The 576,716-nt window shown below is 44.5% G+C and overlaps 25 protein-coding genes across 32 annotated transcripts; 11 read left to right on the top strand and 14 right to left on the bottom strand.

Annotated features, from left to right (window-relative positions):
- The first annotated feature begins 11,529 nt into the window (after positions 1 to 11,529).
- Positions 11,530 to 12,355, top strand: LOC131267613 (deoxyuridine 5'-triphosphate nucleotidohydrolase). The gene is made up of 2 exons (XM_058270531.1): positions 11,530 to 11,715; positions 11,784 to 12,355. Exons 1-2 carry the CDS (start codon positions 11,615 to 11,617, stop codon positions 12,121 to 12,123), a joined length of 441 nt encoding a protein of 146 aa, XP_058126514.1. The 5' UTR covers positions 11,530 to 11,614; the 3' UTR covers positions 12,124 to 12,355.
- Positions 12,356 to 12,764: 409 nt separating this feature from the next.
- LOC131267612 (unconventional myosin ID) lies at positions 12,765 to 29,015 on the bottom strand. The gene is made up of 9 exons (XM_058270530.1): positions 28,937 to 29,015; positions 27,764 to 27,982; positions 20,406 to 20,708; positions 18,012 to 18,231; positions 17,702 to 17,927; positions 17,059 to 17,522; positions 13,964 to 15,358; positions 13,724 to 13,881; positions 12,765 to 13,567 (listed from the first exon to the last, which is right to left on the bottom strand). Exons 2-9 carry the CDS (start codon positions 27,856 to 27,858, stop codon positions 13,345 to 13,347), a joined length of 3,084 nt encoding a protein of 1,027 aa, XP_058126513.1. The 5' UTR covers positions 27,859 to 27,982; positions 28,937 to 29,015; the 3' UTR covers positions 12,765 to 13,344.
- A 13,846-nt stretch (positions 29,016 to 42,861) lies between these two features.
- LOC131264361 (platelet-derived growth factor receptor alpha-like) lies at positions 42,862 to 54,186 on the top strand. The gene is made up of 18 exons (XM_058266664.1): positions 42,862 to 42,927; positions 42,998 to 43,022; positions 43,098 to 43,285; positions 44,542 to 44,855; positions 44,935 to 45,128; positions 46,724 to 46,892; positions 46,975 to 47,150; positions 47,219 to 47,247; positions 47,561 to 47,694; positions 47,778 to 47,844; positions 47,918 to 48,083; positions 50,628 to 50,782; positions 50,855 to 50,991; positions 51,069 to 51,136; positions 51,925 to 52,087; positions 52,176 to 52,281; positions 52,457 to 52,562; positions 53,909 to 54,186. The coding sequence occupies exons 1-18, from the start codon at positions 42,862 to 42,864 to the stop codon at positions 54,184 to 54,186; spliced, it is 2,541 nt and encodes an 846-aa protein (XP_058122647.1).
- Positions 54,187 to 63,223: 9,037 nt separating this feature from the next.
- LOC131263098 (large ribosomal subunit protein eL38) lies at positions 63,224 to 63,864 on the bottom strand. The gene is made up of 2 exons (XM_058265249.1): positions 63,723 to 63,864; positions 63,224 to 63,644 (listed from the first exon to the last, which is right to left on the bottom strand). The coding sequence occupies exon 2, from the start codon at positions 63,641 to 63,643 to the stop codon at positions 63,431 to 63,433; it is 213 nt and encodes a 70-aa protein (XP_058121232.1). The 5' UTR covers position 63,644; positions 63,723 to 63,864; the 3' UTR covers positions 63,224 to 63,430.
- A 2,494-nt stretch (positions 63,865 to 66,358) lies between these two features.
- LOC131266816 (carnitine O-palmitoyltransferase 1, liver isoform) lies at positions 66,359 to 80,096 on the top strand. Of its 2 annotated transcripts, XM_058269463.1 has the most exons (13): positions 66,359 to 66,614; positions 73,830 to 74,140; positions 74,225 to 74,361; positions 74,434 to 74,590; positions 74,670 to 75,113; positions 75,203 to 75,718; positions 75,805 to 75,830; positions 76,392 to 76,454; positions 77,060 to 77,125; positions 78,170 to 78,308; positions 78,391 to 78,639; positions 78,724 to 79,083; positions 79,187 to 80,096. In XM_058269463.1, the coding sequence occupies exons 2-13, from the start codon at positions 74,000 to 74,002 to the stop codon at positions 79,304 to 79,306; spliced, it is 2,418 nt and encodes an 805-aa protein (XP_058125446.1). In that variant the 5' UTR covers positions 66,359 to 66,614; positions 73,830 to 73,999; the 3' UTR covers positions 79,307 to 80,096. The 2 variants fall into 2 exon arrangements, with proteins under 2 accessions (XP_058125446.1, XP_058125447.1); XM_058269464.1 differs by lacking the exon at positions 76,392 to 76,454.
- A 533-nt stretch (positions 80,097 to 80,629) lies between these two features.
- LOC131265877 (cytoplasmic dynein 2 light intermediate chain 1) lies at positions 80,630 to 81,729 on the top strand. The gene is made up of 2 exons (XM_058268217.1): positions 80,630 to 80,779; positions 80,845 to 81,729. The coding sequence occupies exons 1-2, from the start codon at positions 80,630 to 80,632 to the stop codon at positions 81,727 to 81,729; spliced, it is 1,035 nt and encodes a 344-aa protein (XP_058124200.1).
- Positions 81,730 to 87,272: 5,543 nt separating this feature from the next.
- On the top strand, positions 87,273 to 109,205 carry LOC131263154 (protein numb). 3 transcript variants are annotated; one of them, XM_058265311.1, is made up of 5 exons: positions 87,273 to 87,373; positions 87,658 to 87,901; positions 105,052 to 105,648; positions 105,787 to 106,035; positions 106,115 to 109,205. In XM_058265311.1, exons 3-5 carry the CDS (start codon positions 105,571 to 105,573, stop codon positions 107,495 to 107,497), a joined length of 1,710 nt encoding a protein of 569 aa, XP_058121294.1. In that variant the 5' UTR covers positions 87,273 to 87,373; positions 87,658 to 87,901; positions 105,052 to 105,570; the 3' UTR covers positions 107,498 to 109,205. The 3 variants fall into 3 exon arrangements, with proteins under 3 accessions (XP_058121294.1, XP_058121293.1, XP_058121295.1); XM_058265310.1 differs by having other exon boundaries at positions 87,340 to 87,901; XM_058265312.1 differs by lacking the exons at positions 87,273 to 87,373; positions 87,658 to 87,901 and adding an exon at positions 104,788 to 104,827.
- A 2,728-nt stretch (positions 109,206 to 111,933) lies between these two features.
- LOC131262300 (uncharacterized) lies at positions 111,934 to 147,906 on the bottom strand. The gene is made up of 7 exons (XM_058264271.1): positions 147,817 to 147,906; positions 122,399 to 122,416; positions 113,730 to 116,636; positions 112,681 to 112,818; positions 112,394 to 112,601; positions 112,104 to 112,319; positions 111,934 to 112,022 (listed from the first exon to the last, which is right to left on the bottom strand). Exons 1-7 carry the CDS (start codon positions 147,904 to 147,906, stop codon positions 111,934 to 111,936), a joined length of 3,666 nt encoding a protein of 1,221 aa, XP_058120254.1.
- A 4,197-nt stretch (positions 147,907 to 152,103) lies between these two features.
- On the bottom strand, positions 152,104 to 153,835 carry LOC131264359 (acetylcholine receptor subunit delta-like). The gene is made up of 7 exons (XM_058266663.1): positions 153,820 to 153,835; positions 153,318 to 153,460; positions 153,207 to 153,251; positions 153,012 to 153,121; positions 152,925 to 152,953; positions 152,402 to 152,503; positions 152,104 to 152,291 (listed from the first exon to the last, which is right to left on the bottom strand). Exons 1-7 carry the CDS (start codon positions 153,833 to 153,835, stop codon positions 152,104 to 152,106), a joined length of 633 nt encoding a protein of 210 aa, XP_058122646.1.
- A 426-nt stretch (positions 153,836 to 154,261) lies between these two features.
- Positions 154,262 to 156,507, bottom strand: LOC131265711 (2-phosphoxylose phosphatase 1). The gene is made up of 2 exons (XM_058268013.1): positions 156,414 to 156,507; positions 154,262 to 156,332 (listed from the first exon to the last, which is right to left on the bottom strand). Exons 1-2 carry the CDS (start codon positions 156,505 to 156,507, stop codon positions 154,636 to 154,638), a joined length of 1,791 nt encoding a protein of 596 aa, XP_058123996.1. The 3' UTR covers positions 154,262 to 154,635.
- Positions 156,508 to 157,803: 1,296 nt separating this feature from the next.
- LOC131262055 (tudor and KH domain-containing protein homolog) lies at positions 157,804 to 160,983 on the top strand. Its single transcript, XM_058263968.1, has 3 exons — positions 157,804 to 157,951; positions 158,756 to 160,047; positions 160,115 to 160,983. Exons 2-3 carry the CDS (start codon positions 158,802 to 158,804, stop codon positions 160,540 to 160,542), a joined length of 1,674 nt encoding a protein of 557 aa, XP_058119951.1. The 5' UTR covers positions 157,804 to 157,951; positions 158,756 to 158,801; the 3' UTR covers positions 160,543 to 160,983.
- A 3,385-nt stretch (positions 160,984 to 164,368) lies between these two features.
- LOC131266684 (serine/threonine-protein phosphatase PP2A) lies at positions 164,369 to 169,787 on the bottom strand. Its single transcript, XM_058269289.1, has 5 exons — positions 169,174 to 169,787; positions 165,358 to 165,567; positions 164,892 to 165,245; positions 164,617 to 164,807; positions 164,369 to 164,515 (listed from the first exon to the last, which is right to left on the bottom strand). Exons 1-5 carry the CDS (start codon positions 169,273 to 169,275, stop codon positions 164,443 to 164,445), a joined length of 930 nt encoding a protein of 309 aa, XP_058125272.1. The 5' UTR covers positions 169,276 to 169,787; the 3' UTR covers positions 164,369 to 164,442.
- A 667-nt stretch (positions 169,788 to 170,454) lies between these two features.
- LOC131266413 (small ribosomal subunit protein RACK1) lies at positions 170,455 to 172,726 on the top strand. Its single transcript, XM_058268925.1, has 3 exons — positions 170,455 to 170,656; positions 170,897 to 171,105; positions 171,975 to 172,726. The coding sequence occupies exons 1-3, from the start codon at positions 170,548 to 170,550 to the stop codon at positions 172,593 to 172,595; spliced, it is 939 nt and encodes a 312-aa protein (XP_058124908.1). The 5' UTR covers positions 170,455 to 170,547; the 3' UTR covers positions 172,596 to 172,726.
- A 3,350-nt stretch (positions 172,727 to 176,076) lies between these two features.
- On the top strand, positions 176,077 to 177,940 carry LOC131262672 (dolichyl-diphosphooligosaccharide--protein glycosyltransferase subunit 1). Its single transcript, XM_058264726.1, has 2 exons — positions 176,077 to 176,726; positions 176,801 to 177,940. Exons 1-2 carry the CDS (start codon positions 176,150 to 176,152, stop codon positions 177,601 to 177,603), a joined length of 1,380 nt encoding a protein of 459 aa, XP_058120709.1. The 5' UTR covers positions 176,077 to 176,149; the 3' UTR covers positions 177,604 to 177,940.
- A 633-nt stretch (positions 177,941 to 178,573) lies between these two features.
- Positions 178,574 to 189,743, bottom strand: LOC131267257 (adenylyl cyclase-associated protein 1). 3 transcript variants are annotated; one of them, XM_058270086.1, is made up of 10 exons: positions 188,793 to 189,743; positions 188,729 to 188,738; positions 186,770 to 187,871; positions 185,868 to 186,049; positions 182,044 to 182,710; positions 181,765 to 181,960; positions 181,302 to 181,662; positions 180,003 to 180,385; positions 179,766 to 179,909; positions 178,574 to 179,663 (listed from the first exon to the last, which is right to left on the bottom strand). In XM_058270086.1, the coding sequence occupies exons 1-10, from the start codon at positions 189,741 to 189,743 to the stop codon at positions 179,580 to 179,582; spliced, it is 4,080 nt and encodes a 1,359-aa protein (XP_058126069.1). In that variant the 3' UTR covers positions 178,574 to 179,579. The 3 variants fall into 3 exon arrangements, with proteins under 3 accessions (XP_058126069.1, XP_058126068.1, XP_058126070.1); XM_058270085.1 differs by having other exon boundaries at positions 186,770 to 187,841; positions 188,705 to 189,743; XM_058270087.1 differs by lacking the exons at positions 185,868 to 186,049; positions 186,770 to 187,871; positions 188,729 to 188,738; positions 188,793 to 189,743 and having other exon boundaries at positions 182,044 to 182,230; positions 182,289 to 182,420.
- Positions 189,744 to 197,718: 7,975 nt separating this feature from the next.
- On the top strand, positions 197,719 to 201,969 carry LOC131264358 (germ cell nuclear acidic protein-like). Its single transcript, XM_058266662.1, has 6 exons — positions 197,719 to 198,093; positions 198,154 to 198,305; positions 199,422 to 199,698; positions 199,969 to 200,120; positions 201,237 to 201,513; positions 201,784 to 201,969. Exons 1-6 carry the CDS (start codon positions 197,719 to 197,721, stop codon positions 201,967 to 201,969), a joined length of 1,419 nt encoding a protein of 472 aa, XP_058122645.1.
- Positions 201,970 to 204,296: 2,327 nt separating this feature from the next.
- On the bottom strand, positions 204,297 to 205,505 carry LOC131263547 (replication termination factor 2). 2 transcript variants are annotated; one of them, XM_058265760.1, is made up of 4 exons: positions 205,364 to 205,505; positions 204,920 to 205,291; positions 204,650 to 204,854; positions 204,297 to 204,586 (listed from the first exon to the last, which is right to left on the bottom strand). In XM_058265760.1, the coding sequence occupies exons 1-4, from the start codon at positions 205,430 to 205,432 to the stop codon at positions 204,366 to 204,368; spliced, it is 867 nt and encodes a 288-aa protein (XP_058121743.1). In that variant the 5' UTR covers positions 205,433 to 205,505; the 3' UTR covers positions 204,297 to 204,365. The 2 variants fall into 2 exon arrangements, with proteins under 2 accessions (XP_058121743.1, XP_058121742.1); XM_058265759.1 differs by having other exon boundaries at positions 204,297 to 204,854.
- Positions 205,506 to 205,820: 315 nt separating this feature from the next.
- Positions 205,821 to 206,383, top strand: LOC131266052 (uncharacterized). Its single transcript, XM_058268401.1, has 2 exons — positions 205,821 to 206,147; positions 206,218 to 206,383. The coding sequence occupies exons 1-2, from the start codon at positions 205,905 to 205,907 to the stop codon at positions 206,335 to 206,337; spliced, it is 363 nt and encodes a 120-aa protein (XP_058124384.1). The 5' UTR covers positions 205,821 to 205,904; the 3' UTR covers positions 206,338 to 206,383.
- On the bottom strand, positions 206,370 to 208,065 carry LOC131266050 (uncharacterized). 2 transcript variants are annotated; one of them, XM_058268398.1, is made up of 4 exons: positions 207,926 to 208,065; positions 207,687 to 207,830; positions 207,470 to 207,608; positions 206,370 to 207,403 (listed from the first exon to the last, which is right to left on the bottom strand). In XM_058268398.1, exons 1-4 carry the CDS (start codon positions 208,017 to 208,019, stop codon positions 206,494 to 206,496), a joined length of 1,287 nt encoding a protein of 428 aa, XP_058124381.1. In that variant the 5' UTR covers positions 208,020 to 208,065; the 3' UTR covers positions 206,370 to 206,493. The 2 variants fall into 2 exon arrangements, with proteins under 2 accessions (XP_058124381.1, XP_058124382.1); XM_058268399.1 differs by having other exon boundaries at positions 207,687 to 207,787; positions 207,926 to 208,040.
- Positions 208,066 to 208,420: 355 nt separating this feature from the next.
- LOC131266048 (nonsense-mediated mRNA decay factor SMG8) lies at positions 208,421 to 212,073 on the bottom strand. Its single transcript, XM_058268396.1, has 5 exons — positions 211,847 to 212,073; positions 211,631 to 211,769; positions 210,680 to 211,558; positions 210,458 to 210,559; positions 208,421 to 210,396 (listed from the first exon to the last, which is right to left on the bottom strand). Exons 1-5 carry the CDS (start codon positions 211,894 to 211,896, stop codon positions 208,609 to 208,611), a joined length of 2,958 nt encoding a protein of 985 aa, XP_058124379.1. The 5' UTR covers positions 211,897 to 212,073; the 3' UTR covers positions 208,421 to 208,608.
- A 296-nt stretch (positions 212,074 to 212,369) lies between these two features.
- LOC131266049 (uncharacterized) lies at positions 212,370 to 216,832 on the top strand. The gene is made up of 7 exons (XM_058268397.1): positions 212,370 to 212,587; positions 212,735 to 212,895; positions 212,992 to 213,252; positions 213,314 to 213,510; positions 213,566 to 214,290; positions 214,369 to 214,575; positions 214,656 to 216,832. The coding sequence occupies exons 1-7, from the start codon at positions 212,584 to 212,586 to the stop codon at positions 215,999 to 216,001; spliced, it is 2,901 nt and encodes a 966-aa protein (XP_058124380.1). The 5' UTR covers positions 212,370 to 212,583; the 3' UTR covers positions 216,002 to 216,832.
- Positions 216,833 to 217,031: 199 nt separating this feature from the next.
- On the bottom strand, positions 217,032 to 218,228 carry LOC131266051 (probable RNA-binding protein EIF1AD). Its single transcript, XM_058268400.1, has one exon. It carries the CDS (start codon positions 218,151 to 218,153, stop codon positions 217,593 to 217,595), a length of 561 nt encoding a protein of 186 aa, XP_058124383.1. The 5' UTR covers positions 218,154 to 218,228; the 3' UTR covers positions 217,032 to 217,592.
- A 1,677-nt stretch (positions 218,229 to 219,905) lies between these two features.
- On the bottom strand, positions 219,906 to 229,315 carry LOC131264357 (formin-2-like). The gene is made up of 8 exons (XM_058266661.1): positions 228,895 to 229,315; positions 226,638 to 227,354; positions 225,136 to 225,867; positions 224,417 to 224,583; positions 222,346 to 223,660; positions 220,555 to 221,613; positions 220,189 to 220,486; positions 219,906 to 220,120 (listed from the first exon to the last, which is right to left on the bottom strand). Exons 1-8 carry the CDS (start codon positions 229,313 to 229,315, stop codon positions 220,009 to 220,011), a joined length of 4,821 nt encoding a protein of 1,606 aa, XP_058122644.1. The 3' UTR covers positions 219,906 to 220,008.
- Positions 229,316 to 237,951: 8,636 nt separating this feature from the next.
- LOC131264356 (neuronal cell adhesion molecule-like) lies at positions 237,952 to 443,053 on the bottom strand. Its single transcript, XM_058266660.1, has 8 exons — positions 442,834 to 443,053; positions 345,511 to 345,730; positions 339,247 to 339,504; positions 338,957 to 339,153; positions 241,806 to 243,965; positions 241,353 to 241,739; positions 238,307 to 238,849; positions 237,952 to 238,229 (listed from the first exon to the last, which is right to left on the bottom strand). The coding sequence occupies exons 1-8, from the start codon at positions 443,051 to 443,053 to the stop codon at positions 237,952 to 237,954; spliced, it is 4,263 nt and encodes a 1,420-aa protein (XP_058122643.1).
- A 56,873-nt stretch (positions 443,054 to 499,926) lies between these two features.
- LOC131266384 (hemicentin-2-like) lies at positions 499,927 to 575,805 on the bottom strand. The gene is made up of 9 exons (XM_058268881.1): positions 574,128 to 575,805; positions 523,597 to 523,792; positions 522,642 to 522,902; positions 522,382 to 522,578; positions 503,670 to 505,814; positions 503,238 to 503,603; positions 502,777 to 503,148; positions 502,097 to 502,712; positions 499,927 to 501,936 (listed from the first exon to the last, which is right to left on the bottom strand). Exons 1-8 carry the CDS (start codon positions 574,177 to 574,179, stop codon positions 502,522 to 502,524), a joined length of 3,780 nt encoding a protein of 1,259 aa, XP_058124864.1. The 5' UTR covers positions 574,180 to 575,805; the 3' UTR covers positions 499,927 to 501,936; positions 502,097 to 502,521.
- Between the last annotated feature and the right edge of the window lie 911 nt (positions 575,806 to 576,716).

Below are 576,716 nucleotides of genomic sequence, written 5' to 3'. Positions count from 1 at the left end.
GGTGTTTGTGTAGGTCGAAAGGTTGAAGATCGCCCGGGTCTCCTGCACGCGAGAACGCGAGCTCCACAATCTATGGCCCGCGCTAAAGCTAACATGCCTTCGGCGAAACCGAAGACGACGACTACGTTGACGATCTCGGAGTTGATGACGACGATGCTGATGATGATGGTGCGGCATGACAGCCGATCCCTAAAGTTGTCGTTTTCTTTTTTTTGCAACCAGCAACACTCCAACACCAAATTGCGGTTCGAACATCAAAGTTTTCCCTTTTACAGATGGTACGCCAACACTGAACATTTGAATGCTTCAGTAGCTGCTCAGATTAAACATAAGCCGATGTTAATATGCTTGAATTTTTATAAACAAGGGTTCAAAAAAAGGTATTATGCTTTAGAAATTTTCAGTAATCATCAATGTCAAAAAGAAAGAAAAAGAAAGAAACCCCTGAGAAAAGTGAAACAAAACATTCTCAAGTTTGCTGAAAAGTACAGAAAAGTTAAAGAAACTACATTGGTTATATTTAGTTTATAACTTTAGTTTTAGTTATATAGGTTGATATTTAGTTTTCCTCGCCTGCTTATATTTACAGATTTGAACACGAAATGTTGATTTACCTGGTAAAGCTTTCAAGTGACAAAAATGTATTGAAAAGGCACATAATTTTCTTATCTGTTTTAGTCAATTTGGTAAAGATAGTCGGTTATATCTGGACTTGAAGAGACAGGGAAAGAAATTGATAAATGAATCCATTGTTGGATTTAAAAAACTGTTCCAACGAAATAAGGCGAGATCTAACAGACGTTATAGAATAGTCATTTAAATATATACTGTGAAGAATAGAATAGAAAATTGAAAAATATACTGTGACAAATATGTTATGCTTTAGTAACAAAATTCGTTTGAATTCGTTGAATGAAATGCTGTAAAAACTGATAGTCTTGAACATAACGATCTAGCCTTTCGGGATGTAATTGGATCGGTAGATTTCCAAATAAAGCCAACAAAGTCTAAGCAATTCGAGTCCATACCTTCCAATTTGTACTTGATTTGCCAAAAACCTCTGATATGATGATGATATGAAAATGATAAGCAAAGAAAATCCTAGTTCATTCTTACAAATTCCTATCTCAAAATCAGCATTACTAACTTCTTTTTGCTATGATCTGGAAATTTTGTGTCAAATTGGTGATTTGTTAGCTAGTTGCTTTACACGCTCTATAGAATTTGTCAGTAAATATCTGTTAAAAGATGTTCGCAAAAGTTGACTCGTATAAAAGTCTACGTCTAACTAATTGTTTCAAGCACTTACCCCTACTAAATGATTTGATTAGCATTCTAAATTAATTAAACTTTATTGTTTGTTGACAAGACGATTTATTGTTTGTAGTGCATCCTCCCAAAATCACTTCGTTTATTCTCGAGAGATGAATTCACTTCATTCTCGTCCTTTTTGTGTCGACTTTTGCTTCCTATACACCCGCTGGTATGCACCACCACCACTCATCAATGCAGAAATGGCAACCAGTGGGTCGACTTTCGTCACCGTAGGAAATCCTCAACCCCACCGCCCACGTCTTCTCTGGTCCACCACGCCAATCAGTCCGAACAGAACGCCGCGAGTGCTAAAGGTGAGCTCACTTGAGACGATCTGCTCGGTCAGTCAAGTTGAAGTCAAGAACGCGAGGTACGGGGGAACCGTGGGGCCTAGGGACGGTAGGCGAGGGTGGTTGCGAAGGGGCAGCAAGTGCCGACCAGCTGGGCGTGAGGTGGACAATCTAATTAAAAGGTCAATTTTTTCCGCTTAAAAGTTCGATTTCCGGGTCTCGTTGTCTTTGCCAGCCGGGGTTTTTTTGAAACGAGCTACCGAGACGGCCGCGGTGAAACCGACCAGCAGCGGGGTAGGGAAGGGAGGAACTGTCAGTCGGAAGGAGGCGCCTCGAAAAAGAACACAACGTCAACGCTGGCAGATCGAAGCGGTGAGCCCGAAACGAGAGCAGCACGAAATGAATGGCGTGAAGGCAGGAATAAAAAATAAAACACTCAACCGCGCCAGCATTCGATCATGTGCCCTGCGTTGGGAGAGAACCGGCCAGAACGGGCGGTAGGGGGAGGGCCTTTCGATTTGGTAATGGGGGTGGACATCGAGTGGGAGGGAGGGGGAGCTGTCTGCACCCGGGGAAGAAACGAAAAAACGACATTAAAAACAGAAGCAGTACTACCTACCGACGGAGTCAATATAATATCTACAAGTCACGGTCATACTTGGGGTATCGTACTCTTCGCATCGGAGGTGACTATGAAGGTGAAGGTATTCGCGAGCCGTCTCTGCCATCGCGCCACCGCAGGTCAGCCCCGCTCTGCCGGCAGCGGAACCAGATCCGATGCTGGAAGATCGACCGGGATCGACACGGGCAGCGGGATCTCTTTGACACTTTACCGGGGAGCGCATACGGGCCTCCAATTACCGCAGCAAATGTCAGCAGGATCAGCATTGCGAGGGGCGACGAAAGGAACAAAAACAGTAGAACCGGTCGGTTTTGCATCGCGAAACCTGCGGTCAACAATATTTAGCGGGGTAAATAGAAGGTATAAATTTGACAGAGCAAATAAGTTACATTGTATGTTGTATTTTACCTTTTAATTGATACTTGTACAGCAACGAAACATTTCAGCAGAGCTTTAACGCCAAAATACATTGCATTGGAATCTTGCCAGAATGCTTTCGAGAGGTCATTTCGACGTTTTTTTAAAACAGTACAACTTCTCTATTTTTGAAGATTTTTCTAATCCGCAAACGGCTACTTTTTAGCTTATTTATTTGCTATCTTTTAACTTATTTATTATTTTATTCATTTCTTCATAGTTCCACTAGCTTGGTATGAAGCTAACAAAATCTTCAAAAATAGAAAAAGTTATAGGGTCATAAAAAGAGCGATCAAAATGACCGCTCAAAAGCAAAATAGTGGTGGTCAACTTAGTTCTCAGAGCTGGTGGAACAGAAAAATCAGTAATTTTTGTTTTAGATGTAGCTTTGGATTTCAAGAAAAGTCGTGTTTTTTAGTAAAAAACGTTCAGCCCTTTTTTGAGATATTAAACTCGAAAATTGCGTTTCGATCAAAATGACCGCTGTTTGGATCTTAGTGCTAAGCAATATTGTTCATGGTAAATGATTGCTGAAATTCACAGAATGTAGATTATACTCTGAAATTTGTTTCACGTTATTAACTTGTTAGATATTTCATATTATTAACATATACTTAGAGGTGGATTAAGCGTTCTAAGGGCTAAAAGCTGTTGTAATTTGAAGCCCCTAAAACATGCTACATTCATCATACTTTTATTTAATTTATGTAATTTCAATCAACAACAACAACAAATCATAAAAGGATTTAAATTGTGTTTCGACTACAATTTAGCTCAATGTCATTTTATTCAAATGTTTTTACTTCGCTTATTACATTAATAACTCTCACAGGGAAACCATAACATTATTTTCTAGGACACAAATTGGACAAATAATTAGTTTTTTAGTCATTTTAAGTCATTTCAAAACTGTAAAAGTCTTTTTGGTGAAATATTTGACAAAAATTAATATAATTTTGAGCATTATTTCTCTATTTTCGAATGTATAGGGCTTCATACTTTTGCTGATCCTTATAGGAATATTAAATTCAAGCTATTCTGAGAATATTCCTCTTTTCTAATTAAATCTTTAAAGTGATCCCTCAAATATACGTTAGAGCATAAATATTTTCATTTTCAAACACGAGAAGGCGACGTTTGATGCCCTTTTTTCAACAAAACCCAATATTCATCAGAGAATATTCCATCATTCTCCCATTTTCATACTATTTTTTTTACGAATAAATTTCTAAGGTTTATGGTCAACCCATGGATGGGATTTTGGTATAGTTGTTCTTCAAAAAGAGATAATCTTCATGTTTTATCTGGGATTCTACCTACACCAACTGTATTTCATTCAAACATGCACGATAGTGATAATATATTCGTTTCTTCGCTAATTTTAAGTCGGGTCAAATTTATGTTATCCATATGCGGCAGTAGGTTTACTGAAATTAAAAGTTTATCATTGGGTTACTGAATAGTTGCGCATCATTTGTGTATTCGCTAAATAATCTCAATAATTTTCTTGCGTTGATTGTTTTAGTATTAACTAAGTATGTTCTTTTTCGCATATGTAATACCACCTTTTATACGAGTTTTGCTTTGAAAACTAAAAGTTGTTTTACTGTTTGTGTGTACCATTTTTCCATTCTTATTATTTATAACAACCCTGTCAAATAATAAGTTTTGATCGAAAAAAATAATATTCAACTTTTGTTGAGGTCTTGCGAGGCATAAAACGGAAGCATTTACATACACGTGACGTGAAATGGAAATAAAAGATAGTGAAATCATACTGCAAGGTTGCTACTGCAGTGGTTAATCAGTGGCATTGATCTAAGTTCATCTTTCTCTGATAATTTTTTGAAAATCCTTTGGCAAAATCGGATACACCAACTGCCCAACATATCTAACAGCAGTCTAATCTAACCGAGGTTCACAGCAGCTAATGACAGTTCATCACCTCATAGTCGTTTAATGTGCAGCGAAACAAGCGAGAGAAAAACGAAGAACGATCTCGGAACGACGAATCAGTGGGGACGGTTAAGATGTTGCGGTCAAGTACCGCAAATTGTAAAACAAAACTAAAACCAAAGCGAGCGGACAGAGAAAGCTCAACGGCGTCAGATCGAAGGGATAAGACGGCGGGAAATGATGGAAAACCAGCCCAGAAAGGTAGAAGTGCACAAGAAACAAACACAGAGCAGACGATGACGAACCCAAGCGAGATTGTTACCTCCGGAATGCAATTATGTGGTCAAGCAGCTAGCGGCGGCGCAGTAGAGCGAAGCATACAAACGGCGACAAACGGCAGCATATCGTCATGGGTCAGCTTATGCTCCCACCGGTTTGGCGTGACATCTTCACCCTTCCGTCCGCCAACACCAATCATCAATCTCGGCTGGTGGCGAGCCGTGGTTCATCTAGGAATGCGAAGAAGACAAGCGTTCCCTAGGGCCCTCAAGGGCTGGAGAGTACCATGGTTTGTGCCGACGGGCCGGGAGTTTTCCGGTGTGCCCTATGGGAACCCGAGAAGGGAGCATTTAGCCGCGCACCAATGCGTATTTCCGGTCCGAGTCGGAGCGGACTCTCAATGACCGGGTCCCACGAATGTCAGCGGTTCAAGATCATGCAGCGTCCCATTCCGCCCTGACAACTGGCCCAACGCTAGGAGGCCACATAGCGCACCGACGAGCGAGTGATCGCATGCATTCGGTCTATGATTTATCCCCGGGAGTATTTCTCTGCTAATAACCACTGCAGTGCCACTGCATTGTCGGCCCACGATAGCATAAGTGCATGTGCTCATTCACCCCGAACACAGGCGAAGGCCTGCGAGCGAAGCCGTGAATCGAACCAAAGAGCCGTTATCATTTAAACGTTTGCGCTGTGGCCATTATGCACGCATGTGCAGAGTGCATTCGATGGGATAATTAATGCACCAGGTGCTCTCTACTGCAATGCACCTCAAAATATGAACAGGAATTAAAGGAAAATGAAAGAAAGCTTTATTGAAAAATATTATTATATTCCATTGATGAAGAGTTTTAGGTTTAAGACATGAACCTGATGAATATTTTCAGTTTGTGGTGTAAAGATAAGATCACATATTTTAAAGTTTGAAACATTGAACCATTAATTTTAATTTTTTGTTTGTTCATTTCCGTATATTTTCAGAATAACTGTTGATTAGTTTTACTTAAAATTAATCTCTTTTACAGCCTTTTACGATGGATAGCGTAAGCTGAAACGCGTTGATCGCCTTTGTGAACTCCGTTATCGCACCTTGAAACAGGAATATGACATCTTGCAATCCTTCATCGCGTTTGTGACCTTCATTAATGATTCTATAAACTCGAATACGATATCCTTAAACTTCATTATCGCCCTGTCAGATTGCAGCCCGGTTTGTTTTGGGTTTCATAGATGCAAATTGTGTACACATACCATTCGAAAAAGACGTTAAGAATTTAAAGGGTTTTTTTGTAAAGTTGTTCTAGAATTTTCTTACGGGCCGGATAGAATCAGCTGAAGGGCCGGACTTTGCCGACCCCTGTTATAAGCCATTGCTTTTTTTATTTGTATAATCAACATTGGTAAATTTTCACATTAAAGAAGTTATGTTAGTTTGAATGCGTTAATTGTATAGTATCTTTTAGTTCATTCAACATCTACTGCATTAGATTCAATTAGAAAACCAATATCACATCCTGAGAAGTCTCTTTTTAAATTTTATTATTTTTTCAAAATGGTAAATAATGATAACAGGAATCTGCAAAACTCCATGATGATCAAATATGTCAACGTTCTGAGAAGTTATTTGCACGACGATTCAAAACCACAAACATAACTAAAAACCAAACCGAATTTGTATTTGATAGACGATTGATACGTTCTGTGACGTTTTGATTTTACATTGTAATTTATGATATCTATTTTCAACCACTTCTCTACTTAATTGTTTTTTTTTTGTTTTTTTTTTTTAATAGAGACAATGCAAATTAAATTAATCATTTTTATCAATTGACGTTGAGAGCAATCGTTCATTTCTGTTCAGGAGGATTTGATCTGTCACCTTAACTACTAAACTGTTTTGTATTAAAAAATGCAGAGAAACAAAACTTTCTGGGTTAAGTACTAAATTTTATAATGGTGGAAAGGATTTTAATATCAGCAGTAGCTTATACGATCCCACATACGGACTTATAAGAGGTACTTCCGAGAATTTCCATATTCATTGTTTAAAACTAATGATCCTTAATCAGCTCCTCGGGCACTCATTGACAGACGAGCTAAAACGCTCATAAAGCATCCCATGAAGCTAAAGATCATTCACCTCGTCTTAGTTCCGTTTGTTTTAGTTTATTTTATTTTTTCCATGTTTCACTTCTCCTCCCCACAGCATACATTCTCATTAAACATTGCACTTCTTGGTCATGAGCTTGTGCACATATTTAAGCATTCTGTATTCTTCTCCTTCTTCTCGTGCGCCTTATGGCAAACTAACCCTGCTTGGAGGTATCCCTACCGACCGCAGACTTTCGACTTCTGCCCACAATCTCGTTCAATCTATCTTCGTTCCCTGGGCTCTCGTAGGCTCCGGTACCAAACACGTTTCCATAACGTTCCCCCCTTAGCCTCATAATTCTTATCTTCTATTAATTACCCTCCGTTGCATGCGACTGCACCGCTCTGTACGGATCCTATTCTCCCCCGCTTCAAACCAACGAAAGGCCCCTGCCCTCGCCCCCTGGACCTGCCCTCGTGCACGTGCTCCAGTCTAGTTCGCAAGGAAGCGCTGAAGGAAAGCCATCTCATCTTCTGCACTCCACCGCACAAATAATCATATTCACCTTCGGCTTCGGGGAGTCGGAAGCCGCTCGCGCACCGCAGTTTTTTTTTAGCAGTGAACGGGCTCAAAGGAGCATATCGGAACGACCGAAACGGGCCGACCAAATCATACCCGGAGGAGGTGGAGAAATTTGCACTGCACACACTCCCTCGTAGGGGAACGCTTTCCAATATGTACCGTTAGGGAAAACCCTCCTCACGCCTCAAATTTAGTGGAATTGTTCAACTTGTAAACATTTCAAAAATCCTATTTGTTATATGAAAATAATAACATTTGAGTTACCGTTCTATCAAAGAATAAATTTCTTTCAAATTGTGCAAGTAAGAATTTATAGAAAGCAGCTTTACCTTTATCATGTTATTTGATTATTTTATTTATTATCAGTTTATTTTTAAATAGAGAAAAATTAACAAACAACAACATAAAATGGAAATTTATTTGTTCAATTTGTTGATCAAGATTTTATTGATTACGAATATTTAATGAACTTTTGGTTTTTTAATACAAAACAAATTTGATCATTAAATTTGATAACCTCTGAACAACATTTGTTGCCAGAAAACAAAAAAAAATAATGTTTTAGTTTTTACCTACGTGATCTATATTGGTGCACTCTCTCCTACATAGACAAAGCCAGTGCATGCATGCGCGACACCCTTTCCCCAACACTCCCGGGCACCTTCCAGGGGCAGCAGGGGTGGTGGAAGGAGATGCAGTCCACCGCAGCACGATGGTGGGCACGGTCTGGGACGCAGGAATGCATTCGCTGATCTTTTCGCAGGTCAACTGCATCCGTTTCGCTTATTATTTTTATAACATGAAAATTACGCTCCCCTTTCCCTGCAATTAATTAGCCTATGTTTGTACCAGATGCTTAGCGCTTCTGGTTGGCTCCGATTGCGAGCTTTCCGTTCGATATTTCGCTAGTGCTAGGGGCTGTACCCATGCACAATGGATACATTGGAGGCACTGGCCGGTCCTTAAAACAATAATCCTACATTGCTCGTTTGTATTTGTTAAAATTCCAACGATTGAGCGAGTTTCGAGCAAGAAAATCGTAGAGCCAAAAAAGCATACTTTGTTGTTCAATCATTTTTCGAAACTGTAAAATTGACTAATTACGAAAGCACAGCCTGATTCATTATGATTAAAAAAAAACAAATATGTACCTATGCCACAAAACTAAAATTTACCAGTATCATCAAAAAACAAACTCCTCATTCTTTTGATATTTGCACTCCTTTTTGAAGTATTTGCCACATATTCAAAAATATTCCGAGGCTTTCCTAGCTCACAATGGTCTAATCATGACTTTAAATTGGGTTTATGAATTTTCGCTTTAAATCTCCCTTACAAACCACTGTGCAATGTTGCACTTTTAACGTTTTTTTTGTTTTTTTTTTTTTGTATGTTAATTTCGAGGCTCACTGCACCGTGGCCGAAGACGTGCACATGCGGAGGCTGCGCTTAGGCGAAGTGAATGGCGCGAAAAAAGGTGGAGCAAAGTGTGCACGTGTGCGGTGGCAAGCAAGGCTCATGCGGGGACGAGGGCGTGTTGCAATTGCAATTTCGTTCGCCACCACAAACGCCACCAGCCTCGGTATGGCCAGGGTGTGCTTGGTGCAGGGATCGCGGTGGAGGAAGTAACACCCTCTCTCCTAGATGATGGGTTAGGTCTCTAGTTCCGCTCAAGGAATCAATGAGGGCTACCGTTTGACGTTGAGCAAGTGCCGATGAACTGATCCCTGCGTAGTACCTTCCCATCCCTCCTGCCTAATGCGGTCGGTTGCTAACGGATTATGTTAAGGCGAACGAAACCACCCTCGGCCCCTCGCGGGGGTTGCAGTGTTGTTTGAGGAGCGATTTGTATGCCGCTACCTATATGTGGCATATGGTCCACAAGCTGTTGCGTCTGCACTCTTATATTTATTAATTCAAATTTTATAGCGTGTAGCGTGAATGCATATAACATCCGTGAAAGGTGCTTTTTTATTTTAATTAGGTGCCACTTTTATAATATTGTCATCGAAATAATGTTCAAATAATAATCTATATAACCTTATTGCTACACTGTGCCAATTTAATCACAAATAGCTGGTATAATACTGTAGAATTTATGTGTCTGTGAAACTTGTTAACGGCTTCCAAAATGTTTAGAAAAAAAAAACAAAAAACCAACAAAAGTCTCGTGGAAAAATTACAACCCAAGTCTCGTTTGTTTGTGCAACAAACATTAACATTTAACGATTTTCAAGAGATCTAATTCTTAAAGATGTCAGTAAAAAAAGTTAACGTCTGGATCATATTAACCCAAAGTTGTCACAATTAAATGAATCTTCAAATTTTTCAAATTATTCAAAAAATAAAGCAAAGTTCTGCTATGATAAAAAAGCCGTAGCAATATACAATATCGATATGAGTAAAACAGATGAACTATGTTTACCAAAATTGTCAGCTCGAAAAGACATTTTGTTGAGGTAACAAATGAGTCCAGATTTGAAAACACAAATGACCACATTCAATACCGGAACAGAAAATCATACCAAAATATCGGATATGCCAAATTACCCAAAAAAAAACGAAGAATGAAATTTTTAATTTAGTCTCGTTTATTAGTATCTTTTTGGGTACAAATTGTTGTTCATTAACTTTTTGATAAGCTCTAACTTGAGACTTATACATTTTTATCCTGCTTTATCACAGCAAATTTAAATCTTTTTGTAAATAGCTTCTATATAAGTTTTAAATTATGTAGTGATTTCGAAATTGAATCAATCTGTTGAGCTAACTTGAAGAATTGAAATTATCTCCATTATTATTATTACATTAGGGGGTCCGCGACAGCCGAGCGGTAGCGCCGGTTAGAAAAATCGGCCCATGAGCGCCGGGGCTCACCACCTCGACGGCGTGGGTTCGAATCCCAACCGAGACCGGACCCTCCCCTGTACGAGGGGACTGACTATCCACGTACAACAGGGAAACAAGTCTCGTAAGCCCTTAACAGGCAGGCATGACCAAGAGGTCGTTACGCCAAGAAGAAGAAGAAGAAGTATTATTACATTAACAAATTTTACATCAAACTTTTTATAAGCATTTCAAAATCCTTTCAAGCTCCTTTTTCTTCTTCTTCTTCTTCTTCTTCTTCTTCTTCTTGGCGTAACGACCTTTTGGTCGTGCCCGTTAAAGGCTTACGAGACTTGTTTCCCTGTTGTACGTGGATAGTCAGTCCTCTTGTACAGGGGAGGGTCCGGTCTCGGTTGGGATTCGAACCCACGCCGTCGAGGTGGTGAGCCCCGCCGCTCTTGGGCCGATTTTCTAACCGGCGCTACCGCTCGGCTGTCGCGGACCCCCCTCCTATTTATTTCACAATAGATTTAATTATATTCTTCTCTTCTTATTATTCTCCTTCTTCTTCTTCTTCTTCTTGGCGTAAACGACCTTTTTGGTCATACCTGCCCCATGACGGGCTTACAAGACTTTTACCCTGTGATTACGTGGATAGTCAGTCCTCTCGTATAGGTGAGGGTTCGGTCTCGGTTGGGATTCGAACGTCCGTCATACCCCAATAAATAATCTATTTTCAGATTCAACAAAGAATCAAAATATTTCGTAAGTTCGAGGCATTGTTAGTGATAATAATGTTAGACTTACACGTATATTATTGCATATTCGGTGTTTATTCAGTAATATATTTATTGTAATATTATTTGCAGAACGTTATGTTTAAATATATTCGTAACGTATAGCAAATAACTTTCGTTAAGTTTTGAATTTTGCTAACTAGCTTACCTGGACTATATTAAGACGCCTTGGTTTTCTCACACAAGTATTTTTTCTAAATAAAAAACTTACAAGCTGGACCAATGTAGACTATTGAAAACTGTTTTGTCTTATCATTCAAATTAGTCTGTACATTTGAAAGTGGCTATTTTTTTTATTATTTCGAGCATTATTTTCAATTACAACCAGGGTGTTTGAAGCTTGAATAAATAACCTTGGCAAAATGTCAGCTCTGCTGTCAGGTTCGTTATGTCAAAAGCTGAAATGCGATTATTTTTCCCGCGCTCTCGATCGACAAACGCGCAAGGATCGCTCGTGTTGTTCAGACAATTTTCAACGTGTATCACCCAAAAAACTATGCCTGAATCAAAGTGTGTGCTCAAATTTGCGAAGCTTTCAGAAAATGCATTCGCTCCATCCAAAGGATCAGCAAAAGCGGCAGGATTCGATTTGAAGAGGTAAGATGAGAAGTACCGATACCATTCCAAGGGGTTACTAACCCGTATAACTTTACTATTCGGCACAGTGCCTATGACTACACCGTTCCCGCTCGCGGAAAACAGCTGGTGATGACCGACATCCAAGTGCAGGTGCCGGAAGGTTGTTACGGTCGAGTAGCGCCACGATCCGGCTTGGCCGTCAAGAATTTCATCGATGTCGGTGCCGGTGTGGTCGACGAAGACTACCGGGGAAACGTAGGAGTAGTTCTGTTCAACCACTCCGAGACGGAGTTCGAGGTAAAGAAAGGCGATCGTATCGCGCAGTTCATTTGCGAAAAAATCGCTTATCCGGATTTGGAAGAGCTTCCGACCCTCAGCGACACCGAGCGTGGTGCAGGCGGATTTGGTTCCACCGGTACAAACTGAACATACCGTCATTCACAGTCGAGACCACACAGTATGACCAAATTTGAAGGATCTCCAGCAGTTTTTCCTTTCATACGTATAGAATTTGCTACCTTCTACTTTAAATAACCATGTAGATCCATGCCGGCTAAAAACAGGTTTAATCGAAACTTATGAGTTGTAGATTTCATTTGAAGTTTAGCGCTGGCAAATTTGTTCCTTAAGCGAATAAAGTTAAATGTTTTTCAACAAATATTCTAAAATATCTTTGCTATACATGCTTTTTCATCCAAGAATGCTTATATTTTCTTACCACATAAGTTACACGTAGTAATCCACAATTCTGGGTAACTGGGTCTTATTACAACATTATTACAATTATTGGCAATATCAAAGCAATGGCAATGCCTCTGCCTTGAACACCACAACAAGAATAGAAAAATATAAATAAAAAATGCTAATTTCGCTGATCACACGCGGATCAACAATTACGTAAAACATCAATGAAAAAAGGTTTGATTTCGTTTCAAAGAGTACCTGTACGAGTTTCTCGTTCATGCCCGTCGATGATATTATATTGTTACAAAGATGTAAGTCGATTCGGAATGCGAAAGGAATGTTATGTACGTGATGCGTAGTTTGACCATCACATTACACTGGGGATTTGTTAAAACTGTATTTTTTTTTTATTTCGTCCGAGCAAAATGCTAAAAAGGCACATTCATTCCTCCCTCTCCTCGTGGAAAGTATGCATTTTACAGATGCATACAGTCTTTCGTCAAGTTAAGTACACAAACATACAAAAAAGAACAAACTAATCCTCCTCTAAGGCATTCTTTTAGAACGGCCTAGTTCTACTTTCTATACACAATAAAAATGATAACTAATTAAAAATAAGTGAACGTATTTCACCATTTATGTAATTCGGCCTGTCTTCTACCCCGTATTTGTCTCCTTAAAGTGGTTTCTTGTTACGCCTTGGTTATCCGCATGGAAAAACCTCTCAATAGTACTGCTGAGTTATCACATTGAATTGTTACCATATGTTAATGTTCCCTTTTTGCAACCATTTTTGTTCGTTTTGTTTGTTTTTTCATGTGTGTTGTTGTGAAATCCGTGCGTTGTAAATCTTGTGTCACGCAATCCTCCGAAGTACTGTTTAGGTTTAATTTCTGTAGGTTATCTTCTGTTTCGTTAATGGCACACTTCAGCTGGTCGAATGTTTCTTGCTACCTAATCCTGCTAATATCGCTGTGATAACGTGTTTGGCGCTGCCTGCTGTTCCGTCTGGTCCAGCGGGCTAGCGTACGCCGGAGGGACCTTGTAGACGATAAACGTGCCGGCATGCGTGAACTCGGGAATCACCTGTCCAACGGCCGCCTCGACGTTGAGCGAGCGGGATTTGTTGCCCAAACGAAGTGGGAAAGTTGATGCCACGTTCACCGGAAGCTCCTGCTGGCAGAGACTGCAATAAAAGATTGTCAACATGTGGTTGTAGCGATTAAAATTATTAAAAGCGATTAAAATATTAAATATCGTAAAATATGAGTTGTTTGAAATCATTATATCAGCATGTCGATAATAATCGGTCAACTAAGTTTTGCTTATGTTTAAAACCTACGTAAAGTATCGCCGGACAACGTGTGCCACTAGCTCCCCGATGCGATCCTCCTTCAACTGCTGGTGTTCTCCTTGTAGGGCCACGATCAAGTCGTTATTATGATGCGAATGGAATACTGCTAGCTGATCACGCCCCGGACTGACGCTGATCGATGTTATCTGAGAGGGAGGGGAAAGGTTTTCGATTTTCCGTTAGTCAAACCCAAACAAAACACTACCGTGTGGGCTTCTGCTTGCTTACCTCCTTGATGGCAACCGAGCGCTTCATATTGCGGAACTTGTTTTTCGCACCGTCAAGCTTGTAAATAGCACTATCGGTCACGATGATTGCACGATCGGCGGATTTGTTGCACTTGTTGAACTTCTTGATGAACGCCGAAAATACGACCACATCGAAGTGATCCGTATTCTTGATATTGCGCACGCTTGCATTGTACGACGAGTAGTTGCTGTTTTCCGCCACGATTGACAGGTAATTGCCAAGCCACTTGCGATCGTGACCCCAGAACTTGCGCCGCTTGCGAAACGCACTGGCGGCAATGATCTGCAGCCGCAGCTGGGGCCACTCTTCGCGCGGATACTTGCGCAGGATCATGGCGGCGCGCCAGCGGGAGAACAGCATCCGCAGCTGCCGCTCCGCTTGCCGACCGACAAGCGGGGGCTGGGGCCACTGTATGCCCTTACCGAAATCGCGCAGGGTGCGCGCATTCCGGAACCGGATCGCCAGGTCCTGCACGTAGCTCTTCAGCTTGTACTTGCGGTAGTGGCGCATGATGACGATGGCCGCCTTCATCTTCTTGTACCGCTGCCGGGCGATCCAGCCTCGCACCTGCTTCTGCAGCAGCGTCACGATGTGCGGTATCATGTCGTTCCGTTGCTGCTCGAGCGCAAACAGCGTTTGCGGCGAACGGATGAAGATCTTCGTTCGGCCGAACCGCACGTCGTGGCTGAAGTTTTTCTCGTTCATCAGCACCTTCACACCATCGCGCTCGTTGCCGCCGCGGAAGTTGGGCCACGTGTACTGCGAGATCATCTTGTAGCGCAGAAGGAACTTATCGTACCGCTGGCGATGGACAAAACCGGCCCGACGCACCCGCACGTTCTCCAGCAGGCCCAGGTAGCGTACCTGATGTTCCACCCGAATCTCGTCGAACACGGTTGGGCTCTTGATGTCGTTCGGCTTGATGCAGCGTACGTACAGTGGCTCCTTGCGCAACAGCGTCGCCACCAGCTCGGCCATTGACTTTTGGAACAGCGTACCGGCCGTAAGCGGTCGCTTGGTAGTTTTCGCGATGTCCTGCGCACCTTCGGGCCACATGGCGCTTACTAGCGGATCATGCGAGCGGTACAGCAGACGCTTAAAGTCCTGGAACAGCGTGTCCCTGTTCTTCTCGATGAACCCACCGATGGAGTAGATTACGTCGCCGGCGTAGTGCGTTATACGGAAGTCTTCCCGGTGGCGCAGTTCCTTGTCCATCGGCTTCAGCTGACGGCTGCTGTAGTGCGGATGGTGCGACAATTTCTTATCCATATCGTCCAGCAGCATTTCGTCGGTAATTTTTCCCACATTCAAACACGCCTCATTCATGATAGCAATTACACCTTTGTCCGGTTGCTCAACCAAGGCACAAATGATCTGAAAGATGGTGTAAAATAAAAGAACATCGTTAGGAACAAGTCAATAATTCTCATTAAATTTTCAAGATATCACAATAAACCATTTTTAAAGGCTTTTGGGAACAACAGTGTCATTTTTAAGTAATATTAAACTCAGTTGATTGAAACGTCAACATTGAAACATTAAACTGTCATATTTTTGGAGATCAATAGACCAACAATATAATTATCCGACTTTTTTGTCGAAGGGCGGACATGGAGAGGAAATTAATCCGAACATTTCCTAGATGTACTGTTGGACCGATATCATTAAATTGATAAGCGAAAGCTGAAACATACTGCATACTGTATAGCATGGATGCTAAGGATGCATTTCACTATCTTTTTCTTTTACAAAACACGCACCAATTAAACTCAATTTTTACATGAATTGAAAATGGGTTTCAATGTGCACTAATTGCTTCAATTTTAACATGAAGAGAGGCATTTTCGCTCGTGTTGAGCATAATTGACTCTGCGCTGTATGAAGCTTAACGACGCAAAAACAAGGCAAGATAGTTTCAAATTTCAATCTCGCGTAGTATCGTTGATCGTATCGTAGTATTTGTTTTTGCCCTGCAGGGTAAATCCGTGCACGAAGCAAATTTTACAAATTTGTAATCAACACTGGGAGAATGTTCTACCGATCTCATTACGGTTTTTTGATATTTTTTTTTGTAAACGATACCCATTCGGTTTTGAATTAAACAAACCGTCATGGAATACTGATCACAGATAATGAGTTAAAATCAATTAAGACGAAATATTATAACATTTTTGATACATGCCAAAAATCATACTGATAAAAGTTTTGGCAATAGCATATTGCAAGTTGTTGGGATGTTTTCGATAACTAGGCCCAGGGCACAGGGGGCAGGGTACAAGGGTTCTGAAACTAGTTTATTGTTTGAATATATTTTCCTTTCCCTTATTCCTCCCTTAATACTCCTACTTACTCCTCTCCCCCTCTGTCCTTCTAATTCGGTGTTTCGTTACTCACTTTACTTTCACTCCACTAATCACTTGTACGTCTATTCCGCTACTACCCGATTGAGACCCTGCCTTTCCCTTTTATACGGTGCAGGATCCCGATCGGGTAGGAACACTCATTCCTGGGGTGTCGAACGATCGTCGCAACACAAGTAATAGCGTAAAACATACAACATTCAGTTTAGCACTGGTCGAGAAGCCAGGAAGTGTAGACAACTTTGAATTATTTAATTTTTGTAGTATTATAAATAATCCACAGCCAAGAGGGCGAAGAAAGAGATATATGTCTATTTGGTGCAAGTAAACACACATAACAGAACACTCAATCGAGGGGCTCCTACCAATTCTAGTGGACCAATAGAAATGAACGTTTGCTGAATTGCCAACAAAGATCATTTTTGAAAACGAAAAATTGTTTGAGAGAATTCTCAACAGCTGAGTGTGGAGAACGTACAAGCGGATGCCCCAATACCAATTTATACTGAAGAAGCCGAGCATCCTGTGCAAGCATTAAACCACAGAATGTTGAGTATCGATGTTGTTTTGTACCCGATTTAATCCCTACTTACGCCAAACCAAAGACTATACGAGTCACTCTTCAAAGCAGAAGGATAGTAGGAAGTGTAATTTATTTGGAGTTAGTAACCGAGTGAAACGAACGTACGCTTCACAGCGATACAACATGTTCACCTGGTTATTGAAATACTCGATGTTGGTCCACTCGATGCCCTCCCGGTTGTACTCTTCCTGCTCCTGCTTTAGTACCAGCTCGATGAACAGCTGCTGCAGCTTCTCGTTACAGTAATTGATGCAAAACTGCTCGAAGCTGTTCCGGTCAAATATTTCAAAGCCGTAGATATCCAGCACACCTATCACTTTGTTGTAGCGCTTCACCGTCGCACTGCCGGGCACCAGGATGGCCTTATTGATGCGCTGGATGATCCAGGTGAACATACGGTCATAGATGGCTTTCGCTAGCGCATCGCGTCCGTACTCGGCCTGCACCGTGTCGTGGCTCTTGGTCATGATTTCACCGCGTGCCGCAATCACCCGCTCCGTTAGCGCGGTACGCATTTCTCCCTCGGTCACCTGGAGCAGCTTGGCAACGTTTGCCAGCGTTTTGCCATTCGCAACGGCGATCTTTTCATCTTGCACTGCAAAACGCAAAAGGATACAAAACGGGGAATTAGTTTGAAAAATGCCAACAACCAGTCCGTTCTAAAGCGTCCGTTCAGAAGCGTCCATTCTGAAGCGTCCATTCTGAAGCGTTCGTTCTCAAGCGTCCGTTCTGAAGCGTAAAGTAAAACTCATCGTTGGGTGGAAATATAATTACTTCGAAACTCAATATTTCCCAGGTGCAAAATAGCCGCCACCGTTCGCCAAACCATCGAAATCTCGTCGCCACTGAACCCGAGGGCCTGCAGGCCGGCCGTCGTCGCCCGGTAGTCCGATTTTTCCGAAAGAGTTTCCGTGCTGCCCTGGTTGGTGTAGTGATAGGTTGCCGGATCCCGCGTCAGATTGTACTGCTGCAGCTCGTTGTTCGATCCGCCGCGTAATAACTGCAAGGGATGATGGAATATAATTGAAACCCCTATCGAAATTGTTGAAAACTAAACGGGCAAAAACAAATATCGCGGCCTTACCTGATAGAAACAGTGGAAATTCCGTTCGCCAGTCTGCTGCTGGATGACGCGCGATTTTTCCAGCAAATAGTTCGTTATGATGCCACCGACCGGGTCGCCCTTGTAGTCGAACTCGATGTCCATGTACTTGCCGAAGCGGCTGCTGTTGTCGTTGCGGTTCGTTTTGGCGTTGCCGAAGCATTCCAGGATCGCATTGCTCTTGATAAGCACATTCTTTACGCTGGATGTGCAAGGCACGTGCAAAGAAAGATAAAAAGCTATTATCAAATCACATTCTCGGGCTCGGCTCTCTTTTTTCCCATTTGTCCTGCCGTAGTAAATGGTAATTTTTATGGAAAAAATATATCGAGTAATTTGGACAAAGTCTTGGGAGGACAAAATGCCGAGCGGCTAAATTGCTTTGGGTAATTCCTTTCAACATCGAATGGAATTTGGACAAGCACATGACAATCCTCAATTCAAGAGAAAGAACATCCCCTGTTCTTTATTAATTTAATGTTTTATTTGGATTCCGTCGCAAGAATACATAGAAGTTTTAGATTACTTTTGCCCCTCATATGAAACACGCCCGCAGATTCTTGTGTGAGGACGCTTACAAATTAACATTTGCGCAAAAAACAGGAATGAATCCATGCGGGTTAAGGCAGCAAGCGAAACAAAACTAGGACCACTTTTTTGTAGCTGATGGTCGCAAAACTAAATTCTCATCAAATAAAGAATTTAGAAAAAAACAATTAAAAATCATTTCAAAATTACAATAAGTCATCAGAATCGAAGCTAGTGGAATTATCTTTTTAATTATCTAAAAAATTATCTTTAGCCCCTACCGCAAGCCCAAACAGGTACGTCTTCGAGACTTTTGGTTATTATATTCGTATTTCAAGCGATTTTGTGCAGTTTTGATTCATTTTTGCATTATTCATTTGTTTTTAAATTCACTCTCAAACGCCGTTCTTTGAACGTTCACCATCAAAAACATGGCTAATGTCCTTGAACTTTAAAGGAAAGAAATATGATTGTTGAATTAATGTATTAATTCTGATAATGCCTTATTAAAAACAAGCAAAGTTCACTCAACCAAAAAAAGGTTTTCTGTCCCGCGTGTGCTTATAAGTTGTGATCTCCAAAAAAACCATCAGGTGTGCCCAAGCCTATCGACATTTTTAAACTCGTGGGAAGTTAAGTTCTTCTTCTTAGTTAAGTATGTAAGAAATTAAATACTTTCAAAGCATTTACGCTGCTCGGAGAAGTTTTGAACCTGTCTGTTAAAGAGGCACGCTTCGCAGCATCCTTAGCGAAAAACATTCCGTCCGTTGTATATTGTCCATTTCCACTTTAAAGCCATTAAATCGATTAGCAAAACCAGGGTAATGTAATCTATAATCTTCACCAAAGGCTTTCAAAGTCTATTCGATTGAGTCCAAACATCCTATAGCGCCGGAAGTGTTATCGAATTATCTTATAAGACGGTTTACGTGATTTTCACCGAGTGCTGCTGCTACTGCTTTTGAGTAGATAACACGAAGGAAAACATGTGTCAACCGGCGCAGGGGGAGAATGCGGCGAGAGGCCGTAAGCCGAAAAGAAACATGAAAAGTCAACTTGATTTTTACTCTACTGTGTTGAAGCAAAGTGTGTAAAGAGGTGAAACTTTTCTGTGTAGAGCTACCAGCCTACCGTGAGTATTTGATCGAGTTTGAAACGGCGGCAGAAAGGCAATGAATTAAATTCAGCTAGAATACATAATCAGCTGCTGTTTTTATATTGGATTATAAAAAAATACATTCATGGCCCGCTCGAATACTTAAAATTTCCCACTTACATGCATAGCACATGATAGGAAAAATATGTTTGTTTTTCGAAAGTGCACATTGGCAAACATAATATGATAATCGGAAAAATTAAATAAAACTTAAAATCTCTTCAACTTTATGCTGGGGATTCACGGTGGAACAACCCCGACAGGATATTTGCTGAATTAAAATTGAATTAAGCTCCGGAAGTTGGTTTTATCTTTTCACGAACTAGCAAACTGCGATTTAAGTGGTGCTCTCTACCGCACGGTTCTGTTGTAAACAACGGTAAAGAGCAAAAATACCGGAAAAAGCATTTTCCTTTATTAACCCCTCCCTTAGAGAGTATTTCGAAACAACGGACGCCGAGGACCTACAAAAGCTCGGATAAACGGTGCTTGGTTTGCCAACTGCCATAGTTAACGATAGATTACTCGATTGACTGGTATGAAAACGGTGTTCGGTGTTATAAGGACATTTTCCACTCCGAATGTTCCGCGTTTTATGTGTTCAACACTATGCAGGCAGGTAATCACACAGCATGGATTTTCCAAAACTCTGCCGGGTTCTCTCTCTCTCTCTCTCTCGTCCGCTCGCTTACCGTTCAATGTCGCCCTGCTTGCCCTGGTTCGTCACGGCCGCGATGTACTTCATGATAATCTTCGACGCCTCCGTCTTGCCGGCGCCCGATTCGCCCGATATCATGATGCAGGTGTCGTTGTTCCGCTGCTTCAGCACCCGGTAGGCCGCGTCCGCGATGGCGAAGATGTGGGGCGCATTTTCGAACAGCTCCCGCCCCTTGTACCGGCTGACGTACTCCGGCCCGTAGATGTTCATCTCCCGGTAGGGGTTCACCGAGATGCACACCTCGCCGATGTATGTGTAGATTTTGCCCGCCTGAAATCTGCCCAAAAGGTAAGCAAGTGGGACGGAACAAAAGCAAAAAAAAAAAAAAAAGAAACATAGGAAAACGGAAGCTGATTAGATGGTGTTGTGGTGTTGTTTTCAAACTTATCATTCGCTCACTCCCCTGATGAAAGCTTATGACTTAACCAGCGCGTATGATGGGTTTGGGTGACGTCATTGGCACGAGAAAAAGAAGAAATGAAAAAAAATGCTAAAGCCTCCGCATAGGAATAGAAATATGGCCGCTGTACAGCAGTCCACTGATAGCCATTTCACTTTCGTTTCGTCCACCTTTACCCACCACCCCTCGCCCAGCTAGCGTTTCTCGCTCGTTTGAGCTTTCGCATAAATTGATATCAACTTGTTATGGAAGTTACGCGAGCCAACGGATGAGTTTCGGTTCCGTTGTGCATCATCGCCGGCGGAAATGCCCTCCCTGCCAGCTGATTCTAATTAAAATATTCAATCCGACTGCCGGTCGGTGACGTATGCCATCATGCGCAATGGCATTATCCCTTGGACGGTCGGAATAATCTTGCGTATCGTCGGTAAATTCCTCCCGCGGGACTGACACAATTACAGCGGTTGTCATTTTCAGCCCGATGTCAAGATGAGATTGGCTTTTTGCTCGAACAACTTTGCTTTTTCAAATGCAATGTCGTACACGTTCGCACACGTGGTCATAGACACGCCTTACAGCAAGCGATGCGTTCACGTCAATGGAGTAAGTATTTTCAGTGACTCTTCCACATCGTTATCATCGACTGGGAAAAGTTGAATCACTTTTCACCCTGATGCTTTCGTCCAAAACGACAGGTTTTAGTTCTTGTTAAAATAAAAATAAAGTTCAACCTTGCAATTAGTGACCAATTGAGCCTTGATTCACGCAACAGAAAATAACAGATTGCAATTACAGACCTACCTCTAGTTAGTGCTGTCCTTACAGAGCAATAATGAGCCACTGAGTAGAATAGAATCTTGCTTCTTCTTCTTCTTTTTCTTGGCGTAACGACCGCCTTGCTCATACCTGGCCGTTACGGTCTTACTAGACTTTTTCCCTTTCTGTACATGGGTAGTTAGTGCTCTCGTACGTAATCTAACTTATAAATTGAACAATTATCTCTGACAGAGAGATTAAATTCCGAGGAGGATATTATAGTCTCTGTCTGGAATTTGAGTTTAGTTTGTACGATTTGGTGCGCCGTTTGGATTCAATTCGCTCTTCAGGATTCAATTCGCTACTACAACTAACAACTCTCTTTCATTTTCGTTGTGTTGTAGGATACAAAATCTGTATTTGGGAGTACCAGGTCACCAAAGAGAATCGAGTCGTAAGAAAGAATCGAATTGGTTTGAATCTCTGTTTTGTGTCTGTGTCTTTCGTGGAATTCAAAATCTCTTTGCTAACAAGAAAATATTTTACTTTCCTTTACACTCTTTCGAGATTGGAATCTCTTTTTTAAATTCAACTCATAGTGATGACTAATAACTCATTTTGTGTGTTAGTAAATAAATCATAAAACTCTGTTTCAAAAAAGTTATTATTGCTCACCACTGCGTCATATATATGTAGCTGAATCTTGTTTTATTGCTGATACAAATTTAAATAGCTAAGCCAGGATTAACAACATTCCTAAACTTGTGCCACATCGCTGCTGTCCATAAAAAAATCATAGTTAATTTTTTTTCGCCAAAACGCAACAGCAAATCGTTCATTTTAATGAAAACTTCAGCAACAGCAAATCGTTCATTTTAATTAAAACTTCTTACTGTCGCCCGACAAAAATTCAGCTATCGTGAAATTCGATTCAGAACATTCGATTTAATCTGCTTCTGCTTGCTGCAAAACCTCGGTGCTCATCGGTTTTAGCCTACAGCTAGACGTTTCATTGCGCTTTCCAAAGAATTTTTCCTCCTCATTGCTTGCCGAGGAACTCTGGCCCTGGATTCGCCTCGGGGCCAAATGTTATTTGTTATTATCTTTCTTTGATCTTCTCACCGTTTTCCCACAGCAGATCATTCCGGTTTCCTGTAAATCGCTAATATGCATCATTGTGTGATTATCAGTTTACGCACTACTAAATGCTCCGGAAGCGAACCGAGCGGAACTGGCTCCAAGATGATGAGGTGAAATACATCAGAGCCTCCACCTAACCGTCGTTGAGAGGTTGGTTTGATGCCCGGGCGCATGGGTGTCTGTTGGAGGGATTTTCTGAGAAGTTGTTAAGCAGCTCTCATGAATTGAAAATGAAACCTTACCGGATCAATTGCAGGTATTTTATGGAATTGTTTCCCTACAAAAAATATGATTCCGTTTAAGGATTTGAGCATTCTTTTTCACAAAACCATACATTTTAAATGAGTTATTGGATGAAGAGCGAAATCAAAACGAGTTCCTTTACATTTACAATTTTTCTTCATTTAAGGCAACAGTAGTGTTTTAACTAAAAAAACTTTCCTCGCTTTGTACCGTTCGAAAATGGAAAAACTGCAAACTTTTCAACAAGTTGCTTAAAACGCTAATGGAAATGGACTAAATGGAATATTCGTTTTAATCCTGCTTTTCGGATTGTATTTCGTTTTTGTGGCTTTTTTATACACGCACAAACTTTTCCGCCATTTACATTTTTTGTCGCAGGAAGTTATTTTATATTCTTTTTTTATGAAAAATCTCAATCTGACGCGGTCATTCTCATTGCAAGCAGCTTCTAGGAAAGTGATGGATAAATGTACGAAGAAAACAAAGTCATCCAAATTAAAAGCATCCCGTGGGATAGGGCCGTTAAAAATCTGAAAAATCTCAGGCACGTTAATTCTTGTTTGTTATTTATTTTTGAGAAAATAGAACGCTGAAATAGCTAGTTTATTTCTTGTCTCAAATCAGTTGTATTAAATTTTTGTATTTCGCTCCTTTTTTGAAATTATTTTATTGCAACCATTTCCTTGTATATTTACGAAACGAGCCTAGAGGATCGGCCCAACGTTACCGTTGGATCATATCAATCTCCCGAGTGTTTCGTTTACATTATGAGCATTGAAGTACGTTTCCGAATACACTCTACTTTGCTGAAAGAAAGGGTTTTGCACAAAACAAAACCGAAAAAGTTACATCATTGGAGCACAGGACGATCCGGATTATAACCTCAAAGCTACCAAGGCACGATGGAATAGCATAGTGACCTGCAAGAAATGTCTGGCCTCGTTTCACACACACACACACACCGCCATGCGTCAATGGTCCCTCCCCAACGCAACCCCCAGCCCCGTTCCACCGTGTATGCTGCGGTTGAGCCATCCAAAATCAACGAACACGCCCGCCCGTAGGCGACATACTCGCGGCGAATTCCGCCTGGCCCACTGAAGAAACCTGAAGGTGTTCCACCACCGAACCAACACCCCACCATACAATGACAATGGCCAAGATGGAGCATGGAGTGCGGCAAGAGCTTTACGACGCGCTGGACCATCGGCAACCCGCGGTTGTCCATCATTGTACCGACCAGCTGAAGCGGTTTCACGACGGCTGACATCATCGTCGGCATCTTCGTCACCCTCCTGCGAGGTCCAACCGACGCCACCGTCCCCACCCGGCCGCCCTTCGCCGGGGATGGCGAAGAGCTGGCGCATAGCAAGCAAAATGGCGTACAATTGCTCGCCCGTTCGATTCGCGGTGTCCAATCAATCATAAACCTCTGAAAACCTCTGAAGCACTGTGCAGCAATGCCCCGTATTCGAGCGAACAATTGCCCAGCCGTACGTACTTAAAAGGCGACCAAAGATAAGACCCTTCGGAGCCACGCTTTGGGCGAGTGATTGGGCAAACATGTATTTAAGCGGTGAGTAAGCATAAGTACCGTCGGAACAGGCCATTAAAAACCGTTCTACTAATAAAGTTATTAAATCACAAATAAAACCATAAACGGCATGAGACCAGCTACGACATTCTAAATGAAATTGTTCGTGCAGCAGCACAATTTTCAGAATAACACTACATGAGTATCTGTCTTCCATACGCTGGAAATTTCCGGCAAGCGTGAGGAATACAATTTTGAAGGCAACATCTCCGCCTATTCCATCCAGACCGAACTCGGACGTCGAAAAGAAAATATAATAAATGGAGGGGAAAGATGATATGGTGCTTATAACCTTTTAACACTGTGTATTTGATACATATCTTCTAATTGGCCAATTTGACGTGTTTGCTTCCCAGGTCACCAGATTTCAATCCAATACTATACTATCAATTATAAACAAGCAAAACATTTCCTCTATGGTTCAGTTTAATTGTGCAAATTTTAGTATTTGCGAGAAAGGTCGGGCATGCGAACATTTGATTGGAATGTTATTTTATGCGTGTATGAAAAAGTTTTCCTATTGAAGAGAACATGTTATTGTTTTGCAAGAGCAAGTATTTCATATTTCAGCGGAACTGAAACGGATTGCTGTAAATCAGCACATATAAAAAAAAAAATAATAAAAACTAACCAATTGTCTCTATGAAATCTCTTTCGAAAATGGTGAATAGTAATTAGAAATAAAAAAATGTAAAACTCTCTAAACTCTGAAGCATTTTGCCCGAGGGGCAAAAATAAAATTTCTTCAGTTCAGCAGCCATAAACATTACGAAATTGCGTCTAATTGATCGCGCTTTTGGTATCATGCTTCTATAGCTTAAAGCTTAGTTGTATACATGCACAATGTTGTCAATGTTCATGTTTGATATGAAATCGGATCCCCATAGCCCCAAAGCATAATACATAGAATCCACCAGATAGCGCAACCACCAACTGCACTACAGTGTCAACGATATAGGGACGGAAAAATAAAAAGATGTAAGACCCAATCGCTACCGTTACCTTCAAGTTGCCGTGGGCTCCACCCATCAGCCGATCGAATAAACAAAGAATAGAGTCGTCTGCTTCAAGAAAAGAAAAAAAAACATTGCTGGACTCCAGATAAAGAGTAATCGGGGCGAAAGATAGGGGCACGTCGTCGATCGAAATGGTAAACATCCCCCGCTCCGTGCAAAGTGCTTTAAGTACCGCACGTTTTCTCGAACACCTTCTGCACACAACGGTCGTTAAAGTTCTGGCGCTGTGCTTGTTTTATTTTCCCGGTAAACATTCAGTGTGCGATGTTGTGGTTTCCCTCGCAAATATGCGCGGCTGAACCCTTGCTTTCAACAGGGCCTTAAGGCGGGAAAACCCCTGACCGAAAGGGTGTACTAGGAGGAGGCAAGCGAAACCGACAAAATAAATATCTCCAAGGCTGGCAACGATGGGATGCTAAACGTGGAATGCCAAATCAGTGTACGCTCAAATTTCCCTCCGCGAACCGGCTCCACACAAACCGAGGCCGAGGAATGCACAACAGCTGCCGAATGAAACCCGGCCAGGCCACTTCATTTCTTCCGACGAATTTGTTCATAATGGCCCCGCAGTGCCCTGCGTTTGCTTAAACGATGATGGAAAGATAACTTTAAAAGTATGTCTTACCGCTTTATCAGCCCGCCGGAAGCTTACAATGGGGCCGAAGCTTGGAGCGCGTCGAAGTTATCAGGGTTAAGTCAACATCGGCATTATCGGCACGGGACTTTACGCCCTGCGCTTTCAATCATGCAAGAAACCGGCGAGGAGTCACGGCGTGTAAAAAAAAGAATACCCCAATGAAACGCCTTGCTCCATCAATTAAAAAGCTCAGGGCTGTAATGTGTTGAACGTGCATCAGTTCTGTTATGTTTTCTTTTTTCCAATGCACAACGATGACGTGATCTTGTTGCTGCACAAACCGGTGACTAATCGTTCCCCGAACGACCGGTTGGTTTCATGCAAATAAAGCTGGTTAGTTAGTCATAGCCGTGCTTATCGCTAAACGATGACACACTTTTTGGCATAACATCGCTCCTTTCAAGACGTTCAATATTTACGCCCAGTTTATAATCGTTTCATATTCTTAAAATAAGATTATTCCTGATAAAAAAACAACATGGTACATTAAGCTCTATTTCTAATCGAATAAAACATGATTGCTTTAACCATGTCTTGCTGTTGTTCATAAAATTAAATAAAATGTTGACGAAATAATAAGCGGAAACTAAATTACGGAACAGATGAAATAATGTTGTTGAAAGGTCAACATATAAAAAAAACACCATTATTCGTGTTTTTGCTCCAGTTTATCTCAAATATGAATAGCTAAAATTAACTATTTGAAAACCCCACAAGCTAGAACAGTTTTCTGTTTGATAGCTACTTTTAATTTCGCTGTTTTTCATGTTGTAATTAAATATTTACAATTTATGGTAAACCCCACTGTGAGCGTGGACCTCCATATCATAGAGACTGATGAAAAACTTTTTTTTTCTTCCTGTTGAAAACGGGCGGGGGAGGAAAGCGTTAAAATCCCACAGATACCACCACCCAACACGTTTATCACGTCTTGTCGGTTCTTTACTTCTGAAATCTGCTTTTGTTTTTCAGCTACAACTTTTCGTTTAATGTTGCGCTCGAGTAACGGTGACTAATGTTGTTGCTCTTACGGCCCAAAAAGTTTAAACCACGTTCAATTAAAACTCTACACGGTTGTTGGTTGTTTGTGAAATAGGATGTAGTAGATTTTGCATAACTTTTCACGAACATTTTAAGCGTTTCCGATTGAGTGCCCGTTTCGTGAACCATGAACAATCGGCCCCTACAGCGCTAATGACAATATTCGATTGTCTGTATTTTATTTAGCCTTCCTACATCGCAAACAGTTAGTCTGGCATAAAACAAATGAAATATTTACTTCAGAAAACTCTTTTACATTTAACAACAATTCAATACAATAAAATCTTTTTTTTTATATAATGAAAAATTCATTAAATAACTTAAGGCTAATTTAAGCATACACTTTTAATGTTGTGTATAAATCCGATTCCTAACTTAAAAGATTTTCGCAAGAAATTTTCTTTCCGTGAAATGGATCTTCAATTGGCTTAAGATCGTTGAGAACACAAGAAGTTTAAAACTCATTTAAACTTTATTACGAGATAGTAATGGAATATGATCTCACCTGCGCTGAAGGTTGTCCATGAATTTTTCCTTCGTGACAGCGTCGAGCAGCACAAAATCCTGTACGCCAACCTCTTGCCCTTGATGATGCGCCATCGTGGATGGTGGTTGTGGCTTATATCTTTTTTTTTTTATTTTTTTTTACACTTATGGTTCACTTGTGCTACACCGCGTCACTATTTTGTGGTTAAAGTTTCACTTTTTTTACCAGCAGGTATTCCTATGAAACAAAGTTAAATATTTAGAACGGGAAATCCGCTTTCAGCACCGTTGGTGGACACTTTCTAAAAGCCACTCTAGGCGTAGAACCCACATTTAAATGGGCACGGATTTCGTTCGCTAGAACGAGTGGAAATTGATGACACGTAACGTAGCGTCTGACTACTAATGAGTGCAGCGAATGCTAATTAATCGCGTCACCAATACGCGGAGTCAGTTTACACCGCGGTCTTACGGAACCGGGCCAACAAAGGAATCCAGCTCATCACCAGCACCGCAATTGAACCGAGGAAAACCGCGAGAATAACTAGATTAACTGATAAATTCCCGTGCACCTGGAAACAACCTTCCACCGAACCGAGGGCGTCCAATCGATGGTACCGCTCCGGATTGCCGTCCAAGGCTTCCCCGGTGTGGATTAATGTGGACGCGCCTTTGTGTGGCGATCGGCACACACAGCCCATGTTTGGGGACCGATGCAAAATGTCAGCTACTCGCGGTTCAAGGAAAACATTCCGTCTCTACACTGGACACTACAAGAAGGAAAACGCAAAGCGGCGCCGTCGCCAAGTCCGAAAAAAAAAACAAAAACAACCGGCACAGCCAAACGTGTCACACACACGCGCGCACAAGCGACGAGCGCCGCACACGACTACCGAAACACACGGGCGCCGTTTCACGAAAAACCAAAACCACACAAACGGTCACCATATGAATGAAATAGAATGGAGAAGAAGAATCGATGGAATGATGAACTTTGACAGGTGACTTTCTCTACGCAAGCAAAACGATCCTCGCTGTTTGCTGGTGACCCTCGGGGCGTTTGTTTGCGTCGACAAAATCGGAGTTCAATTGCACCAACAACGCAACAGACAACACGCAGAACGCAGCCGTTCCATTGCGTCACGCAGGTAAAACACATAATTTAATTCAAGGTGTTAAAATGCGGTCCAACCTAAACACGAAAAAACAACGCCACCGATTACACTGAACACCACAAACGCAGTCTCACTTCCAGCCTTTCCAACGCATTCTTTCCTACTGAACTGACAGTTACACCTCGCGAATGCCGAGGGTTTCCGAGAGAGCTAAGGATGGCTGCCCTCTCTCTCTCTCTGAGGGCGAGAGAAGCAATGAGAGGAATCCGATAGCGCGAGTCAGAGAGCAAAACAAGCAGCTCCGGAAGACGCTGGACGATATCTGTTACTGACTGACCACGTTAAATCCAACATCTGATAACATGCTGTCGATTGTATTAACTTTAAAAAGCTAGATTCGGCGGAATGTAACATTCAATAGAAAATCCTTATCAAGGGTTTGAAACATACTCAAGCAAATGATTTTTATGTAGTAAGAAAATTCAATTGGTGTTTGACTTAAGAAAATTGAATAAATCATAGTTATTTTAGGTCTTAAACTATTTTACATATTAAATTAGGAAATCAGCACCAGGCAAAGTTTGAATTAAGCAGCGGGGCTTACTCGCGAGCTTTAATACCGGGTTGAATTTGTTTTCAAAATTAACTTGTTAAGGTTAGTACTTAGTAAACCCTCTCAAAAGGATCAGATTTTTTGAAAATCCGGTGAGATGCAATCCATAGGACCTCTACACCACTTCTACACTACCACATGTGTTTCTTTCAGGGGACTTTTTGATTACTTTTCACTATTACGATCGACAAATTATTTGGCAAAAGCGGTTTACTATGCTTTCAAATTAATTTTGTTTTTAGGGTACCTGACGGACATTCCACGCAAACCAAGTATCAATTTATTAGGCGAGATTACTATAAAACTGGTAATAGAGCTCAGATTTCATCACATTTCTCCCCCAAGGACCGGATGGACATCGTTTTGTTGACCGGATGCAGTAACATGTATGGTGGATAAAACCTTCGCTTCAAATTATATTGAAATTCGGGATGTAGAGTGAGACCTTGATGAGACATATCGGATTGGTTCTAAGGTTCTGGCTTTTTCTTAAGTTTTTGCCCATGTAGGATATCACCTGTGCATACCCAACGGCTTACGTCCTTTTGCAATAAGTTTAATTGCGTTTTTAAAAACGGTTTGAGGCACCGGTTGGTGCTGAAAAGCATTGGATCCGGTACATGCTCAGCAGAACGGTTCATAACGGCATGCCCATCACAAGATATACATTTCACACGATGTGGCAATTGTAATGAAAGTTTTCCTCCAGCAGCATGGTGTACACCTACCATGGCCTCAAGGGAAATGATTCTTTCCCGCAACTCGGACAGAACTAAACGCACCTCGGTAGCAAAGGTGGTAAAAGTTTCGTCGTCCAGCTTTTCGCCCATGCTTTGCTGATCAATCTGTTGAGATTTACATTCTGGCAAGTCAGGCTTGTCATCTACTTCGTTCCCATTATCCATTATGGCTGTAAAACTGTCCTTTTTTTGGAAAAGGTTGTGCAACTTTTCCATGTACTCAGTTAGCATTTGTTCTAGTTTCGTTTGTCGTTCGGCAAGCTCGTTTTCCCGTTTCTTCATTGCCGCCACAATAATATCCAACTCGACTAACTTCCCCACGACGTACTGCTCTTCCTCAATGCTTTCAGGGTGCTGATTTTCCCTTGAAAACACATGCTGTTCCTTAACACAATTTGCTGGTTCTTCATAGGCCAGCCCGTTTGAAGACATAAAAGGGACCGTTTGCGTTTGCACTGGCAATGTTGTTACCATTGAACTCGTTTCGGAAATTTCACGCCTCGGAATTTCGTTAGTTTGTCGTTCGACTGAAACTTTTTCTTGTAACAAGGAATGCTCGGAGGACTTTTTACTTTCCGCCATCATTATTGAGTCATTAGCAGAGCATCTTTGCGTGCCCTGAACATGTTTGGGAGTTGCGCCGTAATTAGCAATCGTTTCATCGTGTATTAAATTGTTTGCACATGTTTCGCTACTGTCTAGCTCCGCGTTCCTGGTCGAATTGAATTTTCGAACATTTTCTTCTTTTTGGATAAGTTGTTGGACTGTTGTTTTCAAATCCAGTACTTCGATTTCTCGGAGTCTTACTTCTACATTTAGCATTTGTTCTTGGAGTTCTTTTATCTTTTATAAGAAAATATAGAAATATAGACAAATTTGAATTATATCGAGTATTATAATAAAAGAACATGCTTTTTATCACAAATTGTTATAGTTAAAAGTAGACTTTTTTACGTTAGATGAGGGGCGAAATAATCATCAATTCAAAAACTGCCTTATAGAGGATTCATATTACCTTCTGACACTCATCCACACATGTTGCCGGAGAACAATGTGGGTCGGTTGTGCAAGGTGTACTGTTTCTTCTTTCAAATGCATGCAAAGTTTGTCGTGGTTCGGGAGAGTAAATTGAAGAGTGCGACTTGACACACTGCGCCTTCCAGGAAACCAAACAGGTTAATAACTCGTGCAGACGATTTAGATTCACCACACCGTTAGTATTTGGATATTCACACGATATTGCCTGAGCTAAGATGTCCAGCAAATCTTGCAGGTCTGCCATTTTGCTCACATTTCTTCTACTGAAAGAAATATTTCCAAAATCTAGATATAACTGAAGCTTCAGAGCCTTCTTTAGAGGTTCATTATTTCATTGGTGGCTATCCAAGGATCCTAGATATCCAATTGGATCCAAGTAACCGTTTTTGAACTGCTAAAGTGATAGATTTGGTAAACAGATGAAACTTATTGAACAAGCAATTCGAAGAAATCAGGCAATTGGAATAAAATCAATAAATGGGAAAACAAATATCATTGCTCACAATTGTAAGTTATTGTAGATTTGTGATTATTATCTAGTGTACTACCATAAAAAATAAACAGTTATTAGTTATTGTTGATGTGGGATTATTACTTAGTGTAGTACCATAAAAAATAAACTTTTAACTCCGTATCGATTGCTCCATGGCAGTCGAACGACCATAGCTTTAATGTTGCTTGCATGAATAAATGATGAAAGAATAATAATCCAAAAAATACGAACCATAATTTACGGATCAATAAGACCAAACGCCAGTACACCAAAATTAGCAGAAGAGATGTCGGACATTATTTTAAGGGCAGTTTCTTCTGAAAATGACCCAAGATGATTCTTCTGAAAAACCACGTTGGACAAGATGGTTTTTTCAAGCATCTTTTAAAAATACGTCAAAGAAAATGCGGTCAAACTGCAACTTCCAGCAGATTACTGTTACCAGCAGAATAATGATCCCAGCAGGAGGAGCAGGAATGGGTGCAGTATAATGTCCCCAAACAGCTGAAAACGCTACAGCCACCCACCAAAAAAAAAATCTCCCGACGAGTAAGAGTGTCCTAAAAAATATAGGTAGAGTTTGGGAAAATATCACTGAACCTGAATTCACCACGAAATTAGCTGATCCGATGTCTCGTCCCTTTAGAGCCATTATTGATGCCAAAGGGGGCCAAACGAAATGTAAAAAGGCGGTCAATAAATCCATTTTAATCATAATCATAGTTTTGTCAGGTAATGACCTAAAACTAAGCCAATTTGCCCTATTAAAATCACATAGTGGCCTTCAGTTTTGGGGGTATGTGTCATTTAGCTTTGGAAGCATCGTTTTCCAAGATCCAAAATTGCCTCTTTAGAATTCCACACACTGAAGATGGCACACGATATAAATCTATTAATAACCACTCGATCATGCCCATCAATGCACTTCTTTCGAATGTGCCAATATTTCATTCCATGACAGTTTACGCACAACTAATGTTTACATTCACTACCCGGATGAGCAATCACGTTTTCGTCTACTAGTTCCGTAAACATTTCAAAATTTTTATTTATAACATCGTTCCACTATTCCGGGCAACTGGCCGACATCAGACCAGAAATTCATATTTTAAAAACATGCTAACAGATACGGATATTTTCAAATCCCACAGAAAACTACTTGTTAAACATTAATTGTTCGAAAAACTTATTTAGTAACGTTTGTAAGAATGTGTTTCCAAACGAATGTGCTAAGGCAAGCAAAAAAGGGCCACATTTTTTGATTAAAAAATATCATTTGAAATCCAGCACAACCAAAATTTGCAGCGACGCCTAGATAAATACAGCATGGTGCCTAGACAAATTACTACCTATAGCAGTAAACAGAGAGCTATGCGACTTTCAGAGAAATGCTTTCACTAGAGGAGTGTAAAGAGCGTGTAAATAATTCCTGCTAAAGGAAGAGTATTTATGCTCGGAAATGATCGCTGCATGATATGATGGTGAGCACATCGTCAGTTCTCGTTCTACTCTGTTCCGGTAGACACGTTGATTTCCGACATTGAGATGAGTATTCTCTAATACGGAACGCTGTTTCATTAGTTTCTAATTTGTGCGTGATTCAAAGTGTAAAATTGTTTAAACTATGATGAAAGTAAAAATCAAAAAGTTTTTTTAATCACAATTGTTCAAATAATGGCGTGTTGTTATAAATTTGATTTGAAAGTGTGAAATATTAATCGTAAACGATTTGGCTACATTAGGATAAATTGTTAATACTAATCTGCAAAACTTTAAGTAATGCGTTTTCAAAGCGTAGTTATGGACATAAGAAGTGACATTCCTATGGTACCAATGATTTCAAATGGTTGATTTGTGATTTTATTTGTGATAATATTATAAATTCGTATTCGTTAATAGCAAGCATGTTTATCAAACCATGTTGATCATATTGATAATCAAAACAAACCTAACGGAGCGAAAATCTTCGACATTCATAATCTAACTAGCTGACCGAACGAACTTCGTCCAATGTTAATAATATGCAAATATTGAAATAACAAAGCATTGGAACTAAAGGGAAGCCCCGCAGATTTGGTGCATCAAGATGGTGACACATAACAATAACAAAACCACCTTTAAGTCGCGGCATATCAGGCAAATCCAAAGAATGTTTCGATATTCTACCGAATGGTTCACGGCTTCGTCTTTAACACGATCAATCAATTTGTATGAGCGCAATGATCCAGTAGGAGTCATTAGCATCGGTATTTTTGGCAGATAAAATTGCACGTGCACTCAACTAATCGTAGCTTCGATACTATAAAAATCTAAGTGTTTCATACAAAAGTCCCATCTCACTTTTTATCGGATTTCTGTCAGGTTTGTTTTCTTCCCAAAATGAAAATTTAAATTGTTGTATGAGTATATGTTCAAATCAAATTCAAAAACCTACGAAAAGAAGTATGAAAATGTTCCAAAAAGTTTAACAAGAAAATTCTAAATATTTTATCTTTCTCCATTTTGTATGTAACTTTACTATTTAGAAAGGTATCCAACCAGCGTTTTTGGTTTCCTTTTAGTCATCTGGCCCTTTTTGTCATCTGGCCATGGGGCTCAACCCCTGCTAAGGCAAATGGCAGGTTGCAAGCTCACGTTACTCCGACGATGAGGAGCTGGCATATGAATTTATCATATGCAAACTAACATATTCGATCAACACCAATGCTTCATTGTCATTGTCGTTTATAAGCGATGTGAAATATTTTCGGCGATATCATTTTCATGCGTATGAACGTGACTTAGAGAAGTATAGAAACTTCAGTTATTGCAGTTCGTTCATCAATTTCAATGATTATCATGTTCAAGCAATTGTAACTGTACATGTTTCTCGAAAAATTGCACACACCATACCTGTCACAGTCGGCAAAGGCTCAAACAAACCGAAGGTATTCGTTTTGGGTGGATTGTATAAATTTGTCCTAAAGCAAGATGAAAACACATCTGGATGTCCATGTACTGGGCAGCCTAGCTTTTGCATAACAATTTCTTCGACGGTGTATTCAATGTTCATTGCGGAAAAAACAAGATCTCAGATTCGAAACGCAAGTAGAAGAGCCTCGTCAATTTTGTTACTGATTTTGTTGCTTACTGAACTCTTGACTCCGGAGTCCTTGGTCCATTCTTCGGCCATTCTTCAAATAAGCTGAGAACTGAAACAAAAAATAAAAACTTCAGGATGTACAGCAATCGGTAAACATTCAGTTTTTGTAAAAGAATATGTGCTTCAGAGCGTTTCATTGCCGTTCACGTAACAGCTCATTTGATACTTGCTTATCTCATTTCATTCAATACCAATAACCAAATGTCTTACACAGTATATGCACATATGATATGAAGTTGGCATTTCCGAAAGAAAAGCACATAGGTAGCTTTTCGTGAATTCATTGTTAACCATTCAAATCGAAGAGCGATTGTAGACTCCGCATGGTCCATCAACCGTTGGTTCAGAAATTTTCGCAATTTGATTTCAAAACCGCAGTCGGAATAAAGCATTTGTTATGGCCCTTTTGTAATTCAAATTTAACACTGACATTGTACCAAAAATTGTCTACAACTATTTGGTTTTAGACATAAGGTAGAATCATTTTTATATTCAACGCATTTCCTCTGAAATGTTATAGAGCACTACTCGAATCTGTCATTTCTCCAATCCGCTAAATGGGCTCTAATTAGTTCTATTTAAACACATGATTGAACGCAATGCGCAGTAGTTATGTAGCTGATCATTTTCTGACTTTTTGTAACATAAACTCTGCCTGCTACATCGTTAGCCATGTGTTTCAAATTTTACGCCACGAAGGATTTATCAAATGGGCAGCATGTGTGCAAAACCGTTCGATACACTACGAATGATCGATCGTATGGTTGGGAAGGTAAACAATCGTGTCGCCACTACAAACCATTAGGATTCAACTGATTTGTTACGTTTGGATTGCCAGAACCAGCGATCCACTGCCTCGGAATGCCGGTATGTCCGGTGCTGTGCTGCAGTCTCACAAACAAATACAAACTATTGTATATGCTCGCCAGCAAACGACGGTGCCTTGACGTATTATAAAAATAAATATTTACTGCTGTATGTTGCAGTTTACAGGAATTCAATCGTATTTTATGGCAGGGAGCGATTCGACCGGAAGCTATATTAGAATGTGTCTGTTGCTCCAGATTGTTCATCATGTGAACAAGTCAGTTTATTATTTCATATTGTATGGGAGAACTATTTCAATATATTGTATGGGGGTACACCAACAATTTGTCCGTTCTGTTTCGCTAGTAAGCAACATTCTGTTAAACAGAGAGGAAATGCCATAAGAAATAAGAAGTGTTCGACAAGGAATTATTGACATGAAGATGTTTAAGGCATGAAGATGTTTATGTTAAACTTTCCTAATCTTTCCATGGTTGTTTGTCCCATTATATGCTTTATTGTGTTATGTGCTTTGAATTGCTAGAGATTTTTGCGTTCCTTTGAAAATTTAAAATCGATTTGTGAAATCGATATTATAAATTTTTGGTTTTATTGAGTCGGCTACTCGGTACATACTTGTTTATGGGCTACCATTTTTCTTTTGGTTTGGTTTTATAACTGTAGACAAAAAATAAACATCATTTGAGAAAGTACAAATTTATCTACTAAATGTAGATATAAAAATAAAATTATAATCGTTACATGAAAAGTTCGAATCCCAACCGAGACCGGACCCTCCCCTGCACGAGAGGACTGACTATCCACGTACAACAGGGAAACAAGTCTCGTAAGCCCTTAACGGGCAGGCATGACCAAGAGGTCGTTACGCCATGAAGAAGAATAAGAACATGAAAAGTTACAAAGGATAGAAAATAGTTACTTCAAATTGACGTAAGTATAATAAGGTGTGCCATGTGTGATTCTCAGAAATGGGAGATTTTAAATATTCACACATCATCAAACCGCTACGGAGATCTTACAATTACAAGACCGGAATGAAGTCGAAGTCGAGTCGACGCGAGGAAAAGTTTGACTGCAGAGTTTAAATTTGTTATATCGTCTGCATTCGGAGAAGCATACGACTCTCCACCAATAAAACATTTTCTCACAATTTCGTTTCGAAAAAACTTAATGGAAGCTTTTTCTTAAACTTGCATGATGCTCTTGGGAAATGTAAGATGAATAACAAACCTAGTAAAGCGTTGCAAAAAAACTAGCGTGTTCATCGATCTGCATAGATGGTATTGAAATTCCAAGTCTTTTAAAGGACGCTAGCGAAATTTGCTAAATATGGTAAGTGTAACGGACTGAGTTGCGACTGAAGCATGAAGGTATCCGGTCGCAGGCGTTGTCATCGCGAGTACGTTCAACTTTCCACTTGAAGTCCTTTGGTTTTGGTATCAACACGTTCGGTTCGGGCCGTGACTCTGCCAACACCGGAGAAAACCACGTCTGAAACTTCAACTTAGATTTGAGGATAAACTGAGAATCCGGTCCGCAGCGTGACTACGCTGCTAACAGAGAAGAATCAGGCGCAAAGGAAAGGAGGAAATTGGAGTGAATCTAGTTCCGGATGGTGGAGCTTTTGAAATAAATGTGCGAGCTTCGTTTCGTCTCAAGTGTCGAGGTGATTTTTTTTAAATTTATTTAACAAAATTTGCGCTTTAAGAGGGACATTCGTATCTGAAGGGGTGAAAATGTCTCATTTATTCGTAAAATTTTACAGCTTTTTTACTCATTTTGCTACGTTCAAATAAACGTGGGTGTAATAAAGGAATGCATTCTTTCGTAAGTCGTTTTGAGAGTATGCATCTTCTCCGTCTAACTCCCACACGATAAACTTGTATAACCTATTTAAAAATTTACGTGCCCTTTGAGCAACGATCCTTCCTTATCTTTCCTTCTATGCTTTGCGCTTGATGGGAACATTTTCGTTCCTCCGCATTGCATTAACCTCCCGTTACCGATGCATCGTGTCCTTTGTCCGTTTTCTATGTTCATTCAGGATCACGATCGCGATCGTTGGCGAGAGTTTACATGTTTTCGGTTTCTTTTTGGGCTTACGCGTTTCGTTGGCGCAATGACGTCGGTAAACGCCGTTTCCTTACACCCTCGGGTTTGCTTCGTCCTAAACCAACAAGCAAATATGAGATCCTTGCACGTACATGTTCTAAGTTCATGTTAACGGACTTTTTAAGCATATTTTAAGCACGTTTGTGGCCAGTCTTTCGCCTCTTTGTTTCTTCCTTTTCGTTCTCATTCTTTATCTTTGTGCGAAAGCCGTTGCGAGGGATAAATTAGTAGATTTATTTTCTCTCGAAATAAGTTTGGTGTCAAAGTTAAATTTGTTTTAAAATTTTGGCATATTTTTAGTGGCATTTAGAGTGCATAAGTGTATTTCGCCATTTAAGTGTCGCCATTCCAACAAAAATCTATGTAAGAATTTATTTAACGAAAATTAAGCAATACATGAATGACATGAAACATAGGAAAACTTGCGAACATTTTTACAGGTTTATCGAGGATTGCCGTTGTAAAATCAGCGATATTTTCCGAAACCCTTTTTGTTAGGTGACTTTATGTTGCACAACGTTTGCAAAAGCTTCGCCCCAATTTCGTCGGCAATTAAACGGCATCTGGTAGGAGTTTGACCAAATCCAAATATGTTGTAAAATCAGTTATACTTCGTCCTTTGATATTATGTTTGGGTAGATATGAATTTTCCAATAAAAGTTGGCTTTATGAACTTGACCGCATTTAAGCCACTGTTAACTCATGAAAAAATAAACTTCTCTTCTTATGTATCATAAACATAACCCACAATAAATGTATTTCGCTTGGCACTCTTTTGTTATACACAAAATTTTGCTTTCATTTGTAATGAAAATTTTCAAGATTCTATTGGAAACACTTCTTTATTTTTGCCAACAATCTTCCAGCAACATACTTACTTACTGTATTTGGCGGGCGGTGCTCGCATACTTTTGGACATTACAGTTTAATACAATTTGGCAAAAGGACTAGACAAGTGCAGAAACTAGTTTATTTTCCGAAAACTATTGACTCAAGTGCCATTGGAAACCATTGCATTTCCGTAGAATATACGGGGTTTTCTTTGAAACCATTGTGACATTTGGTAGCCTGTTTTTTCTAGCAAAAATTACCAACCCTTGCAAAAATACCGTCACTTACCCTATTCTTTGAATCAAAATTCAAGTAGTCTGCCAGCGATTCGTCTACCCAGAAGGGCGAACCAGATAGCGTTCGCCGTCTTATGATAATCGAACCCCTCCGGTGGATTAGAAAACCTCTTTGGTAGGGGTGGTGCGTGTTATCTTCCCTCTTCGCTGAACCTTCGCTCGGGCTCGGGTCCACGTAGCTTTCCTATCGCCTGATAAGGGTGGTCGGCAGATCGGGCGAACAGGTAAAATACCAGCGTCCCCCCATTCGGACGCCGAGCATTCATCTGAAACCACTCATGCTTTCGGAAGCATAATCGATTGGAATTGTTTTTTCCACCCTCCCTGTCGGCCTGCGACCCGGGAAGGTGTGTGTGCACAGGTTGTTTGGTTTGACAAATCAATCGCAAATATCGCCCGGACGGTGTGCGTTGGACAATTACGCGCCGGAGGTGGTCTTTCGCCCGTCCGACTGGATCGGTTGAAATTCACGTCTCGCCGAGCAAACGAGGCCAAGGCAGTAAAATGGTACCGCGACCGAAGGAGATACTCGTCGATGAAAAATCGCACCCCATCCTGTTCCGGGGTGGGAGGCAGACACGACTGTTTATTTACACGCACGCCATTACGATTCCACCGTCGGTTTGCGAAAGGTAACCTTCTTCCTTACTACGGCGCGGCGATTATGGTCCATTGGTTCGAGATCGCTGGAAAACTGAGCACAACAGGCGTAAAATCGAGAGCAAACCGTGGAAATAGGAGATAGAATTGGATCCCGAATGGATTCACTTCGGCATCCCGAAATCGAACCGCGGTGCGGTCTTGTGCAGGCGGACGGCGCTGTTCTCCGACGGTCGAGGTCCAGTCGCGCGCGATACTTGACACCCAACAGACGGACACCGACACGGACCGTGGCCCTGCGTCTATCTTATCTGCGGGTGCCTTGTTCGGTTGACGGGAGTGTCACCGGGACGTTTCGCAACCGAACCTTACACACGCGGTCGACGAGGTACGTCGGTTCAGTGTTGTTTTGTCCGTGCCCTCGTCGACAACCGCATGCGGCAACGGCGTGCAAATAGTGCAAATAGTGACCGAGACGATTGCGGGTGACAACTGCGTACGACCGTGGGTAAACAATTAAAAGTGCTAACTAATTTGCCGCCCGATTGCCGTTGATTTTGAATCGTCCGTTGGCACGGAACCCGCCGCCAAGGAATACCCGACGCGACTCCGCTGGCGTGCGAGAAGTGCATACCATATCTGTCCACGTGTTTCGTGATGTGTTACATTAACAACAAACAACTCCCTCGGGATGTCGTGTATTAAGTGCTCGTACGGGCCATCGATTGGCCCTCGGAAACCCCTTCGGCGAAGGATGCTCGATGCCGCAGGATTTGCGTGAGCGATTAGCAACGCATCGATCAACGGTAAATTGGAGCGACGTGACGGTGGCACACCCCGGGCGGCATTGGGTGTTTTGAGTCGCGCCTACCCACCTCGTTTCCCCCAGCCCTGGCAGGTTGCGTGCGGTTTGGGGGCGGCTAGCGCTAGTGGAGGCCGCCCCGAAATGACCACCCCTGGAATTGTTTGCTGATAATGGCCAACATGCGGAATTGGCGTCGTGAAGTAGCGATAAGATTGTGGCGATATCTTTCGTCAATTCGGTGGACAATGTTGACGGAATTCCTTGGCCCTTGGCGGCAGGTTGCTAAGAATAGCGTTGGTCAAGGGGAGTTGTGCTAGCATTATTTACACGAAAAACATTGACAAATATACACACACACCTTTGATGCGCACTATCTTGCTCGCGTGTTGTGAGGAGTTTCTCTAGTAATTTAATGGGAACTTAAAAAAAAAACAATAAAAAATAGAAACAGTTACGTTAAAACCAATTAATTATTAGCACTCTCAATGTTTAAAAAAATATGTCGATACTGTTTTTGGAAAGGCAAACGACATTGTTGTCATATGTTCAAAACATTGATTTGTTTATAATTATAGGTGACTTGAATAAATAGTTACTACGAGTGTTTCCATCCAACAAGTTTGTATACGTTCCTGTTAAGTTGCAATTGGTTGATCTTTTTGCAATCATCAGAAATCATTTGTTGTTCAACACAAGGCAATACAACCCGGTTTACCGTTTGTGAATGTAATAAACCTGATACATTGCTTTTCACAAGTCAAAAACATCAAACCATTTCGAACATCAAACGCATATGTTTCTGGATTTTCTGATTGAATCTTTACGGTTGGTGGTGTTTACATACGCAAATGTATTTGAAATCACACAGTGTCGTGAGCCATAAGAAAATATTATTCCAAGGATAATTTTGTTTACAGTAAACGCAATGCACTGTTTGATGATTCTTTTATTGAATTTTACCATTCCAGAGTGTGATAAATCTCTTCGTTCTACTCTTGAACAAGCAACTCTGTTATTTGCCATTTGAACTGTGTGACATATTAATTTACTCACTTGTTTAAAATTTTGAGTGAAAAGGCATTTACACATTAGCACAATAGCGAATGAACCACACAAACATGAGCAGGATAGCAAAATAACCGGCTTAACTTTTATATACTTTACTTTTTATAAAGTTAAATTGTTGTTCCTCTGCTTTAAGTGGCGTGCTTTTGAATTAGATTATTTCTTTTATCTCTACTAGGAACAATTAGGATTGTGGGAAACAGTGTTTGTATTCAATACTTAATAAACAACCTTTCCGTTTGTTTGTATCGCTTTATCTTTCTATTGAAACGGCGTCGCCTTTGCACATGTCCTTGCTTCATTTTGCCATTAATGATGTTGCTGTGTTGAGTTGATTTTTTATTTACGATCGGCAATTCAGTTTAGTACCGAGCAACGTACATTATGGATAGAGGGATGCATTAGGTTTAGGTTTTTCCTTGGCACAATTACTCAATTGACGTTTCGTTTAATTTTCCTTTCATATGTTTTATTCCTAGTTGATTGTACTTATGCTCAAGTTCTTGATAGCACCTATCCTTCTTTCTAGACTCTTAATGATTTTTTTTTCTAATGTTCACTTTTCGTGGAAAAGTGTTCACGTGGAAAGGTTATTTAAGCTTAATTCACAATGAAAATGTTTTGGTAAAACCTTTTCTTTCCTTTTTTCAAACTGAATTCCTGAAATAATTTAAAAGCTATTATGTATGCACCGTGAAATGTTTAGAGGATGTCCGATGCGTCAGAGTATCCTTCCTCGGATCAGCTGTTCTTGCTTTGTACATATCGTATTCACTTATTTACTCCCTAGCGTCAATAGGTGTTAGCAACTTCATTTAGCTTAATGAAATTCTTAAGCAAACAAATGGACGCAGCTTCGTTTTCATATTTGTTCCATTCGCTGGGTGGTTTGGAATCCATCAGTTTAACCTTTGACCGATAGGACACAAATACATTTGTGTTTTTAAACCTAGTTTTTAATTCCCCATTAAGAACAAATGAAGTAAAACATTTGAAAATAATATGTTGGAATGGATGTTTTCAATATTTAGATACGTACAACAACATTTACAGCTCAAATGGTCATTACCATCATTTAATATATTATTAAATGTTCATTTATTTTTTATTTTAATTATTAAATTTTTATCCTCAAATTTAACCACACAGGGTAAAGTTTATGAATAATGCGTCATTTAAATTATAAAGAGCCTCATTTAAGATTTTTGTGTGAAGTGAAAAGTTTTGTGAAGGACTGAGTAGATAAACTTAGTACAAACACGTAGAAAAATGTGACTTGTGACTAGTGAAAAGCACGAAGAAAAATGTGACTTTAACGTTCGAGCGAGGGGAATTTTGTGAAAAGTAATCTTGTTTTAAACTACTTAGAAATGAACCCATAAGTACAGTCCACCATGGTGTACACACTGGCGATTCTCTTGCCTTGAAGTTACGATATAATGGAGCTTTTTGGAAAGCTTTTTATCTTATGCCTAGTTTTTCATCTGCTGTTGGAATTGGGCCAGGTAAATGATACCGTTAACGGTACTATTATCAAATATTTAAGTCTGTTTGTTGATATTTCGTTGCCTGCAGGTTGCTGCTGATGGTCCATTGAGTGGTGAGTTGTTGAGAAGATATTCGTGTGTGAGCTTACCGTTTAAGGTGGCATACACTTTTACTCTGCTCCCTGCAGGGCTTGCAGTTATTCCGGTTCGTCACGAGCAGCACCTAAAGCTACATATCTGGTGGAATTCGTCGTTGCCAGCAGACGCTGGCTACTCCGTATCCGTGGATCATATCGATTCCGAAGAGTGCACCCTCAAAGAGAGCCCATTTCAAAATCAACAGCACATAAAATGTGCACCCATCGTTACCGATACGGTAAGTACAGAACACATGATACCATTGAGGAGTACTAAGGAACTATCTAAGTTTTTTTTATGTGATGTTCGACATGCTACAACTAGTCCATTTGTAATCCTACGTGAAAGAGCAAAGGGTATTTTACATTAAATACCTGGTTTTAAGAAATTTATGTTTTCAACTAAGTTGGATCCTGCATAATTCGTTTGGGAAGTCCAGGGTGGAGCATATAAACTTTGACGATTTGAAACCACCTCGACTTCGTGGGTTCGAATCCCAACCGAGACCGGACCCTCCCCTGTACGAGAGGACTGACTATCCACGTACACATAGGCTAGAAAGTCTCGTGAGCCCTTATCGGGGCAGCCATGACCAACAAGGTCGTTACGCCAAGAAGAAGTATATTAGTTCTTTTTTTTCGTGTAGTACAACCTACGAAGTTGTAGTTTATGTCATTTCAAGAATGATATTGGGCAAATAACGTCCGTTATAAAAAAATACGGTTTGACTCACTTTGACATTTGAATGCACTAATTTTTGCACAACATTTTTTTGTTTTTTAAGAAGAGTAAATCTTCATAGACATCCGGTCCTCGCCTGTCATGAATCCACGGATTGTGCTGGATATTTACCGGCTAAAACCCCTCTACGTCTTTTGGTCCCTGAATCCTCGATCTGGTCCGGATGGATAATGCTGAAAACGGGGAGATTAACCTTAGTGTTACAGCTTCCTCCACCGGAAGCTTCCCATTAAGCACATTTTACGCTCTATTACTTTATTTACTCACAAAACATTCACCTTTACTAGTTACCAGGTTCTGAAAATCATTACGTGAACTATGAAAGCTGTGCTCTTGATAGTATAATCGACTCGTCAACTTCCTCGAAATCCAAATTAAGATGCAAGGCTATTTTAACGCAGATTAGGTAGACGAACATGATTGCGCTCATCCCGTTATGGTGCAGGAAGACGAAAGCAATCTTTCACTACAACCTCATAGACATCTCGAGCAGTTGTGCTGAATGTAGTAGAATAGTTGAATGTGAGATAATAGTTGTTTTCTATTAACTTTTTTGATAACTAATAATAATTCCAATAATTCTGATAAAACTATTCTAAACAATTGTCCGTATCGTTAGTCAGGCAATGCCAGGCTCGCATACAGTATCTTATAGTGTAAGCCTTACCAATGTTTAACCATTATTGCAGTTGCTGTTGTGGTTGAACCAAACCACATTTAATGTTATTTAATTTTTTAATTTTAATTTTTCAGTTGACCACCGATGTGCTCATACCTTCCGATACAGACGGTGTATTAAAACATACATGTCCAATCCAGCAGCTGTGCACTTACTCCATCAAAGTTGAAGCATTAAATATCCCCAGTCGAATTTTTGAAACTATTTCCATCCCGGATTGTGTAGAGGACTTGTGCTCTTGCCATTACGTTCAACATTTACCGTCGCTCCTAGATACAACGGCAGTTCTTAACGCAAGCAGTAATCAGCTTATCGTTAGTTGGAAGGTTGGACCGTTCAACACCTCCGAGCTACCCGAAAATGTGACGCCAAAGTTAATTTTCATCCGGTAGGTTATAAATTACCGTTCCATAACGTGATCTCTGTGATAGCACGAAACCCTTATCCATTGGTTTCGCTTTTTCCAGCGTTCGGCGTGGCACAAACAACGAACTAGGATGGGGCGGTCAACACTCCAGCATGAAGGAACTGGCGCTTCCGTTCGAATCCAGTTCGCACGCGTTCGATTTGAGTCATTTCGCCGGAAACAAGTTCATTTTCTTTGTGCAGCTCAAAGTAATTGATACGCGAAACTGCGAGCGCGACTTCGCTCCCATACGAGGTAAGTGAAGAAAAACCACCGATACACGGTACATTGTTACAGGACCAAACACAAACGATCGCCCGTTTTACTCGTTACGTATTTCATGACATATCATCCTGCGGCTAACAACCACGCGCGTGCAGTCACCCTACCGGACTACGAGGTATGTAACATATCATAACAACATGTTTATTGACCGATGTAGAGAGATACTTATGCTATTTTATGTTTACCTCCGCAGCCTAAGGTTCCCAATCAATCGAAAGGTAAGCACATGCTGTTGTGGTCCCTTGTTTTGCTATAAAACCCCAATTTTTAAAAGTTTTAATTAATGTTATAGACAATTTCCTAATGAATTTGAATATTCATTTAGCCTATAATTTCTTAAAAACAATGTACCTCGACTGAGGAACTACTCATAAGAAACTACTCAAGCGCACTAAGTTCATTTTAATGTAAAATTAGAACAATTTAGTATTTAAACATATCAGACGACCAACGACACGCCCGTACGACAGTTGACCGAAAATTTGGCCATTGCCAACAAAACTATGACTTGTTGACATTTTATTTCAGTTCTTTAATGGCCTTCCTGCAAGGTTTGGACTTCACTGTTGAATAGATTCATCGTTTAAGGGTTATGCTCACCTCGTTATAAATATTCGTTTGGTGCTTGAAAGGAAAGAACAAAAATTTACCACTTTTTTACTTCCATGCGAAGTACCCATTTTGTTTTATTTATAAAAAAAAACGGTGCACAGCATTCCACACTTTCTTGTGCTTGAAACTATCTAAACATCCATGTTAAAACATTTGAGCCAATCTTTATCCATCTTTGCTAGTTAAGTTTACGGCAAGTTTGCTAGTGCTATGAAAGTATGCAAAGGCAAATAATGGATTGGAAAGGTTAATTACTTTTGATAAACTCTAAAAAATATTATACTCCAGTCTAATAATAGCGGTTGCCTCAATACCTTGCAAACTCTACCATATTTAAGTAGCCTTATAGAATCGGACTGCTGTTTTTTTAAACACCAAAAAGGAGTGTGAATAAATACATGTTTACTCAAACTATAACATATTATTTTTATTTTTATTTATCAAAAAAGTTGCATGTATTTATTCACGCCTCTCCTCAAAATACGTTACGTTAATATTTACAAACAAGAATGTGTAAAGCTTGTGCAAAAAGAAAAAAAAACTAAAAATCTCTACCTATCATAAAATGTTTGGTTGTTCTTAGGAAAGAACGATGGAACACTCATAACAAAACAACACACTGTGAGAACAACCAGCATTCTGCTGCAAACAGAATTGGCTAGTTGAATGTACGAAAGGTGATGTGTGTAATTTAATCAATTGTCCGAAAATCCGGACATGAATGCCAACAAACCACCATAAAATATAAAATTACATTTCTTTCACACATTATTGTTTGACCGCATATGATCTGGACGCCCCTTAATATTGTTATTAGTTACATTAATAATGATTTTGTTAAATCACATTATGCAATTATGTTATTGTGGTATGCTAATTAATTAACCTCACTCCACAAATTAAAAGCAATTGATTGGAAAACGCTTAAATAAAGCAATTTATTTCATTACTAGGAAACTGTACCGCCGATGCATCCTGCGACTGTGAGTACATGAATGATTATCCAGAATTTCTCTTCTTGTCGCATTATGAGGAAAATGTTGTCACGATCTCATGGCGCCCATTGTTAAATGAATCTTGGCATCGGATATCATCGGCCCACCGTATTGAGCTACAAATGGCGTAAGTAACGCGGTCATCATTTCGGTTCATCATCATCAAACACCACGCAACAATGCTGTGTAATTCGTTTTATCACTTGCAGAATTTATTCGGAAAAAACGGCTGCCCTACTATGCACCGCCACGACCAATCCCATGACAACCAGTAGTTACACATTTCGTTTGGACGATTCTACACCACACCCGAGTTCTGGAATATTGCTAACGACCACATTTGCTGACAGCAATCAATGTACGAGCCGGACGTACAAGTACAAGCGTAGGTTTCACACTACAATCAATCAAAAAACTATCATGCACATTCACCAAATTTATGTTTATTTACAGTGCACCATCATTCCTCAAAATCTTTCCTAGTAAGTGGCCAGAATGAATTTCTTCCATGTTACGGTTAAGCCCGGTATATTATAGCTATTTTTTATAACAGCAGCATTAACTTTTTTTTTATTTCGTGAAAATACATTGAGCATTTGATTATTTCGTGCAAGAGATAAGATGTCAAATGCTTTGAAGCTAATTTTATTTGATTAGTTAAAAAAATGCGTGTTGAAAAGATTTCATGGAAATCAATAGTTCCGTATATCTGTTCATGAATACCACAGGTGTTACACAAAAAATATGGTTATCACGCTAATGTTAGAATGTTGGTCTTTTTATTGTTTGATCTAGTTCTCCTTAGTCTTCAGTGTAATGATAATAGTACTTGTGGCCGGAATTGCTAGCAGTTTGTTCATTTACTACAAGCGGCGCACGAAAATACGCTGGAAAGCCAACAATTGGAGAGAAGTCTACGTCAGATCCAGGTACTGTTGCGATCAATATCGTACTATATTTAATGTATGCTGCATACCATGCTTTTTGGTACTGAACTGATCTTCTCCCCCAGCGTAACCGACCAACAACAAATGCAACAAATGGAAGAGAATAGGCTGTACATCGATATGGATATTCTGGTGAGTCTTTCACACGCGCGAAAGAACGCTCGACAGTGTGCGCAACGATAATTTTCTCTACATTCTCTCGCAGAACGCACGAGCAAGAGGCGATGCAGACTATCTGGAAGTCCCTCATTCGTGTCTCCGAATCGGCCGGGAGATTGGTAAAGGGGCTTTTGGACGAGTTTTCATGGCAAGTGCGGTTAAGCTACCGGGATCCCATGGACCAAAAATTGTTGCGATCAAGCAGCTCAAAAGTAAGTAAAAAGATATGTTAAATTAACAGGTTATTCAATGCCATCAAGTATTTAATGTATCGTGTAAAATAACTCTTTCTATGTACTGCACTTCTACTCCTCGTTGGCAATGTTCCTCTTTACGATAATGTAAACTGAGCCATATTGTGGATTAAGTTTGAATATATGACTTCAAAGTGTCAGTTTAACTACAATAAATATATGCTACGAACACATATGTTTCTACTCTAAATTGGCCTGAAAATTCTGAAAAATCCTTTTGAATCTCCACCTTAAAATATAAAAACCAATTTGAACAAACTTGAGCAATTTTTATGTTACACTCATTATGTAGCGCGAATCAATAACATAACAACAATAGGAAGAAATTATGCTAGAGATGTGCAAAATGGTAGTAAAAACGATTGCAAGGCATGAACAAAATGTCATAGAACCTCATAACAATAACATTAAATATCAAAAACATGTGAAAATAGTTAGAGAACTAGAACAAACCACGAATGAAACCTGTAAAGCAGATGTCCAGCTCTACGATTGGCTGGCGATATTATGCATTTTGTAGAAAGATAGACAAAGGAGATGTGATAAGCGAAATTCATTGTTATCAATTCTAAGTACTCTAGAATTGACCGCAAATCCAGATAGTAGTACTTTTTTCAAGTGTCCCACTTACCGATTGGTACAGTGTATACCAATAAAAAATCAAAAAGTTTTATTTCATTGAAAAATGAAAATGTTGAAAATTTCGTTTTTTTTACTGATGCACAAATTTACGTAACGGAACATTCAACAACCAAGTTTGGCATACAAAGAACATAGAAACAAATCGCTGCAAATACACAGTAACAAGTTCACTTGCATGTTCAAATTAGTATGCATCTTGTAGGGATCATTTGAGAGGAATATTGAAGATATAAGCGACGAATTCGTAAAAAAAATTAATTCGTCAAAAATTGTAGTTTTAAATCAAATCCTAAAGTGATGTTGTATAATCTTTCCATAAACAATATGATCTTTTCATCTTTACGCGATATAAATAAATTCCTTACCTAGTTTTTATTGACAATGGTTTAATTATACGCCAAATGGGAGGATCATTTGAGGAATCCGAGCGACGATTTCAGATATACTAACCATTGCAGTGAGTACCGGACTCGCATTTAATATGGTGAAAAAAGAACTGACATAAAGGGAAAAGTCTAGAAAGCCTCGAGGCAAACAAGACCAAAGACGACGTGGCTGTTCATAGGGTCAGCCAACTAAGAAGCTGCTTGGGGCCTCGAGCTATCGTAGGTTCCGTACTTTTTCCCAAACAGTTGCTTGTTTTTGTTTATATAAAACATACTATTTATTTTAAATAGCAAACGTAGTTACAGAAGGGCCTTACAATTTAGTATCACAAGAGCAGTGATACATTTAGGACAGCTAAATCAATTGCTAATATCATTGTTTCCAATGGCATGTATGATGTAATTTGCATATAGACGAAGAATTGTTTCTGGCGGCGATAACGCAAGTGCAGGAGGCGATCTTGTGTTCCAGAGTGTCCCATTCACCACAAAACATACAACATGATGAAGTCGTACGTCCTATCCGCATCAGCAGCATGCCATAAGGAACTTTGCCATTCGCAACGAGGTATATTGTCGAGCGCTGCTTCGATGACAGTTGTGTGTAGTGGTTGTTTTTCCTCCACATTTTCCAGTTGAGATTCGTTAATTATTCCTGTATTTTTGCGGTGGGTAACCATTCCTATAGCGTCATACGAAACGATTTAGTGGACGGGTATTGCTTGAACGTGGCAGGAACGTCGGCGAGTTGTTGAACATATCAAATGCGTAACTCTTTCTCGTGTTTTTGTTGGGGTTAAAATGACAATATTGATGCACTAACGTATATCAATTCAAAGAATTCAATCAATTAATCAATTGAATTTAAAGGGGATCAATTTAAAGAATTATTTTAAACAGTATAATGAACATGAAAAATTAGTGTTCGGCACATTTCAAAACATGGAAATAATGCTTAAAGTTGTTTTCACTTTTTTTACATAAAAATATTTTTTCAGTTTTTAAACGATTGAAAAATTGTTTGATACCAAGATTAATAAAATTGTATTTTTTTGACAAAAAATGATCATGGATCAGAAAAGGATCTCTTTGGTAGTTATTGATAATTTGCATGAAATTAGTCAAATAAAAACCATTTGAATAAAATAACATTCTGATAAATTGTAGGTATTATTCTTGAGTGATTTTTTTTAATTTAAAAAAAAAAGTGTGGTAAATGCAGCGTGTGTTTTAATGGCTTGCAATTATACCTGCTTTGGGCACCTAGAACGCTTAATCTGCCTCTGGCTACAAAAGCAGTGAAGAAAAATGAAAAACAGGCTGCGATTTGAACAAAAATTATATTTATCGATTGTTTGTATGAAGTTAGAATGCGTGTTAAGCAGTTTCGTTGCCCCCATACTTGTATGTCCTTCCAATACTTAGACTTTTTCTAGCATGTCAAGCTTGTAATCATTTGAATGTCTTTGCACAGAATGTCCCTCCAGTGATGAATTCGACGAGTTTCTTGACGAAATTGCAATGATGAAAAAAGTAGGCAAACATCCCAACATCGTTACGCTGCTCGGTTGCTGCACCATCAAGGAACCACTTACGATGATTATGGAGTACATTGGATGTGGTGATTTGGTAAATTTTGCTAACAGAATGCAATCTTAATGCATCCACACTGCCTGCTGACTGTATACCAATCTGTTTCAGCTTGAGTACTTGCGTAAAATTCGAGCCAAACATCTCGCCAAAGTGCACCAGCTGGAAAACGTCAACATGTCACAAAACATAGCCCCGAATAATCTCTTCGGTCCCATGGTTAAGTATTTGGACCTTGTGCATACATCGTAAGTTTCGAAAAGCCGGATCCGGATTGTGTACCATTGTGGTTTTTCGCTCAAACATCTTTCCATGTTTGTTGCAGGAGCTCTAACTCGGATGCGTCCTACATTACTCAAACGGACACAACAACCCGGCCTTCGGTTACTGAAAGTAAGTTGAGTTAATTAAAAAAATATGGACGAAAGAGTCTTGAGAAGCTACCATAAACGTTAAATATGATAATATAATGTGGCTGCTTATTTAATTAATTTTAATTTGAGTAAAAAAATTTCAATAATGGTTATTTAACGCATGCCGGAATCCTACTTACCAGTGAATGAAATCGAAAATTCTCGACTAAGAAAATGTATCCCACGGTTAGTTAAAATTTTACCGAAAAACGGCACACAAACTCGAACATTTCAACTGATTAAATTCAAATTAAATGAATGTGATTGACTGGAACAACCATTTCTGGATTCCTGCTTTATTATACTACACAAAACAACTCAATGTTACATTACTTTTGATAAAAGGCCCAGAGATGGCTATGGCTGTTACTGTTGATTTTCTTTCGTTTTACTACGATTTTCTGGCTTGATTCTATCTATGGTCCTTTCGTCCTATCTTCAACATATTGCTCGTTGACCATTGGCCTCATTCCTATTAGGCAATTTGCAATTGACTAACTCTATTAGGAAATTATTCCTTGTGAATGCAACAAACATTTGTAATGCAAACAGATTTGTGTTTTGTTTGAATACGGTTCGATATTCAAGTTGATAGCTTTAAAAGCGTTAAATAAAAGAATCGCAACATACATAAAGCCAATAACGGAATTAAGCCGTTTAGGGATTTGAACTTTGGGATTTTGGACAAGCTTTTCATCTAAGGAATATTAAAACTCACCTAAGGGTAGAGCTGGAAAAGTTTAACTCACAAGTGGAAATCAATTGCAGCTACTTACACCGTATTGAGCGGTGCACTGGGCGAAGAGGATAACACCTCCGCGCTGGGAAGAAGTTCCCTTGAGTACGTGCTTGATCACAAGGAGTTGCATAACTTCGCGAAACAGATTGCTTGCGGGATGGAGCATTTGGAGGAACTTCAGATTACCCATCGGTAAGCGGCTAGCGTCTTGTTCACGCTCGTCCTCGTTTGGTGCCATTGTCTTTTCAAACTATATCAACTTTCCACTAAACTCCACCAGGGATCTGGCCGCTCGCAACATTCTCATCGACGAGCGCAAAACGTTGAAGATATCGGATTTCGGATTATCCCGCACCGGCATCTACGTCAACACGCGGAACAAAAAGGTACGCACGGTCGCTTTGATCTGATAGCAAAATCATACCGCCCGCCCCAAAGGGCCGCCATCTGGCGCGTAATCGTCCGTAACCGTTGTTGACACCCGTGATTTTCACTTTCATCAATATTCTTATCACGCACCGTTTCCGATTTGCTCCGGGTTGACACCCTTCGCCATCCCAGGTCCCACTGCGCTGGCTGTCGATTGAGGCGATGCGTGACAATCTGTACTCCAACAAGAGTGACGTTTGGGCATTCGGCATAGTGCTGTGGGAAATAGGAACGCTTGGTAAGTGCAGTAATCATGCATATTGTGAACTCCTTTGTGTACGTCAATTCCCATTTTAGCAAACATCATTTTGAATTAATTCACACATGCATCATTATGACTCAATTGCGTGGTTTTCCTTAAAGCAGGACTCCGCGTATCATGTTCGTTATGAAACAAACTGTAGGAAAATTCCTGTGATTTCTGCTTCCAGCATTAGTTACAGGTACGGTACGGAAAAGTGCCCACCTCGAAATGTTCCTTATGAGATTCACTTATAAGCTAGCGAAAACAATCATTAAAATATGAGAAAAATTAATAATTGAGAGAAAAATAATAAAAACATGTATCTTAAAAAACAGTGACAAGATAAAGTCCCCACTTTGAAATATCGAGTTTTGCATAAACTTTTCCATTGCAAGCTAACCAATTCATTGTTTTTTTTTTTTTAATATTTTACAGGTTTGTTAGCACCCTTTATGACAAATGTGACATACATACATGTATGATCACGTGTTTAATTCATGGTTTTAAATATACAATTTGTTAATATTAGTTAATACTCACTTTATCTTCTCCCTGTTTTTTAAGATTCATATTTTTTTTATTATTTTCTCAAAATTTAAATGTGTTTGGTCTCGCTAACTCATAAGTGAATCCATTAAGGAATATGTAAAAGCGAAAATCAAAACAAAATTTCGAGGTGAGCACTTTTCCGTGCCGGTCATTGTACATATGGTACATTGAATAGGTGCAACCACATTTTCCATCGAACACATTACTAATTTTGTTTTACGTCGAACGCAAATTGTGCTAATTTATTCAATAGATTGGCTTTTAAGTGTACTCATGTGAGCAGTATCGATTTAAATTGATTTATACCTAAGGCTCACACCAGAAACCTGATTTATGATTCTATCGTTTTGATAATCTTTCCGTTAGTTTTGAAAAGCCTTTAAGTCTAAGAGCCGATTCTTGTCACCCGTCGCTGTGTGTATAACCTATAATCAATTAAAATTTTCCTTTTATCGTTTTTTAAATTTTAAATTTAAGTATAGTTCGTTGGCAGAATGTTTTTCAAATATAATGCGCCAAGTAGTAGTTCCTATCAAATGGAGGGATTTATTTTTTAATTCGAAATCATTTTTCTATCTCTTAAAAACAAAATTAGTATCTCTTTAAAACAAACCCATTACTAATACGCACTAGGGCTCGAAGGGTAATGTTTGGTAAACTCTTAAAGACAGGCATTACCACAGACGGTCGAAATCTAAATTTGCGTTCGACAAGAGGAGCGCTTCTTTTCTGTTTCGTCCGTTACTTTCTTCGTTCGTTTTGAGAGTTGTTAATTATTTTTCCTCCCGAAGGTGGCTACCCGTACCCCTCCGTGAGCAATCACGAGCTTTTCGCCTACCTGCAGGGTGGAAAGCGGCTGGAGCGACCGGAAAATTGCACCCCCGACGTGTACGAGCTGATGCTGCAGTGCTGGCGCGAGGACCCGAACGAGCGGCCTTCGTTTATGCAAATTTCCAAACAGCTGGAACCACACAAGAAAATCTACATCGACTTCAACGAGATCGAGCCCACATACGTGTTTCCGCCGACAAGCGATCAGCTTCGATTGGCTATTGCCAATAATAAGTAAACCACTAAGAGGTGGTGGCCCACTGTTGTCCTTTCACTGTACATGTGTTTTGATGGTGCTGGGCGGGTTAGCAAAACTCATCCCCGAAGGAAACTCCTGCAGCGAGAGTGAACAGCTAAATACTGCTTTCCTTTCCAACGCTACCGGAAGCAAGGGTTTTCTTTGATTTTTTAACCATGAAGGAATTTTAATTTTGATCATTTGAGCTAAGAACAAAAATGTCAGGTAGAGCATGTGGGCTCTAACAATACGACAACGTCCGTCATACCTTAATGAATAAATAATATAAAAAATAAATTTGAGCTCACCATATGTTGGCGGCTAGAGAGGTATGTCATAAATGAGGCGGCTTCGGACTCACGAGTTGTGCCAAAATGATTAAATTAGAGATGTACGGTATTTGTAAGGCAGTATGCGTAAACATCCTAAATTGGCCAAAAACACCCTGCTTCCTGTAGCATTGCAAAGGAAAGGAGTATATTGTTCTCTCCATGAAGGAGTTTTCCCGGATTTTGCCGAAGCTAATCCGCACAAGTAGTATGCGCGTTCGTCGGGCCCTCTATAATGTTTACTGTTAATTTTTACGTATGATTACGGTACAGAAAATGCCAATTTTGCGTAGATGAAAAGAAAAGCAACACCCATCAGAGCTCGGTACTGCAGGTTGGCCTAGTGTTAAGACAAATATTGCTGGATGTTTCCACAATCCGAGCTTAAATGTTACAGAATTTTAAGAAAATGTTGTTACCGCCATATAAATAGAGCACAACTGTAAGCATTCCACAATAAGTAAGGGTGGTTTTACCCTTACCATTAGAAGAAACATTCACACTAACATGTAACACTAATAGCTCCCAATCACCAGCCTTAAACCATCCAACACGATTCGTACATTGTCTATTTGATGTTGATTCATGTTTTTCGGACAGTGGAAACCTGACGCCCTGAACATAAAAAGAATAAGTGTGAAACTTGACTGTGATAAACTAAGGAATGGCACAATTTTATTATATTTTCAATCGAGTTCAATAATTGAAAATAAAAACAGCGTATCCGGTGGTAGAAAATTAATTTCTTGTTTTAATGAGTCTTTTTGGATAAAAAAAAGTTTTCAAAACATTTGAGGGTATTATGATTGGGAGCGCGGAAACGATAAACTTCTCGACGCTGGCCCATACAAAAGGTAAACAACACTTTGAAAAAAGCTAAAAAATGGCTGGGCGTCTCGACGATCCAAAACGACGCCACCTGCGTATCGAGACGATGCGCGGATACGAAACGACGCGCGTCGTTATCATCGAGCAGTTTCAAGCACCTCCTGGTCGATGGATCTCTATAGACCGTATGTGTCCGAAGCATATGTGGGTTCTATGGATCTTGGTATTTACCAAGAACATGATAATTCAGGATGCACTTTTCATATCAACGTTGTGTTTAGACAAGTCACTTTGATTTATTTACCCGGTTGACGACAAATGTCAGTTCACCCTGATTTTGGGTCCCCGCATCCAAAAATCTGTACTTCTCCCCCCCTTAACTCTATGATTAGAAATGAGAATGTGTGCGTTGGTCGTTTTCTTAGGGAGAGAAAAGGTACGAATGCGTCCTATGTATATTCTATCCTTTGCAACCATGCAACACCAAACTATCGCCAAATGCTTACTGTGTCGTTATACGCGTACACGTACTTACGTACGAATAGTATTTGAGATATGTGAGTGTGTTTCTTGCTGGAGCGACTACAGCATCATGTATTTGCGCATTCTGGTCATAGCAATCTCAGAGTGCAGACGCAAGTGCATTGTGCATCAAGTGTTATGATCGTGCCATTAATACTGCTGAGGTAAGAACAAACTATTAAACGTATGATAATGATGGAAATCTAGGTACTTCAAATCAGTAACATTCTAACTTTTTTTTACTTTTAGGAATGTCGAAGCAAAGCTAAAGAATGCGTCGAATGGTGCATTAGCTGGATCGCATATGCAGTTAAGAATTGGATCTTTCTGGGACGGCAAGTCCACTGCAGAGGCCGGAACTCTACACTGGTAAGTCAGAAAACAGTGTGATCGCAAATATCGGAATAATAAACATCCGATGACTTAATTCTCAAAAAACAAATGTTTTGATTTCACCGCAGCATTCTGCGGGTAGAAGAAAATATCACATTCGTAGAATATACCATACACACACACACCTACACGCGAGCTAATCTCACCCACACCACCAAGCAAACCAATGCAAATGTGTGCGGCAATACATGGGCGATCCGTCAAATTTTGACTTGCTGGGAGGTTGCTGGGACTCTTGCTGGAAGTACATGACACCAGCAGAAAATTTGAATTTCTGTCAACCGGGTAGCCATTTAGCCATAGTATAAAACACACCAATAACTCGATCGTTTTGAAAATTGATTAAAAATCAAAGTGCTCGAAACTTGTTAAAAACTATCTATATCTATAAAATTCTTGTGTCACGGTGTTAGTGTTCAAACTCCTCCTAAACGACTGAACCATTTAAACTCAAACTTTGCACACACGTTCCTTAGGTATGAGAATAGGTTTTTAACTATGTCTCATATCTGAAAATTTTATACTTTTTTAATTAATTACAATTTTCTATCGTCATACATTGGTTTGTTTGTTTTGTTTACATTCAGCAATGACACATAAAGTGAACTACAACAAGTATAAACGGACACAGCAACATGCCTTTTGACATACTGTGGTGGTGAGTTTAATACAAAAGTGGTGAATTTAATTCAAACAAGTCGTTTCATATAAGTGACGATAGTAAAATCTTTGTTAATTTTTGGTAATAATAACTAATGTTGTTAATTGGTGGTAGTAGAATATGTGTTCAAATTATTGTTGCTTAGAGCAGTGAGAAAACCTTCTCATTTACCAGTGTTGTGAAAACGAATTTCAGTATAGTTACTACAGCGAGGCTATGAACTCGCGAATAGGGACGAGCATGCTTATTCGTCACGTTTACATGCAATCCAACGTGGCGTAAGTTTTACTGTTACCAGGACAAAATGCGGCGCATAGTCATGATACAACAAAACGTGTGTTCAAACAATAATGTCGCTGAATTTAGTCCGACAAGCTATGATTAGTATCGAGGATCTTTGCATGGTAATTAAAAATTTACCGCTAAGTTATTATTATGTTTTAGGTTCGCCGAATCGAAGTGCATCTAATTTGATGGACACTGAAATAAGTCGTGAACTGCAGCATAATATTGCAGTCATGTTGGATATCGTTTCTCACAACGTATCAATGTTGACTGATGAACAAGCATATGTTTACGAACGCATTATCATGGCAGTATCAACGGGACAAAGTGGTATCTTTTTTTGGATGCCCCAGTCCGAACTGGCAAAACATTTCTCATATCGCTCTTGCTTTCCAAAATACGAGCAAACAATGACATTGCAATACCAGTTGCTTTATCTGGAATTGTAGTTGAAAATGGAGGTAGAACGACCGATTCATCATTTAGGCTACTTCTAAACATCAATAGGAACCCAAAAGCCGTATGAAACATCAAAAATCAATCACTCATGGCCTAGGTCATGGAACAGTGAAAAATAATTTTCTGGGAAGAATGCACCATGGCAAAGAAGCATTCTCTTGAGGCGCTGTACAGAACACTCAAAGACGTGAAGTGTAATAAAGATTGTTCCAGTAATACAGTAGGTCCCTGCAGTACGCTATACTCGATATACGCGAATTAGCAATACGCGATTTTTTACAACTGACAGCTCATAGGGTTGCTCGACTTCTGATTAGTCAATTTTACTTTGTTTTGGTAGAATGAAGTTTTTAATATGCACTGGAATAGAAAAAATGGAACATTTATTAGTGATTTGGAAGATAAGTTAAATAAGCGGTTCCCTCTCAGTGTCAACTCTTCAATATGAAGTATAAACGATATGGCAGAGGAATCCGCAATACGCGAAAATTCGATATACGCTATTGCGTTTGGTCCCAAACATTCGCGTACTGCGGGGACCAACTGTACTGTGTTTCTCCTCTCAGGTGATTTCAGGCAAACTCTTCCCGTAGTGCCACGATTCACCTATGCTGATAAGATCACCTGAACTTGCCTTACTCATCGGTGTTGTGGAGCAATTTTGAAAAACTTTAGCTAAGCATAAACAGGCACGTCCAAATGCTACAGGATCCATCAGCTTCTACTTTTTCCAAACAGTTATTAGACATCGGCAATACACCTTAGCAGATTCTTAAAAAGCTCTAATAGAAACCCAATTTAGAAAACTAATATGTACGTCATACATGGCCCACCAGGCGTGCATAAAACATCGTTCATTCAATGGGTCTGCTTGATTAATAACAAAATAAGGATGATAATCAATCTCACTATAAGCTTATTACGACGTAAAAAGTGTAAATACAATGAAATTAATGTACTTAAGAAATATAATGTGACCGTTAAACCAATTTTTAACAACATCAAACGGGTCAGCTAGTATATTTATATACCTTGAAATACTTGTATAAATACCCAGGTTGCTATTCGAGCAAATATGCGGAAACTTTCGAGCAATAACGCGGAACTGGATCATAATACCCTCAATTGTTATTTAATCTCCGCCGGTAAGAAAATCGACCCATTGGCGCGCTGAGTCTCACAATCTTGACGACGTGGGTTCGAATCCCAACCGAGACCGGGACTTTCTCCGCTGTATGGAGAGGACTGGCTATTATCCACGTCCACAAAGGAAAAACCATCATGACCAAAGAGACGGGGTCGTTACGTCAAAAAGAATATAATACTTCCTAGCTATAACTTTTTTAAATGAAACACACGCTGGCGTGGAAGACCATGCGCCTCCTTCAGAGTACCTAAAAGCTACTCGAATGTGGCGACTCTAATCAAATTTCAAATTTGAACCTTTCGACGTACTGTGAATAAATACACATTTCAACAACAAATGCACTAGAAGTTTGGTTGCATAAAAGCTGACATGTCATACATATCCATAGTTGCAGGTGCAACATGCAATATAGACTTGTTTACTTGAAGCTTAACAAGTGTCACATTTAACTTCGTTTAACGACTGGAACAGTGGAATGGAATTCACAGCAATTCAAGGAATTCAATGATTTGTCAGAAACGTTATAAAATGATAAGTAACTTGTTTAAACAAGAGAAAATGTTTGTTTTTTTCCTTATGAGTGCTTCTTTTTGTTTCCTTATGATTTATTTGACAACAAGGCTTACTGTAGAAAAGTGTCATAAAATTTGAACTTCTACAAAACACGCACTTATTTTTCATGAGGTGGTTACCGGTGTTGGTGGTGGCGTGTTATGTATACGTGTTATTGAAAAAAATATAATACGCCACCTTCAGCTGATTAAGCTTGCTCACGTTCATTTTGTCACCGCCAGGGACACTACGGAAAGTTTTGGTAAGAGTCTGCCAAATAGACAGCGACGCTGGACGTGACGGTGGTTGCACATCGCTTAAGCGATCTTAATTCTGAGCGAAATGTCAATCGTTTCAATCCCTGGATATATTTTAGTTGCCTTTGCCGTTGCTGGCCATCGTTCCACGTTGCAGGGCTAAGATCATTCGATATCTTGAACAGTAACTGTATCAATGGATTTTCGGAGCAAATATTTCCAGTTGAAGCAGGTGCAAGGATGATGTTTTTTCGTCTTGACAAACAGCATTTAACGTTCAATACCCGCTGTTGGGAGCAGGTTTGTCTACCTCCGAATCCGTCCTAGACGGTCGATTTGTTCAACCTTTAGCGCTTCCGAAAGATGACTTTTCCGCGCTTCTGCCGATTGTTGTTTATGTGTAGGTGTGTATAGCAGTGGGTATGTAAGCATGGGCAATGTAAACAATGGGTGCTGGGAAGCTGAGATGTTAAGAGAATTTAACGCTTTCTTTTTTTAGAATTGTTATGAAGAATAGTATAGTTTTAAAAGATATTTCGGAGATATATTTTGGGTTAGATTAGTTAGGTGTAATAATAATCAGTAAAACATAATTGTATGGAAATTTCAAAATCCTTAAAAATTTAAATAATGTAATATGAGTAGGGCAAAAAAGAATCAAGTAAAGATTGAAATAATAAAGATTAGGATAGAAAAAGGAGTGCTGGTAGCAGATGGAGTTGAAGTCGGAGTAACCAAGAAGGCCAAAGTCTCTATAATCCATAAGCAAACAACGTTAGGTAGAAGAAAAAGGTCGTTAGATAAAACCATCAATTCCAGTTCGGTAGTGCTTCAGAGCGGATCGTTAGCAGTGCGCGGAGTTCCTGAAATAGTTAGGGAAAAGTAAGGTTATCTTAAGGTGGTCGAGCTGGAGCTCAAGTCAGATAAATCCTAGCCGCCGCACCTCTCGTGTTGTTTGAGTAATCAAGCGGATCACGAGGTTCGTACGATCTGACAAACGGAAGGAAATATTGCTTTCGTGACGCCGGATGAACAGCCACAATTTGACTGCGTGCGTTGGTTAGCAGTGCTCTTGGCCGCATGGTGGCAGTCAAAATGTGACGCCTACAGAAAATCAGGACATATGGCCTTAGTAGCCGGTCCTTAACCAATAGAGGTCTATGATTCCAGGTTAGCTTGCGAAGGCCCAGGAAGCTGGATTCAATAGCCGTTCTGTAGTAAATCATCGCCGAAGAAGAACAAGATAAAACCATTATAAAAACCATACATGGGGACTCAACCAAAGATGAAGTCAGTGTGCGCAGAAGTTTTCGTCTAAGTTTACTAGGATTGCGCTGTGTGCGCTGTGATTCGCTCTGTGCGCTGTGGATTGCACTGTGTGTACTGAAGATTACGCATTGTGCGCTGGAATCTACTTAGTGTGAGCTGTAGGATCTCCGCCAATGTGGAATCGATACGGATAATGGAAGAGTACTCACGTTCGGAATTAGTACGCAAAGGAGAAAAGGAACTACAAGGACACTAAAGATCATATCTTCAACATCGTTATAGACGAACAAAGTGAAATTGGCATGGCTGCAAGATATTCTGGAGAAATTAAAAAGATCATTGGCAACTATATTCATCCTAGCGAAAATGTGCAAAGTACAATTTAAATAAGAATAGTGTTAACTGATGGTGATGAGCAGGCAGAATCGCACAAGGTGGCAACTATATTCATCCTAGCGAAAATGTGCAAAGTACAATTTAAATAAGCATAGTGTTAACTGATGATGATGAGCAGGCAGAATCGCACAAGGTGGCAGTCTCGGAAGATAATGGAGCCGATCAGGACAATACGACTACATACATCGCTGAGGAGGAAACTGTGAACGATAGCCAGGATCAGGCGCACGAGACGAATGAGGAACTGAACGCTTCCGAGGAGAACGAGGTCCCCGCTGCTATTTGTGGTGGTGTTAGCAGAAGGATGAGAAAACGACGTTAGCATAAGATGATCAAAACGACCACGGTGAAAGATGTTGCGGGCCAAACGGGATAGCTGGCGCAAGATGGAAAGAAGAGCCGAAGTAGGGTTTCTAGCTCCGAGGCGAAGGAACATGGAGACGCCGACATGGTGCCGATGAGGGCGATGATGAGCATGAGAAAGATGACGAAGATGACGAGGGGGATACCGTGGCCCCCACCGTAAACGGAACCGACGGTGAATCGAGGCAGCGTCCGGCGGTTGTTGCGATTCCAGAACAAAAAGAGATAGCAAAGAAGGAACAATCACACTCATATAAGCTTACGGGTAGGGTTTTTAAAAAATGTATAAGATAAGTATAGGTCTCCCGTGATATAAAAGTGATGAGTGGTAGCAGATGGAGTTGAAGTCGTAGAGTAAAGGAAAGGTTGTTTAAGTGGAAGAACAAAGTTGTTAGAGAAAATCATTTAAAACACAGGAGGAGTTGTTTAGTGCAAAGGAATCCCACACAACCCATACTCTAGGGCAGTGGACGCCAAAGTTCGCTTCAGGGGCCAAATCCGGACCACCAGCTGATTTTAGCCGGCCCATAAGAAATTTTTTTATTTCAAGTGAAGGTTCAATCGATCGATAACACTTCAGCGCCCTCCGAGCCAGAAAATTTTATTAAAACAACAGAAAAGAAAAAAAAACATATTTTATTGTATTCCACGAATGGAAAACTTCGCCCCGAGCAAATGTGGTTAACGATGGAGTAAGGAAATGTAATGACAGGATAGCATTTTAACACTCAACACTGAAAAGAGAGCAATTGGGGAAATAAACCCAAGCGTACACTACTTCGTACTACTGTATACCAAAAAAATGACTATTAAAAGACATTCCTGCTAATATCTGCTCCTTCAATTTTGAGGCTTCAAATAGCATGGACGGGAAAAATTTATGTGAACGTAAATTGGCTAAAATTCAATAAATTTTCTCTCCACCATTTTATTAAATCCAGCTGGGTTACATGCTGGCAGCATGTGCAGAATTTCTTAACATACGGCTTTCAAAAACGAGAAAGTCGACCAGTTCTGAAATTTTGCCATAGGTTAATTGAAACAAATATCGTGCTCAATAACCTAATGCCGTTGCGGGATAATCTTTTCCGCAAAAATATAGTCAAATATGGTACGTAGTGCTCATAGGCCATGGTGGAAATTTACGTTACATCCAAAACTAACAAGGAGCCAGATCAAGAATGCTATTTGCTCCAAGTAAATCACTAGAAAGGCTAATGTGTTGATTGCAAAGACAGAGGAAAAACATCCGGGGAAGTGTTCAGCAACACTACACTAAATATCCCCATGTTAGCCAGCTCTTGATGACAATTGAACGATCCGATGTAGGTTTCCTGAAAAGAATATACGAAATTATAAACACAAGTCAATTAAACCCAACTTTGGCTATAAACTTCTTAATCTTATTCTTTCCGCCAAAATTTACCTAACTTCCCATCGTTCGGGAACATATTGCAACACAAACAGCACACACGAACCGTTTCGGAAGGGCGTTATACCGGCACGATGCTGTAAAATGACACCATGTGTATACCGGGACAAGCGGAATAGATGGATACGCTTAATGCAACGTGAATTTCCGTCGATTTCATCACATAATCTTTATTCACCAGCGCGATAGAAGCAACAAGGCTTCACAATGCATTTTCAATATCGTGCAGACAAGAATAAGACCAAATGAACGAAACCGATCACATTACTTCTCGCGGTCAAGCAACCAGTCACCAGCGGCATCAACCGGTGACCGCCCGTACACAAGAGTTAAGCAGCATCGTTAACCACTTCACTTCACTTCCTTAACCTGCAGGCCCGGTGGCAGGGATTGCTTCAGCTTCTCGGCCTTCTCCTTGTCCTTCACCACCAGCGTGTACAGGTACCGGGAGCAGCGGATCTTGAATTTCGTGTTCGTCTCGTTCTTCTTTATCTTGACGGCACGGGCATCCTTCCTGCGGGCCTTGATGAGGAAGTCTTTCACTTCCTTGATTTCCTGCGGCATTCTGAAAAAATCACCAAGTGTTTCGATTACTTTCGATTCGCGAACCGACCGGCTTTAACTAACGATGGTTTCCACTTACTTAAGACGTGGAATGGGCTGCTAAAATGGAAAATTTAATCCACCTCAGGAACGTGCGTGTTGTTGACGTTTACGACAACCCGAGAAAGAACGAGCCGTCGGCAAACATGGCGACAAGAGCTGTTTCCGATTCGGAACAGTGCTGCACTCTAGCGTGATTTTTTAGAAATATGTGACATTGACGAGGGGACAGTCAATGTGATTGTACTTTCAAACGAACCGTTTTCTAATGAAGCAACAATCGAGTTATATCATGAAATTAGTATTACTATTTTTAGTAAAGTACTGTGTATGCAAAAATTATGAATAATTTTAGGCATGATTTCACATGCCTATTTGCCATCAAAATTCTACAACTCTGCAACTGCAAACTCGAGTAGTTTTTGATAATTTATGTTTGAATAACTTTTGAGTGAATTCCCAAGGAGAACCTTGCTGCACTTTCCTACCAAAGGTGTACATGCCTACCAAAGAGAACCTTGCCAAGTGTATTTTTTGGCAGGCATGTACTCCTCATAACCTACTAATAATTTTTTTTTGGGAGGCACCGCATTGTTTCGAGAGGTACTGTCTGTCAAACCTTTGTTTGTTTACTGTTTACTGTGCAAGTTTGGCCAACTAGCAGGCATTCGACCGTGTTTTTACCAGCGTATTCTTTGTTTCATTAGTTGTTTAATTTTTGTTATAGCCGTTGTTACCGGGTGTAACATAGCATCAGTGGCAATCCAATAGCAACGCTTAGATCGACCGACTCGGGGTGGTTAACCGGGGCCGGGTTAACTCGCGCCAGACAGTACCCAAGGAGAACCTTGCTGCACGTTCCTACCAAAGGTATACATGCCTACCTAAAAGAACCTTGCCAAGTGTATTTTTGGTAGGCATGGACTCCTCATAACCTACCAATATATTTTTTTTTTCGAAAGCACTGCAGTGGAAGGAGGTACTGGCTGTCAAACCTTTGTTTGTTTATTGTTGATTGTTTACTGTGCAAGTCTGGCCAACTAGCAAGCATTCGACCGTGTTTTCACCAGCATATTCGTTGTTTCATTAGTTGTTAGATTTTTCTTATAGCCGTCCCAACGAGAAATTTTGGCGTTTTCGGTTTACAACTAGATTGCATAGAAAATCTGCTGCAAAAGAAGGGGTAAAAGAGTTCTGAAAAGAAGAGCGGGCAGTTCTGAAGAGAATTCTTTTACCCCAAAATAACGCCAAAATTTCTCGTTGGGGATTTCACATGCCTATTTGCCATCAAAATTCTACAACTCTTCAACTGCAAACTCGAGTAGTTTTTGATAATTTATGTTTGAATAGCTTTTGAGTGAATTAATTAATAGAAATAGGTGTTATAAACGCACAGTCACGTTGTCAAAACTGTTCTCTTTTGAGGTGTCCCGCAAGTATAAAGAGAATTGTTTTACCCTTCTTCATTCATTCTGATTCAAGAACCTGAATCTGAATTACGCAACACTAGAGCAATCTGAAATCAATTACATTATCTCTAGATCGACTCGTTACGTGTCTAGATCGAGTCATATTAAATTCAAATAGATTGGGATCAAGTCAAAATCGAATCAAATCGAGTCCCAAACAAATCAAATCTGATACGAATCCCAAACAAATCAAATCTGATTCGAATCCCAATCGAAATAAATCCTTACCGGGCCGCTACACGAACCGAAAACTCCAACCGAGAACTCAAAAACCGTATAAGTTTACGTCAAAATCTTCTCGGTTCGTGTAGCCGCGTTTTGTGGTACCAATTCTGTGAGCCACGCTACACGAGCCGCAAACTCAAAACTTTGCGGCGCGACGAGGTTTTTGTTTTTGATTTTTCAGTTAACTCAAAAATCTTCCTTCAAAGCAAACAAGATCTTATTTCAATTCACACAAAAAGTAAAAGATGGATAATCTGTTGAAGTGTGGCTAACTACCCTATCGCGGGTCATCGAGTTGAGTACCCAAAACTTGCAACAACGCAACAGGCGTATTGTGCGGAGGCAAGAAGATGGCAACCGTTTGCTGGACAATACTGTAGCAGAGCATGCAAATGAAACTATAATTAACTTTCTTCGCATGAAGAAGGAAGATTTTGATGTTCTCAAGTTACATAAAAAGTGGTAGAATAAAATATTTTAATCTTTATCATTAAACTTTTTGAAACTTTTAGATTTTGGAATCAGTTGGTGGGCCGGACTTTGCGAACCCCTGATCTATAGTGAATTTATAATTGATATTCTAGCTATAAAATGACAAAATATTACCGTAACTACAAAAGAAACACGTAAATTTATCACCATATGTTCGTTTATTTTGTTTTTGAGATTTGTTATGTTTACATTTATTTCTTTTTCGTCTTCTTCTTCTGACGCATTTGAGTTTTCGGTTAGCTGCCAAAAACTTCTCGGGTGCAGTTTTCAGCTCACGGAGCTGAAAAGTTTTTGACGTAAACTTCTCGGTTGTTCCCCTCTTCTCGCCGAGAAGTTTTTGAGTTTTCGGGTCGTGTAGCGGGGCTCTTAGATTCCGTCAGATTGGATTCGAATCTTTGGAATCCGTCTAGGGATCGAATCTTCGAATCTTCCAAATCCCGATTCTGTCAACACTAATCGAATCGTTGTCAGTTGCAGATCGGATACAAACGTGGGCGGTTCTTTCTATGTTCCCTGGACTATTGTCCCGTGATTGTGAAGTTTTCGTTTTGCGTAATCGATTACAAAGAGTAATTTAATTAACACTAACGTATGTGAGACAACAGTGTAAAAGATTAGTCGTTACAAGAAAGTGTTTTGTTCGTTAGCGCTTCATCAAAAACAGATTTGAAAGAAGAAAACCTGTCGCCTGTTTGCTCCTGCAGAGTACCCCCCGATAGTGAATATCAGAACGAAACAGTGACGAAGTAAGTGCTTATAAATAGAACTTTGGCCAACTAACGGTACTAAACCGGTGACTAAATTAAGGTGCAACAGAACTACGCGTAAACACGTACGGTAGTTTGTCACCGTATTCATCATATTCACTAAGGTTTTCTCTAAATATTCCCTTGCCCTAAAATGGCCGAACAACCACCGGCTGGGTGATATTTGGACAAGTGGGCAGCAAATTTCTATCGGTTCAGAGCATTTCACCAGTAAAAAAACGGTAGGGCGTATGAGTAAAAGTAAAAACGCTAAATGTTGGGGAACATAAACAAGTTCGTCCTTGCTAGTCGGCGGATCCCGTTCGGTTTCGGTTTTCTGACTGACCTACTTTTCCGTCTCTGCCTATACACTGCATGTGTGTGAGTGTGGACATGCCTTCGCGCACGACAGCGCGTGGCATTTACGAGGTTTATTTTTCCGGGGGCGAAACGTGATAACGAATGAGAATAATCAAAACATTTCGAACGTTTATAATTAGTGATGTTGTAAAAATGTTCTTCCATGTAGTCACACAAATGTGAATGTTAGGTGAATTTATGTTTTAAGCCATAAAAATACAAAAAATATATATATAAAAAGAAGTGGTTGAGGAATTTTATTATATTTTTCATTCCTCATAACTTCACATTAACAAGTTTGGTCTAAACCATTTTAAAGACTCTGTAAAATTCCGATAACGGGTGTCCATTATGAAAATCGTAAATCAATTTTCAAATATATTTCTCCCTTTGATACCTTTAAAGACACAAACTGTGAATGTTAAAACTAAACCCTAATCCACTCGATCGTTCACCTTGGAAACCAATCCCCCAAACTTCATTCAACTGTCCTCCGTGTCAGCCTACTGTGAGGCGAATGTAAATCAAAACAAATCAAAGCAACATTTATACGTAGGAAAAAAAGGAAAAGAAAGCTCAGCGACAAAGGCCAAAAAATAACATTATGCAACAACCTGAGATGTAGAGATCGTTTGACCAACACAAAGCCACGTTGCGGTCAAAGTCCTCCACCAGTCAACAAAACAGCAACCTGCGCTAAGACCTAACAATGCGGACAGGCGAAGGGAAGTAGTGTGGAGAGATGTACACAGCATCGGAAACACCTATCTCTACCCAAGTCTCCCCGTTTCCCATGCCGGCGCGATCGATCTGGTGTTCGTGAGATCTTGGATCCACTCTGTGGAGGTCAGATCTGTTAAAAGACGCGAAGCAAATCAAGAAACCACACGCTGAACCGCGGCCCAACACTTCAACATTGCACAAAGTGAAGGCAGTGGGTTGCATTGTGCATTGTGCCTGCCTAGAAACGAATTTGTCTGTGAGAGATTCAACCGCGATCGCAGAACTGGTTTGTGGGTGATCCACAATTTGCTCCACTCTGTTGCCACCAACCACCAGCGGCCCCCGGTTGCCTTCGAAAGTATGGCCATCGATTCTAACGCCTGCCGTTGATCATTGCAGTTTATTTCGCTCAATGTGCGATCATACAGCTGCATTGTAAAAAAAATCTCGAGATGCCATTCCAACAGCCACTAACCGCACATTCCGAACGCTGTACACAACATCGTCAGCCAAAGGTCGCACGCTCATTCTCTTTCGCCGTTTCGTTGTGGGGATTCTGACGAATAAACATCCGCCGCACGCCGAACGGAGGAACAGAGTCATCGCGAAACCGTGGTAGCGGTGATAAGCTTCAGCGACCTTTGGACGGATGTCTCCGATGAATGTTTCTTCACGTCCTCCAACCGACGGCAAAAAATGTTGTCCTCCGTGCGCCAACAATTTTGTGGCAGACTTATCGCGGATTTGGCCACCGTGAGGGGCATTGACTTAGCGTGCTTATCCCTGCTCTAATCGGTTCCTGGTTTACATTTTCGGCCGGTACCCTTGTCTTATCTACGATCCTTTTATTTTGGAATAGACATTGCTTGCTTCTTACCTTCTTTAGATAGTGTGTACATTGTTTGGGAAATTGAACAAAGTAAAGAGAAGAGAAATCGCGTGGAGTTGAGCGTTATCTTTTCTTTTTTTATCGGCTACATTAACTTTTACACCGTAATCTTTTTTGGGCACAAACATATTTTTACATAAAATATTAATAATTTTTTAAAATAGTGCTATTACTTGTTGGAACAATACCCACAAAAATAAAATACTTGGTCGGTATTCTATACCGCTAATCCATAAATCAATTTTCGCAACAATAAGAATAATTTCGAGACTAATCACTAATTGCGGAGCCACGTTAAACTAATAGGATGTAATGAGTTTTTCATCGAATCTACTGCAATAGTCTTAAGATTAGCTGTGGCTTCTTATTGCTGAAGTAAAAATGTCTCATTTAGCTCTCCCCTTTACTCATTAACGAACGGAAATGATCACACAGTCGAAGTGAATGAAATTTATTCGTCAGATTTGAAACGGAATTTGGAGGCCTTTGCGTTTGCCGTTTGTTTGAGCAACATGGCAGGGAGCAGTGGGGCCTATCTTTGATGCAACACATCTCCGTTATCTCAATGATGTTCCCAGAAGCACCTTAAGCGACGTTACAAACAAAACATTGTATAATGTTTAACCGTCGCACCAGTCAGCTGACCTTCCTGGTTCGGTTCGATTATCTTGAGCCATGTTAAAAACGAACCAAATCCACCTTCGACGCCGTCCGCCGACGTACTTCATAAGCCTGATACTTTCTTATCATTTCCTTGGGCCATCCAGCCACCAACTGGTTCGATCTGGTTTGAAGTAGAATCAAATTCCAACACGGCGCATTATGCAAAAAAACGAAAATGCTTGAAATTTTTTTATCGCGGGCGGAATAGAAGATATGCATAGAAGCGGACATATGCCACGAGTCAGCACGAAATTTGCTGCAAACGGTGGAACGTTTACCCTTTTAACGCCTTGATCACTTGATCGCCCCGAGCCAACCGTAACCATTATGATGCGAGTGCGATCTAGTGATCAACAAACCGGCGAACACGTTTAACCAACACCAACCTGGGGCGGTGGAAGAAGCAGTACTGGTGATATTTTAAGCAAAGGCGCTACCATCGCCAACCGGCAGCATTTCTAACGCGCTTTCTGGTTGTCTTGGTCAAGCCGGAACCCGTGAACAGCGATGCGGTATTCTACGACGCAACGCGCGCCTGCCGCTACCCGGTGGACTTTGCACCGGCCACCGTTTACGTCACCGAACCGCGAGTCCGTTTCGGCATCGGGTTGTTTTGTTTGCGTACTGTATTCTTTCGTCTGCGCGCGTCCCATCGACACGAAAACCATGTGTGAAGTACGGCTCGTGCTCCCGCAGTGGGACACTTGTCGATGAAGAGCGGGCTCTTGTATCAACAGCTTCCTTCGATGTTTATTTTAAGAGCAAATTTCAAATCCAACACGTCAATGATCTTTGTCATGTATGGATATATAATATGTATTTATATACGTTGTTGTTTTTTAATTTTTAAGTTTATCATGACGTACATTTCGTCATGTGTCTCCCGATTAGAAATCATTAAGCCGCAGAGATTAACGGGTTTTTGGGTGCTATTTTGGCATAAACCCGGCATAAGTTCCATGCTGGACACAATCTCGGCGTGCCAAGATTAACAATTTCGTCCGTCATTTACCTGGCTGACTAACCGGGCGGTTTCAAAGGTCAACAGCAACACATTTCCAGGATGATAAAGCGCCGAAACCAATCATGAAAATTTTTTCCAATGTACGTTTTAGTTTTTCTTGATATAAAAATACTAGATTGCTGTTGAAGACAATTTGAAAAAATAATAGTTCTGCAACGGAATCAACGCATGTTTAATACAAGCGCATATTGGAATTTTGGAACACAGACTAGGGCTCAATAGTAATTAGAAATTAAAATAAGAAAAAAATCGAAAAGGTTCAGTAAAAGCAGTAGAGTTACATAAAAAACATAAAACCTTTATCGTGAAGTTCTAGATAAAAGTTTAGCAAGACGGAGCTAAAACACATGTGGACGTAATTGAAACAGTTCTTTCTTGCGGGTAACATGCAAGGTTCCTAAAACAATGCACTATCCTTCCTCTAGTAAAGACGATCGACTCATTTCTGTTTTTGCTAGCATTCTGCATCTTCTTAAAAAACCTGATCACTGATCACACACTGATTCAAGTTGCGAATATGCAAGATCAAATGGTACAACCAGTTACAGATTGAGTCGTTCTCCGATTAGCCTTTGCCCCCCTGGGCGTATGCCACCAATCCGTAGCCGCTGTCCGTATTGTTTGATCCGTAAAGATCGGTCCCGTGGTTCGCGGTGGTTTGTTCGTCGTTCAACGCACACTTAGCACGCTAGTAGTACCCCACTCATACCGCCTCGTCCGACAAAACAACGGATGCGTTCGTTCCACTATCTCGCCGTCGCGACCGATGGATGCCATCTCGCGTCGCCACGACCGCTGGACAGCGCGGATCCCACGTCAGTCGTCGTTCGCTGGTCAACCCGTACGCGCGTGTGCAGTTGGTCGCGGGTTCTACGCCACCTGAAGCGTTTCTATTGCGTTGGTTTAGAGTGTACTTTGGAGTGAGAGCAGGTTAGATATGCGTTATTTATTAGCGTGCTGGTTTCGGGAAGGCAGTTGTGCAACGGAAGTGATGTTTTTTTATTGTTATTTGAACGCTCGATAGTCAGTTTCTGTTACATGGTTTTGAAGTTGTAGCTCACCAGATTTATTGTGATTTTTAAAAGTTTTTCCAATGCCGACTATTGTTGAAGGTGTTTTAACTTCTTTTAACTAGAAATAATTGGCTCTAGTGTTTTTCAAAGGATGGAAAGCGGACATCAACCCAAAAAAGATCTTTGTTGTACCACAAGTAGCTGCTTCCTTAGGATCAACCAAACCAAACGCAATGAATGAAATCTTGCAATGGTAGTATGGACAAAGCAGCTGACTGGACAACGGCTGGTTCACATGTTCAGAGGCTTAAATAATAGCATACTGCAACGCACTGGCACTCGGTGAAAGGTGAAGTCGTTTCAAGCTGGTACCTGGAACTCCTCCCGTCCTAAACCGGACGACCTTAAGGGCCAACGAGCCCATGAACCGTTGCCCAACATGAACGTTCCTCCATTCGTAATTAAAAGGCAATGGCGAATGGTAGTCTCTAGGCGATCGCAGTTAATAGGTCCATCAGGGTTGTGCAAACGGCGCGGAGACAGGAAAGAAGACACGGCTTGCCGATGGATTCGGAAGGTCCAAGTACCTGGCCGTCCCCGAAACGACACTTTCCACGCGAGGGCCCACGATTGCCACACCGTACGCCATAAATTACGACAAGCCCATTCCTTAAAATCTACCCATCATCTAACGATCAATTGAATAAACATGCGGTGAAAATAGCGAATTCCTTCTCCCCCCGGGTCGTTAAGGGTTAGCATCGACACAAGCCCTAATGGGTTAACACGCAGTGGGCCCTGTGGAAAGGTACGCCTTCCCGACCATCGAAAGTGGAAAGTTTACCTTAATGAGGCGCGCGCGTGCAGATGGTTCTGTCGAAGAAAATTTCCTACCCTCCAAGACACCAGACGGCGAACGACGGGTTGTGGCGGGTGATTTCTGTCCCGGATGGGAATCCATCGACTGGGCCGAACCAATTTCTCGTTTTCTCCACCGCGCACCTTAAGAAGCAGTGGCGTTAGTCGAATGGTGGCGGGGGGTTTTTCAATGTCACTCGGATATACACCAGGCCAGTTTCTTTAATGCGCGATTTCGTAACCGCCTTTGGCCGCGGACAACCAAAGCGTGCACCCAAAGCGTTCGTCTATGGTTTTGTTTCTTTTTCGCGCCACTCACCTAAACCACCGGTTTGGTGAACCATCCGACACAAGAGCACAAGGTCGCTGGAAGCGAAGATTTGGCAACCTGCAGGCGAAAGTTGGCGTTGAGGGCACGATCGGTAGCGATCTAGCTAGCTGCCGCCCCGGGTCGGTAGGCTTCCACCAAGGTTGTGTTTGGTGGTGGAATTCAGTGAACACGGGGCAAGGAAAACATATACATAACACATGCATACACTGTTACCGTGGCAAAGATCAAGGTTACACGTGCTTCGGTGGGTTGGGCCAGGGGGCTCGGTGGCCAGCAGCTTGGAGGGATGTTTTTTTGTTCAAATGTGCTCCGCCTGTTTACCGTGCCATGCTTCCTTATCGCGGGACGTGTTTTACGCAAACGTAATGCAAACTGGTTTACTCGCAACGTCGTTTTATCGAAAGCTTTGTTTTCATCAATTCAGATTCAATATTTATAGTGAAGTATTGACCCGAGGACATATTTCCAAGAACACCAACCCCGGGTTCGAATTGATCGAGATTAATGCAATGAATTGCCGATGAGTTACGAAAGATTTTACATTAATTTGTAATGCTTTCTTTTATTTGCCCGTAAAGTAATGAGAAAGCATAAATGAAGCCACCACCAAAACATGACATCGGGTTAGATTTTCAAGCGATCGTGACCGGGTTCAAATGAAGCGTTGTCAGTAACAATCATCACATCATTCTTTACAGGTTCTAAATCAAGTAAATTGGATTGTGCCGCTTGTGGTACGCAATTTACATTACACAAAGCGATAAAAAATCCCCTTTTCAAGGGCGGATTTGAATATTTGCTTTTTAACATAGTCAAATGATAAACATTTCAAACTGATAACAAATTTCTACTTCGACTCAAATGACTTCGTTAGAAACTGAATAAGAATTTAATTGTAAGATTTCTAGCAAATTTTGGTTTGATACCAAACAAATAAACACGTTGCTAGAAACATCCAGTTAGAAAACTAATAGAAACTAATGGTTCAAGGCCGGCCGTACCCCGTGTGCAATTATAGAGTCTAATGATCGTGTCACTATAATAGGCCGGTAGTAAGGTTGTTTACGATCACATGCGTCGTATGCGAATACTTACACCGTGACATTGAAGTTCTCTCCTGGTGGCTTGCTTTTATCTGAAAACCGGTTATCATTGCGACCGCGACATGATTTGCTTCCTTAGTTCGCAGATAACAGTGTTGGAGCGGCTGTGTAGACGTAAAATTTGGGTTCTCTATTATCACGGAGAATTATTTTGAGACGTAATCGCCGGCGCAGTACCCCCTGACCCAGTTATGGACCAAAACCGTTAATCTGTTCGTTGTTTTCTCTCTCTTTCTTTGTCTTTAATTTAGGGTAGCTTTATCAGCATAGCATCATCGACACGATTGTGTAACGGGGGTTTTTTTTTGTGTACCACAGTTGTGATTGCCGGTTTAAATTGTCTCACCGAAAGTGTTGCCGGTTTGGGTGTGGAAACAAAAAACTAAATACTTACTGAACCGGCCCAGGGTATTCCGGCGCCATGGCTGAAGCACATTCAGCCGTCGCATTCTCGTTCTCCATCACTCACGAAGGATGGGACATCAACTACGATCGGGAGGTCCTGGATCTCGTCTGGCAGTCGGGTGTACGATCGTGGAAAAAACGGTTGGCACGGTTCCGGGTAGGTGTGAACAGTTTCAAATGATCGTGATAATATTTCATTGAAATTAATTTATTTCCTTGTATTTTTTTTTTTTTTTTCAAGACCGGTGTACGCAACGGAGTCTACCCTGCCCATCTACAGAGCCTGTGGCTGGTGATAGCGATAGCGATAGGATTACATTTTACCCACCGTCACGTTCCATTTGATTTAGTCAACAAATGGTTAACAGTTTTACCAGGGTACGCTATTGGCCGGAAATCAAATTTACGTGCCATTCCAGTTATACTTATTCACATTCTTATGTCTTACAGCGATTCGTTACAATGGCAGCTAACGGCCTGTTCCCTGGCCGGATTGGTAGTTTGGCTTTCGATTTGCTACACGATGCGATACTCGCTGAAGCTGCTGCTAATGTACAAAGGATGGATGTACGAGAAACGTGCACCGGGCAGCAAAGTGTCCTTACAGGTACGCTGTTCGCTTTACCTCTCGGGGTCGGTAAATTCTTGATCGTTTTCATCTCTCTCTTCCCACCTCACACCAACAGACGCGGCTGTGGGCACTGTGTGTCAAAATACTTGCCACCTGGAACAAGCCAGGTTTGTACAGCTTCCAAGGATCGCTTCCGCGTCTGCCGCTGCCAAGTGTGCAGGAAACGATGTCCCGCTATCTTCGCACCGTTCGGCCGCTGCTGGATGATAGCAACTATCAGCGCATGGAACGGCTCGCGAATGAGTTCCAGGAGGGCATCGCAACGAAACTACAGCGTTATCTGATCCTGAAGAGCTGGTGGTCTACGAACTACGTGTCCGATTGGTGGGAGGAGTATGTGTACCTGCGCGGCCGTGGCGCCCTGATGGTTAACAGCAACTTCTACGGCATCGACGCTATTTTTATGCACCCGACGAAGGTCCAGAGTGCCCGTGCCGCCAGTGTCGTTAACCTGTTGCTACAGTTCCGCCGTACCGTTGAACGACAGGAGCTCGAACCGGTAAGTAAGAGAGAGAGCGAGCAAAGCTGCTTCCCTTGCGCCATACATGTCACACTCTGACACAATCTTTGCTTTCCATTGTTCCCCAGATACTAGTGCAAGGCCTGGTGCCACTCTGCTCCTGGCAGTACGAGCGTATCTTCAACACCGTGCGTGCCCCCGGCGTGGAAACCGATAAGATCATCCACTACCAGGACTCGAACCATATCGTCGTGCTGTACCGCGGTTGCTACTACAAGGTCATCATCTACCACAACGGGCGGCTGCTGAGACCGTGCGAGCTGCAGATTCAGATCGAGCACATCCTGCAGCAGCGTGACGAAAAGCCGCAGCCCGGCGAAGAGTTACTCGCCTCGCTCACGGCGGGCGATCGTACGAAATGGGCCCAAATCCGCCAGACAGTGTTCGCGAAGGGCGCAAACCGTACCTCACTGCATACGGTCGAAAGTGCGGCGTTCGTGCTTTCGCTCGACGAAAAGCCGTTCGAGTTTGACCTGGCACATCCGGAAAAGTTGGACCAATTTGGACGCTATCTACTGCACGGCAATGGACACGATCGTTGGTTCGATAAGAGCTTCACCGTCTGCGTTGGCAGCAATGGAAGGGTAAGTGTACCGCCAATTGTGTGCCACCCATTTGACGTGTTCCTAAAGTGATGTTTTTTTTTTCCTTCTTTTCCATACGTTGGCAGATTGGATTCAACGCTGAGCATACGTGGTAAGTTACGATGACGGGTACGGGAGCCTGTTTCCGAGATTGTTTCCCAAAATTGTCATGTCATCGAAGTGAATCGGAGAAGACTGCTGGACGTACGTCACAATCTTGTTTCAAGGTTGTAACCCTCACACCGTCGATTGTAGGATTTCCACTTAGGCAAGCAGAGGTTGGACGAGGTCGGATTCAGATTCGCCCCACGAGCACTGGGCACTTCTGTAGTGGGGCATACCATTCAACCTCTCATTGGATAAACATAAGTCCACGTTCGTCAAGTGTCATTTGTCTAAATGTTTTTTCTCTCTTCTCTTCCTTTTTTTATTGTAAAAAAAAACTACCAAATTCCCCCCATCGCCTTGTGTTGTGCCGTCCGATACGACTCCCATCGGACTATTTAAAAAATCGTACCAAAACAAATACGTTCGGTATGGGGAACGACATCGCTCATACATCGATCCATCGCAATCCGCTCGAATGCGCGCTGTGATACACATCCGTCCGTCTGATCATCGATTCTCAAAAACACAAAAAAAAACAAATCAAAAACATCGTCATAAAATACAGGGCGGACGCAGCCGTCATGTCGCACATTTGGGAAATGTTGATCATGGGCGAAACTGAGCAGCGGTAAACCCCGTTTACGTATACCTCCATACTCTAGTACATCTTTGGCCCTTCTCTCCCTTTGTTGCTTTTGTACATAATTTCTTGATGGTCTTGCTTTTGTAGATGGCTAGTGAGAAGGGCAAACTCTTGCACTCATGTCGCACGTACCGCTCCGGAATGAACCATGGTGATAGCTACAATTTATGTTATTGGTTTGAGACATATTGGGGACATTCGTAAATTTTGGGGCGAATATTTTATAAATAGACTCACGCTACGCTTTGCTCGATGCTTTGAGGTTTCTTGGTATGCTTTGAGAATCCGTGCCCGGAACATGGAAAAGGCACCCTACGAACATACTATTCATGCGGGCGGGAAACTACCGGTGATGGATGAAGCTGTATAACCTTAAGAACATCGCATTCCACGGTTAGGGGAAAATGTAAAAATGAATGGTGGATAAAGGTACCTTCAGCAACTTGGTTTCTTTTTCGTCTCCTCCAGATCTCCCGCTACAATCGACCGACATTTGACGATAAATTTCATGCAAACGGTTCTTCCAATTACTTCCCACCAAACACACTTTCTACTACCTTTTTCTATCGTTGACTTTTGTTTTCCGCCAGGGCCGATGCACCCGTTATGGCACATGTTTGGGAATATATAGTCGCTGAAGAAGCAACCAACAAACGGTAATGGTTTTAGTTTAAGGATCAATCCCTTCATCCTTAAAAAAAAAAAAACAAAAAACACTGACGAACTATTAACTAACTGACCATCGATCTACCTAAACCCCGTACTTGGACACATGTGGCGCGTTGTTGCATGTACTTTTCGCAACTCAATTCGGTGCTCACACGAATAGGGATTTAACACTTACGTACACGATGTTTTCCCCTTTGGCATGCATATTCAGAAATGTTTCTTGATTTATATCCCTATCCTGCTCTCAAACGTTCTTTACGAAATACTCAGCAATAACGGAAGTGGTAGGAAATTCCAAAAAATTTCCAGATTCTATATGATTGGTATTCTTACGTACTTTATGTCACGAAATTTGTCATATTTTATGCCCTACTACTAAATGTTTATGGAATATCCAAATCCATATTTGTTAAATATTGTTTTCTTATCTTTTTACTCGTTTGCTTTGGCCTGAGAAACAATACAATAAATCTTTAATTGTTAATGAACATGTGTGCCAAGTTTTGCCATAATTAGTGAACTAATTACAAAAATCTTCGAAGGGGACAAAGATATTGTGACAAAGTTTAAACATCCTTTCCCGTTTTTAAACAATTCGATTTCAAACGTTTTGTGATACAAAATTCCCTGTAAATTTTTGTCAATCTAAACTGTAAAACTAACATTGTTAACAAAATGTTGTTCTAATTCACATAACACATTCGATTTCGGTACTTCTTTAACCTGAATGAAAGTTTCCATTCCAGCGGGTTTGCTAAATACTCTCTTATGCCGCTTACAGCATTAATAAGCTAGCTTCTTGAAGTTTACTAAATTAACTACTATTTTGATTATTATTGCTTTATCAATTTTCCTGCCGTAACCTAAAGCCTTACTTGTCGCACCTAACTTAGATTGTTTGCACGTAGAGCTAAAAAAATGTCTCAAAATTCTGCACGTGATGCTTATATGAAAGTAATTTAAGAATTGTATTTATTAAAACTATTTTCTTGGTTTATTAAATATTCAACTACGCGGGGTAAAATATGCAGATACGATGAAAAGGGTAACCCCGTCGGTATTCCGGAGTTTGAACCGCCAACCCCTAAGCGTTTAACCTGGGACCTGAACGATAAGGTAGCGCTGGACGCTATCGATGAGGCCCACCTAGCATCGCAGAAGCTGTTGAATGTAAGTCTGAAAGACCGTGATGTGCACCAGGGTAAACGATAAAATCGTATCTTATAAATTATTTTCTCCGTTCCCTCGGCAGGATGTGGATTTGAGAATTCTTGTTCACGATGCGTACGGCAAGGGTTTGATGAAAACGTGTCGCCTGTCTCCGGATGCTTTTATACAGATGGCCCTGCAGCTAGCGTACTACAGGGATGCGGGGAAATTCTCGCTCACCTACGAAGCTTCCATGACCCGGCTGTTCCGCGAGGGCCGTACGGAAACCGTCCGCCCATGCACAATCGAATCGGCAGCCTGGGTCAAGGCGATGCTCAATGACAGTGTTTCGGTAATATTGTGTTTTGAAAGAATACACCAATCCGTTTGCCTTTTTTTGTTGATCTAACGATTCTTGTTTTCTTTTTTTTTATAGGTCGAAGATCGTGTCCGTCTGCTTAATGAAGCCTGCGATCGGCACCAACTCGGTTACCAGGATGCCATGTGCGGCAAGGGAATCGACCGGCACCTGTTCTGTCTGTACGTCGTGTCGAAGTACCTGGAGATTGACTCGCCGTTCCTGCAGGAGGTGCTGAGCGAACCCTGGCGGCTGTCCACTAGTCAAACACCGCACGGGCAAACGTCCAAGATGGACCTGAAGAAGCATCCGAACTGCATCAGCGCCGGCGGCGGCTTTGGACCGGTGGCCGACGATGGCTACGGTGTATCGTACATTGTGGCCGGCGAAGATCTTATCTTTTTCCACATATCGTCAAAGAAATCCTGTGGCACGACGGTACGTAGCAGGCACACAATGGTTGTCTCCCTTTGTCTTGTTGTTTGCATTGGTTTAATTTACAATTTTCTGTTTGGTCTTTTGTATGTCCCTCTGTGTACAGAGCTCGGAGCGATTCGCACAGGAAATTTGCCGAGCCTTGGCCGACATGAAGCATCTCTTCGAGGAGTATCGTAGCCTGCAGAAGAAAGGCATCGCCAACGGTACCAAGTCGTCAAAATAGAAAAGGCCGAACACTAATGCTAGCGGGACATATCGTTGCATTCAAAGCATTCTAAACATCACGCGAAACTCTTTATAAGCACTGTTATTCTACGGTTTCACAATCAATAACGACAGCCAAACTACCTGAACCATCCATTTTAGCTTTTGTTTTGTCCCGATGTACGTATTTTATAAGGGACAAATTTGTTGTTAACGTTTGATGTAGTTTGATGAACAGAATACGACTTTAGTGCAAATACTTCTTTACCCTTTGACTATCACCTTATCGTGCATCCCCGCGTGGGTTGCATAATATGTAACTGAGATATTGATTGGAGCGTCTTTGTTTATTCGTTTAAAACACACACACAATTCACCATTGATCAACATCACCGACATAGAGACGAGCAGGAATAGGGCGTGTTGTAGAGTGTAAGTGTAACCGATGAGATCCTAAAAGAACTGCGTAAACGATGCAATCATCAATGCAATTGAGAGAAAAAATGGAAAAAATACTTCAAGCCCTGGCCGTGATCGAAGGTCGGTGCACGTGGTACCAAACATGCAATGGTTTAAATGTTTTTGCTTATTATTATTTTAATCGTAAACAGTAGTAAACGTTTGTTGTAGATAATTAGTTCGTGCGGGAAGCCGCTCGCGCTGGAAGGCGCTAACATGGAAGAACAGTCTAGATAGCATAAAGAGACACGAAAGAAAGTGAGGTAGCTGGGTGGTGCAGCACTGTTAAGACAAAAGAAAAATTACAAAGTGAAGCTAACCACCTATTACACAGTTTTGTAAGATCAAATAAAACCATTTTTGGAAAACAATACTGTGCGGGAAGCTTTTATTGTTAGAATTACAATTTGAAAGACGATTAAATGGAAATGTAACTAAACGCACTGATTTCATTTAATATTTCAGGTCATTGCCGCGTCGTATCACGGTTTACTTTGTTGGGATGCATTATTTGTATGCAAATATGACTTCCCCACTTTTTTCGCTCATTCCTTGGCATTAATCGCGTTTTCTCATTTATCTCGAGTAAATAATAATGCAGAAATTATTTATGGCAGCTCAAATATGGCCTAAAAAAGATAAATTACAATATTTAAGCTTCCATTGCATTCCTCATAGAACATCCGGCTTTTTTGTTTCAGTACGAGGCTTTTTTGTGATTCGTTACTAGGGTCGAACATCGGAATTGTTTACCAAACTTTGCCGTTGTGCATGGCAACGCTGGGTCAACCGTAGGCTGTCATATGCAGGTCCAAAAGTGGCTTAGTTTTCATCAGTCTTTGAAACACGGTTTTCCGAAGAGTTTCTTCTCAAAGAACACATCATGAGTGAGCTGAACTCAATGGAGGTTGATACGACCGAAACGATACAGGATATTGCTATTAAGTTGGTAAAGGAGCAGCTTAGTAACGAATCCTGTCTCGCATCCGTACCAACAGAGCGAACAATCTTTGTGCTCGGAAGTAAAGGAGTGGTAAGAGGGAAACAGAGATGGAGATGGTTTATAACTCATTACGTTCGTTTTCATCCCGGTTTAAGGGTAAGTCTACGCTAATTAACCGGTTCCTCGATCGAGACGATGTACCGAGACCGACGCTTGCACTGGAGTACTCCTTCGGACGGCGAACGGCAACGGGCCAGGGGGCGCAGAAAAACATATGCAACGTTTGGGAGCTAGGCAGTTTGGCAAACTCTAGTCAACTGATCGAAATGCCCATACGCTCCCATGGACTGGACACGTTTTCGAGCCTCATAATGCTGGACTTATCGCAACCCGATCGGCTCTGGACGGACCTGGAAAGCGTTTTGAACGGGCTCAAACGAGCGATTTCGAAGAACGCATCCCAGAAGCAGATCGAAGACATGAAGGCACAAACCGTGCAGCGTATCGGCAAAGACCACCCCGATCGTGCCACACTGGAGCTCTTCCCTTTTCCGATCGTCATCGTCGGCGGTAGGTACGACGTTTACCAGAACCTGGACTCGGAAATACGGAAACATGTTTGCCGGTGCCTGCGATCCATCGCCCACACCCTCGGCGCAGCGTTGGTGTTTTACTCCTCGAAGAACTCTTCCCTCGCAAAGCTCACGCGCGATACCATGAACCACCTGGGCTTTGGAAGTCCGTCCAATCCCTTCCGCACGCCGTCGTTCGACCATGGCGGGCCGCTAGTGGTTCCGTTCGGGGCGGACTCCTGGGAACGCATCGGAGTGACACCGAGCAACTCGGAACGCATCGGGCTCAGCTTCAGTACGCAAATACCGCAGATTACGATGGCGAACGGTATCCTGCCCGACGATCCGGCCAAGGATGCCGGATTTAGGGAGCCCACAATCGACGCCCAACGTTCCCAAAAAGACGATGAACTTATGTACGTGCTGAAGGACACGGAGATTCGAATGAAATTTGAAGTTGTGCAGTAGTATATTCTGGTCCAATATCCATGAAAAGCCTTTGTGTTAGCTCTAGTAAGGTGAGGTTACGCAACAAGCGAATTTTCGCTCTCCCCCGGAAGGTCAATAACCTTTGTCGTACGGTTGTTTTCCACAGCAGGTGGAGCATCTTCAAACGGGGAATGTGTGGCAGTTCAGTACCTTAGTCCGTCGGATCGGATGTAAATAAAAACACTAGCATCGGCATCAATCCGAACAAGGGCAGCCAGCCGAACATGAATGTTGTGGCGCATGTGCGTAACTATATGAGAAGTGGGAAAACATGTATCACAAGCGACCGGCGAGAATTGAAGAAATTTCATTAACACTAACAGTCTAACACCTTTAACGATAATCCATTGAGCACCATCGGAGCTCTCCTCAAAACCTACGATTCGTTTCATTTCTTGGTTGACAGCAAAAATAATAGATTTATTAAGAAATCTCGAAAGTGGAGGCTTGAGCTTCCTCGAGGGTTAAATTATTGTAGTTTTTATATCGTCAATATATTCAACACTCGAAGTTCAAAAAGCTTAAACGTCAAACGACCACTGATGATTTTATTTAAATTCAATTGGATTTTAACTTGAAATTAAACAAAGTTCTTCATTTTTTTGTGTTTAAGAATAACCTCAAATATTTCAATCTTGCCACCTGCCGTAACCATGGAATTGGAGGATTCTGTGTTATGGTAGGTAGAAACATACTATACAACCGAGGCACAATTGGCTGTTGTGATTTGCACCTAGGCAATAATAAAGAGAACCGTGAAGACTCGCTGGTCAGTCCAACACAAAGTTTGCCTTTACTTCCGTTGTGGTCATGGAGTACAGGCGTAGAGATATAGAGTTTTAAGAATGCTCCGTAACGCCGAAATGGTAACAAACATCGCGACATTCGGCTCACATCCGCTGAACCGCTGAAATTCACAGCTCCAGATCGAAAGAAAATCGGTAGCAAGAGAGGAGAGCGAATATTGAGAAAGTGATAAAAATGGAAGTGATATGGAAAATTTAGTACCTTGCTAAAAGAAAACGAGAAAAATAATAAGAGAGAGAGAGAGAAAGGAAGATTTTAGAGAAAAACCGGTGAACTTTGCCGTTACAGTTCCGGTCGGCGTTTACAAGCATTGCATGGCAAATGCAGTCGCTAATGGGGGAGAAACCGTTACCACTACCGAGAGTAACCTCTGAGAAGCGAGATTTACTAACCGTATTTACTACCATCGGGACGCACTTGTATGCGTCACTTCGCGAGTTTCTTTTCCAGCCGCTCCTCTGCAAACCTCGTGGAAATGCTCCATAACGTTTCTGCGAAATTCCATATGGGGAGGGGAGGCAACAACACAGTGAATCCAGTCTCGCACACCTGCTCACACATCGTGCTAGGCGGGGAGAGGGAGTTCTTCGAAATCTCGAGCAAAGCCGCGACACTCTTCTGCTTGCTGGTGGTTCAGCTCCGACATCCAACGTCTCGTAGAGCGAGTCGCAGCCTGATGTTCTCGGAGCACGGAGCTGGTAAACCGCCGCGCGTTCGATGGTGCGATTTTCCAGCAATATCACAACACCTCGTTTTAGGGAAATAGTGTACTAAGAGGTTAAACGAGCAGCCTTTGATTGTGTTGTAGTATTCAGCGGAACACTGTTTTGCGTTCTGAAGTAGGCTTAGAACTCCGTTTCAGTGGTTAGAAGGTGAAGGCCCAACAAAGATTTTTCTTGCTAATGCTGGTCTTTGTTAGAAGAAAAATTAAGGCACACCGAAGGGAAAAGTAAATACAAAATGCAGTGAAAATTCGGAGCCCATCAAGCCAGCTCCGTATCGATTAAATTGTCGCTCTCCTTAGAGTGGGTGTTTTTCGTTACGCCAAAACTCGGACGAGAAAAAATAAAACAACCCCTTTTTATCACCCAATCCCCCCCGGGTGGGGAGCGTAAGTTCCAACCCCATTCACAACTATAGATTCATACGCTTTTTCTTCGGAATCGTCCCGTTCGTCAGCATTTCGTAAGCATTCAATATCTCACCGCGTTTCCAGCAATCGAAGTAGCTACCATTAGGTATCCGCTGGTGCGTCAAGTTGCTTGCCACTGGAAAATCTCACCCTTAAAACTGTTGTATGTGTGGTGCCGTGTGTCGTGTTAGCGTGTGTTGGAAAACGAAAATCGGGCATCGCGAAAAGCGGTAACAAATCGGCACAATGCTCCCTTTGCCAGCGGAGTGAAGGGAGTGCAAAAATCCCATCACCACCAATGATTCAGTTTCCCCGCAAAGCGAAGTTGATGGATTAGAGGAAAACAAGCCCGGAAAACCTTCCTTCAGAGTGATGTTGTTGATTGTGCGTACGGGGTGAAATTTTCCAAACCCCGCATTGAAACGCTGGTGAAACGGCGGGCGCTTCGTAAAAAGTGAAACCTTCCACTTTGTTGTATGAAAATCCGCGCATAATGCCGGTGTGAAAATGCAGTGAACTTTCCTTCGCGCGTTCACAGAGTTTCTTTCCAGCGAATGAAACCGAGCGGTGCCCGTAAGAGGCGAAGTGAATGGCACGAGAAAAATCCGTCGATTTCGTACTGTGATAGTTGCCCAGGCCTTTTCCTTCCGGTTGGCCACGACGATTATTCACGATCGTCTCCGCGTTGGCGAAAGAGTGGCTTGTCTAGGAGAAAAATCATCACCGTCGTCGTCGTCTTCGTCGTCACCGTTATCTTTATCAGTTGTACTAACACCAGGTCTCCGCAATCGTATCGCACCCTTTCGACTTCACTAACGGTGTCGATGCACCAGGCGTTTCAGCTGTTATCGAAGAATCGATTCGTCGCAGAAACAACGTTTTGAACGTCACGGAACTGGCCGATATCTCGCCCCTGGAGCAGGCGATCCGTCTGATATAATTTATTACTGCTAAACAGGTGAGTGTGATTCAGTGTTCAGTTGCAATTTTAGACTAATTACATGAAAGGATACACCATTTACTTGTCTGATAGGCGGTCAAATCAGATAAAAATAATTTCATACAAGATTTTAGTTGAATACTACATTAAAGCCGAGTAAAGACGTATTTTGCTGATAAAAAGTTGTATCTAATGCAACATAGGTTAGTGCTGTATGTTATTACTATGGAAACTTATACCAAGCACATGCAAAAGCTGCAGTTCCATGCCTGTTTCACTACGGGCAAACTGTTACATAACTGAAATCAGACCCTTCCCTTGGTGCCAGTGGTAAACAGAATGGAAAACCATTCGTTGATGGTATGATAAAAATCAAAGAATCGTATAACTCTTAAGATTTTTTATCAAAGAGTGGAGCGTTTAAACAAATTTCTTCTAAACATTAGAATAAACTAAGAACGTATGCAATTATCTAAAGACAGTTACCGAAACGAACAGCCTCGCCTATGCAATGTGCTTAGGCTACACCTGTGATCCCTTTTAAGGCCTGTACTGGCAATCGTTGTTCTTGCCGGAGCCATCCAAAGTTTGGAGTTGGCTGTGTCGCGCAAATTGTGTAATCACGTTGACCTCGTTTCGGTTGACGGCCGTTACTGGCGAAGGCGACTGGTGGGCTGCAATGCTGCACCCGTCATACATTTTCCATCATCTTCGGTGGCATCGAAGATGCCGTATACTGTTTCATGCGAGCTGTTTGGCAGCGCTAGTTGTTTGTCTCCCAAGCATCTGTGCATACACTGCAAACCCGTTGGAGCGCTCGGTAAATGCAAAATGTAGGAATTCATAAACAAAAATTGTCCTATGCACTGTTGTTTAAAACTTTTAATACTAACTAATAAATACTGCAAAATTTTATCGCATGTTAAAATATTGCTTGTTGAAAATAATCAAAATCTGCTGACACGTGGCATACGGTTCACTTAAAACACACGGGATGATTTACATGCTGTAAACATCTCCCACAGTGCCAAATGCAATGCGATCCTCCTCGTGGCTGTTGCCTTGAACGTTAAATTGTCGCACCCTGTTTATTGCGCTCTTTACCACGCGCTTCTTCCATGTAGGAGGCATTTGGCAATATGTACATCTCCTACACGGCTTTGGGCAATAACGTTCAGAAGTCTGTTACATGCCTACATACGCTGCCACATTCGCTCAAAGTCAGCGGAGTGGAAGAAAATTTATAATTGTAACACAAAGCATCGAAACACTATGCCCCCAGTATCGCATCGTTTGGCAACGTCTAAGTTTGCGATCGTCTAGCTGTGTGCTCAAAAGTGCGTGACCGAGTGGAAGCGCTTAAAAGAATAACGATGATTCGCCAGATTGGGTTTCACTGTCGTGTGGTTTCATTTCGATATTTACTTTCAAGCCACGTCCTCTACATGGGGAAAAACGATTCGAATTTGACGACCGGATTCGGAATAGAATTTGATTTGAAGTTACATTAAATTGGTCCAAAAGGACCGTGATTCACAAACGTAATCCCATAGAAGGAAGATGATTTTCACTTTCTATTATGATTTTCGGTTCCATTAATATCACATATTTAGGTATGTGCTTATCAATGTATTTAATTTAGCAGCTGAAATGAAAAGTGTGTCAATTTTTGTACCTGATGGTTTCTGTAAGATGTGAAAAAATCTCTTTTTTATTTCTTCAGATGGTTTTCTGATTCTGCATACACTTATTTTTATAAATTTCCTCAACGTTCAATTTTTTGCTTCGTTCTGCTGAATCTCCCAACATGACATTTTGGTTCAGTTTCAGGAAACTTGATAATTTGTTTATCTTATCTGTAATATTTTATATTTGCGATGATAAACACATGGTGGTATGTTTGTACACCAAGATATTGTTGATCGGTTGGCAACTGTTATTGATTTATATTACATAAAATACTATGCATCTATTTAATTTATCAATAAATGCACCTTTATGGCAACGGCGACGATCGCCTATGTACAACCAGATGCTGATTTTGCAGCTGGATCAACGGATCAACCGTGTGCAAAACCGTTTATTTGAATGTAACCTTCAGGGCTCAACATTGGAAAGGTTACTTTTCGAGCAGCATATTCGAGCAGTTTCGATCAATTTCAGTATGTGGAGATGGACGTTTTTAGATTTGAAAAGAATCAACGATCACTAGGTCATCTAGGTAGTGGAACTGTTTTCCCTTGACGTTTCAACCGATTTTTTTTCGTAAAACTCTTTATAGTTCATTAAGTTTTAGAATAGAGTAAGTTGAAATTTGCGTTAAAATAAATAATGAAATGAATGTTCTGGTTCCGGAACGAGGAACGAAGTGAGAAGTCACTGGGTGCAGAGGATCGGTCTGCGCAAGATGAATACAAGCAAAGAGTGAGATCAACCAGAATCATTCGTTCCGCTTCCTAACAAAGTAAAATCAACTAAATTAAGCATAATAATTTATCAGGCGGTTAAATTTGTACTCTTTTGTGCTACCAATCATGTAACGTTAGCGTCCATTCTACGAGCTCAACCCAATTGTCAAGTAGCGGAAATGATCTAACCTGCAAAATCGTAACGTTAACCAAACGTCAAAAGTGAATCAAACAAGAAGACCGTTACAACATGGTGTTTGGCGACGCCAGCGTAGTTCAATACCGTCCACAAGCGCGTGCGAATGTGGCTCCTGCTGCTGCTCGAGGCACTCGGAAGTGTGTGATTTGTCGGGTGTCGTTGCAGATTGCTGACACGTTTGGCCGTCCTTAATTTTGCCCGGAGATCCATTTTCTTTGGAAATTTCTTCAATCCCCGTTCTGATAGCTATTCAGTGAGCTCTACTTGCTGCAGTGTTTATAGCGAACGTCCGGGAGGCTTCTTCAACGGCTTGTTTGTGTGTGCCAAAAAAATCGTTACAATGAAATAGGCTTGGGCAAACATGGTTTGTGGAAAAAGGCAGTTGAAGTTGGTATTTAATGAGGTTCCCTTCACTGCACAGCCAATTGTGAGCTAAGTTTAAGTGATTTACCGTGCGCCGGTGCAACAAGTAACTAGAAAATATTATCTTGAAATTGTGGTGCTCGGTGGAAAGGTTGACGAGTGATATCGTGGCATTGTTAAAGCATTCCATCGTTCGATGTGGTTAATCGTTAGCAAACTCCCGATGGTATCATAAAGTATACCTCTGCACAAAACAGACCTGTTCCGTACCCGAATCAACTCACTCGCAGGAGGCTGAGAAGGTAAAAAAAAGCTCATCATTACTTCAACCAGCGCCGTAAAGAGGAGAATAACCATTACGTCAGTTGAAGGCGAGAGGCGAAAGCAGCAGAAGCAGCAGAAGCAGCAGAAGAAGCAGAAACGGACGGTGCACACAACGTCAACGCGGCGCAAAACCTGTTGCAAAAAGTTCGATGCCCCCCTCCACGGTGGTTAGATGTCGGATGATGTCGATCTTGGCAGAGTAAGATGGTACCGAGGTGATCATCACCACCCCCGGGGTGGGGGATTGGGTAGCAAGATGCGAACCGTAGAATTACACCTTCTCTCCCGGAGTGATTCATGGCCCTTCTCCTCCTATCACCGATCCGCGATACCTTTGGGGTCCTATTGCGCACCTTCAAACGCGCATACCACTTCCGGCCAATTAGCTATTTCCTGGCACGAAGCAGCAGGAACCGGTATCAATCTGTTCGGTCTACCAGCATCTCTAGAATCATTATTTGCATTCCACCAGTCTCTGCTTCCAACTCCATCGGATCGGAATTGGATATTCGATTCCACCGTAAACTGGAATATATTCCTCCGATCTCAAAGCTGAATACCTCAATATCGGCGATCTGCGAGAATGGTTGTGACGCGATCACCCCGAATCGAAGATTCCTGGCACCAGAAAGGAGAGTGCGGCCATTCTGTCCTTCTCCGAATCTGGCATTGCGTGGCTTCTTTTTCCATCTTTCTACCTTGCGAAAACCGGTTCCTTAGCCCTGTCTGGATGTGTGTGTTTGTTTGCTGGGGTTTTTTTACTTCGTGCCACGATCGCTGGCATCTACGTGTAGGACGTTGAATAACTCCTTCATCCATCGCATCTCGTTGGCCGTCTTTTGCTGTTTTGCCTTTTAAATGATGTATTCTGGGTGTAAAAAGTCATATCTAAAGAGTAGGCAGCGGAGGGTTGCCGTAAGGAAATGATGCTGAGCAAATAGTTTGCGATTCGGAGAAACAGCACCGTAGACATGAGAGTTAGCTTATAAATTAACCTTCTGGATCCGGAAAAAAACAAGAACTTCTTCAGATTGCCTTACTATTCCCGTCCTTTAGGCTACATACATTTTAAGTCATTCCGCATCCTGCACGCAAATGTTAAGATTCTTTTTGGCTTGTTCGTGATAGCTCTATAATCTTTTTACTGGAAATGAAATTGTAAAGACTTATCTTAAGGACCATAATCAAGCTTTACTCAATACCTGCGTCCTCGTGTACTTTTAACAACGGATTTCTGGTATACGACGAAGGCTGTAATCCGTTTGATCTACTCCATTAGGAAAGCCTTTGTCAACCTAAAGCACGGTAAAGATTAATACCACACTCTGTGTGTACCTATATGCACACGACCTTTCTTTATTTGGGTGTGTAAAAAATGCAAATCCAAAACCTTTCCCCCACGAAGGTTGATCTGCTCACAGTACTTATGAAAAGGATTTGGTTACGGATCCTCTTATAAAGATGGTTGATTTATTTGCTTTTCGAAATGTAATAAGCTACCTGTCCTTCGGAACGAACATCTCATTCTTATTCACCAGTGTGCATGGGATTACAAATCCAAAGTCTCGCTGAGGTTGCTTACCATGGAAAACGTGACAGACACGACGCAGAATACGGTGATTCTTTTCATAATTTTTGTTGTTTCAACAGCCCACCGGAAGTCCAGTGTCCTTCACGTGGAACAGGTGAACGAATCCCCTGGGACACGTGACGAAGGAAGCTCCCCCGTTCGAGTCCTTATCGGTTACTATCATGGACATTTCTGCGCAACCCTTCGGCGTGTACGGCGCGACACTTTGTGGTGATTTTCCTACCTGTAGCTACTTTATCTTTAGGGCAACAGTCGGCTGCTGCGAGTGGGTCGCAATAAATGTCATATGGAACTCCGCTCAGCCGTAGGCAAATAGGCAGCATTCGGAGGCGCTACTAAGATGGATCCCTACCTAAGGCCTTCCTTTATCTCCGGCTGTTGTTGTACGGTTGGTGCACGTTGACGGTGGATGTTTGTTTGGCTCCTTTATGACCTTATATATCGGTCGGGCTCTGAGATGACGGCGGAGCACCAACTCCACCTCCCCCTAACTGGGAGGGAGTACTGCGGGAATCTGCCCGGTCCCCATGTCCGTGTTGCGCTTGTTTGTGCTGATAACCCGGTTTAGATGAGCTGGACACGAGGTGCCAATTTGTCGGTCGCGGTCTCCGTTGAGTTCCGCTATGCCAAAACCGTGTGCGCCGCACTGGTCGGTGCGCAATGCGCAAAGAATTCCCCGCCTTCTGTTCCCATCCAAACAATTCCTCCCTCCCGGAGAGGCGCATCACTCCTGGCGCAGCGGGTTTTATAATGTAATAAACGAAAAATTCGTGGTGATGGTGAGGTGAGAATTTGAATGGCTTTTTTTCGTTATTTACCTACACTCCGGGAAATGGTCATCTTGACCGCAGACGAAACCATGATGCGGCGTCCCAAAGTGTATGTCTGTAGTCGGAAGAAATGAGCCGCGCGGTTTGGAAGTGCCGGGTTTTCAGTGCTTAGCAGTAGGAAACGGTGTCTAACCATGAGGTGAACTGGTAATACTTATCTTCCGAAAGGTGCTAACTGTACGGTAACGTTCGTTGAATTGTATATATGCAGTATGTGGGATGTGGAGAATTTAACATTCTAGCCCACAGGGGCGTGGCCAGGGAACCTGCATCCTTTCAACCTTCGATCGACCGAGTTGGTTCGAAATGTGAAAATCTTCCTCCAGTGTGGAGTTCTGTTCTGCTCCGATTCGTCCACCTCCTCCTACTCCTTTTGGTCGTGTCCAGGAGAACGGGAACGATTCCGAGTGATTTCTTTGTTCCACCAAACGCCTTCTTAATTCTGCCATGATGCCGTGCACACAGTGTCGTGTTGTTGCAGTAAAACCCGCTCGAGAGACCCTACCGCGAGAAAAAAAAGGGAGAAAATTAAACTGCACCCAAGGTCTCTCGTCGGTCGAAAGTGGCTGCAAGACCGTCACTAACACATCATCACATCGCAGGGTGCGCCTTCAGCTCTTACTCGAGATAAATCTTTACGAGTAAACGAGTTGTGCCGACGGCTAAGACAAGATGGGAGATGCTGGTGGTAGACAGGGAGTGCAGGAATGCTGCTCGACGGACTCTTGCTCGGACCACAAACCAGTTTTTACGTCGCCGTTACCACCTGAAGGAAACTCCTGTCTGCTCTTTGCCATAGGCTGGACCGTGGCTTTTGTGGTGGTTGGTTATTTCTCCCGTTGTCCAGGTTGGCGTTTCGAAGCAAGTTGTATTGCAAAACCCGGCGATTCTGACACACCTGGAGATAGTCGTGAGTACTGGTTTGACGGTGATTTAAAATTCGCCATATTTTCTTTAAAGCCTACTGGGTGGAAAAACCTTCTTGCTAAAGGACATTTTATTCCACTGTGACGACCAATGCAATAACATATTGAGCCAAACAAGAAGTACGCACGTGGAGGAATGTCTGTAGAAAGAAAGTATACAAAGGTGGCACACCTGTTGGAGTTTTTCCCGTTTGCTCAGCGGAAACCGGGAGCGGTTGTTGACAATACTACGGTTGGGTTGACTTCCCGCCACCAGTTCACCCTTTTTTTCAAAGCTCCCACCTATTGACGTTCGGCTTTGGAAAACATATTCACCGCGGGGTTTGCTTCGTGACAACCCCCGGGCGGATATTGCTATCGACAGAGAGGTAAATTTGGCCTATCGACACACTCTGCCAACGGAATCGAATCGATTGACACTGCCGTTTAGCTTCGTGCCGGTAAAAATAGACTTCGGTGACGGGAAATTCATATTTGCTCTTAAATTATGGGCGGTATTTCTCGAATGATTTTTCTTGTCGGAAGGAAAAACTACGCTCGTCTCATCGATCCCGGTGCGGAAATGGTGAGTGCTTGCAGATTGGAAACTTCTTTTGCGATGCGATGCACTACTACTCTGCACACGGTGTGAATTATGCAAGAACTATTTGGACCACACCGTCGGCAGCGCGACATTGCACTTCATTTCCCCATTATTATTTTTTTGAGCCACAGGCACAGGAAACTACAACCTCTGAAAACAGCGCCATTTGAATGGTTCCGTACAGAAGTGTGCAATGGAATGAAGGCCTTACTACCGGTCTGTCGGACGGTATAAGCTCCCTCTCCCATTACTCGCGAAGGACGAAAAGGAAAACCGACGGCAGAACGCACAAGGAACACGATGAATGAAATGAAGAAAGAGCACACGAAGCAAAGTTGGGAACATCTGCGCTTCCCTAAGGCGTAGCGTGGCGTGTGTGTAACATACGAAAATGCACAAAAAAAACCTTTGAAATACGGCATGTCTGGCTGGAGCTCGGTTTGTGTGTACGTTCCCGGGGCGGCATACCAACATACCAGGTGCCAGCTGACACCACGCCACGCATTTATGCTTGCTATTTGATGCCGCTGAGCGTATTCGGATCTTCCCGCAAGCGTATGCTCCAGTTTCGGCGAAGTTTCGCTGAAGCAACTTTCGATATTTGTTTATGTTATTTTTTCACAATTATCGTTGGAAAGGTAGGACGAAATTGACAACAAAATTGGGAATTTCCAATTCCTGCATCCATTTTTGCTGAACCGTTATAATTTATACATTTGTTTTTTTTTTAGCTGTTGGTATATCGTTGTAGATTTCGAAATGATAGAGAAACATTGCCGCAGGACTGACCATCGATGCCGTGTGCGGTTCCGCACTGATTTGCACGTGTTCACGACCGAAACTGCTACACTGCTGCTAGTGGTCCGGGGGTCAGTTTGGCGCGTTGGAAAATGACTCACATCCAAGCCCCAGGTGGTGGTTTGTGTCGAATTGAAGGTTAAATGCATATGGTTGATGCAAGCGGCTTGTTATTCGTTCAAGCTGCTATGTTGCATTTACGATCCTCCAGTTCATTGGAGTTAAAAATATTTATCCTTAAATCATTTGAACTACAAACACCAGTAACAATTAAGTTTTGTTTATCAGCACAACCATCTTAATTAATCATAAATCGATAAAGTCCAATTCGACATATTCACCTACCCCCCAAAACAAAGAAATGACGATGGCAGAAAGTTTAAAAATAGACCAAGCGTCTAAATGGGCCATCAGCGCCGCCACCCGAACGCAGATGATTTTTATTAAATTACGTTCACAGTCGGAATGGATCTTTCCTGCGGCGAACGAGCCGGGCATCCGTAATCGAATGGCCAAACTTATGCTTGGGGAGACCGAGAGAAAGAGGCGCCAGCGCTTGTCGGGGAGATGTCGTCCTTGGCGAAATTGAATTAATTATCGCAATCCTCGTCGGGCGCACGAAATATCATTGACTACGCACGTCCACGTTGTAGGAGAAGGGGTTTAAATGGGGTAGAAAGGACTAGAGCAGAGCTCTCCACGGCAGTCACTTAATTAACACAATTAACTATCCTCGGCCCAGCATAAGTGGTCCCGCACTCTCTAAGGGTGATTTGTTTTAACCGTTCGCCCCTCGGATCCATTATCCATGTTCCACATTCCTGTCGGGTGTTGGAAGAGTGATCCGAAATGGAAGTAGTAATGCGGTTAAAAATGATACGGAGGCGGAATGAACTCTGAGATGGAAAGGTTTGTGGGTTCGTTAGTGCATGTGCAACATAAAACCGGCACCTCACAACCTCCACAGTCATCGTCGCAGTCTCACCATGATTCATCACAGGGAAGGGGGCGTTCAACCGATTCCGTAAATCCGTTCCATTCAATTCCCAGGAATCAGTGCAAGTGACTCATCACCGCTCCGCACAAATACCTGATGACGTCACCGTGCGGATTTGGAATGTGTTTCGGGTCATATGCTGGCATTTCCCCAGAGCTCTGGTAAAAACCGGTCTGGCGTTTGTGAGGCCCGCCGAATAACTTTACAAGCGGTTCACTCTGCGGATATTGAAGGAATACCTGAAACTGGCAGGAGAGGCCGCTCGCAAACGGGACCGTTGTACCTTGTTGGTCGTACAGTTAGCGTTCTTGGGCACATGCTGTGATGTACAACAAACCAGATACAACCAAGGGTAATTTATTATAAACTACTCCGCATTCTTCAAGCACCAAAAAAAAAGCCGCCGCTCACCAAACTTTCATTGCAATTTAATTGCGGCTTGTTCGAGCCTATTCATTAGACCTTCTAAAATATGGATGTTTTACATCAACCGCGTTGATTATTTCGTACATCGAAGCGGACCATCACTCTAACAAGAAACATTGTGCAAACATAAATATTGACTATGGGCAATGGAGCTCCCCGGTACAAACATGGCGCATGGGGTGGGGTGTGTTGATTTGCTTGTTAACCTTATTCCGAGACAGGTACACACGGGGGTTTAGGTAGTTGAAGGTTTGAAGAAAAGAGCCATTGATTTGGATACGGGAGCCAACGGGTTTCAAAGAAAAGCAATTCCCAACCAATTTCAGACGTAAGTTTCCACCGCCAGGTGCTTCGTAAATAAGAAATCGAGGGATAACGAACCGTTCCGGGGACCGTTCGGTGAGTTCTCCCGCCTGGGTTCTGTGTGTCTAGTTATAAGGTTTTTCCCGATGGAGGAGAGGTCGTTTCGCCGAAACCGCTGAAGAAAAGAACCTTTCTTCCGTTTCACAGTTGGCTGGACCCAAAATCAATTTGATCACCATGGGATAAGTAAAACACCTTTTGTGGGTGTCGTCCGGCGTTGTCCATCGTTCGCGGCAGGACCTCTTGCAATATTGGGGTCTGTGATGTATGCGCAACCTCCTCTCAATGGTAACGATCCTAATGGTAATAGGTTTACCTTATTATGCGTGGACCTTCACCGTTTGCGACTGGGTTGGTAGGTAAGTGGGTTTAAATAGGTTGAACCTTCCTTCTACCTCCCAACGAGCCCCCCGTTTGATGCTGGGACTCGGTAGCGTCCAAGCAGAAGCAATTATAAACACTCTTCCGGCTGCTGGACCTAAGGATACATCGAACGTGTCCTGTGCAACACATCCCATCATGGATGTGCTTTGTCATCGGTTCTGTTCATCTCCCGCTGGTTCTCGTGTGTCAATAGGGCACATCCTTCCGGCGTCGAAGGGCCTCGACCGTGTGGAAGTAAGAGATACATCCACCACTTCGACCATCATGATATCAACGCTGCTCCCGGTCTCGGTCGTCAATCGAAACGGCGACGGCGACATGTATTGATGAGCGACTCTGGCCAGACACACACACACACACACAGTCCACAGGGTGCACGCGGATGCCCATCACCAGTTGCTGTGATGCACTCTCGGGGTGAATGAACGGGAAATTGAAAAAGCAGATTCCAATGGGGAATGGCGATCGATTGGAAGCGCAAGCAAGCTTGAGGAGGTGTGAGAAATCGGCAGCATCATCCGAATCATGGGGGGAAGGCGTTCGAGTAGTGATTGATTGATTGAGGAGTCGTGGGAAGTGCAGTTAATTTCTATTGCATCCATTTGTCGCCGGAAGGTCTCACATATCGAGAGCACATTTCGCGCTGGAGAGGCCTTTTGAATTGATGCTTGGCATGAGTGTGTTTGCATCTTTCTTTGATATCCTGTAATATATTTTGTTTTGTTTTAACTCTAGTTGATATTAGGTAACGTATTTTTTTGTTTTCACTTTGAGTAAATAGTGAACACCCACCCTGATTATTGCTTGACGTAATTTGAAAACATATCCCCAGTTGGAGAGATTATGTAAATTTTTGCGCTGTTCGGACTAGTTGTCAATATTTTAGGAAGGCATACCAGTTGTTCGAAATATTTTTTTGTTGATCTGTTAGAAACAGCTAAAAATGTGACAAAAAAAAGAGCCATTAAATCATGTTTATCAGTAACACTGATTAATTTTAAGAGTTTTAGAGTTTGCAGGGGTCCGCGACAGCCGAGCGGTAGCGCCGGTTAGAAAATCGGCCCATGAGCGCCGGGGCTCACCACCTCGACGGCGTGGGTTCGAATCCCAACCGAGACCGGACCCTCCCCTGTACGAGAGGACTGACTATCCACGTACAACAGGGAAACAAGTCTCGTAAGCCCTTGACGGGTAGGCATGACCAAGAGGTCGTTACGCCAAGAAGAAGAAGAGTTTGCATTGTAAGATAATGATAATGTCCTCGAATGATTCAAAAAATGGTATTTTTATGAAAATATGTAGTTTTTGGATAAAAATATATTATGTTCGTTTAATAAAAAACTGCAAAAATTATCAACTAGAGGCAACTATAATGAGGGTTGGTCAAACGCGGAATGGAACTAATTTATAAAAGCCAAATTACAGTTTATCCAAAGAAATAGAAATACAATTTTACAAAAAAAAAGTATAAAAATTCATACCAAAAGCTTGTCATAGGCTCAGCTAGGGAGTATACATACCATAAACTTTCATCCTTTCGTTTTTCCCCATAGTTGCATTTTTTAGCAAAAAATTCACAACGAAACCTTACCGATTTGGGATAAGTGGTAAATCCATTTCTTTCACTTCACTATTCCTTACCCATTTGTAATAATCTCACACTTTTCCACAATTACAATAATTAGCCGGTCTAGTGGGATGGGAGGTAAATTAATGATGCACCAATCTCAATGACGGCGGCCCTCCTTTTGGTTCGCATTAAATTTTCCCCCGTTTTTGGGCCCACGGTATGCGTGGTGCTGCCTTATAGTTCCCACGCTTATTTATTTTGTTTGCTGATGGAAAGGCGATGGATTCTCCCTCTCTTCCGGGTGGAAAATGGAAGTATCGACGACATACACACCAGCAGCGAGTGTTGTTGGCGTGTCATATGGTGTGGCTGTGCGTGCATGGTATTTCCATGTTCAATTTTTCCCTTCTTCCGCAGGAGGAAAAACCAAATCATTGGGCCAGTATTTTTTGGTGTTTGTTTTTTTTCGGTTCCCAATCTGTGTAGTAGGTTTCAAATGTGCGACACTCGCGTAGTGCAAGATATTATTGACGGTTAATGTGACGGATATTAATTCGGTGGAAATTTATGGAACACCCGGCCATGGGTTCACTTCCGCGCGACAGCTTCCCTCTCGGGTAGATTAAATCTCTCCCATCCACAGCGCGCGGCCGAGTATGTTTTAAGGACTTTCCGTGAAGTACCATCGAGTTGGGAAGTGTAGGAAGTGTTTTCATTTTCCTTTTTTTAACGAGTAAGGCACCAACTACCGAAGGTCTTGGGAATGAAATGTATAGAACCCACCACCAGAGTCTGGGAGGAGATTTCTCAGCGTGAAAACCCTTGGTCGCGTTTTCCTTCCGGTTGTTTATGGTGTTTCTTTCGGGGCTGATTGTGATTAGATTGCATCGGGGAATTGGGGGTAGAACTTTTATGAAATTTTAGCCCATTCTTTACCGGGATCAAAGGAGGAACCTGAACCAGCGGCACGACGAATGCAGTGGAAGAAATCCGTGACTAGTTCGTTTGGTGGGTTAGCGAAGCGAGTAGGTGGAAAATGTGTGAAAATTATACGACATGCATGCATAGCGTTGCCGGCACAGGGCAAGATTCTGTTTTTTTTTCTTTAATTCTTTCCCCGAAACCACGATTTCCACGAAGCACGTAGAGCCGGGTCTGTGCTCCGCGACGCGCATCATAATCAGCATAATGCACGGCCTTGGGCCAGCATTAGTTTTCATTTATTTCGCCTGGCTTCCTCCGGACGATGGTGTGCTGTTGTGTGAAGTGGAGGATTTTCTTCTGGTAGCCCGGATGCTGAACGTGAGCTGCGTACGCGCGCACCATCACCCTACCCCCTCTCCAGCGTACTTCCACAACCCGAAGCCGGAAACCGTCGTGCGACACGTGCTCGGTTTAATATTGTTATAAATCGGCGACGGTCGGTACTAACCCACCCGTTGCTTTTCCGCCTTTTTTGTACCGCGTCGGCGGGCGGAAGGGGGTGGCAGAATTAATCCGTTGCTGTTGTCGGGCGTCGTCCGCCTGCAGGCAAGCATGGGAGGTTGGCAAGGAACCGTAGCTAAAGGACGAGGTTGTTTCCTTTATGCTGCTTTCGTGGGAAATTTCCACACGCCAGCACGAGACGTTGCAAGGTTTTTTTTTTAAAGGAAGGATTTAAAATTAAATTCTTTATATTCGAATATCGCGATAGTTACGCCTTGCTAACTTACTCGACTTGGGAATCTTACCTTCATTTCCGACACCATAAATGGTTGTTTTTCTCGATGGAATAAAACCGCTCCGAGAGAATGAGAAGACATTTGATAGGTGGAAAATACCTCCTGCATAACTCCGGCGGCAATGAATTCAATCCAATTTCACGCAACAATTTTTCTTTCTGTGAATGCCATGACCCGACCCGGACCCGTCTGCCAACCGCAAACGGAATGAAAGCGGAAATACTCACAGTGTTGAACATCAACCGGGCGTTGTGTGTTTGGTGAGATTTAGTGCTGGAAATTTGAAAAAAATAATAATTGTAGAACGATATGAGGAAAAGCACGTTGTGCGCGTACGCTTGAGAAAGCACGCCATGGATGGCGGCCTGGCCGGCGATACGGTTGCCGTACTTCTAGCACTCATATTCCCATATTGCACCGGTGACGGGTCCGTACGGCGGAACCTTCCGGCATGCACTACTGTCACCACGAAGCAGCAGGTCGGGGGCACAACACGGGTGGTAGAGTGTTTATTTCCCACCACCACCACCACCAGCATCAGTAGTGGCAGCAGCGTCACCCTCTGCCCGGCATGGTGTTTAATCATTCTGCGGCTGAAGGAGGACAAAAAGTATCACAATCGGTCGGTGGCGCGAGCGATGACCGTTTCTGCATGCTTTGAGTGGCCCTTTCGGTGGGATCAAAACCGGCGGTCGCGGTTCGTTGAGCAGAACGGACTCGTCCTCGGGACGCGTCGGCTGACAGTAGCATGACGATTAAACGCGTCATACGGCGAGAGTTTGCGAGAAACGCTTCCGCCTGGTGAGGCCCAGTGTGACAGCCAACCGGAAAGTGGACAGTTTCACTCAAATTGGGCTCTTAATGATGGTTTTAGGGGATTTTTATTTCCCATACTCGGGATGAGTGGGCTCTGAGTTATTTTCTGCATGCAAGCAAAATTTATGATGAACTCTTTTTTACGTGCATGCGATAGATATTTTTTAACAATTTTGTCCCGCCGTTCCTATCTTTCTATTCGACGTCGATTCTATTTGCATATGGCCTAGAACCGAAACGGATGAAAAATCCGACCAAAAGTGCTCTCGCTTGCGTTGTCCCATCTTGGGAAAAATAACTTTCTCAGCGGATCAGAAGCCCACCGTTTTGACCATTTCTTCGTCACTCGATAACCGAGAACAATAGGCATCTCGTTTAAATAGTTCCCAAATCATCGAGGTTTCGTTTTCCTTGGACTTTCTTGTTTTTCTTTTTCCCCTGCCTGGGTTCAGTCCCCCTTCCCCCGACAAAGAGATTATCAATAGTACAGTTTGATTAAAAACACGTCCACCGCTTATTCGGTTTGCTCTGGAGAAAATGCCAACGCGAAGGGTTGCTGCCGTCACCCCGAGGGGAAAGGCGGTGGGAAATTTTCCCAAGCATAAATTAGCAATAGATCGCTCGCTTCCCTTCTACGGTGGTCGGTGTTCCGAGTCCCCGCGCCTTTCGCTTCCTCGCCGGGTGGCAATAATGGTTGTGTGAAGGTCGAAGAAACCGACATCTCTCAAGAAGCGCAGAAGGTATATGTGTTCGATGGATTGTTGTACGTTCTTCTTCGAGGGGCGACGTTTCCGTTGCCGCCGGGTTGTGAACCCGAAGGAAGCGGCAGGGAAAGGGAACCGCTGGTTGCGACGTACGACGACTCTACTTCTGTGAATGCTATTATGGGAAGGGGAAAGTTCTAAGTCAAATCTGCTTACCTTCCTATTACCCTCCGTTGGCAAAAGGTGGTATTTTTCTCAATCTCAACGAGACCCCTTCGCGCGTCCAAGACGGACGAGATGCGTTTCGGTTCTCTCTCGGTCTGCAGGAAGACGTGTGGGAATTTCGGGATTCCGTGCGAATTTATGCTGTGATGAGGGGCTGCTGGGCGGTGGCAAGCTTCTTATACCGGAGGTAAGAATACCTCCGCGACAATCACCACCGTCTGTGTGCGTGAAGGAGAAAAGCAAAGGCCACTGACTTGGGTTTCTGATGGCCATTGTTCGGGAAGTGCTTGGTACATTCCTATTGTTATTTACCCTATATGGCGAGCGAGCCATGTACGATGCTGGGAACTGTGTGATACACCGTGAAGGCCATGGAGGGTCAAAGAATCTTTTGGGGGGGCGTTGGTTATGTTTAAAATATTTCTACACTTATTGTTTAATTTATGGAATCTAGTAACTAATTGCTAGCAAAATGTATGTTTTTGGATGAGACGAAACAAACCGTTTTTGTCGTGGCGTTGTATCTTCCTTGTCACAAGAAGATGTTGTAACCGGTCTATTTGACTACAATATTTCCATCTCCCCATTCCTCATTGCGCTCATATACCCCTTAATCTGGTTAAGGAAAACATTGTATCAAAACAAATGTAAATTTAAATGCAAAGAAGACTTCATCAGTATCTACTTTTCCCAAACAAACAAACAACTTACCTCATCATTTTATTCTATGAATTGCTTGATGGTAAGTATTTTGTAGATCAATTGTTCAATCATACTTTAAACCATGGGTCGGCAAAGTCCGCCCCAAGGGCCAAATCCGGCCCGCCAAATAATTTTATCCGGCCCGTTATAAAATGTTAGTGCAAAAGATCCATCTTTATTCTTATCGGATCTGTTCACGATGTCAGTGTTGTTTTTTTCCAAAATGAAGATTAAAATTGTTGAACAAGTTGTTCAATACCAAGTGACTTTCTCGTATACCTTTTGTTAGGCTTTTTCTATCGTATTGTTATTATTTGATTGTTATAAAATTTTCTAGCGTCGTGAGTCTCGTCCAAAATTCAACGGCGATAACTCATTTACTTTGCATCCAAAATACTTTCAAGGAATAAAATTTTCATATCCAAAACAAAATAAAATAAGACTCGCAATATCGAAGCTGAGTTATTTTAATTACTCAGAGAGTACGTCAGTAAAACTAAAATATTTTAAAATTATTGATGTACATGATTAATTTTAGTACAGTACAGTACAATTCAAAAAAAAATTAACAGTAAAATAAACCAATTTTGATCAACATTCAACGAAAATAATTATGATAACATTTTTAAAAAAGTTAACAAGTTAAAAAAATAAACAAATATTTTAGCTTATACCACTTTTTATGTAACTTTACGATTTATAAAAATCATACTCTATTCAAAGGGGGTTTCTGTAAAGCATCGTTTAAGGTAGCCCCTGGTCCGTTTTGGAAAACGTGTGCCGACCCCCTGCTTTAAACTAACAGCTTTAGCCTTTAAGCACCATCAAATGCAGACTCGGTTGTTGATTGATGCAATCGGCAATGAAATGATATCGAATCGATAGTGCAGAACACTGTGGGGCCATTACCATGTCCTATGGGTTGTGTGCACATTGCGCTAGACGGTTGTTATTTTGTGTTGTGTGTGGAAATATGCTACACCAACATGGCCATGACAAAAGGAGGGAACCCCTGGGAATTCCATATTCTCCTATAATGCACTTCGTCATCAGCTTTCAGACAACAGCTGGCAAGAGGGGTGTATGCATTTGCAAAGCAACCCGATGGTGCATCATCTTCACTGCATGTGTGCGTTTGTGTGTTTGTTTGACCGTGTGAATTTGCCTCCACGTGCATCGTGTGCGGTCAGATACATTTTACATGTTTTCCCCGCTGTTTAGAATAACAAATGATGCATGTTTGGGGCGTCACCGATTACGGTAGGGATCCCCCGAGGCAATCGATGGTTGTTCCGGGAAGGATTTTTCTGCAAGACGATGGCACGTCATAACCGTATCCATTTTTAGGCTACCAGAAGACGGTGACGGAATGCTAGGAATGACTGCCCCCTAACGATTACCGCCAACGATGAGATTTACATTAGAGGGCGAGGGCGAGCCAACGGCGCGTCACCCTATGTTAAGCATCGGCGACATTCCTCGGGACCCAATTATAGCCGGTTGGTCGGTTGGGTCTCCCTGTCTGGCCGCGATTAGCCAGAATGCCACGCTCAATAATACGCCCTGATGGGGGATTAGTAAGGAAGGAGTGTCTGAAGGAAAGAAAGAAGGCGCAAGAAGGTAGAACACGTTCTTGATGTAATATTCTACGAAAGCCGATAACTTCAGCAAGAAACAGGACCGTAGGGATTTGTATACTTGTGACTCATATTTTTCGGGAATTTGAATATCGTCGATGATAATTGTTAAAATTATTTTGATACGTTTTAGTTGACGGAACTCCTAGATTTTCCTCCAGAGATGGTTAAATTTGGAAATGTAAATTTGTTTAAATTCGATGCTTTGAAAAAAAAAAATGTACATGATCAGCTTCGCTAGCTCTCTTGGGTGGATAGGCAAAAAGCAATCCGCTTTGCGCTTATAGACGCACATAAAGCTATCAAACGAAACCCACTCCAGGTAAACCACGACGCGGCTAGCGGCCCTTCCAGGTAGTGGTGTGAAGCGGCCGCGTTGTTACCGTTACCACCGCGCCAGTTGTGTAGTCACGACGGGGTTGTTCCTCGTCCTCGTTTGGTTGGGGGTTGTTCGAAGGTAATACGATCGCCGCCACACTGCAATGGATGGTGGTGCGCGCGCCCAGCAGCATAGGCATCAACCGCGTGTTGGTGCTTGCCCCGCGCTTGCGATAAACGGCGGACGGTGCTTTCGGTTGGTTGGCGGACTTGACGATAATACTACTGCTGGACCAAGTTGCGTCCGTGTGTTGATGACGAAAGAGTGTGCCACACGATGGTGTGCGTGCCCGCAGAGAAGAGGTGCTTGCCTGCCTGGTGCAGCGCCGGGTGTGGTTGGTGGCGGAGGAGTAGGGCCAGGGCCGGGGGCGGTGCGAAGCACAACACCCCTGCGACGTGCCCCTGGCGAATGTATGGTATATCCTCAACACAACACTCCACACGGCATTTTTATCGAACGCGTTCGCTCGACCGGGGGCGCACCAAAGTCAGTCGCAAGCGGAGTCCGTCGGATCGATGTGCGGTCGACGCGACTGGGCGTATTTTCTTCTTCTTTTTTTCATTTACGGCACGGCCGCTGGTATTTTCGCCTATCTCTGCAGGCCGAGGACTGACTTTGTCAAGACGGTGTCAGGGTCGGTGTCACGCATCGCATCGGGAAAGAGGCAATAAGTGAGTTCGTAGTTGGTAAACTTTTTCCAAGCGATTTGTTGTTGTGCCAAACGCGAAGAAGAGAGATGTTCGATGTGTCGTACGGTGGTGGTTTTCCATCTTCATTTCGTAAGCTATCCCGGAAGTGAACGAAAAAGTGGTTCACACGAAACGTACGAGATCCCTACATGAAGGCGAGCGCTCCGTCGTCTCTGGGGTAAAAAGTGTAAAGTCAAGGGGAAAAAATCAAAACATAAATTACAGTGCAAACCGGGAAGAAGGAAGCGCCTTCATTAGTGGAGGAAAAACGGTAACAATTGGTGAAGATAGCCTACTTTTGTTTTGGTATGTTTTTTTTTGGATTTTCCATTCTCGAAAGAGAGGGTTCAGGGTAACAACTGTCACACCCTCACGTCGTCCTCGAGGGACTTTTTAACTAAAATTTAAATCTGGCTTTCCCTGCCTGCTGTTAAGTGTCTCTGAAAGTGGATTACAATCTAATTTTCTCACATTAAAAAACCCATTCTCGGCGGAAGGCTGCTCGTTCTGGGAAGAGTAATGGTAGCACTGACAGAACATACCAAAAAACCCCCCATTCTCTTTGGAGATGATCCGCTGAGAGACGAGATCGTCGATCACCAAAAGCCACACACCATCTACCTATGGGGAAGTTGTCAGCAAAGTGTGTCGTGTCGTTTGATCGTGGTAAAAACTTTAACCTGATAAACTTTTTAAGGATTTGGACCAGTGTCAGGCTTTGTTCTGTTTGGCAGTGTGTTGAGTAATACTAAATGTGCATAAATGCGTGTTTATCGATTGGACAATGGCGATGAATCATCATCGGTTCACAATGGAAATAATTAATCGAAACGCTTTGTTATGTTATGTAGGTACTCCACACTGCATAAATTTCAACTGGTGGAGTTTAAAAAAAACCTCTATTGATATGGAAAGTTTATTGAAAAATACATATTTTTAAAAATTTTTTTTGCGTAAAAAAATTGTACCAGTTGATAAATATTAATCTTCTGAAACAGTGGTGAACATTTTTATAAAAAAATGCTTGAAAAATTATTATTCTTGATACCTCAAAGGCATTTTATTTCTTTTGAAAAACGTCAAAATTAAATTATTTCATCTAGTCAAAAACTAATGTCGTTTTACCTTGGACATTTTTGGAAGAAATATAGTTGATAACATCTTATTCAAATTAACTTATTTATGATTTAAAAAAATTCTTTTTTAAAGCCTTAACTTTATGGTTAAACAATAACAGGTGGTAGATTTGTTGCAAACTATCAAACAAATACACTTTACTCCAAGCTAATTTTCTTAGGGATTCTTGTTTTAAAGAAATTATCTCGAGAGTTACTAGTTTCATTATATCTTCTCTTGGGCTGTTATCTTGTGTTTGTTGTGATGAGTAGTTTTTTGAGCTGCGAATCGGACAGTGACGAGTGCAGAAGAGTGTTTAGTCATGCATCAAGACTTCATTGTACAGTGCTCTGGTGTAGAGAGAACGTGATGGATGTGATACTCGGACCATCAAGAAATAAATCACTTCACACCACCATGTGGTACAGAGGAGAACGGGAGCAAATGGTTCGTTTCGCGCGCGTTTGACGTTTTGTGCACCTTGGCAGCGGCATCCAGCGACATCAACCTCCACTGCAGCCAGCGCGCTCGCCCTCAACTGACCGCAATGTTATTCTCTACGATCGCGCACGATCACGACCGGCATGTGCATCTCATCAAGCAGAAGCATCTCGGCTCGACAACGTAATCACCACCCGCTCCTAAACAACCGGTTTATTCTTCTCTTACAGTGAACCTCAGCAATTCCAGCGTGCAGCAAAACAGGCAAAACCTAACGAGAGCCACACGTGTGTGTGCCCACTACTTGACATCGATAGCTTGAAGCTACCAAGTTCCTGGCCTTGATTTTATCATTTGACCGAACGCGTCACTTTGTTGCTTCGAGGATCAGCAAATTTATTTCGCCAAAGTGCCATACGCGCAGAAATTGCAGCATCAAATTCTACTTCACCTATTGCTGTATTGCACAGCAACAAGGGCGCGCATTGCAGCGCAGGGCATTTAGTTGGAGGAAAGAGTGGAAAGTTGGAGTCAAAAGCGAGGGCTTGATAACGTAACGTTGCTGCTTCAAATGTGATAAATAAGCAACAAACGAACGGCAGCAGCTGATTGCCAGCAGTTTTTTGTTTCAACTTCTTCACCAATTCTTACCTCAGCAAAAGACACGACCTGTCTACTCCTCGCCAGTGTCCCGACCCTTAGCCGAAAAGGGGGAAAGGCTACCAACAGTCCGTTAGAATAGATTGAGAATGGGTAATTCCAACTCATCACACGAACCCCTAGAACGCGGGTTTACCCGTGGAACTTATGGAGATGTTAAGAATACGGTTAGTACAACATCCTAGATCGTAACGAAGAGTAACGGTGTATCCTTTCATGAGCATTTATAAACGATTTATTTATATCCAACACTCTACTCTTTGCAATGTTACTAACTTGGGTTTTATTTGTCTTTCGCCACACAGAAGTCAGCTTCGTTCCGACAGAGCAAACGATCGCCGAAGAAGATGGATCGGTTGCGAAAATCTTTCCGCGATTCGTTCCGGCGGCGCAAGGATCGCGTGCCTGAGGCGGCCAAACCGCACCAGTGGCAATCGGACGAGCAGGCCGTCCGGTCCGCCACCTGTACCTTTGCGGTCAAATATTTGGGCTGCGTGGAGGTGTTCGAATCTCGTGGCATGCAGGTGTGCGAGGAGGCACTGAAGGTGTTACGGGTAAGTGTTGGCTGGAAGAAAGTAAAAAACAGGTTTAAGTGTAGATACACTACCAATACGGTTTTCGTGATACTTTTAGAACTCCCGGAGACGTGCAATAAGGGCCCAGCTGCATGTGAGCGGGGACGGGCTACGGGTGGTCGAGGACGATACGAAAGGGCTGATCGTGGACCAGACGATCGAGAAGGTTTCGTTCTGTGCGCCGGATCGCAACCACGAGCGGGGCTTCAGCTACATCTGCCGCGATGGCACGACGCGTCGCTGGATGTGCCATGGCTTTCTGGCCACCAAAGATTCCGGCGAGCGGCTGTCGCATGCGGTAGGTTGCGCCTTTGCCGTCTGCCTCGAACGGAAGCAGCGACGCGACAAGGAATGCGGCGTCACAATGACGTTCGACATGAAAAATTCCACGTTCACCCGTACCGGCTCGTTCCGGCAGCAGACGATGACGGAGCGGCTTGCGAGTGGTGGCGATACGGCGGTTGTGGCGCCCCAGCAGCAGAACAACAACAATGCTCCGAAACCGTACAATCCGTTCGCGATCGAGCGACCGCACGCGACGCCCTCGATGCTGGAACGTCAGGGTAGCTTCCGTGGGTTCACGCAGATCGGTTCGGCGTCGCCGTTCAAGCGCCAGATGTCGCTCCGAATCAACGATCTTCCGTCCAACGCCGAGCGGCAGCGTGCATTCCTCGAACCGGGTACACCGCAGCGCACGACCGTATCGCCGATCCCGGAGGTGTCCCCGCAGCCCACGGACACCGTCAGTCAGCTGTGCCAGGAGCTAAGCCAGGGTCTTTCGCTGCTGACCAAGAACGATGCGGACGATTTTTATCTCAACAAAGAGCTGCACCTTAAGTCGATGGTGTCCTCCACCACTGCGAGCATCACTTCCAACGCGATGGCGTCGACCGTTACGAGCGTAAGTGCGGCGTCGGCGATTTCCGGCAATGGCTACGTGCCCCAGGCGGCAGGCCCTCCTACCACCGCCACCGTCCTGCCAACGCTGTCCGTCGGCCCGATCATTCCACCACGATCTCTTTCGCCGCTCAACAACAAACAGCAAACACTGGACCTGTCCGCCCTCGGCGGTGCCAACCACAGTGGCGGCAGTAGTGTGAGCAACAACACGACGCTCAGTGCGGGCGGCAGTAGCAGTGCGACGACGGCGGAACCTCCTTCCACCGTGACCGTGGCCACATCGTCCAACGTAGTCGTTCCGATAGAAACGGCGTCTCCACTGCCGAACCCGGAACAATGGCTCGGGCAGATCGTGAAGAATGCGTCCCCGTCGCCGCGGCGCGCACCGTCGCTGCACAACCGGGCCAAGTCGTTGAACAACGCGGGCGATCCGTTCGATGCCGAGTGGGTATCGGACGTGGCGAAACCGGAGATCCACAGCACGAACCCGTTCATATCGCCCCCGAAACCGCCGGCGCAAACGTTTCAGGTGCATCTGTAATGCTGTTAACGTTCATCCTGTGCGGTGAACGGAGTGTGGAAGCGACAAACATTCCTTCCATCGTTTCCTGGTGCTTCGAGGGTTTAATAATTTTAGCGGGGAAGAACCGAAAAAAAAATCGTGGTAGCTAATCGTGTTTGATTTATTTGATTGTTGTTATCATGCTTGTCCGGTTGTGGCGCGCGATGATGCCGGAAGCGCGAGGGAACATACGCGGACGTGAACGCTCGTCGGGAGTGAAGCGGAGTTTTCTTTTTTGTTGAATTTAGCTGTATTTCGGGGAATTTAGAACTATTACTTACGGGAAGCCGTACTAGTACTTACATGTAGTTACGAACGAACGGAACATTCTCAAGAGCAGCATTTTATTGTATAATTTTCCCCAAAACAACCCCCCAAGCCAAGCCAAGCGAGAAGCGTGGTTTAGTAAAAATGTATTAAACTTTTCCACCTCCCAAAAAACCCCCCCAGAGTGTATGGAGTGTTACTTTAAAACCCATGTTTGTATGATACTATCCTAGCCCCATTCCTGTTGAAAAAGTCAAATCATTTACCAGTTGAGTATTCGTTACACGTGAATTCGTTTGGAGTTGCTGCGCCGTGGCTTCCTAACGCCGGGGAGGAGGAGGAGGAGAAGGTGATGAAACACATATAACTATTCCGTTGTTAGCTGGTGGTGTGTCGACACTGTAGATGAAATTAATATTATATACCCCATTGAGGAAGATGATTATGGTACACACCACTCTCCCCCGGAATGGCGAGGCAAGTTAGCAATGTTAGCAATGTTAGTGGCCTGTCCGCGTCCATTCGTTGGCGGACCAAACATACTTAAAACCTACCGTAGCGGCAGCATAATCACCCAGCTCTACCCAACACTAGTACTACCGCTATTACCTACCGACTTCTATATCTACCATTATTCTAGGCGAAAAAGCAACACAAAGCTACTATTAACCCCCCCCTCGTCGAGAACAAATGAAGAAAAATAAAACGATCACACGCGGCTTATGAAGCTTTACCTGTAGTATATCTGTCTTATGCACTATCGTTTTCGATGTAGGCAGTCGTAGTAGCAGTAAGTAGTAGGAAAATAGTAGTGTTCGTTCCCCCCGTGGAAAGGGAATGAACGGGAAAGCTTAGCGCGAAAATGGCAGCAAATCGGATAGCCTGAAGCCAAGAAGATGAGACGAAACGATATTTGATGGCATCGTTTTTTGTTTTTTACGTGCAATGGTTAAAAAATAATACTGCACAAAAACACCGACGAAAATAGGGTTTACATACAATATCACTCCCCATCCGGTACATAATGCGAAGAAGAAACGATGCTAATTGTTCGATCGTACTTCAGACCGACGCGATTCGGTTCGCATATTTTATCTAACCACATGCCCAACAGCGATAATTGCAAGATCGTCGCTAAAGCGCTATTCGCAGCACACACCACGGTGGATAATGCACGAAGATTCATGCTTCAACCGTATGTGCTGCATATGAAGATCAAGTTAAGGAACAACAAAAAAAAGTATGGAATAAACCGTATTGTGATTACTAATATATACATCTGTAGAATTAAATATAAGGTGACGAATCAAAGAAAAAAAAATTAAATCAAATGAAGCAAACATATTGGCGAACCAAATTCTATTGTATTACGAAAGAAGCATAGGTGCACGCGAATCCGTGTCGGGACTTTATTGTAAATTACAACAGAGACACCCCGGGTGTGGGATGGGCACGTGGGAGTCCGCATCAATAACCCACTGCTGGTGGGCATAATTTCTATTGCAGATTTGGACTGAGGGATTTTTAACTAGTTTGAATCTTATTCCGGTACGCTGGTTGATTTGTACATAACCCTTAAACGGAGCTAAAGTTTTTGCTTGTAGATATATGTAAATAAGCATAGCGTTAATCATAGTGATAATATCTCAACCGTGACGTTTAATCGTACGTGGTCACTTTTCGCATTATCGGTCGTGTTGGGTGATCGATCGGCAAAGATTTTTTTTCGATCATTCATTCCGTTCCCTACTGTTCCATTACTGGTTTGTTTTAAAGTGATCTATAAAGAAAAAAATCTTATGAGCACAAAGTTTCCTGAAGCACCTCAGTCCAACTCTACGCGTAAAATATCGTTTAAAAGGGTATTTATTTCTATTCCCTAACACGTTACTTTCTTATTGATCATTGTGAATTTTCGTATCTATTAAAAACCCGTACAGAACATATTAAATGTACTCGGCAGCTTTTGAAAGAATGTAGCAAAAATTTATCATTTTAAAACAGCAAAAATCTACCACAATTTTATAACAGCACTGGCATACAGTACCCTTATACGAGTCCATCTACGTCGAGTGATGGACATTTAGCAGTCCTTTCTTTACATTCTCGATCGTGAACCATTCCATTGAACGTATAGGAAAATATACCGATCCCGGATCAGACTGGAAAAAACTACCAAAATTTTAATACATATCAATGTTCTACCCCCACCCTCTAGAATGGAACACAAATCAAACGGAGCTTTTTCGGGATGGGCTGGATAAGTAGTGAATAATCAATGCAATGAAACGGCTAACCCCAGACCCTTCTAAATTTCACTCACTAGAATGAGAAACGAAAACTTATATATATATACACAACAGGGACCGGGAAGGTTGTTTATTATTTTCCCAATGTTTCACACCCCAGTTTTGATAAGTTTTACCGGGATTTTGTAAACTCTATACACCAGCCAATGGTCACGCGCTACTCGTTTGGCAAGACACAAAAGCAAAAAAAAAAAATTAAGAATAAAGTGACATACATAATGCATCACCAGCGAAACTAACTAGGAGAATAAATTTACTGAGGCAAAGGCAAAGAAAATTTAGCTGTCCTAACTCATTCCATACACTCGCTCATTCACGTCATACTCCATACGATGCTCTGAGTACGCTTATGTAAGCACGCGTTGATATAAACACGCCAATAAATCTTTTCTTGACTGATGCCGACCAGTCGTATGTGGGAATAGGCGTTTGCAAAGCAAGAAGTATATTCCCTGAATGCCCCGCTGCTGCCGGCCGAAGGAGATGCGCACCGGCCATGAATGCATAGCTTGCCGACATAGGAAATATGCATACCGTTGCTAATGCTGTGAAATTAAAAAAATTAATTGATATAAATTTCCACCGGAAAGAATGTCGCTAGATGGTAAAGACAGCAGATAAGCGAACGGAATGGAATACGTTGGATGAGAAAACTATTTGTCTTGGATTGGATCTTGAATCTTAGCATATGGGAATAATTGTGCGCTATGAGTTGAGATAAACGGTACCAATTTATTGAACTGTTATTGATGATATATATATATACACACACACATACAATTATTAAACTAATTCAAACATTGGACATGGAAATCAAAAAAGACAAATAAAAATGTATCAATAATGTGAAACGGCGCGTTTTGGATTGTTTTGAGGATTTCTCTACTTTATTATTAGGCATTTCTCTACTTTATCATTTTTTTCTGATGCATCCTTCTACGCGAACATCCATAAATACCCCGCACGAAGACTCCCAATGAAAGATCGTAGAAAGTTTTGTAAATTACGAACCAAACCGTATACGACATTGCAGCAGTCAACAAAAGTTCATAAGTTGAATATCATTTTTGGTTTTTAGTTCATTTGAATAGTATAAAATTGCATTTCGTAATCAAAGAAATAAAACATCCCAATAAATGTTAGCAATGGTACAATAGAAAAATGTATATTTTGGTTCATCAACTGAAATCATTGGTGATGCTTTTAGTCCAGACATTGTTGTTGGCGAATTTGAAATTGATTTTATTTAGGAAATTTTTCTCCAGTTATTAAATTGGTAAAATTTCTTAGGAAGAACTTCCATTCGTCTCTTCAGCATGGTCAGAGTAAAGTAAAGTAAAAAACAACTGCCACTTCGGGTACTAAAGTAAATTCACTTTATTACACTGCTCATCATATTATTTACAACGATCACCCAGTTCGTGGGCTGGAGCGGGAAATCGTACAAAACGCCATGTACTAATCTTATTGAATAAATTAACATTTAAACTTAACGATTACCAAAACTGTTCAGGCAGCATACGCCATGCTCATGCGGATGGTGGCTTAGTTTGCGCTTGCTTATCCATACACGCATCTATTCTCTGTGGTGCTTGTGGAAATTTATCTCCTTAGAAATCATATTTTAGAACAAATCGTGCGCGAATTCTGAACATAATTTTAATTCAAACCTGATGAAATGTGCTTTAGCTGATGTGGCGTTAATGGAATGGATTGTGAGCACTTAACTTTTGCAATAAATTAACAACGCTGGATCTGAGGAATTCTCTTTCTTGATCCCACAGGAATGGACGCATTTAAGTTATTAGTTTAGCTGAAGGCCGCGTGTTGCTTTCGAGCTTACAGAAGCGAATCGATCGCATGTATAACGCCGTTCGTGGTAGGGATGTTGGACGTCTGCAGGTAACCATCGTTAACCTTAATTTTACCTATAATATAATTTTGTAAAAGAAAGACTGTAGTTAAACTATCTCTTGAAAGGAACCGTTCTCCCTTCGCCCGAAAATTACCTCCGGTCTTCTGCAGCGTAACCGTTTTGCCCTCTGCCATGACGTCCTTCACTTGGTAGAAGCGCATTCCGGCGGTGAACAGCGTGCCCGGGACGACGTGCTTCCGGACCAGCTCCTCGGCCTGTTCCTTTTCCGTGACTAGGTTGGTGAGTTCCTCGGTCGTGAGATGAGCGAATGCGGCATCGGTCGGGGCGAATACTGTGTACGTTTTGATACCTACAAGTACGGAGCAAGTGCAGGTTAATTTAGAAGCGAATTACCAAACACCAACCGGTCCTTCCGGATCCTACCTTTGTTCTGGAGAGTATCCGACATGCCCGATGCGAACAACGCCCGCAGGAAGTGCGTGAAACGTCGTTCACGATCCGACTGCAGTGTCTGCAGAATATCACCAACCGGAAGTGGGAACATCACCCGATCGACGGCATGGGCCACGCCCTGCGGAATCACGATGTCCTGTTTGTCCGGCACGACCATAGCGCCGTTGATGGTTGTTACCTACGGGGAAACGGCGAGCAAAACGAGGCGGTTGTCAGTACTTGTGCGTGCCTCGGTTTTTCTAACTCCAGCGCCTTACCTTGACGTCGTTCCATTCGGAATCGTGCATGTTGTATTGGTTTACTCGCAACTGCGTTCCAGCAAGGGAGACTCCAGTCATTTCATCCTGCAGCGAAGCGATCTCGAACGATCCAGGAATGACGTGATGTAAGAGGAGCTGTAGGAGGAGTTTGAGGGAGAAAAATTATAATTTCAATATAAATTCAACTAAAACCCAAAAACCAGTAAACAAAATTTAATGGTTTGATATTGTTGTAAATCTGCAAGCTTAATTTTTCAAGTGAGAAGTGTTGAGGTATGGAACAGATAACCAACTATAACAGCAACAATCAAAGCATCCAGTCAGGTTTCAAGGCTTAGTTTTGAAAACAATATCGTGTAGAAAATCGATCTCAAATTCGACTGCGACCTGCGAACTGGAAAATGTAAAAGGCCCAGGAAAATACTATGGTACTGCAATCATTGCACGTGTCGTCCCAGGAGGTAGTATAGTATAGTCTCTTAAGGAAAAGCTGCAGCTGGCATAAGGAAGTAGACACTTTGTCGACAGCACCAAAGAAGTTGGTGCAAATGTGGAGGGCGGTAACACGACCTTGTTGTAACAGGTGCCGAAGGTGGAAATGTGTAATGTGAAAATTGTGGTTTAACAGTACGAGGTTTAAAGAGGTTTAAGAGAACGAGCGCATACAATACAATAAAGTATAGATCAGAATTGAAGAAAGCTACAAAGCGGACTCATTTTATGGAAATTAGATTATAAAAAAGCGCTGCGACTTTGAGTAGCCAAACGACATTCTGTCTGGACTCTCACAGTTATTGAACAAGGTTATAAGCCAACAGCACCACAACAAGATTCTGTCGAAGAAGCTGGAGGAGCTTAAGCAAATGCTGCACGAGAATCTGGCCGCGGCGAAGACGGGCTGCAAATTCACAGATTCACTTTAATTAGACAATTGCTGTATGAAAATCACATGAGGTGCCAGAACAAGATTCGTATTCGTTGATGTTGAATACTACCAGTCCACATTCGCATCGACAAAGGATTAATATAAAAAAGGGGAAACTCACCCCACTCAGTAGCCGCGGGTTGTTGCGGAACTTCTCTTCCGCTTTCTCAGGGCCGCCCAGCTGCACGAGGAGACTGCGGAAGGCTTTGTCGGTCGGCACGAAGATCGTGTACGGGCCGGTTTCGTTGAGGATCGTATCGAGTCCAGACTGGCGGAGATATTTGGCCATGGCAAATAGTCCGTTATTCTTGAGAATCGCTGGCAGTTCGTTCTGCGCGTCCTGTTGCGTGTCCTGCGGGGCCTGCGTCGGCTTGCTATCCTGCTGCTGCTGGGCGACGGTTTCGGAAGCGGATGCCGTGGGCACCACGTCGTTGAAGCTGCCGGTTCTCGGCTGGTGGCTCGATGGGTGATGGTAGCTGCTGGCCGTTTGCTGCTGTTCGCCGCTGGTCGTGTCGGCGAAGTACTTCTCGGTGCTCGGCGGTGCGGGAGTGGCCGGGGAGGGTGTTGCGGACGTCGTGTAGATCGAGCTGGCCTCGGAGTAGCGGGCTGTGCTGTCGGAAGCGAGGTAGGGCGCCACCGTGGACAGTAGGCGGGCCGTGGTGTGCTGGGGTAGCGTGCTGCCAGAGTACGCCCCAGGGGAGAAGGCCGTCACTATCGACGGACTCGAGGGGGCTGCGGTCGAGGCGTAGATGGTGGAGGGTTGGGCCGGGGTCGCCGTGTGCTGCAAAAAGGCCGTCGATGCTTGCTGATCCTCGATCGGTGTGCTGTGCGGGATGATCGTTACCGAGTTGGTCTTCTTGATCGGCTGATGACGCGGCGTGGTGGTCGTTATCGGAGCATCCAGAAGTTCCGGCTGTCCGGAACCCGCCTTGACTGCAACCGAAGGTGGTGGCAACTGAATCTCACCGTTCTTGATGCGTTTCAGAATGCTGTCCACATCGGCACCAGATGTCTTCGTTTCCTTATCGCCGCTACCCTTGACGCCCTGCACCTTGTACGAGCCATCGTCCTGCTCCTCCAGATACACGAAGGTGACCTTCTTTTGCGGCGGAATTTTAGCCACCTCCTGGATCTGACCGTCCTCCGTTTGCTTGATCAGCTCGAAGTCGGCACCGGGCGGCAGAAGGCCGCTGCGGGCGATATCTTCAAACGACAACGGCTTCGGTGTGGTCGGCGAGTCGAGCTGCTGGGTCAGGACACCTTCGGAGTTGGCGTTGGCGCGCTTGATTATTTCCGGATCCGTTGTACGGATCACCTGCACCTTTTCACCGTTCGGCAACACCAGATCCGTCGAGCTGTAGTTCTTTCCGCCCAAATCCGAGGGCGATGTCTCGGCAAGCGCCAGCTTGAGCTGCTTCAGAAGTTCATCGCGTCCGAGTGCCTTGGTCGATTTCACCTTCGTTGGCTTCGCCTTGGCCGGTTTCGCCGTTTCCGACTTGATCGTCTGGAAGAGGCTCTGACGGTTCGCGCTCAGCAGCACGTCCAGGTCCGACTGCGTGATGCTACTGTAGTCCTTCTTGGCGTTCGGTTTGAGTGGAATGACGGAGAGTTGCGTTGGGGCACTGGTTGCGGTGGTCGGTTCAGCCACTGGTTTCGTGTGCATCTTAACGGCTTTCTCGAAGATGGTCCGCTCCGAGGGAAGCACGTCCCGCGAACGCACCTGCGTCGGTACGGCTGTCTTCTGTGCCTGCTGGTCGAACTGCTGCTGCTGCTGCTGTAGGATCTTCTGCTGCTTCTTGAGGAACTCCTGGTGCAACTGCTGCACCTTGGCCTGCTGCTTCTGGTACTGCTTCTGCAGGAACTGCTCGTGTTTTGCGATCACCTTCTGCTTCTCCTGCAGCTCACGAATGCGATCACTTTCCTCCTTCAGGCGGCGCTCATACTCCTGCTGCTGGAAGTAGTTCAACGGTTGCGGTGGTTGCGGTTGCTGTTGCTGAATACCGTTGAAGTTGCTCGTCTGACCAAACTGCGACTGAACCGGCAGCGATGGTGCGTTGAACGGCTGTACCTGAGCCTGTGCCTGTGGGAAGCCTGTGTTGAACGATGGGCCCGACTGGACGAAGGGAACACTCTGTTGAATCTTGGGAAGCTGCAGCTGGGGTTGCTGAAGAGTCGACTGTTGGAAGTTTCCGGTGAGTGGAGGGAACTGCTGCTGTGGTGCACTGTTCGAGAACGTTGGTTGTGGAACCTGTCCAAAGGACGTTTGGCCTTGCTTGAAGTTTTGTGGTGCCGCCTGGAGTGGCAACTGCTGAGCCGGGAACAGCTGCTGCTGTTGTTGCACGGGTTGCTGGACACCTTGGTTAGGGAAGCGGACCTGGTTGCTGGTGGGGAATGAAGGGTTTTGTGAGGGGAACGGAGATTGAAGGGTGTTGGACGGTGGTGGGCGCTGTTGCGGGCCGCCAAAGGACGTGTCGATGCTGTTCAGGAAGGAGGATGGTTGATTGTTATGTGGCGTGGGACCATGCTGTGGTGCGAGTGGTGCTGATGGTGGTGGTGGTGGTGGGCCGTTGAAGAACTGGCCCCCCAGTTGGTTCTGTACCGAGCGTTGCTGAGGTGGAAGGCGTGTGTCCTGCTGTAAGAGTTGTAGAAAATTTGGAATGAATGTGGTCTGTGTGTGGTGCTGGTAGTAGTAGCGGTTTACTTGTGCTCCAAAGGATGGTAGAGGCGGTGGTCCCGGCCGACCGGACGACGATGGCCCTGCACGGAACCCGTTCGTCGGTGGATGTAGGTTGTTCGTGTGATGGTGGAAGTGTGGGTTCGGTTGTTGGAAGTGTTGCTGCGGTCCGTTGAACGGCTGCCTGGCGTGGGGCTGTGGAGGAACCGGCAGCTGTATCGACGGCTGGATGAACACGTTCGGCGAACGTTGGTTCTGGTGGACATTGAACCGGTGCTGGTGCTTCTGGATGTCACTGAGGATGTGCGTTTGCTGTTGTTGCGTCAGTTGGCGCCGTTGAGCTTTCGGTGGAACCTGTTTGTGACAGAAAGAGTTACAGAAATAAGAACCAGTTCGACCTGTGCCAGAAGTGTTGTGTGTGGGTCGGTAGAACACACGATGGCCATCACGAATGAGGTCACATTCACCCTCGTAGTCGGGACGTTGTGTAATTTGGCTAACGATGCCACGGCAAATACCCTTTCACTATCAATACATTGACCTAATGAAGCAGTGCTTTTATTCGCAGGTACATCTGCGTCGTCGCTCGTGAAAGGGAGCTTCGATTTAAGCGTCATCTTCAACGCTTCGCTTACACAATTATACCGCTGCTTGTGGCGTGTGTAGCAAGGCAGCCAACATCTGGTTAAGTGGCGATCGTCTCCTCATTTGGCAGAAGCAAAACAAACCACCGAACAGCGAACAAACATCATGACCTACTACAGAAGCGACCGGTAAAGCAATAGGTCTCGCATCAAATCGAATCAGCAAAACTAAGTAGCCTACGGTGAACGTAGTGCGGTGAGATTCGGGAAGCGACTGTCCGATGATGTAACCCGTAACCCTTGGCAACAAACTTTCCGCCATTTGCACAAACTGTTGCCTCGTCTGGTGAAGCGCGTGGAGCGATCGTTTCCTTCTGATGATGCTCGCTGGAAGCCTCCAGCTGCCAATCTTTCGCTCGAAGAGGTACACTCCTTTCAAAACCACTCGCTTCATACAGTTGGAAGGCGGCTCGGATTGTTTGAATCGTTTTTGGACCCTTGGGTGGTTACGTGTGATCGCTCCAAAATCCGGACCCGGCCCAGACACGATGGACAATTGTTTCCCCGTCCCGGAAAGGAACTGGCGAGAGGCGCTAGAGGTAGCGCATCTTCGCATCATTGCGTGCAGCGTGCCAATGGGACCGCGCTGGGAGGAAGTTACCTTTCGGTGTTGGGCCACTCCACAGCGCTGCATGGCCCGCGAAGTGTGCGTTACGTCAAAATCCCGTGCGATGCCGTACGCTCCGATCTGCGCGGTACCCACGGCGACGCAACCAGAATCGGAACAATCGGCCTCGCCAAATCCGCCCCGGGTGTTTGCTCCAGTTACGAAGTGCGCCGTGGGAAGTGCGCAAACGTCAATTGCAAGCCGCCCGCGTGGTTTAGCAATGGCGCGTAACGAGATGCAATCGGATTGGTTTAGACCGGGGCGCACGCTTCCTGGTTCTGCTTATAATGATGATGATGCAAAAGCGTCATAACGGTGAGCAGCGGCAGACGGTGGTCCGGCAAACACACCCAGAAGCCCTGGGAGAACGTCCCTTATGTAAATAAAGTGATTAACGATTTTTTTATAGGGTTTCTGCATTCAACAAACGTCAATGACTCGCTTCTGACGAGTAAAGACGAACGGCCATGATGTGTGTAGCCGTAAGGCATACGTGAATAGGATCATTAGGTTAAAGGTTACGACACTCTTGTGTTTTATCACAACGAGACAGGCATGTTACTCGCGTGTATTTCTCTTAATGGACTGTTTTCACCCACAAACAATATAATCGCGTAATTAAATTGAGTAATGCATTCGTCAAATTACTTCCCGATCGTAATGATATGGGAAATCGAGAGTTTTAGCTTGATACTGACTTATTGGTCAGTATAAAACATTTTTTTCTTAAAAATATCTTGCTCAACTACATTTTTAGAGGAAAAGTTTGGATAGGTAAGAAGGTGGGCCTTTGGAGCTTAGTTTTACATGTAATACATAAAAGTGACTGTTTATAAATTTAATTTTAAATGATACTTTTTATTAGTATTAGTTGGAGCACTTTGGTGAAATAAGAGTAACTCGTTGCCTCTCGACTTCTGTCAAATTTGTTTTATGAGCTTTATTTTACCTAGTTTCACTGTTTTTACATCAATCCCTGCTACTAATAAAATGTAGTTTGTCCGATAACAAGCCACCGGCATTTTCATGAAATAAAGAATCTAATAACGCCCCTGCTTTGCAGAAACGCTTAGCTATATAATCAATTAAACTCTTAAATGAAGTAGAGAGATCTATAAATCCTTTCCTGAAGCATGAAAGAATCTTGAAGCTTAACTAAAATTATCGTTGTAATGATATCTACGATCTCGACCCTACATAGACTCGTTCATCTTCACTCACTAAAATGGTGAAAGTGACGAAAAATGCACCGACAATGAATTCTTCAAACCAGAGTCCCGATGAGACTGATAACCATCACACGGCGGCGCTTGGCCAGAATGACGAATGCACATACATGAATGATTGCACCGTTTCATCAATAAGACTCGCTCCTTTCTTCACATTTTCCGTTGTTAGCGTTTTTGCCGTTGCATCATTCCAGCATGAACACTCTTTCCTGGACATTCCACGATCGATTGCATTCTTTTGTGGCCCTCTGGGTTGGCGGAACCGTCCGGCGGTGGATGGGACTTTCACTTCTCTTCTCTTTCGAATCGAAATGCCTTTCCGTTGACCACGCTGATTGGCCAGCTTTCGGCGTGCCGAGCCCCGCGCATCCATGAGGGGCCTCCAAGGGGAAGGGTTGGGTTGGCGGGGAAGAGGGTGAAGTGCGTAGGATACTCATTTTTTTTTGTTGTTTTCACATGTCCGCACAACCCATCGTTAAAACCCTCCCCGGGCTGGAATTTAATTCTCCTGCCTTCGCCCGCCGACCGGACGCGACACGACCGAAGCCAAGATTGCCAAGAGACGAGAGGCAGATTGTGGCAGCGATGCGAGCGATGAATGTGCCACTTTGTTTGCGCTCTCAGGCTCGCTTAAGTCCATTTTTAGAGCTTTTATGGTTCAAGATGCTAAATTTCGTCATCTGCCTACATGTCGGACGTGCGCGCACCTAACCGCATCTTTTGCATACATTACGCTTCCTCTTGACATTTTCTGCTGAATGATCGATCAGTTTGTTCCCCGGGCAAGTGCTACGCGTGAAAGTACTCCCGCGGTTGACCTGCTGGAATTTACCACAATTGAATACTTCACTTTTTGGTCAAGGCGTGTTGTTTTTCCCTCGGGAGTCTTCCCTTCCCGCGCGGTGACCGTATCGAAGATGATTATAATTATCACCAAGACGCATTTCCTACTTCGGACATGAAGGAAAGAAAGAGGTAAGAAAAAATGAAATGAAGCAAAAAACTGCCTCCCCTTTTTGCCCGTCGTCCAGCGATTCATTAATTTTCAAATGAATATGAATTTAATGCGGCGCACTGACTTCGGATAAATGACGGTTCATTATGTTCGTGGCACGGTAGATCCGCTTCTCCCGCGGCCACGGTCGACACGAATCCGAAACTGTCGTGATCGTTGCGCTATTCCGGCGATCTTCGATCTATGGGAATGTTGTTTGGGAACCCTGCTGCTGCATTCACTTGCCATGGTGTGTGAGCCATCGGACGTTTTGCTTTCGTGAGACAAACATTCCACCTTTTTTTTATTCAGAAGAACCAATTCAACTCTTTCCAAGTGTGTACAGTTTATTTCGTTCAAGGTAACTCTAAACGAAACATCGCAATAAAATGTTCGTTTCTTTTCGTGCGTCTTTATGTGCATGCAATTAACGGAGTGCACCAGAAGTTGCCATCGGAGCCAAACGTTGCCTTTTAAAATGTTTTGAGGTACAAGATTGGTTTGTACCAACATGCCATAGTTTGTATTCACTAAATTTTATTATTATTTTAATAATTTACCAACTTTAGTTATATCGTTATCACCTCACCTCAAAAAAGAAACTTAAAATTTGTTTTCAGTTACACGCAACGTACACGTTTTGTCTATAAAACTAATCTAAATTGTTTCTCAAATTTAAAGTTTGTTCCTTCAACAATAGAAATAAAACTAAAATACTTTGAAAATACTCCTAACCCGCAGAAACGTTAAAATACAGTTAAGCTCTGTTTGATAAAATTCTTCTCATTTTTTAAATCGTGCGTCCTTAAGTGTGACGGATATAAAAGTACGGAGTTATGTTCAAAACATCTGCTACAATTCGGTGAAGAAAACCTCCAGTAGCAAGGTCTGTAAATTGCGGTGATTCGAGCTCGGAAGTCGAATGCTGACACAAAAACACGGAAATAATCTCAGAGTGCGAACAGATCCTCTCGGTTTCTAATGAGTGCTCGCAGTGTAATTACTCACACGTTTCGCAGAAATGCACGTGCATTGCATCTGACGGACTTTAAGTGTATTTATCCAAACCAAAAGCGGCTATTTCAATCATCATCTCCTCAAATTGCAGGTCGTCATTGTTGTAGATTTGTCTTCCTTTCCGATCGACCGACCAGCAGCAACCTGTCAGCTAAACGTCTGCTGGGCGGGCGAATTCTCCGTGGAAGGAAGTAACAGCCATTGAAGCAGGCACGTAAACCACCGCGAGGATGATATAATTAAACGACCAACCCGGAGCAAGCCATTACTGGGCGGTTAGCATCGGAACAGTCGATCGAGATAGGATCGAACGGGCCTTTAAAAGTCAGCTTCCCAAACGGGGTGGGCGGGCAAGGCTGATTGAAATGAAAGTGAAACGGACCTGGACGATGAGTTTCAATTACCGGACCGTCGGTACACCGCGGCCGGGTTTCGGCAGAAGATCCGGGCGATAAAGTGCGCGATCGACGGTGAAGCCGTCTCATTACAACCGGTGATTGTGTGAAATGTACTATAGGTGTATTTAAGCACTTCGAATCGTCCATTAGAAATGGTCTTACCTCCCTTGCTTAGTGTTCGTGTTTGAGTTTGAGCCCTCGTTATTGCATCGGAGTTTGTCCGATGATCTGGTTCGACCCGTGAATTTAACAGTTTCGAAAATCAGTACCAAATTTGCATCACTTTACGATGATTGTGTGATCACATGAGTTACGCTAAGTAGGTGCGTACTGCCACAAATCACATCTGGTTTTAGTCGGTCCTGAAGCTGGTAGGCCCAATAGCCGGTCATTAATGTATAATGTACGATCGCTGCTTTCATCCGATTGCGGAAAGTTGCATAATTTCCAACGGCAAGTCGCTGTTGATCGCGTGTCAAAAATCGCAGCTTGAGGTAAATTGCATTGGACACGTCCCTCGAGCCTCACTCGGTGCCGGACAGGGCCGGAGCTGGCTCGATCGATCCTTCCACCCTCTCCCTACCGCCATATACCGGACCACCGGTTCAATCCATCAGACGAACAACCCCCATCGGGATGAGCCAATGTCGAGGTGGTGGACTTTTTCGCGCGCCACTTATGCAACCCAACGGACGCTCTCTTATCCGAGTGCTTACGGCGCCGCACAAGAGCCGGCTTGAATTGGTTATTTGCTTGGGTTTAGAAAGGTGCTTGAGTTGAATTTCAATTTTCGTCCCAAGTGGTCCCTTTGCGGCGCATGAAAACGAAACGATCACCAAGCAAACAAAAATAAATAAACTCAAACATAAACAAGCGGTGGGTGAAAAAAACAAGTGAAATCACATAGATAAGTTACAGACCAGCGTTGGGGAGGGAAAAAAATGCATATGCTGCCGTATGCTGGCTGCATAGTGGTTGATCACTTATGACTGATTGGCTGATTGATTGATTAATCGATCGATGCGCACACCGAGAGAGTGGCGCCTAAGAAGCGGAGGTAATGGGAAAAAAATGAATAAGGAAAATTAAAAAAAAAAACCCCAAACGGTGAAGCTGGAAGGAAAACGCTTTCCACCGAGCATCGATTTGCGATCCAATGCACGCGTCGGGGGGAAGAATGCACGCACATGCGCCAGCCCTCGGACCGATTGCCGTAAGGGTACTTACCACGAACGATCTGGGAATCTGTGGAAAATGTTTGAAAAGAAAGCAAACAAGAAAAACATAGGAAAAAACAAGCAAATTTAAGTAACTTCAAGCGGCTGCAGCTTTTTTTCTTCTCTTCGTTCGATCTGCGTTTTGGGCGTGCAAGTGCATTATGGGTGCGGGCGGTGCGTGGAAGGGGTGAAAAGAAAATGGTTTTCCAATGCTGAACACAACATATTTGCCGTTAGCATGTCTGGTAAACACTCGCTCAGGATCACCAATGGGGTGCTTTGGACAAGGGGATGAGAGTTTATCTACAGCGTGAAGAGCTTTCGATTTGTGCTTGATTAGTATGAAATGAGTTTTAATAGCCAACAATTTTTTATTTATTTGTCATTTGTTTTCTTTTATTACCCCAATTGCATGGATAGAAAATTGTGCAGAGTTTAAAGCTTTTAAAAGATACTTGAAATCTGAGTTTATTATTTCTATTCACAGCTGATTAATTCTGTTCCAAATCTAATATATCAAGAAAACTAGTAAGATTTGTTTTTTCTTAAATGCAAATATTTCACGGCAGCTTTATTTGGAGGATTAAGAATGAGGAAATGTAGAAAAATATAATATTTTAATATGTTATTGAGCGCTGCCAACGTTTAAATACGCATGCTGGAATTAATTTTTATACAGTTGTGTTGGCTTTGTTTGTAAGCATTCATTCATTATATTTTTGCATGCAATTCAGGTTCTTCGACTTCACACTTCTTTTCGTTTTTCGGTTACATTTTTTTAATTCAAATTAAGAAAGTATACCGCCCAAGTGGCTAGATTATACCACATGTTTGGAGCACATAATTTGTTGACGCCTTCATTCCATTTCCAACGACTGTTTGTAATCGACAAGTGAAAAAGCTCACCAATCCAAACGTATGCATTCGAAGGAACCTGGAAACATCCACGAGACGCTGGGTGGTACACATGTGGTCCGAGCGACAATGACTTAAGTGACTATCATCGCGCATTCCCGCTGGTCGGACACATTCCGAGTCCACCAGGTTATACAATGTACACGAAAAGTGGAACAAACATACGCGGGCGCCGAGAGGAAATCATCCGCTTGGCTTGAGATCTATATCGTTTGTCGTTCCCGGGAGGGGTCAGGTAATGGACACTCACTTGCCCACTTTTTTCACCCCCCGCGCTCGCACGCTTGTTGGGACAACACGTTTCTTTTCAGCTGACAAAAAACATGTTGCAGTTAAAAGCCAAACAGACCCATCACCGCGTCTGTCTGGTTGAGCGCCAAATATGGGACCCTGGGATGGGGCACTTCGGGGGTTTGGAAAGTAAATTGGCCGAGTAAACTTTCTTTATCTGTCTCACGGACGTGCGCTTCAAACGGCGGCCGATGATGATACGATTGCGTAAGGTCGAAATTGAGCTGAAGACGTTAATTGTTGAGATTCATCTCGAGCTGTATTTTTTCCTTGTTGTGATGATCTATCTCGCAATCAAAATAAGGTTTTTTTGTTGTCGTGAGGAGTACTAAAATTCCGTCCAGTCTCGCCGTCGTTTGACGAGATTCACTAGCCCATCCTTGCTTTTGGGTAAGTGAAAGCACGGAATAGATGTGATATAAGGGGTGTTATATGGTTTATTTAAGATGGAAATAATAAAAGGTGTTTAGTTGACATTCGGTAAAATGCTGTTTAGTTTGAATGGATCGTATATTCTCTCTGAATATGTATTTATTTTTAACTGGCAACAAAATTATTCGTACGTTGCTACATATTAGGGGTTCGTCGCTTATTTGCGTCCTTTTCCTAGTTTACAGTGAAATGATTCAAATTGTAATGATATTCTGCCCGTGCGTTGCAGATAATTGATGATAGAACAAAGCTTTTTTCAAACCATATAAGCATATTTTAATATATCTTGTGCTATCTTGTGTAATTTTTAATGTGTTGTCTGAGGAGCTAATTTGAAAGGGTTCGTCGCTTGTAACTTTTTACCGGATCTCGCTTGAAGGGAACGAAAACAACCCAAAGCGATTCATATCGTTTCCAAATTCTGATTGCGCACTTCCCTTCTCGTACCGGGCCCCTAAATGTATAATTTCTAATCCCTATGATTCGATGCGGGCTACTAAATTGCATACGGATCGGTTGTAGTTTTGCTCTTTCGCCACTGGCGCGAGCATTCCACTCACCAATCACCCACCGGAAGGGGGCCATTTTCCTCCGTTGAAATGTTGCTAATCACCATCATTGGTGGGGCTGAGTGGGCAGAGGAAAATGACGGAAATCATAATATTAGCTGACCGCCAACCCTCTGACGACGAATTCCGCAGCCGTGGTCCCGTCGGCCAGTTTGTTCATGTCAATCTTCTATCGAAGTGTGTGTATCTGTGCGTGTGTCGGATAGCGGGCGGTCAACCGATGGCAACCTTTGGCCGAAACCGGACCCTAGCGTTAACATGGTGGCGTAACATTAGTCAAAGTGCTAAAACGATTCACTATCACTTCCGCGCAGCCTTGTTTTTTTCTTTCGTATTTAATTTGGCCTTTTCTTCAGCCCTCCCGAGTGACAGTTTCATTTGAACTGGCCAGCAAGAAACCGCACGACGCGACAAGTACACGGCAGGAGCGGGGGGCTAACAGTGACAATACGAAAAACAAACATTCGAAAGCCCGATTAACACCACGCAATTCCCCGGCGTGTTCCGGTGGAATGGTCAAACTTGCGAAAATTACACACCCCGGCCACAACGTGCCACGGCCCGCCAGCGAACTGATTCCCGCGTTCCGGAAGGCGCTTTTATCGCTTTGTCACGTTGGTTAATATTTTGCCGCCAGCACTTTCTAGCACATGTTTCCATGTTTTTTTTTCACTCGGGCGACTGCGCCAACCCCACGATGCTACCCACGTGTATGTATTTTTCTCTCCCTCTCTTTCTGTCACTGTCACTTTCAGTGGACTTCAATTTAACGGTCATTGACTGCGCGCCGTGTTGCGAATGTGGCTCCACAAATCCCACGAGGACATGCTTGGTGCCAGGTTGGAAAATGGCCATACCTTCCCGTGGAAAACACATCTTCCAGCGCGTAGGAAGCAACAGTCTTCCTCCCCGCAGCTGGAGCCAAGATTAATTGGTCGATTTGTTCTGACAATAAACTTCGTCACCATTCGTGGAAACGGCATGGAAGCAAACGAAAGTGACAAACCGCAAGTCGAACCGAGTGCGAGTGGGAATCTCTTCGATTGTACTAACCACGACCGGCTGGCAGACGGCCTCATCCGTCTTCCCTTGGATGTTCCCAAGCCCGGCTCGGCGGTATGAAAGGAGCAACAACAACCCCCTTGCCAGACATACGACGATCAGCTAACTGCAGAGTAAATGTTGGTTTATTGTGAAAGTACACACTTTGTTTTTCACCCACCGGGCATCACCGTGGGTCGCCAGTAAGGAGGGGAAAACTATGAGAGCAGCATTTCGGACAGCCGAAACTGGTGTCCCGGTGCGTTTTTAATAGGCAATAATCAACATCAGCCCGTCCGATTCTGTCCCCAAAGTGGTTCGCGTTTGCGTTTGGCGCCCGTTCCTAACATAAGACCCACAATTTGAGGCCAGTTGCTGGGCCATTCGGTGAACGAAACAAATGGTCCAATTGAATTTGTTGTTGATTTGTTTTTTGTGCATTTGGCTCTGGCTGTCTAAAACAATACCGAAATTATTGACCAGAAATTGTTTCCTGCAATCGAATCAGATGCAGCGAAAGTGAAATCCGGCCATTTATCAGTGGTTCCAATCAAATATCCACTGGTTGGTGATTGAATCACCGTGCGTTCGATGATCGTTTGATGTTTCAACATAAACCCATTCGTAAAAAGCGAGAGATCTTAATTGAATTGGTTGCGTTGTAAGAGCGTTCAAGCAGGGGGGGATTTTTCGAAAAATGAACTAACAGCAAAAGGCTAGAAGGTGTTAAATATTAAATCTATTACAGTTTTTAGTCAGTACTTTTTAATAAACATATTTTATGAAACATATTTTATTAAACATTGAATGATGATAAGCGGTTGAGGATTGGAAGCCTTCAGCTGCAACCAAGTGTTTTAATTTTTTTTTTTACCATGTTGGTTTTCAGCCAATTCAGCAAATGCGTTAAAATATAAGCTGTGAGTAAATTTTATGTTACTCCATTCAATAAAAACCCTATTGGAAGATAATAAAGCACATTTTATCGTTAAAAACATAACATTTGTAATAACTTACACGATTCTTTAGCTATAACATGATTTATTTAAATATCCAAAAAATTTTAGGAATTACAAAATAAGCAAGCTTTTACAATGTATTTACTACGTGCATTAACGCTTCTTCTTCCAATTAAATATGTTATGAAAGTGTATTTTACTGTATTTTTACTAGATTCATGAATCGTAACTTACATTGAGCTTCACTTTAAATGAACCAGATCAGATTCGCGAAGCGGTATATTGTATTTACATTGGAAGGAATATTATTTGTTGTGCCCTTTCGCCAAATAATCCGTAATCTACCTCCAACGCTGTGTTCAATATCACTTTTCACCTTGAATCAGTGCACGGCTATCGGATTGTTTGAATTTGAATGGTGTAAAAGTCCATTCAATGCCTCGTCAACTACGTGTAACCGAATCGCGCGCCTCCTAATCCACTCTTCCGGTGGTTGGATTCCGGGGGTGAAAATTAGGCAATCTTTCTCCAATCAAAATAAAAAGAAAAGAAGGGTCAAGGCATGGGGGGAGCGAGGAAGAGAGAGAGAGAGAGAGAGAGAGAGAGAGAGGGGGGGAGGTGAGAAAACGCGTTCCATTAGGGTGGATGATCACCGCATCACCAGCTTACACCTGAGCCTCGGGTCATGGGCTCCGCTGCCGTGCAGAATCCGTAATTCGATCGTATCCGCAAAAAACGCAGGCAAAGGAAAAAATTGCCGGCCGCCTCCCGTGGGCGGTTCCCCGTTCGGGAGGGCGGCCTTAATGATGAACTTTCGCTGTGTGAACTTTATCCCATCCGAGCCGACCCCGGGCGGCCCCATCTCGTCCACGTAATATTTGTTTGAACGTAATAAGGTGTTACGAGGGCGCACCGTGGCCTCCCAGGGACAGAGATGCCAACAGTGGCGCGGTGCGTGGTGCGCAAGAGTTGTAATAACACCAACAACAACGACCACAACTACAACAACAACCACAACAACGGTTGCAAAAACCAACTCCACAAAAGACGGAAAGCACACCGAATGGGAAAAAGCTTAACGCCAAGACCAACGGTTGGATTGGCCACGGGTTGGCCCCGGAACTTCGTCCCCTCGAACGGTGGGGGCTGGAAATTCGGGATCGGAAAAACTCCCACACGCCCGGCACCGCATCGCGTAACGAAACATCGCCGGGAAGGCAAGCGCAAGACGACCAATTATTACGCCTGTGAGAGAATTTATTTATCGCTCGACGGAGGCCGGTTTTGTTTCACTATTTCCAGGGCGAGGGCGGGATGGGGCGGTGGGTGGCGTAAGACGCTCAAAAGCATCACCTTTTTCTTTCCTCTCGAGCTGCCTCTGTGAATGATGCACTTGCATTATTTTAATTTTTTATTCCCGTCGACGTCAGATTTTAGAATCGATAAAAAAACGGAACGTCAGCAAACTCTTGGGCGACGCTTATCGTTACCGTCATCACCTTCCCCTTCCATCCACCCCTTCTCTGGCCCATCTTTTTCCTTCGATCGTGCAGAAAGTGTTGCTTATCCATCATTGGTGTTCTGTTACTGCTGTTTTTTTTTGCGCTTCACTCACTCTCCCGAAGGAAAGTTATCACAGCCAAGATGATCCACGGCTTTCACGTGTGTGCTGCAGCGTATTATTAGCAGCGTGCATTGTTGATGTGGCGTTGCATGTGGCAAGGTGCAACTTCCTGTGTGGCCTCGCCGGGTCACCACGATTGCGTGGCTGCCGATGGGAATGCATTTTGCACGATGGAGCGCCAGTTGATTGCTCTGATGGTAGCAAAGAATGGTCGCAAAGACAGCAGTAATATTGCAAATTAAATTTTAATTTATGTTAAACAACAGTGTATCCTTTAACGGAAACAAACAGCGGCTTCTTTGATTATAATTGAAAGTTACACACTTCCGTGTGCTATTAATATTGAAAACATTGATTAGCAAATAAAATGATTCCAACAACCTTGATGTTTCAAAATTAAACGAAATCACAAGGCCTCAATTTCTTCGAACTTGTGGAATTTAATCACGAACATAAATTTCTAAGATTAGCCCATTTCATCTCTACCTGATTTTTATAATAATATTCAAATAAATTAGTATTTTCTCCTCTTACAAACGGTTCCCAGATTGCGATGCAAATCATTTCTTCCAATGGTGCAGTTTTTCTGCCTGTACGACAACATAATTTAGCATCGAATTTGAAAACTTCCAACGGTTCGTGGAGTGAAATGACAGAAGGGAGAAGAAAAACACAACCAAACTGTTTGAAAAATGCTGTACAAAATAATCCAGCAAATGCCTGTGAAAGTTCGTTTATTGCAATACCGGCCGGAATTCCAAGGTTGAGATCATTGAATAAACATGACCGGATGCGGCATGCAAAGTTGGTCGGTCCCGTGCCAATCTGGCGCTTTATTTTCATATCTTCTGCTGTTTATGTCCCATGGAAAGGTGTGTGTGTGGTTGTTTTTTGTAGTTAGTGTTTTTTAGTTATTTTCTTTAGTTAAGATGTTTCGCTTCGGTTTCGCAAAAAATGTTCAACCATGTCTCGTTTGTTCTCGAGGCGCTGCGGGAGCATATGTTGCGCGTTGCTTCAGCGCCATCGATAGCTCGGGCTCGGGTTCAACGAACTCGGCGGCGCAGTGACACACATTCCGCCAGAGCCATCCCACAGATGGACTCGCTGATGAGGATAATAAAATGAGCCCAAGAAGCAGAAGGAAAAAGCCTACAACATCGGACCACGAACGGTCCGGCACACAAGCAAACAAACGTACAACCACCTGCCCGAAAGCGGTACCGGCGTGAATCTCAAATCGATCGACATAAATTTTGCGCTCGACTGGCGGAAGACCTTCGCTGGCGGGGCGGCCGCGGAATCCTGTGGCCGCCCTGAAAGCGGCAGGGAAAGGGCAGCGAGGGAAGGGTGCGGTCTCGTCGGAGGCGGCGGAGAAATGTGAAGAAAGTGAAAAGCTGTAGCCGTGACGCAAATATGCGTGGAATGCTTTTTTTTCTCTCTCCTCCGGCTCTCCAGAGGCAAAGGCGGCGGCGGCGGCAGTGTGTGTGGTGGTCAGCAACCTGTTTCTCGGCCGGGGATAAGTCCGTTTCGTGTGTCTACATGGCTGCTGTCTACGTGTCTCAGACTCCCGCGGGCCGTCTTCCGACCGAAGCGTATCGAAACGCTGCCCGTTACTGTTCGTCTTGCGGTTTGCCCATGCGTGAAACTCCTGTAACCAGAGTGACTAAATAGAGTCAGTGAATTAACTGCACACACCGCAACTGGGGCTAACCTTGCCTCCCAACCTGATCGGGTGATTTGAAGCCCTTCAAAATGGTTGGCGGAAATCGGAGCGCTTCCTGTGTATTGCTCATTGCAGGGATATTATTTTTCACTGTCAAGTTGATCGACTTAAATTTATCAGCACTTGAAGCTTGGAATCAATTTAAATTCGAACATTGAAATGAATTTACGATCATCAAACTAATTGCATGTGGTCTTCTTTATCTCCAAACAATGTTTGGAAATACATTCTGAACAAAGTTTGTGTTTAAATTTGTAAAACATAAAAATCATATATTTGATTTAAATCAAGAATTTTTCGAAAACATTATTTTCTAAAGTCATAGGGGATGTTTAAATTTTGTACTTGATGGTAAGGCCAGTGAGTTCCTATTCCAAAATTAGCTTAGTTACTGTTTTTTGTGTTTTATCAAAATATCAAATATGAAAAAAAGTTACATAAAATTCATGTCTAAATCCTTACAAAGAGCGGTATAAAATAATAAGATATATGAACATCTTATTCGCAACGAACAAGATAAGCTTTTCTTGAACATGCTTCGGAACTGTAAGTGAAAAGTAGTTTAACTTAATTATTTGAAGCAATTTGAAGAAAGTACTTGCGTAAATCAAAACCAACATAATTTGGCCTTTTTGAAGATACTTCCTTTAACAAACAACTATATTACGAGAGTGTTTCAAACTAAATGAATTCCAATACAAATATATGCTTTTCCATTTTTCTATTGTATTTCAAATAATGATGAATTTTTCATTAACCATAAGCTATTACTTTATCGTTTTTTTTGCTTCATCTTAACCCATAAGCTGATTTTTCCCGTTTAGCCTATTCATTTACACAGAACGATGATGTTTCGGAGTAGTTCGTTATTTCGTTTAGCTTGTAAAGTAAAATACAAGCATTATTTCTCACATGTGCAGTTTCAGGTAATAGCGTTTAGATGCGTATTGCGTCGTTTTGTAGCACCTTTAAAATACCACATTCCATCATCCGCGAGTGTGATCAAGCCCTCGGACTGACCGCAACGCATTGTAGTGCCTTTTGATGAGCGATAATTGGAAAACATTAGCCAGAAACGCTGCAGAAACATTTCAACGGGCACTCACAGAAAAAAGGGTATTTCGCATACGCAAAATCCCTACCGAAACACCCGCCGCAAGGATGTTTCGCCATCGTTGTGTGTAGTGTCTAATAATACGCGAAGCGAATTCGTAACATTCCCCGACGACCGTAATCGGCCAAAGTAAGCAACGTTGCGGAATCGGTCGGAACAACAGCATAATTGTCGAAAGTGAAACGGTTGTTTGTTTGTGCGTTATTATATGTTGTGGCACATGCTTCACCGTGGTGCGTGGTCGCGTTTGGTGACCCCGGGTGGAAAATTCGATTTGTAGGCCAGCACCGAACATTGTTTGACCAGCTCACTCGCGAGCGACTGACGCAAACCACCGGCATATAATGGAAGCTGCGTTGACGCTAGGTCAGCAGACCAGCCTAAACCCTTCAGACAACACCCCGACTATTTGTAACTGCTAACAGATACTTGCAGCAAGTACGCACGAAATTATGCAACCCAACTATGTCAACCGAGCGCCAATGGGAAAAAAGGTTCCCAGATTTTCCTCATCTCGATGTCGCACGTAAGCGCTCCACTGACATGCATTGCGGTGACGGAGGTTAAGTTGGGTTCCATTATTCTAAACACCAGGGAACGGTTCGCAACGTGCGTCCCATTGTGCAAAAGGGTGACACTGTCCGCGACATGCGTGTCGAAAGACGCGCGAAACACTTATGCGCCGTTTAACCGAACTACTTTTAGTTCATGCCTTCACATTCCGAATTTAAGGTTTCTCGATACGGAAAATTTTTCGCAGGATAAATTATATTCCTTCTTCCAAGTTTTTAAAGTTCACCAAAAGAAAAGAACTGAACTTGCCATATGTCTTCCGGACGTGTCGCTATGATTAAGTCAAAGAATGTGTGCACTACTTCCACTAAGACCTCGACCATCTACGTTCCGTTGAAGCTTCATTTTTCATCACACTTTCCAAATGGGGCTCACTCGGATTCATGCTCAATTAAGTGCAGCTGCATCCGTGCGTGCAGCTCCCAGCCCCGAGGAGTCTGGACGGGTTCCAGCCACACTCAATTGATACACCCAGACACACGCGATGCCCCAATGGCTCGATATAAATCGTCTTGTGGGGGCAGCTTCAGGCGATTGATGGTGATTAATTAATTGCAGCCCTCGGCACACGGTGGCATCGGCATCGTCGGGGAAGCCGCTGCCGACGGATATGGAGCTGCATAGTTTCGCCATAAAGCGCAGTTCCATTCCGCGAACTCGTCGTAGCTCCGATCTAGCGCCTAAACCACGGTCGTTCCGGGAGGATCACTTTCGAAGATTTCGATCACGATCACGCTATCGGGTGCAAAGCAGATGAATCTAATCAGTAAATATCCAGTCGATCTTTTACTGCCTGCTAAAACACAAAAAAAAACTAAAGCAGATGAACTCGAGTGGGTTCGACAACGAGTTAGAGCCAAACTCTCGAAAGTATCTCAAATAAAACACGAACGATCGAGGCCGCGGATCGATAGAATAGGGGTGATTTTCATGTATTGAATATTCATGTGCGCATTATCGTACAAATGCTTTACTTTGCACGATCGGAAAAGTTTCACCAGTCCATCATGCCAACCACCAAGCCAGGGTTTTGTTTTTCGCTCCGCCATTCGCACCTTTCGTGCTGGCGAAAAAGCGGATATTTTGCACAAATCACCCATTAAAGCCAAAGCCCATCCCATGCCGAGGACCCGATCGGATTTGCAAATTTTCGGACGAGCCCCAACCTTTGCTCGATCTCGCTACCCGAACCGAAGTCCTTTCCGGTTTCTGCTGGAGGGAAAAGAAACCGCCGAAAATGAGAAGAACACAGCGACAGCATTTCTCCTGTTTCAAGTTGAAACCCACGACGCTGCTTGCCGGCCTTGCTACGGAGGCTCCACGGGAGCATCCCTGGTGACCTTCTTTCCGTGGGGCAGCTTTGTTTTATCTCACCCACTTTAGCTCCACTCCGTCCCGGGTTGCCCAAACCCCCCGGCCCAAAGGGGATGCAAAGCAGGATTTGAGTTTTGGAAACTTTTTCCTCCCGAAGGCGAAAGTCACACGTTTGTAGCCTCGTAGCGGAAGGCGTCAGGGGGTTGGACGGGGGGCCGAGCCCGAGGGGAGGGTGCGACTAACCCAAATACCGATCGCAGGAGATAGCACGTTGGGAACGTACGGGACCGGACGGAAGTCGAAAGTGATAATGAGTTGTTTGGCGGCGTGTGTGAATTTGGATGCGATTCGAAGCTTGGACTTATATGAGAGAAAAATAAAACAAAATAAAAAGAAGGGGTTGTGGTAGGGGAAAAAACGCATTACGGTAATGCTAAATATATAATTATTTGGGAACTCCAAACATAAGAAAACTCTCCAATGTGCGTAACATTCGAATTAAAAGTTAATTTATGAAACATTTCCCTTTTTTCTTCAAGCGAAATGAAATGAAATGTAAACCAATCTCGTCCTCGGTGATGTATTGCAGCAATCAACCACCTTTCTAAGTTTGCAATTTCCCATGGCCCAATGGAGAGAGCGAGAGAGAGGGAGAGTTCACAGAACGTATCACAATTCATCCCCGTCACCGGATTAGGCCCTCTAACGAGATTAATGGCAATCGCGCTACCAACGGGAACCGGAAGCCGGTATCATCGACCGCTGGCGTGAAGCTTCTCATTACAAATAGCTCACGAAAAGCGTCACACAAGCATACACATACCCACACACAAACGACAAATGAACACCTCCGGGACAAATGGAAATGACTTTCCACGCGCGACCGGTGGACGCCTTCACACCTTCGAGGTTGGTTCGGCCGAGAGTAATGACAAAATTAGCGTCAACCTTGCGACCAGCCAGCGGGCCGATCCACGCGGCCAATGTCAATTATGCCCACGAGGACCGGATGTCGGGCCGGCTCGCCAACGTAGCGTAGCGAAACGCGGCCAGCTGCCCGTTTTTCCCCGGCACGGCACGCCGGCGCGGGGAGAAATGCCATGAAAAATAGCTTCCAATTTACTATTCCTCACCTTGCGCCGACGATGGCGGTTCTGTGGAGCTCAATTCGGATCGGATCGGAACGGCGAGGAATTATGTAAAGCAATTGATCCGAGCGCGATCCTTCGTCGCGAGTGCGTACGCTCAAGTGAGGCCAAATTAAAATTAATTAATCTTCAACATTGCACCCGTGGGGCGCTCGAACAGCTCCAACGTACAGCGAGTTGGAGCTGGAGTACCCGGCGGAAGTCTTACGCGAGATGAAAGTGAAACCCACACAAGATGTGATCGACAAACGATGATCGCCGGTACAAAAACAACTCATCATCATAATTAAACCCATTAGCAGCGGGCTACCAAAACACTCGAGCAATTCGTTGGACATGACCTTCTGTGGATTGTTTTTCAGTCCTACCTGCAGCGCGTGCGATCTCGATCTTTACAACCGGCCGCCATATTGGAGTCATCATCGCAACGCGCTCAAAACAAGAAAAAAGAACCAGATGTTCCGTGGCGGGTACGCTCGTCCATCACTTTCCATCTCATCGTAACCAGTCGGCGTCCGTCCTGTTCCCTCGTTTTCCTAATGCATAACACTTTCGCCAAATTTTTTGAATCGTTCTTCAACGCACACAAAAACACAGGACGAAACACTCTTTCTTCTCTCTAACCACGATCTACTCATCGGTGCTAGGTTCGGCGTCTTTTGATCGGACTGCGGTAGATCTTCAACCACCCTCAACGATGCCATAAAAAAACGAAGACGAACGAAGCCGATGGGCGTTTTATGATACCAACGTAGATTAGGCCGGTCAGATAGGGACTCCGCATATAAGGGCTTAGGGGAGGGCGGAGGAGACTAACAAGCGAAAAGGTTTTTCGGCTACCGAAAGATGAGATGTTGATCATTTTCTTCCTACTAATTGAGCACTGCAATGGAGGTTTTTATAATTAATTTCAAAACCGGAAGCAACGTGCATAAAATGTTTAATGGAAGTCAGGCCTGTCCGGACCTGGACGTCGCTGTTGTCCATTTTATTTTAATTAGAAGGCCACCGGGGGCCAAGGCGCCAAACGTTTGTTTCTTGCACGATTGTATTTAGAAGTATTAGATAAGACATTTCACTCCCATTTGACTTTGAGAGTGAAGCCATGACATGTGTGTTTGGAACAGCAATAATATTTTAATGTTGTACTCTTCACTTTGAATAACTTCATGCCACATCAAACGGGAGGAAAAAGTCCGACGATTTGATCAATTAAGAATGCAATCTCATAAACATGCTGCTTCTTGGTCGTGTTTGAATAGTAAACCGTTCGTGCCGACAAATAGCGCTATGCGAAACGCTTGTAAAACTGCACACATGTACGTAGTGAAACTGCAACATCGTCATAATTATCTTCTCTTCAACATACACAACCCCCCCCCCCCCTTCTCCACCCCATCGAGAGCAATCGATCATGGATTGCCGGGGGAGCGAAAGAAATGAGCAGTTGGAAAAACTCCCTCCTGCAACACTTTAGCCCTCACGCCGACTGCAACGGTCTGAAAAGCATTCGAGCTAACGCCCCCCAGCTCTCTTCCACTCTTTCACTTTCGCCTTCCCGTTACCAAGCCCCTCTTGCCCTCCCCTTTCGTACGCCATCTCGTGGGGTGGCTCATTTAGTGCGCCCATCCCACCCAGCAGCATTTTCTTTGAGGGGCCTTTGGCATGAGAAGCGCACGAGACGAGAATCAACAATGCGCACGATGGGATGAATCAAATCAAAACGCAAGTACACAGTCAGATAAAAAAGGGCACGAAGAGAGCCGTTATATACGAGGGTATGGAAAATCCTGGATAAATGATAGTAGTGCTAAAAGACGTACTAAAAGATGCTTGTTTTGTGCAGCTTGTTTCAAAATGAGAAATTGATCTAAACCAGATATCAACAATAATATCCTGTACTGAAGGATCATACAGCCTGCTAGACCAGGGATCGACCAGGGCCTCCATATGTTAAATACGACTCACTATTGAGTTCTTTCCCGGTAGGCAGCGTGAAATAACGTCCTAAAAACGTCCTACTTTTTTGTATGGGGATGAAACAAATGTACGACGTTTTTCGAGTACTTCGTCCTACTCATCATACAAAACTGCTCGATGTTTGTGTCACGTAGGACCCCAGCGAACGGTTTTGCTCGAATCAGTTCATTTTACAGGCGAGGGGTAGGGAGAATCCCATCTCCACGACCCTCTACTGTGGACAAGATCGAGATAGCTGCTATTGATGCTATGCCCTGACTCTTTCTTCCTCATTGGGTCATGCATTTGCTGTTAATGCGGAATAAAAACCGGTTGATGGTGTGCGTGAAGCGGAAGGCATATGCATTGTATGCGTGTTAAGGATTCTCTTTCAATGCTTTCTGCTGTGTGCAAAAAGAGCATGCCTCAAATGTGCTATCTCTTTCACTCGTATTGGACCTGTGTTTGTTTGTATGTGTTATGATTTTTATTCTATGTTATTGGCACAGCTGATTGCTGAGCAATGTAGCGGTCTCCAGAATTACAAGCGTTCGAAATTGGTAGCAATCGCTGCACGGTTCAGTTTGTTTCAATAATGTGAATGGCCATTATTAACCAAAGGCTTTGGCTCACTTCTTTGAACCGAAATCCGATGAACCTTTACTCAAGCTGACACGAGCACACGTAAATTGAATTTACCTTAATCAACCCGTACAACATGCATACAGCGATTAACGGCATTATTGCGGTTGTTGTGCTAATGTGATAACGCAGTACTACCATATTTCAACCCATTGCAATTCATAAATTTTTAATCGTTATTTTATTGTAGTTCTTTCATTCATTCAATTCTATAGTAAAACGTACGAAGAACAAAGAAAATGAAGAAGCAAAACGACAAATAAAGAAATTACTTAGTTTCATGCATGCAATTTCATTACATTAGCTTGACGCAATTTCATTCCGCAATCAAAACAATCCCCATGCATGCATCGAACACATACACCATTCATATCATTGACTACGAACAGCTGTTTGCGAAACCATCCGTGCTTACACCTGAGCGGAGCAAAGTAGTGCGCCATGATGGGAGAGAGAATGGAACGTCATGGAAAACGATGTCCATTCCTCCTAGGTTAATATTGGATGTTAAACCTCGGGCATCGCCAACTGACAAATAGCCCAGAGTGATTATTGCACTGACTTATCCTATCGAGACAACATGACGACTAAATAGTAGAAAAAGACGCATTGGTGAGAATTGAAGACGAGCTGGGAGAAAGCTTGGGGGCTGAGCATAGTAGCGAGCGGAATAAGAGAGCAACTATGTTTTTGCCCTTTTTTTGCCTGGCGCGCTTGGTGTGCGTGTCACCTCTGACTCAACGTTGTGTGCGTGTAATCCGACCCCCCGTTAAGCGGATATCGGGGGGTCCGAAAGAAAAAGGCAAAAAACTGCTCGATATTCAGTGTACCGCCGTTCGCTGGGACGTTTTTAGGACGATTTGCTAGAAATCGCCTAGTGGGTTAGCTGTCATGCATGACAGAATCTGTGCATTCAAATTATTCCTGACATTCTGTGATAATTCCTGAAGTCATAGTTTTTCAAAATAACTTTTGAACATGCTTGGAACTTCTCTTGTAAACTTGGAGTTAATTTGATTTGCGTACCAACATAATTTATCAAATTAATATCTAAGTCCAGACCCTATCATGAAGCTTACTCATTAACTATGACGAAGTCCGTTTATTGATGTCTAGTTCATTATCTCCTTGATTCACTTTTTCTATATGGAGGTTGAGCAGCTTTAACTATCATATGAAAAAATTGATTAAACCCACCGATTTGATAGTGCAACTAAATGTAATGATCTTGTTAATATAAAACGAAAAGGTTAACCACGTCTAAGTCCACATCCGCTATGCTGTTCATAGATCCGTTTGACAAATCGCGACAGGAATCCAATCAGAAGAGCCAACCAACAAGCCATCCGACCAACGGACCGGTACTTGGAGGTAAAATCTCGATTCGCGGTTGGTGAAAAATGGAAAATTAATTTGTTTCCGCCCTAACACCGACGGCCCATCGGTTGCTGCCTCCTCTGATCGCTCGATCGCGTTATCAGATCGCGTTGATCGATCGCCCGATCGAGCCTTGCGTAAGCGCCCGGAAGAAAGCGAAGCGATCGAACGCTACAATGTAGCAAAATGTTGCCATCGCAGGCGAGGAGAGACAAATCGCCGGCAAGCGGACGCCAGCAGGGTGATGATAATGTTTTAATTACCCGACCCTACCCGACAAAGAGCGGGCACCTGAGAAGGGCTACACCCTCGGGGTGGAGCCTGAAATAGTTTTGTCATCTGCTGCTGGGTAGGTGATAATGGGGTCAGCTTGTAAGTACGATTGCGCGCCATCAAGGGTGTATGAATATTTATGGAAAGCAGTTTACTTCGGCCGTTTCGAAGACATTGTAAGCGCCACGGACGGCAATGGGCCAAGCGTTGATTAAAATGTGTTAAAGACACAAGCAATGTGTTAACTCGCATTGCGCGGGTTGTCGTTGCGCATCCGCAACCTTGGCGGTCTCGCTGTTCAGCGCCATGGTTTCTCGGTTTCTCTTTTCGGTAGCTATCAGAGTTTTGCTTCGGAATGGTTTTTGTTTTTCCTTCAACCTTGCCCGGTAATAGGTGGACAATTATGTTGCCCATTGGTTTTGGACAAAACAAAAACAATCGAGAAAATATAATGACATCAAATCGTTGCCTAAATACTGCCAATCGGGGCCATCGAGGGTTGAGATTTCACGAGCAAAGCCTTCTTCTTGCAATAATAATTGAAAAATTGGCACTGGTCCTTCCTTGCGGTGGTGTTTGTTTTCCACCAAATTCCACAAGCCCCGCAGATGCCAAAGGATGCTGGCGAAATTGCAGCATTCTCCTTCGGCGGGCGAATCTCTCATCCAATCTGCGGCGGGCGGCGGGCAATTACGACTTCATTTACCAGCGATTCGCTCCGTGCGAGTATCGAACCATACAGACACACACGCGAATCTCTCGACCACCCTCCTGCCAACGGATGGGAGGCAAGGCCTCGCCGCCCAAATTAATCCTACCCACTTCTTCGATCGGCCTAAGCTTCCACCGATCACCGATGTCCCTGTGGCCAGCGCCACAAGGTACTGTTTTCCACCATCGCTTTCCACCTACCCCCCTTACCCACCCCACTCCCAAGGATCCTTCAAGCCAGCGAAGAAGAAAGGCTGGCCGATGGCGATGCTGCATGCACCGGCGGGCTCCGGCAACGGCACCTCTGAAGCGCATCTCTCACGTGTCGTTATCGAAGATGAGTGCGCGTTCGTGTGTGGCGTGCGCTTTTCAACTCCCACTCCTCAAACCCGCCTCCCAGGGGAGAAAAGCAGAAGCCTTCGTCGACGGCAATGAGCCGCATCGTGCTGGCGTGCACCGAGAAGAGCACTGGGCTAGGCCTTTTCCTCTGTGGAGGCCAGGGCCAGGAGGTTCGGTTATTTTCATCCATCCTCGAATAATTTATTCCATCGCCTCCTCCACCCCCGGTCCGGTCCCTTCGCATCATTGAAACCGATCGATGCCATCCTCGCCGAAGGAGTGTAGAACGGTGGCTCTTGGAAAGCCTCGAGCATGCCCCGGCCACACCGAGCATCGCTGCGTCGTGTCGCGAGGCGGAATATGGCCGCCGTCCGCGGGAGGAGGATTTAGTGAAATTTTTCCTATTGGAAATGCTAAACCACCAGACCATGGGCAATGGCGGGAGGAATTTAGCAGCGATAAGGCAGAAGAGAGAAAAGGCTTACACATATTTGCAAAATGGCAAACGAACGAACGAACGAATGGTTGATTTGGCACGGAGTTTTGGGTTTCACTTTATAAGGCTGGTGCTTTCGCCAAGGAATCACATTTTTTATTCTTTCACTCTTCGCTCGCGCTGCGTTTGCTGACTCGCTTAATGTGTTCATTCAACGGCAGCCTCAACGAACGGGTAAGCATCGGTTTTGATCGGCAGTAAATCCGGCTGGCCGTGCCGGAACATCGATACCGATGGTGAATATAATGCTGCACCCACTGACAACCGCCACCGAAACAATGCAGCACCCGGCGGGGGAGGGGGGGAGGGAGGAGAGTTTGCAGATGCAGCCACGACTCGATGCGATTCGGAAAGCGTGATCCCCTGCAGGACCCCCCACCCCCCCTCGGTCAACACCACCACACCGATCTTATGGTGGGAGCATTATGCTTTTTTTTGCCGCTGTTGTTTAGCTTCTTCGTTTATTTCGAAAATTTCACCAAACGGCCACGAGCCGCAGCTCGAAACCTGTATTTTCACGGCAAATCACTTGCGGAAATCACTTGCCAGCCCGGTTGAGAATGTGATGGATGTGCTACCCGCTGGGCTGCCGAGGGAAATTAATTAGACAGCCCTGCAGTCGCGAAAGTGACATTAACCGCGAGGATAAATTGACATTCTCCCATTCGGTACCCCTCGAACCGTGTTCGGCGTGCGTTTTATGCGCGGAACAACATCGTTTTAAATCAATGTTGGATATTGGAGGAGAAATGATTTCCCATCGGTTTGATGCCGATTTTTTGGAGCCACCAACTTTCATGAGTTTGATTTTATGATTTCATTCATCAGAGGATTATATTCACGGTCAAACTAGGATAAGCACCAAGAAATGGGTTTTGTGTCTCTCTTAAACTGGTCACTACCAGAAGTAACAAGATTCCAATCAAAAGTAATGCCTAGCGTAGTCAATTGTTCGATGTCCATCTTGTACAAAAAAAGGGTGTTAATCCAAATCCTTTTATTATGTAAATTTTCGTTTGATTACTTGATGTAGGAAAATTTTGAATTTACCCATTTTCACATAATTGGCAACTTGTTAAATCTACTCAGGCATTTTTTACGGATTTAACAGATAAATCCACTCTATATGAGATTATCAGCCATACACAAAATATTGCATCCTCAATTGTTGATAGGTGTTGCAAATTACATTGGAATTATACATAGAAAATGTGTCTGTTTGTATAAGTTAAAATCTGGACGATTTAATTTCAACGAATCTGGCCTTTTATAAACAATAAATAGAGACTGTTTATGTTAACAACGATTCAATCAAAATTCAGACGATTGTCGTATCACTATTTGCTTGCAATGTAAGTTTAGTTTTCTTTCTATAGATTCACAATATTATCTGAACCGAATACATGTTATCGTGTTTCTGATCGTGTTCAATGGCTGTTGTTTTTTTAACATTTTAAAATTGTCTGGTAAGCATTTGTGTTTCACATTCCACACAACACAATCTCTTTAAAATTGACGCTCGAATTGAGCCGCTTATCGCAAAGAAACCGAATGCCTCGCTCGTTTTCACCCGGAATGTAACTGCGCCGGATGTGATGTATATTAAGTAAAAGATTCATCAACATCAAAACATTCACAGCAAACAGCTACGTTACCGAATGCCCACCGACGGGATGCCCATCTTCGCCACGTCTAATGAAGCCGCCCGAATGGCCGAATCGATTGTGCATGAGGTCGTGACCGGGGTTCCGGGCGGGAAGGAAGCGGCCGCGACCTAACAGTTCTCTTCCGAATGTGCTTACGCGTCCCGGAGATCGTGATTATGATGATTATGCTGCCCCCAAACGTCATCGTCGTCGTCGTCGTCGTGGTCGGTCCTTCCGAGACCCCGTTCCTATTGTAAAGATGGCCACAAAAGATCGCCAGAAAGTCACACCGAAAAACCAAGCTCGGGGTTGAAAAGTAAAAGCTGCTGATCAGCGTGAGATGGATGCGACCGTTCGGCTTACGTAAGCCATCGGACAATTATTTTCACGCACTTGCTTTCCTCCGCGGAGTCGCATCGCCATTTTCGGCCGATTTCCGCTGGGATTACAATCTCGCTCTCTCGTCTCGCCGCACCGGAAGTCGGTGACGCATCTCGCAACTCGGCATCTCTCCGTGCGGCGGTCCATTGGACGCAACGCGTACCATCAACCGGGCCGGGGCTTGGTTTATGATTGATTTAATCGTAATTTAATTTTACACCCGATCGTTTAATGGGCTCGGTTCGTTCGGCATCCGAGCGCCTGGGCTCGCCCGGGCCGCGCAATTAGTGGTGAGAAAAGTCAACACACCCCTTCGGGTGGGAGAGTCTCCAGCTGGAGCCGGCTACCTCGGAGCCTACCGTGTGTTGTGATTGATATGAGTCATTAGATGATACACCTTGCGGTTTTTCCTTTGCGAACCGTAAAGACGACACGTTACGTGCGTTAATGTTCCATATTAAATTCAGTGGACGTTCCAACGCTTGCATCTACACATGGCACTCCAAAAACGGTGAACGTGCTTAAATTAAAGAAAAGTTGAATGCCTCTCTGTAATGCCAAACGGTGAAGTGAACAGTGAGTGAAAGATGTATTAAACGAAAAAGTTATCCCTCCTGTCGATGTAAGGTTTCAATTTAACAAACTTGGAGTGGAGATTATTCTCTAAATGCTCGCGTATGTTTGCTTTGCGCCTGGCATAAATCAATTCCGAATCAGCTGTTTATGTGAATAGCTGCCCGTAAAAGCTATGAGCGCAATAAATCTTGTCACATCTCATCGCCGTTTCGTTTTCGTAACCGATCTTTTATTTTTGCCGTGCGCGATCGTGCATTATTCAATCGATTGTTTTTTCGCAATTCGGTGCCATAAAAATCCACCAACAACAGCCGCCAAGCGAGGGCCGCATCCGTTAACGACCGTTTGTGCCGGGCTCTATATTTGTCGATATGATGTGATAATGAATAAATGTGTGTGTGTGTTATTGGAACAATTTGTGGGTTCGGAAATAAGAAATAAAAATTAAAAACCGAAAAGTCGACCACACCACACGGTGGTATCGGGTAATGAGATACACCGTCTCTTACCGTACGGTGTCTGTGTGTTTACGTCGTCGGCGCCAGCGTGGACTCGGTTCGTCGCGTTTTGCACTCATCTCATCTCGTCTCGTCCGTTCGGTGGCGTGTTAATTGAAGATTACAAATCTGTTGCTCCAGCGCAATCGCTACAAACCGCACCGAGGTTGGTCCAGTTTCGCCGATATCACTTACGCGGATCACTGGGTATCGTTTACCATTAAAAAGGATGAACAAAACATTCGCTGGTGGAATGCTGGTTCACGATAGTAGTGAAAATGTGGTTGAGTTCAACTGAGCAAGTAAAGGATACAAACACAAAACCCACTCTTATTGCAGCCCTTGAACGATCTTAATTGGTCGTGAAGACCCGGTCTCGATCGGAAGGCGGTACGCCATTGCACAAGCGCATGACGATCAGCTTCAATGGGCCTTCTCTGAGAATACGTGAGCAGTGAATATTCTGTGACGTTTTGGTTCGTGCCACTACGACATGATTGCGCAAATAACACGTCACGAGCGGTGCACGAGAACGAAGAGACTTTTGATGGGCAGCATAATGGGTCGACAGAGGCAGATTGCAGCATAATTCCCATAGCTTTCGATGAGTTCGTTGGTCTAAAATTTAGACTCTAAATTAAAAGTCAAACATTGCAAAAGGAATCTTGTTTATTGCCTTGACAGAATATTAAGATCGAAAAAAGCATAGATTCTACTTCTTGTAAATTATAGAATTTACAATACAAAGTCATTTATGATAGACATTTGAAAACTTCATACAGAAGGCTATTTCTTCCTTTCGGGAAAAAATTTCTAAAGCTGCGGATAGACGGATGCAATATTTCAATGCAATGAAATAAAATGTGACATTTCTACCCAAAATGACAGTCATTGCAATATTTCTATGCGTATTTCATTGCAACATTGCAAAGATCCAAACGGGGAGGTTAAGCATCGAAATATTGCTTTCACTGTCATTTTTGGTAGGAATGTCAAATTTTATTTCATTGCAGTGAAATATTGCATCCGTCTATCCGCAGCTTAAGTTTTTAACCCGTCAAGTTTGGAAATGTTTTTATACATGTACTTATAAATAAAGTAAATTGTTTTCTTCCAAATGTCTAATCATTCTCTAAAATAAAAGGTTTTCTTTGAATGTCACAAAACATTGATTTGTCAGGGACAATTCATACAAAAGGTTTGTTTTAACTTCTAAGGCGAAAGGTGGTCGAAGAGTAATGCTATCCTGTGTGGCTTTTTATATTTTGTACCGAGATGTGTTTAAGCAAACGACAATGTTAATGTTAAACTATATATGCTATGCCCAAAAACGTAGAATTTTGCACTCTTTAGAAACAACGTTACTGATATATTTAAAGTCACACATTTCTTCTTCATCCCAACTAGAACACAAATCGATAATTTGATTGTTTTAGAAGATTGTTCAGTTTAATTTTTTTACCGAAACACGTTAAATCAGACAATTGCGCTACACACACTTTGTCTGAAAGGATTGTGACACGATCGTATTGTTAATTAAAAATTCAATAAATAAAACAAAAAAAGCACTATCAAAGGAAAGAGCTTAAATCACACAACACTACTTCATTTGACGTAAGACATCCTTCCACCGATTGCCTGTTTATAGTGCTTACCAACGCACGATAAGTGTCGTCCATCGAAACCGAGCTGAAAACCAGCCCGAAAGCGAAAGCAAAAGCGGATCTTGCACGAAGGGCCGTACTTTAACGATCGGCCGAACGAAGTCGAGCCAGCCTCAAGCCGCCAAGATGTTTGCGGCGGAAGATTCGGCACTTGCGAAATTATTCATTGGCCGATAAAAAAGTAAAAGAAAGTGGCCTGTGAGATGGGAACGGCAAACAGACGAGTGTGTGACACTTGTCGTCGCGAATGGAAAATGATAAACGGGCCGTTGTTTGTTTCTGTGTGAGTTTTTTTTGTTTTTGAATACGACGATGGCGACGACAACGACGAATTGACGCATCCGTATACCGGGATCGCGACGAGATGAGACTCACGACGAGATGATCCTCGCCGAGGAAGGAATGGGGAGGGAGCCGGGGGAAGCTGGAGGGTTGCACCGCGTAACATACCGTCGAATGTTTTTCACTTTCTTCCGAAGCACCTTTCTCGTTTGCGAGGCAGAAGACTATCGTCAGACGCTTCCGTGCCGAAGCCATCTTTGGCGGGCGAAGCGTCGCGCGATCGTGCGCGATCAAATCAGCAACGCAACGCTTGCGAAGGTGAAGTGTACAACCACACCGTCAAGTACGTATGTACGTACCATCAGTAGGTCACGACGACGACGACGACGACGGCGACTAACGATGCTTATCGTCACTCCTCCTGCGCTGCGACATTCGCATATGCAGCTTCGGGCGGGAACAAGGAAAGCCACCATGGACCCGGTCCGGGTACATTTCACCTTCACCAGTGTGCTGCTGCTACCGCCGCCATTTTCGCTGCCAATGCCGACGCACACGTCGCGATGAGCCAGCCACACTCCGGACTCGCGCGCCCCGGGTTCATTGATCGCTCCGAGTCTTCACTTTCCGCCGCGTCGTCACGTCACGAAGTGAACGCTCCGCAGCCTCCGCAGCCTCCGCAGCCTCCCCGGCCAGCGATCGGCGCGATCACGGCGGAATGTTGGACGATCGATCGTCGCTGTGGGCCACATTCTCCGGCGTTATTGGCTTCCGCAACACCCGGACCCGGTGTGTTATGACGATTGCTGGCGTTGTTTGCACATTCGAAAGTGTCAACTCGTTATGGGGCCGCTTCGATGGGCATATCACGTTAAAAATGCGAATGCAGAAGATTTATGGCCAGCGGCTTGCTGAGGCGCCTTTTGTCGGCAAACTACGGACGGCTCGAAGCATGATTACGCGGCGATGGATTTGGCAAACATGTTTGCTTTGACAACGAGTTAAAAACAGATTCGTAGAAAATGGTCCAAACGACCAATGCGAAGAGCAACAAGACAAGTACCAACATCTTTAAATTGGTACAGAACTGCCAGATACTTTTTTGATTCGAAAGACAATTAACATATTGTTTGCATTACAGAACGCGTTGATTCGGTTTTGTCCGCAAACAAATGTTCAGTGCATGAATTAATATTAACATTCATGTCATCAGGATAAGTGCTATGTGGGTATGTTTGTGTGATTTACTTCTCTGTGTATTTCAATCACATTAGCTAGAAGTTTTCTCTTTAAATTGTTTAGTGCGACTAATTGAAGTTTCAACAAAACTAAAGATTTGTTGTTTCGTTCATTTTGTACTGTTTTCGAAACTTTTTCTATCTCTCTTTAACATGGATTTTCATTCAAAAATAACTTATTCGACAACCATCAATTAAGCATACGAAATTCATTTTATGATTTAATGTTGAAGAAACTGAAACGCTCATGCAAAATCTCAAATGATGTTGTTAAGCAATTGTTTTCGCACTAACGTTCTTCGAATCGTTCGTTTATTATATCATCCTCGCCAAGTTGAAAATCGTCCACGAAATCGTGCAATACAAGCCTTCCTCCGCAACCGCACGAGGGCGTCGTAATGAAACTTCCCATTTAAAATTCACCAGACGAAAGCAAATTGGACTGGATTTGCATTGACAGGTTCACCGTTTCACCCTCGTCCGAAGCCAGGGGTTTCCCTTCGGAGACCCGAGGGAGCCCTTTTGGCCGGATTTTTTGCGACTCCATCCAGCCGTCCAGCGGGAATTTTAAATGCCGCAACAACTCCGCCCGCTACCCCCCAAATCCGAGCATGATGTTGCGCTCCCCGAACGCTGGCGGAAGATCGCGATCTTCCCGCGCTGCCACGCCGGTGAAAGAGAAAATTCGAAAACCACGAAAGACCTTAAAGGTCAAAGGAGGCAGAGGACAAAACAACAACACTTGCGAAGGCAATCGAGGGAGCAGAGGGAGAAGATGAAGAACCATAAAAAAAGCAGCACCACGAACCACCTTTGAGGCCGCCTGACGGACGGTTTTCGGTGCGACCCAATGCGAAACCCTTTCGGTTGGGAGTCAATGTCGCGACCGGATCGTGTAACTTCCCGTGTGTGGCGTCGTGTGTCGTTTTTCGGGGCCAGTTTTTGAGTTTTCTTTTATCTCGAGCATGCATGGATTTGGGTGGTAGGTTTCATTTTCTTGCTGTCTTTTCCCCTTTTCGGAAGGTTTTTGCCCGCGGGATGGCAGATTGAGACCTCGCCCCAAACCGGTGGCAACTGTCGCGCGGTCACGGCGCGATGGAATCCGGTTCGGGCCTGGCCTTTGGCAGGCGGCGCCTTTGCAGCGATTCGGTTTTTCGAGCCGAAAATTCGGCTTTCGACAGTGCACCCCCAACCCTGCCTTCGCTCCCGCAGGGGGGGGGGGGAAGGCTGACCCCACAGCTCCCAACCGGGCGGACGCACAGGGTTAACCTACGTCCGGTTTTGGCACATCACCGAAACCGTTGCAAAGGGCCCTCGGGAGAAAGATCGCGTCCCAGACCGGTTTCGGCTGGTGCTGCGCGCACTTTTTTCTTCGATCTCCGGATCTCCGGCGCGCCGCCGTCTCCTTCGCTCGCTTCCCCTTACATCACATCTCGCTCACACACATTATCAATACTGTTTGTTGTTGATGGTGTTGTGCGTCGTGCGGATCAAGTGTGGCCGAATCGGAGAAAGTGAGAGCATTTTTGTATGCTCCGCAAGTGTGCATGTGATTTTTTCGTTGTTTTAATCTTTAAAATTTGTCCTTCCAGCTGGAATTGCTTCCACCGGATTTCGGTTGCGGTTGGCGCGGTATCTACTCACCGGTCGAAATGGGGGCGGCTGCTGGCCGAATCCTTGCGACAGCACACCTGTTATCAGCCCGAGGCCGAACAGCAGAGCCGGAAGCTTCATGTTTGTCGACCGCCTGCGTCACACACACACACACACCCGAAACCCGAAACGATAAACAGCACCAGGTCACTCGACCGCTGGGGATTCACTGATCCTCGGAAGCACTCGGTGTGATCCGTTTCCGACACTTCTTCGCACGCAGCGCTGTATCGACGAGAAAGTCGAACTTCGAATCCAGTTTAGTTTGCACCACGGAAAAAAACACGAAACGGGCGCACGGCGTATCCTTTCACCACGGTTGCTCACTTTGGGTATGGTCACTTTCCGCGAAGGATCCGCTTCCGTACGACGCGACGGTCCCACGTTCGAACTCCAGCACAAACTTCACCAACTTCCAAGTTGGTCCTCGCATGCACCCTCTCGCTCTATCTCTCTTTCACCCGCTCTTGGTTTGTTTCACTCGGCGACAAACTGAGACGATCCCTGCGCGTCCTGTTCGGTGGACGATCGACGTTGAAATGCTGGCTGCAGCAGTGCCACGACCGCTCGCTAGGCTCCGGCCGCGGTTTTTCCGTGCCGTCGACGCACCTCGTTCCCACCAGAATCCGACGGAACCGATTCGCACGGGTTCGCTACGCCTCGCCACGGTGTGGTGGGGCCTCCTCGGGTGGCTCTTTCTCTTTTTCACCGAGCGCTTCTCTGCCCGGTCGCCGATCTTCAGCGCATAATGGGTATCGCAGCGCGCGCGACGGCACGGTTCGCTTTCTCGCTCCACGATCCGCAAGTGCACTTTCTCGAGACGCCCGGCCGGTGGTGGCTTTCGGGCTTTCCCACTCTGCGCGCCACGAGCCGGGATCGGGATTAGTGCGCTCGGAAGCTTCGAGTGCCAGCGATCCCATACCGCAGGGAAGTCGGCGCAACAGGGAGGTCGTTACTGTCGTTTTCGTTTTCATTCACAACCAATCTCGCGCTGGTGACGCGCCGGTAAGTGCACTGCAGGCCAGCCGCACTTACGGCATCCTCGGTGTACATGTACACGTGAACGCTGATGTGAGCATTGCGTCTCCCTCCCGCCCAGCAGTGTTAGTTTTGGGTGGACGACAGCAGCCCCTCGCCTGATCTAGCACCAAACATGCGTAAAGGCCCTCGGCAACTGGAGCCTATGACTCAATGGCAACGAGACGTTGGATTGGGAGGCCTAAGAGTATTTTGTCTAGCTTCTTCACTCCTACCGCTCGCCGAGATAGTCAGAATTTGGTTCCTGGTTGATACTCACAGTAATAGATCAGTGAAATGGACGGTAATTGAAATATTTCGCAATCGAACAGTAACAGTATTTCTTTCCGTCTCAAACAACACAAGGTTTCGATTCGTTAATAGTATTATTGTCGATGAATATATCATCTCAGCAGGTTCGTCGCTTAAGCTTGCAATGAAGTTTTTAGTTTTAGTTTAGAGACATCCCCAGCGTGCAAAAGCGTCATGCTTTCTCGTTTTCTTATTAACAATTGTCAATTAAACAGAACGAGAAAGCATAATGATTTTGCACGCGGAGTAAAATGTACCTTTGTTATTAATTTCTTAAAAAAGGCATAAAACGATTAATATATTTGAAATGAGCGAATGAAATGCTTTGCTTTTAAACGTGGCGAACAATACAGTGAACTAATAACTGTGCCTTCGAATTATTGACAAAACTCTGTCAGGAGGTTTCAGCTGCCATTTTGTTAATGATTGGCGATTTGTGATTTCGTCGTACAATTTATGGGTCTAAAAAAGTGCAATCATTTATTTGCTACAAATCCCAGCACTAGAGCAGAGATTTTCGCACCAGCTTCACCAACCCGCTGCGATCGCTTTCCTTTCCATTCAAAGCCCATCGATTGCTGAGCGGGTAATTAAACTGGTGCGTGCTAGCCATTTTTTTGGTTTTATGATTTCTGCTCAATTTTCCGGTGGAAAAGAAAATCCGACAATGCAGAAACGCAACCGCCTGAAAATGTTGCCCACCGATCAAATATTAATAATGGCTGCTGTGCAAATTGGACCGGGTTCGCATTTCTTCTTCCCAGATAGATTTTATTATTGCTGGTCTGTTGTTTCAACAGCCAAAAGTGTACCTGTTGCGCAATGCTGTTTAATCCTAATGCCGTCCATGAACGGCTTTGTTCAGAGTTGCAATATCGCCTAACGGTGGAAAAACGCCTTCAATCATAAAGTTAATAGCTTTACAATGACAAGAATACTATACCATTCCAACTATATGCAAAACAAATGTAGACATTTGTTTTTAGTTCTCTGAATCTTCTTTCAATCCACAGTTGGATTAAATTTAGAGATAAAAATTTATTCTACCATTACCCATAATCAATTAAACTAGTTTTGTTCTGTGATGTTTTTGAGCATATGTAATTTTGTGCATTGTTAAATACACGTCATTTCGGTGAACTTTTGAGAGACTAATTCAATTGCTTTTTACTGCATTTGGAAATGGGATGTCTGTTATATGTGGGGGAAAACTTTCCGTAAAACTCTGTCGCTTTTTTCCTGGACATGAACCTTACTGATCGTGTCAGCGACTATTAAGGAAGCACGGCATATTGCATAATGCATGGCGTTTCTACTCTGAAGGCATATTTTCGTTAGCATTGTGTGAATGCGTTGGTACATTGGAAATAATTGAAACAATATATTTTATTTATATTTTTGCCAAATAAATCATTTCCCTGAACTATGGATTTATATTACGTTAGTAATGAGTAATACCTAAAATCCTAGGGAGAGGATTCATCCTACGATCTTTACTTGTTGTTGATTTATTTTTATTTTATTTATTTATTAAGATATGACGAGCGTTGCCGTATTGTTAGAGCCATCATGCTCTAACTGACTTTTTTGTTCTTAGGGCATTTCCTCCCTATCATTAGGCCTTATCCCGGACGGTTACTTGTTGTTGATGTTGAAAGAATTACAGTTAAAATTAAAGTCATCCGGCCGGTCTGTGATGCAATCTTTGCCCGACTTTGCTTCCTCGTTAGGCGTTGTGCAATTTCGATTGATCAAACCAGGAGTCGAGAACTTCGAGCATGTTGATCGACTTTTCGATTTATATGATAATGTGTTTTTTCTGACCTTTGACATCGCTCACATTTACTCAAAAACCGAACCAAGAAATACATGTTATTCTTTTAAGGGATACATATTGCTCCATTCTTGGTACTCTTTTAATAACCTTTGAACATAAACAACATAACGTTACAAACTTCCACGGGATGATTGGAGTCCCTGATTTATTCACACATCATTAGTCAATAGAAGGATGGACATCTTCTTCTTCTTTTTCTTTTTGGCGTAACGACCTCTTGGTCATGCCTGCCCGTTAAGGGCTTACGAGACTTGTTTCCCTGTTGTACGTGGATAGTCGGTCCTCTCGTACAGGGGAGGGTCCGGTCTCGGTTGGGATTCGAACCCACGCCGTCGAGGTGGTGAGCCCCGGCCCTCATGGGCCGATTTTCTAACCGGCGCTACCGCTCGGCTGTCGCGGACCCCCGAAAGGAGATGGACATATTTATGAATTATTGAAAAAATAAGTTAATAAGAAATGCAGTAGACTAGTATTTTTAGTAAACAGGGTGGTAGATGGCTTTCAGTAAGTATTCGTTCACTTATAAATTTTCTCAAGAATGGCTATGATGTGTGATATTATATGGTACTACAATCATAAAAAGCATTCACTGGAAATTTTGCATGCCTCAATAAATATTTTTAACGGCTATTTATTTTCAGTAGTATTTCAGCTGAATGAATGTGCAATTTTGCATTATAAAATAATACGTAAAACACTCATAGCTGTCTGTTGATAAAAATGTCGAATAATTTCTAAATATTATTTGAATGGATATTTTACTTAAAACTATAATGATTTTTATTTTACTTTGGTCAAAAAGTTTGTAATTTAATTTATATTCGACGTTTCTCCTACAGCTACTATGCTATTCGTTCAATAGGAACACATTAAATTGGGATCAATTTTCTCATGCTTGACATGAATGTACACACAGAAAAGAACGATATAAGCTACTGTGGTTACCAGCAGGACTCCACGGTCAATGAGCTTTGCCAACAGCTGGCAATCCTGTCCTACCGACTTAGACGTTTTGCTAGTTCTTGCCATCTGAAAGTGAATAAAAGTGATTGGTAGCGACATTTTCTTTTGAAATCGTTTAAAAATAAGCAACGACCATTATAGGACTCGGTCTACACTACCTTATGGTCAAAATTCAGGTAGTCTGCATTCAGAATGAACTCCATAGCTCGATTTTTTGACATGTTGCCAATCCACTCATTAGTAATGGCTGAATCTTGAGCACTGTGCAACCATCGGTTGAACAGTGTTACAACAAACAAAATAAAGGTGATAATATAAGAGATAATCAAAACTTTTTCTGAAACCAAAAAAAATCAATAGAGAATCCGGTGTGGATACCATCCGTTGTTTTATCACCTGCTGGTACTGGTTCACGGTCCGTTAAAAACATATTCATCGTGCACACACCCAATAGTCCGTAGTGGCAGTATAGAGAAACAAGAAGTAAAACTAGTCGCTCGTGCATCATCGAACTTAGCCAGCAAATAAACAGGGTGAGCAGAACGATCACTGCAAATAAATGTATGTCAGGACCGCAATCAGCACAGCTTATGCTACACCTAGAGCTTACCAAGTATAGGCGAAAGGACGAAAACCACCGCATAATCTGCTTTACGTTGCATACTGAATTGGTATTCCTCTGCCATATTTTGCTCTTTACTCGGCACATTAATGGTAGTATGGTTGTGTGCAACTGACATCAGGCTCCAATCTCCATAGGGTGAATTTGGTTTCGCAGCTGAACATTGTAATTTCGACTGCATGGTGTTGGGACGGGTTTTACCTTCATTTTCCATGGAAATTCTCATTTTACATATTCTCGTATCATAGGGCCATCTTGATGCATCAAAACTACATGGCATCGCAATTGAGCAAAACGGAGAGCAAAGTATCATCCCGAAGTGGGTCAAACTGCAAGCCGAAATTTTACAGTTGGCTGCAACAGCTTTCGAGACAGAGCTGAAATTAAATATGCAATTATAAAAAGTCCATCAAGTCGGTTGGGTCACAAACTCACTTATCAAAGGTCATAATCTTTGGCATCCAAATTTCATCTTGTTTAAGTTTTAGCACAGTTATGTTGTACCACTCCGAAGCATTCCAACTCAAATGATCATCGATCCAAACCTACAAGATATGTAAAAATAGTCCATGTTGGGCTGGGTAAGAATGCACTTGCAATTTGTTTCCTTTCTTGGAATTTATCACTTACCAATCCATGGTCCGTGAAAACTAACATTCTATGGACATAGTCAATCTGTGAAAAGTAGAAATGACCGTTAAATTGATACTTCGATACTTTTTTTAGCAACATGCCACTTACCAAATGCATCGCCCTTATTGTGAAGTACGTTGTCACATTTAATACGTCAGTAGGGGGTTCTTTCGCGTTATAGCCATTGCAAAAAAGATGTTTCTTCAGTGCCTGTTCCTGATTGCTTGGATCCTTATCACATATGATACCAGCTGTGTGAACGAAGTAATTTAAATCTGTTTGAGGCTACTATTTAATTCTCAATGAAGTGCAGTTTAGAAAGAATGTCCTACTTATTGGAGTTATAAAATAACAGAAAATGTTCACCACAACCAAGATTACCACTGCTTTCATTGTTTCGAATTTGCATCTGAAACCAAATGCTGTCACGCTGAAAAACTATCGCAAGCACAAAACTTTTCTCACATTACTAGACTGGTTGCCCAAGCATCGGCTAATAAACTGCGATTATTGGTTCTTTCTGACCGATGCAATCGCTGTTTTATAGTTCGCTATGCACTACAGAGGCGGACGTAATTACATGTTCTTGTGTTTCGCAGAACTTACATACCAATGACGCAAATCATAGAATATCCTGATCCAGAATTTAAAATTACTGTGATAAAGCTCTCCACGAACGCTCGTGATATCCAGAGGTATTGAATTTCAAAATAACTTTGTAGTACGGAGCATTGTTTTATCGCCGCGTAGTTTGATGAACCCCGTTAACTCAGCAACTTTAATCATGTGCGCTGGAATAGTACAAAAAAAAATGTAGAAATATTGTAGATTATTTAAAACCAATGTCTACTTCTTTACATTTCTACGAGTATGTTACAATGGGATGATCTAACTAACGAAACTCTTATTAACAATTTTATTTTTCATTTATCAATGAAACCTCATCTTCATCATGTCATCAAGATGTTAAAAACTATAAACAAACTAATAAAATAGTTTAAAAGTCTATTGACCGTCAGCATTTGCTTCCGGATGTCTTTTTATTTATATTTAGTCACAATATTTCGTGAAACATTCATCATAGCTACAATACAATACAACAGTAAAGGGACAGTTTGGCCCTGGCTTCATTGATATGTGTCGATTTTTACTAAATTCAGTTCTCCTTTTCGTGCATCTTCGATAAATAAAACTCTAACTTATCTCCACCAAGATTAGCTTATAAAATTACCGAAACAGATTAAATCCTAAATAAACACATGTGTGATTCTACTTGAGCAAGCGCTTTGCTACTGCAAACAAATTAAACCAAGCATATTCCTTTATCGGTGTTTTTGCTTTTTCTGGTTTTATATCACAGGTTAACAGTTATCTTCTTGTAAACATAATTGGCGGCAAAATATTACTTTGTTCAGGGAAGTCATGTCTAGAAATAGCCATCTTGTTTCGTTTGCGCCAAGCAGGCATCCTTGTAGTTGGAAGCGTTTAGCGAAAAAAAGTAGTCATCGTGGATGAACCGTATGATGTTTTCGATCGGACAAAGATGGCCGCGACCACCCCGAATACCACGTGGAACGTTCAGGCTCTTGCCGCTTTCACAAACGTCGATTGTGTTCGTGACGTCACGTCCGTTATAGACTAGGCGGAAGTAGTACTGCGTATCCTTGTCGCTTTTGTACACCTCGAAAGCCATCCGGGACGCGTACGGAATGAACGGGTTATCAAGCTGCACGCCCAGCGAAGCTATTAGATACTCGAACGTTTTATCGTGGCCCGAGTAGAGCACAAACTTCACGCGATCGCCGGAAATCATTTTCAGCATGTTCGCGACGATGTTGCGCAGCAGTCCGTACGATCGAAGTAATCCCTGCTGGCGCATCGTGGAGCTGTAGAGTTCCTTCATACCCGCCCAGTGGATGTACGACATGAGGGCGAGAACGTGACTCTTCTCGACGCAGCCCTCGATTTCCGGCTCCTGTTCGGTGGCATCAAGATCGTCCGGTTGCTCCGTGTTGACCGGAGGTCCAGCCACTCCGCCGAGCGCACTCTCATCCTGGTCGATGTTGATGACATCAAAGCCGAGCGGGTCCTGCGTGGAGCTCCCAACCTTCGTGCCGTACCGGTGTCCATCGGCTACATGCACGTTCGTGCGTATCTTGCGACACGGCAAAGGAGCAGCGTGACAAATGTGCGCCAGCAGCGCGTCCCGTATTTCCAGCGGGTTCACCTGCTGGCCTGCGGCAAGCGGATTTTGCAACAGCGCAGCCCCGATCCACTGCGCTATCGCACCGATGGCGGGATGTTTTGCCAGGTGGCCGTTCATCTCGTTCGCCAGCATTTTCTTTAGCTTTTCCGCCTGCGGGCAGGCGCAATCCGAGAAGCAGTAGGACAAACTGTGGCTCTCCTGTATTTGGAGTGCAAGCCACTTCTCCGCTGGCAGCACACCGAAAAGGAGCGCCATGGCCGACTGGAACGTGCGCCGGTATCGCGTGGAGTAGATCACAACATCGTCGATCGTGTACTGACTTCCCGGCGTCGGGTTTGTGACGCCCTCCGAGGCGTTCAACGGCGTGGTACGTAATGTGCTTATCGGGACCCGCGTATTTAGGCCCAAGGCGGTCGCGTATGTCTGTCGAATGATATCACCAACGTGCAGCATTTGTGCGATGCCCTTGTGCGTTAGCTGGGCCAGCAGGCACAGCTTGGAGGCGGCCGGTAGCAGTGGGAAACCATGAAAGGGGCCCGTTTTCATCCAGTGTCCGCCGGTCGTACTGCTCGTTGTACTGTTTTGCAGAAAGCTGACGTATCTTGCTAGGGCCGGATCGTTTTCGTAGCCGCAATCTACTTCACCGATGCCTCGCACATGTGCCATCGGACCACGGTCGCCATGGCGTATCAATAACAGCACCCCCTCTAGAGACCACCCTTCCAGTGAGCCGCCCTCTTCACCGGCGACGATAACAAATGGATGAGCACAGTCGGTCTGGTTGATTTCCTTTGCTCGTATCCTTTCCATGGGGTCAACATCGTCCGACAGGTATGCATTCGATTTACGATATCCGTAACCTTTGGCGGTGAGTAGGTTGTTGCTGTTTTCTATGGAGCCGATGTACTTATACATTCCTGTGTAGTAAATTGATAGAATTCGTTAGTGTCGACTGTCAACCATTATGCAGTGTAATTTATAGTTCACATAATACTCACCTGCTATCAATAGAAATATCCATATGCTCAATATCAAATAACAGTACAAAGTGCGATGCTGCAACGAAAACCTTGCAACCTCTTTTAGCAACATTTTTGCGCTTTTAGCGTTCGGGATTTTTTAGTTAGTTTAGATGCCTTTTCAATCTATCGTAACACCTTTTTTCACATGATAAACAAACCTTTCTTGTCACTTATTTGTTGATTTTTCTACGCTATATTCGTGCGACTGCGCAACGATAACGCCATGCTTCCTTCAAGTTCAATTTGAACGAACCACGTGGCAGTTGAAATAAACATAAACTCGGTGGTTTTCACGATTTTGCTGGAGTTTGCCTAAACTAAATAGGGTTTTCCAGATGTTCACACACTTGTGTGCATAAAACAATTCAGAAAAACGACTCATATTGCTTATTCATCACGAATTTCATTTCATTCATTTCATTTTTCTTGTTTAAATTTAAGTTTCGCTCATAAGTCATTCATCATTTTATTCAACGTAAATGTTATTTTGTATGTTGCAGGCTGCAAACACTAAAACTAGGATTACAAAATAAACTCGCAAATAGTCGAACAACAACATTTGACCAATAGAATTTAAATTTGATGTTTAGAAATTGTACCAACCAAAGTCAATCAACAGATAGGTCGCAGCATACCATGTAACGAGCCGAAAACCACCCGCTCGGGTCAAAGCTATTTTTTGATCCGCCATTGTTGTGACAGTTGGTTGAAAAAGTGTTTACAAATATACTTGCATACACAAGGGAGATCGCCGCCAAAATCTTTGCGAAATAGGTAATTGGTAATTCTAGATCACAGTGTCCATGGTCTCGCGGATAGAAATTGCTCTTCTGTGTGAAGTCATGGGATATGGATCCTTTTGCTTTGCCTTTCTCCATAACATATTTCGAACGCCTCAATTCCTTGTTCTGTTGATGAAACATACCAAATTTTCACTTTCCTGGATGCTCGTGAGAGGCAAACAAAATTTCAACCAACTGTCAAACATTTTCTCACGGCTTTTCCCGATAGAACGATCGTTACTTGGTATGCTGCGACCTCTTTTCCATTGACTTTGATATTCATCAACTATATGATTCCTGTGGCAGCAAATCGTTTTGATTGCAATTGTAAGCAATACTCATGTATTGTGAATCAACTGGCGATTCTCAACTCAAAATTGATCCATTTTCGGTCTCAGTACCAGCAAGGTAAAGAGACATGCAAAGCTGTGCCAATCCAACCCCTTGAAGCACGTATTGCTTCGTTTCAGTAGCCTTATTTACAAACAAGTTGTCAGTTTCGCTGTGTCTAGCATGGACCAACCTGTTGAAGCTATTCAAGAATGAAAGAATCAAAATAACTGTAGTTGCCGTGCAAGAAGTCATAAGTGCACGGTGCGGTAGTGCAAGTGTTTTGTTTTCACTTCCTTCCGACAGCATAACGAAACGAAACGTGCGAGATGTGATTTCTCCCGGCAAATCTCCGACTAACTACGCACGAAAATCGCATAAAAAGAGTATAGGTTGAAGCAGGTAATTCAAAATATAGAAATTAGACGCCGGCGAGCCCGTGGTCGTCGAAATGCCTAGCACCATGACATTTGCAAGTGTACTTCGTAGAGTAAATATTTCAAGGCCGCACGAGTTACATTCTGGTTTCATGGTCAAACAAAACCCAAAATATGTACGAATCATTAATTGGAAAGACAAGTGCGTTATTTAAATGTGTATTATGTAGAAGAGAAATATTTTACCTCACCACGTGCATAAATACCATTTATATGCTTCCAAACCATCTTGAAATCATGAGATCAAACTGATCTCAATAAGTATTGCTCATTGCATAATGTAAGCGTTACAGCTTGGTCAATTTACACAAGGTTCGAAAAGCGATTTATTTATCTACTTACCCACCAGCCGCTTATTCGTTATGTCATAAATCTATTATTAGCCAGATGGCCTATACACCGGTGATCTGTCCCGTGCCTTCGCGAGAGATGGGTTGTGCTTTGCGCACTTGTTTGACCGTCCTGTGTGATGTGTAGCATTTTGGCGCGGCTAGAACACTCATCCACATCTTTTCGCATGATTCGTTTCAATAAGCAACGTTTCGATCGATTGCACCGGTTTAAATATCACGCTCAACAGCTTCAGTTTCATTTTTCGAAAGGGTTATCGTTGCATTTACTTTTGCGGAACCATTGATGGTAGTCTTACTTTTTCAGGCAACCAACGCAGAGTAGGCATCGTCGTACTTTGCCGGGACTTTGACGTCAGTTGGTGCTATCTATTTTTGCAGTGTGTCTCAAGAGTTTTTGTTTTCTGATAATTTTCCAGAATTTAACCCACCTGTCGTGAAGCGAATTCTACTCGACACACCAACATGAAGTCATCGGTTGCGGCACTACCATTCATTCTGGGACTATCGCTGCTGGGAGCCGGTGGCGCCTACCTGTACATGGTGCTGAAAAAACGGCGTCCTTCTTCAGGCGATGATACGGTGGATTTCGTCAGTAAAACGGTGGCCAAGCAGCAGGAGTCATGCGCGGTGGAATTGGTGATATCAAATAAGCTCATCCCCCTGGTAGTAGGGCGCAAGGGATACACGCTAAAGCACATTCAGCAAACCACTGGAACGAGTATCAATTTCAGCGAACGAGATGAATCTAGTCAGCTGTGTCGAATCGAAGGACCCTCCCAAACGGCAGTTCAAAAGGCACAGGAGATGGTTCAGAAGGAAACGGCAAGGCCCATTACAATAACGGAGGCATTTGTAGTCCCTCAGGCAGCGTGCGGAAAACTACTGGGCCGTTGTGGGGATGAGTTGCAGGAAATCTGCCGTAAGTCGATGGCCAAAGTATGGCTCGAGGGCCGCGCTAGAAACGATAGCGACCGGCGCGTTATGATAACTGGAACGCAAGCACAAATTGAAGTTGCCAAGGATCTCATCTCGCAAAAGGTGAAGGAGGACATCGAGTATCGAAATACCCATCCGGAGGCTAACAGACAGGCACGTGAACCACGCATACGGACTCCACCTTCAAGCTCGGCCCCGACACCGCCTCCGAACATGACGGTCATAGAATCTACTCCATCTCCGAAACCATCTGGCGAAAAGCTAGGCATACCAGCGTACGGTTCAGGCCATATGGAAGTGTATGTGTCAGCGATAGTGTCACCTAGTAAGTTCTTTGTACAGTTGGTGGGCCCACAGTCGGCCGAATTAGACGCTTTGGTCGGCAATATGACGGAATACTACATCCAAAGCCAGAATCGTGAGCTACACACACTACGCAAGTTTCACCTGGGCCAAATCGTGGCGGCCGAATTCAACGCCGACAACAAGTGGTATCGCGCGGAAGTGTGCGCTGTCCTTCCCAACGAATACAAACCCGGGGAGGTGGTCCTCGATCTGTACTTTGTAGACTATGGCGACAATCAGTATACGAATACGAACGAAGTGTACGAACTACGACCAGACTTTTTGGCTTTGCGTTTCCAGGCCATAGAGTGCTTCTTGGCGAGGGTGGAACCATTCCACATCCAGCCTGCACCAGCAGCATCGACAGAAGCGACTGACGACGAGTGGGATCCTGTTGCAGTCAGTCGATTTGAGGAGCTAACCCATGGTAATAAAATAGCAAATTTCATCTGTTTTATTGTTCTTTTACATTTGTTTTGCTTTCTTTTCACCAGTGGCCCAGTGGAAAAAGATAGTTTCAAAAATCGTTACCTACCGGAACGGAAAGAGCGCCCTACCGGGACGAGAAACATCTCCCATTCCTGGCGTGGAACTGTTCGATATGGCACCGAACGGCACGGATCAAATCAACATCGCACAGCAGCTAGTAAAGGAAGGCTTGGCGCGAGCAAGCGTAACGTCCGACGAGCTTACGAGAAGTCAACTGTTCCGATTGGGACTAACGAATGGAACCAGCGACACAGCCAGTTCCTCGCAATCATCGAGCGTCGATAAGTTCGATGGTGGAAGTACGTCCAGCAGTGCGTCTGCCTCGACCGTCATATCAAACGGCATGCAGGTCAATTTGAAACCGAACATTGTCACGCAGGATAAGCAAAGCAGCTCCATCGAATTCAGAAGTCTCGCAAACGGAACGTACTAAAAGTAACCAAGCTAAGGAAGCATCCTGTACCACGAGCATAATGTATTTTATCGAGAGTGATTTTTAGGAACAACGTGGCAAACACTTATACCATTACCTTTTCTTTTGCAAGAGCGAGGCAATGATGCATTGCATTTGTTTTACTTTTACTCGCGAATAAACTTGCCTTGTTCCGAATACTAGATTCTAAATAGGATATCCATGTTAAACAGACATCAAACTATATATTTTTAACCTTGTTATAGTAAGTTTTAATATTTTCCAACCCCAGACATATTATGCAAATATCTGTATGTAGCCGCAGAATAAACAAAAGCGCAACCCAAGGGCAATTGATTAAAAGAAGTAAAATTGTCTTGCACGTTGTAATAATATTTATGGTCAAACTGCAGTGTTATACTCATATAGACTAAACTACGAGATAACGTTGTATGCTGAGGTTTTTGAAAATAAACTATGTAAATATTTGCATCTAGGTAAAAGACAATTTTGTCAGAAATCTAGTGACCGTGGAAACATAAATAGAAGTGAGTAAAAAATATATAAATATATGTTATTTACCAAGACAGAAACAAAGATGGAAAAATTAAGTGTAAAGTATTTGGTTTGTTTGAAGGCTATGAGCTAAAATTTGGTTGGTGTATAGTAGTTTGCAATCAACAGAAGTAGCGTTTCTTTGATAGTCGTGCTGGTGCAACAGTTACTTAGTCTTGTAGATGGTAGAATTGATACTTGAATCATTTGTATAATCACTATACTCTTGGTGCAACTAGTATTTTAGTTTTGTAAAAGGGTTATGGCAAATTGGAATTGCGTTATCAATTTTAATTAAAGATAAATGTTGACTTACTTGATCACTTAAGGAGCTACAATAAAAGTATAATTTTACAACTTACCTTTCTAAATGTTTCGGAACTAAAAGCAATGCAGTGACGTAATGCAAGTGCAACAATAACATTTGGTGGTTGTCGATCGATACGGTATGCAATCGAGTTATGCTTTCCTTACCGCATCTAATCGAATTTAATTGAAATTTTCTTTTCCATACTTTCTCTTCGGTACTTGTCGCATTTGTTTCTTTTTTTTTTTTTTGTATAAATTACAACCGAGCATTGTAAATCCGTACCATTCAGCTGCGAATCGTTGAAAAGAAAAGGTTGAAATGCAGTTTAAGTGGTTTATCATTCTACTTGCAACATTACTAACGCTATGCGACGCGATAATTGTTCGTGATGATGGTAAGTAAATCTATTTGCGATAAAACAGCTTTCCAAATTAATCAATACCAACTTTTAACTTCATCTACAGATTTTTATAGCAAACAAGAACAAACAGCTATCGATCGACGTGCGCCTCCTTTGAACTTCCACGAGGTTGATGCCTTTGGCGACGATTTTGTGGATTTCGGCTCCCAAACGGGCCCGCTGGGGGCATTTTCGTGGCACGCCAATTTCCCTATTGAAGACCAGGGTGAAAAGAAGTGAAAAAAAAATCTCAAAAAGAACGAAACGAAAATAAACACGCCAAGTTTTTCCTAGAAGACATGCTTCTGATTTTTATTATTTAAAACGTAAATTTTATTAATTTTCCTGTCACATTATCCATTCGGTTATTGACACGAGGACTGCATGAATGGATTGGTATGTCTGGAGTTGTATTTTTGTCTATGTGCTGTGGTTTATTAGTTGATTATTTGTTTTTTTTCTTCATTACCAACGTGGCGCTCACTAGTGCATTCGACATGTTTTTGGCTTAGGATAAAGTAAACTCGCATAAGCAAACCCTACTCCCTCCCGGTATTCCGATTTCCATGGCCTATTCTGTTTCGCATTATATTGCCATTAGATAGTATTATTTATGCGCATCCAGCTGTCGTAGGTTGTGGCCTTCTTGGTTCATTTCGATTATTCGGTGCCTTACAAACTGATGCCAGTTTTTTATGAACGCCATTTCTTTTTCATCTGCTTCCCGCGCCCTTCGCCTTTAAGGAGAACTTTAAAGGACTGCAGCAACCCGTGCTGAAAAAACAAATTATTATCTTTACAAGTTTCCTACGCTGTATCGCTGCCGTGGATTTGCATCATTTCGTAACTATATGTTTATGCAAACAGTAATAGCTTAAAGGTTCGCAATTTGACCGTGGAATGGTCCAACTATTAATAAAGAAATAATGCCAACTCAATGATGCTGATTTCGGGAACGCCAAGCCACACACCGATCGTCACACACGTCAGAATAAGGAACAGAGAAGCGCTGCTTTTGTATGGTTTTCGTTTGTTACGTTTTTTTTATTGTTGCAAGTGTTTCGAAGCATTCCATTAAAAGTTCTTCTAAAGAAAATGTTTACCTTGCGCTCGATCGACAGATGATCGTTTATATCCTTCCACTGCTTCGTACAGAAACGACTGCTGTTCCTAAGCAGCAAACATGATGCAAGTTTACGCTCTTCATATACTGTACTTCTTCAAGTAGCACTTTTACAATAATTCACTCCTTCCCTCCGTCTATATCTCGTATAGTGTACTTATTGGGGACATTAATGGCGATACGCCGGAACATTTGAAAGGAAAAAATCACACCCTACATACCTAAACTAGGAAAAAGGTTTACCTCCATCATGGCCTTTCTTTCGCAGCTGAACCAAAGCTTGTAGCAACTCAACTTTTCATCGCAAGAAAGAAGAATATGGTCTAATGAAATTTTAGCGGGCCTTTGTTACATCACTTCATTAGGGTCGGGTTTTCGTTTATTTTTGCACATGAAAATCGATCAGTTCAACATGATCATCTAGCAAGGGTCGATCAAAACGGGCAAAGGCCACATCATACGTGTTTCATTTACCGAGTTGAAGGTTGTTCGCGAAAATATTTTAGATCCCCTGTGACGCCCAGCGCCCCAACATTAAAGGCAATGTGCCACGAAGTAACAGACCGGGGAGGTGATACTGAGCTAAAGCAAGGAAAAGATAGAGCCTTAAAGTAGGTTTCATATGTTTTTCTTTTTCAATACTTCTCCAGCATACAACGATACTATCTCTCTCTCTCTCTCCTCTCTCTTGTTCGTCGTTTCTCGCGCACATTTTCAGACGGATACATACTTCTGGTTTTCCGCTACGGTTCTACCGGATACCTCGTTTGTTTTTCCTTTAAATACTACATACCACCGCATTTTTTCTCCACCTCCACGTGCGCACTAAACGTTCCACTACCGACAGCAAACAGAGGATCCTTGCAATTACTTCTTAGGTGAGGGTGATTGAACAGCGCCAACACGTCAAACAGCGCACGATCGGTCGACTTCGGGTGATCGAAATGCACCAACATCGTGTGACTATTTCGATTCGGAATTCGGTTAATAATCTCTCGCAAGCGTGTTCACTCAGGACGAATAACGACTTTCCCCATGGAAACAACCACACGGTCGGTGCGCAAAAATTGAGATGTACTAAATAATCTTTCCGATCAGTGTATACGGAAGTCCTCTCCTGGCCCCCCCCGGGACAGACACTATGCCATCGGTTGGAGAGCAGGAGATCGGCGTGCGTGTTTATTCGATGGTGTAATCATTTTTCCTTTTTGCTCCGCAATAGTTAATCCTGCAGTGGTTTTTCTGTTGATCCTTGCTTTGTTGTTAAATAATATTTTTTTGACTTTATTATTTAATATTTTTTTTATTATTATGCATAATTTTGTTGTTTTAATGTGATTTAACGTGTGTCTGTTAATCCCCCTTTTGCTGACAGCGTCGCCACTGATGTTTTCCTTTTTTATTACTGTCTAACTTGTTGCTTCTTGTTGTATTTATCGCTTCCCTGTCTGTCTGTCTGTCTGTCTGTATCTGACCGACCACCACATTATTCTCAGGCTAATTTATCAGCATCATAGCATATGAAGTTTGTGTTTAAAGGAAATAATCTGGCGTTCTTCTGGTCACATGCGGTTCACCACGGCGCGGAGCGGGATCAAATTGTAGGCTAAATGGAATGGAGAGTTACAAAAAAACAAAAATATTGGAAGAATTATAAATATGCTCAAATGTACTGCTAAACTACGTAGGTCCAGTTACGATACTCACAATGAAAACTTTAGGGCATCGTCTAATTCCATCAATGCAGCCTGGTTGCCACAACGGTAGCAGTAATTAGGCGCAGAGAATATTGTGACCACGTTGCGATCGTGGCACCAGTTATACCCTTCCATGACCAATTGATGCGCTCTAGATACTAATGTCAGACCGTTTGTGTGGTTGAACAGCTCAGAAATATCCTGCAATAGGTATACGAGAGAGGCACGTTTGTATTGTTTTCACACTGAATCGCCACACTTTCCTTTGATCGTCCAAAAGCTTACCTGCCCAAATGTGTATCCTGCTCCTCGCGGCGATATGCCCCAGCCGCCCCGGTCATCCGGATCGGACCAGAGCAGGTCGCACATGGGACCTTCGTGTGGCACCTCCTGAAGTCTATCGAGTGCTCGGATGTGGTCGAGCGTGTCAATCGACGGGCTAAGCCCTCCGTGCAGGCAGAAGATCTGTCCGTCGACCAGCGCCGTCAGTGGCAAGTAGTCGAATAGATCCGTAAAGAATTTCCAAACGTTCGGATTGCCGTACTTTCGCAGACACTCATCGTAGAAACCGTACACTTGAGTAATTTGCCGGGACTCGTGGTTGCCACGCAGAATCGTGATTCTTTCACGGTATCGGACCTTTAGTTAAACATAAACAAACAAAAAAACAAAGCAAATATAATGTCAGAATGCTGTGGGAAAGCGTGCCAATTCTATCAGCTTTCATCTTTCTGGTGCGATCGTTAATTACCTTCAATGCTACCAAGAGCGTTACGGTCTCCACCGAGTAATACCCACGATCGACGTAATCACCCATGAACAGATAATTAGTATCCGGCGATCGTCCGCCTATCCGAAACAGCTCCATCAGATCGTGGAACTGCCCGTGCACGTCGCCGCACACTGTGACGGGGCATTTCACTTCCTGAACGTTGGATTCCTTCGAAAGAATTTCCTTCGCCTAGTTTCGAGACAATAGAATAAGAAAACAAAAGTGTAAATAAAGTTATTATTCTTGATAAGAAATGGAGATCGGCTCAATCGTAAGCATAATTGAATATATTAGCAATGAAACGGAATAGAACCAATAATTGGTTTCAGATAACAATGATATCAATAAGCACAAGTGACTCACTTGTGCTCAACAGCAATCACAAAAAAGGTGAAAATAAAAACATTTAATCTGTTATCAACCGTGTTTCCGCTACGCACTGTAAGCACTGATACGTACGTACACAGATGATAAACTCTACTGACGTAGAAGATATCATGATGGTCAACAAGGCACTTGATAATATAATTTAACCATGAATACATGTATATCTTTAATATTCCCGATTCAACGTATGAGTCACGGGAATTGATGAAAACCGTACATAATATGAATACGAAATAGCTGATTCCAAAAAATGGAAAATATACTAAATCCGTTTTCCACGCAATTTAAAAAACAATAATAATATCCTTTTTATCATACAGACACCATAAAGTGCCACCACATCATCAACTAACGGATGATTGAATGATCTGAACCTCATCAAACTGCTTCCAAGCTTCAGAACAAACCATCGATTGCATGTGACGGAATGTAAATTTTCCAACGACCGTCATTCCTAGGAAAGAAGTTATGCTGCTGGGTACCTACGCCACCCTCAGCCAATAAAAGCCACCACGTTTCTTTCGCACGATAGAATTGAACTGCGTGAGTTTTCTTGGGGCAATAAAAAAAATATATAGGGTACAGGGGTGTGTATGCACCACCCCATGTCGAATACCCCAAACCCTATTGCTCATATTTTATTTACTCTGTACTACACGTATCCACGTTTAACGGCAAAACGTTCGATTCCAACCGTAGTACAGGTACAATTTATTCCTTTCTTGACAGGCATTTCCGCAGACAGCGTAAGTCGAAGCACAAAATGTGTCCTTCGTCCTTCGAGTGAGACTTCTAAGGTCAATGTTAATATATGACCACCCGACAGGAATCGGATAGCAAACCCCTTTGGGTATGTATTCATAGTGTTCTACTAAACTAGTAAAACGTGGGAAAAATATTTTTTAATTCAGTTTAATCTTTGTTAACATATCTAGTTAAATCACTTCATACATGTTACAGATCATACTGTGGACGAAAGTGTATTATAGGGTGATGTTATTAAAAGTATTATTTGACCATAAGACTCATGAAAAACAATACCTTCACAAGTACATTGCTGGAGGTCAGCAAGGATTAAATGGGCAACCAAAAATGTATTTTGGGAAAACCCACCCATCCATCACCTCATATCTGACATGTGTGGAAATAGTAACACACCATGTGTGTGCCAGACCAGAACTAGACTATCGAACGTGCATCACTGCATTCACAAGTGATGTCAGCAGTACTATGTCCTTAGGTCCCTGCGGCCAAGGCAGTGTGCCAATGACATTTGAACTGGCATTCATTCAATCGTTCACCCCATTCATCCTCCCGAATGTGAAGGCGGAGATAACCAAAGACGCTGGTAGTTCTCATTACAAACTCTCTGGTAACGTCATAATACGGTGCACGTGCTATTGAACAAACTGATTGTAAATTCGAATCGAAAAATAAGACGACGAGTTTTTGTCCCTCGGAAACTCGGAACACTTACAAGGCTGTAGGGCAAACCTTAACTATAATTGCAATATAGTATTGGCCTCTTCAACCGGAAGAATATACATATTTGTCACCGTTCATTCAACTGCCCGGATGGATGGATTCCTTTGACCACCGGTTCCGTAAGGGGACATGGTAAGGCGGAAGATGTGTGTGTGTGTGGTGCGTCGGCTTTTGAACGGAAGAGTAGCGTTACTTGCGCCAGTGCCAAGATCTTGAACCGCAGACGAGAGTCCACAGTTTCCCGGTTGTTTCGTGTGTCTAAACATCTACACACCGATGGCCAATAGTCGGCACGGTATAGGTTACGGGGCCTAAAAATAGATTCTCTGGCTGAAGGCAAATGAAACAGAGCGAGCTATTTTTTTCTTAGTGTTTTGCTCGTTTAGCAGATGCAATATTTTGTTTGAGGCTGTATCGGTAGTCAAACTTCCTGTCCGATTGGTTTTCGCGTATTTTGGAGGGAGCAAAGTGCGTTCTGCGGTGCTCGAAAAACTTTCAGCTTTTTAATTTCTTTGCTTGCAACCTATAAGTTTTTGAAAGAAAACAATAAATTATTGAACATTGCCATGACAAAAGGACAGTTTAAGCAATGATATATATCTAACTATTATATTTTTGTCATTGAGTTCCCTACTTTTGTCTCGATTCGGTCAAGAAGATGTGTGTCGGTGGAATGCCTATAGGTTGTAACCCACGAGTAAAAAACCTGATTGAGCCACCATAGATAAGATAACAAACATTTGGTTGAACTCTGTATCTATTTCACGTTCCACTTACGGTGGTCTATATCTATCCGCAAAATTACGCTTGCGGCTTTGTTCAAACACAAGAAACACCTTCTTTGCGAAAATTGATCCAGTTTGTTCAAGCTGGATATAATTAACGTACCTTTGCAAGAAATTTCAAATTTGCATTTTGATAATTGTAAATTTAATACATACAAACACATCATCATCAGCATCGTCATCATCGTTGTCATCACGTTAATTCAACGGCGCAATGACTCATACTTGAATTTTTATCGTGTCGGTGGGTTTAAAACATGCAAACCTGCTACCATCATCATTACCCCTAGCAATACAACACATAGGTAAACTAATCATTTATCATCCCCTGTTTTGTCTGAAACCGCACCACAATGACAGAAACTTTTTTCTCGCAAATACCCCTACCGAGCGACCAACCATCCATTTTCATTTCCCTCGTGACCACCAAATGCGAAATGTACTTTGCACCAAAAAATAAATAAATTACTTTAACGATACTTCTTGTGTAAGCCATCGTTAGAAACCCACAGCTTCCGATTGGGGAAGTTTTAGAAAAAAACAAAATCAAGAATAAACATTTTTATCGCGTAAACGATTTGTTTATCGGTATTTCATACTAGAAAAGGGTAATTTTTTCCTGCATTCGTCGGAGGTGCCGTTAAATTGCAATACTTGTTCAACGCCTTCTACACCTCTCCCACTCTTTCGTCAACGTCACTCCCTTGGGGTGTACAAGGGGCCTTTTCGCCTTATCGATCTTCCCATCCCTCTTTGGCCTGTTTGCGATTGATGATGTTCTTGATCTCTGAAGGACGTCGGATTACATGGTACGATTATTTTGCACTGATACTACACGAGTGAGTCGATTTTCCGGCTGCGGGGGGAATGGTCGACGAGTTACCAGGAACCCCTTTCTCCGTTCACCAATGCCATGTACGAAATACGAAAATCTCAGCGACTATCCTTTTTCTTCTTACGGAAGGAGGGGTGGGGGAAAATGTTGGAAACACTTGCGGGGTCGTTGAATTAAAATCTGTTTTCCAGCATCGCAATGGTCAGTGCAAATTTGCTTCATGAATGAGCCAATTCATCGGCTATGGTTCGCTCCGTTAGCTGCTGGTTTAGAAAACGTCGTCACCGTTTCTCGTTTGCCTACCTTATCACACAGAGTTTTCACTTGCGATTCGGTTAATTGTTTGCACTCGTTCAGTTGTTCAATCCATTGGTCCAAATCCTTTAGCGTAGCCTTGTCCTCCATGCTGTTCGGTATGCTAAATCGGTAGAGTGAACCCCAGCCACGCGTTTAGCACAAATTTGCAACTGATTCGGCCGTCTTTGCACTTAAAATCATGCGAATTTCGGATGATTCAAACTTTCGATCGACTCCAATGAAGCACACTTCTAACAAAATGGCCGCGGCGTTGTAGAAAGAAGTATCGACCGACAAAACTCGAGACTCTCACTTCAACTATGTCGACTCGATGCACGGTACGCAATGTTTTGCTCTTTCCACGAACACGCTTCTTTCTCCCTCTGGCATGCACGTCGTTTGACACAAGCCGCTCCTGATGCCTCTTCTGTTTCACACGCTGCGTTTACCGAGAATTGTATATTTTCACCGTTTTGCACTGCCACCAAACAGAATCGCTTTGCTGATTGTTTGCCGAAATCAGTCCGTATTTATCTTTTTCCACCTTTGTACGGCACGTAATCGATCCCAAATTAGCACACCGGTTGCACAGCTCCTTTACACCGATGCGGCCGGTTTGAATGTTCATTAAAGAGTGTTGAGATCATCGGTATCTCTTGAAAATAAAATATTCTGCGCAGCTCATGTTTATACCACCAGATTTGCCACTCCCTGTAGGACGACTGACCTTTCGTATCCATTTCTGAAATTAAGCATAATTTTAAGAAACATTTTAGAAGGTTTTAATCGCATATTTATCTTAACGTTCACTTTTTAATTGAAGAACAACTGCAAAATACCTCCGACAGTAATATTATTTGAGCAAAAAAGTCTGAAAACGGCACAAAAAGAAATGGAGGAAGGAAAAACTATCCAATATTGAATGTCGACATTTGGATTTTTGTTTATACCCCCTCGTTGAACAGTCTCAACATCATATCCATAAGGTTGTTCCATCAGTTTTAACTTTTTTAAACGCTAATTTATGTGTATTTTGGTTTAGTGTATCTAATATTAAGTCGCCAATAATTATGACTCTGTCGAAGACTTGGAAAAGAAAACAAATGATCGACAAGATCGATTTATTTTAACATACTGTTCAACCCTGGTATAATTACTCATCAAACAAGAAAATTATTACCAAGCTGTGATTCAGTCGCGTGAAAAAGGCTCGTTTCGCTTCGATTAATGAACCTTGGTCATAAGCGGAAATATTTGACGTAAACATTTGTGACAGTCACACGTCCGCAAGTTCTTTTCTTCGCAAACTCCAAGCGAGCTACACGCGTATATCGCCTCGTTGCGAATTTGCCCGTAAACTGTTAATTGCAAATCCCCAAAATGTCTGAAACTCTGCAGCTTCGCGGCCAACTTCTTGGCCATACCGGATGGGTCACTCAAATCGCCACGAATCCGAAGTATCCGGATATGATCCTGTCTTCGTCTCGTGGTAAGTATCCGACTATCGTAGAAAACGTGTTGAAACATGGCGGACGGCAGTGTCTTGTGTCGGCTTTAAAAGAAAAATCTTGTCTCTCATACGTGATTACATTCCCATTAAAACAACAAGAGGAGATGTGAAGAACCATTTTTCGCAATATTCTACCGCATATTTGAGCTATTTTTTGCCGCATTCTCGTGTTTATTCGATAGTCCAATGGTTCCTAACCTCACTTTACTCTTCCTTCAGACAAGACACTTATCGTGTGGAAGCTGACTCGTGACGAATCGAGCTACGGAATCCCGCAGAAGCGTCTGTACGGACACTCGCATTTCATCTCCGACGTAGTGCTGTCCTCGGATGGAAACTATGCTCTGTCCGGATCGTGGGACAAGACTCTGCGTCTGTGGGATTTGGCTGCCGGAGTATCGACTCGCCGATTCGAAGACCATACTAAGGTGTGACCATTATTATCCTGAAAACGCCTGCTGCGGCAGGCGAAACGAGCAAACACGTTTAATCATAACGGTTCATTCGGAACCGAAATGAAATTGGCTAGGAGCTTTTTGGTCAGTGCCTACTAGGGTAACTATGAGTTACTTAGTTACTCCAGAAGTCACTGCATATACCTGCAAGATTCCACGCAGATAATTGGATTGGATTTAAGTATCCATTTGCGTTGAACCTTTTCAGGCGGTAAAGCTAGGGCCGAAGGTCGATTCGTGACAGCGCCTACGCGAGGCAGAAGATAAAGATTTGGTTTTCAAATATGCGCCAATGCGTGGCAGAAGAAATCTTAGTGCGTGGAATGGATCCCGATCGCCCGAAATCGTGATTTAGAGTCATCCGATAATTCTACTTTCAATGTACCAGTGACGTAAAGCGTTGTGTTTCGGTGGTACGCGATAGTATTTTTGTATGTAGAACGACTGGATGGGTCGATTCAATCGCTCACGATGGTAATCAATAGGTACATGATTTGATGATCGTAATTGAAAGGCATTGTTGTAAAATTTAGAGAAGAAAACAATTCGTGCGAAACAAACAACTTACGTACACATAGATAATACGCACAACCCAGCTCCGTGCAATTCGAAAAATCCATGAATAGCATGGCGTTCTTTCTTAGAGCGTGCAAGAGAAAAGTCCTCTCGATAGAACAATACTTTTCTTTCCAAGCCCCATATGGTAGGGAGGAGCCACATTTTGTTGAGAGACATTATTTAAATTGTACGAAGTTGTTTGTTTTGTAACGAATATAACACATCTCTTTCCATCGGGACAATCGCAGTGAAATAGTTCATTAACACATCCTTTCTTCTCACAGGATGTGCTCTCCGTTGCGTTCTCGGTTGACAACCGTCAAATTGTGTCCGGCTCGCGCGACAAGACGATCAAGCTGTGGAACACTCTGGCCGAGTGCAAGTACACCATCCAGGAGGACGGACACTCCGATTGGGTATCGTGCGTGCGTTTCTCGCCGAACCACACCAACCCAATCATCGTGTCGGCTGGCTGGGATCGCGTGGTGAAGGTCTGGAACTTGGCCAACTGCAAGCTGAAGATTGACCATCTCGGCCACAACGGATACCTCAACTCGGTGTCCGTTTCGCCGGACGGTTCTCTCTGCACGTCGGGTGGCAAGGATTGCCGCGCCTTCCTGTGGGATCTGAACGATGGCAAGCATCTGCACACGCTCGAGCACAACGAGGTCATCAATGCTCTGTGCTTCTCGCCTAACCGCTACTGGTTGTGCGTCGCCTACGGACCGTCGATCAAGATCTGGGATCTTGCCTCCAAGACGATGGTTCAGGAGCTGAAGACGGCCAAGAACGGTGACCCGCCACAGTGCTTGTCGCTGGCCTGGTCCACCGACGGACAAACCCTGTATGCCGGTTATTCCGACAACGTAATCCGCGTGTGGCAGGTGTCGGTTTCTGCTCGCTAAGGTGGTAACGGGAATGATGAAACGGAACCTCTAGCGGTTCTTATTCTTCTGCTCCTGGGAGAAAGAAGTGCTATGATAAGATGTTTCTTTGTTCAAGAAAGAACGAAATATAAAGAAATGTAAAAATTTAACTATTATTGGTAGGGTATTCTTATAGCTGCTATGACATTGTAGAATTAGGTGTAAATAAGATTCTTGCTAGCTTTATGGAACTTGCTATATCAGGTAGGTTTTAACATTTAATAATAAAAAATTCTAACAAAAAATATTTCAAAATTGTACTTTATATTGCTGTGGCCAATACGCTACAACATTGTTCTTTCGTTCAGAACATATCCATCCTTCTCTGTCTTTATTTCGTAATCTGATCAGCATGTATCATCATGATTAACATCTAAATTTATAAAATTCCATGCTGCAAATGTGGGCTTGGAATGATACCACCTTGGAATATCTCATATATGACCCAGTGAATGTGCTTTCTAGTTACGTTAATAATATGAATCAGACAAATAATTTGGGAACACTCTGTTGTACTCATCCCTATTATCACAGTTAAAACTACTAGGATTACAACGAACCAATCGTAATTGTGGTCACCGATTCATTTTACTTTCAACCGATCACGAGTTCTTCAATCCAACAGCCTATGAACACAACAGTAGTTGGAACAGCATTTAGAAAATGTTATCTTCATCCAGAATAGTGGAAAGATGAGTCTACATTCATTTAATTGAACAGTTTCTTTTTTCGTATTGAAAATATTCAAACCTACTTATGCATGAATTTTACAATATGTAAATATCTTGATCAAAACTCGCTCACCTTCAGCTTCACCTTGGTTTTGGAAATGTACACCACTTCCAGGATTGGGCTGGAATTTGATTGATCCAATCTGGATTGGAAATGAAATTGGCAGTTTCAAACCAGTTCGAATCATCCGTAAAAACACACCAACGATTGGCAACAAGAAGAAGAAGAAACTAGTGATGGGGAAACTAGTGAGGGATTCAGTGAATCCCTACAGGGATTTGAATCGAAAGATTCTGAGATTCGGATCTTCGAATCCGAGTCCCAACCCGTTATATCATTCGTACCGACCAAATTTACCGATTTTTCGTATTATTTGTTCCTTTAACAATTGTACAATCAATGGTTCAATTGATCCAAAGGCTAAATCGAGCTTTTGAATGGTCCCCAGGACCATCTGGATCGCTATCGCTATCCGCTCCCAGGGGGAGCTGTTTCATTTCAGTTCCGAGGAAACTACCCACCACTATGCGCACAATTTGAGAGAGAAAAGAGAACTGAAAATTCTCTCGCAACATCGCAAAATCTCTCTTTCGAAGAGAAAGATTGCGCATCGGGACCTTTCGAACTCTGCCGGCCTGGGATTGTATGAAAATGACATTTGCAGGTTTTCGAAGAGTTTCGGTCGACCGGGCCATGTTTACAATGTGTCGCAGTATTAATTTCTCCAAAACTGGAAACGATGGATAAGTCTTTACTTCCACAAAGTTGTTGGTCTGCAAAAGACCTTTCGTTTGAGGGGTCTGTCGTAAAAATCGGTCCACAGAATCAAAAGTTATTGGCAAATTAGCTGTTTCTGCCATTTTCTCATACAAAATCATTTCGCAAAAACTAAGTAGCCTGGACAATCTAACTATCGTTAAAGTTGTGTGTCTTGAGCAGACCTTTCATTTGAGGGGTCAATCGTGAAAATCGGTTCAAAGAATCAAAAGTTATTGGCAATTTGGCAAATGTTTGCCTAAATGGCTGTTCGAAGTATTGGGTACCTTGTTCCGGTCGAACCGGTAGATTTCCAAAGCTTTTCGAAAAATAAACTTTCTCAAAAACTAGAAAATATAGAATGATCTATTGTTAAACAAAGTTGTGTGTCTTGAGCAAGCCTTTCATTTAAGGGGTCACATGTACAAATCGGTTCAGTAATTGTAAAATTATTAACAAATTAGTTATTTCAGCAGAAAATACCAACCAAGGTTTCTGCACCTACGCCTCAGAATTTCATAAACTAAGAATTACGGAAGAGTCTTTGTTACAGAGAATTATATATCTTCAAAAGACCTTTCATTTAAGGGGTCTGGCGCTAAAATTGGTTAAGCCACTAAAAAGTTATTGAGAAATTAGTTGCTTTAGCCATTATTTCCAATTGTGGCCAAGGTTTTTGAAGCTTGTTGATGCAATAACCGTGGCGCGCAGCTTGGTTTGTAGTGGTGGGTAAACCAAATCCCTAAATCCGAATCCGAATCCAAGAAACGGTCGGAACAGTCCAAGCAGCGGATAGTGTTCCAAAGGAACTGTGGTCTTTGTGTACAAAATTTTGAAAGGCCTGGTACCAACTGTTAGGACCATGGTCTAATGTAATACTCTGGTCAAATACTGTAGAGTATTTTGTCATATCGTCTAAAGAAAAATACAAGAAACCTTTGACAGTCCAGTTAATGTTGTTTGCGTGCTTAATGTAGAACGGCCGTTGTGTTGTGGAGTGCTATTGCGGTTGTGGCGATTGTGTTGGTGTTAAGTAAAATTTTGCGTGATTTGAGCGCACATGAAGGCAGATTTGAAAGGATGCTGCTCACTGGTACGGTTATCTGGCCGTCGGCGGTCGGGAGTACTACGACCGGAAGGTGCTGTCTCGGTTTCTTAGACTACTGAAGATGGCCAAAGATCCCGCGTTGCATATTGCTATTGGTCAAGTGTTTGTGTTCACGTTGCAGGGTCTTCCAAAATGCGAAACGCTCGACGGAACAGTAGGGCAATGTGGACAACGAAACGCTGTCTTGCTTTTTGATCAAGCTAGTGAAGCAGGTGAATGAAGCACATGCCTATCTGAAGCAGGCTTGTGCTATCTGGTTGCCGTCGAAAAGTGCAGAAAGTTGCAGCCGATACTCAGTTGTCCGAGAAAGGAAAATTGTCAGTGCTCGTCGTTTTCCCTTTGTTTATAAACAATATTTGACACTTGAGGGGGGTCCGCGACAGCCGAGCGGTAGCGCCAGTTAGAAAATCGGCCCACGAACGCCGGGGCTCACCACCTCGACGGCGTAGGTTCGAATCCCAGCCGAGACCGGACCCCCTCCCCTGTACGAGAGGACTGACTATCCACGTACACATAGGGTAAAAAGTCTCGTAAGCCCTTAACGGGCAGGCATGACCAAGAGGTCGTTACGCCAAGAAGAAGACACTTGAGTATAATCAATATGGTGGACATTAAATCCCCTATTCGATAACTGTATTAATTAACCGTGCAGTTTAGGATCAAGTCAGAATCGAATCAAATCGAGTCACAAACCAATCAAATCTGATCGAATACTTATCGAATCAAATCTTTAGAATCCGTCAAAAGGGATTCGAATCTTTGCAATCCGTCTAGGGATCGAATCTTCCGAATCCCGTTCTGCCAACACTACGATAAACCTTTGAACCTCCAAGTGGTGATTAGCAACAAGAGGCAGACGTGGAAAGAACACCTCATTGATTGCTGTGCCGGTAAAAAGTTTTAGGACGCCGTAGAATCCACCCATCCGACGGGCAAAATGACGAAATCTATCCCGTGGCGCGTCGGCGTCATCGTACTGCTCGTTGGTGCGTGCGTGAACGCCGCAATCGACATGGAGATCGAAAATAAAGCCGTCGATCGGACGATAGATCTGACTTCTCAGTTGGTGAAAATTTCCTACAAAATCACGCTGGAGCACAAATCGAAAAAGGCCATCAGCAGCTATCTGTTCGTTGTGCCCGAAGCAGATCGCGAACGGTTGGCCTTTATTTCAGCTAAGGATTCGGCCAAAAAGGAGTTGAAGCTTACCGAAACCAGCACTCCGAAGGGAGTGACGTTTAGCATGACTCTGCCAGCCGGTTCGTCGAACCCGGTCGTGTACATCGAGACGGTGTTCTCGCGCTCACTCAAACCCTTCCCCTCGGCGATCGGACAAAGTGACCGGCAGCTGGTGCAGTACTTCGGGAACGTCTATTTCTACTCCCCGTACCCTACGGTAACGCAGAAAACCACCGTTCACTTGAGTTCGCGCAATGTCGAAAGCTACACCCAATTCAAGCCTAGCTCGCAGGCCGACAGTACGATTACCTATGGAGCGTACGATAACGTACCAGGTACATGTTCAAAACCTTGCTCTCCTCAATGGTACGACACTGTAAAGCATTTCTTTTTTCAATACTTCTTGCAGCATTCGCCCACGAACCCATGACCATCCACTTCGAAAACTACACTCCGTTCCTGACGGTGACCCGCCTGGAGCGCACCATCGAAGTATCGCACTGGGGTAACATTGCCGTCGAGGAGACGATCGACATCGTGCACTCGGGCGCGGAGCTGAAGGGACCGTTCTCTCGCTACGACTACCAAAAGGATTCCCGTTCCAACCAGCCAAGCGTAAAGTCGTACAAAACGCTACTGCCTGCCTCGGCCACCGGTGTCTACTACCGTGATACGAACGGAAACATTTCTACCTCCGCGCTCCGTACGCTGAAGGATGCGGTTGAGCTTGACCTGCGCCCACGATTCCCCCTGTTCGGTGGCTGGAGAACGCACTACACCCTGGGCTACAACGTGCCGAGCTTCGAGTATCTGTTCCAAAATGGGGACAACTTCCTGCTGAAGATGCGCGTCATCGATCACATCTTCGACGACATGGTGATCGACGAGGTGCAGACTAAGATCATCCTGCCGGAGGGATCCACCAACGTGAAGCTGATCGCACCATACTCGGTCCAGCGGAATCCGGACTCGCTGCACTACACCTACCTCGACACGTTCGGACGTCCGGTGGTTTCGTTCAGCAAGCGCAATCTGGTCGAAAATCATATCAACGATTTTAATCTCAAGTACAACTTCTCCCGCGTCATGATGCTGCAAGAACCGTTGCTGGTCGTCGGGTTCCTTTGGGTGCTGTTTGTCTTCGTGATCGTCTGGATGCGGCTAGACTTTTCCATCATCAAGGAGAAGGAACCACATCAGCACAAGGAATAGAAATCGTGTCCATTCTGGCGATTACTTTTTATGTGCACTACTCTTTTGCTCTTATTCCACATAAAACACTAGCAATGTGCACCTTTTCCTGTGGACGTGGTTCTCAGTTGAGTCTTTTTTTTCGATTCGAATGTTAATCCTAATTCAAACATCCATCCCTTCATCTGGGCACATATGACGTAAGAATGTTATCGTCAATACCAAGATCAATCCCATGTGTTAGCTGAAACCATTATTGTTTCATCGGACCGATATTCCAACTTCTAGAGGGTAATAAATCAGTTGTGCCGCCACAAACAATGTCTGAACAAAGTAGATGAATAAACAAAAAGTTTAAAAAGAAGCTACAAGAAGTCTTGTTTTGCTGTTGGATGACTTGGTGTGTTCGATTTATCGTGTGTTAATTTATAGAAAATGATTAATTTGGAGATTGATTTGAGTTCTTCAATAAAAAATAAAACATTAAATTTTTCTACGCATAAAATACACAGCTACTGGCTATTCCAGTGAACAAATTACAGTTGGTCCCCGCAGTACGCGATACTCGATATACGCGAATTCGCAATACGCGATTTTTTACAACTGACAGCTCATAGCGTTGCTTGAGTTCTGACTAGTCAATTTTACTTTGTTTTGGTAGAATGAAGTTTTTAATATGCACTTTTTAACAAAGACATAATTATGCAATGTAAGAAATGGAACACTTTTTAGTGATTTCGATAAAAGATATGTTAAATAAGCGGTTCCCTCTCAGTGTCAACTCTTCAATATGAGGTATAAACGAAAAGGCAGTGGAAATCCGCAATACGCGAAAATTCGATATACGCGATTGCGTCCGGTCCCAAACATTCGCGTACTGCGGGGACCAACTGTACATCATTACTTACGACCACTGGAATTTGTAGTTGCTTAACTGTTTAAAAAATATGTTTTCTTTCCATAATTTATAAGGACACGACACTTTCTCACGTCTCGTTGAATGCAACGTGTTCTTGCTTTATTCAATTTACTTCACTTAATTTCTGTTACATAATAGTGATTGATGAGCACGATTTCTGCGATGATCTGTGTATACTGCTTTTCCGGTTGGTCAGTTTAGTCATGTTCCTTCCCAAACGTATATAGAAAATCAAATGTTTATCGACGACGACGACTTCAACTGTGGCTAAAATTTTGTTCCTTCACGTGATTATAAGACTGTAGGGTTGGGGTGGTGGTTAGGATTGTTAATGTGGCTGATGTCCATTATGCATATCTCGTTCGTTCGTTTTCCATTAAAATGCTGCTGAGGGGTACACTGCTCTCCTCAAAACGTTTGATATCAAATTTGTAACGATCTTACGAAAAATAGTATATATCTTATGGGAAGACCATCCTACTGAAGCATTATCAAATGATGAAGTAAAAGTAGATGCAGAGTAAAAGAGGAAATTTTCATAGAAAAAACAGTTCACGACACAATGTACATTGGTCAGGGCCAACACATTATGCCCAGAGAATCGAAAGGATTCTTCGAATGGGGAAAAAAGCATATGCAAGTGTATGGTAATGGTTGCCAGACTAACGTTGTTTCATATAAATTTATCATATTTGCTTTTCATTCGTTATCAAACGTATCTTCTTAACTAAAGAATTACTTTCGCCATTGCCCTTTGTGTCGGATGGTTTCCATTATGTTGTGTTCCTTTTTCTTTAACTTTAAAATTATGCAATTTGATATTGAATGCTTGCTTGTTTGTTTGCTTGATTGCTCTATCTTCTAGATAATATTCAATTACAATTTGTCCCACCATCGCTCGTTCGCTGTTTCGCGGGAAAACATGCGAATAAATAATTATTACACTTGCAATAAAACAAACGTCACGCACAAAACCTCACAGCAAAACGGACCACACGATAGCGGTTTATGCCGCATTCTTTCGATCGACGGGTACTATAGAACTGTGCCCCGAACTCTAGGTGTAACGGGGGCTGCTTTAGCCGAGGCTTTCGACACAGGTGGTATTCAACGAGGCGCCCTTGATTACCGTTTTGAACTGCTCTGGAATCGGCTGCTCGGCCTAGGGAAGATCAAGATGAAGAGATGGAAGGAACATTAGGAGTCGTACGTATGTACTTTGACGAGCCCGAACGTTAGTTCAATCGCGGGCGGAGATACTCACATAATCACCGTTGCCTTTCGGGATCATCACGTTCATTTCGGAAGATTTTGAGCTCACAATCTCCACATCGAGGGAACCCTCCGAAAGGTACATCTGGCATCCGTCAGTCTTGTCGATGGAAATCGTTGGTACTTTGCCGATAGCCTGTGCCGAAAGACAGTTGCCATTGTTAAAAAAAATTAATACCTCATTATTGCATGTCACACAGACATCGCATCGTGCGCGCCTTATGCCCACCTGCATCTGAACGCTCTGGCAGTTGACGAACTCGGCCGAAGCGACGAGCGAATCGAACACCAGGGAACACTTCTTGCACGAATCCATCACAACGCTATTGATTTTGCCATTGATTGTCAGGGTCGAACCTTCGCAGCGGAACATGTACACCACGTTGTTCATCTCGGCCTGGTCGACCACTAGACCGTGGTTGTTCTTCTGGTACTCGATCAGCCACTTCTTTCCGTCGCGCGTAAAGGTTGGTGGTTTGGCGACGGCAGCGGCCGGTGGGGCTACCGATTTGGTTCCGTTGCTTACGCCCGCCGGTGCCTTGTATGGGGCGGGACCCGATCGTAGGCCAGGATTTTTATGGGTTTGCATATCAGCCGTCACTTTTTTCAGACCTGGAAACACAAACAAAAAAAAAACATAATTGTAAAAAAGTGAGGCTGGAAAATTTTCTTTCCAAACACCACAATTTCATTTTTCCTATAGGGTAGGTACGATAAATTCAATAGCGATATTTGTTCTAGTATGAAATGTTCTTTGATCTTCTACGGAGTGTTCAAAAGATAAACCTTCCCATACCGTAATAAATGAAGGCTAAAAAAATAATATTTTCAAACTAGGTTGTACTAATATGCTGGAATTATTAAAAATTTATAAGGTATGCCATGATTTCCTTAAAGCTATAATTCACAGCAAAATACATTGGTCTTTGAGTCCAATGCGTTGGTTTATGATTAATTTTACCGTTCTGTTTAAAATATGTTTCACAAATAAATTACAGTCAGTGTACGGTGGAAATAGATGCCTTTTAGAAGAATAATGGTGTTTCGATCATAATTGGTATAAATATGTGAAATGGTGTGATCTTGGCATTAATAAATTACATTACATTGTTAGTTACATGATTAAATGCGCCAGCACTATTGGTACCATTATCACATATGTATTTCCTATTCCAAATGACGAATGATTTAATATTATACAATGTGTATGATAACCGCAATTTACAAGATGCGTGACGAATTTTTGCAGTGAACTAATAATAAATAATTAAAACCAATTATTCCTCTTATATGCGGCGTGCCAATATCAGAAAAAAACTGTAGTCATTTTATTTACTGCAAAACAGCGTCGTGCACCTTGTACATGTGGAAAATCGAATAAAATTAAATTTAAAACAAAAACTCTAACTTTTAATTAGTAGCATATGTTCAGAATTATCTAGAAATGTTCAAAATGTCCAATTAAAAAAACTAATTCTATAAAATCTATTGAGTTATACTGAGCTGCGGTTTGTACTTAGATACTTACCCTTCGTAATGTCTGCACCCTGATTGATCTGGGCGAACAGTGCACTTCGCTCGTCCCCGGCACCGCCGGCTGCAGTTACATCTCCCAGCGGCATCATCGGCGGTGGTGGAGGCATGCCACCGGGTGGAGGCGGTGGTGGTACGGCGCCACCACCCACGGCAGGCTTATTCTTACCGCCCCATACCAAGCCAGTCGTATGGTACTGCTTGATGTACGCCTGCAGTTCTGTTAGCGTTTGGATCCACTTACGAGCCCACTCGACGTGAGTAGCGTTCTTCTCCTTCCAGTCTTTCAGCACGCGATTGGTGTAGAACTGGCCCGCGTCGTTCATTTCCTTCACATACGGTCCAGGAGCTGGGGCCTACGTTGAGGCAGCAGTATATTGGGAAAGATAAATGTATAGGCTCGAGTTTATGAAATGCTCCTACCAGATAGTTTGGCACACGCAGATTGCCACACTCACCACACAAACCCAGCCAAGGGCCGGAATACTTTCACTGATCGCCGACAGATGGTTAAAGAACTTCGAGGTACGACTCCTTTCGCGGAACTCTTGGATGACCGCAATCCTATCCGAGGTAGGTTTCAGTAATTCCTGCAGGTCAGCATTTGACGGTGCACTCGAGGTCGCTGCCTTCTCCAGGAACTTATACTGGGCTCTGGAAATAGGAAAGTGATACAACGGTTAGCAAACGGAGCGAAGCGATTGCAACCGATCCGGGTTTTTTGGGAAGCAACTTACTCGAACGCTTGCTCCACAAACTGAGCCTGAGTGGCCACATCGTCTCCAATTTGGTTGGAGAGATCAAAGAAGTCCGCGAACGACCCCTGCAAAATATCGTCGTAGGCTTTAATACTCATCGTGCTCGCGGGTCCCGTTACGGCGCTGCTCTTCTGCGAGGACACTGATAATACTGCGTTGCCTTGCTCTTGGGCGATCAATAGATTAGTATGGCTTAAAGTATCGCGTGATTTGGTTTGTATTACAGTGAAATGGTCTTGCTGCTGCTGTTGCTGTTCCGATCGCCGCTGTTTTACCCCGTCGGATCCCTGGGTCGGTAAATCGGTAAGCTCGGGAAAGAGGGTGCTTTCTAGACTGTCTATCTGCTGATGCAAGTATGACGCCGACGGTGGTGGTGTCGAGGGCAGCACGGTGGGCAAATCGTCCTCCTGATCGTTATCCTCTACGGCACTAGTTTCTACGGCTCGGGGAGCTTGTGTGTTAGTACCGGATGGCTTGGGAAGGATCACTGCTTTGCCAACGATGCAAGCGTCCCGCAGTATGCGTCTGGTTTCTTCCAACTCACGGGCGGAAACGGTACGCTCGAGACGATCAACGATACGCTCCAGACGATCTATCAAGCCCTCGAGTTCACGCGCGGATGATGGTTTCAGGTCTGGATCGCAGTCTATTAGACGGGGAGATACAAAGAAATGAGATTAGCTTTTTTTTTGTAATTTACTTTGCCATAATACTATCACATATGATGGAAAGAAAAACAAGAAACCATATCCAGCAGAAACTCATGATTAAAACAGATTTTAATTGATTCTTGATTAAAAACTTTAAATTACACTTTCTTTTGGTACGACAGTTCATTACTTGTTGCAATGTTTTGATGAAAAATAGTGAAATTGATTCCCAAAAACATCATTTATAGTTTAACTCAACTTGTGTAATCGTAGTATTTAGTAGTAATTACTTATGTTCTACACTTTATGCCTACTAGATGATTCATTGTGAAGGAAGGAACATTTGAGGCAGTAGATGATTGTCAATCCCTTAAGTGTGTATTATCGATCAATGTTTAAACTCGGATTGTCATCTATTTTCTTCGAGAAATCGGTGTCCCATAGTGCGTGTACAATAAAAATGAGGGACTAGCGTCGTGCTACACACAAACAAGAAAGTTAGTAAACGTGACCTTTTAACGGCCAGTCTATGATAACATTCAACACATTTTTATGTTCCGTTTTTTGATAAGTAACATTTTTAAAGCAGCACACTTTTACCTGGATTAGAGCACGTTTTCACATCATGTATGATCAGAGTGCGCCCAAAGCAGGCGCTCAACGTTTGACCCATTCAACAACCAAAAAACCCACCATCAACAACGACGTGTTACCCAGCCCGAGGGGAGGAATATCCGCACACACAACTACACAATCGGGATGATTGTGCGTTGGCGGCCAAAAAGCAAACCAAGCACCACCAACAGAGTAAAGGGAGGGGGCGCAAATCTTGGCAACCAGCTGTACGAAGTACTACAGCAGCACCTTCGCAGAAAGTTTTCTTAAATAAATCGTACACAACATCCGCCACAAACACCAAGGTGTACACACGCGCGTGGCAAGTTACGAAATTCCTGGATTTCCACCACCCAGAGGAAAAACTAATCCTACCACCGAGCCCCGCACTAGAACAAGGTCGCGAACGGCACTTTGGAGAAATACGTCTGCGGGGGAACGTTAACTTCTTGGCAGTGATCGCGTAGTATATAATTGGACGTGGTGTATGAACTTGCGCGAACACGCGGGGGTAATCTCCGTGCACCGGTGCGTCACCTCGACGTCCCTCCGGTGGTTGGAATGGGGAGAAAATTCGGGCTAAATTTAAATCGCTATTAAAGCACCGTAGAGCAACTCAGCAGAACGCGCGCACCGCCATCCCAGCGATCGTGTGTGTCATCGCGCAATGCGACGTGCTCGACACTACTAAACGACGCACCCCGACAGGACAAGCAAGGCCCATCGCGCCAGGCTGATGCTTCTTACGGTGGCCGTGTTTTAGATTAGCCGCCCCTCGAAGGGTGGGATGGTGGTGTCAGCTCCCTGCTTCCGACGTGCGAAAGCCAAACAAGTGAGAGTGTGGTACGGAACAGTACATTCGTTTGACCCGCGTAACCCTGCGAACATCTGCACATGATCATCATCATCACACACTTAGCATTGCGATGGTTCCTTAATGTGTGTGTTTCCGACATATTAGCATGTGTTCTAAATCAGGGCTCGCCAAGCTATGGGTTTGCGGTATCTTCTCAGTACACTTAGTTTTAAAAGGCGCTGGATTGCTTTCGACTTCGCAATACAGACCTTATATTCGCCCTGATTTCTTTAAATTCAACACGTATCTGACGCTTCCTGAGGATACGAAAGAATCTATACAAAGTTGAAAACAGAAAGTAGTTTTTATATATTTTATACTTGAAATTATTTTATGATAAACTAAAAATAAATGTACTGCTTCCTCTCAATGTTGATTATAAGAAAAAAAAAACATTTCAAATATCTGGACCACAGCATTAAAAAAAAACTAGCCCTTTCTGATAACAACTGAAACCCAGCAAACTTTTTTTGTCAATTTACTGTTTTTGGTTTTTAGTAAATTTTATCAAGTTTTTGTTCTCTAGAAACATAGAAATATCCTACAGTAGTTGCGTTTACTGATTGAAATTTAATATAAAAAATAAAATAAATTGATAATGGAAATGCATGATACACGTCAACACTTCGCTAATGTGATCCCATCAATCGACAGAAAAACCAAGCGGTACTTTCTTTTAGACGCATGAGAACTGAGTGTGAATAATCTCATTTTGCCTCATTTAATCTCATTTTTAAAATGGTGCATGGATGCTCTTCTTCTTGGCGTAACGACCGTGTTGGTCATGCCGGCCCTTTAAGGGCTCACAAGATTTTTTCCCTTTGTGTACATGGATAGTCAGTCCTCTCGTACAGGGGAGGGTGCGGTCTCGGTGGATGCTTATACTGAGAATTTTGAAAGCACATCAACGTTTCTCTATATCAAGAAACACCAGGCTGCCCCATCTTAATGTATGTAAATTAAGATAGTGTAGGGATAGTACGAACCATCGTATTCAGTAAATTTATTTTTTTCGTTTAATTATTAAAACAACGAAACGACCAAAATTATTGTTTTACGCTAAAAGCCACTCCCTGGATGTGTTGTTTAACTATATCGCATAAGGTGTTCGGTTCTAGAATTTGTTACCTATTTTTTTTAACGCTCAAAACGGTATCGAAGAATGCATTAAATACATCAACTGCGCCCTGGATATGATAAATCTAGATAAGATTAGCAGATATCTAAAACGGACAACCATAAAAGTACCAGCTGTTCTTCAAACGTTGGCTCATGTGCACATCGTTCAAGCATATTTGGTTGCTTGTTGCAATATTTATGAAATTATACTATGTACTACAGCTTATAACTTAAAAATAGACAAATCTAGTTATGATATGATTATGATTGATATGTATCAATATCAAACAAAAGTAAATAAGAAACCGGACTATATAAACTAAACTGTATCAAAAGCAAGAAAACAAAAAACCGCCAAAGTCAGATGTCGGAAAAAGGGAAACCAATGATACATACGAAACAAAAGTAATATTTACAAACATAACGCACCGAAAGTAAGAAAACAAAAGCCGCCAAGTAAGCCGAGAAAAGGGAAGAACACAATCTCGAAAGGCAACATATATATCCTAAGGAGAAATTATGGACAAAAATATTGGCAAAATATGGTGCATGTTGTGTTATACCCTCGGCATCCTCCTCCGTCGGGACCTTGGTAATTTCTGGCCCAAGTGGATCAAAGCGAACACGATGCTCCACGGCAGCATGGGCAGCATTGAGCAATTCCGAGAAGAACCGATGCCTGCGTAATGCCAGCTCATCACGGCCAATGGGTGTAGTGGGCGGCTCCATAATGCCACCCTCTTCCCTAGGGGTGGGGGGTTAATGTGGCACGATAAGAAGGTAAGGAATTTAGATCACATTTGATTCCTTTATAAGCTTCGGTAGCGATACGATTAACAACTCGAACTATAGTTCCACCATGTATGGCGAAAAGACTGTAGAGCGGCGAACTGGAAAGCTTCGATTTAGTCAGTATTGTTTACTAGGCAAGCGACAGTTTAGGAGAACTAGACTATTTAGGCAAGGCTACATGAATGCACGATGATGAATGATTTGGATGAGGATAATGGTAAGCGTGGAGCAAACCAAATGTAACAATGAATCGCAAAAATTATCAATTGCTCAAAAAATCGTGCCTGTGTTATAAAACATACTTGAAAAAGGTAGTCGAAACGAATTGATTGACAACAAAGAAACCCGTTAGCCGTTTTACAGCGAACGGGATCAACTACTTAAACAAAAGATATTCAAACATGAAGTAAAAAATGGAGTGAAACTGAATGTGCCGATCATAATAAGACGTAATGTTCGATGTATGTATAAAAACATGTATATGAGAAAATTGATAACTGTACAAGAGACAGAAAAGTGCCATAAAATATGAAGTAATCATGTTTGATGAATGAAATCTAGAATGATGTCTAGATGACGTAATGTTAACACTACACGAACGTAGCCAATGCATGAGGACAGCAAGAGCTGGTAGCAGTCGGTAGGAACACTAATTTTAAAAGAGAATACCAACATCATTAATCGATCCTCGGCAAACCAATCCGGCAGGGCGATCATGCCCGGCAGCGAGCCTCGCTTGGTAGCATATGGTGTGCACATGTCGCCTCGGGGCAACTTTGGTGGCACCGAATCGGAAAACACCGAATCGTCATCCTCCGGCGGCGGATACTCCGGGGGCGGTATGACTTCCGTGCTATCGCAATAGGCTACCTTCTTCTTGATCGACGACTTGGATGACGACCGGCGCGACAGGCAGCTCTCGCGGAACGAAACCTGCGTCCGGATGGTGGTGTCGTCGCTGTTGACCGACTCCTTGCGGCTGCTGCTGTTGTCCGCCTCGGCACCGGACGGGCTGCCCCCGTTGGTGACGGTGTTCGGGACCGATTCGGACAGCGTCGAGGTATCGTCGTTGTTTGATTCGCGACCTTCGCTGGAAGTTTTTGAAACCTGATCGTTGCTGTTCACCACCAGCCCATCGTCTTCTTCCGGCGGGTCGACCGCGGCGTCCGGCGGGGAAGGAGTCAACGACTGGGGAGCCTCTTCTTCCTCCGACGGATCACTGGTCACGCCGGCTATTGCGGCCGTTGCATCTGTCACTGCGGCAGGAGGCACCACGTTTTCGATGTCTCGAGCTTCGGCACTTGATTCGTTGTCGTTAGTCACGGGTGAGCCACCGTCCGGATCACCATCGACACTCGTACCGCTGGTGCTGCTGAGTGGATTGTCATCATCACTCTTACTATCACTCGGACGTGGCAAAAACTTATCCACATCGATTGTTTCCTCGATCGTTTCTTCGCTATTGCTTGGTTCACTTTTAAGGCGTTCCATCTTCGATGCCAAAGATAGCTTTTGCTCCCGGTTGTGCGATTCCTCCACAACATCGGTTCCCGCAAGTTCCTCGATCGGTGGTGTTGGTGGTGGTGGGAGAGATTCCTCGTCCAATGCTATATCCGAGACCGGGTTAACGAGGGAAGTTAGTTCACATTCATCCTCCTGTTGCCCAAGCACATTCGCCCCTGGAGGTAAATCGTGCTGTTTTTCTTCTAACTTTTCCGTCACAACCGTTCCTTGCTCAACGGAAGCTTCAACATCCGAAGGTTCAACATGGTCCACTTTTTCATCTAATAAATGGACATAAAAGTAACAATGTAACACGGGAGGGGTAAGCCATAATGTCCGTCTAACGTTGTTCACCTTTGAAACAGAGTCTTTGAATCTCGCAATAGAAAATTATGATATAAAGTGAAAATGCATTCTAAATTAAATGTTACATGTAAAAACATTTTCCTGCGGAAATCTAGCTGCAAATGTTGTGACTGTGCGAGTAATAAAAATCCTGCTTATTAAAGGTTGTAACAGTGCATTTTGCTCTCCCAGTGGAAGTGTATAAATTATATGATAATTGTTAGTATTTTATTTGCAAAAGATATTCAGATCTTTTCCTTTGTAAAAATGTTCTTGTTAAAGCAAAACTCAGAATAGAATTTCCCACTCGTACGTTCTCGGCTGTCTTATCAAGACCTGTTATATCTGCCCTTTCAAAATGCCGTATAGAATGGAGTGATATGATCTAGAGATCGAATTAAATTTTACACAAACATGCTAAAGTTACGCAACTTTCTATAGGCAATATTGGTGGTTTAAACATTTTCCTCAATCTCTTGCCATCAACATGTTTTGTCGTATTAAGCGAATTAACGTAACTCTAGGACAGCTAATAATGCTAGGACAGACTCGATGGGATCAGCAACAACAACAGCAGCTTATACTCCCAAAGGTGCGCTCAGTGTGACAACAACACGCAAAAGCGCTCCATCGCAGGGCGGGGGCGCCCCGAGGGAAGGCGTACAACGTTAGCGGTTAATGGCATTGCGGGAGCAGGCGTAAGCTGCCAGGCACAGAGGAGAAAAGTGCCCACAAATTAGGCGTCATTTTTCCATCCGACTTGACCAAAGTCTTTGATCCTTACCATCTTCGTCCTCCTGTTGCCCCAGCTCCAGCGCCGATGCTTTGTCGTACTTCAACACCGCCGCTGGTGGCCGCTCATTCTCATTCGGCGGTTTATCCCCAACCGAGGCAGCTAATTCTTCGCAATCGTTGCGTGGGCTATGGCACGAGTTCTCCGTGGGAGAGCCGGACTGCTTTGGGCTACGCATGGGAGATGTTGGCTGGGCAACCCCCACAATCATTTGGGTGGTTTCATCTACCGATTTTTCTTCGCTTTGCTGCTGCTGGGATGGGTCGCCGTTTTCCTTACGCTGCTCTTCCAGCATCTCGCCCGACAGCTGGCCTACAATCTCCCCTACGGTGGTGGGAATTTCCTGAGGAGTGTTCGTCGCATCGCCCGTAGACTCGGCATCCGTGGATTCGTTTGGCAGTTTCGTCTCGATTTCGGTCACAACGGCCGAGGACGACTGTCCCGATTGGTCCGTCTGTCCGCGTTCGGTGTTGGAAAGAGTTTTGCTGGCCGGAGAGGACGAGGTGGACCCGGCCGCATTCGCTGCTGTATCGGCGATCGCATCCTCTTCCCCGTGCCTCTGCTCAGGGGTGCCGGCAACGTCAGCAAGATTTGATTCATTGCTTTCCTCGCCGCTATGACTACCACCCCCGTCACCGGAGCGTGGTTGCTTATCCACCACGGGCGATGATTGACGTGGTTCCGCGGGGGAAGCATCCGCCTCCGGGTGTTTCGGTTCCGGCGACGAACCGTTCAGCACGGCCGTGGTGGCTGCCGAGCCCGAGTACGATTGTTGGTTATCGGAATTTTCAATTATTTCTATCTTGATCTCCTCGTCGTCCTGCGAGAAATTGTCCACAGCCGAGTTTTGACAGGCACTCGTAGTATTTTTTTCCTCCGGCTCGATCCGCTGATCGTCCTCATCGTGCGAATCGTCGGAACCGGCGGACTTGTCACCTTTGCCGGATGAGGACTTTCCTTTCTGTTTCGGTGACTTGGGGTTCACGCAGCGACAACAGGAAAACATGCTGACACCAAGTGTTTAGTCTAAAGTTGCTTCTGGGCGTTGCTTTCCGGTTTACACACCACCGGCAAACACTGACACACTTTACAGGTTAACAGGATTAAACTCTCAAACTTATGGACTACGGAAGAAGGACAATTTTAAATTTCTGATATATACCGCAAAGCTGACATTTGCAAGCCCATCACTTCGTTTCCTGATTTTCCACAAACTTATAAACGATTGATTCCATATGTTCGATAGAGAAATGTTCACACTGCTTGTAGGGGTTTCTTCAGATGAATGTCGCAAATATAAAACCAATTCAATCGCATTTCGCCGAGGCATCAAGAAGAACAGTTGATCGACAAAAAAAAAATATTTCAAAAACCAAGAACACACAACCCCACCACTTTGTTGATCGTCCCCAAACCGGTATTTGTTTGTTCTCCGGAAAAGGGGTTTAAAAATACATTTCTTCTCGAAAACACTCTCCCCATTTCGAGGGCATCGCCTTCGTGTGTGAGGTGCGGTTTTCACGTGTAGGGATTTATATAAAGCATCATGTAATCGTCCATCCTCGGTCTCCTTTGGATCAGTGGTTTTCCTTAACGTACCCACTAGTCACCTCTCTTCTTCGCCTTCGCTAACCGCACGGAGATTTAGCAAGGGATGAAATAATCTCTCAGCAAAAGCAAAAGGGGTAAATGGGACGTGGGTGTAGTTGGTTGGGGGTCTAATAAAGGGTGAAACATCGTTTAGCAAACTAACCTCTACGGTAAACAAGCATAACTAGGTCAGACCATCGAGAAGGCAGTGTAAGCAGCCGCCCCGTGGTGAACGGTGAATTGGAAAAGTGTTTGCCGAAGAAAAACCAAACGCCAACGCGAGCGAGAAGGGCAAGCGCAAGGATCCTGTTACAATTGTTGCTTTCCATTGCGGGCGGGCGGCGAAGAAAATGAAATATTACATCAAGCCTAATCACATCAGTCAATATTTTATGAGTATGTTTACGCTGCTATCAGTTTACGCTACCCAGTACTTATTAAAAAAGATCTTTTTTTTATTTGAATACAAATATTCATCGTTTCTTCGAAAACAGCACCTTCCTGCTGGCTTCATCAAATAGCTTCGTTTTAAATTTCCTTCTCTCTCTGAAGTAACACTTCGTGTGGAATGTTCAGAGTTCAAACATCCATGTAACGGTTCAAAATGTTGCTACCTCAACCACCTTCCGAAGGGACCGTCGATTATGCAAATGAAGAGAAATTGGACAACATTAAATTGAGCTCAAACAAACTGTTGCGGAGGGACGGTTTTCTTCATAAAAGGATATTAATCACCTGTACAAAGGAAACAAAAAAAAAAATTGCTAAACTATGTCAATATTTGATGTGCTAAGAATCAATAATTGGTCATTTCTTTATTCATTCTTCTTGTTGACATACGATACGAAAATTATGTACTCTATGGGATTAATATCCATTTGCAAGATGGGAGCAAGTTTTTGATATTTCGTTGTATCATATTTTTTATAATGAAGTAGTTAGCATAAAATGAATAACAAATCAAATAAATAAGAAATGAGATTCAGTGATGAGTGTTGCAATAATTGAGTAGTTAGTTTTCTGTTTTAAAATTTAGAACACATTTCTCCTTAGTATAAGAGCTTTGCTTAGATTTGCCACATTCATCCAAACCGCCACAAGCAGGAGTGAGCAATTCATCCACTTTGATAGCATTCGCTTGAATAATAAAACACTCGCAGAATCCTTTTTACAACGGAACGATTTCAGAACGACTCCACTCTCCTGGCTCGGTCAATATCCCTCTGTTATTCGATCGAACCGAGCACATGGCAAGGATCTTCCGTCCGGGTGAAGGATCTTTCATCCACGAATAACGACCGGTTGTTGTTGGTAGTACAATGCCTTGTTCTCTTATCCTCCTCCAACGGCGACTGCATAATTGATAACGTACGTGATGCAGCGCAACAGCATCAAATTTCGCGACCAAGAAAGGTACAACCCAAACGCGATACGCACACACACACACACATAAACACCTCCATGTACGGACGAAACCGGGTGTGGCGGAACAACACCCCACGGTTGGTGGTGGAATTAAAAATCACCAAATGTTCGACGAGCAGGCACAGTAAAACTCAATACCAGGGAGTGACAAAGGCCCCATGAGAGCCGGAGGAAATAAATGTCGTGCAAAGATAAAATCCCTCGGTGGAAAATCTATTCCCATACGCACACACGCACACACACGTTAGGCAACGATTGCACCACCAGGAAACTCCCGCCGTGAAGGGACCGTGCTGGGAAAAAAACCGAGGAGCAGCGGCGCAACCGATCGATCCGAAACACCAGGCTCGACTGGAAGACATGCCAGACGGCAACTCTGGTCGGAATCTGCGTACCGAGCGAACCTACCAGATAGTCGCGCCATGGACCGAACGCATGCTGGAGATGCTGATGTCGTTGGCTCGCTGGCGTAACTTTTCCGGGAGTTCAGTCGTGCTCGGGCTGAACGATGCTATCGTAGCATCGTACAGAGTACCACGGATCGGATCCTTCACCCTCTTTCTCTCTCTCTCTCTGGGACACGAATTATTACGCCCCACGTGCTACTGCAGTGGAGTTTGGTTTCGCGAGAGCATTTTCCAAAGATTTTCATTGTGATTTTGTGTGCCTCGCATACCGACTGCGGCCCGTGCGTTTCCCGCTCAACTCATCAACCGTACGAAGAACTGTACCGAATCAGCAAGTTCTACTTATTTTTTTTTTCTTTTCCAGGCAATTCATTCATTCATGCCTCGTGACGCAAGGTGGTTTCAATATTCGGCGAGTCAATTTCAAAACTAGGTGTGTGGTTTTCCCGGGGGGAAAACCTTCCCAAAATATACCCTACCATGCGCAACATTTAGTTTCCATCAGCTATTCTTGGTCAGGGATGTTTACAGCTGCAGTGTAAACTAGCTTACCATTACCGTCAACATATATATATCCTGGACGGAATGGAATTAGAAGCAAGAAAGCAAACATACCCACACCCGAGAGCCCTAACGTGACGGGGAGACAACACAAGTGTTATCGCGATTGCCATTTATTCTCTCGTGGAGCAGAAAAAAATGGCGCAGACGCCGTATGATCTGCGAGCAGCATTTGTTCCCCTCAAATGGACCATTTTAAAACATGATCCCACAACCGAGGCTACCGGGAGAAGCCGCGCAGAACGGAAGGGAAAGTGTTGAGCTGCCAGCCGGAGCAGTTTGGGCGCCACATCCGGCTAGAGAGTACCCTAAAAGTGAAACGTTTATAGGTCATTGACATACGGAAGAAATCTTTTATTCACGGGCGTCTTTTTGCTAACGGACCGTAAGCATATTTTAAGCGCAATATAATAATAAATACCTTCTGATAATGAGCTTAAATCCACAATCGAACTGTATTGATGAATTGTCTTGACTTGTCTGCTTGTGAGCATCTATATTGCATACACATTTTCAAAATAAGGTCAAGCATAGTTGAACAAGAGATATTTTGAAAACCCGATAAGCATTTTTATATAAACAACCAAACAATCAAATAATAACAAAAAACGATCTTGTATGAACTATGGCATTTGTGCAACATAATGTACACACAACCTTCGGTGTTCGGTCATCGTGCAGCCCCTGGTTTTATGCCAGCTGCGTTTAGGATCAACCCGTTCAAAACACTGGGCCAAAAGTAACATGCGTCCATAAGAACCGGAGAATCGTAAAAGAGAGGAAAAGAATGAAAGCTGATATCGTTATTCAGTCAGAACCGATACGAACCCCCGGCTTTTTTCACCGGATGGAACAAACTCGAACCCATCGGCCGGAACTGCAAGAAACCAAGAAATGTTAGCCAGCCAACCACACACAGTGTTGCTTCCGAAACGTTTGCTGATGAATTAAAGATTACGAGGCTCAACATCCGTGCCGGGGAGATAGAGTGATTTTAAAACAATATTTCTTTTTACTTCCACCTTTTTTGATGGTGTTTTCATCCCTTTAATTTCTGTTGTTCACACCAAAACCATCTGGGAAGCATAAGTTAACGAAAGTGTCATTTAAATCACAAAACTTCCCCAGCCACGGGGACCGCTGCCCGAGACGACGCTGCTGATGGCCATTTAAGGACAATAATTGCAACGGCCCTCGGACCACGGCACATGTACATATAAAGAAAGGGGGCCAACGATCAATGTCATGCCTTCGTAAATACGGGGGATAACACCTTTAGTCTTATCTTGTGTCGCACGAATGTCGCGCGCTTTTTGGTGAGCGTTATGATGGTCCCGGATAGTCCACGTACCGATAGCGTGTCGTGTTTCACTGAAACCTTGCAAGCGGACATTGCGGTTCGGTGTCGGATCCAGGAAAAATTGCGAAACGGTTGGGTATAGCTCTATTACAACTTAGGCTTGATGGTTGAACTACGATCATTTAGATGACTCAATACCACAGAAATAACCTGATCGTCATCAGCGAAAGCACGTCGCTCTTAACGTAGAGAGATTCCGTGCCGTGTGCGATCTTTTTTTTTAAACAGTAAAAGCTGTAGCATCACGAAACGGATTCTATTTTGGGCCAGCAGTTTGTCTACACTGGCAAACCTGCTGGCAATCAATTCATTGAATTCTACTCCAATCAATAGATAACATAGCACACCCTGGTGATGTTAACAGTTATGTATTCTCTGATATTACCCAAAGAAAAATACAGGTATACGCGGTGCGATATGATAAAATGGTGCGATATGCGGGTGCTTAGTGAACCTTTCAATTTCATAAATTGACGAATTTTGCCCTTTTCTTTGGCACCGTTCAACTTTTCGACACACCCTTCTTCCAGAGCCTTTCGAGGCTGTTTAATTCACCTCCGAGCAATGACGAATCGGGCGTATATTCCCTTCTCGTGTGAGTCACGGAGTACCAGTTAGCTTTGTGCTGTTGAGATTGCTCATCCGAAACCGAACGTTGGTAGCCTGAATATCTCGGTTCCTGCACTTTGCGGGTTAGTTGAGTTTTAATTCTGTTGATTACAACGGTTTGGCTACACTTTTGGGTGGGCTTCGCCGCGAAAAGGCTGCCGGGCCGTCAAAACAAAAAACCGATGCAAAGGGGCAATGTCCTACCCGTCCCACCCCGCGTTGCGTTTGCGCATCCAATTCAATAGTTCAACAATCCTAGTTCTATCGCACCGCAAGTGCCGGTAAAGATGGGAATAGTTGTTTTCTCTTACCGATGGAAGTTGCAACCGACAGTGGTGTATGATTTAACGCAGATGATTCACTGCAGTTTCAGGATAAAGTATCAGTTGTGTTCGCCGTCATAAAACACTTCGGATCGCGAATCTTCCAGCTTTCCACACACACAAAACCTTTTTTCTGGCGTACGCGGCGATGACAGAAATCCTACTGACTTGACGGCTGCTAGTGTTGGCAGAATCGGGATTCGGAAGATTTGAAGATTCGATCCCTAGACGGATTCCAAAGATTCGAATCCCATCTGACAGATTCTAAAGATTTGAATCCCATCTGACAGATTCTAAAGATTTGATTCGATAGGATTCGAATCAGATTTGATTCGATTCTGACTACTAGGTCCTAAAGTATTTGAATCGACTCACAATGATTTGAGTCGAATTAGTCACATTACTAGTCGATCTAGAGACAATGTAATTGACAATGTAATTGAGTTTACTCAAATCGAACGCTGGGTAGAATGGTTTATTGGACATAGATTGAGTTTTTTGCGCGATTTGGAAGTTTGGCTCTAGAAAAATTCCTGGAACCTATTTTTTACAAATAAATACAGTAGAATGTCCATTGTCCGAGTTGTTCTACCCAACCAAACCCATTTCATCAAGACAAGACCATTTTTACCGAATTCTGAATCGGATTCTGGGGATTCAGATTAGGATAAACAATTTCCAGACCGACATTGATTTGTTTACATGATGATGATGATGATGCTGATGATGATGGTTTATGATGATGAGTCCCACCGCTTACCCCTACATAGGTTTAAGAGGGACGAAAGTATCTTACGAAATTAAATATAAATCACCAAACGAGAGGGGGCATTGGGGCATTACTCACCAGAACAATCGTATCAAACTCCGCTCCATTCATAAAACGGTCCAATCGATTCCACAAGGAGGTACATCTTGGATTTCCCAACTAGCAAAAGGAGACCACTTTCCGGAGTAGGGCAGGTATTTTCGCACAGTTTTGGTTAACACCGCCACAGTTTTGGTTAACAGCTATCAATGATTGATAGCGTGGTGAAACCCACCAGTACTACTTAAGGGACCTGATCTCTTTCCTTCCATACAACGGTCCCGAGCAATCACCTCGAAAGGTAAGTCTCTCAAGGTTAACGAGGCACCACTTTCCGTGTCTCAAAACTATGTAGACTCATTCATTCTATAAAGTTAAATAAGATAATAAAAATAAAATGTTCCTGTTCATTTTTTTACTCATCATCATCATAATCGAAGACCATGTTGACAAATGCAATACTACGGGCTCAAAAACTACAACATTTACTAAATACATTGCAAGCACAGCGTCAGACTACCCGCTTCACGTATACGGCGCATAGGCGTTTGAACTCCCTAAGATTTCACGCTTGTTTAATCTCTCTTGGCATCCTGTTGTACCATTGTCCTCCTAAAAACAACGAATTTCGGGCGTTTCCAGACAGATAGCCAGGAAGTCTTGGCTCACCGGCATTACGAGTGTGAGTCCTAACTACTATCCTTTCCCCCAAATACGTTGGTACCCGGCCTTTCAAAATTTTGTACACAAAGACCACAGTTCCAAAGGAACACTATCCACTGCTTGGACTGTTCCGATTGTTTCTTGGATTGGGATTCGGATTTGGGGATTTGGTTTACCCACCACTAGAATAAAGCTGCAGCGTGCCAAAAAGCTTCAAAAACTTGGTTGCAGCTTGAAATAATTACTGAAACAGCCAAATTGCTAATAACTTTTTAGTGCCTAGGTCAATTTCAGCAACAGACACCTCAAATGAAAGGTCTTTTCAAGGCAAACAACTTGATTCAACAAATATTCTACCTCGATTCTTATTTTAAGAAATAAACATTTGAATGGGATTTAGATACAGATACCTTGATTGGTATTTTCTGCTGAAATAACAAATTTGTAAATAATTTTTGATTCTTTCCACCGAATTGTACATGTAACCCCATAAATGAAAAGGATGAACAATCGGAACATTAGGCTGATGTGCATTTTTTTCATACTTACAGGCCTGGCAGCAATGGCAGTTAACATCTAAAGAATGATGACATGCGGCAGCCTCCGGCGAGCATTTTCGGGCCCGTAGATTCATCAAATAGATGATTTGAAAGATCATCTAGGCGAGCATGTAAGTAAAAACAATGTATTGAAGAACAGTGCAATTAGAACAGTGAGCTAATCCTTAATTATTTCAGTGCCATACTTACATGCCAGCGATAGCAGTTGAAAAACACAGTACGACTATGAGGAGCGTGTATGTATGAAGGACTTTGCGGGTAGCATGCGGCAGTAACTGGTAAACTTTTACGGCAAAGAGGATCCATCTATTTCGGGTAGAATTTAATCATGAACATGGTGATAGGATAGTTTGTTTTTTCCCGGTACCCGGAATAGTTAGCAACTCAACCAACTGAGATCTAAAAAGAAATTGCTAAAATTTTAAATAAAACCGATTGCATCTAGTAGACTATGAAATGCAATTTACTACCTTCGAAACAACCTATAAATCAATCGCAGCATACACATTTCATTATTTGAGCATTTGTAACGATTGAGTACGGATGCTCAAAACTAACACAATGGGTATGATCGATTTCTTTTGTTGTTTTAGGTCCAAAAAGGAGCCGGAAGAGGAAGAATTCGTTTTGTGGAGCTCAATAGAAGTAAATGAAGAATTCGATTCAGTTGACGAAATGCGGGATGAGGATGTCCCGGACGCCGATGTCCCGAACGAAGATGTCCCGAACGAAGATGTCCCGGACGAAGATGTCCCGAACGAAGATGTCCCGAACGAAGATGTCTCGAACGAAGATGTCCCGGACGCCGATGTCCCGGACGCCGACGTTCCGGAAGTCGACGTTCCGGACGTCGACGTTCTGGACGCCGATGTCCCGGACGCCGATGTCCCGGACGCCGACGTTCCGAATATCGATGTTCCGGACGTCGACGTTCTGGATGACGACGTTCTGGATGACGACGACGTTCCGGACGACGACGTTCTGATGAATCTCGACGACAACGTTACAGATGTGGGCGTTTGCTACCCGAGGGTAAAAAAAGATGTATTGGTAAGTAAGAGAAAAAATAAAATCTTACATGTATTAAAAGATGTTTTCACTCATTTCCAGGGCTGGCAACCTTCGCTAGGGGACATCGAAGAAGAAGAGGCAGAAATGTTTTACGAAGATGACGATTATCTGGAGGACAAAAAGGATTCCGAAATCGCCGCTCCAAAGGAAAAACAATCAAAGAAGGGTGACGCCGCATGCCATGGATCGGTGTTTGGCAGGATTACTTATTTTATTTTTTTGTAGTTAGATGTAGTTAGATTTATTATTGTATTGATCAATTGTTTGATAAAAATGTAATCATTTTGTAATGTAACCATGTAAATGTAAACAATGTAAATGTAAATGTAAATGAGTTGATGTGTTTAAAAATATTCAAATTAAATAAACATTTAAATCGCTGCACAGAAGATGTTTTTGTTACCCGTAAACAATTTAATTGTAATAAAGGAACAGCAAAATAATTTTGAGTTTGGTTTAGTTTATAACTTTTATTTCTTTTCCTCGACTTTTTTGTTTGACTGCAGGTCTACACAGCGCTGCAACAATCCTTAGACCGGAAGTTTCATTCTTTCCGGAAGTTCGATTCTTTCCGATTTCTTTTAGAATATTGTTTCAAAATGTTCATGGCCGAAATCAGAGAAAACATGAATTCATGATTTAAATATATTCAACTGATCGGAACATTAAATGAACATCGCTAGAGTAGCGTCTTGTTCAATATCCGAATAGATTCTTGAATGATAATTTGTGTGGTTTTCTTTACTCTCATTTACTCTTATATCCGATGGAGAAACATTTATGCTTTTTTTCACCAATTCTGTCAATTCATGAAATTCATTCAAATGTTTTCACTGCTGCTTCGGGACTCGATGCCTATTGTATTGTTGTTGACAGTTTTTAGTATTTTCCCAACGAGGTCTTCGTAAATTCTGTTCTAGGTGAATATTTACTTACCGGCAACAATTCACCAACAAGCCGAGTCAAAGGCAACAAATTCAATAGCCACAGGACAAGGAAAAAAGAACAAATTTGGGTAAGTAGGATAAAACATAAAACCTTACACGTAGTAAATATACACATCAGATAAGTGTGCACTAAGATCTAAAATTTTAAATCTCAACCAACTGAGATCTAAAAAGAAATTGCTAAAATTTTAAATAAAACCGATTGCATCTAGTAGACTATGAAATGCAATTTACTACCTTCGAAACAACCTATAAATCAATCGCAGCATACACATTTCATTATTTGAGCATTTGTAACGATTGAGTACGGATGCTCAAAACTAACACAATGGGTATGATCGATTTCTTTTGTTGTTTTAGGTCCAAAAAGGAGCCGGAAGAGGAAGAATTCGTTTTGTGGAGCTCAATAGAAGTAAATGAAGAATTCGATTCAGTTGACGAAATGCGGGATGAGGATGTCCCGGACGCCGATGTCCCGAACGAAGATGTCCCGAACGAAGATGTCCCGGACGAAGATGTCCCGAACGAAGATGTCCCGAACGAAGATGTCTCGAACGAAGATGTCCCGGACGCCGATGTCCCGGACGCCGACGTTCCGGAAGTCGACGTTCCGGACGTCGACGTTCTGGACGCCGATGTCCCGGACGCCGATGTCCCGGACGCCGATGTCCCGGACGCCGATGTCCCGGACGCCGACGTTCCGAATATCGATGTTCCGGACGTCGACGTTCTGGATGACGACGTTCTGGATGACGACGACGTTCCGGACGACGACGTTCTGATGAATCTCGACGACAACGTTACAGATGTGGGCGTTTGCTACCCGAGGGTAAAAAAAGATGTATTGGTAAGTAAGAGAAAAAATAAAATCTTACATGTATTAAAAGATGTTTTCACTCATTTCCAGGGCTGGCAACCTTCGCTAGGGGACATCGAAGAAGAAGAGGCAGAAATGTTTTACGAAGATGACGATTATCTGGAGGACAAAAAGGATTCTGAAATCGCCGCTCCAAAGGAAAAACAATCAAAGAAGGGTGACGCCGCATGCCATGGATCGGTGTTTGGCAGGATTACTTATTTTATTTTTTTGTAGTTAGATGTAGTTAGATTTATTATTGTATTGATCAATTGTTTGATAAAAATGTAATCATTTTGTAATGTAACCATGTAAATGTAAACAATGTAAATGTAAATGTAAATGAGTTGATGTGTTTAAAAATATTCAAATTAAATAAACATTTAAATCGCTGCACAGAAGATGTTTTTGTTACCCGTAAACAATTTAATTGTAATAAAGGAACAGCAAAATAATTTTGAGTTTGGTTTAGTTTATAACTTTTATTTCTTTTCCTCGACTTTTTTGTTTGACTGCAGGTCTACACAGCGCTGCAACAATCCTTAGACCGGAAGTTTCATTCTTTCCGGAAGTTCGATTCTTTCCGATTTCTTTTAGAATATTGTTTCAAAATGTTCATGGCCGAAATCAGAGAAAACATGAATTCATGATTTAAATATATTCAACTGATCGGAACATTAAATGAACATCGCTAGAGTAGCGTCTTGTTCAATATCCGAATAGATTCTTGAATGATAATTTGTGTGGTTTTCTTTACTCTCATTTACTCTTATATCCGATGGAGAAACATTTATGCTTTTTTTCACCAATTCTGTCAATTCATGAAATTCATTCAAATGTTTTCACTGCTGCTTCGGGACTCGATGCCTATTGTATTGTTGTTGACAGTTTTTAGTATTTTCCCAACGAGGTCTTCGTAAATTCTGTTCTAGGTGAATATTTACTTACCGGCAACAATTCACCAACAAGCCGAGTCAAAGGCAACAAATTCAATAGCCACAGGACAAGGAAAAAAGAACAAATTTGGGTAAGTAGGATAAAACATAAAACCTTACACGTAGTAAATATACACATCAGATAAGTGTGCACTAAGATCTAAAATTTTAAATCTCAACCAACTGAGATCTAAAAAGAAATTGCTAAAATTTTAAATAAAACCGATTGCATCTAGTAGACTATGAAATGCAATTTACTACCTTCGAAACAACCTATAAATCAATCGCAGCATACACATTTCATTATTTGAGCATTTGTAACGATTGAGTACGGATGCTCAAAACTAACACAATGGGTATGATCGATTTCTTTTGTTGTTTTAGGTCCAAAAAGGAGCCGGAAGAGGAAGAATTCGTTTTGTGGAGCTCAATAGAAGTAAATGAAGAATTCGATTCAGTTGACGAAATGCGGGATGAGGATGTCCCGGACGCCGATGTCCCGAACGAAGATGTCCCGAACGAAGATGTCCCGGACGAAGATGTCCCGAACGAAGATGTCCCGAACGAAGATGTCTCGAACGAAGATGTCCCGGACGCCGATGTCCCGGACGCCGACGTTCCGGAAGTCGACGTTCCGGACGTCGACGTTCTGGACGCCGATGTCCCGGACGCCGATGTCCCGGACGCCGATGTCCCGGACGCCGATGTCCCGGACGCCGACGTTCCGAATATCGATGTTCCGGACGTCGACGTTCTGGATGACGACGTTCTGGATGACGACGACGTTCCGGACGACGACGTTCTGATGAATCTCGACGACAACGTTACAGATGTGGGCGTTTGCTACCCGAGGGTAAAAAAAGATGTATTGGTAAGTAAGAGAAAAAATAAAATCTTACATGTATTAAAAGATGTTTTCACTCATTTCCAGGGCTGGCAACCTTCGCTAGGGGACATCGAAGAAGAAGAGGCAGAAATGTTTTACGAAGATGACGATTATCTGGAGGACAAAAAGGATTCCGAAATCGCCGCTCCAAAGGAAAAACAATCAAAGAAGGGTGACGCCGCATGCCATGGATCGGTGTTTGGCAGGATTACTTATTTTATTTTTTTGTAGTTAGATGTAGTTAGATTTATTATTGTATTGATCAATTGTTTGATAAAAATGTAATCATTTTGTAATGTAACCATGTAAATGTAAACAATGTAAATGTAAATGTAAATGAGTTGATGTGTTTAAAAATATTCAAATTAAATAAACATTTAAATCGCTGCACAGAAGATGTTTTTGTTACCCGTAAACAATTTAATTGTAATAAAGGAACAGCAAAATAATTTTGAGTTTGGTTTAGTTTATAACTTTTATTTCTTTTCCTCGACTTTTTTGTTTGACTGCAGGTCTACACAGCGCTGCAACAATCCTTAGACCGGAAGTTTCATTCTTTCCGGAAGTTCGATTTTTTCCGATTTCTTTTAGAATATTGTTTCAAAATGTTCATGGCCGAAATCAGAGAAAACATGAATTCATGATTTAAATATATTCAACTGATCGGAACATTAAATGAACATCGCTAGAGTAGCGTCTTGTTCAATATCCGAATAGATTCTTGAATGATAATTTGTGTGGTTTTCTTTACTCTCATTTACTCTTATATCCGATGGAGAAACATTTATGCTTTTTTTCACCAATTCTGTCAAATTCATGAAATTCATTCAAATGTTTTCACTGCTGCTTCGGGACTCGATGCCTATTGTATTGTTGTTGACAGTTTTTAGTATTTTCCCAACGAGGTCTTCGTAAATTCTGTTCTAGGTGAATATTTACTTACCGGCAACAATTCACCAACAAGCCGAGTCAAAGGCAACAAATTCAATAGCCACAGGACAAGGAAAAAAGAACAAATTTGGGTAAGTAGGATAAAACATAAAACCTTACACGTAGTAAATATACACATCAGATAAGTGTGCACTAAGATCTAAAATTTTAAATCTCAACCAACTGAGATCTAAAAAGAAATTGCTAAAATTTTAAATAAAACCGATTGCATCTAGTAGACTATGAAATGCAATTTACTACCTTCGAAACAGCCTATAAATCAATCGCAGCATACACATTTCATTATTTGAGCATTTGTAACGATTGAGTACGGATGCTCAAAACTAACACAATGGGTATGATCGATTTCTTTTGTTGTTTTAGGTCCAAAAAGGAGCCGGAAGAGGAAGAATTCGTTTTGTGGAGCTCAATAGAAGTAAATGAAGAATTCGATTCAGTTGACGAAATGCGGGATGAGGATGTCCCGGACGCCGATGTCCCGAACGAAGATGTCCCGAACGAAGATGTCCCGAACGAAGATGTCCCGAACGAAGATGTCCCGGACGCCGATGTCCCGGACGCCGATGTCCCGGACGCCGATGTCCCGGACGCCGATGTCCCGGACGCCGATGTCCCGGACGCCGATGTCCCGGACGCCGACGTTCCGGAAGTCGACGTTCCGGACGTCGACGTTCTGGACGCCGATGTCCCGGACGCCGATGTCCCGGACGACGATGTCCCGGACGCCGATGTCCCGGACGCCGACGTTCCGAATGTCGACGTTCCGGACGTCGACGTTCTGGATGACGACGACGTTCCGGACGACGACGTTCTGATGAATCTGGACGACAACGTTACAGATGTGGGCGTTTGCTACCCGAGGGTAAAAAAAGATGTATTGGTAAGTAAGAGAAAAAATAAAATCTTACATGTATTAAAAGATGTTTTCACTCATTTCCAGGGCTGGCAACCTTCGCTAGGGGACATCGAAGAAGAAGATGCAGAAATGTTTTACGAAGATGACGATTATCTGGAGGACAAAAAGGATTCCGAAATCGACGCTCCAAAGGAAAAACAATCAAAGAAGGGTGACGCCGCCTGCCATGGATCGGTGTTTGGCAGGATTACTTATTTTATTTTTTTGTAGTTAGATGTAGTTAGATTTATTATTGTATTGATCAATTGTTTGATAAAAATGTAATCATTTTGTAATGTAACCATGTAAATGTAAACAATGTAAATTTAAATGTAAATGAGTTGATGTGTTTAAAAATATTCAAATTAAATAAACATTTAAATTGCTGCACAGAAGATGTTTTTGTTACCCGTAAACAATTTAATTGTAATAAAGGAACAGCAAAATAATTTTGAGTTTGGTTTAGTTTATAACTTTTATTTCTTTTCCTCGACTTTTTTGTTTGACTGCGTTTGACAAGTAGCACCTCAGACATGGCTGATATAAAGTATTTAAAGCTAGATTGCAGCGACAGGTAAGTAAACTGTTGCTTTGCGTCCATTACAATATATCTAACGTATTTGAGATATTCAATTCCTACATCCGCTGGGCCCTTGGTGGTCGAAATGAGCTGTTTTATTCACAGGTTCAAGCTTGTAAGGCCCACAGTAATTTTATTAGTCTGTTCTTTGTTTAATTATTGAATACGCTATTTTAAGTATACGCGAAAGTATAGAACTGCTTAATTATAGAACGGATTGTACGTCACCCAATGTGCGCGTTTCTGGTCTTTTTCACTTTCATGCGAAGTGAATAGTGACTTGTACACGTCAGATGCTTTAGGATCCTTCGCAACGCTGTAATCATCCTTTGACTTCTTGAAGACGGGATCTTCTCCAATCTTGTCGCTAATCAGAGCCCTTTTGTTCGGAACAGCTGGCTTCAAGCTAGATTTACTGCTTCCTTCCCCGTTTGTTTTTGGTGCAGTTGGGACCACCAGCTTTTTATCCATCAGTCCGGAGCTGCTTGCTTCAGCTGAACCAGATGCTTCGGCGGATGTTACCGTTGCGGGCGGAGCAACTTCTTTTGACTTCGATTTTTTTTCGGCCTTTGATTTTTTCTCCAGTTTCAAACGTGCATTACGTGCTTCCATTTTGACGCGCATCTGATCAATATCATCCTCTGTTCCGTTCAAGACGATTATATCTTCATCGGTGAATGGAGTTTGGCACTAAAAAAACAATAGAATTAAATATACATTTCATAACGATGTGTGGGTGCTAGCCTAATACTCACGAGGGGGCACGTTTTTCCTTTAATTTCTTTGAGCGATCTTTCTGAAAACACACATCCGCAAGACCATAGTGCAACGAATCTAAACTGCCCACTCATTTCCAGGCCAATCAAACCGCAAATGAAGGGCGAGCTTTTGTCGTCTTTCGACTCGTCGTACGCTGGATTTGGTGTCAAATTAAGATTCTTAATATCCTTGAGCGATTTGATGTGTGCGCACGACTCGGGCATTTTCTCTTTATCCAATAGAGCTTCGATTACGTTTTGCTTGGAGTACAGTCTACCCAAAGCGCAAATCACGATTGGTAACTGCAGGCGTAATTGGGTAAGCGCACAATGTTTCCAACGAAACTGCCTTTCTGAATCCTTGTCTTTCTGTTAGTAATATAAAATAGATGAACAATCAAGGCTAGCTCAGTGAATAGTGGAGCCTATGTGTTACCTTACCTTTTCTGGTTTTTTCTTCAGCCGCACAAGCTCATCACGACGAGGAATAGTTCCACCATCACATCCCATTTTCGTAAATTGTAATTAGCCTTCAAATTCACACAGGAACCTCAACGAAATATGCTTGCTAATGTAAAGATCTTCGTTCCTAGCTTCCAAACTCATGGACGAAAACAATTTACGATTGTTTACCTTATTTTCCAAACAAATTTTGACAGCAAACTTGATCCGACAACCCATCAGCTAGCAAACAATCTTGACGATTTCAGAAGGCAAAAATAAAATAATTTAAATTAAATGTATTTAACGAAGTATCTTGTAAAATAATAAAAGAATTATTGTTTAATTTAAACATACTTACCAATAAAATAAATATAAGCTTATAAATGAAAACGGTGTAAAATCGATTTGTTGTATCAGATAGGCTAGCCGCATGTCAACAGTTTCCACCGGCAAGCGCGCTTTTCATGTTGTCACTTGTTTAGACTTGTAAATTGTGCACCCAACATCTCCCAAAGTTAATCAGAAAATCACGAATAAAATGCAATCTTTCGAACGCCGAGCAATTGTAAATGCTGCTCTTCTCAAAAGAAATGTAGGCCAACCAGTAAGCATTCATGTTAAAGTAGACCGTGCTGAAAGTGGCTGTAAATCGTTCAGTGGCAAATCGACGGACGGAGTTAATGTACAAGTGATGCTGTCGGAACCGTTGAATGGCACCGTCAAAGGTTGGGTAGAAATAATTGGCGTCGCCGCTCCCAATGATACTGTGCGTGCCAAACAGGTATGTATTGCTTCATCGAATCTAAAGCAACACAAATTTGTGCTCAAACAAAGCTCATGTCTACTTCTAGATCGTAACTTACTTCGAAACTGGCCAGACACTGGAAGATTTTGACGTCGATGGGCATAATATGCTGTGCACATTCTTATCCGTCTGCAAGGAACCCTTTTACACTGGCCCACCCATGTAAAACGAATAAAGTACTCTAATTTGATAAGTAAAAACAACATTATTTTTAATTTGTCCATCTAGTCATCATAGTTCACGTGTAGTGATTATCGTTTTCCATTGTTTGCAGATTGTATAATTCATGTATGGTTTTTTTTTGTACAATTATTCGAAGACACTATTCATTTAGTTGTAACGTAACTTCGACTAGTAATCTAATCATTCGCCAACATTCCATTAAAACGCCATAGCAAATAGGGATGCATTCGACGAAAAATCCAAAGATCGAATCATTGTTCACTGTTCCCTTGGAAAAGTAAAGTATTATCGCCTCTGTTTCCCTTAAAGTGTACCAGGGAACCATCAAGGTGAACGTGGCAACGATTTTCCACAACAGGAATGTGCATTCCTTTAGCAAATTTATCGGTTCGATTGACAACAAAAAGGTGGCCCAGATCGTGCGTATGGTAAGGTTCCGTTTGTCTATCTCGCGCTCGATTAACCGTTGTAGGTAGTCAATCTTATCCAGAGGATTCTCCTTAAGGGTTCGAAATGAAGAGCAAAAATCTCCACAAACATAAACGATCGAAATAAACACCGCCGAAAGTAGCTGCCCAATGCCGGAATATTTCCTATGGTCGTAATCAGGCGATTCTAGCGGATCATGTTGGTACACGAACTCGTTCCAACGCTGCTGTATCGAAGAAAAAATATAATTCCAGAGCCTTGGAATATAGTACGGTTTATCAAGTAAATTATCAAACAACGGTCTTGAGCGCTCCAGGTATCCATTGGAAGGAATGTAGTTCAAGTTACGCTTTTCTGCCTCGCTGAGCAGCTCCACGTCGATTGTATAGAGTAGATAGTTGGAGATGATACACTTTTCATTTCTCTCGTTAGAACCACCGATAACAGGAATGCATACGATTTGCCATGGCAGAGCCGGTTTCGATTTCGTTATCAAAGGCTCCTCCTCGCTTGATGTGCAGGTTGCACTCGTGTTGTTTATTAAACACATCAATTCCTGCACTGGACGCCCCCGCTGAATAGCTGGGGTAAGGATTATATGCTCATCGGCACTGCTGGTTCTAGTGGAAAAAGTAAAGGAACCGTTAAAAAAAAAAACGCGGATGCAAATTTTCAAATATGCTTACCCCTTGAGCCACGAATATTTGTTCCAACATGAAACAAATGGTAAAATAAACTTCGGCAAGCATAGTCGCATATGAGCACTACTGCAGTCACCAATGTGATGTAAAAATTCTGCCTTGAGCTTCACCATATCCAGTTCACCTGGTTGGGAATGCAGGGAAGAAACGCAAAAGGACCGAGTCAGGAAAATAAATAAAACTAAATCTCAAGCACACAAACCTTCCATTTCCATCAAAACACATAGCACTTCTGGTTTCCGGGAACGATCGACAAAACTTTTGATCCCGTGGATATTGGTCTGCTTAAGCCAAGGATACCGTCTGAACAGGATAATCATCCACAGTTGCCGGGAAATGGCAACGGCTGGAATGACGCAGAGAACATCAAGAATCCGATAGTGGTCTTCAAAAGTAACTTGTTTGGTGAATTGATTTCAATGTAAGCCACGTATCATTTACTTGCATAACTGATGACAAAAAACGGTAACAGAGAACAGAACAATATAACGAACGTGATCGTATTTAGAGCTCTACTGGAGGAATTTGTCCACATATTTAAAACTGCTGTAGTAATGATCGTCAATAAGCGGTGATTTCACTTTTGCACCACTCGAGCGATTGATCGGTACTACGATCGAGTTTTGCGCTACGTAAACAATCTTGCCATTCTACAAACGCGGGCTTATCAATGTTTTTATTTTACTTTCCGCTTTACCAAAACGAATCTGAGAAAAGAATAAGTGCCGAATGAAAAAAAAACATACCTACGAGATTAAAACAATTTGATCGTAGAAATTATCGATTGGATTGTATTACTATCGATTTTATTTTGGTACTTATTTATAAGAATGCATTATCGGATGTTCGATTAATTCTTGGTCAACTGCCCCTCAACAAAGAATGAAAGTTTGTTGAAATAATGTTTACAAAAAGCCGTTACGACGACAATCCAAATGTACTTATTTCTTCCAAAAATTAATTAAATTTTTATTAATTAAAAATCCGGTTAAACAATTCATCAAAAAATAATAACAGATGGAGCTACGAAAGCAAGCGCGATTAAACGTTGGTAAAAAAGAGGTAAAATGATGAACTACTGGTACATTAGCCGGTCTAAACAGCCAATACGATCTCCTGACATATTAACCCGAAGGATTTAATAATCCACCGGCCGTCTCTTCGTTAAGCTCATTTTCCCTGATGCCATACATTCCCGCCATCAACGCACCATGCATGATGGCACTGGATGGATTAACGTTGGTCGGGGCCGCAAGTGGGCCACTATCACCTTCGTATACGAAAGGCAACCGTAGTATCCAGTACGAGCTTTGCGGAAGCTTGATCGGTGCTGCCATCCCGGACGTGAACGTTATGCAGTTTTGCATGTTGTTTTGGAAAATCTTCACCTTCGGATCGATGATAACGTTCACTGGTGCTTTCGGTGTGATAATATGAACTCGCATCAACTGCGCCGTATTGTTAATTGTGTTCCGACATGGGCATGGGTAGTAGATGGGCATATCGTTAAACACTACCTTGCTGCCACTATCCCTGGCAATTTCGGTAGCACTGCGAAGGATACTATCCGGTCCGTTCATTATGAACCGATGGCCGCGCAGACACTCGTACTCGACGCCGATGAATATTTTCAACGTGAATGTATTGTTTTGTTCGAAACCTTTCGAAGAATGTTGGTTTCCCTTTTTACGGTTACGAATTTTCTCATACGACGCCGCCCAGCATTGGGCATGCTCTAAACGTACACTCACGTCCCAAGGCAGTAGGAAATTGGATCCCGAGAGGAACCCACTTTGTACATGCTCGGGCAAACCAGTGTTGTGTGTGTAGATAGAACTCGAGCCCAAGCATACCAGTGACCAGGAAGGAAAACGGGGCAGTAATCCGGCGGGACTGGCCGCATGGAGCATTCCAGGCAAGTACTCGGTTGTCGATGGCTGGCGGCTCAATGCGGTAGGTAATGTGGCATCATTGGATTGCGAACCCGTCGCCTTACTTGATCCACCGACCTTAATAACAATTTCCTTCATCCGGGCGTTGATGTTCAAAATTTGTTCATCGTCACCGTTATACTCATCAACCTCTTCATCGTCTTCGCCGAAATCATCTCGATTTGTGTTAAATTGCTCCTGGTCATTTTGTTCCGCCACCGTTTGGCGATTCCGACGATCACCAATTTTTTTTGCTACATTGCCATCTAACTCGTCCTCTTCAACTTCGGAGCCAATGTTAAAGCTTAAGCTTTCCGAGGTATTCTGGCTCTTTTGGCTGCCCGATAGGAAAAGGGAATTTTCGTGTGCGGTACGAAAGTTTGGTGCCACGTCGGATGCCGTTCGGCCCGTACTATCGAACGACATGAGGTTGGAGAAATTTTTGTTTATAAATTCCGCTGCACGAAAATCGCTAACCGACGGCTCGAAGATGGGAAACTGAACGCGCTCCAGTCGATTGCAGTTGCTGCAGCTTTTGGCGATGATTTGATAGAACTCATAGTTCGCCTGCCGTATGGTATACGGATCTTCCCGATGGCCTTGCGTGCGGCCGCAGTTACAAGCGGACACGTAGATAACTCCACTCGAATGCTCGGACGCATCGATTGGCTTATGTTTGCCGAGCACACACGGATTGCCCCGCAAGCTCGGATATTCACACTGCTGCTTGCCACTTTGCCAGATGGAGTCACAGTACTCTTTCAGCTTCTCTATGCTTGGCTTCAGTTCAGGTCCACGTGCATAATCCATGAGGAGATTTTGCGCCGCTTGATACTTGGTTTCGTGAAATGAAAAGCTATAATGTGGTGGAAGCATCTCTTTGTAGTTCATCATGGCCAGTTCGAGACCGTGCTCACATATCTCGCCAAAAAACTGTTCGTCAATATCGACGATATCGTGGAAATTCTCAAGGAAGGCTTTCTGTAAACAAGATTTTTATGTTTTACTACGTTTTGTGTAGGAACTCAAACAAATGACTTACATAATCAGGATCGTAGGCATCGTAATATGGCGCGTTGGGATTGACAATGAATAGTTCGTACATATATTTGAACATCTCGAACCAGGCAAATGTGGAAGGAAGCTGGAAGACGATGCAAATTACTTTTTTATTAGGTTTTGGTTTGAACGGCCAGATGAAAATTACTTTACGGGTTGCACAAAACTACAAAGCATAGAACAAAGTGTGTGTATTTATACTTACTGCAAAATGGACTTTCGATTTCTGCCTTCCGCAAACACTTGTTTCATCAAAACCGGTTTCTAGTCCATCAACCACGTGATCGTTGATCAAACCAAGAATGCTCCGTTCATCGTCGTCGTCGTCAAACACATCAACATCCATGTTGAAATGGTACTTCAAAGGATATCCAAAAAAATCGTACGGCCTTACGCTGTCCAGGATTGACTGCTCATCTTGTTCGGGTAGTGTACCAGTGCTGGTCTTTTGCTGTTTGCTTAGGTAGGACGACAACAGCTCTATGGACTCTCCCAGTGGGTCCTGCCGATGTGACTTTAGGTCGTTGTAGAACACAAACTGTTTGTTTTTTGACACCGAAAACAGCGACATGGCGCTGTTGTTTGTGATGATGAATTCGTTACGAAAGATTTTGTTGATGTAATCTTCCACCTTCGTTTCTAGCAATTCCAGGTCGTCCGGTGTGTGCGTCTCGCTGCTTTCCGGCAAGTTGAACATAAATATCAACCGCGGACTGCAAAGGCGACACTCTTTCCCCATGAACGCTCCAACGTCCGCGTTTCGCAATAGCTTCGGTAGAAACTTGAGCACGTACTTCTCGCGAATGATTTTCAACGACTTGAAGATGGAAAGATAGGACATGTCGAATGAAACCGACGGTTCTACCAGCACCAAAATGTGACAAACTTGCAGGGCTAATAGCAGCACCCGCGCGAAACGCGTTCGAATCGCGCTATTGAATTCGATGAAATGCGCCGGATTGCCATCGGGTTGCTTGGAGAGCATTTGTTCGGCCAGCTGCATCAGGACAAAGTTGTCGAACGTAGCATCGAAGTGCAGGAACAGGGTGTTTCCTTCGGGGCGGAAGAAAAATTTAACTCTTCCCTAAAAATAAACGGTTCGATTTACAATACAGCTCGTACGGTGTGTGCCTCTGGCGACACGTTGCAACTTTACATCGGTACCCGTTTCATCGCCCAAGCCCGGATGAGTGTGTAGTAGGTCGAAGTTTAACAGCTTACTGCAGTGGGGCTCGAAGGATTTGCCCAGGACTCCCACCACAACCATCTGCTTCTCGTCATCAAGAAACCTTTCGCTGCAAATGTAGAGGTACAAAGGCAACATTAATCTCCATGCAGTTATGGTGCGTATGAAAAAGGTTTATTTGCTTACCGTAGCTCCGAGGGGATCGTCGGGAACACAAAACTTTCGAAGGGTTTCATTTTCTTGCGTTACACAATTTCTACCAATATGCATGAAATCTACACGGTTGCTACTTTCTAGAGGGAACCGAACAACCACGATTTCACGGCCTGGTTGTAAACAAACATGTGTCAAAACGGCAAACATCTGCTCCGGCTATCTGAAACGCGTCTGCATGGTTCCACGAAAATAGAGCTGACACTTTGCCATATTGCCTAGCATTTCGCGAAGACGCCGGTTTTCCACTTGGCGCCAACTTTGAACGGCACAATGTAATGTTGACGTGCGTGCCTGGTTCGTTGGTTATCCATCGTTGTGAATAGCTAAACGATGCTTCCGATGTTGTTCATTCGTTCGTTGTTCTGGTTCTGTGAAAAATCAATGAAAACTTCTTTCCGCACGCGTAGTGCGTCCTTTGTGTTGTGCGTATATAACGCCCGGTCGAGAACCTGCCATCCTTGAGGGTGTCCTAGCGACGGCAAAGGACGATGTACTACGCAGGGCTGTTCTGCGAAGAGGGACAGTTTTCACACACGACTAGAGTATTGAAGCTGCACATGTAAAACAGTGTCCTTGGCGTATTAGGGATCTGGAAAATTTGGCATTAGGTGATAACAAGAAAAAGGACAAACGAAAAGAGGTGAAACAGTGAAAAATATTTACAACACAGTGCCGTGTGAAGCAGTGGTCAACAATTTTGCTGCAAAATGGGTAATTATAGCGGCAGCCGCGACTTTCTGCCTGCGAACTTATCGAGAAAATCAATCGTGCCTTGTTTGTGGCTCGATGGCCACCATGTAGTTCTGGTTTTCACATAATCAAACATGCACAATGAATCGTGGGGGTGTTTCATTGCAGATTTGGAGATCGATTGCCAGAAGCCCACGTTGGATTTGGCTAAGAAATGTCTGAAAAAAGTTCCGAAAATGGAAGATGCCCAGCAGTACAAAGTGCTGATACTGGATAACAACGAGTTGCAGAAGATAGATAATATTGATTCATATTTGAACATCGAAAAGGTACGTCGACGTGCTGTAATGTGTGCACGTTGAAAAACAGTGGCATCCTTGTAGTTATATCTGACGAACTGATTTTGATTCTTTTTTACCCCTCAGTTATCACTTTGCAAAAACCAACTTCTACGGATGTACGGGGTATGCCGATTGCATTGTCTACGGGAACTTAACCTTTCGTACAATGGAATCCTCACAATAGAGGGCTTGAAAGACCTGAGTTATCTGACACACTTGAATCTGGAGTGCAACAATATCAAAACGATTGAACATTTGAACACCAACGTGAACCTTCAGTATCTTAACCTGTCGGAAAATAGTATAACGAGCGTATCGGATATCTCATTTTTGAAAAATTTAAAGGTACGTATATGAGACAAACATGCCAATAATCGAAAATAACTAAAGTGACTGCTGTTTGTAGGAGCTGCTTCTGAACGGAAATCGTATCTCACATTTAAAACAATGTGATAAATACTTACCTCAATCATTGGAAACATTAACGCTAGCGAAAAACAACATTGCTGATCTGAATGAAATTTGCACCCTAAGTCATTTAAATAATCTCAATAGCATCACAATAGTTGATAATCCATGTGTGCAAATGTCTGGAAATGCGGTGTAAGTAACATATGGTATCAACTTTTAGCTCTTGCTAAATATCTTCCGCTTTTAGGGGATTCGATTATCGCCCATTCGTACTAAACTGGTGTATGAGTGTGAAGCATATCGATGGCTTCGTCGTCACTGCCATAGAGAGTCTGAAAGCGGAATGGCTTTACAGCCAGGGACGTGGTCGTCAGTTTCGAATAGGAGAACAGACCGCGTTGGCCCGATATTTGAGCAGTGTATGCCCATTGTCCGGCGAGGCGCTGGAAAACCAAAACGAACGGAAACTTCGGCTTATCCTGAGCAAAGCACAGCAGCATCAACGGGCACTTCAGGAGCAAACGTCCCTCGGTGGTGGAGGTGGTGGTGGTGAAGGTGGCAATCAATCGGCTAACAATTCACCCTCTTCCTTACGCCGCAAAGGTCAAGCCACACGGATTCAGTCACCTCGAGTGTCGCGTCTCAGTGGGCGCCAAAATTCACCGGATGCAATGTCAAACAGTTACCATGGCAACTTGTCGAACAATTCAATGTCATCGGGGCACAGCGAGAGTAGCTCTGGTGGTTCACAATTGTTTGAGTTAACTCGATCGCTGATCGACAACATTACGTCGGACAGCAACATTATGTCGCAAAGCTTGGATCCAACCATGTTGGCCAATAGCAACGGCAGTGCAATGCCCACGGCGGCTGGTGCGGGAAGTGGTGTACCGAATGTAATGCATGAAAGCATTGTGTTAAGCAAACAGCTGCCACCGATAACGAATCAATCGCACAGTGGACTTTACAACGGTAAGTTATAAAAATTTGTTCTGTTATGGTTTCTACGAGATCAAAAAAGTACGCCTTATTTTTTGTTTTATGCAAAAGATCAACCAACATCGTCGCCTATTGTGATGAGTGGTGGACCACTGACGGTTGCATCGAAGATGGTTCCGGTACCAGAGTCTTTGATGAGTCCGGACTGCGGTCCCACCACAACTACTGCAGCCAGTATCGTGCACCGAAATATGCAACATTGCAACCAGCAACCTCAACCGCAAACCCCGCAGATACCAAAGGCTATCAAAACCAAAGGTATGCGTTTAAAGTACATTGGAACATATCAGAGACAGATCTCTTACAGAGCATTCATATTTTCTGCTGCATATTCACAGACACGAATCGTTCTACAAACCAAACCAGTGGAGGAATTCCTGTTGCCTACTCGGCAACAAAGAGTGGCAGTCCGCGGGCATCGAAACGCACCAATAGCAGTGAACGTTCATCGCCATCCCTCTCGCCAAGAAAGACTCTCAACAATCATAGTGGTAATGGCAGCAACAGCCATTCCAGACCCGTGTCCGCACAGTCGAAGCATTCCGCGCACGTCGCAACAGCAACGCCATCGGAAGGAGGTTCCAGCAATGCCGTAAGCTCGGACGACGACAGTGAGGCGATCAACATTGACAAACTTCGTACTATCCGGCACAAGGCGGCACAGCAAACTCAACAGCACCACCAGCACCAGGCACAGTTCGCTAGCGTGGTGGTGGCTAAAATAAAGGAGAAAGAATCCACCGCCCAACACTGCACAACGGACGCAGTGGGTGATAATAAGGCGACGGAAAATTCCGCCATCATCATACAGAAACTTTGGCGCGGTCACATTGCACGAAAGCGGACACGTGATCTAGTGGAAAAGCTCTTCCACAAACGTACGAACGATCACATTTTACAGCTGACGAAGGATATGCAGGTTACGAAGCAGCAGTTGGAGTCCGGTCGCAAAATACAGCAGCTGCAAATGAAGGCTTTGCGGCAGCTGTGGCGGAAGGTGTCAACAATGAACCCATCAGGACAAGCGCCCGCCAACGGTGGCAGCTCGACGGGTCAGCTACAGCAGCAGCAGCAACCTTCCCTGCCGGAAGAGGAAGAGGAGGAAGAATGTGCACCGTTGGGGGTGGCTGGTGAAACCGTGGACAATACGAACACCCTGCAGGATCTCTCCAAATCATGCTCGATGCTGATGAACCAAGTGCAGCAGTTGCAGGGGGCGGTGCGGGATATCGTCAGTTGTATGCAGTTCCTGGTGCACGTACCGCAAGCGGCCAACAACATGCCCCCGAATTGTCACGCTACGGCCACATCTACGCAGTGCGATAGTGAAACGCAAACGGAAATTGTGGCCGTGAATACACCGCAGACCGAGCAGCTGTTAGAACCCTTCCCTTTTGGTAAGACGGCCGGGGGATTAACGGGCAGTTCGTCCACCAGTAAACTTGCCCGACCGTCGACGCTGCCAATCAGTTCTTCGGAAACATCACCAAAGCTAGCCGTGGCACAAGAAAGTAAAGGCAGTGTAGAGGAAAGCCCTCTGGTGCCAAGGATGCAGGAAGCGGATCGTGGAAATGAGGAGGAAAACGACGATGGCGAACAGAAGGAACGGGATGAAAAAGAGACGGATGAAGTGTTGCAAACGGCAACGCATTCCGCAGACGCTACATCCGCCGAACGACAGTAAGTTGCATCTTTTGTCCTCGAATGTGGTGGCTGTACATTTTTTTTGTGAAGGTTGGTGACAGGCTTCAGTTGCATTTGTTGATTATTTCTAAGCTATTTATCTCTACGGCGGCGAATATTAAATTCTGCTCTTATACTAACTCTGATATAACTAGCTGCAGAAGAGGGCTTTTAATACAATCATTCCATCATGTGTGATTTAATAATTTGGTTTCATTGGTAGTGACAATTTATAACACACCCTTAGCAAGATAACGTTGAGGTACATTCCCAGCTCAAATGGCCATGTGTACATTTTGCATTCTGAACAAACAGCATGTTCGTTTGTAGCTGGTTTGTAAAAAAAAACGAAACGAAACGATGACCACCGCGCGCTGAATGGCCAACAATAATTTGCCACTCGATTTGGTCTGATCGATGATGTTGGTGATGATGAACTAAACTATCTTTACATTTTAAGTCCCAGTTCCATACACTACAAGTGCCTGCATTCTACTTAGTTGCTTGAAAATAAGAACGACACGAAGCGAATGGAGTTCGTAGGTGGTCGCGCGTGAGGCAGGAGGTGAGCCCATTTGTCGCTCTAATTAGCACTTAATTTTTAACCTACCGGTATTAGCAGAATCAGACGACGATCAAAAGATAGATGGTTCTCTCGATGGTTCAATAGTTATTCAAAGCCGATCCTCACGAGTTGATGTAGATCGTTATTGCTGCAATAGCACTACATTTATAACCAGGTCTGCCCTTTTTCACATAGTAAAAAGCGCGTGCAAAACGCCTGTAGGTGAAAGTTTTTAATATAACCAATGATCGCTACGGGATCGTTCTACATAAACATGAGATTATAAATAAATACAAAAGTACAATCCTATGAAATATGCCCTTGCTTCAAAACGATCTCAAGATTAAGTGGGAATTCTCTGTCACCACGACGAGACAGAAAGTTCAGACTGTTCATCTCCGTAGGAAGATATGTTCTCAACAAAAACATTGCTAGTAGACGGATAGAATTGAAAAGATACCAAACATAACTTTCATCAAACAGTTTTGGTAGCCAGTTTTATTTTCTTTGGTTCGTTCCTCACGCACAAGCCATATGCACTTTTGCACCTCATAAACGCAACGTTATCATGAGCAGCGTAAGGACAAGGGATCATCAATAGAATCGCAGAAAATATAAAACTATGCAAATTCTAACGATCCACAATAGCTACTTAAAAATCAAATCTAGCTTATTATGTGCTCGTACATAGTAAAAGCGAATATTATAACGATAAAGAGAAACCCATTTCCTACAGGTTAAAAGTAGGATTGACGGCCCGAAAGGGCGCGGTATCATTATGCTTTCAATGTAACGCTCTCTTTCGCTAATTCCATGTGCGCCAAATTACAACTAATGAAACCATGAATCGGAAGTGGACATTTCTTTCCAGCAGTGAAGTTCATCTGAAGGCATAAGATTCTACAAATGTACAGATATGTGTATCTTTAGCATTTTTTTGATACTTCTATCTTAACAGTTTAACAAATAAACGCATTGACGCAAATTATCAAAGAAATCTTACTCTATCGATCACACGTTTGGTCATTTAGGTTTCCGTCGCCGGTTTCTTTTCATTGTTTGTGACATTCCGGTTTGATGCCTCATCTGTACAATCAACTTCATCATCATTTTCATCGTCCTCAGAGCCGCTCGTTTCTTCATCTTCTTCTTCCTCGTCATCGTCGTCATCATCGTCGGAGCTTTGGGCAACAAATTTTCGGTTCGTGTTCCTAAACAGCCCATCTTCGTCCAAATCGTCTTCCAGGGTACGCTTCTTGCTGAACTTGCGTGGCCACACGCCTTCCTTTTCGAACACCTTTATGTGCTCCGGCGTCAGTATCCGACTGATTTCGGCCTTTACTTTGTTGCCCTCCTCGATTGGTTCGACTAGCACGAAATCTCCCCGTTTGATCCACACGTTTTTACGGAACTTGACCGGCATCGAGACGAGGAACCTCTCCTCACCATCCTGATCCGGTTCAACCTCGTGCAAGTTATTGCCACGACTAGCAAAGATACGAACGATACGCTGGTTTCCTGTGGGCACATCGAAGTCGTCTGCTTCCTGCTCTTTAAGGACGTGTTTTATTTTCGTCACACGCGACATTACGATAACAATTGGTAATTGTGTACTTTGGTGGAATGGAAAACTTGCTAGGTTTACTACCGGCGGTGTGAAGGTTTCGGCATCAAAACAAAACACAATGTGGTATAGTGTTGGCAGAATCGGGATTCGGAAGATTCGAAGATTCGATCCCTAGATGGATTCCAAAGATTCGAATCCCATTTGAAGGATTCTAAAGATTCGAATCCCATCTGACAGATTCTAAAGATTTCCCGGTTGACAGAAATTGACATTGTTGCTGGTACTATGTAGTTCCAGCAAGAGTCCCAGCAATCTGCCATGGAAAACTTGCTGGTACTACATGACAGCTGCAAAAAATTTGAATTTTTGTCAACCGGGTTGATTCGATTCGATTTGACCAATCAGATTTGATTGGTTTGGGACTCGATTTAATTCGATTCTGACTTGATCCTAAACTGTTTGAATCGACTCACACTGATTTGAGTCGAATTAGTCACATAACGAGTCGATCTAGAGACAATATAATTGATTTCGGACCCCTTAAATGAAAGGTCTACTCAAGACACACAACTTTGTGTAACAATAGATCATTCTATATTTTCTAGTTTTTGAGAAAGTTTATTTTTCGAAAAGCTTCGTAAAAACTTCCGGTTCGACCGGAACAAGGTACTCAATATTTCGAATAGCCATTTAGGCAAAAAATTGCCAATTTGTTAATAACTTTTGATTCTTTGAACCGATTTTCACGATTATCCCCTCAAAGGAAAGGTCTGCTCAAGACACACAACTTTAACGAATGTGAGATTTTCTTGGCTACTTAATTTTTGCGAAATGAATTCCTATTTAAAAATGGCCGAAACAGCCAATTTGCCAATAACTTTTGATTCTTTGGACCGATTTTAAGACAGACCCCTCAAACGAAAGGTCTTTTGCAGACCAACAACTTTGTGGACGTAAAGACTTATCCATCGTTTCCAGTTTTTGAGAAATTACCACTGCGTTGCAATTTCGACAATGGCCCGGTTGAGTATCACTGACAGTTGCGTGTTGTAAAAACACCCAAATGTTATTTTCATTTTTTCCCCCTGGGAGCGGATAGCGACAGCGATCCAGATGGTCCTGGGGACCATTCACAAGCTCGATTTAGCCATTGGATCAATTCAACCATTGATTGTACAATTGATAAAGTGACAAATGATATGAAAAATCAGTAAATTTGAAAGGCACGCATGATATATCCGGATTCGAAGATCCGGATCTCAGAATGGGTTTGAATCGAAAGATTCGAATCCCTGTAGGGATTCAGTTTCCTCATCACTAACAATGTGGTATTCAAGGCGTTACTGACAACATGCCAGTAACGTGTGTCATAGTTACCTTGGTGGTAACTTGGTGTCGAACTAACATGTCCGGTTAAAAGGCGTCGCTCAAGACTTCAGTTTAAAACGGATGTTAAAACGTGTGCAGCAGAACCACGAAATCTTGGTTCCATTCAAATTTGGGTTTAGCTGATAGATTGAAACAAGCAAGAGTGAAATTTGTCATACTGGATTTTTTAAGTTGAATATTTTTCAATTATTTACAACCGTGTGGGAGCCAGTTGAAGTATCTTCTCGAATTTCCAAATTCGTTATATTGGATTTAGCCGATAAGGAAGTTTGACTGTAAATTGCATAGTAAATAAGTAGCTTACATTTTCTTTCCAGGCATTTACACGCTGGCCCTTTCTGAACATCCATGTCAAGGAATAGAAAATTTAGTAAAACTCTTTTTTCGTAAATTTTATTGTACCACTCGTTGTGTAGGAATTGTGAGATACAACATTTTTCAACGGATACGATCAGCTTCTAACTAAAAATATATTACTCAGGTTAGTTTAGTTTTGCATGAGGCGCTTCATTCGTTCCTTCAGAGAGCCTGCTTTTAGCTTGCCGGTCGGTTGCTTCGTCCCCGTGGATGTCGTGGAAGGTCGCTTAGTCTTTTTCAATCTGGAACAGACATAGACGCATTAGTACACTTTGCCAACAACATGGGCGGGTTGCGGGCACGGGCTTACAGTTCATTGAGCAGATTCTGCATCTCCTTCTTGTAAATACTCTTAAAGTCTTGCGCGAACGGAACCCACAGCTCGAAGAACATTTCCGGCTTGCATTCTTCCACCGTGCCCGTCTTCGGGGTGAAGTGATAAAAGCGCATTGTGCGCATGAAACACTCGCGACATTCATCCAGCTTGCAGAACTGCTTCGTGATGCGCGCGGTCGCTTTTTCGATAAATTCCTCCATTATTTCCTTGAACGGATGCAACTGATCTTCGGTCGATTCTTGAATTACTTTGTCCGCGGTCTGGCGACACTCTGGACGGTGGTGGTAAAGAAATTGTTATTTGAAATAGGCAAACAAAGCAATGCTCCGATGTACGTACCTTCCGTTTTTGAGCGTAGCATTGTGAGTTGCGATCGACAGTCATCGTAATCGACCAGGACGGCCTTATCCAAATCGCTAGGATCCGGAATGGGGAGATTGATTTCCTGCAGTATAATGCCACTCTTACGACATTGGCTTATGTACGTGCGGATAATGAAATGCAACAGGGTCGTGTTAGTGTCGGCCGATTTGACGTCCTTCAGCTTGCTTAGAATCTCCAGCCCGAAACCGTCCGCCTGACCACGTGTGCGATTGCCTCCGTTCATAAAGTTCCCCAGCGTTAGGATAATCGAAAAGAGGTGCTTCAGCTCTTCGCTCTCGGTGAGAAACTCGCACGTCTGCTTGACGGTTTTCAGCTTGCGCGATACACACTTGTAGTGCTCCTCGAACTCCGCCTGAAAGACGATGCACGAAATTCGCTCCGCAAAAAATGATATGCTCGAGATGCGCAGAAGAAACTGCTCCGGCTGATCGAGCGGGATCGCGTTGTTGTTGTTCGCTAGGCTGCTCTCGGCGTACTCCCGTATCAACATCAGCTCCTCGTCGGTGGCCTTTATTTGCAGTATCTTCTGCATTGCCTCCAGGCTGACGACGGACGTATCGCAGTGGTAGATGGCGCACTCGATCTCGTCCCACTCGAGGTGCAAGCTTTTCGCGAATATGCCCACGTTCTGCGATCGCTTGCAGTCGAGAATTTTGACCGTCTTCTCCGGCTTTTCCATCTTCTCGCGCAGCTTCGGCACGATGACCTGCCGGGAGAAGAGTTCGGTGAACTCATCCAAATTGTCCAGGTTCGTTTCCTCCAGCTCCTGCCACAGTCCCTGACGCTTTTCGGCGATGGCCGGAGGTGGTGAGGGGGTGGGTGGATTTTTTTCCGGTTCGCTCGTTTCCATTGGCTCCGCTTGCGGTAGCGAAACGGAACCACCATCCGTTTCTTCGGTTATGGAGGACGTGAGAGAGTTTGTAGTCTTGGACCCTGCTTCCTTTGGCGCCAGAATGCGTGTCCAGTAGAGGGGTTTCATTGGTTTCGGCGGATTTACCGGCTGCTTACGCAAAACTGAGAAGCAAGAAAGGAAACGAATGTTGTGTATTACGTCGCCTGTGGGGAGCAAACTCATCTAACGAGACACAAAACTACACAGAGGAAGAAACAACCAATTAAACTAGCAACCAAGGTAATAAGACACAGATTAGACGGACATACGAGTACATGTGATTGTGCTACACGTGGTGAGCCAAGCGTTGATCCACAATGTGGGTACCTTCACAAAAGGATATTACCCAGTGTATGGGGAGAAAAAAACGGAAACAAAAGTTACATGAGACAGACACCACTTTTGAAGAAATGGTGCAATATAAAATAACAAGCACCACAAAGGATCAAAACACCGTGGTAATAGGAAAGGAAAGAGTGCGATTTTTGTTTGATTTATGCAAATAGAGGGGTTTCGGAAGTTACAAATTAATCAGCAATCTACTACTGCACTACGCAAGAAAAGCTTTGGAGAAAACTGCCATATTTTCCTTTTCCTACTGTTAAAATGCCCTTCAAAAATTACTACTACTACAAAAGTGCATCAGTGAGTGGAAAAAACGTGAAGTTATTGAAAAAGGCTTAAATAAAATTGTTACAAAAAGTAAGAAAAAGTTTTAACTCGACTATTGCCATTTCCAACAAAAGAAAGGGAGAAAAAAATGTGACAGAATTTTGGGGAAGGAAAATAAACTATACAAAAATCTTAGGAGGTGGAAAAACAGTTTGAGATTGAGAACAAAAACAAACGCTTACTATTCGCCGCATACCATCCTCCGGGCACTGGTATGGGTAGTGGTAGTGGCGGAGGGCCACTGGTGTTCGCACTAGGGGGGCCTTGACTTGACGCTAATTTACCTGGTCCTAGCGCAGCCGCTGCGTTCGGTCCTCCACCGCCGGGACCGGGTGGAGGTGGAGGAGGCCCCGGTGGCCCCCCGAACGGGGGCGGTGGTGGTGGGGGTGGATTAGGATTCTGCACCCCACCCATCGGTAAGGGTGGTGGAGGTGGTGGTGGTGGAGCTGACTGACCGAAGGGTGGCGGTGGCGGTGGAGGAGGGGGTGGCATTGATTGGGAAGGACCCGAACTACCCGGTGGTCCCGGCGGGGGTGGTGGAGGAGGTGGTGGTGGCGGCATCGACGCCCCCAGCGGTGCCAAGGGTGGTGGAGGGGGAGGAGGAGGCGGTGGTGGTGCTGAGACTGTGACTTCCGAGTGACTTCTCGCATCCGTTACACCACTTCCGTCTTGGCTGGGATCCGTTTGGGTTTCTCTCGTCACTACGGTGGCTTCCGTGCCCTTCTGGGAGCCACTGGCGGATTGCTTGCAACAGTTGGAACATACGAAGATGGGCGCTCCAGGAGGGCAAGGGATGTTACAATGGTTACCATCGCCCAGCACGTTCTTGGCATTCGTCTCGGGGGATTCCGTTGGCGCCACGACTTGCGCCGGAGTGTGGCCGGTAGTAATACTGTTTTTGGGGAATGTTTGGTTATGTGTCGTGTTATCACATTCGCTGGCGGAAGCCTTCATATCGATATCTTCCGTTTCATTACTTGGTAGGGTCGCTGATGCACCTGTGGCCGGCACAGGGCGTTCGTTCTGGGCGATCCCCTCGAGACCGTTACGACGAGCTGCCTTGCTGGGGGTGCTTGTGGTCACGCCGAACAGAGTGCTTTCGGAATCATTTAGCAAATCCTTCGTTGCCGCGTCGTACACCGTGCAGTCGGTTTCGTTGAGCACATCCTGCGGCATTGAACGGCGACCCTTGGTGCCACCTTGGGCATCCTGGTTGAAGAATTCGCGTAATATGCATCTCACTTGCTCGATCGTTCCACAGCTGGCAATTTGATCCCGAAGAAGCTGTAAGTCACGATCCCAAGCTTGCTGCGTTGTGCTGTTCATTGCGATCTCCGGCTTGACGTTGGACTCGGTGCTGGTGCTGGTTGATTGGTGACATACGGTCTTCGCAGGAGCGGGGACATGGGGCCACACGACGTGCGGTTCAAGTCGGCCTGGGGTAACTGGTGCCGGTGTCGGTGGTTCGGTGTGGGTCCACTGGTACATAAGATTCGTCTAACAAAAAAATAAAGTCGCATTATTCCGATGCTCCGAAATATTGATCCGTTCGTTGGGTGTAACACACACTTGATCGCAAACGGAATTACTCAGTTTCTGCCTTTTAAACATGCTTTCAGCTGTGCAAGGGAGAAAATTTTGCGAATAAAGGCATCTAGGTCACGATTAAAACATCGGCAAACTAATTTCGTCCACTTTGAAACATTACTCAAAAACTGATCGTATCTGTTTTGTGTCCGGACAATGTGGCGGAGAATGGCTTTGTCAACATCTGCATTGTCACAACGTTTGTCAACATCTAGCTTCCCTTTCGTAGACGATGCTCCTATCTGATAAATCTCGCATGGTGAGTGCTTTTCGTTACCGTTCTTCTGTAAATAGAGCTACAACCGGTTGCTGCTATAACGGCGACGCTCACTGGAATGTGTTTTCTAGGGTTGGACATTGTCTTTGGCATTGGAGCATCAAGGTTAATTAGAGTGTCACAAATTCATTTTTTTTTAACTTTTTCATTTGAATTGATCAAGGCAAAACATTGAAAATTTAAAAGCATGCTTAAAAAATTAACATTCACGAGGAATTGAAATACTTTCATACAGTATTGCACCTTAGTATCTTGCTTAGGAATATCGAGTAACGTTATGTTTTAAACGTCGATCTTTTGTACGCAATCTGCTACGCATTTTTTTTTTGTTACCGCCATAAAAAAGCTATCATCAATCTTCTTTTTTATTACCTGTCGAACAAACTCACCCGAAAGGTATCTTGTGGAGGAGCATGCTTATCAGGAATCTGTTTCATCACACCGGCCACGAGCAAATTGGTACAGTACTGAAACAGCAGTGCTTGCAGGTCTTGTTCGTTCACTCCACTTAGATTCGAGACCAGAGACGACGATAGCCAGTTCATTAGCATGTGCCCTAAAATAAGGTATAGCAAAAGATTAATTTACGAAATAAGTTTTTTAGAAGATGATTGCTGTAATTTACAAGTGAAATTTACTCGTTAATCAAAGTGGTTGATATTAATGTTTACTAAAGATAATGTGTTCTTCATCGATTGTTTTCTTCCATGCAATAAGTTTTAAACGTGCACACTAACTATCATTCTGCACCGAGCTCTCTGAATGAAACGGGGCATCGAGAACGCTGATAAGGAGTGATCGTCGCAGTTACGATATCTATTGATAAGTGTCCATCTATTGCGCCTGCGACTGAATTGAACTTATCTCTATCGAAGGTGGTTTTTTAAGCATGCAGTGAATGAGTCAGTTTACCAGTAAGTGATGGTTGAGCAGTCTCAGTTAATTGGCCACTTACTTTCGGCAGGGATTGTATCATAATTTTCTTTAATAATGGTTTTACAAACAGCACATAATTTTCTACTATTTAGTAGTGTATGTACAGCGTATTAATGCTACGGACTAGCGTAATTAAGGGAAGCTTAATAGCAAGCAAGTAAATCTGGTTTACCTTCAAATTTTTCGTACGAGAAAAAGTTAAGCTTCTCCGGCACGTAGGACGGCCGTACCACTCTGCTTGCTGCGGTCACATTAGAGCCACTGGCGAGAGGAACCTTTCGGTCCGTTAAAACCGGTAACCGCGTTCCGGCGTACAGGCTCGATTTCGACAGCACTCGGGTGGGCTTTCCATGTTCCGTACTGCGGGCAGCGGTCACGGTGCCATTTCCCGAGGCGCTGCCGTTACTACCGACCGCGACGCTCGTGCTACCCGTTCTCCGGTGCGACAGGGGAATCCGTTTGCGCTCCATCGTGTCGTCCGGGGATGTCGACGTGGACGACTCCGGCGAGACATCAACTGCCCGCTCGGACTCAATGCAAATGCTGCTCACGTTGTGTTCGATTTGCAGTTTTGCCGGTGCGTGCGTTTGCCAACTGGACTGGGGCTGGGGCTTTTCGTTGCTGCTCGGTGGAAGATCGATTTTCGAGACATTCTTGCATTGCAGTTGCGATCTCAGATTTTCCGTGCGGTCACCATCGGCACTTGTGAGTGCAACCGGAAGTTGTTTTGGGATCCCCCCGGATTGCACGGGAGCATCGGCTAGGTCGCAGATGTTTTCCTCCGAATAATAGGCCTCGTTTATTTCCGTCGCAAACCCACCATGGGGTGACGACGGGTCGGTAAAGACCGAATCGGAGCTAGACGATGCCGTGCGCTCGCGAAGATGGATTACATTCGTGGTATCTGCAACGAGGATACAAATGTTGTGTACTTTTCTGCACACCAAAAAAGGCGAGGGGATTTAAATCTACACGAGATCAATATTCTTAAAACGGCGCTTAACGCCTGGTACTTTTCACGGTCAATGCCAACGTTGAGCATTAACAGCAATACCGAAGGAAAACAAATGACATTTTAATGCCAATTGTTTCCGCTATGTTCTTTCTTCTCTTTCCACGAAACTGGTCAATTGTTTTCGTTCGTACAAAATGTTTTTCCTCATTCTGTTTTCACAACGCCTTTCTTGGTCATTTCATTCATTCTTTTGCGCTCACACTTGTGTTGGTGGGCCTGCATGCAACTCATACCAGCATAAACCCCTTGCGATCATTGCGAAGATCATTTACGCAGGAATGTGAAACGGGAGTACAACACAAATTTAGGAACAATTTCGTCTGTTCGAATAATGACTTCTTCCGCCATTTTTACACACCCCACGATTTCGTTCCTGCTTTTCCTGCTGCTCCGGATGGATTGCATCGCAGTCTGGTTAATTGAAAAATAACGGGTTAAGCATCTTTCACTCACGGACTTCAGCACAGAATAGGCAACGTTTGTAGAATTAGAGAAGAATATTTGGATGGAAAATCATGCCACAGTTGCTGGGAAACGCACTTTTTCACATTTTCTAAACTTATTTTTGCGGTTTTGGGTAGTATTTTCCCGGAAACACACTGCAGATCGAGCGAACCACCGGCCACAGGTTTATGGTACAAGTTTTACACACAACAAACCTTTGTCGCTGGCAACCACCGTCGCGGACGCTGGAGTGGCCGTCGGTGACCGTCGGCTTTCACGCACTGCTGGAGCCTGACTAAGCGAATTGGCCCTTTTCCATGAATCGGTCGTGACAATGATCGGGTTCGCTGGCTGGTGCAGTCCGGCGGCGTCTGCACCACTACCAGCGCCTGCATCGCTGTGCGCGATAAAGTTCTCCCGTGCGTTGGGAACCGGTTCCTCCGCGCGGTGGAGACGCACACCCGTACCCGTAGCAGAACAACACCCCGTCGTCGGTAACGTTGTTTCCGATCGCGGGGGGCGCGATCGCGGGTCGGTGCTGGTGGTGTTTGCGTTGGTTGTTATAGTAACGGAGCGCGACGCGACCGGCAAATCGAGTCGAGCGTGCGTGTGTGCTTGTGCGATGGCCCTTTCGCGGGCGGTTGCCGGCGTTGCCTCTGCAACATGGTGCTCTTGTGTAGGTTGTGCTCGATGGTGGATGCCTCTACAACCCTTCTCAAAGCGGGTCAGCGACTTACGGTGTGCATCTTCTCCACCGCCTGCTCCTGCGCTTCTCTCCACAACGTTACTTTTGTGCCTCGGGATGGCCGCGGTTGCTGCGTTTGCTTCGCCGATCGTGCCCCCCGCTGCTAATGTCGTCATCGTTGCCGTTGCGTCATCGGAACGCGGTGGCGCATCTCCATCGTTGTTGGGGTCGCAAGTTTTGTTTGCCCCTGATTGTTTGATCCAATTCGGTGCATGTATTGTTAGAAGAAAATTTTAAACACATTTTAAGACACACCTTCTAACGTTAAGGTATACAATATAATAGTACACAGTCTTGAAAAGTAATTAAACTACATAAAAATCAAAAAGAGGACAAATAATAATAACAAAAATTAAATAATGGATAATATTTACGTCTAAATGAAATAATTTTGGGATTGGTTCGAATAGATACATCCTTTCAAAATAAAACCTTGACCTACTTTTAAAAGAAATAGATAAATTGTAACCAACCACATTAAACGATCGCTACTGGTCCAAGTTCTTCCATCCTAATCTTAATCACAAATATTATTTTTAGTAGCACCTTTGTGTAATATAAAAGTCGACGATTGGACCATACTTCTCCATTTTTTAATATATTTCCTCACGGGACCTAATTTAATACTTAATCTATCAATAGCATAACTTAAAGTCTATCTTTACTATTTTCGATCATTATTAAATCTAAACGCAAGTTTATATTTAAAAACCGTTGTCCAATGCACACATTTACTAATAATAATCATGTGTATGAAACCATTTCACTCAGAATTCGTAAAATCTAAATATCCAAAGAAAATGGTCGAATTTTTTTTTTTCGTCCACAGTTAAGTATAAGTTTCTTATATTTTGATAGGCATCGCTAGAACATTTTAATTTTTTTTTACTTTTTGAGTTAAGTTATTAATTTACTAGCTTAATTCTATCAAACTACTTAAGCGCTTTCAAGCGCTATATGAAAGTGAAATAGTGAAAAGAAGTAATGTATCCCACTGGCTCAAAGCCTCTTCCAATCGCCAATAAATTAAACCACATTCATAAAGGGTGGGCAACCTCACATTGTTTCACGTAACATCGCGAAACCTACCATGTTGTGTTAGCTGCTCTTGTGGTTTGCTGTAAAAAAACGCGTTAATGAACCGGGTGCTAATAATAAAGCATGCTTGCATACCGGTTTAGCGGTTGATAAGAAACGCTCGCCAGAATATGCCGTAGAAAGTTACAGTTGCTCGCACGGATCACCGTACAGCGTTTCATTGTGTGGCTTTAAAATTTCTAAATTGGGTTTTGATCGTTAAAAAAATAAACAGTGATATTGAATAGTAACGCTTTGCTTTGAAATTATTATATAACTAAAACATATTTATTTTCAATGAAGATGTAGTTTTTATTACTTTCTGCATTATCGCAATTCTGTATTTGTGGCTCTCTGCGGCTTTCGTAAAATAAAACCAATGTGACTCATGTCTGAATCCACTTGACCAATGAAAGAGTACAACGAAAATGATTCAGCTCATAAAACCAGTTCATAGTTGAGATATTTTACGTTCAACATACTGAAGGTATTTTTCCTTTTTCCGTCGTAATTTTTTTTTGTCTCAAAAATTATAGCACTAGCTCTAATGGAACAGAAAATAAATACATTTCGAGTAGATTTACAAAACATTGGGAAAAAGAAAGAGGAACCAAGTTTGCAAAACCCCCGTTTCGCTCGGCGAAACTTACCGGACAGTTTTTCCGGGAACTCAGCGGCGAACTCTTCCGGTTCGCGCTCGTCGAAATCAGCTGATTTTGAAAGCTCGCTCGGTTGGCCGTCGGCCACATCCTGGCGCAGGATGCTTTTGCCCGAGTGAGAGACCGCATCGAGCAGGATGTTCGAAAAGCCGTCCTCTTCCGTGTCAGCAGCAGCAAGGTCGGCTTTGGTGCCGTCCTCTCCGCCACCACCACCGCCACCGACGCCCCCGCCGGCCCCATGTTCCACCAGCAGCTGCTTCTTCTTGCCGAACTTGATGAAGCTTCGGCCCTTGCCGAGGGTGGGAGTTTTCGAAAACTTCGACCCGGCAACGGGTGGCGGCCGCTGCTCAGCTGACGATGAGACGTACGACGCTGGCTGGCCAGCAGCTGACTGTCCTTGCGTGTTGCCCATTATGAACAGCGAGTTGCGGAACCCCCGTCCAATCCTTCGATATGCGAAGGTTCCACTGCGGTGGCAAACGATTTGCTCAACGATTAGTCCGCCCGCCGACGGATGGATAATACTTCATCTAAACGCAAAAATGTCACACAAACACTGCGGGTTTTCCTTTCACTGCCCGCGCACGGACGAGACGGAAACGCTCCTCCACGATGTCTGCAAGCGCCGTCCAATTAGGAGCACCGTATTGGAAGAACACATTTCCTGCATGACAACCTTGCTGGTGGCCCACTGCGATGTTTGGGGGTTTGCGTTTTGCACAAGACGCTACGGTTTGCGCTGCCAACTTCGATTGCACCATTAATTGCTCGTTTCACTCACGCGGCTTGAGGGATTGCGCGACCAAAGGTATGACCGATTGACGGATGGGTTTGCGCCATCGAAAAAAGGGGGTTCGACTTTTCCGGCACCATCAAATTTTCACTGGCGTACGGGCGTATAGATTTTTCCAAACTGCATCGACTGCGTACCATGCACCAGGGAGGAAAAGCTGTCACTCGGTGAGCTCACTGTTTAGTAGAACACTGCTCACTACGGTGACACACCACTCGCCACGGGTTTTCCTTCGGTTCGATGTTCGAACCCACTTTCCCGACATGCGCATTCTCGCCCTTCGAAGGCGTCGTCGTCGTTGGCGCGTTTTCCACCCCGAACGCTTTGTTTATGCTACAAAACCACGCGCAAAATGGCACTACCGTTTGAACTATGCGTGAACAAAACTGGCACAACTGAGCCGAGAAAAAAAAAAAAATCTTTCCAGTAAGGCACAGAGTGATTTTCACCGCGCGCGCGCGCGTGCTTCCAGTTGCGGCGAGGCGTGAAACGATACTGAGCGGCTTCGAGGGGTCGGCCGCAATGGCGAACGAAACAAACCGATCCGGTGGTCCCGGCCCAGCCAGTCTACAATGGCCGCACCGTCAACCGCAACGAAAGTGTAATCTTTTCTTGATCTAGCTCTGGCTGCGAGGGGCCACTTGGTTTTTTTGGCTTCGCTGCACCGACGAGTCCGCCGTTCGGGGGTTTGGTGGACCGAAATGACGCACAACGGTTCGTAAAATGTGCAATCGGCTTACACATTGCTACACAGACTTTTCGTCCGTCTGATAATGCGTGTCCTAAAGCTGGCAGAAACAAATGGAACCGTGGTATGAAATTGAATTACTCACCCATTTATTAATGATAGTTTGTACAATTGACGCTGAATAACGTAGAATTCATCTGACGTAGATTTATTTTCTACCTTATCTTGGAGACTAGCTGGTCCAACGATCACGATTGTTTCTGTTTTGTGATTGTTATCAAGCTAAATTTATTAAAAGTATCGTTTGCATTTTACTACACTATACTTCGAATCTCATTTTAAACTGAATGGATTTACTTTAAGAATTTACTTTTTGGTGGAGTATGGATTTTAATTCCTACCTTGCTTGGAGAGAACAGAGGACATCCATGAACGACGAATGAAAAGTTTACTGTATAAAAAAAAACCTTAACGCAGCCATGTGCGGAGACAAACTTTTTCATTGATGCGATTGTTTCCGCATTTATTTTTCCCAAATTAACTTTTAATATTCCCCAAACAAAATACTAAAAATGGGTGGTTTCTTGCGTGCTGACTCTTGTTGATTAATCAATGGCTATGCTTTGATTTGTAAGTTAAATTCGTGAAGGACTCTAACATGTACATCCAGTGAATACATTTTGTTTTTTAAATCGTTCGTTTTAGTACTATTTGCCAACGCATTATTCATTCAATTTAAATATTGTATTTTATCACTGTTACATAACATAAATTTTTCAAAATGATTTTTAATCTTTTTGCTAACACGTTATTTATTCAATTTAAATTTTGAATTTTACCACAGTTGCATAACATTAGTTTTTCAAAATGATTCAAATACATTAGCCATAACCATGTACGTTTCAGCTGGAATGGAATTACGCACAGCACTTCACATACGGTTACGGAAAACCCAATTGTTACACTTCTTACACGCGTCCCCGGGGTGGAAAAAGGCATGGTGGTGCATGGAAATGCTAAAAATAAATTATCCGAGAACTACCGGCGTATGGAGACGAGCGTGGCCTTTTCTCCACGTGTGTTACGCGGCATGTTCGGTCGCTGTTTGTGCTCATTTGTAGTTTCGTCTGTTTCTGTACATTTAAACAGGCAGCCACTTAGACAGAACGTTAACGGCATCGCGAGGATCGCTCTGCTTATCATGCTTCAGTGGGAAGCGTAGCGAGGGAAGATTTTCACCGGAGAAGGGTGGATGTAATTTTCCACGCTGGATTTGATCTCTTGCTTACCAACTCTTGCTGGAACACAGGTTGGAGTGTGGTATGTTTTGTTTGTGCGTTGCTCTGGGCTATGTTCGCTTCGTATCTGTCATACCAGGGACGAAAAACAATCCCTAGTTGGAATGGGAAATAATTTTTTTATTAGACTGGAAGTTTATTAACAATCATCTGTTTCTTACAATTTCCTTCAATAAATTGCCACATATAAAATGCTTGAGCTATTAAAGCTCAAAAACGAAAAAGGAGGTTGGTTACTGAGCATAACAAACATTATTTTTTTTACGTAATTTGATGGTAAAAATAGTTGTGTAGAAAAATGTTGAAAATTACTAAATACGTACTGTTATTGAAAGACAAACTTTGGGAAGTATAAAATATAGCTTCATTTGTTTATGTTTCATTGTACAAATAATTTTGTAGCAAAGTGTTATAAATATTCAAAACTATCAGTAATTGAGGGACAAACTTTGGGAAGAATTTTTCATTTAAGGATCACCAAGTTTAATTTGTATCCCTCCAAGGAAATTGTCGTCATTTGTGTATTTATTTGGATGAAAGTAGAGTTTATCTTAATCGAACACATGCTCCAATTTTAGTTGTGGACTAACGATAATTCTTATTGTTGATATTGAAGATACATCTGTATATACAGCTTTGATTTTAGATTATGAAGATCAAGTGTTTCTCACGGTATTAAACTTAGGATTTGTTTTATCTGAACTTAGTTTGCAGATTGAGACATATTGAAAAAGTCATAATTTGCAATACAAAATGCATTCCGGTGCATCGCGGTTCGTCAATGGCTAGTATGCTTAAATCCCGTTTTACCTTTTTTATGGAACTGCTTCCTGTTGTGTATGCCATATGTGCTAACAAGTGAAAATTCACATGCAAGAAGAAACTAGTTCAAGCTAAGTACGACTTTCAACTTGAAACATTTTTTTGCTCGCTTCAAATGGTGCTTCATTGTCTCTTCGTTCATTATAAAGAAAAACTTGTGGTAACGGTAGATGTACCGTGGTATGATATGCGGTCGTGTAAAGTTTGCAAACAAAGTACATAATCCGTAATTGTATTTTTCCGGTGTTTTGTTCCCCGTGCTGGTCGCGAACTGCAGGGAAAAACTTTCCGCAGTAGTGAAATATGCTGCGTGGAAAAGTGTATCCACAAGCGGTAATGAAGAATAAGTGCGTCTTTTCATCTCGTTTCTATTAGCATATTGGCTAAGATGGTAGGTTTATCTTATTTTTCACCCTCGGTGGACCGGGGCAGGTAGGGTTGGAAATGAAAACTTACTCCAACAACACAGTCCGAAGGATGCGAGAGTATGTACCGATTTATAACGTTCTGCGTACCGAAGACGAGCAAAGTGGTTAAAGTGAAAGGACTTCGGTGTTTTATATTGAAAAACTTTTGTCCACCTTTGCGTCGTTAGTTTTCTCGCGAGAATGAATTCATCCCTTTAAAATCGCTGCAGTTCGTACTCATTTTCTCCGAACATAAATTGCATCAGCTGGGGTGTTAGTGAATAGTTTTTGTGTAAGTTTATCAACCTGTTAAGTATTAGAAAAAGTTGTTGGGTTGCATGATAGTGGATTGTCGGCAACATTAAAAATAAATGTTATGCTTTTAACAAAAAATGAGGTGAAAAGAAAATTGAGATGCGAACCTTAGATAAGTTAAAAAAAGACATAGCTTTTAAGTAAAGAGTGGAAAAATGAATTTAAATAAACAAGTTGAAAAGACGAACATGAAACTACAACAAACAAACAAGCAGTGGACCAAGAAATTGAATAATTTGCGCTAGAATAAAAGCGAATACGGTGACAGATAAACACATTTCGCAGATACTTGTTTTCCATGTATGCTTTATTTAAAATATCAAATAAAATAAAATATAAGTTTTTTTTGTAGAAAAGAAAAGTAAGATACGAACCACGAACGAACCGAGACAAAAAAGACATAACTTTTGGGTAAAGAGTAGAAAAATGAACTTAAATATAAAAGGTGGAAAGACCAGCAAGAAACTACAACAAACAAACAAGCAGTGGACAAAGTAACTGAATAATTTTCGGTGGAATAAAAGCGATTACGACCGCAGATAAACATATTTCGCAGATAATTGTTTTCCATGTTTGCTTTATTTAAAATATCATTTCCAGTTTTTTTGTTCGATTTGTTTTCTTTTGTTCGCGTAGGAAAAACAAAACAACAGAAACACAATCATCAAACGACTCGTTTTAATCTCTCGTATATAAGAGAATGATCTTTTACGCATATGTTCGAATATCAATGGACTGCGATCTTCTTTCCACGAAAACCGAAAGAAACCCCCCTGCATCTTTGCGTTCTAGCTGATCTGAACTTTCCTCTGGGTTTTCTCTATATAGGTCTCCTCTTTTAATCTCTCACGTGACTGCAGCTTTTTTTAAATGTATATATGTATATGATAGGAGAATCCGCTTAAATTTTCCTCTATGCGATGGGCTCTTACTGCACTATATATTTACACTTTGCATAATTTTGTTTTTGTTTTGTATTACTGTAACATCGTGATCCAGTTATATCTCGTAATTTAAATACATTCGCGCCTCTTCGTTTTCTGGTGTAGATGTGTGTGTGTGTGTGTCTTAGTGATTTCTTCCGCTAAGTTAAAGTATCTTTCCTTCGAGTGCGCTCTGCACCCGTTTTCCACTTGGACTATGTTGTCTAGTAGTTTTAGTTTTTTAATGTGTTTACACTTACGACCTAGTTTTTACATTGCCGTATTTCCCGGGGTTTACTTTCATATCTCTTCGTAAATCATCCGCTCCATTCGCTTCATATGGCGGGCAAAAGCATTCCTATCTATCTAGATTTATTTAAAAAAATAATTAGCCTTCTATATGTTCATTAAAAAAAAGAAAATCTCTTTTAACGTTCGACGATTTTCAGCAACTCCGTAATATGCTTTAGTTGTTCAAAACAATTGTTCGCCTCATTGGGCCTTACAGTGGTGAAAAGCCGATTGCAATGCTTGTTCGTTTTACATTATGAAGTAAATTTTGTTTTGTGCGATCGAGATCATTTTTAAAATTGCATATGAACACACAAATACGCAAAACAAAACAAAACAGGAACCAAAACAAATCAATTCTTTCGAATCGATGAGCGTAAATTGTGATTTAAAATGCGTTAAAAATGCAATTACGGTGCTTCTCCGTATTAAAAGCTCACCACGGAAAGCTCTCACCAACTTATTCACCACGGAGTGTAAAGGCGTTTTGTCGGTTGAATTTTGAAATTTGAACCTAAGAGTAGTTGATCCGCTCTGGAGTTTTTGTTGGAGTATTATTTTAAATGCAAATTTATGCCTTAATGCAGCGAGTATTAATTTTAAGTCCAACATAAATCCAATCGTTAAGATTCTTCTACATCGCCTAAACCACTCACAGTTTGCAGCAAATGATTTGTTTGTTTGATCCGGACTGGATGTTCCGGTATGCCGTCGATTTAAAGAGTATTTCAAAAATGTCTTACGCATATGGTGCCTCTCTCTTAAGAGTCGGTGTGTGTGTGCTTTGCAGATTGTTGACAACGAGAAAGGAGGGAATTCTAATGCAGTCGTAATTTCGTAACTCGTGTTTTCCTTATTCCTTTTTCCACACATGTGCAATTGCAATGCGCAGCAACGGTTTTGTTACCTCTTCTCTTCGGCGCTTGCAATAACCGTGTGATTTGCGTTAATAAATTCGATATTTCCTATACACCAGGACACACACACAACAGATACATGCACCACTTACTTAGCCAGACATTGCTCCGCACAAAACGCACAGTTTACGGAAACGGAAAAAGAAGCGAGTAGCAAAGATTGGATTGGCAAAGGCGGGAAAAACTCGGGTTTGCAACGCGCCGTCGGCCTTAGCTCGGATGGTTTCTACCTATTGTTCTACTTCTGGTCGGTATTTTATGTTACGGGAGGAAGTGCTGGTTTTGACACACACACACACATTTCGCAAAAGGAAGGATGATTTTTTTGTTCTTGTTTTGTTTGTGCAACTTGCTTCCAGCTCTAGGGCTCTAGTAAGGGGATGTCGATAGAGATTCTTCTCGTGTTCGTGGTGCCAATAGAAACTTCTTTTTTTCCCTAAATTGTTGTGTGTGTTCTGGTAGCTCTGGTAAGTGTTGCTTTAGCTTTGATTTAGTGTCGTTATCACCGAAAGCTGGTAAATGGTTCGCCCTTGTTTTCGTTCTATAAAATCGTATTTAAAAACATGCCCTCGCATTACCCTCCCAATGAGGTCTATATGCACCATGCATTCCACATTTGCTTCTCGTTCACGCCGAAAGGGGATACGATATCTCTCTATGATAACCAATTCGTATTCTTTCCCTTTTTCGCTCTGTACACCCACACGCAGGCATTCCATCATGCACTCGCACCTAACCTATACACCGGACAATTGTTTTATGATTAAAAAATAAAAGTAAAAACACCTACCAATATGTCGAGCCCAATATGCTGCTTGTTTTATGCACTCGGTTTGTGTTTTTCTTTTTATACACTTTGCCTAGTCACTTGCTAGAATAATGCTACTTTGCTACTGCGCGATTGCCCCACACACTCGATCGATCGATCGTCGATCCGTGCTGCGGGTGTAAGATTAGACTTTTAAGGGCACATATTTAACTCCATTTTATACGGTTTTAAAAGTGGACTAGAGTTAGCAAATCGTAGCACCCATCTCCATCCATACAGGGTGTGTGTGTGTGTGTGTGTGTGCTGGCCTACTCGGTTTCCTCGTCTTTTTACTTCGTAAACCACGTGCTCGTGCTACATATGGAGTACTGTCTGTGTGTATGCGTGTGTGTATGTGTGTATTTCCGGTTAGGTAATATAGTAGCTACAAATGGTTTTACTACACGTGTGAGTACACATCGTACCTTTGATGCCAGTGGTTTCTTCTGTTCTATCTGTTTGTTTTTTGTTTTCGATGAGTATCCCTTCAATTGAAAAGTCATCGAGTGGAGATGGTGGCCATCGCGCGACAGGTAGTACGACAATCGTGGATGTATTTGATTAACCATGCTGGCCGATAGAGCGGCCAGGCAACCGGTGGTGTAAGCCTTTCCGCAAACCAGGAGCCTCCCATGAGTAATGCGCAAACTAATTCTAATCATTGGTATAAAAAGAACGCTCTTCAAACTTCCGCGGGAGTACGAGAAGAGCCGGTGGTTACAATAATAGTCATAATAATAAAATAGTACACGCAATCCCGTTGTTCATTGGGACCGTTTTAGCTTTTTTTTGCGGGATTAGTACCGGGATACTATTATCCTGTACACAGTTCATTTCGAACCGCACACATTTACCCCGTCAGCGAGTTCATTGGTGGCCATCGTTTGATGTTCGTTCGTCCGATTTCTGGCTTCCGCACTTAACACAGGGTCAACTGTCTGCAAATGGCGCTACAACACAATAATTAATCGCAAATGAACGTAATGCTGAGGGATGGACGCGCTATGTAAAATTGAGTGGGGGAGGAAAAACAGTTCTAAAAGACCCCGTTTGCGGTTGCCCGGGTTTCCCACCGTGGAGGCCGTACCGTGTCACTGGCACTTAAATTAAAGTGTCAAGCTAAACAATTAGCCTCGCAAACTGTGTAACAAACTAATGACCGCAATTGGCTCTGGTACGCGGTGTGCTTTATGAGCCCGGATCGATGTTCCAAATCGGGTTTTTGTTGCCGTCCTTGCTTTCCCATCCATTGCCCGTCCGTATCGATGAAGCAATAATGCATCGAGATACATTCATAACTTCGTGCCTGCGCGCAAACGATTATTCGAGGAGGAGTTGGGGGAGGTGGTGGTGGTTGTGCGGCAGCAAAGTGGGCAGCAATTGCAACATCGTTTATCAAAACGCGGTTATCGTCCCAGCTACTTCTAGCTTTTAATTGATATCCGATGCCCCTTCCGCGCGTTCCGGTGTTCATTTTATGTAAATCGATCCGCTAATGATGGTGTGTGCTACCGTTATTCCTACTCCTTTTTGTTGGCTCTATCCGATTCGATTTTTTGTTCGGCTCTTCACAATCATTGCGATCCATTCTCCCCTCGTGTCAACCTCGTTCGTGTCGATGGCAGGAAGTGTTTGTTACCCCCGGCAATTGCTGGGATAGGTGGAAATGGAGGGTGTGTGGGAAGAAGGAGGGGGAAGGGGAGGCTGGAAATGTGGATAAACACACTTGCACTTCCAGCTTTTACAGGCACGTTCCGCTATCCGCGAACCGCACCCGGGGCTGTTCTCAGACAATTATCTCCCGTATGACGCGCCGATTCCGCGAGTTCGGCGTCGAGTAGCCGCTCTCCAGGTTGTCCTCGTAGATGGGCTGCGGTTGCTGCTGCTGCGAGGACGACGGCTGTTGCTGCTGTTGGGCGTGAAGGTGTAAGCTTCCGTGGTCTTGCGGGTGATTGAGCTGTAGCAGGGACGATTTGCTGTCCTCCTGCTGATCGAGCTGGTGCTGTTGCTGATGCTGATCTAGGTAGGGATCGGGTAGACCGCTGACGTCGTGATATGATGAATCTGAAATGACATCAAAACCCGTACATGAGGCATTGTGGACAACAGGGAGCGGTGGAACCTCGCTCGGGCAAACCTACCGAAATGGGATGGTTGGTCTAATCGCTTCTTTGCTTTATGTACAGACGCGTAGGAATCACCGCAATACTCCTGCTGTCGGGAGGGATTCTGGCTTTGGCGCAGTGCAGCCACATGGTGGAGTTGCTGCTGCTGCTGTTGTTGTTGGTGGTGGTGTTGGTGGTGGTGGTGGTGCAGGTAATCGTCTTCGCCACCGTGCTGGCTGGGGGTGGCCGCCGGATGCGGATATTGGTTGTACTCGTCCGCTAGCGTCACCGCGCCCCCGGCCCCGTAGATGCTCGAGTGCGATGCAATCGGATCGTAGCCGTAAACAAGACCGGGCGTGCTTGATCCGGCGCCGGCCGCCGTTGTGGTGGTGGTGGTGGTGGCGTACGCGGACCCACCACCGTGTAGGCCCGCCATCGAGAGCGGCTGCAGACCGATGGCCAGGGTCGTCGTGCCGGGTGGTGCGCCTCCCTTCAGCTGCCAGATGGAATCCTGCGAGTTGACGCTGCCGCCGTTGTTCGAGTTCGTGTAGCTGTTCTCCGTGTAACCCATTGTAACCCCTACGGAACGGGGGAAATGGAATGGAAGAAAGGGAAAGAAAAAAACACACCAACAGTGCCACATTTAGTAGAGGATATTTTCGCGCGGTTTTCGAAACACAGAGCAGAGACAGAACTACGCCCGAGGGTGTGCAAAACGACCATACACAATTGTGCCAGGAAGACGGGATGATATCGAAACTTTGTGTGTGTGTGTGTGTTTGTGGGGGGTGGTGAGTGCATTCAGGATGAAGTCGCACCGTCAGTCGCCTCCGGTAGGAACAATACGGACACACGGGATTAACAGTAAAACGGGATCAGAGAGAGAAATTCAAAGTTTGGGGTGCAGAAAAAGTGCAAGGAATTGTGTTGTTTCTACCGATTTACAGTATAATGGGATTTGGTGGCAAGCAGGTTATAAAAGGGGTAGACGCGATGGCTTAATGTTTTTATTTCCTTTGCAGCTTCGTCAGCTCGATGGGTGTTGTTCATGTTATTTCAATTTTGTTTCTCGGCTGACCCAGTTTCCCGAGGATTATATCATCAGCTACAAACACGACTGTGCACTGAGAACGTGAGTTACATATTCATACACTTTGTATATGAAAATGTTCCACTTTCCATGTCTGGGAGAATGAGTGTAGCTCAACTGATGGATTAAGTTTTTATCCCAGCCCTTAACGTTAGTGCAATTAAACCAGGGCACCAAAGCAAATTTTGTTTAAACCTTTTAATGGGAAAAAAGTGAAAAATGCTCTTTACAAACACTATGTCTCATTGAAGCATTGAAAGTGAGTTGACTATTCTGAAAATGAACTTTTCTTTTGTGAATTTTCTAAAACTACCAATGTTTCTTTTGAATGGTTTGAGTGTTTAACAAATATTAGATCCTTATAATTAAAAAAGTGTTTTATGGTTATGATCAAAAGATAAGATGCATTTCAATGTCCGTAAATTATTTTGCAATTAATTTTAAATATTTAAATCGTGCACAGTAAGCGCATCTTGTACGACTATGATAATATATTTCTATAAAATATAGTTCTATCATATTGTTTGAAAGAGCAATAGGAGAATTTTATCTAAATTCACCATATTACACCACCACCATATGTTGGAAATAGCATTGGAGGAGTTTTACTTTATCTAAATTCACCATATGACTGGTTGCAGGTGAGGAATCTGTTATCAATAAAGCAGCACAGTTTGGATAGGCTCAGAGACATACGATAGGGAAAGTGAGACATACAGTAATGTGATATAGTGCCACATATCGTACGGTGTTAATGGAAGGTGCCAACGTTTGTAGAATCGTACATGAAAATAATTGGAGTGATGATTTGTGTGATGTGTGTTTGTCAGTGGAGAAATGTAAATGAGCAAACGATAGTTGTCATGAAATAAAACCATAACATGCATTTGGGTGCAGCTTATTAGTGAAGACGATATAAAAAACAAATTACATACTCATCAACATTGGCTTGTCGATGGTCGTGATCCTATGTTTAGGTGCTAGCATAAAGTTACATTTGGTTGAAGCGCATTCCAAAAGTCATACAACACTAACAGTTAGAAAACAAGTGTGGTCAAATACTAGTCAGCAAGCAAAGTTAAATACAGCAAATAATCCCCGCAATCCTAGAGTTGGTTTGCATCTAGTCACACACACTAAACGTAAACACGCTATCGGTAAAGGACGTGCGATCGTCTTGCAATAGCACGAACTGCGAAACTCGTGATGAAAAGTGGTCTAGCGGCCATCTAGGAAAGTGCAGGAGGAAACGAAAACCAAAATACACAAAACCGGTCGAGAGGTAATTGCAGCGGGACGGACGACATCTTTTCCGACAGACATACAGAGCGGTAGTAGTGGGTGCAGCGGGCACTAAAGCGGAGGGTTATAAGGAATTACTGTTCTTACTATTTACCTGCCGGAATGGAAGTAATGGCGCTTGCTAGTCCTGGAGTTAGTAGAAGCGATTTCGTGGTGATATGGTGTTAAACGGGGGTTTTGTTGTGGCGGTTATGGCGTTAGTGGGAAATCCGCGGAAGAGATCGGGAAGGAGTGTCGAGTTTCGACGAAGGAAATTAAGAAAGAAAAAAACCAAATCAGTTTAGGTGGTTCTGGGAATCCTTCACTTTTTAGTGGACACGTCGTCGTTTTCAGACACATCCTAGCGTCTCTCGGATGATGCTAGTGTACATGAGGTGCGTCGGATGTATGTGTGCGTGTGCGTGTAAGTGTATGTACATGATGTAGATGTTCGCGAAAATTAAACAAAATACAGCCACCTGGTGGATCTAAACGGGAAAAGTATGAGCGAGTCCTACATAAAACTTTTGATAGAGCTACCGAAAATCAAGCGCATTGGATCCGTACAGAAACCTTCAACATTGAATGCTTGTAGCTGCATTTGTAGGATAGACAATCGAATATCTTAACCACCACCACACACGACTACCATCATCATACACGGCTCGTTGGGCAAATAATGGGGGAGAAAACGCCCTCGGTGGTACTTACATTCGTTGGCCGGAAGACTGTGGCTCGCCACCTGTATGCTGGTGCCCGTGTGGTAACCGTACCCGTTGTGGGTCGCGTAGACGGACGTCTTCTGATCCTCGAGCGCCAGCGCCAGGTCCATCGAGTGCTCGAGCGCCTTATTGTCGAGCCCGGGCGTCGTCGGGTAGTAGGGTGGCGGCGCCTGGCTCTGCTGCGCCACGATGGACGGACGGACCGAGTCCATCTCGTAGTCCTTCGATTGGGTGGACTTTTTCGTCTGATTGCGCTTGCATCGGCAGAACATGAGCATCAGGCCGACGAACAGCGCGAACACAACGCACGACACAACGATCGCGATAAGCGTTGGTGTTGCGATGAACGAGGATTCTTGTATCAGAGCTGGACCAACTGGAAGGGGAGTTAGAGAATGATAAGTACAGGGAGCTTATCCGATCGGTGGATTGATTCACTTACTTTCCGCATCCATGTACTCGCCGCAATACTCGTGGCTCGATTTGAGGCACAGCTTCACGCGCACCTTCGGTGGAATCTCTTCCTCCAGCGCCATCGGGAAGTCGTCGTCGCTGGCCATCGAACGGCCGCTGGAGCGCCGGGCAGAGTACATGTTTTCCAGCACCTGCTCCTTGTACGTGGTCCCGCTGCCCGACACAGCGAGCGGGATTGACTGTACGATCTGCCAGGTGGCGATGGGACTTTCGTGGAATCCGATCGTCTCGACGACGGCGATCAGTGCCAGACAGGTGGCGCCAACGCTCAACCCCAGCTGCTTCGTGTCCGGATCGAAGCCGACGTGCAGTGGGACCGGAATCTTGCTGATCTTCGTCGTGGTTGCCACCTCGTTCGAGGGCTCCGAGTGGCCCTTGCTGTTCAGCGCCTTCACCTTGAAGACGTAGCTCTGGTACTGATCGAGCGGGGTCACGCTGCACGGCACATCCCGCTGGCAGTCGTACTCCATCCACTCCGAGCTGACCTGCTGCACGATGCCACAGTCCTCCTTCACCTGGTCGTGGTGCGGGATCGCCACCTTGCGGAACGACACGAAGAACTTGGTGTTGGTGATGCCTCCGTCGAAGCCCGGATCCCACACGAGCGAGACGTAGTTCGAGCCGACGTCGGCCACCCCGAGGTTGGTCGGCTTTTCCGGCGGTCCCTTCGGCTGCAGCCGGATCGGGGCGCGGATCGTCTCGATCGAGTTGCCGACGCGGCACGTGTAGTCACCGTAGTCCTCGTGCTTGACCCGGTTGATACGCAGCACGCTGGTGTAGATGTCGTTGTTGTCCGTCGTGGTGTTGATCTCGTAATGGCCATCGGAGGACATGGACAGGGCGGCCGTGTTGGTGCCGAGCTGCCACTGGAATTCGGGCTTCGGGTACGCCTGCACTCGGCAGACAACGGCTGCGTTTTCGTTGATCTCGTACGCCACCTTGTTGTACTGGTGCAGCACGATCGGGCCGTGCTCGATGCGTAGGTTCATGCTGGCGTTGGCCGTGCTGACCTCGTTCTCGAACAGACAGGTGTACGTGCCCCGGTCGCTCGGGAGCAGTTGGTTCTTATGCGGACGAGCCTTTCCCTGAAACAGCAGCGTACTCTGGACGGTCACTATGCCTCGCAGCGCGTCGTTGTTGTTCGTGCTGATGCGGTACATGTTGGCGTCGGTCGTGATGTCTCGACCGTCCTTCAGCCAGCGCACCATCGGTCGGGGCTTACCCTGCGCCTGGCACGTGGCGGAGAAGTCCGTGTCCCCGATGCGCTTCGTCATGTGCTGCTGCATCTTGCCGATGAACTGCGGAGGCTGATGCACCTCCAGGTTGATCGTCGCCATCGGCCCATTGCCCAGCTCGTTGACGGCGTGACAATGGTAGCTACCCTCGCTGCCAAGATGCGCCCGCGGGATGACGTACTGTGGACCCTGGGCGAGGATGGTCTTCGTGCTGGAAAGCTCTCCCATTGCGTCCTTGAACCAGCGAAACTGGGGCACTGGCCAACCGGGAGGATTGGCCGAGCAGGTGAGCGTCACCCCGTTGCCGACGTGCACGACCGGCTTGCTCGGATTAATGTACGCCTGCCCAGGACGATGGCGCACCAGCAGCGCCACGGTCGAGTTGCCGACGCGCTCGACAATCTTCCCGTTGTACGGCTTCATCATGTTGACCGCACGGCACACGTACCGCCCGGCATGCTCCGCCTTGATGTCCCGCAGCTGTAGGATATCGCCCGCGTACCGGAAGTCCGGACTGCCCTCCTTGAACCACTCGATCGTCACCGGCGGCGGGTTGGAGGTGACGTTGCAGCGGATCGTCACCGTGGAGCGTTCCTCCGCTTCCCACGTCTTCGACTCGATCACCACGATCGGCGCGAACAGCACGTCGAGGGTGATGATCTGCTCGCCGACCTTGCCGAGACCGTTGTCCGCCGAGCAGGCGTAGTTTCCGGCGTCCTGCACCGACACGCGCTGTATCGGGTGCGATGGCGAGGAACTGATCAGACGCCCGTTGCGTGTCCACCGGACGTTCGGTACCTTCGGTTTTGAGTCGACGGCACACTCCAGCATTGCCGTACTATCGCGCTCCACCCGGAGTGGGTTCTCCGGTCCTACCTTCACCCTTGGATAATCTAGAAAAAAGGAAGAAAACAGAGTGTGTGAGAAAGAGGGCATCGACAGAGAACAAGCAGTTAGTTTTTATCTGTCCAATAACTTTTAACACGGATCTGAACTCCCGTTAGCCGGGCCTGTTGTTTGTCTGGCGGTTTTGTTCTCCGGCGTGCTAATCCTTCGAGGTTCGGGTGTGAGGAAGAAGAAAGTTCTGTACTCCACTCTGGAGCATGGCCGTTTGTGTCCGTGTTTTTTTGCACCCCAACTGTCGCTAACATGCTCTCGCAATGGTCTTTACAGCATGTCGCAATATCTAGCTTCGTATGTTCGGGTCAAATTGTTTGAAGCCGAAGCCCTTTCAATCTCGGGAACCGTGGGACAACCATGGCGTGGACAAGAGGAAACGACTGGGAGTTGGCTTAGCGTTGTCGTAAATGAGGACCGATTTGTAGTGACACTTTCGGTCCTTCCACTCCTAAGCGCTCGGGTGGTTCCGGTACCACAAAACCGGGACCGCCTTGCGATCGAAAGTTTCAACAAGTTTTTTTATGTCCAACCGTTGTACTGCTGTTTGTGTGTGTGTGTACATTTCTGCTCTTTGTGTCGTGCTGTATGTCCAGCCATTCCGATGGACAATGTCCTCGATTCGTTTCGGTTAGAGTAGGTTCGGTGCCATTGGGATTTCCTGCCCGTAAAGTAGCCCTCTCGAGAGTAACGAGAAGCGGCTCGTTCGTTTTTTGACAAGGAATGCTACTCCTTTCCACTTGTTATGTGTGTGTGTGTGTTTTTTTCTCTACTTTCCTTCGTTCCACCGTACAGATGGAAGGATTCAGTCAAATCCTTTACCATTGTGCGCTGCGGAATGGAAATGTATTGTTATGGCCCTTTGCCTATCGATCCGTTTTACTTGCTCGTTGCGTAGATGGTGGGATTATTGTTCCGGTTGTCCGGCAAAAACCCCAACGACCAGGAAGGTCACACACACAGGCACACACACACGTACAAAAAAGGCATACGGTGTACCGATGGTCAGTACAACGGCAATCAAATGAGTTTAAGGGATTTGTCTCATCAGTCGCAATGATTATCTCGACTAGATAAATATTAGCCAAAGCTAGGCTTTGCCGCTTCGAAGGTCGTTGGTTTACGACCGACCGATGACGTAAGCTTTGGACAATGGAAGGTGCTTTAGCAAATAAACATGCCCATGTGCAAAAGGGATAACATCCGGCATGAAATGTCCCAACGCACTGTGGCCCGGAAGGCTGATTTGAAGGATCTTTGTAGTGATTTCCACAAGGGCAGGTAATTTTATAGATTGAGGTCGCAATAAAAGGCCATGTAATGGTAGTTTAACACATGTCGAAGGAAATAAATATGCGAAAGCATGATGCTTCATTGAAAGATATTTATTCTGCAATCAACAGAACCAAATCCCCACAAGGCTTGTGTGCAGGGATATTATTCAATAAGTTTGTTCATCATTTTTGTTTCTAATTGATGTAGTTTTGTGATCTTTCGATTATTTTAGTACAAACATAATAAAAGTTAAGGATTTTTCCCAATGTAACTCGGCTAATTTGAAGCATGTTGCAATTAACATGCTTTTAAAATAGAAAATATTTAATTTTTTGAAGAACTGGATTTTAAATGTTATTCCTGCAGTTCACTTGTATTTTTGTTTTTTAATTAGTTTTGTTACATTTTGTACATTCAAGGGTACTTTAAAACCGGTTCTTCTGGAGACGAACGAACGAAAATGTAGACTATTAACTAATGAGTTAAAATTAAATTTTCAATGAAGCAAGCATATTATTTTGTAAAATGCGGTGTGGTAAAAAATTACAATCAAACCAACAAGCTATCAAAAACCACAGACAGTTCTTTTTTGTCCTTTCAAACGGGTTTAACTAGGTTTGATGGATTCACAATTTATCACGAACTTTGGTATTGAGGAACAAACGGCCATAGACAAATATTTTATCTATTTAATAAAAATAGCTGAAACGTTTTCCACGAAGCACTTTAAATCGAATAAAGAATTTACCACATTAATCGCCAGCCAGGGTGGGTGGGAAAAAGCGTTTTAATTAATTTATTTTCCTGTCATGGAAATGCAAGGAAGGTACGTTAGCGGCCAGTCGAGCGGCTGTTACGCTCGACCCTCGACAGTTGACGACCACGTGCGGCGAATCTTATGACAGGGGTTCCGGTTTGTTACATTCCGCCACGGAACGGGGCAATACCGAAGAGAGCGAGTGGTCGAGAGCTTGCTCCAGAATTGTTTCGCGTTCATTAATAATCGTGTGAAGCTTAATTGCTTCAGATGCCGCGCTCGTTTCGCAGTCAATCACAGCCCTCGAGAGGAGCGCGCTTCGGCTCTTGATATGATTAAATAAATTCACCAGAACCCACACTTTTCGTACCGTGATTTTTGGCCTGTGCTCGCCATCGCCTTCAGAACGCAACAAGTAGCGCCACGCTTGCCAGCATCCAGGAGCGCGCCAGTTACCGTTTTGATTGACGCGTGTCAAAGTGGCCATCAAAAGTGAGCAGCTCGCTGGTACGAGGTGGTGGTGGTGGAAGCCGGTCCGTATGCCGTACGAAAGTCCGCCCGTAAATCGCGGCTATCCACGAGCCATCTCTTAATGGACAAGTGGCTGGAGTTCTTTTGGATGAGGGGCGAGTAGGATACCGAGGGCAGTACCTCGTTCGCCACAACGCAAACCGGTTCGACCTCACCGCGGCGTCCTCTTCGGAGGGCCGTAACCATCTTGTACCGGACCGAGCGCAGACGGAACGTGTTGTTTGCCTCGGATGCAATTAATATATGTATGTATGCTGCGCTTCACCGGTCTGGTTCTGGAGCAGTTTCCGACCGGAGAACCGGTTCCAAGAGGGCTTTCACCAGTAATGCAATTAGTCATAACGACATACGCGTGCCAAACGTGTGTTTCTATAAGTGATCTTCTGTAACTCGCTTTTCTTTTTGCACACTCCGCTCTGCGTTGAATTTTTCTTTCGTGACAACGTTAGCGCATTTCTTCCGTCGTCTGCGTTGACCAACGGCGATCCAGATTTCATTGCGGCCAGAAACACCGTTTCCGATTACTCTGTGTAGCGCTTCCCGTGGATGTCCATTACATATGGAACCAGTTTCACAAAAGCTCTAGCACAAGAGTGATGGCCTCTGAGGCCCATGTTTTTTTTTGTTGTTCCACTCTGAAATGAAAATCCGTTCGTTTTTCTCGGAAACCACCGGTACAAGAGCGGCGCAATTTGCCGGTTTGCGCCATCGAGGGCGGGGAACTAAAAAATTTCCTAAGCTTAACCGGTTTCAGACACCGGTGGAATCGATTTTCACCACCACGCACACGCCGAAAAACCCTCCCCCCGACCAACTCACCAACCAACCAAACCCGGCCGGCAGGAAAAGGACGTGCGTTAGGCGTCCGTGTGTTTGAAATATTGATGGAAAACCTAACGAACCCCCATTGCGGTCAAAGGCGGGTGTCAACGGGAAGACTATCAAAAACTCGCTCGAACAAGTGGGCATCGGACGCTCTTCCTATACGTCAACGGGGGCAATATGTGCAGGCGGTCAGTAGCAGAGGTTCCAGAGGCCCTTCTTTCCGAGGTTCCGAGCAATCAGAAAAGTGTAGATTTTCAATGCAAGTGCACGTATGAAAAGCGATTCTACACGGGGTGGGGTGGTGGTGAGGGGTCGAGCTACTCGCCAGAAAGACACCCGCGCCCGTCGGTTGAGTTGAAATTTTACTCCCGGGGCCCTTTTTTACCCCTGGAAAGCAACCGTGCCGAATCCACGCCATCGGTACGAACTGGAACTGGAACTGGAAACTAACCGAAATATACCCCAGAGGAGTTGTTCTTTACTGCATCGCTGCTCGCATCATGGTCATCATGATCATCGCTATCATCTCCACCATCATCGTCCGAATTCATCCATCGGCCGGTGGAGGTTACCGTACACGAACTTTAGAGTCGGTGGTGAGATTTCAAAACACTCGCTCGAGCGAGAATCGGATCGCCGATTCGGAACCAAAAACTCCTTTTTCGGGGTTTTCTGATCAGCAAGGGAGCGGGACGTGCGGTCGTTTTGGGGCGCTATAATGAATCGTTGTTTTCATTTCTGCGTATAGCCAAAAGCGGACCAGAAGTCTATGAGAATTCTGACCAGGAACTGAAACGATGCATGATGCCCTCGACGAGAGGGGTCCGTCTATTGTATTGGACCTATCCAGAGCGTGTAGTGTCCAGCCTGTGTGTCTGGATTTTGAGTTCTAAGTGCCTCTCCATTGGCAGAGAACAGCAGCGATTACCAATCGCCGGAACATTGGAAGGATGAGGATCGGAATGGTGTGAGGAGCGAACCGCTTTCACGTTCACGCAAGCCTCTGAACGGTGAGAATTTGTAGCTGAGTCTATACGACACGCCGGTCCGGTCGACGTTACGGGCATGATAAGGGAGGAGGGACGTGTCAAAGTTCTGTTTGAAAGCGGAGTAAATACACTTGACTCAGAATGCTCTGCACTTCTCGTCTATTGCGTTCGCTTCGTGCGCTTCGTTTGAAGGACAGCTTTTCTTGCTGGCCAAATGTGAGTCCCCCCTTCAGGAGATGAATGTGTGCGTGCGGAATCGGAGGTGCGGTTATATCCGAGCATATATGCACAGGACCTCGGCTTGTCGATGGCTTGACAACACGGGTGCAAGGTACACGCGCACACACACACACACGTATCGGGCCCATCCTCGAAGAACTGACGGAGAGACGGAGCTTCCGGGTGGGATAATAATTCTCATGTTCGGCAGGCGATAAATCCTTTTTGCTGTTCATACATCAATCTTCCTCAGGGCGAACCGAGCGAGCTTCTGTCACATGGGCCGGGGAGCAACTGCGGGGCCGAGCAGGCAACACACAAGACGTGAGCGAGGGGGGAGTCGTCTAGGAGCTGCTGCCACGTTAGCATTCTCCTCCGAACGACGATAGTCGCTGATTGAAGTTTTGTGTTGACTGAATGCAAAACTTCTGGCCGGAAGTGGATGCCGAGCACCCGGGGGAAGTGGCAGGGGAGTTCAGATATTTGGCTTGTCATTTCCTTTCAGCTCCAGGCGGAAGTATGTTTGCGCGCGCGTGGGTGCGATTGTTTGAAAGCAGCGGAAGAACGCTGAAAAAAGCAGCAGCAGCAGCAACGCAAAGTGGATACGATGCTGGCCTTTTTTTTTATCAGCGTGTCGGATATCATCTCACCGAACACGCACGGGAGTGTTTATTTTTCATCGATTAATGATTGATTGCAGCGCTCGCGTCAGCACCAATCGTCAGCGGTTTTTGGGATGCTGAGTGGGCGCGGATCGGAATAAACCGGGTTTTGCTGGAATTATTACATTGTAGAACGGTGAAATTATAGCACCAACGATCAGACATGTTCGACGCTTTATTTCTTTTCCCGCGTTAGTGTGCTGACAGAGAAGCAGAACACACGGATATCTAGAAATCTGATGGCAACTCGACACCCAACGCTTCGCCAGGAGGAGATGAACCGATACACCGGGTCTCCGGCAGATAACAGACAGCCGAATATCGTTTTTCATTCTGCCTACGGCACAAACACAGATCCATCTATCCAGGTCCAACCCTGAACCATGTAAGGTGGAGAACGGAACTATGGTAGAGGACGTCCCCCCGTTCGAACTCGGTTTCTGATCTTTTCGAAAAACACCTCCTCTTCAAACGAAAATCTGACGACCGGGTATTGTCGGAAAATGTTAATTGATAATGTGACACTATCCCACCCGGACTGGACCCTCCGGGTCATCCGTATGTCGGAGAGGGGGTTGAGGATACGCAGGACTCTATTCCGGAGAACTAGCTTTCCACATCTCTGAATATATGGGTGCGATAATATAGTGTTGATGTACTTTCGAGCCAGGCCGTTCGAGAGACGTGCTATGTTTTGCCGGTGGTGAATTGACTCCCATAAAGGAAAATCTAGATGAACTTTGCACCGGGACCTTCTTCGTATGGGTTTGCATGGTGAAGATGCGATCCCTTTGGGTACACGTCATAGGTATATAAGGTTGTTTTTTTATTGTGCTGCAAAGAAATCTTCCTTTCTATGATTTAGAATGTCTTGTGTTATAGGAACAGGAGCTGGAAGCTAAATTTAATATGAACCGGTAATTTGCATTCTATACAATGCAGATCATCATGACTTTTAAGTATAGGTATGTCCACACTTTCTTGAAATTACTGTTGAAAATAGTTAATAAACAGTTTTTTCACATAATAGATTTTTTTAAATGTGTACATTGAGGTTGTCTCATAGCTAAACACTATTTTTAGTTGATTAAATGGTTTTGTAAGCATCTTTAATCTTTAATCTTTACAATTTTACTTTAATTCTCTCACTCCTCTACGTAGCCTGTTAGTATCTTAAGAAAATGAACAAAGATAACTTTTAAATGTCATTCTCCGGATCCGAGCTGAAAAGAGCCAATTTGTCACATTCTAATAAATGGTTTGGACTTTCTACATTGTTAAAACAAACACTAGCTTTGTCCTCATAGCAGTACACAATCTCTCGCCATCCCAGCGCACGGTCCATGTGCGCAGAACCGTAATCTTTTCCACATTTTAATTATTGCCACAAGTACGTGCTTCTGGCGAGAACAACATACAGTGTAGCCGAATTAGTTACAGCCGATTCCCAATAGCAACAAACCAAACAAAACGAAATGAAACCGCTCGGTGAATGTCGGCCATCGAGTTGAAGAACCAACCCAACGTCGTTCCACACCAGGAATTGATGAAATGCATGGTGGTTTCCAGCCTAATCCATTCCAGATTCGGAGGAGAATTTACGTCAAGTACGGGCGGCCATGTGGAAATCACAATCTTCACGCCCATTTTACCGCTTCCTTGCGCTGGGGTTTCGATTCAAACAATCCAACCCTCGCCAGTGGCTTTCGTACCGTTTTGTTTATCAGCCAGCTTGGCATATTTTGGCAAACGAGCAAACGAGCACGAACTTTTTCGTTCAACTTTGCAAAACTCATTTCGAGTTACAGTTCCGGTATTTGCTTTGCTTTATTCTTTCGCTAATTAGGTCTAACGAACATCAAGGTCAACAGTGAATTCCTTCAGGGTGGGGTTGCCAGCAGTCAATTTTGGGTGGTTTTGGGGAAGAGAATGGTTTTCCTTTTTAGCTTTCGAACACGTCCCACAAACCGTCGCATGGTTTCAATGTACTATCTTTCACCCGAAATCATTTAATCAAAGCACGGTCGAGAGAGCACAAATTTAAAGCAACAAAATATCCTGCATAGGAGTTCGGAAAGTTTGACACTATCGAAAGTGAATCAATCTAGCCTGAGATGGACGGGCCAACCCCTACCAGCAAATGGTAAATCGTGTAACTTGCCGTAACTTGACAGGGGCCGGACACAGTATTTGAATTTATAATGGATCAAAAATCATAAAACATAAAAAAAGAGAAACCATTGTGTGCCTGTGTCAATTTATGTTTCTGCCAGCATGGATAAGAAAAAGCTCACATTGGTATCAATACGAGCACGAGATGGAAAAAAGTGAACCTGGACTGGATATGAGATAAAAAATTAAATCGAACGTAGTCCTTTTGTACAATTTTCCAACAGTTGCAAAAGGGCGAACCCAGAAGTGGGAGTGACGGGAGACTCGCGGCGTTCGATGGAAACAACGTCAATGTTGGCATCCGATTGTGATGTCTGCTAAAATTTAATTTAAAAAAGTTTAATTTCTTTTTCGCACTTTTTTCCGCCTTGTTATCTCCCGCTTCGCCTCGAACTCTGAATTATGTAGATGTGTGTTTGTGTGTATGAGCGCGCTCGAATGTCCCCCAGCGAACGGGGAGGCTGCTCTCTGTCTGTCGCATAAATTAACTTCAATTAGATTTTTTCCCCGTGCATAATTAAATGAAACGCAACGCAATTCCCGCTGCTGAAAGGATGTCACTCGTCCTGGAGGCTGTTCGAATCGTGACGCCTACAAGAGCGCGTGTCACACGCTCCCCGCTTGCCTCCGACGCCCTCGCAGCCGTTCCGCGTACAGTTCGCGGTTGCAGCAAATTTGTGCAGGAGATGTATGCGCGCGAGCGAACAAACGCCGCTGAAGCTGGCGCGCAAAAAAATCTCACACGGCGCACATGCGGCGTTTCCGGAGGACTCTCTCTCTCCCCCCAGGGGGCCGAGAAAAACGGCTGAGAAATTTATCATTTGCAACTTACGCTGCTGGGAAGGATTGAAACTGTGGGTAAAGTTTTTCTTTACGAGCCTCCGGTCGCATCTCGGATTTAATGGGCTCGGAGTGGAAGCCGTGCGTAGGAGCGAAATCTCGAAGGTGTTCCGAAGTGCACGCGGGAATTCATGCAATTAGTCTGGGACGCACATGGAGTGAGGAATAAATGTCGGCCCGGTTCCGAGGATTTCCGGTCGGGGAAAAAAAGGAGCCATTGACGTCGTTTCCTTTGTCATAATTTTCTATGGGTAATATGGGAGTTTTATTTGCAGCATTCGTTACGTTTTCCAACGAAAAATATATTTTTCAAGATGGGAAGTGATTTAAAAGAAATATTAGGATTTCACAAAACTCCATATTTTGAGCACCCAATTTGGAGATTGTGTTTTTGTACTGTTTGTGTCAAACAAATTGCGAATTTGAACGTAAGCTCTTAAACACGACTTCAAATTCATTTTTATTTTTAATCTTTTAAGTATTTTGCATATGACCAATTTTGCCATATTCTGCTGATTGATGTTTTCTGTAGGTTTAATATATGTTGAAATTAATCTGAAATAGATTTAATTACAAATATATAACACAACAACAACAACTAAAGCTAGAGTAGTATTTTTTATCCTAGTTTTTAACTAGGACTTTATAGAGCAAAGATAACAAACAAAGATTCAATAAAACATACGAAACATAGCAACATCACTTTCGCCATAAGAATTTTGAAAGACAGACGTTAATGAAGAATGATTTCTTATTTTATAACCATTTATCATAATAAAATAAAATCATAAAAGAAAGAAGGGTGATCTTTAAAACGCACAAAAAATAACACATGACATTTTTGTGGTTCATACTTATGCAAAAAATAATGTCAGTAGTCTGCAAAAGGAAAACATGAAACAGTGAAACAAAACTAACGATTTGCTTCAATGCGAAGAAACGCACCAATGCGAACGTTTCAACGTCCTGCTGAAGAAGTGTGACTCAAACTAGACACAAAACCAAATTGCGTCACACGAAACCCTTCACTTGGGCGAACCCGATTCAATGTCAGCACACGCCAACACGAGATTTCCAGGCGTCGGTTAGCCGTCCTTCATAAAGCCCTCCGGTGCCGGCCGGCCGGCCGGTCCGCCCGCATTTGTTCGTCGCGTTTTCGCGTGATAATGGGAAAGCTCTCAATTTATGCCGGTTGAATCTGGCGATTCTCAAGCGCCAACGGAATGCGCAACCGTGCGCAGTGCAGCAGGCTGGAGAAAGTGGAGGTCGGGTGCGGCAGCGGTCTTCCCGAGCCCTGGCGTATCGCCGTGGCAAATCCACTCTCGCCATATCCAGTGCGGGGAAGGGCACTTGAATTGTCCGAATCTCGGATGCAAACGCCAGAAATTTGACCGTAACGAGATAGGGGGTGGTTTGTCCGACGCTCGGTTGATTCCAGGCGCTAACCGGAAGTGTTTCGCTGCGCCGGGCGTCGGCAATCATTTCGCGTCACCATCGCGGTTCGCATATTTGCATAAATGAGCAAACGCTGATGCTGTCAGTCACCGGTCCGGTTTGGGAATGCTGATGACGTTTGGAGTGTGTGGTTGTCCTGATTTTCCGGCGAGTGGGGAAATATGACGATCACTCGGTGCTCGTTGCCTTAACGCTTTTCGGCGACACTTCCAGGAGCTGTCCGTGCGATGAGAGATTAATATTTATAAAAACATACTTTTTGCAAGAAAAGTGACAAAAGACAATTTCCCCGAAATAGGAGGAGTAGGCTTCAAAAGGACAATAATGCAACCGTACCATCGACAACGGACTCGAACGAAGGCCTTAGTGGATGGAAAATTAATCGCCATCGTTCGTCACGACGAGGGCAGCAAGCAATGGCCGCCTGGGACGACGAGAGTAAATGTGGCATTAAATCGACGCCCGGGCTGCTGGCCTCGAAACGAGCGGGATGATTAAGACATTGCGGTCCGCCCGAACCAAGTGGATGACATTATCGAGCGATGGTGGAAACAATGGAACCTCGGCTCTGTCGGTACGCCCGGTTTGACATATTTCGTGTCATCCTGCGAACGAGAACACTTGGCGACACGGCAATCGGTCATCCGTCCTCGCACCTCCCGCCCCCGCCCCGGGGGACATCAGACCTCAGGCTTTCCGCCGGCGAGTGTTCGATGAAATCCATCGGTTAACGGAGATCCGGATCGGTTGGTCCATTTATTAATCACACGCCAAAACGATACACGTCAAAACAAACACTAATGAACCGCATCTGTGGTCGGGCGGGGGTCGCGGACCTTTTTTACTTTTTCTTCTTCCCTCCCTCTTCTTCCCCTGCTTCTTATCGGTTTTCCGGGAACAGTGTTTAGCTCCCAATCCGTCATTCGCCTGCGACAGGTCGCCGGGATGTTTTACCCGATCGCTCGCACCGCAGTCCACTTTTACGGGGGCCTACTTTTTCGGCGCACAAGCGAAGGCCAATCATTTATCAAATTACCAAATCTCCTTTCCTCTTCCGCCCAGCACGGCGGGGTTTGGCTATCAATGAATATTTCAATCCGAATTCGTTTTCTTTGCGGTTGGGCGGACACACACACACACACTAGCGCGCGCTCGCTTGGGAGGATGATGCCGTTTTCGCTGGGGTGGTCTGGCGATTTGGAGAATTCCATCGAAACCTCCGTGGATGCCCCCGGGGGGCGGGTAAAACGAAGCCACTGAGAGGGACGAAAAGGAGCGTTGACTTAATTCGTGCTAAACACAAACCATGCCTAAGGGGAACCCTCGCACATTGGTTTCAAACTGGATCGATCCAAATATATGATGTCAAATTTAGTCTATGTTTTGTATCTTAACATTCAACTATTCGAAGTTTGCATGTTTTTGTTTCAAAGTTGGCCTATACTCATATGGCATTGATACCAAAACTAAACAAAATTTGTTATTATTGCCGACAAAAATAACAAAGTTGATTTTTCTTGTTATTTAAATGAAACGATTTACACTTCATGTCTCATTGCTGAATATAGGCAAACAAACCAAAATATGTCGACAGAAAAATAATAAGTAAGATATTAATAAATAATTTAAAACGTATGTATTTTCTAGCCGTGAGATATAGTTAAAAACCTATTCTCATTCCTAAGAAACAAAATTTGATTCAAAATGGCTTAGCAATTTAGGCAGAGTTTAACAATAGAACTACAGGGATTTTGACGCTTGAAACTTTAACACGATTCCATTGGATGTGTGAAAGTCATGCATTAACATTTGGTAGAATAGTTCAACCATAAGAAATAAATGTGATTTAAAAAGTACCGTACCAAGCAAAATGACTTGTCCGGTAGTTCTAGTGTCAAACACTAACAGAATTTTGTATATATAGATGAATGCTGAAGCAATATTTTGTTTTTTCTCTACATAAAATTAGGCAGCTTTTTAAGCCCTCGAAATGATCCCTGGTTCACAGCAAACCCGATTTAAAAAGAAGTATAATTTTACCAATATAAATTTAATATAGGATGCAATTTTATCAAACTAAGTTATCGACGGTAGAAACCACTACCCACACTACGTCCCACCGTGCGCACTGGCGTAGCGAAAGATTGCCGTGCCGTGGTCAGCAGATTCCGATCGTTATAGAAATATAAATAATCCCCCGAGGATTGCGGGCCAAAACTAGATCGCCTAGCGTCGCTTCGAACGCTCGGAGGGCGGAACCAGAGGGTGCGGCCCACAAATGAAAGTAGTATTACAGAACGATTAACGATATTTGGATAACGAACTCGAAAAGGGGGGATCGTTCTGCCCCGGGGCGGTTTTTTCCGAATCGATGGCAACAGATCGCTGGCGGCGGTCGCTTTGGAGGATAGAAAGCAGCCCACTGTAGCGTTTGGGAGCTGGGAAAGTGCAACAGCTTTTTGAAGAAGTGTCTCAGCGTTCGTTATTTCGGGTAAACTCTCGCAAACAAGCGCGGCCTCAAAGCGTTGTTGCTTTGGCGGGCGGGGAGTTGTTCGGGGGAGTTGAATGTATCAAATGAGCTCCGGCGAATGCTTTCGCAACGACGCAACATTGATCGATGCCGACCAGAAACGCTTGATACAGTGGGCCTTTGGATATGAGATACGGTCAACTCCCCGTGCGTGCATAAAAAAAGTCTGATCGGATCCACCGGGTGCCTGAAATAGACCACTTGACTGCGGCCGAGAAACCGATGGTCACGTTACAAGTGAGTCTAGGCAAACATTCCGACTTGGTTTGGTATCGCTCGCCGAATGGTGATTGATTATTCGTAACTTAATCCGATTGTTTGGTCTCTTGGGCACGCGATAGAAGTACCGATAATTTTTTCTTATAGCCCCCAACTCGGACTGCTTCCCGGTCGAGCGTTAGAAACAGAAGACAGCAGTAGCTGCGGTGCGTATAATGGACAGTATTTGATGAATTGCTTCAACTGCCGAGAAACATTCGTTTCCCGGGTTTTCTCACCCACCCGCGATATACGAAATAGAAGGTGACCGGAATGTTTATCCCATGCTCGAGCGTCGGCAAAGGCAGTCCCCGTACGATTGAAACAATACCATTAATCCGCGTTGCTTCATTTGCAAGCTTTTTATAGCGCCATTAGGTGCGGCGGCTAAACAAATCGTACCGAATGTTCGTTTTTAATGGTATTGACACGCCACATTACGTCTCCATTCGGGATCGTTAAATATGTTCGATAAATTCTTTAATTAGTTCACAGTATCGCATGCCCTACGTTACATTCTTGGTATTCATTCACTTCATCAATCATACCTTAATAGGTCGAGCAACAAACAGAGTCAGAGATCGTGATCTCGAGCGCTGGCTGCCGAATACGTTTTCGAAAAACAAACGCCAGCGAATGGGGGAGGGCGAGCGAGCGACTTCCGCCATTTGCTTCGGGTTTGATTTGTGGATAATTCATACGCACCGAGTGCGTGCATTTTAACCTAAACGATTGGTGCACTAATCCCCAAGACAGATGGGGTCTGGAATGTTTGCCGAAAAACACCAGCCATGAGCAACCCGTGGAGGAAAAGTAAGCTGCGCGTAGGTTGGGATTGTCTTTAGTTTTTTAAAATGTCTCCCAGCTGCCGCTGCATTCGATGCAAAAGTACACCGGTTGGGATGTTCTTTATCGGCCTCATGCACACACACAGGCACAGGGTTCGGCGAGGAGGCCGTAAAATAAGGTGCACAACATCGTAAAAAATCGTTCGTTCTATCCGTTGGAAATCCGGACCGTGATCCGGCGGGTGGCCACAACATACGGGTGCAAACAAAACACTGTCAGATGCACGTGCTTCTCCTTTGTCAGACCCAGATGTGGAGGCCGGCAGCGAACCGTAACCGATGATGCTTATAGAGAGTTCTATTTTCGGCCGCCGACTGTCTGCATCGCCGGTTCATTCATGCACATCCGGTTTCAATGGTCTTGGATTCCGTCAGATTCTCTTTTTCTCTCGGTAGTAATTCCGGCCGGTCCATCACGTGGCTGCACGATGCTGCTGGTTGCGCTTCTGTTCCTGCCCGGTCCGGCCGGTCTCCAACACAAAACCAGATGGAAATCCTCGCAGGCGATAATGGAGGGAAAAATAGAACAAACTCACCAGGGATCGCATTGTATACTCAGGGAAAATAGTTACGTACCAACCAAGATTTTTGTAGTATTTTCATACAAGGTTTTCTGGTTATTTTCGTTTTTATCTCTGGAAAAACCTCGAGAAATAGAACCAGGGTGGATGGATGAACTATATAGCAAAATATTCACTGATTAGACTGAGTTTTTTGCAATTATACAAATCCAGTTACATTGATGTTACTCAATGTCATTATCCTGTTGCTGTTTTCTTTGTTTTTGTTCTCTAAACTTTTGTTTCCTCGATAAACCAGATGTATTAATTAAAATTGTTCGGTTTTTTCGTTGAAGCAAACACACAATTTCGTATGTACTTAAAACATTTGTATGTAAAGTAGTGTTCGTTAGATTCTGCACATTTCTGCCATCTGCAAATTTTGGAATCGTTTCCTATAATATTACCAATTGTTGAATATAACTTGCCAGTATAGTAAACATTTGATTAAACAGTGCTTTGCAAATGCATATCACATTGAAACAAAATTGTACTAATTTATTAAACCTTTCCGATAGAATGAATATTTCCATTGTTTGCAAATGTTTGTAAACAACTTCCACACGTATATTCAGTATGGTGACAAAGTTTTGTAGTATATGGTTTGGTTTAAGCTTACACTATGATTGTTTTTTATGTTTGCTGCAACATTTCTCGTATGTAAATAGTTTTGCAGCTACATTTCATTGAATGAACCGATTTATTCTGTCTTTGAAGAAGCTTTAATATTTTGTGTTCGTAATTACATATAACAGCGTGTGCCCAATGGTTTTCATGATTGGATTTAAATCGTGATTTTTGTTTTAAAGTGTTCCTTTAAATATGCTATGCGCATAGAAATAGCTATTATACGCATTAGCCTGCATCTAAAATCTCATCCAACATCCCAGACGTGATGCTTTTTGTTATTTCATTTACAATATACCAGCAAAATAAAGCGTTCCTGTTGCCTTCCGTTTTACTAGTGGGAGTTTTGAAACGTTACCCGAACCAATCACATTTTTCATGCACAGAGAATAGTTACAGCCGAAATTGCTTCAAACCATGATGTAGTTTTTTGTTATATTTTTGTGTTTTTTGGTTGCGCGATCCTCCTCCAACGTCCTCCCATTTACGAGAAGCTAAATTGCCAAATGTTTGTAAAATATAATCTATGGATGGCACACGGCAAAAAAAAATCATAAAAACGAAAACACCCTGTATGACGATTAGAGATGGACGTTTCAACAGAGTTTGGTTGAGGGAGCAAAAAAAACAACAAGAACCCCTCGAAAGCGTGGCTGCAATAGATTGCAATATTGTTATTGGATTGGATTGCATTCCTGGGCCGGTTTTGTACGCACCGGACGTGGAGGGCACGGCCGAAACTGGCCGGATTAATGCGCTGCGTGATGGCGATAGTGCGCTTCTGGAGTGGCTATACATTTTTCTAAATCATTCTTTCACCCACTCACGCTGTTGATTTAGTTTTTAGTCATTTCAGTATTTTTTCAGAACTAGGAATGTTTTATCGGTGCCTGCCATTGTTGTGTGTTGTGTTTTTTTCCCGCGTAACGATTGCCGACGTGTTTTTGTTTCCGAATTTCCGAGCGTTTGAAAAACTACCATCATACACCGGCACATGCACGCACACGTGGCAAAACATTTTATTTGTGGCACCGCGTGGTCCTCCGTCCACCGGGTCCCTGCGGCTTCCCGCGTCCTCCTCATCGGATCCGTTGTCCGACATTCTATGCTGCCGGGGGGATTGGCCCGAATGCTGCCTATTATCATCGTACCGGGCGCTCGCGCGGCCCATGGCATCATGTTGTGTCGCACGCCATCGCCGAGGGAGACTGATCAAAATATGGCTCACTGCCCCCTACCCCCCTGCCCCACCACCGAAGGCGGGGCAAATGTGCGATCGTTTTCGGGGACGAATGAATTTATTGTTGTGTGATTTTTGTCTGTAATCTGATGCGCCCTCGGCATCCACCGATGGGTGCCGAACTCCCATACTCCCCCCCGGCGGGTGAACTTTTCCGCGATAACGTCTTTTGTCACGCACTTTCCCGGTGCTATTCGTACCGGTGTGCCGGTGGTTCTCGGCGTGCATCTGCACGCGTGGTGCATATATTGTTTGGCCCTCGAAATCCGGTGAGTTTAATTTTAATGCCCGTTTGACCCACTTCCGACGAGTGGTTTTCTTTTGACTGTGTCCCGCGTGACAGATCTATCTCGACGCTGTCAGCCGGCACACAATCGCACGTTCCCGCACGGAACGCTAGAAAATACAAATCTACGCTCTACAATCCGGTTCTGCGTGGGGTTCTCGCCCTACGCTCGCCGGGGACACGGACCGGAGGGCCGATTTTTCTCAGTCAGGGCAGTCAGAACCTACGAAACACCGAAAAGGACACAAAACCCACACTCGTGCCGGTGCACGTGGGAAAACAATCCTTGGGCTAGCGTGGAATTGGATGTTCCGGACGATCATTAGCCAAACAATCTATTCGAGCTTTCCTTGAACGGAAACATACGCAACCCATTTCCAGCTAGAAAAGTGTCCGAGAGTGGATGCAGGAATAAAAAGATCGCCAGCAAGAACGACAAACGAGTTGAAGTTCTACAGAGCCCGAAAGGCTCCACTAGGCTCGGGGTGTGTATCGTTAGCGAGCCCCCGGATCAGGTCTAAAAATCATAATTGTTCCGAAATGAAAATATGCCTTCACCGATACCGGTAAAGGAACTTTCGCAAGCCTCTACAACCATTGTGCCGAACCGTGTTGGCAGTAATGGTTTTAAACAGCGCTTACTAAATGATTCAATGGTGACTTGCAATCAAGTGTTCCGAGAAACGCCTTCTCGCGTCGGGATCGCGTAGGGGTTGGGTAGGGGGTTTTCCTAGGGAGGGGGGGTAGGTAGGGACTGGCTTGCAAACGAGGCTCGTTTGCTGACGTGCCTTTCTCGAGAGCTGTCGGGTTAATAAAATATTATTCTTTTCCGAGCTAACAAAGTGATTCCACAACCGCTGGCGAACAAGGCGAGGCGCTCAAGAGATCCCCAAACTCCGAAGTGATAGTTATTTTTGAACGGACGGACGGGCGGGGAATCGCCTCGTACCACCGGAGGTGCAAAGTGTAAGAAAAGCAAATGATTGAATGAAAAACTGAACTCCACGCCCGTCCGTCGTGGGTAAACATTTCGGAGCGAGGAGAAAAGAACACCACAAAAAAAAAACACAACAAACGAGAAAAGGGCAGACGAAAAACCCCCGTAGATCAACATCACTGGAGAAGCTTTCGTCACTTCCTGTGAGGGGGGCCGGGGGGAGGGTGTGAGGATGAGGCTCGAGATTTTGTCCTCTGCGCCGGCGACACGTCGGGGACGGGAGATAGCACTTTTCATCGCTGTCATGTTCGGCTCGGCGGTTCCGGCCGCCTTACATTTCCACCGAATTTTCCCGATGAAGCGCAGAAACAATGGCCATCACGAGCAGATCACGCTGGCGGATGAAAAATGGAAATTTTTAATGCACTCGGCAAAGGCGGCGAACGAAAATGTACCCGCGGTTTCGTGGCGGTAGAGTGTTTCCCCGGTCGGGAGTTGGGCTGGGTTTTCCACCAGTTTCCAGCACGAACTCGTTGGTTCTTCAGGACTTTACCCAAAGGCTGGGATCGGGGTGATAGAAGGGGAAGGAGCAAGCAGTGGGCTAGAGAATGTTCCAAGGGCTTCTGACCGACACGGTTCGCAGAAGTGATCCCCGGTTGGCATCGGCGAACGATTGTTTATCATTTATGCCGATCCGAGCCCCGAGAAGCCATGCGGTGCAGCCATGCTGTGAGGCCGTCTCGGTTTCTGGCGCTCGCAGCTTCAGCACAAATCACCATCATTTGGCCGATCTCGAATGGACCGAGAGGGATTTTCTCCGCCAAGCAGGACACCACCGAAATCAAGTCTTCGTCGGACGTAATCGCCCTGGCGCTTCGTCCTCGACGAACCGGCGCTTCGTCCTCGACGTCGTCACCGAGCCGATGGATCATTCGATTATTGACAGGAGATTAAAGCATTACCACAAGGGATTATTAATCAATTATCTAGGCTAAATATTGGGTCCATCGGTGGCGGCCAAGAGCGCACGGCGTGCGAGTCCATAAACGCTGCGAGAGACCGGCCAGCGGCGTGCTCGGATGATGCAATTCGTTGTTGCCGAGCGGCAGATGCGCACCACCATTCGACCATGGAAGATCTGTGTCCGTGCATCGTTGGCTACCACCGGCGGCCATCGGTCCTCGGGCGGAACTAAGGTCCGTTTCCGTTCCGGTCGGTCCGAACGCCCGGTTGCATCAAAATCTGTGCGCATCTGCATAAAATATTCACGTGCATATGTCACACACACGATGGAGGCGGGAGGGAGGGAGACCAGCCAGTCCGGACGTATTCGCTCGACGCCACTCCGGCGATGATAATGATAACGATGATGAACGATCCGGCCATAGCTCAACGAGAGCCGGTTGGGCTTCGAGTGGTTGGAGCCGACGACCCGACGTCGACGTGTGTCTGCAGGGGGGTCTGCCGTGTCCGGCAATCGTTTGGGGTTTCGGTCCACAGATTGGTTCTGGGTTCACTAATAAGATTATCATGATTGCATTAGTTTTCACTTTTCATTAAACCTATCTTGCGTAACGCCCCGGCGGGGGGAGGCGGGACCGGAAAGGTCGGGTGCATACGAAAGGACAGGAGGAAGTTCACCAATATGGTTGGGAACAAGCGTTTCATATGAGTAGTTGTTATTGGTTGGCAAAACAATGTCGTCGGAAATGGGTGCGTTTCCTTGGATGGATTGCATTCGGATGATTGTATTAATAATCGATCCATCACATTGATGCTGCCCGAGTTCTCAGGCAGAATCGTTACGTTACACTTAATAATTCCCATTTGTTGACAACGCTTGGAGAAGTGCAAAATATTTCGAACAACCTCCCTTCGACTCGATTGCGTAAATAGGAGATCGGAAAACAGCCAAAGGATTAACTCAGCGCGTTTGGAAATAATTGTGGGCGACGGAAAAATTCAATATTTTTGCAACGTTTGTACACAAACAATCATAAAATTATAAAATTTTGTTCATTACGTCGATAAATATCATTAAATACTAAATAAGATAACAAATCGCATATTTTTTTAAACCAAACAAAATATGAACAATAACTTGGGGTCAGAAAATATGCACTGTAAATCGCCGTACTTAAGCTTAAGCTAGCTTGACGCCCCAGCAATGCTCAAGGTAAAGAAGGGATTGAGAAAAGAAATATGGTTTTAACTCTTTACTTGAGATTTATGTTTTAATTTGATAGTTACAATACCAGCTTATTTAAAGTGGTTGATATTTCATCGATTTCCCCGTGTTGTATAAACCTTGTATAACTTTGGTGGATACACCTTGACATATGTGTACATGTTTGTGTAGTTTGGATTAGTAAAACTAAGTTTTTCTAATTGAAATTGTAAAATTTAGATGGTTTTATAAAAAAAAAGTGTTCAAACAAATCTTCAACAACATCTGCATTGCTAGAACTTAATGTATGGATAGTTTCAGAAGGACTATTTTTATAAAAAAAAAGTGTTCAAATAAATCTTCAACAACATCTGCATTGCTAGAACTTAATGTATGGATAGTTTCAGAATCGATGGTTCAGTGATGGTTCAGGATGGAAGCTCAAATATGTAATAGATCAATGATCGGTAATAATGATGTACTCTTCAAGGCAAATAAATTTGTATTTCGTTCTGAAATATTTTCAGCAAAAAAAAAACGAACAGTTGTCAATCGAATATAGTTTCATAGGTTTGTGAATATTGACATTCATATAGCACCAAAATAATCAAATTTTGTTTATTAAATCGATAATTATTCATGAATTCTAAACAAGATAACAAACAAAGATCTTTAAAAATACTGAACAAAATATGAACAATAAGTTTAAATTAGAAAATATGCACTTTAAAGCAACATAATAATCGCATTTATCTATAGAAATAAAATTTAAACATGGTCGAAATATGAGTTAACAATTTTTTAAATGATCCTGAAGTTCAATGTACAATCGGAAGAAATGCATGAACTTAAATATAGCGTGTGAACACGTGTTCTCGCAAAGTTTTCAACGCTGGAAAAGAAAAGCTGGCGAATTGAAGTTAGTCTTTTTTTGCGAATCGCACGGCACAATCCGGGGTACGAAGGAAGCGTCAGCTTAAACTTCGCACGCGTCAAACAGTCGGCATCGGGACATACTAATTGGAATTTTTCCACCCCTTCCGCTATGGTGGCGGAAGCAGGCGGGGAGTGTTGGTGAAAACCGGGAACAGCGTAGAAGCGCAAACGCACTTCCCCCCCTTGCCCACCGTAGCGAACTTTTGACAGTACATATGCTTTCTCCGAACCGCCGGCAAGAGTTGGCGGCGGCGTGCTTTTGCCAAGGAACTTGTCGCAAACTCCTGGTACATGTGTGTTTGTGCGTTTGTGTGTGTGTGATCGCGGGTGGCAAGGATAATGGTGCCGCAGCCGGGAAAGCTAAGCTAAGCTCGTGCGCGGAAAAGGAATCGGACGGTGGATTTGTCACGTAGCACGTCGATCGGAAACACATTTTTCGATTAGACAGACGATGCCATGCGGAGATAGAGGGTGAGAAAATGGGAAACAATTTCCCTCAAGTGCCATCCGTTTTCGGCATTCGGACGGTCGCATATGGGTTTTCCCTTTGCTTCCCCTTTCTTGCCTTTCTTTTTCTCTTTTTTCACTATTCCGTTGATACGATTCGTTTGTCGTAGTCGCCGGAAACGACAACTTCGGCTGACGGCGGGGTTGGAGTGTAGCGACAAATGTTCACTTTTCCTTAATTCCTTAACCCCGCGTCGCCATTTGCTGGCCCTTTCGATACACTCGTTTTTGTGACTCGTACGTGAATGTGTGTGCATATGTGTGTGTGTTTGTGCGCTGGTGAATGGGTCATGTTACGGGAATTCAGCCCCGACAAACCAGCTTAGGACGATGTTGGAGGACGGTTTCTTAAATGGCACTTCTTTCACCAAAAAACCGGGAGGAAACCGGGAGGAAAAATTCTTGCAGCGTAAGTAGCACATGATTGATGCTTAAGTAAAGGAAAATGTTGTCGTGCATCAGTGGAGCAACCGGATGGGAGGCAACGTTGCGAATCCTCTTCGGCACAATTCGATACAATTACCCGACGATGCAGAAACACTGGGCTGATGGAGAAGGTTGGTTGCCCCGATCAATCTTCCACCGGCGGAAAGGGAGCAGGGGGAGGGAGGGAAAGAGCAAGAATGTGACAACCGAGTGGGGTAGTTCGAGGTGGTGGTGTATAAATAATACGTATACCAAGAAGGTGCAAAACGTCATAAATTGAACAACCATTCGATATTCGACCTACTGATGGCAACTGATGGTTTGTGCAGTGAAATATTGAAGGATTTTGTTCAAAAAAGTGAAACACCGAAAAATATTTCACGATTCATTTGGTGATACGACAGAATTTTTGACAATTCAAAAAGGCAGTTTTAGCTTTGCTTAAGTAACGATTAGCACAAGTCGATTTAAATAAAGTTTTCATTAAACTTTTAACTAAACAAACTTAAAATTAAACGGGTTTCAAATCCATCTAAAGAAAACGTTGCACTCGAAGCGAAGCGTAAAATAAATTAAACTGTTTTACACTTTTGAAATTAAGTTAAGTTAACACTGCATTACTATTTTCATTCGTAAGCAATAAAATTTGCATCTAAATAATGCAGATTCGATCCTGTGATTGTCATGTTTGTTTACTACTCACAAAAGGAGCTCTAGCTCAAATAAGTCGTATTTGTTCGTGTTTGTTTAAAAGGATGTTATCGAATTTACCGGCCATGATAATAATAATAATTTAGAAATAAAGGAAGAGTAGGTTAGACAATGAAAGTTCGTCGATAAGACAAAAAGTTTAATATGAAGTGAAATGTTTCTTGAGCTAAACTAGATGATGATGAAAGTTCTTTGTACAAAACGAATGTATGAATGTAACGAATGGAAACATGTTTATTTTTGGCATATTTATTATAATGGTGAAAACCTAATCTTCGATGCAATAAAACAACAAAGAAGGTTTCTCGTCTTTAGCTTGTGGATCAGAACAAGATTAAGTAAGTTGTGTAGATCATCTCGGCGAAGTATCGGCGACTTTTTGTACGCGAAGGTCGACTGTTCTTCTTGAAACTTGCGCACGAAAGTTACTATAGAGATATTCCAGAACAAAATCCATAATTTCCGTTCCAATACAATGTAACTCAGTGAAAGTCCGGCACTCGTGTCGAAACTTGCGAGCGACTTTGTTGAAGTTTGAAGGAATAAAAAATTGACCACGCAAGATAAGAAGCCCAAATGAAGTACGCCGTGGGGGCAAAAGTTTCTCCGGCGAAAGTTTCCCGCTGGTTCCGCTTTGCCAAGGGTTTCGGTGCATCCGGTGGTTCGAAGAAGTGTCCCGGGTCCCCGTCCAGTGACCAGTAGTGACCACCACCAACACCGCCACGAAGGCAAGCGCCCGGAGGCGGTGAGCTTACTTCCCGGAACATCGAACAGTCCACCGGCGACGTCGGGCGAATTCAATTCCATCCTTCGCCAGAACGTGCGCGCAACGGGTTTGGACGGGTTCGCCCTCGAAGGGACCTCTTGGAATCCTAACGAAGGGAATTAAAAACAATCGACTGTCCGGTGGTTCCAAAGCACCGGCTCCGGATTTGCTTTCGCCAAGCCAAGTTACGATGGTGACGACGGGGAGGGGTGGTTGCGCGAGGTGTTTCTGCTCGGCGAAGCTTAAAGTCCTGCAATTTCCTGCTACAAATTTCTCTACATCGTCCACACAGCAGCAGAACGGACCATCTCGCCATCGGCGTCGCCTTTTGGGACGATGTGTTGGGGGAGGGGAGTGGGCGCACGTGAGGTGATGGGTTTTTCCGAAACTTTCCCCCAGCGCAAATGGAATCGATTGCATTGTTCGTTCTCTGGAGTCGGGAGAACGAATCGACTCGCCGGGGATAACAAACGCCGACTTGACCAGCAGTCGGAAGGGGAGGAGCGGCAGGGGAGAGGGAGGGGTTGTCCTGTCGGGTTTTCTCCTTTCTTCGGAACGAACTGCAGCGTCTGATGGTTTCTTGCACGCTGCTTGGACCCGATTGCGGTTTTTCGCCCGAAGCGGAACAGTCGGAAAAGTGCTTCGAAGCGTCGCAAGCCGGAAGTGGGGTCGAGGAAATGCAATTTCTTCCAAAACCAAACTCCTCTAGTGGGCACCACCTTGCCCCCCTCTCGGTCCCCCGCTTGTCGCTCGCAGCGCTAGTGGCCAGCAAAACACATCGTGCCGATGGTCGAGCAGGAAAAGCCGTTCCCTCGTTCAACGTGCACAGTTTTGGAGCTAACAGTACCATCGGGGGTTGAATCTTTGAACCGACCTTCCTTCGGTGTCCGGTGGGCTCCTTCCCATCACCCCTTATCCCCCTCCCCACCCCTTGGGGGGATGGGGCTAATACGTGCGAGCTATTTCTGCTCCGGACGCTTTGTTTTATAGGGAATCATTATTTTCCGAATCCATTTTTCATTGTGTTTCCACTCACACACACACACACATATGGCCACTGACCAACCGGGAATCCGGCACACCAGGGAGTGCGGGTTGGTGCGAACCAGGATGTTTCCTGGTAAAAAGGAGATCACACCGGAGGATTTAGTCTCATCCCTCCGCTGGTTCGGTGGTGCTTGAGGATTTGTTCTCCGTTTGTTCCGGGGTTCCACGTTAAACCCGAACCGATGTCTATGGAAATGTAGTTTTCGGGAAAGGCATGGCAAAAAAAAACAGAATCCCGTTCTTGCGCTTTCTTTTTTCGGGCTTTGCAATTTTTTGTTTTATCATTTTGGCTATTCTTTTGTCTTTTCCACCGTTTTCCGAGTACGCTGGTTGGTGGATAGACAAAAAAAGGATCCGGATGTTTATCACGTTATCGAAGGTGCAGCGAGGCGTTGGTACCCATCCGGGGAGTTCCGTTATCGAAAAATGAAAAAAAAAAAACACCAGGAGTCGGGGGTTTTTCCCCCCGAGCGTGTTCGCGCGTTTGCTGGATGTTAGTTTCCCGTCGATCGATAATTAACTAATATCATTTAAACGTGCCAACCAAAACCAAGCGTTTTCCATTGCCGTTGCGTTTATGTCGATGTTTTTTTCAAACCATCACTTGAACAAACGAGAGTGGTAGGAAAACAGAAAAGCATTCAAGCACCAACTTTCCCCACCGTGGTACGTGAAAATGGAGTGCAAAACGATTCAAGTGGACTAAACCGTTGTCCGGGTTCGGGAGTCGATCAGCCCCTTTATCGTTGTATCTGTTGACTCGGCACAGAACCTCCCCCCTGGGGGGTTGGTTTTCCCTGTCAAGAGTGCAGCCCGGTTTTCCGCACACCGTGTTTTTTTTTTGTTTTTTACACCGTGGCCGCGAACGCCGGACGGATAAAAGTTAATGAAATTCTAGAAGCAGCTGTTGTTTAGTTTATTTCATTTATAACACCACCCTCAACCCCCCCCGCGAATGGTGTGGAGGACTTTTCGCTTTCCGCTTTTCCCAACACGAACGCCGGCCATCCTTGTTTGGGGTCATCCGGTTTAGGGTGTTGATGGCCGGAGACGGCGGCGTCTCGGTGGTGGCCATGGTTTGTGTCCAATCAGGGGTTCACCTGGTGCACCTAACCTTCCCATAATCTGTAGGTGTAGGAAGCTGTCCACCGGGGAGCTCGGGGTGTGTGTGTGTGTGTGTGTGAACATGGTGAAATCCATTATCTCGTACTAAATAGATTTTAGCCCAACGAGGACTTTGCCAGCGGACGGACAACACACCGCACACATTGTTGTTGTAGCTGTTGTGGAGTGAGAAAGCACTTTTTTCCGTTTAGCCGTTTACACAATTTGCGGACCATTTAAGCATCGTTAGATTTACTATCGCGTGCTTTAGCATAAGTTTAATTCCTTTTTTTCGCAGAAATGCATGTTGAAGCTTTTATGAGCAGAAAACTGTCCGCGGCACATAATTTTAAACTTTAGTAATTTAAATTGGCGTCCTTTAATGTAACGCTTTACATGTTCAAGAAATTAATAACTCTTTAACAAAATTATCAAAACAAACCAAAAATAATGAAAGCTGACGCTTTGTTTTCTGTTCGAAACATTTTCGAAAACAAATCCTTAACGCGGTGATTCACAAAACTTTGCCAGCATTTGGTTCGCAGTGACAAAATCCGGTCTCTAATCTGCATGATGCATGCGTTTCCTATCAAAGCACCCAGAGAACCCAATAGAAGAAAACCAAAAAAAAAGAAAGAAAGCTCTGAATGCGTAGCTTCAATGCCGGGCCGGCAGAATTTTTCCTACGGATCCTAAATCCGAAACATCGCTCGGCGCGCACGCGGGAAGAAAGGCTTTCGAAAGGTTGGCATGCCGGAACCGGAATGGGCGGGGGTTTTTTGTCCACGCCGTTTTTCGGCTCACGAATGCGATACTGCTCGAGTGAATGCACTCGAATGCACTCACGAATCTGCTACCCGCGTGTTTACGAACATACCGTGTCCTATCTTTATTTTCTATCCGCCCCGAAAAACATAAAGACCCAGCTCCGGACGGCTGCAGAGGAACGGAACCAGCCGGACTCGGGTTGGCGTTTTTTTTGTTTTGGTTTTGAGGAGAACCATTTGCAGCAGGTGGTGGAGAAGGGGGGCTCGGTTAGGTTGCAGTGATGCCCGCTGAAGATGCACCGTCCCGGACGCCATTTTTAAGGGCACAAAACCTAACTGGGAGGAAGTGGCAGCATTGAGTGTGTGGCACAGGGTTCCGGGTTTTCGCGGGTGAAGGGGGGCATGACACACGGTGGTGCCGGTGTCCGAATGCTTTTCGCTTTTCGAGCATCCTCGGTCACGGTTCGGGGCGAGGCTTTATGTGTATGATAAATGGATGAATTGCAGAAGCGTACTCTTTTAATTTAGATTTATTTAAACTGCCTCTATATGCTGGCCGGGTTTTACTCTCCCTCTCTCTCTCTCTCTCGCTCTCTCTCTGTCTCTTGGCCACTTCCTGCCGTTTATGTTGGGCAGTTCGGTGCGTTCTTTGTGCACCTTGCACCTGAGATAGCGATGGCTTGTGCGCCATCGTTTCTGCAGATGATAGGCGTGTGTGTCGACGCTGCAGAAGTGTCATTTCCGGGTGGAAAAAAAGGAAAAACAAAAAAATTGTGTACGAAACCCATACCATGATACTTCCCTCCCCACACCTTCTTGCTTCCTCCTTCGCTGCTGCGATTATGCTTTTGACTGCGAGCGCGCTGCTTTTGGCGATGGTCCTACACTTGACCGAGGAGTTGAATTTTAATTTACACAAACTGCTAAATACTGCAATGCATTTTTTAACACCTTTTTGAATCCCCCGAGGCCGGACCAAAATGACTAAAGCTGCTTTGCGGTGCTCAAAGCGGAAGTAAAAAGAAGAAAAAAAACACGAACGAACGACGCCCGGGAAAATGGATGCGAAAGCTTTGTACTCATTCCGGTTTGTAAAGCAAAACGAGGGCAGGCGCATTTTTCTTTCACCGACCGTGATCCGTTCAGCGAGCCAAAGGATGAATTTGCCTTTTCCATTTGAATCCCGTCGCGACAACACCGCCTCAGCCCCCTTCGCTCGGCCCTTCTAAGTCCGCTCATCTCACTAATCCCTTGCCCTCCCTGAGATGGGGCTCCCCATCTCTGTCGCGCTTTGTTATGCTAACTATCACTGTCGCCAGCCCCTCCCCCGGACCCACCGTTTAGTGGATGAAATGTTTGCAGTGAAAATTAGAAGCGTTTGCAAAAGTGTTTACAAGGTGAGCACCGTGCAACTGCAAACGTGGGGTCGCTTCCGCATTCGGCGCACGTTTTGTTCTGTTGATCATCCTGCAAAGGGCTGGCTGGCTGGCTGGTTTTTCCGGCTGGCCGGCCGAGTGTCAGTGCATAGGCGAACTGAACCGGGCAGCATCATTAGAACACACAGCAGTTCGTCAGCTCGCTGCACGTAGCGCTAGTGTTTACAATGAATAAATGCAATTAGTAGTTTTGTGCGGAGTTTTGTTTAAAAAATAGCTGTCCCTACGTGGTTGGGCAGTGCATTTGCGCCACAAAACGCCGTACTGCAGCGGGATTTCCAGCGAGGTTTCATATACAGCGAGCAAACAAAGCAACATCGTGTGCAGGGTTGTTTTTTTGTATTTGTAAGAAAAAAGTTAAAACAGATTTTTCCGAAGCTACGCAACGGAAGTACTTTTAGTTTTTAATACAATTCGGTGCCTATACTAAGTAGAGCCGCTTTTTCCCTTGCAACGTAGCTTCCTATTTATCAAAAGTATATATAAATTCGTTAATATATACGCTGAGTTAAAATATCGATTTATTTTCGTGCATCTATCTCTCAATCGTTAGGACGGGCTATGTTTTCTAAAAGACTTCATTTTTCTTATATCGAGTTTCGTGTAGATCAAAAACTAGATAAATACTGAACCGTCGTTTCTGAAATCTTCCACACATTAATTTTAAGCGCTGCGTAGTAAAGTAAAGAGTAAACACAATAACTCTTTTCTCAGCCCTTTGTTTGCCGCACATCGTCAGGGCGTTAAGCAAGTAATCAATAAAACACAAAAAAAAGGTCTACATCGTCATAGAATAAATGCAATATCTGTCCTTATCGTTAAAAAAGGATCTGTTGAAGAACGTTCTTACTGTTATCTACGTTTTAAAGTTTAACAGTTTTCAATCTTGTTAAGAGAAATAATAACGCTTCTTGCTTGTAAATTTGTATTTTGTGGTATTGTTAATGTTTTTTCTGAGTTATTTTCTTTAAAGCTACTTTCGAAACCACCCAATACAATCAACCAAGGCAAGCAACAGACTGTACACTCTACAATCAAACATTGGGAAAACGGAAGGTCCAGGTTATTGATACGTACCTCGTCGGCATTGCCGATCTAACCGAAGCAGTTCTTTGATGTCGGACATACTTCAAACGCTCGACAGCACCGATGCCAGTAGGCATGTTTGCAGGGCACACAAATTACATCCGACGATGCTCTCACAATCCACTCTTAATCCCACACCGGAGAAGGATGTAATAAATTTCCAAATTACACTGCCAACCCGGCACTCGGTTGGTCACCGATGATAGCACTCTCTGGTGTGACACCCGATTAAGGTTTTGTGTAGCCCTGGCCGGTCTTCGGATCCGGTCCAAGGCACAAGAGTTGGTTCAGGTTCTAGGAAAAGGATTTGCGCCGGGCCTCATCTATCCTGCTTTTTTGCATCACAGTAGCGATCAAGCGCAAGCAAGCAATAGAGGAGACTGGTTCCGTTCGAGTGACTAAAGCTCTCGCCCAAAGAACTGTACCGCAATAATGCTGGCGTTCGGAAGGTAGACGTTTAATAATTCAAGCAAACGAGGGCTCCTAGGAAGAGTGAGGATCACCACGATAGAGTGCACAAGTCGAAGAGCATCAAACCATCATAGTTGGCTCAAGTAGGGTGAAGCATCATGCACCGTCGCCATTAAAGAATGTGTGTAAATAGGTTACATGCAGGTTTCCGGGGTGTTTGGAGCGATACAAGGCAATCCGGATCACATAGTCCTATCCAGACGACGGCAGGCATAGCACGGTGCGGGAATCGTTTGCACAACCTGTGGCGTACTATCACTTACCGGGAATAATCTGATACATTATTTTGAAATTAAGTTTCAGTATGAACTTATCTGGGAAGCACGTGCTGCATAAATCCCAAGAAAGAAAGAACGTTGCAATTGTGTAAATATTGCAAAAACAAATCTCCCTTCTAGCCGCAGCCTTGAGCACCGCAAACGGTTGTACTCACTTTTTTTTTGTCGCATAAATATTTGTACCAAAACATTGCGGTTCAGTGAATGCTCGTGTGGTTTGTACAATCTATAAACACAATAAACATTTTTCGGGAAAATGCTGCGGTCCAGTGAGAGCAAACCCACGTCATAAATAATACCGCCCCATTCTTCTCCGAGCGGTGCCGGGGGTTGTCGGTTTTCTCGACTTCTGGCTTGTGGAACGCTGCGACGTATCGTATTCCATCGCTGGCCGAGCTCGAGGCTGATGCCGATTTCCATTCTGTTCTCCAAACCGCAAAGTATCCTTTTTCGTTCGGGTAAAGAAGCGTCGTGGAAGACGAAAGGTTTGACAGAATGCCTCCGTTTGCTACGGCATGCATCCCAAGGATCCCAAAGAGAAAAGCGACTCTCGAACGTCCTCTTGTGAACGCGCGCGTGTGTGTGATTGTGAGTGAGACCAACATGGCGCGTGTCACGGTTGGATGTAAGGCTGGAAGTGGCTGAAGATTTCGCGAAAATAATACCGTTTCGAATCCTTTGCATTTGGCCCTTAGACCACAGCACGTGCACAAATACGTAAGGCGGCGAAGGACTCAACCAAGCAAATCGAAAAAAAAACACGATACAGACACACTTTAACCTGTCCAGCTTTCGGTTGTGGAGCCCTTGAAAAACTTTGAATTAAAACGACCACGGCAAAGAAGGAACGTCTCTACGTTACAGTGGGGGTCACGAAAGGTAGTCATTCCCGTGGCCAAATGCTCCTGAGGCGTGAACCTCGATTTCTCTCCGAACTCATGCAATGTTTGTATGAGTATGCAACGAGGGAACGATGGAGGCGCCTTGTGCGTGTTTCTCAAGCGATGCCCTAGGCACATGGCAGGTGAAAGGGGTATGAATACTGAAACAATGTTCAACTTCGTTCGTAGAGGTGTTGCCGTGTGTTACAATGTTTGTGCCAGAATTAAATTTGATCGCCTTCAGGATGAGGGGGAAAGTACTTGCACTTATTTTGTTGTTCTTTTCTAATGTGTAAAGCACTGGATTGCATGTTCAACAGTCTCGAGTTCAGTTTGGTTGGTGCTCCTATGTAAAGGGCAGGGAGGACACATTGAACCACTAGACACTGGTGGGCGAGTTTTGAGCAACAATTGAATCATGTCTAGAGTATCAACGTTCATTGCACAGAAGTAACTTGCACTTGGCTTTTATAGGACCGTGGGTAGAGTCGACATCATTTCTGAAGCAAATGTTTATCCCTCGATTTCGCAGAATGATTTGTACGAATCTTAGTAGGAGCTGATTGCTGAAGGATACGTTGAACCGCTTGACAAAAACCTCCGAGTGTTCATTCCGACAATCGAGATGCACCATTAACCCTTGAATAAATTTCCTTTTTTTTTCATTGGATGTTTTTCCAACGACGTACAAATTCTCGAAATCCCCAATCTTGATTCCACCGAAGAAGAAGCTCCATTCCGCTTTCTCGGGCTAATAGATGGTTCTACTTACAGGCGCCCTCTCGACGAACACCAACCACAGCCAAAAACATGGGTGTTCCGATCGTTAAGTAAAAGAAAAAAATCAACAAGCTACCCACTTCTCGAAACAGAACCTCCCCCTCGGGAACACGTGGCTATATTTCGAGGGCTCTCCGGTGCTTCCAGAGCTCGAAAGGACTGTCGTTAGGCATCATTCAACTTACCTGCAAAGAGAAAGAAAATAACGAGTGTGAGAGAACGAGTCAGAAAAGGCATTAGAAAACGAAGTGAGGAACATAAATAATACCACGAAACGGTAACGAAATGGAAAACGATTAATTGGTCGGTTCCTTCGCAATTAGTCTCCAGCGTGAGTGATGAGGGGGTGTGAGTGAAAAGCTATTACTTTCCGTTTTTCCTCCAGCGGGCCGCTGCCACGTTACAGGCTTCCGTGGAAGGAGTACTTTTCTTCTTATTTTCCACAGTTTTCCACCGATACCCATTGTGGCGTGTGATCGCGTCGAGTGATTTTCCCCTACGTTTAAGCCTTTTTTTTGCTTCCAAGCGTCTACTTTTCTCACTTTCTCTTGCAAGGGGAAAAGTTTGAGAACGCCATAGTTTTCCCGGTTACATTAGGTGTCATTAAAGGAGTCGTCAAACCACCGGTTGAATCGAACCGGCACCCGCGCCGAGGTGACGATAATTTGGGCCCAGCTAAGCGAATTTTCTGACCACCAAAGGAACGGTGCCGGACGCCCGATGAGCCCGTGAACTTTAATCGTGCTGATTTCCTTCGTGACAATCACTGTTGCGCCGCTGATTGGTGACCGCTAGGCACGTATATCGATGGAGTTTTCCCTTGCCCGTCACAATGGGGACGAGTGGAGTTGTTGGAAAACATTTCTTTCACATTTCTTTGCGACCGCACAGCGTTCGCCATTAAGTGACGATGTAAAGGAATGACAGGTCGAAAGGGCACAACTATCAATTAGCAGTATATTTAGTACAACTTTTTTCCCCATTCTTGCGTTTGTTTACTTTTCCCCCCTTGTTTCACGCGTTTGAGTGCCAACATTCGTGGCAAGTTTACCCGATCATAAATCTCTTCGGAGTAGAATAAAAAAATGAGGAAACCGAGGAGGGTCGTGAGGAAGGAAATATTTGGAATGTACGTACAACAACGGGCTCGGAAAATCGGTTACGTGCTCGACCGAGGGATTTGCTTGTTAGACGTCAACTGGAACTGAAAACACCGTTAAGTAGAGTCCCGAAACCGAGACTCGCCGAAAGTGGCCAGAATAATTAGCGTAAAACCTCGGCGCTCACACTAATCATTCGAACGTACGCTCGTTTTCCGACGACGCCTCGGGGAAAGCGGCCCAGAACGAGGAGGTTAGGCCAACGGAAGCCACTACAATCCGCGCCACAGCTAGATGCCATATGGAGCACATTTCCTTCTGGTCGCGCAAAGATTTCCACCGCGCCTTGACCTTAATTTTAATGTACGGTACGGAACGTGGAGTAAATTAGTGCACGAGTGCTCGGAAAAGGAGCACCAAAAAAACAAAAGGTTCAAGGAGGACTCGCCGGGGGCCACACTTTGGTGCCGATTTTCGGACCGCTTTTGGCGCCACGATTTACATTCGCGCAATTCACGCGATTGACCGCCGCCATTATTCCGTTCGTAAATTTTCCCGTTTCCAGCGCCCTGCATTGCTCCCTGCCTGGCCCCGGACGTGGCGTCGTTTTATAGCGGTGGTTCGTTACCACCGGTGGCGCATTTCCTCGATGCCAAACCCCCCTTTCGCTCGTTCCCTCCCCGTGCGTGTGTGTGGGGGTCACTTTGCGATTGTGGCCGTTCTTAACCGGACGCTCGAAATAAGCTGCCAATGTTTGGTTTGCACGAGGAAAACTCACGAGCACGCCGTTGGCCACTTGGAAGTCGTTCATGATACACCAGTATAAAGATAAAGGGCGCCCGATAAGGCACGGCGGCTTCGGCGGGAAGTAGCACGCCGATCACTTCGCACACAATTCGACCGCAGCCGGGTCGGTTCTTCGGGTTGATTGGATGTTGATATCGGATTGGAAATGGCGGTTGAGGCTTTCTGCTTCGACCGCCAACCGGAAGGTGTCGAAATTGGCAGCACAGTGAGTGCGAACGTGAGATGGATTTGATAACTGTTATGTGGTATAAACACACTATTAATGTTGTACCAAACAGTACTGTGTACGACCTCTGTTTATAAACTCTGACAACGTAAAGGGTTTCCCAAATTAATAGTTTTGTAACGTTTTAAAAACATTTAGAACGATTTCACAGTAAGTTAAAAGTTAATAAACGAAAATTAAAACAATTAGATCTTGAGAAAATACACAAAAACCTCTAAATACTCTTTAGTGAGGGCAAATTAAATGTCGCTATATCTCAGGCACTTTTTGGCGCACGGTCAGAATCAGCCGGATATGCTAAACCGAACCCGGCTAATCATAGGCATAATTTAGTTTGCCTTGCGAACGTTTGTTTTAGCATTATTTTAAACGTACGAAACGTTGGCTTATCGAGGTCGAGAAAGCCCCCCGTTTGCCCGGTAGCCGGACGATAAACCGAAATAATACGAACGAACGAACGAACGAACGGAACCATAAAGAATATCTCACGAACATCGGGTGGGACCCCTTGGCGCGCGGCTGGCCACACACTCCGGGAAAAGGACCCGGGGCCCGCACACTAAAGGAAACGGTCTTTTATCGTGCTGGATTTGAATTGTGGAAATGTTTTGTTGTAGGGCGATTATATGCATACACAAGAAGGTAATAAAACGGTTCTAATGCCAGAGAAACTGTTCCGTCTTTCCGGCCCGGCGGCCCGATAGCGAGTGGCCGGTGCTGTTACCAGCACACCGTTATGCAATCGCACCGGAATGGAAGGCGGCGAATCCCGAAAAACCTTTCCAAGCACAAGTGGACCCGACGCAAAATGCTGCCGGGTCTAAAGTCGGCCGCCCTTGTCCGCCGTCCGCGAACGGTTCGGGGTAGTTTTCGATAGTTTACGACAGACTCCGGACGCAAAACGGACATTATTCCCGGGACCATGGTACGATTATTAGCGGAAAGCAAAACGGTACACACACACACCGGACAAACGATCCCGGGAGTGGTGTGGTGGGTACCGAATTTAGTACACCAGATATCAGACAAAACACTCCATAAATCAGTTTATTAGTATAAATATTGATTTCCGGGAGCGAAAACGGATTGGCCATATCGGAGGTAATAAAAATAGAAATTTTATTGGTTCGGGAACTTCATAAATTATTAATTAGGCCACCGCAAGCCCGGGAGGGCACATGGGTGGTGGTGATAGTGGTGGTGGTTGTTGGTAGCGTTCGCTCGAGTGGTTTTGATGTGGCCTTCCTCCCCGTGCCGGCCAAGAAAGAATGCGCGCATCATGGTCAAGATAGCTCGCGGCCAATCGTTCCTGCTCCCGTTGGACCAACGTTTGAAGTGCCCGGCGAAGGGTGGGGCTGGTAGTGGTGGTGGAGGACCGGATCTTTCGTCCAGACGCACAGAGAAGCGCGTAGTTCTGGGGAAATATTTTTCCATCCCCCGAGGACGGGATTTTAATGGAAAGCGCATCGGAAAACGCTGCTCGGTGCGTTTGTGTGTGTATATACACAATCGGTAAGAGATATTTTATCGGTTTTTAACGGCCACCGGGAGCAAACCATGGAGTACGCAACCCGGCCATACGCAGCACGGTACAGAGTCAATGGGTTTCTACTATCACAAATCAGAAATACGGGAGGTAATATACGGCAAGCTGTTGCAATCTCGATCGCATCCTCGTCTGAAGCGGAATGGGTCGAGTGTTTTGTAACAAAGTTTTTAGGCAAGTCTGTTAGTTAGTCGGACCAGTTTGAGCATGTTCTATTTTACATTGTGGTTGTTGTCGAGTAGCGCACGCTCTGCTACGGGATAATTAATAGCTACAACAGCTTTGTTCGATTGCGCCGACCAGTAATTTCCGTAGCGGACGTAGAGTCGATAGATTATTTATTGAAGATCAATTACGTTCGATATAAAACAGTTTGTATACAACTTTTGAATATGAAAAATTTGTGAGAGCTGCGAGCCAAAAGAATAGTTGGTGAAAGATTTACAATTTCCTTTGTAAAACAAATCAGACCCAATAAAATGTATGATCCTATTGAATTAAAAACTAAAAGGGTTAAAAACTTCGTATCAACCCAAAATATTCTAAATAACTGTTATACTAATACTAAACGAAATATATAAATATTATATTTACCACATTACACATTAGGAAAAAGGATCGAAGAAGTAAAAATGAAGTTATAGGCAGTTCTGATAGACTTTCCTCTTGTTTAAAAATAGCAATTTTTTACAATGCGCAGAGGTTTGTACGGAATTTTGAGTTGATCGCTTTTTCAGAAAAAGGACAATGCAGAAAAAAGTTAAATTAAATTAATTAACTGGGTCGATGGAAATAAAGTCTAATTAAAAATTGTTTGCTTAATTATTCTTGTTTTAGATAAAACAACTGACAAAAAGCTGTACGAAATTGAATCAAATTTCTTGACTCATGTTACCAATTTTTTATACATATATTTTTCGGCTGCCAGCCCGTAAACTCATTTCAATCGTTAAAAGTGACGAATCTCCCTGCAAGGAAAAAGCAATTAGTGGTGAGTTTCAACGAACAAAACGACGTGTTTATAACGTTTAATAAACCCCATCAATGCTAAACGGCCATCGTTGCTTCCGTTTCATTCGGCATAACTAACTGAACTTCTATAAAAAGGATTTAGCTTCAATAATCACATCATTTGGCGAAAGATGGTCCATTTAATTCCACCCGGCTGCCGAACTCGCGGACTCGGATTAAAACCATAAGCCACGACTTTGAACAGCCGGCGGTCCTGAGGCGCTGGACGAGCGGACTGTCACCATCTGGACTCCCACGCGGCGGTCGTCGAATGATATTTTCATAATGAGCCAAAATCCGGCTCAACCCGTGGGGATTGGGAAGAGGTGGGCGGAGGGAGGCAGGATGGAAATTAAGGATGGGCCCGAGAAATTGATCCATTTTTTCGTACCGATGAAACCCAGGCGGCGTGCAGCAATCCTCAGCAGTCCTGCTCTAATCCTTTTCGGTGGCGGTTCGGGCCTACTTTTTCCTGCCTTGCGGACTCTGTTTGCGTGCCCATTCCGAAATTGTCAGCATCATTTACATAAAACAGATAATTGCACAAAAGGAAGCTTTAGTTTATCGTGGTTTGGTACCCGATTTGTTGTCCGTCCCAACGGGGAACGCAGGAGGGAAGTGGAGGCAGCATTTTTCCAACGACGCCAAACGGAAGGGACATCGTTGGGCCGTGCCTACCGCAACCTGCCAGCCTTGGGAGCTTTTTCCAGCCGCGTTTCCGTTCGCCCTGCTTAAGTTTCGGGTTGGCCTAATTATGAAATCATTAAACCTCGCCACCACGAAGGCGCTGGCAGCGAGCGTCTTGGTCACGCAAAGGGCGTTCGGTAATACGATCTGCGTTCCAAGCTGGCATTCAACGATGATCCTATCCTTCCCCCCAGCCACGAAACAGTCTCCGTTCGAGGATGAGAAAGCAAAAAGTCACATTTCGGGTGGAAATAATTCGAAAAGCATTAGTATCTTGCAGTGTAATTTCAACTCGGACGAAAGCATTCGGGGGCTCGAGGGCGTCCATCCTGGCGTACTTGCGTCGGGTAAGGCGGTGGACCTTTTGGTGTGAAGGATCTGATGCCGAGAAGGGACTGATAGAGCGCGATAAGCAAATATAGCTGGTGGATAAGAAATTGTGGATGGTAAAGCGGGAGAAAACCACACCCCAAAGAAGGTCTGACGAACGACAGAGAGAGAGAGAGAAAGAAAGAGAGAGACACAATAAACTGCGAGTGAGAGAAGCCAGACGACAGATGATACATTAATCAACCGGGCTGTCGCTGACAAGCCGTAAAAGTGTCATGCATCAAATGTGGCGAAAGTGAGCCTCCTAAACTCGTTCCGGGGGAGATTCTCTTTTTAAATTTATGACGAAGGCATGAGAACTTTCCACCGGGCGGGAGGGAGCCAGCGGGTGGATGAGCTTTTCCGCCGGCTGATGGATAGTGATTGTTGGCGGAGCGAGCGGCTTGACGAGAATGCGGCAGGACAGCACGAACGCGGGGTTCACTTGATGACAGTTACAGTATGGCTGAAAACTGTCGAGATATGAAGTAGTAACGTAGACATATACAGGCGGAGGTGGTACTGGGGCTGGAGGAAGGAAACTGCGTCAAACCACCGTAACACGGTAATGGTTTAGAAGAGAGCCTCCGGTCCGCTTTCCAATGGGGTGGGGTATGGAAAAAGGGATGAGCTTTTCGCTTCCGATCGAAAGGTAACAGGTCGTCCTGGTCGGTTTTTCCCAACGGACGGTTGTTTGCAGTGAAAAGCTCTGTTTGTGTGCCGACAGGACCGTAAAGTTTTCACCGGGTCGGGATTGGGACGGAGAGGTTCAAATGCAACATAATAACATTTTAAAAACGAGTTTGAACCGGATGACAAATTGATTTACTTTGGAAATTTACTGAAACAAACATTTTGAAAAAAAAAACATTTGAAAAGACCATCATGTCAATTACTTTTCTTGACTGAAGTTTCGGTTATGCTTGTGCGTTTAGAGTTTTATATTTGAATTACGCTTTTTTGCATTATTAAATAAACAACATAAATGGGTTTTAAATATTTACTAACTATTTTAAATGTAGTACTTTTAATTTAGGAGTCACTAAACATCAAAAGTAATTTTACTTCAACTGAATGTGAAATCTGAGTACTAAAAACGTGATTGTTGGTTTTTTTAAATGTTCCAATTAACTGAAATTTGATGAAAACGTGATGTTTTCTCTTTTCTCAAAACAGAAATAATTTCTGTTAACATTTTCAAAATATCCTTTAGCTGAAAATAAGTAGTAAGCAACATTTCCTTATTTCCACAATTCTAAAACGAAAGCCCATTTGGTTGTGATTAACATTCCCTCATACACACGATATTAAAAAGCAAATCCTATTCATAGAAAACAAATCCACCCCGGCAAAAGGGCGGGAGAAATGTCACTGGGAGCCTTCGGTCACAAAAATTACCAACATGTGGAAACTCCCCCGTCCCAACGGCTTTCCATCATGACGGTGTATTTTATTTTTGCAGAAAAATATCCTCAAAACGTGTGCCAGCAATAATGTTGGATCCGAAGAAAAAGCTCCCTTTTCTCCGCCCAGGGTAGCGTCAACCATTTTTCCTTCCTGTTTGCGTTCTGTTTCGTTACGTCACGGTAACATTAGATAGCCCCATAAATTTCACGCTGGCTTACTTATGCAAAACTGGATGACTTTCTTTGGCTTCCGTCGTTTTCGGCGAGGGGAGGGAGGGGGCGGGAAAACTCGCGTGTGCATACACGACGCAGCAACAGGAGTGACTTTTCCGGCCTTTTGTCTTCCCCGCGTCCTCCGCGCCTTTCCACGCTGCCACGTTATCTCTCGTGCGCCTGAGAAATAATTCCATTTTTCCTAGATTTTATTTTTCAATTACCCACAACAACCGCCCCAAACCGTCCGCAGTCTGTCGTTACTCATGCGTGCGCGTCACATTTCCCCATTAGAAAGGTGTGGGCGAGGGGGGGTAAGGAAGTGGCATACGGTGTGGGGTCGATTGGCGGGAGGAAAAAATATCTACCCCCCAAACGCAACGGGTATCAATTTTCTTGCCGCTCGTCCTTTTCCACTTGGTTTATTAGCTGGCTCCTTCGTGCGGTAGGACGTGTAACGCATATTAAATGATTATTTCATTACCCTCGCGTACAACCCCTTTTTCCGCGCATTGGCCCGAGAAAATTTCCATTCTCCAAACGCGCGTAATGGAATTCTAATATTGTCATCGGATGGAATGGTGTAATTTGTTGTTTGGAAAGCTTTCCCAATCATTCGCATTCATTAATGTGAAAAACATTCTCGCAACCGACAAAGGTGTTTCTGCATTTTCCGGGTAAATTTTAAAAGCGACTGATGCAGTATGATAAATGAGCTGTAAGTGGCGTTCCAAACGAATGATATGATGGATGGAAAGTTCATCGCAAATATTCGTATATCCTGGGGAAAAAAGGTACCGTCCGCTCGTAACGTTTGCAGAGAGCGTGATGAAATCATTGCGAGAGCTACCAGCGTAAGTGATCTCCTTCCGGTAAACGGGGCCAAACGCTGGGAGCATTGGGTGGAATTGGAATCCTTTCTTCAGCTTCTCCGTCCCTCTCCGGCCGGAATGTGTAAACATCATCTGACCCATAATCCATTTTCGGGCCAAGTGCTGCCAGTGACGTGTAATGAAAGTGCTCTCACATTGTCCTCGTCGGGAAAAAAAGGGGAAGGGGGGAGGGCTTTGTTTCAGGAATGCAACTCTGTTGCCGGCTACCTTCCGATTACTCTGTGCTTTTCCACCGTTGTTTTTTTCTTCCTCTATCCAACCCATCCCTCGTGTCATACACGTGACCCACACAGAGGGGAGAAAAATGTACCGGATTTACCAGCATCCGAGTGTGCGTGTATGTGTGTATAAGAGGTTTGTCTCTGCAGTCACTAGGTTTGCCCCATGCCTGCAGCCTGCAGCTGACAAAGACGTCAGCAATTTTTGTTTTAGTTTGCTCCATTTGGAACCTCTATTTTCCGAAAGGCAACCCCGGGTTTTGCCGGGCGCTCGTTGATCTCGTTCGGACGAACGGAAAAGCGGGTGCATCATAAGGTTCTTCCTTTGTCTTTGAATGCCATCCATAAAATGGAGGTACACCGGGGTGGCACAAATGCACGGACGAAGGAAAACGAATCCTTTCGCATATCGCATTTTTTTTTTTCGCTTCGTCCAATCCATTACCAGATGGCTCGTATTTTGACCGTTTTAATTAAAAGTGTCTCCGGAGAGCCCGGCACGGCACGGCAACTCCGCACTCCAGTGGTCCGAAATGGTGAACTATCATCACCAGGGAACGTCCTTACGTCACAAGCGAGGGCTTGCACTCGACATTTGGTAGTGTTACATTAATCCATCCAAAGCGGGGCTGGCTTCGATGAGTGTTAAAAGTTCAAAAAGGTATTACGAATAACGCACTCAACGCATCATGGGAACGGACAACCGAAAGGGTGGGTAACGTGCAAGATGCATCGGCCTGGCAGCCGTCCTTCAGTTGTCATCCACCGATTGAGACGTCAAAGTGAAAAACGGTCCTTGTTCGATTTAGAAAAACCATTCTTTCCAAAGGGTTTCGCAGAGCAAACCTTTGCTCCAAAGGAAGAAAAATGTCACTCCCCAACCGGGGCAAAGTGTTTTCAAACAGCCATTTAAGATAATCGACGGCCATCGTTGACCCCCCACCGGGTGGCCACAGATTGAACTTCGCAACCCGAAAGAACTTTTGCCAATTAGTGTCCCGGCGAGCAATCGTCATAATGCGCTGAGCAATGAGCCTCGCCACGAGGAAAAAGCTACTTTTCCAAACAACGTCACTGACACACACACACGCACACGAATGGATGATAAATCTCAATCGATTGAACGACCTCCGACCTTCCGGGAACGTCCAATACCCTACGTTTGGTGGTATACTTTTTTCCCCCCAGCTTGTTCTCTTTCCAATTGTCAGTGGAAGTGCCTGCTCGTGAAAGTGGCCCGAAATCCTATCGTTGCCAAAATGTCGGACATACTTTTATCGCCTGTCATGAATACCAAGCGAATCTCGGATTGCCTTGTACGGTGTAAAATTTACATACACACAGGCGAGTTGGAGGAAAAATCCGGGTGGGGGAGAAGAAAAAGTTACGCCCAAAGGGATTTCAGCACGGGTTAGAATGTAGGAGATTTGCAACGGTGAAGCAGGGATGTGTGGGGAACGGTCATTGTGAGTAAGCGTACGTGACACGTCTCGTTGAAGTCGGATGGAAAATCCTATCAAAGCTGATGGCAGAGGAAAAATGTGATTGATGTGTATCAACACGGAATGGCTCTTTCGCCGTCGCAAGATAAACTGTAAAGCGATCATGGAGTCGCGACGAAGCAGGACGGTTTTACTAAATCTTCCTTCAAAAAAAGGTTTCAGCTTAATACTAGCTGAAAAATAAGCCTTCACTTAGTCTACCTTTAATTAATCAAGCGATGAAAAATCGTTTCCCATCCAGCGCTTTATCTACCGATGAAATTAACAAATTGAATTAATTATGTACACCAAGCGGCACACAAAAAAAGGCGAGCGTAAAAACTCGCTGACTGATCGACCCCCGATCGTGTAACGACCGGCACTGGGGTTCATTAACATATTTCCGCCGTTTCTTTACCATATACACTTCGAGAGCCTGCTGGTACGGTTTTCCATCCCGAAACGTAACGCAATTGTTTACGAATGGAAACGAACGATCCCGGGTTGGAAATCTTCACCCGCTTCTTTTCTCGGAAAGTAAGCGAAAAAGGGTATTCGTACCGATCGTTCTCAGCGCACCCACTGGGTAAGCTCTTTCCTTCCCAGCACCGGCAGTCCTTCATTTTCCGGATCGATGATTTACGCAGACGGTACGAACTTTGGGCGAACCCCAAAACCGACGTCCACCGAAAGCGGGGAAAACAGGATAAGAAGGTACTAACTTCCTTTTGTCGCCGCAACGACTGGAGCCCCTCGTTGGAGGAGCGGAAGGAAATGGACGTGTGTGTGTGTGTGTGTGTGTGTGTATGCTGTCTGATATGATTTGTAATCTTGTCTACACGTACCATAGCCGGTAATACTTTCGGTACGGCAAAGAGTTCTCCAGAAATCGGTTCCCGCATTGATTTATTTGTTCCAATCAAGACCGTGCCCTTAGTGTGTGTGTGAGTGTATGTGTGTATGTGTGCTGGTGCGACTGGTAAGTCGCCACCGGTCGCAAGAATGTCGGGCATATCCCGAGCCCTACATAAGGTTCGCTCGTCGTCTTCGCCCGGGTTTTTGTTCGAATCTAACGAAGCTTATCGGGAGAGCATAATTTCCCGCCGCTATCGAACACCCGCGGCCCCCTCGGTATCCCGTCCCTGAGTGACCCGAGCCTGGATGGTGGTGGTGGTTGTGGGTCTTTGAAAACTTTGTTTAAATTTTACGCTCCAAAACTTGTCGGTCGGATGGGGTTTTGTGTGCCCAGTGGAAACTCCCGGCGTGGCCACTCGGTTCTACTGGACCGAATCAACGGCACACACACACACACCCGGAGGCTGGGGCCGGTCAGTGTGTATCCTTGGCCGTTGTGCTTGTTTTGGACCCCCTCCCGTTCCTCGAACCTTCCCCGAAACCGAGGGGAAACTCCTCAGGGCCGATCGCTTGGGGACCGGGATAATTTATTTGTAGCATTTCAAATGAAGCTGCCACTTGTAGGTTATTTTTTGTTTTTCGTTCGCCTCCCTGCAACACGATACACAATTTTTGCGTTGCTTTTGCCGTGCGGGAAGTAACGCAATTTCCCCGATAGCAAAATGGTTTCCACACACCCAAGCCAAAACGCCGGGAAATGTCCGGGCCGGCCGTCACAATATACTTCGTTCTTTGATCTGCGCTGTATTAACTTATTAATATGATTACTTATCTCTTCATTCTCGAAGATGAAACACGTAGCAAGCGCGCACACATACACACATGCATTCACACACCCTTATATATACGTGTGACACTTGAGGCTCCACCTTGCCTGCCGGGGGACACGTGGATAATCATAATCCTTGAAGGGCGACTGACAAAATGTAATTACGTGCAGAGTGGGAACGGTGGAAGGCGCAGCGCCCTGGGGGGAGAGTGGGAGGGGGTGGGGAGAAAAGCTCTCCACTCTTCCAATAAGTTACTCGTAAAAAGTTACGCTTCCGCACTCGCAAGCGCGCGTACATCCGGTATGCGACCACTCGGCCGAGAATGTGTGTGGCGCCACCCACTGGTACACACACACACATGAGCGCGCACGAACGCATCATCCCTCCACCTGAGCTGCTGAAGATGATGTTGATGATGATGGCGATGGTGATGATAGCAGCAAGATTCTTTCGAGTGGCGAACACGGAAAATGTAATAAAAATGTTAACTACGGAGCCAACTTCCAACCCCCCGAATTCGTTCTTCCCTCCGGTGGGGGAGGAGAGTGTGTGGTGGGGTGGTTGTGTCTTTTTTTTTGCCCTCCCCCCCTCCCACCTCCTTGAAGGAGGTTAAGTGATGGCGTCGGGAATGCGTTAAAATATGACATAGTTTAATGCGTGCCGGAGCAGAGGCAGCACACTTGAACCTGCTGGATATTGTCGGGATAATGAGATTATGGGGAAAATTATGATTAGCAAATATATTTCCCACCACTCAGGCGCTGCGGTGTGCTTTGCAGCGGGAAGTGGCATTTTTCGGAAAAAAGAAAACTACGCATTGCATAGCATCATTGTAAGTTGGTGAATATGAGTGAATGTATAAGTGGCGCACTTAAGTGGGCGCCGTTTAAATGAAGATGTAATAGATTGAATTGTTTATGGAAATGACATTTCTCAGCGTGCATTTTCCAACGCAGATGGGGTGGACCTAGATACTAGAAAATCCTCTCGGATGCATATCAACTGCGAAGGTCTTACTATACTTTTTCTATTTAAATAATATAAATCAAGAAACATTCAAAAAAGAAACAGTTTGCAAGATCAAAATTATAATTGTATCAATATTAAATAAATTTGGTTGTAAGTTCCAAATGTTATTGTATAAATGCTCAAATATAAGCAGCAACGCTGAGCTTACTGTTCGATTAAAATTTCAAGAATGCTCTAAAGCACTCATTTATTGTTGTTTTTGTATTTAAAAAAAAAAGAACAGTTTGAACAATAAAACGGTAAAATTTCATTTAATATAAAAGGAATTAAAAGGAGTTTTATTTTAATATTAAAGAAAATGTGTGAACAATAGTTTCCGGAGAACGAGGTCGCCTAAGCGAGAAACCTAAAAACATTGAAATAAGATCTCTGTCCTTTGGTTTCCAGTGTTTCGTTAAGGTTCGGCCGTCCTTTTCTTAGCATCTCAAACAATGGTGGCAACCATACGGAAAAAACTGTACCATTTCCTCTGCAACCATTTTTTCGACCACCTCTCTTTGTCGACTGTGCCAAAAACGGTGTTGCCTAGCGAGAAACAATATTTAGCTATTCGAAAGAAGACACCGTGTGCTGAAGACGCCTCACCAGTGTTCGGCTGGTATTTTTCATTCAAAAGCGCTCTCATTAAGTGTGTACACTCTGTGTGTTCTTACGACGGCGCCTTGCCTTGTGGGGGCTACGAGTGTTGGCTCCGTTTTTCCCTTAACCGGCTTTTTCCGCTGGTGTGTTGGTTGTTTTTATTTCATTTGTCTCGTTTGGCAAGTGTTCCGAAAAGGCCGTCAGAGGTTGCGTAAGGCGTGCAAAGAACGCGGGCCGGAAGCGCCCACTTGCAGGGTGCAGGGATGATGAATTTATCCACTCAACGTTACGCCGAAACCGGAAAGGAAGCGCGAGCGTTTCGGAGGGAAAGAAAGTCGCACAACATCGGGGCCGTATCGGTTGTTCATCGTCGCAACGGGGTCCTCGAAACGCCGAGGACGAGGTCCAAAACGGCGAAAAAAGAAAAACGCGGGCGATATAAAAAGCACCCTCAAACACAAACACACACACACACATACAGAATCCATGGTAGAATCCTGCCAGGACACGGGAGACTTTTTCTCGCCGTCCGAAATCCGGCGTGGTTGAGGTGATGAAAGGGGAAGAGATACACGACTTCCACCAGTCGCCTTATCATCGCCAGGGCCGTGGTGGCCTACTCCCACAGCACCCACCCACACACCCACCCACACACAAACATACACAGCAGGGTGTCGGTCCATCTGACTGCGGGTCCTTGCTCGTTCGAACAGTGTTGTCTTTTTTTTCTTCTTTGGCCAGCCAGTGTTTATCACCGAACGAAGGCCACTTCTCAGGATGAAACGCGCAATAAATAACGAAGGCTCTAGGAACATCAGCACCCCCTCCCCCCTCGTCTTGCTCTCGAGCGCCGGCGTTGGCCGATTTCCGTTGGGTAACGCTGTCAAAAGGCTAAGGGTTGTTGCGCTACGGGGAGAAGGGTGGCGGGAGGGGGAAAGGTGAATCGGAAAGGTGATTTTTCTTTTCCCGAAACAAGAACTTCAGCTCTTCACGAGGCGGTTGGGTGGGGTACGAGCGTGGAAGAGGATGAAAGAAAAACCTACCACCCTCCCGGCAACAAACGGAAAAAAGCCCACCCGAACACCCCGTGGGTGGGTGGGTGGGTGGGTGTATGGAGGGGCTGGAAGATGGGCCTTTTTTCGGGTTGGCGCGGTTGTGTGTTTCTTCGCAGCAGGCGAAAGCCGATCGGGAAGGAGAGCATGATGTTCGGAACTCCCGGAGAAGTACATTATCTGCTTGAATTGGGATCAGCTGGGTGGTCAAACGTGGGAGTGGAGAGGGGCGGGAGGGGAGTTCTGTAGGGTTGTGTGTGGGTGTGTGTGTGGATATTAGGGAGGTGTTCTTGCCGGAAGGCTTCCACCTCCCCCGGGGTGCGTGATGTTGGGTAATAAATTCTCCCCATAAAGGTGTTCGCCAAACGATGGCCTCCGGGATGTGTGTATGTGTGCCGTGTGGTGGAAGCGGAAATCGCCGGAAATCAGTCTCCAGTTCAAGCTTTCCATTCGCGCGAGCGGTTGGTATTGATGGCATTGTGTAACTCCGCTTCATCCGCTTTGGCTTCCTGATGCTCATACATCGATCCGACGACCGAGACAACCTTCGGTGAGTTTTTCCTTATTTGCGCGACATTTCGAGAATGTTCGGCAGCAGTGGGGAGGACGCGAAGCACAAGTGGAAGTAGACGACAACACACCACAATGCCAATGGCGCTCGATACGGGAGAGCGAGAATGTCACGCTGGTACGAAGGCAAACAATAGATTCCAAAGATGGAGAACATCCAGAAATACGACTCCTCCGGGGATCGGTTTTTCCGGAAGAAAAATGATAACTCCCGCCCGATCTGGCAAAAAGTTCGACGACGCCGATTGCCGAAGGCGAGGCCTCCGAGGCTGAGATGACGGCCGGGAGAAATCTACCGGCATCAGGCAGCAGTTGATTGATAAGCCATCACACAATACCACGGGGCGCCACTTGCGGCGCCATTGTGCTCCGGCTAATTCCCATCGAAGCGGGGAAAGCTTTCTGCCGCTCTCCGGGTAGAGCTCGGAGCGATGCCAACTGCCTACCGGAATGCCCTCGTAGGTAAGTGCTCCGGAGTGGATGGAAGAACCAACGATGGAGAAAAAGGAACTCTGACACACAACGCGAGGTTGTGATTCCTCGGAAATCGCGTACGCGCAGTAATGAGTCGTCGTGGGTGAACGATGATCGCATTAGCGGCGAACGTTGCTCGAGCATCTCGAAACATCGGGGAGTCTTGGTTGAATAATTGTGTGACAAGAATATCTGTCTTATCGTGCACAACATGCTCCGAATGCAACGAAGCGAAAGATATGGCGAGCGGCTTACTTGGAGCTGCTTTCTGTTCCGACACACACACACATACACACGGGGGGAAATGCTTTGTACCCTTTGTACCGATAAAACGCCAACCTTGGAGAGCTTGGGAAAATCATACATCGACGTCTCGCCCCAATCCCGCCCCCTTCTCCATTGAGGTGAAGTAGTGCGGAATCAAATCAAAATTCCTCCCATTTAACTCGTTATCTGGAGCCCTCTCCCGGTTTACCACGGGACGGAAATTATGATCCCCCTGCCTGGGACACCCTCCCCCCCCCCCCCCCCCCCCTCTGTGTGGTGCTCATTACGTACGAACCCTCCCCCCCCCACCTTGTGCTAATGGCAACAATTATGGCGCCTAATGGTGTTCCACTTTGGTTCCGCGGCAATTACTCCCATTTTAATAACTTCATCAAACTCTGGTCGGCGGGTGACCGGGGAGGGGGGGGGGGGGGGGTCTTAATCTGTCCTTCTGCGCACAATCTTGTAAACAATGGTGACGGTTTTTATTCAATCTTTTCAGCGCCGCAGACCCCATTAAATCTGGGAGAACCCCACTTTTTCCCCGAGTCGTGAAACGACTTGTTGGGCAAGGGAACATCTTTTGGTTGGTGTGTTTTTCCGTCTTAGTTTTCACCGCGGGTGGTGGAAAGTCACGTGGTAAGCAAGGTGTACAATTTCCCAAGGTTGAATGCATTTCGTCTTCTTCAGAATGATCGTCAAGTTCCATGTTTTGTATTGAAGTGCAATTTTAAATGCCGTTGGCAACAACCTTCTTTGCAATCGACTTAATGACGTCCAGAGAAAGCTCCGTTGGTCGTAACACATATTCAGATAATGTTTTGCCATCAATATAACATCCGACCGCCTCGACAGCTCGAAAGTGAGATACCTGACGCCGGAAAGCTGTTCAGAGTGAGGCACAGAAAATAATTTGCAGTTGCAGTCCCCAACACGACGTGTTTCAATTCCATCAGCTGGGCGGAAACGGGAAACGGGGGATAAAATCAGTACAACAAACCTTCCATTACGACGCAACAGTTGAATGCGGCGTGTAAATAATATCCTGTTGAGTTTTGTCGGCTGCCAAACAGGATTCAGTACTTATAAGTGCATGATGTATGATGTACCGCTGACAAAGGACACTCGTAATTATCGCAAACTGTTCGGAGTGTTGGAGCAATTAAGCTGGATCACTTTCATTGGATTTCTTTGCCCGTAAGCGTTTCGGTTTAGCGAACGAATTGATGATTTATGAAATTATGTGGATACCTGAGGACTGCGCGCTATTGACCGAGGTTCATTAGCACGTTTTCCCACGAGCTCCAGTTTTCAGCATCATTAACATTCCTGCATTTCTCGAAGTCGCGATAGAAAAGGAACCATACTAAATATGGATCCTTATCAAAGTGGCATAGTTTAAGTTTTGGACCGATGGTAAGCAATCACCACAGTCTAACGTTTTCCTTTCATAACTCAACATTCCGTACAAAGACCGCTGGATAGACCCGTTGGGGCACGGCCTAGTTGATGCTGAGAAAACAGCCTTCGACACAGCGCCGTGGGGCATACATAATAATAAAGCATCACATAATATGATTATTATATGGCGGCATTAAATTTCAATTTTTCCTCTTGTTTATTACTTTCACTTCCTTCATATCGGAGCAGTACCGAGCGCGCTAGTGCACCGTCGTCGGGTGAGCGCTACCTTCCGCATCGGCCGAACACAGAACGAGGTCGCGAGCGACACCCAGTATAATGTTTATATGATCCCGATGGTTGGCACTGAAACTTTCACCTTCTTGCCCTCCCCAAAAAAAAGGGGTTGGATGCGGGAGAAACCAGGGGGGCCACCGAACGAAGCTGTTTGGGGGCCGGCGGCGAACGTGGTGGCGAAATACGACATTCCATAAGACACATGATCTGGTTACCATTCGGGCCGGGAGCGCCGGAAAGTGTCAGCACCGTTTGACGCCATCGTCGCCGGGCGGTATTGGATCATCGGAACTGTCCCGTGGTCCGACGAAGTGACCCAGCGCGGGGATATAACGAACGCCCTCTTTACCGATCTCGCCGTCGTCATAACCTCGCAGAGAGATGGAATTTTTATGGTACGAATTAATGTCCGGCCAGCGCGAGCGCGCGACATAGTAGGACGCCCGATGTTGCTGGCCGGAGCTCAAATTACACAGTTTTAATGTTGCCCGTGTGCTGCTGCTGCTCGATGGTGTGATATTAGCGCGAGTAAACGGGCGAGTATGCAAACAAACTTATGTGCTACGACACGTGATTACGTGGTGTTTGCTAAGGGCACGATTTCTCCGGCCGAAAGATGCCCTTTACGGCGTACGTTTGCTTTCGTTCGGTGATTTTACACTGTTTTTTTTCTATTGCTGTGTTGTGCTTATAAAGCTAACATTATTTTTCAAATGTATCTTTTCATATTGTAAAAGTAAAGAACCTTTCAATTATGAGTCGCTTTACGCTCGTTTACCAGCGTTTGTCAACTCAAAATACTTGACTACTGTTGGAGTTTCTTATTTTTGAAATTTGATCATTAACGTCGAAGTTTTCGTAAACATTACGATTTTAACCGTTTTGATCATAACTTTTAAGGTCAAAAAAGTTATAAAATTTATGAAAACGGCAGAACAAGCAGCATATTGAATGGTTCGTATATAATAAATTTCGATGAGTAGAAATGAAACCATACGACGAGTAAACAAAAATCGTACACATTTTTAAACTTCATCATTGCGTTGTTGCAATTGAAACAAATTTAGCAAACATTTGGCAACCTAAGTGACCAATAGCATATCAGTGATTAGTGATTTATTGCACCCTTTGTTTAATAGTCGGTATTAAAAAAGTGTTTGTAGATCAAACTACAAATAATTATTATTCATGGAATGCATAAATTTGCAAATTAAAAATGTATCTATTACATGTTGTAACTTGTTTTTTTTTTGTATGGAGTTTTGTGTACACTAAAAACTCGACCAATACTGAAACGTCGTTTCCGAAACTTCCCATACATTAAGTGTAAGATGTTGTTGAAGATTTGTTTGGTCACTATTTTTGATAAAATCCTCTAAATTTTACATTTAAAACTCTGGTTTCCTAACACAAATAAAACAAGCATGCATTCTACACTTCTTGACAAAAAACAATACGGTATAAAAATGCTCAAAATCATTATTTGTTTTACACAAACCGAAGATTGCCTACGACTTTCTATAGTTTTCAGTAGCACTTAGGGTTTCCAATACTATTAACCCAAATTTAGACTCATAGATGATTCTAATAAAAATAACCTGAATTCGTGTATTGCTGGCCAATACTGCAATCCAATGACAGCGTCGTATGTTAAGGTGTATGCATAAAAAATTATAGAGCAGGGTTGAAATATGAAATATTAACTAACATATTTTATCGAGTATAGTGCGCAGACGAGTATAGTGCACACCTAAACCAAAACAAAAACAAAAGTTCATCTTGGTTACTTGCTGCTTGGGTAACTTATAACGAATATAGTGCGCAGATAGTATTTCATCAACCTTTTATTTGAAAAAAATGCACACTATACTCGATAAAATACGGCATTTCAAATATGCCGTTGTTGTAACTATTAAGTAAAACATAACACAACTCTTAAGTGAAGAGTAAAAACACTAACTCTTTTCTTAACCCCTGTTTTCACCGAGCTTCGCCGGGACGTCAAGGTAGTGATTGAATATTTGATACCCGATGCCAACGTTAAATAAAGCATTATTAGTTGAATAACGGTTGACAAACTTCCACAGTTACGAGCTCCACGATCAGCTGGTTGTGACCTTCTTTTCTTGTAGCGCTTTGTTTAAATCTGACAGTTTTTTTTCCGAAAATTTACGACATCATGCTTTACGACATAAAGACCAAAGAAAACCGAGCTGCTCGCGGTGTAAAGCAAAACATTTCCACTATAATAGATTTGTAATGAACTGTCAACCCGTAAAGGGATTGATTTCCCCCCCAATGTTCTAGTTTCCTACCGACCCCGAGCCGAAGGGACATCTTCACTATTGATCAAACACCAAGACGGTTACTGTATATTTATGGCATCATTTGTGCCACCCATCGATCACCTTTGCCTCGGTGGGATTCACAGCGGATCCTACATCCTTCATGCGTCAAAAGATAGTGATCCACCGTGACGGCCTCGACCGAAAACCCGGGTTGGTTGGTAAACAAGCTGTCGCGAACCGGTGGCGGAAACAATTTGTCCGCTGATTGCATTGCGGGCGGTGTTTAGACTCGAATAAATCTCGTTACAACTTTCCGTGTACAGCAACAAAAATTAGTGACGTACTGGACACGGGGAGCGCATGAAGGTCGACTCGTTGCTCGGTGTTCACGCGCAAACGGGATGGGGGCCGCCAACTTTTAATACAAATAATTTTGCGAAGCGAGCAAACTAATGAAAATTATGGAAATTCTTCGTTCATTAGCATTAATGGAACGAAATTAAGTTCGGCACACTGCAGTTTTTCGGCGCCCGAACCGTACGATTATGACTTGCTCAGGCAAAAAGGGACCTTCCTTGTTCGGAGCGGGGCACAACACTCGGGGTGTTGTGTCGTGTTTTCCGCAGCCTTTTAGCCGGCCGTAAAATGTAACGCCAGTAACGCCCGCTGCAGTAGGATTTTGCCATCTTTCGTTGTTTTATTTGAGAACCGTGCCGAGAGTCCCGCGCTTTTCTTCAGCTCCTGTGACAGACGGGAAAGAGTGCCGTCCGCGTAACAACTGTGTCATTTACTGCACATCGCGATGGAAAAATCGGACGACGAACAGCAAAAAAAAAAAAGGAACGTAGAGGGCGCTACTTTTCCGCCTGGTTACGGGCGCTTCCGCCTGTTTATGAATGTGTAAATTAATTTTTATACTTTTCTGTCCCCGATGAGCGCACTCACACCGGATGCACCGTAAATGGGGCGCGCGCGTTAAGGAAAATGCAAGTCCCCTTCCCCCTCCCACGCCATCCTCCTTCACCTCGGGGGATGGGAAAACTTTGCGCACCGGGGCGCTCCTGGTGGTTCTCGAACGTCAGGAAGCAACATAAGGAAATGCTGGCTCCATGACGATGCCAAACCGTAACCGGAACAGACGGAAAAGCACTGCGCTGAGCCAGTCGATCTCCCCCTCGGTGAAAATGGTGGTAATGTTGTTCGAATAATGCCAGCAAAAGCATCGGAGAGAGCGGCCCGAGCCCCGAATGGCTAGTATGAGAGTAATAATGGCGGAATAAAAGAATTTAATTTTAACTTGTGCTCCTTTTCGCACCACCCCCGTGGGACTGGGGCTTCATGTTGGGTAGCCCTCTCACCTCCCCCCTCCCCACCCAACCCTCTACCTTGCAGAGAGCACGATCATTCGAACGGCACAGCAGGCGCGTTGCAAACCACCCCAAGGACGTCGGGAGGGCGGTGGCTTTGGCTAGGCGGGAAATGAAAGAAAAGTGCAATTTCCAGTTGGAAAACTTATTTAAACATCTCGGGAGATAACTTTTTATCCTGTTACACTGCCGGTGAAAGGAAAAACCCCCGGCACAAGTAGCCGACAGCGGAGGAGTGGGGGGTTGGGTGGATTTCCGGTTCTTCCGGCCATTGTTTCTGTTCCGGCGGCGAAACGACGGAAAAAGGTGGTTTAGTTAACACGTACGACCGCTCCCCCACCACTCCCACCCCGTTTTCCCAGTCGCTCTTTCTTCCGTCTCGGTGTTTGGCTTCGTCTTGAGTGTCCTCCCTTCCGTTCGGATATCGAATGTGGCCGTGGCGCGGGAATGGCTGTGTTAGCTAACGATATCGTTAGCGCGCTTTCAATTCCCACCGAAGACGAACGACGAGGACGATGAGGACGAATCCCGCAAGACCCGGACCCGACACGCGCCGGCGAGCGAACGAGCGGATGGAAAGGGCGGCGAGTGCGATTCCGTGCTAAGGGTTAGCCGTTTAATTGAGTAATGGTGTGAACAGTTAAGGACCTTCAGAGGTTCTGGGAAGCCATGGGCAGGCACGTGGGCTGCGGGATGGCAATAAAAACCGCCACCGTGATGATGGGAAACTACGATGTGTGTGTGTGTGTGCGCGCGAGAAGAGGATTGTTGATGTTGATGGATGATAAGAACAATGTGATATGAAAATTACTAGAACTTTCCCAGCGCCTCGCCGAGAGATAGTTGCTTCTAATGGGGTTGGAAAGATAGGGGAGGGGGGGGGAAGAAAAAAAAGGACTCATCATAAAATAATTGCTAACGGACAGGGCGAAGCTGGGCAGCCACGGAACTTATCCCACAGTGAAGTTCTTCACCCGGGAAGTGGACGTGAAAAACACCCATCTCGGGAGTCCACGCGTCCCGGGGCTAAAGTCAGTCCGCGGGAAGATTTATTACTCGCGGCCCGACATAGAACTTGATCCTGGTCCTTGTAGTAGTAGTGGAAGTGGTAGTAGTGCTACCCCGGCTCGGCTTGAGTGAGTAAACTACGCCAAAACTTGCCGCGCAATAAAATGATAAATGAGAGCTATCCAATCACCGCCATCATCTCATCATGGCTGTTCATCGTCATCATCATCATCATCATCAGTAGTAGCTTCCTGCGTGGTGGTCCTTACTCGTCCCCTTCCCCTCGTCCGTGTTGCGCTAGAGAATGTTCGATCGAATTACAGCTAAAGCAAAGCCGTCGGAAAAGGACGAATTCCGAAAGATCTGCACTAACCAGGCACACACACAAACACACACATTGCGGGTTTCTGGAACGAGATTCAAAATTGTGCAGTTACCGAGCACGGAAAAGACGATGGGTTTGCTGCTGTAAAGTGGCGCAGCTTCCTCGATATTGATTTCACCTCCTTTTTGGCAAAACCCGCTAGCGTAAGCAACGTTGTGAAGAAGAAGAACTCATCGCTAATGTTGGCGCTAGAACACTCGGCGCAAGGGGCGAATGGGAGAAAGTTTTTCGCCCTTCTCCTTTTGCTGGCATAAAGTTTTCCTTCGGCTCGTTTGGATGTGATAGTGTGTGTGTGTCTGTGTCTTATATATTGGCGAAAGAGGATCGTCTCGTTTCAGCTTTCCGGTGGCGCAGCATCCCCCGACCTGAGCAAGTTGCCCAGGTTATGCTATTAATTTTCCTTCACTTGAAAGTTTAATACCAATACAGTACTTCGCTTTTCGGCCGCAAATCGCTCGATCGCTGCTGCGACCGCCGAAATTGCACCGGGCTTTAGGTTACCACCGGGAGGACGAGCGCGATTCGTTTCAAGCCGGTCGGTAATAAACACTCCATCGTCTGTGTACTTTGCACTTCTGGGCGAGGAACTCCCGCCATGCCGGCGCCAGGAATCGGCCAAGGACTCTGTTGTTACATTGGGGATGCTCGGCGGGACGACGTACGACGAAGGCGGGGGATTCTCGCAATAAAATTCGAAAAGTTAGGCTTCACCCCGCACTTTGGAGCGCTTTACGTGACATTGGCATTTGCATTTCGGGGATCTGTGCGCACGTGTGTGTGTGGATTGGCGCATCGTTAATTACGATAAAGTTGGCCGAAAAGTGCTCGCGCGGGTTCGGTGCACTTGACATTCGTCACCAGCGAGCTGCAAAGTCGATGAATTTGATAAAGTTGAACGATTTCTCACGAGTTCCGTGTGTCGGTGAAGGAAAACCTATCGCTGCCTCGTGGTGGTAGCTGCTATTTACGAGGAAAAGCAATTAAACGACCAACTTTTGGATGGTTTCCGCAAAATTTAATAAATTTTAGACGGAAATGGAAGTCTAGCGGTTAGTTTAAACCGTGTGTTTATGTGTTATTCTACTAGGTTAGTTTTGAAGTTTTGAAAGGGGAAATGAAAATACAGCTGTTTTTTGGAGATTATCTTTTTGTTTGCTCAGTATAGTCTCCCAGAAGATCAATCCAACGATCTTTCAACTTTGTAATGCCATCACGAAAATGGTTTTTTGGTAGGCCTGTAAAATACTCATCTACGACGGCTATAGCCTCCTCGTTTGTTGAAAAATGCTTTCAACGAAGGAGTTTTTTTGACTTGTGAAAACAGCCAGAAGTCAGGGGGAACTAAATCAGGTGAGCAGGGTTGAGGTTGCAACAATTCGTAGCAAAATTCTCTGAGTTTCACGATGGTCTTTTGAGCTGATTGAGCAGGCGCATTGATTTGATGAAAAATGATTTTATTTCTTTTGCAAACCGTGTCTTTTTTCACGAACTTTCCCATTTCACTGGTCCGGAAGGTTATAATAATATTTAGAGTTGATTGTTTTAGCAGTTTGAAGATAATTCACCAACAAGATCCCTTTGGAATCCCAACTCCCACTGACGCTAACACCTTCTTGGCCGATTTTTGAACACGAAATCACTTCGGACACGAATAGCCTGGTTCATACAACTTCTTAGCCGCTTGTTTTGATTCAGGATCTTGATGGTATATCCAAGTATCATCCGTAGTGGTGAAGCGGCGCAAAAAATCGCTTTCGTTCTTTCGAAATCGTTCCAAATGTTCCTCAGAAACCCGCATGCGAACATATTGTTCCATGTGAGATGCCTATGGTGTCAGATATTACATCCACAGTCGTTCGATGATCTTCCAAAACCATATCCTGTATTTTTTCAATGTCTTCTGGAGTTGATGCATTTTTGGACGTCTTGAGCGTGACTCGTCTTCAACGCTTGTACGGCCACGCTTAAACTCCAAAACCCATCAGTGAATGGTTGGAAATGAAAGAAAGGAGTCTCCTTTAGTACTTTTATCATATTTTCATGGATCTCAATCGCCAATAAACCTTCCAAAACAGCAGCGTTCATATGAAAGATTGGAGCAAGTTCATATGAAATATTGAAATGGCATAGATATTTTGGATGTTCTACTACTCCACGGCTATCGCTTTCAAAACTTTTTGACTAACCTAGTATATGTTTGGACAACGAAATATATTCTCCCCGTCGCTAAAATAGGTGAAGCTTTTCCAAAATAACTAAACTGCTGAAAAAGTAAGCTTCTTTGAAACAACCACCAAAGATTGGAAAGCAACTTAAAACTCATTTGGCAATGGAACCTAAGCCGATGAGTTGCCCGCTTGATAGCGAATCGGTAAACAGTACGGCAGCGAAGATAGCAAACAGCTATGCGCCTTTGATCTTGTGGGCGAAATCAAAATAAGCAACATCCCGCCAGCATTCGAGTTCCCCTCGTCGCCAAAAACGACGCGAAATGACTGACTGACAGTTGTCCCGGAAAAGCCACCGAGCTGCAAACTCTTTGCCAACATTTAATTTGATCTCTTACCTTCTTATCCCCGAGGTCTCCTAGCCGCTTCCCACCCCCTTAAGCCCGAAATTATCTGCCCGGTTGGCCGGGAAAGTTGTGACAGTGAGTGTGACAGACACTTTTCCACTTTTGGCAGCGTCGTCGGGGACTGTGTTTTGGGAAAAGGTGAAAAGCAGCAGGTGGGCCGAGGGGGGACAATCGTCATCATCTTCGCAGCCGTTGTCTTCGCGTGCCGAGCGTCATATGATGCGACAGTTTTAGGTTACGAATCCCTCCTCGCCAACCGTCACCGTCCTCATCTCCGTTCGAAATGGAGCTGGATTTTCCCCGGAAAAAGAAGCGGAAAAAGAGGAAGGGCACTGGATGCGTATGTGGCGGGTCGTAGGTAGCTTGGGGCAACATCAGCCAACTGCCAAGATAGTGACGTCCCGTTCGCCGGTCTCCCGATGGAACGGGCGACTCACGACGACTCGCGAGTTCATTGTTATTCCTGGGGAAGTTCGGTAAACTTTCTCGATCTTGCTTCCGACATCCCGGCTCGTCTCACGTGCCGGAAGGTGACCTCCAGGCGGAGTATCTGCTTTACGTCCAGAAGAGAGTGGCGTGTTCTTTATTGTCTACCTTCTTCATCTCATGGTCTTGCCACGGTATCGGTTTCAGAGCACAAACAAACTTGAGCTTTTGAGCCACTTCCGATGGCAATTTGTCGACAGGTTTATCAATAAATGATGGCAGCCGGCGAGCCGGTGTGTGGTCGCACGATAATGCCAGGCTCGCGAACAAGTTGACCGACGAAAAAAGCGAACCGGAAGGACTGTTTTCATTGGTTTTAAAAATAAACAGAAGCGCCCGGGCGGAGTTAGAGTTTTCTCTTATTGTGTACCGTGAATGGATGGCACTGGGAAGCTTGTAAACCGACCAGCATACAAAAGGATAATACGGGATTGCGATTCGGGGCGCGGAAGAAAGCGAAGTGTGGCCTAACGTCGAAAGCCAGCTGTAAAGCAAGACATCATCCGTTCCCGGCTCCGCAGGACAGAACCGAACCTTTGAAAGCGGATTTCGCACAGATTCTTTTGCTCTGCTGGTCGAACTATTCTCTGGCCGCAAGCAAATACACACTGGCGTACAAAACTAGGTTGCAAGAGGAGCTTCCGGGCGAAAGGTGAATGGAAGAAAGACGCGGCATGGATTATAAATACTTTCCTCCTCTTTCTGGCCGGGAGAAAGTCTTCTAGTTGCAGTGGTGAGCGACCAAATAAACTAACAACTGCAAAAATAGTTCCGATGAAAAGCGATTTTTCCCTCGCCAACCTTGTTCTTCTTCGCGCGCTCAAGAAGTTCGGTTTATTGCGGTGAGTTCGTACCCCGGGTAGTATGGTCTGAAGTTAAAAATTTGCAGCGAAAGCCCCGGGAAAAGCGCTTAAGTAAGGCAACAGGAATTGGGGAAGTTAAATGCACATATAATGGACCGCTGGCTGGCCGGAATTGCACGCTGCACAAAACACATGCCTTTTTCCCGGGTAGCGCGAGTATTTTGCCCGAAGTACTTTTGCTTGGTTTTATGCTCTCATTGTATGTTTCAATTGGACTTCTTTTGATGCCGCGAGCATGATTCTATTAAATTTCGTTTACCACCAGTCGCCGCTCCGCTTTTCCATTTGCCACCATTTTTTGGGATTGGTGTAGTGGATTCGGAGCGGAAAAACAAAACAAGTGCAGCATTCCTGGCCCGCGCACAACTTTTCCGCCGGGAATACCTTCATCGGCGTGCAGAACGGGAAGGCAAACAAACAAACAAAAAACCCATCTTTACGGTACAGCTCTCCGGCGAGCGATACTCACCGACTGAGTGGTTTTGCGTAATTGAATCAAACTTTTCGACATCCAAACCAAAAGTGCCGACAAACACAGAACGGTGCGCGTAGAAACTAAAGAAATCGATTCATCCGAACTTTCGGGCGAGCGTTAGTCGAAATGCAGCTCCATAACAAGAAAGACAAGTCTGCCGGAGAAAGAGTTCCGTGGCAAACGGATGAGAATGAAAGTGTCCGGAGGGAGGAAATGAAAAACGGTGGAAATGCCCGGAAACAAAAAAAGCTTTCCAAAATCTTTGTAGGGTAAGAGTTCAGCAAGAACTTTCTCTGCCTTCATCCCAGGGCATTATCGTTTTTCGTGGCGCATGCAAGTGAAGTAATCAGAATCGGCCTCTGTGTGACTCATATTTCCCGGCAGTTGGTACAACTTCACCATACGATCGCGTTGGTTGGACTCTTGCGTTAATTAAATTTTTAGTTCTCCTCCCATTTTTGGCCTCGGTGGGAGGAAAATCTTTCCCTTCGTAGAAGAACCTGCCGAAACCATGCACGCAAGACGATACACTCGGTGGGCTGCATTTTAAGTTTTTCGCTTTCAAAACGGCAAGCAGCTGTAATTTTGTCCGCCGATTGAGTTCAGTTTTGAGCGTATTGTGATCTAGTGCATGCTCGGGAAACGCCAACGTTGCGGAAGTTCATGTTCCGGGCTCTGATTTCGTGCTGCTGCAGTTGCTCGCAAAACTTTGTGGTCGTTATGCAAACATCCCACCCCGGCTGGACGAAAATGGAACGAGCTAAACACGTGATGCTTCGCGTTTGGTACAGATTTTCCCGAACGATAAGTATCTTTGTTCAACTGGTTTAGAGCGTTTGGGAATATATTGTTTCGAGAGCTTGGCTAGGCATTCGATACCCTGAAATTATTTATAATCAATTATTTAGTCTCAATGGTTTAAAATGATGAACTCGTGTCTTAAGGTTTGCATTTGAAAAAAATAGCCAAAATTTAAACGGCTTTTCGTGCAAAAACGGAAAACACAAAATAAAGAGTAGTATTTCTTTTAAATCCAGAACAAATTCGACAACTTTATCGTTTAAATTGAATGCGCAGTAGCCAAAACATTAAACCAACTACGTTTGATTATGTGTTGGAACTTCCAGCTTTACCTTGGAACGAACTTGTTGAATGAATGGGTTTGGCGGCCACCGCTAAAGTTCTGGCCAAGGCCACCTAAAGTGATGTAACTTGTACAATGAAATTTACTTCATTCAATTATCTTAGATAACTTTTTTCTTATCGCCTACTAAAATTTGCCTTTTTTTATTGGTTCAAACGTTACGGCCATCGGATTTTTTTCAATGGACACAATCTCCAGCAGTATTTTAAGTATACGTGAGATTAAAGAATCAATTTTTCAATTATGCGGAAAAGTGTCAAATGAAAACGCGTTTTCATTTCCTAAAAATCCTTCATTACCTTTGAATTATTTACGAACAGTTTTCTTCAACAACTTGCAATGGAGACGCCTGGTAGGGGGAACAGAAGCATGTCTCATTCCGCCATTTGGGGCAGACGGAAACACTAACCTTCAACGAAAATGAGTTCAAGTTGACTTGCTCGTACAACCCACTAGAGCGTAATGGAGCTGTTGAGATAATACACTCCATTAAAATGCGTGACAAGAATATAAGCACTTCTCCGGAAACAAGTTTCGCTCCCCCAAAAAGCGTCTGCCGTTGGCCAACGAGAGAAACGCTCGTTTGCACCTACCTACAGGACATGGATGGACAGGACTATCCAGAATACATGACCTAACCATACGGAGGACTGCGAGGTCCAGCTGGGAAGGAGGTGGGACGAAAAACAAACATCGGAACGGAAAATTACATTGTATCTGGCTCGGTGTTCTCCGGCTGTTTTCGGGTAAAGGATGAATAAAGCATGGAGAACGGAGCGTGCACGCCACGGGACGGTGACGGGGTGTGTTACGGGATCATTAGGCACGTCAAAAACCTTGAGCGTTATTTGTGGGACCACTTATTAGAAAGGTGGTACCGGTAGGAGGTCCCAAAGAGCATAAGGTCACCTGAGGAGTAGCGGAAGGCAGCGTAGAGCTTCGACGGTGGGATGGAGTAAGTGGGGTCGCGACATTTGCGTCCCGGCGTGGCGTACTCACACTGGGAGCCCACCCGGTACACGCACTTTTCATAAATCAAATATGCTTTCCACCAGCATATGTCGCTGCGCCTTTTGGGCTGCAAAGTTTGAAGCCAACGTATGGTACTCGTATGGTGTGGTTGGCGGGGGTCTATCCTATTCCGGATGTACCATTCGCTCCCCCTCACACCTTCTCCGACATATGCATGTCGCCCGACTCAGCGTTTTAAGGACCGATTGCTTCTTCCCAGCGAAAAGGACATCCTCTGAACCAGTTTCTCCAAAGCTAATCGGCGACGAAAGCGGTCCCAGGGAGTTTTTTTTCTCGTTGCTTCCCGGTTTCCGTTCCTGTGAATGTGTGTGTGTGTGTATGCCTTTTTCGCTATCCCGTTTGGTGACCGATGTGGAAATCAATTTCCGCCCAGAGCCCGATGCATGCCATATGGCCGTGCTCGAACGAGGGGTCGCGCGGGTGCGATGGGTGGGAAGGGGGAGTTTAAGGCAGAAAACTTTTGTCTTTCCAGTCTACGTTTCGTGCGATGCAAATGAACTGCTGCGGTAACACTGGTGGCCTTCCGGTTCCACGCTCGGAAGTGTCGCCCGATGCGAGGATATATTAAAAGCATATGCTAAGGCTCCGGAAAGGGGGCTTTTTCCCTATGGCAGGGGAGAGGGTAAAGGGGGCACACGAGGTTGTGCCGATAGCTTTTGTGCTGAAGCAATGTTTTTTTTTTCTTTTTTCCTAGTACAACGTTGCTCCCCACACCCTTCTTTCTGGGACGGAGAAAACCAGGAAATCCAATGAAAAACATCCTGTCTTCCCATTTATTACACGAATGACACATAACCACATAAATCTGTTCCCTTACTTTTGTGCGAGAAATTTACTGCCGGCGCTAGTTGCTGCTGTGCGAGCACTTCGATCAGCGTCGTGGAGGCATTACTACTACTTGTACGAGTGCTTTTCGACGACAATTGCGAACGCGCCAAACCGTAAGGTGGTAGGGTTAGGTCAGGACGTTGAGTTCTGTGTCGCCTGGGGGTAAAAGGGCACTAGGAAAAACCACGAGAAAAACAAGGAAGCTGATGTAAAAAAGGAAGGCTTTACAAAACGTTGGTACGATCATCAGTGATGTGCCAAACCGGGTGTTTAGAATTTGAGGCAACATGTTCTAGTGGATTTTCCCATGTAAGTGTTTTAGTACTTTAAATAAATCTTTGTTTTCGATTGAGTATTTTCTAAGAATTTTTATTTTTAATGAAATCGTTTTAAGTTGAAAAAAGTGTTTTTTTCACTTCATTATCATCAATCGCATGGCAGTTTTGGTATCTATATTTGAATCGTGTTCTCATTTCGATTTCATTTCAAATCATTTTTACCTATGACCTTCAATTCTTTTTCTTTGGAAATCAATAAAAAAGAGATAATATGACTGTTCAAATAAAATTATTTAGGAGTATATCCATACGCCCTGAAGTTATGTTAATAATATGAATAAAGTTTAAACATTGGATATCAAACTATAAAAAGTAAACATTTCTATGTAAATTTAAAACTTTGACAAATACAAGGCGTTAGTTTGAACAAATGAAAATGCGGAAGGTTTCTTTCCTTGGTGGGACAACACTGGATCGGAGCTTTTCTAACAAGGAGTGAGAATTTTTTAGTTCCATATTTGATTACGATTGATTTCTTTTTCCCAACTGTTAGTGGCACTCCGGAAAATAGAAACGAACTAATAGAAAATATTTAAAAAAAAGTGACGCAAAAAAACCTTGGAATAAAGTGGTATCGAAAAAGAAGAAAATCATCACCGGAAAACTAAAATTTGCAAAATGAACCAAAAGGGAACCAACGGAAGTCACATCGTAGTCATATCGCTCAGAACCGGCCCGGCGTCGGAAAAGATTTCCAGCTCAAAGGGCAACTCTACCCTCCTCCCCACCCCCCCGTCTGGGCACCGTTGATAACATTCCTTCCGAAATCCGCCCCCTCCCACACCCTCTGGGGTACAACCGGGGGATGCCCTTGTCGGCTTCATTTCGTGATTTATTTGCTTTGGCCGAGGAGTGGAACAACTTTCACAGATTTCATTTCTCACACTTCCGGAAAAATTCGTTTCCGTTTCTTTGTCTAAGGACGCGTCGTGTATGGTGAGGGGAAAGGGGAGGGGGAGAGGCGAAGCGGTGTGAAAACGCGTGGTAGATAAAACGAAATGAAAAAGAACAAATCATACGAAAACAGAACCCGGACCCGGAAGGAAGGCGGGGGAAATATTTGCTCGTGCATGTGGCGCTTGGTCGAGGGAGGGGTGGTAGTACACTTTCCGCAGCCAAGTGCAATCGTCGGACGGATCAAACGATGGGAAGATTTTATTATCATGTTGCATTAGCGAAAATATGGTTTATGGACATAAAATTCTGCCCCGTAACGGCGAATAGTAGGAGCTTTTTTATGACGCTTCATCAAATGATTCATTCCGTTCCGTTTACACCATCATCTCCTTACATCGGTACACCGCCCATCTCCCCCCGGGAAGAAGGAGGTGGGGGGTTGGAGGGGACCCCATTTCGCGCTGGCGTCTCGTAAAATGGCTTTTGTTCGGTCAACTCGGTGTTTCTTCGGTCCCAGGGTTTCTTCTCCCACCAACGAACCCAGCTTCGGGGGCAACTTTCTTGCCCTTCGAGAAGAGATTTGCAATGTGCGTCAGTGGAGTTCACCCGCACAGGCATCCCTCCGTGTGTGTGTGTGTCCTTTCGGACGGGCCGGGCTAGGGGGTCACATTTTGTAGCAAGAAAATGTTACAGTTGTCCTTTTACCGAAGGATTACAAATGTCGAGATCATATTTTATATGTTATACCCATGGCCGAGCGCTGTCCCTTCTTACCAGAGTTTGTGAGGGTTTTCCGTGGGTCTAGGGCCTAGGGGATGCTGACGGAAAAGCTCGATAGTCATCCTCTCAAGGCGAAAGGGCCAATAAGCTGGTGGAAGTACGACTGTTTGCCGTTTGTTTTAGATGGAATCGCATTTCGTTTTTGAATCATAATTCCCATTGTGATGCTTTATCTCATTTTCGCAAACCCTCTCCGCGGCCGGCCCATCCGACACGGAATGCTCCATAAATGTAGATCGTACGTTGTAAAAATCAATTTGAAGAAAGCGGGCCCTATTTTGAGTGATGGTGATTCCGTTTTTGCCCGGGCTTATGTGACCCAATTTCAGTGCAAGTGCCGTTTGACGTTGGATTAAATGGACGTATTGCTTGTTTTTTTGTTCGCGTTTTTCGTTTATGCGCGATCTAGTGAATGTTATGTAAATAAATGGCAGGCGTTTTTACTTCTCTTGAATCGGCGGCAAAATGGCGCAAAGGCTGCCAGCTTCCAGTTGAGCAACGGGTTCAATCTCAAGATAATCAGCTTGCAGAGAACCGTTTGCCAACGAAACCCCTTTTCTTTTGTGTTTATGCTACTTTTATGTCGCTCTCCCCGTCTGCCTGTAAATTAGCTCGGAACCGTGTCTTTTATGCGGCTTTAATCGCCAAAGATGGAGGCACAAGGCGTACCGAAGAAAATGGACGCGTACGTACGCCGAACGCGGCGATCGATGTGTCGATCGAATTGGAGCGAAGTAAAACCATGGCGAGGCAAATACTTTGTTGTGCCTTAAAAGGCAAAGCCGTGGAATGGAGTAGGTACACACAAAGGGCGCAGGAAAAACTAACATTCCCAAGCACCCGGGCCACAGAGAGAAAGAGAAAGGAAAGAATGTAACTGGTGCACGTGCACGGACCGGGCGCATGTCGACTCCCACATGGGAGGTAACGTGGCGAGAGCTAAGTGCGAGAAATGTGGGCACGCGAGGGAGGTTCCGTTCGGGAAGGGCAACCTTTCAGTGGCGGTTCGTTCCATCAGCTCGCCTTCCATCGAACAGATATAAATACTGGTCATTGAAAGATCTAATGGAAGATTTTCCATGTACCGCCGCCTAGCAGCAGCTCCTGAGGGAGAATGGACCGGGCGCGCCTGCCATCGAAAATCACGTTCCGAACGGCGGCGCATGTGAAGATCGTCACCTCGGAACGATCGTCCACTCCCGATGCAATGTGCTGCTCCGACCGGAGAAAAGGAAATCTGGGAAAGACGCCAGAATGGGACGAATTGAACCATTAACTTAAAATAGCGTCTGCCAAGCTGAGGGCGAGGTGAAGGAAAAACAGATTTCTTCTCGATCGAAGCAACGTTACTGGCGCATTGTCGTTTTGGTTCTGTTTTGCTTGAGGTATTCCTTGAGGTTACGGAGGCGGGGGGAGGTTTCTTAACGATCGAGAAGCAAACCACAATCCTTTGGGGAATGAATTCGGAGTACTTAAAAAGTAATGGCACGTTATCTGGAAGTGGAACGATTTCCTAGCGTTCGACAGAGCTCGTAATGTTTCCTTAACGTTTTATTGAAGATTGTGCCATTTTTTAACACGTGTCACTGCACGTTAAATGGAATCTAATTCTAGTTTGACAACTTGTATGGATGAATTTTATTGCGACTAATCGCCAAAGGGGGTAGATGAAAACGGAAAAACGGTTATATTTGGAAATATTTTCAATTATCAATCAAATAATGTGAAAATTATAATCATAGACATGCTCACCAAATTACTTGAGCTTCATTCAAGCTTCATCATATTTCATACAAAGTTATTCAAAAATCAAAAACAAAAAATACGAATTTTGAAATGCTGTATTTAAGAAATGCGTTTTAGTAAGCAGAATAAAAATAGTATATAAATAAAATTTTCTTTTGACAAATTTCAAAGAAGAAGCCAATCAGTAAATTTAAAAGAAAAAATTGGAGGAAAATACATGTATTGGTATTAGAAGCAATAACGTCCCCTTTAAAACAAATTTAATCATTGTATTCATTTTGATTGGTTTTCTAGTTTAAGCTGTCATTGTGTCATTTGATCAAGCAAACTAGTTGATATATTTATGAAATCATTTTAATTAAGTTTACCTCTTTTCTAATCTTGTTTGCGTTATTTGGATAATGAACTACCGAATAAAAACAATTTATTAGTGCCATCTGCCCAGTCAAGATAGTTCTTCTCCGGTTTTCTTGTTTCAAAAGAATGTCTTTCCCATCAACAATCGAAGGAGGAACATTCATGGGCCAGGCTCCGTCGTTCGCCTGGCGTTGGCAGGCAACTGGAAAGCCGATGAATTCCCAAACATCAAAGTGTTGAAGTGTACTTCCACCGGATGGCTTGGCCACCGGGAAAAAGGGGAGTTTGGTGACCGGAAAAGGTATCGGATATAATCATTCTTTCTTTGGATAAATTTATAACCTTCCCGTTGCATGTGCCTTTTAAGATTCCTGTTTTTTTTTGCTGCTGCTGTTGTGTATTTTTCGATAGATCTATACACACACACACAGCCTTAGCAGCTTCCGTAAAATGTTCCATCGTTTAAACAACGCTACGGAAACGAGTTTTTGTGCTGTGATCGTTTGGTTCGGCTTTTTCGACGCAAAGGAGGGAAGGAAAAGCGAACAAACTATTCTGTTGCCTCGGGGGGATTTTGTGTGACATTTCTTCCTCTCACCCACTCCCTCCCGCCCTCTCTTCGGTATGCAAACCATCCTTCCATCGGTGTCCGGGTCTGCGCTCCAGTGGGTGAAGAAAGTTCTTGAGATTTTTCCAACCTTCCATGCGGCAAAAACCGTTCGGGCGACGGTGCGGAGTCATCCGGAGTCGCTTGATTCGTCCGTACACGCAGCCAAGGCCCACTCTGCCCGAACCCAATCCGTCGCATGCCACAATCCTATCGCCATAAAGCTGATCGTATTATGTCATTAGAGGAGAGCGAGCGAGGCGGAAACCTTCGGTGGCGCCGAAGGGAGAAGCGCCGGAAGAACAAATGGCAAACGTCGGTGCTATTGGTGCCATTGCAAGCGATTTGCTTTCCCCAGCACCCGTTCGGAATGGCCGAGGGGTGGGTGGTGAGCCTTGGAGAGAGAAAGAGCCATCCTCCGAAATAAAAATGCCGGACGGAGGAATGCAATGTTTAGATAAACATCGTCCGACCTCGGAATCGTTGCGCGTTCCGCCCTACACTTTCGTCCACCTCTTGCTCATACGCTGCAGAGTTGTGCACTTTTCTGGTGCTTGCACTCTCGAGTGCAGTGTGCACTGAGAGCACTCGAAACACACACACACACACACACACACACGGGCACGTATATAAATATATAGGTATATTCGAAGCGCACTCGAACTCATTGGAAGAGCCAATGAAAGAGCGACATCATTACTTGTGCGTCGGAAAATGCTCCACCCCTCACCCCCTCCCCTCCCACGAAGCCCTTGGTCCTGCATTGTCGGCTTGGGGAGCTTTTCAAAGAGAATAGATACTGCATCCATTGCCAACGCCTTCACATCCCCCGTTCTCCAGTTGATCGTTTTGTGAATACACTGCAACTCTGGTAGCCATATCCCCCCGGCAGCTCCAGGCCCCCCCCCCCCCCCCCCCCCTCTCCCCGCTTGGAGGACCTTCCGGTTGTACGCCTTCGGTAAATGGGATACACGATCCGGTCGCTCGGACGCAAAATTGTTTGCTTGCACTAAAAATGGTGAAATAGATTATTCTCTCGTTTCCATGTCGGATATGGTCTCTCGTGTTTTTCTTTTTTTTTCTGCAGGACCGAAACTGCCTTTTCCCATTGCGATGCAGCTGCACAACTGCTGCTGGTGTGTTGCTCGCTTTATCGGGGATTGTGCCAAGTGCACGTGGTGGCAATTGAACGTCGTTTTTTGCCTCCTTCTTCACTTTTGCGCCACGAAACGCCCGTGCAGGAACACTTTCACAAAGCCGGCCAGAAGAAAGAACGGACCACCCGGGGAAACGAGGGTCCCCGGGAATGGGGGGAGCGATCGTTTTCGTTTACGTATTTTCCTATCGACACATAAATAGTTATGAGAAGATGCATTCAATAAAGTGTTGGATTTTATTCCGATTCGCTCGTTCCGAATGGAGGCGACAGAGAGAGAGAGAGAGAGAGAGAGAGAGTAACTTGGTCGATGTCTTTTCCCCGTTGAGGTTAGAGACGAGGTAGTTTTAAAAGGAACCATGGAAACCGGAAGTAAGCGCTTGCCAACGCGCTTCCAGCGTCCGAAATACGACCGTTTTCGCTGGCAATCAGAGCGGCTCGATCGTTTGGGCTAGGGGAGGGGAGAAGGGCCAGGGAACCGGGCTGAAGGAAACTGTTGTGATCCGAATTGCAACCGTGTGCACGGGTTGTATAGCGTTGGTTTGGCTTTCGTTCGGTTTTTGCTCCCGTTTGCCAACTGCCAACTGACGTGAACTAGGATGGGAAGGGGGGGAGCAGGGGGCGGTTGTGGGCGGGCTCGTTGACACCAGGCCATTTCGGGTCGATGCAGCTCTCGAGGGCAGTCGTAACCCTCTGCTGGCCGTGGGGGTGCTCGAGATTAGAATGGTTAAATATTTATACCCCTTTTCCAGATTAGGTCATGCGGTAAAGTGCGATAGCTGTTGTCGATAGTTTAAATTAATACGCTTTATCAGATTGGGCTGCTCTTCCGGATCCGGTGAGGGGGTTTCTTCTGTGGGCTTGCTTTCGCTTCGGTCTCGCCTGTGGACGAGACGACGACGACGACAATTGCTCGTCGTGAATATTGTTTCGCTGTTTGAGGTTTACCTTTCGTTCCGATCAACGATGGAAGGTGTATCGAAGGTCCAATTGGTATAACTCAGGCAGGATTGCTTGCCATGAGGAAGGACGTCGCGCAGATTGCCATTGGAAGCACAGTAGTTAGCTTGTGGTTGAGCTGTTGAGATACGTTTCGAGGATATTGGAAGTTGAGAGTGCAGATTTGAATAATAAATAAACTTTTAAATTACCAGTTAATCTTTTCAATTGTGCATTTTTGGATTCCTACAAAATGTTGTGTGCATACTAATTTATCTCTTTTTAATCGTACTTTTTTAATCCTTGTGTATTTTTTGTTTAACCAAAATTTTCTACCACAAAAATAATGAGCTCCCTTTTTAACTTCTGAAGAAAACGGATTTGCTATTCCAAGATTCGAAACATGTCCCGAATGATTGACACTGACGCTTCAAAGAGAGGCAAAAGTCACATCAACTCGAAAACGAAAATAAACAGCGAATTGCGTGGAAAGCCCCCAGAGAGAAACCCTCACCATAAGTTACAAACGGAAGTTTGCCAGCGATTTGGTGTTGTGCGGTTCTTTTTCGGAAGAATCTGTTGTATGATGGAATAAAATATTCTTCAAGCTGATAAATCACGATCCGGTCCGCATCACAAACACACACACACACACACACACACACACACACCCATTGCTCCGTCATGAAAGCAAAACGGAACTTTCAGAAGAACGCGAGAGCAAAATGATAAATCCACAAGACGTCTTCATGATGGCGACGAAGACACCAGCCGAACGAAAAAAGGAAAAGAAAATCCGCCCAGAAAATATGAAGTGCAAATCTGCTCGTTTCATCCGCACATCAGAAAACTGTGCATAAATTTGCGAAAACCACCAGACACGGGAAAATGAGAACATGATGTATGGAAATGTATCAGACCGGGCGTTGGGACTATGAGCGGGGTGTTTCCTATTTTTTCCCAGCTTAGCTTTTTTTCTTTGTTCCCGGAGCTTTCCCGATTCGTTTGTGGGTGGTTTTGCTTGCTTTTCCCCCTTTTTCCCAGTGTGATGCGTTTACCTTTCATAATTTTCTTTGCTGCAAACTGCACTATTCCCCTCCCACCCGAAGTGGTGAGTTATGTCGCGTTGCGTAAGTGAAACAACACCGAGCCGAGGATCATCTCCCCTTCGCAATCGGTGTGTGTGTGTGTGTATGTACACGGGGAAAAAAAGAGTTCGGCTGAGTGTGTCGCTTAAAAACCCGAGAGGTGGAAAAGTTTTGCATAAAATTTATTATGGAAAGTTGCAAAACGCAGCGCCATGGCGACGACGGTTGAGCGCGACGGGAAGAGCTTTTTAGCATTTTCGTCCCCATTTCGGAACGAAAAACGGTGTCGGAGGAGCTGCAGACGAGTGGGGGGGGAGAGCCTGATCAAACGACTCAGCTCAAGAAGGACAGGGCTGCGAACATCGGGACTTATTTTTTTATTATAAAAGGGTGCAAAATAAATGGCAGAACCCGAGAGATGGCGCAGGATAAGGCGAAGATTGTGCAGGCGACGTTCAACTGCTTCACGAAGATGTGATGGCAGGCGCCAGACGGAATAATGGTGAAGCGCTCCTGCTTCGTGACGTCAGCTGGGAAAAATTTATCACAAAACTGTGTGCCTTCCCTGTGATCCCGGTTCTAGATGAGGTAAGAGGTGGTGGTGTAAAGGGGGGACTCTCGCAGGAATCAACAGCATGATCCACGGATCTAGTGACTTGTGAAAGGGGTGTCACTGGTTTCACGCTGTCCTTGCGCTGAACACAGCCGCTTCTATGTATTGAAAAACCCCTAGTTTTCAGGGAAAAACTTTTATGATAAATTACAAGGGGTGCGTTAAGGTTCGCCCATTATTCAACTGGCGCTGAGGTGTTTTTACTGAGGTGGAAAATACGGACACAAGTGAGACTTTCCGCAACAACCGTAACCATAGCGAGGTGGACGAAAAAGGGGCACAAATTATATTTTAATGACAAATGTAACGGATGCCGTAGAAAGATTGCACATCAGCAGCATCCATGTACCAGTTTGCAGCTCTTTGCATTGGCTCTCCCATTCCGTTCGTCCGGAACAGAACCCGGTTCGGTATTTGTCCGGATCGTTTGCGTGATCTTTCCGTCGACCGGCCAGGATTCAGGTCTCGTTTGCACCTTGTGGTCAACAAACCATTCTAACCTGTGTGTGTGTGTCTGGCTGTGACTGACTAAGTGTACCAGTGTGTCAACCACCGGGATACGGTGATTAGATATGCCAACAATGGAGTGGTTCTCGCTTACAGCTCTCGAAAGGACGATGCAGCCGAAGCCACCCGGAGCTCCTCAGCGGAGTCCGTTTTCTGGAGCAAGTGTCAGCAACAGATGGTTTGAGCGCAAATAAATTGTTTGCCCGACACCGAGCAGGTGCAGCATAAGTTGTCCGGTGCAGCGTCGGTTCACCGAGGAGTTGTTCTGTTGTATTAGCTTTTAAACTTCAAAGCCAAAGGAATCGAGTTTCGTATCGAGAAGAACGGAAGCACTGCAATAAGGTTAACTGAAAGGCGTCCGGAAAAGGTCCAACGATGGTCGATTACATGTAACATTGGTTTGGATTAATTGCAAAATAAAGCTGCTTGTGTATCACATTTCAAATTTAAATGTACAATTTAAAAAGAAAAGAACTAACAGCAGTAATGAATATTCTAGAGTTGTGTGATTCAGATTAAGATTCATGAATCTGAATGGTTTTTTGTGTTTCAGAGATTCATTAATCTATGAATGAGAAATTCATGTATCTCGAAAAATCATCAGATGACGAAAAGGGATGGGCAAAAACCGGGTTAAGGGAACTCTCTTTTTTGTTGCATTACCCATGCCAATGAAAGAATCGTGGGTATTCGTGAAAGATCCATGAAAGATACATTTATGAAGGTTTCGAAAGATTCATAATCGTTTGAAGATTCGAATCCCAAAAGATTCATGAATTCATTTGAATGAATCTTAGATGAAAGATTCATATGAATGAATCTCGCCTAAAGAATCATTAGGCAAAACAATACAAAATTCGAATCAATAAACAATCATTTACCCGGGTGCCCGGTCAACAGGACACCTATTCATAACTCCATTAGAGATAATGGCCACTTCCATCCGTATCTCGAGCACAAGTTAACGGTATATTGATCTTTTCAATGGCTTTGTGTCGATTCGCGTATCGCGGGCTCGATCTTAAACGATAGTTCAATGTAGATGTCTCACAGCAAAATCCTTCGAGTTTTCCCCTCAAGCGGTCATCCGCTTGACCTTTGAAGTATTCTTCGCCCTGGGAAGAATGAAAATGTTAGCCCCGGTGCCGTCACTCCTGAGGGCAGGTTTGATGAATTAATGGTTTTTCTCCCACACACCCACACACACACCGTGGCGGCTAATCGCTTTCGAGCACTCGATCGACCGGCGGCTCCATTACCGAAAAATCCAACATGCACACACTTTTCCGTGGGGAGTGCGCGAGTGAGTTGCAAACTACGATAGACAAGGCCAAGTAGACGAGGAGGGACGAGAGTCCTAGCGGCAAAGCGAAGCCTCGGACTGTTAATTAAAGTTAAAAGCTTTCCGCTCTTTAAAAGCATTTAGCACTTTTGTCTATTTTTCCTATCGATCTCTTCGCTCGGGCTGCGCTTTATCTCTTTCCTTCCGCCAGCGGGATGCTGTATGTTTTCCAGCATACATGCCTGCCTCGTACAAACACCGCGTTTGTCTCTTTCGAGCAATATTTACCTCTTATTGTCAAGCACTACCCTATCCATCGGTCATAATCTTTACCATTAGCCTCCGCAGGCTCCGGGCTAGGTCAGCTGCCAGCTGGGGGGGGAGGTCGAGGGATTGAGGACGACGCCGTACGCCGGCGTGTGGATGCGTGGTAAAGTGTCTTACCACAACCGAAACCGTTGAAAAGGTGTGGATGACTTGTCGGTTTTGGGTTTTGGGTCGAAAGATCACGTTCTGTACACACCTGGGGTAAACTTTCCGGGGGCAATGGAAAGTCCGTTCCCTTTTTCCTGCCACCCGGTAAATGCCAGACCGTCCGTCCCGAGCCGGAGAGCGACCGGGAAAACTCGAGCCGTGAGATTGTGGCCGTCTAGACGCTCTCTAAGCGGCAACGCAACAAATACTGGGGGAAAGAATGTTTCCAAAATTCGCACAACCCCGGGGGGTCACAATCGAGGGCGGGTTCTGTTCCGATAGCACAAAGCACACACACACAACAAGTGCGGCTCGTGAAGGAGCTTAAGGTACCACAATGGAGGCGTTCTTGCGGAGGTTCGTAATGCTGAAGTAATTATGCGCTCCTTCGCGGGTCCTACAACTCGACCCGGAAGGAACTGGAGTGCCCCCCCCCCCCTCCCCCACTGGCACGGCGCAAACGGAAGCGGCCCGTTACAACTTCCTCGGAAAAACACCTTTTGCCCTATTGTTGTCGACGATTGTAGCTCGGCGCGGAGCATCTCAAGGAGGGGGTCGTTGTTTATTATTATGTTTTCTTTTGTTTCGCACTACTGTTGCGCTGAAGATATCAAAAGCTCGCCAACGTAATCTCCCGGTCGGGTCAATTTGAGTAGAAGAGGCACACTCTTTAGGACACGTACACTGGCATGCCGACCCCTCTCATGGAAAGATCCATTGTGCTGTAAATTACATTTTGTGTAAAGTAAGCGTGCACAACTATGTTTCATTTTTCGTCCTTATGTCAAGCTCAAAATAGTTTTTCATTACTGAATTAGGGTACATTCCAGGAATAAAATGGCAAAACAAATAAAAAAATCTGCAAAACACATAAATCATAGATTCTCCAACTGGAATGCTTGTAAGCAGTGCATCAAATTTATTCAGCATTGCTTAATCAAGTTACACCCTACGAAAAATATGTGTGTGAAAGAAATCGTCAACAAGGTAGTCTCGTAAATCACATCTAATCACATTTTTGATAAATCACATCTAATTGATAAAACCAGGGGTCGGCAAAGTCCGACCCACGGGCCAAATTTGGTCCACCAACCGATTTCATTCGGTCCATAAGAAAATTTTAGTGCTTTATAGAAAAAATTTTGGTAAAAGAGTAAATGAGGCCCCGGCCGCCATGTTTTCGATCGTGGCTACACCTCTTGTGGACGTTTAAACTGAATGTATGCAATTGGTGATACATTAATTCGTTAAATTCAACCTACGAATATTTGAACCGTAGTGTGTACCGTTAATTTCTGCTACGCAATCAACCTAGGGGGTGCGGTATGAGGGGGGCCCACGGGCCCCCCTTATTTCTCAAAACTATAACAAACTCTCTTTTTCGGTAGACCTAGCGCAGTCCGCTCGCTGCGCTCGCTGCGGGCGCGCCGCCGTTTCCAAATCATTTCTTCGGCTAAACTCATTGTTTCATGCTGTCCATCATGTGTGGTATAGTTTACTTACTAGTAACTTAACATGTAAAAGTATGTTAACCCGCATTCAACCTCCACTGCGTGATTAGTTTAAACCGTTATGTTCTTTTAAGCAAACCGTTAGCGTTCAAAAATCGAAACGAATGCATGTGTCGCGCTTTGCATAGCTTCAGGCGCTTAATGTGAACCAGCAGGAAGAGGAGAATCTAGCCCGGGGCCTCATTTACTCTTTTACCAAAATTTTTTATGCCAAATTAAAATTGTTGAACAACAATTGTTGTCAACGAAAATAAGTATGAAATTGTTTAAAATGTTTAATAATGAAATTTCAAATATTTTCCCATTTACCACTATTTATGTAACATAACTATTTAGAAAGATGATACTTCATTAAAGAGAGACCTACTTTGAAAACATTAAGTTATCGTTCAAACGTCATCGTAAACGATTACTTGAAATTGTATTTTTCTTTACATTCCATTGATTTGGAACAAACTACCACCCATAATTGAAGAATAATTAAATATCATAAATAAAAAATATGCCTTCTCTACTTCGTATTCATTAAAAATCATTATCATTCGTAGTTAGTTTTTAAATATCATCTTACAAAACTGTTCCTATTATTGTAGAATGGAAGGTCTTCGGGAAGGTCGACAAAGATTCACATGGAAATGCGATATCTTATCGTGCTCCGGAAAAGTACTTTCAAAGTGGTCATAATTGTTCACTTCCTTTCGTGCACACCCCAAGTGCCAGTTCTATCTGTGCCTCGAGTGCCTCTTCTGCATTATTTCGTTCGCAACGGCAAGAGCGGAAAACGGAGCCTTGGAACGTATCGATGTAATGTGGAGCTGAACTTTTCCGTTGCAACCGTAGCCGTCCATGGTGGTTCGTAGAAGGTAGTAGTGCAAGTAGTACACCCTCCGGAACACCGTGCACATGCTTGATGATGTCTGTAATGATTTATGGCGGGAGACCGCACGTCGGGCATCAACTAGCGGGGCAACCACGGACGAGGAAAGGCACACTATTTTCCATACACGGTTCGCAGTTGCATTGGAGATATTTGCCATCCTTTCGGCAGTCACCCGTTTCCAGGCATTTCCACCGGAGGCTCGCGAGACGACTGTGTGTTGGTCCTGGTGTGTTTACCGCTCGGTCACGATAGCGCACAAACGCCGATGTGTTGTATGCACGAGCGGAAATCTTCACCCTTTTCGGGGCACACGTGCGTGCACAAGCCCGAAGCAGCCGCTGTCCGGCCTCACGGATGGAAACCGTATGGAAACGCGGTGGCAGGACTTTCGGCAAGGTCATGCCACGTAAGGGGCGTTCGGGGCAACCCAAGCAAGACACCGGGGGGACGCAGATGGACACTCGAGGTTGGGCCGATGGGTTGGCGTGTCTCACGTGCATTATTCTAATTCGCACACGGAGCGGCGGGAGGGGCACTCGGATGGCCAACTCCGGCTACTTTGTGCCTATTTCTGTGTACTGTCCGAACGCCCATTTTTAGCACACTAGACACACGGTGGCGTGCTCGGGGGTAATTTGCCGTGAATTCTCATAATTAGTGCCGGGACTGCCGGCCAACCCGCACCTGTGTGTGTGTGTGGAACTTGGTCCTCGCACCACCAATCGGGAACTCACCCCGGAGCACTCGAGTGTCGCAAAGTGTTGAAAACGTCATAAATCTGTTGCCGCGGCGCAGGATTCGTTTCGCCCGCGTCGGATAGTTTATGGCCCACGCGGTGAAAAACGTCCGTTTTTCGACGGCCGGGTCGACTGGGAATTGATTTGTTTGATTTAGCATTAGCGTCCACTTAACAACCGGCAGCGTAATGGAGCGTAAGGCTCGCGCTGCGTGAAAGGGTGTACGATTATCATCATGTGTCCACGTTTATGAGCCCGTTACGATGGTGCCGTCCCTATTATCTCGTTCCACCTTCACACGCGCTTCGCTGGGTAGGCAAACAGTTTGATGTAGGCGAACTTACCTGGAACGGAAAAAAGGGAAAACAAAAGAAACGGATCAAGATTAATGGATTAATAGATGCATGTGTTTTGTATTAGAATGCAAAATTGCCGACGTATCAAAGGAGATTAAGTTGTTTGTTTTGTAACAACGGTATCTCTAGGAAATATGGATTGCAGTCATTTGTCAAGTGGAACGATGGTAAGTTTTTGAATTGCAATGGAGGTCGTTCACTGATTTCCTGGCAATGCTATTAAATATTGACTGGATTGTAGTATAAAAAACAGTATTCGAAAGGATTGTTGTTATAACTAATATGCAATAAAAAAGTTAACTTGAAGTTTACATTAAATTCAAACAAAATGCAGAGTCAGTTGAAAGCAAATAAAACAAGTTATGTAAAGTTTTGTGTTTATTATTCGTTCCATAAAATATTATTTTTCAATTGAAGAAATCTCTATACAAAGTAAGGAGATTCTCAATATAAAGTAAGCAGGATTCTTGAACCAAAGCCCTTCAGAACGCATTTTTTCCAGTCATCAGGGATATTAGTTTTTGGTAACATTCACCTGGATACGAGATTTTGGAAACATTAACCAAAGGGTATGATAAAACTGCAAGTTGAAAACAGGAATTGAAATAATCGGTATGATGTTTTCAATCAAGAATTACTAGATACTTCAACAACATCAACAAAAACTATCAACTTTTAAGAGAAAACTTGTCATTCTTACAGACAAACAATAACCAAATATTTCGATAAACCTTTAAGCAATCAGGAGGCATCGGGTTGATTTAAAAATATAAAAAAAGATAATGTAGCAATGACCATGTGTAATTAATTACCAACATTATGAAAGTTTCAAATAACTTGACGTTTTCTGTTCAACTCAAATTCTAACGTATTGTGAAATACCAAAAAGGTGCAGTTACATATTAAACATAGCCCTGTTGCATGATTGTCGAGCATTAAGAACTGTCCAGTGTGAGCTGCTAGCATTAATTTAAAACATTGCTCCAGTCCACCATCGGCTAATCGGTCCATTGTTCCGCTGGATGAAGCTCAGCGTGGAGATTAGAGAAGTAAAAAGCCTGCCCGCGACGCCATTCCATCAGCCAAAACGATGGGCACTTTCCCGCTTTGTGCCACACCAAGCGCACTCATAATCAGAGTGACAGCTAGCGGCCGTTACGACAAAACGCAATCGGCTGGAGCGTGGCTCTCGGAAGGTCCGCCCGGAAAACCCGAACTGGGCTAGCGAGGAGGCATCTGCAAAAGATTAGCGGCCGCGAGCGACAAGTCCACGGAACTAGGCTGATGGGTGTTTGCGGAAAACACCTACATTCAGCGGAGCCTAAACGTTTCCGCAACCTTCGGCCAACACCCTTCCGGCGGCATTCAGAGCCATGGCATGTCGTGCCCTTGTTGCGAGTTTTCCGCCTGACGAAGGCAGTACAAACAGACATACAAGCACACACACACACTCGTAAAAGTAAGCGCAGAGACAGGGCTGATAGTAGTTTGTGGCGCGTGAGCAGAAAGTCCAATTACTGATACCATGTGCGCTCGTCTTCCCGCCAGCAGCACCCCCACCCGTCCCACCCTCCCCCTCCCTGGCCGGTCGTGGTGTAATCAGTGAAAGGTGAGTGCTTGATGGCAGTTTGAATCATGTCCGTTGAAAGTGGCAGATCTAGCGATCGGCGACGCGGCCCGAAGTGAAAGGAACGTGGCGAAATTGGAACGGAAGGGCCGTGCTGGATAAAAACGGTTGTTGGCGGTGGTGACGATACGGGAGGAGGGGGTGGATCGGTTAGTGGATCGGAAGGAGCCACCAGAAGGCGTTTCCACGCGAAGACCGTCATCGCATCCATGCAATTTACAACTGCCGTCCGCTCTAATGATGTTTGTTTTCTGGTTTTCCCGCGACACACGCACACATACACCCACACACACATAAGTACACGCACAAGCCAGTCACCAGCTAGAGGTACGCTCGTTACCGACGCCTCCCCGCGACGGTCCAAATGGCGCCAACGGTGCCATCGTAGTTCCACTTCCCGAGCCGAGTGCGCCACGGAAGTCGGGGCGGGCTGGGAGTTGTTGCTCGTAATCCGTAATTTTCTGCATTGTCAGCCGAGTACGACTTGATGTAGCACTTGGGCTCGGGAGAAATGGGATCAAATGAAATGGGCCCATCGGTTCGTCCAGGTGGGCTGCCGGCGGTGGGAGATTCCCGAGGGGAATAAACGGTGCCGGAAAGGTGCCACCGACGCGATGCTGGGCTGGTCGAGCGCGTACGAAAAGAACTAGCAAACGGTGGGCACACAAAGAATCGAAAATGCGAGCACGCTTTCTTTACGCTCACTTAGACGTCCATGAGTTTTTCGCGGGCGGTAGAGAGTGGGACGTGCAAATGCATGCAATGAGGCAGAGGTTCTCAAACTATGTTGCCTTCAATGTATGTGAAAAATCTCAACTTTGAACACAATCATCATAACCAAAACAAACATCTTATGATGGAAGACTTTAAAAAAAAACAGCACCTAAAAGTTCTGACTAGTACTTTCAAAGCGTTAAATGCCAAGATAAAACTAGTTTGTTAGATATTAGTAATTCATAGAACAGTCAACAAAGTAGATTGACAGGCAACAAAATCAACATCAAGTGAATCTTAAGATGACTCAATGAAGCATTTCAATATAATATTAATTGATTGATGAAATGTAAATGTAATAATGTATGCAAACATGTGATGAAAAGTAGACCAATTTCGTTCGATTATATTCTTAAACATCAAATAATGCTTAACACGTTGACTGCCAAGCGTTTTTAGCACACTTTTTTCTATTAAAATCTTTTATAATAAAATTTGTTTCCAACACTTATTAAACCGACGGTTTTCGAAGGCCAAGCGAAGACTTAGCTTCACAAAGAACTTGCTTTTAATATAACTATGGGTTTAATGTTGCATTTTTATGTATTTATGGGTCAAAAACTTTTAAGAACTTATTGCTACTGTCACCCATTTTTGGGAGTCAACATTTTAATCGGTTTTAACATAAAGACAAACGCTTTAAAAATATTGCTTTGAACGTGTATCTACAAAAAGTCTGAGAACCACTGCGCAAAATGATGCTGAGCAAGAATCCAATCGTGTTTCTCACTTGCTACGGCAGGAGGAATGTTTCCTCAGTGAGATCAAAAGGCATCGGAGTAGGTGGGTCTAGGAGGGAGGGCCATGTTTTTTCCTCCATTGGACAATGCACCCTCGTCTTCACCCCGCCGTTGTTTGGTTAACATCGCTGGCTTGCTCTTTTATGTGTGCGATTCAGTTTGATTAGAGTTGATGAAAATCAGTCCATTCAGCTGATTCGGGGTCGTGGTTCAACTCGTGGTACCCAGCACCAGATCTTCATGTTTCTTCCCTCTCCCTCTTCTCCCACTCTTCGCGGCCGTAGGCCAGTGTACGGGGCGGCATGCTGTTGCTCCCGGAATGGCCGATTGTTTATTTTAACATTGTAATTTATCGTTTCTTAGGTTCGCATCCACTGCCCCAGCGGCTTGGCTTGTCGCGGTTGTTTTGCGGCTGAGAAACGGCACGGGCAGTTGCCAGCGGTTGCTTGCAGCAACCTTCTTGCAGACGCTTCACCCGAAGAGGAGGAGGAGTTGCATCGGAGTGGTGAGAGAAACAGTTTAAATCAAAAAATAAAAAATAAAACGTACCGAAGGCACGAAGCCAACCGAACACCGCAGCAGTTTGTTTACAGTACGGACGAGTTGAACACATTGTTCGCTCATTCGTTCCAGATGCAATGACCCGGCTATAGGCCGTCGGTTTCTTGCCGGCAACTTCGGAGAAGATCTGGACCAACGTCAGTACGATAGCGTGCGCATTTCGAGGGAAGCGATCCGGAGGAAGGCCAACGCAAACGGTAAGATCGAAGCGTGCGGAATTGAAAAACATTCGAAATGGACTGAGGAGGTGTGGGGCAGATGGTAAGAAAAGAAAAAACACAAAACTAACAAAACCGCTACCGCGTACAGCATCATCTCGCAGGCAGGCGAAACGTGGAAAGTAAACACCGCTCCCAAAATACGCACTGTAACGTAAATAATCATCAATTTTTCCACGTCGGTTGAAAGATTTTCAAACCGAACTCCGAACCGAACCGACTCCCACTCGGCGGAGTTGGATGTGTATGCCCGCATCCCGTCTTCGCACGGGAAATTGACCGGAATATCACTTCGGGCTTGGGCAACCTTTCCACACGTGTCCGTCAGGCGTGTCCGGAAAAGAAAAGGGTGCCGGGTTCGATTTGTTTACGAAAACACGATAATTGACGCTGTGTTGCGCGTCGTGGTGCATTTTTTTTGGATGCATTCTTCGAGCAGGGGTAATTGTTATGCACGCCACATTTACTGTGGCAGGCGATGGCCGTACATTTCCACCAGTTTACTTATAGATTGTTCTTCAACTCTCCGCCCAGTTACTTTTGGAAGAATTATAAATAAAGTCGAAAAGAGATGGAGTTGCATCCACAAAAGGCCTCAAATCATGTAGAACATCGACAAACTTTGGCCAATTTTCTCTGCAATGCATTTTGTATTGGATTTTTAGAAGTCTATTATCAAGTTTTTTGAATCACTGACTTTGGTTAACATTAGAATCCAAATAGGGGTCATTTTGACTCTAACGCAATTTTTAGATTTTAATATCTTGAAAACGGATGAATATTAAAAAATAAGGCTTTTCTTAAAACCAAAAATAAAACCAATATTTCATATTCTTCTATTCTACCAGTTCCGAGAACCGACTAGACTATCCCTAGAATGTTTTTGAGGGGTCATTTTAACCCCTATTTTTAAAACGCTATAACTTCACTGTTTTTGAAGATTTTTCAAATCCGTAAACTGGCACTTTTTAATATGTTTGTTGACTATCTTTTGATCCTTTTGGTCGATGCATTTCTTCATCAATGAAATTGAAATTATGTTTTAAAGTTGGGTTAATATATAAGCATTATAGTGCACACTATTTTTCTAAAGTTACATGATACATTTAATAAAAATAAAGGTTGAACAGGATTAAAATTCGATTCACATCGATCTTTTTCGCTTCACACCGAGCTAGCGGAATGATGAAGTGGTACATCAAAACATTAAAAACGCCAAAAGATAGAACAAGTAGTAAAATCTCCAAAAATAGTGAAGTGATAGCGTTTTGAAAATAGGGGTCAAAATGACTCCTAAAAAGCATTCGGGCAAGATTCCAAAGCAATTTATTTTAATGTGAAAAACGCCATATTTCTGACAAACTTGTTCACTTTATGGCTGTCTATTGTTAGCCTGTAAGCTGGAGCTACTTTAATTCAACACAAAGCAGTGTTAAAGCTATCGAAAACGCATATTTTACTGAAACAAACATTGTAAAAATGTTTTGTATTGGAAGAAATGCAGCGTAATTTAATTTGAATTTCCCAGACGGAGTTAATTGTAGATTTATCCTAAAAATACTACCGATTTTTAATTATTCTGCTTTGACTGTTTTGTAGCAATTAAATCGAGTACTGTAACATCAGTAAGTTACATAACAGCAATAAGAAAAAACAGCAACTCTACTGCATGCATTCAATTAGCAAACATTACAGCATAGAGTATTACCACGCAAATAACAATTTCTGTGGAAATTGTGTAATTATAGATTCACATGATGTAGCGTTAGCAATTAAAACCAGGCACAGATTTTTCCAGAGCCGATTGGCATAAATGGTAAACATTGTTTATTTCCGTACGACAGGAATATGAAATAGATTCAGGCAGCATTTCCAACGTGTGACATAGTTTTGTGTAAATGTTATGCGGATAAAAAAAGAAAATACCATTAACTTCTGCAATATGGGATATGCAATTAGCTCTCCAGTGAAACCCCTCCAAAAGGTATTGATAGAAACATTGTGTAATATTAAACTATAATAGTTTCTGAATAGTTATGTTGGCTGTAACTGAGAATTCGTTTCTGTTGCAATACTGATGTTTGAGATGAGGCGGAATTGAATAGAGTCGATAAATAAAATAATGACAGACTTATTTTCTGTGATTGATTTGAGTTGAACTGTCAAACGAATCGCCCGGGATACTCGTCGCGATGCACCGAAACACGCGCGCTACCCGATAGAGCTGCTAGACAAACAGTAATATGTGTACTGTTGATTTTACCGGGCGTGATCCAAACATACCCGCCACTACTGACTGGAAGAGTAAAGTTCAACGGACGTTCGATCGGGCCGGGGGGATCTGGTGGGTGGACAGACAATCACCGATGTCGCGGTGAAGTGAAAAGAAAAACTATTTAGAAGCATTGCCAAGTCAATATTGACCGTCCGAGCGGGAGGGAAGCATCACCGCCGACTCTACCTAGGTGTCGTACGGAGAATCGGTGTCAATTCTGGCACATAGCGACGCAACCGGCGACTCCACACACGCATCGGTGTCCTATCGCACGGATCGCTTATGTTTGAACTGGTGCAGTTGTAGCTGGGTAAACACTTCCCACTTCGCAAAAGGTGTGAACCATTACCCTCGCGCTCCGCTATGGGTACTGGAATGCGAACAAATACGCCACGGGCCCAACGGCCTATGTCCAGGGAGTCAGGGCCCAATCCCGAACGGACCATCCGCCGGGAGACAGCCCGAGAAAGGTGTTGAAATGGGGCAGTGCGCCATTCATCAGCGTCTTAAAAATTAATCAAACCTCAGCATCGGGAACCCGCCGCGTCGCCGGGCAAGCATATTCATCATACTTACCACCGCCCTATCCCACTTCCTTTTCCTGCCCCCTTTTTCGGAGCAAGGCAACTTCCCATCCCATCGATCGTGCACCCATCAACATCATCATCATCGTTAGGCAGCCCGTCAAATTACAATAATTGACTGAACTTTTCCTTCGCCGGCTTCATTCACCACATTCGGCAGGGAGGCCCCCGTTTTCTCGCTGGGGCCCTTAAACTTAAGAACCCGTACTTGGTCGAGCCGGACGAACGAAAGGAAAAACATCCTCGTGGTGGCAGGTCAACTCGCCATAAACTCTCGTCTGGTATCGTCGTGTACTTCGGGTACGACGTTGTTTTGTTTCGCGTTACGGTTACGTGTAAAAAGATAAAATAATCACACACACACACGTACATAGAGTTTCAAAAAGGGACTAAATTTCACGACGGCGATTCGTAACTCGAAGCTCTAGAGAAGGGGATGCTACCTCGTGACGCCTGCGGACTTTACCCGAAATTTTTACTGCCCGTTCTCCGGCATCCTGTGGTCCGTGCGTCCGAATGCGCTCACTTTTTCTTGTTAGTTGTGAAAACATCTTCCGCATCTACGCGGGGCGAAGGAAGAAAAAATCCTAATTGATTGCTTCTTGCCAAGCGCGTATACTTTGGCGTCACCTCCGCAAGATAACGGAAAGAGCCGCACGCGGGGCTCCGAGGACGAAAGTGAAGCCGCTTACGTGAGCACGGTATCGATGAGGCACTATGGTGGTGATGTGGTGTGGTGGACCCGGTAGATGCTTGCCATCACTTTGCAAGCGAAAGAACACATAATTAATTATTTATGCTGCAGCCGTGGCGTGGGGGGTTTGGTTTAGGAGTTTCTCGAAAAACTAAATTGCCTCCGGAGAGCGTTCAAGGCACTTCGGGGGTTGCTTCACACGCGTGTAGGCGTTAATCGGGAAAATACACACAGGCACACCCACTAACCGGAACGGAAATAGTTGGTCTACCGAACGGTTCTAGAAGTTGCAATCGGGAAGTGGAGGACTTTAAAAAAAATCCGGTCAAAGGTTGCAAGGAACCGTTCAACAAACCATCGCCATCTTTTCTCCGTTTCCCTCCAGATTATCCCCGATGATCTCCTCTCCCTGCCCCAAATCGTTGATTGCAAAACAGACGATTGTTCGGGGAAACTCCAAAGCGATCGCTAAGGGTTGTTCAAAAGGAAAAAAAGTTCCGCTCTACCGAAGCAAGAAACGACCGATGATCCGGGGAAAGGTGTGAAGCGAGGAAAAATAAAGTTAGGAGGAAAATATCAAACAGAACGATAATTTGAAAGTGTCAGGAGTAAACAAGCGCTACGAACTGAGGGCGTTCGGGTAAGAGAAAAAAAAATGGATGAGGTCTCCGGCGGGAGGAGGCATTCGGTCGTGGCCGTGTTTTCTAAATAATTCACGCTTTATCTCAATCGATAATCACCTCCACACCGCGGACCTGCGGGTGTTGAACCGGGTCTCGTACCTGCGCGGTGTGTATTGTAAACACAGCTGAAGGGATGAATAAGAAGCTGAAAGCGGCGAATGATGACGATGCTGATTCGCATTCTAGAGCGCATTTGAAAGCTTTTCCGAGTTTGGTAGTGTATGGAGGTGGCGGGAAGGAGAGATTGGAAATTTTGCACCACATATTCGGGTAGACGATGGCGGAATGGCCTACACGTTTTCCGAGTTCGATTGCTTTTTCGAGTGCCTTCAATCATCGATCGTCTGGCGGCGTATACGTAGTAAACAGGTAGAAGGCGATTTAAAAACCACCAGCCAGCACGTGTTAGGAAGCGTACGCAAGGAACACTTTTACATGCCCTCGCACCCCCCCTCTTTTCCAGCACCCCAAAAACCCCACGCAGAGATGCTCCTCCAAAGAGGGGGTAAGTGATCCATTTCATCATTAAATTTCAATCCAATCCACGGCATCTCATTCCGCTCACCCGACGCAAAATCATCCTGACTCATCAGTTTGCGGAGGGCAATCGTTCTAAAACGGCGGATCGGAAAGTTCCAATCCGAAAAATAAAACCCGGCGATCGCTCACCGTTCTGAACTCCACGCTCCAATAATGAACCCAGCCGGGTTTCGTTCGAGTTGCGGCTTGGGAGGATTTTTAGGTTACTTTTGTTTTCGTATCAATTCCTGGTTCTCGAGTCTTGCTAGTTCTGCCCCCGGTCTGGCATGCTCCGGTGCTTTTTTTTTCCTTCTCCATTTGCGAATGAGCTTTCCTCGTTTCAACGGACATGAGCGCTGTGTTGGTACATCGCTTGTACATGGATTAGAGGCTCGGATGTTGGCATTTCTCTTCGGCCGAAATTACGCTCAAGTACGTTAGCGGTTTGTGGTTTTCACCACCCTCCTACATTCATCCTCTCCGCTGGTGTATGTGTATCTGTGCAAAGCCCTTTGGATGAAAGGTTCACTGATAAGGCAGGCAACACTTACATCCTCCAAGCTGTATACGATCGTCCATCTAGCGCGGTTAGCAACCCTTCATCCCGGTAAGGTTGGAAAACTGCTGTTGCTCGTCCTACCAGAACAATAAGCCAGAATCATTAAATTGGACCCGAGTGTATTGAGTGTGAAGTTTGCGCCTCGCCATTGCCCGAAAGCACTCCCGAGTGCCAGCTTCCCCGTCGAGAGCTTCCGAGCTTCCGAGCGGACCCCTTAACGAACAGGGCCCTCGGTGGACCAACGTCGGCGGGAATTATTATTATGATTGCGATGATTGTTGCGCACATGATTAATGGTGTAAAGGTGAACATTAAGGATGGGCGCATGGTTTTTTTTTGTGTGTGTCTACACCACTCTGGCCACGCTCCTCGTGTTGGCTACGTTGGCCCGGGCATCGGTATTGTGTGCTACAGTCCGCTTTTCAATTGGAGTCTCATTATGACCGAAAGCATCCGTGAAGTTGCCGTCCGGTGTGCCGCTCCGGATTAGGTTTTATTTTTCAACAACGCTGCAAGTGTTTGAAAGCAGTGAGAAATCATGCAGACCCGGTTAAGGGAGCCACCTCGGTATTCTGATCGGCAGCCATTGCTGCGCACTGGATGATGCAGCTTGTGAACAGGGAAGCTGAGCTGGTTAGCCGGGTCGAGGCCTATTGTGAGTGTGAACCGTGGCTTTGGACAGGGAAGCGAAAAGAATGGAAAATATCTCGCCTGCTCTGGAAGTGACGAGACAATACTTTATTCATCAACCAGATAATTGAGCATTATTAATTGCTTTTTCACGACATGGATACATTACGCGTCGTCCCGAATCGGATCGTCAGTACGCGGAAGGAACTATTCCGTAAACCGGGTTGATTTTATCTTTCAATAAGAAGCTACGAAATGAAAGAATGTTGAGAAAGGTTTATGCTTTGTATGAAAACAGCATATCAGCGTTGGTGGCGGGTCAAATACTTTTCATTATCTTGTTAAGCAAAATAACCGACACTAACCAGAAGTAAAATAATGTTAACGCATTGAATATGTTGTCTAATCACACAGTTTTATGAACACCCTGTAGTAACAAATTCAAAAGTTCATTTACCAGTCGCCATTTGTGGATGATATTTAAAAACAAAGCTCAAAATGTTGGTGGAACAGAAAAAGAACACACAAACTATTACAGCAAACTCTTGAAGCACATTTATTTCAAAAATAAATAAATTGGGCAAATAATTCGACAAATACTGTTTCATCATGGATATAAGTGTTTTTTAGATTCAAAATGTCATAAATTTCTAATATAAAATATTCATTTCAGTTGCGTAATGCACAATATTTGTTTGTATATTTTTATTCGAATATTAATTTTATGTATCTTTTAAACAGCCGGACACACTTTTTATACGTCTCAACGTTAAGTAGAAATGCCAAAATGAGATTTTATAAAACATAACAAAATAAAATATTACCGGAAACGACAACCAGATAACCAAAACGTCTTCAACATCAACTGGTTATTTCAAATTTTCGAAACAATTCACTAGAGTTCAACCTTCACTGAGTTGCGAAAAAACTTGAATTCGATTGAATCATAACATAAACATCACTTGAATCACAAAGAACGTGCGTCGTTTGGTATGAACGAGCGATTTTTCGCTTAGCAACAAGCAGTAACGAAACCAAACGTTTTCCAAATGGAAATGGCATGTTTCGTGAAGGCGGGCCTTGTCCACGATGGACGGCGTGATTCCTTGGTCACGTAATTTGTCGCACAGTTTCGTGAGCGGACGCCGCGGGGAACGGATGCGGGGTGTTGTGTGCAACTATTTATTGCCATCTAATTTCACCCGGTAATATATGTTGATTGCAATTTTCGTGTACTCAGCGGTTGGTTGGTGGCGTGTGTGTTTTGAATTTTTCGACTGTCATTGCCCCGACGGCGGAATAATTTCACCAGAAAGAACACGAGCACGAGGCTCAGAGCAGGTCGTGAGCGAAAATAAAAGGTTCAAAAGGGCGAAAGCAGTGTCTGCAGCAAATAAACTTCACTGAATGACATCCCGGGCTCAGTGCAGCAGTGTGTGCCCTTTTTTTTCCTGTGTCCTTTCTTGCCCCGTTCAGTGCAACTCGTTCGGATCGAGCCGAAAGGGTCGCAATGAGCCGCTCCGTTGAGTATCCGCGCGAAAGGTACCTCGACGTTAGGTCGGCCGGCAAGAGCGTAGGGAAAACTGCGTTTCCACATATAATAAACTTGGCGAAATGAACTCCACATACGGGGGCTTTGTGTCTCGCCGACTACTCGCCGTTGAGTGCGTGGAGGACAATGCGGCATACGCCGGCAGATACCGAAGGCGGGAGCCATCATACTGAGTAAGAAATGGAGCTTACATTCGGACGGCGGACCGGCTGGAATGGAGCATACTGGTCCGTACATTATGTCACCTAACGTACGCCCGAAAGGTTCGGTAGAAGCGTGCATTGGCGCTCTTGTTGCGGCCGGAACGGAAATGCCGGACGGGCGAACCCGCATGGACACGAAACGATCCATTAGCCGCTCCGTCGTCGCCGTAAACCATCGAGCATAATTCGATCACATTCTCACTAATTATAATCCGCCGTTATAAATACCTTCTTGGTTAGGCTTGGGGGAAGCCAACCGCACGGCGTAAGGCTGCGTTCGGTTCCACTTCCTTTTTTCTCGCCCTTTATCTCACGGTTTCCCTCTCGCATTGAGGCGCGCTTTTAAGCCTTCTATCGGGGCGATGAGACCTCAGTCACCCGGACACTGTGCCGATACCGAAAGCTAAGCCCCCTAAAAACCCAGACGCAGACGTGTTTGATTAATTTTAATGGCTTTTCCCTTTTCAGGAGCCGCCACCGCCGAACTCCTTTTCACTTCGTGCCATCCTCTCCGAGGAGATTTGGGAAAGGTGTTTGTTTACCGGCCTTGTGTGACACAACCGGGCGGCTGATTGTGTTTGGATGAGCCGCGGTACGACGGCGCGGTTCTTTAAGCCCGAGAGCTTCGTTAGCGTTGATTACCGTCCATAATTAGAGCGTCCCGGGTGAGGATGCGCGTAGTTTTCGTAGCCGACTCGCGGAAAGCTTTCCTTGGGGGGATTTATGACGTAGCGTTCTACGAAGCGAAACTCGACTGAAGGATTTGGGTAAAAAAAAAACAAGGACAAGACACATGCTACAAAACTCGGGGCTAGGCTTTAATCTGCGGAATGAAACTTTAATTCACGATGTCTCCAAGACGCGCCTTTAGTAAGGCAATAAACGACCAATGCGAAATGGGGTACGAAAGTCCGGCCGATAGCATTCAGAAATTCGATTTTCGTTTCGAGGTAAAGCTGTTAACGATATCAAATCGATTGTTAGGCTCAAGATCGATTGTTGCGTAATTTGCAACCCCAATCTCTAAACGCCCTAGGGCGAACATTTGACACGCCCTCACTCCGCAAGGCTTCAATGTGACAACGAAAGGAATTTAAAGGTCATTCAATTCAAATCGCATGGAACCAAAACTTTGCGACACAACATCTACATAAATTTAAATTAAGTGTTGTTGAATTGTGATTAAACCCTGATATATCCAAGACATGAATATTCTATTATTTCCTGGAAGTCACTTGTCGTGCTAGACGTAAAGGTTGGAAAGATTTACCGCAAACTTCACTCAAATTTCTAAGGTTGATCACATAGTGTCATGAAAATTAGTAAGAGCTAGATTAAATAAGGTAATACAAATTTAGAAAACATCATTTCAATGATGTAAAAGTTCTTTAAAAGTTTAGAATGAAATAAAAAGTTAAAAATCAAGATTTCAGAAAAAAAACAATGCTCAGCATCAGTGCGTTTCTTATACGGCAGGTGGTGTCGTATAAATGTAGGTAATATGTAACCGTAGTGTAAGTGTTCGATGTAGGTAACAGATAAGTGTATGTGTAATAATTATAATAAAGGTTGGGTCATTGAACAGCACTCGTAGAAGAAAGAAGTTTTCATAATATTGATCACAAATTATCACAAAAAATTAGCAAGAACTATATTAAATTAGTGACTGTTAACTCATGTAAAAGTTGTTAAAAAGTTTAAAATGAAACGAACTATGTTAAAAATCAAGTTTCGAGTTCAAAACAAAAACAAGGCAATTTATATATAGCAACAACAGGAACCAAAAAGGGCACAAAAAATATCCTTTGATCAATTCGTCAAAACAGCACAATCACACCTGTATATCCGATAGCTTTCCGGGAAGCGTAGCGCGCCACAGAGAAGGATAATACGAAAAAATACGCTATTTGCAGGATATTGGAAACGCAGGCTGTTTTTTTTTAATACATCGCACGCAATCGATAACGCGCCCGAATTGACGATACAACAACGGGTTTGACCGGGGACGACGTGCATCGGATCTCTCGCGACCAAAAATTGGCCTGATTTTTATGCTTTATTTCTTCTGCTTGTGGTCGATTGCTTCCTGTTGCGGTTGCCATCGTTCGGCCGGCCGCGAATGACATGATGATGAATGACAAATAGCGTTCATTTACGGTTTGGCATTTATTGATTACGGGCCGGGGGATGAAAAATTCCCGCCGTGCCACCCATAGATCTTTTCGGGCCGCACTCTCGCCGATAGAATGTCCATGTTCTCCTGTGTTGAAATGTGCTTTTTTTAATGTGCATGTAGATCCTCGTTGAGCGAGGAGGACCCTTCGAAAGGGAAGGGCGTAAAGGCAGAGATTTTTCGTACGGTTTGGGGGCCACTCGTCGAAGTCATGATTACGAAGAGCGGGGAGAAGGCGCGAGGAAGACGACCCGTGAAATACTGTACTTGGTCCCGGCGACGCCATCGGACACTTTTAGGCCATAATTTACGCGTGAATTGAAATTTTATATTGCACGTTTTGCGTGTTTTTTTTTATTCCCCGCGTTTATGGTTATTCCTCATCCGATCGGGGCGGATTATTGTTCCTCTTTTTTTTTTCTTTCCCTCCACCCCGTCATTAAAGGTAAACACTTTATTGGCGTCTGTATTGCTTTTTTGCCTCATCTCCACGCCGCGAGATGCCGGCGTGATCAGGGCTTTACGGAAATGATTTCTCAGTCCGCACTCCTCCTCTTCCACTGCTATCCTTCTATGTTGCTTATGCTTTGCCCCCATTCAGATCCTAGTCGGACCTCTTCGTGAAAGATTACTCCGCTCGAATCACCACCTTCTTGACGGTTCATCACGACTGGAGCTCGGATTCTTTGCCTAAGCCGGACCTGGGACGGCTTTTAAAGTGCGTGGTGCCGCCTCGAACAGACTGTAGCCGTTTCATCGAAGCGGATAATCAACGCATTTTTGAACCATTTATGTCATCACTCGGCATCCCCGAGGACGGGAGGATCGTTCCTTGTGCTTCCTCTGCTCGCTGATGTTTTCATTTATTGCCACGATTTGTGCCCCCTCGATTGTTAGTCACTCGGTACGGCGTACGGATGGTACATAAGTAATAATGGATTCTATTCATTCCGCATTTTCCCATCCCTTGCCACCACCGGCTCCGTTTATCACAACTCGCGAAAATTATAATTGAATATTTTGGTTCGCAGCTATAGTCGGCGGGCGAAATAGAATGGGACGATTGAATTCATTTGCATGTTTTAGGACCGCCACTTGGATGCAAATGAGCCGTGTAAGGTGTTGAAATAAAGCGTGCACCCTTCGAAAACGGTTTGTAGCTATCCATAAAAAAAGCTTTTAAATGTTTGAGCAATCTGACCCTCTACGGAATGCAAGTGGGTGAAAGAAAAGTTTATACTTCTGTCTATATTCACACTTGCAATTAAACTATTGGCAACTTTCTATTTTGTGTCACGAAATAACAAACTTTACCAGAAAGCAACATGAGAGAGAAACAGGTTATCATGCGTTTTATAACAAATCAGAAAAATATGTTTGGTCTATCAGTTAGGGAATACCTAAAGTGTATTTTAATGTTGTTTCTACATTGTATTTTAATTTCCTTGCAAGCCAAAACTTTAATATGATAATTCTGAGATTTTAAAACTCTGGAAACAATTTGTCATTCCAACATTTGAAATCTCTTACGTTGTTGAATGCAGCATCTACTTGTTCCAGTTCGTATAATCTGATGAACATTGGAAGCTGTTTAGGATTGTAAAGAATACCAAGTGTTATTTTTTATGTTATTTACAATAAAAAAAAAACGTCTTCGTTTTCGTAAAAAAACGCTTTGCTGTTCGTTAGCTTGAGTTTTAAATGACCATGAGTCGTTAAGGGTTAATGTTTAGCTTTTTATTACACTCCTTTATCCTCCTCCAGACGAGTTCAAATCAATCGTCCACTAAAGCCATGCGTCACAATAAATGATGAGTCAAAACTGACGGTTCCACTCCGCTCGCCGAATGACTCGTGATCAACTTCGTCCGTAACCAGATGAAGTGGTCATCGCCAACCGAACACGAATCCCGAATGGCAGGCACGGTTGAAGTGATCGATATCACTTCTCGGAAGCCGGCCTCTGCCAATCTAGGAATAATCCGTTCCATTTTCGTTTCGTACAAAACTCAGCCCAGAACGTCGACGCACCGGCAGCAATCGCTGCCTGGTGGCCAAAAATCGAGCAGATCGGAATGGAATTATGGTTTCCGCACCAGCAGCTCGAAGGGAGTAATCCTCCCGGGCGAGGCGGCTTTGCGTGCGAATGGAAGCGGATGGTGCAACAATCAACAGCCGGGTGTGACTATAGCACCACCACCAACAACAACAGGACTCATCATCGATCGATCGCCATCAGCCGAGAAAATCCTTCCCTAGACGGTGGAGTGAGAGAGTGTGAGAAGCTCCGGTAGTGCGCAGCGCCATGTCCACCAGGGGTCCGACGATACCGTCAATTTCGCCATTATCACCACCGTCCGCCGTAAAGCCAAATCGGCAGTTCGCAGCAGCACCATCCTCCCCGAAGCGAAACACCCGACGGCGAGAAAACGGCGGGAAAAGCGAAAGAAAACGTTAACTTTTCGGCGAAAACATGGCGCGCCCGATATGAAAAGCGAAAGCACACCAATTTTTATTGATGTAACCAATCACGAGAAACAACGGCCATAACGAAGTGAACAAATAACGCAACATCGCTCACCGCTCCATTGTTAAATCGCTTTTCGTGACGCGAACGCCAGACGGCACGCTGTTGTTGTTGGCCCGGGAATGTGTCGCCCGGGAGAGTTTCTTCCTTTGTTTGGCCGTGTGTTTTATCTCGTAACGTTTTAATCTTGCGTTTCGCGTAATTGGAGCTAAATTAGAGGCGAACTTTGCTCCGGTTTTCGGTGGTCCACGACGGTCCGTCCCTTGTTTCCTTCCACGGCTCCTATTGCTTCGGCCGTTTTCGGTCTCGGTTTTCAATCAACGACTCCCTTGGGTGTAATGTCCGGACCATTCCGAACCCCGTCGCTGCCTGGGAACTGTCCGTTCACCCGGAGGGCCAGCGGCGGTTCATTTCGGCGCTGTTCGACACGGTCCGAACACGTCCATAAGTTCTCCGTGCCCTTCCCTTCCTCCGGCGGACCAAGCCGGGTACGAGATAAAAGTGAAGGTATCACACGGGAGACCGGCCGGTCGAAACAATAATATCGGGCCACCGTAATGGCCATCGGGCCGGCTTCGATCTGACCCCGCGCGCGCGCCCCGTGGAACGAAATGGACGCCAAAACCAATTCACATCACTCCGGTGTTGCGAGGCACGCCGCCGTGGCCATAATCGTTTGGGCCGGGCGTGCCACACGTTTGTGCTTCGCCAGTGTCACCTCGGGCGACTTTCGTGCCGGAATTGAGGTTGTCGTTGAGGGTAAGGAATGGGAAGAAAAAAAGAAAATAGGCACACCGCACCACCAATCCGCCGACGGACAACAGCACTCCAAAAAGGCGCGACACACACCGGATTCGATTCCGCGCTCGATTGGACGCGAACGAAGTTTGCTACGTAAACGATTCGCGTTTACGTCCCTTGGTTGGGTTCATTTTCTTGGTTCAGGCGATTTCCCTTTTTTCTCGTCCTTCCAGCGACAGTTCTTTTGACGCGAAGTTTTGTGTGTTTTTTGTCTCAAAATCCACGATCCCTTCCCGACGTCCTGAGAGGAAAACCCACGACGAACTTTGTGAATAGTCTCCCGCCCCGAAAGGACGCCGCACGGCTGAGGTTCCGGTGTGGCACACGGTGGGACATGATTCTATCATTTCAATTATGTCGCTTCGTTCGGTGCGTTCCGCGAATCGATTGTCTCGAACGTCTCGACCGGAGCCCAAAACGGACGAACCATCGGCGTGTTTGGGGAGAGTGCGACTTTGCTTCGCTTCGGAAAGCTGCGCCAGCTTCCGTATGGATGGACGTGCATGCACGGAACGACCATGAGTCACGTAGTCCAATGCGTCCGTGGGTTCAGCTTGCAGGCATAGAGCTGGTTGAGCTGAGAGGAAGGGGTCATGTTCGACACGAGACTTCGATTACAGGTTCGAGATTGAGTTCAAGTGCACAACACACCTGTGGGGAAAAAGCTGTACGATCGGGCATTGTACCAATAACATGCCGAATGGGTTGCGATTCTTATCCACTTCTGGATTGATTCGATGAATCGATATCGTACCGTTGCGATTGACATGTTTTAGGTAATTCAGATGTTCGTACACATCCATTGTGAGAGGACAAAACATATAAAACCTACCGTGTGTAGCAAATCTACCCAAACACTCTGAAGCAGACAGAATCTGCTGAGGTACTACATGTCGTTAGGAAGTCATGAGAAAATCATTCAAATGTTCCCTACATCAACGCTCTTGAATGCCGACACTCACCATCGAGCAAAAGGCGGCAACAATTCTTTGTGACGGTTGCCAAAAGGTTAGATTCAAATCTCTACGGAGGACAAAAGAGCGTCTCACTGAAGGAATTCTTATCGAGATGGATACGACCGGGAAGGATCGCTGTGCGATTCCCAGAAGTTATCAGTTTGTGCTTCGGAATGACATTTTCGAGCCATATATATGAACCATAAAAGTAGGCGATTCAATTAAGTAGCATCGAGATACGCAGAGGACACACCGTTGCGCGCCAGTTCCAGTGATATCTCAGATAGAGGTCTAGGGAGTTCTTCCCCAACCTGGATTACGTGCTGAGTGATATTTTCGGGATTTCCTTTTACTCCGCGGGAACGAACACATCTTTGCGCGCTGCAAAAATGGACAAAATGGTCACGACGAGGGGCCTACCTGAATCACCATAAAGTCCACTAGCCCGGAGTCGGTCAGAAGTCCATAAACCACGCAAATTACTATTATAAATATACCACGCATAAGCTTCCGAAGGCCGCTTCTATCCTGGGCTCGGAGTAAAACAGAAGCAGAACAGAGTTTCCTTTTTTTTTCTCCGCGTTGACAATTTCCATCGACTGAACCAGACGCTTATCTAAACTCTATTTCACTTTTATCTGACGCTCTCGCTTTCAATAGCACGGCCCGTGGGGTGAATCCTTCCGGGTATCGTTTATTATTTCCTTCGTGTTTCTTTTATTGAAGATGTGCCCACGAAAACACGCAGTTTGAGGATGTCTATATTCGCGAGTGAGTGTGTGTTTCCCGATTTAAATGTTCTCCACCACTCCGGGTCACTTTATCAAGTCCTTAGAAGGTACACTGGAATGAGGATAACAAGAACGATACAGGAGAAAATCGTTCGAGGCGTGTGCCTAGGTTGAAGCGCATTTAATTCTAGAGCCCCCACTTTCGAACGAATAGCTTGATAGCGCCGTGGTGTGAGGATTTCTTTTTATCTTCCCGTTAAATCCACACAAACTTCCTTACACCCGGCCTGGCCTGACAGGTGAGACAGGAAAGTGTTCCGTCAGCAAGGAACGTGTAACAGTCGGTACTGCGGTCCCAAAAATACAGGGAGAACACGTATTCCATCAATTCGACGCGGGAAGATCGATAACCATTGGCGGCCCTAAGTGGGAAATGATAATAAATACGCTTTTATGATAAACCCTCCTTCATATATATAAATATCCATTCGTTGATTGGATTCAATGTGCGTCGGGGTGGCAGTCGAAATGGAGCGGCCTGGTTGTTTGATAGCGAATACGTGAATGTTTGTAGGTAATTTTCCTGCTGACTCGCTTTCTTCCCGTGTGTTTGTGTGTGCGAGTGTGTGCGAGCATGTGTTTTTTTATCACGCCCTAAACGCAGCTTCATCCATTCATTCGAAAGATTGATCACGGTGCGGAAAACATATGAACCAAAGGAGGCGCTTGGGGAGCCCGCCAGGGGTAAATTTTGACGGGACGCAGAAAGCGACGGAAGCAAAGGGACACAAAACAGATCCAATTTTCCCCCCGGCTCCCCGCCGGCCGCACGCAGTTCCGCACGGGGGCTTGAGGTGGTTCAGTTTCCACTACATCTAGATAAATGACAGTGCTACATGCTGAGCGTGCGAGAAGAGATCGATTTGCCAAATATAGAAAAGGTCCTTTGTATGATGGCGGAAGTTTTATGAGCTTCCTCCCGGAACTCATTAATATGAGAATCCATAATTGTTTTGTGTTGTGGTTTTTTTTTGTATCGTGTGCGTGCGTGTGTTTGTTTCGCAAATCATTGGCCATTCGACGAAAGTAGTTTATCCATTTCTTGCATCCATTGGTCACGTTTAATTAATTATTGATTTCTTCTCCACCGGAGCAAATGATTCGTTTTCATGAGCTAGTCCCGGAAAGTCGTTTTCTTTTCACGAGCTAGCTAATTGGTCCCGGGGAGTCCGAGATATTGATTTTCAGTGAGCGGTTTGTTGATTTTGACGCCAATGGAAAATTAGGCCGCATAGATTTCTACGAAAGAAAACTTTGTTCTCAGACGCCGAGATGCTGACAGGCAGAACATTAGTGTTCGTCCAGAAGTACGGCTGTTGCCGTGGGCAGTTTGTTTGTCAAATAACCTTAAGACTATCATTTTCCTGAGTATGAAGAAGAAGCTAACTTTAAATGCTGGAAATGAGGAATGAGCAACAGGAAAATTAACCTTGTTAAGAAAAAAAAAATAAGAAAATTAAGTTGAATTGAATTGAATAATAGATTTTTAAACTCCGAACAAATTTTACTATTCTTTTAAATGATAATTGAGAGGTTCTAAAAATTATATTATAGATCCAAAGGAAGTTGATTTGTGACAAAGCTTTCATCATATTATCAAAGGGAAATATATTTGTTTTCTTTTTTAAATGCTTTAGAACATGTCAATCGAGAGATGACAGGCAGCCAGAATTTGAGAACATAAGTTTATAAGAGTTTACAAATTGTAGTACTTACAGTTTACGGACAGGGTGACGGTCGTTTCCAGCTTGTCCTTCTCCGCCATGGCACGGTTCCACACAACACACCGGAACTTGGCTCCATCGTCCTCCCGCCGAGGCACTATCGACAAGGTGCTCGAGGTCCGCAGATCCTTCGAGCCGCCCTTGGTGATGGTTGCCTTGAAGGGTTTCTCCGAACCCACCCGGTACCAGCTGGAAGGGATGGAAAAGTATCGTAGGGTTGTCAACAGTGATATATAGAAACTGGGTTGGTAAATTTTCCTCCGCAAAAAAATAAAAACTTACGTGATGACTGGATCCGGCGATCCCCCGATGCTGCTGCAAGTGAGGTCGAACTTTTCATCCTCGGTGGCCCGCAGCTCGACGGGCTCCACGAACGGCGGCTGCGGTGGCGTCAGAACGGTCAGATTGTAGTACTCCTGATGCACGTCTGCACCGGTTCCGCTCGCTTTCACCCGGCATTCGAAGCGGCCATTATCCCGACCGTATGACGTGTTCACGATCGTCAGATCGTAGATGCCTTGCTCTGGCCGGAAGTCAATTCTGGGTAAATGGAATAGAACAACAGAGAACGAAAACATTAAGTCGGATGCACGCAGCAGATTCCGGGATTTATCCAATACGTCAGATAATGGTTCACGGTAGGCGGCCATAAACATCCCCGGGTAGAAGAAGGGGCCCGGGTCGTCAACAAACTTACAACTAGCCCCAGCAGCGATTGTTTATCGTTGCTTGAAAATAAATGCATACGAACCACAACACAGCGGTTCGTTCCGTTTGGTATCACGGATGTAGACTAAATATTTTCAGGTCACGCTTTTTCAGGTCACGGAGAAATTAGAAATAAACCGCTTCGGTGCAACCTCAGGAAAATGCGCACGTGCTCCATTAGAAGACGTGAATATTTGGAAAACTGAATGGACCAGATTTCATCAGTCGTACATGAAAGCAGAAATTCGAATGTAAACATGAAAATTAATTTGTTTACATTTTAACCTATGAACTTAAAAGTTATTTATTATCAAATTTATGATTAATGAACTAGTTATGTTTGTTCTAAAGTACAGTTCAAATCAACAATATTTGTAAAAAAATGATTTTTGGAAAAATTAATGAAGTAGAATTTATAGACTGATTCGAATCTATTAAACGAATTCCTCTGATATCATCTACTCAATCACACACGCGTATGCGAGGGTTCTTCAACATCTTTTTTGGACAAAACGCATTTTGCAATATGTATCAACATTTCAGGTGTTTCGTACATATTCTAACGGGAAGGCAGCAACAACAACGTCCGCTCCCTTTTCTCGAATATCGAGGCACCTATTTCTGACGTCGATAAATGCCACCAATCATCCAACCGTCTGCAAATAGCTCGATCGTACGCGCAAAAGGTATTTTGTTTTGCTTCCAACAATGTCCGAAATCGCCAATGCATTGCTGAGCCACGATTTTCCAACTCAACCACTAAACATTTTACATCGTGCGTGCGGTGTATGCAATGTAGCGCAGCCGAGTATAGACATAACAACGAGGAAAAATAGGAACCACAACGAGGAGTTGTCTGCGATGTGTTCCAGTCAAACATTCGTTGCAAATACAATGGGATTGGTTGGTACTCGTTGGATGTAGGAAGATTTACACAGTTTCGCGTCACGGTTTAGACAGGCAAAATAGTAACAGTACGATAGTGGAGGTAGTTCGAGTGCATTGAAACAGAACAACAGTACAACAGAAGATATGTACGGTGCATTTGCTATGCAGTGTTCCATAATGCTGCCAAATTTTGAAACAATCAGCACGCATGAACCTTTCTGGGAAAACAACAAAACGACTTGAGCTATTAAAACAATATTTTATTACCAGTAGCTTTTGATAGTTTTATTGGATATTAAAATAATACTATTCCTTCTTTGTTCAATAAGGACCTTTGGTTACCTTACTAATGGCTTGAGCAAACAACTTTCCAAATTATACATTTTGTACAGGAAGTAAAACGTAATGATTACACCTTTAAAAGTTCCTCTGTAAACCGTGTTTTAGTTTAGTACTCACGAGACCTTGCATTCAAACCATTGGGGCAACGAGGCTCATAACAATAAGAAAAAAGCTTGTCCAAAACCATCGTTAATGTGGCCATCGTAAAATTATGAAACAAAGAATTAGCCTAAGCCACGGAGGCTTTGGCAGAAATCCGTACGGAAATGCCAGCGTCCCACCTTCCGCGCGGAATGAATGGAAAAAATTTAGAAGAAATAAAGCAATCATAAAATAAATCATGCCACACGCCACCTACAATGCGAAACGATGCAATGATTTACGATTCGGGTGCCTTTCCGCTGCCGCCATTCGGACGGTGATATTTTTGCGTAACACATTTAACGGCCCTCCCTCCGATCGCGCTGGGTGTCGCCCGGTCGTTAGTGCCTCCCTCCCCCGGCACCAAAACTTCCGATTTTCTCTGGTAGAACGTTGGTGGCGTGCGGCGGGAAAAATGGAGGTCTCCTAAACTTTTGCGAGGTAAAACAAAAGGAAGCAACAACAAAAAAAACCCCCCGCGCCCAAATAAAACGAGTAATCGCTGATGAAGCGCCCTGTTGATGGAAAGTTTGGTTAGGAGGACTTGCTGAGGGCGACAGCTGAAGCATAAACAACCAAACTGATCCGTAGAACAAGCTGCCCCGAAACGGCACTGGCTCGTTTGCCAGTGCAACGAGCCACTCGGCCGAACCCTCGGCGTTCTGTCCAGGCCGGAGGAGTTGTTATTCTTGGGATAATTATGTTGGGCGAGCATTACTTTTCTTTTCCTATTTTCGGGCCTGCTCCAGGTTTCTTCTGGCTTGTTCCGTACCGGTTGAGCGCTGGACGGCGAACTTTGAAACAACAAAGTGGTGAAAAACACTGGCAGGGCGCCAGCTTTGTCGCGATATAATGGTGAACTTTCCCCGGTTTTTCGAAATGTATGGTTTTTGCCGGCCCTTTTCCCGCTGTGACTGTTGTTTTCTTGTGCCTCAAATATTATTTTAGGTTGTTTTCAAAGGTCAAAGGCTTAACCGGGTGAAGACGCTTCCGTTCCGTTCAAGGAATTGGCGATAAATTAGTAAGTGGGGAGGAAATTTTTAAAAAAATATTTAAAAACGGAGCACTGCTCATGTTGCGCAATCGACGGAAATACCAACCGCAGAACTTACAATTCGTCAACCACAAATCGTATTTCGTAATCGAATTGTTTACTTAATGCCATTAGAATGGCGTTTTAGACTTTGTTTGATTATGTTCTGGTTGATCTGGTATGTGAAATGAAAAGGATATTCATCATTTTGATTAATCAATTCCGACCCATTCAGGCGAGATGTTATTCCACTACGGTATTATTTACTTCAGTTTCCGAGATGTTATAATGGCGGGATAGTCAAAGTATAACGTGCGCAATGGAGTAGAAAAATGGCAACAGAAAAGGATCTTTTTAAAAAAAAAACCAGTCGGAAACTGCCAGCGCCGGGAAATGGAGCAATGCTTCTACCAAATCAACTCAACCGGCCGACCACCGCCGCCCTCCCTCTAAAGCCCTGCCCCTAACCTTTTTGCTGCCTCTTGTTCAAACGGTGAAGTGCCCTCGCATCGCTCTATATTGCTTATTTGACAAATAGCATAAAAGCTTCTCGGAACCAGCAGGCGGTAAAAAAGTTCAAAGGACAAACAGGACAAATCGAAAGCCTCATAAGGACGACGACTGTGGTTTCGGATGCGGTTGCGTCCCGGCACTAGCGCTAGTGATGTTCCGCCGAGCAAGCAGCATGATGACGAAGTTTGCGGAAAACTTTTACACCTTTGCTGGACGCAGGACGACGGTTTTGGAGTGGATTGGGCGAGCGGAGCGATTGTAACATACATCTGGGAGTTTGGGAATGTTTTGATGGGTATGTTTACACAGGCGGTAGAAGGGAACGGTAGGGCCGATTTGATGTACGAACAAGAGAGAGGGAGAGAGAGAGAGAGCGGGTGTGTATGTGTGTGATACTGATAGCCTCAAATGATGAAAGTTATAATATGATTGAAGTATCTCTTTGTTCGGCTCCCGATTAGATGAAGAGAACATTGAATCATAGCCTAATGAGGGCCAGCAGTCGATCAAACTGAATAACAAAACCTTGTATTAGGAATAAAAAGGTAAAATTTTCCCAGGTGCTTACCAAAGCTGGAACCATTTCATCACTTTTGTCGTTTTAAATGTTCCTAGGTATAGAAGTAACACCAAAAGTTATTCGCAAAACTATTGCATCCTTTCCAATTTTCTTGTCGTCCAGAGCGCGGTCGGTTGGAAAAAAGACCGGTTTTCGCTAGGAAAATGATGGCAGACATCGGCTGCAAAATAAACGTGCAGCTCGTGAAACTCAGCTGGCAACAGTTTTTCCGCGCGACGTAGAGTTAGAGTCAGCGCACGAAATGCATTGCTTTGATCCTTTTTTTTTTTTGGAAACTCGTCAGAGGTTGCCTCCTGTTGGTTTTGGTGGTTTGTTTTCCGACCGTGTGACTGTTGTTTTCCACGAACCCTGCTACCCCCCCTTCCACCAGCTCGACCCGTTCGAATATTTATCCTGCCACTCCCACTATGATTCGCAGATGCAATCTCGTTTAACGCTCCTTTCACGCTCCTATGCAGACCGTGTTTTTCACCGAACTGTGGCGCTTCGGCGCCAAAAATGTTTAATATTCATTACCGTGGTCTTTATGCTGCGGTTTGCTTAACTGGAGGGGTGAAATAATAATAAACCCCGTTGTTGGTGCACATTTTATCAGTTATTTGACACTTTTTAACCAATCTGATCGCGCAACCACGGTGGTCGCCATGTTGGAACGGAGTTGATTTTCTTTTTCTCGCAGCCCACAACCTTCAAAACGTTAAGAAAATAATGGATGGCCTTGGGGTGCTGTAGAAAGGTCAACAAATTTTCGTTGAAATCCGTCTAGCTTCTGAAATAACAAGTAGCTGGCAATGAGTAATTCCAGAGAGTGTCTATCCTCCTATTTTGTTAAGAAAATAATTTTTAAAAAATATGTTCATAACTTTTATATTCTCTAGTCCGAAACAATAGTAATAATACGACCATTACAAGGAGCTGATTATTAAAAAAACATGAAATCATTTATCCTGTTAACTATGGTAATCTCAATATTAGAAAATATGTCACATTTTAGTTTCATCAAAAAACTGATATTAGAATTTTGTAATTATTTTAAAATTTTCTTTCAAATTGTATACAATCTGGAATTGGGTATCTAAACGGTCATTGTAAACCGCTGATTTAAGGTCAGAATAGTTAATACATTACAATTTCAAGCATCTAATACGGTAGTCATTGGTAAAACCGATTCCTTATCGATTCTGTTTAGAGCCACAATCTTCAATTGATCGAACAAATAGAATAGACAAGCGAAGAAAAATAATGTATTGATTAGTTTACATTAGAAACAACTTCATCCGTAATTTTGTTGAAAAAATATAAAATGTAATGGTTGGAAGTTGATATTGAAAAGGATTTGTGTTTGGAGGAAACGATAAACCCCTTTTATGAAACGCAAACTGTGCCTAAATGAGATTCTTGCGAAACATTTGATTTTATTTAGCTTAACAAGCTGACGCCTTTTAGGTCATTTTCATACTACACCCTACTCCTGTTATATATTTGTCCAGGTTTAAATAATTACGCCAATAGAAATATGGAATACAAATGTATTTTATGTACGATTGGAAAACATTCGAATGATTTTGATAATGCTTATGGTTTTGGTACTTATCTGAACAGTCTGCCTGGACCAGACTTTTCACCGGATGCAGAATTAAAAATCAATATTTAAACACACGACCCAACGATGCCTTGGGCGTAGAACGAAAACACTACGCTGGCACATAACGATTTGAGAAAAAACCTTGTGCAGTGGTGTTGTCATTTTCCGAAAATATTGAACGTGATTCCGCTTTTAGGGAAGCTGCTTTCCTATCAGTTTGGATGCAGAACGTCCAGCGGCAAGTAAGGTGCTGTGCATGATAATCGTGGGATCCCCACACGATGTCGCTGCAGTTTTCCAGCGTCCTGTTTTTTTTTCTTTCTCATTTCCATCGGGGAATCGCTTTCGCACGTTTTCCTGAACGCGGGTCGGTCGAGTCGGTCCCGCCGAATGGCCGAAGCTTATCAACGGCGTACACCGTTGCGCGGGCGGTTAGCCGCTCGAACGCCGCGAATAATGGATTCGTGATGGTTCGTTTATTTGCTGAAAATTCTCACCACCACAACGCGAGCCCCTCTCACCTGGCCATCCTTCCCCCCTTTTCTGTGGTTCCTTCGCCGTGGCCGCCCTGGCGCGTGAAATAAATATGTGCATTTCCGACTCGGCCACATCCGGAATATTAAACCGGAACCAGCGATGGGCGAAGCTGATTGGCACCGAGCAGACACATACACACACAAATACACAAAGCCGGGGTGAGGGAAAATTCGATGCGTACTTCACACATCCCACCCACCCAAACACACCCAAACTTACCTGTAGTTCGTGTTGAGCTGGACATTCTTGATGGCAACATTGTCGAATTTGTTTCCCGTCGAACGTGCCCAGTAGTAGGAAAAATCGCTGGCTGCCGACTGTTCGCTGAATCGGCACTTCAGCGTCACCGTTTCGCCCTCGCGCGTGTCGCGAATCTCGTCCGCGGCCGCGATGCTGGCGAGCGTGATGAGCGTCGAAACCGTCACGGAGAATGCCACCGCTAGAAGAGAAACGGGGGAGAGAAAAGGAAAAGAGAAGAAAACTTGACATCAGACATCGGGCGAAGATGTGGTGGTGGGTGTTATAAAAATACGTTCTAATGGGACGAGACCGCTGACCGGGTTTTATCACGTCGCCCTTCCCCCCGCGCATGCCGGGGAAAGCATAATTAACACTACAATTTAGAGCTCGCTGGATAAGCCAGCCCTGCGTTAGAACGCGCCGTGATGCATCTGAAAAACGTTTCCACTTTATTGATTTATTGTCGCGCATCTAATGGACGAAGCTTTTAGAGCGTACGTCGTTGTACGTACATTAGGCAAACGGTGTGGAATCGACTGCCCACAATAAAATGCATGATTAATATTACCGTTACCGAACGAACGAACCGTCAAACCAGGGACGGCATCGACAAATCCTACCAATTTGACTGTTGCGCGGAAAAGTTGAGCTAGAAAAGCCGCAACGCATCGCATCGAACCGTCGTAGCACAAATGGGTGGAAAAGTGGAACCCGCGTTGTGCGATTTTCCAGTTGATTTTATTCGTGTTGTTTGATGTTTTGAAATATGCTCGAGAAACAAGGCAGCAACCATTCGACGGCCCCCATTACCGACAAAGTGCTGTTTGGAGTGAACTTTCGCGCCCACCGCGATTTCTACGAATGAAGCTGGACCATCGGAGCTGGCGGCTCCGAATACCGGGGCTGGCTGGCTACAGTGCGCTTTATGGGTTGGCCATTAGAAACAAAGTCCGGGGGGCCAGTTTGATGCCGAAGGTTGGAGTTGGAGGATATTTTTCTCCGGACACTTTACCCGGGCCAATTTGCGTGGAGGCGAACCGGTGCCGGGAATGTAGGAGTTCGGGACCGGTTCGTTTCCTCCTGGTCAAGCGAGGACTAGCCCCCTCCCTCCCTCCGTCCGCGTGTACTGTTTTTGTAATGATCGTTCGGATGACAAAAAAAAAGTGTGTGTGGGAAAAAGCGCTTTACGCAAATTGTCACAACTTTATCGTTGACGGTTACTCGTCGTCTTTTAACGAGCGCCGTTTGTTTCCTTTATGGCTGCAGCGCGCGCCGAAGAGAGCTAGGCGTTGGGGTGGAACAAAATGAGCCGTAATAAAATACGGCCACTTGTACAATGGGCACATTTGTATATGAACTTCGGCGATTCGAAACGGGAACGATTTTGTGACGGACGGTTTTTTTTTTTTTTTTATTTTCGGTGTTTTGTCGGTTTAACGCGGGCGCGCGCAGATCATCTCGAATTAACACATTTTCGGGGACGAATTTTGCGAAGGTATTAAAAACTGTAGTACGTCCGCTGTGTAATGCGTTTGCGATTATGTTGTTGAGTGATAAACTTTGGCCGTAAACCGTGGTTTTATCTGCATGCAGTTGTGCAAGTGTCGAAATACGGTGGATACATTAGGGACGTAAGAGGAAGTTTGAATCACAGGCATAAAGGATAACTAAAATAAAAAGTAAAATAATCACATTTTTAAAAGTTGTGTCTTTTTTATACTGTTAAAAGTTCATTGGGGATTCATTCCTTGTATCTTGGTTTCTTGGATATAAATTCGGTTGCAAACGATGTAATAGTAGTAGTAGTAGTAGTAAATGACTAATTTTGTATTAATAATTAATTGATTGACATCATTCATAACATAGTCCTAACGAATTCACAGTGAGTTTTGTTCAGTATTTTTAAATATCGTTGGAGTTGCCGTTGTGAATATTTGAAGGGCATAAAAATCCGTATAGTGGGGAAAAATGAGAAAAAAAACACGTTAGCAAAATCAAATTTAATAACATTTTAGCTAACACAAATTTGATAACATTTACCTAAACCTAAAACTTAACTGATTTACCTATTTCCTATACAAGACAAGTGCAATAATGAATGTCACTTGTAATAACAATTGTAGTGCAGATTCATAGGAAGTCACTTATCATAGGTAAATTAGTTATTAGTAGTTGTAGTATTAAGTAAAAACGATTGAAACGTAATTCTAAGCCACTGTGAAAGCATCGCTCAAAGCCGATTTCAGCTGCAGTCTGTTTGCGTTCCAAGATTCATGTCTGTTTATTGAACCGCGAAATTCATTATCGTCCAGCATGCACGGCCGACCTTCGCGGTCCGCTGGCCGGTGACTGATTCCGAGCTGATTCATAAATAAAATCCAATCCGCAAAATTTCTCTCCACCTTCCAGATGCCACCGGGATGGCAAGTTCCGGCCCAACACAAGCCGTCATCGTCCTAGCGGTTTTCACTGCACAGAGTGTAGCCACCAGGAATCGGGAATCGGCACTCGCCAAACATCACCAGCGGGGGTTGCATGTTTTTGCTCCTTTTTGTTCGTGTCGCGTAAATTTTCGCTTTGATGACTACTGTGGGACGGTCCGGTCCAGTGGGCTAAACTAGTCTGGTGCTTAGTTTTGGCTTCGATGCGGTTGCGTTCGCCAGGATTTTTGGGTTGGCTTCGGGAAACGGTAACGCTTGTCGCGTTTTCTTTACACACAAAAAAGAGTTTGACCAAACGACAACGGGGACGATGGTCGGGTTACCTTGGCGTTGCTGATGGCGGGTTCTAGAGCTCGTTTGCAGCAACGCGGAGAAATTTACAGCGTAACCCGTTTGCGTGTAAACTTCAGTGCCCAGAACCGGGAATGGCCGGAAGCGAGTGGATGAGTCCTCTGCACGCTTTTCGTTCCCGTTGACACCACCGTCGGTGCGGATTCTGGTTGTCAGTATGTCGGACCACGCGGTTTCAAGCATGACACGGACGATTGAAGCATGAAACGTGAACAATGTTGATGCATACCGTCATGTTTTTGTTTGCAGCACTGATTCATCTCAAAGTACTCTTGTAACCTCACGGTAAAACCGTACCTTCCAGCGAAATGAATTAATCAGTTCGGAGGAAAACGACTTCCCAATGCCAATTCAATTTCATATGTTCATGGAAACGATTTAAAAAAAAATCGCATTGCGATATGGACATATTTAATTGGAAATAATCAAAACAATTTTCTCAAAATTTAACATGTTCAACAGTATTCCTGGTATCGAGAAAGTAAAACATTCAAGTTTAATCTGGAATCAAACAATCACGACTCATATCCTTTAAGTTGAAATCGAATAAATTGTCCAAAGATTAACCTATCAAACTAACCAAAAAAAACGTATATATGTTGACGGGCAGAAAATGGCCATGCCTTTCGGCGAAAAAGAAATTAATTCGAAAGAATTGGCTATAAAATGACTACAGATTGAAAAAAAAAGTTAATAACCAAGTGATCCAGCATTAAACATTCATTAAACACATTCATCGTGATTGCAACGAAAATAATAAGCACAATCAAATAAAATCATTAAGAATGCAATGGCCCATTCAATGATCCCCACACACAAACACACGGAAACGGAAGCACGGGACGATCGCTGAGTGCAAGGGAAAACGTACCGTGGCGGAAAATCCCAACCCCACAGACGCGCAACATCATATTTCGTCAGAGAGTAAACACGAAAAGGACATAAATAAAAAGAAAGCGACAGAGAGGAGGAAAAAAAAACAACGTGGCGGGAACATGCGACGCCCGGGGAAAATTGCGAGGAAAGAATATTTCGCCAAACCACAACCATCCGCACGTTTAATGGGGCGGCTTTTGTATCTGTGTGGACGCAACAAATTGTCTGAAGATAATAAATAAAATAAATAGCAATAGTTTATCCGTTTCATCCGTTGCAGCGTTGGCGGCGGCCGGGTAAAGCTCGCGCAAAGCTGTGCAGTTATTAAAATTAAGCACAAATCGTTAATCATGGTGAAGTTGTGTACACTTTGGCGCACGGGACCGCAAAAGGCAAGCAAACTAAAAAACACGGAGAGCAAAGCAACAAAAAGAAACAAAAAAAAAAAGAACGTAACAAGGACCAGAAATCAGCGCGGAAACGAAACTCCCTCCGCCCCATGAGGCGGCGCCCAGCCATCAGTGGGGGGCAGATTAAAAAGTGGTTGCGAGAAAGCAGCGAAACGGAATGGAAACTGTTTAGCAACGGCACGAACTTTTCCGCGCGGAAGTATCGTGACGCTAGTGGGGCAATGCGTCGTCGCCAGGATGCAACAGGCTATCCGTGAGGAAGGGGAGGGAAAGAAAAGGTGCGGAAAGAAAAGGGTTGTATCGACGGGGGGTCGAGTGAAATAATAATTGAAAAAAAGAAAAGGAAAAACGGTGACCTAACGAAAAGAAAAAAAAACGAACTAAACTCGAGCGGAGCGAAGAAGTCCAGATGTCACACAGAGGTTAGCGCCGGGCGGTAATCTTTGCCCAGCTTTAATCCAGTTTACCTTCTTCTTCGTGCTTTGTGGCTCCTCTTGAGTTGGCTGACTTGTCGTGTTTTTTTTTCCGTGCCAGTTTATCTTTTGCTTTCGTGGCGTGGACAAGCTTGCCGAAGACACACACATATGGCGCGCGGAAAGACTTATGAACTATGCGGGGTTACATCAAACCGCGTCGTATCGCCAGCATAAGCACAACCGGTGAACCGGTGAGTGTAACGATACTTGCCCCCCAACAAACTGGAGCAAGCGCGCGGGGCCATCTTATTTTGCAAGATATTTATTTTATGTTCCCTTTTTACGAGACCGGCGCAATCTGGAAAGCTAGATCGGGACGGTTGTAGTTCGAGAGACAGCTAAGAAACTAACTTCCAGCTCCGCTTCTAGATCGAACTACTTTATGCTTCCACCGGACTTTATGCTTTTTCTAACCATATCCTTGTGTAAACGCTTACCGGTTTGTTGTTTCAGCCGAAATGGATTGTAAAAACGAGTTCAACAATTGTTGAAACTGAAAAGTTTATGATACATGTGCAATCATTCCACTGGATGGGATAAAAACAAGCAGAAAAGACAGACCAGGTTAACGCTTACAGGCAAGCGACTTGAGACGTGTCGTTTGCTGTGTTTCGAGCGAACATTCGTGCCCTTTTGCTCCCGCTGGCAACACACAAACACACACACACACATTAGGGGGTTTTCGCAGATTGTCATAAATTAAAATGTAAAAGGTTCCAAAAGTGAATGATATCGAGAGAAAGTGGTGAGATGATGTCGTCGTTTGTGGCCAGCGAGAACCGCTTGACGGTTGTCTCCTTTTCCGGTGACTCATCGTCAAGAGCAAGGCTTATGGAGTCGGTGATGGGAGGAGGGGAACTTTCCGAAAAGCGTGTCCCATGTTTTTCCCGCTTCGGAACAAGAGCAGGAAAAGCGCAACCGCATGCCGATCGGGCCGTGTTTGGTGAAATTTAATAAAATTTCCCAACGCTCATATCGTTTTCAGCTTTGCGGTACAACGGAGGGCGGTGGGAGGGGGTGGAAAAAATAATGTTCTTCGCCAATGTATGGACCAATGTATTGCAAACAGCGTTCACGAACGCTTCGTTCTTGGGCGGAAACACCAGAGGGAAAATTATCAACGCCGGAACGCAGCAAATGGGACATAGTTCATTTTCTTCGACATGAGTTGTGTAGTGTTGTGTTATTTCCATGCTACAAAACATATCATTTACGTTCGTGCCCACACGAGTTTTTCCTTTTCTTTTATCGAATATGTTTTCATTGGACTACACATTATTATTATAGTTTTGCGAGCCCGGATGGATGGGCAGGAACATTTTCACTTGGCTCGAACGGGTCAAGTAAATATTGACTTTTCCACAAAGGTAAAACAATTTCAACGAAACTAGAACTGTTTTCCCGAACTTTTTCCACCAGAAAGCAATCCGTATGGCTGGAGATACTGGTTGGGATGTTGGGCGTTTGTGTTGATGTTCTTCGTTATGCATCCTTCGGAAAAAGTGGATCGAGTAGAATCAGAGCCGGCAGAAACCCGGACCGCACTCGAAGGTTCCGAACCGAGCCGACGAAATTGTTTTTCACCTTGAGCCAAACAGCAATTTCTGCAAAACAATGCTGTTTGTTTGACTTTCCACCGCCGTCCCAACCCAGCGCCCTCCCGAACAAATGCAATCAGCCGCGCAGATCAGACGATGCGATGCTGGAAATGATAAGTCAATTTACCAAACGGCCTCTATTTTCTTTCCCCGAGCACTAGTCCGGGTCGGGTTTGGGAGGGGGAACAAAAAATTCTGTCTCCGGGAGAAGAGACGGGATTGAGATGAACACGGTACGTGGACGTGGGCTTTCGTCGTCGGTAGGCGATTTATCCTCGCAAGGATCGGATTCAGTGTCAGATCGAGCGAGTGATATGGAGTTAGCTTGCGCAACAAAAACGAAACCCTCAAAAACACGAAAAGAAAAAAAGGAGGGGGAGGGGGGGGGGGGGGAAACATTGGCAAAAGGTACAGAGAAGAACTCGGACGAAAAAGGGGTGGACAAAAAGCGAACGGTTTGACCGGAAAAGTTCATCTGATTTCATTCGACTCGTGCCTTCGGTAGTTTTCCGGGCGTGTAGTTTTCCCGCACGGCGGTACCCCCCCTTTGCTAGGATCCCCGGTTTTCTTCTTCCTTTTTCCCACTCGATAGGTTTCTTTCATTTTCCGCACAAATCACAACCGCTCGCATTGCCGGATGCTGCTGGCCCGGTGTATGATTGTCTGTTTTCGGAAGGCTGCACTTCTGCCTTCACACACATACAACACCGTGACACGATTTCCTTCTTCCGTTTTTCTTTTCGCTCACCCAAACCACAAACCGGGGTTAGTGGATTGGTGGCCCAGTTTGCTGGCCGCAAAAGGACATCATGTTTACGTGCGTCTCAGCAGGAATGTCATTGATTAGATTTAGCCTTTCAACGAGGCCCGCGTCAGCAGAACCTTCGACACTGTGTGTGGCCACACCAAGACAAAAGCCGAAGAGGAGGAAAGGGAAAAAAGAGCGCCGGGTAAAGTGGAAGCCAATTTCCCGATCTAATCCCGGTCAGTGGCAGAAGTTCTCGACATTGGGAACGCCCTCCCGAAATGCCATCGGAGATACGGCCGCCGACTCCGTTTGATGGATAATACACTAAACGGATTCGGAAAGAAATTATAAACTTTTGCAGAGGCACAAAAACCCGGGGCCCGGGACCCGGGCCACCTAGGTCGGTGGCTTTCAACCGAGCAAAACCAAAGTGGTCGCTTTTCGGCTCGAGTAAGGGAGCGAAGAAAATGAGATTTGTATCGAAACTTTCTTTCTGCCCTCGAAATCGATCAAAACTTTGCGGCCGCCCTCGGTAAGAAATTGAAATTCTGGGCCAGCAGTTTGGCCTCCTCCCCTCCCTCCGTCGGGGGTTGGAGGTCTTGTGTGGGCTCATTTATATGCTGAATCCGGATTGACGAGTCACCACCGTGCGCTCCCAGCGCAAGAAGAAGTTGCTTTCGATTTTGAGGAAAATTGAAATCGCGACAGCTTATGCTTTTCAAAGCCAACCCTCCCCCCACCGTTCGCTGGCATCCGGCATCCGGGGAGAAAACATTTCGTTAAGCACGGCAAAATCCAAGGCCAAGAGAGTGCCACCGGCATCAGTGTGTCGCACCTGCGAGCATTCAGGCGGACAAAAGGGATACCACCGACGCCGCCCATCACGACCAGAGCCCCGTGCGTCCTCGGGGGTGGTGGAGGGAGGAATGGTGGGGTGGCTTTTCACACATACTCTCCCTATCCGACACGAGTCCAATTGTTTTGACAGTTCCAGCTGCGGAGGCGGTGTCAGACGCAGTGAACCGTTGCGAACACCTAAGTACCCCGGGCTGGCTGACGTTTGGATCTGGCGAAAAGGTATACTTTCCCACCCCTCTCACCCGGCTCGCCAGGGGACGGGACACACTTTTCCGACAACCGCCGGGGGCTCCGAAACACTTTGCTTTCCTCCCATCCGCCACCGAAAGCTGCGCAGCTAATTTGTCGCTTCATCAGATCTCAAAATGACACTTTTGCCGGAATTTGTAGGACGTTGAGATCGTGTGTGTGTGTGTGTATGTGTGTGTTCGGGGGCAATTGGCGAACCCGCAAAGAGGGCGAGATGTTGGTCGGGATTGGTCGGTAGGGCAGATCTGCGAAATAACAACCATTTGCGAGCGACCAGACACGTGCACGATAAACGCAGTCGGACAATTTGCCGTAACTGCCTCGAGTGGTTGACTTTTACTTTCGATAGCTAATAATGGAGTGTTGAAAGGAAACCTTAAAACCCATGGGACACGAGTAGGTTTAGGATTTGTTGCAAGTTTTGGCTGTTAATTTGTATTCAGCTACAAAACGTTCAGTTTCTACAGCATTACGTAGCCTAAATTGACTTTATTGGTTGGTAAAATGGTAAATTAAGTTTAGATTCAAAATTCACTCAATTTCTTTTACTTCTTAAATAACAATTGCGCTTAACATTGCAATGTCTAAGACATATCGATTGTTGTTATTTTAATTTAAACTTTTGTTGTAGGATAAGATGTTAAAATTTAATAACAAAAACATAACATAACAAGAATACTGAGCACTATGAGTTTAAAAGAGCTTCTTGTAAATGGCTGATCATTTCGAACGTCTGCAACAGTGAACGTTAAATTAAATTAATCCGTTTGAGTATGTTTTGAACATATTAAGCAACTTAAACAAATATAGAAACAGTGAAGTGCAGAACCACATTGAGAATACCTGCAGGAAAAATGGTGATAACATGAAAGTGAATACATCGATTGGGAGAAATTTAAACAGGTTGACGGTTTTAAACTCACTTAACGACAATTGTTCGTTTTTTAAATCTCTAAATGTAGTGTTTTAAAAAACAACATTAAAGTGAATGACATTGTTATCCATACACTGTGAGAGTAAATGTCAACAGAAGCAGAACGATGTATATGCAAGTAGTTGAGGAATGAGTCAAAAAATCAGTTCCACTGGTTTAAAGTGTACTTATTGCCCTGCGAAGTGAAGTATCTCATCTGCAAACTAACCGGAAACGAGGTTTATCATTCGCGTATTTCTAGCAACGATGGTTGTCTGTTTGTTAAGATTTTTGAAGCTATGATTTCGGCTTTTCAAGCATTTAATTGACTACTCGCTTCCACGATTTTTCGTTTGTGTGGGCAGCATCAGAAATTTAACGTTTAATGAAATCCATACGCCCACCTATCCGTTCTTATCTTATCCCGTGCATGCCGTCCGAGGCTTAGGCGCCTCTCGACGAAAGGGCACCACAAATCGCAGAGCGAAAATAGGAAGAACTTCCATTCGGCTCCAAATATTGACACTGCTGTTGAATGTTGACCAAGTGTTGCCACGGCGCAAGGAAACGCAAACACCGCACTCTGCCGGGGCCCATTCCCATACGCAGGAAGCTAAACTCGATTATAAGTTAATTGAAGAAAACACAAACAAATTTAGCCTTCCAAAAGAATGGGAAAAAAGAGTTCGTCAAACGTTTTCCGGTTCCAGCTTGGAGGCCGAACCTCTGACGAACTCCTGAAAGCCAGGACGGATGCGTAGGATTCTCTGGTGGGAGAAGTTTGCGTTCTTACATCCTTTCGCCCGGGCCGCATCGAATCAGCCCGAAGCCGATGTGGTGCGATTTGATTTACTTTATTTTCTTTGCATGTGCCTCGCAGAACCTGTGCAGCGAGAATCGCTTTCCGGCCCTTCCGTTCGAGCCATGCGCGTGCGGGCTGTGCCGCTTTTGCCCGCAGGAAATGACACGGAAAAAGGCTCGAACCATGTCCCGGCCGAGCCCAAGGTAAGCGCGGCAATGTATGTATGGCCGTTCGATTGTTTGGCGATTCACTTCAGCGCAAACAGACCGACGCGGGAAAGTGGGAAGGATACTGCCAGCTTCGGGAATGAATTTCGGTTTCCTTCCGCCGACGGGCTTAGTGGAGTTCGAAGTTTGCCTTTCGGAGCCAAATCCTGCCAGTGAGTTGGCGTTTGCTGGCAATGCAGAGTTGACGGTGCCATAATCTTATTTTGTTTGTCTTTCTTCTTGCCGGGAATGGGTTACCAAGGGTTTGCCCATTTGAATGAGACGAAGATACTTTTAAGTAACTCACCGTTTCGGAACATAATGTACGAACGTTAGGTGAGGAGTTCTTAAGGCTTTCAGGTTGGTTTACAGTTTACGACAATGTCGGATTTACTGAAGACAGGAAAGGAAGATCAAAACGCTTTGTTGCAATAAAATAACCTCAATGTTTTCATTTCAGTCAAGGTAACTGAAATTTTGAAATTTTCTCTCATAATTTGTTATTCAACTAGTACAAAGTTAAGCCCAGTTTCATCTGCCGCAACGTCGTTCGGACGCCACGGACGGAGGTTGAAAGATGGCTTGAAGGGTGGCACTGGAGATAATTTAATTAGGACATCTTCGCCTTCGCAGCGGAGACCTGGTCTGGCCAAGATGCACACGCTGCACGCCACGGTCATAATTCATGACAATCAGTAATCCTCCCGGTGCTAATTTTCCGCTCGCAAAAGCTAAGCCGGGTGCCCTCTGTTACGCACACACACACACACACACACACCCGGGAGCTCAATTCCTACCGGAAATGTCGGCCACCGAAGGACGAAGGCAAATTCGCTTCACCTACAGTGATGCCTGCAAGGATGCCCGTGCGCAATTGAATTTAATTCCGTTTGGTATCACTTTTCCGTAATTTTTCATACTTACAGCACAGGCGGGGGCACGACGCTGCCCTCGTCCAAAAGTGGCCACTTTGCTCTTTGGGGTTTTTCCACCGCCTCAACCCCCAGCGCGACGCGGATGGTGTTTTCGCACGGAAGGATTTTTCCGCCCGCTCTGTTCCGCCACGGAACGGAAAGAAAAGGCAACCTCCGCCAGGCGGGGAATGGTTCGTCGTCGTGCGCGAACGAGGTGAGAGATGGTAATGAATAAAATATGCAGGCAAAATTAGACAAATGGGAACGAGGCGGTACAAATTGCGCACGTTCGCAGCCACGTCCGGGAGAAGGCAGCCGTCGGTGCAGCGGCGACCGGCGGAAGCTAACTAGATTTCCCGACAGGATCTCGTTTCGCACTCCGCTGGCGTGGCAAGTCTTTAGTGTGTAAGTGGGCGTGTGCTAGTGTGTGTGTGAATGTTTTGATGCAGAGATGAACCGGCATCGGAACGGAAGCGAACCCGCGGTGCGCCCCGGGCTTTGCCTCGTGAGAAATGTTATTCCGGGCGCGTTTGAAGAAAACACGCGGAAAAACCGCCCGACGCTGGAAGGCACACCACCCATCCCGAGAGAAGGCTGATCCCGGGAAGCACCGGGATAAACTACTGTTAAAAATATTATGATGCACTGCTCCGTTGCAGCCACTGCACAAGGCCCGAGCCTCTCTACATTTCCACGGGCGGTAGTTTTCGCCGCTTTCCGATTCGAATCACACAAATGCGGCAGAGAAAATGGTGCATGCAGCAGCCGGGAGAGACGGAGGCGGTTCAGGAAGCAGATTGTTTTTCTTGAGTTACATTCCGCAGCATTATTTTTTTTTGCTGCATTTGTGCGGTTGTTTCCGCTGCAAGCATCACTGAGATGGGGTGGTGAGTTTTTCCGCAGAAGCTGCGAATGCAATCACGATCGCGTGCGCAACGGAACAGCAACGGTGGGGTTCTCGGCGGTGGGATTAGGTGGGTTTGTGGAAAAAGTTTGATAAAGCCACTCGCGTAACAAGCTGGCACTGTTGAGAGGAAGAGAGAGTTTTCGAAAAGCGTTTGGAAGTAATTAGTCTTCCAGCAACAGTTGTTACTTTTCCAAGCGCTTTCAAATGCACCAATCCGGAGAGTGTTGTTTTTAAATAGTGTTTTAATAATCAATGTTGGTACGAGGGGTTGGTACTCTTTTGAGTTAGTGCATCGTGGATGTCCCGGGTACTGGCCAGTCCAAAACGCATTTTTTGCCCTACTTTGTGTGTATAATATCTTTGTTAAATAAGATCAGTAAGGGACTTTTGGCCCATGCATCTAATTTTGGGCCACTAGAAGGAAGATCAATTATTATACTAATTTCAAATAATAATGCGCCCTAACATTTTTTTTATAGTGTTAATATTGATTTATTCTAGTTAAATACAAAATTCAGGAAGGATTGTATAAATATTTTTCGAGAAAACCGTTAAAATCTACGAAGCTTTCGCTTTTCCAACAAATCATGCTGTAAGCCAATAGTTCGTCCACATTGAGAACATATAAGCAACCACTTACTTATTTAACAAAAGTAAAAGTAAATAGCAGATTATAAATTATTATAAAGATTATTAAAACCATAAAACACATAAAAAAGGCATTTTTCAAGGGGGCCAAAACTGGTACACAGGTGGGCCAAAATAGCGACAAAAAGTGTGTTCGGAAATTGATAATCTCAAAAATATGAACTTGACTACATGCTTAGATAGCTACTCTACATTATCATACCAAGTTTATCGTTATATAATCGGTACAATTAATGCAACGATTTATTTTGTGGTGACCGTTCCTTAAGTGAGCCAAAATTGGAATTTTTACCCTAAATGATATACTCTTCATGATAATATTTTTTGTTATATTCGATGTGTTGGTAATAAAATTTTTCTTCATCGCAAACCACTTGAATCCTGACCATTTCCACCCATTCCAAAATTTCCAATTTTGGCCAAAAGACAACGTTTTCGACAAATTTGTAATTAAAAAGAAATCTTTAAAATATTAATATACAAGCTGATAAAAGATAATTATGTATTCCTTATTCTTGTTCGCTCTAGAAATACTAACATCACAACCGAACAAACAGTGCAGAATGAAGTTCATGTTAGTAGTCATCTGTTCTGGCAAAATCAAACAAAAACACAAATCCTACCTAATAACTTCACATTGGCAGGTGTCAACTAGTTTCTCCAACTTTTTGCCTACTTATCCTCGCTGACAGACTTCATCGGCTCTCAAAGGGACACACACACACACACACATATCCGTATGGAAGTACAAAGACAGGACGAAGGACAAACTCCCCCAAACACATCGGATCGAACACAATCGAAAATATCGATCATTGAAAAGATTGTCAAAAGTTTGGCCCGAAGGGATTCATCCACTGGCCGAGGGACGGCGTGGGTTTTTTCCCCGTTAAGGGGAAACGGAAAATACGGTCAAATTACATTAGTTTATATCGCGATTATCACCATTCACGTCGGTGTCACCCTGAGGGAGGATGGGGTGGAGTGGTCGCGGGTGAAGAAAGAAAAAAGATTTGCGATCGCTTGGGAAATCATCATTCGGTACTATTTCGTCCTAGCAGCCCATTTTCCTTTGCCTATGTAGCAAGGATTCTCACATTTTCCCTCTGAGTTTGTGTGCACACGCCGCATGTGTGTGTGTGTGTGCTAGGGAGGACAGTGATTCTGGGGCACGTGACTTTGTCCACAGGTCGTGCTCGGGAACGTGACAAGATTGGGTGAAAACTGCTGGGAATTCGCTTTCGTCACCGGTGCCGATCGAAAGTTAGCTGAGTGTGTAAAATGTGTGCCACATTTGTGCCGATTTCCATCGTGGATGCGAGCGCGGGCAGAGGGGGAGAGGGCGGTGTGTCGGGTTGATAGAACCAATCAGTAGTCGATTGGTGTCGCCCTTATCGATGCGTGCGGGGGTGGATCGAGGGATTGAACCGAGCGAGTGGCGAACGGTGGGAGGTGTGAGGAATTAATTTTGTATGCAAATGAAAGGAAATCGATGGCAGGCAGCAGGTTGCAGAGGTCGGTCTTCGGTTCGACGCCGCTGTAAGCATCCTAGACACAGCAAATTGATTTGCAATGTTCTAGTAAATTATCATTTTGGGGCAGTGATACAATGGGAAAAGCGGAGGATACAAACATTCGAAGCGGAATCGCTTCGTTTTGTGTGATAAGCATAATTTTGTATCAATCGATAATAAATGTACACAACATTCAAAAGGTGCTTCTTTTTGTACGTTTGTTATGGGTACTTAGGGATTTTTGTAAGACATTTGAGAGTTCATTTAACGACCAACAACGTAAATTTCGACAAGAACTTAATAACAACGTCATAACAACTTCGATGAGCTCTGGTGAACACGTTCGACAAATGATTTTAATGAGTATTACATGCGCTCGATACGTGCGGGCGTGCATTCCCGCTTCGGAGAAATTCATGTCAACAACAGCGGCCCAAGAGGATGCCAAACATGTCTATTGTGATGCGCGTTCATGCGGAGAATCGGTGCATCCCACCGTATGCCAGAGGTTTCCAGTAGCGGTAACTTGATCGACTGGAGTTAATGCTGAAGATAATTTTGAAGGGCCCATCATGAACGCGTCATCGTGATTACTGCAAACAATAATGAACAACAGGCTCGGCGAGTGGTTTGACGGCGCTGATACTGCAACGGTTGGATTATATTCAAAATCCATCCGAACCCGAAACAATAGGGTGAATCAGATATGATATAAGTGAACTGAAAGATGATACAAATGGGAGATTAACGCAATATTCATGATACTGACTATTTTGCTACTTGATTAAGTTGACTGGATGCGTCACGGCGAAATGAAGAAAACATTGAAAAAATGTTGCTGTACATTTGCTGCAATTTCTAATAATAGCAAATCAATTTAAAGTCGATAAGGAAAGAAAGTAAACTATAAATCGTTAGCAAATTAATATTCATTTTGACAATGTTTTTCGACAACAGAACAATCCTTATCATGCTTACCATGAGAATATGTTCAATGTTAATTAAAATGTTCAGTTTTATGGAAAAAATGTTTGTTTTTTGTGATTAATAACAAAAATCTAATGCAAATGTAACTGTATTTAAATTTAACTGAATCCAACAGATACTGGTAACGACTAAAAAAATTCTCTCAATTTTATTTCATGTCTTTAGTTCACTTACAATTGTGTGCTCTTTATGAAGCTTATATATAGTTACATTAAAAAGGTAAAACTTTGTTTTAAAAAGAATAAAACAATGAAAAAGTAGTTCGAAACATTATAACCAATTTTGTTCTGAAAGAAACGAAACTGTTTGAATTGTTTCGTGCCTTGTTTGATGAATCCACTGCGAAGTGGGAAGAGGAAGTAAGATTTGTTCTAGATACAAGCAAGATTTTGCTAACGGAATTGATGATAAGGTTCTTAAAATAAGTTCTTCATTCCGCCCGATGGACGGTCATTTGAACCCCATTCAGTGACTGCTCCCGATGACCCCGCGGGGCTTTATGGCTTATCCTTAACGTTGATCCATAATCGCGCGAATGTTCGTAAATTATATCCTTTTCTCCCATTTGCCATTCGCAGAACGGCGGCGAGCTCCTGCCAGTGTCGAAATCGTCCCATTTAATCTAATCCACCCCCTGTGCGAGCGCGGAAAAGGCAAGCTGTTTCGTCTAATTGCTTGCATTACCCCGAACCGTGGGAAGCTGCCCAACGACGCCGACGACGATGACGACGGACCGTAGGAGGATGGATGAAGCCGTACCGAAGTAATTCCGGAGGCCAGCCGAATGATAAGGCAAGTTGGCGCTTCGCGGACGGTCGATTACTTAGCCGGGCTCGCAATCTTATCGTGCGTACAAATCATCCGCCAGGCCGGACCTTTATCGCGTCACTTTCGTCGACGGCGAGCGGTTTGAAATGTTTCACCTCACGTTGCTTCATTTTTCCTCGGCGCGCGCGATGCCGCCGGGAGCGGCTAATTGCCGGCGTGTGAGCAGCAGGCCACAAGATTTCGGTCGTTTTAGGGGTCGAGGAGCAGACCAGGAAGACCGAGAGGAGGGGGAGGAAAGGCCAGAACCGAAAGAAATGAGATCATCTGCCGTGGCGTTTTACGTTTTTCTCTCTCGTCAATTGTAATGTGTCCGTCTTCGCCACGAGTCTTTCCCGAGGTCGGGGCGGAATGACAATATCTGCATCATTTCTTTCACTCCTTCGCTCGTTTGTCTTGGCGACCATTTAGCCGAGTTAGGGGAGGGGTGGGGGTTGCTTCTCCAGGCGGCATTCATCGGTGCGCTTTATCTCGTCCCATTTTTGTGCCGTTACAAGTCCATCAAGCCCTAACCCCACGGACCGGGAAAGGGGTTGCCGCGGTTGGCGACGGGGGTGGCGGGATGTGGTCGCGGATGAAAAGATGCCATCAAAGTACGCTCGATAATACCACCGCGGCGTGCGGAAGACTTCAACTAAAAGACGAAGGAAAAACACAGCGCGGATGGAATGGAAAAACGAGGGAAAAATATATTTATACCGCGCGCGACGACTTACTCTCCTTCAAGAGGGCGACCATTGTTTTGACAACAGACCGACCCTATTGCTCATGAGAAACACGTGAAGCCATTCCTCCCCGGGGGCCTCCCCCGGCTGTAGCCATCAATAGAGATTAAAATCTCCGGAATCCCAACCCATTCCTCCTCCGGCGCTCTGGACGTCGTTCCGACCGAGTTTTCCTACAGCCAAACTCGGTGGCCTCATTGTCTCCCGGTTGCTTGGACAGTTTTCTGCCCCGAAGAAGAAAAAAACACACCGACCTGAGGCCGTGATCCCTGGTTCACTCTTAAGCCTTTCGTCGTCGGGCGATGTGCAACGTGCTTCTCCGAATGTGAGGAGCTTCCGACGAGTCTACCCGAAGCGGTAATGATAGCTCGCGGACTATTTTTCCGTCCGAGCCATACAATTACCCGCGCATCATTTTTGACCGATTGTCATCAGCTCGGCCGTCAGAGGGACGTTTTTGTTGGTTTAGCCGATTGTGCGTCCCCCGTATGTGTATGTGTGTTTTGCTTGTGAGAATTTAAGCCGGAATGAGTGGTAACAAAGAAACCTTTTCAAAAGTCTGTCGACGACGACTTCCTCCAAAGCAGGACCTTATTTCCACAGGGCTACATACCCACTTGCGGGAAGATGATCAATCATGAGGTTTAAGCGACGGTCCCAAAAGGAACCGACTCCAGAAAGGAAGGAACAGCGGCTAGGAAGCGAATACGGAAGAAAAACTAAAGCCCCAAACTTGAGCGAAAACATCCAAAAATCATAATGAAAATTCAATTCCACCGCTTTCCGGGCTCGGTGCGGTTTTGGGAGTGTCCCGCTCGCGCGCACACAAAAGTGAGGCATTGCTTTTCATTCGATTTTAATTTCTTCGAAAAATATTTACTTTTCCTTACCGGCGGCGACCGGCTGCGGTGTGCCTTCGTTCCGTTTCGTCCGCGTTGACCAAATCGTACAACGGCCGGAAGTTATTTTTTCATTATTAATTTAGCCATTTGTGGAATTTTGTTTTTCCTGCCCGCGATTTGTCCTTCCGGCACCCTCTTGCCGGTGCTTTGTAAAGCGTTGGAAAAACATGAAATTGTGGGTTTTCCCGCTTCTGTCGCCTCGCCGCACGAGACATCCTGTAGGACCTCGGACGGTTGTTGCGGACGGTTTACTTTTCATTCGACATGTTGACCGGGCTTGGGGAATGTCTGCGTTCGGGAGTGGTGCCAGGGATAGAAGGCGATTTCGGAGAAGGTTTGAAAAAAAAAACAACAAATGCTAAAGGTTATTGTGATTGGTGCCGAGATTAATGCGCGGGTTTGACGAGGGGAAGGCATTAAAAAGTATAAATGATTGGATTCGGCGGAGGCAGCCCCGGTGCTCTTCAAGACGTTTTCCGATACTAAACAAACGACCACAAAGTCAACTTATTTATTATTCAGATGTAGGAGTCTTGGAAAGTTTCTAAAAATAAATCTATCTTGGTCAATGATTGGATACACGATTTATTTTAACTAAACTTACCGTTGCCTAATTTTGACAAAATGACAAACGTCGAAAGTTCATTCTGACCTTAGCTATAAAATCATTTTATTTATTTACTAGCTTGACGCCCCGGCGTTGCTCGGTTTTTGAGGATTGAGGGATTGAGAAAAGAATTATGGTTTTACTCTTTACTTGAAAGTTTGAATTAATTTATTAGTTACAATAACGGCAAATTTAAATGTATGAAATTTAATGAATTTCCCCGTGATGTATAAACCTTAGGCTATGTTGGATTCACCTTGACATTTGTTTACATGCTTGTTTTGTTAGTATTAGTAAAATTGAGTTTAAATTGTAAAATTTAGATAATTTTATCAAAAAATAGTGATCAAGCAAACCTTCAACAACATCTGCAGCACTAAATGTGTGAAAAGTTTCAGAAGCGAAGGTTCAGTATTGGTCGAGTTTTTAGTGTACACAGAACTCCATACATAAAAAAAAGCTAAAATATGTAGTAGATTATGGTATTACAGGCGTTGTCGCATAGTTATACATTCATTTTAGGAGGTGCAAATTTACTTGTCCCAAGCCGTTTGAAATTATATTTTTGTGGGATTTCATGTTTTCCAAGTAATACATAAATTGCATTTAGAAAACCTTTCATAAATTTGATGCGAGTTTAAAAAATCGGACACGTATCGTATTTTTACTAGCATAACATGGCCCTCATAATTGTTGGTCCGTTTTGCTTAAAGCACACGTTTTGTTTAGTACTTTTATAAGTGTATACTGTAATAAATGCATCATAAAATGTGAAAGGAATTGTTTCATCTCTAAAATTCCTACGATGGATGTTTTGTTCTGTTAAGTCCTTTTTTATTGTAACAAACAAACAGTAATGTTCAATAGATTTTGAATTTACAAACTCGAGGCAAAAGTCATACAAAAAGTGTCAACAGATTCAGAATTAGAAAAGTTATAAAAAAAGGTATAACACCACCTCTAGTTTTCGAAGCAATAAGTATAAAGCCCAAAACAAAAAAGAAAATGAATAAATTGAAATACAATAATCAAATAGAATCACTAAGGACACCGATTGTTGCGCCTTTCATTGGTAAACCACGTTGAACGAGGTTTGGAAGGTTTGCGGTTCGAATTGAGCCCATTTTAGCTTTTCATAATGCGGTCAATCAGGGATTAGGTGGTAGACTAGCAACGGGGTTTTCCTTGCGCGTGTCTGATTTGACTGGTTTGGTTGGTTTACCTTTCAACGGCGAGCTCGTTTGGCTAAAAAGGACATCAATCCTCATCATAACGACCACACTTCGCTGCACTTTCGCGCCAATTTAACCGACCGAAGCCCGCTGAAGCTTTCCCAGGCAAACGATCCGGGTGAGACTGGTTGGCTGATGGTTTCGACATAGATTTGTCTGTATTGGGTTTTTTTTGCGTGAAAAGCATGTCAACTTGATCGAGTAAGGATTATACGAATTCGGCGTGGAGGAGGATGTAGGAATGTGTAATTCGATTTGTTTGGTTACTTCCGTCCTACGATTGGGGTTGCGGAAAGCTACAACCGAGGAAACAACATACCACTATGGTATTTTTGGGTGCCTTTTTTTGTGCCACCCACTCATCGCGGCCACAAAACTATGACGATACATCGAGGCGCCGGTTTGCAGGATCCGTTGCAGCACGATTGCACTGTTGCACTGTGCGCCCGAAAGCGAACGAACGGGCGAAATTCCAAAACCACTCGCCCAACGTGGAAAACAGCTACGGTTATGGCTCCGAGCGTGCTGCATACCGAAATCAATAGCAACAACACACAAAAAAGAGCCGCACAAAGCACTCAATTGAAGGATATATCGATGCAGCGCACCGCAGCAACAACCGGTTGCAGCAGTGGGTGCGAAGTTTGTGCGGTTGCAATTGCATGCACACAAAGCTCGAGCTCAATTTCGAGCGACCACGGGCGTTGCGGAAATGCGGGAGGAAAAACTGAGCCGCTAATAGAACGCCGAAAAACATCGCACTTTCGAACGTTCCAAGTTTTTGCCGGCTTGCAGCATAAATAATACAGCTTCTATCCAACGGCAAACAGTTAAAACTGACACAAAACCTCGGAAAAGCTTAGAGCCAGACCAACGATTCAATTTAATTTTAATTTCGTAAGTCCTTCTTATCCATGCCAAAAGAGTATACCGTTTTGAATATTCAAGCGTCATTTTTAGACAAATCGGAAGTGAAGGAAATGTCGAAAGAGTTTCATTAATTGAGGATAGTTTAATCCTCATTATTAATTTTGTAGTAATTTTATGCGACATAACAAAATTATTGTTATTAAATTTATACTTACTTTTAATTTTTAATGCTTTTTCCAAAAGGTCACAAGTTTTCAACAGATTGGGAAACGAAGCCAACAACTTTCTCTCGGGAACAAAATCCGGTAATATCTTGATGAGAAAAGTGAATCGATAACGAAACACAATGTCGCACGATGGATTATGCTCCAGTTATCTGAACGCGATTCCCAGGCCAATAGAAAAGCGTCGGGAAACACATGCATGCCTTACAACGAGCAGAAATGGGAATAAAGTATGCGTGCACATGTGAGCATCAAATCACCGCATTGTTCTGGCGATAAACAACAACAACCCTCCCCCAGGAAAAGTGGTGCAAGATTCGCCTCACGTGATAAATTTTACATCCCTCCGCCCCGGCGAAAGGTGGAAAACGATCGGTTGAGAAGAAAGTGAGCAAAGTGATAGGAAAATGTAAAATGGGTCGCGTTTTATCGGAAAACAACCTCACACCGGTGGGAACGGTTGCTGCCGTTGCTCTGTGAACGAGCACAGTTGGCCGGTTTTTCCTTATTTCCACGGCGCCTTTTGTCTTCGCCCGGAGACGCTCGGAGTCGCAAACCGTCTGTAGATGCTGTTTTTCCATCACAATAATGATGTCTTTGAATATTAATCTCGGCTGATCGATGGCGTTCGAGAGAATTCGCGTTGACACGTGCGAGGTTCCACTTGCTCAAGCCTTTTCCTGCGCGCTGGTACGTGGGGAAAATTATGCAAAGCAATGACGCGGCTTGTTAGACATGCATTGAACTAGAATGTTGATCGAATGTTCGGTGCGACGTTGGGTTTGTTCGGTACTTCGCCAGAAGTTGAACAGTTTGTTGATAAAGGATCGAAAATTCATGCATACCATTCAATGTTCTATTAAAACTTTTCGGTATTCTTTTGTCGAATAAATGTTTCACTTACTTGCTTATCCGTAAAACATAAACGTTTCTGATACCTTTTAACATTTTAACTTTTTAATTGTTCTGTGAAACTTATTAATGCAACGCTAAGAGGGAGATGATAACATTTATTCCCCGAAATGGGGTTTAATGCGCTTGGGAGTCGACCCCGGCCCTCGCAGATCGATTAGGCGCTGGAAACAAGACAGTTATAATTGAGAAAACTTCCATCAAACATCGCTCATAACAAGCGAGAGGGAAAAAACGAGAAAAACACTCCAATTCCCAGCATACGACGAAATGGAACTTTTCCCAAACCCAACCATTTGCCGCCGCTTCCCATGTTTTGAATAACCAACACGAAACTATCGCTCCGCTAATTATCCCAACCCCTCGGCAAAGGCCAACCGCCCTGGGAGAACCGCCCGGTTTGGTCAGTGATTTCGAGAAGAAGGCTAGCGAAAATGGTCACCGCTACACACGACGCCGGCAGATCAGCCTTGTTAATAATTTCTCCTTTTTTTCCCGGGTGCTCCCTTGTGTGTCCACCCCCGGTCGGCCCACGATCGCATCTAAACCGTTCCATCCGTCATAAGCCGAAGGGTTTCTCGTTCCTCGAGCCCACAGTTCCAGGAGATCAATTTGAAGATCATTATCAAAATTCAGCAAAATATATAATTTAACCCTCCGGGTTGAAAAAGCCTACCGAAACCGTTTTCCTCCGGTTGGAAGCGAATCCGAACGATTGGGGCTAAATCTTGCGTTGATCGAATTCGACTCGTTCGTGACGTCTTCCGCCCGGCGTCGGAGGGGTTCATCATTCCGAAGCATAGCCAGATTTGACAGTTTAGAGATACCGTTCCGAAGGTCAACAAACCCCTTGCGTCTAGGCACAATCGGGCAATGGGCAAAAAAAAGAGATAAAATAAAGCGTGGAAAAACAAATATTCACTGCACTGCCGAGCGATTTACATAATTTACCAGTATTTCCTAAACACATAAAACAGAGACCAATTTTCGCGTCATTTCCGGACCGATGTCTTACGGGAGGATGGAGGAGAAGATCTTCGCAGTTTACCACCCCGAAAAACGACTCCAAATGTTGATGTGCCTGCGTGTGTGTGTGTGTTTCTATGTTTATTCTTGCTCGGTCGACGTATTGTAGTCGGTATCGGTCGCTAAGCTAGGCTCTTTCTCTCCTTGGGAGACGGAGGTGAAGCAGAAAAAAAAACTAAGGTACCCCCTTTTTCGGGAGGAACTCATCGACCCAAACGAAACTCCCCTACGGCGGGAAGACCATTAATTACGGTAAACATGATAATTTATGGAATGAGAACGCTGCTTCCAAGAACGCCGGAGAGAAGCCTATGGGCTGACGGACGCGTTGTTCTATGCATGGAGACTTATCCCGGGTCACAAAGTCAAAGTGATGACCAAGGGAGCTCAGGAGCGATGAGTGGAAGACGAGGATAGTGGACGAATTTTAATCACAATATTTTCATTTCTAATCTTCCTCTCCCTCCTCGCGCCCCTTGTGCCCAGAGGGCTTTGCGCCTTTTCCCTTACCTTTCTATTCTAATCAGAAGCGCAGGAAGAGGAAGCACCAATTTCGAAACCCATCGGACCAGAGAATGGATGAAGGTGAAGACGAGCAAATAAGCGATCGTTCCTACAAACGATGGAAAACAACCGGCCGTCCGCAATGAATCGGAGAGGAAAAACCGGCCCGAACCCTGCAAGCGCACGTACGCACACCCGTACGAAACGGAGAAAAAAACGGCATGGTCGATGATCAGGGTTTTCCACTGACCTCGCTACTCGGGAATTGAAGAATTCTCGCCCGAAAAACGAAACAAAACAAAGAATGAAACAAAATGAAAATTAAGGAAGGAGAACCAACAACCGAAAAACGGCCAAAAACAAGTTACATAAAAACCAACAACCTGCCTGCGCGCAGTTAGGGCTGCACGCCAAACCACGTACAGGATCGTCGGATATTGCCAGCTCGAAAAAAAAAAGGCTCATCCTCGGCAGCGGCAAACGTTAGGAACCGAAACGGCCCAGCGATACAATCGAAAGCAACAGCGTCTATACTAATTTCCATTATGATGATTATTTTGATTACAATATAATAGCACATCAGAATTTAATATTTCTTTTTTACACACATACTCTTCGGTGCGCGCCAGTTTCCGCGCGGGTTTCGGTCCGTTTGAGAGGGTGGGAAAATTTGGTGTTTCCTCCTCCGTGCTACAATGCGCAAGAGTTGGAACTGTTACGACGCCCTGCCCGCCGGAGCACTTGGGCGCAGCACAACAATGGGAGCCGAGTATCAACAATTTGTCGGAAATGGAACCGCGCAACGGTTGGTAACTCTGGAGAGCGAGGCAGCAGGTTCGACGCGGTGGACGCTTACTTTGCGGTAAATTAGTCCCGAACCGAAAGTCATTTAATCCACAGACGAAACTAACCGCGCGCGCGAGAGATACCTCGTTTTAATTATGATTGATTACGACGGCCTGTTTTGCGTATCGTTTCGCGAGCGTCAGGACAGCATTTTGCGTGGATGCTGGGGCAATGGTGAGAAAGTGAAAGGTTTGCAAGTGTCTGTGTTGGGAAGATTTTTGTCAGGTGGTTTGGCCTCGATTCAACTGAGACGAACAGAAGGTACTTGGTTGTTTTGCGAAACATTACATGATGTGCAATCTTTGCGATGGTTTACATCGAAAAATGAATCAGCCTTAACGAATACTTTGCAACTAAAATGAACATAATTATAAGTATCTCACCACTTGTTATGGATTGGTATGGAGTTGTTACGGTAAGGTTAGGTTAAGATCCCTTTCATGTTAGTTCGGACAAGGTGGAAGATGAATGGCTTTGCAAATACTACCATTATGACCAATTATATCGCATCGTGATTCACCCGGGGAAGAACTTGTTATTTCCACCGGACAAGGATAAACGCACGCCAAAACGATGCCAGTAAATCCCACACCATTTGTAGGTTTTAATCAAAAACACATAAAAGCCTCTCCCGAAGATTACCTTCCTTTAACCTTTTCTTAAATTTGGCAAACCAGAACCGCCGACCGAAAGTCTAGTGGAATTTCCGCTCGCAATCATCGGATAAATAAATCACACCGTGTCAGAGGGCAGAGGAAATTATAGACCGCCCTCAAACCTTGATGCTGGGTGGGGAAAATCCCGAGAATAGAGCAGAGACTCCGGGGGTCAGGTAATCGTTTACCAAACCGGATGCGATCCGGATCGTTCCGTTTCCTCCCGCCATCGGCTCGGAATGATTTCACTGTCAGAACGAAAGCCCGCCACGTCTATAGGGCTTTCCTTCACACTCGCTATGCAAATCGGCATGGCTACGTCTTAAAAAAAAAAGGATGCTCCGAAGGTCACCCAAATGGGCTGTCGGTGGTTCCAAGGGCCCGGAGCCTTTGCCCGAGACCGAGATTCTTAGTCACGTACGAGAGTCGATGAGCGCTGGATGAGTGAAAGATAAATTACATGTGGAGTAAGGAACTTACACAAACATTAAACCTAATCAATCACTTCTGCCTCCGGGTCGGGCAGAAAGGTGGAACTGACTCCAGCAAAGTTCTCCGTGTGCAGCAGCATCCTCATCGTCGGAAGAGAACGTGAGGTTGAGGAAAAAAAAAAAGGAATGTTAAAAGGGAATTGATTGAGAGGGCAAACCGACGATGGAAAGCGGGCGGAAAAATAAACAAAACGCCGGCCAGGAACAACACGATGGCGAGGCAGAGGGGAAGAAAGAGAGAGAAGAGGAAGAGAGGGCGAGAGTGCAGCGAATGGACAGGAAGGAAAGGCAATTTACTTGAACCTGTTCTCGGGTGTTTTCCTGAGACGAGGAGCAAATCCGAGCGGATCATGGACGCGTCATGGAAGCCTCATCATCATGCATTCGATTGTTGAGTGATGAGCCCGTCCGCACGGCATCGGACCCCGGTGTCTCAGGTGTTGATCAAGTATATTTATCTTTAATTTTCACCTTCCCGCCTCCGACCCGAACCGAAGCAATCCTTGGTGCGCTCAGCGTCCTCTTGGTCCCGGGGCGTGCTAAAGAGCACGCAGGATGGATGGATAATGAAAATTACTTTTAAACACCTTCCCATTATCGTCGGGCTCTTCCGCTGTTGCAGGTTTTGCTTTCTCGCCCACCTCCGACCCTCTCGCCTTCCCCGAACGTGCCTTTTGGGCTGCGAGGATTCGGGATGCTCTTGGATGGACGAGCGCAAAAAAGGCACGTCCGATGGTTTGTTTTCCTTCGGCGTTAATTTTGATATGAAAATAAAAACCAATATGTGTGCAATCCAATTGGGCCGAGCGGAATCATGGTGAAGCATCAGCAGATGACCATGAACAGCTTAAATCAGGGGGTCCGCGGTCAGGATCAAAGGTTAGGACGATGGTTTGCTTTGCGTTTTCCATTTCGTCTCGTAGCCATCCAACCATCGGTACCGACTCAGTCTGTCTGGCTGGTTGGTTAGTTGGTTTTGGCTCGTGCAGAATCGTCCTTCCGTACGGTGATGGGAGTAATGAGGCAAACGTCTTTTTGCCCGTGCAATGAAAACTATTCCGAGGCCAAAAGATCGTCCCAATGGTTGGGTCGAGGAAGGAGGTTCGTGTTGGAGTCGGAACCGATTTGGAGTAATTTGAGGTGGACTTTACGGAGCCACAATTGCAACGAGCGAGGTCGGTTTGGTCGGACGACACGCCAAGCCATGGCAAGGGCCCGCGAGGCCCGTCGATTCGGGCTCTTTCCGGCTCAATTTACTGGACCTGCCCGGCTGGATGGCTGGATGAAAGAACGATTTGCTTGCGAAAAGTACATTCTAAATGGCAATAAAAATGTAATTACGGTGTGCAGTATCTTTCACGCCCGTTCGAACCGGACCGAACCCGGAACGAGCGATTCGAACCGCTTCTTACTTTGTTTTTTTCTTCCAAGGCGGGGTTTTAAAAGAAGCATTATCTTTTACCTCCACAAAGAGAACACACCGGAGGAAAGACTTTTAATCGACCCGGCAAGCAGGTACGGGGGAATGAGGAACGAGGCTGAGGTTATAAATTTGCGTCTACGAAAGCGTGTTGGAGGCGACCGAAAAAAAATCTAAAAAAATCGATGAATCCTTCCCCCATGGAAGAATGTTTCCCGGGGCTCGAGTTACGAGCCACGGAAATGAGATTTTGAACCAGCGAACGATGGCCAAAATGCGTGCTTTTAATGCGAGTTTTTCCCGTAGCCAAATGGATGGTTTAGAATGTCGCTCTAATTAATGTGCGACGAACGCTCGTTCCGGTCGCATCTCGGAAGCCGAAGGAGGATAACCTTTTCTTGAAAGGTCATTATAAACAAAAAGAAAAAACGAAAGAAAATAGCCATCACGTGAAACTGGGAGTAACAGCATACTTTTACATTCTACATGAGCTAACGAAAAATAATGAATCGTTATAGCTTATTTTAAAAGCTAATGAGTTGCAACAGGATATAAAAAAGTATTTTGAAACGTAAAACTATCAATACTACGAAGGTCATTTTCCAACCACAAAGTATTCATTATTTTGGTTTATAAGTTTCCAAGTCAATGGTTAAAATGAAATAAATATTGGTTTCTAACTAGAGAACCATTAACGTTAGAGATAAAACGAAAACTTCAAGTAAAACATATGAACATAATGTAAGTGTAGTTTTGCATCATTAAAACAACGAACAGCGATTGTATACTACAGGAAAAGACTATCACAAAATAAATAGTTAAACCAGTATAAATAAAAGTTTTAATTTAGAGAACCACAAACGTTAGAGAGAAAACGAAAGCTTCAAGTAAAACATACAAACATAATGAAAATGTAGTTTTCCATCATTAGTACAATGAACAGCAATGGAATATTACAGGAAAAGACTATCACAAAATAAATAGTAAACCCAGGAAAAATAAAAGTTTCAAATTAGAAAACCGCAAACGTTAGAGAGAAAACGAAAACTTTAAGTAAAACATGAAAATTTAGTTTTGCATCATTAAAACAATGAACAGCAACGGAAACGAAATATATTCGCTATCTTATACATATTCCCATTGAATATTACAAGAAAAGGCTCGCCTCCGATGATGCCAGCAAAGAAACCAAGTGTAAGTAAGCCTACGAAAATTTGCTAAGATGCCCGCTTTCTTGATGCGTATTGCGTGTAAATAAAAGGCCACTGCCTCGGAGCGCCCGGGCAGATCCGTTCTCGAAAAGATGACGATGAATAATGTTAATTCCGCAACAGAATAGTCTTATGTGCCCGGGCCCGTCCCGTGCTCTGGAGGCGAGCGGCGTTTAAGTGTTGTCAGCGCCCGTGCGCTCCGAATGTTTTATGTGACACGGCCAGAGTGGCTGATAAATGTGTGTACCATCCCATCGGGCGGATAGATTGATGGCCGCACGAAATGGAAAGGTGATGGAGCCACAACAATGCTTGGGACGGTCTGGAGCAACCGGGCGGTATTTGCTATTTATTTTGGTTCACGAATATTGGTCCACGGTGGTGCATTACAGCCTGCGGCGAAAAACCGACACATTTGATGACTTTTTTTGCATCACACATACACGAACACACACACACACACATTGGATATTGGCCCTCGGGCGCGCGGCAAGACATGCCGGACGTATGGTTGATGATTATTTTGCTTTTAAGACCATTCCCCGTGCCGAGTTTTACGAGTCAATAAGCGTAAAGTGAGGTGACATTTATGCTATCGAGATGGTATTATCTGGTACCTTCCCATCCATAGACTTGGTTCCCGTTTTCATCCAAGATGTTGATCTATTCCGAAGGTTTGGGTTTTTTTTCGTTCTTGTTTCTTTGAGATTGCGAGCGTCAAATCGATTCCACTCATCACGTTGTAAATCGAGTTCCGTTGTTCCATCCCACCAACACCGTCTGAGTGTGGGTGTTTCGACCAGACTTAGAGCCTCCGGGGTGCAGCGTACAGCAACAACCTCCCCGTTGAGGCCTGGTCTATCATTCCCATGATCACTAACGCCGTGTACGCCTATATAAAATCGGAGAAGTGGCTATAAATTGTGTTGCCACATTTGCGGTCCGCTAAAGCGTGAGCCAAAGTGTCAAAAGTCGTTTGTACGGCGTGTACGAAACAAAGCCAACAAAAAAGTGAGTAGGTTTTAAACAGTTCGAGTAGGTGTGTCAACGCACGCGGCTGAAAAGACAATCTTATTAATTGTTTTTTTCCAATCGGATTTTGTCGAAAATCAAAAGAATGGGAGCATTATTCTCAATGAAGCTGTGAATTGCCACGTTTCATTGCAATAAAAAAAGGAAATGTGGAAACAGTTAAAAGGGTTGAATGGGTAAACAGAATGAATATGTGTTGCATCAACGAATTAATAAAAACATAAATTGATGCAACACTGTTCCTGATTGCTTTTAACTATTGCATCAAAGAAAAATGCTACGGTGTGGTCATCTCGTTTTGAATGTTTAATGCGTTTCACATTCAAGCTGGGTTTTTATTCTCGTAGTGACTCAACGAGGTGCTGCTTGCTCTTCACCATTTTTTTTACTAACCTTTCTTTAAACTTCGTGAAACGAGGATACCCCGATATCCTTTATGGCTATTTTTAGAGTCCCATAAAAACCTTTCGAATGAACAGAGTGGTTCAAGCCCAGGTGGAGAAAAAGCGCCTGTGCTAAAAACTAGGAAAAATCGGCCAACCAGTGGAAAATTACCATAATATGCAAATGATAACGGTGCGGGCGCGCAGACAACCCGCATGCACATCTATGACGAAGTGCGTCTTCTCGGGATCGTGCCATAGAGGTTGTGTCTGGCAATGAATCACACTTTTCTGCGCTTTTTTGGATGGTGCATCCAGGAAAACGGTCTCAGATGCCGGCTAGAGGTGGAAAATTGGCAAGCGTTATAAATTCAAAATCTCATTAAGGTTACCTAATTGGATAGTAGCCACGGAGTCCGATGGGGGTGGCGCACAAATTCCGGTTTATTTGAAGACAATATAGCAATGCACTTTAAGAAAGAGCGAGACACTGCTGAATTATAATCATACAGCTAAAATATACCGGTCAGTTTATAAATCTATTTACATAACAACTACATCATAGGATAAAACAAGTTAAAGCCCCTCCGCCTCGAATAAGCTTTTCAGAAACACAAACACAATCCCCACCACGCTTTGTGATAGGAGGCTAACCACACGTGGTGTAACGACAACGGCATGAAAACCGTTTTCACGCCCAAGGATTAGCATGCTTAGCACAAAGGCTCAACGTTCGGAGCGGATATCGGTATGTTTTAGTTCGTTTTAACTTTCTTTTGTTTTAAAGACATCGACGAGAAGGAAAGTCTCTGTGACCAGATGTGAGAATGGGAACTAACTTTTCTCCTCTGTTTGTCACCTCGCCTTTTATCGTTTGCTTACCCCGAAAGGTGTTTTAATCCTGTTTGGAGGGATTGCGTCTGTTTTATCGTCTTAAGCGTCTGTAAGCGGCTAGAAAAGCGGCCCACTCAACGAAAGGAAACTAGCCGGGTTAACCACGGCGAACGCCGCTTTCCATTCTATTAGCAGCTTTCAGAGGGTATTGAAAGAATGGATGATTTATAAAGAATGTATTGTATTTATCAACTTTGGGTGACCATTTTATCGAAACATATTTTCCTATGTTACGTAAAATGAGATGTTCACTCATTACAATAAAAACCTCGGTTCTTATCGGAACACAAATTTATGGCGGTTTTCGATGTTACTGCTGAATGATGTACTTTCTTTGGAAGCAGTTTAATTTGATTAGTGTTTTTCTATTGTTCACCGGAGAAACAGTACGATTCGCACTTGAAAAATTGCATGGTGGCCTATTATTAGGGAAGCAAAAGATGAATACTACAATTGTAGAGCAGCAAAACAGTGTGAACGTACATCACAATGGGCTGACTGTTAAACAACATGGACAAAAACAGAAAAAAATAAAACACCCTTGTCAGAAACGTGCGCCAGTGAAAGCTCGACCTCATAAGTCGGGAAGAGAGAAAAACATGACCGCACCAAAGCCGCGACTCGTCAACCGAAAGGGGGTTCGGGAGTGGATACAGCGAGATCGCTGCCGGCAGATAACAACATCGTTACCGGCTTTACAGACTTCAAGATTCGACGCTGAAGACTAGCGCAAAGAGAAAGCAAAACAAAAGCGAACAAACTAAAAATATGGAAAATTCCAGAATGCCGAGTTGGCTCGGCGAGCGACGCATTTCCATTGTCGGGGGTAACGAAAGAAAAACGAAAATGCAAAATAAGACAGACTTCTGCAGCGGGTAGTTTGTTATCGGGTCTTCATTTGAATAAAACTAAACCCTTGCACGAGTGCATGTGCATTATGGTAATGGTGATGACAGTGGTTGAGAATCAAGGATACGTCTTGAAACTATGGGCGCTACCGAGCGTGCAGCGTGCAACGGCTGTCAAGGCTCCTAGCCAGCTGTCTTCGGCATTCACAGCCTTCAAGGAGGCGTCGGATGAACGAACGGCGATTGAGGATTGCATCTCAAGTGGATCGTTCGAAAGAGTGCCAGTGGCTTTCCATTAAAGGGGAAAACGTTCTAGTTACGCAGAGAGTAGAGAAATTCAATTGGTTCCCGGTGTTCATCATGTTAAATAATATTTACAGCTGGAGCATGTTAAATAATATTTACAGCTAGTTTAAAGCTTGCATTTTATAACTATTAAAAAATCTCTTGAGCGTTTCTTAAAATTCAGATAATTTATCAATTGTTTTATATAATTTCTAAAAATATTAAGGAACTTTACCAAGTTCACATAAGGAGAGACTATAAGGTACTTAACGTCAAGATTCGTCTTCAATGTTGTTTTATCATTCGTTCTGTAATTGTAACTCACCTGTAAAGACAAAGAAAGCATCGTGTTAATATTTCAATGAAATTGATAAAGCGCTTGCTCATTAACTAATGAATAACAGTCATTTTATTTTTGTTAAATTATTTGTGAAGTATTATAAAATGTTGAGGAAGGTTCATATAAACTAATGGATTGAATTTTATCTCCAAATAAAAAGTTAAAAACATCGACAACATACAATTGAAGCAAAATGGTTAAATTTGTTCCCTCTACGAAAACAACAGGAGTATAAACCACGCGGCAATCCACCGTACGACCTAGTTTTATTTTCACTTTTTCTTAAGATGATTAGAGAATAAAAAAAACCCGGTGACCTTATTGCCATCGAGAAGACGGCTTTTGCTTGGCAGCTGTTTTGGTACTTTTTATTTGACCCAAAAAGCGGAAACAGGGGAGAGAAAATAAAATCGATCCGTCAACTGGAAGCCATCCGTGACCGAAACGATGGTACCGAGAAGTGCGTGGTTGTTCTTAAAAGCCGTGAAAAAGTAATCAACTGCGGCGATGGCGTTCCGAAAATTGTTGCCAGGTGAAATGGAATGAACCGATGGATGAAGTGATATTTCCAATGTTTGTGTGTCGATTGAATGTGATAATATTACTTAAACAAAGGGATTATTAAATGCGATGACGAGTAGAGAGGGGATGAGTGTTTAATTAAGTTAAAATATATGTTATTCACCATAGTTTTTAAGATACGCAAATAACTCGCTCAGTAAAGACATTAGTTGTACCTTTTAAGGGAAATTTCATAACAATAAAATGTACCATACGTTTAACCGAGTCGAGTGATATGTAAAAGCCCATAAACTAGCGCAATAACTGCCAACAAAACTTCGAAAGTATTATGTTCGAACAAATAATTACAATGTTAAAAAGTTTACACCACTTTCCGATCTATTCCATTATCGAATTCCGTTCTGTATCGAATCGATCCCTTTATTCTCGGTCCCCAAAGGCTCGGCAGCCAACGAGAAATGCGTTACATCGTGTATTTTAAACAATCAAATGGGCCTCCCATCCAACCGGCGTGTCCTCGTGTCGGCCATTTCCACGAACTCGCAAGCGGGAAAGCGAAACGCTCCGACGGTCGCACAATAATTTTAAAATGTGCTCCAAACCAAATTCCTGCCCGAATAACTTTCCAAAAGAGCGATCAGAGGTCCCTCGGCATTCCAAGCGCATTCGGTTATCGTCGTCGGGCTCGGCCGGCCCGTGTCCTTACCCTCCTAGCATGGTGGTTTGAAAGCGTGCCCTTTTTCCCCCATTCCATTCACCATAGCTCGCCCTCCTGCCCGACTAGAGGTTTTGGGAAATTTCTTCCGTTTCCTTTTTTCGCAACCAAATAACCAACCTTCGCAATAAACGGAAAAACTGTAATCCGGTCACCAAATGAACAACATTGCCGGGTTGGCCAGATTATAAGCTTAACTTGGCGTCGGCCAGCTTCTTCGTGTGTGTTTGTTCGGCTCCATATCACACAACGACCGGCCCTCGTGTGCCAATGTGTCCGACGGCTTTAGATAACATTGATTTCACACTCGGCCCAAAAAAGTGAACCGTCTTCCTCGGTGGCGGAAAGACACAATTCCACTCTTTTGGCACACTCTCTTCAAAAAAGGTGACACACCACCGCCGTTAACTCACCTCACCATCGCCAGCAAAGCTACTATAAATTGTCAAATGAACCCCTTTATTAATTTTATGTGAAGCTTAACGATTCGAGACTAAAATCCGTGCAGCCGAAGACAATCCCGGAGCACACGGTGTTGTTTGCTTTGCACCGGAAATCGGCACCGTAGAACACGTGATTCGGAAAACTCCGTTAGCGCAGAACGCGCACCCGGTGACGTTCTCCCCTCATTCCACACCACTTCGCCCACGGTTCCCGCGGCCAGTTCCGGCCATTTCGGGATGGGGAAATGCTACGGAAGAAAATTACCGCACTCTCACGGCCCATTGAAGGGCGACATTTCGATGGATGAATAGCTGGAAAAGAACGTCCTCCTACGTTGAACGGCAGGAGGGGGGAGTGGGTGGGTCGTTGGATTTTTTTACCAGGTTTGGAGGCGCCCCACACGCGATTCCGAGTTGACCTTTTGCCAGTGTCCCACGTTCTGTGTCGTTACGCTTCGTCTAACGACCGACAGAGTGCTTCCCACTTCCTTTCCTCCATGCCCCCTCCCCACACCTTGGGGGAGAAAATCTCACCATCCAATCCAGGGTGTGTGTGTGTGTGCACTCGTGGACGTTAAGATGTATGCTGTTTTTTTGTGCTTCTTTCCCTTCGTTACGTTTCCGAATTCTGGTGTGACCTTTCCGGAATCCGGCAGCGGGCGCTTGGTGGAGTCTTGATTATAAACGAACCTTGGCATTGACAAACATTAGGGCATGCCGCGAGCGAGGAGAAAGAATGGCCATCGTCAGCTGTGAGCGAAGGCCGTCCATGTACGGCTGGAATCAGTAAACATGAATAATTCAACCGCTAGCAAATAACACGCAGCCCCACCCAGCCAACCACCCACGGAAAGAAAAAAGAAGGGGAAAAACCAGCGAAAACCATCCCTCTCCTTCGCTAAATGTAGCGGAGTTTCGGCGGCAAGTGGCCACAGGGAGCTTCTCGCGGCTTCCCGGCGAGAGAGAAAAAAAAGGACGAGCTGACGTATGTGTTTGCCGCGCCGGGCCGGGGACCTTCTGACCATGGGAGAGTGCGAAAATATGCGCTAACCCGCACCCCCCGACACCTCCGCATTCCGCTTCCGGGCATGGCGGTGTATTCCGGATGGAGCGCAAAAACTGGGGGAAAATGTGTGGCAAAATCATATTTTTATGTTCTACCACTTTTTTGCCGTTGGGTTTTTCCTTTCGTTGATTTTTTTTTGTTTTGACTCGGTTCCATATCTCTAGTTCCTGTATCCAGCAGCAACTCCCGGTGTTGGAGAGCACACGGTCTCATTTCCTGTTGCTGCGGCTGCTGGATGTTTGTGTGCACACGATTGCTGTTATCGTAAAGTAGAACGTCAAATTGGCCCCGTGTCTCCCGGACCTTCGAGCGCCGGTGCGGAAAACGCGCGAGAAAACCTCCCACTCCACCGTACACCGTGGCTTCCCCTCGTTGGCTTGTTTTTCCAACGCGGAAAAACTCCCCAGCACGGCAGGCAAGAGTTCTTCCGGTGGCAGGTTCTTTCCAACGCAACGAAACAACAACCAACCGCATCAGAGGGAAGCTGGTTTTGGAAGGGGAAGGATGGGGTGGGGAGGAAGGTGATGCGTACTGTTTGGCGAGAGCATATTTTACGGAAAGCATAACCACTGCATAGCGCGCGTCGTCGTGTTGCGCGGGTCGGCCGGAATCGGAAATAATGCAGTGGAAAGTGAAAACGAGTGAAGGTGCGAAAAAAAAGCGAAAGGCGCGCACGGGAAAACTTTACCCCCTGGTTACTGTATTTCCTTTTTCGCTAAGACGTGATGGCGGAAGATGAAAGGCCTGCCGTCTGGGATGCCACGCGAAGGGGGTTACGGGTGCAGTTAATGAAAGAAGCCGTTGAAAGGTTCCGTTTGCTCAAGGCGAGCTTTGAAAGAGATCAGCTGATCAGCGTAGCAGACAAGGGTTACATTTCTATTGCATGCTGACATGGTTTGTGAGAATTTCCTGCATTTGTACATCATTCATAACAAATGCTCGGAAAACTACGACTTTCGACAAAAGAATAATTAAACATTGAATAACATATCGTAAAATGCAACACAACATACCAATTGGTTCAACTTTTTTCATTTAGCAATTGATATACATTTTAACAGTCTCAGGTTCCTAAATCCTTAAAGGAACATCTATTGAGAATTTGAGAGGAAGCTTTAGCTAAGCTTTTAGCTTAGCTTCCAGAATGCATTTGATTAATGCGGATCGTAGCGTATAGTTAATTATAGCAAGTTTACGGTTATATAATTTAGATATTTAATTTTATAATTTAATGAATATGAATAAATCTGATTGTTAATCTAAAATACATTCTAAACTATCTGGATGGGTCTTCAATTTTTAAGTGAAAAACTAATGATTTTTAAAATGTTCATAAACATGTTCTGTTGATGAATGTGCACACAAGGGTTAATTGGCCATAAAAAGGATTTTTGAATACAAAATTATACTCAAACCCATCCATTTAGTTTTATTATTGTTCAACGAAAGATTTATACATTTTTGAACATTCATCAACCTTCGAATATTATTATTATTTTGTTTATTTATAAAGATTCACAAATTAATTCATATGAACTTTGGGTGATAGATTCATATTAAATAATAAAAAATAGGTGCACTAGACACAGCTTCATTAGACAAATCGTTAAATATATTGGGAAACGATGGCCTTATTGAGAAGGTATTTTATATTGTTGCTACTTTTACTTTTTATTATTCTCACTGCTGAACTAGTTTCAAACAATAGTCCATCATAAAAATCATCATCAAAAAATTAGATTAAAGAAAGCATAACAAGATGTGTATGAATTATCAAAACATGCAATTTATTTCTGAACTTTTTTGATATTAAAGAAATGGTACCATGACAACTTATTTTTGCGGTAACGCTAACAAACACCGAAGCCCGATAGAGTCTTTTCGGTTGAATGGCCTTCGATGATATACTTTTTCTTTGTCCTCTACTGGGAAATGACTACCAAACACAAGATACAATTCTATTCAATTAATGTTTCCTTTTCTATTGCCCCGTGCCTGTTTGGTGGCGTTGCCAGGTTGCTGGCTTATATTTTCCCAGTCATTATGATAATGAAACCACCTTTGATCTCGTTGATGACAAAATATCGCATCTACCAAGCGCCGACTCAGCGATCCTGGCCTATGAGTTATAGTCGAAGTATTCATTTATTATTTCAATGCATAGTATTTCACGAGCATTAATATTTGGCTGCTATTTCCGATATGCGGAAGCACCTATCAACTGATGAAAAAGGGCAGGCTCGCTGAGGTCGATGCAATGGGGAACGTGTGTGTGTGTTTTTTTTGTCATAGTGTTTTATAAATAATTAACATCAATTTGAAATCTCTTGACACCGACTAGAATAAAAGTCTTTCGAAACAATGAACGCCACACCGATTTCAATAAAACATTGTCCGAACCAGTTGCTGATTTCCCAGCGCGTACTCACACACGTCCGCGTTGTAACCGAACAAGCGGAGGTAAATTTTTAATTGAGTTGTTAAAACATTGATTGGTTCGGTTCTTTTCAACGGCTTCCATAATTGCACGATTCGCACATACGCATGCATTGGTCGGCCCCTTCGGGAGACGCGAATAAATCAGGATGCACGCTCTTCCGCGAATTTATCCTGTTCGTTCGCATGTGAGCATTTGAGTTTTGTTTTTTAAATCTCTTTTCCTTCACCACTCAACCGTGAAATGGCATCGGGGGGGCTTTATCGGGAAGAACTTTTATTATTTTGCTCCTGCATTACTCGCTCGTTTTTTTAATTGCAATCCCTTTGGGTCGAGATTTCGCTGACATTACGGATTAATGACAGCAGTTCACGATGGGGAGAGGTAGAACGAGCGCTTACTGGATGATTATTGCACCGAACAAAGTAATTTCCTCCCGAAACCGGAAAGCGGGCCAAGGGATGCTTGTGCTGTGCAATGACAGTGCTGGCTTCTGTGCTGCAACTCCGGTTGTCGCGAGGCCAGCATTTACGCCCGGGAACGCCTGACTGCCCCAAATCAAAGCTAAACTTGCCCGATTCGGTGTGGCGCCGTTATGCGGCCCGGGATTGTGCGCCCCTCCCCCGGCGGCCATTGTAACTAGGGCCCGTGTGTCTCCGGTGTTCCGGTCGTAATCCCCGCGCGCGAATTCCGAACGCTCGCCGAGAGGTCGCTTTGATGCTTTGATGCTGCACCGTCAAAAGGGTAAACACCGGAAAACAGATACCGCATCCCGCGGCGGGACTTTGGCAAACGGCGCACGGTACCGCCGGAGAGCATGCACATGGCTTTTCCAAACTTCAATAACACTACCATTTAATGGTATTATTATTTCTGCTTTGTGCTGATTTTTTGGTTTTGTGAAACAGCGTCCCCGGGAACAAAGACGATGATCAGAATGGCGCCCATGTCTGTGCGTTTGTGTGTGTGTGTGCATAGGAGAGTTTCGGGTACTACTTTCGCCGGATCTGGGGCGGCATTAATGCGGGGCAACCATGTCTATTCTCTCGTTTCAATTTAACGATTCAGGACCCCGCCCATTCCAAAAGGGGGAGCACCAACAACAACCGAGCTCCTGCTGGATCCTGCTGGATCCTGCTGGCTCCTGCTGTGGGGCCACTGATGGAAGTGACTTGTTTTCCGGAACTGCTTCACTTAAAGTGCGACAGGCGTTACGTGACCGGAATGGCGAAAAGGTAGCCCTGCCCCCCTTTTGCACGCGGACTTGAAAATTTTCTCTACCATTCGGGAACGAAGAAAAAAAACCCGTCGCTATCGGGAAACTTTACTTCCAACTGCTGACGGAAAGAAAACACACGCGGAAAACACGAACGACACTTTCGGCACGCACGGCTGCGGCTGACCCTCGAAAGGAGCAGAAAAACAACAAAAAGAAAAAACCGCGAAACGCGTCATCTATTTGCGTCAATTTTGATTCAATTACGACCGAAGGATTGGTTTTTTTGTCGGATGGAAAAAGTGTCTCCGCCTCGTTAGCTTTAGAGATGCTATAATTGACATCTCGTGACATGCAGTGCCTATTCTTTTCGGTGTCGACAAAAAAAACACACACACACACACGCAAGCCGATGACAATAGTCAATAGATTGCCATTTGATGCGACCGGTAACACTATGCTATCGCGTTGTTCGGGAGGGTTTAAATGGACTACTTGTTCGCTGCTTCCGCTCCTTTCCCCATGCAACCGTTTACCGACCAAACCTCGAACTGCCCGATGAACAATTGCCGCCAGTCAATCGGCCGGTGACAGTTCCATTGCCACTTCCACGCTGGCCACGTGTGTAAATTGTAATCCGATACACCGCACTCTCACCCTTGCCCTCCCTCTCTCTTCTCACTGTCAGATACGATGATGATGATGATGATGATGGATGAATCATTTCGAGCAGTATTTGCGGTGGCAATGGTGGTTACTTCCGGGGATGGGTTTATTTGATGGAATCAATGAAATTAAATGAAATATGAGCTACACACGCGCGAGCGGCAGCTCTCACCCTCGGAGTGTATCGATCAATTCACCGGATAATGATGCGATGTGGGGGGGGGGGGGGGGATGGTGCAAGGAAATCCACCTGAAGACGGCGACCGCACCAGACGTCACTCAGCCGTGATTGATCTATTGTGCGTATTAAAAGCCGTTTAATATACCGATATGTCGAGGTTCGTTAAAAGCTCACACGTTGAGCAGGGAGAAAAAATAGATGCTCTTTTCGCTAATTAGTTAATTACCAACCGTTAGGTACACGCAAAAACTGGATAAAAGTGCAGATTTGTGCATGGCTAATGGGACAACAATATTACTGGTATTTGCATTTATTCAAATTATTCTATCAATTCGACAAATGAACGGAATTTCCCGAAGTGCTTCCGAAGTCTAATTATTTCATTTATTTGAATTCGTTTCATGTGTAACAATTACAATGAATCGATAAAAATAATTACAATTAGAATGGTACCAAACAAGAACAAGAAAATGAATATATTTTTTAAAACAAAGGAATGCCATAGGAATAACATAATTGCATTTGATTATCGTAACATTTTTACAAAAGAATATTAAAACATAAGTGATTAAAGTAACGTTTTCATTTTGATTATCATGTTTAAAATAATAACAGACATAAAATGAGCACGCTAGAAATGTAGGACACATTATTACACTACAACATTACTTAACAGCCGTACTAGCAGATTCCATTTTCATTGTACAAGTAACAAATATGTCAATTTTAATGTTGAATAATAGCAGCACTTTTCGTTTAATCCTCACAAATCTTTCATGAATCTTTGACGAATCTTTATGATTCCTTCATGGCGATTAAACAAAAGAAGAGTGTTCTTCTTCTAATTTTTAATGCGTTACTTTTCTTTTTCTGTAAATAAACATTAATGAACTGTTGGTATTCATCAATCTCTTATTAAAAGATTCATGAATCTCAAAAATGAACCAAAGAGTCAATCATAGTAATGAATCTGAATCAAAATTACACAACTCTACACCCAAGCATTGGCTCCAACGCCATCAATTTATATTTATATTTCATTTTTTTAAATGAAAACCTTGCTTCTAAAATGATTTTTTTGTTTGCAAACATACAACCCATAACTCAATTCAATCAATTGCTATCGTTTGCACAACAACTCGAGAGTATGTCTAAAGAATCTATTTGGAAAAGAGACCCAGTATGATGTCCGATCGTACGTGATTTCTCAAGAGACCATCCTCCGATTCGTTCCAACGGTTTCCAACCGAGAAAACCGCCGGCACCATAAACAGACACAATTCGATATTACATCAATCATGGTTGGTCTATTGGAATCGTCATAAAACGTAGCATTAGCAGACTAATAATCGATCCCGCCGGGCTCTTCACTCGCAAACCCGGCCAACTGGACGGGCGATGATAGTTTGGGCTTTTTTCTGGAGGGAAGACTCTTGAGCGCGCCGGGTATTAAAATAGCTAGCAATTTAACCCATCCGAAGAAGATGCGAGCAAGAACCCGCCGGCTAGAGCCAAATGGCTCACTTCGCGTCGACCGTCTGCCTCCACCCTCCCCGCACCAACGGAGTGCTGCCGGTATTTCCGAGCACGTTGCTCGCGCGCTGGAGTAGAGAGTGAAGTGAATCAACTTGAAGAAGAAAAAAAAACTGATACAATTTCCAGTTTTCAACCAGTCACGCCCGCTTCCCTGGACCAGTGGCCGGACGCGGCAGGAGGGGAAAAGGGACCATGCGGCGAAGGGGTCGAAAGAAACACGGAAAGGAACGCGAACGTGAAGAGCTTAAAAGCATAAGACGCGAAGAGGCTAAAGAGAGGCCTCCTCTGGTCTGTCCCCGACCGCACACAAGAGATCTGAAGCCGAAAGCGTCGTTCAGCAGCTCCGAGCCACGGGGCTCTAGAAGGGTTTTAAGCCGTCGCCGTCGGAGGAAGCATAAATCGGCGCGGGGAATATGTTTGTTTTACTAAAACGTCGAGAGTGGCATCATTTTTATTGTTTTCTCCTTCGGATAAAGCGTCGAGCGGGGCGGGGGACGGTCGGCGGGTGGGTGTGTGTGGTCTGCGGACTGAAATGAATTTTTATATCTTATTCCATCTTCGCGTCCGCCTTCGGCTCGGGAGAAAACTTTCGACTTCTCCGGTCGCGAGGTCTCCGATGGGCAACTTGATGAAGCTACATACAACGTCGTCGTCGTCGTCGTCGTCGTCGTCGGTGCCCCTCGGCGACAACACACACAGTCCGTATGATACATTTAATAATTTTCCACCGAACCCTGAGATACTCGCCGCAAGAGGCATTATGCGGAGCAGAAAGCTTTTACCCCCCCTCGGGCGGGACAACGGTGCGCCTGGAGAACAATTTCTTGAGAACGGTCATGAAATCTCGAGCAGATTGCACTGCACGATCGCCGAAGGAGGCGCTACACTTGCGGCAGGGTGGCGGCGGGGGGTGGGTGACCGTCGTTTATCAATGGAAGACAATCTACTTTCGTGTCTTGAAAGTTCAACTCTCGACATCTAGAAACACTGAAGCTGGAGAGTACTCCGTTCGCTCGCGTCTTCGCTTAGGAAAGGGGGAAAACCGAACGGCATAACGTGCCAATACCACTCTCTCTCTCTATCCCTTGCCAACCCCCGCCGGAAGCCGGCGCGACTTGTACATTGCTGATTGAAACTGAAAATGTATTTTAAAAAAAAAAGGAAACAAAGATCCGCAGAGCGACCCGCGACCAGCAGCATCATATCCGAGGGGAATACAAATGATTCCGCGCCGGACAAGCACCGGAGACATTCAGCCTCCTTTGGGCCGGGGTCGACTTATAAGCTCTGATAAATGAATACGGAGCATCGGTATGACACGACAATGCGCACACATTTCCCATTCGCTCGTGCGATGACTGATACGCGATGCAAACGGTTTTGATCCGGCATGCATAATGGATTGTGCATTGAATGTTTATTTCTTTCTTCTTTGCAGCGGCTCAATGGTATGTCGCACTCGGGTGTAAAACATGCTCAACCAAACACGTTCGAAGCGCGGACGGGTTTCATTTATACAATCGCGTTCGAGCGATGAACTAAAACCCAATGGTAAAGAAAATGTAAACAATGTATGATACACAATTATATGTGTGCAGCGCTTGTAAGCAGCGTAATATGAAACAAGAAACAGTATATTAAGTTTCGTTGCCTTCTATCTAACTGCATCGTGGGATGGCAAACAGCATCGATGCAGATAGAAGAACCACATGCTTCGACGTTTCAGATCAGTGTATACACTCGACATAACTTTTCTGATGATATTACGTGATACCATGTTGATTTTGCGATTGATGTATTTTCGCGTGAATAACATCACCATTTTCATCCACAATTTTTTTCTTTAAATTAATCATTTTTCAACGAAAAGTAGGGGCGAGGAAGCCATTATCAATGCTATATTTTTTCCAAATGCTGAATTCCCATCAGTTTCAAGTGCGCAAGGGGTATATTTAACTAAAAAACTAAAATTTAACTAGGTTCAGATCAAACAAAACAATAAAGATAAAGGAATAAAAACTATAAATTCAAAACAAAATGAAATCGGATGAAGGATTCTTTCTGACCGATTCTGACAAAAAAACACCGGTGCAACATCATCCATTTTGCTAAAACGTTCTTTAAAAAGAAGATTTAAATAAAAAAAACTCTTTAGCACAAAAAAGTAGGTAACATGTTGTAAGGTGATGTTATATACGTGATAATATGTTACTCTTCTCAGAAACGGAGGAAGCTTATGTGCAAATGTTTCGTAAAATAACTATTTGAATTGCGTTCAATAATAATTTATGTTTATTGATTGGAAACCACATAATATAGAAGATAATATAGAAGATTAAATTTTTAAACGAAAGCAGAACGACTTAGAAAAAGGTAAATCTTTGGATTGCGTTCAATACCAATTAAAGTTTGTTTTTTAGTTGAAAAAGAGAAAAAAAAGATTTTGATAAAATAGTAGTAAATTTCGTTTTTTAAACGATAAATTTTGTAAAGTTGCTAACCTAGCAGCAGAAGGTTGAACACTTTAAAAATAAAGATGCTAAATCAATGAGGATTTTATCAAAAACTTAATCAAACCATAAGTCCGCGTGTATGTTAGCGGTTTACCTGTAAATGATTGTTGGTTTAGCGGAATCATGGTTAACGAAGCGGTTTTTCAACATCATCGACCAGTCTCCTGTACCTTCGGCCGACACCTCCTTCGTGTCTAATGGAGAAGATAATACTGTCCTTGAGTAACCCGCACAAAGGTCACCAGGTTCGTCGGTAACATGGTAAGGTGGTACGGCCCGGAAAAGCCATTTCATGCGCTCGCCGCACACACATAAAGCAAATAAGGCAATGAAACTCTTTAATATAGCATTAGGTACTGTCGCTGTTTGGTGCCGGGGGTGGGTCGTTCATCAGCGTGAGCAAGGATCAGGTCGCCGGATACACTAATCCGCCCAGGAATTACACTCCTCCACTCTGGCGGAAAAAGGGAGGATTTGGCGTCAAAGGAACGGGTGTAGTGCGCCGAGCTGAAGCATGCCCACACTCTTATTGCAGCATCGTAAACGCCGCACTAAAGTGTCCGCATCCGGTGCGCTCCACCAGCGCTCGGTCCAACACAGCGTCCGGAAAAAGGTGTGAAACAAATGGTCACTTCGCAGCGCATTTTTCCTTTTTCCCGCTGCCACAACACCTCCTCCCCCACCCTCCATCCTTCCCTCGCCTCTTCAACCGTTCACTCGCGTGCTTTCGCGCGCGCGTTCCACACTTTGATTAGATTTCTCGCAGGGCCGTCAACTTATTTTTGCGTCCGCGGAACGGTGATGTTATCGCCGACATCATCACCGTCGTCCTCGTGGTGAGCGGCTTTGTAAGCGGCTCACCAATAGAAGGTAAGGTACACGCGCGGGGTATTGGCGTACGCCAACGCCAACGACGACGAGCTTGGCGAAAAAAAGAAGCGGAACAAAAACCGGGAAAAAATCACCGACCGTCCACGGCATGTTTGTGACCCATTTCATGCTCTTCCGGTCCTGTCAATGTGTTGTCCTCTTCGCCTGCCCGTTTGCCTGTCGGGAACGCCAGGCTCTTTTGCGCATCCCGTCTTTGCGGCCGGTTCCGGTTGGGCACGTCCTTTGTCAATATTATTTATTTATCAAGTTATTTAGCATTGTCTCCTGTCAGGCTGTGTTTTGCCATGAATTCGTGAACGCCCATCGAAAGTGCTTCCCCTCCCTTTTCCTCGTTCCCTCTGACAGTCGACCGTCAGGTTTGGGAAAACGAATCCTGGAGAGAGGGATAGAGGTTACCGGGATAAGATATCCGCCCGCATCGTCGTCCAAGGACTACAACAAGCCACCGATGGAGCAAAATGCGGTAGACAGTGTTCGGATCCTCACTTGACCGAGCTGATGACCCCCTTCCTCCTACCCCTTCAGCTTTTTCATCGGCGAAGTGGGTAACCGGGGAACCGCAGCCGTTCATTTTTCGTCCTTATTGACGTTTGACATAATCATAAAAAAATATCATGTTTTACTCTTGTTCCGTGTTTTCCATGTTCTTTTTCGATGCTTCCCACATCGAAAACGGAGACAGCTGATAGCGGGGGTGAAAACCCGAAATCACATTTTGCAGGGAAGGAAAAATAGGGCTTCCGCATATTCGTTGCCTATCGGGAAGCTTTGGCGTGAAAAATCAAATGAACAGTGGTGAACACGAGTGGTGCAAAAAACGAAAAATTCTTGCAAAAAAAATAAAATCGAATGCGAAGCGAAGGAAAAATAGAATGGTTTGCTAGTGTTAGAATAAAAAAGTGTCATGTCAAATGATTCACAGCTTTAAGTGAAAAATAAACACTCATGTATTTTTCCAACGTGATGAGAGATTCTTTTTTTATAAATATCCAAACAAGGGTTGTTTATCATTTGGAAAATCACTTTTATTTAATTTTTAAGTTATTATGAGTTTGGCCGTATTGTTACTTGAAAAATAATATAATAGAGAAATAAAAACCAAAAATAAGTCAAAAATAACGTTAAATGACTGGTTTACACATTTCATCCTTTTAACACAATTTTTAATGAAACACAACTCACCTTGGTTTAAAATTGATAAAATAATGCTCCCATTATTGTGTAAAATATATTTGACAGTGTAAAATAGCACAACTTTGTTTTGTACCATACTGTTGTTGAATACAAAAACAGGAGTTTGCAAATCATAACAGCACTTTGCATCGATTTTTTCGCCTTCCAAAGTGACGATACCGGAGTGACAGTAGCGACCGTGGAGTTTGTGCCCGCATGTCACACTCGCACCCCCACTCCCTTCCCCCCCTGAGGTCAAACGTCAAACGTCGCCCTTCACAGGCCGCTGATCGGCGGTGGCATTATGCCAAGCTGGCGCATCGAACGCTGATGAAAAATGGACTTTTTCACTCACCTCATCTTTTCCACCGTTTTCCCGGATCATCCCCGGCCGGGTGTGGTGGTGCTTTTGACACCGGGGGGGAAAAAACACCTCACCACGATCTAAATCCGGCCTTCGGATGGATGGAGAGCGAGGATACATAAATAGTTGGGGGAAAAAAGGAAATAGTTCACCGTATCGCAGGGCTGGGGTGGGGGAAAACGCGATGGCACCTTTCCGTGACACCAGCGAGTAGAGTTGTAAGGGACATCGGCGTGTTCGACGAAGCCCTAGCGGTGGTGACGATTCGCCGTAAATTGGATAAAACATATTAATGACTCAATGAAACAGGTCGTTAAATCTTCCCGCCGCGGACAGCGCGCGATCTGAGGCGGTGAAAAGTGTCAGGCGGCGACGGGAAAGAATAGAAACAGCCCAACACCGTCCGAGTGTGCCACATGCGTTGCCTTGGACTCATTTTCCTCGCCTCGCACGCAACGGGGAAAACGGAAAGAAGGAAACAAAACGAAGCTTATCGAAGATACCGACCAACGGATGATGCGAGACGTTGGAACGGGCCAACTTGGCCCAAGACGCTCGCTTTCTCTGCGTCTTACACGGACGGACGGACGAATGGACGGACCGAACCGTTGGCCATTGACATCTTGATAACGCAACGCTACACGCCGGTGGTAACGAGTTTTCGGTCCGTCCACGCGTGTGACGGTGCAGTTGTGCATCGCTTGAAGAACGCTGGCTGACACACAGAAGGAAGATGTGTGGAAAGAGAATACAATATTTCTTTAAAAGCATAAACAAAGGGACGCTCGCGGTTCAAAGGGAGAAGAAAAAGGGTGATGAAATCAATTAAGATAAATGTTTCAATACACGGGGAGTCACGATGAAAATATAAAACACTGCCAAGCGAAAGGAGAGAGGATTAATATTCTAAAGCCACTCTAAGGTGGTCGCTAGGGCTCAGAAGAAAAAAAAACTGAATCCAACAGGAATTTATAAAAGATAAACGTTACTTTAGCCTCGATTTTGTTTTGATTTCATCCAACGAGCAGTAAAATCCCCGAAAGTGTGAAATTCCTTCGCAGTTAACCTCACCAAACCGATAGCGAAAGTCATTTTAATCGCTATGTAATCCAATTAAAATCAGGCACTTCTACACTGTTTGTCTACGGCAACTGTCCCACTCAAGTGTTCAATCGTCCACAAAATCATGTTATGCGTCCCTCCCCACAGCATTGATTTGTGCCTTCTTCTCTGCTTTTGCACCAACACTATAATGGCGCGGGCTCGAGCCGTTCAAAAGGTGATCGGCAACTCGGAACTAAATTCAATTTTCCAACCACCCTCACCCGGGGAGGTGGTGGTGGTGGGTGTAGTGGGCGCCTCTTCATTTCGCCCATTTTTGCGCCGGTTTGTTAGTTGAAGAGTTTTCGGGTGAACTAATTGCCACCGGTGCCGGGCCGGGCCGTCGCATCTCGGAAAAGCGCCGCTCAAGTGGATGTTCGGCAGAGCTTACAAAAGCCGGATACTCCGGAACCCGCTTGGGAAGGGGACTTGAACGGGGGGGGCCTAAGACTTGGCGAGACGAGTAATTTATTTTCGGAAGATTCTCACGCGTCACTCCGCCGGTTTCGGTAATCTATCTCGGGTGAGTGGAGGGGGAGGTCTTCCGGAAGAATATTAATAAAACCGACAAGCACCACATCGAGGAGGCCTACGGCGTATGGTGGACGATTTACAATAGCTTTTCCTCCCTTCGTCCCACTCCCGAATTGAATGGAGGACTCTTGTTTTATCCTGGCAAGGACTTGAACCGAGTCGAAAGGCGAAAGAGGGCCTTCTCCGAGCGAAGGGGTACGCCGTGAGTGGTTGGTAAAGCGGATTTGAATATAATTTAAAATTAATCGATAATTTATGATGTCGAGATAGCGAACATCCCCCAACACCCTTCAGAAAATCCCCCATTGGAACTGTCAAACAACTAGACAACCTTTGTTTTCCGCAAAGTGGGACACAGATCAGCAAAGACACAACAGCATAACCGTTGAGCACTCCCCCAAAAGTCGAGTGAGAAGGAAGCAATGAATCGCGTGAAATTCGTCATCTGTTGCCGAATTTGTCCCGTGGGCCATATTTCAACCGGAACGGCGGAAACAGTTCCCCATGACGGGTGTGAAGCGAGCGTAGGTCGACGTTTGGTTTTGGTTTGTGTGGTTGGGCGGAAGTGTCCACCCGTGACCCACGAAGCTGTCGAAACCGACCCGGCCAACAACAATCAACAGTACACGGCATTACGCACCTTTCTACCGACGCCATTGGAAGCGAGCAAATCCGCTTAAATGCCTATGTTCACTTATCAACGCTTCGACGGCGGGTTTTGGGGCCGTCGTGGCACCCTCCCCGTGATTTCGGGGCCGAGAATCGAGGTCCTGGACGGCACGACCAAGCCGGACTCGGGCCCAATCGTTCGCGCCCGGAGGGCCGAAATTAATCCGTCGGGCACCGGAGAGAAGAAAGAAAAAAAAAATCGCCTCTCACCAATCGAACGGCCCGGGACGGCAATATTTAATCTTCTTTCAATCAGTTGAACAATGTTGTTTTCGACCGATTCTGGAGTCCGGTTCTTTTGCCGTCTCGTTTGTCAGGCGGATTGGCTTTTTTCCGTTTCCCTCTATCGCGCTCCGATCGATCTTGTTTTGCGTTCTCCCTTCCATTACCAACTCGTTAGTTTCCACGGTTGCGTTCGTTAGTGGAACTCCATCGGGGGGAATTACCGATCCCCGGAGGGAGGGAGGGAAGGGTGTAGCAGTAGGGGGAAGGAGGCAGCCGAATCGGGAATTTACATGTCAAGAAAATATATATCGGATCAACGGCGTTGTTCGTTATTTGGTCGAAATTAAAATGTCTGGTTTTCCACACTCTTCGACTCTTCGCTGACCCGTGTCCCATTCCCCGCACCGAGCCCCACGATTCGGTGGACACGTGAAGAACAACAGAAAGACAACAATCATCCCTATTTCTTCCTCCCCGCCGGCGTGGAGATTTCTTTCCCGAATGTTTCCATCTGCAGGGGCCTTTGTTTTCTATGTTTCTCTCTTCACATTGACATTCATTCCTACTAAATTAACCATAAATAAGTCTTCCACGGGAAAGGGACCCCGTTGGTGGAAGGGGACGCGCCGCTGCTCGTGACTTAAAGCTCGGCGCTCTCGGCGTTCTGGATCGGTTCGTTCCAAACCGGTGCGTCTCCTTTCCGTACATTTTCCCGTTCTCGGTCGAAAGGAACTATCAATCCGAGGCACGTCCTCCATCAGATACCGGATCAAAAGACGCGGAGAGACGGAATGAAAGAAGAAAAAAACACAGTGCCAGTAAAGCTGGGCCACATTATCGGACGCGAAAGAAGCTGACAGATCCAGATCGAACGCGGCACGCCGAAATTGGGTGGAAGAAATCGGACATTTCCTGTAGGCAGCAAAAAAAAAATCAACCAGACGGCTTCTTTAGCTCGCTGAAGTCCGAGGAAGACAATACTAATCTTCGAGGAGGACATTTTTAAAAGATATGAAGCTTGTTAGAGGAAGGAAGAAAAGTTTGGCGGCGTAAACAGGCAAAAACAGAAACGAAGAATTGAACGCTTTTGAGGGGATTTAAATCGAACAGCAAAAGAAGAAGTAAAACAGGAGAGTAGCAGAACTGTACATTGGAATACATTTAATCTTGTTGAGGTTTGACAAAACACATTTTTCAAATGTTAACTAATAATAAAAAATGTTTTCATGATAATCAGGAGTGTAATTCTCGAGAATAATAAACGCTCTAAATCTAGTTAAGAAAATCAAACAACAATAAATCACATTTTGCTTCAGCTCATTTTGTACTCTTTAAGATAGTTGAACAGAAAAGAGTGAACCAAAATCGGATTGAGAAGATGTAATTGGAACCGGGAAACTTTAGATCGAACAAGATAAAACAGGCAAACGGATTCACATGCAGAGCAACATGGTACTAACAATCAATATGCCGTCATCGATAGAACCCCCCATACATTCGAGTCGAAAGGTAATAAACGGTACCACTTTTCTCGAAGGAAAAACTTCGACCCATAAACTCGGCCGCTCTCGGGCGAATGAAATGAACATTCCGAAGTAGAACTATTTATCGACATCTCACCACACAAACAATACGTATTTTCACACACACACAGTCACGCTTACGCCAACCCCTTTGGCGGTTGAACAGCGCGAACCGCTGACCGAAGGATCAACAACTGCGCTCCATTGAACTTTGCCATTCTTCTAACTTTTAGCTTCCTGCACCCGTTACTCATCCCGCGCGAGGGAAAACACAAAAAACAAAACCCACAAAAACTAGATCCTCAGCCGTAGCCGTGGCGGAAGTACGATTTCAGTTTGTTGATCAACATCTCCCTGCCCCCTCCTTGCCACCTACTAACCCCTTCCGATAGAACAATAGCAGCACCGGAAGAGGGGTGTTTTTTTCCTCCACACTACACGGGGTTTGCATTGGTTTCTTTCGGCTCGAGCCGGATATCGATTTTGGGGTTGTGCAGATTCTGGACTCCTGGGTGGTTCGGGAAACCTGGTTGGGAAAACCAAAGCAAACCATCCATCCGTCCGGTTTTGCACGAAACGGCGCTTCAACCGCAAACCGGTCGATCGACGGACTTTATGCGATTTCTTTTGTAAATTTCGTTTTTACCTCTGGGAGCTTTCGGGGAAATGTTTTTGTTTTTATGTTTGACCACCAAACGGTTTGAAGTCGATATGGGATGGTACGATAAAACTTTGTGTTCCCCGGAGTGGAGGGTATAAGGTTATTTCACAATAAAAGAACCGTTTCAAAATCGTTCAGCTCGAGCAATCTCACTTATGTTTAATGCTTTTGCATGAAGAATGTAAAATTCCTTCACAATGTGTTAGCTTCAGAAAATTTGATAAAAATAATGGAGGTAAAGAATCAACACACGTAAGATGGAACTGTACAATGATTGGTTGCAGAAAGAGTTCCAATTGCAACAATGGGTTGACCAAGATGGATTAGTTACAAGTGATGTGAGATTTTCCAATCGATCCGCTCGAGGGGCCAACCTCATTTACCTATCATCTAGCTAAACGCTCCATGTAATCTGCCGGTCGGTAACCTCGGGCGCATGTAGCGCAGACCACCATCGGCAGGCTAGTGCTAGAGAGGGCACATTAATTAACTACTATCACCTTGCGGTTTTCCGTTGCTCGTTGAAAGGGGGAAAACACACACACACGGAAACAGGCAGGAGAAGAAAGGCATGGCAGGACAAAGTCCACTGCCCAACACCGCAGGAACATTCATTCAAATTACGAACATGTCTAGGCCAGCCTCATTATCTCATCAATCTCTGCCCGAGACATTATCGATCGTTTTTTTGGGAGAAGCCTCGTGGATCCGAAAGCCAGAAGCTGTGCGGAGTCCAGAATTGGAAGCTCTAAGCTGGGGAATTGAGGAGCTCGGTAGAACCCCCGGAGCCTCGGGGGACACATGCTGAGAACGCTTTCGCGAGGAGCACACTGGGATGGGATGGCGGTGGTGAAACGGAACACTAAATAAAATCATAAAACTGGCAGAGGAGAAATTATCGATTGGAAAACAAACTTTTTAACGACTGCTTGGTTCAACTGACCGAGTGTGTGAGTGAGTATGTGAGCGTATGTCTCTAATGCCTCGAGATGTACCGAGGCCGACTGCCAACTGGAGCTCAGTGGGCATCTATTAGCCAATGTCCGAGATGCGATTCGTCGAACAGAAGACGACGTAAATTACAGGGAATTAATTAAAATCGATAGATATAGATGGTGCTGGTAGCGAGATGGTGCTTGGATGATGGGGATGGAACCCTACACATCCGTCCAACCCCGGGTCCAACAGTGAAACACTAAAAACACTCTTGGAGACCACATTTCGTCCGCAGCAGATGTCGCGATACGGCAGCACCGTTTGTCTGTTCCCAGGCCATGTTCCTAACACAGCCAACACGACCGCGCACTGGAAAAGTCGTTTAAATATTTCTCGTAATCGTATCGATTGAATCGGACGACCGGCGGCGGCGGCAGTTCGGCCGGCCGGTAATTGAAGAAGTGTCGTTAAATATCGAATAACATGCGCAGGCGAACTTTTTCCTCCCATCGAAAGATAAAATCTTATGCTTCCTCTCCCGGTGATCATTCATTTCCTGCTGGGCTTATGGGAGTGTTCACGCCTCATCGAAGGGTAAAGCGAACGAAAAACAAAGACGAGTTCTCTCATTATCGAAGACGACTCCACGCGGTACGCGTCCCAGCAGCATGTGGTGGTGTCTATTAATTAACCAATCAAACATTATTTACCAACTTCAGCCCGCGTCGACCGATGGATGGGAGCGCGGGGCCGACGGATCTCGGGTGAACAACGACACCACGGATGGACCACCGGTTGAGGAATTTCGGAACGCAACTCCAGCTGCCACTGGACCTTGGCGAACACAGGTGTAACAAGTGTTTACCGGTTCCGTTCTTCTGGATCGATTCGAAGCGCGAGTGTGACAAGACAAGGCAAACAATCGTGGGACGCTGGCGAACCTCGAGGATGACACGTGTTTTGCATAAGATTTAGAGGCCGGGCTTCCTCTGGACCACACGCATTAGGCAAGCCGTTACCGATGGGCGTTGTGTTACGTAAATCGGCACATGAACAGCGCTTGTGCACGTTTCCGGGGATCGATTGACACACGGACGGAACGGGTTGAGTGCCTTTCTAATTCTTGGAGGAAAGTTCAGACATAGGAGTATACAACCTATCAGTGTATTATCTAACTTTTCTTTAAATTCATCCGTAGTTTTGAACGGCAAAACAAAGATTTCCATATAGACAGCTGATAACGATATCCATTCAAACTATTTATGCAAATACGAATATTAGCCCATGAGGCTATTTCTTAAAAATTTAGTACGACTCATAAAATGTCTAAGTACCTAAACCAGTTAATTAGTTTATTTCTAAATTGTGATGTGAACAAAAATCACCCTGCCAATGCCTGCTAACAAATCCTTATCGCTACATTTACGATAACGTGAGAAATTATGGCCCTTCGACAAGCTCTACTTTACCCGCACACAGCCACACACAGGAAGGCACAAGCTTCCCCGGGCACGTTTGCTCTCGATATGGCAGCAACATGCTGGCCCGATCAAATATTGATAGGAAATTTATCGACGAAGGAAATCAAATTTATTCGATGTCTTTCATCGTAAATAATCCGGGACCCCGGAAGGAGGCCCGGACCATCATGGATTGACGTGTTTCCCACTTTACGCAGGGAGCCCCCTCGAGTGAGTCCACGGAGCGTCGATCGGAAAGCCAGGATAAATAACATGGGCAGGAAAAAAAAGAAGGGAAAGCTCGGACACCCGGGGATGGTATCCTTTTACCGAAATTGATCAAAGTGCGACACATACACCGGGTGAGAAGGTGAGGATAATACGATTTCCATTTAGTCTTCTCCCGTTGCAGACCGTTTTTGGGTTTGGAGCTTTTCCTCCCGGGGGTTAGTGTTCAACGCGTGTTGCCATGATCATGATATTCCTTTGATTTGGGCCTTCCGAAATTGTCCATCATTGAAGCGATTTCTGAGAAACACATTGCAAAGAAAGGCACTTTAAAGTACTTTAACTATAATTGAAAAGGACTAGTATTAAATAGTTCATATACCAAACGGTAGTTATTTCTTATGGCCACCCAATTATTCTGAGGTTTTATACATGTTGTAAATATGATATTTAAAAGATTACTTTGGAAGACATTGGACAGTTCGCTCCATTCGTTTGCGCTTCTGCTGGACTTCAACATACCTGGAATGAGAGATCAGAGAAAAAAAAGGAATACGTTAGAAACCCATTCTCACACACGGTATATATACAGCTAATGAAAACTTTTTCACATAAGCGGAAAAGCCGTTGAACTCTTTGAAACAGTACCCAAGCCACACGAACACAAAAAAACAAACAACCATCGGAGCATCGTTCCAATTCTTCGTAAAATCCATCCAAAATCAGCGTAAAATGAGAAGTACCACTATTTGATCTGGAGCGCTGAAGCTGAGAAAAAATCGATCCGCATCGAATCAGCCCCGGCGTCGGCCACTCCCGACTGGAGGCTGTACCGTTTCGCAGCAGTCGTCTTATTGATGAGCGCCTCGTGTGCCGTGGCTTTTCCTGCGGAGTGGTGGAGCGTGTGGAAAATCCTTCTGCGCGCTCGCACGCCTAATTAATACTTCACTCATGTTTGACGTTCTCCGTGGCGTCTCGCGTTGCCGTTGGCATGCGTGTGTGGCAGCGCCGGAATCGTGAGATTCGGGTTCTTACCCATCGCCTCTCAGCTGGACGTCAGAACGCACGATGGCGCAAGCCGTCTTGTTGTTTTTTTTTTATTTGGTAAAACATTAGACACACACAAAGCTGTCTGCTGGATGACGCTGTCGATGTAATTTGTTCGTTCGAGGTTACTCCATCACTCTAGAAAGGAGTCGTGCCCTTCCGAAAGCGGAACTTACATCACCGAGGTTAAGCTGCACCAAAGATAACCGTCTGTTCGGGGTTGTACGAGAAGTGTATTTATTGATTTGATCATTACCTCCACCGAGCCGTTGTGCGACGTAACGAGCTCCCCATGTAAGCCGTGCCGAACAAGGGCGTCGACATTTGAGGCGCTTCAGTATACAATTTCCTACCACCCACACACGGGCTTCTGGAACCAAAATCTATACTATAATTTAAACAATGCCACCGATCCCTTGCTCAGTGAACCGACTAAGAACCCAACCTGTGTTTCAGAGTTCGGTAAAGGCACGGAAATTACCCTCAATTTCACAGCACCTGCCTTGAACCGTCACTGCCGAGCAGGAAATTTAGGAAACCCTGTAAGTGGAAACGTTATCACCAGTTTGCGTGCGGGACCGCTTCGCAAAGTCAAACACCTTCCGGTTGGCTGTCAGATGGGTTGACGAAAAAGTATTTCCCGTTTCGGAAATGTTCTGTTTTATTTTTCTAGCAGCTTTGGTTTGCCAAAACACCCTCGAGTGTTGGAGAATTCATTTGTTAGACTGTTAAATATGATGTTGTTGATTGGCTCCATAATGAACGTAGCAAAGTGGTACCACGCCGGGGTGCCTTAACTTTTGCCGTTGCTGCTATTTCCTCGTTGGCATCCGATTTCCTCCACACCAACGTGAAAGCAAACCCCGAGAGATTGATAATCTAATTTGTTTAGTGTTACACCGCAGCAGCGGAATGACAAAAAAAAAAGCCAAACAGTTAAACTCCGCTGAACCGTGGGTGGAAAAACAACACTAAATAAAAAAAGAGAATAAAACACCCCCGGTATCGAAAATGTAGTATTGTAAACCACACCGAACACCACATTCCATGGGCCGATCATCAGTGTCAAATTTTTATGCTTGCGGTTTTTGCGGCAGTAGCCCGAGTCCGGCCGTAATGCAATGCAACTTCTAACCACGCGTCAGTGGAACAATATCGATCACCGTCGCAGCAACGGTGGTTGGTTGTGGCGGTGGTTTTCCGTTTCACGGTGTGTGGCCCTCAAACCGTGAATGTAAATTACGCACATCTTTTTTCGTGTCGTTCGTTTGCCGCTGGGTGGCGCAGTTACATTGCGCTGGTTTGTTTGTACCGGAATGGGTAGTGTTCTTTTGGTTTTGGGGTTGCATACCGCCCGACACTAGTGCGTTGGTGACCGACCAGCCCCTGCATTTCCGATTATCGATCGAATATTTGATTATTTTTTATGATGATGAAATGCTTCATGTTCATTGGACTCAAAAATATTTAGTTGCCGTGTTCAAGTGCATGAGGTATACTTTAAAGTTCGCTGCTTGAGATGAGTTATCAAAAACTATAAATATTCGGCATCAATAACTATATCTGACAACTTTTTGCTTGTACATACAATTTGAAAATAGCATAGTAGAAATAAAGTAAAAAGAATAATAGGTTTATAAATTGGCTTGGTAAACCTGCATACATTTGTCAACTATGATTAACATCCACAAATGCGACTTTAAGAAAACTGTTTCAAAAAAGGACAAAAGGATTGTAGCGATAAATTCAAGAAAATGTAAATATAATGTAGCAAGCACCTGCAAATATGAACAACTAGTGGGATTAGGAATACAAAAACTCATTTTCAGTGGAAAACTTAGTTTCAAAACAAATGTTACTGTATCACCATTTTTTTTACTATTACAGCCGTTAACAGTAGCTAATAAACCAAAAACAAAAAAAGTTAACAAGTATATAATGAAAATTGTACTAAAATTGACTTAACAATGAATGTATATTTTCGATTGGTACAATTGAACCAATCTTATAGCTAGTTGCCTCAAAATACAAGTTTTGTACCAAAAAGAGAGTATAAAATATCATTCAATATTGTTTAAAAATCAGAAACATTATACATTTACGGTAACACAACAAAAACCAGCTTTTTATTTCCAGAAAAACATGTTCATGTATGTTTTACACAAGAATATTAAAAGGCAACATTAAGGCGACTTAACCCATTCCTTCCTTGACTCACCTTCCACGAGCTCATTCTGCTGAAATCTGACAAAGACATATCTCTGAACCAACCTTCGGCGAGGCTCATATTGCCGGTTTGACCACGCGATCGTAAAACGCGGCCATTAGCGCACACTGTCACCCATCGGCGGGCCCAATCCCGGTGTGTGTGGTCCACTCGAGCTCGCGTTGAAACCGCGCGAAGAAGACGGACCCATCCCGATATTTCTTCGTTTTTATTTCATTCTATCGAGAAGCTGCAGCGTAAACGGCGCAGCGTGACGGCTTTCGAGCTGCATTCGACAAGACTGGGGAAGTCGGAAGAGAAATCCCAGCGCCTTAACAAGGCACAACAAAACACGCGACCTATGAGGGAGGAAAGGGAAAACACGCCCTGGAGACGCGGCGATAACAACATCTTCATCTCAAGTTGCCTGGACATGCCAACTGCATGCCACAACGAACCGAACGATGGTTACCGGTGTCGGATGGTTTCGAAAGTGCATTAAAACTTTTCCTCGAAAGCTTTTATGTGTTCATCGAGAGGATGTTGAGGCAGCAACCCATCTGACGGTGGCCCCCGACGCTGCATCTGGCAGAAGTTTGAAGAACAAGCTCTCGGCGTGTTATTGCGACGTGTTCCTTCGCATGGTTCGCTCCACCGCAGACTCCCGGCGAATTCTGTGAACGTTGCGTCGCCTTTGAGCGCCCTCTGCTGACGGCGGTAGGTTTGCGAAAATGTGTACGAAAAAGTAAATCAAAACTACCAGCGCCTCCCATCAACAACGCCGCAACGACGTGTGTGGTTTCGTGTTTTCCTCCTCGCTTTTTTCCCCCCAAACACACCTGGAAAGATTACTCTAGAAGCAGCCCTTTCTTCTTCAGCGATTCCAGGGATTACGGCGGGCCCATGGCATATTCGCTTCCCAAAATATGAGGCGGCTCAGAAATACCGATCAAGTATATTCCTGGCAGAAGCGGGAAATAACTATTCAGCCCTTCAAAGCAGATTCCTTCCTTCGCCAGAGGCGACCTTCTCCTCCGACGAGTGAAAGAAAAAGGCTACCTATTTTACGTCCACATACTCCGATACAGTAACGGCGTGATAGATTGAGCCAGATTTGCCTACGCTCCCCCCCGCCAACGATAGGTGATTGCACAGAGGGAAGCTTATTAAAGATTAAGGTCGCCTCGGCGTCGGGCGACGCCTATAACTTACGGGGCGACGACGAAGACGAACGAAGTGGTTGTGGTTGCCATTGTTTCGGTGTGCTGAGTGGGTGTAAAATTGTTGAGGTTTAGGGCTCACTTTCAAAGTGCCAGGCGGTGTCAACCGGGGCGGAAACCGCCGATTGGATGAGAAGACCCGATCCCGATGGGAGGTGGTGGTGGAGGTGGGTGACGAGCCGAAGCTGGTATCATGAAGACACCTTTGGGTTTAGGTCACTGGAAGACGGAGAGATGGTGCTGGATGATGGCGCGTGAGGTGTTTGGTTTTAAGAAGGTTTTATTAAAACGACGCTTTCGAGAAAATCTTATCATATCTTTATTTTACCGAGGCGGAGTTCTCTCGGGCTTATAGGATCGGGGTCTCTTCCTTTATTCCTGGGTAGTGCTCCAACACTAACATTTTCATCTTTCGGAGGTATTACGCAACACTCAAATCAGTCTACAAAGATTCAGTACACCGGAGGAATAGCTCGAAGTGGAAGTATGTCTGTAAACCTAAATTCTTCAACTACAATCCCAAAGAATTGGAGTAAATTATAAACTGGACTTCACTGAAAAACTGGGACTACCCTTACGAGTTGTCTTCCTTCCGTCGTGGTGCAAAAGATTTGCAAACGTTCGTCCAATAAGTCCTTCCGCGAAACCAAAACAGACAAATCTCGTAACAGCATAACCTCATGCAGGAAGCATTCGAACAATTTCAGGAAAATACCTCAGTCGTAGTCTGGGAAGAAGGTGGGAGGCATTGGGAAAACCGAATTTCCCAACAGCCATCAGGGCGTACCGGCCTTTCTCGCCCGTGCGAGCCAGCAAATGGGCCCGGTCGTGTTTTCGATCTAGCAAAAATGGTTATAATCCACACACACACACACGACGCGACGAATGCGGAATCAATTTTTCCTTTATTTCTATTGCCACGCCCGCTGCCGCAACCGTCTCCGCGGCTCCGGACACCGAGAACGAAAGCCGGGTGACTTCGGTACGGTGAATTTGTCCGCTCAGCATTTCCCTGTAACGGTCAGACATAAAACACAGGAGCTTATCTCGGGGCGAAACTGGACCTGCACTGGAACCCAAAGCAGAGCCGGCGAAAGAAAAAGGCTCCATTGAATCGAGGATCTTCCCTTTTTTTTCTCCCTCCCAACTCCGTGCTCGGGATTCATTCTCGTTATGCAAGGGAAATCCTCTGATGCTGACTCGAAGGCCCTCGAGAGGAACCGTTCGTTCGAATCCTTTGTCCCATAATTGACGGAAACGTAGCACACCACCGTCCGTGCTCATGTAATTTTAGGTGAAAAATCAGAAAAAGGTGGAGGAAAGCTGTCGAACGGGACCCATTCACTGCTGGGTTAGTGTACGTGCGTGTGTGTGTGTCGTCGTTCAGGAAGTGGGCTTCCCAGAGGTGTTAGGATGTCAGTATAACTGGCCGGTCGTAAATGCTATCAATTCATCGACCGGATACCTGCGAAATGGTTGCGAGAATCAGAAAAGGGTTTTTAGCAAACGACTGCAGACACGGCTTTCACAGCTTTCTCTATTTGTGTGCGCCTCCTTTGCAGGAGTCGTTGAGTGGTTTAGTGTCTATGGTGTTTTATTCAGAACATGGATTGTTTGTGTGATAAAAACAAATTCGTATTTCCTCGTACCGACAGACAATTTTACTGCTCCAACATGGCGTTCCGATTTCAAACATCAAGTTATTAAAACCCCAACCATGAGACCATCATTATTGTGCTTTGCCCGAAGAATGTTCGGTAGGACATTGTCGAGAACTCAACCCTACCATCGAGACACGCAAAGACAGCTAGAGCGGCGCAAAATAATATTTATTACACCAGCATCTGTTTATTAGTATGGCTTGTCACTTCTACACCGATCAAGCCATTTTTGGCGGCTTCCGGCCCGCTTCCGGGCTGTCAGCAGCAGTGTGTTGCCGCCCGTACACTGGCAGCTTAGCATCGACCCACGGAGGCGTTTCGGCGACAAAAGAGGCCCAAACCCGACGATACTTTCAAACGCCGACCCGGACGCTTGCGTCCGCCTTTCCCAGAATGTCTTTCCACCCCGCCCTTTCGCCGGCGAATCCTTCCCGAAGAGCTCGCTTTTCCAGCTGCGTGGCGGTTTTTCGCCAGCAGTCCCAAGAAAAGGATTCCGTAGGCTTCAGCAGCGAGATTATGTTAGGATTTAATGGACAAAGCGTAAATACAGTTGTCGTGTTCGAGGCAGGCGACCTTGCGAGTTATGACATCCTTCTGGGGCGGGGGACCAGAGCAAAGGAAGAGGTCCCGGCGAGGGATGAATAGCTAAGGGATAAAACGCTCAACGCCCGAGAGATGGGAATGATTATTTAAATCGTGGAAGGATGAAAGGATGAAAATTAATCCAACCAGCCAGCAGCGTGTTGCCCCCACCCGTTCTCCTCCTCATGGGGTCGGGGGGTTTTTGGGTGACAGCAAACGGAGCAAATAATTGTCACCGATGGCAACGCGGCCGGCAGCAGGTTGCCTTCAATCCGGAATCACTCCGTTCCGTCGCGTTCGTGGGATGACATTTTTGGGTGGGTCCCCCAGAACTTTTGTTGCTTAATTGACATTTGATTAGTATTGAAATTTTCAGCTCATATCGCTCTCTCACTCTCTCTCCTCGGATTAAGTGAGATTTAAATATTTGCTTCAATGCGAAATATGGTGCACTGATAGGAAACAATTGCAAGCGCGTCTTAAGGTATTTTGTTTAAATCAGACAGTAGGCAAAGTTTAAACTTCTTAGTATAAATATTTTAGTTGCGATGCACACAAAATAACATTCAAATGTTTGGGAAAATGATCTAAATATTATACACACACATTGTTTATGAGGTATGGTGGACTTGTTCGACTTCTATACACTACGTTGCAATCGTTAAGCGGCATTTATAAAACTTTGTCGTGATCTTTTATGTTCAGTGCAACAATTCAAATATTAAATGCATGTACTAATAAGATCTATTGCCTTGCTTACACACACTAATAACAACGCTGTTTACTTGTCATAGAAGACTTATAACCATATTTCTTGCCTCAGTTGCGTTACAACCATTTAGACGCAGCCATCTTTATTGCGGTTTTTATGAAAGCTCTCTTATAGACACAATTTGAGGGATAAAAGAGGAACCCGATCCAAGAGAAATTTTGGAGGAAGAACTGTAATGGTCTGGGGTAGAGTTTCCTATGATTCCAAATAACCCAACTGCAGGATCTCCTCAAAACGGGACTCGAATATTTACTGTGACCTCTTGGAAGATGTCTTGATGCCGTTTTTGGAAGTTCATTTCAGATGAAGAGGTTATTTTTCAGCAAGATAATGCTTCAATTCGTGTTTCGTGACATGCCAAAGCATGGTTTGAGTCAAAAGAAATCACCGTTCTTGGTCTTTCAAGCATGTAGTCCATATTGTAATCCTATTGAGAACCTTTGAGGCATACTGACATCTAAGATTTACGAGAATTCAACACCACAAATGAGTTGAAAGCATGCATCAAGGAGTGCTGGGGATAAATCGACCTAGCAACTATCAAGGAACTGGTTTATTCGATGCCCATCAGAATCTAAAAAGTCATCAAATATGAAAGAGGAGCTACCAAGTACCATATCAAGGATAATTTGGACACGCTTGGATTTTACTGAAGAGGACTTGAAATGCGACTAAACGAATGCAACTTTCTGCTATCATATTTTTTTATTTTAGCTACATAAGAGGAATAATTTTTGAAGAAATCATGTTACTTTCTATAACTCAGAGAGACATAAATAAAATTATTGAAAAACGAAACGATTTGACTTCAGAACCGGTGCGGCTAACAGAATGCATCGTACTGTAGCAAACTCTCCCATTATTTATGAAGCCAAATTTACCGAAACGTGACCGATAACGCGCATCTTTCTCTCGTGCATCTAAACATCCCCCACAGCGAAACAAGACCATCGTCATCGAAACCGGCTCCTTTCAGCATGATGTCGTGCACTTAATTAACGGACAAAGTGTTCGGACGGAAAACCCCTTCCAAAACGCGTCATAACGGCTCGTTATCATACGCAGAGTTTTCAATGAAGTGCGCCAAAGAACGAACTCCCACGTGGCGGTCATCAACTACCGGAAAGACACTGTTCACGCACCGTGAAATGGCCTCCCCTCCACCCGACCGTGGGGGAGGTTGGTTGGAAAATGTAGGTACGTCCAACCCTAAGCACAAGCGAGCGGATCATCTGGACGGACGCCGGTCTGGAGCGAGAGTGCGAGTGTATGTTTCGCAAACAACAGAAAAAAAAACACTAACACGACAATATACGCACGTTCGCACGCACGTACTCCTCCCCGTAGGAGTGCGGGAGCATTGGAAATTTCTCCATAACGTTTTTGTCGTCAAGAGGTGGCCAGGGGTTATTGGAGGAGGACCAGGACAGGACAAGCAATAAACGGGAAAACGTCCGTTTTATTATTCATTGAACGGGTAACATGTGTCATAAAACATATTTCTTCTTCTCCTAAAGTCATGAAAATATAATTTACTACCACTCGTTGACGGAATGCGTCGTGCGCACGGGACGAATCTGGGCCGGGACGAATTTATTTCGGCCAAGTATGAATGATTCACGGCCTTAACCCGGCGCGCTTAGGGCACTGAGTCGCACCCCACCAGGATCGTCGGGCTGAACGGTGAACTGCTTCATTTCATTAAACGTAGTGCACGGAAAAGAAAAACTCCCCAGTCCAAGTCTCGGTGCTCGGCGGACACTGAATTCAAAGCCGAAGCTTCCACGCGTAACACAGGATGCGAGCGTCCTGTGAGCCTCGGATGAAAAGTCTTCCACAAGCGCCGGTGCCTTCGCAACCGGGTGAAGTTGATTTGGCTAATCTGTTGTCGCCTCATGCCCGCAGCTTTCGCCACCACCACAACCAGCACCACCAGGGGAGGTTCCGTTCGTCTAATGTTGTGTCGAGGGCTGTTGAAAGGGCTTCCCAAATCCGGCGGACGGTAGCGCTTTCGGTGGAAGCTTCCAAAACGTGGCACACGCCACCGTCAGAGCGAACAAAGGCGTCTCCTCCTCGCCGGCGAACGATAAAGATAAAAGTTGACTAGTTTTCAGGATCCGTCCGGGTGCGGACACCCCACGGGGAACCTTCGCAGGACGCCATCCGGTGTAGCATGAATACTCATTCGTTATTAATGAGCGCGATTTGGTATTTATGTTACTGCAGTAGTTTGTCCTTGTTGTGCTGGAGACGGTAAGCGAGCGGGGGTGGGTAGGAGAGATGGTCAGGTGGGGTGGGTTTTGGTTCGTCTTGCGGGCCGGTACACTTTTTCCCCGTCAAAATGAACCAACTTTCTGCGTGCGGTTGCGTACATTTGCGAGAAACCGAAACCGTAGCGGCGGGTCTCGTGTTTCAAATTTGTCGTCAAATTCATAACAATCCCTCGCCTCGCCTTTCGCCTCGCACACCACCTTCAAAACGGCCGAACTCTTATCCGTCAACCCACCTGTGGTCTTAATCACTTGCCTCCCGCTGCTTCCACTGGCCAAATTCCCCAAAACAAACCACCACCCGCGCCGTAGGAAAATCTGGTGCTTGCCGGTGAAACTGAGCCACACTCTCGCACACGAAGAACAAAATGCCACCAGCGGAGGCATCGGATTTCGGGGTTCGTGCGTGTCAACTCTAGGCATCGACAGCGTCACACCGCCAAAGGTGCCCCGGCGTTGGCGGCGGTAAACTTTGCACCACTTGGAAAAGTATCAAAACATATCACATTTATTTATTGTTTCTCTAATTGGTTTACCACGATTATGCCCTCCCTCCCCCCGCTCCGCCCGCTCACGTTGGGGGCGATGCGTAACGATGGCGGTGCAAAAGGCAAACGATCGAGTTGTCTGGCGAAACCCGGCACGGGATCGAATTATAATTCGCGTCGCACAAATACCGATGATCAACTTATAATGGCTTCCCGGGTAAAAGTTAGATCATCGGAAGCCGTAGCTAAAGGCAGTCGCGTGTGTGTGTGTGTTTGTAGGTCTAATTCGCGGAATAGGAACGTGCGGAGGCTCTTCAGACAAATTCGAACTCTAGCTATCACATTCGTCCCAAACATACCCAAATGGGACATACAAAATCTGATATTCTTATGTTATTTACAAAATAGTTGAACAGAAAAGCTGTTTCATTTGAAGAATGATCAATGTCAATCTTATTTAAGCAAAACTTTGAAAGTTTAGAATATTTTAAATTAAATACAAATTTAAATTGATAACAATTTATATTTGATTGAAATGTGAAATTAAAACCAATGAAAAATGAACAGCAAATTTAATACTCATTAAAAAGAAGTAAAATTTTATTCAAAAGCTTGTTTTCTAATATTTTTAGTGCAAGAATTCTGTGACTCCGAATCCGATTGAAGAATCTGAATTACTCTTTGGTTCGTTTTTGAGATTCGTGAATCTTTCAATGAGAGATCCATGAATCCTAAAGATTCAGTAATGTAGAAACAACAGAAAGTAAAGTCTAAAGAAAGGAAAAAAAGAGAAATGCGGCCCTATGAAAGAATCAAAAAGGTTCGTGAAAGATTCATGAAAGATTCATGAAGATTCATCAAGGTTTCGAAAGATTCATCAATGTTTTAAGACTCGAATCGTAAAAGATGCATGGATCAATCTGAATAAATTTTAGGTGAAAGATTCCTATGAATCAACTTCGCATAAAGTTTCTTAAAACACAAATTTTTGAATGATTTGAAATATTGTGGAAAATTCCATAGAGATGCCCAAGGAAAAAACATACCTCTTGTTGTTTAGTAAGTTATTTATATAGTTCTTACGCATAACACAACGCATTTTTCATGTTTGATAAAGCATGAATGATGAAGCAACCCTTTTCAAGCAACACAAAAATGTAAAGATGAGAATTTCTGTTCTCTAGGATATTGCTTTTGCAGTAATGTGCAATTCGAAAAATAATTCCTAAGTACAGTTCCTTCTTACTTCGATCAAGCTCCATGAATGCGTACCCTATCTTGGTTGGTTGGAATTAATTTTTGAGCACAACACAATTCAAAACATTCCCCGCACCGCAACGATAAGCCGGTACACAATCGAAATGCGAACGCATCCGAGTGCCCGAGCCGCCCGGGGGAAAATATTTCATCTGCAAGTGTGCGCCGCCACTCAGTTCATCATTTTACTTTGAAATATTCCATTCATTAATCAACCTTAAGAGACATCCATCTTGCCGGGCCGGGCCCTCCTGTGTTGCGCCGGGTTATAACAACTGTTATTGCATATTTATTCGAAATCCCACATGCTGCTGCGGTGCGCACTGCAACGGTATGCATGCATTTTCACCCCGCCCCCCCGCGTTCGTTTCTCCTCTGCTCCACCCCAACTCTGCCGGATGGAAATCGGAGCGCGTGTGCAAAAGCTGGCGAGATGTTCGAGCCGCAGAATGCAACTCGACAACCCCGCTGGACGGGGAGGGAGTGAAATGTAAAAGGGAGCACGGCGGAACGCAACGGAAGCAATGACGGCGAAGGCAGGTTTGGCCTTCTGGAACCTCGGCAGTCTCTCCCGGCGGCCGGACGGGATGCAAATACTGTTATGATTGTTATATGATGCGAGATAATACGCTCGCCTATAGAATGTCAATTACGACTGCATTCAATCTGGAAGATTTATTGCAGTCACCCGACCGGTCCCGGGTCCCGTCGGGTTGCATCTGATTGAAGGGCTGAACCCTGGGCCGGTTCGAGTGCACACACATACAAGCCGTGTAAGACGCTCGCCCCGTCCGTGAACGCTGTGTTGATGCCGGGCGGTAATTATGTACGACGCACATAATTTGCATTGAAAATGTATCATTTCACGCCTGGCACGCACACCTCGCTCCCCGTTCCGGCTTCAGCCATCCTTCCTCCGGTACATCGAAAGCATCCAATTCTGGTGTGCACAGGCACACATACGCACACATGCATTTATGCAAGGGCTACTCCCGTGGCCAACAGTGACAACAGCCGTTATCTTGACCGGATCCGCTCCACCCCGGAGGATGAAGATGCGAATGTCGTTCTTCGCACGGGGAGGGAAGGGTTGGTTTTCCACCCAACCCTACCGGGTGCTCTCTGGCGAAATCGGACCGAACTTTGATGTTTTCCCGCCTGCAACTTGACCACGCCGGAGCATCCGTCAGCTATGGGGCAATTTGGGTCGCCCGGTCAGCATCAGGAACCGACTGCTTCAACCACTGGGGAGGCATTTCTTCTATCCCCCCTCCCCCCCCATCACAAACCGGAGGGAAAAGACGCAGAGACGTCTTGCCATCTGCTACGAGTGGCCCGATGTTAACATATGTAAACATCGAGCGCTGGTGCAGGAACTAATTTAATCATACTTAATAGTGCTACTCTCGGCAAACTTCGCCTTCGCCAGTGAAGCAAATAAACTTATCCGGTCGAACGCGTTCCAGGTCTGGCCAAGGAGAGAGCGAGCGAGAGGCCCGAGGTATTACACATGGTAGTTTCCGGTTCGGTTTTTCTACGCCGTGGAAAAACCCTGCCGAACGGAAGGTGGCGAGCTAATGTAGAAAAATGTTCACCTCCTTTGCAAAGCCATGGAAATGCGAGGGGAAAATGTAAATATTTTCTACCAGGTCAAACTTTACCCGGCCAGAGGTTGTTTTTGCAATGGCTAGAATGAACAACCCGAAAAGCCAAACATAATTGTTTAATTTATCTTAGCACTATCACAAGCCTTACACATTTGCGAGGAAATTTGATCATGTTGTTGCAATGAAGCTCATTTTTAAAGTGTTCTAGAAAAGTATGTTTACCAAACTGAGTTTGTTATTTTTGTTTATCTATTACCTTCGAGATGTTTTTTTTTTTCGTTTGACCTCGACTAAAGAATACACTGAACCCTTGTTGTGTTCATCTCCTTGGTCACCAGTCTGTGGAAGTACGCGAAGCCACTAAAAGCAATACCAGGACGCGATTGCTTGTGGTTTTATGATTTTTCTGCTCTGCTCTACCCACACTTTGCATTGCCAATTTCGTCCTACTTCACCTTACAGCTTTCTCTCCGTACTACACACTTCCAGGCATCCTGTGCTGCTGCATGCTGCACGATGACGTGTGTTTCCATACATGCTTGCACGTACGTTGGGGCGCTGCACATGCGGTGGAAAACCCGCTACACCTCGGTGGCGAATATTATCCCCTGCGCAACAATCTTGGGGTGATTCATGATGAAGACTCAAATCGTCCAGCATTTGGAGCGTCCGGGTACAAGTATTATGGTTGCACACATGGTTGGAAGCACCGGCCATCCATTAAAAGCAAGAAGCGGTTGGATGCTCGCTCGGTTTTCTTATTTATTTAAAATATATAACTCCGCGATAAATTACGTGGCACCGGATGAAATACTTCACCATACAGTTCGGAGTATACAAGACACAGTGCGGGAAAGTAGGGTTTGTTAAACAGATGCGGTTTCGCGCTGTAAGAGTTTGCTTTACCACACCGATCTATGACAGAAATATGGTAAGGTTTCTAAATGCGATTTTTAAAACGTCATAACTACACTAAAAACTCGACCGATACTAAATCGTCGGTTCTAAAACTTTCCACACATTAATTTTTAGCACTGCAGAAGTTGATGAAGATTTTTTTTTTAATTTTTGATAAAATTATCCAAATTTTGATATTCCGTTTTACCATCACAAACAAAACAAACATGTGCATATGCATGTGCACCCCTCATAAAAATGTACAAAACTTTATTTTTGTTAAATATTAACGTACACATTCGTAACAATTGTGGGGTTTTCATTTATGTTAACCCAAATTTAGATAATAATAACCCTGAATAATAATAATAATAACCCTGAATTCTCGTATTGCTGGTCAATACTTTAATCCAATGAAATATGCCAAGGTGTATCCATAAAAAGTTATACAGCAGGGTTTATACAACACGGGGAATTCGATGAAATAGTAACTATTTCAATTATGCCGTTATTGTAACTAATAAATTAAAAAGTGCCTCTCAAGTAACGAGTAAATCCTATAACTCTTTTTCCAACCCCTTCTGGGCTGAGTATCGCCGGGGCGTCAAGCTAGTTAGTACATTGTTATTTTATAGTTTCTGGCGGCGAAAAATGTAAAACTATTACCGAAAACTGAGCAAACTGAAAGTGGTTATTTCATTCACGTTTTTTAGTAACTAAAACTGAGATCATAAAGTCACAAAAGGCTTTGGTAAGAAAGAAGACCTCCGGTTCACATAAGCTGTGTGCTGCTGGTTTAAAGCGAATCAGCCAAGCTCAAAAACGTCTAACGAGCTAAATCCTGTTCATCAATGTAATGGATTTTGCATCTGGCGGCTTCGTCCGCCTTTCCGCTTCAACACATCTCCCCACCCTTCCACACCAGGCTAGTTTGTCGAGTATTTTCCATTCTGGGAAAGAAGGCGGTATCCGGCAGGCAGGCAAATACCCGGGCGTTTCTTCGGGTCGCTCACTTTAAAGGTCGCCCATATGCCAATGCTGGCCGTACCGATTGCGGACGCACACACGTGATGTGCACATGTGCGAAGCCCGACCGAACCCGGCAGGGATAATGGCCGTAATACATAATAATAAGACTTTAAGGAATCCCCAGCGAGAGTGTCGCACAGAGCGTCTAAGCCCGATGTGCTTGAGCCGCTGGTAAGATACTTTTAGTCAGATTGCGCAGAAAGTGAAAGAACAACACGCGGAAGCGCAGGAAACCGGCGAGGAGTAGTTCTACTTCTATTGGGGCCCTTTTTTTTGGGGAACGGAAGAAAAAGCTTTCCTAATCCAAAGCAGCCTCTCGCAACGGTGGGCATATCAGGTGTAGGTTGATAAAACCTATCCCACACTTAACACCACAATGTTCTTACGGTGCTAGGAAAGATATGATGTCGGGCCCCACTCAAATCTTTGAAATTTAAATGGTTTTGTATAGCGGGTAATTTAAATGAGGTTAACCACTGAATCCAAACGAAACATTTGCAAAAGTAAAAGCAAAATAAAAGAAGCCGTTGAATGAAATCCAACATAGGCAAATTAATCAACGAAATGTAATTTGTTTCATGGGAATGCAAGTGAAATAAGAGGGAAATTCTCGCATTGAAGCTCAATGTTGCTTAACCCACAGCCCGAAGCCTCTCGGTAGCGCCAGGAACAATGAGCACATGAGAGGAAATACTTTCTGCACCCGTCGACTGTAGTTAGGATTTTCGTTCCTCAATCTCGGAAATTCCTTGTAAAGTTTCATTTTCCATCTGTTTGCATCCGGCCGCACAGAGAGCGATATGGGGTTTATTTTATTTTTTATTTTTTGTTTTGCGCACACTGCGGGGCCACTTACCATTGCGAGCGAATTTTCACCAAGGCATCGCCGCTGCTGTATAGCATTCTTCGGATGCTTTCCACGCCGTATGCCGTGCAATGCCATCCGTCTGTTTGACGAGTCTGTCTGTACGGATCTCCACCGGCGATGAGGGGATGAGTTATACCCGCCGGAAACATCCCCCCCGCAGAATGCCACCCCGCAAGTCCACCGCTCGTTGGTGGAGGAAAATTCACCAAATAGAGCCATATGCGACATCCTCGTGCGGCGGGCGAATCCTGTTGACGGCGACGAGGATCCTGTACGGCACTGTCGGCTTCGACGCTGCAGTTGTCGGCGGCGCTCGGGCGGAAATAAAACTCATCCCGCAGATGGTTTGTTCATAAAATAACGCAGACATGCGGCGCGAAAATGTGACGTTTCCGGCGTCCATTTCACTGCAACGGATGCGCCACATGGAGGGGAACTTTGAAGTATTCTCACCATGCGTAGTGATAGACCTATCACTGAACTCAACCAGACAACTTCACTTTCGAGTGTAGAGCTTTTTCGAGAGCGCTGTGTTGTCATTAATATTCTTGGAATGTAGTATAATCTTTATAAAATAATGTATTTATTTCACATCCTTCATTTCGAAGCAAATTATAGGGTTTGATAAGAGTTCCATGGTTAAATAAAAATAACCCTTCTTTGTACAGTTTACTAATTCTAAATACGACCCAACGAAACAGTTGTGCCAGGGCGACAAATTCCACGAGCGGCATAAATTCCTCACCTTAAGCAATACACTCTATTTTACGTTTTGCTTTATGTAACCGAGTGCTTGGTGTTGAAATTCAAACCAAAGCGAACACTTGGATCAAAACCACCACTAAGCTTTTGCTGCGGGCGAGCTATCCGGTTACGCTACAGCCGCATAACTGTGCGAACCAACCATGAGTCGTCCGTTTCATGTTTCCCTTTTTCTCACCCATATGGCGACAGCATCTGAGAACGTTCCTAATGCCGTAGATATCCACTGCACCAAAGACAAAAACCCATTTCGAACGTCTAATATTTCTTTTGCAGCATTCCGTTGCTTGTGATAAGAGAGGTTTCTTTTCGCGGAATGTGTCTTTGTCGGGGTGGTTTTACGGAAACTCTTATCACAGTATTCCCGTTTCGCCACGGGATCAAGTTGTTAAAAAAATAAAAAAACATCTAACTACTGACATTTGAGCGCTTTAGAATAATACATATTAAAAGCATGACAAAGTCATCTTTTCAAAATGAAAGCACAATATAAATACGCATAAATGAGGGCCTACAAACTCAAAAATGATTCTAACTAACATATTCTCTCAAGCATCAATGAGGAAAAATAAGAAACTCTCAAAAACACATCATTCACACAAAGCCGTCACAAACAGCAGGCACAAAATATCAAATCGTTGTAAAAAGGATACGCAGGATCCGTTAGCAGGGCGTCGTCCTTGAAACGGGTACCAGCATCAGGCCTATGATGAATGGGAATCCCAAAGGACGCCGGCTCTGTCGGTTCAGCCTGCTTCACGGTGAGCTGAATCCGTCAACTGGAAAACATGTGTTCGCCAGATGAAGCAAGCCGGAATTGCAAACGGGTCTCAGATCGAGCAAAATGCTTGTTTCGTAGGCCAAGAACTTTTTAAATGCTTCTGAGGATTGGAAGAAGACAAAACTCCAAGCTTTCTAAACAAAGCGCGTGAGGTTCGTACTTCTCGAAATACTTTCCCGCAGCAAAATGAAGCAATTTCGGAAAAACCAAAAACAGGAAAATCGAACAAAACGACCACAGAGGATCTTCTGGCGTCATAAACGCGATACTTGAGAAAATCTCATAAATCAACAATTTCGGGATGAAATAATTAAGCAACGGAACGGTCAGAGGGAAAATACAGCATGTAAAGAAAAACTTGCACCCTCGTAAAAGCGCGGGATTGCTCGGGGAAGCTGGTGAAGACCTTTACACCCCCTTCCCGCTTCCTTCCGCCCTACCCATCGCTTGTGCTAACAAGTGCGGAAGTGAAAGGTACCGAAAATCCCCGCATCGGATAGCACGAAAAGTTGATCGGAAAATTCTTCAACATTTATTAAAATTTATAAGATTTTTATTAGGCCTCCTGCATCTCGCGGTTCGTGCCCGATTTTTCCGACGGTGCTTTGTTCTTTCGGGAGGGAAATTAATTATAAATCTTATTGTTTGCCGGAGCCCACCCCACGCTCCGGACGCGCGCTGAGCTGACGCACAGCTTCGCCAGAGCTCGCCACCACGGCTCAATCGGTGGTGGTGGTGGTGGTGTTCGGAGGCTCGAACCACTGCGGAAAATGATGAAAGATGTTTTTTTTTCTTAATTTTGCACTTCTTTCCGCCGTTACCGGGAGCAAGGACCGGCCACGGTCACGGGCCGAACGACGACGAGAGCGCGCCCAGGAGAGCAATCTCGCCGGTTGTTTTCATTCACCTTGGCGGAGGCGCAACGCGAAACAATGAATCTCAACAAGAGGCAGCGGCAGTCGGCAACAACGCGACGTGAACAAATTCGCATATCGTAAAATATATAACAATTTGCATAATTTATTTTGATCCATTAGCGCAATCATGGGCTGAATTCTCAACTTTCCTAACTTCTTTGGCTCCGTGGCCTTAAAGCGAAATTAAAGGCGAACAAATGAGATTTTTTAAAACACTGCCTGCGCAAGGGAAAGATTTGTCCTGGGTGACTCCTTCACCAAAAAGAAAACGGAGAAAACGAAATTTACATTACCCTACATTGGGCGAACGAAAATTGTAGCGACCAACCTTGAAGACAATTGTTCCAGACACCCGTTTGCTTTGTGTGACACTCTGTTATGCAACACGAATTTACGAATCATCAACAAAGTGTCAATTCATATAGCAAACGGCACTCGGTGAGAAACTGTTTCGCCTTGCGGACGTTGAAGCAGTATTTCTTTCTCCTCCGGTTCGGCCCCACACCGAAAAGTGTTCTCTAGAGGGGTTTGAGCAGCGGTAAAGAAACTTGACTCCCTTGACAGGGATGTCACAAGCGATGACGGCAAACGTGGTCGGAGATGTGTGGCGATTTACGAACCAACAGAAATATACACACATAGAAAGGGCAGGAAAAAAGTATTTTGATCGAATGATTAATTTACAAAAGTTGCAAGAATTGTTGATGGCACCCTCGAGCAACGGAGGACGAAATTCGATCGCTTCTGAAAATACTTTACCGAAGAAAACTTTTCAGCTTCCTTGTGACGCGCTTTCAAAGTGTTTCTCAAAAAAGATTGTCGTAGCAACGAATTTAGATAAAAAACCTTGCCTAAAAATATATTCACTCGAAAGTTAAAAGGAACTTCTCGTTAAGAAAATCAAAGAGGAAAAATTCACCTAAGCGTTGGTACGAGTCCTATGCCAGCATTTTGTTCACCTTCTGGCCTTCCTAGTTCGTTCCTTACAATGATAAGGAAAGGATGTCCAACGACGACGACTAGCGCCACGTCGTCCTTGTGCTCACCGCCGGGCAGCAACAGCTTATTCGGGCTATAGAGATCGATGTCCGTAATAGGTTGTATAAAATTAAATTTTAAAAATTCATCGTCCCTACGTGAGCCTTTTTAAAGTTAGATAGACACTCTGGCGGTAAAGCTTTCTATGGTGGTGGGTTTTCTTTTTTTTCCCCGGTTTTTTTTTTGCGTGGTCCGTTCTACGAATAGTTCAGCCCAGCTGCTCGGTAATCACCCATCGACCCACTCAGAAGCATAGTAGAAAAACGAGAGGGCAAAAAAAAGAAAATGCTCCAACGAAACCCCACAGCTTTGGCCGAAGAGGGACCCGGCACACAGGACGGATTCGTATTCCGTGTCCACGCGCGTCGACCGCTCGCTTATGAGTTCTCCGCTTCCCTAGTTTACGCCCTTTTTTCGAACGGAATAGCTCGAAAGGTCCTTTATTTTCAACTCCAGTGATTCCCCGTCGCCTCCCGGCGTCGGTTCCGCCCGGTTGTATGTGTTTTAGAGAAGCCGTCGAATTTTGCTCCTCGGATGTATCTCTCTGGTCGGACGCTCATCCTCGTCCGATACAGACACATTGCCATCGACGCTGCAGGATGTTCTCGGTGGTACCGAAAAAGGCGAGAAAATTTACGGAAAAGACGCGGCGCCGGGAAAACTCGACGCGAACGCTGTGGGAAAGGCCCGAGTTGCAACTGTACGCGCAGCAAGAAGCAAGCGTGCAACTTCTTACCCGAACAAGCGTTGGCCGTGTCGCCCGCGCCTCTTGCGAAGGGCGGGTTTGGCTTGAAAATGAATAAACACTTAACCCAATAAATGATAAGCTCGAACCCATCCGTTTTCATCCAACCGCCGCTTGGATGTGGTTTTTAGGAGATCGTTTTCTACCAAATAGCCCGGCATCGGAAAAATGGAAAATGAAAATCGAAATGAAACAGCATTCGCACCAACCGGTCTACGCGGACAACAATTGCGCACAAATGGTTCGCGGCGTTCCGCCAACAACACGTGCAAAGCCACAACAGCAGTGGCGAGGAAGGAGCGGGGTTTCTTCGTCTTCGACGCCACCGTTTCTCATCGATTCCGGCGGAGCAGCAATGAACAACCCCTACGCGGTCATAATCGTAATCATTGCAATCGCCATCGAAATGCTAGGCCGGTGGTGCGAGCTTCCGGCGAACGAACGAAACGTGGCGTAAAAACCGGAAACCTCCGCAAGCCACGCCAGACAATCAGCTTAATGCACCCAGCACGGCAGCCGCTTCGTAGCGCTCCCGTTGAACCGAATGGAGGACAGGATGTTCGGTGTGGTGTAGGTTTTTCTTTTTATTTTAGCTGGCTCTTTCTTTCTCCTCCCGCGGCGCTTGTTCATCTCCGCTTATCGACAGTTCATTTCTTGTTTGCCGTTGATTCCAACCCGTTCCGCTGCCCGAACGAGCTGTGAAAACACCAGCCATACAGGATGGTTCATACCACGTTTATCCTTTGGAAAAGGCTGCGGAGACAATATCGCGTCGCCAGACAGTTTGCTTGTACAACATTATTAACCGACAGGATAAACAATATATTCGAGAGGAATTTTACGCAGTCGTTATCTGCACGAAATGTACGCAAATATTCGACATAAACTAGAAAAACATAATTCAAATGAACGAGCTTTTTTGTCAAAATACGTTTAAGATCTCTTTACAAAAGATATCCAACTTTAATAAAATTAAATCTTTTATTTATTTTTGTTTAAGAGTAAATGATTTTAAACTTTTAACCATTCTTTGGCGCATGTTCTTCAGATCAAAAAGAACCCTTGATAAATTGTAATACTTCTTTTATTCTTTTTTAGGAATATATAATTTTAAACTTTTAGCCATTGCTTGGCACATATTCTTTAGATCAAAAGCAACTTTGATAAACTTAAATCCTTCCATTATTATTGTTTGAAAATAAAAAAATTTCAACTTTAAACCATTCTTCGACGCATGTTCTCCAGATCAAAATCAACCTTGATAAAATTAAATCCTTCACTTATTCTTGTTTAAGAATAAAGACTTTTAAACTTTTAACCGTTCTTTGGCGCATGCTCGTCAGATCAAAAAGCACCATCAAACCTGAGAACCAAAATACACTCCCAGCGAGCAACAATATTCCCATCGGATCATCATTAGCATGGAGCAGGTAAAAAAGAAAAACTTGTATGCCGATCAAAAACCGATCCGATCGCGCACACTACCCCACAGTCAATCAAGGTGTAAGCGTGAGCACAAGAATGTTGGAATAAAATTAGTTTTCCTTCTACCCTGAACCATTGCGAAGAGCTAATTTGTTCGAATTAAGCCAACGGACGTGGTTAATCAGTTCCGTAGTGGTTCGCTCTACACACACACACATGTGTTTGTGTGTGTGTGTGTGCCCGCACCTTACCGGTTTTCTTCGATCCATCCCGTCGAGCCGCTGGGGCAGGATTTCCACCAGCCGAGAGCATCGCGAGGTTCTGAGCCCGCCATTTTTCTTTTTTCCAACCATGCAACAATGGCGAACGATGATCCATCGATGGATCGCGCAGCGGATCGAGTAAAAACTGGCGTCCGATGCGGATCGGCAATGATGGTATAATGATGGCAATTACCGATACAGAAGATTTACAAAGAAAAGCTCCGTCCGTCCGTCCGTCTTCCCAGGCTTTTCGCGGGAGTCCCGGCTGACCCGCACGCAACTAGGTCTTGTGTTTTTGTGCCGTATGATAGTTGCTTTTTTTTCGTAATAATGGTAAACTATGTTGGTAATTTATTTTATTTTTGCCAGTGAAACGCAGTCGCTAACAACAACTTGCAGAATAATTATACAATTTGTGGGTTATAACACCGTTAGCGAAACCGATAGGTAGGGTTATTTTTAGTAAGACACCTTCTTAAAGACCGCATCCTTCACTTCAAGTTCGAAACGGAACGGAGTAATTTACATTTTGTGGAACAAGAAACCCCCTTCCGGAGTTCACGACCTATCTTTCAAAATGACTTGGGTGTATTTCATTCGTGAATTGTCTTCGTCATTGCCCTAGAGCATGGAAGTTCAACGGACTGACAGTTGGTTTCAGTCCCGAACGCCAGTATAAATTCTGCTCCTACGCAACCTTCGCCATGATGTGCGTTGCAAAATGATATCTCCGGTCTAGTCAACGAAAGAATGAGGTTGGAAATACGCAACGCATCTCTTTATTGCGAATGATTTTCATTTTTTTTTCTAGCTGGGTAACTGACATTGTAAACATCCTCTTATTTATTCAGCTCTGGAAATAGAACTCGGAAACCGGGATGAAGTTGTATTTTCTGGGCACGTCTTCAATGGATTTCCACAGCCTTACCGCCAACAAAAATACTGGATGACTGGTCCGGCTATTTTAAAGCTAATTTGAAAAAAAAAGCAAACCATTACGTTATAACATTATAGCAAAGTATTTGCAAAACAGCAAAGATAGAAAGAAAAAACCCACGACTTTCGTGTACCGTCCATTGACATAATTACCTCCACGTCTCGCTCGAAAGTGTATGCCGAGACCACACTTATCAAAAACAGCTTTTCCATCCGTTTGACCTCTTCCCATATGGGTGGAAAAATATGTTTCACCGAGCATGCAGCGCCAATAAAAATTGGCACGAAACACGGGAACATCGAGCCACCGCAAGCACGAGAACATCGAGCGGAAAAAAACCGCTCAACCCCAAGCCGGGAAGAAACCAAACCAATGCTACCCCCCCCCCCTGCGGTTTAGCAGCGACACATTTTATATAATCATAAGACAGCACATACGGACTATTAGAGCAAAAAAGGAGGGGGAGAGGGAGACGCAAAAGATGGCCACTGTCCGCGAGCGCTTGCATTTTGTCGCTCACTCAAGGCAAGGGAAAAACTGGACTAACGGGACACCGATGGCCCGGTGGCAACTCCGGCGGAAGTCGGGCCGGTTCGCGACTGCTTCGCCAGCACAAATAGCAAATGCCACGGGGGTTTGTGTGAGCCACCAGCAACACCACAAGGGCCCGAGAATTACCTCACGTTCAATCCAATTGACTCCGATTGAATGTTGGTTGGCCGGATACTTTTTTCTCCCAGCGTTCCTTTCCCCACGGCGTCCACAACCCTCGGCGGAGTGGAGTGGCCAAGTCGAGAAAATCGGTTCGTGATTTCCTTCGCTCTCGCCCCTAAGAACGTGCGGCGCCCGGAGTTACTGGGAGCGCTATATGAAATTAGATCACGATATATTGCCTTTTGTAAAACCGGTTTAAATTGCTCTTTTAACCGCCATTTGCCGGCGAATGAAGTGGTGGTGTGCGGGAAGCGAGGTAAACATCGAGCACGAAACGGCGGACTGAGTGCAGCAAGCTTTGGAAATTAAAGTATTTCACTGCTGAGTGGGCATTTACGGGCGACAACAAACACACATATGTGTGCGATCGGGTCGTACGCGTAAAGTCTTACGCCATGCCGTCCTCAAACTGTTGGCGACAAAACGTTATGGCCACACGAGCCCTCTGTTATTTTTTTCTTCTTCTCCTCCCCCTCCCCCCTCATCCTCAGCCATCATCGATGATAGACTACGGCTCCGCGCCACCAGAAAACGGTATCCAAGAGTGGGAGTAAGCTCGGGCATCCGTTCGTTCCAAACGCCATCCATAAATCGACGCCACTCACTGGCACCCCGGCTTGTTGATGGCTGGAAGTGGTTCAGAATCCGTTCGAGCGTTAAACTTTACCACCATAAGTGAATAATTAGGCCCGGGATGGGATTCTCGGATGGTGCGCGCGTCATTAATTCTCGCGTCCACAATCACGTTATTGCACCGATTATGGAACGATTATGCGATCAATGTAGTTGATGGCGATAGATCGACGATTGTGCTGGGGATTTATCAACCGGAGTTCGACCGCGCGGAAACAATTTTAGTTGGAGTTGGAAAAGAAAATAACAATTAGTGTAAACGCACACAAATAGACTCTTATTCTTAATGCAGAATTGGGTGGTTTATGTAAATCTCACGAGAGTACCGTCAAGAACAGTAAAGAGAACGCAAACTTTGTGAATACCTCAGATTTGGTAAGATATCGGACATAAATTGTTCTATTCGCCAATGACGTGTGTTACTGTGCTGCTCTATGCAGACAACCTCAAACTCTAAAGTGAAGTATCAGATTGGAGGGATTGCCCTCGTCTACAGGATTCTCTCAACAATCTATGTCTTTGATGTGATTGGAATCATCTTAATGTGTGTATGTGTCGAGAAGTGCTGTATTGTGTCGTTTCATAGAACAATAAAGCCTGTTATAAATAGTTATCAATTAAAAAGCCTATAAATATTACACAAAAGCAATTCGATACGTGACTAAGGCGTTATCTAGATAATAAGCTTAAATGAAACATGAAAGAATTTAATTACTCAATGTGTCTTAAAACGTTGTATGTTAGTTTAGATCGCTCTATTCTGGAATTAAATATTGTAATATGGTTCCTACCCTTCCTATCAGTCGCGTTGCCTTCTTTAAGGACTGCAAACATTGAAAAAACAACGACTGATAGCACAGGCAGTGTTTGTTGGTAAACTGATTGAGGGAAAAATTGATGCCCCAAACCTGCTTGAACTAGTTAACTTTAACAATAGTACGCGTTATGGCCAATTTGTCCCAATGAGCGCTATAAGCAACACTTGTTTAGAGCTTACTACGTTTACAATTTCTGTGATAACGCTAATACTTTTAAGTTACGCCTAAAAATGGACACCAACTTTGTTTAACATTATATGTCATATAAGTTTTACAAGTTTGTCACATGCGTCTACACTAGCACTCATTCAGGGACTTTGCTCTGTCCGCTGAGTTTTACGTATCAAATAAACAAAAAACAAATAAAAAGAATTCCATATTGTTTATACACGTTAGAAACACTTTTTAAGGGTGTTATCCCCGAAAACTTTATGAAATAAAAATCTCTTTTGAAACATATTGTGTTGACATGTTTTGTGAAATAATTGGCTAGAGATTTTTATGCTTTCGATCTACAACTAGATTTATAAAGTTGGTATAAGGACCACATTCCAAAAAGTAACCAAATTCAATCACTTGCCAGGTGTACGTTTGAAAGGTGCGCTTGGGTTGGTAAGGATTAACTCGATCTTATGCACTCTTTTTACTTCGCATTCGTAATCGATTTGAATTTCGAAACATTCGTTACGTACTAATCCAGAAGTATCCTGCAAAATCCCCTTATCCCGTCAGTTCTTTCCTATGGGAAAACCCAACCCGAAGGACGCACGTACTAAAAACGGAGCCCTTTTTCTTCACAATACATCGTCATTTGGTGAATGAGGAAAAAAACGGGATCCATCCTCTTACGTTAAGCCAAGAGGAGGAAAAAATATGCACTACACCTTACTCCGGACAAATCTCCACCATGGCTGCCGAATGCTAAGAATAGCCTTGGGTACACACACACACACAGTTCACTAAGCAAACCCCTCTATCCATCCATCCCCCTTGCCCGGTCGGGTCGTGCTGTTTGGTATGCGCCAAGCACACACCACACCGCTCCAAGATCTCTGGAACAGGGAAAATCAATCATGCACCAATTGATCCGGTAAACATTCATCGAACCTCCAATCAACCGGAGAAAATGCTTAATCGACATCCCACGGTCCCACGATTTCCCATGTGAAGTGGTGGTTATCAGTACACTTCACCCATAACCCGGACCCAAAACCCGAACCCAAATCAGCCTCTGGTTCCCTCTCTCTCTCTCTCTTTCCAGTATTTGTGTGTGTGTGTCATTGGTCTTGAACCAACCTAGGCAGTCACAAACGTAGCCACACACACACACACAACAATCGGCGTACGTACTACTCCTTCCTGCTCGACCGACCGGAAGCTGGCTTGATGGCTGGCGAAATCGGACGAGAACATTGTGCCGGCTGGTCCCGGTGAATAATCGACCTAACCGAGCCCAGAGACTTACGGCCTCCCGCCGATACACTGGGGAAAATGGACGCGACCCGGTAGAGCTACCAGGTTCTTTGTGCGTCCGAGAGCACGATTGTCATATGCCCGGAAAATCGAGGCGCACACTCCCGAAGGTTACACTCGATATTGGACGGCCTTCAGAGGAATCAGATTTTGTGGATGCCACAATTTCATCCTCGTGCTCCTGACGGAGGACCACAGGCTCGGTCCCGGTATCAGGCAGGTATCGATAGGAGTCGGCGCCGGAACAGGCAACATCCGAAAAAAATCGTGCGCAGGAAACAAATAAACACCAGGCCATTAGCAGCACATACACGGACGAGGACATCGGGCGGGGAGAATGCGCTGGGCGAAATTGAGCTGGAAGGCGGTGTAGATCAGGACGATGTTGCGAATATGACTCCTGGGCAACGTCCCCATCGCAGTCGCAACGGGGCAAAAATTCATCTCCCGACGGAATTCGATAAGAGCGCGTCCGAGGAACAGGAACTTCAGGCCTCTAAGTGACGTCTGGACATGTTGCTTTGTCTTTCGGTGTTGCTTCTTTTGTTCGTTTGCGTCCGAGAGGTTTTTCCTCGGTCCTGCAATTCGGAACGACTCCGGCGCTCCGATCCGAGGGACAAGCAATATGGACGCGTAATTGAAACGCATGTGTTGGTGGGCGTTGCACTGAAACGGCACTCTTCAGAAACGGCCAGGCGAACAACGACAGAAGATTGGCAGGATGAGATGGACCGAACACGGAACAAGCGCACGGTTCCGTACGCAGCTTCGGTTTGGAAGTAAAAGTGGAAAAAGCAAAAAGGCACTCGGCAGCAATTGACGAGGAAAAAATCGCATTACCCTCCCCCCCCCCAGGGAGAGAGAGAGAGAAAGAGAAGGTTAGTACAGAAACCGAATCAAGCGGGAAAAAGGATTAACCGATGCGGCGGAAGGGAAAGAGCCTACACTTCAGCTATCCGTCAAACTCATCCCGCCTAGATCGGATGTGACACATAACGACGGAAAGCTGTTCTACCCACGTTTCCACCGAGCTTCCGGTCGGTGGGTGTTTGTGGCGTTGACACGGACACGGAAGGAAGCTTATGCAAATTTCGGAAGCAATCGACGGGCTTGTTGCGCAATCTGTCGTGCCTCAAAAATGAGCCCGTTCGCACGCTCTTGTTTACTTTCATCATATAGCGCGAAGCCTCGTGTCGTAGGCACTCGCTTCCTTTGTTTCGAGCCTGGTTGCCTAGGTTGTTTGGAGGATAAGCAGCACCAACCCAAGCCTGGTATCCTGACGCTGCGTGTGTTTGATTTTTTCCCACACCCCCGCTCCGCATCTGCGAGGACACCTTCACATTCATGGAAGTGCTTGCGCAATGGCCGGCAATTGTGGCCCTTCTGAGGCAGAGTCGCAGTCGACAGAGACCAGCGTTGGGGATCCTTCTGTTCGAAGACAAGCGCAACAAGAACCAAACAAAAAAACGAAATATCCTCCCAATGGCACGTCAAACGAAGCGGAATCTCGCCTTAAGTGCTACGCGTCATAACCGCTCTGGCGCCTACACGCAGTCCCCGGTTTTTGCTGACATTGAACAAGCTGGCGTGCTGTTTCATGTCGAGGAACACGGCTCGCACCAGCATACACATTGTCAATCGGTAGTAAAACATCACCTACATTGCGGCAGAAGAAGGAAAAAGGGGGTAAAGACACGAGGAAAACATGGTGAAAAGCTAGCAAATCGGTGTCGGGAGAGCTTACCAGGCTTGGATATCGCGATAGGACAAATTATCCCAAAAGCCAATTCGACGCCGACGCCGGACCCAGAAGTCCGGTGAATTCAAATTCCAAACGTCCAGGCCACCACACCAGCAGATCTCTTAGGCCGGGCCACATTTTCCCGACGCAAATGTTATGAGAAAAGTTTCCCCGAGCGTGTGGCGATTTGGCAAAGTATCATTTAGCCCAGCCGCGTGCACCTGTGTGCTTAACCGATCAAACCGGAAGCCAGGCTAACCGTTGTAGCCAAAATCCTCGCGTTCCCCTGCCCTCCCCCCCTGAAAGCCGTCCGTATTAATTCCAATTACACCGAAGCTCTCCCGGGTGACGCGCGCCCGGAATACCAATCAACTAGCTGTAAATCCTTATCGCAAATTGGTCACCTTTTCGGTCCGGACAAAGTTTATCTTCTCTTTTTTTTTTCTTCCACCCGAAGGACCTTCAGCAGGTCTTTCAGTAACTCTTTCCCTCCAAACCGGGGTAGCGAGACTTTGGGTTTTGGTAACCGACGGGGTACAAATTTGGCCAGCTAATAGAAATTGATATTGATACGGGATGGTCTCCACAAGCTTTAATCAAGCGAAGTGTTCAATGGACGGAAAATGGATGATTATCCATGATCGCAGGAAGCGAGAAAGGAAGTGCGGCGTTGCAAGTAGCTTCCACGCACTGAAGGTTGGTTAGGCCAGAAGTTCGGGTTTGAGGACGTGCGCTCTGATTAGGTGGTACCGGATACCATCTTCCAATCACACCGATGGCAGTAAGCAAATCGGACACCCTTTTTCCTGCCCATTAAAGGACGTCTCTTACGTGTCACCCGGCTGGTATCCCGTAGGGCTGTACAGAAATAGTTCGACAAACGGGTGATGAAGATATACGTGCAGCACCTGAAGTGTGTGCTACCTGTGTTGGAGAGATAAATCGTGGAGCGATACGGATTACCTTCGTAGACCCTTTACATTCACACACATACACCAGTTTCTAGCCGTTTGGAGTAAGTTGATGGTCGAGTTTGAACCTTCTTTCGAATTACGAGCTCGAACATTACAACCCCAGTACTACTAAGCAGCACGTGGGGTTCCGGGCTTCGTGTCACTATTTGATTAGTGCCCGTGCGGGTCCCGAGAGTTGGGTAGAAAATCGAAATCCAATTGCCACTAACTACGCCGACGATGATCGTTTATCAAGCGACCCGGGCCCGACAGCTTTGGGGAAATCAGGCCCGGTGTAACATTTATTATTGATTTTATTTGGCCCAATTCCGATACATTATGAGCTCCCGGGCTTCCCGGGTTGCAGCAGCCGCAATCATCGGCGCGCAAATCCCATTTCCATTGGAAAATCCTCCCGCTCAGGGGGTCCTTCGTCAAATCCTTCCCTCCGATGCGAGCGAGCGGCCCTGGAAAAACACCCAAGGATCATTCGTCTTGACCGCCCCTAAATCTTGGGCTGCCGGAAACTTTCTGCTTCCACGCGGCCCGCAGTTCAAACCCCGCTTATTCCGGGTCATGCTCCCCGTGACATGGGTCCGGGAGTGTGGATGCGATGGAGGAATGGGGGGGGGGGTTTTCGGCTTCGGCTAAGGTCATTCGCGTCTTACGGGTCGCAGAAAAAGACGAAGAACGGAATTTACCCGGTGCTTCGGGAGCATTCGCAACTAACCGGCAAACCCATAACCAGATTTAGATTTGCCAAAATGGCGGCGGGACGGGCCAGTTGAGACGGTGGGGCGAGGGCGAAACTTTTGCCGGTCAAAAGCGAAATTCAATAAATCATTTTTATTGCTACCGTGAGAGAGCGGCCGAAGCAACCGTCGCGCCGTCCCAAAGTTTCAACTCGAGTGCCGGCCCTTTTTCCTGCCTTCCTCCTCTGTCTCTCCACCCACCCATTTACGTGACTCCCCGCCACCCAACGAGAAGCTTCCTTGGCTTTGCCAGACTTTTCGGTAAAGAGCTTTCCCGAGGGGGACCGCCGGAGCAGCCGGGGATCCCAGGGAAAAGATATAAGAAAATCAATTAATTTTCCATTTTAAAATTTCAAACGGCAATTAATGTCTAGGACTGAAGTTTCTCCCGAGGTGCGAATGGTGTTTCAATTCCACCGGTGGGCCCACCGTTTTGCATCTCCCTTTTAGCGCAGCGCTGGCAGTTTTGGGGTCGAACTTTGCCATCCCGTGCCATCGATAGGAGAAATGTGCGTGAAAAATGATCCGCTGTGTTTGTAATGCCACGGATTTTGGGTAACGATGCGGATAAGCATAGTGAAGTCTTATTTGAGTCTGTTGTCCTTTCCTCAAAAAACCCAAAAATAATCGATCATCCAAAATGTAAGGTGCATAAATTTAGTAAAGACGTCTTTAACACAGTTGTTGCTTAATCTAATCTTGAATTCATTTGTAACAAAAATATTCTAGCAGACCATAAAAAACTCATGAATTTGACACCGTCCAACAAAAAGTCATAAAAGTAAACGAAAAAACCTTAATTAAAAATTGAAATGTTATCATTTAAACAAAAAACCATCGAGGTCCCTCGGTACAATGCTAACCTATTAGTTGCTGGCTCTTATCTGGCTGGACAAGATTGCTCACTGTGTCAAGGCAAAGGTCAAGAATACCAAACATTCTGAGAAAGAAGTGGAACTCACAAGAAGATGACATGACAAGCCGTCAATGGAAGCGATTAGAGACATACTCTATGACAAGAACTACAAGAAAAAATCGTGTTCGACAATCGCATTTCCTGTTAATTGATTCAAGCCACTCTTGCTTTGCGTCACACAAATCGCACAAGCTGTCTTCGTTCAGGCGTTCGGTGCAGATTGGTGGTAATGCATTTTTTTTTTTGCGTCAGTAATTGCACAACAAATCGGCCCTAACCCAAACGGCATTTCCCGGCTGCACTGCAGCATCGATCTGGGTCGACGCTTTGATTTAATTATCGACAACCCAACCCCCCGACGCCAAACGACCCCGGAAGGAAGCTGTATATCCGAGCCGAGTGCTTAATGACTCTTGCACTCCTCCCGACCATATCGGCGACGAATGGTACGGGGGGGGAGGGACCCCATTAAGCGTTAGGCCAGGTCCGATCATTATTATTTTCATTTTAATTTCAATTAGTCGTCGCCGCCAGCGCTTCAAGGGACGAGCGCCAAGGACGAGCCGAGCCGTTAGAGGAGCCTAGCGGACAAACATCCCGCAGCAGGCACTAAGGAGCCAAGCGGGGCAAAGTGTCCTTAGGTTGCACGTTCCGGACGAACGGACGATTTATCGAGGCTTCTTTTGGCGTTCTGCTATTTTTCCTTTCCGGTGGACGGCGGTGTAAAGTAAATTGCCGATAATGACTATGTCGCGAGGAAATTTAATTCAAACGACCGAGGATATTTTTATACACCCGGGAGGGGATTGACGAGGCTCCAGCGAGGGGTAGTCTAGCGGGGACCATAATTTTTTATCCGTCATATTTATGCTCCCCACAGTTCGCTGCTGGTGAAATATCAATTAATACTCGATAATGGCCAGCGTCATCGTTGTCAGTGTGCAGAAAAGAAAGGCGCTAAAAGGGGCCAGGCCCAAATGTAATGAGGAAGGGAATCGATTTTTATGTGGTTTTCCAGCTTTTCCCCAGCGACGACCAGTGTGTTGCATGGTTGATAATAAGCGAATAATTGGATGCATTTTTAATTGGATAAAATGAAGATGTAAACAACAATCAACATTGACAAAAAAAAAGTTGAACCCCCGCAAATGTGTGTGTAGGCAGAAAATTTTCCCCATGAACGAACACTTCTCGGGGCAACCATATTTGATGTTGGAAAAACAAAACCAGCACTCACCTTGCAGTGTAACCAAATTTCTGCGGAAGCGGATCATTGTTGTTTCCGATTATCCTCAGCTTACATCGACGAGTCACAGTGAGGCGCCGTTTCGTTGCACTTTTACCCAACGACCGGCCGAATTTCCTTTTTTGTGTTTGTGTGGAACGGATTGTGATCGCAACGTCGCGTGTGTTCGCGTTGGCCTCGACCTCTGTGCGTTGATCAATTTTTCAAATTGCCCAAGATAATTGGTTCGGCAACGAGGAAGGTGCCACAGGAGACAACCACAACAACACACAAATGCACTCGCACACACACGCACGCACAAGCACTTAACACACTACACACTGTTGCCAGGGTCGGTGTGGGATTAACCGAGCCGGTACAATATTTCCGGTTTATCCTCTTCCCCGAGCGGACACACTGCTATCACAAGAAGCACACAAACACCCACGCACAAACACACTGCCTGCGATAAATGCGATCGTTTGGCGCTACTCGCGCACCCGCCACACACACGCACAGTGCGATCGATTTTTCATGGATAATTATTTATGGCAGCACAATGATTCAATAATCAACATTTCCAGCAGCAGCGGCAGCCCACTCAACCCTCGAGCTGGCCAAGGGGAAAAACAAACACGAACAACACTCCGCACAAGCACACAGATTTTCACACCGAATTTATATTTTTAATTTTCCTCCGACCGGCATCCGACCTTTTCGACGACACACCGAAAAGGAAAAACAGGACCCACACACCACGCCGAGAGTGTGTGTATGTGTGTACGAGGATGTGGGCGCAAGCTTGTTAATGCCTCTTTCACACACTAGCTCATTAAGCCAATAAGGGCCACGCGGGCGGCAGCACAGTTTTCCACCGGAAGTGCGTGGCGGAAAGCGGGTGCCAGATGGATATCCCACTCGATATCACAACCGCGGGTTGTCCTGGGTGTTTCCCGCGCACACTAACACAACAACACAGTAACACACGTTATGTTCACTTTTTCACCACGTTGAGCTGCCGGCGCACGGGACATTCGCTCAGTTTTCGCCACTTTTAAACATCATCCTCGCGCCATCCTTTTCCATCGCACGCAGACGAATAGAAACACGATAATACAATCGAGCACACTTTATCGCACCTGAGCCACGCGGCCGAAATCCAATGAGGCATGAATTGTGCACACGTTCTGCACGGGACGCGGAAAATACGGTAAACAAACAAATAACGTTAAATCTGGAAAAATAATTCACAATATTGTTAATTAAAACATCATTATCAATTCATCAGGTGTAAGCCATCGATAAACACGGCAAAGCAAGCCAGTCCGGCAGCCGGACGCGTGCGTGTGCTGTTGCTAGGATATGAAATGTCACTTTCCTCCCACCTTTGCTCCTGTGCTTCATACCCCCGCTTCCAGCAAGCCATGCTTTTCCTTCCCTTTCCGCGTTACGTGCAGTGCATACACTCAATAAATACCCTCGAATCCCTCGGTCTGCACCGAAACTGCAGCAGCATTTTTCTGCATTTCCCTTCCCCCATTTTTTGCTGACCGCTCGTTGGTATGCAGCCTCCGTTTGTGGGGGGCAGGCGGCCAGTTTTTATACGAATCAACATAATTATCGCTTCTCGCCTTTGCGGAGCTAGCAAAACTCAAACGGTTCTATTAATTCTGTTTATTTACCGAAGTTTGTTTATGCTTCGTTTTTATCGATTGTTATTATTACTGCTGGCACGCACGAATTTCCACGCCACTTCACCCGAAGAGGGCTGTATTTGCATGGGTTGCGATATTATTTAATTCGAAACCGTATCACGACGGAACTCCTGTATACACGCACACACACACACACACAGGCGCCACACAGCGAGTGTAATGTTCGCAAAAAACAAACACTTGCCATAGTCATATGACCTACAACTTTCGGTTTACCAACCAATGAATAACAATTTTCCTAGCACACAAATCAACATACAAAATTCCATGCGTGGAAAAGAGGAAAAACGCACATCGGGTGGTATTTACTTTTTCGATTGAATCCATACAATGAATGTTCCTTTGTTTTAGCAATATCTATTGCTCCGATAGTGCACACATGCGTATGGGGCAAAGAAAAACCTCATCATTTGAATTTGGCGGGTTTGGTTTGGTGATAAAATAAACTGAATTGCTGAACGACGCAATGCCAACCAATCTACACACAGTCCTTCCGCAACGCGATGTTTGGCAGCTGAAAACCCACTTTCAGCAGGACGATCGGCGTGAAATTTTATTGCTTTTGCTGTTTTGGTTTGCGCAGCAGGCTTTGGTAAGCATTGTATTCAGTCACACGCACACACAAAAGACATGCCTTGCCGGATGTTGGCGACTGGGATTGCACTTTTTATCTGTCCATCACTGAGCCAGAGGTGGCGGTTTTTCGTGCATGAATTAATGTTAGAAAAAATCTTTATCCACACAAACACGGAGGATAAAAAACCATGTATGGTTCTATGTTGCCCTTCACCGGTTCACTCTTCACTGCGCGCCACCAATGTGTGCAAACACTCCAGCTGACAGTTCGTCTTCAAAGCACGGCTCTTACACAGGCGTGTACTTCAGCGAAACAATGAGCAATCCCGGTACGCCGTTTTTCCGGAAGTTTTCCCATCAATCAAGCTTTTCTGTTGATGCTCTTGGTTGTGCGGGTGGCTGATGATGATGATGATGACGATGATGGAGTTCTTCGTTCTACTGCACTTCCGGATGGTTTGCCTTCCATCATTTTTGCGGCTATCTGCAGCGTTAGCGTTCCGCCTTCCTTACAAACTTTCGGTTCAACTTCGTAAACACTGCACCAAAAGTTAGGAAAAGAACTTACTATTTTCCAATCGAGATAGTATTCACATTCGAAGACGCACAACTTATTCTTGCGCATCGTCAGTTCTTTTCCACAGCGGTTTGTTTTTCTCACGGGTTGCACCTGCCTATGACGTACCTAACCTGCTGCACGTTGGGGTCGTGATAACACACGCCGCGCACTACACAATGAAGACGTACCGCGATCAAACGGGCTCCAATTCACGTTTCTTTCGACACACGCTCAACAACGACCGCACGCAACGACGGGCAAATTGTCACTGGCTCGCAGTGGCGCAGCGAAACCGTTTCGGGTGTACGTTCGGGTGCCGAAGTTTGTCAAAACCAACCGAACCGCCGTGAAGTATGCAATCCACAGCTGTGGATGAGAAACGGGTCTGCTCTGTCACTCGGACGGGTTTGATCACCCATCTCGCTCGCGGAGTGGTGGACCACTAGGATGTACCTAGCGTAGGTGAGTCATGAGTCCGTTCCGTTCCTTTGGTATGGATTCGTTTCACAAGCCAGCAGAAAATCTTGCTTTTGTTAACTATTATTTTATTCTTCTTGTTTTCTTCAGTTGCACGCTTGTTGGTAGTATATCTAACATGTAAATATGATAACCCACAAACAACAGTTTGAGTTTGACCATTCTACAACAAGTAAAGGTAAAAGAGCCCAATTGGTTTGCTTTGTGGCGTTTAGAAGATGCGAATCATATTTTAGAAAAACATGTGTTTTGTGGACATAAAATTACATTTTTATTTTATTCTACTCTATTTTGGTCAACGATGTCAGCAGGTCAGCTTTATGAATTTGTGAACTTGTGTGAACAATGTTGGATCAATTAATATCAATCAGTTTGTTTTAATTCGTTTACAGATTAAATAAGATCTTAATGAAGTTTACATTGTTCGTATTTACTGACCCCGTAGAATAAATATGTTTTGCTCCCTAGCTTACGAACATTAACCTTCCGACTGCCGTGAAAACGTTCATACTCCACAAATACTAAACAAACTGGAAAAGCGATGACCAGATGCACTGAAAGTAGTTTGTGCGAAGCTGTGCACCACTTAATTCGCAATTCCTCACTGGTGCACCATTCTTGTAATCGAGTTATTTTCGCGAACAAATATGGCAAAATTGTACCAACACTATCGCCCACCTACCCCGCCCCCCAGTCATCCAAAAGTTGCCAACCGAAAAGAGTTGCTGCGTTGCAACGGGATGCTGATGGAGCGAAAAAAATCTATAGAAAATTGGATTGCTAGTAATCTTTATCATTTCTCCCATTTTCTTCGTACTGCACGACGTTCCCGGGGTTTCCCCACGTGCCACAACATTCCTCTTCATATGCGGGTGGCAGAAGGAAAAGAAATGGGTGAGCTTTCGCGCATTGCCACAGCTCCCGCAAAAGCCCCCGCAGGCTCCAGCGGCGAAGCAAGCACCGGGCAGGCGGACCGAGCGCCAGGAACTAACTTTTGATTCCGATTCGGATTTTTATGAAGCATTACGGTGGCCAATCAAGCCGCCCGGTTCCCAAGGAAAACTGCTGGGGAGAAAACGAGTGTGCCGGAAGGAACGGGGCACGTTTTATGATGGTTATTAAAGTTTAATGTTCTTAATTACGCAATTTGAAGCTCGGAACGATCGACGACGTCGGGGACGATGGGTTTGGTTGTTGATATCGGACCGTACGCACCGCGAGTACCAAGCGCCACCCCCGTCGACCGTGGTCTAGCGGTAATGTTTTTATTTCTTATTCTCTTTGGCACTCGACTAATTGTTTGACTAATTGTAAATAGGTCAATATGGTTTGCCGGTCGGCCAATAGATGAAATGATTTATCGCTTCTTCATGCGCCATTTATTGCAGAAAGCAGAACGTAATAGAAGTGGACATGGATTTCGTCGACAGTAAATTGGATGTGTGCGAGAAAGTAATGGTGAGAAAAAATCGACTTCCAAGCACATGATAGAGATTGATTCATGATGTTATAGGTAATGCATATCATATATTAATACATTATTTTTAAACGCATAAGTGTTGGTACGTACGCTCCGGGAAACGTGTTCATTCTCGTTTTCTATACGAGTTTTGTGTTTGTCTTACCTGAATCATAACAGATAACTGATTATCTCATAAATTCTTATCTTTCAACAACCATCAACATGGTTATTGATGTTCAAGAAAGCTTGTCTGATGCTGATTCATCTTCTTCGGATGATTCATGTCTTGAATATTAGCTCAAAATCACGACACATATCGTATCGACCTGCGTCAAGTCGAACTTTGTTGACCAAAAGCCTTTGTCAGGGGGAGGGAAAATGCAAATCTCTACCACTTTAAAATTCCAATTCAAAAATATTTAGCCCTCTGCAATCGTCGAAGGCTGGAAAGTTCAAAAAAGCTACCTAAACCCACCCATCCCGGCACAATTTCGCAGGTCAATCGTTTTGTTCCCACTTTACCGTGATTGCAAGCCGATGGCGCCTTCCAGGAAAGGCGTGCGTGTGACGAAACGACAAACACGTTCGTAACGTTTGATAAATATTGAAGCAACTCAAAGGATTATCGGTTTCGCTCATCGATCAGCTGAATAATTCATACGCACCCTGGCGTCCGGTCCGTCGAGGGAAATGTGCCATCCCGCCCGGTTCCCGGTCAACCGGGTGCTAACCTATATTTGACAGTTTCTGCCAACGTTTCTCGCTTCACCGAGTCAACCTCACTCACAACTGCAGAAGTTGTTACATTAAAGAAAAGTCGTTTGAAAAATGGCTTCCAACGGGGACGCCCGCTCCCGTGGACAGTGGCCTCTGGGCAGTCCCATCGCCAGGGGTAATAAATAAATGATTTCACTTCAAACTCTTCAAACGCTATTGGGGGTGAAGTGGGTTGATAGTTACGAAATTTGTCAGCGCGGGTGAGGTTGAAAAAAGAAGTTATAACCGAATGCTTGTGAGATTCTATGCCTTTCACCAGAATGTACTAGTGGGTGAACACTGTAATCTTTATAATTGGAATCCCGGAATATAAAACTGTGTAAACTCCTGACGGCATTGAAAAGGACTAAATGTGGACTTAACATACATTAGGTTCGAAATATGAAATTGTGTATGTTGTCATCATTTGGGTATTAATTTTGTAATACTTTGATTTAATATTTTCAAAGCACTACCCTTTTGAATGACGTATCAACTTTCTGAATAGTAAAGCTACATAAAAATTGTTAATAGATAAAACCATTGAAAATTTGTTATTAAACTATTTCCATCATTTTTATATTTTTTTTTTGTTGAATTTTGATGTTTCTTTTTCAATATATAACAAGAACACCTCGTTCAACCATTTTATTCTTCATTTTTGGAAAGAAACGAACAAATCCGAAAAAAAATTTTCATGGGTTTTACGTATGAAGCACTAAAATTTTCTTACGGGGCGGATAAAATTAGTTAGCGGGACGGACTTTGCCGACCCCTGTGAGATTGTCGAAAGGAGTAAATCTCTTGCCTACGTTTTACGATAATGTTTTTCCATCGAAGATGATGTCGATCAAAGATACGTGGAACGTATGTTTGGAAACGCTAAGATTTATTCGTAGTGTTTATCTAACGAAAATTGGGATATTTCTTTAATGCTGATGAATCATCAACGCTTTAAAGCAAGTATGAACTAACGATACTGATAGCGAAAATGTCCTTGTTTCTCACTATTATAATTTATTTTATCGGAAGGAATAGTGACCAATATTTTTCATCAATTTTGAATCTTCAAAAGAAAACTAATAATTATATAACACCTTCAACTTGATTTTAAAATTTATTTGAATTCTAAAACCCAAGAAACTAAAATCTTTGATTCGATTGATGTGAAGTGGTCTGTTGGTTTGTAGAACCATACACGAAATGATATTAGAAAAGGGTAAATGACTGTCTTGCAATATTTTAATTATTTTTATCTTTTTACCATAAAGTGCTAGTTTCACAATTGTAAATCTAATTTGTCTGAAAACTGTGTTATTCAATTGCATCAATAATGCATCAAGATATCTGCAAACAAATTCTATAGAATTTGCAGTGTTTTTACATTTTTTTGTTTTTAACATCTTCTAAGTTGACCAAATTACGAAATTGAGTAGTGTTTCTTCTCCGCTGATTTGCTCATTATTCAAATGGGGTTAAATATGCAAAATAATCCCTTTCCGGTTCAGCGCAACAGCGCGAGACGCTAACGCCACCGAAAAGCTTATGCCACCATGATCCGCAACTAATGCGAAGTAAGTATCATAGGCTTCACATAGCTCAAAATGAACCGATAAATTCGTCCCCGAAAACCCAAACCCCGGCGACGAGTGGATAATTTTTAATGTCCCATAAAAACCGTCCGATAAATGGTAAGTGCAAATCGTTCTCCTGAAGCGACCGCCAGTCAAGGGTATCGATTATTACATTCGATTCCCCTCGCGTGTTCCCAGTGTTCCGTTTGCCGGCAGGGAAGCAGTTACTCTTCTTCTATTTGCTTTGATCTCCTACCATCCCCCCGCTGGAAATGGCTTGTCGCCACCGTCTTCTGGCTGCCCGGGTGAACCACTCCAGGGCTCACCCCACGAGCCCTCCTGGTGGTAAAGTGCACCGACTCCCGGTGGGCTGTTTTGTTCTTCGATCCTGCCTCACTAAAACTATCCGCCCTTTCGCTGGGAAAGGAGCAGCGCGCAGGTCGGTTTCGGGTTGTACCCTCGGCGGGCGAAAATGTTTTCCCCGGCAGACTCGTATTGAGTTTCCCGCCGGGAAAATATACGGACAAGTGTCCAGAGCGCGCGCTGTCGGAAGCGGTTCCTCCGCTTCTGCCAAACGATTTCATCAAAAACCACTCGCCTCGTTCGCTCGTTACCATCGACACGAGGGGAAAGCGAACGGGCCGGGGCATGCGGTAGGTCCGGGCGCAGAGAGACAAACAATGGGAAGGTTGAGGGAAAAAATTGATAGAGAAACTTACCACCGGAAGTCCAGCCAGTGCATAAAACGTTCGCTTATCATCTTATTGCTCTTAGGGGAAAAATTCCCCCTCAATCGGCAACTTGATGGCAATGGCCGGAAGATGGCTAGAAGAGGGAAGGGAGCGAGGGGAAGACAGTTTCCAACCGGCAATCTGTGAGCCGGCTACCGACCCCTCGACACCTTTCCTCGACAGGCCGTCACTAAACACCAGACCGCCAAAAAACTTTTCCCGCTGCGTTATCGTGCGCAATCTATTATTTCTAGAATGGCAATGAATTCCCGTAAGTGAATTGAAATTGATCACCCCTCGGAATGGGATTTCTTGTCGGGTACTCGGGCGTACTTTTTTTTTTCGTTTACCGCACCCTCTACGCGGGTATCGCTCTTACGTCCTTCCCGGTCCAGGTTTTTGGTTAGATTTTTTCGTTTATCGAAAGAAGAATCCTGGCTCGGCATTGCCTTGATCGCTCCCGGCGCGCGTGGAATCCTGGCCTTCGAATGGGCGGAGCTAGCCACCCTCCGAAGTTGAAAAGTTGGAAAATTTGGCCATCCGTGTCAGCTGGGGTCGAGGCAGAAACTATGTGTCATTTTTTACCCCAGCAAAGCCGCGGGGGGCGATAACGACCGAGCGGAAAGCGACCGACGCGCAGTACGAAACGATGACGCGGATCATCGTCGTCGCCATCATCAGCATCATCATGATGAGGCGCATCGCGGTGACTTATCCCTAAATTAAAGGAACATCAAATGTTTTCTTTTAAATTACTCGCAAATCCGCCATCGGGTAGGGTCCGCCTCCTGGAGGGATCTCGCTGCTATTCACCCTCCAAACGGGGTACGCACACGCCCTTGATGTTGTAATGAAGGATTTTTGCGCCCGCTCCGGAGATTACCGGGGAGAAAGTTTTCCCCTTCAACAAGCCGGGCAGGGCTGCTGCACTTGTAGTGGGAAATGCTGCCACCGGTTGTCGTTGCGTCTCAACTGTAATCATTCACGGGTTAGCCGGCCGGGCAGGATCGTCGGGCCGAGGATTCTCTGGGATGGCTATGAATCATGTGGCTGCACCGCGGGAAATCCTTCAGCACGCACCGACTCGCTTGATTTCGCACCCTCCATCCTGCCCCGGAGCCGTTCTATTAGATTTTATTACAATTTTCCTTATGATTTATTTGCTTAACCAACCCAACCCCTGCCGGGTTGCCGAGCAGGCGAGCCAAATCGTGGACAGGTTTTCCCGCCACCCCTTTGCCGGGCCGTCGTGCGCCGGTTTAATCAAGTGTAACATATTTTAATTTCTGGTTTTATCGGCTCGCATATCAGCAGGCGCTCGCTGTGAGTGGCATGCTCACTGCTGGCATGCTCGAGTAGCTAGCGCCGAGGTGGTATGGCGTCAGTCGGTTTGGCGGAAATGCCGCCTCACACACAAAAGAAAACTCTCCCAGCAAGGAGTAGACCGAGCAGTGCAGTAAAAACGAGGAAAACTTCAAAAGAAACGCTGCTTATCATTCATGTCCATCGTATCGTAAAACAAATCGAAAGAGATGTTTCATCAGTCGAAAAAACAAGGAAAATTACACCCATCTACGTGACATCCCTTGAGAGAAATAAAATAATCCTGCAGAGGAGAACTAACACTAGGGATACAAAAAGTGATAGGAAAAGACGCAAGACTTATTTTCGTTTTAATAACTGTTACAATGGAGAACAAGCCGTAAGTGTCCTCAAAAGACAGAACGAAGATAAAAGATAAGAAATATTTAAGAGAAGAAATTAAAACCTTTTCCTTCAGAAATCAAATGACGACTCGTACCCTCCGGTAATTTGCATAATTAATCTTACGTTTCAAAGCAAAATTTTAAACCTCTTCTTTTTCAGTTTAAAAGGAAGAATCGACGGTTAGTTTAATCAAATTCATTTTGAAACAGTTGGTAATAGATTTTTTCGTTTTTGAATAGTATTTGCTGCATAAAACATAACATGTAAACAATATAAAATGTAAACTTATAGACGCTATAGTGAAAAAAACAATTGTGTTTTAGATAAACCGTAGTCTTGCTTAGATATATTTCTTGGCTTAAAACTTTGAAGAAATTAGCTAAGACTGTCTTTATCCCCTACAGATTCGATCCATGTTTTTAGAATTAGTTTCGCGTCGTTTCCACATGATCTTCAACTAAACTTCAATTCAATAAAGATATAAAATGTCCTAAACAAAATAACGCATCCCGAACGGGCGCATGCAAATTTGTTCGTTTGAAGCCCACATTTGCCTGAAGAACCAGAGCAGACTGAACCGGTTTCCTTCGCTGCCAACCCACCGACCTTTAAATCAATCTCGTGTTCCGAGCGAAAGGATTAGCGGCGGAAAGAAAAAGGGGTTTTTCCAGTGCTGCTCGCGCGGGCCAGAAAGAAATCGTTCTGGAACGAAAACCTTCACCCTCCCGGGCGAGGGTCGGCGGCGGCCGGGGGTGCAGGACGGATAAAGCGCACCGTATTTTATGCGGTAGATTTAAGGTTCATTACCGAGACCTCGAAGTCGATTCCCGGGCCGGGTCGGGGGGGAGGCCATTGGGCGAGCGGAGAGCGGGAACGTTTGCAGGATAGTGAACCAAATTGGATTGAGATTATCAGCGGAACGCCGAAGAAACGGTGTTTTACGATACCACTCCGTCTTTGCAGCTGGAGGAGGAAAAAAAGAGAAAAAAACGCAAGCAAGAATCCAGCCGCGTTTCTGCGTCACACTTTCGGGACGCAGTTTATGCGCTTCAACCTGACGGCAACCATCTTGTGATTTTCCTATCTGAAATTGATTGATGGATTTATCGCAGACCGAGCTCGGGTTTGGAGTTGATTTTATTCGCTGTAAAACACCCTCCCAACTCAACCCACGGCGGGTTCTCAAGGCGCCTGGAGTCAGCAACAGCGGCAAGCGGCCGATTATTTGGAGTGATTTTTCGTCCAACGCTCCCGCCGACCACCGTTTGTGTCATTGAATCCGTTTTCCCAAACACCTGAACAGCCGTCGGTGGACGCGCGCCTGATGACCGCAGGTGTGCGTGGAAAAGGTTGGCCCGCGAGTGTTGGCCGCTTTTTATGGCAGCCTGGCTGCCATATTGCTCGGAAAAAAGGGAGCTCTTATCGGCTCGCCGGAACCTTGCAGCACATTTGAATGACTGACCATTATCCGCAAAGTAAGGCTCGATACCTTTTTTTTCATCCCCCGGCCGATCATCCGGCCTGAACGAGCCCCCTCCCCCCTCCACCCCCCCCCTCAATTGGCCTTCCCCGTCGCGCTGCTGTTTACAACGTAATCGTGAAAAATTCATTGCTTTAATTTGTTTTCCCCGCCACCAATAGTAAGAATGGCGATTGTGCACCGTTGCATCGTAACGCGCGGTTGCTATGCGTTGAGTTTGCTGTCGGAACTGACCTTTTCGGTTTGTTTTTTACGACTTACGCTCTGATTTATTCCACCGTTGGCTTTTGCTTTTCCTGGCGGGCTCATTACCACATGCCACATTTGGTTGACCAGTTGATCGGTGTTCGGTTATTATTCTGCGCTCTTCCAGATTCCGATGGTTAGTTTGTTCCGTTTTTTTTTTCGCACCTCGGAATGCCCCACGCTTCACCACAAAATCCTGGTCCTGGGCGACAATGTGGCGGTGTGCAATCTGTTCCGTGGGGCATTTTTTTCATTTGTGTGCGACCAGTTTCCCGTGGTCGAGCAGCACCGGATGATACGCACATCGGGTAGTGTCGGTATGTAAAAACAAAAACAAAACGGGCGGCAAAATAATTAACATAGTGCTTAAAAGAGGGACACAACACTGCACCGGAGAGCCTTTATCCCTAGCCGTGCAGGCTGGGCGTTATTAAATACAATTAACAACCCCGAATGTTATTGAAACACATAACCGCGGCATTATCGAAGGAAGGGCGTTGGGAAATTAAATAACAATTTTTTGAACGTGCGACCCTTGGAAAGGACACCAACTGGACCGACATTGCGAGTTGGTTGGGGCCATAAAAGGGAAGCTCTCTTTCATCGCTCGTAATGATAATCCGAATGTTTCGGTACCGTTTTATTTCAACCGTTCGTTTCTGCATATGCTTCATAATTGTTGCGATCGGGTTGCACGTTTGCGTATTCATCTGATGTTACACAAATTATCACACATTTTTTATGCTTACAAGATGAGCCATTATATGTTTTTTTAATGCAACTTGTTTCGCAAAATGTTCAAAGTTTATATATTCTTCATTTGTGCCTACTATCTCATTCGCGTTATCTCATGGTAAACACTACCTTCTTAACACGATCCGTACCAAAAATAATGCCATCATTTGACGAGTTTTGCATTTTTTTACAAATAAAGAAGATCGTCAAAGAGGAGGTAGAAAAAAGAAACCAATAATTCAGCTGTAGCAGTTGACATTTTCCATTCATCTGCCACTTCGAAACTACTAGGGCAATAATATGTTGTTATCTTACGCAGAAAAATAGTTACAATGCATTAAACAATATATATTTATTATGAATAATAGCAGTAAATAATAATACGTGTAATATGTTTACTTTAATCCTTGCAACTTTTCACGAAGACAACATAGATTTGAGTGTAAAGTATCCTAAAATTTGCAAGACATAAAGTTGAGTTGTTTAAATTTAACTCATGTTGCAAATTCTAGTCGAATACGATCATTTTCGTTCTCAAAGAACACATATTTGAAAGGTTTAATCTGATGAATAGTGAACGAAAGTTTACGAATTTCGTTAGAGCTAAAGTAATTGTTTATACTAGAAGAACATTCAATAGTTAGATTTTGATTAAAAATCCAAGAAATCTCGTGGACATTGAGTTCAAATCATTATTAAATTTCAGATAGAAAGTAAAATACGAGCAGCGCTTGATCTTCCGAACCAGAAAACTTAAATATTCAACCATCTGAAACCGTTTTCTGTGCAGCCCACGCCAGCTATTATTATAACCAGCACATTCGGTACGCTACGGACCAAAAACTTGAGAACGAAAAGCAAAAGAAGCAGAATATGTAAAATCGAAGGGTCTGCCATTGCCCGGCGGGACGTAAACGCTATGCCGATAATGGTTCGGGCGAGTGAGAAACATTTGTGTAAAGCCGAAAGATGCAAGTTTTGACGAAACCCTTGCGAGCCTTGCAGCAGGATACGGATTATTTACGCACTCCCGGCCGCTTGTCCTCAGCGTTTCCCAAGCGTCGCGTCAACCGAGCACGTCTGCTGAACCAATTACCGAAACAAAACTCATCCGGGGCCATACTGTTTTTCGCTGCCGAAGGATCGCGCGATCCTATCCTATCGGGCGTTGCGTGTGAAGGGGACTGTTTTCGCTGGTGATTTATTTTCCGCTTTCGGGCCGGGCCAGGGCCGCTGCTCTTAAACACTCCGGGGTCTTGGCGTGGTCTTCCGCCCGGGATCGCCAGCATCGTTCCGGCCGCAGTCGGTGTGATCATGTTTCCCAACGCTTGCTCTGCACGGACAGGGGCTTCGATTGTAAGTCTCGGGTTCTTGGATAAGGGCACTTGAGCGCTATTGCATTATACTCCGCCTTACCTTCAGCTCATCGCACTCTTTCGCCCTCGCTTGCGCCCCGTTTCGCCACTTGAGCCGATAAATGTGGTTCAAACTCCCTTCCTGGCAGGCTGAAGCACTCTAAGGCGGTATGCTCTGCTTGCGCTGCTTTTTGTCGTGACACGATTTGTTGTTGTTTTTTTTTAACTTTTCTTGGCTATCTTCCCCGAAACATTCTACCCATCACGACATCGCTCGGAAAGTGGAAGATGAACCCCTTGGCTGTGGGTGAGAGCGAAGGGAAGGAAAATATTATTGCTGGCATGATCGAGGATCTCGAGTCGAGAAAATCTTGACAAAAAAAAAAACAAAATAATAATGAAATGTGTTGTGCTAGTGGTGAATGAAAGTTTTATTGTACCAACAAACGCGTCGGGTTTAAGGAAACGCAGCAGAATAGTCGGATGCTGCAACGATAGGAACCTTACGTTTGAGATCGAAGTTCTTGAGAAATAGGATTTCATTCCCATCTTCAAGAGGGTATTCATGGGGCAAATCATCGGTATTCAAACCTCAATGGTGAACTGTTGAACCGAACGTGCCCAACAGTTTGTTCTTTTTAGTGCCATTTTAGATCAATGGGTGTTTAAGGAAGTTGGAAAATGGAAACTACTCATCAAAACTCTAATTTTTATCTTTATTCAGAAACCGAAGCTACAGACAATTTTTAGATCTTTCTTTTATTTGATTAAATTTCTTCATTGAATTCTTTTTGATTTTCTCAACACTGTAACAATAGAAGTTATATGTAAAGACAATCAATATCTAACTCATCATTATTGGTAATGTCATAGACATTTGTCCAATATTGGAATTCCAATAAAGAATAAGTTGAGCATATTTTGTGAGTTGCTGATGACATAAAAGATTCAATGAACAAACCAACTATTTTGTGGTCTTGCCATTATGAAAAAACATTCTACCGCATGCATGTAACAAACTAACAATCTAAACTACTTTGCAATGAAACTCTAAAACTACTTTCCAATAAAAATGGTTATTGTGGTTTATAAATTTTTAGTTTTGAATGTAAGAGGATTGATTCAATACAATTTATTCAATATTAATAAATGATGATTGTTGTAGAAAAGGGAATAAAAAAGTCTATATCAAAAAAGAATTTCTTGTTTTTCTATAGAGTCCCCCTTACCAATAGTCTGAGTCGAAAACATAACATTTTCTCAAAATGCCGACTAAATCACACCGACATGAAATGACTACAACAAATTCACATTAAATAAATTTGACAATAAATTTAAATTTGATCCTCAAAACAATTCAAACCAACTTCTTATCACAAACATTTGCTATCTGTAGATAGAAACAGATCCTTTAGAAAGCAATCAGCTTGGCTCTGGCATGAAGAAACTGAAAATTCCGCGCGGTTTCGTATTTCTCGGTTTCAGTTTTGCTTCGGAATCGAAGCGAAGAGCAAACAATCGTGCAAAACTATAAGTGCAAGTTCAACACCGACGCCATCCCGGGCAGTTATAACGGTCGCGATAATAAAAATGATAATAGTCATAACAATAATCATTAAGCGAGACCAACCAGAAATCTGCCTAATTGCACTTTAATATTTCTTATCCTTTTCCGGTGATTGTTCTTTCTTGGGCGCGTCCGAGCACCTTGCCTTGCCGGATGCATTAGCCAAGATGTGGATCCCGAAGTGCCTTTGTCTTCGCCACCGTCGGGCCATGTGGCCGTGGGCGAGATGGAAATCATAGCGGTGTCGCAAAACCGCACATGTGCCAACAGAGGATGGACCCTCACAGGAGCTCCATATTTGCCTAAGTGTTTTCCACAAAACTATTTCGAGCGGCCATCACATCGTTCGTTCGCTCGGCGAAGCCTTACATGGGGTTGTGGCCGAAAGTTTTCTGTCTGTCACTACGACACGGAGGTCATTTTCAAGGTGCAAAGATACTTGCCATCTGTAGGTATCTCGTAGCACCAACATTCCTAGAGTTTTCTTTTCCAAACTAGATCGTCCGTACGAGACTATTTCCGAAGAAAATGGAACATTTCGGAGTGGAGCGGAGGTATGAACAAATATTTTATCACCTTACGGTGTCATTAAACATGAACACCATCAAGTGAAACACAATTCCGAATGGGGGGAAATTAAGATATTGATACTGATTGGAGTTCAAAAGCGAATTGACGCGGAAAAGCTGGCCAACCCAATTCACTCTAAAAACAGACGATCTATCATGCGGCATTCAACGGAAATCGAATTACGAAGCACCGTTCCAGCCAGTCCAACCATTTGAATTTCCATTATTATTCTGTGCATAGCATATAATAACATAGGCACTGGCATAATTGTCACCCCGTCTTCCTATGAGAGATTTGCATCTGTTTGGGGTAATTTTGTTTAAAAATAACTTTCGAAATCAGGTCAAACTTCGAGAAGAATCGAGGGTTGAATTTGTAGGTATTTATCATCAAACAACTCGTGTACGATGGTTTTATTCCAATCTTAAAAAGAAACTTAAATGAGTGCCAGGTGAAGTGCAAAATAATAACTGAGATGAGAAAATAAAATAGTCACCTCAATAAAGCCTTTCAATGAGCGCATGCAGAGTAAAAAGTTTTATCAGCACCGTTTTACCGATTGGACCACTTTTTGAAGTCCCATATCAAAGCTCAATCAGATGTTCAATCTAAGTTAAAGCGGTTGATTGGATTGAAAACTTTCTTTCCACCCTTTTGCGCTCCCCGGCGCCATCCCATTCAAGCGCATTCCAAGCGGAGATAACGCCAACCGCGCTCAGCGTTTGTCTTGTGACATTTGAAAGTTGATCGAAAACTTGAAAACTTGGACGATCTTCGCCAGAATGCGCCGGAATGGGAGCCTGTATTCATCAACAATCAATGCCATTTTGGCGTTCGAACTTCACCAAAACTGATTTCGTTTTATCATTTCTTTTTTTCCCGGTTCCATTTCTTTCCACCACCATCGCAACGTCGTCGGAATCTTCGGACCGCAATTTTCAGTCATTTCCAGGTTTCATTGGGCCCCGAACGTTCCGACGTCCGAGCCGAAAAATGAGTTTCAAGCGGAATGGAATGAAAACTTTTCCCAGCGGCACCCATCGATCATCAGAGTAAACAACAACAACAGCAGCATCAGCAGCATCAACGATCGGCAAGAAAATGGCCGCGCTAGTTTTTCGGACTCTGGCAAACCGTTCCCAAAGAGCCGGAAACAAAAACAACAAATCCCTAAATGAACAACACGGGCCCTGGGGCCGGAGCTGCATTCGAGTTGTTATTCTTTTCAAATCGATTTTCGGCATCGGCATCGGAAAAGGGGGCTCCGGAAAAGCCCGTCGGTCCAGACGCCCGAAAGGGGACGACAGGGCTGTCGTAATGGCCGGTCGAAAGACAAATATAGCGGAAACTGGGTGGAAATTTGGTGGACTTTTTTGCCCCTCGCCTTTCCGCCCAGATCAAACCTCCTCCTCCTCCTCCTCCAGTTCGCCCGATCGGGTTGGATGTCCGTCCGTTTGACGTACTATAATAGAAATCAATGCACGGACTTTACCGCAAAGGAATGAATAAATGATTTATCTTGGGATTACGGTGGGAGCTTGCAGCTAGAAACACCTGCCATTCCGGGGGAAAAACCTCGACTCAGTAAGCTGTGGCCACTGCATACACTGCATGTTTTATTTATCAAAGACCGTGTAACGGGGGCTTTCGGCATGGCGGCCGGCTTGTGGAAAATCAATCTATGGCGCACAAAGGTGGGATGTCAATCACCATCGCCCGTATGTGCCGAGGGATGCGATCGGCGCTGCACAACTTTTCAATTCTATTAAAACAACACCTGGCCCCGGGAGGGGACGGGTGGTTTAAAATTCTATGCATCGTTCGTAAGTTTAAAAAAGCATCACTTAGTTGGTTGGGAAATACCCAAAATTCCAATTATTTGGATTATGGGTTCTAGGCATAACTGAGGGAAAATAATTACGCAGTTTTCATAAGCTTTTTCTTGTGAGCAAGGTAAAAATAGGCGCACCAGAACCAACAACATTTTTGTACTGGCTGTTTTCAGGGTTTTTTCCAAGATCCACGTTATTTATTCAGTATCATAAAATTCAGACATTTTATTACCGCCTAACGAGCTTTTTCGTTATTAATTCAATAATATAGAGAGCTAACAGTGTTACCTAGAATTATAGAATAAACCAGTTATACTTCATTTATCCAGAATTTTATAGCGGTGAAGTTATAAAGTGTTCACGTTCATCTATTTTATTTGAAATTCCTAAAATTTTCTAAAACAGTATCCCTGTACCAAAAGTGTTCTATTTGAAAGATTAACGGTATTAACTCAAAATGTAGGAATAATATTTATCTCTCTCGTTGAGACAAATCAAACAAACAGAAAAATTGTTTGTTTGGTCTCGACGAGAGTTACTGTAATGTGTATTCATGTACAGCAGTATACATATCGGAATCGCAACGGCGAACCTTCTTTTTTATTCATCTGTTTTTCTGAAAACATTATCATAAATTCCTCCATCAAAACCTCATAAGTTAGTATTACTCAGTATAGTATGTCATCATTTTGTGAAACAGTAGTTTTTATGTAGTATTTAAGTTTTAATAGTCATCTAAGCATATAAAATATTTGGTACGGGATCCTTCGAACCATCTTTTCGTCTCATCGTATAAAACAAGGCAAGAATCTTTCCGGAGAGTATAAGCCACGAGCTTTATTTCCTAAACATTTATCTTCAGATCATAATAAAGCCGTCCCTGGTGCTGTACCTCATAGCCATAAGCTCCAGAAGTGTAGATCCCCAGCCACATTGGCAAGCGCATCACTAAGAAACTACAACTAGTGTGCTTTTATTTATTTTTTATCCTCACACCGGCCATTTTTATCTTTCCCCACATACATATCCAACGATAGTGGTAAGCTCCCCGACATGTACCGTAATGATAGCACGCAATCGTACCTGTCGTATTCCTCGCCTAAGAGTTGACACGATCCCGCTTAGCGTATTGTTTCGGTATCGGTCCGTGCCCGTTCCTGGCTGGATGGCCATCCTCCACCGGCTTCGACTCCGGAGATTGTGAAAACGGAATCAATTCAAGTCGAATGTTATAAATTCAAATAAAATCACACAAAAACAGAGTCCACCCACTCGTCCCCGCCCGGTACGAAGATTTTCCTCGAGGCGGGGAGGGTGCAGCACCGGGTGAAATCAGTCTTTCCGAAAGCATTATTGCTTTTATATCTGCGTTTCGCCAAACCGAAGTAAAATATATTTATGGTAATGCTCCGCACAATATTCGCCAGCGTCGATTTTTGCCATTCGGAAACCGCACGGCACAGTTGTTCGCTTGTACGTGCGCGTCCCCCTCCTCCCGGGCCGCGTATGTGTGCCAGCATCACCGAACGCTGGCGGATCGGAAAAATCGACCGAAGGAAAGTCGTAGGAAAGTCGTAGTCAAAACTATTACCATAATATCGAAAGCGATACACACTTCCTGCCCAGCGGAGAAACGGCTCCGGGAATGGGAATGCAAAGGTAAGCAAACATATACTACCACTCGTAAGCCGTGCCGGCGAACGGAAAAGGCCGGATCGGGAGCGTAGTAGATCTCCTCCTTTTTTATGTAGTTTTTCTCGAGATCTCATACCTCATAGCCAATTTCTTATCCCCCTTATCGGTGGAAGCTGTAGCTTGCGCCGGAGAAAGATGTACCGGTTTCGGACGTTTGAGAAATAGGGGTTTCCTCGGCAAACGATTGATCGGAATGTGGCATATGAAGGGAAAGGTTCATTGCAAGATATTCATCTGAAAGGAAATGATTTTATGCATCGTTTGAAAGCAACCGGATCCTTTCCTCCTATCACTAGCTGTTGTGAATAGGTATATACATTTAGCCATGTACCATGGTTTACTTTAGAAACACACACTATTCAAGTATTAGAATGATTTAAATTTTGACATAGACGGAGCTAATAATGATAGAAATTAGTAATAATAAGCATAAAAATAATGCAGAAATTAAATCTAATTGAAAATTTAAATATAAGATCAACATGAAATTCAGACATGTAAAACTTTATTTTTATTTATTAAGATTAAATGTGATAAAAGCGTTTGTCATGTCTATACATTTTCATTGAAAAATGTAAATCAAATATTTTAATTCCGTTGAGAAAACTTCAGCACCCATGAAAATTACGAAATTCAATTTAAATAAAATAACACATGATCAAAGAACAGTTAAAACGTCGTTAAGAGATGATCGAAATCCGCATAGAACAGTATAGCATATTACCGTACTAAACTTGTTTCCGGTGAAAATGGTTTCTGAACCATATTTGTGTTTTTCATATATATTTACATTTGCAATTCAACTCCATATTTTCTCCCCTCCAATTACACCAATTTTATTCGTTGTTTACTCTCCATCTTCCACTTTTGCCACGCATCTGGGAGCACTTGCGCCTGTTTGTTTAAGCTGCCATCGTTTCCGCAACTTACGAAAGACTCTCCGGGGTGAGTTAAGTGCAAAGGGACACATTTGTCTCAAAATTTTGATTCCAGCCCCTCGAGGTGCTGTGCTCGCCGTTCCTTAAGTGGAACAGGGAGTTTGCGGTACATAAAGGATATGCGACACGGTGCGGTGTGTCTGTGTGTGTTAATTTATTTTATTGACACATGTCAAGAGTGTCACGTACACTCATTGCGTTTAGGGAGAACAATTGGCACTTTGGCGCTGTCGGAGATGCTGGAAAACTACGGGAGCGTGCAATATGAATCCGAATCGCCCAACAGGCTTTGGGCTTGAACCCGGTGCCTTAATGTGTGCAGGAAGAAGCGCTTTAGGGTGAAGGTCGAGGGCTGCACAATAAGTCTCGTGGGAAAATTCGTGTTGGCCCCGGAGGCTGTTGCACTTCTTGCACGTCGCATCGCAAGCGCCCTTTGCCAAGGACAGGTGGTTTTCATCGTGCAAGAAATGTAGACCTGTGTCGATGTGGACGATTTTTACGACCCATTTATGATTTACAACGAAAAAGTTCTTATGCTTATGGATAATATTTACTTATGGAGACCGCTTTTGTAGTGCGCATTAAATTGAAATTTAGCAACAAACTAAAGAAATCAATATCAAAATAGCACGCAATCGTCAATTAGCGTGTACTAAGAAATATTTAAAATGCATTTAAATTAACATCACAATTGAACGGATTGGTGCTTTATGTTTCTCATACTATTTTAAAACTTTATTACAAATAGCAATAAACAAAGGAAAATTTTTTATCAACAGAAAGGAAAAGTGTCCTTTTGAAAACATAAAGCAATCTAGGTCATTTCAAACTAGATGGCAAAAACGAAATTCAAGCCAGTGAACAAGGAATAGGCTTGCCTTTTTTCCTCCTGCACATATTTTGTGTGAGTTTGTGAGGATTTCTGCATAATTTTATCATCGGTTGCCCATAAAAAGGACAGCTTTATCTTTAAGCTGCGGTCAGTCGCTGGAATGTAAGCGGCCGTGTGTCTGCCTTCCCTCCGGATCGGTCAAAGGATCATTTCGATTTTCCCTTTTTTCCACCATCGGCTCGCGCATTTATCTTTCGAATGTGTCAGTGTTATCATTTTAACCGTTCATGCCGAAGTGGGGAAGGAAAAAGAATCGAGCTACAACGGGTTTTCGAGACACGGACTTAGTGTAGGGTCGCTGCCGGGTTTTGCGCCTTCGATATCTTTCAACCTTTTGGCTTACGGTAAAAGAGCGTCCGTGTGTTTGTACAGGGCTCGACAAACAATTACACTTTTCTTGGGCAAACACAAAACAAACCACAACCCGATGAAGAAAAAACCGAACCAATACACACACACGCACGACGAGGAGATTGGTAAACCTTCATCTGGCTTGGGCGGGAAATCTTCGAAAATAGTTTTCTTGGGTTATCATTCTTACGCTTTGCTGTTTACCAAACGGCCGCGCCGCATCTTTCCTTCATCAACTGCCATCAGTTCCGTTATTTTATTTGTTTTTCTCCCATTTAAGCTCGGGGGATTTGGAATCGATACAAACCTATGAAAATTGGGTAGCACACGTGCGCCTTAAAGTTTGGCCGGGTTATATTTTGCACCATAATGTCCGTAATGTTTAGGACCGGGACAAAATCGATACTTCAGAATACGATTCATTTATCAGTCGAAGGATGCCGATATCGGGCGCTGTCTTAATAATGTGTGGGTTTCTAGACGTATTTTTTATTATTCAACAACATTGGTTATAATAAAATTTCCTATTCAGCATAGTAGACTTGTGGGTTTGAAGAATACAAACGAATAGTTTTCAAGATAAAAACATTTTGCACAAATTTTAGACTCAAAAGATGAAGTCAAATCGGTGCACAAACAATCAACATCTCCTCAACTACTCATTTAACACTTCAAATAGAGCAAATCAAATGAGAATGAATACGGACTGGTGATAGCATCTATTCAGTCTGTCAGTAATGTACATCTGTTTCATCTCTGAATAAATTATCTACCATCAGCTTGGCGGGGAAGCAAACGAGGCAGGGCAAACGAGGCAGGGCAAACGAAGAAGCTGGCAAAGGTTGGTGATTGCATTGGTTGAGTATTGCACCGCTGAGAATTTCAGCTGACGAGTTCGCTCCGTGCAATCTTATCCGTATCCGTGGCTCGGATTCAAGAACTCCAATCGAAGCGAAATAGAAGAAGATGGCAAGGCGGAGTGGCATGAACGTTATTAACGCTAATGTGGCATATGATATAGATCGTACAAATTGCTGAACCGAAAATTAATGTTGTGGAGTCTGTGAGAGATTTCTTGCACAATAGAGACCGATTTATTTGCCATATGCTGAAATCAACTTATTAATTAGGCAGCAGAACCGAGAGAGTGTATTAGAAATGTGGAACTGTGTGAACGTGAATTGGCAACTAATAAATTTAAAACCTGAAAAGTAGTTATGAAATCCCACCATGAAACGAAGTTTAATAATCAAACGTTGGAATGGCCCGTTTATTGATTTTTCTTATCTGTTTTCACTTCGGTTGAATCGTGCCCAAAGCAACATTTCTTTCGTTTCCTGCAATACTCTTACCAGCTTTTGCTCAAAATCTTCGTCTTATCGGAGCGTTGGGTTTCGATTTTCATAAAGTTTGGAATTAATTTCCAGCTTATCCACGCCAGAGGTGCCATCGTCGATTTCAACCACCGGGCCCGGGATCAACGCCGGCTTAACATCTTCATCGCCGGACGCAGCGAAAACCCTGACCTCGTCGTAGGCCACGAGCCGCCCAGCCCGGTCGACACGGTGGGCCAAAACCGGTTCCAGCGTAACGGCTGCCCATCGACGCCACCACCTCCACCACCACCGCCACCGCCGCCCACCGAATGTCGCTTCCCGGAAAGCGGCTCGTTTGGCCGTTTGCAATAAATTAGAATTCCCCGGGTCCGGCCGGAGTGTGGTTTGATGTTGCGGTTCGCGTTTCTTCGACAACAACCAGCTCCGCTGACCGCACACCGCGATGCGAACCGAGCTGCTGAAAGTTGCCGGTGCTGTGTATTTGCATAATTAAGATACTCAGTGTACTATTATCTTCATCACCCACGTGCTTTTCGGGTTGTCTCCTGCGGTGCCGAATCGATCTTCGCGCAGCTCTGTGGTAGGTACGGGGTTTGACATTTGATTTCGAGGGTCGCTTAAAGTGAGATGCTACAGCCGAACTGCTCCGAAGGTGTTCCTCAAAAGATTCTTTGCTTGCTTTGAAGGAGCTTTTCGCGGTGCAAAATCTTGCACAAAGTAGAAAAACCTTCATCTATTCTAACTAGACAGCTTCGTTCTGCTGACGACAAGAACAGCGGTAATCCATAACACGCTAATTCACCGTGTTCATTTACGTTTCGACGCCAACCTCGGCGCCAATCGAATGGAGGCGAAAGGGCAAACGTAACGTCACGTTATAGGCCATTGGTTCGGAAAGTAATGGCTCCATGGGACGTGATAGTTTTGCGCTTTCGGTTCGACGATGGAGACGGAATGGAAACGAACTCTTTCACGATACACCGCCGGTAATTCCCAGTTACGTCGTTTTGCAACGTGTGCCGCCAGGAAGAAACGATAGTGGCTAGAACAGGGTGCTCTCTCTCTTCAATGTCGAACGTTCGCAATAACTGGCTTATAAATGTCCTGTATCCTATAAGTTCTTCTTTCGATTTTCACGATTGCACGATGCTTTGTAAGCTTGTTCTATGATTGGTGGCTTGAATATGTGGTTCGAACCTACCTATTGGAACGCATTAAGGATATACAAAGGATTAAATATGTAGCTAGAAGCTTTGTTTTAGAACCTACAGGTTACTGAAAGCATGTCTGGACTTTTTGTTAAATCTAGTATTAAGCATTAGTTGTTAGGATTCAACAACTATAGAGAATGAAATCAAAACAAATGATCTACAATTTTTCGTCTACAATGCATGCTGCTTCCCTTGCTATTCAGTATTTTTATATGCAGTTTATATTATTTTTTTAATCAACAAAATTATCGTAAGTTCAGTCGAGCATCCAAAAAAATAATTTTATCAAAAAACTAAAAAACATTATTCGAACACAAAGATTAAAAACAAAGTAAAATTTCACCGTTTAGAATGTTCCTCAGAATGGCAAGAACATTTAAGTTAATGATGTTTCATTTATTATCAAATTCTGAATAGGTGAAAGGTATATGTCGGAAAAAGAATATGCTAACGGTTGTCAAAATGGGGCAAAATGTGCACAATTTTGATTTAATGATCTTTGATAAGCAATTTGATTTGAATATTTAATCAGATAACCAAAAAAATGCGAAAACACAATTTTATTTTGCTTAAAAATTAAGGAAAATCAATACATAAAGGCCAATTTCATGAATCAAATTTAATAGTGATCAAAAATACTTTCATTTAAATCGATTGGATCATCCGCCGGAGTAATGGCTAACAACAATATCGTTAATCATTTCTAGCTGTCGTACATGCATTGAACCATTGAAAGTTGTATGTTTTTCTCCCGTAAAGTACGCACTCGTAATACGTAAAACTCTTTTAAACCGGCTCCAGGTTTATAGTCATCCCCTGGTTTGTTGGCTTTCATTGCTAAACTCTCGTCAAGCGGTAACTTGTACAGCGAAGAAGACCCATTTTATTGCTATACAATTCACAAACGCGCACACAAACAACCGTTTACCGGTCATATGATGTGGGTTTTTGTGTGAATGTTTGCGTCTGGATTTCGTATTGCTTTTCCAATCGAAACCCTATCGCAGGCAGTTGAAGCCCAAATGGCATCACAAAAGGCCGGGTTGGTCGAACGCGAAACGCTCACAGCCGAGCGTAACTCCTATTCCGTCGATGTACCAAGGAGTTTTCCCGGTGTTGCTCTGCATCGCCCGTTGAATTCTCTGATAAACATTAACAGCCTTTTTTTTATAACCCCCGGGAAGTTTGAACCGTTTCGTCCGCTACCGAGAAATGTTGTACCAGGCGTGATTCCGGGACTTCGCGTTTTCATACACGGGTCGGTTCCTTTAAGGACTTCGGCTCGCACCGGGCAAAGTAAGCTAAACTTTCTACCCACTCCGGAGGCAGCGTACGAACGAAGGAGGCACGGTGGAGCAAAAAGTTGGCAAAGCAATAAAACTCGGTCCCTTCCTTCGCCTACCACCGCTCCTTCCTTTTTCTATGCCATCGTCACCTTGGTTCGCCAAACGCGCGCCGGAAGCACGAAAGTGAGTAAAAATATGGGCCGTAAAAATTAAGTCAAAGCTAAGTAAAATAAACTTTAGCTTTCGAAGCGGTATTTCATCGTACACCTACTATATTGCTTAGTTTCTTGCTTCTCGGTGCGACCGCACTCGGCGATTCCTAGGACCGCGGTCGAAGGTTTTCCTTTTTTGGGAAAGGTTCCATTTTTGGGCAGTGGCCACTGGAAATATCAAAACGTTGGCTTCTGGTATTTCTTGCGGAGGGTGGATTTGGACGGTGTTAACGTAACTTTCTGCACGTGATTACTTCACACAATTCTTCTGCCGTCTGTTTGGCTTTTAGCGGTTTTGATTAGCGTAATTTATGAGACTTTGATAAGCGAGTTTACCGCCGGTCGATTAGTCAATTATGGTAATGTAGCGGACCACTGACGAAGAAAACGGAACCAACGCAAACGGAGAGTGTTCGTTTGTTTGTTTGCACTTGGTACTAAGGTTTAATCATCTCAAAACAGCTTCCCCAATTCTTAAACTAACTGCCGGCCACACTTTGCGACCAAAGCTCACCATGCTCTGTCCAATTTGTAAATATTTGTCGAAAGGTACACTAATGATCGCAACTCCTGGTTACCCGTTCCCAGGCGTCGGTTTCGAATGGGGAGAAGCTAAATAGGATCCCGAAACTGTCCCGAGAACTCAATATCCATCCATTTTCACCTCCCCGTTCCGGGCCACCACGTCATATCCCGCGCTCATAACACGTGACCTCTACGGACCCGGACCAAAGTGCCGGATAGTAACGATTATTTCCCGATGCCATGGAGTCACTTTTCACCGGTCACCGTGAGCTTTCCCTTAATGGTGGCCGTTTCGTACACATTTCAATGACTGTAAACGGAAGCTTAATTACCGTACTATCCATCCGTGAGATGTCCTATTAATTTTAATTACTTTTATCCATCACTCGCCTCCGGTGACTTTCAGCTTGCAGTCAATCCCAGTCCGAAGCCTACCGGCTACGCACACGCCAGTCACCATTTACACCCACGAAAGGGCAGAGTGCTGCGGATTGATTGCGAAGGATTCTCGTCCGGTTAGTTGGGTGGCATATTTATCGAGAAAATCGCACCCATTCAACTGGCGAGTTGTTACGCAAACAAAAAAATGACGGGCGATTTATGGCCACCTCGAGCCGTTTGGCTCCTGATGATATAACAATTAGTAATACGGTGTGCAGTGCGTTTTACTGAAGGTTTACTGAGGCCGTTTATCTGATTTAAACAGAGCAGTTAAAATGTCGAGCAACAAGATTCTTCCATAATTGGAAGTTTGAGAAATAATGAACAATTTGTTTGACATTGTATGATATTTTGTGCCATAAAATTATATTTATTGAGCAGTATGATCACGTTTCTTGTTATCTATAACTACTTATATTAATTATATAAGGTATTTACCAAAACAATTTAGATTTAAATCCTTCGTAACCATGAGCAGAATTACTCATCCAGCAATAATAGTATTCTTCCAAAGTCGGAAATTATGTTTTCAATCATCCTATCTATTTTGCCATCCAAAATTGAGGTTTAGACTTAAAAATTGATAAAGTGACACAGCTTTAGACTTAAAAAAATAAAAAAAAACTCTAAAAAAAATAGCTTTTGAGGGCCAAAACTGTTATTGATTGTTGAAAATCACAGTAGTAACTTCTGCTAGTATAACGTGCAGCATACAATTTTATTTTTATCAATTAGCATTTAAGCTCTTTTTGTATGGACAAACATACTAAAAACTCGACCAATACTGAAACGTCACGTCTGAAATTTTACACACATTAAATTTAAGCACTGCAAATGTTGTGAAACGTTTGCTTGATTCCTGGTTTTTTAAAATAAAATCCTCAACATTTTGCATTAAAAACTCATTTTTAGCAATACTCCACCGTGCTTAACAAAAAACAGCACATCATTAAAATACACAAAACCTTTATTTGTGTTGCACAAACCAACGATTGTCTGTAACTTTCGGGAGTTTTTTCGTAGAACAATAATGAATAACTTGATAATTTGCGAGCAATTAAACCTCTCAAAACAACGGAATATCATGCAATAGAAAGTTATAGTCAGAGTTACACATCGACTGGTGCTTCCTGGAAGAGATTCAAATCAAGTTTTATCGTGAAGGGTGAAAGCATACGTTTTAAACAAGCGTAAAAATATAGCTCTTTAGTAAAATAACATAACTCTTTTCTCCACCCCTTCCTAACCGAGCATCGCCGGGGCATCAAGCTAGTTGACTTATACGGGCAGGATTTCTGACGATGTTTTGAAATAATAAATCTAAATGTTTATCTGGAATCAATTAACTTTTAGTTAATTAAGTTTCATTTTTTAGTTCAAATTTTACTTTTAATAAATTATAATTTTCGATCTCTTTTTGAAATAAAATCTTTTTTGTGGTACTTTTATTCGATGGGATATGGACAATTTTATTTAAAAAATCACAACTTTTTAACTTAATTCACTTCCTAATCTTTCTCGCTTCTTGAATTACATAGCTAAAACAGTATGTCGTTGAAACTATAATGCTGCTATTTTGTACTTCGTTAATACTTAAATTAGTTTTTTTTGCATTCTTACGGCTTGCAAAATAAGATAACCTGATTGTACTTTTAATGCATGTATAAAGTTATTTCTTCTGCCAATATTGTTTATTGTGAATTAATTTTTAAAACAACATTTTGTCAAATAATTCATCCTTTGGGACTGATATGAACTGTAACTCGCGAAGAGGGTACTGTTTTACACTCAACAATGTTTGTTGATGCTTTCTTTCGCCAATATGTGTGCACTCAGCTAAGTATCAGCTCGTGGGTAAAGCGTGCGCTTATCGCTTGCTTTTGTCTCGTGGCCTCGGGGGCCATCTGACATCACAGAACATCTTCGTTCACTTCGGTGATTTAGGCGACGATCGTCACCTTCCGTTCGGAGGCATATAGGTACCGTACCGAGGGGCAACGAAAAACGCCTAGATCCATCATGGCATGCGAGGCGCCTAATGCCGGTGACGGTGGCCCTCTACAATGACAAACTACGCTCGTAATAACAGATAGCAGTCGCAAAAATAACATCATTACACCATCAAACCATCATCACAAGACAATTCCATTTCGCCGTTGAGGCTCTAGAAAAGCTCCGCCTCCCTTCGGGGCTGACGTACCGCGTTCGCCGGTGTTATGCTTGGTGTTTATCATCAAAGCACAGCACAGCCGGAGCATCGCTCTCCTTCGTGTCCTCGTGTGAATGAAGTTGCAACTTTGGACGGAAACGAAACGCCGCTTCACGCCACCGGATGGTACGACTCCGGGTGCCGGGACATACACGCTTCATTTGCTAGTGGCCCGTTTACGGGCACTCGTATCGCTTCGAAATCGTTGTATTACGGATCCACAGAATCATGACCTGGCGTTATTGGATTCCTTTTATATTAATGTTTCATCACGGGAAGAGCAAAAAGCGCCACACGCTGTAAAAAAGCGTGCCTATTGGAACGAAGGCCGGTCGGCCATCTCGGACGGGCCGAAGTATAATCCATCGTACCCATCAATTACGATCGCACACCGAAATGATTGTCACACACTTACGGCGTGGATCAACATTAAAACGGCCCGGGGAAAACTGCGCCGCACACTGCCAGCCTTGACAACTTATGGCATTGGACAGCCATAAAATTATTCAAAATTATCGCCTGCGCTAACAAGATCGTATGTTTGATAGTTCACGCTCGAATGCCGTTCGTACTTGAAGCGAAATAACTTATTGAAGGCATTACGCTGCAGAGCATTTGGAATGCTTTTCGTAGCTAATTGATTGCTTTCCTAAGCTGCAATTTTCACCATCGAATGATTAGGAACAGGTTTTAAGCAGAATTACTATTTTCTCCAACTTGCACGTTGATCACTATTTGAGCTTTTAACGTATGCTTATTCAACAGCAATAATACAACACAAGGGAATTAAGTAATAGTAAACAGTGAACAGACATTATGGAAGTAATATAGAATCAAAACTGTGCAATAGAAAGAAAGAAGTAGCTAACTATAAGATGCTAGCTGTACATATTCAGAACAGTCGGACAATGAAATTTTATAGTCAATAGTTTTAAGTAGTTTTTAACTTGGCTGAAATTTTTCTTCCGTATTCAATTAATAATTTAAAATTATGATTTTAAAAAAAGCAATTTAAATCGTATATTCAATGAATAGAAATACTTGGACATTTTTTTAATTAATTTTTTAATAATTTTTCTTGTTCTTGCATTTCCAATTTGATTTTGAATGTAATGAAAGCATTCAAACGAAAAGTTCAATATGTTCCAATATATTTTTGACGTAAAACAGTTCCTAGACAAAGGCGAAGGATATTGGTCTTTTCCTAAAACAAATATCAAACCCTTTTGGCCGCGCCAAATTTGGCAACGTTTGCGTGTGATGCAATTATTGAAAACCACACATGCTCGGAGCGTCTATGCGCGCGCGAGGCCCATTAGCGCCTATTGAATGCATGCCAACCGGGCCCGGGCCAACTCACGCCACCAATCGATTGTTTTCCCGTTCGCCATTGACGTCCGCACGCCAGCATAAAAGCATTGTGTGCTGCTTATGAAATTTTCATCAGCCCGCTCGAGAGGCGGCGAGGGCACCAAGTGTCGAAAGTGCACCAGTTAGTGGCCCTCAGTCCCGGACGATGGGCGCTCGAATGGGACCGTTTTGGGTGCGCCGTTTGGTCACTTGAACGGCCATTTCGCGCCGGCGATGGTGGCGCGACCAATTTGATTTAGATGCAAAACGCTTCCCGCCGATGGTTGAGCATGTAAATTATCAACAACCTGGGCCAGTTTGCGGTCTGTTAATTGTCCTTCATAATGGCACGCAAGTGTTGCATTTGGCGACACTTAAAATTAATTACTCAAATTAGACTGCTCGCAGCGCGGGAATGGATTTCGATACCTTCCTCATTGGGCTTGCTGGGGATGCGATGAAAATGCAACAGCATAAAAAAACTGTTAAAAATATTCCCGCCTCTGATCGACATTCTGTTACAAAGCAGTGCGGATGGTTCCATATTGAACGTACTGGGCATGAAATTTTAACCTTACTGCATGCAGAAACGCGGACATTGTGATGGAAAAACGGTACTGCCGATGCAAGCTTATTGATCGATGTTTTATTGAAATTACTTTCGGCCACTACGCTGCATGGTTTATCGCAGGATTTCATTAGATTTAGCGACGAAGCCTGGCTGTCCCAAGTTGGCAACATCGAATGCATCATGCGCCATCGGTGTAGCTCAAAAGTATACTTGTAAACCGATGGAGTGGCCAAACTTCAAAATAGCCTCTGACCACACAGACATGCTATTGATGAAACTAGGCCACCAAACTCGTTATAACTACATTTGCCTAGCTCGATCGGTGGAGGGAAAAGCTGTTTATTTTTGCATGCAAAGCGAGCCATTGTGCTGTATGTATTATTAAATTTAATTTCAACTTCAACCAGCGCCATCAAAATCCATTGCATGCTTACATTTCCCAACCGAAGAGCCATTTTATGCTAAGAAAAATTAGGACAAGGATTTTTCATAAGGAAGCAAAGGCACTGTCCAAGACTAAATCTATATTGAATAATTAAAAACTGAAGCATCATTTTAATTAGTAGGAAGTTTGATTCGTCCACCAACCAAACACAGTTGAAATTGATTTTTGTTTTATATTCATTGTTTTGGATGGAATTGTTTTTATTTTCTTAGGTTGTCTTGTCGTAAAAAATTCACTGTTAGTAGTGTTCAATTAGTAATTTGCCAATGGTTTCCCGTTATGATTGATTAAAGTTTAAAAGATCTCACTTAGAGCATTTGCAACATAAATCAGTTAGTAAATAATGTTGTTGAAATCTACAGATCTCCAAAACCTACAGACTCAAGTACAAGAGTCCACCAAACCATGGCATGGATTCAGTTTTCCATATCGTCATAAACACGCCATCTTTTGTCACATTGCGTGTAGCTCATTTTTTCAGGCCTGCCCCTGCCCTTAGATGAACACGTTGTTTGCGTTTGACATATTAATTGCGTAATCAGGGGAGGGATATCTATGTGGTTGAGGTTCTCATTGCTGGCAATTAAGCTTAACCAAAGGGCAGTTGAAAACGACAACGAGTTAATTATCTACGAGGTTGGATTAGGTTGGGGAAAAGACCATCATCGCTTCAACATCAACTTTTCAGCATTGTTTAGACGAAAGCATGGATTAAAAATGTACCCAAAATTTTATGGAATCTGAGTGCGATCTTTATTCTTCCTTATTAGTATTATTGGTTTGTTTTACTCAAAAAAAAACACATTTTCTGAAGTGGCTAGTTATTTGTAAAAATGATTTTTTTAATTTTTAGAGAGAAAGGCTTAACTTCATACACTCTGTTTCATTTGCTAAAGGACTGGCTCGTTTTACAAAGTAAAAGTATAGTTTAACAATTCTAAAAATGTTCTGCTTCGAAAACTAGTACATTGTGCACCACATTGTTTAATTTTTTATATTAAGCAATAAGTTATCCTCACTAGACAACATTTGAACTTCATCTAAAAACTACAAAAAGCTTCTTATAGCTAGATATCCTCCTACTCATAACATCTAAATACGCGTACCATATCTGTCGACACTTCTTCCTTTTTTATCGGTGTAACAATCCACCAGGCGTCTCCATCAAAATCTGTGGTGATGTTAGAAATATAAGTTAAACAGTTGCCTACATTCTGGCGTTTAAGAATGCAAGGGAAATGATGATTAATGAAAAAGTAATCAGGAACTAAATCGAATGAATTGTTAAGTAAGCCAAGTGAACAATTTCGACGGATGAATAAAAACAGCAGCAAACTGAAGCTCGAGGTTTAAGGTTTCCTTCCATCGCACGAAGACCATCTGAAAATTTCTACACATGGCTTAGCAAACATAAATCAAACCACCTCAAACTCGTCCCCAAATCCGTTGCTTTATAACGTGTCTTCTGAAAAGCAACACTAGCGCGTTTACTAGTGCGATTAAAATCAATACATGAACACACAATCAATTTACTCGCGCAAAAAGGGATTTCCTTCTCTGCCTTGGCTCATCAATTAATAGCCGGTTAATAAACCTAGAATTTAGCTTATCCAGTCAGGCGCACTGCATGCGAATAGAGTTTCCACCATCCCTTGATTACGATAACAAACGGCGCTGGCTACCGTTAATCATAATCACACTAATTATAATGGCTGTCGTTTGTTTGTTTTTCAATTCGCGCTAATCTAAATTACTAAACTGGAACGATTCGTTTCGTTCAATTACCTAACGAACGGCGGTGGGACGTTATTGTACGCGCGCTCGCGTGTGGATGTGTGTGTGTGTGTGTGTGTGTGTGTGTGTGTGTGTGTAGTGCCATATGAGCGTCAGTGTGGCGGACTCGTCTGTGCTGTGGTTTTTGAACGCGAGAGAGACAATTATGGTTCTATTGGCTCCATTGGCGTCAAGTACACAGACGCATCGCGCCCGACCGCGTATCGACGGGAAAAGTGTAAACGTGCGGTCCGGTGGAAAAGGGGTTTGAAAATTAATAATTAATTCATGTTTCGACACAGTATTTGGCAATGCGGTTGGCCGCCGACGCAAACTGGCGGGAAACAAATTGCTGTCCACCTTTTGGACGCGGAACGCACACCACCAGTTTCTAAAATTGTACATTTTCCAGCGGTATTCCCACTCCGCCAGCCTGCCTCCCTACTGACTAGCTTTTCCCGTACATCACCGCACGGTTTCGTTCTGCAACATTTCATTTCGCGAGGTTCGAGGTTGATCCGGGTTTTCCCTTTCTTTTTTTCTCGCGCACCGAGTTTGTCGTTTGCTGAAAATGTACCATTTTTGGTGGACGGTTCCTCTGCAGACGGGTGATTTTACACCCACCCGTTTTGGGATTAGTTTTCGGTAGGTTAATTTATTGATCAATCGGAAATGACAGCACAACTCTGCACCGCACCGTAATGCAAAAGTTGCAGCTATAAAGCGGCGAATCAAAGCCAGTCGTGATAAATCAACTGTGCTATTACCTCGCTTTATGGCGGGCCGAAAAGTTTTGATCCGCCAGTCCGACAGTTGACTAGCGTATAATCATTTAAAAATAAAAAAATTAAAAATCATCAATTTCGTCGAGCAAAAAAGAAAAACACGAAGGAAAAACAATCATTCCAGTGGAAGTGTCCTGCACGCTGTCCGGCCGGGCTGAACTTCTGGGTGTTCCTTTTTATTTCGCTCCGAAAAACTTTTCCCCACCCAGTCACGTAACATACGAAATAAACTAATAAAAATTTGTCATTTAAAAAACTGACGAATAAAAACATTAAAACGAAATGCAATTAATGGCTTCACGTTATCATCCTAGCGTTCCCATTCTTCTAGCCTCGCCGAAGCCTCGCGAGCGTCCCGAGCGGAAAAGCTAGCGTTTGCGTTTGCGTCCGGCATAAAGCTCATCGAGCAATCATTCTTGATTTGGTTGTTTATTGACTGGCGGAAGTATCCTAACTTTGCCTCGCCGTGCAACCTGCGCCCTATTGTGCCGTTACCGGGGCGTGTGTTGCTTCGATTCATGCTTCGCCCTTCGGTGGCCTTGCCGAAGTAGCGTAACGATGTAATAAAGATTATTTCTACTGATTGTATAATTTTTAAATAAGTTTTAATGATCCTTCAGTGACTGGTGCCCGCGGCGGAAAGGTATTCAACTCCGGGTGGCGCACTGTGGGACGGGGAGAGAGCACACGTACACGATGCAGTGCCGCTCGACGCGAGTGAACCAATTTGAACCATCACGAAAAAAGGGGGGCACGGGGAAACAAAAACGAAATCATAGAACCGGGGGAAGGAGGGAATCAGGAGGAAAAATAAATACCGTCAGCATCATAGACGAGTAATGTGCTGTGAAATACGTTTCATGCTCGTTAACGAAGTTTAATGTCCATTGCATGATATTTTATTTGTTCTTCCTATGGTCTGTTTTGGCAGTAGCGATTCAATGTCACACGAAACTAAAGTGGGTTCACGGGAGGGATTCATCGACTGCCATCCGACTTGTGGAAGCAAGTTTCCGTTTAGCCTGAAACCTGATTATTTCACAGATGATGAAAACCAATTGAATATACTGTCTCGCAATCATTGAAATCACGTAACTTATTACAATATATTGCAAATAATTGTCTATTATGGAGATTTGCTGTTTTAGAATTTGGTTACTTAAAGGTGGAGATAAGAATGTGCAACAGATTGTTAGTTGGGAGTCAAGAGCTTCATGAGAGTGTTTATATTTTATTGATTTGTCTTAGTATTGTGACAAAATCATTTTGAGAAGTTTATGACGTTTGCCTGAATGAATTCAACTGTTGAAAATACTGTTTTACTTATGTGAAATGTAATCAACACAGATTAATTTCTCTTTCCTCCCAGAGTCACTACGCTTATCTTCACTGCTTATTGTACAATGTGATTTACTGGTGACGGAATTCACTGTATACACTTAGCATTATCTCATTGTTATGTTGCTTATCCTTATCAATAAGTCTTTGGCCTTTATTTATGGTTTCGCTGGTTTATTGATTTTTTTTCTCTGTTTTAGATTATTTTTCTTTTGATTTATATGTTCTGTAGTGATGAGAAAAACAACCCTTTTAAACTTTTTGTATCAGAATGAACAATCATCACGAGGATTCCAATCTTTAAGTCACTCTTTTGTGATTTGAAACGTGTGTAACGAGCTATAAGTCGCCACAGAGATTTAAATACTTGACAGGGATTCAAATTCCAAACGAGAGAATGAATGAGTAAAATAGTCACTAATTCAATAGTAAGATTCAACTGAACCACTCATTCTTACTCAGTACGCGCATCACTAATATTCTGAGTCCGTCCCGAAATTTTTGAAATTTATACGAAGAAAAGAAATATAGAATTTCACATTTTATTTTTCGTGAATTTCGATTGGTTGTCCAATTGTCCAAAGCGAATTTTACAACAATAAAACAGATCTTGCTTTTCAATACCATAATGATAAATATTACAATAAAGAACAATTTATGTTCGTATGGATATGTTTGAATCAATGTCGTTATTGAGATACGCATGCTGAATACATGAATACTGCTCTTGCGAAGAAAATTCCTCAGAAATTTCACCATCTGTATCACATGCCGTAGAGTTGTATATTTTGAGACGTTTGTTAAATCAGGGTAAAAAAGTAGAATCTATCCATCCGATATCTTCAAAATACGAGATGCTCCAGCGGAATGACGAAGAAAACAATCGATCGGTGTATCGAACGGAGTTCGCCTTGAACATTTGTGATTGTTTTCTCTTCCAGTTCAAAGAATTCGCAACCCTTTCCACTTGGCATACAAACACGCACACAAACACACATAAGATATACCCGGAGTCTTAAAGGCAAGTGAATATTTTTCTTCCAAAGCGAGCTGCGTCTCAGCTTGCACACAAATCATTCGTAGTCGGTCTTTTCCCCGCGAAAAGGGACGACAGTGCAGCTCGTTTCGGAGCTCGTTCATATTTCGCTCCTGTTGCTTCTCCTCCGTGCCATCGTTACTGTAAATATCGATGTCAACAGGACCATAAAAGAATCGTTTACAAAAAGGATGCGGAATGCGAGGCAAACAAATCCCACCATCGCTTGCCGTACCACGCTCCGCGCCGGAAGCAACAGGAACACCACGGGCTTCGCTCGGCGGCTTTGGCGTCTCGGTAGGTGTGGATGTGCCTCGCACAAAAGAAACGACGATAGGAAATAAAATACAAATTATTATTATCCTGAAAATTTCCCGTCTGACGCGTCCTCTGACGCGAAGTCCGACGGAGAGGGTTGCCTCGGGCTGGCAATGGGCGCCCGGGGCAACGATGTTGCCTCAACTCGAGTGCTCGACAAAAATGGCAATGGTAGCGCGTTTCAAACGCGAAGGTGTCGGCAAACGGTTATTTGCCACATGTCGCATTGCTCCGGCGTGGAAGGAAGCAACGAAAAGAAGAGAAAAAAAACATAACCAACCAAAGGCTTCCGCCTTCGAGGAGGCACACAAAACACGTACGCAAGTAGCCCGCTTTGTTCTACGGGCACGTGGAAAACCGGTGCGTCGTTCTAGGCCAGTAAACGTCACGCCGAGTACGCCGGGTTGATGTCTATATAGCACATTCAATTACCATATATTGTATCGCTGCAGCCTGCGACGGATTGCGGCGCGAGCGAACGTCGGTGCACGGGAAAACCGATTTCTGGTTCATTTCCCGGCGGCAGGAAATACCTTACGCGGATTTCCACGCCGCCACGGATTGCCGTTCACATTAACAGTTTATTATGGCTGTTTTGCTTCCTCATAATAATTTTGATAAATATTTTACCAAATCGCTCCACCGCCGCGAATCGCTGTGCAAACGTCCCTCCGAGCGGCAGGAATGAAGAATAGCATGCCCGTCGCCACTATGCCTCCCCGCCCGATCCGCTGTACGTCGCTTCGTTTTTCCTTTCTTCGATGCCTTCGTGAGCAATGGTCGGGACTGTTCAATCGTCTGAAATGTCTGGATTTCTTTTATACGGTCATTACGGCGGGGTTTTTATGAATTTTCATTACAACCCACACACACACATCCCATCCCTCCGACCCACCCCGATTGGGTCCTCTCGTGCTGGGAAAGCGTGCTTACCACTCGGTTGACTTCCTTATTCCCGCGTCGTCGGATGCTACTCGGAAGGAAGCCGTACGCTCCTTTGCTGTTTTCCCTGGCCATTCTCATGCTAAAACGAGTGGAAAATCATCATGTCGCTCGTGCCTTTCGTCTGGTTCGGTTTTTTTCTTCTTCCAACCCTCGGATGGAAGCGATGGTGATTGTTATGGTATTTGAGCGGAAAGTAATATTGGATGGTGGTTAAGGATAATTTTGCACGCACTCAAATCAACTTCCCGCTTCGGAACTCGGTGTCGGTCAACTTGCGGGGCCGTAAAGGAAAACAAAACAAAAAACGGGAAAATGTGGGCCAACGGTGAGCTGGTAACCTGGGCCGCGGAAGTATTCATTACCCCGTCGACGGCGCAATGGGTAGCATATTTTGCTGCTGTTGCTTTTCCCTGTAAGTACCAATTTGAAGAGCGGTCTCTATTACCGCTTTACGAGTAGTAACATCCGTTTTGAACTTCATTACTTGCAGCCCAGCTGGTTTCATATTGCGTAACATTCTACACTTCTTTGTTGCGTTTATTGGTTGTCATCATTGCTTATTAACCAGATCGATCTTATGTAGAGATAGACGTGCAGTAAAACAAGCTGTGAGTGGTATCAGAAGGGATAGGAGAACAACAAATTTATCTAAGAGATACTAAATAGCCACAACCTGAACATGTATTGATTTAGCATGTAGCTTGATTGAAACGATGAACGAGTGAATGACTAAATGATTTATAATGTTTTAAATAAGCAAAAAGAGTCAGATAAAACGTACCTTAAAATAAATGGTCCTGTCGGAAATGCTTGTCTCTCTTCAAAGTTATTGAAAAAAAGTCATGATATTCAAGGAATTTTGAAAACTAGTATTTAATAAAAAGTATTATAAGTTGAGAGTGACTTAAATATTTTTCCGACATGATAGCTTTTGACGAATTGCAGGCAGAAAATAATTAAATTTGCATCTCAATTATGACATTACAACTTCTATGGATTATAATCCTTCACAGGATTAATTAGGTATGAAACTCGACTGTGTAGAGTTATGTGGATTTGCAGTTTCTCACAACGATAATGCTCTCTTTAGTTTTCCTAGAGTGGAGAGCCTATCGTTAAACATTTTCTATGTACACTCAGTTTGTTTCACAAGCATTGACAATAAAGCCTCTGTGTATCGACATGATTATCCTCTACTCTATTAACCCACATGCTAGCATTAGTTTCATTTTTCAACTCTGCATACAGCTCGGGCTTGTGGATTGGCCCCACCTGGCTTGTTATAGGTTTATGAAAAACGGTATAAATTTGTTACCATTCGGAATGGTCGTTATTACATCACGCGAACAATAGAAATTTCCTACACACCTACCTTTAACCATGCTACCTGCAAATGTAATTCAAAATTGGCAGCGTAATAACACGCTCGTTTCACAGAATGGATCCGGGTTTATTACGTGAGACTCGTTTAAACCGTTTTGTCCTTGGTTTTCGCTACATTCTACAGCAATATAGATGCTCTATTTACGGGTTTAGAACTATAGAAACATATTACTTCTCCCGTGCGCAAGGCATACATCTGCTGATACTTTTTAACACTCCGAGTTGGTAGAATCAAACCATTCCATGGGTAAAGAGAACAAAAGAGAATTCCCGCTGTGAGCTACGCAGAAGTGGAATGTGGCATTGATTGAATAGAAATTATTTGCCTCAGTTGTTGTGCTGATGAAGTAATTAATGATACGTCGGCTTCCGGTGCGGCACCGAGTAGTTTTTACCAGCGGCATAGCAATGCCATTTCCTGCGTTATATCGATTAGAATTTCTCATCAGCATTTGATATACGAGTGATTTCACAATCAATATCGATTTTACTAAATCAATGTGCAACCATTGCGGTTAATTATTGTACGCAAAACAAACGGTATTGTTAGGATAAATATTGGGAATTGCACAGTTGCTGTGCTAAATATGCTGCATAACCATTATTTTCTAAATGTTTCTATTGAAAACGAACGTATTTTATGTAAATGCTCTTTTATTCATTAAGCTTTCTGTATTTTAATTCAGGTATCTCAAACTACTATTATCTGGGTTGTATTTTTTAAATAATCCCATTTCAAGTCTATTTGTTTACAATTTACCGTAACTGTGCGTCAAGTCTCAAGGAAAACAATAATTTATAACTTTGACAATAAACATACTTCTAACAAAAAATTTATCGAAATACAATAAAATGGAACAACATTAAACACATGTTAAGATCATTATGAAGAAAATTAAATCAACAAAATATTGTTCACTAACTGTTTAAGACAGATCAATGCCTTCTATATGCTATGTTTACGACATACTGGGCGCCTCCATTCTGAGATGATTTAATCAAGCAAACTTTATTTATTAAACGGAAAAGAAATTCCAATAATACATTTGCGCAAAGGCATGTCTTTAAAATGAATGTCTATTTAGTTATTTTTCATCAGTATCCCGACCATCATTTTCACCTTGTATAACAACATTTAATTTAGACGAGTGAGTCAGAAGATCCCCTTTTACAGACCTTTAATGCTCCAATTGACACATGCAGCGCGAGTGTACAAATTGTAAACAAATAAACTTGAATTTTATACGATCACCGTAAAACCTACCACCTTCTTCAACGCACCATACCAACAACCCGCGCCAGGTTGGTTCAATCGGGAAATCAACAAGACGATCGACGTCGCTAACACATCCTGAGCGAGGCAAGGTTGAGTAAACGACTCGTTTAACTGCGGCTAAGGAACCGCGGGTTCATTTTATAGGGTAATGGGTTCCGTGTACCGAGCCGTCAGCAGCGTTACCGATTTTTCACCACCGACAACCTTACGGAAAGACGATGACTCCATGGGAGAGGCTCGCCGGAAGAAATTGCAATAGCACGCTTCACTATACATGCACAATTTAACGGGTGAATGACTCGGTCGGGTTGAGTACCTTCGGCGACAACGGCGAGGACGACGGAGCGTGTTTCACCGACGAAGGAGGATCCGTTTCGCTACCGGGAAATCGGTGCTAACCCATGAAAAATTGGCACAGTTCCGCGTCTCGGTTTAAGCTAATAGCTCATCGGCGTGCCGTACCTGCTGAATTTCCGGAAAAGTCGAGCTGGGTGCGCGTCGTGCTGTTCGTGTGCGACCGGTATCGATTTTCGGCAGCAGCCTCGATGCCCACAATCGATGATCACAACGATGGCGCCAGTCATGTTTGCATGTGGTGGCATCATAATTACCGTTCGCCCTGTTCCCGAAGCAGCAAGAAAAATGTCCCGCTCGTCAGCTGCACACTCGCCTCCCGGTTGGGCTAAAGGTACAAATTAACGCTACATCACGGGATGCATATTAAACCGTTCGCCGCGTAGCGAGTGATTTTCTACGAAGAAGTTTCCAAGAAAAACACCAATCCCACCGGGGGGAAGGCGGGTAGCGTAAAGATGGCGAGCGAAATGTAAACTTCACGTGACTGCAATAATAAAGACTCTCCATATTTCACAGTACTTCACTCCGCAGTCGGCCTTCCCATATGTAGCACACTTTTTCCGCCGCGTTTTTCCGTGGTACAGAAAGCTTTCGATTATAAGCATTGACATGTTTTAAAACATTGCACCACCGTACTTCCTTCCAGGTTTGGTTACTCTTTTTTACTCGTTTCTTTGGAAGAACGTTGTTTCGTTGAGATGGAACCACCTAGGCTTGTTTCGTTACCTCAGCGTAACGGGCCCCTTTGGACTCTTTCTGGGTAATATTAATTGTGGATTATTATTCAAAGCGTCGTGTACCGCAACCGGTCGGAACTACATCCGGAGCGCACACCGATTCGGTCACGAAATCCTGCTCATTACCGCCACGGAACGGATAGCCAAATTACGGTACAAGCTAATTCGCAACAGGTAAAGGGTCCGCTTACCTACCTTCGCTTGCCCTGTCCTGGGGCGGTTTTTTTTTCGGGCCGACGTTCTGGCAAAGCAGCGGGAAAATGTAATAGAAAATTCGCTGACCTCGTAAGTGATGATCACTCATTTCGACTACGCTTGTAATGGACCTTTCCTTTCAGTGGTTCATCTACTTTGCTTTTTTCTCCTATTCCATTTTCCATTTGATCGTGCCATTTTCCACTTGATACGAGCGTTGACATTCGGTCATGGCCCACGTGGACTGGAATTCCTGTCGTTTGGTCTTAAGAAATTATTTTTTGAATGAATTTTGCTCATAACACCACGAACCTCCACCTTGACTCCCGCGCAGTGCGTGCACGAAATATCTTGGCCAATCACTTTCTGCCCTATCCGTCTCGTTGAGTTAAAAATAATTCCACACCACCCTGAGCTCAACCGGCCGGAATGAGCTGAAGGAAAATAATTGGAAAAATTCAATTATACAGCAACGATAATTTTAATTAATTTTTTTGATCCCATTTTAATTGAACTTAAATCAGCGCAACCTCAAAGTTAAATCACCTCTCGTGGTGTCGTGGCACTCGTGACATCACCGGGTGTTTGTGTGTGCGTGGGTGTGAGAAAGAGAGAGTGCTAAAAAGTGTCAGAAAAGTGACTCCAATGTCACGCGCGTTCGTTTGCGTTCGAACAGGAACGCGGGGAAGCCGGGAGTGCTCGTGCTGCCTGCTTATGATTGATATCGAAAAGAGACATTTACAGCTGCACAACTCCAGAGGAATGCTTGGCCCGGCATACAGCTGAACGTGCAGGATACCGTCGGGTTAAAGCAAATACAGAAAGCTAATTACTTTTCCGGACTGCAATCGGTGCTTTTGCAAAGCGGAAACCGGTTGATAAATATGTTTCCATCGATCAGTCCCAGTTTGCGCTGAAGGTAGATTGTGGCGGCGGGTTGTGCAGTGACGCTTCAAACGATTTTGTTAGTTTTACCGTCCGGATAGATAGGTGATCAAATCGGTTTGTTTTCTTTCAAGAACCGCGATACTATGCTCAAAGGAATGATTTCATCAGAGAAATGACGTTGGTAATTGCATCAATTATTTGAAATCAATTTGTTTGAAGAATCTTTTTTCCGGAAGGTAAAAACAAATTAACATTTTCCTTTCCCACCACTCCGTAAAAATGTACTAAATCGTTATCAGTGTTCTACAAACCAAAGATTGTCTACAATGTTTTAAAAGTTTTTCGTTAACCAATAAACATTTGTTGCAATTTAGAAAATCACGTTACTATTAAACGAGATATATTATGTTAACTGTTTAGGCGTATTCATCAAATGTGTATACTCCAAGATAAAATTGATTAAATCAATCGATCCACAAGCAGTTTTTTTTAAATTGAGGACAACATTAACGGGATTGATTAGAAAAAAGTTGTTTTTATCGAAACCAATATATTGTATAAAAAGATTTTTAAACAATGGCATACGATTGATACATATCCGATGGGACGTCTGTCAGGTTAGCTAGTACGAAAATATTATGGATTGGATTACTGAGGATTAATATTCTTCATTGTTTTGTATATTCGATATCTTTACTTAAGGCGTTATAGAATTACAGAAGGACACTTCAGGGAAGCTCACCTATCATAACTTTTAATTTGTAATCATTCTTTGCATTGGAACAAGGATAGAAATCTTTGATGTGGCATGTTGGAGGAAGTAAACTTCCTCGTAAAACTTGAGAAAAATTATTAAAATGTTTTCGTATTTTTGATTCCACATCATTTTTATTCCGCATGCACATCAATTTTGTTTTCTACTATTTACATGCATCAATTTAAATTTTAAGGTCTTATTAACCTAATTTAATTTATTTTTTTCACGTTTACAAAACTCGCAAAGGTTGTAAACAATTTGAAAGGGTCGTTTAAAAAAGTGAATGATTTATAAAAATGTATTTAATTTGTATAGGACTGTAAGTTTATTATAATGGAAGTATACAAAATAACAGTATCGAAAGCTCCCGGTTATGCGGTGGTTATTTAATATCAATAAAAAAAAATTTCAGGTACATTAATCGACACACAGTTAATGGAAACTAATAGCTAATACCAATATTTGTTTACATATTACCAATCTTTTTTTTTTTTTTTTTTGGATGAGGAGGAAATCTTCGATAGACAACCGGTCCCCGCCTGTCAAGGGTCCACGGTTAGTGCCGGATTTTTACCGGCCAAAACCCCCGACGTCTATTGGCCCCTGATTCTTCGCCTGGATCTAACCGGATGGCATTACTACAGGACACATATTACCAATCTATCGGTGAGCATCTGTTGTTACTTACCGCTCTAGCAAACATATGATTTTCTGTGTGAATTAAACTTAAAACAGAGCTTCAAAATCAGTGTGTGTGTAAATCTTATTGTTTATGAAATTATATTCAAAAACTATTGAGCTAACTTTTAGTTCGACTGACCAGCGCCAGTTCCGGCAGAAAACGTCGAGCAAGACTAATTTGCCGACGTAAACGGCATCGATTAAACAAACTGCGGGTAGCAAAATTACCTCCCATCGGGTCGAGCTCGTCCGACCTCGATTTGCAACGACGTTTACACTGACAAATATATCTTGCCAATTATCGACCTCCTCCGCTAGGGCGAGATGAGAAAATGAGTAGAACGCCACGGGAAAGCCATCCTCGCTGCTACAATAACCCAGTGCGCATCCTGAGCCAGAAACGCTCCGGCTGGGCACGGCCTGATGGAGCAGATGGATGGATGGATGGACAGAATGGAGCCGGAACGTGCGACGAGAATTTCCAATTACAATTGTGCCGCTGTGCGAAGCTGTGCCGGCGCGCTTCTTATTTTCGTGGCCCCATCTCGTATCGTAAAACACGTCATCGTATGATTAAATCTGATCCGTGGGATCATAAATTTACCGTACGGCCCCGTTACGACGTCCCCCGGAGGTGCTCCCAGCGGCCCACGGAAGGCATTCACGCACGAGCGCACCGTTGCGTTGCGTGTCCATGCTGCGTATGGCGAGGCGCATCACCTAAGGATACCCGCGCGAGCCTTTGTGTGTAAGTGTGTGTGGGTGTGTGTGTTTGGTCTCGGGGGAACTATGCTCGGGAAGAAATCTAATCAACACCCAGCCACGTAGGTGGCGGTATCCTGCGGAAGTGGAACCACTTTTGTGCTCGCAAAGTGGAAGTGCTATTTCTCCTGGGCTACGAAACGTCTGTGTTTTTGTCTGATTGTAATGGTGTAAAAATGTATCTTGCGGAAAAGCGCCGGAGGCCCTTCAAACTGGGGTTTCTCTACTAGATGTAGGGGAAATTGAGGTGAACACACACCGGTGGGGTGAAAAGTGCACTGCCATATTTAAAGGAAAACCATCCAGTGTTTTCTTAATGTGCACAGAAATTTATACATTTTCTTTCTTGACGAACACAATGCATGGATTAACATTTAGCATCTCTACATTAACTTTAACAGAATAACAACCATGTTAGTAACAATGTTTAGCTTTTGTTTAATTTAAATTTTAATCTCAAACTGGTTGTAAAAACAATTTTTTATTTGTTTTGAAAACAGTTATCACCAACTTTTTGTTAAGTGTACTGTTTAGTGTTTTCAATGAGAATCGCAAAACATTACTCAACTTTAATTCTCTATTAAATTCTGTCTACATTTTATGATACAATTTTGTTAACGTGGTGTTTGCAGAACCTACTTGTTATATTAAAAATTAATTGTTTTATTGTTTTCTACCAATAAAAAATCCATAGCTGAACGACGCCATTGAATTTTGGTGTTCTTATGGTAGTTTATTATTATAGTAAATATTTTTTTCATCAGCCGTGTATAGTGCCTCACCCTCCCTTAAGACTCTTTTGATGAAATTGAAGTCTTTTAACACGTAATACTGACCTACCAATAATATTGACCTTCCTAAAGTATCATGAAAGTTCGCCGAAGGAAAAATCATCGATCTGAGAGAAAGAAAACTCTTCTGGAGTAAGCCCATTTAAAAATATCTCACAACAAATTTCAGTTCGAGTATTGTTAGGCACAAGTTTGTGAAATATTTTTTTGCGAGATTGAAACAATCGGTACAACGTTGTCGCATTGTTTTTGTGTACTTCGACAGAAACAGTTAAACTTTGGCGCTCCCAATGTACCCCAATCTGCACTCGGCGCATTCCAGCAGGAAATCATATCCCCATCCGGACGAAATACCAGCGAGAGTGAGTTACAAAGTCTGTGCCTTTATGCGTCTCACTCCCGAGCTCCCGAGGATCGTCAACGTGAACCCGGTCGGGGAGGAACGGAGCCGGCAGGAATAGGCGGTCAAAACTTTGTCCATCCTCCATCATCAGACCCCGGGCCCGTAAAAATGCTGCCGTCCGTTGCAGCGGGTGGAAAAGAATGTCGTTTCACCGTCCCCAATCGGGCCCCAAAGGCTCCTTTCCACCGCCCTGTTCGGCCCAAAACGATCGTCGTCCAAATGTGGACCGGATGCCGCAGGCTGCAGTCGGTCGGCCCCGGAAGTGGGCTGAAGGGACACATTGTAATTTACACTCAAACGCCTCACCCCCCTACCCACCCAAAACGGCGCTGCTCGAGCCTCCCCGGTGAGGTATTCCGCTCATCAGCATCATCGCCGTCGTTCGTGCACTTCCCTCATTTCCGTGGCTCGGAAAATGATGAGCCCGACATCGGCCGACGCTACGCTGGTGTGTTTCCGTATGCTCAGGCCGCTCGAGCCTTCGCTCGCTTTCCACCGACAAAAATGCCCCATTGTCTCAGGCTCTGTTTTCATTTCCTGCTACATATTTTCATTATATTCCACACTGGCGTCGACGGCATTTTCCCGAACCTCCCGAATGTTTGTTGGAAAACGGCTCTATTTCCTTCGGCAGCGTTCGCGGAAATGTGTCACTTTCTTTGGCCGCCGCTGGACGGTGGCGACAACGGCGTGCATCGTCGTTTTCCGCGACGAACATGCATTTGCATGCACCGTGCAACGGCGGGTCTGGAAAATCGTCGAGCGACGGCGAGTCTTAGATTCGGGTTATAGATAACAACTATGTCACCATGCGCTGTCCATTATGCTGCAGCCCCAGGGTACGGTAGTGTCGTTCCGGCGTCGACTTTGGCGTTCGCTTTGGACCAAAGAGCTGATATTTATGAAGTCTTGCTGAGGCCGTCGGCTCGTGAGGGTGCTCGTTTTGGGAAATAGATTGTACTGTGTCGGGGAGGCAAAGGTTGAAAATTTTACCCAACGAAACCAACCAAGATTCTATTCTCGATACGACAAAATAATTTGGAGTTCTAGTCTTACTCACTTTCCATTACCTTAATTAATTAATTTGTTATGCGTATATAAATAATTTATTACTGTTCGAGCGCCATGTTAGAATTGGTTTAATTTAAAACAATTTAAATAAGTCGAATTTCGATTATGGAATCGTATACTCTACGTCGTATTAGTTTCAATTTTAATTCTGTCAGTGCTTTCGCTTTGTTAAAAACCATAAGTTTGCCATTTTTGTCCTGTAAAGACCAAAACCCAAAAGTAGAATACCAAACTAAAAGTGAAGTTACCGAAGCATCTGGCTGGAATTAAAACGAGCGAAACAAATGTGGATGTTGCAACGAGAACATGCCCGTGCTCCACTTCAATCCACTTTGCTGCATGTGCTCCTAAAGGATCTCCTGAGATCTTTGCTCCTTTTTTTTTGTTCTAATCCAGTTCCGCTTTTCCGCCCACTCGAATTTCTGCACTCCACAGGTTGCGAAGTCTTCGTAGTGTCCCACTTCTTCCGATCCGCGCGCTCGGCGGCGTCACTTTTCTCGAAGCCATCCACCGGTGAAGCACTGCCCTTTTCTGTCGTCCTGAGACGTTCTAGCGATTCGCAGCCATTTTTTCCTCTCTTTTTATTTGTCACTTTCAAAGCGAGGAGCGATAGTACGAGCACCGGGCGTCGTTTTCGGGAGTTGTTTCTCGGCCGTGCGCCACGAATGCGCTCGCTGTGATGGAAAAAAAAGTCACTTTCGGCGAACGCTTTTCTTTCTTCCGTAGCTTCAAAGCGAAAAAGCTCGACTCCTCCCCCGGATAGCGTCGCCTTTCGAGCTCCTTTTAAGCGTGCACCGAGCCACAGTTCAGATTTCTTTGGAAAGCGGCGGGCGGATGCATGTATCCATTTACAAATTCTGCCGAACCGGAGACGAGCGTTTTCTTTTTATTCGCCGCGGAAGCAGAAAGACGCACAGAAAAATAGGCTACAAAGATCTTTCTGCAGAATGCCATCCACTAACCGGAGAGTCAAGTGCCCCGGAGGAATCTTTCGCCGGCAAATGAGGGTGAGGGTTTCTTGCTAAAACCCACACGCGCACCCACTGCGTCGGAGGCAACTAACTGTAACCGGCCATCGCACGATGGAGCGAAGCCGGGATAAAAATCAAAAATTCATTTTTGGATTTCAGAAAAAAGAGACATGTTTTCTTAAACTACAAGATGAAACTAAGAAATGACCCAAAAACTAGAGCCTCTGCTCTTCCAGGTTCTGAGAAACAGCCTCTCAAAGTCAAGATTTGTGAAAATATTGCGTGAAAAATTGAAAAAAATCCATCAACTTTGAAGGTCTGTAACTCCTATAATAATGGTCGGAATCGGATTCCAAGCACAGTTTTGGAAAGGTTTATTATCAAGCTTTAAAATTATTGACAGTTTAAGCTAATTGAAATTGAATGTCACAAAATATTAAGCATTGTTTCGCAAAACTCCCGGAAAATTTTTCAATTTTCTGTTTTTAACCTTATGCCATCGCTAAGGATTGCGAAAGATTGTAATATGATGCATACCCACTTATAGCCTAGAATGTTTTGTAACAATAAATGATAGTTTTTTTTGCGCATACGCGCGCATCTTTACGTTATTCTGTACTTTATATGTGAAGCTTATAGTTTATCAGCTACTAGGCGCCTCCATCATGCCATATGCAGCATCATGTGTGGTAAGAAATATGAATTCTCATTCAATGCATTCAAATTTGAAATTCTCATTCAATGAAAAATGTGAAGCAGGGTAGTGATTGAACATCACATAAAAGGGGAAAGACAAGCCAAGTCACTGGCAAAGAATGAAACTTGGTTTGGTTTGCTTTGAATGTATCAGGTCGCTTTTACTTGTTCTACAGCTCACAAACCCATTTTTTTATACCCAAAATTCCTCGGAATAATGTACCCTACACTAAAATAATAAATAATAATAAATGTACCCTACACTAACACTTTGTTCTGTTTGTACCCTTACCTGTAAAAGCCGTGAATTTTGGGTAGATATACCTGTCACTCTTTTTCTACCCTAATGGTAAAACGCCGCTAATTGTGGGTGGATAACTCATAGAAGTGAACACAAATATTTGATAATATTTGCTTTTGAAAACAATATACCCTAACCATACAGTAACAGCTAAGGTAGATGTTAAAATTTTGACCTTCGAACGGCATACCATAGCGGTATGCATTTGAAAAGATACATATATAACATACGTTCGTTTATAAAAACATCATTCAAGCTTTACCTTGAACAGCATAAACACCAATTGTCAGAAAGCTCCTTGGAGAACGAACAACGTTTTTTTAGTTTTCAAGTAAATAATCTATCTGAGATTGATTTAATAATTTCACGATGGGTTCCTTTATAATCAATGATATCATAAACGTTTTGAAAAACAATGCTTCTTGCAAGGAAAACATTGGGTATGCTTTACAGTTCATTGAAAGTAAAGTAAGCATCAAACCGTGTGATAAATTGAAAGTGACTAATAAGTTGATGATACTGGAAAAAAGTTTCAAGGCTAGATTGAAGAAATGTGCTAGAAACTCGAAGAATTTTCAAAAGGATTCGAAAATCTGGTTGAACAAACCATTTGACATTAGTGCCTATACGGAAAACAAAAGTCGTGGACGGCCAAAAAAAGAGTTTAATGATCTCTGCGTGAGGAATAAACGTCGAAGTGTGGCCAAAGAGACAGATATCAACGGCAATCTCGAAAAGGAATTATACTCAGTGAGGTTGTTAGCTTTTAAAGAAAAGCAGTTAAGGCTGATGAGTATGATAGAAATGTTTTTGAAAAATCCTTCAAGTGTTATGCCAATGACAACCAAAAGTGATGTTTTAGTATCTGCCGAAGAAGCGTTGGCATGTTTTATAGACAATAGTTTCTCAAAATCCCAGTATAATGATTTGCATAAAGTATCAAAAAAAGTTTTTCCGTCATATTACCAAATCAACAAACTTAAAAAAACCTGCGCACCAAGTGAAGATTTTATTTCTATTAGTGAAACAAAAGCTGAAGTTAATCTACAAGAGTTGGTTAATCACACTGCGTGTAGAATAATTGAAATACAAAAGGCAGAAATCTTGCGACACCTTTCATCTTCTTTGTGTGATTCACTAAGCGTCGTATTATTGTGCTCGTGGGGCATTGACGGATCTAGTGGACACAGCATTTACAATCAACCGGTTCATGGTTCCGGAGAAAATACTGCATCAGACAGTGATTTATTAGTATCGGCATTAACGCCTATCCGTCTTTCGTTCATCAGTGACGATTCAGATATCATCTGGATAAACTTGATGCCTCAAAGTGTTAGGTTTTGCAGGCCAATTGTGATCGAGTTTGCGAAAGAGTCAAAAGAAAAAGTTTTACAAACAGTAGACGAAATCAAAAGCCAAATAACCAGGTTAGTTCCTTATACAATTCAGCTAAATGAAACAAGTAATGTGACGGTAAACTATTCATTTTACATGAGTTTAATTGATGGAAAAATTTTGGCATATTTAACCGACACTCTATCTATGCAAACATGTTGTATATGTGGTGCAAAACCAACCGAAATGAACAGTGTAGAGCACTTAGAAAATGGATTTATTCCAACTCCTGAGAATTTATTGTATCTTATGGAATATCTCCACTGCACTGTTGGATCAGATTTTTCGAATGCTTGCTTCACATTTCGTACAGAATTGAATTTAAAAAATGGAAGGTTACTAAAAATTTTAAAAGCATGTACAATGATCGAAAAAAAATTGTATTGGAAAAGATGTACAAGGAATTTGGTGTAAAAGTAGATGAACCAAGGCAAATGGGTGGAAATAGTACGACGGGAAATGTTTGTCGTCGGGCTTTTTCAAACATAGAAAAATTGAGCGATATTTTGCAAATAGAAACAGAACTCATAGAAAGGTTTCGAAATATTTTAATAGCCATCAACTGTTCACAGCCTTTAAATCCAAAAACTATTAGTCTATATTGCAAAGATACATACAAGTTTTACATACATCATTACAATTGGTACAAAATGCCTTCCACTGTCCATAAAGTTCTTGCGCATGTAGGTGAAATCATTGTAAATGCCCCAGCTCCATTGGGATCCTTAGGAGAGGAAGCAGCAGAAGGTAGAAATAAAATATACAGAAGGGATAGAAGAGAACACGCCCGTAAAATGTCACGAGAATTCAATATTAAAGACATTTTTATGAGAGCATTACAATCATCCGATCCATACATTTCAACAATATCTCTGGCTAAATCGTTGAAAAATAAAAAACAAATTCCATACCCAGACGCAGTAAAAACATTCTTCGTAGATTACAGCTCCTCAAATAGTAACAGTCCCTTGCCAATTCAAACCCAAGAAGATGATGGTACAAGTTCAGAATATTCAGATAGTAGCTCTTCGTTAGGAGACGTTATGTCCGCGTTAGATGCTTTGAATATCAATTATATTCCAGATGACAATATTTTGAATGGAAGTTTGTAGTAAATTTAGTTTGTTTTATATCAAACTTTAAAAAATCTTTAAGTTAGTATAAAAAAAAAATTAAAAAATAATGCACCCATAGAAAATTCCAAAAATATGAGGTTTTTGCAGCGCCACCTGGCGGGATTGTCCCGAAACATCATAATTTCGTGTAATATAATAGTATTACACGATATTACAATGAAAAAATTGCAAAACATTTGATTCTGAATTTTATCCCGGCAATTTGCTCTTTTCGCTCCATAGTGCATCGTTTTATCTTGCTCCTCGTGCAAGTCGGTCGACATTGTATCCTGCGCATCGTCAAATTACTTTGCGTACTCGCATTCTGCTGCAGAACATGCTTGACGGTGAACAATGTTTTTTTTACCCCAACATCACTGCTCTATAACAGCGCAGCACTACTGCTGGAAGCATAAATTCCGTTAATTCCGATTTCCTGCCATTACGACTCCACTTGGTTTTGAAAAGTTATCTTCTACGTTTTTTTTTTTTTTTTGTAGGAACCAGAATCCTCTTTGGAAAACAAGTTTTAGGACTTTGTCTGGAAAATAAAACGCAATCAAAATGCCTTCAATGGCCCTCTAGCGAATTTCAGCTTCTTTTGTTGTTTAATTTTGGGCCAACTCACATCCCGATTACATTCGGTTAAATTGTGGTTATTCGATGTGACCATTTGACAATGATACTGAATAGGCGAAATAAATAGCATATGATTATGCAATTCGAAATTCAAACGTAGACCGTTTCGGTTGCCTTAGAATATTTGTGCAGAAAGTCTGTCTTTTTGTTTTCCAAAAGAGAAAATGAATTTACCACACTGCTATTGATATCTAAATCTCATTTTAAAAAAATTGAAGAATCATGCAAACAAAAAACACCCATATAATATTTGTTGAAGTAAATAGAAAACTAGAAAAAAAGGAAATATGTAGTACCGTCATGTTTGTTTTGAGCTTGACTTCCATTTTGGATTGATTGGAAACGGTTTATTCCTCTATTTTTACATGGGCATTATTCAAATTGGATGGCAAACTGATGGCACAATAAGACATCATTGATATCGACACAGCTTACGCAAGATTATACCCCCCTTATCATTCAGTTAAGACCAAGATTGATAGTCAAAATCCTTCATTACCGAACGAGGCTCCCTCAACAGCATGAATCAATAATCCATTCGGTGAACCATGAGCGCCTTTCGGAGTGAAGCATGTTGATGTTGAGGATGAAGGATGTTGGCTCAGCTGCTTCCCACCGCTTGTAAACCAATTAAGATCTCTCGAACGAGTTTTCGTTGCACTTTGCAAAGTTTTCTAATTGTACAAAGTTGCAGCCAGCCTGGTGCGCTTCAATCTTACTCGACCAGGACCCGGGTTCGAAGTCGATCTCGTAGTCAATCCCGACAGGACAATGAATAAATCAGAACCGGGATGGTCCCCGTCCAGCCCCCAGCACTCCAGTGTGTGGTGAAGGTGTCACACATGCTCCGAACCGTACACGACACCAACACAGGCCGTAAAGAACAAAGCCATCGAGCCGCCAGTAAGGGGCAAAAGAAATCCCCTTGTTCGACACCAGTAAGTCAAGAAAACTGTCCGCCCATGGAGGGCAAATTTCGTCAATCAATTATGCAACGGCCGAACCATTCGACCGACAGCTACGGACGGCTAAGTGCATCAGAGGCCATCGCCACGACTAGCCCGAGCCGGTTTCCTTTTCCCGGAAATGAAAGTCAGCGAGCGATGCCAGCCCCGGGAAACACGTATAATTTGCATATGTAACACGAGCTACCTCTTCTCACCGCAAGGGAAGGAAAAGGGCTCAAACATGTCCGAGCCGTGATGGCGAGGGGGAGACGGGGCCTGTCCCCAATCGGGAGACTTTTCACTGTTCGTGAAAAATAATTTCCTTCCATCTCTCAAACCGGGCAACTGACAAACTAGACCGAACCTGTCCGAAGCGACGGAGATGGGCTCGAAATGGAGATAAAGCTGCAGACGGGAAACTGCTAAACTCAATCACGGCTAGCTGCGCTTTTCCGACACGATGAAGGGAAAACCGGTGCCCGGCACTTGCCGCTTTCGGGCAAACAGAAGCTGGCTTACCGGCAAACATGCAAGTGGTTTCCGCACACAAGTCGGAGTAATTGAAGCAATGTGTCCGACCGTTGAGGAAAATTGAACCCACTGTTCCCCTCGTACCCACCGACCGCCACCGTCCCAACAGTGCCCTGCGGCGATCGGATTGGGCTCGTCCGGGGAGGACCCAAAGGGCCTGACGAGAGCTAGTTGTTGCTTACCGCATCGGGTGACATCTTTTCCTCGAGTGCGGCTGCGGCTTTTCCGAACGTCGCCCGGACCGCCGTCGGCCAACCTAAAGGCCGGATGGAAGGACACACAAAAACCTAAAAAGTAAGTGTGTAATGCGTAATGGAAAGCTTCCCTCCGGTTGGGCGGCGGAAAAAGCCATGATATGCCACCGCCCACTCCGCACCGGACTGATTGATTTCCTTGTCGATACGAATACCTACAGGTGTTTCGTTACTTTCTCGCCTCCCCCGAGCATTCGGTTCCCTTTTTTCGCCAGCCCGTCCTGCTGGGCACACAATGTCGTGATTTGATTTCAATTTCCTCCCGCATTTCACCGGACATCATCCTGTCGGCCGCAGAGCAACCACAGCCGTATTTTTGCTCGGTCCTTTGTGGGATTCTTTTCTCTTCGCTCGGATGTGCATGCACTTTTTCACAAACCCGTTCGCCGGTGGGAAAGGGATGGGGAGCCGAACCGGGTGAACCGAGATGGCTTTGAATCAACACGGTAAATTCTCCGAAGGGATGCTTTCGGGAAGGCGTTGTTTGGAAAGCGATTCCATTACAGACATCACTTCGGCCGGATTCCATGCCGCATGCCGGCCATTTTGCAACACCATCATGCTCCCAACAGAATGCACCGACTGATAAATGCCTTCGAACGTGTGTAGTGAGTCGATCGAATGTGTTTGAACAAGAAGAGCTGGTAAGAAAAATGAAAGTTACACCGCATTGAGATGCGCCACCGAGCCGAGTGCTATTTGGTCCTGTTCAATTAGAATTTAATCCATAACGAGTGCAAATATTGCCCACTCAGCGTCGATGCCGGGATAAAACAAAGAAGAGGTTAGTGTGCAGCCTGTGTGTGCATTAATTATAGAAATATAAGTTTTGCTATCTTTTAGAGCCTACTCATTTCAAGATGAAATCCTATATGGTGTGATTTTGCAGAGCTCTTCCAAATCATATTGAGTAAACATATTAGGGTTTATTCCAAACGAAGTCGTCAAAGCTAACTGATAGTTTTCAAATCGTTAACTGATTGTTGTGTGGCCCAAAAACGATGGTTAACTTAACTGTTCGACAAATTTACTTAAAGATGATAGACCTGAAACGACTGAATTAACGGTTAATTTAGAAATTGTCTATAGTTTATTTGGGCTATAGTAGGTCAACAAACAGGTTATCTCAAAAGGATCCTTAATTTTAGTTTAGTGATCGTTTATCTTTGAATACTTCTTTTGGGATAACCCGTATTATTTCAAAAATAAGTTTGTGCATGATGATAGAGTAATAATGAAAGTATTATTTTGAGAAGGACTATAGTTCGGTGTTTGATGTTTTGTTTTGATTTAGCATACAATAATGATTGCTTTGTACCTAATTCTTTCAAGATAGGTCAAATTGAAATGGTATTTACTAAATTTACTAAATGATATGCAAATTACAAGCTCAATACAATACTTGTATGAGTTCTGAAAGCACAAATGAAACATCGAATAAAGGAAATAAAAAAGAGGGTTTTCTAATATTTGCCAATTGATAATTTTTTTATTTTTTTTGATGATTCAGAGTTCTCGAAGTTTAGTTGCTTTAACAAACGTTTATGTCAAAACTAATACTGATGCATATTTACACGTTGGCAATAGCAATATTTTAGAACTTTTCATCACACCATTGAAGGACTGTAGTACACATGCGTAGATTAATTTGAAGATATGTCATGAACGCTAGAAATTAATTGGGTTTTGCTGTCAAACTAAATAAAGTAATTATGACTAAATTTAAAAATCGTTCTACTCAGTATGGAAGGATATTGCCACTATAATAGAAAATAATTGTTTTTTAAATTATGTATTTCTTCAATTCAAAGTGGTGTGATAATTGACTTAACACAATGTCATAAAAAACTATAATCTATTATATAAAAAAACGTATAGGAAAATAAAACCTAGCCTCCAAAAAGATTTACATTTAAAGCTTCCTCTCTGTCACAATTGCAACTCGTTTCGGAAGCCCGACAATGAGGGTTTTCCCGAGCATGCTGCATCTCTCGCGAGTCATCTAATTAACGCTCGACAGCGTCCGTCCCAAAAGGATTCCGAAACTCATCAAGTGCCGCAGTGCATGCGTACTCGGAGGATCTTCCCGGCTCGGGCGTCACATTCGGGTGCTGATTGCACCGAGGGATTATTCAATAACGCCAACGAAAACAATGTGTTTAATTAGACAATTAAAACACGTTTCGCAGCCCTGCGCTAAATCTGCCTCGCAATAACTTCCCGGCTGGATTTGGGGCTGGAGCCGCTCGTTCGATGTTTAAAATCGGAAAACGTCCTCCACACTACGCGGTAAGCGGTCGCCGGATGCTATGTGTCTTCTTGTGTCGGTCCAAAGGAAACATATTATGCTGCTCGGAAAACATTACCCGGAAGCTACGCAATGACGCCGGTCATTGTACGACGTTCAGGTTCGGCTGGGCCGTTTGTCGACGGTTTCGCATAATGTCGCCGTTTTTCCGATCGAGCCTTGAGTTATTGTTCGAGCGGCGCGTTTCCGCGTTTCGGTACCCTTTCCCCCGGGCGGCGGAAAACCCGTGCCGTACAAACATCAATCAAAACGCTAGGCCTTGTAGTCGGGTCGAAGCCCGTTCGGAAGGAAACGTTCATCGTTCGCAACGAATCGCAGCGTTCCGGTGCCCTCTGGTGCCTTTTCCTGGCGACAGTTTTACTGCGGATGGAGGCGAGGAACAGGCTGAACGAACACCGGAAGGACATTCAATGGAGCATTCCGGTGTCCGTTGCGTTTTCCTTTCACGGCCCGTACGTGATTAGCTTGATTTGGCTCATGAATTCCTCAACGTCAACGCAAAACTTTCGATTCGTAGCATATTAAATGTATCGCTAATGCGTGTCGTATATCATTTTCGCCTGACAAAACCACCTACGCCAGCACGAGTCACTGCAGAGCACGGAAGATGTATTGCCAACATCGGCCCGGCGGAGCAACAGTGTAGCAGCGCTCAACAGACGAACGACGGAGGCCTTTGGTGGTTCAGTGCTCATTCAGTGATTCCGATTTTTGTTTTTCGTATTTACCCCATTGATTCTTTGAATGGGAACTGTGAAACATGTCAATCAATTATTACTGACATCTGACTGGCCATACACTAGCAACATAACGATAGGAAGCTATCTCAAGTTGTAGTTCTAGGTCGTTCCACAAGAGAAGGAAATTTTGAGATAGAAAGAATCTGAACTCATTTACAGACGTTTCGGCTCACCTTTGTTCGACTTTCACTAAAGAGCTATAGGAAATGGTTATAATCAAAGCCTTTACTCAATAGAATAATTGATAGTATCAAAGCTGAAGCAGCAAACAGCACGCGTAATAAACAAACTAAACTCATCTCATTGGAAAAGAATAAAAAGATGTAAATAAAATCACTTTCATACAAAGTGCAAAAGAAAACGCCAAGATTATCCCAAAACCATCCGGAAAAATTATTGGGCTACGTTTTGAAAGGATAATTGCTATGACTAATTGAAATACCTTTTTCAACCAAACTTAAAAAACACAGGCGTATCCAATTTCTGCTTCCATTCTTTATTTACATTGAAAATTACCATCGGAAATATTCCCAATCCATTCAGTGCAAATTTACACGTGTTACCCTACGTAGAGTTCTTTGGCCATGTTTTGGTTTAAAGTGTTAACTGCTGAAATTGATGCACCTTAATAATGAGCTTTTATATGTTAAAACAACCACAATGAAGTTCGCTGAAAATGCTTCGATACTACACTGCATAAGTCCTACTGTTAATAAGGTTATAGTTCAGTAATTTAATTGAATTTAACCGTGCCACTTTTACTGTAAAAGACTCACTGATACTATGTTGGCGTATCAATTGAGATTTATTTGTTATCGAATATTATAATTGTAAATTATGTCTATAAGCTAACGATTCATTTGGATATTTATTGAATTTGTTATAAAGAAGAATAATGTGAGCTGATAACCAAACTGCAAACAGCAAGCATTCGATAACAACTGAAAATGTTTTAATTTGAGGCATCGTTTCAACATAAAAAGAGTTCTGTTAAGTAGATGTATCTTGATGAAACATAGATCAACTAAACAAGAAGTGGAGGTTTTTACTTTCGCATGCATATTTCTTTAAAAATCCTTACACAAGCAAACTTCCCGTTTAGATGTGCGTAAACAATTATTGGACAACAGTTGATTAAAAGTTTAAAAAATCTGTTGAATATTCTAATGAAATATGCTACTAAAAAAATATTATAAAATGATATATTACCATAAAACAAAACATGTCTATATAAACATGACGTATTCCTTTCGTTGCATTAAGAAAACAGCCTAACGCTAAATTTGTTTCGTTTCTTATCAAACCAAGTCCCCTAACGATAAATGGATATCTTTGGTAAAACATCCTGGAGTATCTAATAAAAATCTGAAAAGCCTCCAATCCAAACATTTCCTCCGACCCTTGGCTGCCAACAAAAGCTGTTTTTAATTTCCCACAAATCCGCACCCCGTTCGGAATTTCCCCCAGCGAGCCACCTTTCCCTTTAAGACAGGCCACTAAGTTTGCTCGGAAGCCACCCTTCAACACGCATCGTTTGTGCAACCCACTCCGATCGGCGCCCGTTATCAATCAAAGCCAATATTGGATGAAAAACACCTCCTCGGCGACACGTGCACGGCACGCGTCCGAATCTGCTCGAACGCCCGATTGCGCCATCGGGCAGCCGGTTATGGTGTACGTGCGACAACTGATGGGACGAATGTTTGTCTGTTTGTTTTCAGCTGGCAGAGCCCGCGGATGTCAAGCGCGTCCTCGGCCACCGTCGATAAATCAGTGGCCAGAATTTCCCTCGCACGGAAACCGTACGCTCTGTTCCCCCCAGGCCGTGCCGGGGACTTCTGGACTTTCCCGGCCACCAGGCCACGCGGGTGGATCAACAAAGTCACACTCCTTCAGGACTTCCTCGGGAAGAGTGACGGCCCGGCCGTGCGCCCGGTGACGGCTTGATGACATTAGGCATTGGCTTTTAGGCGACGTTTGCTCAATTTCGCGGATTAGCATCTTGCCCCGGTACGGGACCGGGCGGTGTATCGTTGGTTTTCCCGTTTGCGCCCGGGGCAGATTTATCGAATAAATTACCATTATTGGCGGCAATAACAAACAGAGGCGGAACTAAAATGCGAGACAGCCGACAGCCCCGGGGCGCACTGCGCACAATAAAAATATTGATACCAAACATTACTCACCTTAATTAGCTTGTTTTTCATGGCCTAACTGAAATGGCAGGAACATGGGAACATGAAGGGTTCTTTAAAAATACTCGAGCAGCATGACACGAGGCAAAAATAAATCATAGTCTTTGAACAAGCCAGGACTAACGCAAGCGCGGAGTCGCCTGCCACAACTAATCTACAAACTCTATTGAATTTGTTTCCTCGTAGATCAAATTCTTTCGCTTGCTCTAACATGTTCATTACTTAAAAAACGAATACATACTTTATGCGTTTAAAAGAAATACCCTTTACTTTCCCACACTGGGACAAAGCTCGGTCACTACCAAAATTGATTTTTCCTCGGCGCAATTATTCTTCCCGCTGGCTGCAGATGGACAAATATTGTATCGTCGACCCTTGTTCTAACTCTAACACTGGAGTAATATTTCACCAACAAAATGCGTCAACAATGCGATTATAAATGGATGGCAAAATATTTGCCTCGCGGTTGGCGATCCCTAGCAGCAAATGAAACATGTTCATCCCGGTTCGGTGAACTGCTCGCGACGGATTCTCCTACGCAGTCACTGAAAAGGGTTGCATCCATGTTTGCATGAAAAGATTCTTTATTTACCTTAACTATCGTCACAATTGTTCGATATGCTAGACCAAAATGATAAAATGCTATTTAGTTGATATTACTGTCTGATACAATTCAAGCTTTCTTCATCTTTATTCATGTTCTACTTTATAATGGGACTTGACGCTCCGGCGAAAGAAGAGGTGTAGAAAAGATACATGAGAGTTATTTTTTACGCTTGTTCTAATGTAAGGCTTTTTCTATTTTATGAAATTTAGTTGTTTTAAGAGGTCATTGCTTCCAGTAGTGCACCGTGTATGAGTCTAAATTTAGGTTAATATTACTGAAAAAATGTAAAAATGTAAATGTAAAAGCCAAAGAAAGTTGTACACAATCTTTAGTTTTTGCAACAAGAATATAGATTTTAAACAGTTTTCTTGCATTCACCTTCCCGGATGTCGCAAAAATTCAATCGGACAGAGATAAAAGACAGGAGATCAGTAATGAAAGAGTGTGCCAGCAACACCAGCATATTTCGCTCCCAGATTATGACTGTGCGTTGGCGATCCCGTTCTGGCCCACTTGAACAGATAGCGTGCTTTAGCAGCTCTCCCGGGAGAGCGCTGTGCGACATTGAGAAATCTCATGTTGCGTTCTGTCGCAGCAGTGCTGTAGAACGAGAGCACTTCCTCAGTGCTCATAGCAAACGTTAAAACAGAATGCAGCCCTACTCTTACTCCTATCAAGGATTATCAAATTGGTACTCGGACATCGCTATCCTGTTCACTGCAAAGCAAAACGAGTTGCGCCAGATCCTGCAGTAACAGGCAGTGGATTTCTACTCCTTAAGTACACTCCGACTCAACTAACTTAATGACAATTTTCATATAAAAGAATAAATCCTGTTTTCTCTGTTCATGTAATACGTAAAAGTATAAAATAAATTAAATGAAAAAATAAATTTTCAAAACAACAGTTTTTCCTTAAACGTACTAAAAAATAAAAAATAATGTAAGTTAAATGACATATGTATTTATGTATCAGTTTTTCGTTTTTGTCATTATTCGCATAGCATCGTAGATGGCGATCGAACTGAGAGCAATCTCGATGCAATGCGAATAATGATCAAAACGAAAAACTGATACATAAATACATATGTCATTTAACTTACATTATTTTTTATTTTTTAGTACGTTTAAGGAAAAACTGTTGTTTTGAAAATTTATTTTTTCATTTAATTTATTATTCACTTTTATGATGTGTTGTTTTTTGTTAGGCACTGTAGAGATCATTCATGTTTGGTTGGTTTGCATTAATAAAACTGAGTTTCAAATATAAAATTTATATGGCTTTATTAAAAAAAAACAGGAATCAAACAAATCTTCGACACCATCGCAAGTACTTAAACACAAGATACAGAAAACTGCATACCAAAAAAGCTAAAATATGTATTAGATTTCGTATTTTAATTTTTGTTTTAAATTTATGTTTTTTATTTGGCCTGCTAACACCTACGATCTGAAAAAGCTTTATTGCTAAACCAAATGTATATTATTATAAACAATTTGGCACAACTATGGGCTTTTTCAAAAAAATGAATCTTGAAAAAAATAAAAATCAAAAAAACACAATCGTTGATGAATTCATTTGTAAAATTGAGATATTATGAATCTATTTGCACAGTTCATTAGAAATCTCTTGTGTTATTTGTTGTGCAACATTCTTCTTTAGGAAAAGCAGAGGTGGCTTCTAAACTGGTGAACAAAGATGAGCTGGCGAAGTATATGAATAGAATACGCACACCCTTCAATCCGAACGGTTTAAAACCCTCAACCACGGATTAGTTGTTTTACATTGATTAACACTAACACCCAACTTTACAACAGCGATGGTTTACAAAAATTACAGGGCATAAAGAACCAATACCGAGATCCGTGTTTCATAGCGAAGTTGAAAAAATCCGAAACATTTGGTACTATTTATTTTTCTGGAGCTCCGGTTTACATCTAAACTTAAACTAGCTCCGTACGCGAATCCTTTTCAAACGTGTTTTCCTCTCTCCCTAATTGAGTAATGAATAATGCATAGTATGATCTTTATTCAGGTCCGACACATCCAACTGCCTTAATGAATTACCTTTCTGCTTACCTCCGCGCCAATACACGTAGTTTTTTTTTTCTCCCATTTTACAACCCACCCCCGCGAAGCCGTGGTTTCATCCCGGCTTAGATAATTCCGGCGCTCCCGGAGAGATTTTCCGGTCCTCCTCTGCCCAGGCGCCAGGTATCCTTTCCATCACCGGGTACGTGCTCCGTGGTAAACTAACGCCTAGTAAACGAACCGTTGAAATAATGAAAGAGATGCGCTGGGGGTGGACTAGATAGCAAGAGAAGAAATAATAGAAGGAAAAGGTTCTAACCACCCAGCGTTTCCCGGGGAAAACGATAGTTTCGCTTCGGTCAACTCGGGGCTCGTGTTTCAGGCTCGGTGAGTCAACCTTTTTGAAATTCCACGCCGTACGCCCGCCGGCGAATTCCGCCGCTCCGGATAATCATTTCAACCGACCACTCTTAACCGGTCATCGGGCCGGAAAGGAAGAATGGCAAATGCTACAATTTTTATTCCCCGCTCTCGTGGTGTAGGCACTTTTGCTTTCCTTCGTTCGGGGCGGATGTTTTAGCCTTTTTATCGTCCCCCTTCAACCCCAGCCGCGATCGGAAAGAGTAATCAAATTGAATTTGTACCAGGAAAAGATCCTTACCGTGGCTTTGGGTCACTGTTTTTTTTTTTCTTATTTCGCCAGCTCAACCGGTTCGCTGCGAACTTGTTGAAGATATTTAATTAGTTTCTGTCCAGCGCGCAAAAGGTACAATAGAAAATTTGCTGACCAAAAGTCGCCGGAGCACTCGAGCTCGGTGAAACGGCTTTGGTTTGGGCTGTGCGAGGTTGAAAAAAAGTAGCATTAATTATTGGTTTGTAGCAAATTCCTCATTCACGCCAGGACTTTTCGGTCCATTCAAACGGACAAGCGATAGCAAAGCGAGCGGTACGAAAGATTTCATAAAAATAAGTTAATTGGAGATTTTCACACAATGGTGGAAAGCAGATAGCAGCAGCCCGCAATGAGCTTTAATTTGCCGTTCCTCTATTTCCTAGACTCAATTTTAACCCCCCTCCACTCTTTTATGCTCCGTACATTTATTGTATTTGAAATAAGGGGAAGCTCTTGTTTAAAATCTGCAAATGAAGCAACGGTCAGCACTTCACGGTGTTGTTGGATTGTGCTTCGTTCGGAGCAGCAACATAATCCAACATCATCATCGGCCGTGTGGATTGAAACAGGACAATGCCAGCGTTTTCATATTCAGCGCACAATTTTCAGTTACACACGAACATCGCCCATCCGTGCGGTGCGAAACAAATGAAGGCTATTTTTAATTAAATTGTCTACATGACGCCACTCTCAACGGCAACTAAAAGTTTCCCTACGACCGATGGATGGACAGTCAGGTAGCTTGTATTGATTCTGTTATTTCAATCGTTTCATTTTGTTTGTAAAGGCTAGGCCATGTTATTAAAAAAGTGTGTGTGTGGAATTCTTTACACGTTTTCAGCCGATTCGAGCCAACACTTTGCCACTCGATGTGTTAATTATATTAAATGTTTTTCAATCACACATCAATCGTCGGTACCATGTTACAAACACCAGCCCATGGTCTCCCGAGCCCGTATTTATCGTTGGGATGGGTTTATGTTTTAGTTTATGATGTGTTTTGATCGTGAAGGCTTCTATTCAAGGATATTGAACAAAAGAAAACACATCCGATTTAGTTAACCTTAAGTTATTATTGCTGTATGCATAATTTTTATTGAAACATTACTCTCCCATAGATTTGTAGTTTTATGATTGCTTCTGACGTAAATATGTTTTTTTTTTTCGCTTGGTTTCGTTGCACATAGTTTTATTTTCCCTTTCTCTACAGTATTTTCTCTTTTCCTGTTTTCTCTAGATTTACTTTTCATTACAAAAGGCTAATTCTATCGCATGTTTTAATGCTATAAAAAAAATTCCAACTTCGTAAAAAGTCTTCTCTGCTTATCTTCGTTACTACTACAGTTTTGCTCATTAAATACTCACCCACAATATAAGGCCCTGAGGAGTTGCTGTTTGCTGCATGTGTTTGTTTGTTTGTTTGATGGCTCTTTGACCCATCGTGTGGCGTTTTATTTTGAGTTAAACGGCTTAAAGTGTGATTGCATACAAATATACCCACTTGCAGGAAAGCATTTTGCCACCTACTTGATTTGTACAATTTAAAAGCTGGTATATGTGTAGGCATAGTTTTTTAGAAACTTAGAGTTGTACTTTAGAATGGCTTGGCTTTAGTTGGCGATTTAGATAGATAAATATTTCTATTGTCGTATAAGATATATTTACTCAACAATACAGTTCCACCAAGCGATAGGCGCTGTCGAAACTAGACCAGCCTTTCATTAGACATTCATTACGGCGATCACAAGAGCGTTGTCACATTGACGAGATACGTTCGACCGGGGGCGACCCGTTTAAGCCCGTAATATATCTGTCTGTCGAGCGGCCAGTCGGTGGAAGTGTTTTCTGATGACAATCAATTTCACCCCGTTTCGCCCGCACCCGGCTCCCGATTGACGCTAATGATAAGCTCGCTATCGCCGGCGTCACACATTACCATTTTCCTTGATTGCCACTCAATCGAACGCATCGACTGCAGCCACATCGATCCGGCCATTAGCTCCGGAAAAAAGACGTAATGGGAAACAGTTTTCCCAGTTTTCGTTCACTCTTCCTTTTTTCTCTGTTTTGTTTGATGACCAAGGAAACGTCGATGGCAATCACTGTCCGCATATCGGTAGCTAATTTTTTCGGTCCTGTATGACCGGCGACCGGCCGCACCGCATCCTGCACTCGTGCAGAAAAGACAGTGAGGCAACAGGACCCTTTCGGACAAGGACGAAGAGTGTCCCCAGCAGTCCACACAGGCTGTAGGCCGACCGATAGATTAATAGCTGCCGATAACGATGAGTCCCCTGGCGAAACCAACCCGACACCGGTAGGATTAAGTAATTTCTCCCGAAAACCCCCGACCGTCGGTCATCGATACGGGGCGCACATGTGCCACGGGTCGGTGCCGAAGTCACCCACCACCACTTCCCCCTCCTTTTGGCTTCCGGGAATGAGTGGCGGGAAGAAAAATCTGTCCCATTTCACCCCAAGACCACAGTAAACGTCAATCCATTCCGGTACGATTATCCGATAACATTATCGAACGAAACGTGAGGAATTATTGGCGCATTAATTTCTCCGCTGGAAACGGACCGAGTTTCCTTCCTGGCGAATGGCCACGGTGAGTGAAATGGTTTTATCGGCTCTCCGCACCGTTTGCGTCCGGGTGGTGGACAGTATCTTGAAGTTGATAATGTAGCTCACTGGTTGCCAGATCCATCCATACAACGACGGAAATAAATTATGCCGGAGGTAATGGACATTTGAACTTGCTCCACCATGTCCACCCTCAGGCGATGAGGGTTGTCTGTTGACATCTTTGGTTAGCTGTAGACACTAGGAGCTTCACTATTTTGCTGGACACTAGAAGCTTCACCATTTAAACTTGAAAATAACTATAACGATTTATTATCGTAAGACTCAACACAGAAAATGCAGGGTATGCAATAAACCGCTGGTAATATTTAGCTTAACTATCAAATTTTTAAAGCTTAACTAAATCCTTTTGTCTTGTAAGTCTTGTTTTATATGCATAAAAATACATGCCATATGAATAAAGTTATCGCAGCAAGACAACATTTAGCTATCAAAGGTTTTCTTATGAGTTTTTATGAACCAAACTAACCGCAAAAATTAATGCTCTCTAACGTAGTTAGAACAGCATATGCTTTTGTACTCTCAAGTCATGCATTTATTTCCTTAATAGGTTATTTTTTTTATATAAATGTTCCCTGATTATTTGATTGCACTGCAAATGTAACGACACATATGTTTTTAAGACATTTTCTTGAATACTATCCGGGTTTGCCTGGTTGTTCTACATTATCATCTAGAAATGGATTGAATTTTTGTTAGTGAATGATTGATTGAATCGTATAGATTACCCAAGCGCATAAGCCTAAAACAACTTCATTTCATACATATAAGAAACATTTAAACAAATACCAACAAGTAAACTTATAAAAAGTATTATTTGCGTTAAAAAATTAAATTCTTATTTTCAGGACATTTGCTTTTTTGATTCAACTTTTAAGTATATTTGAAGCAATTTGGAACCGATGCTTGCAAACCTATACCTAACCTAAAAAAGCGTTTCTATAAGGCACAGTAAAACGCCCAACAATAATAGAGAAAGTCCCATTTGGCGCCATTTTCGAATGGCATTCCGTCGCGTTCAGTTTATTACGCACTATCGCACATTCATCTACCGGACACTAATACCGTTGATGCTGGACAGCGTCCGACTGAGCCATTCGACTTATAAGGGTACCTATTGAGAATGAGTCATTTATTATGTTACTGCATTTCCTTTTCGATGGGCGATTTAAGGATCCATCGTCGTCGAATGGCCCCGCGCCACTTTAAAAGTGCGTCCCGACCGGGCCTCGAGCTCAGTAACAACCGGGGCCGGACCCTTCTTGGCCGATCCGGGGGAAATTGCTTTAATGGCCATTTTATTGATGCAAGCGAATCCTCTAATGGTACCTCGTGCGGCATGATTTGTAGCCACGGCCTCAAGTGCGCCGGGAAAGCCGTCCGTCGTCGCCGTTCCGGGGAGGCTGCTGTTGTTTTGCAACCAAACTTCACCATATCCATGAATCATTGGCACCGGGCGGCCACTTGAGCGTATTGCCTCCCGTCTTCCCGGGGAAATGTGCATGAATTGAGATTAATAGCAGCATAACGTGTCCCTCCAGGCGCCGAAATTCCACACGCATACGAAATGAAGATATCTGTTAACACACTCCACGGCGGGAGCGGGATCCGTAGTCCCGTCAAGATTCTTTGCACCCTCATACATTAGCGAACTGCCTAAAGTTACTTATCAATTAAATTACACCACCGCACACACCTACCTTCCGTTACCATTCCCATCCGGGCCTTCGACCCACGCGACCGGACGCTCGAGCAGCTTCCCTAGCCAGCACGGGAAAGTTTCGTGCCTTCGTATGTGTTCGGTGTTTGCTATGCTTTTCAGGATTTCGCCGACCTTTTCCGCCGAAAACAATCCACCTTAGCCAGGGGTGTGGCGCCTCCGCCATCGCAATGCGCGGTCTGCATTAATGCAGCTTAGATGTTCGGGAGCCCGTAGTTAGCGCGTTAATTAAACCTTCGTCGACGCGCCCGCCGTTGGCCATGTGGATCGGATCGAGCCACCAATACACGTGTGTGTATGTGTCTAAAGCTGATGGCTTACGAAACACAATCAAACTTTACCACACGTGGCATCCGGGAGGTGAATACCAAGATCCTGACCGATTTCTACGTGTACACCTTCGGTGAGTCCTTCAGAGCACCCGGTTTGGTGAAGATGCTTCAGAATCCAATTTATAGTCTAAACATTTGTTTACAACCGAGGTTCAAGGTTCTAGTGAATGAAGTATTGCAACAAAATTACGAAAACTCCTTATTTTATATTTCACTCTTTATCATATATGTTGAAATGTTCTTCACTAAGAGAACAACATTTAGAATTTTTTATAAAACCATCATGAGGTTTTCATTACACAATATTTCGATTAACAATTTTTTAGTGATTTTAATAATTTGAGCAATAAATACCAATTTGGGAAACCCCAATCCATTCATACCCCTAATGTATGAATGGATAAAAACAGTGAAGTTTTCTGTTCTGAAATTTTAAAAATTTGGGTAATTCATACAAATTTGGGAAACATAAGGAGTAGGAATGAATAAAAACAGTGAAGTTTTCTAGTTTTTCCTTTCGAAACAGTTCTTTATGTAAATCTAGGATTTAATGCAAAAGTTTTAAAGTTTCGAAATATCGTCATCTTAAACAAATAGTAGTGATTGAATTTTTCCTGATATTTTTATGCATGCAAAAACATATTTTTCAAATGAACTTCCATCATTGCTATTCTATCATCATCCTGGTAAGAGGTACTTCTTTAAACCTATGTTATTCCAGTCGAACATATTTTCAAATACTAAAGAAACAGTTAACAACGATACGGGACTAAATAATTTGTACAACTAAAACAAGTTCTATAAAGTCGAAAAAATAAATTTTCGAACACATCATGGTAAGAACATCAAGTCATCTCGATGGTTTTATCATCAACTTTCAATCAATTGGAATAACAAAGTTTTGCACAGACCTAAACAGTAAACTTGGTCTGCACACGATTTAACAACGACCAGAGTTTGGTTTTAAAATGCATTTGGAAAACTTTTCAAACTAGCTGGAAGACTTTCGAAAGCCATTTTCCTTCATTGTGCTCTATTTCTAGCGATGAGCGTTCCACAATTGCCCATGTTTTAACATTGCCCCCTATGGATTTTCACTTCAAAAGAGCACACATCCTCCCATCAGTGTTCTCAAATTGGCCGAATATTACGAACGGCCAGATTCTTCGTGCGCTACACTCAATCTAATGCAGAATATTCACTCAAACACATACCCGCGAGGCAACCTGGCGAACGTATCAAGCAAAGCAGAAGGGAGCACACTATTTATCTGTCTGTCTTTCCGCAGTTGCTCTTCGGTCGGGAAAAGGAAAGGAACGTAGATTTTCCTCTCCGTGACTGTGCAACCCGAGGCCCGGCTGCATGGCCAATTCCGTGCAGGAAAAGTAAAGGAATATATAAAATATGTTCACCCCGAGGCAACGCATCGAGTCGAGTTTTCCCCCGCCTGGAGAACGCGCGGCCATCCGCGACAACGTCACCATCTTCGGAAAGACACCCCCGTCGGAAGGCTGACGGGAATCCGAACGGCTGGCTGGCTTCCCTACGTGGAATGTGAACATACTACCCTCGCAGGCTCGAAGATGCAAACAAGGAGAGAAGTCGAGGACGGTGCCGTTGGCAACATTATAATAACTGCATTAGGAGTCCTGCTCTCCGCGTATCTGCATGCGGCGATGTGGCACTGGAAAATTCACCCAGCCGTGAAAAATTAGGTGCGGCGCACGACCCTCTTCGATGGGGACCGGTGAATGTTCTTTAACTCAAAGTGCTCTACACAAATTTAACTACACAAAGTATGGAAATAGAATAGCACAAAAATCTTTAAAAAAAAATCAATTGGAGCTGATGAGTATTTTTGAAAGAAAATAGTTGAAAATAAATCCGAACCTGTGCTTTGATAGTTTAGAAACACAGATTATAATGATTTGCTAAATTAAGTGAATCGATATACTTTTTTTTACGAATATGTAACGTCTCTTAAAGCTACACTTAATAAAGCATATATGGTTTATAGTATACAAGTATACAAGTATACTTGTTCATATTGGAAATACAGTTTTAGATTGATTTGGATCTAAAGTCACATTGGATTTATCCTGTCTTTTGTGCATTGCAGCTAGTCTACATTTAGACGAACAAATTCACAGAACAACCCGTAAGACGTTAAAAGATTGAATCTTTTTCTAAAAATACCTACAATCCCACTGCACGCAATAAATCAAGATAATTTTTAGAAAATTAATGGTTCCATTACGACCTTATCCAGCTGTAGCTACTTCCATTTCCGAAACCGGTAATCATCTGCTGTCGAAAAATGACCGCAGGCCATACGGAACCCCACCGGAGAGGAAGAAAAAAAACCCCGATAACCATGACCACCGTCTGGAAGTTGGCAACATAACTCCGCCCGACCATTGTAAATCTACTTTTCTCCAGCTGTTTGAAGTGCCCGTGCGTCGGGCGAATCCGCCAGCGAAAGGGGACCTTCACTCCCGGTTTAATTTTTCCCTCCCGAGAATAAATTAACAAAATTTATTTTTCCATTTCGCCGCCGGCCGAAGCGGGACGTCTTACAAGCGCCGGTACACCGCGACGGTTCGCCGGGAGGATGATACCTAACTCCGGATGTTTGCGTGCGTTCCCCGAAAGGACGCGTCCCCTCCGGAAAGCAGGCCGGCTAGCGGAAAGCGGATCGTTGGAATGCAAATATTTTCCCAATGATTCGTTGGCCCCTCGGTTCAAAAACCAAAATACTTACCCGACCGGATGACGATGGCGGGACGGAACCCTGCAACGAGCAATGCGAAACGACAATAGTGACTCACTTGCGCCGCCAGTCATCGGCCCCTAGCACATCAGCCCTTCTGCACCGCGTGGGGTAACCCGAATGCGGCACGTTTTGAAAAATCCTACCGTGCTCCAGGAACAATGTTTGATCAGTTGTGTAGGCTGATAGGCAATTTGGCCCAAGATGAAGACACGTAGCTCTCGCAGGGTGGGACTAATTTGAATTATTAATTAAATTTATTGAAGTAGATAAACGCTCGCCCGGTGGAACGGACGCTAGAAATTTCGGTCCACCCGGGCTCCGGTCCGATATCGATTGCGATTTGTTGCAAAGTCGCGCGAAATGACACTATTTTCAGGACACTTGACTTAGCATCCGCAGGCCGCTCGATGGCGGCTAATGGATTGAAAAACGCTTTAATACAACGAATCTCACCGCCAGAGGTGAGGGGGTGGGCTTTCTCCCCGTGTCGCCGAAGAGAAGAAGAATTAGTCCCCGAAATTACTTTCCAAACAGATTTTCATTTAGAAGGAAATCTCCTCCATTTGGCCATTAATTTCAATAAGCGACGCAATTCGATTTCAACGGCCAGCGCAAACAAACGGCGGCTCGGAAAACGGCTGCCTCGAGACAATGAAATATGGAGAACGATTTGCGTTCCTGTCGCGAAAGTGGTGGCATAATTGGGATTTTATCTGCCAGATTTAGCCAGTACATTAGGAATGATTAAATGATACAAAACAGAGCAGCGCAAAAGGAAGAGTGTACTTTAAGATGGCATGCCACTCTGTCAACTCCAAATGAACTAAACTAAATAGGAAAGCAAGAAGCAGTGCAAATATTTGAATAACTGGAAAACAAGACTCAAAAACCAACAGAACAGGGCAACAAAAGTTCATTAAATATGTAAAATTGTGGACTAAATCGTTATTAATTAAATACACATTCGATAGACGATACAAGATGTTGGGATAAACTTACAAGCAATTAGAAGAAATAAATCCATTGTTTAAAATAGGCAATAAAATATTTATTTTCGACGAGCAAAAGAACCTTATCGCTAGCTAACCATTAACAAAACTCCTAAGAATTGCTTCACGGGCTTACTGTTAAAAAAAATAATCGAAAAGTTCCTTAATCGCGTAAATACTACTTCTTTTCTCAGTCAATATTTACAGCTATTTCAATTGGACGGTGGACGGAAAAAGTATGCAAAATACCTCCAACTGCCGCGGAGAACGAAACTGGACCAAACGACGGAGTGTTTCTTTTCTATCCTGATTTTTTCTCTTTTCGTTACGAGCCACGCTCCGACTATTTGTCCGGCACCAAACACTCTCGGTCGTCCGTCCAGTTTTGCTGCTCGACACCTCTCTAATTCGGTTTCTTTTCGCGACTTGAAAACAAGTTTCTCCATCACTTAACACTAATGTCGTAGCGCTTCAGCAGCAGTCAAACTTGTAAACGTCAAACTGTTGCAGCGACGGGAGCAAAAAAAAGGCAAAGCAGAAGTGGGGAAAAGCATATTTATCCTCAGTCTTACTCGCCGTGCCGTTTCAGATCCTGTCTTCTACATGCGCACAATGTTGACTCACTTTCGCACTGCTTTTTCCTACTCGAATACAAACGAGCTCCATCATACCATCCATTCATAGCCGCTCGTTGTGCGTGGGGAAAGACGATCTTCTGTCGACGTTTTCCCTTTTCTCCCCGCGTTGCTCTTTCAGGCTCACCAGCGTCACCATAGCACACGTTTCGCGAATGCGAACCATAATCCGCTGCAACTTACTTTTCCCTTCCGAGCGCAACAAAAGCATTTGCCAAAGCAATTCATTCGAGTCAAAGCTGGATAAAATTAAGAAACTTAATCCGGTCCGCGTTGTCGCGTGCTTCTTTTGACTAACTACTTTTGCATTTGTGTACGTATTTTGCAACTCCTGTGTCGCCTTTTATGCCGGACCGTGAGAGGTAATTAATAACGGGACGCAGAATTCAGTTCCCCGCACAAATAACCTCACTAAACGGTCACTACGGTATTCAACATTTTAATGGAGTGCGAATTTATATTTTATGCACAATTTCTTCTCCTACAAACTATTCTTACTTCGCTACCGCTTTTAAACCGAACCGACTCGATTGATTGCTTCAGTTTACTCTATCGCTTCTCGTTTATGTACAGCGCCGAGAATTATACATACTTTAAGATTTAACTTGCTTTCTTCCACGAGACCGCTTCGTCGCGGCCGTCTAAAGTCTAATTTAGCCGACAAGGACTCAGATAAAACGAAGCGCCATCAAATGGGACACGGAATGAATTGAAATTAGGGGCTACAGCTCGAGTGGCAGCAGCTCAAAAACTTAAATTGGAGGTTGATCATCGAAAACCCAAGCTCACGCGCGTATGGAATGTTCCTCTACTTCTGGACCCTAGAACTGCTCACGGAAGACTTGGCACGAACACGATCCTAACAAATGGCACCGCCAGCCACACAGATCCACAGCGATCCCCGCGTGAGAAGCTGCGATGGGCACATGGCAAGCACGATCGCACCCGGCATCGGAGCGCGTGTGCTGGGGGAGGAGCAGAACTTTTGGCAGGGTTACCTACTACAAGCTAATGGCACATTCGGTTCTTGCTCCTCGTTCGGTTCGGTGGCGCCCGTGCTTGGACCGTCATGGGGTGCGCGGGAGGTCACGATTCGTAGCTGTCGCAATTGTTTTGCTTTAATTTCTAGTTAATCATTAATACGTTTAGTTCCGATTGGCACCAGCTTCCGTGCAGGATGTTGTCTATGCCTCTGTCAGATTTTTCAATTTTATTGACAGGATAGAATCCTACTGTTAACGTAACCGGCGTGTGTACAACTTGAAGTTTTAAAACCATACGGTACGGCGAAGCGCATGCTGAATGTGTGCTCAGCCCTACTATAAAAAACCATTTCTCTACGCGTTATACTAAGCTATATTTACAATCACAGTTTTAAGTCGTACACGTCATCCAATGAGTAAGTTGTGGTTGGTGTCCTGAAAAGATCAAGAAAAAGTATGTTAAACATTTTCTTCCAAAAGGTGTTGATCGTTAAGCCACAACCAGTTATTTCTCAGAGAAATCAACAAAAATATTTTCTAAATTTGTTTTGGCTGTTTTACAATTTTCAGTGTTACGAAAAAATAATATACGTACCATTATTCCGAGGAGTTGCTTTTTGAGATCAGCATTATCAACTCCTTCCTTGTTCTCGTTGGCCACCGCTTCACTGAATGATCCGTCGACGATTCGAAGTTTCGATTAAAACCAATAATTTAAAAAATAAACGGAGCTAGAATAAGTAGAACTTCTTTCCGACGCGAGCTGGAAAATGATGTTGTAGTGTTCCGGGTTTCGTGTCACTCCTTATTGTCTGCTTGTGTTCCACCGGTTGTGCTGAGATTGTCCCCCAAATTGCTTCGATTCGGTTCCGTATTTAACTGCCTAGCTGTGGGAAGCATTCCCTATGATTCGAATGATTGTCGTTGTAGCTCTCGTTTGATTCGTTTGAGTGAGTGTGTTGTTTTTATTTGTTGTCCATCCCCATCCAGTGTTAGGGGTTCGTTGTGGCGTCAAACCGACTACACCACAATCTCGTGAATGACACGACGATTACGGGAGTTTGGCGTGGAGTAACCGCTCTCCATGGCTAGCGCATCATCGTAGCTCATCGATAGATGCTGGTTCTGCACCGGGGACTTTGGTTCCTCCTGCTCCATGTAGGGATCCGGCAGCCCGCTCACATCGTGGTATGGCGATTCGGCAACAAAGTCTGTAATGGAGAAATATTCGTTGTTAGAACCAGCCTGGATTGGAAACTCCGTTAAACAACTTACCCATATGCTGGTCCATGCGTTTCTTCGGCTTGTGGACGGACGCGTACGGGTCACTGCAGTAGTCCTGGCGCGACGGATTCTGGCTGTTACGCATGTTGTGATGGTAGTCGTCACCACCGTGCTGGCTCGCCGTGGTCATCAGGTGCGGGTAGGGGGCGTAGTCGTCAACAGCACCATATCCTCCGTGCGTCATCGGATCGTAGCCGTAGTTTTGCTGCATCTGCTGCTCCATGTAGTTGTGCTGCGGGATCATGTTGGCCGAGTTCGAGGCGGCGGCCGACATTTTCAGCTGCCAGATGGAGTCCTGCGAGTTGACGCTACCGCCGTTGTTCGAATTGGAGTACGAGTTCTCCACGTAGCCCATGTTTGACCCTAATTTCGAAGAGGGATAGAAATCGTTGTTGAGGCACATTCATGCGTAAGGGCCACGCTTGTGACCACACGTTGGTAACATTACTTACAATCATTCTGAGGCACCTGCGGAATCATGGCGTTCTGCTGATGGTAACCGTAAGTCTGCTGCGTCGCGTACAGTGCCGTATTCTGATCCATGGCCAAATCCATCGAGTGCTCTAGGGCCTTATTTTCCAAGCTGCTCGCCGAGTAGTAAGGAGGTGGTGCCTGGTTTTGTTGAGCCACAATCGAGGGGTGGATTGAATCGATGTCGTACTCCTTGGATTTGCCCGATTCCTTCATCTGATTCCGTTTGCAGCGGCAGAACATCACTAGCAGCACGGCGAACAGAGCCGCCACGATGCACGACACGACAATTGCTATCAGTGTTGGCAGCGCAACAAACGACGCTTCCTGAATAAGAGATTGTCCAACTGGAAAAACAAATAAACGGACCGTTAATTATAGGATTGTGGTAATGTTTACGAGGTAATACTTACTGTCAGCTTCCAGATAGTCTCCACAGTATTCGTGGTTGTTCTTGAGGCAGAGTTTCACACGTACTCGCGGGTTCAGCTCGTCTTCGATCGGCAGCGGTATCTCATCGAGGCTATTGCCAAGCGAACGTCCGTTGTTGCGTCGGTTCGCTACGAAGTGCTTGATCTCGTGCTCGCGGTATGTCGGATCGTGTCCGTTCACCTGCAGGTCCACCTTCTCGATGATGTGCCAGGCGGCCATCGGTGTGTCGCCGTACATCACCGACTCCACGATCGCCACCATCGACAGGCAGGTGGCACCAATGTTCAGGCCGAGGATTTTCGTCTCCGGATCGAAGTTGGCCATCAGTGGGCTAGGGATCTTTTCCACCTTGGTCGTGGGCGTAATTTCGTTCGAGTACTCCGACACACCCTTGGTGTTGAGTGCTTTCACCTTGAACACGTAGCTCTGGTGGTGATCGAGCGGACTGATCGTACACGGCATTTCCCGCTGGCAGTCGTACTCCATCCACTCGGCACCGCTAGCGGCCACAGCGGCGCACTCCTCCGTCATGAGGCTCTCGCTGGGGATCACTATCTTGCGGTACGACACAAAGTACTTGGTGTTTGCCAGCCCACCGTCGAAGCCCGGGTTCCACGCAAGCGTCACAAAGTTCGAACCCAGCTCCACCGGCTTCAGCTTCGTCGGCTTCTCCGGCGGTCCCTTCGGTTGCAGCCGGATCGGCACCTGGATGTTGTTGAGCGTATTCGATACCCGGCAGTGGTACTCGCCGTAGTCCTGGTGGCGCACGTTGCTGATCTTCAGGATGCTCGTGTACACATCGTTGCCGTCCGAGGTGGTGACGATCTCGTAGTGGCCACCGGTGTTCAGCAGGCTCGTGCCGAACTGCCACATGAACTCCGGCTTCGGGTAGGACTGCACCTTGCACAGGACCTCCGCCGTCTCCTTGATGTCGTTCGCCACCTTGTTGTACTGGTGCAGCACGATCGGTGCGTGCTCGATCTTCAGGTGCATCGTCGAGTTCGCCTTGTTGACCGCGTTCTCGTACAGGCACGTGTACTGGCCACGATCGGTCGAGATGAGCTCGTTCTCCTTCGGGCGCGCCTTGCCGGTGAACATGAGCGTGCTGTGAACCGTCACCATACCGTTGGCTCCCTTCTCCCGGTTTGTCTTCACCTCGTACCGACGCAGCTCGGGCGTAATCTCCACGTCATCCTTCAGCCAGGTGATCGACGGCTCCGGCTTACCCTTCGCACCGCACGTCACGAAGAAATCCACCTCGCCCGCCTTCTTGATCATGTTCGACTGCAGCTTGGCCAGAAACTGGGGCGGCTGGTGGATCTCCAGCGTCGCGCTCGCCATCCCACCGTTGCCCAGCTCGTTGCTCGCGTGACAGAAGTACTTGCCTTCGCTCGACAGGCCCGCCTTCGGAATTAGATACTGTGCGCCCTGGGCAATCACCGTCGTCGACATCTCGCCGCCCATCTCCCGGTACCAGCGGTACTGCGGGTCCGGATAGCCCGGCGGATCCGCCTTACAATTCAAGTTCGCGCTGTTTCCCACATGCACGACCGGTTTCTCCGGCGTGATGACGGCCTGACCCGGCCGATGACGGACAAGCAGCGCCACCGACGCGTTGCCCTCGCGCTCCAGCGTCTTGCCACCGTACGGCTTCATCATGTTGATGCCCCGGCACACGTACGTGCCCGCGTCCTCCGCACGCACGTCGCGCAGCACCAGCGTGTCGCCGGTGCGCCGGAAGTCGATGTCGCCCTCCTTCAGCCACTCGATCGTCACGGGCGGCGGGTTGGCCGTCACGTTGCACTTGATCTGCACCGTTTCCTTCTCCTCGGCCGTCTTCGCCTTCGCCTCGATCTGCACGATCGGCGGGTAGAGCACGTTCAGCGTGATCTCCTCCTCGCCCACCTTGCCCAGCCCGTTGTCGGCGGAGCAGGTGTAGCGGCCGGCGTCCTGCAGCGACACCCGGTGGATCGTGTGCGTCGGGTGCGACGAAATGAAGCGCCCGTTGCGCGTCCACTTCACCTGCTCCGGCTTCGGCTTCGCGTCGATGTTGCACTCCAGCTTTGCCGTCTGGTCTCGTTCCACGCTCAGCGGGTTCTCCGGCCCAATTTCGACACGCGGATAATCTATACCGATGCAAGAACAAAAAAAACGAAAAGAGTTAATTCAGGGGGTTTTCCAATAGAGCATTCTAAGTATCAAAATGTACGAAAGACGAAAAACAAAAATCAGAACGAGAAAAATTTACCACAGAACGCTTATGCAACATGACCCTCACGAAAACGGTATCATCCGAAAAAAGCAAAACTGAATCAGCCCTCCAACCATCAACAGTTGGCCAGTTGTCTAACGCACTGTGCGCGGGGGGTCTCGAACCTCGAAACTCGACAAAATTGAAAACAAATTCATCGTATCATATGGCGGACGTTCCCCTCCGCCTTGGGTGGTTCTTTAGCACGCAGACTTTTATGGTGCCGCTTACATTTAGCGAACACGCCCGGGATAAATCTGTTACCGCTTCCGTCGACCGCACGTCACCTCTCGCTTTCTTCCGTCCTTTCTATTCTTAAGATTTTCCGGCGCTTTTTCTACCCAAACACCAGGCTACGGTGGTATTGGGTTTCCTCATTTCAGTTAACATCCTATATCTGCGAGAAACCAGTTGAGACCAGCGCCCGCAACTGTGGTGGTGTGGCGCAACGAGAACGTGCGACAGGTGGAAAAGAAAACCGGAATTCAGAAACAAATTCACCAGCAGCCCGAAGATCGTTATGGAGTGTTATTTAATCTCTTTCGTTATCGTTACGTTGCGGAGCATCGGGAGTAGTAAACATGGCATATTATGTAGCATATTTATTTGTATTCTTTTGCGTTTGAAAACATCACAACGAATCGAATTGCATAGAGTTGTGTCGTTTTAAGTCGCTATGCAAACCTTTCGACTAACACATTCAAGAAAACGGTAAAAATCGTGCTTCAAATATCAAATGTTTCAGAAACTGGAAAAAACTAAGTTGTAATTATTCTTGATCAAAAATGCAGATAGTTTTGCACCATTTTCGAGACCACCTAAACATCTACCACTGTCCATGAAATAACCGCTAACCGTAAGTAAACATTTGACTTTCAACTGAATTCGTGAGATCGTACTACGTATATGCCAAACGTAACTAAACATTTTCCACCTTCTTTTTGCTAAGTTTATGCATGCAGGTTTGATTACGTGTTGATAATTTCGTTGTTTGTTCGGGCGTGAAGAAACTTCTTCGGATATAGCTGTTGAAAAAACTATATTTTGATTCCTAATTATGTAGAAACTTACTTTACAAAAACAAACTTACTGCAAACGCTCTAAATAAGCACATCGCAGACTATCGCTACACGGCTATTGTTATTCTACTATATTTTGTTTTTCGCCAAATGTCATCGTAGTAAACGAACCCGGTAGTATCAACACTCGTTTAAGTTAGAGGTGGCAAATGTTTAGTTACGTTTGGAGGTTAAGAGGACAGTGGCTGATGTTTAGATAGGCTCGAAAACGGAGTAAAAACACGTGTTATAAGTCTTTTTCAAACTGGTTCCATTTGAATTTTAAATATCAACAGTTTTTGAAGATATTTCCAAATATTTTGAAGTTCATTTAAAAGATTTCGTACCTCTTCAAATATTTTATGATACTCTTCGTAGAGTGGAAATTTTAAAAGATAAGAGCCACATATGTCTGAAATGCTGCACTCCCTGTGTATGCTCTTTGAGCAAAAGACGTGCAGTTGGCATCATTATAAAACACCATACTGCACCTTAACGAATGCATTTGATAATGTTGAAGGAAAACACTATTATGTTCAGCTACCATCGAATGCCTTCCCGCACAAAGGTTTATCATTTTTCCATCTGTCAAAATCATCCAATCGTCCCACTCCTCCCCCTCCAAGCGTCGTGGTGACAGAATTGTTGAAACGGCCAAAGCCAACCGCCGAAGCGAGGGATTAACGCGAGAGCGGACGGAAGCAAACGCAACCGTGACACTGTTGAACGACGCGCATAAAACGCGAAGGAAGCAGATTGCACGCAAAAAAAAAACCCAACGACAACGACAAACTCTGACCGTCGTCGTCGTCGTCGTCGAGTGGATGAGGCGCACACCTGTAGCCTCCGGAAAGCTGCAACAGCTCGGGCTGTAGATTGGGCCGAACGTTTACACATTCTTTTCTTTTTCTTCTCCCCCCGTTCGATGTCGTGAATTGTTAACTTTCTTTCCATCCCGCGCTAACGCAAGCCGAAGTTTACGCCGGGGCTTCGAAGTTTGGGGTGAGGACCGAAGACGAGACTCAACAACGTTTCAGAATGATAATGAACATCTGCCGCGAGCCGCTCCCGTCGTCCTTCTCCGATGCGGGACTGGTTTTTCTGGTTCCGCCAACGACGTGAAAAATAATAACGCGAAGCGAAGGGACCCCACGGCGGAGCACCTTCAAGGGGTCACCGAAGGAGAAGGACAAGAAAACACACGGACACAACGAAACAAATTCGTTGCGAGACGGTGTCACCGACGTGGCACAAAGCGGTCAATCGAACCATCACCATCATCATCATCATCAACGGCATCATTGGCAGCAGCATGAATTTTAAATTAACATTTCATTTAAGAATCGAAAGCGATGATGATGCACCCCGTGCCTCATGATGACGATGATGGTGATGGTGACGTCGAACCCGAACACGGGCCACACGGGAGTTCTCCACGGAAAACGGGTCAGGCGGAATGGCACTTCGGCTTTCCACTTCGCCTTCGCCACATTTCACTCGAACGCTCCGGGAGCTTGGGTTATATTTAACTCACTAGCATCGATCGATCTTTGGTGCTCGGCTTTGGCTTTCCTCCTCCAGAGCATCCCGGGGCTCGTGGGCATACAATCAAATTTTCGAATAATCTGTTTCTGTATAATTAATTGAAATCAATGAAGATCGGATTTCCTCATTAAATCCGAAAGAAAAGGGTTCTTAGCCAAATGAAACGTATCGCCCCGGTAATCGGCCCGGTGTGCAGCATGGCTCACGCTATCCCCTACCTCCACACTCCACTCCGGGTTCTTCGATTTTCTTTCGCCTGTCGCGTCTTGAGGAGGACCTACTGTCTACCTGAGGCAGGGATCGTATTACAATTGTCTGGGCAAAGATTAAGACTCGATGAGATGTGGTTCATGCTCTATTGCTAGACGTTAACCACAACCCCTTCAGGAAGAATCTCAAACACATGGATTAAAATATTGTTCCCTCCTTCCTTGTGGTTTGCTTCTTAAATCTACCGAAAAATATCATTAAAGAGATAACATTCATCCACTTCGGTAGCTCGACCGCAAGCATAATAAAGCATTCCCTAAACCTGATGATAAACCACTCGCTTTAACGTGACTCGTTCGGCCCGCCAGGTCAGCACAATCCACATCTCTACCACCTGGCGAGGCCCGATTTAAAGTCAGCTGTCATTTCTGCCAAATAATGCCACGGGCCATCGCGAGTGAAGCGGTCGATTGGAGATCGTCATAGCATTTAAAACGAAAAAGGAAACTCCTGCCGATACGGTTAAAAAGCAGCAAAGCAGCACGGGGCAAAAGGCAGCTTTTACCCCCAAGCGGCTCAGCGGTCAACCGGCACAACACGCCGTGTTTCGGACTGCCGCACGGCACGGGCCTACGGGCCATCACACCTGTCCCGTCATTATGATGATGCACTTCTTGCGCCATCGCAGATGCATCGGGCTGTCGATTTTTCCCCAGTTTTTTTTCCTCTTTTATTTTTGTACACCACTCACCGGCGGGCGGAGGTGCAGGGAGGGAAAAACTTTTTCCCGATCAACTCGACTGCAACTGCACGGGAGAGATAGTGTCAATCGGCACACGAGAGTACACCGATGGCGTTTGCTGAACATCAATTGTAAAATAACACATGCTCCTATCATGTTTGTGCCCCGTTTCCTCGATTTCCCCGACACGCGTTTCCCCCTGTTTTCGCTGTCGGTTCTGGGCAGGATGTAGTGAACCTGTCCCAAGCGACTCCTGGGACGAACCAATGTAGCGAAAACAATCGATCGAAAAAGCGAGGACCATTACGAGCGCGTGCAGCTTGACGTGACGCATTAATACTTGACTGTTAATAATTGTGCTGAGCTTACAGCAGGTAACATATGAAATTTTAAACCGGGGCAAAGAAGTCATAAGTGAAAAATGTCGAAAAAAAAACATTCAGCGCATGACACAGAATTTTTAAATCACGAAAACCTGTCTCAAATGTTATGCCCAGTTTTTGTTGAGTCTTTTGAAAAAACCCCTGCACAAAGTAACAAACACCTGTTGTTATATATTTTCCTACCTCTTTTATCACGTTTTGCTTGTTACACATGAAGGCAGACTCCTTCATTAGTGATCAAATAACTCTTTTCTTTGCCCCGTTTTACAAGTGGTTTCCTTTTCCAATCGCTGCACATTTACGATCTCTTGCGAAGCGCACACACGCACACGCGAAGGATCGTTAAAAGGGCAGGTGAAAACCAACATTGCAGGTTGGCGTTTGGAACAGGTTTCTTATTAAAGCCTTTTTTCAGACTCAATTTTTATTCGATTTTTTGGCTTATGCTTTCAAAAATGTCATCTCTCTGAAAAATTATGTTTGAAATCGAAAAACAAAATCGAAACAACACAAAGCGAAGCTAATTTAAAATAAAAACTATATAGTAGTTTATATCATATCGATAAAATCACAAATATAAGCCGAATACAACACTTCAATGTGGGAACATTTGAAGTTACCTCTAAATATATCATGAATTATATCCAGTTAATGTGCTCTTCATTAAATCAAAACAGTTGTCTTAACTCGAAGTAAAAACGAGCCTTTTGAAGAAGAAGAGAAGAAGAGAAAACAGACAACCATAGCCCCCCCCCCCCCCCCCCCTAATAAGTTCCTCCAGCGATGCTCCGACCGGCTTGGCACAAGTAAAAGTTTTCTGATCAATTTCAACACATTCGTTACAGTTTTTCCAGGCTCGGGCTCCGATTCGAAAGCGAACGATCGGTTCTCGATCGAACTCCAAATAAGCCTTGCCCAAAGCCAATACAGCTTCCGTTCGGCGAAGAGTGATGGTTCACACAAAAACAACTGCCTTTTCCACCCCGTACCCAAGGCCACCTTGCCATCGCGGAGCAGCACATTTCCACTTTTTGCCACCGGGGTGAGAGAAAGCGAGTGTATTATTCTTAGACTGTTGGCATGAATTTTATAACTTTCTCGGAAACTTTCCTCATTTCTAGCGACGAAACTTAGGATTCGCGGCGTTTAACTGCACCTGCACCTTCCCTCAAGGGGGGACCGAATAGGGGATCCGGGAAGAAACAGACTCTAGCGAACGAACGAACGATTGCAAGATAGAACTTGGCGTAGAAAAAACACACCCCTAAAAGATTCTTCACGATCGGAGAGTGTTATGCTTTCCCACCCCAAACCTAATCGCATCGCGAGCCTCGCCGCCGCCTTCTTCGACCCGTTCCTTTCTGCATTTGTGCATCGTGCTTCGGGATGCAACCACAAATGTTCTTCTCGGATGCAAAAAAAAAAATAGGAAGGAAGATGCGAGAACAAAAACTTTCCAAGAGAGGCAAAACTCGCCAGAAGAAAAGCAACTTCCAGCAACTCCAAGCAACCGACTCTCCAGTGTTTTCTGTAAGTACGCCATAGTTCGTGTCTGCTTGTGTGTGTGTGTGTGGGTGTTTTTGTGTGAAATGGCTTCATTTTTTCCACCATGCTAGAAAAAGTGGGTGGAAAAATATTTAAAACTAACTAGAAACACGGCGAAGCCGAAAGCGGTGGAAAAACCTACCGCACAAAGATCCCGGAGAATTTCCCTACGGCCATTCCCGACGACAACGGCAAAAGGGAGCGAAATCAGGAGGAGAAACAACACAACGATAGAATCGTAGTTTTATTTCGTCAGTTGTGAAAAGCGGAAACTTTCCTCTCCTATCATCAGGGGGGAGGAAAAATAGAATTCGTTTTTCCTTTTTCTCTCTTTCCCTACCCCACTGCCTTCCAAACCCCTCCGGGTAGAGAACTGGGGCCATCAATTTTGCTCTTCACAGTTTTCCCTCGTCGCGCTCACCAGTCCCTTTTCATCCCGCACACTGCTCCCCCCCCCCCCCTCCCCTGGCGGGAGGAAAGAATCACGCTCGGAAAGGTTGTCAAAAATCTTGAACAGGCCATTCATTTTTACTTCCGCCAAAGCATTTTGATCCAGGAAAAAAGGATTCACTTTTTCATGCAAGAATCCCGTCGCCTTCTCTCCCAAGTTTCCCACGTAGATTGCTATCGTCGCTAGTGGTTACACCTCCTCACCAACACAGTGCCGAAACCGGGGTGAAAACGTAAGAAAAAGAAACAGTTGAGGAAAACAAACGGGTCGCAAACGAACCTCCTTGGCATTTTTGCTGCATGCGGAGTGGCAAAGGGGGGTCGAGGGCGGATGTTACTCTCGACTGGAGCCATCAGCAGGACAGCGGACCATGTGTCCGGCCAGGGCCGGGAATGTTGACCAATAAATTTCCATCGAGCCACTAACGAGGTAAACATTTTATTGTACACCCACCACACCGAAAGGCTGGGGCGTTTTTCCGGGGCGACACTTGGATTGCAGAGTTTAGTTCCGGCATGCCTTCGACTTCTCGGTTCCTTGAAGAAACAAACCAACCCATTTTACCTTCCTCCTCTTCGCCTTCCCCTTTGTGCACCACTGAAATGCACTGAACGAAATTAAACTATTAAGGGCTTGGTTTTTTGTTTTGCCATTGTCGCTGCTGCTCTCGTTTTTCTCCGTTGGTCATTTAACTGGCCCACCGGACAGCGCCAGTAAAACCACACACACACGCACACACACATACAACACACAAAAAGGGCATCGAAGCAGTAAAGGGACACACTCGTCCGAACGCTATAAATGACGATCCGGCCAACCGACCACAGCACGTTCGCTATTTCGAAACGATTTCATCCGTTTCGTAGTTTTTCCTTCGAAAAATTCCGCCCTAGAAAAGAGCAGCAAAAAACAAAAGAAAACAAGAAACAAACACAAACGGCACAGCGCGCTTGCATAAACTGCTTCCTCCACGGTGCGGCAAGTAAATGGACGGAAAGTTCGTAAATTATTATAGTTTCCCTTCGCTAAGATAATGTTCTAATGATGTTCTTCGGTAACGGAGCCGCCGGGGCCTCGCCTTCGCTTTTTCCCGCCGAAGATTGTGTGTTCGCACACTAAGCCAGCGGCGAACGCCGCCTGCCAACCGTTTCCTTTTCCACCGGGACACTTGAGATAACGTTTCCGATAGTGAGCGCCTTAAAATAGTGGCCTGACAGGGTTGGAATCCGGTGCGCCAAAGGGGGAAAAGGGCTGCTAAGTGGAGGGGGGAAGAGGGTGAGGAAAACTTACACCGGCATCGTGAAGCTTGGTACGCATTTGGCGTAACATCGTTCGGCAACGGCCTCAAGCCAGTAAGGAGTAGGAAATTGATGGTGGCTAACCTGGTACATGTCAAAAGCAACATTTTGGAACATAAAGTGTAAAATGAAACATTCTAAAATATGTAAGTCATGATACAAATGAATACTAAAAGAAAACAATTTTGAAGAGCAAAATAAAATATTCGACAAACATATTTTTCAAAGAACAAACATTCTCCAATTGAACTGAACACATAATATAAAGTTCTAAAAGTATAATTGTCTGAAAGTACCCCATTTGTCTCCTTGGGGAAACGGAACTATCCGAGGGAATAATGTAACAGCAACCCTTCAACCCTTTAGAACGCAAGTCCGCAGGTTGTTTTCTACTGTTTGAGTTACTTTTGACCATCAGCTGAAGATCCCACAACGCAAAAAAAGGAAGGAGTTCTTGCGTTCTCCCGCAAACAGCTAGTTCGCGGTGGAAATCGTGAAACCGTGTGGCCACAAGCGATGGCTTTATCGTACCGGGCGTATCGCAAACTTTTTCGCCCCCCCGATTTGCACGCCCCGATAAGGACCTTACACCTACCGAGCGAACCGAGGGCAAACTTTTTCGGTTCCCCGCATTCAGTCTCGTCCCCCTGTTTTCTTTTGCTTTATTTATGGACTTCGAACTGGCCGGACCCGAGCCAACGCTGCCCATGGAATTGGCACACAAGAAACGCATTCCTTCGCCTCACGGAGGAAGTGTACGAGAATGCAGCTTGCATTGGAAGCAAAGAACCGAACGGAAAGCATCAAGATTTGTTCGCTAAGCCACCTGCTCCAACGGAGAACTTGGTGCTTTTGGGCTCTAATGCCACCACACTTGGGTTCAATCGCCCGGCGGAAGTGCCACGAGATTCCGGACAACGCCAGCAGCACGGCGTGGAGTTGTTGAAATAATTTACATCACGCCGGACGTACAGGAGAGTCCCAGTTTAGGCGTGGAGTTTTCCAATGCAGGTAAACAAAACAGAAGCGCATAAATTATTCCACAACTTCGCCCGCAAAAGTCCAGTAGAAGGCAGGTGGCTTCCCGTGACCACCACGCGCCAAGCACGAAGCGGCCAACGGGGTTCGATAAATTATCTTTATCTGTACCGATCCGATTTGCGGCCCATCGGGGTGTCTTTGACTCCCACTCGGAGAGCCCAATGGGTTGAGGACAATTAATTTAGCAACATGCGAACCCCCGGGGCCGCCGGGTTCCGAGAACCAAGAGTACGAAAGGAACAAGTCTATTTGATCGCTTTCGGTAAAACCGTGACGCTAATGTGCTCGCTAATGGTGTGGAGCCGGCTGCTAGAACTCCACCACGGTGGACTAGGTTTTTCCTCCGATTGAAATCATAACACCAGGCACTAAAGCCCGGCATGAGTGTGAGTGTGTGAACTCCGCGCCGGACTCCACGGTCCCGGCTTTGATAGAGGATTAATTGCCGCCGGTGGCGTAAAAAGGAGTTGAAAGCAAACTTGTTCGGTGCCCAAACCGGCGAACACGGCGTCCTGGGAGCCACCGAGGAGGACAACGACAACAGCGAAATGCCGAAGCTCAAACGATACGCCTCGAAGCGGAGCAGAAAAAAAAAACGAAAACGATATAGAAAGAATCCCTCAACCGACCAGCATAATTTATACCGATGCGGGCAAATTTTTCACTGTCTTTAAACTATTTTTCCTGCTCACGGCGAACAAGGCCCCGGATGGTCGCTAGTCGCCAGGCCGGTCCCGGAGCTATAGGAAACTCGATCCTCGAGACACTCGGACCATCCACCATTCGTTCGGTATTGAATATCCTAGCGTTGGGACGACGCACACCAACCACCACCACCACCACCAGCGTGTAGTGTGACGCAGCGAAGAAGGTAAATTAAATGAGCAACATATTTTACGACACTGACGCAACAACACCCACACCATGCAAGGGAGGGAGGGATGGGGAAGCTTATCGCGATGGCGTACGCCGACGCCTAGTGGAATGAATCTTTCGCGCAAAGAAAAGCGAAGCAATAGAGGGTAACAAAAACAAAATGGTTACACAACAACAATGGACCGTTGAAAATGTCACCTTTTATCACTGACTTATCACACGTTAAAAGAGTGTCCATAATTCACTCCACGCCGGAGGTACGTTCCGGCCAAGGCTGCTGGTGCAAGGCTTTGTTGTCAACCTACCTGTTTTCTGATGGAATGTTGTAATGGTAGAAAATAGGGAATAAAAACATGCAGCTACCTGTCAAGAAATATATATAACAAAGTCACTGTGCGTTCCTGGAGGTGAGCAGTACCAGTATTTTGTTAAAAGATAGCACACCGTAGAAAAATGGAGAAAATGGATCAGAACTCAAGTCACCTAGAGAAGTTTTAGAGGATCCTTGCCAATTAAAACCCTTCCGAGGATAGTCTGAAAAGATTATCGTGCTTTCGGGCTGAATACAAAATTAACAGGAAAGGTAAATTTTCTAAATTACAACCAATAATCAACCCTACCCAACGTCTCTAGGAACTCCTGAAGTCCCCTCAGCTGCTTGTTGCTCTAACCGTTGGTTTTGGATTGGACTTGTAAAATTGCACAATAATTGACACTTGATTAGCGTTTATTACCGACCCACAGCGAGATAAAACTGGTCCAGTTATAAACTCCAGATTGCTCCCAAAACGCCCATCGCCGGCTCGAATCAGATCGCCATTAGATGTAATCCCCACGAGAGAGCTGCCGAAGGGCGGAACGTCACCGAACGCGGAAACAAATGTGGACAAATCGCCCGAGCCGAAGAAGTGCCACTCTGCTTACGCACCACGAGTGGTCCGAGCAGGAAAGAACGGCCACGGTTACGGTGGTACGATCATTTAAACAGTCATTATTCATCCATAATGACGGCAAATTGCGCCTTCCATCCCGTCCGGACGGAAGGAGTGGCCGGAGCCGGACGGAAATCTCGGGGAATAAAAATCTCCCCGTGTCAAGTTGGCTGCCGTTGCCGGGACGACGCTAGACTCTAGCAATTTTGACAAAACTCCATCGTCAACTCCTCGGTTGTGGTTGCGCCGCGTTCAACACAATGGTGGAAAGAATCTTGTTGATGGCACTCATTTCGGCTGCCGCTGTGTCGTTAATGTAAAATCCATTTATGAGCTCAATTCTGACGGCTTCCGGCGCATACCACACCAGCAAGACACACACACACGCACACCGAGGGTGATTATTTAAAACTCTGCCACTGATGATGACACTTACACTGCGTAAGTGAACAGTGTAAAACGCTGGTTGCTTAAGATGTCGAGGAAACCTAATTCGAACTCGCACGAAACCTTCCCCACGCCAGAAGTTCTGAGCCCAAATAGAGATTAAATGACTCACGAATTCTTCGTCTCACATGGAGAAAGGCACGAAGACCCACCATGCGTTACGCTTAAGACCCTCCAAAAAAGGGAAGCTGCAGATGCTTGGCCACTCGTTCTCATGCTGCTGCTTCTGAGACCTTCAATTCATTAATCTCTCTGCCGGGGAAAATTCCTTTAACACCAGCAGCCCACAAGGGGAAGAGGACAACAACGGGGAAAAAACCCATCACAGAACGAAAACACTCCTCGTAGCTGCCAAATTCCGATGGAATGATTTTTCATCTCCAAAGGCACCACCACCACCACTCTCGGGGGAACTCGAAACCGGAGGGTATTGCAGTCAATCAGGAGACCTTTTTTTACAACCGACGACCTCACCACGGAGTGGTTTCCCGCTTCGAAGACCATTTTCCACCCGGTTACGGTTAACTTTTCCGAAAGCGCCCACGAATGCCGTTGAGTGGAACATTCGCGTGTGGAACATTCTTCAATTAGGACCACCGAAATGAGCCGCTTTAACGCGACCGTTCCGCCGCGACCTACGCCCGAATCACGCGAGCGAATCTTCGAGCGCAAGGCAACAACTTACTCTCAATTTTCTTATCACTGATTTCACGTTGTTGCTTTTTTTATCATGACCCCTTCTGTTGTGGGAAGAAAATGGAAGGATTACGCTGGCCTAAATTAACAAAACGGCGCGCAAGAGGCAGACTTTTCTTATCTGCCCAGCCCCGAAAGTCAAAAGGAGGCAAACAGAAGAAGAGAGAGGAAGAAGAAAAAAGGAAAAGGTGGATGAGTGGTTGAAGCTACACAAGCTTAACTAATCAGTTTTACGACCACTAATTGTCCCGCTATGGGGGGACACGCTACGTACATCGCTGCCGGAAAGTGGATAAAAACTCAAACAAACACCCACGCCAAGCCCGCTCGGAAAGCGCTTGGCCCGGGGGTGTATGGAAAAATGGCCACAATTCATCACGTCGCCACCCAACCCAACCTGGAGCGAGGGCTTTCTCCACACCAGCCTCGTTACAAGTGTTGAGGTTAAGGGGGTTTGGGTCGGGCACAAACCTCAGCGGTAAAACTTATCTCACCGAGAACGGTTTGAGAACGTTCACCGACGACGACGAGCTGGACATGGTTCCGGGGGGTTCCTGTGTTGCTGTGAGGCAAAACTATTTTCCCGATGCAATTCAACATTCAATAACCGCGCTGGTGCACCGATGCCAGTGACAGGGCCAACACAGACTATTGCATCGCATTATGGTCCTCCTCTCGTTCGATGCGGCTCGAGATGAAAGGAAACTGTTTGCCCTCGTGCTCCGGACCGGATCCTTCTGGAGCATGCAGCTCTTAGAAGATATTCGCAACAACAAGGGGGGGGGGGGGCATCCTCGAGAACCGGAACAAGAGACACCCGACAGCCGGAATAGTTCTTGTTCTTCAAACGATTTGTATCGTCCTAGGACTTTCGAGAGGAATCCTCAAGTCAAGCTGCACGCGCCTTCCCGGTGAGCTGATGGCTGCTCCTGCTGCATACACCCGGGACAAAATTGACAAACTTTCCAAATTACGAAAATTCCGGATGGGTAATTTATTTAAATGCATTATACATTCGAACCACTCCGGGGGGGGGGGGGAAGCCTGGGACGATCGGCGAACTCGGCAGAGACCGGCGTGTGATCGGAGTGTGACGCTGGCAACTTTTTAATATATTGTGCCATTCTGTAAACTAGAAAACTATTTGCGTTCCTGTCAGCAGGCAAAAGCCCCGGTTCCACACCCAGAAGCCACTGTTGGAATCGGGTGCTATATAACACCGTCGTCAGGAGCCGGGTTTGTGGGACGCAAAATTTGAAGCCATGGCAGTGTTGAGCCACATTTTTGGGACTCCAAATGTTCGGGAAGCATCGAGAGCAAGCATGAAGAATGCTAGAACAAGCAAGGAAAGGTCCAAACTTCCCGGCAAGGCGATCTCAATCATATTCGCTGACGAACTCGGCTCCATTTCGTTATCCTTGCGCGTGATCGCACGTAAACGTCAGCGCACAAAACTGAAAAACAAAACAAAACAAAAAGCAAAACCTCCACCTAGCTCTAATTAATCAAATATAAACATCACTTCCCTTCCTTCGCGTAGTTTGGCGGTTTGACAAGGGTTGACATTTCTTGTCCCTCCAGAAAACCCAAACCCATTCCCCTCAATTCCCCCCCCAACACTCACACACCTCCTCCAAGTTCGGTGCCGAAATAACGACAACGAAGATGACGATAAAATCAGATTTCACAATTGCCCACCGTAACGAGCAGGCACCACAAACGAGCATTAAATCAGATGAAAAATAATTAGCATTCGCTTCAGGGCATTTTTGGGGGGACAACGCGAAAACGGGTACGTGGGTTTGGCAAAGGGAAAACTGGGAGACGATGGAGTGGAAGCAATAAAAACTTGCTTGGTCGTGGCCTCGACAAACACACACACATACACCGGTGTTTAGCAAAGAAAAGAAAAGCATCTGTGTCCTTGTGCAAGTTGGGGTGATTTGACCCTCCCTCCCCTCAAGCCCTCGCGTCGCGTCCCTCGACCGAACGAAATCCAAACAAACGCACAAATCGTAATTTCAATTTTCGCAACGAAACACCCCACCGGGAGGAAAACACAAAAGCTCGCCAAATGAGCAGCGGGAGGAAAAAAGAACGCAAACGGGACGACAAAAGGCGAGGAGAACAGTGAAACACGGACAAATATATACCACGGACACGGTAAAGCGTGGTGAGTAAAACAACAAGCGTCCTTCCTTCGCGCCGAGGCGGTGCAAATGAAGAACTTGGAGGCTAATTAACGGAAAACAAAATTTCACTGGACCAAAGGCCGGAGAAAGGGTGGGCTGAAGGGAGAAGGGACAGGGAAGCAGGGAGCGAGAAGCCCGGTGAACGTTTGGCCAGTGTTGCTTCGTGTTGCATCCCCGTCCGTGTCATGGCCTAACTCTTGTTCTCGTGCGCGGCCACCTGAGCTTCTATCCGGCGCATTCGCCCTTTCCCGCGGTTGGTGGAAGGGGAAAGGGGGAGGTGGGATTGGTTTCTGTCGTTCTGAGCGGACGCTATGGCGCTAATGATGCCCATTAACTTTTTTCCCTGGCCCTGGCTTGATTCGGTTATTAAGAACGGTTGGTCAGCGGGCTTGTGGGGGGCGAGAGGAGGGGAGTTGGAGGAGCCCACCGGCACGTGTTGTCACCCGTCCCTCGCCGCGCGCGGCTGGCTGCGACAGCGTCAGCAGAAACCAACCGTCAATCTTCGGGCCACCCGGTATCGCAGCCGCTTTGGCCGCCCCCTTTCGCCGGAGGGATTTGCAAATGACACAACTGACAGCGTTTCCAGCGGAGGAAAGAAAAATCTCACCATATTCCCGGGCGCAAGGCCGATTCGCCGATCGCTCGTGGCAATTAGGAAAACTCGTGTAAGCTTTCCCGGTGAAGGATTTTTTTTTTCGCTCCCCTTTCTGTTCAACCCCACGCACCCAATGAAGCCTCTCTTAAAGCGTGAATGCAAATTAATTTCTAGCGAATAGCACCAACTTTCCGGTCGGATCATTGCGCGAAGTTTGTGCTATAAATCAAATATAAATCATCCGGCCTAGATTGAGATTGATTTAAAGAGAAATTTTGTCCGTTTCCATCCGAGATACGGAACGAAAAACATCAAACCAAAGATGCAACTTGTTGAGTTTTTCCTCGTTTCGGGTTATTAAGTTTAAGAATACACGTTGACGATGAAACACTTAAGGATCTTATGGTAATCGGACGATCTGATTTATTAGTGTACGTATGAACTAATAATTTTTTTCTATTAATTGAATGCTATTGAAATCAGTATTAAAATTTATGGTAACTTCGGAAGCCCAAGGATGGATTCTCAATCCAAATAAAATCCAAAATGGAGGAACGGTGCAAAGAGATAGTAAATCATACCTATAACAACTTATTTTATAATATTGTGTGTTTCAAATCACAAAAAGTTACTAAAAGAATCGAATCATCATGATCAATATTTAGAATGGTTGTGACAAAACGAAAGAAAAACGGAAGAGTAAAATATTTATGATCTCAAGTGGATCTCTATCTGAGGAATCTGAGAACAAAAACAACACATTATACATTTCGACAAGAAATAAAAAATCTGAAAAAACAAAACAAGACTGCCTTTTTTTAAAAACATCATATTCTTTTCCGTTGTCTACAGAAAACAAATCTGTGCTGAAATGCCCAACACGTTCCACAGATTTTCCAGCGCTCCACCAAACCTGATTCCATTCCGTACTAATGTTGTTCTATTTAAAAAAAAAGAACAAGGAGAATCGTAGGTTCGTGTCTTCATTTTTCTTTTGTTTTGGTGAATTCATTCTACCCATTCCGAATCTCTCGGATCATCCTAGCGAAGTAGGAAAGAAGGAAAAAAAACTGAACGCATCAAAAATGCATTGGAAATGAAATTTATCGTGCAGATACAAAAAACCACGAGTTTCACTCCCGAGTTTTACCCTGCATCCTGCAATGCAAAACGAGATCTTAGACTTGAGCCAAATAGAAATAATCACCGAAAGACGAACAAGAACGGTGGACAAAACCGGATAAAACCATAAAAACAAAATCTTTTTATGTTTCTTTCTAAAAAAGAACAACAAAATCCAACAAATCTGCTATCAGATGATGTACATGGAACGGTTTTGTTCGTCGCGTGATGGTCTTATTTCTTCAAAATCACATCAGCCTTCAAAAGCGCAGCCAACGGAAGAGAGTGACAAAGAGGATCCCGACGTCACATTTAAATCATTTCCAGGAACATCATCCTTTACGGTCGGAATGAAGGAAGAAGCAAAAAACCAAGCGATACGGTCCACGGCTTTCCGGGTTGAAGGTTGGTGTAAGAAAGCAAAATGGCGGAGGACGGTTGGTCCAGTGGACGCCAAGCGGAGAGTTGTGAAATGGACTCGAAGAAAAGAAAGTTCTTTGGCCGTTCGACTGTACCACCTTTAAAAACGCGGATGAAAGAAAAAGATAAACGAACAAACACACATATACACGTTGCAAGGTGGAACGCGGATTTGTCTGATTAATATTTTACGTGCCAAATTTCGAGCGCCCGGTCCTTCACTTTCGACCCACCGTAATGCACAATTCTGCGGAAAACATCGTATAATTCAGGCTGTGAGTAGGAACTGGTGAATAAAATCCCATCGTGGGTGCCAAACTTCGGTCGAAGGATGAATCACAATGTACAATCTCCGGCTGCAGAGGGGAGGAAAAAGAAAAAAACACCCGAGATCGAGATTTCAAAAGCGTTACCTTCGACACAGATTCCTTCGCCACGAGATTGGCTTATTTACATCGCCGTTCATTGAAGAGCAGCGGGTATTTCCCCGGACCCGCGCCCGTGGGGTGAATAACTATAGGCGTGAAGATTACGGCAAACTCTCCCCACGGGGTGAGTTTCAGGTTTCTTCGTCACCTTCTTTTTTTGCATCACCTCAACGTCTCAAACGGCGTAGCAAAAACTACAATGTGTGACTGACTAATGTCCCACTTCCAGGAAACATTCGATTACCCATCCACGATCATCAACGCGGTCGGAATCGATCACAACAACCCCGAAATCGCCCGCTGCGTGTTTAACCGGCGCAGCATCCGCCCCATCCATCTCGCGCGTGCATCGAAATACGAAACTTAATTACAGGAAGAGCCGTCGGGGGAAAAGGAACCTAACGGGGTCCCCCGGGTTGGGTCGTAGAATGTAGAGGCCACTGCTTGTGGGCCGTACTCACAGTTCACGGACAGTGTCGTAACCGTCTCCAGCCGCTGACCTTCCGGCATCGCCCGGTTCCACACGACGCACGTAAACTTCGCGCCGTCATCCTCCCGGCGTGGGATAATGGTCAGCGTGCTGGTCGTCTGCATGTCACGCGATCCGCCGTAGATCAGGTTGGCCGCCAGCGGTGTCGTGCTTCCCTCGCGGTACCAACTGCAAAGAGACAGAGTCCACCATTAGACCACAGGTTCCCGGTTCTAAACTCCTCGAACTTACGAAATGGTCGGATCCGGCGAGCCACCCACGCTGCTGCAGGTCAGCTCCTGCTTCTTGTCCTCGGTGGCGGTCGTCTCGCTGCCGGGGAAGATTAGCGGCGGCTGGGGCGGGGTCAGCACCGTCAAGTTGTAGTAGTCCTCGTAGATCGCGTTGTCACTGCCGATCTGCTTGATGCGGCACTCGAAGCGCCCGTTATCTCGGACGTACGACACGTTGAAGATCTGCAGATCGTAGATGCCCTGATTCGGACGGTAGTCAATCCTGCAAAAAAGCAACCAAACCGAGGCGTTAGACAGCGTCAGATCATAGGGTAAGCAAACTAAGCAACTGCTTACTTAGTAACCGGTACTTTTTGGCAATATTTTATTGAAATTTCAATGTTATAATTATTGTGCAGTTCCTTGTCTTGATTTGTAAGTGATTAGTTTAAAGGTTTCATAAAAACAGGAAATTTTTCAGAATAGTTTGAGTATATTAGGCATAAATGGATTAGCAAAAGAAGTATCCTGCACAGAAATATTGCTTAAAATTATTTTAACTTTTTAATTTTAAAACATTTCATATCAAAACACTTTTCAGCTTTGAAATGACAAAAAAATATCTTATTAAAACGTAAAAAAGATCACATGTCAAGTTTCTTGATAGAAAATAATTTCATTCTCAATAGATTCTCAATAGAAAGTTATTGATGACATCGAATGAAATAAACAAAATAAAAAACATTTGAATGAAATAACATTGAAGTAAATTGTAGTAAAATCTAAACATCAATAATGTGTTTGGTTGGATCTTGATTGAAATTTAATACATTTTGAAATGAAAAAATGTTTTATGTGTGTATTTTTAAGGACTTCAAATTATAGCTGCTTGGGGGCTCTAGGACGCTTAATCCGCCTCTGGTGTTAGTTCAAAGATGGCCGATGGTGTTGGTGTCCGGTTCGGGCCGGGTACTTACTTGTAGTTCGGATTGAAGGTGTCGCCCTTGATCGCCACGTTGTCGTACTTGTTCGGCGACTGCTGGGCCCAGTAGTACGAGTACTCCCGGTCGGAGTAGTGCTCGTTGAAGCGACACTTGAGCGTCACCTCTTCGCCCTCCCGCGTGTCCATCGTTTTGTTCGCCACCGTCAGGCCGATCATCAGGAGCAGCAGTGCTGTAAGTAGAGGAAACAGATAAACAAACCGCATAAGAATGTGCGTTTCCGAACGTTCGCGATGGTAAACATCTTAAGCTACTTGCTAAATACAGAGCGTATGCCACTGTTTGGACTTGGTCGCGTCTGCCGAAGAAAGCAATCGTGCAAAGTACGATGACTAGCGGAATACAGTTTTTCTTTCGGTGGATCGGAGGATAAACAATTGTCTCGGTAAACAATTTCAAATTCATACAGACACATATGGCTCGTCACGCTTTTCGGGCTCTTCGTTCCGTTTGCTCTGCCTATGAAGGAGCTCTACCTTCTTTTCTTGGACCGGGTGAAAATGACGAACGTGCGCAAATAATTACCAACATACCAAAACCACCAAATGTGGACATTTTATCTCCATTTCGATCAGAATATTGAAAATATTTCATCATCGACTCGTTTTTGGAGCCAATTAACGTAACTTGCTCGTTTGAGTGTGTGTGTGTGTGTGTGTGTGTGTGTGTGTGTGTGTATATGCTCGGAGCGCTTGCCAACCAGCATCCAGCATCGGCGACATTTCCATCCGATGGCCCACTTGTTCCACTTCGGGAGCGTTAAGGCGTTGAGGTGCTTCCCATCATATGAAAACGATGATGGGTTTCCAAACGAAGAAAAAGGGTATTGTAAAAACCAAGAAGAAAAATAAAAGTCACCCCCTTGGTGCGGTGCTTTGTTCGTAACAAGACAATTAAATTTCAACACGACACAAACACACATACACACACTCACGAAACGCTTGCCGTTCGACAAATAACATCTGGAAGGGCCTTGTCTTGTGGCGTCAAGAAGGCAAGAAACCGCACGACACCTTGGGGATGCTCTGGAGTGTGTGTGTGTGTGTGTGTGTATGCTCCACACAAGGCTGGTGGACAGGTTGTTGTTACCGTTGCGTTGCCGAGCGGGCCATTGTTTTCCCGAAGAACGTGGTGGCGCCGTTGGCCGGTGACTTTTCACCCACGACTTTTCCATTAAGTGTCTCACGCACACTCCTCCCCCGCAGCACCCACTTACCAACGGCCACCAAAAGCTGGTTCGCTTCGGTGGCAAAAGCCCGGTAGGTTGTTGTACAACGTTGTTGTTCGAGTCGAGCTCCAATCATCGGTTCGCCCATTGTTGGGGCCGCCCTAGCCCTAGCAACGGTTTTATTTTCCTGCGCCCATCATGTTTGGTTTATTGTGTTCCCTTTATGCCGTGTGTTGCTGTTGTCGTCGTCTTGCTCCAACCGATTCTTTTCTTCGCTTTGCCAACTCCGGCGTTCCATCACAATCACGGACCACCCCACGCTGCCCCGCCCGTTCCGTTCGCTTTCGGCTCCCAATCGTGCCGGGCGCAATTCATAAAGTATGAAACAGTTAAGAATCGTGTGATCGTTATCAAACATAATTACATTACGCTGCATTGTTTATAAGACTCTTTTCATTCTGCGATTACATTCTTCGGAACCGGGCGCGCTTTTTCCCGTTTGCTTGGAGATTGGAGGTCGCCCAGCCTTCCATTCCAGCAGCAGCAGCACACAACACGGTCCCACGGGCGATGTCAGTCAGCTCGCACCGAAACCGAACCGTCAAGTCAACAGCAAACTCCTTCAACTTCTTTTCAAATCAAACTTAATTCGCTAATGACGGGGGGGAGGGGGAAAGAAAACGGAATCGCACGAAATACCTGCGAAACGCCATCCGCCAAATTTGCTACTTCCGACGATGGGACGGGGTTATTTTATTTAATTTATCATTTTTCCCCCCACCCGTCGCCACACACACACACATGCATCGAGAAAATGGCGTGCACCTGAAGGGTGGACCGGTTTGCATAAACATTCCGGGCGAAAGTTCTGATGAAACATCTTTGCAAAACAACCGAACTTCTCGGCGGAAACCGCTGCGAGCCGTATGTGTATGAATAAATCAAATGGAACGTGTTTTTATTGTCTCTGTGAACAACGATTTATTATTTTGCGCCGAGTGTACCAGTTTGTGTATGTTAAATGGTTTTCGTACGTTTTGAGCAACTTTTCCAATTTGGTTAATTTTGATTTGATTGAATCGAATCATCAAATCATTTAAACATAATTATTATTTACAATTAAATGCTGTAATAGCTATTAACGCGATGTAATGCTTTTTTGTATGTTTTTTTTTATAATCGAAACCAATTCCCATACGATAAGAAAGAGCAAGCGAAAATAATAGAAATTGAATCGCACAAAAAAAAAAAAGAAATAATGCATGAACATTCAAATCTAAATTTCAGCTCCCAGGCTCGAACAAAAGCGTAGCTAACATACTTTCGTTTTCCTTCAAGACAGCCACATGAATGGAGCACTTTTGATCGAATACCGAAGCTCTTTCGCGTCCAAGTACGTATATTTCTTGCAGCAAAAATCTGCGGCATCTCGTTCACCCGCACGCAAAAGCTCTACGCCATAAGCTCACTTCATTCAGCTGTATGATTCTTAAAAATCAATCAACTAATCAGCCAGCGCTGAGAGCTGAACCCGCATTCGTGACGCTTTTCTGTTCGTTTCGGCAGCAAATCTTAAGTTGAAGGGAAAAAATTGAGCTACAAAAAAAGATGATAAGCTGATCAGTTTATAAAAGCTGAACGCATGCATGCCTACGTCGTGAAACGAGAGCTTTGTTTTCGACCTCATGCTAAATTACCTCCCCGGCCAGGCGTGATCATCGAAGACGAGCGTCGAAAATCACTCCTCGGCACGACTTGAGCGCGGGGAGAAAACTCCTCGACCCTCGCACCCGTTGCCGCGATTCGGTTCAGTTAAGGCTGGAAGGAAATGCGAAGGAAAACTCGAGCCATCATCGGTTCGCCGCTGCTTATGATTCCATAACCATCTCTCGCGGCCGCTGGCCGATCCGATTTCGTTTTGATTTCCCGCACTTTCGGTACGTCGGGGTCTTGCCTAGCCGCCCTCCCCGCTCGTGATCGACCTCGCGCGGGAAAGGCGAATGAAGATGCGTTTTACGGTGTTTATGATTTTCATTTCTGTTCCAATGGCGGCGGAGCCTATGGCGAATTCGTGTTCAAAAGTGAAAATGCTGAACCCAACAGCCCACTATTGATTGGGTGCTATTCGCAACTAAGTGATTCCCTGTTTAACGAGCACAATATAAGACGGATTTAAGACACAATGTTCTCCTTAAATGGAAATTAAAGGCTATTGTAAAAGGAATGGAAAAGCAGTGTGTGTGTATGAGTGTCTGACAAGCATGAAGAATACATCTTTTCACACTCTCGCTCTCGCTGCTTATCGCGTCGAATTTGCAGTGAAAAAGGGAGTTTTCATGTTAAGAAATTTATAAATAGAAGCTCCTCGAAACCGATGGTTGATTTCATAGCTTCTCCGCGGGATCGCATCGTTTTCTAAAGCGAGAGTGATCAAAACGCATTCCATTGCGAGCCACCGGCACGGAAAGATTGTGAAACACTTGCCCCAAAGAATCGCCCGGAAAAAAAAGAACCCAAACGGCTGCCGGCGTATCTATTTTTCCGGAGAAAAAATAAATTATCATCCATGGAGTGCCGGCAATCGATCGATCCGTTCCCGGAGAATAGTAACAAGCGCGCGCCCGGCGAAAACAAGCTCGGGAAATATTTGAATCGTTCTAACGACCAGCTCGCGGGAAGCGGGCCGTGAAATTCCGGCGCTCGGAAAACTGTGCGGAAAACATCGAAGAAGCGATGAAAAACTGACTCTCTTCGCCGGGAGTGTTATTAAGCTTCGATCGAAAATATATTTTCCACCGCGCCATCACTATTCTATTCTTCTATAGAATGCATTTTCACCGTGGGCGGTATCGAACAGCTTCCCACTGTTCACAGTTTTCCAGCGCGAAGTCCACCGGTATTTCAAATCCACACGCGAAGCAGCATCCCTTCGCTCGATGCACCGCGAAACCGGTGTGTGTGTGTGTCGAAGTTATCCTGCTCCATTTCTTTTATTTATTGAATCTGTTGGGTATTTCCTGCATTTCCAAACGGGAAAAAAAACCGAACGCCGGTGGGAACAAAACGGTGGTGAATGAAATTTAACGACAGAATTTCTACATTTCTGCCCTTCGCTTACGCTTTTGCTCCGACGGAGGGGGCGTGTGGAGATCGCTCGATCGCTTGCAGAACCATTCCTATTATTCCCACTCCACCATATTTCCTCTGTTGGTCACTTTTCTAGCCCTCTGCACCCACACCGAACGACGGCATCCTTCCTCCCGGCGGCCATTCAGCTTGGGGATAAAAATTAATTAAATCGTTCCGAAGTTGAAAATTAATCTGCGAAATCGGAATCTTTCCTTCGTCCAGGCTAAACACGCCCGCGAGGAGCGTCCGTTCCCGCTTCTCGGACGAGAAGCTGGGTGGCGGCTCCCAAGAATATTGACGTGATTCCAGCGCCACGTTTCCCGGCGGAAAATTTCCATTCGAGCGGGCGTAATCGTGATCGGAATATTCACCGAAGCCCGCGGCACAAACTACACTCAAATTAGGACGGAACTAGAAAGAATCGTCCCTGCCTGAGGGAGGGAGGGTGGGAGAGGGCGGTGGAGGCAACATTCGGTGGAGCAGGCGAGATGTAATTTGTTGTGTAATTAGATGAACGCTTCTTTCCGCCAAAACTTCAAAGCCCGCGGGCTTAAGCTGGAACGGCCAAGTCAGATTGGTCTACGTGTGTGTGTGTGTGTATTTATGCTATTGCTGGTGGTAAAATAAATATTCAACAGTCGGCTCACTTGCGCTGCACTTGAGTTCCAGTGTTTTGGCGAACGTGTGCCCGAGGGCTTTCGTTGCTCTGGGAGTTCTCCAATGTCTTCCGAAAACCAAATCAATCAATCAAGCACCCAGCTGACCGACATTAAAGTGGCACTAAATTTCAAATTGGCACACCGAATCTCCGCCTTCACCTCCTTCGAAAAGTTCTGCTCCAACAGACCGAGTCGACGGTGAAGAAGTAGAATCAACGAATGGATTCATAACATTGCCGAACGATTTTTCAACCCCAAACCCCATGTGTCTGGGGGTTCAGAAAGATAAATGATGTTTATGACAAGCACCATAAGCGCTCGCAACCATTCTTAGCCTTTTCTTTTACAGTTTACTTTGAACGTTTCGTTTCGAAAAGAATCGAGTTCTTTGATGAAGAAATTCACTCGTTTTAAACAGAACGTTGCTGAAGGATCAGCACCTAAGAAACTGAATAGAAGCGAGTTCTAAAACATTTAACATGAAGGAGTCATTACAAATGATATTATTAAGTCCCATATTTCATTCCTTTGCGTATTGTTGATATCCGAATTTAGCGTCTCAATTATAGAAACAAACTAAAACTTGAACTTCAAAATACTTATTTATTTGCAGCACAACGGATTCACGTCATCGAATCCGAATAATTTTCCCAAGATAACAAATCGATTTTAAAATAAAACATTTTGTAGAAACGAAACCTCGTCTCGTCACATCTCGTCGGTTCCATCAGGGCGTCCCATTAGTTCGTCCCCTTCAACATGACTCTCGAGTGAACTTTGGCTTATTCAATCAAGCCCTACAACTTGAAAGCATCCAATTATGAGCCGGTAATTAATTACATTCTAATTTCACGGCTGTGATTGAGAAATTATCCACGTGCGAGGGAGTAAAGTTCTAAAGCGCCACTCACGACGATGACGATTGCCATTCAAAGACTTCGAGTTTGTTGGCCATCTCGCAACCAAACAAACTATCGAACTGGAAATGGGATGGGAGCGGGACATGGACTAAGAAGCCCGAGCGGAAGGCGAAGAAAAATGACCATCTAGATCCACGGCCCGATTGGGATAGAGTGGTCTGATATTGCGGTGCCGCCATAAACCGACGCCTAGCACTCCAACCCCACCACCGGCCCTAAGGAGCGAACGCAAGGACAAGTAAGTCATCAATTATCCTCACACGAAAAATAACCGCTAATAATCGTAATGGTTCTGACCACTCTCCATACTGCTTGCACTCCAATCAGAGTGCCTTTGCCGTGGAACCAGGCAGAAGGCAGCATCGGGCCAGCATCGGGCCAGAGAGACGATGCGGCGGGACGAGCGGCCAGCGATTTATAAAGGGCCCTGCGCGCCCGAGCAGAGTGCATGGTTTCGTCGGTGGATATTGATTATGCTAATCAACGTTGATTAATCAGCTGTCGATGGAGCGCCAGCAAACGGAACCCGGGCACCACGGTGTACACAAATATTCGTCAGGCTTCTCCATAGTTTTGGCGTACCGTTGAAGAGTCCGTGCACGAGCAGCACGCAATATGGAGGGTTAAAAATCGAACCCGCGGATGAAAAATCTTCTTTCGTTGTCTTTTTTTGGACTGGACCGTTTTGGAGAACTTACAGAAAAGCAATAATGGAGAATGCTGGAGTGAAGTGACGTCGCTTCCTATGGTCGGCATGCACGTCAGGTGACGCACACGCAAGTTCTGGATGAGGCAGAATTTACGGGGACTCTTTATTATTATGACTACTTTATTCGTTCCTACTATCTTAGATTCTAAGTACTAATACATTTACACTATCACATTATTTTAAGTACATTATACATACACTACAGTATTCAGCGACTCTTTTCTGGTCGTTTTGAGCTCATATGAAGCAATGCTTTTCTTGAATTTACTGTTATATGACATCTCTACCTTATTTCATCTAAAAAAACAAAACCAATAGATACTGCGGACGCAGCTTTAACAACGTACGAGTCGAATCTATATATTTATAAATTCCAATTATAATTCTCTTCCCATACACTATTCCTGATTGACGATTTCGGCGCAAAAGCTTAGCTACTAATATGTCTGTAGACAAACTAAATATATCATAGAATAAGACCTGAATGTACCAAAAATAAAAACCATATTGGCGCATTTTTGTTTTCCCTCCAGAGCTTCGCCGGGGCTTCAAGCTAGTGTGTCATAAATATTGGCATTCGTCAAGAAATGAGGGCAGACTTAATAGTGCTTTACTGTTCGTTCATGGCTTGGCCTTATGATTTTACATTCAACACAAGGCGATTTTAAGATAAATAAACAAACCTCAAGGCACGAGTGGTTTATGACAATGACATCGTTTCCTCATAACGCACACGGCTCGCATAGGCGTACGCTCATATTTCTTGGGGCCACAAAGCGATACCTAAGACGTGCGGCGACGACTCGGGATTGAAGAAAACTGTTTGCCAATGGCAAAACGTACGACGATTGGCCACGGCCTGCCGGGCAGTGAATTTGAGCGAAGCAAATCCCTTAACTAAGCGTATTTATGAACTGTATCGCCGCAAAGAGGTGACGGTGTAGAGGAAGCAAGAAAAAAAAAACAACAGGGAACCTGAAAAGGAACGCTACGCTCGACACAAATGCGCGTCTCACATTCGCGGCGTGCGGTACGGGCAAACCAATCCGATCCAATTTTCTTCGCTCCGCGGGCCACCCATTTTTGCTGGCACGATTTTTCCACACCCAAAACCCCAACGCCCGGCCGGGCGACAAAGTTAAATACTGCCGAGCCCGACGCCACCCGTCCGTCGATCAAGCCCGTCGAATCTCGGGCCATTCGAGAAATGGGAGCGGGTACTCGATCGGTGCAGCACTAAACCGCAGCATAACACGATTTAATCACCCGGCCACACCTCAAAATGTGTCCTTGGAGTTGGGACCGTTTTCTTATGACACGGCCAGCCATAGGGAGGGACACACCGAGTTAGATTCGACCCGTTTCCAAACGGTCCACAACAGGGCTCTGAGACAGGCGCAAGAAAAGCAGGCCACAGCGAGTGTCACTTTTTCCGGACCCCACCAACACCTCTCCGTTCGCGTCCGCACACATCCAATTCCGGCAGAAAATGTGGAATTGAAGAAAAAGTGACAGCCCGCATGAGTCACAGACTGACGGCCCTTGGTCCGATCGTACTCTCCCTTCCCTGCCCGACGGAAATGGCAGAACTGATTCGTAGCGAGTGAGAGTTCACCAGTGACAAAACAGGGGAAAAAAAGGCTGTTGGAAAAACCACCACTTCGAGCGAGGAATGATGAAAGAAAGCCCCAGACCCGAGCAAGGAAAAAAGAAAGCCAACGCGATGGAAAGAGAGACACCGCGACGCGGAAATAAAAGATCGTGATGTCGCATTTCGTGAGGAATTGCTTTGCGCAGAGGAACTAAACTAAACCGATCTCAAAACAACATACACACACAGAGGGATACATAAACTACAAGAGGAACAGACAGAGAGAGGGAAATGAAAAGCTCCATTTCCAAGGGCAGCTGCGATGTCGCGGTGGTCTGTGGACGAGATTAAAATCCATTCGGAAAACCGACACTACTAAATCGCGGACTCCGTCTGCCTACCGTCGAAGTAGCAACCAACCATCAACAGTGTCCGACCGAGAGTGGAAGAAAATAAGAAGATAAAAATGCTGCCCGGAAGAGCGAAAACGAAAGAAGCAATGGAGGAAAGATAGAAAGAAAGTATAACTAACGTCCGGAGTAGCCCGGAGGGGCCAACCACAAAAAAAAACATAAAGACGGACAGAAAGAACCCCAGACATCGGGCATCCGCGAAGAGAAAGTATGAAATCGAAATTAATTTTGAACGGAAGCTTCAAATCCGATTCAAATCCAACAGCTCGCAGTCTCGGGAGTCGGTTCGTTAGCGAAGGGCGAGGTCACAAGAGTTGCCGGAGACCAAAAGGGTTTGAATCGAGGCTACATACGTCTCTACGCTGCTGCGTCGTGTGTACGTCCTACCCAGGCATCCCGCGAGCGGAGTGAGTGTTCCAATTATCCGGAAAGGCGGTACGGAATAATCAGATTTATTTCCGTTCCCTCCATATGTTCCGGTTCCTCGGGACCGAGAGACGGATTCGGAGTGTAGCAACGCTCGAAAGAAATGGCAAGAAAAAAAAGGAATCCCCTTGTAACGCGAGCGAACGACGTGTCTTTGTCCAGATCCGGAGCTCGGAAGTGTATTGAACATGATTGGCACGAGAGCGCCCGCCTGGTTCGGACGCCACCAAATCCATCCATGACCGTCTGTCTCCGGTTATGAACCGCTGGCAACGAAACTGTGCCATTTGTGTCCACTCTCTCACTCCGCTTTGTTCCCCCCTGCTGTCCCATGCGTTAGACACTCCTTTCCCAATCGATCATGACACTGTGCCGGGGGGCTCCCTTCGACTCCGGAACTCACGGCGAAAAAAGGAATAAAGTCCGGATTTTCTTCGGGTATTATCGATGATTTAAATCACCAAGCGTGGAGCTGTCATAGTGGAGTGGTCTCTCCAACTCGTAGCTAAGCCACTGTGGTACTTACTTACTTCTGGAGCTTCTCTACTGTTTCCTAACCTTTTTTTGGGGAAGCTCCCGGAGGCTCCCGGACAACCGAGGTGGAGTATGGCGACCAATCCCTCAGGTCCACAATGATTTGTGGAATGCCAGCCCGGTCCGGTAACGAATAGTGACGTCACACGCTCCGTGTCCTTTTCTAGGCGCTTGGAGACTGATTGAGCCATAATTTATGCATTCCCTCGAAGAAGCCCAAACCCGTCTCAGTGTGTGGCAGCGTGACATACGGGTGATGAAGAGGTTTAAAACAGGCAGGTGAGAAGCGGACGGGGAAAGAAATTTATCGTCCTCGACGGCGCAACGGCGGTCCTCGCATTGATCCACTGATGATGTCTAATTGTTCCCATTTCTTGCCTCGCAGGCTTCGGTTGGAGGAGCCTTCTGGAGGAGTACAAATTTCGCTACCCTAAAACAACCTCCCGAAAGCTCTCCTAGCCAACCGACACGGGATGGAATGATGTCATTATAGAAAACAATTCCAAAACATGGTGCAAGGTGAGATGAGATTTCGAAGATCCTCTAGGAACAACAAGGACCACCGGGGTTGTCCTTTCGTCCGGTTGAGCTTATCCATTGGCTATAAACAACAACGAAAAACTAAAGCAAGTTCATCTGCATTTCTAGTCGCAACGCAGGGTGAGTGTGCCATGCGTATCAGCTCCTCCGAGTCGAAGAGCGAACAACACGAGTAAGGATTTGGTGATACGGGTTATAACACAGCCCGAAAAGTTCATTAACTAATCCACTAGAGCATGAAGCGGAGGAAACAAGTGGAGAACCATGGAAGTGTTGTTTTTCTCCTATCGGTGTGCCAGGGTTTGGTTTGTTTTTCTCCAATCTATCGTTTCACCAGTTTGTATCTTTCGTTTCTCGGTTCCTGATAGTACCAATTCCAGATAACACGCTGGGGAGAGGACATGCACTACCCGAGGACGGTTTATGTTATGCTGGATTGAAGCGAGTTTTAAAATGTTCATCCCACCGGATGATGGAGATGACGTTGGTGGCTGGCGTGCACCCTAACAAATATGCAACACGATCATGGCCTCACCTCGATTCACCATCTTACGGGCGTCAAAGTGCACTGAGTGGAAAAGCGGACACCACCGGAACATGCCGAGGCTCCGAGCATGGAGCACTCCTACGCCTCGGAAGAACTAAATTGATTGCTTAAGATTATAATCAATCCATCTCGCCGGCTCCCTCATCTGAATTCCATCGTTGCCTGACGCGTGCGATGTCGATGAGCTCCTGTGTGTGTCTGCTTGTGTCGGATGCTCATACAGTCTGCGCTGTACGTATGGGGAAAGGAAATCTCCATGGCTACCATTTCAGCCAGCTTACGGAGACTCGCCTGTTTGGGCTCCTTTCGGTTGCCTTTGGCACGGGACCAAACAACAACCTTTCGCAATCGGCTCAACGGATGCAGCGAAACGATGGGCGTAAGCAGATTGAAAGCTCACTCTTCAATCGTCACGAAAGACGGATTGCGAGGATGCATACCCTTGTGTGTGTGCGTGTGTGTTTATGTCGATACTTTTCACTTCCACTTCAGCAGCTCAAGGTTCTCGCAGCCGGCACATTTTTCGGCAACTCACCGCTGCAGCAAGTGGCGTACAAGGACGTACGCTTTTCGGAGAAGAGGACTTGGGCTTTGGGGAAATGATGCAAACCAATATGCTTGGTAAAAGACATAAATGTACTCTTGGGGAAGAAGGCGAACAACGTACTCGGGTGAAGACGGCGGAGCTACCGGAAAAACGGTTTTGCGCTGACGCCGCATCCGAAAGCGGTGGTAACGACACAACAGTAATTAATCATGATTTGAATGCTATACTACTACTTCCGCGGAATTCTCGTGAGTGCACGGGATGTATGTATGTACTCGAGCCACTCCACGAGGCGAGCGTTTCCTTTCATAGGCCGCTTCACCTCGAGCGTTGGAATCGAAAGCATTCGGGAGCTTTAGGTGTTGCCATTTGGGGAGCAATCATGGAAAACCGCGTACCTAAAACTCTCGGGAGCTCTCGCAGTATTGGAAAAATCGCAATCCAGCAAAAAAAATACCACGAGTATATTTTACCTTTGAAACCTCGCAACGATTTATGTGCCTCTGTCAAAGGCACTCTTTATGGTGCCTAAAAACACCTTCCCGAATCCACCTGACAGGGCGCGAAATTAAGTACTCCATTTTGGGGAGTGGTTTAATAGACCTTCAATAGGGCGGCATGTCTGCCGGGGTAGGGGATAATTAAAGTGGCCACACGATATCATGGCGTCGCGCTTTTGTTTTGAAAGCCCCAAGCCCCTCATCAGCTCCTCCATCACGGCCTCCTGCTCTTCGGTCTATCAATGATCAAACGTCTTTTCCTGTCTTGCGCCGCACTGATAAGACGTTTGGGGAAGACGCGCAAAAGATCATCGGATGGATTTAATTATTAGCTCGCGGAGAGCTAGGAGGGGGGCAACTCCACTATAGTAATCTCAAATTGCTATCAACACCCTTGATCAAACCGGTAGGCGGTAGAGCTTTTTGAAAGGGGATTTTGCGCTTCGGCATCGCCATTTCCAGGGATGAGGTTGGGCGCTCTGTGCCGGATGAGAGGCGATCATGATTGATTGTCGCGAATGAAATCTTCGCGCCAGTTGCGCCAAAAAACCCGCGCCCATCATTAGCGACTCCGTAAACTCCGCCATTAAAGGGCTGGCTCTGGCTCTAAATGAGACTCCCCGCCCCGGCCATGAGGCGTCACCGGTTGGTTGGATATTCTAATCAAACTCATTCCTTCCCGCACCCGGCGTTGCAGATGGAAAGGATTGGAAACTTTGCCACAACCGGCCGAAAGCTTCTCGATACGCGAACCTGTGCGTGGGACCCGGCGGCACATGTCGCGAGGTGATGGGCGGTTTTTGATCATCCAACTGCAAAAATAGCTCATTCCGGAGCGCGCCTTCCGAAGGCCGCCGTCGAGAGTGACGGCGAGGAATGAAACATTAATTAGAAGTCGCTCGCGAGTAAGAATAATCTTTCACTCGCAGGCTCACGCCGAGACACCGGCGTTGTTAAGCCGATACAATCCCAGTCTCGGCTGGATGAAGGTTCCGCTACCATCGTCCTTGACGAGCCTAGGGACTGATAGACCCGGTGGGGATTTCGGTCGGGAAAGATAAGAAAGCGGTTGCTTCCGATCGCCTAATCCGTCGCTCGTGGTGCTCCGATTATTACGCCCCGGTTCACCATGTCTTACAATTTCTAGCAACCGGTTACTGCACTTATAAACTTACCCGACAATGAAACTCTTCACACTTCAAGTGGGCGAGTTCTGGTGGAAGAAATTGCAATTGCGTCCACTGAAGTTGACCTCGTTCGCTCCGAGAGCATACTTGGAGTGCACAAAAGATGAACGAAGATTACTCATTCTTTTTCTCCATTCTCCATGTTCTGCCTCTTCCGATATTGTGCTAAATTTTTTCCCCCAAAAGCTCAAGCGAAAAGTGCGCGAAAACTGCCATTGAAGAACCACCCGCAACACTTTCTCCACTCAAGAGTGCTTCTTCTCCAGTGGCGTTTGTGCGACGAGAGTCTCCTCCGACTCCTATGTGCGAACGATTTCCGGTTGCCACGGGAAGTGTGCTCGAGTGCAGTAACGCTAACGGAACTGTAGCAAATTTTGCTCGAGCACCAACCAAGTGCTGGCCGAACAATTGCAAACTTGTTTTCGTATGTGCAACCGTCGGAAGTGTGGCGCGTCGTTCGAGACGGGGACCAAAATTCGATCATGCGATTTTCGCCTCAGACCAGCCACAAGTTGGATGCCGTTGAAGACCACCGAGTCCAAAAGGAATCGGAACCATCGGCCAAGGAGGGACCCGAGAAATCCTTCCCAACAGAGATATCTCTTGTGTTTGGAGACAGGACGACAGACGATGCGCATCAGTGCAAATAGACAGTTAAATAGGACCGCATAGCAAAGGCACCACCAGGAGTGTCTTACCGATAGGAACCATACCCTTCCACACGCGGACTCCACCGTCCCCTGAACACGTTACTTTCGCCACAGTTTAATTTAATTTCGATTCTTCGAACCGACCGAAGAGCGCGTCGAGCAAACTGTTCTCCAAGCAACGTCACCTGGGAAACGCACCGGATGGAAAAGCGTTAGCGTTCCTGCAGTTGGAACATGGTTATGTTTTCCAAACTTAAACAAAAAACATACCGGAAGAGACATTTCACATACAACCAAAATTACACTTCAACTACAGTTGCATACAAATTTTGCATTCGTAAGAAAATTAAAAAGCAATTAACAAATGACTTCACATATTTAGAACATTTTTCAAAACATTTATATTATGTAATATCCAAAACCACCTCAACTAAATTATCTCTCAACGAGACTATGGAGAACCCTCTGCAGTCTGAGCTACACAGAACGGTGGTTCATTTAATGCTAAAGGGCACAAAGAAGATAAAAGCAACTAAAAAGGTTGAGAAAAGATGCCATCTTTGTTTGAGGAAATAATTACATTCTGCGCCAACAAACCGAGAAGAAAAACACAGCATATCCACTTGGCGGTAGTCAGTCAACACGATAGTTAATACTTTGTTCCGCCCCAAATTACTCATTCTTGATTAATATTCTGTCTGATCCTCGCCAAGTCTGCTACCAAAAAAAAAAAAATGGTTGCGAGAAGGGAACGATCTCCCATCGTTATTCGACCCGACGCTTGCGAACTGATTATTTTTCACGATGAACACCCCCTTACATGCACACACACGCATACACCTAGGTACAATAAACAAATGACGGAATTCGTAATTCTGTTTTCCTCGACGACGCCCCGGTGCCGGAAACGGTTTTATTTTCTGCTCCTTCGGCACCAACCCACACTTGGAGAACACGGACCGTCTGAACTCATGCCGCAGACAAGACGATCCCAAACCTTAGAACAACGGATCCTGCCGGAGGCTCGAGAGGAGGAAGGAGAAAAGCTTCCTCCCGTGCGTGCCTTTTCCACGCCACGCCGGATGCACCGGAAGGGCAGCTTTATCGATGGCTGTTTGCGTATCTGTCTGGGTGTGCGTGTGTATGTGTGCATGGGTGCCAGCTTGCAGCGTTGGGGCGCTGGAGTGCGTAAACTCACAGCGGAAATTGAATGCAAACAGGTAGTCACGGTTGAGAAGTGAAGAAACTGCTGACGTCACCTGGAAAAAAGGAAACGGGCGATGGAAATCGCTCAACCGTACGACCGTTAAAGACGGGAGAGACAAAAGGTAAACATGGGCCACACGGATATCAAAAGCAGGCACACACACCCACACACACACACACACATGGAAGAACACACCCCCGCTGAGGGGTAAATCAACCCCGGTCCGGAAAAGTGTAAGGAAAAATAAAATTAAAATGTTAATTTTTATTTTAACGCAAACGAGGTGTTTGCTGAGCGTGAGAAATTTCCTCGCACTTTTCCCAGCATTCAGCAGTCATCCTTCCCTTTAGCTGGGCAGACAAGAGGGATGGGGCGGGGGGGGGGGGGGTGTGGAGCACCCTGGGTCGGGGGTCAAAGAATGGAGCAAACTTCTGTCACGCTGTGAGATCTTTTCCCGTTGCCATGGGTTTTCCCCTTCTCGTGTCCTTCGGCTTCTTTGTTTTTCCTATCCGATTTCTCGCTCACCTTTGTCTTTGGGGATGGGTGAGGGTGTATTTTATTTTTTACAACTTTTCTGCTTTTCCTGGGTTGCTTTTTTTTCTTTGCTTGTCATTCTTTCGGGCTTGCCGTGGGTTGCGATAATAACACGCCACGACGCTATAAAAAGTGCACCTTTAAACAATTTTCACCCGAAGCAAAGCAAAAAAACACAGTGAGTAGGAGGGGGTTTGCTGGAGGGGTGAAGGAAAAGATCATCAAATCTTTCGTCCTATAGGTCCGGGAAACCACGAAACAATGGACCCTCGGCGCGTCTAGATTGAATGACGCAGATTAGCTGCCACTACTACTACCGTCTCGGGCCAACGACATAGACCCGGACGCGCGCTTAAGGTGCCATCGGCGGCCGCTGGGAGAGATAAAATTAATTCACTTTTATTGTTCTAACTGCCTTTCGGATCGTGGGTGAGGGGTGGTTAGGTTTTCTTTTCTTGCGAGGTCGGGTTGGTTCCGTTTTTTTTTTTGTTTTTGGCACTCTGGCCCGTTGCCAGTAATTTGGCAGCTCACAATTCTTTCCGCGGTCGTTTCCGGCCGGGTTCAGGGGTCCGAAGGCTTGGAGGGTGGTGTGTGCAGCTCATTATAAGCTGGGAGCCGGCGTCCGAAGCCCTCGCCCGGCCAGAGTCTTCCACCCACGACCGAGGTTTTTCGTACAAATAATGATTGAATAATTTATTTGTTTCAATTAACGAGACAACCGAAAGGGAGCGGACTGATGAATCTTAGCCAAAGACAAGAAAAGGCCAGTGAGAAGTTTTCCACAACAAAAGGAAAAGAACATCCAGAACTAGTTAATGCTAGCAAGGGTGGGTCGGTTTCTGATAGCGCGATAAAGGGTTTTTTTTCCAAAACGGAGTGTAGAAATGGTGAAACAATGAATTGTTGAAGAAGAATGAATAATAACATAATGCTTATTAATGTCATATTTCATAGAAGATAAATCGTTTTGCAAGACTCACATGAATCGAATGAAGTTGTTGCAAATGCAAAACCGCTATTTGTATTACGCTCCTTTACCGAATGTTTATCAATTGAGATGTTTAGGTGGAATTAAGCCTCGTTTCGTCATTTTGCACAAAGAATCCGGCGGGTTCAATGGAAGATTGAAAATTTATGATAATCGCCCCCCGAACAAAGCCGCACCACAATCGACAAAACAACTAAATAAAGTTTGTGTTTCCCACGGCGCACATCTTACCCCACTCCACCGCTCCTCGCCGGAAAAGGGAAGAAGCCCCCCGTACGGCGGAGCCGAAAAAAAAGGTCAACTCCCACTCGTTGTCAACGACCTACCGGTGCCGGTTTCGGTCGGATCGGAGGAGCCGGTGACAATTGCCGGTAGCTAATCCTTCCTGAGACTGCCTTCCGATGCGACGAACGGGAAGACGCGGTCAATATTGAGACAATTATTAGGCATCCCACCGAAGGAAGCATCGCGGGTTTCCACGCCAAGCCCGAGGGAGGGTGGAAATAATCGAAACACCCGAACGACCCTCGAAAGGAGATGGTGTGGGGAGAGGGGGAAGACGGGGTCTAAGCTGCTTACAACCCGTTTTTATCTAATCTTCCAGCAGAACTAATAAATTTGTTGCGCTGCTTCTGATCTGCGTCTTTCCCGGGACTTCTCGGGACAAATAATCTTGCGCCGGGTGGTTTTTTCGGGCCTTGAAAAGCCCTGGCCAGGGGGTATAAGGGGTGGAATTATTAACATTCCCGCTCGAACAACGCGCCTCAGGCCCGAGAGCCATTATTATCCGGCCGGCTCGGGTTTTCGGGCCTGGAGACGATCGTTTTCGATCGCAGGCCTGGCTAAGCTTCGGATTCCCATTTCCGCGCGGACGGAGCGGAGGAAAATCAGCCCTCCATTTTTCGTGATTACAACGACCGTCGACCATACGTGTATGTGTGTGTGTGTGAGTGTTTCGTGTGTTCTTCGCTGCCCAAAAGCGGATTAATTACACACGATTTAAACGGCCAACCGCCGAAAACTCCTCTAAGCATCATTTTCTCGACAGCGGGACACGAAAAGCGACCACAGACACACACACACACAACGTAGGGAATTCGAATCGAATTTGAGACGAAAATCAATTTGTCCACACGCAGACACCGCGTGCTCTGCTTAATCGTGCTGCTAAAATGCATGAAACATTCTTCAAGGAAGCCTACCTTGAGCGTTTGGAGGGAAGGCTTTAATGGAAGTTTCACCGTACCTAAAAGGACGGCGGCCCACGGTGGGGTCTGTGCGTCGACCTCGATCGCGATCTGCGGTTTCTCACCCTTTTTGCCGCGAGACCGTCAAGAAAATAAACAAACCGCCGCACGCGGAGGAGCGCAGGAAATCTAAACCATGACCAACGCGCGCGCCTAGCAGGCAAAAATTGTCGGCAAATTATCGCACTCGAATCGGACTCGATTATTAAAGCTTTAATAACCTTGTGCACAAGGTGCTGCGAGAGGTCCAATGCGGCATAACTGATTCAATTGGCGCGTTTTATGGTCAATCCGTAGCCGGTCGGGCGTAATCGGCCGCTTCCTGTATGGTGGCGTATATGTCACCGAGTGCATCACTAATCAACTACGGCTGGTCTTGTTTTCCTTCCATCTCGCGGGGCGAAAGCACAGGAGAAACCCCCTTCCTGGATGACGCACTCGTATGGGAAATATTTTACATCCGAAGATGATGACCGCAAGGCCAATGGTGAGGGGAAAATGGTTCACTCCGCCTGACCGGACACTCGCACCCCGAGTTATGATTATTATTTTCATTTGCTGTTGTCATCGCAAACAACCATTGTTCGGCCTGCGCTTTTTCCCACCAACTAAAACATCATCCAACTCAGAGGCAGCTGCCTTTGGTCTAGGAAGAACATGGCACCGACATTCCTCCGTGCCGCAGTCAGGAGTTCATAGAGCAAGGGGGCGGAGGCGACCCTGAGCCTGGGAATACTAACGTCCGAGGGCAGTTAATTTAGCGCTCGACCGGCAAAAATCGTTCGCATATTCGAAATGTTCGCCTGAAATCACACAGCAAACGTCTTCCTTCTAGGGAATGTCTCGGGCTTGCCTGCACTGAGCTTCACGCAGGAATCGTGACGATTCCTAAGTCCGATCCCGGGGAACATTCTTTGCAGTGGATGCATTCGTTCACACAAACATACTCAGGGATGGAATTGTTCACATGGGAAAGCTGGTGGAAGGCACGTGAAAAATGTCACCACGAGATCATTCCGACTCGAACATGCCATTGCACCCTCGATCCGGAGGATAATTACTCTTTAATGGACGACTCGCTTAATCGTTCGTTCAATTCTGGTAAAGCGTCGCTCACTTCAACCTAAATAGCACCGCCATAATAATCGCCCGGCATATATATGTCACACGGAACACGGCCATTCCGGGACAAATCGCGACACACCGCAGCATCCAAGCATGCTCCTTTCACGGGTGTGTTTAAGACCCGCTCCATTAATACCCAAGGGCAGGGGTCGGCAAAGTCCGGACAAATGCGGCCCGTAAAAAAATGTTGGACCAAAAAATATCTGAATGCCTATCGAACTCGTGCACGAAACCAACTATTTTTTGGAATAAAAATATCTGTTGAAACTGTTGAACGCAATGTTAAATACCAAGCATTTAACCCGCATACTTTTATTTGTTCTATCAATCGTATTTTTCAATTAATCGCTCTAAAGGTACCCTGTCTGGCGTCGAGAGTTGAGGCTCAAAATACCATGTTTACTTTAAATATACCATAACTACTTCAAGTAAAACATTTCTTGGAACCATTACAAAGCAAAACATGATTCACAATATTCAAAACTTCTCAAAGCTAAGCTATTTTAATGACTGTGGCCGGAGACAAATTGATACGGCAACATTATTTGAGCAAATTATTGATTTCAAATGTAATAAAATAAATTTATTTAAAGTATAAAAAACGAACAATATGCTGAAAAAGTACTAAATTCAACGAAAATAAATATTTTGTATTATGTTTATGTTTCTTTTCGGAGATATACTCCATTTCAATTAGGTTTAGTATCATATTCAAAGCATTAAAGCATCGTTAAAGCTAGCTGGCCCGCGGTTTTAGGTTCTTCTTCATCATCTGACCCTCCTCTGGAAACGTGTGCCGACCCCTGCCCTGGAGGGTAAAAATGGCGAGCGAGAAGCCAACATAGGCGTATTCAACAACCCGGGTGTCTTTTGACGAAAAGTCAACTCAATCCCCAGCGAACCCGCTGATTGCACCAATTAAAGCCAGCATTAAGGGGAGAAAAAACAGCCGAAGCCCTCACATTAGGCACATAATTTGATTTCGGACCGCGGATTTGTTTTGATTTAATTACGACAACCGCACGACGACGCGGTTTGTCCAAACTGTGTACGCATCCGCCCGGTGGTCGCTTATTATTTTAATGACTGCATAAACACGTAAACGGAGTAATAATTTGCATAAACACACTGCGCCAACGGATATCACACACCCGTTTTCTTCCCTGAAGGAAAACGGGGAAAATCCCAACCGCATCGGTGGGTGATCTCGGTCTGATTTACTTTCTTCCTTCCCCACCCCCTCGAAGTTCGAGTGGGGCCAAGTTCCGTTTTGTCTCAAATGTCCCTCCCGGGGGGGGAGGGATACGGTGGGGGGTTTGCAAATGGCCGCCTCGACGATGCCTCGCGGCCATTGATAATGCACCGTTACTTTTCCTCCCTCGAGCCCAATAGTCGATCAAGCCGGTTCTTGCCCGGAGGGGAAAAGCTCTACCTCCGTGGTATCAGTTGGCCGAAGAAACACGAAAGACATCGCAAGATACATACACACACACAAACGTACCAGATGCTGCGCGGGGATGGAGTGAAATGGGAGAAATTAAGAAAAAAGTGTCAGCTTGACTTCATCATCACCAACACACTTGGGCAGGGACGGTGTCCCCGAGTTATTGGTGTCAAGCGCGACGTTGGGCTTCGCGTGAGGCTTCGGCCGGACAATAATAAAAAAAACCATGACACGACACGATGCGGCCAGAAGAAGAAACTTTCTATTCGACGACTATAATCAAAGCGACATCGGAATGCCGGTTCCGAACGATCGCGGAACCGCGCCGGCATTGATTGAGAAGTGTATGGGGAGTTGGAGGAGTTGGTTTGTGTCTCTCCTTCAAAAACTATAGGCTCTTGGAGGTGCAAAATCAAAAACCTCCTCCGAAGTCGGACGGACAAGTCCACTTGCCGCATCCAGCGATAGATCGATGCCCGAAGGGTACTCGTCGCCGGAGGGAATGCGCGACTTCCGCTCCCGAAAGCAGGAGTGCCGGTTTCCCCCCCTCCCCAACGAAAGTCTTCTGCACGTACACGCACATAAATAACATCGATAATTACTGGAACAGGATCGCCACCAATCGGACGAACGGACGGAGAAAGGTCCGAAAATTTAAAGGGTCCAAGATTTATTCAAAATTCAGATCCCCGCCGCGTGAGGGTTCGTCGTTCGTTTGCTTCTGGCGCGACCGGAACGCACTGTGGGTGCCGGTATGTACAGCAATGTGGACAAATATTTTTATTTTAATTTTTAAGTACTTAAATGAAAGAGGGCTTCAAAAATTCAAATATATTGCAAAAGATGAATCTCTAATGAGGTTATAACAATTATTCTTCAATCCATTGAAATAATCTTTTTTCATCCATATTCCTGTCGAATTTTGCTAATGCTAAATTGTCTGCTGTTTCGAAAATGGACCTTGCTAATCATCCAATTAATTTTCAACCCTTCACGCGCAGGGACTTTTTGGGCGGTGAATGTGTTTTCACTGGCCCGCGAATGTACAGGTGGAATCTATTTCCCGTACAAAAGAAGACGAAAACCGTGGCCAGCTGCAGAGGGTTTTTTTTTGGGGAGGATGCGGAAGACTATCCCCACTGGAAACGAACAGTGGTCGAGGAATCGCCGGCAATCGGCTCCGTCGATAAATTATGAGCGTGAGCTCGTGCTATCCCGCCATGTGCTTCCACCATTTCCTCCGTTTTCCTTTACCTTCTCTCGCGCACACACACACACCGGTTTTCTTTTCGAATCCATCGATTGGATATTCTCGCTTCGTTTGGTGTCCCAAAGCCGATGGCCGAAAAGCGTTAGCCAAACCGCGTCGCCAACCCTTTCTTGGGCGGTTGATCTCGCGGCTCGCCACAGCGCCACCCTCTTCGAGCACCGCGGGTTGGCGACCATTTTTATTTCCCTACACACACACATACACACACACTCACTCCTTCTCGCACTCTCTCCGCGGCCGACACTTTCGGTGCTTCCTCCCATCCCTGGCCCGGGTGGGTCTTTCCTTGTTTTTTATTCGTTTTATTTTTTCGCTTTGTGTCAGCTACGTGTACATAATGGCCTACATGATGACCGACCATTGCCAACATCATTAGCGTCCTCAAACACGGAACAAGCCGGCGAGCGAATAGAGGAGAACGTTGGCAAGATCGCCTCCCCTTGGTACCCCTTTTTTGTCTTCTTCTTCGTCGCCACCTTCCTCTCGCTCCTCGCGGATCATCGATGATTATTTTTACGGTCTTGACCGGGAATATGTATGTCAACCGCTCGCTTCCTCGTCGGTCAGCCGTGCTTCAGAGGGCCGCCGAGTTTCACCGCAACACCGGAGACGCGCTTCGCTTCCATCGCGGAACTCTGGTTTGGCTTCGGCTCTCCTCTTGCGTTTTATTCGTTTGTTACCTTTTTATTTTTTCTCCAACCGACGCTTTTATCCAAATGAAAAGTCGCAAAAGTGGCCTCCAGGATGGATGAGACAAATGGAATGAGCACCGTACGTCGACGTCGACGACAACGATGACGACCCCCGGGGGCTACTCTCATCGACTAATGTCCCAAGCTCGCCTCAGCTGGCAGTCGTTTTTTTTTTTTTTGGTGTCCTCCGCTTATCTGCAGCTCTTTTACTGTTTCCACCTAAGATTCATCGGTTTTTCCCGTTTTACTCCCCCGCTCCCCCTGTTGATGTAGAATAATAAAATTCGATTAACCCGCAACGAATGTGATTCTGCCGGACGATGACGACGACGAGGGCACTGGCAAAGGTGCGCGGGCGGGATCAGATATTTTTTCCATCAACGCGCCCGCTGGACGACGATTTATTTTTCTCCCGACATTCGTACCAGCGGTGGACCATTGTGCCATTATCTCTTTTCAGCGAGAACGCAAGAACAACCGAGCTTGATTTCATTTGCCACAGGAAGCCCTCGGCAGCAATCCTTTCACGCGTCGATCGTGTTTTCGTCAGGGAGAAAATTGTGAAAGTCACAACGTTCCCCTTCTGGCGAAAAGAAAAGGTTTCGGGTGGAAATACCTTACGCACGTACAAACACATTCCTGCTCAACAACCTGCGACACGCCTCAATCCACGCCAATCGCGCGCCGCAAACGAAACGCGTCCTATGATCGATTGACGAGTCACACCTTGTTGGGGAAGCCGGGTTGAGAAAAAATAACGTTTGGGGGCGCACCCAACTTGACGGGTTCAAAAGGGCGACCCCGAAGAAAGCAATTAACGCACTTATTCTTCAGCGACGCAAGGCAACCACTCCAACACCAACACCGTGGCACGGGCGGGCCGCACCTTTATCGACGTCGACGGTTCGAGAGGACGCGCTCTCGACGCGATTTCAAGTATGACTTCCTCCAAGAGCTCGATTCCAAACGTTCGTTCGAACGCCAGATCACCGATCAAGGAGGATCATTAATTTCGATCATCACCGACGGTGAGCGTTTCGGCTCGCACATTTTCTCGCTTCACCTCCCCTCTCACCGCTACTTAGATCTTCCGAGAGATACACGCCAAGGAAAAATTAATAGTCCCTTTTTTCCGAAACCCAAAACCCCGAGCAGACATCCATTTTCGGGTCGGGCTCAGGAAACGGACGGAACGCACGCTCATCCTACGACTCGCAATGTTCTTTCCTTCGGTTTTTTGGTACGTGGCTAAAAATCAAAATAATGAGGCAATAAAGGAATCAACCGTCAGGTGAAACTTCACTCACGCCGGGACGGGCCGGCTGCCTTGGCTGAATAATTACTATCCCCGAAGATGATGGACTCTCCCATTCTCCGGGGGGAAAAATAAACGATTGTTCTTGTTTGCCCTCCTCGGTCGCGGATCGCGTTCTTCTTGGACCCTTTCGAGGTTTTTGATTTTCTTCCCTCCGAACGATTCTTTCCTCCCCCTTTTTTTTCTTCGCCGTTCAGCCATCGATCCTTCCCCGCGTCGATAATAGAAAAACAAATAATGGTTTGCATTACACGATCGGTTCAAGGGCCAACCACCGGCGGTACGTTCGGAACGTTCTGCATTTGCCGGTGCTCAGCATTTTCAACAGTCAATTTAGCATAACATCCTCACACACACACATACACACACTCTTGAGAGGTTAGGGGCATGAAAAGTAAAAATCATTTTCAGTGTAAAGCGGGAAAAATCTCAAGTGCCAGAGAAGGCGTTAATCCCTCGATAGCGAGAAAGTGAAGATGAAGAGAATCAAGTACAAAAATCCGCCGCTAGTTTTTAATGATTTTCAAACAAAAACCTAGCCCGATCGCTACTAATGAGCAAAAGGGTTTTTGAAAACCATCTCGAAAGCTTGTTCAAATAAATGGTGGTTTGTGCAATCGATGGAAAGGGAATATTTCCTGTTCATAGTTGGAACAAGTTACATAAATAATACGTTCGTTACCTGCTGGTATGAAAATAAATCATAACAAAATTGTTCGAAACGATGCACCAGCCATATTGTTCGATGCATTCCTAGTCACGAAAAAAATGTTTCAAACTTTACCGCCAAACATGTTCCATCGAGGGCCGAGATCGTGATTCAGATGAAAAAAGTGTTGTGTCTCGTAGTTCTTACCTGGAAATGAAGAAAAACATAGAAAAGAGTGGATTAGGAAACATAAATCATTCACCATAACGATTGTAAGCGTACGATAGCCGTAGGAAAGATGCACCGGGAGTTCCACAACTGACTCGAGGACGGATTCGGACGCGGTCTGATTTTTTGGAGGAAACCCAAGATAAGGAAATCTGTATCGCTCTAGAACAGGATCGTTCTTTCCCATTTAAGATCTCCCGATTGGGATGCCTCGAGCGCCGAACACGAGACGGGGAGCTATAATCTACCGACAGATGTTCGAAAGAAACTCGACCACGCGGGTCGGACGGATGGACAAGAAAATAGGTTCGATTAAAATGCAAACAGTCATTTCCGTCGAAAAACATGCATCCGTCGAGATTGGAAATATTTCTTTCTTTCGTGCTTTGGTACCGATGCGTTCAACCAAATTGTAAAGCTATTGATGACGCCATTCTGCATGGATTTAAATTCGTTGCATCGTGTTCCCAGATTAAATCCATAATTTATGAATATTTGCGCACAACAAAGCACTTTTTCTTCAGGAATTCTTTTGACACCTCTTTTCCTCAAAATGTTTAACAAATCCTTCTTAAGGACACTTTATTATCGCCCGAATTCATTCCAAGCGACATGAAATTACGTGACGCTTTCAAAATCAAAAACGCATCTCAATTCTAGCACACGATCAGAAAACGAAACCATCATCGAACCCAATTCTTCTTCGACAGGATGCACTTTCAGGTAGATGCCTTGCGGACCTCCTTTTACCTACGGTACGCACAAAGGACGAAAAAAGAATGCCTCGAGTATCCTTTGAACAGGAATGCACCGACGAACACATATGTCCCGGGGTGAAATCGTTTCCTTCGTTTCGAACCCTCGCAAACAAAACAAAAAATGAAGTACCGCTGAGAAGCGATCAGGACCCCTTAAAAAATGCCATTTCTCACCATCCATTCACACAACTTCCTGGAACCCCAGAAGGGAACTTCATTTCGATAGCAAACAACGAATCGAAGAGGGGAAATGAACAAAAAATCTATCAGAAGACGCACGCCGGTGAGAACCGAAAAAAGAAGACTCTCCTCATCTAGCCAGCCCCGAGGTTGGCTTTTTTCTTGAGCTACCTGAGCAAACGCGCCGACAAATGACACCCTTCGCAGGAAGAAGGTGTTCCACAGGATGAGAAAGTCACCTGAGTTATGTTCCAGGTTGCCCGGGTTCCAAGTTCAACATAAATATCCGCCCATTCATCGAAACTCCTTTCCCGCAAGTTTGGGCCCGAAAACCCCGAAAACATACCACCGACCACCGGAAGATGCCATTTAAGGGGACGCCCTTGTGCCGGTTGAACTGGAACAATCGATTGGGTTTCGCATATAACATAAATGCTAGGGTCACTATCATACCTTCCAAGGCATGGCCACCACAAACCGTGGCGGTTTGGTTCGAATCTCCTGCTCGTGGGACGATTCGCGTAGTGTTGACAATCGATGACAATTCGACACCCGCCTCCTCCTCGGAAAACCCGTTCCGATCGGCTCCCAGCTAGCGGGAATCCCATAGAGGAAGGATACGTGTATCCTATTACATGCAGAAATGTGATCCTCCCTCGATCGATCGGATCGCCCGGAACTTATTCCGCAAAGGGCGCAATCGATGGGAAAATTTTGCAATTCGCACCAAGAAAAAGGGCCAAGGCAAGGGGTCTTCCACAAGATATGGAAGAAACCTTGCCACAATCAGGGCCACATCAGCGGATGCAGGGATCTTTCTGCAATCGGTGCATGATAAGTCCTTTTAAGGGAACCCCAAGCACGATTGTCCCTGAAAGCCCATCCAATATGGCCATTAAACATTTGACAGATCAATCTTCCGAAGCCTTAAAAAGAAAATTAAGCCATCCAATCATGACAAAACTTGCTACCCAGCCGTGCAGAAAATATTCGCGGGTGGGTAAGTAATCAGCCCCTGAGTGCACCGAGAATCGAAAGGTCGATTGCATCATCATCTTCATCACTCGCCAAGGAAATGGAAACCCCAGCCACCGTCGGGGTGGTGGAATTTCTGTCGTCGATAATGGAGGGAAGAAAACAACTCGAGAACCCCCACCGGACTGCACCCAATCACACAAAAGGGTACCCGAGAAATCATTGCACAACATTCTCCACATTCCTACCCCGTCTCGCGTAGTAGCGCAAATGAGCTGGACATGTGTGCTCAGATGATTTAAAACCGTGATGAATAATCATAAAACAGAATGACACATGCATCAAGCCTTCGCAATGGCAATGAGCATGATGGGTAAAATGAGAGAGAGAGCGAGAACGTTGCCTTATAAGCGGATGAGATGTAAATTATCCTTTTCCAGCTTAACGTTGAGGCACAATAAATCTCCCCCGTAAGTTGCCTTTTAGTGTAAAATCAAACTATAAACCACCGGTTCAAGGATTATACAAACTGAACGCGGCGGAACGAAGTCGGGATTGATGTGATTGCTTCAGCCCGCAGCTTCTTGCGTTAAAAGCATTCAAAGCATTTTTGAGACATGAAACAGGCGAACATGGTTTATACGATGGCGCTTAATAGGCAATAAATATGTTTCAAGCGTTTTTCTTTTCGCTTTTGATATTTTACGAGACACGGACCAGAGAGAAGAACCGGTTTAATTTAAAATTCCGAATCCACTAAACGTCACAATAATGATGTTCTATAGTTTGTTTCGTTGGAGGCTCGTTAGAAAAACATATACACAACAACGGCATCAGGCACAACCTAGCCGTTTTCATTCTTCTAAGTAACGTTTCAACCGAACTTATTTCACACTCGTCCAATAAATATGTATTCATAATGGGTTGGACTGCATACCTGGAAAATTATTATCCGGCGTTGGCAAATTAAAATCCGGTTATTTCTACCGGTTGCCGGACGTTCAAGGACCAGTTACGACTATCCTTTTCCATAAGAACGCAAACGAAGATTCCACAATCTACAGCGGATAAATTCGTTATGATCAGACCAAGCTGCACCGCCGTTTCCCTTTTACAATCCGGCATCGCTCGACGGTAGGGAAATCTTTAAGGTTTTCATCCCTTCCAGAATGGTTTACTTCTGCTACGGGAAATGATAGATACAGATTCTGTAAGCTCCTGCTGCCTGTCGCTGCCGTCTTGCCCTTGCCTTTCAGTCAGGCAGATGCACACTTAGACAATCACACCGCAGTTACACGGCAAGTGGTAACAATTTGCATCTTTTTAAGATAACAACAAGCAACAGCAACAACCAGACCGACGGGCAGATGCTTCGCCTTCCCAACTGGGAGGAGAAGAACTTAAACAGATAAATCCTGGTCGCAACCGCAGAACCGCTGCAACGAGCGAGGAGGACGACCGGACCCGAGCAGGGATATAATGAAGCGCATCTGTATGAAATACACGCTTGCACAACTGCAAAGATAAAAGTGATTAGCAAACTACGGCACTTCACTGCCAGGTATGGTCGTCGAGGTCGTCCCCATCAGGGCAAGGTGAGGTAGAAAGAGATGTAGATCCTGACGGCACTGCATCGGACTTGCTGCCCATTGCTACCGGACCGGATCTCCACCGTCGTCCGCAGTCGATTGGTGCCGAAGATTTCGGGAGCCGCAAGACCGCAAACGGAGCGACCGGTTCTGCCAAAGAAAACATCCTGCAAACACGCACCGAATATAATTTATAGAAGCTCCGTCGTACCCGCATGTGCAGCCCACCCCGGGAGCCGCCCATCACCACCGCAATCGATGAAGCGCACGCTGACCATCGGGTCCGGAAGCGGAGATCCGGATCTCTTTACTGCGATAGGACAGTAGTTGGGTGCAAGAAAAAAACAGCAACTCCCTACAACCGAGCAGATGAACGTAGGGCTTAGGCACAAAGTAAGATTTAACTCAAACATTTGTTACCGACCCCAAAACAAATGCATTTACCATTCGTTGACCATCCCACACCCCCCACCCCAGCGGGTGTGCACCCCAAAAAGCATTTACAAAAACCCGATAAAGGGCACGTGCTGAACTATATCAGATCCGGAAGGAATCTCTAGCTCGCTGTAATCGAACAGCCTTCCGGGAACGACCGTCGGAGATGTATGCGGAGGAAGTAAATGTATTTGTTTTTTCTTCCTTTTCTATAACTATCTAGAAATCCTAACCTTGCCATCCCCACTGCCTCCCGTTTGCTTCATTATTTTCCCTACAGTAACACATTTCTAAAAGGACTCTTGCCTAAAGACCCCACCCAAGGGAAACAAGTTTCGTACAGTAGCAAATGGTAAATAAACTTCAACCCTATGGAAGATTGAAAGCAACGAAGTAATGAAAAACTATGTAAAATTAAATGATTTTTACATTAATAGCCACTTCAAATAAATTACAATCGGTAAGGTATCGAAACTGTTAGAAACAGTCTGGAACTGCGAGTCCGGACTCACACTAACCTGCCGTAAAAAGGGAACTATTAGAGAAATGAAAAGAGATTTGAGCTATTTTTGTTGGCGCAGAAGGCGGAAAACAGCTTTGTTGTTACAAGAAAAGATCGGAAAATAAGAACTATTGGTATATTGGTATATTGGTTGTTTTCTCCAACTATTTTGGAAAAACTTCTTAAGATTTTTTTAATTTTTACTTATTGCTTTTTAACAAATACCGTGCACAAGCTTGCCCAGATATCTCGTCTGGTCAGTTCTTGAGGTACTGCCTTTACATAGTCATAATTCTTGTTCAAAATCTGAGATACTTCCTCATCTTCCAAAGAAATGATGGCCACCATTTTGATCCATTACGATTCTCAAGCTTATTCCGACATGACTTACAGTAAATAATCTTCGTTAAAATTTTAGCAACTTTGTCATCTTCCAAAGCGGACATATTAAAAAGCTGACCTCGGGTGATATTTTAATGCACTACATACTTGATGCAGCACTAAATCCAAACGAACATCCCAGATGATGAGCGCTCCTGGATGGATAAACCACAGACGATCCCATAACACTTCTTTCAACGTTTCCACTCCCAAATCTCCGTTGTTGTCCCCTTGTGTGAGACCAGCTTTAGTAGCACTCTCCACTACGAAGCGCCACTCTGGCGGTTTGACAAGTGCCTTCCTTAGTGCCCTAATGACACACCGGAAAAGGGGTTGGTTGACCGGGTTTAAAACTTCTCGGATCGACTGATGCTAAGGCGATTGTTCTTTGAGCGCTCTGCCACAACTGTTTATGTGTGTATGTGGGGCCATTCGAGACAAGTGGATCCATGCACTCCTCGTCTGTGGCCTCAGCTCCGGGAGGTTGGTGTATGATAAAAGACAAACATGCACGAGCAATAATATTTATGTATTTATCTTTCCATTTCGTTAGGCAGCCAACTCCTCCGCCCACTCGCAGTGCACTGGGTGGCATCATTTTCCACCCACACCAAACAGTCATGCACTTCCTCTCGAACGGAACCGATGCGCTGGGCTTCCGATGGAGTGCCACTCTGCATTTGACACCTCGCCTATTGAGCCCGCCTTGCAAGTCCAAACATCGGATCGGTGTCTGGTGAAAACGAAACCGAGACCCAAACGCCCGTCGACGACGACTTCACAAGACACGACTGCTCGAAGGCTCAATGTTTGAGACATGGTGGACTTGTGGAACGGGGCGGACGGGAGGATTCGGTGTCGAGCCGTGGAAGTGCAAGACATCGATAATGGTTATATAATTGTGTTTCATAAGGAAACTTCATCTTCCGGACACCAGTACCAGCTGCATTAGACGCACAAAGATGCAGCTTTATTGAAGTGCACCGTTATGGCGAGCGTCGGTGCACATAACCGTCTCACTTTTGTGCGAAAGAAAAATGTCAATAATATCTCATTTTTCCCTCCTTTTTCAAACAAGTCCACACTCGTTGATAAAGCAATGGAGGAAATTCCAACTCCAGAGTCAACGCATAACTTTGACGCCTCCAACTAAATCATTTTTCTCGGAGTTCCAGGCAGGGGAAACCCATTGACCCGTCCCTCGGAGTTATGCTTGACCAACGTCTTTGGAAACCCTACACCAGCACACCCGCTTCACCGGTGGAGGAAGGGACCGGTGGACCCTTAGTAGTGGTTTCAACCAACACCCACCACCGACTCAAAAAAAAGGGTGCAACGATTTCTTTGTAGCTTCGAAACGAAAATCGGCGTGTCCACACCACGCTGCCGGGTGTATGTGTGATGTTTTCCCTCCGCATACTCTAACCCCTCGCGCTACACATCGCTGCGCAGAGGAATCTAAAATGTGGTCCCCGCTATCTTCCACCCCCGCCCCGTCCCACCGGGCACAAAATGGACTCCAAAGCGAAATAAAAGAAAATTATAAATTTATAGACCTCTTCTGCTTCGCATGGCATGGCGAAATTAGGAATGGAAGGAACCGACCCCGGCCGCCGTTAAATCCCCTCTGCACCCTCCATTCCACACGAGATGACCTCCAACACCTCCCCGCTGCGTCTCGTTCCCTCGGATTCCTCCGGCACTTTCTTCCAGGCGATCATCTTTTATTGCGTTAGACGAAAAATCAATGGACGCCCCCGGGGGGCAAGCGTCGTATCCGCGGGGCGATAAGAGAAAAAGAGGTGGAGAGCACGACTGTGATAGAAAACCGTCTCATTAAAGCGAATGACAAGGCGAAGCCCACGCGAGCCCGGGGAGCGATTGGCCTGATTAAGAATTTCTATTTCGCCCGGCGTCGTATCACTGCACGTAAAAGCCCCGAACAGGTTTCGGTTTCGCGCGCTTCCTGTCTTCGGGTGGGTCCACGGGAAGGGGGGCGGATCGAGGGAAATAATCGTCGCACGATAAAGGATCTCCTCTCCCCGGGAGGCGTTATTTTGCATGTCAGCCTGCTGGCCAACGGTCGAAATCGGATAGCTTTCGAGCTGATAAAATCGGTTACAAAACTGTTTCCAACTATACGCCGAAGAGATAAACGGAGCGAAGCAGCAGGCTGTGACTGGGGTTGGCATGTCCTCCAGTGAGCTTGTCGAACTTTGAACGCCGTTCTTGCGGAAAAAGGTGTATATATTAGCCGAACCCGAAGCACCAAAATGGATAAAAAAAAAAGCGCCAGCCGAGAGGCTTTGGTTTGGCTTTAAAAAATTCACCCCCTTTTCGGGGCCAAATGGGAGAGAAAAGGGAGAAATTTTCCAAAGACAAGACAAGACAACAAGACAAGAGCGATGGATGGCCATGCCCTACTTGATCATCGGAATACGAAATGACCCAAAGCAGCGAGCAGGCTGCAATAAAGCTTGTAAAGGGGCCACATACAGCACACACACACACACACACATGGGCAGATGCCATTCTATAAATTTCACTGATGGACGACCGACCGATACACTTCAACAAGTTGCTTCGAGTTGCTGGCAGTAAAAGGGGCACACAAGGGCCTCCTCTTATCTCAACACGGTCCCCAACATAAAAATATGCACCCTCTGTCGTGCCTTTTCTTTTTTTGTTTTCCCGAGCACACAACGCTGGCTGCCAGGGCTGCAAAACACACGACGACGGCGACGAGTTGCTGACGCTTTCTTGTGCTCGAAAGGACCCGGCTTTCCTTAACATATGATCTTTTCTCCTGCCACGGGACCGACCGGTCATTTACGTTCGTTTCGCCATACGCCGCAAAAGCAGCAGCCGCTGCACCAGGGAAAATGAAAAGGAAAACCACCCTTCCGTGCGCATCCACAGTTCGGCGGAGCGACGATAATAGCAATGATGATTACGACGACGATAATAATACCTTTGTGAGTCCACACGGGTTTTTTTTTAGAGTTTTGCTTTGTTTTTTGACGGCGATCAAGGCGGAGGGGGAGGGCACAAGAAAACCGAAACCCCCGCTTCGGAAGGAGAATCATTTTTGTTTTCAGCTCTACCCTTTCGAATTCAGCTTCTTCTCCAAGTCCGCAGCCCGCTTCCAATTACACCCCATCGCCAACAAGGATCACCTCTCGCAAAGCCCGCAAAAGGGTCTTCAAACCTTCAATACGGGTGTTGTGTTGTTGTGTCGTTGTTTCGCTCTCTTTCTCGCCCTCCCCCTCTCTCTCTCCTACTTGGAACAAGCTTTTCTTTCTGCTGCTAGTCTCGATCGGTTATCTTTCCGCTCCGCGCTGTAGCGAAAAATGGCGTTTGCCCAAACGGAATCCGAAAGCGGGCGAGCGATAAGCGAGAAAACGAAAACGGCTAAAACATAAGAGATCGGCCCGAGATGGGATGTAAAAGGGTAGGAGAGTAAAAAGGAATCAAACAAAACGGAGTGCCTACACCCCCACCCTGTAGAACGTTGCCCGGAGTTTAACGACATCTTCTTGAGCTAGTTCAGGAAACTCTATACCGGAGAATGGGGTGTTTTGAAAATTGCTAGTCAAACGGTTTTCAGATATTACAAATAGGTAAATGTATTTATTGATTTCATTATCACATACATGATTCTTCATTGGTATAACTACATTTAGTTGCACACATGCGGCTTTCTAGGTCAGTTAAATGTTGCATTTATTTTATTCGCGAAATTTTCAAAGTACAGTTAACTGAAAATTTCTGACCTCAGATCATGCATACACAACAGGTATATAATTTCATCTCCAAAAATTAACAATAATACTTATTTAGCGTTGTGAGTCATGCGAGTGTACTAAAATAACATATCATGATTCTATTTATTTCGTTTAACGACAACTTTAGACTGTTTTATACCGTTGATTCTTTTCAAACCTGTCAGTTAAGCAAACTGTCAAACAAATTTCATTGCTATGAAATAAATGTATAGCCTGGCTACGTTAAGTGAAATTTCTGCGCAACTAAAGTTGCTTTTTTATTTTGCATTTAGACATGCTAAGTAGGATTGCACATACCAAATAAGATTATTGTGCTACATCTTTAGATAATTTGGATGAATCTTTGTGCCTTTCAAGACACTTCCAAATATTGTGACTATTTTAACTTTTTTTTTCAAAGCCATACTTGTACCCTGCAGGAGAACCAATACGTTTTAAAATAGCAGCGTCTACGCAAAAATGAATTATTATTGTCAACAAGTGTTTTTAATCCTATATCATCCTAAGATGTTCTACGAGAACGAGTTAGTTACCCTGTTTTATTCTTCTCACTTCGGCTCACAACTCACCGAGGAGCGTCTCATCCGTCGGGGACATTGTGTGTGCTGTTGTAGCCCACACACACACACACACACACACGCATTCACACACCTCGAACCCACTGATGCTGGATGGTCCGTTATCGACTCCGTAGTAGCATGTCCTCTCGGCTCCGTCCCGCACAGCTTCACCCCTTTCCCGACCGACGAGGCTCCTCAGAGCGCAGAGAAACCAGTTTGACCTGTCCAATACCTTCACCCACCCGGTCCCTTGGCGTGCCCCGTAACGGAAAGCCCACGAGAAAAACCGGTTTGTCCGTCTTTCGTATCTGCCTCTTGCCTTTTGCGCTCGAGAAGAAGTACGAGCTTCGCTAGCAACGAAAGCGTCGTGTTCTTACTCGAAGCCGCTCACCAACATGGCCGCCATCCACGGAGGCGGCTTTGAGGCGCGGACGCCTCGGGTTGCGGGCAGACAATAGGGTGGTGGATGCTGCGGCCTCCCCAATGCTCCGTCCGTTGCCTCCCCATCATGGGTATGAAGGAAAGGAATGAGTAACAATTAACTTCTGTACACCTTTCGGTCGTAAATTTAACATTGCGCTGAGACGAGAAGCGAGGCAAAAATAAATGCACACACACACACGGCGATGGCGATGCACATCTGCACGCAAATGGCGCACGGTGGGGACTAACATGACGAACCACCACCAAATACCCCTTTCCCCCACTCATGGGGCGGTGTTGTGCCATATCTCGAGTTATGCTTCACCACCACAACAACCCAGCACCCGGCGACACTCCGAGGTTCGCGCTGATGAACGTCGATTTAAATGTGATGACCATAAAGGCTTCTTTTCTTTTTTTCGTTTTCTCTTATAAAAAGGCGAAAATATGTTGGGTGCTGCGACTGGACGGACCTTCGACGGCATCGGGACCTTCGCATTCCACCCTTGCCCTAGACTCCGGACCCTTTCCGCGGCGCAACCTCTTTCGTCTGAGGTAACTTCACGCCTCCCCCTTGGACCCACCTCTCGCCGAGGGGCATGATTTGTGAGGAGATAATTAATGTGCACGGTGTGTCCCGCTGTCAACCGTCCAAATCGACGAGACACGAACCGAGGGTATTCATTTTGTGAGTCCCCTTGTGCTTCTTCTGTGTGCGCGATGCATCGATCATCGGGCCAGAGCATCGACAATGCAGTTGGAGGTTGGCTGGCAGCTGCCACCGAAAAACGTGCTGAACAACCGGACGGCCAGATACCTCACGGTGCATATATGTTTGTGCAACTGCTCGAGTGTCACCCGCCCGACAGCGCGAACGGACCGACATACATACGAATAATATGTTTCTTTCCCTTCGACGAACAATGTAGCTACAAAAAGCGGGAGGGCGAGAAAAGGGCAGCGGAAAACGAAACAAAACAAACACCTTTTTGTCACGACGAGCGCGCTACCGGTCGTGAACTGGAGCCCGCGAGACGTTCGCTCGCACGTTTTGAGGTCACGATGAATGGGCCAGCCGCACACAAATGTGGTGCGGGGCGAAGCATCTCCAATGCACCGAGCGACCGAACTGTCAAAGTGAGATCATTTTTCCACCCCATTGTGTGCGGCGTGACGTCTTTCAGGAGAACTGTATGAACCGACGTTTGATTGGAGCAAAATGAGGTGTGCATTAAAATGTATTCTTTTCATGCATAAATTGTTTGGAAGAACTTCCCTGCTCCCGGGCGGGCGAAATAAAGGCGTCTGCAACATTGAAAGTTCTCGTATTCAGCCAAGATATTAATGTAGGCTTTTATAAACTGGCTGTTAAAGAGCACTCAGCCAACAAATGGTTTTTAATCCCCCGCAGGAGGCTGTTCTCGCTGGGCCGCAATAAACCTCCGAGATTAACAATAAAATATAATCCTCCAAGGTAAAAGAATCCTCGAGCAATCTAAGATCTTAGAACTTTAAGTATCATCCAAACCCGGTAGATAAGAGAGGGCTACTAAAAGCCTACCCCTGGTCGGCAGATAGTCTTTAAGGGCTGACTTTCATTGGCAACGCCATTTCTCAGCGATACCCGCTTTATCATTCGCCCCAGGGATCGATTTTAAAGCCCGATTTGAAAGCCGGGAGGAACGAAGAATGTTTAATTACTGAGAATAAAACGCACAAACGGCGCGCTTTAACCGACGGAGTTCCGATGAAATCATCAAATTGAAAGCGTCAACTTTTTACGGACGGACGGGTTCTCTAATGTCGCCGAGCTTTAATGCTCCGGAGATAACCAAACCGCGCGATGGCGTGATAGAAAAGGCAATCAATCAGCGGTCGGTCCATCGATTTGGCTTTGGAATTGTCCGCAAAAGGTTGAAAACAAAACACCGCCATGGAAGCTGAGCGAACTGCTGTTAGCTGCCACGAAGATAAGACTTAATTGTCTAGCATCTTCCACGGAAACCATTTCCAGCCACGGCCTAGGACGGTGTTAAAACATCCAGCAGTGTGTATGTGTGTCCCGGTAGTGACCACTTTGCTCACCATCGCGCGATACCGCTTTTGCCGATTTCATTATTGCTTTTTATGGAATCGAAGAGTTGGAGAACGTGGAGGACCAAAACAAGATCCCCTACCGGGCACCCGGGAAGGTGTCTCTCGCTAAGGAGCTGTGCCTACCATCGCGCGTTCAGGCATGGAGAAACCGGCTTTCGATTGGCAACCTTTTTTCCCGCTTTCTTCGCGTGCTTTCACCGGAGGTTCTTTCTTTTCGCTTCCTTTCGCCGTTCGGGCGGTGTGTCCCGGTCCCGCTCGGACCGCGCCGTAAAAGTGTAGCCACCTTCGAGCTCCGAAACGAGGACATCATCATAAAAATCTGCGTCTCCAGTCCTTCTTTTCCTTCGAACCCCGTCCAGCTTCCGACGCACCGATCGACGTGTCACCAAACTGACGAGATTCTCGATACACTAGCTCTGCCTCACCGTGCTTCGTTGGCTCTTACTCTACTCCACCTTCCCCCCCCCCCCCACCCCCTCTCCAACCCACTTTGGAAGAGTTGAACCAACATGATTATCTCGTGACCATCTCGAGCGGCGGACACCGTTCTTCATCTCGCGGGGCGAGAAATGGTCACCCCACGACATGGTGGAGAACACGCCTGCGATGTCGACATCGACGTCCACTATCCGCGCAACTGATTTGGGCGCGAGACACGGGAGATGGGTGGATTAAAACGTACCGATTGGGGAATCCGGCTTTGGAGGATTTGAACTTCTCTACGAAATACTTTTTGGGACGGGTTGTTTTACTGCCCCCCTCTTTCCCATTCCTGTTCCAGTCTCCTCTTTGGTTGTTTATAGCGGAGGGACTCCGGCATCTGGGATCGTTGGAAATTTTTGGGAATCGTTCCTGGCCCGCTCGTTAGCACCGGAACCCGAAAGCAGAGGTCCCGATAATCAATTTTATTGTTATTTTAAGCAAATTAGTTCGCCTTATGGCTTCGGCTCATCGGGCCTGGACCCGTTTGGAATGAGGCAAAGGAAACCCTTTCACATGAGGTGCTACTTTTGTGATGGCTTTATGCGCCGCGCCTGTAGGCTCCAGAAGACCGATTGGATATCAACCGATATACCCCTGGAAGGAATGTGGACCTGATATCCCTGATAGCCAAATTTCGGTAGCGAATGATCGACAAATATCACACATCTTTACCAAAATCGATGGATAAGGATAACAATCCTGCTATTCAGTCACCAATGTGACCATAAGGCTATGAATTTCTACCATGATTTCCAAGTAGGTTGATAGCCCAAAGGTACCTCAGGTTTTATGCTGTAGGTTTTGGTTAATGGAAAACTTGTTTGTATAGTTGTTTTTTGACCATGAAATATATTATTCGCTGTTGAATGCTTTTCATCCTTTGATGAGTTAATGATCAATTCTGTTATGTGTATCCAATTCAGATAAAGAAGTAATTTACCATCGCTACAGAGGTAGAGACTAAATGTTTCTCTTCTTTTGTTACCTTGTTTCTACATGAGCCAAGATGTGTGCGATGTTCTCCTTTGTTACCCACAAAGATGTATTGCTTACCATATATCTCGATCGTAAGTAAAGACCAATCACGATCACATGCAGTACGTTCTCACTCGCAAGCAAAAACACAAAGCTATACACCTAACAGGTCCACTGGAAGAGGATTCGCTAGGGACCTCATGGCCACGCTCAAAAGCATTTCACTTTTTTCTCCAAACTACTTTTTAATAGCAGCGCTGGAAGAAGATGCGAACCACAAACTCTGCCATCACCGCGGGAACGGTAATTGCTCCGAAAACCCTTCATTACCGGTGGCCATTTCCTCCCGCAGAGGTCTTTCCTGACCGCAGAGGTCTTTCCGTCTTCGGTGCAACCCTTCGAGCAATCGAAAAAAAGACGAAACCTCACCCGGGCTGAAAACGGTGCGTGGTAGCGCATCTGCACTTTCCGTTTCTGGCCTGCACCCGCCCCAAACACCGATCACCCAACCTCTCGCGGGGACTCTCGTTGCATATCACGAGCCTCCGTATAATTAGAGGGCCGTGAGGCGCACATTTGGTATTGTGTAATGGAAGAGACTCCGCAAAGTTTTTCCTCCGCTTTGTTATAGTTTCTTTGAGTTTGGGTGTAGTAACCCTTTCGCAGGGGCCAGGTTGCCCTCAACACGGTCGGGATCTCATAATTGGCCCCGGGTTGTGGTCGGCAACAGGTGTGATTTGAAATCCCTGTCTTCCTGCTGCCGTTTGAGAGCAAATTTTCGCAGAATTGCGCACCCTGACCACGGATGGTCGGACGGACACCGGAGGAGGATCCGGAGGAGGGCTGCTGATCGCCATATGGCAGTCGCCAGTGCAGCAGCAGTTCCTTATCTGCACGCAACATCCCAAAAGGATCAGAAACTAACAGCGAAAAGGCCCCAATTCTGCGAATCCATTGGATAAACCTTCAATCAGGAGGAAGTTAGAATAACTGAAAACTTTTTGCAATTCTAGAGCGCCAGAATTCGCATCAGCCTTCGTGCTGCAGGATGGGAAAGGATCAAGGACACGAGGAAAGCCACTTCCTGCCGTCAGCTGCGATACACAGCACACTCTGGTCAGCTTCCACATCCTCGAAATCGACTTCACAGTGGTGCCTCCTCGTTCGGATGGAAATAAAAGAATTCCACAGCGACTTTATTCACCTCAGCGATTGTTTTTAGCATAGTCATCATCGTCATCAACGTCGATCAGCATCAAGTTGAAAACCTCCGACCCAGAGGTTGAACAACGGTCGACACCTTAAAAGCGCTGAACCCTGGTTAGCCTCGGACGTTTGCAACATCATCATATCTTTTCCAAAAATATATATATAAAACATCACAGAGCCTCGCATCCCTGACTGTTTTCGCAAGGCCACAGTTGTTGCTTTTGCCCGCCCTCCCGAGTCGCCTCAAACTACTCCGAGGCAAGCTGTTTTCAGCGGTCACCGTGTGCCGTGCGCTTCCTGGGACCTATAATTTACGCCCGGCTGAAGCTTGGCTTTAGTTTAATGTACGTTTTGCGGTTGAGGTTGTGTCGTTGTTGTTTTTTTTTTCTTTTTTGGCTCAAACATTTGCTTTGTATTATTGTCCATGTGGTTGTGGAAACACAAGCGGCGTCTAACGAACTGTTTCAAAAAACCACCGAAAACGCCGTGCCAGGGTTGGTGTCCGAAATTTATGCAAAAGGATTATCGAGGATGGAACTACGAACCTTCAGCCGGAGACTAAACATAAACAGTATTAGCCGGGATGGGGCATGACATGTTCGGAGCGGATTTCGCCTGGAAAATGCAACGCGCTTGTCCGTCGGGAGAGTATCAATGTCTCCGAGGACCAGGTGACTCCCGGCGCTGGACGAGGACATCCATTCTTCCGCTTCGGTGTCTCGAATTATGCGACCCACCGTGGGGAACTCGTGTACGACGTGACCCGGAGGATCCTTGCATTCGAATAAAGGAAGGCGAGCGTATGTGTGGCTACAAGGATGCAGTTAGAGTTATCAACAGCATCATCATCATCATCGTGCTTATGCCTCTGGTAACCATGTTCTTCCACGCGTACGCCTTGGCGCCCGTCAAAATTATACATTTTCAAATTGAAAATATGCACCCCAGCACACGTGAGGTTGGTTTCCTATTTTTTATCTCCCAACCGCTACATTGTGGTTACCGCTAGCCAGATTTGCTACGGTGGAAAATCTGAACCAAACACTGAACATCCACCCTTTTTGCTACGAGCATGGAGTTGACATCATCCTGCAGGTTTCAGCGGCCATCTCTAGAACATTAGAACTCCTCGCGCCTCCTCCAACTAAGACCGATTTCCGGTGGATACCGGCCGACATAATCAACCGACATCTTCATCGGGGAGGGAACGTTGGAGTTGAAAGACTGAGATTTTGAGGAAAATTTATTTCTCAAATACTGGACTCGGATGCACTTACACTTCGCTTGCACCGATGTGTTTGGTAGCCGTAATTCGAAAGAAACGCAGGTATAATTTTAATTGATTTTATGAACTTTAGATATTAAATCTACACGCAACCAGCGTGTACGAGACATAGTAAGCTTGAGTTTTTCCGTATCCACCTTTTCCTAAATTGATCCGAATGCTGGAAGCGATGAAAGTGAAAATCCCACCAGAAAAACCCCCGTTTCGCCCTAATAAAGCCAGGCCAACAATTTGTCGCCAAACTTGCCCCAAGTTTAGCTCATTTATGATTGTGCACACACACACACACACAGCAGCAGCTCCGCCCATTAATGCCGGGAGTTACCGACACGTGGTGGGCTGGCTAAACCGTTTAATAGCTTCATCAGTGCGACACAGAAACGAAAGCTAGTTCTTCATAAAACTTTTGCTCGCTTTCGCCTTGTAATTTTCCCGTGGAGCAGCATGAATACACACACGCATACATACACACGACCGCTCGTGTGTGCTACTGGTATCGAGCAAGAGACACTTTCACCAGATCGCGACGGGAAAACTTTTCCACCGCCTGAAGGATAGGCAGACAAGGTATGGAATATGCCGTGGAACCGTGATTGATCAGTTATGATGCTGATGACGATGATGATCTCTGGCGCGCAATGAACGTGACGGGCCTTTCGGTTCGGAGACACTAATGTTGTTGTTTTATTTTTTCACTACGAGCAAAAAAAATAATCCAAGTTTTTCTTTTGTTTTTCCGTATGCCGTACACTTCCGATGACACACATGTGTGTGCATGCGAGACATTGAGAAGCGAGAAAGGAAGGCCCGTGAGTTAATAAATCTATACAAAAACCGTCTCCAGATGGGTGTTTCAACTTTCACCCGCGAGGGCTTCATGTTTGCCATGTTCAGTTTCTTTCTTTCCTTCTTTCCGGTCCCGATCCAGGTAATCTCAGACGTAGACTGCCAAAGAAAAAGCATCGTCCAAACGTTCGGGGGGAAGTTAGGCATAGAAAGTGAGGTTACGTTTATGGGCAATCATAATTAAATGTCCACACCCGGGTGGAGTTTCGTTTACCTGCGCCTTTTAAACGACGCTGCTAACGTTACATCACGTTGCGCTATCAGGCGGGTTTGTTTTCGGGAGGGATTTCCGGCAAGTGGCCCTCCAACTCAAAACACTTTACCCCTTTACCCCCGACGGATGGGGGATGAAACCCCCAAAAATCATTGTCATTTATTTTCATTTCGACTCATGTCGCGCAGCATGGGAAAAAGCTGACGTGATGCCAGATAAGTTCGCATTAATTATTTACAAACTCCTGCACGGCGTAAATGCGTCTTCACACAGCCATATTGGATCCATCCCCAGCTACATCAACTGTGAATTTGGTGCGAACGAGGAGAAGGGTGGTCTTATCCTGCACAGAGACAGTAAATAAGAAGGATTTGTCCGGATCGACCAGAAAAAAAGGAACGAATCGGAAGCGCTGCATCTGGAAGAACTTTGGGATATTCATTTCCCAAGACGCTTGCGGAATCTACCCACCCCAAAAACGAAGTGGTACTTGGTGGCGTATAGACGGGATAAAACCTGCCCACAAAAGACGTCACCTAACTCTCCACCTCCCTCTCGAGTGGTCCCGAGGTGCTTGGTGGCTCAGAAGTGCACTGAAGAATGGCACAAATCCTAGCTACTACAACTCTTGAGTGGAATTTCCACAATCCACTCGTATGCATTCGCTTCCCTCCGTTACCGCGGGAAGGGAGGAAGGGGGGCGGTGGTCGCGCCAGTTCAGCCATAAAGCAATGAGAAATATGTTTTCAGCTGAGCAGGATTGGCTAACCAGTAAAATGTACTTATAAGCCGCTTTCAATATCCCGCTCCGGTGCAGGCCACCTAAAGCGCTGAACCAAGGCATATGAACGAGCTCTGGGGGGACTGGCGAATGTGGCGGCAGACAAGACACGACCGCGCGTTCGCTAAATGACACTTCAAACACCCCACCCCACACCCATCAGCACTGATTCCTGGATTCCCCCTGCTCCGTGTGGTTGTGGTTGACGCTAACTTTCCTGTTTGGTTCGTACCCTTTCTTGCACTCGCCACCGAGGAGTAGTTGGGTTCTCCGTTGCACAAAATACTGCAGCTCTCCCTCTCCCTCTCTCTTTTCTGCGAGTCGGGAACCGGAGACCACGTCGCCATGAAAACCGCACCTACGAGACCCCGGCAGCATACGATGTCAAGGAGTCATGAGTCGGCGAAGTTGAAACCGGTCCCGCCGCTCCGGCGAAGAGTCCTCCAACCGCCAACCGGCCTCTTTGCGGGGTTGAGACGGTGCGCATTCGTATGCGGGCTTCATATTTAATACGACTGTCGACGTTGGCCCCGAGATGCATAAGCGAGTGGCTCTATCTGTGTGTCTGTGTGTCTATATCCCGAGTCCAACGGATGTCTCCTGTAGCCAGGGAGAAAATCGGTCCGCCGGGAAAATCACTTCCAATCATGGACGACCGGTGGTGGGATATGGTCCCAGTGACGACCCCGTGTCCTTTCAAGAAGCAGAAAGTTCGAAAAGGAAAGACCAGTGATCGAGAGAGAGAGATATCGAACGTTCGCCAGAGTCCCAACGATGAATGGGACAATACTGCGCCCGTTCGCATTTGCATTAGTATTAAAATCCGTTTATTAATAAATTTGCAATATGCAAATGGTCCTTCCGCCATCCATCGCTTCCGCCCATTCAGCCGACGCAGAAGTCGCGTCCAACCCAGCGCCGCACACCATTACAACGCCGATTTGCCGCCAGACCCAATCAAAGCTTTTACAAATATGAAAATTTATTGATCACCATCATTCCCATCGTCTGCAACGCATCGGACTTGGCTTGGTCTCGGGGTCTGTCTCTGTTTATCGGTCGTCCTCTAGTTGGTTTGCGTTCCCTTTCGCTCTGCCAAGGAGTTATGAACTTAGGAATAAATCAGGTTCAGATCGTGTGTCTATCCAATGCGTCCCCCCAATGCAATCCTCGACTACTTTGGCGACGTTAGAAGCCTTCCACGCGCCATCCTTAGCGCCGTGTCGCACTTAGCACACTCCAATTTCTTCTCCACAAACAACACGAGCTCTCTAGCCGAACACATACACATACACACACACATATGGATTGATTGTTCATTTGCTGCACCGCTGGCAAAGCAAATCCAGCACGATGAATGATTTCCTGTCGGTTTCGTCCTCGGAGTTGCAGCGATGAGCGCATATATGAGACCATATGACCTGACCGCATCGACATCAGTCGACGATGCACCCGATGGGACGGGAACTCTCCGGCGCGAAATAAGCTCATTAGTGATGCAAAGGAGAGTCAATAGCCGAAGGAAACCACATGCCACAGAGTGTGCGGCCGTGGGTAAGTCAAGAGATAGACAATGAGTTAACCCATGGATGCGATGGGATGTAAAGACTACCAGTAATTATAAAATTAGTTTATAAGACTTGTAAGAACAATCATTTAAGGGAGATGAAGAGGCTTCTAAGGAGATTAACATTCATTTTAAACACATCTATATAGGTTTAAATAGTTCAAAATAAAAGTAAATTTGAAATCATATGTGGTTGATGGGGAAAACTATCGCACCTTCCACATGGAAGGATAGGCAACACGATCCAATCACCCAGCTCCGTTTGCCCTCGAGGTTTTGTCATCGATTTCAGTATTTACCCAGCAAGCGTTTGCGGCGGTGATCAGTTTTGCGAAACCGGCCAAGCCGCAAACAGCTGCGCAATGAGAGCCCGCACCGCCGGGCCAGTAAATGCCAAAGATTGGCTCGGCCTGATCATCACCATCAGCGTGTGGTGCGGAGGCACAGCACGGGCCTCCGTGATTGATCGTGGCACACGTGGTAACCATCGGCCAGCAGCCACGGCTAATTGCGACACAAACGACGTGAGCGCAGGAAGCACGCAAACTTGAGGCCGCTATCTTCATCCATCATCATCGCGAACGTCACCTCCATCGATATGTCAACTTCGCCCGAGAGACGCGGTGGTTTGCCATTTGACCCAAAGCCAACATCAAACCATCCCGATGGGCGATGCAAAGTGGCCAACCCGGGTCAACCCGCAGGCCTCTGGCCGGGCTCTGCGCCTGAGTCATATGTTAGCAATTCAAACACGACAATGATGGCGACCTCAGCCGAGTCCGCTCGCTCTCCGAATACAAACGGTTCAATTCAGAAAGCCAAACACACACACACACACCATTCGGCCAAATCAACCCAACCCCTTCTTCGATCACATCACGCAGGTTCGGGGGAACCCACTGTTTACATTTACCATGTGTCCCACCGCGATGATGCGTATGCCTCGCGATATACACACTGCTAATGGGCGCGTCAATAAATTCTTCCACCAAGCATGTGTGTCTTATCGCCGAAAAGCTGGCGAACATTATAGCGTTTCTCGCACTTTGAGCCCCCGGACGTAAACATACTGTGACAGTTTGCCTATTAGTTAGCGGATCACTTCTTTTACTTTTTAACCAAATACTCTCTCAAGACACATAGCTCTGACTTCACCGCAACACTCATTTCCCCTTGCGTGTCTCTTGTGTTCTTGGATTAGACTTTACGTCATTCTCGAGTTGGTTCCCCAATTCCTGCGAGATGTACGAGTGGAAACGATTTGAGGGTGCAGCAGATGGTTCGATGGTTCCCCGCTGGAAGTAGGGAATGAAAACTTTCGCCCTTTTCCCGCAGCAAGTCGTTGGAACGCAGCATCTTTCCCCCTTGGATGCTTCACGCCTCCAGCGAAATCTCTCGCGTGGTCTCAGCGATCCCTAAGCGATAGCTCGGCGACAAGTTCTCAGACGGGTGACACACGGATGGATTATTTCGAATTCTGTCACGTATCGAAGTGGCAAGCAGGGTCTCCGCCATTGCTATATGCATCGACTATACGCTGTGCGTTGCGTTGGAAGCACGCCCAGGTACCCACCATCGCCAACATGGCGGCAGCCACGCAGGTTCGCGTTCTTCCCATCTTCCCATCCGTTATTAAACGTCATTATGAGCGGTTGTTTCGGCGGGTTTCGGCGTTAACCTTCCTGTTCTTGGCTCGCGTGCAAGAATTCGTGCAGCTAATTCGAGCCGCGTTTCTTCGCCGAAGCGTTTCCTTCACCCGAAACATGGACCAGAAGACCGCTGGGCGCTATTTCCCGGGCGCGGAGAGAAACACTTCAGAATGGACGCCAAGGTAACATACAGCAACAAGCAAAAAAACCAAACAAAAGACTAGCGAACGATAATTACCTTTTCGGGCGTACGAGAATCGAAGTTCAGGTCTTCGGAGCGAACACAAGTTTTGGAAGACCAGGCGAGCGTAATAATATCCCTCCCGAAAGCTGCAGGTCAAGAGTCCCGAAACGGTTTGCGGGTTGATTTTCTGGCTCTACCTGGATGTTTTGTGAGTCCTGCCCATCAAATCATCTTCAGCGTCAGCCATGTTTCTCCCGCTCGGTACAGCATTCCTTGCTGGCCTGCTTTTCTTGTTGGTGAGCTCACCTTTGGCGTGTAACGTTTTTTCGTGTCTTCGTTCTGGCTTTCCAAAAATCGTTTGAGAAAATCTCTTTTTTGCACCCTACCTTCCGCCGTCGAAAATCGTCGAAACTACGAACTTCAAAACAACTGTTGCCGAATGCGGCTTTCGGGTGCATTGGTGCATAGGCGTGCATGTTACGATTCGTTCCGATTCCAATTCAAGAGCGCCGAAGATGATGCTTGGGAAAATGTTCCAACATCCTTCCTTCGGGAAGAATAACACACACCACCTTCGAACTGCTGCTGCACTTTGCCGATGGAAGGTAGCGTGTGATGGACGGAATCGTTTCATTACCCAATCTCACACCACGCACCTCCACCAACCAGGCTCCCCCGCCGGTGATCATGTAACATCAATTACACGAAGTCATTAACTGCGAGCCGCCGGGACCGGTGCAACTCCTCCACCGACTCAACCCGTGCTGCTACAAAGGATACTTTAAACTTTAATTACAACGATTTTGTTTCATTTTACCCTCCGTAGACTAGCATCAGGACGGCGGCTCCTGCTGTCATCGTAAACTGCAATGGCTTCGGCAGTCTCATAAATCACACCGAACATGCCTTGCATCGTGGTACAGCTTCTTGTTAACCCTCGACGCAGTACACCTTTGATTTTCTGCCAGGTTTGCTTTCATTTATTCCATCCTTTTCTTTTTGCGCTGCTTTTTGTTCATCGCAACCCGGTGGTATGCTTTTTGATAAAAAGAACGCAAGGGAAAAATGATATCGCAAATACTGTTCAAGTGCTTTGGGAGTGGGAGCGAGAGTGGGATCAAAAACCCCACAGGATACCGAACAGCATCCCGGCGTAGTTTTTTGTGCTGGACTTCTCAGGTCTGCCTTGTGATCTCGCTCTTTGTGCCGTTCTCCGTTACACACGACGCTTTGCTTTTCCATTTAATTAAATAGAGAACAGAACCTTTTGCCACACGAACAAAAACCCCCATCACTACACACACATACATTCACCCGGAACATGCATATAGACCGAGTTCATTGTGTCCCTATGGAGAACCGACGAGCGGAAAGCAAAACCTCGATCTTAAATTTATGAACTTCGCACCAATTCCTTCGTTCCTTTGTGAGCAACCTTTTTTTCTTTTCAAAGACCCCTCCGGGCCAAAGGTTGTACCCCTGCAGGTAAGTGAAGGTTTTCACGGGATCGAATTTCCTCCCCGGCAACCCTGGGCATGCAAGAAGAAGCAAATCTCTTCAGCCCCAGGTGCAGCGCCGTGTCTTGGCAACGGAGCGTCAATGGAGCGAAGGAATTTTAGTTTTTCCTCCGCGTGGTTTATTTCTTGCCGCACACTCTTGGCCGCACATTGGCACGATTCTTGGAGATTTCGTAAGTAGTACTCGAGCTGCAGCCATGTCCACTAGACATAACATTACCGTTTCAAGTGAGGAAGCTTGAAAACTGTTGCGTTCGCTAAGCGCCGATGGAACGTCTTTGCCCCTCCAACCCGTGGGCACGGTCGATCGATTGTTGAGACGCGGGGCAGGCAACTCTTCGGAAGTGGGACGCCTCGAGAAGCTCGTCCATCATCGTCACGATCATCAGACGCTCACTCAGGGACACTCCATCGCTACCGAAACGGTCTGTTCACGTTCCATCTGCGGACGCAAAGTCGCGAAACATCGCACGCCAAAATGGTGCCTCCTCCTCTCGTGAGGTGCGTTTGGAATGTGCGCAGAAACCGATCGCCGACGCTCCATCGTCGATCGAGTGGACGTCGGAAGATAGAGAGAATGAGATATCGCCGTTGGAGGATTTAAAAAAAAACCCCAACCACCTCCGGGATAAGAGCATACTAAGCTGGCTGATTTCTAGCCAACACATCTATCAATGCCTCCCGTGAGCTCTTCCCCCAGACTATCCTACACAGGGGCGGCGGTTACGGCTCTCAATGGGAGTCACCTCTTAAGGCTAGAGCACGCCCAGAAGAAGAGGCCAACACTAAGCCGATCGGAAACCGGTTCGGCTACGCGAGGAATGCGTAAAAATTAATGACTTGCCTCGATACTATCACATCTTTTTCTCTATTCTCCATCCCTTGCACCCCTCCGCCGTGTCCCATACTTCCAACTCCCACTAGCACTCCGTCACCAACGGCTAGCAAAAATTATCATACTAATGACACATCGACATTTTGGAGTTTTTAACGACTCCCAAACGAACCCAGGCAGACACAACCAACGTGTCTAGCTAATTATACGTATGTTTTTCTCTCTCCGCGAGGTTCACGATCGACGGCGGACGATCGACGTCGCGCATTAATTCCGAAGGTTCGACGAAAACAAAAGGCTTTCGGATGAAATTACGACCGAAATCCGAAACACCCAAAACACTCGACGACAACCGGTCGCATCGGGGGGACAATCAAGCAAAATGCCCATAGTTATGGAAATCCTTCGGCGGAGGCTATTTTAAGCCTTTCGGTAATGGCCGCTAAGCGGACTAAGAGCACTGGCAAGCGAGTCCTCGTAAATCGATGGGTTAGCAAATTAGAATCAACACAAACGTGAGGGGCTGAGAACGGCTGAAAATACACAAACCACTTACGATCGGTAAACGTTTCCTGCGCGGAGTATCGATTCCGGTTTTTTTTAATGCTCCGTAAGTCACGTACCATTTCGTCAATTTCTGTATTGGAGAATAGCGCTCGGGCAGAAATCCAACACATCTGACACGTTCGTGGGGAAAATCCGTTGATTGTAATTCTGAAAACCTAAAGGTCCAACCTGCATATTTCACACTAATGCCTTCATTTATAGCTCGTAAGACACGGCAACAGGTAGTAGCGGCAGGTATGTCAAGCCATTAGCTCATTATCCTCCAGAAGTATGCAGCTGGTCGTCGTAAGAAGGCAACGCTTCACTTTCACACGAGTATGTCCTCCACGGGAGGGTGTTATGACCTTCGGCTCATCTTGGTGCAGTTTTGGGTGAGTTCCACCGAAAAACGAAACAGGTACCATCGCCATCAGCAACGACTGGCCGCCGGCAAAAGATCGCAAGGTTGGCCAAGAAACCCCTGTAAAGCAACACAGCTGGCAACCGAAAGCGATTATATAAATATGCACATTCTCCGTACGCATTTGCCATGTATTTATTTATGAGTTATTGACAATTTCCTCCTCCGTGGCAGGTAGCGTCGCTTCCGCCACATACAAGGATTTGGCATCGATTGTGAAAGTACCTGATTCGTTGACCATCTCGGTGGTTTCCAGCAACGCCATTTGATGTTTCCCACAACCGTTCTCCCTGCCTTTCGCACAAAAAAAACCGTGCGACTTCAGGCGTTGCATTAAATAACGCTGGCGAATCGTGTGGAGTGCGCAGAAACATTTTTATGCATCTGAGGCAAGATTTATACGCCACCACCCTTGACCATTGGGGTGGTTTTTTCTTTGTGTGCCGCTATTTTTTAAATATTTATAAGGGCCTCGAAGAAACCGAAGTTGCGACATACACACCAAAGCCAGCCCGGCTCCATTCCCAGGCAGCCACGCGAGAAGGGAAAACGGAGCATTGCGCTGGACATTGGGCTTGAGTCGACGATTTTTATCTGCTTCGTGGCTGAGGGGCTAGTTTTGCTGCGGGATTACGCTTTACCGGTTCGCCTTAGCGATGCAGTTTTTCCTTCGTTTTCGCCCTTCGTTTTTCATCCATTTCTGGTGCGACCGCCGTCTCGCTTTTGCACCTGATAACACCGGACGCTTTCTTCATAAACCCAACCATTTTGGGGGAAGCAAGTTTGGGGGAAGGTGAAAAATGACCAACCCTAACCTACAGGGTTTACAGGGTGTACTGTGTATCTGTGCTCCAGTTCCCTTTCGTGGAGGGCGTCGTCATGCAACACGCTGGAGGGAATAATAACCGAAACACACCTGGTTAAATATACCCTATCCTAACCTCGCTCCGAACCGGGGGGTTGTCTGTCTAAGGGAAGGGCTTTAAAAGTGTCCGTTTGACGTAACGCAAGAAAAATAGCAGGGGGGAATGCATTTATTCGAATGCAAATGAAACGTCGAATTAACGGAATCGTGAGCGAAAAGGCGTTGCGCTTAGGTCAGCGCTATATTTTTCCGACCATCGCCAGATTTCTGCAGTTTTCCCTGCCAATTAGCGATCGGCGGTCAACATGCAGCTACCGAAATGTGATCCCTTTTAGCGATCGCATAATGGCTCACCAAAACCTAAGTAAGAGCTCCATTTGCGGCAAGAGTCAATTTTTATTGTTGTGAATATATGGCAGAGAAGTGAGGCAACAAAAAAGCAGCACTGTCGATTGAAAGGCTATTCGAGGCACCATAAAAAAACCCCATGTTGCCGCCTGCCCTAACTAGCTCAACGAGTTACGCGCATTTACCCGAGGCACCTTCGCGTGCTCTTTTGCATTCCGTCTTAAATCGAAACATAGTAGAAAAATAAAACATAAAATAGTTAAACGACCAACCGGACCAAGTGGGTTGGTGTGTGCGTTTGAGTGTGTGTGTGCCACACCATCGTTAGAGTTGCGATCGTCCACCCACCCCCTCACTGTAAAACCACCCGTAGTAAACGAGACTCTTGAGCTGAGTCAACGGAATTCCGCACAATTGCTGCCGGAGATTGTTGTGTGCAAAAGGAGGAAAAAAGGAAAGGAAACAGAAAAAAACAAATGCTGGGTAGCAAATGGAATAACGCGATCAGTTTGGCCTCGCGAATCGCGATCGTATCTGGACCTGGGGTAGCACCTGAGGTGAAGGCAAAAAGGAGAGCGCGCGTGCGCGTGGCTAAGAAACAAAGGCTTAAGTTAAAGACCAACTGCTGAGCGGCGAACGACTGGAGCTGCACGACTAAACACACCGTTCAAATAAACCGTTTGGTTTGCGATCAGCTGGACTGTTCCGAAGCTTTAGAGTGGGAGTGACGGGGATGGGGGGATTTAAGGCACACTTCGATTACGCTCTGAAAGAAATGGGCATGGAATGGATACATGCGTTTTCTTGTGCGTGAGCCTTCGCCATTAGACACATTAATTGTTTCGCATAAGATTTACTTCGTGTGTTACGTTACTTACCGGTAAGCATTCGACAGGTATGCATCGTTCGTTTGGCGTGCTGGAAATCCATTTTGTATGATGTTTATCCGTTCGTCGACTTGCTGGATGTCAACCCGTTCGAGTCGCGCCGATTAATAGTCTGTTCTAATAGGGAGTAGGGATCGCTGTTTGATCACGAATCGGGAATCCAATCACCAACAATCACCTAGGCACCTTGTTCGAGATTCGTTTACGTTTAGTGACAGCGCAGTGACATCTTCGCAAATGCGATCATTAGTGTCAACGTTTGGTAATGATCAATTGCGCAATCACCTCACACACACACATGGACTTTTCCACCGACAGTTGAAAGAAGTAATTGAAGCCCTTCAATGCACAACCACTTAACATTCACCCGCCGATCCACCACTTGATCGCACTTGTCGATCGCGGTTACGTCGCTGATCGGAGCGCTGCGAGATGGGATTTTACTTTTCAATTGGACAAACAAACAAACAGCATCCCGTCAAACCGTTCGAAGTGCGGTTTGATTCACACTTCGGCCTTCTTTTGCCTTCTTTTCGATTACGGTTTTGTTTATAGCGATCAAACAAAGCGACCGATCATCACCACTTCCAAGCGCCTCATCACCGGAGGTCACAAATTATTTCGTTTTTCTTTTTTTCCTTTACTACTCGGTTTCACTAGCTCCCGCTTCTTCTCCACCTCTTCCTCCTGCTTCCGCCAACACTGACACTAGCAGCTTCGATCAATCCCTTTTCTCTTTTCGTTGGCGCCACCACGTGCACCACTGGTCGTTTTAATATTTTACCACCTTACGGGAGCCATCTTTAATTTCTTCTTCTTCACTCCGTTGGGGCCCGTTTTGATACGATCCGTTTGGCACACACTTCTACTTCATTCATACCACACCGGTGCCGCATTAATTCATGCCTTCCCTTGTTTGGGCTTCCAGGAAAATGTTGAAAACACAACCACACCTCACACCGACCGAACCCCTGCTCGTTCTCTTCACGATCACTTACGTTTTTCAGCGCCAGGCGCCCGCCGGGTTGCGTTATCGAAAACTGTGTTTTGTGTGTTGTGTATGTTTCTTTTCCTTCTTTTTCTTCCCCCGACTGAGCTGATTAATTACCGGTGCACATCATTAAAGCACTAGTGCTCCTTTCAATTAGCATACACAACGAAACATTGCCGAAACCGGTACAACCGATTTGCGGGCGAGCTCGTGCCGGATCCGTGCTGATTGCGATTTTTTCTTCTCCCGGGGCCGCTTTTCCTGAGCCACAACACCTCCACCGTTGCTTTCTTCGGCCGTTGTTTTCACTGCTCCAGTAACCCGGAAAGTAATCAAAATTGTTTCACTCTCCGGCGATCCGCGGCACTGCCGGTTTGCAAACACACGATCACTCTCTGCTGGAGTTGGCCTGGACACTTCCTTCCGTAGTATTGCGGATAACGCAATTTGCTTACGATAAAGGCAACGATGGACGATTTCTGTTTCGAAACGGTTTCGAACAATCGCAGGAATCGGATGCACAGATGACGTCAATGCCCCCCTACGATCCTGCGATGGACGCGGAGTCACATACACACCGTGCACACCACCTTCCTGGCTTTCTGCTTCGTTCTTCTGGCCTCGAACCGAGCGGTTGGCAATCCTGCGTTATGCAGCGCAGCGACACAGCGACGTCGTCACACCGAACAGCACACTTTCAAACTGAATGCGATGGCGCGTTCCAAAGCAGCCCAAACATCTGCCCCGTCCGCGGAACGCGCAGCGTAAACCGCTCGATCCGAACGCGTTTACGCACACATGCCTGCCTCCAGGTGAACGCTGGAGGACGGTTCGTTGTGGTGGTTTCAGCTCGGGTGAAACTAGGGAGACCAGGGCAATGTGGACCAAGTTTGTTTTACTGAAACTGCATGTGGTTACGGTAAACATTAAACATTGGTTTGCTTTAGAGTTGTGTAAATCTGATTCAGATTAATGAATCTAAATCAATCTCTGCCTTATAAGGGATTCATGAATCTTTCGTCGAGAGATGCTTGAGGGTGATACGGGTGATTTTCGCTATGACGTGCGGTTCGTTAGGCTGCGTTCCGTTAGACGATGAGGTATTCTGATTCTGAGGTTCCATTGTGGATTATTTTTCTGATTCTTGTTCGATCGGGGTCACCAATATATAGTGTGTTTTATATTTATTCAAATGCTTCCCAGTTGGAAGCCAAGATTGAACTTGCTTGCAAGCTGGCGTTTTCTTCTTTATATACTGATGCACAGCTTGCTTGACTTATAATGTTTTACTTAGCCTACTTATTTCGATACTGCTATGTACGCTACATATTACTAAATGCTAGGTCCTAATATGTAAAAATTGTTTTCTATTCAAAATTTAAAATTAAGTTCGTACAGTTCACAGAGCCCTGTACACCCCTATCTTTATTTATCCGTTTACGATACACACGTTGATCAAAACTATAGGGGACAGCACTCTCTGGTCCCTTAACTGTCAGACGGCAAAAGCGGCAACAGCGCACCGCGGGTTCCAAGACCGGTACCGAGATGCTGTATCCTGAACGTTTCGAGGTTCGGCCGAGCACATA

The sequence above is a fragment of the Anopheles coustani genome, chromosome 2, assembly GCF_943734705.1.
Source record: "Anopheles coustani chromosome 2, idAnoCousDA_361_x.2, whole genome shotgun sequence".
NCBI classification, from domain to species: Eukaryota; Metazoa; Arthropoda; class Insecta; order Diptera; family Culicidae; genus Anopheles; species Anopheles coustani.
The sequence above is the reverse complement of the archived record's forward strand: the minus strand, read 5'-3'. Positions and strand labels throughout refer to the sequence as shown.

Excerpts from the sequence above, each read along its gene's own strand:
- LOC131267613 (XM_058270531.1), top strand. The coding sequence starts at position 11,615 with ATGCCTGAATCAAAGTGTGTGCTCAAATTTGCGAAGCTTTCAGAAAAT. Across the intron at positions 11,716-11,783 it reads GCAGGATTCGATTTGAAGAG|TGCCTATGACTACACCGTTC; the intron begins GTAAGATGAGAA and ends TATTCGGCACAG.
- LOC131267612 (XM_058270530.1), bottom strand. The coding sequence starts at position 27,858 with ATGGCGCATCATCAAGGGCAAGAGGTTGGCGTACAGGATTTTGTGCTG. Across the intron at positions 17,523-17,701 it reads GGGAAATATTGAGTTTCGAA|TGCAAGATGAAAAGATCGCC; the intron begins GTAATTATATTT and ends TGCGTTTTGCAG. Across the intron at positions 15,359-17,058 it reads TCGAGTATTTCAATAACCAG|ATCATTTGTGCCTTGGTTGA; the intron begins GTGAACATGTTG and ends ACCATCTTTCAG.
- LOC131264361 (XM_058266664.1), top strand. The coding sequence starts at position 42,862 with ATGGAGCTTTTTGGAAAGCTTTTTATCTTATGCCTAGTTTTTCATCTG. Across the intron at positions 47,845-47,917 it reads ACATCGATATGGATATTCTG|AACGCACGAGCAAGAGGCGA; the intron begins GTGAGTCTTTCA and ends ATTCTCTCGCAG. Across the intron at positions 48,084-50,627 it reads TGCGATCAAGCAGCTCAAAA|AATGTCCCTCCAGTGATGAA; the intron begins GTAAGTAAAAAG and ends GTCTTTGCACAG.
- LOC131263098 (XM_058265249.1), bottom strand. The coding sequence starts at position 63,643 with ATGCCGCAGGAAATCAAGGAAGTGAAAGACTTCCTCATCAAGGCCCGC.
- LOC131266816 (XM_058269463.1), top strand. The coding sequence starts at position 74,000 with ATGGCTGAAGCACATTCAGCCGTCGCATTCTCGTTCTCCATCACTCAC. Across the intron at positions 75,719-75,804 it reads GCGTTGGCAGCAATGGAAGG|ATTGGATTCAACGCTGAGCA; the intron begins GTAAGTGTACCG and ends ATACGTTGGCAG. Across the intron at positions 78,640-78,723 it reads TGCTCAATGACAGTGTTTCG|GTCGAAGATCGTGTCCGTCT; the intron begins GTAATATTGTGT and ends TTTTTTTTATAG.
- LOC131265877 (XM_058268217.1), top strand. The coding sequence starts at position 80,630 with ATGAGTGAGCTGAACTCAATGGAGGTTGATACGACCGAAACGATACAG. Across the intron at positions 80,780-80,844 it reads TGCTCGGAAGTAAAGGAGTG|GGTAAGTCTACGCTAATTAA; the intron begins GTAAGAGGGAAA and ends TCCCGGTTTAAG.
- LOC131263154 (XM_058265311.1), top strand. The coding sequence starts at position 105,571 with ATGGGTAATTCCAACTCATCACACGAACCCCTAGAACGCGGGTTTACC. Across the intron at positions 105,649-105,786 it reads ATGGAGATGTTAAGAATACG|AAGTCAGCTTCGTTCCGACA; the intron begins GTTAGTACAACA and ends TTCGCCACACAG. Across the intron at positions 106,036-106,114 it reads AGGCACTGAAGGTGTTACGG|AACTCCCGGAGACGTGCAAT; the intron begins GTAAGTGTTGGC and ends TGATACTTTTAG.
- LOC131262300 (XM_058264271.1), bottom strand. The coding sequence starts at position 147,906 with ATGAAGCTTCCGGCTCTGCTGTTCGGCCTCGGGCTGATAACAGGTGTG. Across the intron at positions 112,602-112,680 it reads CCGAATGGAACGACGTCAAG|GTAACAACCATCAACGGCGC; the intron begins GTAAGGCGCTGG and ends GTTTCCCCGTAG. Across the intron at positions 112,320-112,393 it reads GGATACTCTCCAGAACAAAG|GTATCAAAACGTACACAGTA; the intron begins GTAGGATCCGGA and ends CCGTACTTGTAG.
- LOC131264359 (XM_058266663.1), bottom strand. Across the intron at positions 152,954-153,011 it reads AAGATTATGACCTTTGATAA|CTCTGTCTCGAAAGCTGTTG; the intron begins GTGAGTTTGTGA and ends ATTTAATTTCAG. Across the intron at positions 152,292-152,401 it reads CTGCCACTACGGACTATTGG|AAAAAGTTTTGATTATCTCT; the intron begins GTGTGTGCACGA and ends TTTTGGTTTCAG.
- LOC131265711 (XM_058268013.1), bottom strand. The coding sequence starts at position 156,507 with ATGTTGCTAAAAGAGGTTGCAAGGTTTTCGTTGCAGCATCGCACTTTG. Across the intron at positions 156,333-156,413 it reads GATATTTCTATTGATAGCAG|GAATGTATAAGTACATCGGC; the intron begins GTGAGTATTATG and ends TTTACTACACAG.
- LOC131262055 (XM_058263968.1), top strand. The coding sequence starts at position 158,802 with ATGAAGTCATCGGTTGCGGCACTACCATTCATTCTGGGACTATCGCTG. Across the intron at positions 160,048-160,114 it reads ATTTGAGGAGCTAACCCATG|TGGCCCAGTGGAAAAAGATA; the intron begins GTAATAAAATAG and ends TCTTTTCACCAG.
- LOC131266684 (XM_058269289.1), bottom strand. The coding sequence starts at position 169,275 with ATGGAGGACAAGGCTACGCTAAAGGATTTGGACCAATGGATTGAACAA. Across the intron at positions 165,246-165,357 it reads CGCTCTTGGTAGCATTGAAG|GTCCGATACCGTGAAAGAAT; the intron begins GTAATTAACGAT and ends GTTTAACTAAAG. Across the intron at positions 164,516-164,616 it reads GATGCCCTAAAGTTTTCATT|CCTACAATTTGATCCCGCTC; the intron begins GTGAGTATCGTA and ends CATTCCATTTAG.
- LOC131266413 (XM_058268925.1), top strand. The coding sequence starts at position 170,548 with ATGTCTGAAACTCTGCAGCTTCGCGGCCAACTTCTTGGCCATACCGGA. Across the intron at positions 170,657-170,896 it reads GATCCTGTCTTCGTCTCGTG|ACAAGACACTTATCGTGTGG; the intron begins GTAAGTATCCGA and ends CTCTTCCTTCAG. Across the intron at positions 171,106-171,974 it reads GATTCGAAGACCATACTAAG|GATGTGCTCTCCGTTGCGTT; the intron begins GTGTGACCATTA and ends TTCTTCTCACAG.
- LOC131262672 (XM_058264726.1), top strand. The coding sequence starts at position 176,150 with ATGACGAAATCTATCCCGTGGCGCGTCGGCGTCATCGTACTGCTCGTT. Across the intron at positions 176,727-176,800 it reads AGCGTACGATAACGTACCAG|CATTCGCCCACGAACCCATG; the intron begins GTACATGTTCAA and ends TACTTCTTGCAG.
- LOC131267257 (XM_058270085.1), bottom strand. The coding sequence starts at position 189,743 with ATGTTTTCCTGTTGTCGCTGCGTGAACCCCAAGTCACCGAAACAGAAA. Across the intron at positions 180,386-181,301 it reads GGGTGCAGACATTACGAAGG|GTCTGAAAAAAGTGACGGCT; the intron begins GTAAGTATCTAA and ends TTGTGTTTCCAG. Across the intron at positions 179,910-180,002 it reads GCCAGAGCGTTCAGATGCAG|GCTATCGGCAAAGTACCAAC; the intron begins GTGGGCATAAGG and ends CTTTCGGCACAG.
- LOC131264358 (XM_058266662.1), top strand. The coding sequence starts at position 197,719 with ATGCGGGATGAGGATGTCCCGGACGCCGATGTCCCGAACGAAGATGTC. Across the intron at positions 198,094-198,153 it reads GGGTAAAAAAAGATGTATTG|GGCTGGCAACCTTCGCTAGG; the intron begins GTAAGTAAGAGA and ends ACTCATTTCCAG. Across the intron at positions 199,699-199,968 it reads TCGACGTTCTGGACGCCGAT|GGCTGGCAACCTTCGCTAGG; the intron begins GTCCCGGACGCC and ends ACTCATTTCCAG.
- LOC131263547 (XM_058265759.1), bottom strand. The coding sequence starts at position 205,432 with ATGGGATGTGATGGTGGAACTATTCCTCGTCGTGATGAGCTTGTGCGG. Across the intron at positions 205,292-205,363 it reads TGAAGAAAAAACCAGAAAAG|AAAGACAAGGATTCAGAAAG; the intron begins GTAAGGTAACAC and ends TATTACTAACAG. Across the intron at positions 204,855-204,919 it reads AAGGAAAAACGTGCCCCCTC|TGCCAAACTCCATTCACCGA; the intron begins GTGAGTATTAGG and ends TTGTTTTTTTAG.
- LOC131266052 (XM_058268401.1), top strand. The coding sequence starts at position 205,905 with ATGCAATCTTTCGAACGCCGAGCAATTGTAAATGCTGCTCTTCTCAAA. Across the intron at positions 206,148-206,217 it reads ATACTGTGCGTGCCAAACAG|ATCGTAACTTACTTCGAAAC; the intron begins GTATGTATTGCT and ends GTCTACTTCTAG.
- LOC131266050 (XM_058268398.1), bottom strand. The coding sequence starts at position 208,019 with ATGTGGACAAATTCCTCCAGTAGAGCTCTAAATACGATCACGTTCGTT. Across the intron at positions 207,831-207,925 it reads TTTTGTCATCAGTTATGCAA|CCGTTGCCATTTCCCGGCAA; the intron begins GTAAATGATACG and ends GCGTCATTCCAG. Across the intron at positions 207,404-207,469 it reads AAATATTCGTGGCTCAAGGG|AACCAGCAGTGCCGATGAGC; the intron begins GTAAGCATATTT and ends TTTTTCCACTAG.
- LOC131266048 (XM_058268396.1), bottom strand. The coding sequence starts at position 211,896 with ATGAAACCCTTCGAAAGTTTTGTGTTCCCGACGATCCCCTCGGAGCTA. Across the intron at positions 211,770-211,846 it reads ACGATCCCCTCGGAGCTACG|CGAAAGGTTTCTTGATGACG; the intron begins GTAAGCAAATAA and ends CTACATTTGCAG. Across the intron at positions 211,559-211,630 it reads GCGATGAAACGGGTACCGAT|GGAAGAGTTAAATTTTTCTT; the intron begins GTAAAGTTGCAA and ends GTTTATTTTTAG.
- LOC131266049 (XM_058268397.1), top strand. Across the intron at positions 213,253-213,313 it reads CATTTTTGAAAAATTTAAAG|GAGCTGCTTCTGAACGGAAA; the intron begins GTACGTATATGA and ends TGCTGTTTGTAG. Across the intron at positions 214,291-214,368 it reads GCACAGTGGACTTTACAACG|ATCAACCAACATCGTCGCCT; the intron begins GTAAGTTATAAA and ends TTTATGCAAAAG.
- LOC131266051 (XM_058268400.1), bottom strand. The coding sequence starts at position 218,153 with ATGTCGCGTGTGACGAAAATAAAACACGTCCTTAAAGAGCAGGAAGCA.
- LOC131264357 (XM_058266661.1), bottom strand. The coding sequence starts at position 229,315 with ATGGGCAACACGCAAGGACAGTCAGCTGCTGGCCAGCCAGCGTCGTAC. Across the intron at positions 227,355-228,894 it reads GTTCCCGGAAAAACTGTCCG|GGGCAAACAAAACTTGCGAC; the intron begins GTAAGTTTCGCC and ends TCAAACAATCAG. Across the intron at positions 220,121-220,188 it reads CAGAATCTGCTCAATGAACT|ATTGAAAAAGACTAAGCGAC; the intron begins GTAAGCCCGTGC and ends TGTCTGTTCCAG.
- LOC131264356 (XM_058266660.1), bottom strand. The coding sequence starts at position 443,053 with ATGATCACACCGACTGCGGCCGGAACGATGCTGGCGATCCCGGGCGGA. Across the intron at positions 238,850-241,352 it reads CAGTCTTCCGGCCAACGAAT|GGGTTACAATGGGTTACACG; the intron begins GTAAGTACCACC and ends CCCGTTCCGTAG. Across the intron at positions 238,230-238,306 it reads AGACCAACCATCCCATTTCG|ATTCATCATATCACGACGTC; the intron begins GTAGGTTTGCCC and ends ATGTCATTTCAG.
- LOC131266384 (XM_058268881.1), bottom strand. The coding sequence starts at position 574,179 with ATGGATTTCCAGCACGCCAAACGAACGATGCATACCTGTCGAATGCTT. Across the intron at positions 503,149-503,237 it reads GCAGGTGCCTCAGAATGATT|GGTCAAACATGGGCTACGTG; the intron begins GTAAGTAATGTT and ends CTTCGAAATTAG. Across the intron at positions 502,713-502,776 it reads ACGCATGGACCAGCATATGG|ACTTTGTTGCCGAATCGCCA; the intron begins GTAAGTTGTTTA and ends TCTCCATTACAG.